The sequence below is a fragment of the Pipra filicauda genome, unplaced genomic scaffold (assembly GCF_003945595.2).
Source record: "Pipra filicauda isolate LSUMZ 115617 unplaced genomic scaffold, ASM394559v2 scaffold74_size2892960_pilon, whole genome shotgun sequence".
In the NCBI taxonomy this organism is placed as follows: Eukaryota; Metazoa; Chordata; class Aves; order Passeriformes; family Pipridae; genus Pipra; species Pipra filicauda.
The window spans coordinates 1,676,548-2,205,932 of NW_024104920.1; the positions used below are offsets into that span (position 1 = coordinate 1,676,548).

Consider the following 529,385-nt stretch of genomic DNA (forward strand, 5'->3'; position numbering starts at 1 on the left):
CAACAGCACAGCTTATCAGGTTTTGTCTTCTCTTCCAAAGGCCAAAAAAAAAAGTGAAAACGCAGTTAGAATTGAAGCACCTTTTAACTCAGTGTTTGCTGCCACTGCAAGCACGATGGCAGAGGGCCAACCACTCTCAGAGCCATTGCTCCCATTGCTACTCTGAGTACACCTGTCCAGTGTTCCTCTCCTGCACTCAGCCAGCTCCAGGAACATCACCTGGAAGGTGATCACAAAGGAAGATACAAGTAAATTATTACCTTTTACTATACCAAACATGAAATTTATATCCCTTATGCTTCTGCCTGTAACACGACATCTGTTGCCTGAGGATTTTGAAACATTTTTATCTGTGAAGAATTTTCCTTCACATCAAGAAATGAGTCAGTATCTCTGTATGGCCTGCTTGCCTCTCACAAATCAATCAGGAAACATAAGCCCAACTAAGTGCTTCCCCAAAGCATTCATCAGGAATCCTCTCCCTGAAGCGATACAGGCCAGACCACCGACTCCAGTCGGCACCAGTCCTGAGTTACTCAAGCACACAGCGACTGTTGATGGCACAGTTGCTCCCTGCACTGTCTACAGACATTTGAAATTGCAGAGGCCTAAAAGGCTTTAATTCACAAATGAGAACCAGGCTTTGAGAGGCCATTTCCAGAGCACAGTATGGGCTATGCGAGCCTTGGGTAGGTGGCTTAGGGGGCACAGACAGCCCTCAGACTCTGTGAAACCTCTACCTCTGCTTGCAATTTCAGATTAAAAGGCAGAGACATAAATGAGGATGGAGGGACAAGTGGGCAGAGACTTCTACAGGAAAAATTGCCCTTCGTCTCTATAGTAAAGAGTTTGTCAGTTTTGTATAGACAAAAGCTCATCAAAAGCAGAAAGTACCATCTCCCAGAAATGCCACATGAGGTGCTTTATGTTTCGTAAGTTTAAAGGAATTTTTCCTTCTTTTTTTCCCCCCACATTCGCCACAAAATAATTGTAATGTTTTGCATATTGCTTTTTCCCCCTCCCTTCCTTTTTCTCTGCCCCTCACTGAGTTCAGTAAAATCAACATCTGAGCAGGGTTTCCTCTCTCTAGCATTTTTACCAGTTCACTTTTGTATTCATTTACTTTTAACCATCCCCTCAACTTTGGAGAGGTTGCATTTACCAAAAGGAAAATCCACCACCCCTGTACCTTGTACCTTTACCTTGTAACTGCTGAAGCTCTCACACTCTCAGGAGCAGCAGAAGGGCGGAAGGGATGTGAAGTGAGGGCAGACAGTAGCCCAGACCCTGAACTAAATGTTGAACAAGAAAGAGAAGGGAAGTTGTAGGCAGGAAAGAGGAGCCGGGAAGGGAAAGGAGGAGTGAAAAAGTTACAGGAGAGGGTTACATTCGAATTTGCATTTACTGATTTAACAAAAAGGGGGGTGCTAAACTCAGATCTCTAATATCTGTGACCAAACCTCCCTGTGCAGTTGTCATTTTACTGCGAGGCAGCTATTTGTACTGTCCCCACCAGTGCTCCCATCAGTGGTATAATCAAACAGGAGTAGAGCAATAGGAGGAATCCCATGGGGTGTGGAGATGGGGTCAAAATGCCACGGTTTTGCCTTAGGGACAAGAAGGTTCTGGTGTGCCTGCCCAGGAGTCCACCCCCAGGGGGGCTCTGTCTGTGCCTGCAAAGGGAAGCACATTAACCCAGAGTAACAATGGTGAGCACCTTAGATCTTTCAGACATCCTGGAATGTGAGGCCATCACTGCAGCCATCTGCCTGGAAGGGCTGGAGATCAGCACCTGTAAAGGGGTGTATGATGAAGAAAGCTCCCCGCAGGGGAGCTCCCCAGGTCTCCCTCTCACATCACAGACATGTGACCTGCTGGCTGTTTGGTTGCACCCCTGACCGGGCACCACGCTGGGCCAGAGCTCCCTGCCTGCCCCATGGGACAGGGACAGAGCCAAGCAAAGGGCTGCCAAACACAAAGCCCTGCTTCAAATGTCCCCAAATTCGGATAACCAGATTGCACCCACAACTGCTGCAGAGCCAGAGCTGGGCTTCATTCCTCCTCTCCATCCCACGACTGCCCTGCTCCTTTGAGCTGGCCCCAGCAGATTCAGACACACTGATGGGATGGGGCGGCGGGGGACGTCAGCCACCTTTTGTAGGGGACAGAAGATTCCCCGCTCAGAAGGAAACAGCAATTCCCAAGTTTCTCTTGGCTTAACCAAAAGCTGTAAAGTAGATTCCTCCTGTCCTCCACCAGCATTCAAACCTCCCTGTGTATTTTGTTGATGAAATCTCTCACCCCAATTGAAGAGATAGCAGTGTTTGCTAAACATGCCCTGCCTTGCTACCAGAAGAGCTTCTGACCTTGTTCTGTCTTCTTCTTGGCGTTTGGCAAATACTTATCAGTGCTTGCAGTGACCTCCAGCCAGCTGGACAAAAAGCTTTGGAGCCAAACATGTGCACAAATAATTCCAGGGGCAGCTGTTACTACTGGATTATCTCTTCCTGTGGCTTCTACTGATACAAATAGTTAATACATGCTGCAGTTCACAGCCCCTTTCTCTTTAGCAGACCAAGGCCCATCTTCCTTCAACTTGGGGCCATTAAACCCACCTCAACAACAGGGGCCTTCAATCTGGTACTACCCTGTGTTGCCAAACGTATCTTACCAGATGAAACAGCCAAAGTCACGGATCACAGCCCTGCCATCTTTAGCCAAGAAGGTCACCATTTAATCACTCTTTCCAAGTTATGTGTAACAGAGGCCATTCTGTGCATATCCAAACATAGCACCCCCTCTCTCCAACCCCTCTGGCCTCCCACAGCCCAGACATGAGGTGTTTTTTCACCCCGATGCATTGAGGTCCACGCTTGATCAGAGTTCATTCAACCTGAAGAACAGCAATGACTCGCTTCCAGAAAATGAGACTATTATTGCTAGAGACCATTATGAAAGCCTGCATGAAGCTGAGACCAAATGTGTGCTCGGATCACTCCAAATGTTGCTTAAAGCAAAGCCCTGGATTGTTTTGGATTTGTTTTTTAAACAAAACAAAGGATTGACAGAATCTCGTCTGTAACAAGAAAGATTTTCTGATGTTTTCCTGCACAGCTCTTACAGATGCGTGGCTGGACTTGGAGCTCGCACCCACCAACAGTGAGCACAGCAGCTCTCAGAAAGCGGATGAAGACTTGGAAGGAGTCCTTACATGATAGGATGGAAGTGATGGGGATGCTGACCTATTTAAGTTCAGCTCCAAGAATCAGCTTGTGGTCACTGGGACTATGTTAGTTTTTCAGTAGGATGCTCTGTACCGTCCCCTGGAAATGAGAGTGATCGCATGGCTATGATCACTTTTTGCCTTTACAGCAAACCTTTCATCAGAGGAACTCAAAGCAACTTGCCAGCAAGTACAAGCACAACCTCACACTGTGCCTGTGAGATAAGCGAAGGATGGAATAGATTAACTGCTTAAAAGCACACAGCAGCTCTGTGGGATGAAGAAAAAATAAGAAAGAAAATATATATGCACACACGTTTGAAACTGTACAGGGTTTTATGGAGAGGCAGCCTGGAAGGCTGCCAGGATGCTGAAATTGCCACCCCTACACAACCACGAATACCATGGAAACCAGTGGGGCACCGGCAGACAGGAAAGGAAATCAGCTGAAAAATGGCTTTCCATGAAATGCAGCCAGGCTGGGACACTGCTCCCCTCCTGACTGAGGGAGGACTACGTGCCTAACCACCAGTGCTGCTGCTGGTGGGAGCTGGGCTCCAGGAAGGAGTAATTCCCAGTAATTTCCCAGCCTGGGGTAACATTGCTTTCCTGGCGGCAGCCGGTGGATGACAGCAAAAAGAGGGATGGCTGAAAACTGCTACATCATGTCAGCTGTGGTATGGAGGCAATGGAAACCCTGAGTGCCAGGTAAAGCTTCAACACGTGTTGGGAGGTGTAGGAAGATCAAAGTCAGTTGACATCTGAATGAGGACAGGGAAGGAACATGTATGCGCAAGCTCCTGCCTGCCCTGTCTGGTGAGGCACGATAAAAAGGCACAAAACACTCATCAGTAAGTGTATTTTTCCCTCAAAATACTAAGAAAGCTCAAAAAAGGATTCCTTCAAGCTGAGCAAAAGTAAGGAGAGAGGCCCGGAAAACAAAACTAAAAATAACAAATGAAACTGAATACAACAGGAATAACAGAAATAAACAAACCCAGACAAGCAGTGGGGGAGGAAGGAACACACTGTTAATTTGTCAAGTACACCGTGCCCACATCAAACTAGAGAGTAAGCTCAGAGAAATATCCACCCTCCCAGCTGAGCAAGGGCACCTGCTTGTTACCAAACAGCACACATCCCTAAAAAAGTCACACTGCTGCTAAGCCAAGTGAGGAGGAATCCAAGCATAGAACAGCTGTACTCATTCAAAATGCTGCTAAGAGGAACAGCAGAACCTTATGAGTAAGCTGGATATGGTGCAATCATCACCAGACATGAACAAAAATAGCCCAGTGGAGATGAGAGGCAGGTAGAGAGACCAGCACACAGCTGTCCCTCTGGCTCTCAGCAGCTGAGGGGTGCACAGGTGGTCTCCTACAGATCCTAGGTGGTACACAGGTCAGGGGAGGTTTATTACAGAAAAGCAAAGAGGACTGGAAAACCAGAGAAGCAGCAGAGTGGCATTTCTGCCACACTGAAGTGCACAAGGCAAACGGGCCTTCCAGTAACCACAGGGGAGGGCTGGAAGGGGATGGGAGCATTGCCATGGCTGGCCCTGATAAGGTTCTATCTAGGAACAGGCGAGGGCTGCGCTCATGGCCCGGCCGAGAAACGGGTCTGGAGGAGTGCGAGAACAACAGGATAACATCAGGCACTTCTCACACAGCTGAAGGACCGCCACCGGTCATCAGGAGGCAAGTGCAGATGGGAGACTTTAAAGCGGTGCCAGAAAAAACAAGCTCCAGCCAGGGTCGAGGAACATGGGATCCAACTCCTAGTTGTCAGCAGTTGTGGTGTATACATTGCTGAAAACAGACGTAGTGCCAGGAAAATCCAACTCCCAGCATGAAAAGAATAACTTGGGAATGATAATGGGAGAAGTCAAAGCAACTGTGACTGTGAATTAGTGATTATATAAAAGTTTTTATCTTAAAGTTATGTTAGGCCAAATTCTGAAGTAATTTTTTCAGCCAGAATGCTCCCTTGAGACCCTGTGATTTGGCCACAAATTGCTACATCTTAAAAAAAAGAAGGAAAAAAAAAAAAGGACAACAAAACAAAGTTCTTCTTTTTAAGCTGGCTGGCAATACACAGCAGGAGACGGCCTTGACTTTGCATCAAACACTTCTCCAGCAGGTAGCTGAAGCTCTCTGCTTTATGCCACCATCCAGTGTCACTGTGAGGCACATGCCACTCTTGAGGATTTGCTCCCTTTTGGGGCTGGGGAACATCAGTCTGTATGCTATGAAGGGAAGCACATGTTATTCAAGCTCCCTGAAACAAGTGAGGTACGATCCGTATCGCAGTTCCTTCCTCTTGGACCTATCAAAGCTACTTCTGAAAATTTGGATGTACAGTAGCTTGGGTACTGCCATAAAGAAACAGCAATTGTCACTGCCCACCATGTGCTGAACAGCAATAAAAATGTCTTTTCAAAATAACTGATCTGGGTTAAAAACTACCAATGTCTCAGTGGTAGGCTCAAGAACAGTGAAAGGATCCTCTCCATGCCATTTCCCAAGCAGTACGAAGTCCAGCAGCAGCTCCAGGCTTTACACCTGGAGGCCTTTGTGTGGTTTCAAATGGAGCATTTGCAAATCCCAGACCCCAATGAGTCCTAGAGAGATGCAGCCACACCGAGACACTGCTCACTTCCCAGAAACTCTCCCCATTCTGGTTTGAGACTTATCGCACACATGAAACTTCCCTGCTCATTCTTTGGACTTGGTTTAACATAGGTAATATGCTGCCAACCTGCAATTTCTAGAGGTATCAAAAATAACGTAAGAAAGCGAGGAATATTTTGAGCAGGAGACACACCCTTCCCATGACAGATGACCTGCTGTAATAGCCCTTACAAAAGCAAGAGAATGCGCTCAAGTACCTGTCGTAAAATCTGAAGCTCAAATGCTGCCCAGCCAAAAATGCTGGAAATAGTTCTTTCAAGTCTTATAAACACTTGGGAGACTCTGAGGGAAGAAATAGCTGGAAATAGTTTCAGATAAAAGAAACTTTCATGCCAGCTGGCAAAAGACAAACAGATGGATCAGATAGATGGACAGACAGGGCTTAAAGCCACTTTTGTCTTAGCAGTGGGCTGGGCTTGTATATGCAATGTCTGAAGGCAGCATATCACATCATCTGACCCTTAAATGTTAGCTTTATGAAATCATATCAGATGAAGCTGCAGCCTTCAAAAGCACCTCTCAGCCTGGCAGGATTTTCACTCTCCCCTCAGAAGCACCTTCAGCAGGCCTTGGGACAGCTTGGCACTCATGCAGACCACTCAGGTTCTCCCCTGCTCCATGCATCAATCCAGCCTCTGTCAAAGCTCAAGAAGGTTTGTTATGGTGCAGGGAGTTTCACAAATATTTAGTCAAGACACTTCTGTTCCCATAGTGCAACAGCAGTGGGGTAACCACAGAGGGTAAGAAATGAAGGATGCTGTGAAGGTTGAAGGGAAATCCCCCCAAACCATGTTTGATATGCTTTAACAGAAACTCACGGAAGGCAGGATGCGATGCAAACAAAACAAACCAGGGTAAGCACGCTGTATTTTTGGTAGTCTGTGCAGCTTGAGAAAGGTGATGTTTAGTTTCAGCTGCACTTTTGATGCCTGAATTGAAAGATGCCAAACTGAGCCACCTCAGGATGAGAATTACACCTTGACTGGTGGTGATGGGCCTGGGCCACAGGTTTGCATGAACCCACTGAGGTCTGGTTATAGCCAGACACCCACTCCTCACCACCTACTTGCTTTTTATATAAGATGATTATGGTGGGGGATTAGGCTGCCCCCAGTACTGGCAGCAAATTTCATGTGATGTTTGTCACAAATTGCAAGGACCATGGTCCCCACAGGCTCCCTCCAGTGGCTCTTCCCCTGGGACTTCAGTGGGTCACTGCCAGCGTGACATTCCAGTTCTGCTGGATCACCAGCCAAAGCAAACCCAGGGTTTCTGCAGCAGCTCAACTAGTGCAAAGAGATTACAGAAATTTGGAAAGCTTAAAATAAGTACAATGACCAGGAACAGTTTAACTTTCTCTGAGAAATGTGGGGGTTTTGCTGTATTTGAACTATGTGTCCCTGAAGATCTCGTGTCAAAATGGAATTGTGTAATGAATATTTATCAAGAAATTCACAGTTGAAAGATCAAGAAAGAAAATCACCTCTGCACTGCTTCTATTCTCATTTTTTTATGACATGTAAATTCATCCAGAAGAATTTTAATACTCACCTTTATAGATGTTTCTGTTTTTCACATCAGACATCTTGTTCAAGAGGACTCTGAGTTACCAAAGACATGGCAGGATTACACCATCAAAGTTGCAACATTGAAGCCCTGGTGTGACTAATCCCCACATAAATGGGAAACACCAAAGATGGGCAGTCTGTGCAGTGGGTAGGTGCAGAGCCAGACCATCTCTTCCAGCCCACGGGTGCATGGGAAGCGTGTCCCATCCACACAGGAACAGCCTTGGACAGGCAAGAGTCTCTGGCACCCTCTTCCTTGGGTCCCTTCATAGGGACAGTGGCACAAGTGGCCCTGTGGCACAGCGGGGCTGGCCTTGTGGTGGTCCCCCTTATGTCAGGGCAGCGTGGCTTAGGGTAAGGGAGTTGCTCCCAGGAAGAATACTGCATTCCTTGTTTGGTTTCATAAGCATGTTCATGGGAAAAATCCTCCTTTGGGTAAAGCATAAGATCCCTTTTTACCTGTGGCCTGTGAAAGACAAGCAAAACTGTCTTCCCTATATGAACTGCACCTTAGAGAGCACACGAACTTCTTGGTCCATCCAAGAAGTAGCTGTCAGAAGAAGACATCACCAAGTGCACTTCTCTTTCCTGTGGGCATCATTTGGCCATGACTCACACAGCTCAGCTGAAGGGCACTGATGATGTGTCTGTATGATGCAATGACCTGTGTCAGGTCCAACACCCCAGCACTAGTTTTCAGAGTAAGTATGCTCATTTTTGCTTTGCAGAACCAGTCTAGCCAAAACCTTGTATGAAGTTGGTCTAAACCCTTCTTCAGCACAGAGCAGGGGTGGCTGATCCAAGCTCACCCAGGGGTCAGTGTGGGCCCCTTTCTCTTTCCACCTGAATTCATTAAGAGAAAAATAAGAGGGGTGACTTGCTGTTTGGAGGGACTTACCCTGCAGGGCAGCACTTCTGTGGTTTCTGCCACTGAGCTAACAGCACAGGGACCAGAAACACGAGATGTGAATTGAAAATCAAAAAGAAGCAAGACCTGCATCTTTCGCTGGCACGAAACTCAACTATGAATAGGCAAAACAGTTCATCACAGCGATTTCTGAAGGTCAGGACTTCATGAGGGGATGGCAATCAGCAGCTGACAGCCAAAGGGAACCCAGATGTTTAAGTTGCATATTGCGCAAATTTGATTGAGAAATCAGAGAAACCTAAACAGCACAATTCTGTTATTCTACATTCAGAATTTTTTGTAGGTTAAAAATGCACTTGAAGCTCTTTTTTGCAGCTTTGACCTCAGCAAATGGCAGTTGTTCCACTGTCAGTAACAGAGTTGTGAGCTCCAGTGATTTATTGCAAGTTTCATGCTAGCTGATATTTCTGACAGCTCGTAGACTCACGTGAATAAATCAGCATTTCAGCTTTTATCAGCACAAGTTTCTATGCTTTCTGCTAAAATAATGGAAAATAAACCCTACAAACGTGCATACCAGGACTCAGCCAAACGCCAGAAGCTGCTACCTGTAAAACCAGTCATTTTTTTTTAGTTGATCATATAGAGTGGGACATAACTCAATCTTTCTTAACGCCTGGAGTTACTTTTAGATTGTACCCTAGATTGTACTTTCAAATTGCACAGGTACATTTGGACTGTGCTATTATTTTGTCACAGGCTCCGGTGCCCGTAGTACCTGTACTTGTGACTCACTACAACACCACGAGGCGTTGGAGGATCATCCACCTCCACTGGCATCCAGTGAAACCTTGTGCAAAACCTTCACCAGGATTTGCAGGAGACATGCCTGCTCTCACTGCCTGTTATTGGAAATCACCAGGAGTCTCCAGGAAATGCCAGTCAGAAAGGGCTGGAGGCAGCATCAAAGTAAAAATAAATCCCAACCTAGCATATGAGAAGATATTTAGTATAAAGGAATACTTACAGTCCTAAAGCTCTGTGCTTTAGGCACAGCGTTTGACAAAAGTGATCTTACCAGCCTTTTTCATTGCTAAAACGATGCATGTCAGTTGGACTGCAGAAGCAAAAGGCAGTCTGATAAAACAGATGGCTGGTTCCTGAACAAGGCTCTAACCCTCACTACAGAACAAGTCACGCTGAGCATTTGCCTGTAACACCAAGGCCATTTACAAGTGCCTTTCAAAGCAAACAGAAAGGTCACCACTGACCACAGTAAGACTTGGGTCCAGATGAAATGCTGCACCCAATAACCCACTTTCCTACCAATTTTTCGAGAGATATGAAGTTTTAGAGAACAAAGACTTTCACTTGCAGCTCCACTGAATTCACCATCGTGCCCCAGCACTATAAACAAAGCAAATACCTCGAGACTTGCATACTGCCCTGGCCAAGACAGCACATGGCTTTCCTCTTTTTGCATAAAATGAAATAATTCCTGGTTTGCAAGGTGTGGTCAGGCAAAAGGAACAGCTCGTTTTCTTTAATTAATCTTGGTGCTCTTTGTATCTGCACTTTCTGTAATAGTTTCAGGTGCTATTACTTATCAGGAATATCTGCTTCAAGGTATAAGCAGTCAAAGTTCTCAATCTGTCATCCCCCATGGGGTTTCAAAGCCTCCTCTCCCAAAATAGGTGTGAGGCCTTTTCCCACAGATGCTCCAGAGCAGATCTATTTTGATCACCAAAATACTAAACCCATAAAGTCAGGGGGACAAAAAAGACAGAAAGCCTTTCAAATCAAGTGAATAAGCCAAGAGTGAAAAAATAGACTCAGTCATCTCTCCTACCCATTTAATGAACAGCATTCCACTCCAGAAACAGCACACACAGGGCAAACCACTCCAAGTGCCTGTTTACAGCCCAGCTCCTGCAGCTGCCCCTCTCCTGCCGTCCCTGCTGGGACATGGCTGTGCCCATGCCCCTGCCAGTGGAGTGCTGGCGGGCAGGGCTGCGTGCAGAGCAGCTCCACTCCCCAACAGGGGCCGGGCTCCAGCCAAGTGTTTGAGCAGACAGACACCGGAGTGAAAGGAGCAGGACTGGTTGTGCTTCAAGATAAGATTGGCTGCCAGGGCTTTGTTGGAGGCAGCCTTGCAGATGCAGGAAGGAAAACAAGCTGTAAAGATGGTAGAAGGAGAAAAGACACCCCAAGGGAAGCAGCACTGGCAGGAGACAAAGAGCTCCTCATCAGTGAAGGGCACAGTAACAAACTTGCACAGCACAAGTCATGTCCTGCCCTAAGAAGCCCCCTTGCCCCACTCACTTGTGTGTTCTGCACCTCCCTGGGCAGCCAGTGCTGGGACAGGGTGCCAGGGACCTTGGCAGCAGCTGGGACAGCCCACCCACACCCCACCTTGCCTGCACACAGTCCTGCACTAGCAGCTGGGACGCTGGCTGCGAGCCCACCTGCAGCAGGGGCTGCTTTGCTCTCGGTGACAAAACCTACCTGGGAAACAAGCTGGGGCGGCTACTGACCCAGCTGGTATTTCACAGCGGCAGCAGGAGGAGAAGCACCTGATGGCACAGTTTGGAGGAGGACGATCAAATGCTGCTCCTGCAGGAGAAGTGGAAGGTGAAGGACAAGAACAGCAGCATCAGCCCAGCAGCCCCTGCTGCTAACAAACTGAGCACAGCATGGACACACCTGCACTCATGTCCTGTTCACTTGTTTTGGTTGCTTGGTTGTTTCTCCAGATTTAGCCTCCTATTGCATCCCTGGGTCAGGCCCTGCATTCAGTCTGTCCCATGCCTGTAGAAAGAGAACAAGGACCTTCACAGAGGGTCCATGGAGGTCCACTGCTTCTTTATAGATTGAAGTTTTTCTGCTTGAACATCTTGTTTCAAGCAAGGATTCAGGGGGAAAGCATGGTTCCAGTTTAGCTTAAGCTAGTCCTATGCAGCCCAGCCTTGTGCATCCACCTGTCCTAAAGGTATTTTATGCAGCGTAATTTCCTGGTTTGCACATCTCCAATTGCTTATAGTCCTTTCTCCATTGCCCCAAGCCACTACAATGGGATAATGGAGTTTCCAGCTGGACAGTGGATGGTGTGAGGGAGGGGAGCCCAGGGACAATGGGGTTTTCCACATGGAGGTGGGAGACAGCAATGCACAATGTGTTGTTTTGGTTCTTAGTGGTTTGGAAGCTAAAACCAGCACATGCAGCCCCACAGGAGCTAAGAGCAAAGGGAGGAGCTGTGGAGTTGGGATCGGAACAGTCCTGTTTGTATTTAACAAGTGATAAACTTAATGAGCCAGACGAGACCTGAGACAAGATAATCCACACAGCTTCCTGCTGCACTTCTTTTGCCTGCTGCATCTTCAAGTTAAACCAGCACCTTGCCCTCATGTGGCTGAGCTGCAGTTCCTGGCATGCACCGGACCTCGGGCACAGGGAGCAGAAGGACCCGGCCAGAGCTGGGTCCCCAGCTGTGCCAGAGCACATGTGGGCAGTTGCACAGCCCCAGGGACCTGGGGAAGGCAGGGTACTTACAGTGGAAGCCGTGGCTGCTACTTTGTGCCCTGAGGCTCAAGGTCTTTTTTTATCAGAACAAGGAAGAGAGACTTGTGCTAAATACCTGAGTTTGTTTAATCCACCATACAGAAACAAAATCCTGAAAGGTTCAAAGCTCCAGTGTTTATTCTATCAGTCTTATTTCTGGTCTAAATAAACCATCAAAATTTAAGTCTTAGCTGAAAACATCTAAACACAGTAGTTGAAGCTGATGAATAGTTAGTGTTTGGCAAAGACAAAGCATGAATCCATAATTATTGTAAGATGAGTCACCTGGAGAAACCAGAGCAGTAGCCAACAAAATGCCTCTTTGAATAACTCAATGAGAATGAAGATGCCTAGAAATGCACACATCAGCAACACCACATCCTCAGCCCTGCCAAGGCCAGAGAGGGGCAGGCAGCACCATTCCAGCTCTGTAGAGGATGTTTCAGACCCCATTTGTCACCTCTGACCAAGGACCCCATGCCTGTCTCACCAGAAGCCCATCCCTGGATACAAGGGCGGTCTGACACCCATATTCCCTCCGTGACTCATAGGATTGGACAAGTCAGTCTTTTGCAGACAACAAAAAAGATAAAAATCATATTGCTTGGGTGTGTGCCAAGCTATTATTTCACCCAGTTAGAGTCTTGAACCGCTGAAAGTTAAAAGGATTTCCTCTGGAAAGAGAACATTCCCCAGCCAGAAAGTCTCCAGAAAGGTACAGGCGCAATAACTCCTGGCATTTGGTGTTAGGAAACAAGTGTCTAGACAAAGCCGCCTTCTTTTGATTTGTTTTGGATGACATTTTTAAAACATGCTACAGTACAGATCCTAGAACTTGAATTTCTATTTTTACACTCTTGATACCTGTGACAGGTTCACACGTCCAGGACATGCTGGGGATGATTTCTGCATCTTTGGTTATTTTTATTTAACCACCACAGTCTAAAGGTTCTATACCCCCTGGGGTTTGAAGGGATGGATATCTCTATTTGCATATCGCTATTTGCGTGGATGCGCTGTCACGCAGGAACAAGAAACAAGAGTTGGCCGCACTGATCCCTGCAGCTGGAACTGCCCCCTGGGGACACCACGTGTAGTTTTGGCCCCATGTCAGTCCTGCGTGAGAAACCTCAGTTGGATTTGAGGGGCACAAGGGGCTCCTGCACAGGGGTCTCACAAGAAAGCGCCCGAAACCTGGTGCAAAGGTTCAAACACCCCCTCATGAGCTGCATGTGGCACAGCTGGGTCTGGGCACAGGAGCTCTGTTGGCACCTCCTCTCCCACACATGCTTGCTGTCAACCAAGCAAAAACATGGCAAATTGCACTAAGAGGAAGTAGTTTTTACCTTGTCCTGCTGTTCCCAGGCGGTCAAAGGCAGGCTGGCCACGGGGAGGAAGCATGATCCCCTGCCACAGCACTGCCCATTGTTGCTTCAGCATGTTGCAATACACTGACTGAGCAACTGGCAATTATATTGCATTTATCTGCAGTGTTATGGTGTTATGTTCACAGCTGTCTAAACAGCAGCCTGTCTCCTATCCACAGTAGCTTCCATTTTGCGTGGCCTTGCTGATCCTGTGGCAGAGAACAGCAGTAAAGCCTGAGCTCAGCTCAGGTTTCAGTGCTGCCCTGCACCCAACCAGTGGCACACCAGTTTTTAAAAGGTCATGTTTAAACATGCTTCTACATCCCTACAAAAGCAAACCTCTTCTTGCCACCCTGCAAAGGGAAATGTTTTGTGTTTTGGCACAGCTGATTTTAATTCCTGTTCAAGAGGAGGGAATTTAGTGTGGCTACTCTGAGACTGGCTGCAGTTTTATCGAGAGAGATTTCATTGTGGACTTAGACAACCTCACTCATAGCCATTGTGTTGTCAAACAGGTTTCCTTCCTCTTCTTCACAACACTTCTACATCACATCCTATTTAGAGCTCTTATAGTGCTTCATAAATAATGCGATAATGAGAGCCCTGTACACTTGTGGGATTTGGGAGGCATTATCTCAGTTTTTAAGAGGTGGAATGTAAAGATCAGAGATTAAAGGTGGCAAATCCAACAGGCTGTGATCCAAACAACAGGAGTTTTTCCTAACTCGTTCCCTTTAAATTTTGAGCCCCTTCTGGCTTACCAACAGTCAGCCCAGCTTTCCCACTCCTTCATCCCAGCACTTCAGTCCTGCCTCATTCTTTCTCTCCAGAGTAGCTTAGAAATTTTGCACAAGCACTTCACCATTTGCCCCTCACTGCATTTTCCTTGAGCTCTGTTGAGAAAATGTTGCTGTTTCCATCAGCCAGTAACTGCGATGAGAAACTAAACATCAGAAAATCTTTCTACTGTAGATTAATACTACTGAAAACCTGGAGTCACCGAACATAGAGATGCTCACTGCTGTAAGAGGAATAACCTTTTGCTTAAGAAACATGACCAAGTGCAAAGGAAACAAAAAGAAAATGAAAGCTCAGAGCTAGGACACATCATGGGGGACAGGCCCTCACTGCAGAAGCTCCTGGATTTCCAGCAGGGGTTAATTAAGCGTAAGCAAATGCAAGTGTGGACAGAGCATTTGGCAGCACTCCCTGCTAGCCAGAGGCAGCCTGCGGCTCAGGGCACCACCAGCTCCCTGAGGGCAAGGCTGATTGATGTTGAGGGCTGCACATCACACCCTGTGGCTGGAGAGGCACGCGATCTGAACCTGGAGACTAAGAAAACAAGATTTCTATCCAAAATGTTATGCTACTTCAAAAGACGACATGCTGAGGTGCTTCTCCCTGAGGAAGACACAAAGCTACTGCTGAGCTGTCTGTCACTTATAATAAAATTATTATTTTTCCAGCAAAAGTGAAGTCTCGCTGCAGGATGTGGCACAGACAGCAGGATGTTGACTTGTGGGATTTCTCATGGGCAGAAACAGCTTGAGAGGGATGGGCAAGCTGAAGGCTTTACCCGAAAAACAGCAGCAGTTCTGTCTCTTCACAGCAGGCAGGATTCATGACCCCTGAGCAGTTACCTCTGTGCCTCCAACCTCAGTCTCAGCAGGCACGTCTCACTGCAGGGACACAAAATCCCACGATAGCTCTGGAGAGCTCCTCCAGTCCAGATCAGAAAGGCCAGTGCCTGGGGTGGTACAGAGTGCCTGCTCATCTCATTCTCTGTGGCAGGAAAAAACAAGGTCCTTGTGCTTGGCTTCTGATGCCCAACAAGAGCTGCTGCATAGGCATGGACACATGGAAGACATGCAGAGGGTGTGTGTCTGTGGGTGGAAAAATTGCAGGATGGCTGGAGCAAGCAGGATGCCTGCAGGCAGCAGGAGATACCTGAAAGGAAGCACATATCCATGGCCTGTAGGCAGTGGGGTGAGGGACTGCTGTGGGACAGGGCTGCAGCAATGTGTCCCCCCCACACCCTCCAGCAGTGTTCCCATGCAAACAAATCCTCACGAACAGGGAATGCTACCAGGCAAATTCTCAAGCTACAAACAAACCCCCAAACATCTGTTTTCAGAAAGACTATAGTATTAGCCTGAAGAAAACACTCATTTTCCTGACAAGGGCTTTCATGGTGCAAAGCAGCAACTCAAAAAGCTGGATGGCATCTCTCTGGTGAGAGAGTGTCCCAGAAAAAGCAGATAGTGAGCAGCCCCTCTACTCACCAATGCCTGTTCCGCAGAGCACTGCTCGATTCCAAAGGGGAAAAAAAACAGCAGAAAACTCCATCACTTTAACCTTGCCAGGCACTTTACCACTTGGATTCTGCAGCTGAAAGCCAGCATGGCTTTCCTTTGGAGTCAGTGTGAATAACGAGAAGCAGGTAGGAGACCCAAAGGACCTCAACCCAGAAGCAGTCAGGTCCAGTACTTCACAGAACTGGTCCTCTCAGAGGGAACACAAAAGATTGTCACCAGCCCAGAGAGAAAGTCTTCACTGTCCCTAGATGAGTACCTGGCAGCTCCCAGAAGGCTGGGTTGGTGGTTGTCTCCCTGGCCAGAGTGAAGGCTGTGTGGAACCCCTTCCCCAGCAGGATCTGTAACTGCACAGTCAAGGGGACTGATGGTTACTAATTAAGACTTACTGTGGGCTCACTGTGAAGGAAGGCTGCCCGCCCCTCAAGCTCTCAGTCAACATGAGAATAGATTTTCAAAAGCTGAGTGAGCATAGGCCATATTACATCGCTTTCAGACTGCCAACCACCCCTTTGAAACACCCTCACTCACTTCGTTCTAGGCTTAGCCCTAGTTCATCAGCCATTTTCCACTGCTAGCTTTGGTTTACAATAACCCCTACTGGTAAAATGCTCCAAGGATCATATTATCATTTTAGCTTCTTCTGTTGCACAGATCTCACTGTTGTGCTTTAAGTGCCATTGTCAGTCTGGTTAGCTCTTCTTTCTGCATTCAAACAACTCAAACCCTCTATCCCTACTCTAATGTTAGTTTGGGGATTTTGGTTTTGCTGTATCAATAGATGAAATAAAAGATCCATTTTTGGACGAATCCCCTCCTTTACAAAAACTAGTGACCCATAATACAGGTTCTACATAAATACCTTTGTTGCACACTTATTTCTTACAGGAGAGGCTGTACAAGCCTTAAAACTACCATAAAAAGATTAAAAGGTTTGCATGCCAATTAAAGGCCTGTCACATTTCTTAAGTAAGAGTCACCACTTCTCTGTGCAAAGAGGTTATAGTATTTCCCAGCTATACCTGTAGGTTTTATTATTATTTTAAGGTGCAAGACTGTACACAAATGCCCAGACCTTCGTTTGTGGAAAACCATTCGTGAGCAAATCAATCTTATCTGCTTGAACTGATAACCAACTTGAAATGCAGTTACCCTGTCTTACAGTGACTGCAGTCTATCACCACTGTTTATTTTCACTGATCATATTTAGCACTTGAGCTGAATACACTTATCAGTGTTTCTGCATATCTCAAAGGGCCGCTGCTGCTTATTGTTTTGAAGATGAGGAGTTTAACAGTTCAAACTAGAACTCAGAGTACTGATTTTATTACCTGCTTAAAAGAGGTGAAGGCAGATAAATGTATGGTCTATCCAGCACTGAAAAGTTTTAACACTTGCTTCCTCTTCTCCACCCAGTATTTCTGGGTCACGCACATCTTGAAAGAGAATAAAGTAGAAGCTCTAGCTGAGTTGATATTAAAATCAACACTCCCAACACCAGAGCAGGAAAGGCAAAGACATGCTGCTTCATGACTGAGCTCCAGTGGGCTGCCTTGTGAGATGTAAGCTGGCCTGCACTGGACATTGGCTTGCAATGACAAACCACTAAAATGTGCTACATAAGGAAATAGGTGAATCTGATTCCCTTGTTATCAAAGCAATATACAAAAGGAAGGAAAAAGTGGCCGTGCAAAAATAACTTCTCTCCATTTCAATCCTGATTAGACTTACTAAGCAACTGATGTTCATACAAATTTTCTGATTAGGGTAAATTATATAGGACAGTTTCTGAACAGCACATACATAATTTATCTGATACTTTTGAGGAAGCAACTACATTAACAGTTCAGAGGAAACTGAACTCTCACATCTGGTAAGGATTTCTGCTTGAAAATGCATTTACAACAAAAACCTGAAGGCACTAATAGCCAAGTCTCCCATCTCATTATGAATACTTTTTAATACCTTTGCTGCCCATTTAAACATTTCAGCTTAAATTCATCTTACTTGTCTAGTAAAAAGCAGATGAACTGGAATGGTCTCACTATTCCCAGGCAGTCTCAATTAGAGCAGTTAAACTCACTGCAACCTTCCTGAGGGAAAAAAAAAAAAGGCAGTTCATATTCTTGATACAGGTACTGCATTAATAAAATGTTACAAATCTTGCTAGGGATTTGGTATATCCACTTGCACTAAGAGGTCATAAGCCATGGGCAGTTCCATACCAAGAGCTGGTCAGTAATCTGTATTCCACAGAAAAGCACCAGTAACAGGCTGCAGTTATCAAAGGTTACCCAGATGAAGAAACTGATTTTTTTGTTTAGGTGATAGCCTACCACTACACCTAGAAAAAAAAAATCATGTTAATTAATAAACTGAGTGATAAGCACAGTTAAATAAAAATTGTTTCCTTTTCCACCATAAATAAGCTTCAAGAGCTTTAGAGTCTTGATCATATGATGCTACTTCAGTGCATCTGTATCCCCACAGAGAATGGCAGAACTGGCAAATGGTTGATTTCTGCTATTAATAAAACACTTGTCTTTTCTGCTTCTTTATCAGATAGCTTAAGAAGTAGTTTTGCTTTAGTTTTTTGGGATTTGTTTTTTTAAATCAAGTGAAGACAGTTGCCACGATCACCAAAGCAATTTGAAAGCCACCTGACGTTAGTTCAAAACATGAATTTCGTCAGTCAATGCAGCAAAACCAAAATGTCTGGAAGATGATTAAAAAAGGCTTTATCAGGGGAACAACAGTGCAGACTCAGTAACACACCTCAGCTGTTCCACATATCTTTGATATGCATAGATATTTGTAACCATTTTATGGAGAATTTAAAAATATTACCACCTTTGAATTCTTTAGAGAATAAACTGCAACAGAACATTTACACATTTAGAGTTTTTGCTGATCGTTCATTTAAAACAATAAATCTCAGTCCTGATAATGGCTAGAAAACCAGCAAACAAGTTTAAAGACAGAGGCATGAGATCTCCATAAAAACGGTTTTATTCCTTATCAGTGGAGATGGCTTGTGAAAAGCCTGCTGTAAGCTTTTAAACAAAAGAAACTGCAAAAAACCAGCAATCCTCCTAATGAGCAGAGACACCAGGGTATCCTGTTCCAGGGCAGAAGACAGCTATCAAATCCATCTCCTTGCCCTCTTGCAACACAAGGAAGTTAGTTTTCAGCAAGAGGGTAAACAAATTTTGTTGGGAAATGCTACTCCAAAGCAGCTGTCCAAGGGCCAATGTTTTCCCCTGTTCCGGATCAGTCTTCATCCTCCTCTTTCACTTTCTTCTTTTTCTTCTTCTTTTTCTCTGCATTCTGCAAACAAACAAGTGTTGTCATGAACAGCATAATGCAAAAGCAAAGCAACACAGGTAGCCAAGGCAACAGAGCTCACACCCGAAGCATCCCCTCAGCTGCCAGCTCAGGAAAGCACAACCCAAGAGATGTCCCTTCCTCAATCACTAAATGCACTGGCTGTTCACAGCCCGGGGGGGGGCAGTGGGCAAGGGAAGCTGTGTGCTGGCAGCTCAGCACTGTGGTCAGGCAGTGCAGCTGCGATACACAAAGGGGAGAAAATTAAACCCCACGTTAAGAACAGGATTTCAGAACTGAGCAAAAAGTTTGGCCTGGTCCCATCTGCTCTACTGTTGCTGCAAGGCATCAAATGATGTTTCATCAAATCAGCAGGTACAGCCTCTGTTCCCTACAAGTCCTAAACTCTAGACTGATGACTGTGGATCGGCAACAAGGGACACTCTTCTCACTAGAAAAGATGCAAAAAGAGAGAAGACTAGAGGAAAAGGAGGGGAAACACAAAGGCATTACAGTCACAAACTTCCTAGACAGTATTCTGTAATGCAAATCTTCTTGGACATTACAGTGATGGATATCACAGAATAGAGTTACAAGAGCAAGACCCTCTTTGCATACCATACAGGAATTCCCCCCCCGCCCCGTCACTCCACACTCTGTATGTTTTGGAGAAAACACCTTCCCAAAAAGGAATGCAATTCAGCCTCACCTCAACTGTGGGGCTGGTGGGGAGTTCCTCATTCAGTACCTCCTCTTCTTCAGCTTGCTTTTCCTTATTCTTTTTCTTTTTCTTCTTTTTGACAGGTTCATCATCTTCTACAGCTGTGCCTTCTGTACCACAGAAAGGACAAAAATGAAAAGCAGGTTGTGAGTTATTAAGAGTGCAAAAGGAAAAGCGATGAGATGTGAGAAGATGCAATGACGACAGTAAGAATGCAAAATACTGAATACCACACTGCCCCTTCTTTAAATCTCTCTACATCTATTTACCATCTGCTTTGCCCTACCTGCATGACTACTCTCTGCTATAATCAAAATGTACAACTGCCTAATTCACAAGTGACAGTGTTCAGACAGCACTCTGCACATCTGGTACAAACACCGCTTCTACGTGCTGCTCCCAAAGTTTAAAACAAGCTTTCATGTTTTCATTTGTTTGCCAAATCATCTTCAAGCACTCCATCTGAAAAGAGACTGTCCACAGTTTGGCAAATATTTTCAGCAGCAGCAGAGGAGCAGCAAAAGGACTCTAAACTCCACATGAGAAATGTGTTCAGTCATCAGCAGCTTGTTCACAACTGATTTCCCAACCTTGATGTTGGAAATGTGCTAAGAAGCAGACCAGTTTTCTTCAGTGTTTAGACTGGCAAACACAAAGATGTCTTAATGCTGAGCTAACATAAAGCATTTAATGCAGAAACTTTCCTGCCCTGGAAGACAGGAATTATTTATATAAGCTGAGAGGAATGTCAACCCAGGAAAAGATTTACTAATGACCTTACAGTTACTTTTTAGAACTATTCATCAACAGCTGCCCTATCTAATCACAATGGTAATGGAACTATGATTTACCACTCATTTTCTAGAATACATACCACAGTCTTAGCAATCTCTAGGTAAAGAAACCAAGCAGGAATCTTACCAAGCTGACAGCCTATGCAGCAGCCAGGCTGTTACTGGAGCATACCCAAGTCAAGTTTATTTGCACAGCTGAGTCAGTGCTGGATACCAAGTTTCTCCATACATAGTACTCATGACTAAGTTCATGACGTAGCAACCACTGTCTTTCAGTAGCTACAAAAATGATGCTGAAATCAGTGGTGTTTGTGGTATGGACAGTTGCTACTGGGAGTGTGACTCTAGACATAATTTTCTCACCATATGCCCCCCAAAGGAATCAGTTTCATTTTGAAGAACTCACCACTCACAAAAAGAACTGTACAATTACAAAAAATTGTCAAACTACACAACCTCATAACATCTTGACTATACTTAGTCACAAGTTTAGTTCCTCAAGAAGTCAAAAATACACTTCAAACTTTGCCTCTAACATTAGCTTCAGACAAAGAAAAATTGGCCTCAGGGTAAAAAAATTCTAGACGTGTCTACATGAGAATACAGCCAGCTAACATGTACAGTTTGCTGACATTAAAAAACATACCAGAAGCAAAACAGTAAAGAATTCCAGATAAAAGAATTCCAGTAAATATAATTTTAAGTGGATTCTGCCATACACATAATTCACAGTGAACAGTGTGTGAGCCTAAGGCATTCAAAATGTGTAAAGCTAAATATCCTCACCTCTCTCTATATAAGACAGGGAAATACAAAGTAGCTAAAAAGCATAAATTACACTAAAGCCCAGTACAACGGGAGCATACACATGGTATTTTGCTATGCAACACGTTTTCACTCAGCTGGATTGGCAAGCTATGCATTTTCAAGCAAAATGTTGGGTGGTAACCTTGAAAAAATAACTTCTTGCTATTACCCTACGTGGCATCGAGTCTGACACGAGGCAGTGAACCTGTCACAATTTACAGCTGCAGATGATGCACGGGGCACTCACAGACACTGTCACTCTCACAGCCAGCAGCAGACCCCTCCCTGAAGATTTCAGATGCTGCTTTCCAGGAAAGCTTATCACAAGATTTCACATATTTGTACCTAGGCAGAATGAGGACAAAGGCTCCAGGGGTGCTGGCCTTTTCCCTCGAGGTGCAGTACTTCTAAGTCACTCAAGGCCAGCGGGGTTTCTTTGTGGTACACAGCAGTTGACAAGGAAACCAACAGCTCTTGCCATCAGGCACTGAGGCACAGAAAGCAGCACCCAGAAGAGCAGTTTGATTGATGGCCCTGTGAGTGCTGGAGATCAGCAGTAGCAGTTCCACTCACCCATTTTTCACCATTTTTTCTAGGCTTTTATACACCAGCCTGATGTGCCCTCTCTCCTCTACATGATGCACCACTTCACAGAGTTAAGTCACAATGCCTATCAATAAAGACATCCTGTCACGATGTTGCTGTCATTTAAGGCTTTGTATCTTGCAGGGTTCACTCCATTAATTTAAGATATTTCTCTTTCCAAGCGAGACCTTCCCAAATGATTGACTGCTACTACATCTTGATGCTAAACGCAAGCGGAAGGCTTCCCTGCGGGCACTGGCTAGCTCTGTTGGTGGTATGCATTCTGTCTAGCCACATCCAACTTCAGACTCTAGTCACAAAAATACCTGCCCTATTTCCCTTCCCCCAGCACTAAGACAGGTTTTAACAGATAAATCCTTCAGCGAATTGTAACTTGTTTCAGGCACTAAAAAAGAAGAAATCGCTTGGTTTCTTTCTAGGTATAAAAGGTGAAAGTGGTTTGAAGTCATAGCTCACCCCCAGCCCCCCTGCCAGTTCCCACCCAAAGTACTGCCAGCCATGCACCCCAAAGAGGGAGAGATAAAACATCTCACCTTGCAGTAACATTTTCATTTTGGGGTAGCATAATGCAAAATATTGGCCCCCTTTAGAACAGATATTAAAAGAAATAGTTTGACAAATCAATCAGTGGCATCATCCCAGATTCTTCCTGTCCTTTATGTTCTTCTTGTAATACAAACTGGATAAAAATGTATCTGGCTGAAAAATGCCTTTCTTTCCAGAACTACTTTTCCACCACCCCCATTTATCCTGCAGCTGCACAAACAGCATGGGGAAGGAAGGGGCAGAGGTTTCTTTCACAATGCACTGTCTGGATGCATAATCTCTGACCAGGCAAAAGCTTAACAGAGCGCTGCATCAAAAGAGAATGGAGCCAAGAACAGCAGACATTAAAGGCTCATGCGTACTCAAGTGGGCATGCAACATAAATCTTAATGCTGGGACCTCCTCTGCACTCTTCTGTGCATTATCAGACTTGCTGAACTACTCTAACTCCTGGGACCACCACCAGCAACCCCCCTCTAGCACACTGTGCAGCCACAGAAATTATACTGGGAAATAGCAAGGCCATGGTCTGCCTAGCAGGTGTCAGGGAAATCCATGTACTTTGCTGGGTGCTCGAATACAAGACTTTGCAAACACAGGGGCAGTGCTATTTTATAGGGTCCAAGAGGACAGGTTGAAGGGATTAGTTCTGCATACAGGTGATACAAGATAAATAAGCTCTCTGAAAACACTTATTCCATAGTCTGAACCAAGTGGCATAGTTAGTACTAACGTCCAGGTATCCAAATAAAATGACCCAGTTGATAGGAAGAACTGGGAAAAAGCAGGAGCTATGAACCACACATTTGAAGAATGTCTCATTTTTTCCGGAAGCAAAGCAACACATCTGAATCCAGTACTTCAGGTTTTAGGAAATTTAAAAAACAACCAAACAACACAGATTTCAGTAGCCCACAAGTATTCTGGACACTATCTCCAGCTCAAGGATATCTGCTAAGCTCCACCCAACCCCTACACCAGGAAATACCAATGCTCAGTACAGCAAATGAAGCATACACAAACAAGTTTGTGTATAAAAGCACAAACCACTGAATAATATAATTATGAACAGAAATATCCTCCTCAAACTGCAAGAGACCAGGCTGGAAATCAATGTAATATTTCACCTGTGAGGAGCTCATGCCTGTGAGATGTCAACACTTGCTTTGATAACGCAAAGGAAGCCCAAGGGAACAATTCTGGCTATAGCAAAGGAAGTTAGTTCAAAAGATAATCAAAAGCAGCAACTGTGAGAACATCCACATTCTCAAAAAAAAATGGGCAAAGTTCAAGCCTCCAAAGTACTCATGTGTCCTTGTGTCACGATAACAGAACAAGCCAGGCAACAGATCTCAGGTTTACAGTAAAGGATTCTCCCTCCAGTGTAACCTTAATTCTCGGCTAACTTTAGGTTCCTACAAGTTGCTCCATCCATGTAAACAGACACCATGGACCAACCAGCATCTGGGACGATCACACCTCAGCATCAGCTGAGCAAGAAGAGGTACTGAACCAGCACAACTACACTCTGGTCCTTAGAACACAGCAGCAGAGAAGGTAGAAAGGGAAGGCTCTGACAGCCCTCACCTGCTGCAGGCACAGATAGGTGACAAAACTTGTGAGTAGTTCATCCCCAGATCTGGCTCTTGATCTCACAGAAGTGATTTAAAGTCATCTTTTCCCCTTTTTTCCCCCCTCCCAAGTTACACACTGGGTACTCCACTATCACAGCAAGCACAGGTGCTGAAGTGCACACTGGAGAGAAGAGAATGTTTCTTAAAATGAACCTTAATACAAAACTACATTATTCTGAAGTCAGTTCAAAATCTTTCTTCACACAGAAACACAGCAGAAGGAAAGAATAATTGTGGCCACAGTTCAATTTTAGCTCCCCCGAAAATAACAATTGTTCATGTATTATGTAAATTCAGATCGAAATTTCTGAGTGTCATTTCACCTCAAATTCTGACCTGTTTTTATGTTGAAACATGCCAGAAAACATTTCTAGTCAGAATAAAACAGTATTCTTGAAAGAAAATTGGGCAAGTTTCTGGTTTTACAGAGAACAGCTTTCCTGTCTTCAAGATACTGAGGGTCACTAAATATGAACCTGCCGTGCAAGAAATTCTGCAAGAAGAATACAAATAGAGTGTCTTTCTTAGATGTTCTTATATGCTTACAACTGTTTAAAAGCAGATGTTTAAAGCAAATAAACTGCAGTCTGGTGTCAGTCCATAAAGGATCATTACTATTGTTAAATACAATGTCATACCCAAGGAGAATAACCAGGTATTGTGGCTGGCTGTAAATGTTAAGCCCACTGCATGATGGAAACAGCAATACGTCAGCAGCACAGATACAGCAACTAACCTTTCATCTCTGCTTTGAAGTTCTTTGCTTTCACTGGAACCTCAGTGTCTTGTTCTTCCACCTCCTGAATTTTGCGCTTCTTGGAAACGACAGGAAGCGTTGAGTCACCGGACGGGTCAAACACCTTCACTTCGCTGCAGTGAAGAGAACAAGTCAGTTTAAGTGGTAAGAAGAGCAGGCCCCCAGGTAAGATCCTGCACTTGAACGTAAGGTTTCCAACACAACCTCCCAAGAATATTTGCAAATAAATCTTACTCAGCTAAGAAAGCATCTACAGGTAGCGAGGCCCTTTCTCCAATACAGAGGTGGTTTATCACTAATCATGACCACAGAAGAGATACCCCACAAAGTACAACTGTCTGATCTGAACAGAAGTAACAGTTTGATTCTGGTTTATATCTGTTCAAGGCTCTATAGAGCACTTTAATTACCCATTAGATTGATCTCTCTTGCTGAAAGCCTTTTCAGCACAGCCTTATGGTCACAAGCACACAGCTCCACACCATTTGGTATATTATTATATTGTATTTGGCATATTATGCTATCACTGTACCCTCAGGAATGTATATGTACACAGAGTATTAAAAGTAGCTTTACTTTTGCCTTTTCTACCCTGCCTCTCCACTATTACATTGAGAGGGGACAACTCACAAGGCAGGGTAATACTATGGTTCACCCCTGTATCACTGACTTTTTGGGACATTCAAATATCTAATCCGTGTCTGAAACTTCCTCTTCTCAATTATTGCACACTCCTTTGTTCAGACCCTAACTCCTCTACAGGCTGTAGAGAACCAGCCACCCTGAAATCCAGTGCTCTTTAGTTGGAACTTGTAAGGGGCAATTGAATCATTAAATAGCAAGAATTCAGAACAGAATTCCTACTGAAAGGAGTTTTAAATCAGTAAGCCTAAAATATTTCCCCCCAGCCACATCCTGAGCACCTGAACTTTTCTAAAAGAGGAATCTGAAGTAGCTACCTTGCACACATTATAAAAGCAACCGAGGCTAGTGACTGGACTGGGAAGCATGTGGCAATGCCAGCAGACAGTACCATCATTTCATCCTCTAAGCATCAGAAATTATCCTTATGGGTATTAACACTGCATATTGCTTTACAGAAATTGATTACGTAGCCTTTTGCAAACAGTGGACTCTGCTTCAGTTAAACCCAAGCGAGAGCTCACTGGCTTCCTTGAGATTGTCAAAATATTCCTGCTACTTAAAAAAAAAAAAACACCAAACAAACCCAAAACCAAATGAAAACCACAAATATGACGAAGATAAGTAATGCACTCTTTTGCATCTTTTTTGGAAAGCATACTGAAGTGTTTCACTTGAACCTCATCTCTAAAAACTACCTCACATTTAACTTCTGATACATTACTTTGATTTAGCTAATTCATACAAAATCCATAGTTCCATACAGAACTAAGATCCTCACCAATCTCCTTAAAACACTAGTTTAGCCCTTCAAACATCCCCATACAATATTGCCATTCTTGTACTATAAGGGCAATTTGATAGGTACTGAGTTAGTTTCCCTTTTAGGCAGCCAGACTGTGCCAAACAGCCAGGAATTATCTTCAGATTCTCCCCCAAGCCTAGACATGTTTGCAAAGTATGTCTAACAGCAGAAACATGTCCTGGCAGGAATTCATGACTCCTCATTTCAAGAGGTCAAAAGCCAGCATCTATGTTGTCTCCTCAACACCCTCCTCCCTAAGCTACTGCTTCCTGACAGGCCCTGATGCTTCATTTCCTGACTGACACTGTCTTTGCAAAAGCTGCTCCAGTAATCACAGCCGTCACTACACTTGGAAATGCCTGGCATATGGAAATGAAAGTTACAGCCAGGCTCCAGAAAGATGTGTGGGGACTGCAGATGGGTGTAACAGTGCTATTTTTTCCTCACAGAACGAGCACTCAGCCCTGTTTTTGCTGAGCTCTCGCCCTCTCTACACCAAAAGCTCAGCAAAATAAGCAGGCCACGCTAAGCAAGAAGCCTGCAACCAAATTAAGCGATAAACCCAGATGTCACAGCTCAGACTAATAATACCCTGTTCAAATCCTCAGATGTTCAGCTGTCCCAGTTGCAATTTACAGTGTCACTTTGGGCACCAGAAACTGTTCTAATAGTGTCCAGAGTACATACAGACCTCATCTATTGCTTAAGACACGTACAAGACTAAAACAAGGAGGTGAAGCTTTGCTCAAAACGAGTGGTGCCTGGTTTTTTTATTTTCTAAGAATAAGATGATAAGCAGGTCTCTAGGACAGCTTCCATGTGAAAGAAATTAATTCAAACTGTAATTTTCAAATTTATTTCATTCAGACTTGTATTAAGTAAAGCTGCTATATATTAACACCCAGCTTTCTGAGCTGATGCTGATAGCACCTAAAAGTATTTGTTATCTGATGATGTCAGTAATTTACTATTAGAAAATCTGGGAAAACAGAAATCCTTACTAGCAACAGAACTTATCATCAGTGTTTAAAAGCACAGAAAATGTTTTCTAGATCTTAAGTCAACTCAGCCTACAAACAAAAAGCTTTTCAGAAATAAAAACATGGAGGGTTTTTGTTTTTTTATACTCAGTCAAGTAGAAAGCCTGAAAGGAAAAACTATTCACCTCTTGTTTTGATACTTGTCTGTCTTGGCCAAGGCTTTTCCAGTGCCACTTATTCTTCTTATCTACAAGAAAAATTTCAATACGAAAACCAAATTACTCATAATGAAAACAATTCACAACTCAAGTTTTACAGCTCTTGAAAGGAATTAAAAATAGAAAAACAGACATATATTATGGGTCAGGTTCTTGTGTACCTGCACAAGTCTTACACCCGGGTGTAGTGACAGGGAGTGTAACTGAGGTGAGAAAGGCCTTTCTAATGCTGCCCTTCAGAAGTGCAATTCAAGTAAAGGCTATCTAGTACTGGATCAGACATACCACAAACACATCACATCATGCCTCCAAATTCCCCAAATCTGCTCTAATTTGTACACACTTTTTTTCCTTGGCAAGAGTATGCCAGGGCATGTATCACCCTATGGCTGGCATAAGGCCAACCTTAAAACCACAATAAAGGTCCCAAACTGGATTTGAATTAAATATGTACTTGTCAAGTGGTCAGTTTGTATTTTGGTGTTAACATGTCTCCTTGCCTTTGATCCAATAAGAAGTATCGCCTCCCATGAAACACTTGAGAAGGGGCAGGTTTTTCTGGATTTTTCTTTTCTGATCTAGTGATGCCAGTACTACAGCACTAGTATCAAATCTTCTAGCTTGGAAGGCTGTACCTAGTCATCATTCACAAGATCACATACAGCAGGCATGTCACCTAAAAGAGGAAAGTGACCTTATGTTCTCCCAGCATGCTGTGCCAAGGGCAACATGGAACAGCAGGTGTGGAGAGGCAGGATATGCATTAGGTGGTGGGAGAGCAATGCAGCAGTTTGCAGAATAACATCTTGCTTTAGGTACAGAGAAAGCTTTTTAAGACTAAGCATCACCAGTGTTCAGATTCTGAGGAACTACAGTGGAAAACATAAGGCATGGACAAAACCCAAATACTCCTTTCTAAGGTAAAGAGAAAGCAGCTATGAAGTAATAAGCATATCTTTGCAATTCATAGAGATGCAGTGAATGTAAAGGTATGATCTTACTCATTCAGTATCAAGATTTTTCAGGATAATGTAAAGGAAAACAGCCATGTAAACAAGAAAAGCTGACAAAAATGCCAGCAGCCAGCTTACACACCCAACTGCTCCAGCCAAAGCTGGGAGAAGCTACAGAGTAAGAGTGACACACTACTGAGTGACAGGAAAAGAGTCAAAAGCAGTGCATCAGAAATTCATACCCTCAACAAGAATGTCAGCTTCATGCAGCCTCTGCTAGACTTACCCCTCTCTCTTCCAAAAGCCTCAGTCTCGTCTCTACTTTTAGTCTGTTCTCAGCTCCCATTTCAGCACTGGTGTTCTCTCCAAGGGCATCATAACGAATAGTCAAGGCAGTCTTGGCTGCCAGCATTCGAGAAATCTGGAAAAGCCAGAAATAATATTAAGTGCTAAGACTTAGCATAAGGCAATGATTCACTCTGATCTGAAAACCATACCCACATACAAAAGAACAAAGTAACCATTTACTAGCAGTGTTTAATCCAAAAAATAATTAGTGCATCATTCTTTCACCACTGAAATACTGTTAATGTAACACCTTATTTCCTTGATAAATGGACGGAAACGTCTGAGACAGCAAGTTAGTTCCACATATCCTACTCTATCCCAACCTTTAGATCAGGTTAGTTTGAGGTGTAATTTCCAAATGGACAGCTTTCTCCACAATTCAAACACATATTCATCCACCCACATAATAAAAGCCTAAGCTCCTCAAGGTGAAGCAGAAAATTACTTGCTTCAGCACAAGAGACCCATTTTCAAGCAAGACTAAAGCCTATCAGTAGAAGAAAGTAGCAACATACCCCTTGAGAAAGCCAGTGTTACATCATAACTCAGCAGGAATGCATCTGTTATTGCTCAGATGTCTCAAATGGACAATCCCATTCAGTTTTTGAACAGGAATGAGTAACATTCAAAGATTTGTAGACAGTGGTATTTTACATGTTAACACAAAGCAATACAGTAAAACAAGCCACGGAAAGAGCCTCACTGTGAAGCTCAAGATACTCATGCTCTGGAAAAAGCTGAGCTGGTAAGCAATTCTGCAACTTACCTTGCCTTTATTTTTGGCATTGGTTTGTCCCACTAGGGAAGCATGATAGATAAGGCCAAATTTAGGTGTGTCCCTTTTAGTCTTCAGTGCTCTGAAGAGTGCCTTCTCAGCACCCAGTAACTGAACTGTTGAAGCCGGATGTTTCGCCAAATTCAAGAGGGAACCTAGGAGGAGGTGACACAGCAATAGTAATTTGTCAGAGGAGCAGCTAGGCTGGATTCCTGCTTTTGAACAGTGTAAGAAGCTCAGAGCCATCTATTTCCGAGACCTGCTTCACATTCGTTTCCTGAAGGACAGGTAAACCGCTTCAGCCTTTCATGCTTCAACTAACTCTCCTGGTTTGATTTCAGCATGAGGAAAGAAGACTGACTCAATAAAACATATTCCACTGGAATAATGCCTACTCCTGACAGTCTGGCAGCAAGAACATGTCATTACAGAACTGCAGCAGAGGTAACTGAAATAAGGCTGCTACCTTGAGCCAGTCTGACTACAGAAGTGTAATGTCGGTTTGTCAGCATTTTACCTCAGAAGTGACTAAACTATCAGCAGGAGGCTCAGTAAGTGTCTCAGAAGAGGTAGTGACTTAAGTTGCCCTCATATTCTGAAAAGAATTCAGGCCAACTGAGAACTTTGTCATCACAGACAACTACCAAGCTCATGCTGGTATTCTCAGATTGCTGAAGTGCTGCCTTTGCCCCCTTTACCATGAGATGTTCATCAGGGCCTTACATAATGCTTTTAGCTGACCAGCCCTGAGGAGAAAGCCTCTGATGAGGTCACCTAAGAGTTATTTACATTGATCACTGAACCCACCTGCATGAGCAATGAGCCTTGCTCCGACCAGTTCTCCCACCATGACAGTGAGATTAGGAGCAATGGCCATCATTCTGTTCTTCAGGTAGTCATACAGCTGTGTCCGATACTCAGAGATTTCAATCACCTGCCACAGACAGAGTGTGGTTACAGGAGTCAGTATCAGATGACCAAAAAATATCAAGAGATAAATATACTGAAATGAGGAAGTGCTGAGAATTCCAATGAAGGAGACTAACAAATTGCAAAATGCAAACAGCCAAGAGCCAGAGTTACAGGAAGCTTTATATAGGGCATATTCCCAGAGTAGAGCTCCATCCTCCAAATATATTGGATCTGTGTTGCTTATTCCCCTATGTGACTCACTTTCTCAGCAAAGCTCCCAATAAAAGAGCCGATAGCATGCCAAAGACAGCGAAGCAGAACAAAAATACTTAGTAAGGGCATTTTCTGTAGGACAAAACCCTGGAACATTCAGTTTTCACATAAATCTTTGCCACTATTCTCTTGAAATGGGATAAATGCTCTTTACTTGTTCCATACAAATACACACAATTAGAACGCACACAAAAAAGCAGCCTGGTCTAGACCAAGAACAGGAACTCCTAATCCTGCCACTCCCTGGCAAACTCACAAAGGGATCCAACTGGCACAACTAAAGTCACAGGGTGTTCACATACAATCCAGATGAGAGCAGAATAGGGCTCCTAATTCTTCTGGGGCCTCAGTGCTCCACTTTTAACCCATGGTTTATCACCTAGCTTCCAAAGTGACAGATTAGAAAGAGACTATACAATGCCATTATTTTAAAGACTCGAAAGCACAATGATAGCAAAATTCCTCCCTAAAGTAACACTGCCACTTTCAGAAGGCTTTGTGCAGTTATCAGCAGTTTGAGATGGCTCAGATGAGGTAGTGACTGTGCACCCTCACGTCTGAACATCGGGAAAGCAACAATATAGGAATCATCACTGCCATCCCAAGTGTGTCAGCACTGCCTTCGGAAAACCTCTCCTTGGTAGAAGAGGCTCTGCAATGGCTACAGTGGAGTTCCTACTGCTATCCATCTGTGTGTACATACCTGATCACAGAGATGGATTATGTTGTTTATGTCTTCTTCTGATACTTCTGTCCCCATGGAAATCTCAGCAGCAGCCTTCACATCCTCCTCAATCTCCTCTGGTAGGATGTCAGAAACATCAGAGGAAGCAAAATTGCTTCTGTCTCCTGTAGGGGACAGATGAAAGCTTGTTTGTGCTGGGGGCAAGGTGAACTAGTAAAAACAAAAAAGGCACAGAAACACATAAAAATAAAAGGCCAAAATAAAAACAGTGAGTCAAGTATGCCATCACTCTACTCCAAATTCCCAACATATTATGTCAGTGTTCTGACTTTACATTTATACTAGTTAGGAATGGTTGGAAATACTAAATTTCAAACTATTAAAAAAAAAAAAACAACGCCCATATTCTGTAACACTGCATACTTCACCTTTTCTATAGCTGGTTGCTGCAAAATTTTCAGTCACAGTATTAAAAACAAAGAATTCTAGGAAGCAAGCAGTCATTTACCAGTAACCACATCTACTTAATTCTTCCCACAACTGGGAAAAAAAGCTCCCTTCAAACTACAAGTCTCCCTCTGGACTGCAAACTTCATTATTAAAAAAAAAAATAAAAAAAAAAATAAATAACCCCCCCAAAACAACAAACCAACACCACAAAAAAAAACCAAACACCACAAGAAAGACAACAAAAAAAAAAATCATGAATACAAAGCTTCATCCAAGAGGTGAGGCAAGTGTCCAAAATATTATAGCAGTCATTCTTTTTGCTCTTGTGAATAAAAAAATCCAGCAGTTGCTGTCTCCAAGAACATCCAGAAACAGGTGACATTTCTCTTTACATCAGTTCTTTTGGTAGCTAATTTCCAAACTCGTCTGCTGAATAACTGGGATTTTAAGAAGACATGCAGGTGGCCCCTGAAGGACTGACTGGTGATGTGGTATTAACTTTCTCTTAAACTTCCAAAGCTTGCAGCAACACACAGATGCAAACACACACTGCTTTTCTACTGGCCCTGTTTACACTGCTGCTGAAGGCAGGACTGCACAGTGTCATGACTAACTGGATGAGAGAGTGAGTTGGTCTGCAAGTCAGTGCCACTGGTGCACTGCATACTGCCATGCAACAAACTCCAGGCTCACGATTCCTTACTACTCACCAACTTTCCGCACACATTTACAATAGGTTAGGTTATCTGTGATGATTTTGCCCAGTTCAGGGAAGTGCCAACCATACCATTCCCTACAGCGCATGATGTAGTTATTCAGTTCCTTGTCCAAGTCATCAAGAAGTGCTAAGAGAAAGAAGAATGGACTACTTTTATCTAAAAAGGTAATCTAAAAATGGAAAACTCTCAAATCAACAAATTTAAATAGTGTAAAGGGAGATTAACTGAGGTATTTTATCCTATAAAGACTAGAATAAAACTGCAGTACACTAGAAGTCTTCACTTTTCAGAGAAATGCATAATCCCAGGCACAATATTATAGAACTGTCAGCATTCCCACAAGTGTGGCCTGAAAATTTCATCATTGGAATTGTCTTGGACGGATTCCTTTAACAGCTGCAAAGAACATTCTCCTGGAAGGGGAACAGCAACCAACTCTTCCCCCCAGTCACCCAACATGCTACACACAAGGTTGATGTAAAATGTAGCCATCCGATTAACTTTAAGGAAAAAATGTTTTAATGGTTACAAACTGATTTTTTTATTCAATTACTTGATTTAAAAGATTGTATTAAGCCCTTTAGTTTTCTTTAATATACTCAATACAAAACCAACAGGCTCACCATTTACCAGATATGACTAAAAATCAGATTTAGAATTTAAGAGCGTAGCATGCACAGTATATATTGCTAGAGAGCCCTGGGGCTAAAATATTTCCTGCTAATGCAATACCAACATTCCCATCTGTTGTCTCAGTGGTAGTGACGAAGGAACTGAATCAAATCATTAATTTCAGTTTAACTATATGTTTCATCATTGACAACAGTCTGGGAATAATATTCCAAACAGGATTCCTCACCACTGCTTCACAGCAAGCGTGCCAATTATGATGTGGATGTCTTCAAGGAAAAACGAGGAATGGGCTTTCCTAGCTGTGTTAACAATTTCAGTCTGTGAAATGCAGCATTACACACTGCAGCATGTTTTACATGCCTAACACAAGAGTCTACTTCTACAATACCCTCTACGCAAGGTACCACCAAAATAACGGGTCACAAAATGCCTTCCCGTGGGGCCCATTCTCCCAGCACCACTCAGAAGGGAAGCATGTTGGGAAGGGAAGCCCTTAGAGGACTGTCTGTATTTCAGCTGATTTCTATGCTAAGAGAAAGTGGCAGTTTACTGTATCATCCTGCAAATGTTCCTGCTTGTGGAAAACCCTATTAAGAAAACACACCTTATGCCTTGCTGAACGTCAGTGCCCAATTTACCAAGACAAACTCAGAGGAAATGGACAGCAATACTTTTCTGTAACCAATGTAAAGAAGTCAGCTATCCTAAGCCAAATCCATTAATAATTTAAGCTCTAAATATACTTACAAATTGCCTGGATAATCATGGTATCTACTTTGTCTGGGCTGAATTTCAACTTGTATCGGGAAAGGCTGAGGAGACAGAAATACAGTTTCATCAGCATCCTGAGCTCCTGCAGAGTATGCCCCACCTGGTCCTATTTTACATGAATACATTCATTCAACACAGTTCAGTTTTATGCCACTGACTGCTCTCGGCTGTGGCCAGAAGCCACACTGACACAAGTTTCACAACAGCTCTGACATGTGTACACACACATACCCTGCGACCAGGGTGAAAGGGAAAGTTAAGGCTATTTGTACCACATGCAGCAGACTGAACATGAGTGCTGTGGCAGGAAATTGGCTGCTGGTTTCTTTCTGCGTGGTTCCCCACAAAAAGTATTTGTCAACAGCACTTCGAGTTCTGCAGCAGCTGAAGGCAATCCACAAAACTGCACCTACCCAGCAGCCAATATCAGCAATGCTAATGTGAAGCAACAAGACACTTCCTAGAACAGATTCTCACTGTCTGACAAAGCCCATTACCATCTGGCTTTAATGTATGTTTACAAAGACACTTGATATCAATGAAGATTTGCATCTCTGAAGTCCTCCTTCAATATTAATGCCCATTTTCTAAACAAACACACATCTATTTTCAAGAAATTAGCTACAGCAAAGCATTTCTCTAACTTGGCAATGGCTCATACAGGACAAACTCATATCAGAACATGAATTAAAAAGTTACTCACGAATGGATGTTTGATCTCATGTTGATCCTTAACTACTACTCCACTAAACCTAAAAGGCAGTGATAGCAAGGTGGAAAGACAACTCTGCCTTTAACATTTTTACATAATTATCTATTATATGGGTATTTATTCTGGCATAAATCAGCAAATCATGATCTTCACCTTGTCTCCTAGTGGCAATGGAGTTTTAAATTACCCACTTCACTCCTACAGAGACATTCCAAACGAAATCCTGAAGTACATTAAATGCAAAGGAAAGCTTTCAACTTCAGGTGCAGATGAAGCCTTTCCCTAAAGGGTGGGTGCAAACTGGAAAGCCCTTCCTTTATAAAACAAGATTTCCGATACGAATGTGCCTTGATGAGACCATGCCACGTACTCAGAGACACTTCAAGCAGCACAGCATAGCCAAGGACACAGGAGTGGGGCAGACATGGGATGATACAGAGCTGTTCTAGGAACTCACCTGTGTGCCAGACCCAGACACATGGCTGCCATCTCTCGAGAAGGGAGGCCTGTTATAAGCCCTTCAATCTGGGAGCGAATTCCTCTCATCAACTCTGTAACCATTGGGCTGTGTATACAACTCAAATTCAGCTTGTCCTGCAGGTTGGAAAGCAATGACCCAAAGTCAGGCAACACATGACATTCCTCTAAAGCCCTTCTTCCAGCAGCCTTATATCATTTATGACTGGTTTTCCCACTGCCATCCCATGATCACACAACAGTTTCATTGCCTTTGACGCTAAACGTAGTGACACCACCAGTTCCACACATTGAAACAATTCCATTATGAAGAGATTTATAACATGTATCTGCTATGTAGAAGATTCAACTTAAGAGTCAAGATTTTGCAGTTTACTAGAAACAGTTCAGCCACAGACAGAAAATTCAGAGGTAGAGGGTTGGGGGCTTTGGGTAATTTTCAGAGAACAAAACTAAATAATTAGTTCAAAGTCCTTGGTATTATTCACTTTACCACTTAAACCCTGTGTACTCAAGACAACACTTCCCTGTATGCATGCAGTATAAACATTAGGATTAGATATTGTCCATGCTGCAAGCAAAGCACTGGCAGCACAATCCATTACTAGGAACTGCAAAATCTCTGGAATCTGACAATAATATTTCAGCAGCACGAGGCAAAAGGAAGAACAGCAAAATCAGCTATCACCTTTATGACACCTCCAAGTTTGGCATCTGCTACGGCCAACTGCTCATGGGCATCTTTTGCCACAATCTTCTTGAGAATTTTCTTCAAGTTCTTGCTGAGTTTGCCTTCTACAAGAGCTGTGGATGCTGTATAAAACAAAAAGACCAAAGATACAGTTTCTTTCCCCTCCTAAAACCTGTCAAAATAGTACTCCTAGCTTTGTACATTTATTTTAACTGCCCACAGTAGCTCTAGTCTGAGCTGCAATGCTACTTTGCCATGCAATAGCTAAAATCAAAATAGAAGAAAATTATATACTTGTTCCTTTGGAGGCCTAAATCAAAAACTTTTCTCTCAGTTGCCTCTCTCCATATGGTTTCAGTTCTATTTTTGCCAATTTTTTTTTAAAGATCTCTACAAACAGTATGCCATATGCTTTAGATGCATGTTTAACATTTCCAAAGGCAGGGTTATATGGGAACATTTTGTGTATCATTTAATTAACCAACCATTTTCCAGGTCCCTTAGGCAGCAACCATGATATCCTAAATTGATAATGGCTTATTTGCATCCTCTGGTGATGATAATGTAATATCTAAAGCCCAAGAAGGAATGATGCCAAACACACTGACTGGGCAGTCAGGCACAGACCCTTTTAATATAGCATGCAGACAGAAGAATTTCAAAAGGACATTCTTCATTCTCAAATATGAATAGATTTGTAAAAGCTTTACAATCCCACACAATATATTTTAAGCAGGCACTTATACAATCTGTCTGACGGTCAGCTCTGTGCTCCACTGAACTTCTGTGACTGATGCAACATCTTCATCACACTAAATAGAGCAGAGGCCAATGATTTTTGGTTTCCAGAACCTTAATGACATGTAAGAGTAAAATCTAACTGCTTTGCTGAGTTTCCTCTCAACCTTTCTAAAATGGAGATAATTTTCCACCTTTTCTTTTGCTTTTTTAAAATCAGCCTAACTATTCATGATCTGAATCCAAACCTATGCAAAAGCAACATAATCCAAAAAATATGCCATGGAGAGGAGCTTTAATTTCAGTTTTTTTACTTGCACCTCATGTACAATGGCAGCATCTCAGTTTTTGTTTCCTTAGCTTCCTTTATAGGTTAGCCCTACCATATCAGAATATAAAGAACCATTCTTTAGTTGTAAATGCAACCTGGAACATCCATCTATTGCTGTCATACAGCATATTCAGCAGTAATTGTCACACTATGTCTGAATTATTACCCAGAACTTCTATCACTTTTGTTCAAACTAGTCCACAGCATCAAGTCTTTAAGTGTAAAATCTGTAAAAATTACTGAACGTAAGGCTTTCCATTTTGTTTAAACTCCTGAACTCAGGTACAAGACAGGCTTTTTTTAGGCTGAAAAACACAGGTATCATAATATGTGTGCACAAAACATGGGTGACTGCACTAATGAACGTTCTCCGATACCCATCTGTTGTCTCAGTGGTAGTGACGAAATGTTGACTCAAATCAGTTGTACTCAGCTTCAACAAGAATCCATCATTGACAACAGGCTACAGGTATCAGGCAAAACTTACATGATGCCCACTTATGAGCTGCTTGGGAAATACACACAGTAGGAAAAATCTAGACTTTATTACATCTCAACTGCACTAGAGACCAAAGGGGTGATCTCATAAGCCATCAAAAACAGTTTACTTTGAAAAACCTGTAATTTAAAAACTAAGCAAAGAAACACAGCAGGAACAGAGGTAAGTAATGAGTGAACTAATGCATGACAGGGATTTGGGTTTTTTGTAAGAATGGGGTTAACTCACTTACCAGCAAGTGCTTCTGTGGTGTCCTGAAATTTTTCAAAGTGCTTCAGCTTTACTCTACAGAAGAAAAATAAAAGTGTGTAAACAAATGTACATAAAAGAGATGCTAGAACAATTTTACCTTTTTTTCCGCCTTCACTCTTCTAGTTCCCCTCTTTTCCCTAAGGCTGCAAGAGAGCAGAGATTGATACCCAGATCATCAAAAAGTGAGAGCACTAAACCTCCCAATTAAGTTTGGGTTTGGTGTGACTTTTCAGCTGGGTCCCACAATACTTACATAAAGAAAAAAGGAACTTTGGTATTTCTTGGACCAACATCACCAGAAAACCTAAGCCCCTTTTTTGTTTGTAGTTCATATTTAAAGACAGACATCATCCATTTAAATTTCAACACTGCACCCTGATTGACTGATGATAGCATCTTCCCACTCATGTTCAAAAGGAAACCTTCTGCCTCTGTGGAATGCAGAGCCTGCACAGCTCAGATTTAACACGCTTTCCAACCAAATGCATCTTCAAAGATCAAAGATTTTAAACTGAACTGATTCATCACCCATGAATCCTCAAGTCCTCCCTTGTAATTAGATGTTAGAATACAAGTTCTGAGCTGAGCTTAAAACAAACAACAAAAAATTCTTTCATGCTCTAACTGCTGACCAGAGCCAAAACCCATATGGACAGTGTTTAACCACACTGTGTCAGATCCTCAGGCGCAGCTTCCCTCTGCCCTTCACAGAATCTGTGGTGTTGATATATAGAGTTACAGTTAGGAAGCTATCTCAATCCACTAAATTCCTTGTCAGGGACAGGCATTTGACTAATCCAGCTCCGGTTAACCAATGCTGTTTGCAAATCAAGTATCTGCAAAGGAAGAAGGTCACAGATAAAGCTGAATGCTTGAGTTAAGCATTTGCAGATCCCAACAGAAGCTTCAGGCTTACATTGATGCCTTTTCAGAAAGGCAAGACAGGAATTACTTTGATCAGAGTAGAAATCCATTAAGAGCCACATCCTGTAGAGCAAGTGGCCAAGATGATGTTTCCAAGACAAGATTAACAGCACTACAAGCAGGCAAATGTGGGGTATTCCAGCCTCTCCTCTAAGTACTATTGCAGAGCCGGATAAATACAAATCACAAGGCATAGCTTGTTCAGATGCATCTGTTATAATCAAAGAAATCTTCCAATAAAAACACACCAGACAGACTTGGAAGGAATCCACCACTGTCCCCCACTTTGGGGCAATTTGCTAGGAAGGCCAGCTTGATCAGTGGACACTGCTCCCTGTGCAGCTACGCAGTGGTGCCAACACTCACTCACTGATGGCACAGGCAACAACACTAACTCTCATTTCACAGTGATTTACATAGTTTCATCTGGATTAAACTTTTGTTTTTCAAAAATCATTTCTTGTGAGCACAAAACATGTCATTTCACACAGTTTCAGCACTACAAGCTGGGATGTTCTTGTCAAGGCTTCCAGATTGCCTTAAAATATTGTTCAATATTTTGCTTCAGTGACACATAGTAATGACTTCTGCTGCTTAATTACACTGCAAGGAAAAACGGTATTTCTTTCACTTTGATACTCCATTTTAAGTTTCTCAGCGTATCTAACTTCACATTATCATTTTTCACAGCTTTCGCAATACTGAAAAAACCAAAATCAATACTTCTTTCTGAAGCAGATGTGCATAACTACAGGTAGTCATGTTCTTCCAAAAGCCACACTGCCATCCCCACATAAAGTTGCTTACATTTTGTTTGCTTTTTCAGGAGTTTCAAATTCTTTCCACAGACTGTCAACTTCTTGGAGCTTTTTCTCATTCAGAACCTGCAGGGAAAAAAAACCAACACACAACTATATTTAGATCACCTTTGAACAATCTTCAGCCTTCATTCAGCAGAGAAGACCTGAAACAGATTTACAGTGTATCCAATCCCTCTGCAGCGCTTAACACTGATCCAGTCACCAAACTCAATCTCAGTGATCTACAGCTTCATCAATCTCTCTCAGCAGCTTTACCCTACCAACAGACAGACAATAGTAGAGTGTGTTTACTTTCATCTGAATTAAAGAATTTCCTCAATAATGGCTGGGTCTTCCTGAACCTGCAAAATCGTCTTCTTGTTTATCAAAACTGGGCTTGCTCCACCTCCTCTACCAGACTCTTTCACAACCCAGTGACCCAAAACCAAACCTGCCACCACTTTGGAAAAATAAAACATGTCTGGGACCCCTAACAGGAAGGACTCATCCCCCTAGTTATTTTCATTAACGTGAGTTAGCCCAAAGAAAGAGAACATCCCTATAAAGAAGAGTTGTCACCACAGCTTGGTAATCAACTGGGCAGGCAGCAATGGCTTAATCCCATCTCTGAACACAGGAGATCCTCCTCAGCTTTTAAACAGCACAAGATTTACAATTACAGCCCTAGAGCCTATATACATTTCACAAAATGTGGAGTGCACTGCAAATTCCTAGAAAACTGCTCAGGGGATCAGTCAAGATCTTTACACCTACTATGAAATCTTGTAGCTTTGTCCCCACAAGTGTAACACAACTGCAATTTAACTCAGTGCAGAAATCATTCCTGGTATTATGAATTTTGCTCCCTTACAGATTTTTAAACCCTGGTTGAAGGAGTTTGTCTTTTTTTAAATTCAATTAGTAGCTGAGCAAATAAACATATTTTCCCCCATAACTCTGGGGCACAGAAAAACCTTGGAGCAACTCTTCCTTTCCTCAGCTTGCTGATACTTTCCTCCAGTTCATCTTTCCTACCCAAAGGCCTACAGAATTTGCAGCCTCTATAAAGAGACATGGGTGCATAGAGAAAAATAAAGAATAAAGCTGCTAAATTAAGACTGTCAGCAGAAAATAGAATAAGGATATTTTGTGTCATTCAAGATAGTAAGACTCCTTGGAGAAAGTCCTCCAAGATCTAGAACATGGCTATATCCCATTTGCCCTTAATATGTGCTCCTCTGATGGGAGAAACACCTACAAGGGAGTACCTGAGAGCTACACACAGCTTGCAGAAGACAGTGATTCTTCATCACCAAGGCACAAAGGCAGAGCACAGTTATGCTGGCAACAAACATTTGCGGTCCTTGCTGAAAAGGGAAGAGGGTGACCGTGACCTGTCCCCAAAGTTCAGAAAAACAAATTCTCTCTAACCCTCAAGTAACTAAAAAACAGACAAAAAACCCACTCCAAACCCCCAGCAGTGACGAACTTCAGAAACTCTGGGAAGCTAAACTCTGCAGAGAACATTTTAATACAGAATGAACATACAAGTGTGAGAATGACACAAGCCTGCAGCTGAACAGCTGCCCTGCCTAGGGAAGGAAGGTGGTGTGACTGAGAGCCTTGCCCTACAGATGTGCACTGGGGCTGCGGCTTTGCTGTATCCGGCCTTGGCAGCTGCCAACAAGCAGGATCAGCATGGAAAACCAAAGCTTGCCTCAAGACATATACTGTAATAAAATACCACTTCTACTCGTTCCCAGTAGACAGCTTTCACCTCTCCCCCAGCCACTCTGTGCATCCATCCCAGCCAGATGCCCCCAGCTGCTCACACCTGCAGCACAGACCTCTTGGCACTTCTCTTTAAGTCCCTCCTCCTACCTTTCCTTTATGCCTACTCTGCCGTCAAAAATTGAAATACTGGTTATTTTCAGGCCCTCCTGGCTCCTGTGAAAGGTTAAAAGGCCTTGGCTCACTGCACAAGAAGTCTGAGCCTACTCAAGGACTAATTTTTTTATTTTTAGTAACTCTGAAGATGCAGGATACTACTCTGTGTGAACATCCAGTTGAGCAAAACCTTCAGGGAGACTGCTGCACGTGTGTCAGTTCCCCAGGTGTAAGTGCTGGGAGGGGGGCACAGACCAGAAGCTATCTGCGTTTAGAAGTATTTCTGGCTTCCTCATGAGGCTTATGTATTAAAATGCTCCTTGCTTGAGTTGCTGGTCTCCAACGAGGAGGAAAGTTTTCAGGGCAGATGAAGTAAACACAGTGCTCTATAGAGCACCACAAAGGGTGTAGTTCTGCCGCAGGCTAGGGCGAAAGAAACCACAGCTTTGCTCTCTTTGCGCCTGCACTTGTGTTCACACAAGCTAAACCCAGAAAAGGACTGAGCTGGCGGTGAAAAAGTACAAATGTGATGATCCAACTGTGGAGCCGCAGACCCGCCAGGGCACGCTGCCCGTCTCCAACGCGCCCCCTCCCGCATCCACGAGGTTCTGCTGGAACATGAGCCACGAGGGCACAGCCAGGGAGAGAGTGGTCAACACGCCCACCCCGGGGCGCCACCAGAGACGCTGAAAGGGGCACGGCCAGGGGGGCACACATCCCTCCCGCACCCACCCCGGCGGGGGCACACGGGCGCCGCGGGTGCGCTCGGCAGGGCCACCGAGGAGCCCCCCTTCCTCCCGCGCCCCCCGCCCGCAGACCCGCCCGTCGCGGGGGCTCCCTCTCCCTCCCTTCCTCCCTCCCTCCCCCGGCCCGTGTCTCCCCGTAATTCCCGGCGCAGGCCCGGCGCGCTGCCCTCCGCCCTCCTTCCCTCCCTCCCGCTTCTCCGCAGGACGGCGGGCGCTCCCCGCGCTTGGACGCGCCAGGCGGGCCGGTGGGGAGACGCCGCGTTCCCGCTCCCGGCGCTCACCTTGAAGATGGCGTATCCCGCCGCCGTCTCGAACAGCACGAGCATCGCGGCGGCCGCGCGGGAGCCCCCGGCCAAGCACGCGCGCGCCGCGGAGGGGAAGCGGAAGTGGCGGCGGAACGGGAAATGAGCGCGCGCGGGGAGGGGAAGAGGCGGGGCCACTTTCCGCTGGCGGGACACGTGGCGGGCGGCGAGACTGCGCATGCGCCGCCGCCGCCGCGCCCCGCCCGCAGCCCCCCCCCCTCCCAGCGCTGGTTGGAGCCCCCTGACGGACAGAGAGGCGAACTGCAGCCGCCCGGGGCCGTGCCCTGTGTCCCCCCGTGCCCTGTGGCCACAGCCGCGCACCAGCCGGCGCCTCCCCGGGGCGCCTCGATGCCGCTGTGCCAGCAAACAGTGCCCTGGGACTCGGGGGCCCGCTTCCCGAGTGGGTCCCGAAGCAGGTGTGAGCTGATAGCCCCGCGGTGCCCCCGAGCTGTGCTGGGGCGCCGCAGCCACACCGCCTGTGGTGTCGGGGTTCAGCCACTTCAGTCCAGGGCGCTCCCGGCCCCCCACACACAGCGGGGAGCGCCTCCCAATGCCCGCTCCGCTCCCGCTCCCAAGGCTTGGTCTGCAGATCCTCACGCAGATCCAGTTCATAAAAAAATTGTTGTGACTAAGCGCGACCACGTGCGCTTAAAAGCTTTGCATCTCCAACAGAGAAGTACCACATTATATGCATATAAAACACGCACTTTAAATGCTGCTTGTTTCCCCACGCTACTACGGCGTCCCCGGGATGGGGGCAGAGCCCGGGGGAAGCTGGAGCGGCCCTTTGTGCCCCCTCCCGGGCCCGTCTGTGCTCTGCGGTCCCTGACTGACCTACTTGTGCCCGGGCCCCGCTGAGGGACAGCAGCTGCGAGCTGGCGGGAGGCGGGCGGGAAGCGCCGCTCCTTGCCTGTAGAAATTCCCACTTACTGCACATGGAGGGTTATCTGTCCTGAAAACAAAGGCAGAGATTTTTCCTGCCCGCGGGAAAAGAGGCTCCGAGCAACGCCGGGGCTTGATTTATATCAGACATTCATTGCTGGATTTTATTCAACCACCCGTATGAGTCAGCACGCCTTTGTTTCCTCCGTGTGTAAGGAGTGTGCTGAAAAGCCAATAGTCAGAAATCTGGGGACTCACATAATTCTGAAGATTATTTTATTTTTTAAAGGAAAAACTTTGGTGCTTTACATAATGTAATCAATTTTTTAAAAATCCCCAAACCAGTAATAGTGCCAAAGAAATTAGGTTCAACTAGACAGAGAATTTCCAGGTTCCACTGAGTTTTAAAGTACTGTTTCTGGTGCTGCTGGCTCAGGGCAATACTACTATTATGTAAGAGTAAATGTTACGTAGCTGTCTGCCTCAGAACACTGCATTGATCCTGTTTGCTAGCACAGGCAAACAAGTTGGCATTATGAGATTGCAGATCATTCTTAGGTTAAAGTCTGATTTTATAAGAATCTGGTTTTGATGGACTGAAGAAGCTTTGCACAGACTATATGAGTGGGCCAATAGTTTTTAGAAAACCACTAATAGCTCCTGGCCCCTAAACTATATACACAGCTTTGGAGAAATTAGCAGCAATTTGAAGGAACAGAGGTGAACTTCATTGACTTCAGGTGATTGACATTATGTGCACATGGTGAAATAAGAGACATAATAAACACCTGAGAGTGGAGTGAGGTTATTAGGGCAAGTGGCCTTGATGGTTCATGCAAACGTGAGGCTGACTCTGGGGTTTTGTGGAAAGAAGCTTGTGTGAGCATATTTTGTATCTTTAAAACAGCACTTTTTTGGTTGTGTTTTCAGTTTAAGTATGTTCTGTGGTGAGTTTGGGCTGTTGAAGAAAAGTGTGAGTTTTGCTGATGTACATCCATAGTCCTCATGGGCTGAACAGAGACTAAATTTGCAGATCCTGTACAGATCTACGTTGTAGCCTGAAGAGGTAATGCATCCACAACTGAGTAAAAGGGAGTCAAGAGAGATGGTGTTAGTCAGTGTGTGTGCAGATAAGCGTATTTTAAATTATGCTTTTATGGCTGTCTATAGGGATAGATAACTGCACTCTGACTTATGTCAGTGTTAGCTTTTATTGTGGGATTATATGGAAAAATTGGGTTTGTGCCAGTGTCTGAGACTTTGGCCTTATCACTGTAAGGCTATTCTCCCTGTTTAAAGCTGCTTTAATTTATGAAAAGCAGTGATGTTCAGGACAGAGTAAGTATTTGCCATTTTCTATTCTGTTAGTATGGTGTGTTCCTGTAAAGCCTTTGAATGGCTTATTTTGGTGCTTTGTTTAGAGTTATCAAGCTCATAATGAGCTCTTACTGTGAGCTTGGCACAGTGTGAACATATTTGGATTCCCTGCCTGCTAGGTCTTGCCTAAGAAAGATCATCTTCATTCTGTAGCTCTGTATAGCATGTGTTTTGGTTCTCTTTATTTTTTTTTGCCTCCTCTGTTAATTCTGAATTGTTTTAACAGTTGTGATTAAAATTAACATCCATGAGTCTTGATACTGAGCGTTTCACTGGTGAGTAAAAGTGCATCCCTTGGTGTAGTTGTGTTTGGAACTCTGCATTCAGTTAGTGAAATGCAGCAATGCAGGCACAGAGTGCAGCTGCTTTGGTGTTTGGTGTTTTTACAAAAGAACATGGCACACAGAGCATTGAAATACTTGTGTTGATGAATGTGCTCTGCCCAGAGCATTTTCTTACCCTTTCCCAAAGGTAGTTGGTAAAGTTAAAACCCCATTTAGTAGCATTGCGATAATAATCTCCTGTTTCAGTGGAGCTAACTTCTCTTGATCCATTTATTTTAGATTCATGTTATTTTCACAGTTCTCACATGTGGCTTTTTTTCTAGCTGGCCATTAGATCTAAGCATGTGCCTATTCCAGCAGGAATGCCATGAAGGAGTTGCATTAGTTGTTGTGAAGGGGACATTACTACTACATGCTATAGTCCAAGCAGCTTGCAGTCTAAATGTAATCTGTTTAGGTGCAGTTGTTGCTTCTTGTGCAGACCTCTAAACAGCTGTGCTGTGCTCATGTAAAGCAGGACACCTGTTCTGTGCCAGTGGGGTTTATCACTGTAAGTTTGTACAAATGCAACTTCCTGGGTGCAGATTTGCTTAATACGTGCAGATCCTATTGCTTGCATGGTTGTGATGATTAAAAAAAAAAAAAAGCAACCTGTGCCTAAATAGATAAATGAGTTTTGCTGTGAAATATTCTCTCTTGGTAAAAGCCTTAGCAAGGTATTAGAGGTAGGTGTAACGACAGGGACTTTTTCTCCAAGATATGCTGTTATGGGAAGGGTTATGTGACTTCACAGAATCACAGCATCACAAACTGTTAGGGTTCGAAGGGACCTTTGGAGATTTAGTCTAATCCCCATGCCAAGGCAGGGTCACCTGGAGCAGCTGGCACAAGAATGCATCCACATGTGTTTGGAACATCTCTGGAGAGGGGGAGTCCACAACCTCTATAGGCAGCCTGTTCCAGTTCTCTGCCACCCTCAGTGTAAAGAAGTTCTTCCTCATGTTGAGGCAAAACTTCTTGTGTGTTAGTTTATGTCCATTGCTCCTTGACTTGTCACTGGGCACCATCCTCTTGGCACCCGCCTTTGAGATATTTATATTATGAATATAAATATATTAATGAATCCCCTCTCCGTCTTCTTCAGACTAAAGAGGTCCAGTTCCTGCAGTCTCCCCTCGTAAGAGAGATGCTCCAGACCCCTCATCATCTTTGCGGCCTGCTCTGGCCCTGGCCCAGCAGCCCCAACCGCCAGGCTGCCCCGGCGCGCGGCCTTTAGAACAACGGCGGCTCCTTCTCTCTGCGGCTCCCTTGGGAGAGCCGGGGCTGCAGCGGCGACTCCGCACTGAGGGCGCGGGAGGCCAGGCTCGGTCCCGGTCCTGGTCCCGGGCGGAGCCCGAGCGGGAAGTGAGCTCAGGCGCACAGGAAATCCCGCCCCGCCGCGGCCCTGTGTTTGCGCTGCGGGCAGAGAAAGGAGCGGAGCGCCTGCAGCGGCCCAGCCGAGCCTGCCGCACGACACGGGGCCGAGCCATGTCTGACCAGGTACGGGCGGCTGCCCCTGCCACAGGGGGACCGCACGGCGGGCGACGGCGGCCCCGCAGCTCCGGGGGCGCGGGAGGAGCTGCCCGCGGCCCCCCACCCTCTTTGCGGCCGCGGGGCAGCCCCTGCTCGGGGCAAACGGGGCCGCGGCCGCCCGGGGGCCGCCGGGGGGAGCGTTCCCCTCGGGAGAGTGTGCGTGTGCGTGGATGCCGATCTCCGACCTCGGACAAACTCAGCCTCCCCTTCCCCTTGATTTTAATCCCGCTTTCCCCTTCCCTCGGGCTGTTTCGCGAGCAGCACGGGGCGGGCTCCAGGCGGGGACACTCGGGGGCCGGGGCGGTGTCCGGCCGGAGCGGGATCGCCGCCGGGGCAGCCCCGGCCCTGGGAACCCGGGAGTACACCGAGGGGTGAGCCGTGTTGCACAACAGTTGTTTCCTTTCGTTTCCCATTTCCCGGCTGTGTGGTGGGATGCCCTCCCCCCCGGAGAGGGCTTTGTGCGGGTTAGGCTAAGCTTGTCAGGTCCTCTGTTCGCCCTAGGAATGCGAAGGGGGGGGGGGAGAAAACCAGGCATTCTTAGCTGAGCGCTGCTTGCCCGTATTAAGTACCCCGTCCTTCACCAAGGCTCTGTCCTGCCTTCTCTCCATGCACATCGTTATGTCCCTGTCGATTCCGTCTTCCCAGTCGTGGACTTAAATAGTTACCTGTACCGCAAGTTCCCGGCTTGCTCGGCCTGGCATGTATACAGTCCTTTGCTTACAACTATTGCTTTAGGCTATATGACCTGCTGGTGGAAAGTTAAAACAGCGTTCCGGTTTTAATTTGTATTCTGTTTTGCGTTATTTTTTGTATTGCCGTCATAGGGCAGTGTTTTCTAACTTTGTTATAATGCTAAGGCTTTGGAAAAATCCATGTCAGTACTCACAAATGTTTCTTGTAGTGCTGTGAAGTCAAGAATAGTAATAGAGCCAGCCAGGAAATCAAAAGTACCCAGAGAGAAGGCTAAGCTTAGTGTATACTGTGTCTGCTTTGAGGAACAGCCTCGGTACGTTTTGACCGGTGAATACAAACCAGAGCTGTATGTGCCGATGGTCTTCCTCCCCGCCCCCGGCTTGGAAGCACAATGCAGCTGAGGATGGTGCTGCTGTCTGTGTCTGTGCCTGGGAGAGGGCAGCTGGGAGCACAGCGATGGCTGGCTCCCAGTAGGACACGTTTCTGCTGTAGTAAAATACATGGAAGTGACTGCATGTAAAAACATGCAAAAACAAAACAAACAAACAAAAACAAAACAAAAAAACCCCCAAACCAGGCAAATTCTGAACTACATTTTGTAGGCAGATGTTCACGTGACCTGCTCTGTAGCTGTCTGCATATGTGAACCAAGGCATGTTTTAACACATAGCAGCTTTCACTAGGTAATTCCTTCTCCTGGCAAATTCTGCTAAAACACATACATATTTTTCTCTGGGACTGCTTGAAGTATGTAAAATTCCATGTGTGTCATAAGTTTTGTGGATACATGTTTTAAAGGTCCGTGAATAAGGGCCCTGCTGTTTGTTTTTAATAGATAAGCAAAACATGGTTAGGTGTTGTGTCATTCACCTCTGGGGGGACTGTGCAACAAGAGCTAAACAGATCCTTAAGTAACAGTATGATGTACGGTTATGAGCATTGTAAATCTCGTTCCTCTGTTTATCAATCCTACAGGAATAACTGGATTACCCAAAATTGTGGCTTCCTTACAGTGTCTTTCTTTTTGGCCCTGGAACTAAGTTAAGAGGGCACCATTTGTCACCACTTATGATAGTTTTGGCTTGTGTTTATACTAAAAGAAGTATACTTGACTTAGTTTATTTCCAATGGGAAATTGACTTTTATGATAAGTAAAAATGCTTGCAAAAAGGACAGACTTGAAAAAAAAAAACCAACCAGCATATGGCTGCTTAGTGGGATCTAAGCAAAACAAAAAAAAGTTGTTTTTTCCCCTCCCTTCAAGAGTCTTAGCCTGGTTTTGGTTTCATTGAATCTAAATCCTGTCATTTTTATCTGTTCATGTACTATTAATAAAGAATGCTATAGTTTGATTGCGTTTTTCCACTCCTATAAAAAAAAGTAAGAGTTTACTTGCTCAGTTAGGAAGTATGTTGTAGTCTATTCCTCCAGTCATTTTGTTTTTGTTAATTTTTCTTTAAAATGCTGAGCATAGGGTTTTTTTTTTCAGGCTTGAAATTTGAGCACTTTTGAAAATTGGAGGAGGAAACTTGAAATATATTACCTTACAATGTTTGTTTTGTGGTTTTGTTAGTTGCAATAGCAATACCAGGGTTTCATCCCAGAAACTTTGTGTGCTCTTTGGGGTCAGGAATTAGTGTTGGCATATATATATATATATATATGTGAGGCAGTACCGGAATCCTTATTTTGTGCTGTTAAGGAAAATTGTGGAATGAACCCTTTAAAACTTCAAGCATCTAATGAAAGTTGGAAGTTGGAGCATTGTGGTATTTCTGGTCCATTTGTACGGTGGTCTTTTCTCATGTACTGTTTCATGAGGTGTCCTAAGCACCAGTTCCTTTCACAGGGCAAGTAGAAGTCTGGAGGCTTGTTTGCAAATTGCTGAATCAGGATTTTCACGACTTCTTGGAGTTTAGTAACTTTGCAATCTCCTTGCTTTCTTTGTTCTTTAGTGTTTTTGTGTTGCCTTTACTGTTGAATGGCAGTGTAGTTCACTGACAAACTGCAGAGAGCTGTTTCAGACTTGCTGGGTCTTGTGTTCTGATTTAAGATATTTTTCTCCTATTTTAAGCTTGAGTTATTGGCACTGTCAGCGTTGATTTGATATTATTTCTCTTTTCCTGAAGTTACAGCTCTCTTTGCACTTATTTGGTGAGCGAGAGGTTGCTGGGGCTTTAAATGAGCATCTTTATGGCTTGAAGACTCCAATTCCCTCTGTTTGCTGCTTCCCCTGTTTGTTTTTAGTACTACAGCCCTCTTTCCTTGAGGGTAGGAATCAAACACGATTCATGGTTTCCCACTCCTATTGGCCAGAGGCACTGTCATAGTAGCGATGATAATTAGTAATACCTTGTGCAGGGTGATTTGGTTTGGAAATCTAAGTAGGTAGATCTGTTACAACGCACAGAATTATATAACCACTACAAATACCTCTACTGCTGGGGTAATGCAATTTGTAAGGTAAACTTAGACAGTGAATGACCTGAAACATGTCAGGAACATGAAAGGAACAGTGTGTTCTTACAAATTCTTTCAGTGATAGTGAAACAGGAGCTAGTTTCGAAGTTACAGATTTCAGATCTATAGAGATTTGAATCTCATTCTGATTCCTAGAGGTTAGTAATCCTCTAATTAAAAATGCTGTTTGTGTAAATTATCAGAAAAAGTTGCAGGTTCTTGGTTTTGTTTCTTTCTAGTCAGGAATGGAAACCATTGTATTTCTATTCCTGCAAATAGTCTCATGAGCTTAGAGTCCAAGTATGTTAGAAAGGCAAAACTTCGGTGGGGAACATGTGACTGTGTTACCCATGAAGACTCCTTTCATGCTTCAGAAGTGACTTGCTTGAAGACTAGTGTCTAGTTTCTTGGCAGCTCAGGTTCAGATTCTGGGTTTGAGATTGAAGGGTGATAAATCAGTCCCAGCAGTTCAGGTTGTGCCCAGGTAGGTATTTAAAAAAAGAAAAGGTATTCAAACCAGGTGGAGTCTCTGGCTCATACTTTTTGTCCTTGCAGAAATCGAATTGATCTGGGTTGAGGCATTGAGTCAAAATGATACAAAGAGCACTTCCTCTTGTTCTTCACCCCAGACTGAGACTGGTACAGATGGGAAAGGTGTTTGCAGACTTGCCCTGTGGTCATCCCCGAACTCTTAACATTCAAAGAAGTTGTGCATATTTAACCTCTTTAAGGAGAAAAAACCCCCAAACCTTAAAAAGGCTTGTCTGCCATTTTAATCTGGAGATAGAGATCTATCTGGATGGACTTAATAGAGGAGGTTAGTATGTGTTTGTGGCACTTGATCGTAAAGTTCAAGTCTAACCATATAAGAGAGATTTCTGTTTACTTGGCCAAAAGTCCCTTTAGGGCTGGGGAAAAGCCTGTGGTAGGCACATGTACATATTTTGGTTATTTTAGCTACTATGTTAAGCGATAAAGTATGAAAGGAAGACTTGAAACACAATCAGCAGGGTATCCACACTTCTGACTACTTGGGAACAATTTTTCATTGAGCACCATCTAGACCTGAGGCAGTGTCTGTGTAAAATCCTTTTATGCTGCAGTGAAACATAACTAAAGGCCTGACCCAGAATACGTAGTGACAGGCGAGGAATGGGGTTAATAGTACCTGATCTCTCACTTGTTTTATCTATCAGCTGCTAACATGAAAACTTTGATGTCTTTAACTCATGTCTTAGAGTGCATAACGCTTCCCTTTTGATGAGACTTAATGCTCAAGTTGTTGAATCAAACTTGTCTGTACAGTTAATTCTTATCCTGCAAAGATATCAAAACACTATAGTTCTTGGAACTGCAACTTCTAAAACTTTTAAGAATTGTGGTCTTAAAACAAACATGCTAGAAGGAAGCTGTTGCTTGATGATGTTTTGTTGTCATAGAAAAGAAGGTGGCTGACCATCCTTTTGAAAGTAGTGCAATAGATTTTGATGCAGTAGATTGAAAAATGCATGCATGGGTCCTAAGTGGATAGATGTTCTTTTTTCTGTCAAATATCTGAGCCTCTTAGTACACTTCCTGTGTTTCTTTTCTGGTTTGTTTGTTGTCCAAGACTTTGTGGTATAGAATAATACATAATAATAACAATAAATAAAATAATACATTTTAGTGCGTCATTTATTTCCAAATGATTCTTTTCTCTTGCCATCTTTACAGTGTTTCTCATCTGTCATTAATTAAGCTTTTCACAGGCAGACAGACAACCTTTCATAATATTGAAAGGTTACTGTTATCTTCATGCACACACAGAGAAAGAAATAAAATACCTTGAGTAGTCTGATTTCATACAATAAAAAGGATGACAGCTGCCATACTGTCCATTGAAAATAATGAAGTGTTGAACTGATCATGTCTTTTTATGTTGCAGGAAGCAAAACCTTCAGCTGAGGACTTAGGAGATAAGAAAGAAGGGGAGTACATCAAACTCAAAGTCATTGGGCAGGTGAGTTTTTACATAATTGCTTGTTGACACTCGGGGGAGGTGTGAGGTTTTTGTATGGTAGAAGTGACTGAATCAAAGTTTATACTCTCAGTTCTTCAGTGTGGATCCTCCCCTACCATAAACTACTTTGGTAGCCAGTGATGTGTATTAGTATACTCTGGGGTGGGGTTTTCTGATGCATTGAGGGATTATGTTATCTGAGGATAGGAATGAAATAAGTGGCAAAATTGATAAATTCCGGTCTCCAGAGTTGATGAAGTACACTAGGCATGAAGTCAGCTTTCTTGGAGGGAGATAGGAAAAGGATTCTGTTGGCTGGTGTGTTGATAGATGTGAATGGTGGATTATAAGTCTGTATTCAAGCTGTGTTGGAATGTGAATGTTGAGATTTTTCTTGAATAGAAGTCCTTCTGTGCAAAGAACCCCTCGCTCAGATGACTTAACTAGGATTGTTTGTTGGAGTAGTATTGTTTGCTGCTGTTGGGTGGAGACAGATGACTTAAAGTAGGACTCACAGAAACTACCTTACCTCTTGCTGGCTTAATCAGCAATGAGAACACATTCAAAAGCTGAAAGTTACCCACATGAACCTCTTGCAGTCTGTTTTACCTCTGTAGCCATTTTGACAGTTGTAGCTACTCGTATCTTATGGCTGGTAGGAAGGACTACAGAATAATGAGTTCTAAGATTTCTCCTCAGGTTAGTGTTGTGTTGCCAAGTCTTCCTGTATCCTGACTTCTAGATAATTACTCTAATTGAACAATGTTTTGAAGTGCAAGCTTTAACTTGCCTCTTTAGGAATCTCAGAGCAGAAGTCCCCTGCATATGTATGTTTGTATTTCATAAGTGCATCAGCTGGGTAAAGATGGAAGCACAGACTGAACCATGTATGGGTTTTAGTACTTTGAAATCCAAAACCTCTATATTGAGCCTAAGGCTATACTATGCCATCTGTTCCTTAAAAAAGAGCTTCCTGTGGAAGTACATGATGAATTTAGTGACTGATACATCATCCTGGAGGTTCATGTTATGATGCACCAAGGTATGCATGGTGATAGTTAAACTGCATTCCATGTTAGGTTTATATAAATTTTTCTTAATGAAAGACTTAAAAATAACAAAGTTTGCATTTACTACAAGGAGAGTTAATTTTTTCCTTTTCTGCTCTTAGGACAGCAGTGAAATTCACTTCAAGGTGAAAATGACAACACACCTCAAGAAACTCAAAGAATCATACTGTCAAAGACAGGTTTGTGAAATGACACTGCCTTTAAAAAAATAAAAACCCAAAGCACTTCTCTCACTGTTCTTTCAAATAAAGACTTTCGAGGTATCTGGCAGTACAAATATAATGGATCTCCTAAATTTCTTTGGAAAAGTAAAGGTATTCCTATGTAAGACCCTTGTGAAGTTTGAAGTAAGCTAAAATTACTGTTTGAAAATATGTGGTGGCTGCTCAGAAGACATAGAATTTGTTTTAAAATGTTTTTAAAATGCTTAAAATGCATTTATAGTTGCTGTAAAATCTTTTTTTGTAAGTAAAATTCCCTTAAAGCTGTAGAATGCTGCAGTTTAGGATGAGAGCAGTCTTAGGCATTGTTACAGCTGTTAATATGGTAATCAAGTAACACCAGTTATTGTGCCCTAAGTTAAAGCTAAATCTGCAGTATTAATTGTGGGTGTAGGTAAATAGTAATAACTGTGACAGAGCAAAAATATATCTTCACTTGCAGGTTCTGTGGCAGATATTGTGGATTCACAGCTGCTATTTTCAGAAGCCTTGGCCTAGTTTGCCCTCAGCTTTGGGGATAGATGCCTTATGTGGCCTTTTCTTCGATAAGTGTGTTGGAGTTCATTTCAGGAGATATAATCATAAGTAATAATACTTTGGGATTTTTTTTCTTAATACTTAAAGATGAGTTGAACTTGTCATTGAAGAGTTCTTTTTTGCTATCTTTCTGGAGTAGGAGGAAAGAAAAGATCAAACACCAGATACGTTTATGGCCAAATCCAAGTGATTAAAATTGTGATTCATTTGGAAAACTTGAAATTTTAAAATAAGTTCTGGAAATAATTCATGCAGCAGTCTTGTTGACTAATGAAAATGCATGTGTAGAATTTGTTTTTAAGAAAAAAAATAATTGTTTGAATGAACACAGCTATATCTCCTGGGCTGAATTCTGGAGGGTCTGTGATTGCCTTCATCAGCAGTCAATGCAGTTTTTGATGTCAAGTACCCTTTCTCTAGTCAAGGGACCACGAACATTTCTTCCAGGTTGGCCAGAGGGATTGTTTAAACAATGTGAAGATCTGTCCTTTCCTGTGAAATTTGTTTGCCTAGTTATTTGCAAGCAATGTTTGAGATCTAATTGATGCACAAACCGTGTGGTATTTCACTTGCATTTGTTTTGCTCGTAACTTGTAAGACAAGGAAAAGACGAGGTGCTTGCCTTAGCTATTGAGGTGAAGTATGATGTTCTGCTGGAACATGGGCACACTGTGCAGCAGACATACTGCAACTTTATGTACCTTTGGGATGCTCCTTTCTCATTGTTTGAAAGCTGTTCCTTTTTCTCCCCCCTCAGCTCCTCTGTTTCTTGTCCCCAGTGCAGAGCTTTTGCAAAATATGGTAGTGGTAAATGTTGCTGTTCCTTCCTGTAGCCATAGAAGATTGGGAAAACAAGGGTAGGAGTTTGTGAAGTAAACATCATGTTCCTCCTGTTGTTTTAGGATCTTTATTAAGACTGATACACAGATCAGAAAAAGACAAGACTTCCATGTGTAATGTCTTGGGAGGGAGGGTATAGTCAATACTTTATAAATAAAGACAAGGGAAAAAAGCTAAGGAAACTTCCAAGTCATTGAGCTAGAACTCCAATGAGACTCTGGAATAAACATGCATTTTAGCACTCTCATGCTTTTTGAGTCACTTCTTTGTCATCTACACGAGTGCAACAGAATAGCTGAGCTCCCTGTGTAACAGGAACTAACACTTTCTTTTTTGACTTCAGTGTGGGTTTTTTTCAATTTAAAATGCTTTTCTTGTAAACACATACAAGTTTCAGTAAGTTGTTTTTTTTTCTTGTACATCTGTTTTGGTTTTTTTTTTAGGGTGTTCCAATGAATTCACTCAGGTTCCTCTTCGAGGGTCAGAGAATTACTGATAATCATACCCCCAAGGAGGTGAGTTTCTTTTAGTGTGATATAATTCACTGGACAAACTAAATACTGACTTGGCTAGTTTCTCTGTTCTGCTAGACTGTTAACCAGAATGAAGATTTTTCTTTACATAGAGCCAACTTATCAGACTGTTTTTAGTCAAATAGAGTCTGACTGTATTTCGCTAATTAGGATCTTTAGTAAGGCCCACAGGCAGTTCAGAAAGAGACTTCATGTTAATGCCTCCAGAAGGGAGGGAATAGTCACTGCCTGCTGGTGGAGGGGAAAAAAAGCCTGAAGGGAGCTTGACAGTTGTTGAGCTTGAACTTCAGTGTGACTTTGGAATAAATATGTATTTAGTTCACATTTACTAGATCAAAGTGTAAATAAACAGAAAACAGCTACTTCTGTCCAGTGACTTCCACCAATTGTTGTGACAAAGCAGGAAGAAACCCTCATAATAATGACCTGAAAAATCAAACCAAAAATCAAATGTTGACTGTGAAATTGAGCAAGTTGCTCTCTCTGAGAGAAGAGCTGTAAACAGGCTTTGAGTTCCAAGCTGTAGGTGTTCGCTGCATTGTAAGCGAGTGGTGTGCTATATATAATGCACGTGGCTGTACAGCTGGTGCATTTAGTAAGATGTTCCCCCTAAACAAGGAGTTTAGAGAAAGGTAAAGCTAGTGACTTCCAGCCTGGTGTATACTGCTCCACAACTGGGCTTAAACTTCACTATAAGGCTTTTGCTTTGACTCAGATATCTAAGTCCTTATCTGAGGAAAAGGACTAAAAATCATGAATGTTGTCTAGTGAGATGGTGACTTTTTGCCCCTTTGAATTATGACGGGACAGAGGAACAAAACGTTGTATGAATTGTCTAGGACCTGCTCTGATTTCATCACACCAAATTTATAACGATTGTTTGCTGTTTTTCTCTGTTCTCACAGCTGGGGATGGAGGAGGAAGATGTGATTGAAGTTTATCAGGAACAGACGGGGGGTCACTCAACAGTTTAGATCCTTCTGTTTTTCTTCCCTCTTAATCCTTTTTTATTTTTAAATAATAGTTCTTTTGTAATGTGGTGTTCAACACTGAAACTGGCACCCCATCTCTGGGAGTTTACTTTCAAGCGTCTGGTATTTTGAATTCTCGTGCTCATTATACACTATTGTTTCTGTTTTCATTGTGCTGAACTTCTGTGATCCAGCTGCAACCTTGCTCTCCCTCTTCCCTTCTGCCCTCCCCTTTAGGAATACATGTACACACATGCATTTGTATGTTCACTAGGTTCGTGCATTTCAGGCACGAAGGCTGTAAGATCTGCCAGGTGGGCGAGTGTTCTTAATGACTTCCATATCTGCCCTGAAGTTTTGATGTGTGACTGTTTCACTCTTGGACTATAACTTTCAGTGCGAGATGAAGTTTTTCAGAGAACTAAACTGTGGAGAAATTGTGTATCCATAACTCAGAGCTATTTTGCTTAAATTGTGCTGATGGCCCAACAAAGAAGATTACCGAGTTGGAAATGGAAAACCTAGAACTGTTGTCATCTGTTCCTTGCTCCAGAGATGGCTTTGCTGAAGACATAAAATTGAAAACCCTAATGATTTTTAAATCTTACCAGAAGAGCCCAGAAGCATTTTAACTTCATATAGGAATTAGTACACGCAGGTATTCATGCAAGAATGTTCACAGCAGCCAACTGGTGTTACTTTGACACTCTTGTTTGTACCTTTTGGCCTGGGACGTGGGTTTTGAATGGACATTGTCTGTACCGGCTTCATTTAAAATAAACCAGAAAAACAATTTTATAAACAACTTGCATTTTCTTTTCAAATGTTTGGAAATGAGCAAAACCATAAAAAGTTATAATTAGAGCATGCTTTTCCAGTGACTGTAAGTTGAAGCCAGAAAAAAAAAATGTGCTCTGTAAATATACCTCATGAAAAAAATTTCTACTTGCCCTAGTAAAATACTTGATCTGCTTGTTTTGCAGGTGACTGCTAGTAGCTGTTTCTTTTCTTGGTAGAGAATATTCACATACAGTTACATAGATCTGCACTTCATGCACAGAATTTAAACTGAAAACGAAACTTGGAAGGAAATAAAAGATGGGTTTAAATGTCTATATTTTGTATAATGTGGATGACGTGGAACTGTCGTGATGGTTCACTGGGCATCGTTACGAGGCTCTACATGTTCTGGCGACTTGCAGGTTATAAATGGTCAGTTTGAGAACTTGTTACTGGATATGAAAGCTGAGATGGCAGGTTATGGGCAGAGTAGTGTGGAGAGAAGATTTCTGTGCTCTCCCTGCTTCAGCTTTTTTTGCAGATAAATAGGACTTGTTCGGTTTGGTAAATAAAGTTCACTGTGAATGCCAGCTTTAGTCAAAGACCCATTTTAGTGCTGGCATACTTGGAAGAAATTGCAGATCTTGAATACTTTTATGATGGCATTTGCTGTAAAGCTAGAAATGGCATTTTCTTTCATGCTTGTGGTTTGTGCCCTGTTTCTGATTTAGTAATACTTTTGTATACATAGTTACATTAAGCAATTTTTTTAAAGATTAAAATTTTTGTTTACAAAATATCAGAATATGGGGTTTTCTTAAAGTATTTTATGTAATTCAATTCTTAAGGGAAGAAGGATTGCTACTGTGATGTTGACCATGGCTTCTTTGCACTCACCTCCAATTGCTTTTTTAGAATACCAAATATGTCTGCCTCAGAAAACCAGAAATAAAACAACCTTGTGATTATTACCAGATCATCTTTAATTTAAACTTGTATAATGCTCTTGTTTTTAGACAAGTTCCTATTATCCCTCTTCTGCAAACTAGGAATTGAGGTGCAGGGTGTGGTAGTTTACTGGGGCCTCTCTGGAAGCTGAAGGTGGAGCTGAGAACTGAATCCAGATCCCCAGGGTTTGATGCTGGTATTCTAGTTGCTGCCCTGACTATCTTTGCTTCTAGCTGTTCACTTTCCTCTTCCAAATTTGGTTTTATATGCTCATTTATATCAGCTTTCTACCTGAAGCACTGCATTTAGTTCTCTTGAGACTGTGGAGGAGGGTTTTCTGCAAAATGTGGCTTCAGTAGGATGAAGCTCAAGGCGAAGATTGCTTTTAGTTCTGTAACCTTGTCCTAAAATACATCTCTCTGTCACTGGTACCATATCCACTCTATAAACTGATTTGACCTCTTTCTCAGACTTGTTGTGAAGCCTCAAAGAGCCTCAGCAGAGCTGCTGGTCTAAAGCCAAGCCTTTGCTGTTAGAACTTGATAGAAGAGTAATAATGGGAAAACTGTACTCTGCCTCAAAGATGAGTATTGAGAACTCAGTGTAAAATGAGAAGACACGTGCGCTACACAGAGGCACTGGTACCCTTTTTAAAGAACTAATTCCTGGAAATTACACATTGAAATAAACCCTGAATTTTGAAGTCAAGGAGTTAGACTTGAATTTTCTTGATTTCTCTGGAGGAACTAATCCTTTTCAATGAACTTCTTTCTGAAAAGCTGATCTGGAGTGGAAGGTTTAAAACACTTGCAGCTTTGGAGGATATGACTGAAAGTAAGGTTGGTTTTCATATGCTGGAGAAAAAAAGGAAAGTCGTCTTTCCTCCTGCAATTTTTTTTTTGCTTACCCGTATATTAGAAGAAGGTTGCTTTTAAGGGCTTTAAAGAATGTGTTGGGGAAATAAAACCATCTTCACTGACACAGCTATGCAATAGAAGCTGAGAGCTAATACTTGCTTTATTTTGAATTGTGAGAATATATTTAATAGTCATTATGTTTATGTATAAAAGCTTTATTGATAAGCACATCACAAAACTATCAGTTTTAGCAGATTTTCTTAAAGCTGCTGTGTTTAAAGGATTTGTGTGTTCTTTTAAGTATAAATATGTCTACATGATCATCAATTTGACAATGAGGTTTTTTTGAAGCCAAATGCATAAAGGTTGGCAGGATTTGGACTTCAGTTAATGTGTCAGATAATGCTAAAACTTGAATTCTGCCACAAATTTTGACTAGCCATGTATTGTTTTAGAAACACTACAGTTGTTTACTAGTTTTTAGCTTTTCCTAATTTAAATGGAAATTATATTTAAGGATACAGTATTAAACTATCTATGTTGACCTGTGCTGTACATCTTCTGTATGCACATTTAAATTCTTACTGTTCAGGTAAATTTTCTTAAATGAGAAGATCAGCTTTTGAGGCACTATACAGAGACCTGTAGGAATTGGGCAAGCTGGAAGTGGTATAAATGGGTTTTGTTTTGCCCTTAGAACTAGTAGTTACTGCATACCTAATGAAGTTCAGCCTCAGTTTAGAGACTGAAAAAATTGATTACTCTTTTCCCCAGGAAGAGTTAACTACAGGAACTGCAATATAAATTGAATCTATAAATGTAACACTTTGTTAGATAATATTGGAGAACCAAAAAATGACAATAACCTGATTTTTAAGGAAGAAAAGTTCTTACTTTGCTACAGTTTCTCTGTAGTAATTTTATTGCTGAACCCACAATTAGCCTTTTCTTACAGTTGTACATTTATTGCAATTTATTGTTTTGGAGGATTCCCCCAGAAGTCAGCACTGAGGTCTTCCTACCTTTTTGTAACCTGGTTATTTCATTGTTTCATCTCTAACACAAAATAGACCAAAGAATCTGTATTCTGGCACTTCAGGAGGTCTGCCTGGATTAATTTCTACTGGCTGATCAAACACAAGTCCTTTTACTTCCTATCAGTGGGATGTATACATAGACTAGTGCTGCAGTCTAGGAAAATAAATTTGTGATTGAGTAACTCTTGTGCCAAAAAGGAACATTATTCCTCTCTTGAGCCAGGTTGGATCGTTGAATTTGACTGCAATTGAAAGAGCTCGATGCAATGGCCCATTCCTAGCACCAGGCATTTATTTACTCTTTTATACTGTTTTCAGGTCTACCCTTTTTAGGCAGGTGAACATGAACAAACACCTGTGGATGAGGAAGAAGTCTGATAGCTTCCATTAATCATGCTTCTTGGAACTGCAGAGGTGGTTCCAGATTTGTTCTTTGCCTGCAAACAGTGTTAATAAAGAGAATTGTGGACACAGGACAGAATTCCTCCTGCTGTTAGAAAGCTGGTGTATTGGTTTGATGACACCTACACAGCTCATTGCTGTGCACTGGCAGTTTCTTTGGCTTTGCCACAGTGCATACGGTGCCTTCTGAGCCTTGGCAGGAGCCTGGGCTTCCCCTGGGAGTTGGCTTTGAGCAAGGTTTGGAATCGGCTGGGGAAGAAAATGTTGGCTTATGTAAATACCTTCTTGTGGGCCAGTATGTCCTTCTGTCACAACAGCACGAGCAGAGCAAGCAGGAGGTAGTAATTGCTTCTCAGCTGTAGTTATTACTTGGCCTTTTATCCCTGGTAGCACTCTGTGGCTCACAAACTGATTTAGGTTTCCATTAAGAAGGCCTGTTATGCTATTTCCAATGTTTTAATATGTGCTATGCAGCCTCCCAGTTCCTGTGTTCCTAGGTGCTGGTAGGAATGAGTTCTGGAAGCATACTATGGAGTCTGCACCCGTGGATCGTGTGAAGGTAATCATAATTACAGGTGGGCAGGAAATCTTGTTGGGCTTCTTTCTCTAATGTAGATGGATGCTATAAACTCTAAAATAGTTAAAGAATACAGATGTATGTGAATTGCTGATGGAATTTGGGGAAATATTGAAAAACTGGTTAAATAGCAGAAGAACTGCATTGTGTCTTGGAGCTGGAACTGAAGGCAGCTTAACTAACTCCTGAGGGACTGATGCTGCTCTGCAATGGTAACTACACCGATAGAACTCCTGACTGCAGGAGTATTTTTGTACAGGCTGGCACGAGGTGTAAAGATGTGTTATTATTACTGAGGAAAGAAAGTTAACTTGTATTATTAGCTACATACCTGATTAAAAGCTGTGCTTGTGTTTTGACTTCCTCTAGAGCTGGTCTAGCATCTTCATTTTCTCCTCAGCCTTATGTCTTGTCTTTTCTCAGTTTTTTCCTTCATATTCCAGGTGTTCTATTGCCATGTCTCCCAGGTGCTGGCATTCCTCCTCTAACTACATTGCTCTTTCTTTCTGCATTTTTGTGCCTCTTAGAAACACCACAAACAACTCTTAGCTGCTTACATACTCTCTATTTTTTCATCAGTTTCAGATAAAAATAAAATACTGTTATAGTATTGACATTTCAAGTATTTACTATTGTTTCACATGACTTTTTCTTAAATTGTAATTGGATTTTTTTAAGATCTGCTTGGCACCTAGGTTTTCAAGAAGTTTCAAGTTTCTCTGCAACTATTTGTTAGAAATAGAATATCTTTTTTTAACTGTGTGTATACTGGGAGTTGGGTTTTCAGAGAAGAGATGTAATGGAAGCATCACGAAATGATGAGATGTAGCACAAACATTGTTATTGCTAGCATCTTCAGGGTTGCATCATAGCTAGGCTGTGGAATTTCTCCTTTTTTCAGGCTGCAGGGACTGTGGCAGAGAGGACTATTGTTACCATACCTGTTTAACTGAGGAGCAGCCGAGGTACTGTAAGTGTGGGACTTAGTGTCACGTGAATCTCAAGGCAGACACACGCAGGCTGTCTATGTCTTTACCAGAAATCATCCATGCTGAAGAATTATCTGCAACTAAAGTAGGCATTAGCCTTTCTATAGACCATCTGCTGCTCCATGTTCCTCTAACTGTTGCTTCTTCTGGAACTGCAGAAGCTTCCTGTGATAATCCCGCTGCTGCCAAATATGTTCTTGTGCTGTTTTCTCTAATTATGACTTCTTTGCTGCCACCTCCTCCTCATGGCACCTCCACTCTTCTTCTAGTTTCTGTTTCTGTAAACTAAAACGTAAATGATTATTAATTGCTATAGCAACCTTGGGTTTGCTGAGCATTCTTGCCAGAAGAGCAGATGCTGGCCCAAGGAGCTAAGCAGATTGCCAAAGTGAAGGGGAGAGAACTGAGAATAAAGAGAGAATGGGTGCTGCTTAGTGATATTTAGCATATGTCTGGTTGGTTCTGCAAATAAATATTAAAGAAAAATATTGTCTACTTTCTTTCATGCTATCTGTAAGGGGGCTAAAGCCTGAATTATATCTTTCACATATGTGCCTTTGAGAAGGACATAAGAAATACGGATACAGGTACATGGCTTACATGAAACAAAGATGTGGAGGCAAGGGATAGAGGAGAGCACTGGAACAGATAGGAAAGTTCAGAGAGTAGGAGCTGGGAGAAAAAATTGGAATGCATATTTGTGTAACAAGAGCACAAACCCCGAACGAGAAGCCAGGCTATACAACAAACAAGGAGGCAGTGGAATGCCTTGGCTGAGATTTAGATGTAAACAGAATGGCAGTAAAATGGGCTATTTTTGCAAGAGGGTTCCACTGAGAGTAAAGAGAATAAACAAAAAGGAGGTTCATGAAGCAAAGGAATATTCTCCCTATTTTGTGAATAGGAAGTTAAGAAAAAAAATAAAAAAAAAAAAGGTCATCTGCTTTGCTGAATGATGTTCAGGATGTTTTCCAAGCATGTTGGTGTTCTCAGTCCAGCAGTTTGATTTAAATGCCTATTTGCTTTTCCTGAAAGAAGGTTAAGCAGGGCACGGCACTAATTTCGAAAAATGTTTTATAAGTCAGATTTGTCATGTCTTTTCAACCATCTGCTTAAAACATGCTACTTCTACTAATCAGGTTCTTAGGGATGCCTGTTTTCCTGGGTGTGTTCCACAGCCTGTTCAGCCATTTCTAGGTAGGCTGCAGCTCCTCGAGACCACCCGAGGAGGTCGCTGTTCTCCCCGGGAAATGCCGCTCCAATGAAAAATTATCACATGGAAGCGAAGCAATGAGATGGTGTCAAATTTATTGTTTTGTGTAAGCAGAGCATTTCAAAGGGTGAAGAGAAATGTGATAATTATATTGCACCAGAGCTTGTTTCTGGTGCTATATACTTACAGGTTTCCCGGAGCTTTGCCTCAAGTATTTGGTGGGAGGGTTTTTTGTGGGGTTTGTTTTGGGTTTTTTTCCCCCCTAAAGCTATATCAGCAGTAGTAAAGAGCAAAAGTGCTATTAATGTTTTGTTTTTTTTTTCTTGTATTATCAAATGCTTGTATAGTTAAGGGATAATCTACATTGTTATGAGATCTTTATAACCATGTAGTTATAACCATGCTGAGGTTTTTGTCAGGGAAAATGCTCAGTAAGGAATGTAGTGCTTTATGAAAAGTGGGGAATATCATCTTCATGAACTCACTGTAAGCTAGGTACAATTGGTTGAAAACCTGAATTTGTTTAATGACTTTGAATCACTGTTGATACTGATTTTTTTCATATTGACAGACACTTGGAAAAATCAGAATTTAGATGAAAGTATTAGAAAAAATGAAGTTAAGTTAGTAGACATACACACAATACTAAACTTAGGAAAAATCTAGTATGCTGCTATGCACCTATTTCAGATTAAAAGATCTGTGATGTTATACTTTAGTTTAGATTTTGCCTTGGCAGTGCTGGATCAGTTTGCTGGCTCCTTCACACGCTGTGTTGTTAGTCTTCTGTTATATTGGAAGATGCTTTGTTGTTATCTATGTTTCTTCATGCTGGAACATTGATAGGTTTGGATGCATGTGCATGGCCTGCAAAAGAAAAGCAAAGACTACAATAGTTCTGTCATGATTCCATTCAAGTATTTCCTTCTCAAATGAGAACATTATCTTCACTAACCACATCTCTTCCATCTCCTCTGTTGTTCCTTTTCCAGATCTGCCTTCACTTTTTCTATTTGTTCCTACTTCTCTTTCCTTTTCCGTTTCTGCTCTTGTTCCTCTTCCTCCTCTTCACTTCTAATGTCACCTTTCTGCCTTTTCTGTTCTCTTTCCTGTGCAGATTTCTCATTTTGGCATTTTTCAGGAGGAATCAGAACGGGAATATAATTAATAATGAACTTAAAGTTGACATTCAGTGAATGATTATTATTAACTGAGATTTAACATTTTTGAAACATATATGCTTTATGTACTTATTAAATTTTGTGGGGCTTTTCCTCTTGCTGTAGCCAACGATGCCTGTTTTCTCTATATAACATGTTTTACTATTTTTTTCTTCCACTAGATACTTGCCTTTGTGATACTTGATTACTCTTACATTGATTTCCTAGTATTTAGTGTCCAAATATGTTGCTTCTTAAGCTGTATTCTTGAACCTCTGCCAAGTTTGTGTTTTTCCCTGTATTCTTTCTAAATGTTTTTAAAGCTGTAACAGATGAGTGGGCAGACACAGGGGTTTCAGTCACAGAAAAGAGGATGCTGAGGAAACAGGTATGGTCTAAAAAATCATAAAACTCTGGTAGCTGCACGGTCATCTACAGAATCATCACAGAGGTGAAACGGGAAGGCTTCGGGCAGACCGTATTTCTCCAGTTGTAAACCAGGACTGAGGGAAATGCCATATCTGCCTGCGTGGATGATGCACAGATAAATAAAAAACCAATACAAAGCCTGTTGCTAGTGAGGGTTAATGAGTGTGGGGGTGACTTGAGATTGGCTACACCTGTGCTTGGGGTGAAAAACGAGCGGGGGCTGCTGGAGAGCTCAGTCTGGCGTGGGGCGGCCCCGGGGCAGGTCCTGTGCGGAGCGGTGCCGCCCTGGGAGGCTGTGGGATCAGCCCCGGGCCGGGAGAGCCCCTCGTACTGCCCCTCTGAGGGGGAGCCTCGGGACAGGGTGTGCTGTGAGGGAGCTGAGGGCTGGGAAAGTACCTGCGAGGCGAAGGAGCCCGGCTCTCCCTCCGTGCTGGGCAAGGCGCCCTGAGGGGGCACCAGCCCTGCTGTGGCGGTGGAGGCCGGCGGTGGAGCTGCCCTGCTGCAGTGGCCGTAGCCAGAAAGGACACACTGGGTAAGTCTTTGCTGTCTTTTATATCCTCACTGCATGGGAGTTTGTTCAGCACATGCCCCTGCCCACACCGGCAAGCCCCGTTCCTCCTGTCCAGGCTCCCTGCTCCCGCCCGCTGCCGTGTGGGAGGTGCGGCTGCGGTGGCTGTGGGCGGCAATTGGCCTGAGCCGGGGAGGACTGGAATGGCATGGATACTGTGGTGATTGTTCCTTCAGAGAACAAATGTTTCTGTCTAGGGGTAAATCTGGTCTTTCTGTCAATGTGTTTATGTTTATGTCATATTTTTGTGGTGCGGGGAAAGTGTCAGAACAAACTATAAATAGAATCAAAGTGCTGTGTTTCATGTAAATCTCATTCTAGGTACAGGAATTTTCTCTATGATGTAACTTAAAATCAAAACTCATAATCTTGGTCTTTCTGCCCCTCTTCTGTTTCCTGCTCCCCTTAAATTAATCGAAGATACCAAGAATCTTACTTTGAATCTTCATTTGTTACGGTCAGAAGAGGTGCATCAAATGTGTCATCAGGACTGTAGTGAACTCCAGACAGAAAAACTGGGGGGGAAATATTAAGACTTTGGTGCAGGCAACTGTTAACATATTACAGATGATCTTGTCCTAATCGACAGTACTGCTGCCTTGACCACTCTCCTGAAGGCTGATGCTCTTGGCTGGCTGGATTAAATGCTCACAGTTAACTTGACCTCTGTGTGGACGAATGGTGGAAGGCCATGATATCCAGCAGAGAGAAGCTGTGATGTGATACAGGTGAGTTATGAGCTTCCTGCTGCCTCTGACCTGCTGGTTAACTTTGTGCAAGCTTTCTCTGTCTCTGACAGCCTGCTGCCTGCAGTGCAAGGCCCAACAAAATCCAGCTTTCGGTTTCCAGGTATGACCCTAATGCAAACAGACATGCCTAAGTAACCTCAAACCACATTTATTGTAAGTGCATGCTCTAGTACACATACTTGGGATTTTCCACTTAACAGGTGAGGTCTAGAAAGGAAAAAAAAAAAATCTAGCTGCTGTGTCTGCTCGTTAATACAATTTGTAATCCTTGACTTTTGATACAAAATAAAAGGAAAAAAAACCACTTTCACTTACTGTAAATGTAGTTAAAATAATTTTGACTGTTAGTGATGCTTGATCTATCTTGTTTGAGGCTTAATAATAAAGAAATTAGTTTTAATAACAGATATTACCACTCAAAAAACTTACAAAATAATTGCTAAATACAAGAATTTTCCACGGTCTTCTACCTTGAAAGCAACTACCAAGCAAAAGCACAGAAATCAAGTTGGCTGGACTCTCCCCTTCAATCTGTTTTGAAGAAGTTGTCTATGACATATTAATCCTTCATCTCCTTGTTATCTGCCACTGAGATAACTAAAGGTGCATACAGTAATCTTCAGCAAGATACAGAGCTCTGTTTCTTGTTAGTTAACCTTACTGTAAGTACTTATGATATATGGTCATAGAGGGGTATCGATCCATCTCCTTGCAAGCAGCAAATGCCAAAATGATGTGCTGATTTGTTAGTTACATCACAAGAGTTTTTGATATGAAATATTCATGTCTCTTCAGGATTTGCACACTAGGACTTTACCACAATTGCTGCAGTCCACTGTTGTACAAGCACTCCAAATGAAATGTATTCCTATGCTAGTGGATCTAAAATTTCTGCATGACAATTTACCTGAGACATTAAGAGAACTTCAAGATGCTCTGTGTTCTCTCTGGTGGTGAATTGCTGAGGAAAAGATAAAAAAAGCCTATTTTCTTCTATAAATTACAGTTTAGGATTTATGCTACAGGCTAAACCCACGTCTACTGATTTGTGTAAAGAACTGCTGTTTGCTCTTTGCGGGTTGTTGGGTTTTGTTTTGGCTGTTATTTATAAAACTGCTTCTGCAGTTCTTTCTAATACCAGGGTGCACTGTGCACTGAGACCCTCCTGTTTCACTTCACCCTAAAACATTGTTGGACCAGTGAGGGAGAATAGATGGCATTTCAGAATGTACTTTGACACAGAGCTTGTCCTCTGCTGCTCCAGCTGTACTTTTTCAGTGCTGCTGGTCCTAGGGAGGGGTTATAAGGAAGAATGGTGTTCTACCATTAATCAGTAGTGTCTGGTCTTACATGTAGACATACATTACTTAACAGGTGACTGTATACAATTTCTGCAAATGAGTGATTGTTTTGCTACCTTAACTTTATCCTGATGGTACAAAGCAGATGGAATCCGTACCACAAGCCAGACAGCACTTAGTTTGTTGCAATCAGTGTCTGAACCGTGACTGAAAGCAGTCTGTAACAGAAATATGTAGTCAGACATTACAGGGAAAGGAAGCAGGAAATTTTGCTGCCATAGAACTTAGAAGATCAGAGCTGCTGCCAGCTGGGTTTTTTTTCCCTGCTCTTTGTTTGTTGGGAAGTCTCTTAGCTTGCGTACTGCTTTCAGAGTTACTTGTTTTTATGCACATTTCTCCTGCATATTAACAAGCAAAATTTAGACTTGATTCCGCTTAAAAAAAAAAAGCTTCAGAAGGTGCAGAAAAACTTGAGGTTTGGTTTCACTCCTGTCTTAAACCTCTCAACCTGTTTTGCACAACTGTAAGCCCTGAAGCTCTTCAGAATAATTTGTCAGTACCACGTAATTAACAACTGTGTAATTGTAATGACTCTAGCAGGTGGCTGCTACTCTCTTTTTGAACATCACTTTTCTCCTCATTACTGAGGAAAGCAAATCCCATTCTCTCTTTTGATGCAAAGAAGATCTAAAGACTTATTTGCAGGTGTTTTGCATATTTAAAAATGGTGAATATTTTAATAATTAGCTTCATTTATGTAATACATATCCAAAGATCTTGAAATATTTTAGAAACTCATAGTGTGATTTTATTTTTAGTTTAGGAGTGATGTGAATACATCACTTCCAGTGACTTCAGCAGCAGCAAAAGCTCAGTTTTTCTGAAGACTGGGCTACAAATACTGACATTTCACATTTTAACTAATAAGTTCTGTATTAATCTTCTATGATGTCCTGTTTGGTTTGTATTTCCTGAATATGGCTGTAAGAGACATATTCGTAAATCAATAGCATCATTAAAAGAAAAGTGAAAGGCTTTATTTTGCTTAGCCAGAGATGGCTCTGGGGAGACCTTACAGCAGTCTGCCAGTACCTAAAGGGGGCCTACAAGAGAGCTGGAAAGGGACTTCTCACAGGGCATGTAGTGACAGGGTAAGGGGGAATGGCTTTAAACTGAAAGAGGGTAGGTCTAGATTTGATACTGGGAAGAAATTCTTTGCTGTGAGGGTGGAGAGGTACTGAAACAGATTGCCAGAGAAGTTATGGATGCCTCATCCCTGGAAGTGTTCAGGGTCAGGTTGGAGACTCTGAGTAACCTGATCTCATGCAAGGGGTACCTGTCAATGGGGGGTTGGAACTAGATGATCTTTAAGGTCCCTTCCAAACCAAGCCATTCCGAGATTCTTGTCTTAGGATAAATTGGTTTAGAGCAGGCAGTTGATTCTGAGAGGTGTGAGCTGAATGTAAGGATTTTATATGAAGTCAGCATTCTCATGGTGTGTAGATGTGGTGCTTACAGACACAGTTTAGTGGTGGACTTGCTAGTGTTAGGTTAATGGTTGCATTCAATGATCTTAAGGGTCTTTTCCAACCTAAAAAAATTCAATTTTTCTATAGTGTATTGCTCTTTTTGCCACAATACTGGACTGGGGGGAAAAAGAAGGCATATGCTTATTCTGAGCATGGAATGTAATACTTCTGGCTTAACACAAGTTCTGTACAAAACAGTTTACTGGGGTGCAAGAAAAAAAAATTCTTAATCCTAGTTGAATCTTACAGATTCTGCTTTGAGGTCATTTGGTATAATTCCACTGAAGGCCTACTCCTTGGGCATCTACTATAAGTAAATGCTGAGGGGTTTGTCCAGGGCTATAGAGTTGTAGAGAATAATCTGTTAAGTGTGTGTCTTCTCCCTGTGTTTCCCCAGTCCCTGGTACTTATCATCAGGTCATCACTGTGCAGAAAAGTCACAAGCCTGACTTAACTGGCTGCTTAGGACTAGTTAATGGTTGTCTTGTGTCATCCAAGTAGCACAAAGCCTGCCTGTCCGATGAAGTTTTCAGCGGTGTCACCATGTAGCTTTTTCCTGGTGTACATTTTATGTATAGCCCATTAGTTTTCCTCCAGAGTCTGTCTAGACTGGAGTGTGTGGTTATGTGTTTAACTTGCAAGAGTTGATTTACACCTGATTGAGCAGTAACTTTTTGTAGCCTTTTGTTTTTTCTCAGTCGTTGTTGGAGGAGATCTCATCACAGCGCCCCATAAAGCGATTAGATACCGTAGCAGTCAAATGTTTGAAGTTGAGGGTTCTGACAGGGGATCCATCTCTGACTTTATAAATAGGAGGCAATGACTGTCCTTTCTCACTATGAATATATGCCTAGAGGCATTGATTGCTGAGAATTTCCACTCAGATGCTACACTGTGATAAACAATAATGTGTCTAAGATGCCTGACTAAAATAGAAACAAAGGAAGTAAAAACAAGTCTGAGTCTTGTTTTCAAAAATGAACTTTACGTGGAAACAGCAGGTTTTTATATAGTAAACTTGTATCTTTTTAGTGAAATCTGCTGTATGGTCAAAGAAGGTTTCTGGTTGTGTAATACTGAACTCAGCTTTTCCATCCATTTGCTTCTTGTCTGGATGTATAAAAATGAAGATTAACTCTTGATCAGGTTAGGCCACAGCTACACTGTAGCTGTGGTTCAGTGTCATAGTAAATAAGTAGCCAAACCATAGGATGAGAGAATAGCTCTAGTTCTGAATTTGATGTTGGAAAAAGCCCCCAGAATTAGTGGTTACGTTTAATTCTCCCACCCCAAGAGAAATTTGGAACTTGGTATTGCAGTATCTTCTGGCTTCAGTTATGGATTTTTGATAGTCCCAAAATGTAATTTTTCTCAATGTATAGTGTGGTTAAAAGAATGATTTACTATGTCTCCATAAGGATTAAATAAGAAGAACTAGGGTTTATGTGCTCAAATTAGTTGGGTGTGGAGGGGCAAAGCAAAAAAAAAAAATCAAAAAATTTTCCAAAATTAGGTTTAAGGTTAAAGACTTACTAAAGGCAAAAGTGACAATAGCCAGGGCGGTGGTGGGATTTACCCCCCTTTTTGGTGCTTTAAGGTAATATTTTAGAATTGAAGATTTGAGGTTCAGGTATATTTCCAAATCTCTGAACCAGTACTGAGCCTTTAAATGATATGACAGGTAAAAGGTCTCCTGAAATATTATATCAGGCAGCAGTAGTAAAGGGGTTTGTTTTTTATTTAAAATCCAAGTTTGCAGGTGGCCTATGAGCCAGACTAAAGCTGCTGAGTCAACACTGGTGATGTCAATTATCAGAACTCAACTATTGGGTAAATTAACATTGAAAAGGCAAAGGGGTCTATAAACAGCAATCTGCCTCTTCCTGTCAAAGCCCCAGGAGCCAGTTTTCCTGCCAACATCAGCTGAAAGTGTGAGAGATTAAACTGTAGAAGCAAGTGATTCTTTAACAGTAGAAGATTGTCTTCTCAATCTATATTTAAGGACAGCACTTGGGAAACACCTACTAAAAGAATGAACTTGAATTCTGGAGAGGAAGGAGCAGGATTTTCCCGGAAAGAAGTAAGCCATTCTGCTAGGGGTATTCGGTGCTTTTCCCTGCAGAGCTGGGCTGTGGTACAGGATGTCGAGGCACCAGCAGAGAGAGCCGTTGTTTCAAGGATGTGTGGGAAGCTGCACAGACGGTATAACTTGCTGGCAGGGCATGAACTTGAAGTGAGTTACTGTAAAAGCTCACATAGATTTTTAAAGAGATAAAAGAACTCTTGTAGAGAAGGATCTTCACTTTCTAAAGACCCTCCCTCCTCTCCCCACAGTGTCTGGACAAGGTTGCACAAGGATCACTTAGCAGTTAAAGGCTTAAATCCATGCCTCTGCTCTTTTATACTACCTGCAATGTATAGGCTTTAATGGCTTACCTATGACATGTGCAGAGCTTGTCTCAAATGAACTTATGCAGTGGGGGCAATCTTGTGGGATGTTGATTAGGAGAGGGAAGAGAAAGATATGAATTCCAATTAAATATGTAGTTATGAGTATCGTAACTGATGTTACATTTAATTTGATCCCCACGACATTTGACAACATGAAGTGTTCTTCCCTCAGTTGTCAGTTGCTGTTGAGCCTTACATCGTTTTCCACAGTGCTAACAATGTTGTGTCCTTAGCATGGGGGAGTTGCTCTCATCCAGCTCTGAGCTTCCTTCTGAGGGTGTGCACCACTCCTATTTTGGCATAAGACTGATACTGCAAGCCCAAGGAAGAACACAGCATTCCCAGCTGTTCTGTTACCTGTGACCATTTGCAAAGCTGAAATGGGTCTATTTACTTTTGTTGAGGTGTGTGTAGTTGCTTGGCAGCTTCTTGGCCCATGAGCAAAACCCTGTAAAATTTGGAGCTTGAACAAATCTCAATGGAAGGCTTGACTGAAGCTGCAACTTCTCACCTTGCTGCATACTGGAAGCTTCCTGAATTCCTGATGTTGTGTTCTTAGTTGGCAGAGGATCTCTTACCTGGCCAAGCCTTTCTAGTGTGGGGGTGATGAAATCTGAAACTGGGCAAGTTTAGTGTGGTTCTGAATTTCATCACAAATCACATCTCACACTTCTCATTTCTTGCCTGGGGGAGAAAAACTCCAGTATCTTTCTGTCTCCAGAGTGGAGGCAACGCCTGCATAATTCCTCCATGCTGGCTGATTGTATTGACTTAATGGTAATTGAGGAAAGAATCAGATATCAACTTGTGTGTGATACTGGCATGTAGAGCCCTGTGCAACCAGAGGCTGGCCCTGATGAGACAGCAAGAAGGAAGCAGTGATGGCAGCATGAAAAACAGAGTTTTGCTGACATATCTTACAATTGTCACTAAAGGCTGGAGTGCAGATGGAAGAGCAAGGAAACTACCTGTTGCTTAACAGAGTTCCTTCTTTAAGTCTGGTGTACTGACTTCAGGAGAACAACTTCAGAAGCTCTGAAGCCTTGCATGAATTGTCACTAATATTTTAGCAGGCTTATTTCTTATTATTTTGTATTATCATAAGTGACTTTGCTGCAGAGCTGACCAGCTACAGAAAGCATCAGAAACAATCAGGATTTTTTTACATTTGCATGTATACTTGCAGCTCTTTTTGGTCTTAGGAGCCATGTTATTTCTGCTGCCTTACTGTCCCCATCTCCCTTGCTAGAAAAACGCAGTTCAAGTCTTTTTATAGTATTTACTGCCAGTTCCACCAGCCCACACTGCTGCTTCTGTGGTCTCATATGGTCGTCCACTGTGCCTTCACATGGTGCAGAGTAGACTGTGGTACTGGTAGGCGTGATTCCAACACAGACTAAATCTGCTATAAGGTACTGGGGGTATGTACCTTAACTAACATCTTCCTTTTTCTTCTCCCTGGCAGCTGGACTGATTTCAAGAGAACTAGTACTGTGAAAATTTCTGTTCTCAGCTGGCAAATGTGGAGTTGGGAGGGGAAAGTCTTCAGTTGTCTTACGCCGTTTCTGCAACAGTGAATAATGGGAAACAGTCATGGAATTACAATGAGAGACTTCTCTTAAGTTATCTCAGATCAGTGGATTTCTGAAGGATCCCACAAAACCAGGATAGCCTATAAGGAAAACTGTTTATTTACATTCCTGAAATCCTGCAATATTTTTGGTATGTTGGGGGTGCCCCTTATCTTTCTCACCTCTTTTTCCATCCTTTAAATGCCTTTCACCTTTATATGACCTTAATGATTTGAGATTTCAAATCTTCAGCAACTTCAGGTCCTTACCACAGTATCTGCACTGCAGGAAGTAATACTTTGCCTTGAAAGATCTAGGGACTTTCTTGGAAGGTTGTTGTAAGGAGAAGAAAAGGAAAAGAAACTAATGTAAAAATGAGTTCTGTGGAAACAGCTCTAGAGGGAGTTTTCAGGGCTGGGATGTACAGTCGTTATGGGCTTACTAACAAGAAATTCTGTATGTGTGGAGTTCAGAAAAGAGAAATCAACTATGAGATGAAACCCATGCTGTGTGAAAAGGTGTGCTTTAGGAACTTCCCTGGTGTGAGCAATGGGTAGCCAGGAGAGTTAAGAGCTTTAGCTAACAAATGCTGGAGAATAACAGATAAGAGAATGAAACTCCCTCACTAATGCACTGGACTGTTTTCTTTAGTGTTCAAAACAGCAGGAGAGAACTGGTATTGCTCGGTGTTAGCAGTTCTGCCCTGATACACACATGAAGGTTTTGTACATGTAAAGTACAAAAGGGAACGTGTGACTCTCTTCCATCAGTTTCCTTTGGTGAACTTCTCTCTAATCTGTTCCTTCTCTCTTCTCTTGGACTTCCATATGCCTGAAGCTGGGCCTGAGTTACCAAATGCTGCATCAGTGCCAGCGTGGCTTTCTGTACATGATCTGATGCCTGCAGTGACCAAGCATCAGCAACTGAAAGCAAGATGTTTGTTTTACCCCACATCTTCACTTAAATCAGTTGTACAGCAAGGCTGAGGGGAACCTCAGTGTCACATGAAGGTCACTGTTGCATAACTTTAAGCATCTGAGCAGCATTTCCTCTCCTCATCTGTGTGCTGTTGAGCTTCTGATAAGTTTGCTTGGGATAGTAATCACAGCAGTAAAAGGTGCTGAAGAGAAAATCGATCTGGCAACAAAAGCTCTGAAAAAAAGGTAATTGATCCTCTGCAGAAAGACACTTGGTAACAACAATTAAGATTCTAGTCTGAGCACCAAAATTAAGTGGGTCACAGGAGAGTAGCTAAAGAGTTGATAAAGCTTTTCTTGTAATGTAGTTCTTAGGAAGAAGTGGCTTTCATTGATATCATTGCATGACAGACCCTTCATACTCAGTTATTGGTGGTATCTGTGTGTTGATCCTATTTAAGCAATGGGGAATTAATTTCTATGTGATATTTAAACATGGCAACAAAGCTGTTGTAAGACCCTAGTCCTTGAAAACATGCAAAGTATGATGATATGGTGACTAGCTTTATAGACTGTTTTATAAGAGCTGGAGGACAAAACTTGCTTTGGGGTGACTGGTCTGTTCACAAAAGTCAAGGTACAACTAGCCCTTTATAAAAAAAATCTGAATTTCAGCTTTTGAGCTGCATCTGTAAAAATGGTAGTGTGTCTTTTCCTCAGAAATTGCTGAACTGATAAAATCATGGGAAAAGAAAAGGGAGGGGTAAACTTGCTTTGAATCAAGTCTTGAGGAATTAAATTGAGCATTAAAATAGATTTGTACCATCAGTCTCCTTAGACATGAACATTGCTAGGCTTAATGAGAAAGTACTGAAGCAGAATGACAGTTTCTTATTAACTCAACAAGGCTTGTCGAGCTATTTCCATGGTGCTTTCGCTTGCTCATTAATGACCTTCTGCACTATAAAAAGAACAACCCAAACACTCTAAGCCCCTGGGAAGACCTTTTTATATGGTCTATCAGATGTTAAATGGCCTGCTAGCAGTGAAGAAACAACCCTGTGAAATGCTGATCAGTGATTTTTGTCTTGTTCTGGTGCCTAGACAAAAAACTATAATTGATTAAATTGTCTACTGGAAGATAACAAATGCAGGTGACACACTAAGCCAGAGTCACTGATGTCTGCACTTCATCCAACCAAATCCAAGTTGACTTCAAAGTAGTGGAGTCACAGCTGTAAGTAGCTGAGGAAAGATAAAGCTGTCAAGCTTACCATGAACACCACTATAAATGAGTGAACCGCCTAGAAGGAAAATATTTGTCATTGACCCATCATTCTAAAAAAGCAGAAAGTGTAGCAAGAAGGAACCTAAAATAGCATTGTTGTAGGTGATTGTTTCCTTCATGTGCTGGCTGGGTACCTCAAGGAGTTCATGTGTCAGAATCTGAGCAGCTTCTTGCATTTAGAGCTAGCAAGCAAATGCTGGCCAGGTCTGCTTTGTTAGCCTAAGCCTCACCTCTGCAGTCACTTGCCTGCAGCTCCACAGAATTCCAAATAATTCCTTGGAGTGCCCAGCTGTGGGTAGCCAGGTTCCCTGAAACAGGACTGTTTGCTGTGGTGGAGAAGTTGCTAAAGCAGGTTGTGAGCTCTTGGCAGTGAGTTAACTCCGTGTCTAGCAGTGTTTCACTGAGCACAGTGGGCTCTACTCAGGCTCCTCTGTCAGTGGGGGAGATTGCTGTGGTTGGGGGGAGCGGCTCAAAGCAACTTGGGGCTCAGAGCTATGTGAGCTCAGTGCTGTGGAGCCTTCAAACACACACCATTTTCTGCTCTTGAGGGTTCACTAAGCTCTTAAAGCTTGGGAAACGAACTGAAAGCTCTGTTAATGGTCTTCAAACATGGTCCTTGACTTTGTCTCAAACGAATCTGAGTCTAAACCAGTTTTTAATCTAAGTCTGAAACAGGTTCTAAAAGGAGGTTAACTTTGAAGTTTTGGTTTGGTTTGGTTCAGTTTTGAGTTTATCAGAATTGGAAATTGGTGGATATGAAGGGAGTTACTTCAGTACGCATCAGTGCAAGTCTGTTGAATCAAGCAGTGTCTAGGTACCTATATAATATTGAAATAAATGCCTGCACAATCCCCTTTGGACTGAGATTAGTGATTTGGTTTGATACGAAATCCCTATCCTCTAACCTGGAAAGCTTGCAGCTAGCTGTAAAAGAAATAGTATTTAATAATAGACCAAGACTTGATTTCAATGGAAGCATTGTCTGAGTAGGGACATCAGAGCTTGGTTCCAGAGCACCAGTAAAAAAAAAATAAAATAGCCTTTTTATTTATTGGGCACTCAGACTTGAAGACTCCCAGGTGCCTATTAGTCTAAGGGCTTGTCTGTACAGGAAAGTTAGTGTGCAATATGTTGGAATATGAATTTACAGTGCACCAGCTCCTCTGTACTCCCCCTGTGTTTGGATATTTTTAGCACAGAGTAATGGTGCCTTTCTCTGTGGCAGTTCATTCAGCTTTGAAAGTAAAATAAATCACATTCTGCTTAGAGCCTGTGTGGTGAGTGAATGTCAAATAGCCAATGCCCTCTAAACTTGTACCCAAACTTCCTCCTCTCAGCTAGTGCTGAGGGGGATGTTTAGTATGATTCTGCCTTTGTCCATGAAGACAAGTGTGATTCTGCTTACTTTTTCAGAAGGGAGGAAAATAGCATGTTTTCAAAAGTCCTTGTATTTCAGTTCTCAATACACTCTTGAGTATGTAGCAGTTTAGATCAGAGGGTTCCAGTATAACTCTTTGAGAGTTATTTTCATTAATATTTTGCAGCTGACACTTATTAAAATACTTCAGTGTGGCTGAAAGGTTTGTATGGCTTTTTAGTGAGTTGAATTGAGTTTTCCTTGAGGTTTACTTTACTTTTTTTACTTGGTTAGTCTTAAGCTCAAATGCACTCAAACAAATGCTTTTGCTGGCATATATTGAAGAGGCAACATCAAATTGAGAACATGGAAAAGGAATAAGGGAGGGAGAGTGGGCATACAGGTACTACTCTGTGATTTTTGTTTGGTTTTTTGGTGGCAGTGATGATGTTTGCCATGTTTTGAAACCATGAACTGAAGGTATAAGGCACCTGGACAGCCTTCAGTTTGCTCATAATTGTTGTAATGAGAATTTGGACAAAGAAACCTGACTGTTGTTGAAGCTTTGAAAGATTGGATGTTGTTTGGTTTTTTTCTTAACCTGTAAAGAAAAGTGCAGCAATAACTCTCAAGATGATATCTGTTTGCATGGGGTGGGGGGGGGAATAGGGGCAAAAGTCTTGTTAATTCAGTCTAATCCATACTTGATCTATTCACCTTACAAAGTAAATTCCTTCACCCTTATTGCTCTGAAAATGTACCAGCTTGCATATAAACATTAGGAACTGATTGTGAATCTTGCACCTTTCACAGAATTGATGTTACCTGGTTGCTCTGCCTCAGGTATCCATGGTATGTCAGAGGAATGCAGCAGAGAACCAAAGTCCCACTTAATCTGTTTATCCTGCATTAATCTGAAGCTCCCAAAGGGACACAATCCTGACTTTGAGTCTCTCTGAATTCAGCAACAGTGCTCCTGTTCCCTAGAGGAAAAACAAACGAAGGAGAAAAAAGCTATAGGTCCCTGCATCTAACAAAAAGTGCCTTAGACTAAATTTCACACAGCTTACTTTTAACCAGCTCACTTCCTGAGAAGGATCTACTTTGTCAGGTTCTGCTCTTTTGTGTGGTAAAAAGAAACACAAACACAATGCTAAAGTGAATGATTGTATTTTTCTCAACTCCATTGTTAAGCAAGTGAAATTTATCCAACTGGAGAACTAAAACAAGCTGAAAGAAGTGTTGCTGCTTTGTTTGTCATACCTGTGTATGCAGAGAAGATTTAGCAATCTGATGGGAAGGCTGGGACAGCTCCCTGGGGAGCTGCACCTGGAGTCCACCCATGCTGTTCACTGCAGAGCCCCTTTCTGTGGGAGTTCCTCCTTACTCCCAATGCCGTGAGACTGAAGGAGAAGAAATGTGACTTGGATGTCAAGCCACAGTGAGTTGTCTTCATGGGATGACTGTGGTGAACCAGTCAGCACCAGTTATTGCTGGGGACTGGTTTGTGTGATGTTTGCAAACACACAAGTTTGCAGCTAGAGCAGATCAGAAAAAAAACATGTTCTTTATTTCAGTCATGCTGGGAGAAGGCTCTCATCCAAGTCAAACTTTTCCTTGACCAGCTGATGTAGTGTACACAGCATTTCCCTGCCTGTGGTGTTTTATAGCCGTGCTATGCATTGACGTGATCACAAAATATTTGAGTTTATGATCTCCTGCATTGTAACTGTGGTGAGGATAAGCCTAAAGGAAGTTTCTGCTCCTCATGCAAGGACAGTGTAGCTACAAGTTGGAGCATCGATGTTAGTGGGGTAACCCCTTCTTCAGTCCAAAGGAATTGACCTTCTACTGAACTTTTGGCTGTGGGAAGGAAAAAGCATTTGACCTTAAATGACTTGCACAAAGACCAAGGGGGAGACTATCAGGCTAGGTCTTGCAAGCAGTCTGGCTCCTGATCCTCTGCTTAAGTTGCTAGACCATATGTCTCTCCCCATTCATGCTGAATGAATTCTCGGACTGTGCTACATTTCCTCTCTTGAATAATAATCATTAATGAAAAGGAAAATAAGAAAACAAGGTAATGACAGATAGCACAGAGAAAACATTGGAAAGTGAAGAAAGAAATGTCTGGGAGTAATAGAAATGCTGATATTCCCATGTTAATGATTCAAGAGCTCTCTGACTGCCATAGAAGCAAAAATGATAGCTGCTGCAGTCTATAGAGATTTGAGCAATGCAGGGAAAATTTCAGAATTGAACAGTAATGACCCCCATGTTTGTTCTCAGAAGATACCTCTGGCTCCCTCCTGCAAGGTGTGAGGTGGTCTCTGAGATGCATAATGCCCCTTTGCAGGTTTAAGCCTGTAGTTAATTAATCTGAAATCCTTCCTATCTGGACTGACTGGTTAAGAGAACTTAATAAATTCCTGAGACACTGATCTCAAAGAAAATAGGGAAAACTCCCAATTATATCATCAGGTTTATCTGTGCCAGGATTGCATGAACGTGCCCTTAGTATCTACATTAGCTCCACATCTGCTGTTCTTTTCACCCAAGCACAAATCCTGGTGATTGTAGTAGCTCTTAAATCACTTTTTTCTTCAGAATGTGTGATTTGTTGTAACTACATTCACCTCCCCTGCTCCCTCCTCTGTTTCGAGGTCAGTTGCCTGTGACAGATACTGTGTTCTATTTGGTATGTGCAGCTAACCACTTCTGCTTTTAGGGAACATGGTTTTAATTAGTTCTCTTCCTTTCCTCTGGTTGCTGAACAGAGCTGGCCTCAGGTGGAATTTTTTAATTGTGCTATTGCTGTCTGTCACACAAGCTGGAGTTCTGTTTCATAGAATAAATTTGAGACAAAAATGAGACTTTTTGTGGCAGAATTCACAGGACTGGTTAAAAGTTTTTAAAGTCATGTGAGCAGTTTTTTCAAGTGTGTACAGTAACGAACACAGAAGTTCTGGGAGATACTGTCTTTCCTCTCTAGGTTTGTCTGATTTCACTGCTTTTAAAAATTATTTACCAAGTTATTTGCTGTCATGTTTGCACGTGCCTGTGCAGTGGTGGTGCTGGAGTTGCCTATTTCTGCTGCCTCTCTAGGAAGTGGTTTCCTGAGACATTTATGGGGAGCCCTAAGCTTTACCTTCTCCCTTTTCTCACTAGCATCAGTTCTCACATTTGACTGACCTTTGATGAAGTGATCCAGTTGGCTGCTTTGCTGAAAGATTGCTGGAAGATTTTTATTATTATTACTATTATTACTTAATTTTTTTAACCTTTTTTTTCTGGGCTAGTTTGCAGCTGCCACGAGGCAGCATTTACTGGAAGACCTGAGTGCCGATTTCCTTTGGTGTGAAAGACTAGGGAAAACACCAGCATCTCAACCAGGGCAGGAGAGAGCAATTCTCTACAACTTCATGGGCATTTTCCTGAGTATATCACATTGCTGAGAGGTTTGTTTGTTTGTTTGTTTGTTTTTACCTAAGACCTTGCTCTAAGCTTTTTCCAGAATGTATTTAAATAGCTATCTGTAGTTTGAATACACCGGATCTCTTATCTATACAACCTCCAGAATTTCCTATCTCCAAGGCCGGGGTTTCCGAGATTTGGGTGGGTTCCTGTGAAGATAAATCACATCAGAGGCATGACCTTTATCCTTGGTTCTATTTAAATAGCTTAAATATCTGTTGACTTCATGCCTTGTGATTTCAGTTGCTGAAAAGTGAACACCAAAAAAAGGAAGAGTTGACCTACAGTGTATCAGATGAATGATACCTTTATTTATAGAGTTCTGCAAATACAGATGTTATTTTTCCAAAATATTCTCCCCCTAGCACTACTGTATTGTAGCTGGTTGCTTTTGAGAAGGAATCTGTGCATCCACATGAAACCTAGCAAAAAAAGATACTAATTTCTATTGTAAATGGTAAAGCTGTTAACGGAAAGATGAAGATAAAAACAAAACAACTGGGAATTTACTGTCTGCAAATAAATATTCCCTAGTGGTTCTTAAGAAAAATCTTTAAATCACTTGCCTAGGTAATTCTGCATCTTTGTGGGGATTTTCTGTTGGAAGAGAGAGTGAAGATGAAGAAATGTATTTGCATTTGCACCTTAAAGGGCAGTAGATCCAATTTATTACAGAAAACCCCAGTGAAGTGTCTCTGTATCTCCTCACTACAGCTGAAAGACTCCATGTCTTCTGTATTTACAGAATTGATTCACTTCTGTGAAACTCTGCTCTGGAAGAATCTAATAATAAAAAAAGCTCTGTTTTTATATCTTAAAGAGTGGGGGGAAAAATATTTAATGTAAGCCAGAGTGATGCAATGACTACTTGAGTTTGGAGACAGTGTGAAACTATAAACAAAGAACTGATTAACTCATTCACCAGCACTGATGTGTTAACTCTGGCCAATTTACCAGCCTGTTCAAAGATCAGAAACACCAAGAACAGCTCTCAATTTTTTAAAGATGTATTAATTTCTTTGGACTTTGTTTCCCCACAGGAATATTAACCATGTGTTCAGACTACATAAACTGGGTTTTGTATTGTTCTTTGCATTGTGATATTGTTGTGGTGGCAGATGTAACTCTGCAGCTCCATGGCAGTGTTATGTGATTGTGGGAAGATCCATTGTGCAGGAAGAGAACTTAAGTCTTCTTTTTCATTCCTCTCGTTCATATAACTGGTGCAGTCAAAAACCAAGTATACTCTGCCTTTATTTCTGGGGTGCTGAGGTTCTCTTTTCTTCTGACTATCTCTCCAAAGACTGGACAGTTTTCTGTGAAGATGACCAAAAGAATTTCAGAGCCATGATGTGCAATGAATTGCACTTAATATCTGAATTAATAGAAGTAGTTCTCATAAATGCAAATATTAAAAATTAACTCCTGAATGTGGCCTCATAGCCTGTTCTTTTCCTGCCTTCGGATGGTGGTGTAATGTCACCATGAACCATTAGCTGCAATTCTGTGGGACAAAGGCAGCTGCATTTTGCTAGTGAGGTGATCCCATCTATAATTTGTTTTTATAGCCCAGGGTTTGCTTTTGTTAATGTTTATAAAGTGCTTTGAATTAAATGGCACAGAAATTTCTATTATTCGAACATCTGTTCCTCCCTGAGAGCTTGTGTAACCTGGAGGAGCTGTGCAGCTGGACACCAACTCCATAGCCTGTGTCCTTGTGAAAAAGCAAAGAACTAGAAGAAGGCTGGTTCTGTTTCTGTGGTTGCACATTGCTGTGTGTGTCATGGCTTCACTTTTACATCAGCAGGGAAGGGCTCCACAAATTCTGTCAGTCTCTGGAAGCAGTAGGTTTTGGACAATGTTGAAAGGTCTGGCAGGTGACCATGGGGATATACTTGCAGGTGAAAGAAAGCATTCAGCTGGCACCCTGAGCCTCTGTCATGCTGACAAGGATGTGAAAAAAGTTTCAGGCTTTCTGCCATATCTTACCCTAAGCACAGACTGTCCTTTTGATATTTATCCATGGTACTGCTTCTTGATCTGCTTTACTGTATGAAACTTTTCCAAGATGTTTTTGCTTACCACAGTTATTTCTATAAAATCCCTTTCCAAAGTTGTTATCTTGGGACACAGTAAACTCTCCCAGCTTGAGAAGAAAATGGCTCTATTTTGTATCTTAAAAAGTACTGTGTACATTTGTGGTACTATAAAATAATCAGCATGACTAAAAGGGAAGCTCGTTTGGGATATAGGTTTTAAGTGTTATGTTCAGATTGTGTTGGGGTGGGAAGAAGCTTGCAGATTGCAGAGAAGTACCTGTCTGCTGTTGCTTACCTGTAACAATCCTCACTGTTGATCATGATAGTTTGAAGGAAGCCTTACTGTCCATCACTGCCAGTTGGGATGTCTGGCTTGTTCAGATTGACTGGCAGCCTACGTGTAAAACAGGCCCAGGGCTGGAACAGCATTGCAGATCAGGACTGAGCTGGATTGGCACTGAGGTGTGGGAAGCTCATTTAATGCAAGTTGTAGCTGGTGGTATCAGTGCTTCCCTTTCATGAGCCTAGAGTTTAACTTTGCTGCCAGCCTGGCAACTTCCCACTGGGATAATGTAATGCAGCTGCAAGATTGTTTTGGCTCTGTGCTAACTCCTTCCCATGCCTTTTTTTAATAGTCTGTCTCCTGCCTTTCCCCATTCACTCATAAAACTTTTCCTAACATTTGTTCTACTTTTAAGAGCTAGCAAGGGCATGGCAGTTGATAACAGAACCAACACCCTTCCATAAAAATGCACTTTTCAGCAGTGAAATATGTTGCCTTTTGGGGAATTTCAAGAGTTGATTCTGGGTGATTTGAGTTTTGTTTTGTTTTGTTCTTTCTCTGTTAGCTATCCTTCCTATCAAAAGGTTGGCTAAGGTGCAGGGTGTGTATTTTTGTGACTATTTAAAAACTGGTCTCTTGGAATGGAATAATAATATAGCTTGCTTGAGTCTTGATCCATTTAAAGAGTTCTGAAAAGGTCTGAGACTCACTCTTGGGAGACAAGGCTTTTTTCAGGTTCTTGGTCCTTCTTCAAGAATCAGGGCCCAGTTTGGCTCTTTGGAGACCTAGATGTGTGGTCACGGGTGCTTGGTTTGGCTTGATTGTCACAATTATTTTGTCATAAAAGTAATTATTGGTGATGTAATTCATGTATCAGTTATGGTTGAATGAGACCTGTAATTTTAATCATAACTCAAAGAGGCTGAATTTCTATTTATTGCCCAGCTTTCCAGTTCTCACCTATCAGTAATGCAAAGAATTTGACATTATAGTAAGCTTCCTCCTTCTTTCATAGAGTGAAAGCCAGCTTTTAAAATCAGAATAAAGCCTTCTTTCAAGGAAATGAGGAAGCCATCAAAATTAGGGTAAGGCAAAGGTAGCTAGCTACACTCTGCCTTTGACTGCAACCTTCTTGTTCAGAACCTGCAACAAAAATTTCCCAACCCATGCTTCCTGGTGCGATTATTTTCTTCTGGAATTTGACCTCTAAATGAAAATTACTGTTTTGATTTCTTGTGGGGCAACCACAAGTGTGGAGGAGTGTAAACTATAGCAAATGTTAGTGTCTGCAGGAGCTGAAACAATAGACCAGGGCGAAAACTGCCCTTTCCTCCTGCTTAGTTAATTCCTTACGTTTCAATGGCACATAATGGGCTCAGGTAAAAATTTCTAAGGACCCAAATTGACCTCAGAGGGAAAGGAAACGGCTTTTGTGTGTCTACCCTTTTTCTTAGCAAGTCCGTGATGATTTCAGCTTCAGTTAGTAAGAGCCATTCCCCTTTACAGCCAACGTGGTAAATTGTTCCCATTTCTCTTCTAATGTTTTTTCTCTGACAAACCACTCTTATCATAGAATCATAGAATCAGCTGGGTTGGAAGGGACCTCTGAGATCATCAAGTCCAACCCTTGATCCAACACCGCTGCGGTTACTAGACCATGGCACTAAGTGCCACCTCCAGTCTCTTTTTAAAAATCTCCAGGGACGGAGATTTGCCCACTTCCCTGGGCAACCCATTCCAATGTCTGACCACCCTCTCTGTAAAGGGAGATGTCTTTCTGTCACTTTTGTCGGTGCTATTGTGTTACAGATTGTTTGGGGTGCCTGTTCAAGGCCTGCGATTAGGACTTGCAAAAGATCTGTGAGAATTTCTTTGTCTAGTTTTTTTTCCTAACTCATCCGAGGGGCTCACAGACAGGCCCTGTCTTCCTGCTCTAGCCAGTGGGAGGGTCGGAAGGAGACAGGAGTCAGATGCGGAGGCCCGGGGTAAGAGTTAAAATAAACCCTTGGGAGACAGAAATTACATTTCTAAATAATTGTTTTTCTGTTTTTCAAACAATACTGTGTGGCCTGCTGCTAGGAGCAAGCTCAGTGACTCGGTGTCCTTAGGACTGACTGAATATTGGGAAATCCAGCTTTTAGTTTGTATTTCTTGAAAAGGGTTTGCTTCTGCTATCTTGACAGCATGGAGTAGGAAAGCAGCAAGAGGTTATCAAAAAATGTGTATTGGAATTAACTGGTCAGCGTCTGGAGGGTGCCAGGGTGTGGTCACCAGCATGTAAAGGCAGACATCTGTGGGATGCTTTGGGTTCCAGAAATATTTTTATGAATGAAAGGTGCTTATGACAGGAATGCATGCTGGAATAGGCAGTGCTAATGGAGAGTCTCTACAATCTCCTTATCTTCACAGTAAATCTGCCCCTGAAGATAAATGTTTAATAACGTTCCAATTTGGTTGTACTTGGTAAAAGTGATTGAACTAATGACCCGTAATCCAGCGGATCCATTTGTAGTGAATAGCACTAAGGGTTCAATCCCGTGCTGCTGATTTAGCAAGATGTCTGCTTAATTTACCACGTTTCACTGTTGCAGCGCTTGCTCAGGGATCAAACGAAATGATTTACCTGGCAATGAGTGTAGTCTACCTTTCAGCTGCAAATGGGCAACGGTTTCTTTGTATGTCTAAAAATTAACAAAACTCTCACATGCTCTCGTAAATCAGTAAATCTGAGTGTGAGAGGCAGAAATTTGAGATTTTTTTTTTTTATAGTTTAGTCAGATAACATATGTGTGGTGGTAGCTGTGTACAAAAACTTCTGGTGCAAATACTTGTAAATATGGGTCTGAAATTTGCTTTGGTCAGTAAATACTTGTGCATTCAAATAACTTTTTCCTGCAAACGTTAAAGAAAGGTGGAACTATGGCCAAAGTAAATTTGTATCACACTTCAAACAAATACCTGTGGAATTCTTTCTGTTTGGCAAATGAAGCGCTCCTAATCACTTCAGTGGGAATCTGTCTGGTCTAAGGAATGCAGGATCTTGACCTAAGCCCCCTGCTAACACTTAGGTAATGAGACCCACTGAACCATGTGGGACTACTTATGCACATGAGTAATTTTATGGACAACTCTGTGCAAGATGCAGGTCCAGGACAGCGATTATGACTGCAGCCACCGATTGTTGATTGCCAAGTAACAGACTTGTGTATTAGGTTAGAGTGCCAGTGACCCCAGTCAGGTTTTCCTGCTGCTGCACTGTGGATGGTCTCCTCTTCCTTCTAACCTAACTCTTGTAGAGGACAGTTGCTTTCATAAATCCTGAAAAATCTTACAGTAGCTATTTACTCACGAGGTTTTTTTGGTAGATTGAAATGATTGGCCTGCATTCTAGGAACTTCCTGTAATAAAAAATAAATGCATAAATAAATAAGCCCCCCCCTTCTGCCGTCACTCAAGTATTTGTTTCTTGGTTCGAAAGTTCTGCAGTTCAGAGTAATGATAACTGAAGCTCAGAGTAATGATAATTGGGTGGAACTGCGTGGGGAAACTATTTTTTTCAGTACTTTTCTGAAAACCATTTTCTTTTTCAAGCATTGCTCCTAAGTTTGAGGTGTTTTGTTACACAAGGAATGTGTTGAGACAACTGGATCCTGATACCTCAGCTCATACTCAGGTTTTGCAGCCTTACCAGTAGCACCTTATTAAGGACCTAGACTGAACAGTGACTGATAGGAATAATCTTCCCACTATTACTAAATAGTGTAGTAATTGGAGAGACTAAGTGAGGCTGCAGGGACAGACACAGCAAAACAGTGAAAGCAAAAAGATTTTCTTCACAGCCTGAGAATTCTGTCCTACACTTCTGATGATAATGGGTGATGCATCAGAGGGTTTGCAGCAAAACTGAGGCATATGCTTGATTTCAAAAGCTTCATTATATATATTTTTTTTTCTTTTAATTGCAGGTGTGTAAAGTAGGCTCAAGGCAAGGAAGGGAAGTAGTCTAAACAGACAGTATTGATGTTCTGTCCCCTTTTTTGTCCTCCATAGTAAATTAGACTAGTTTCCATCTTCTAACCCTTGTGTAAGATCATGCACACCTTCCAATGTAAGCATTCCTGTTTAAACATCTACCATAACATCTGTTTTTCTGCCCACTGTCCTTCATTTCTCTCTCTATTTAATCTAGCTAGTTGCTGGCACACTGATTTTATTAGGAAAACCTGGTTCAGTGGATGAGAGTCAGTGGTCATTGTATCCCATGTCTTCAGGACTGCCTACTATTGCAAGTCCACTGAAAATTTCATTTTCTCCTCAATGTGATAGGGTAGGGCTTAATCTGGATGATCTGCACAAACTTCAAAGGGGTATCTGGGGGGGAAATGACCAGCACATTCTAGAAAAAAATTAGTCCCACTTTCTGCAAGGGCAGATTTGTAGGGAAAAGCAGGTTCTCTTGTTACACTGACCAATGTAACTGGGAAGAGAGAGAATAGATAAGCTTTTAGGCATGCAAGCCCTTTTCCAGGTCTGCTAATTACCTACCCACTTAATGCAGTCTGTGCTTGTGCTTTCCTACAAATGTTTCATAGTGGATTTTGTAAGAAGATATGGTTTGTACCTTATTACTCATTTCTTCAGTTAAAGAGATTTCATGTGAATATCTGTGAAGATTGGCTCCAGTTTCAAAAGGTAATTCAAGCCTGCTATAATGAAATTGAGAACACCTTGATCAGGGTCTGTACAGTTTTCTCTATATCTCTGCTTATAGAGTGAGTTTTAATAGCATTATTGTTTTAAAACAAAACAAAATCACAAATAGAACAAGCAAGCAAGCTAGACTGGCTAGACTAACAACCCCAAAAACAGAAATTCATTTGGTTTCTCCCTTCTAGTAGGGGGACAGCGTAAACAGTGCCAGGTCCAGGTACACAAACACACTCATGCAAATAATATCCAAAGACAGGCCAGGCCCCACATAGGTCTCACACTCTTTAATGAAGCAGTGGCAGAGACAATTGTGTGGTGGGTGTGTGGTGGACCAAGGCTGAGACTGGCCAGGGTCCAGCTAACTTCAGACCATTTTTATGTGGCAGTCCATGGATGAGAGCTTGCCCTTACCCCTTTTGTCTAAGTCTTCTTCACTTCTCAAGTTCTTGCATAAACTCATTTGCTGCATCTTGTGTGATAATCTTCAAGTGCTGCTGTGAAAGTCAGGAATAACTTGTGAACTCTGTGTGTGGTTTCACCTACTTAATAGTGAATAGCTCTCCATAGCTGCCCAGACTTTCAAGGAGGAAGTAGTGTAGCTTTTTAGTTTCAAATAGAGTGATGTAGGTTTTTTCTTTATAATACAGAATTAAAATAACATCAATTATAATTTTTCGTCTTTTCAAGTATCTATACCTTTTCTGCAATCTGCTAACATGAATAAGAAATGCAAAATGATCATTTAAGAAGTCTGTTCTAATTATAAGCATTTTTTTATCCATATAAAGTACTGTTCCAGTCACCTTGAAATTTCCCTCAAGAGAATGGCTGCTAAAAATTTCATGTGCTTTTGCTCTAAAATACTGGAGGGCTCTGTAGCTGATTATCCTGTAACAATAAATATAAAGACTTTGCCTTATATGTGATATAATGAGGAAATTCTTGATATTCTTGTAGACCAGTAGCATTAACATTTTTGCAGTAAGAGGGCAACTTGGTATCTGTGACCTGATGACTCTTACTTGTTTTTAAAAAAGCCTTCATAAATCCCTTGTGAATCTCTTGGTTAGAATGGGGAAAAAAACCCTCCACTGTTCTTTAGTAGAGTCTGTTTCTGAATACTTAAAAACTGTAAATAGAATTGGAAAAGCTTTCTTATTCCTACTTGGAAGAAAATCTATGTTCAGACCATGACTAACCTGCAAGCCAGTCATTTTAAGCTGTTGCCTCTAGCTTAGTCTGTTATTCTGTGACAAATCTGTTATGATTTTTTCCCCCTCAATTGAAATATTGACATGAATATTAATAGCTGACATCACTGGTTTTGATGCAGTTTGATATAAAAGTCAGATTCCTTTCTACCTTCTCATCTCTATAATTACTAGACCAAAAGGACATCATTACAAACATAAAATCATTATCTTGGGGATGAGCATCCTCCTGTAGAGTTGACAGATGTAGTGTCTGAAGGCAGAAAGTACTATTTGTGTGCTCTCCTTAATTTGTAAGGTGTGGCATTCAAGATACTTTGGTGTTGAGGCCATTGCAGGGAGGCTTTAATTTTTAAGGAGCTTTTCACTAATGAATATGTTCTTTCTTTTTCAGGTGTCTTTGAATCCTGCAGGAACTGAGTGGCTTCTTGCGGCGAAATAAGAGCATGGAAAGCATTGAACAGCTGCCCGCGGTGCAATGTGGCCGAGATCCCTGGACAAACACACAGGAAGGCAAACGGTGAAGACAGCAATGTCTCACCTCAGGGGACTGGGAAAAGTATGGTGATGTCTGGGCACAGAGAACCCCCATCAGTTGGACTCTCCTCTGAAGCACGGGTGAAAGAAGAGGCCACATAAGCGTTGTTTGCGGGGAAATCTGCTCTGATGAACGAAGAGCTCTGAATGGCAAGTGTGTGTCACAGATGTGCAGTGTCCTCCTGTGGGGTTTGGGTGCTAGACTCTAATGAGGCCATCAGTGTCGTCTGAAGGGAATAATGCAAAGGGATTGTTAACAAATGGGTAGCTAAGACGACTAATTCGCCAGAGACCTTAAATCATTTCAGTCCCACAAAGAGATGAATGGGTTGGGGCAAATGTTGCTAAAGAAAAGTGCATTTCAAAGAGCAGCTGGTGAGGAGGCTTCAAAAGGTCTACCGAGGACCACTTGAGAGAACTCCTCACCTTGCTGCACTAGTGGCAGTTTTACCATTCAGTTCACTGGGACCAGGATTTTGCCCTGGGAGTTAAGATTAGAGAACTCTGTGTTCTGGTGAACAGTCTCAAAGCGGAGCTTGGAGGTTTTTCTATGGTCTTTAGTTGCAGTGCCTATGGTAACTTGAAATGAAAGACATGTGTTGAGTTAGTGATAACTGATGGAAGGAAAACCATTTCCAGCCTTTACTTGCTCTCCAAAAATAATCATCATCACTTAGATTTAAGAAATAAATCGTCTGATGAGAAAATAAGTATGTAAATGCTACCTTATGTACTTTAGCTGTTCCTGTGCTTGGAATGTTTAACTTCTGGTGAAAATATTAGTGAGGTTTTTATATTTGTGCTCAAAAGGATTGAATGAGTGAGACAATTTGACCAGCATGCTCAATTTGGAGCCTGGGAACAAACATTTCTGGAAAGAAAAAATATAATCAATGTCAATTGTTGATTGTAGAGTTCAAGGGTACCCGCACTGGAGACTGTCCATTTTTCAATAATTACTGGATTTTAAGATATGGCTTAATTGAAAAATAGTATAATAAGCATTAGTTCTGTCTCTCAGAACAAAGACTTTTTCGGAAAAAATCTGATAATGAAGAAAATATGTGCACTGTACACAACTCTTAGAGTATTCCAGTCAGTTACTTGCATATGATCACATTTACTGAATTAGATATTCATCTTAAAGTTCTTGATTTTAAATTATTATGAGAATGCTGACTTCCATATTTGTTATTTATTGATATACCTAATATAGTTTGAGGGGAAAGATCTGAAATCTAACTTAACATTTTCAAACATAAGTTAACAAATTAAAAACATTCCAAAATTATGTAAATTATTTTCTTATTTAAATTCTGGGTTCTTGAAAGCTTAATATAGCTGGAGGGTTGTTTTGGCTCTTATAGAACTTATAGGAAGTATATGCTTGTAACTGAAAATTAGTGGAACCTCGGGTTTTGTGGCTTGTGATTTTTGCAACACCTAAAACCTGTTCTGTTGCCTCCAACAGTAAACACAGAAAAATTTAGGATACTTTCTTGTGAAGCTGAAATTCATTCCTGCTGTGGAGCAGATAACTGATGTCTTTTGATGAATAAGGGGCAATATTTGTATTATTAGTTTACCTCATGCTGTACCTGTGAAAAAACTCTCAAATTTAATAAACTTATAAGCCTTTAAAAAATCACTGTGTACATAGTTTGGCGACGTTTTTAAATGAGATCTGGAAAAAATCCATTAATATTGCTTTCCTCTCTCTTTGGTCTTTGTTTTTGCCAGGTTTGCTTGTCCTGGAAGGATGCTTTACCAGCCACACTCTTACTACTCACGGGCACATAAGACTTGAAAATGCGTAAGTTACAGTTGAATGCAATTTTTAAAGGTGTTTGTTAACAAGTGATGATTTAAAATCTTTTGCTTTTTATTCTTGCCTTTCAGAACATTAAGGTTCTAACCCAGTTCCCACTGTACTCTAGAGCAGTTTTGGGATTACATCCCAGTAGTTTAACAAGGTACACCCCGTTATTGTTTATTGCTGTGGTTTAAAAATATTTGAGTGGTTGTAGGATCTGGACTTCTGTTTCCAGACACCTGACAAAGATCTCTCTCTTTTTTTGATAGTCTCAATCAACATCCTGCAGCACTAATGCTGTCTGCAAAGTAACATTCATGCTTAATAATTTACTGAAGGTCGGATATCTTCATCTTTATTAGTGGTTCAAAATGGTTTAAATGCTGGCAGAGGTATTACTTTGGCAAATAACTATCCTTGAAGCCTTATTTTTAGAAGAAATGGCTAATGCAGTTTGCATTCATGTGTTTTTCAAGTGCCATCCATGTGATGTTTCTTACCAAAGGGGACACTTTTAGCACTGTGCTAGAATTTTTTTCCTGTTCACTTAAGAGAGTTGTTTGAAACCTTACATAGCCTCTTCCTAAAAGAAATGTTTTTTGCAGGTGTTCCATTCAATAAATATTGCTGGGAGCTTTCTAGGGTTTTTTTCTTGCTGTTTTTAAGCTATGTTAATAAAGCTTGGTCTTTTTTGTAATACAGTTTTAACTTGTAACATAACATTTAGCAAGAAAAATGTGTGTATTTTGATCTGAACGAGTTCTTTCCCCCAAATACAGTTGCAGCATATGTTCTCATCCTGTGCAGCCTAGAGGAGGCTGCTCCTGTGCTGACAGATTTGGTCGAGGAGGCTGTCAGTGTTTCCTTTCATGCACCTGACTACTTCTATGCAACAGAAATGAACTGAGGGGCCTTCTCATGCTTAGAGTGAGAAGAGCATCTCTGCTCTCACTTTGAATCCTTCAAAGGCTTTAAAGGATGCTTCATTGTATTCAGAAACGTGCCCTGTAATGAACTGGTTTGTAGCTCATAGAAGGCCCTCCTGTCGAATATTGAAGATGTACAGTTGTTCTTTGCTCCTGAAACCCACCGTGAGAGGCTGTAGGAGAGTAATTATTTGTGAGGATGTAGCTGTTTGCAGATGAAGGTTAAATTGTCTTGGGCAGAACCCAAGGAAGCCAATATTCACTCACTTTGACCCCCATTCTTCTCTGTGTGGAGTCAGGCCTCTAGAGCAAGATTGCCTGAGAGGCAGAAAGCTCAAGTTCAGGATGCAGGGACAAAAGTGTTTCCTTTATGCATAAAATAAGAAAAAATAAGCAAAGCTGATCGTTCACATGCATCTATACCCAGGTAACATAGAGGAATGTCCAGAAATCAAATATGAGTTTTGAAAACCTTGACTATCACTGAGTGTAGAATTTTGTTTGTCACAGCAAATTGGTAAAAGGTCTTGTAAAAAACCTAGTTAAAATAGCCTTTCTGGCTTCCAGCCTTGCACATTGCCCAAGAAAATAACAAAGAACAGCTTGTTACACTGCACCATTTCCCCTATCCCCACTGAGTTTTTGCCTGTATCATTTGTGGGCGGAATATGCACTGTGTTTGTATCTGGAGGCATAATTTGACCTTTGAGACTTTTGCCACTGCAAATGATGCAAGAAAAATGAAAGTCACAGTTGATGTTCATGTACCAGATCAAGTACCTGATCGAGTTTGAAAAAAGTACAGTTAGAGAAAATGTTTCTTTGCTGGCTACTGGCTTTGCCATGTGAACTGCCCTGGCTTGTCTCTTAAAACTCAGAGCAAATCCTTTTACCAATAAAAAGAGGCAACACAGAGTATATGTCAGTGCAGTGACAGAATGGTGCAAAATATCAGGAAAGGAAAGAAATGGAGAGAGTATTTTTTACCTTTTTTTCTATTGCTGTCTTATAGATTGACTAGGAATTGATTGTTATCCTGTAGGGCAGGGCTGCTTCACCTCTGCCTGCTTGTCTGCAGCTTCTGAGGGTAGAGCTGGAGTGCAGCAGCAGTTTGAACATGCCCTGGCTTTTGCAAAGGGCATTGAGAGACTGAGGAGAGATTGAAGGGCTGGGGAGTTTCTGACTTGTGCCATCCCTGTGTCCTGAGCGGGTCCAGAATGCTCCGTGCAGGCCAGACTGCAGTTAATGTGGCTGTCATAGCCAGAGTGGGCTTTGATGAGCTCGTCTGGCCCACATGTCTAATGATGCAGATACATGCTTCTGCTGTAATCTTCCCCTTAGAGCTTCCCAAAACCAAACTGCACTGACTGCATTACTGCACCAGTGATCACTGGCTGCGCTGCATGTCACTGAATCCTAACATGCTTCCCACTTATTCCTAACAGCAAAATTTCTTGGAGGCACAAGGTATATCTGTTGTTCTCGTTTGCATTTGTCACTCTTGACCGTTGTTTTGTGTGTGTGATGACTCTTACCAGAAACAAGACCTACTCCTTTCCCATAAAGTAGCCTGCAACTTTGTTTTTTGGAGGTTGCAGTACTTGTCTGTCAGAAGATGATTCACATTGGCTGGCTGAGGTGCATAGCAGAAATGCCTGAGCAGATTACAAACTAGCTGCCTCTTCCTTTGAGACTCTCTGCAAGGGAAAGGAGCACATGGTTTACAGTTGGCAAATTCTGAGGCAGCTTTGCTGCTCATTAACATCCAGTATGGACAAGCCCTCCACGGCAGTGCCGTGATCTTTCCTGTTGTTCGGGACAGGGGAGTTGCTGTGCAGACCTTAGCAGGAGTGTCTGAATGAGCAGAAGGGATTCAGTCTCGGTGAGGAGAATGTTGACTGAATCCCGCTCTGCAGTTTTTTTCCAGACTGTCTGAAACTGGAATGCTACCTATGTAAAAACAGAAACAGTCTTTGGATTGTTTTGTGTTTACGTTCGTCTGGATTGAAGCTGAATAGAACAGGAACATCGGAATTATGGCCTCTGATAATGACAAACTTCTTTGTCATCAGAAACCACGATGAAGCTGCCTAGTGAAGTGCTTTTATAAACTCTTGAAAACATAAACCCAAGCAGTGTTAGCAATCTGAGTCATCAAAGCAGAAGCGTTTCTTAGAGAGAGGATTCTCACATTCTTACAGGCACTTAAAATAATTGTTTACATTGTGATGTGGTAATTCAGAGAATGATGAGGCTGAAAAGGGGATTCATGACCTGTAGCATAAAAGTAAATCTAGTTTGATAGGAATTTTCAAATGTAGTGGTTGTTTAACTTTGGATTTTGGTCTTGTTCAGTGTTCAGCAAGGACCACCAAAATGCAGCTCTGCATCACAATTTGCCCAGTTCCAAAGCTCATGTACAGAATATTTTCTGTGATGCACAGAAGTGCAACTCCAGAAAAATAAATAAATAAATGTATGTATATACATACAAATGAAAAATGGTTTACAAAATAGAATATTTTATTTGGATTTTCCATGTGCTTCTGCCACTTCTCTAAACTTCCTGAGAGGAGGTGTATTTCTTTATTCTTTCTGGTACACGAGCAGCTTCTGAGGTGGGTACTGACCCCACCTTTTGGGGATGAGCCTTGCCTGGAATTGACAAGAGTATGTATTTTATAGTGCCTACTGCACTGAACATGATGGCTTTGCTGCCTAGAATTTTCTTATGGGAAAATCTTTGGAGTTTAGTTCTACCACTAATTTCCCCGCCCCCCCCCCCCCCCGTTGTTTTTCCCAGTGAGTGAGTCACTTTATTTCCAAGATTTGCCAAGCCCTGCACATTGAGTATTAGATGTGCAATCGACTCTGTGCTGGAGTTTTACACAGTTTGCAGTGTATGTGGCAGCTTTTACCAGCCCTGCTTTCATCCATTCCATGGACAAAAGCCCTACTGTCTTCCAGACTTCCTGCTTCTCACGCAGTGCTTTTACTTCCACAGTGAAAGTGCCAGGTATTTTACCTGGTATGTGACAGCCTGTAGCAATGGCTCAGTGTGTGCAGGATACAGTTTGATCTGTCCATCAGGCAGGTCTGGGCATTTGGAACACTGAGATGAAGCTGAGGGCTGGGATACTCTGGTTTTGTGCACTGGAAAGAGGGAAAAGCCCAAATCCATGGCTAGATGTCCTACTATGGTGTTCGTAAGAATATTGGAATATAAAAAGATGTGTGTATATAAAGGAGTTATAATCCTCTTGATTTTCCTGCCTTTTCATTGGCATCTGGCCCACGAGAATTTACAGAAATAAATCCCCCCCCTGTTTTCCTCTGCACACAAGTAAAAAACAAAAACAGTTCCTAAAGTTCCCAGGACTCCTATTAAAAATATCACACAAGTCTCAATAGCTTAAACAAAAGGAGTAATTAGGAGTAATTATAGATTCCTTTCATAAGACAAACATACTGCAGTGACTTCACTTTTTGTTCTTCCAGGAGGGCACCATGTGCAATCCCTTCAGGGATAGCCTTGGGACTACTGTCTGGAAGGACATCTCTGGTGCTGGGGGCTCTAACACTGGCCCTGCTCTCCTGGTGTGCTGGATCTTTCTTTAGAGCTATAGGTGGCAGGAGACCTAAGGCTGGAGTGTTGTTTTGGGTATATAGCTCATCATCTTCAGCAGAAAGGGCATAGCAGGGAAAATAATGAAATTCTGCATAAAACGAGTATGCTTCCAAACAGGAAAAACAAAAATCAATAATCCAAAGAAAGCCTTTAGAAATTAATAAATGCATAAGGTAACTTGGGATTTCCACACAGGCGATCTCTATCCATAGCCATCTGATCAATCTTTATTTTTGCAGGCAGTGGTTTTTCTTTTACAATTAACAATCTGAAAACATGAGCAACTGTAGTAACTTAAAGGAATTCTAATAGTGTTTTTTAAGCAAAAGTAAAAATTGTGGTATTACTGCAAAATTTAAGTCATGGATCTGCTACTGGATTTATAGGGGAAGGTAAAAAGGAATTTTTATAGTATCCTTTAGAAAAAAATTTATAATAGACACCATGTTTTTTCTTTGCTCTCAGAAATAACTGTTCTGTCTTATATTCCACTGGTTAACGTGTGCTGTAGAGTACTGAATTTTTAATGCTGGTCACTAGCTTATAGGAAACAATTTGTGCCTTACTGACCTTAATACTTGTGAAGTATTAGGTACACAACCACACTTTCTGTTCCTATATGGATATTCTGAGTTAGGGCTTCATTTCCAGAAATGACTGATTTGCTGTAGAAAAGGTTTTATTGAGAAAGTATTAATTAACAGTGTTCTTCCCTTAACTTGAAAACCTTTTTCTAGAAAATCTGTGTGCTTTTCAGTCACAGAAATAGCTGCATAGCAGCACAAACACACTTGAAATAGCCTTACACGAGTTAATTTAAACTTGAATGCTGTAAATAGTTTTGCTTGTGATTTATCTTTCCTAAAAGCTATAAACTGTATAATCATGATGCTGAGGGATGCTGTGCCATTCAATAGGGCACATACAGAGCACTAGGAAAGGGAGCACTTGCTCTTCTGGCTTAGTTCTTCATCAGTTTGTGCATTCTTTCTACTGAAACTTCCCCTGAACCCTTTGGTACAGTACAGTGTTAAAAGCATGTGCAATGCCTTCCACATCTCATCAGAAATGGCCAGTTTAACAGATATTTGAGAGCATTATATTTACATAAATCTTATTTTTTAAATGTTTTCAAATGTCTTGAGCCTTCTAAAGTGTCGGTATCAACTAATGCTGCTGCAGAGATAGTAAACAAACTTTGCTGTCATCTGAACAGTGCAAAATGTAGATGCAAAGCACAGTTCAGACATATTAAATTGAAAGTTAGTTTGGACTATCTGATGTGCTTGTAGTCAGGTGCCATTTGCTGAGGGATGAGATTTGGTGGTGGGTAGCTCCAAACTCATTAGATTTGTAGATGAAAATAAATCTGTATGACTAACGTTAGGTACAGGCAGTGTTTTTTGTTGTAAGCTGACTGGCCTTTCTTGCAGTGGCCCTTCATGCCAGAATTCATCCTTTCTTCTGCTTTTCTCTCCTCCAAAGCAAACCCTTGATTGCCTGTTGGGGATGGGGTGAAGCTACCTGGGTATGTGCCTGGATAGCCTCCAATGGCCATCTGGTGCTGCTTAGCTGTACCTTCTGACCCAGAAAGGAGATCATGCAGGGAAGGGGCCACCACATGGCCTCTGGTAAGTGAAATGGAGATACTAGTCAGTGTTTTTGTGATTCACTCCCTTAACCGGTTTCTTGGAAAAAATAGTTTTCAAATGGCTGTGTTGCTGATATCCTTTTGTACTTTTTTTTTTCCGAGGAAAGCGTACTTCTGAGGCAAAGTCAGAATGCACAGTAGCTCTGAGCGGCATCTTTAAATCTTTTTTGATATCAGGAATCTGACCAACACAATTTAATTCCTCACCCTTGTGCAATGTTTAACTGGCAGTTGCCAACTAGAATAACTCACCAGGCTGGAGTCAAATTAGGAGCACATGCTAATATTTGTTTTATCATTTCTAATCTTAGAAGGGGGGGAATGTTGAGTAGGTGACACAGTATGACTCTTCCTATTTCTTTGCATGGTGAGCTTCTCCACATGCTTTTCCTCTTCTCCCTCGGCTACTTTGATTATTAAGTAGTAATAGATATTTTAGTCAAATCAACATCTATTAATGGAACTGAAGTTTCTTTCATGCTAGTCAATGAATGCAACTCATATGAATTTGATCAGGAATTGTATGTATGTGGAATCCAGCCCTAAATTAATAAGGATAGCGCCTCTATTTTTTGTTCCCAGATGTATATCTGCAGTTATTGTGAGGCGATGAACCCCTGCTTAATGCAGTTCTGCTGGATTTCTAGGGGACATTGTAAATTCACTGACTGTGCTGAAGACTGTAATAACCTCTGTCACAGTTGGATATTTTTATTGTGTTTTCTGGACTTTCTTTTTCTTCTAATATGTCAAAATATTTTGAAAAGCAGCTGTGGATTCTTTTTCTTGGTCTTGCACTTTTTCTGGGAGCAGATGCCATTAGCCAAATGAAAATTATTCCTCTCAAGTGAGAAGTCTGCTTGAGCAGACAGGCAGATGAGGATGACAGTCATGACACAGGGAAGGAAAAGCAGAAGCAAAGACTGAAATATTATGGCCTATGTTACAGCTAGAGGCAGACCAACCGGCCCCTAATGGTCCCCTCTAGTTCTAAAACTGGGAAAGCACAGGTAGGGAGGAGTGGGCTAACTGAGGAGGCCAGGAGATGAGCTAAAGGGAAAAGCAGGACTGTAGCATACATGGAAAAACTCTGTTGCTCTGTTTCCAGTTTGCAAACTCCTGATTTTGTTTTTTTTTTTTGTATGACATCTGTGGTTCAAGTGTTACATTAATGCCAGGTATATCGGGAACAGTCATTATCTTTTCAAGTAAGTGACAAGAGGAATAGTTGCCAAATTTTGCATTTTAAAGGGAAAAAACATTTAAGCATTAAACAGTGATTGCAGAGAAAAAGCTTCAAACCAAGTTTTCCCTAGGTGTTTCTATTTTCTTATTCAAAAAACAAGCAAAAAGCCCCGTGACACCTCAAGTAATGTATCCCAAAGCTGTCAAGCTATCCAGGTAAAACTCAGCTTAAACCTAAAGAGACTTGTTTTAAAAAAAGCTAAAAAACACCTCCACCAAACTCCAGACATAATACTGCCAGATGCTGAACTCAAGTGATGGGCCTATTTACCTGGAGAAGGAGTTGAGATGCAACTATGGAATCACAGAACTGCTTAGGTTGGAAAAGACCTTTGAGATCATCGAGCACAACCATTACCCCAGCACTACAAAGTCCACCACTAAACCAGGTCCCTAAGTTGCCACACTTTTAGATACCTCCGGGGATGGTGACTCCACCACTTCCCTGGGCAGCCTCTTTTGATGCTTGACAACCCTTTCTGTGAAGAAATTTTTCATAATAACCAATCTAAATCTCTCCTGGTGGAACTTGAGACCGTTTCCTCTTGTCTTATCCCTTATGACTCAGAGGACTGGCTCCGTGTCTCCCGTGTTCTGAACTGATGATGATAAACTATTCTGTTGTGAAAGGAGGAGACAACCAGGCTGCTTTAAAACTTGTTCTGGTTTTTGAGGGAGCAAAGGTATTTTCCTACTCTTCCTCTTTCGTGCTGTGTCAGTGTTGATGGCAATGAAAGACATGGCTATTGCTTGGTTAACGTGTGTGGAAAAACGGACAAGTGTGCAGTGTACCTGCTAGAGGTCCTGCTTATCTCAGGGATTTCCTTTCTCTGCTTTGCCAAAGCTGAGAAACCTGTCTTCATAACATTTTCTTTGTAGCCTTGGCAGCCCAGATTCCAAATCTGATCTTTCTTCTGGCAGTGTGTGATGTTGGAAACTAACTGTGGGAGGGCCACATGCAATCTCTTCAGAGTTTTGTGATGTGCCCTGTGGCCCTCTGTCTTTTTATAAAGAGATATGGCCCTCAGAGACTACGGGTCCCAGCAAGCAGTGCTTCATTTTAATCTGATAAGCAAATGCTCAAATCTGATGTGCATTACATGTCAGGGCGTGCTGGTTACGTGAGCCACACCTCGGCATTTGAGATAAAGGTGGCTGCAGAATGCTCCAACCGTCCCAAAGGACGTGCAGCTTTGGCCAGAAACTGATTTTTTTTTTTTCTTTGCCCCTCAATTTGAGGAATTGTATTTTTGTCTCTTATCCAGCATTGCAATGGGATTCTGGTATATGGCATGATCACCCATCATGTTGAATATGCTTTAGGTTTCTAGGTTCTCCCAGGTGCTTCCTTTACCTCCTCTATTATGGCTGCCCTCATATGCTGTTCAGGAGTGAACAAAACTTTTGGAAGGGGCTGATTGCTTCAAGAAAGGGTGTTGTTGCAAGACATCTAAGCCCAGTTTTTACTTGCCAAGGAGGCCTGGCTCATTCAGACAAGCTTTGGATAAGCAGTCTGAAATTTGGGGTGGTTTATCTGTTATGATTTCTTTAAAGTTTGTCCAATATGGGAAGAGACTCTACCTTACTTTGACATGGACAGCTGAGGAAGGAGCTTTGACACACCTTTAGATGTGCAATTTAAGGCACCTGTTCTGAAATGCCTTCAGATTAAGAGTTCAAAAGCTGACTCTGCTTGGACGCAGTTCAGGACTGGAGCAATCCCTTTCTCCCAGTCTTAGGCTAGATCCTTTACAAGATGTTTGCATGTAGCTTACTTCTCTACAACAATACTTCTCTGAGTCCTGTTCTTCAGCTGGGTCTGCATCTGAACAAGCAAAGGCATGATCAGAAGCTCCTTTGGAGTTTCACTGTATCTCAGATGTTTCTTAGGGAGTGTGTAAACCCTGGGTAACTCTTCTGAGGTTGTAGGTAACTTCAGTTTCTGGTATCTGTTGTAAAATACAAAGCCAAGGTGTCAAGTGCCCTGTACTATCTGTCATCTTTATTTCTTGCTTTGTAGTCTTGTTCAAAGAAAGTTCAGTTGAGTGAAGAGCTTTTTTTCATATTCTTTTAAAATCCAAATAAATATTGCTTACCACCACAAGAGTGGCAGTATCAGGTTGACCAAGAGGCCTGTTTGTCCCAGAATTCCATCTCAGTCCTTAGTCAATAATGGACTTAAAGGAAAAGAACAAAAATGACATTATATGTGAGAAAAGAGCCTCACATTGGAGTGCTTTCTTGCTTAGGAGCTTGAATTTCCTAAGTTACCAGTTGCTTCTGGATCATGTTACACAGGAGTTCCTGCCAACATATTCTCTGTCATCCTACATCCTATATTTGCACTTTTGCATATTAAACATAAAAAGAAAGCATTCCCACTTGGATTTAGTTCTTTTTGCAGCTGTATAGTATGGGTAGTACATGAAAAACTGCGTGAAGACAAATCAGATGCTGTTACTCCTTCCTGCTTGACGTTTTTTATATTTTGGAACTTGGAGATAATTCTCAAGGCCGCAGCTACACACGTAAAGAGAAACAGCAAATGAGTGAGTACTCGGTCAACAGAGATGGCAGTGGATAAAGATATGTCAAACTCTTAGCACCAGAAAAGTAAAACATGTTTGGCCCAATCCAACATCTGAAGAATTTCCATTGGTTCCTAAGGGTTGCCTTCTTAGCCTACATCATATGAATTCTTCTCTGTATCCTTTTTCTCTTTTTTCTCCCTTTTTTCCTCCCTTTTTCCTTTTTAAGCATAGTTATGTTATTTGCTTGAATCCCCTTCTGTAGCACTGTTTTCGGTGGAAACAGCTTTATAAAGAGGAGTGGCACCATAGTATACTGGGAACAGCCTATGGGGTAAAGGTAAGATAATAAAGATTGACCTAGGCTTTTAAGGGAATAGTCAGCTACTGAAACCTGTGTTTTTCCAGAGAAATACTGCAGTAAGGAAAGTCAAAAAGTCTCTGATGCAGACTTCTCAAAGTCTCACCCGTCCTCTGTTGTTATGCTAGGGCATACTTCTTTTGCTGCCACTGAAAGGCATATTGTTTGGTTGATTTTTGACCAGAGCAAGTTTTAATGAATTTATACCCATAAGTAAACCTATCAAACTGCTGCACTGACAAATGTACCATGGGATTTCTATCCAAGCCCCCTTTTTATTCTGACTCACTGGCAGACATGAGTCTGTTCCCTTAGGGCACTTCAACTGTGCTGTCTTTTCTACTTCTGAATATCCTCTTGCTCTCTCTGACTCCACCTCAAATATGTCTGCATCATAGGACCTGCTTTTCCTACAGTTGTCCCCTGGTGCAATTACAGCACGATTGAAATATGCAGTATGGCTGGGACCTTGATCATGTTCTAACAGGAATATAGCCTCAGACGTATAGCCCAGTTGCAGCCTTGTAACGATGTCACAGAACAGCCCTGCTTGTCTTGTAGCATGGGGTGGGGCTTTATGTGCTTTTCCTTGGCATATTTCTAGTCACACCACTTGCTATTGCTGCATTTCAAATGTCATTATCCCAGGTGCCTAGATCAGCCCCAGGGATGAACCTACAATTACCCCTACACAGCTTTTCCAGCACTTTGCTGCTGTCTGCAACTCTAAAGGAGGAGTAGTATGCACTTTTTTTTTCCTCTTATTTTCAAAACATTAAGTACTTGCAGAGTTAATATTGATTCCAAAAAAAGTGCATACAGTTATTTGTTATGTATTTTAATCAAGACCCCCAAGCTCAAGGCCAATCTCTAACTATTGTTTTTCAAGAAGAACCTCTTCCTTAAAAACAGACAATTCACTAACTAAACACTCATCATTTCTTAATTGGTTCACTTTTGGCCCCTTCCTGGGAAGTGTCCAATAGTATCCACTGTCAGAGACAAGATCTTGGACCAGATGGATCACTGGTTTGTCTCAGTTGTACACCTTTTATGTGTCATGCTTAAGTTATGACCCCCGAGACCATTTTATAAGCTATTCCAACTACAGAAGCATTAAAACCCCAAAAAATCCCCTGACCTTTCTGTGTTGTTCCATTACCACTTTTCTTCCAAGTCTGTGGCAGATGGGATAAGAGGAAAAAAGCCATTTGCATTAAGTTCTTTAACATCCTGGCTCTTTGCATATCCTTGTTTAGCTTTGAAAGAATGGGAGATGGCCCAGAGAAGAGTGGCAGATAAAACAGATCAGTGCCTCCAACTGGGAGACTCGTGGAAAAAGGTCCCTGCCCTCCAGATGCCCCTGTGGGGGAGGACTAGTTCTTCATAATACTTCCAAATGTGTTGCATTGCAGCAGTGCTTCCTTCCTAGGGAGCATTGCCACACACAGCCACAGCCCTTTGGGCCTGTGTACTCACACACCCCCTGTGCCCTGTACTCACAGCTGACAGTGGGAGCACTGAGTCTCAGATCAAGGCTTCCTTGTGTGCTCCATGTTTATAAGCCTTGTCATTCTTCAGGAATCTATCAAGTTCAGGACAACGCCTGTTATGTGGCATGCAAAAAAATATGTGGATTTCTTATAATTGTAGGGCTTCTTTCCTTCAGGGAAATAGCTTCCATAGAAAGTGGAATGGGATTTCTTACTCAGAAGATGACAGATGTTGATAGTGATGTTCTTAACAAACAGTGGGTTTGTTTAGAGTTTCAAGTGCCTTGGATTTTCTCTATAGTTCCGCTCGTTCCTGTGCCTGTGCTCTGCCATAGCAGCCTTTGTGACCTGGAGACCTTTCAGCCCTGTGCTCCAGGAAACAAAAGAAGGAAATCTTTCATGAAAGCACTGATCAGAACAGTGTGTTATTCCATCCCTTCTGGAGCTGATTTCCATGTTTTCTTTGAATTTCTGTTTTTTAACTTGAAGACAGTCATCATTTTTGACAAATCTGAAATATTCTGCACAAAGCAGACACTCTCAAGAAGTTGTGCTTAGTCCAAAATCCGGTTTTCATTGAAAATGATCTTTTATAGAAAGATTTTTTTTTTTCTCCAGTCTGAGTTCTATTCACATGTTTGTTTCTTGGCTGGGATGTTTTTTAGCTGGTTTAGTGAGCTGAATCAGCTCTTCCAGGAATGAAATGAATACTACAGCAGGCACAAAGGGAGTAAGAGTGTATGGCTGGAGTTGGAAAGAGAGGAAATAAGCTGTAAGTTTTTATATTCTTTTTTTTTCTGGTTAGAATGCTTAAATAGATATCCTTTCTTTTTCTTTTCTTTTTTTTTTTTTTACACATTTTGTTTCCACTTTATTTACCATTTAGCCAAGGAATTGTGCTTAGTCTCAAGAGGGCTTTGACAGCACTTTCACTGACTTCAACATAATAGATTCTCTAAAAGGTGACACTTTAATAGGTGGATTTATGCACCATGTTTTTCTTCTATGAGGTGTCTATAACTGTTTTCAGTCTATTATATGTAACCAGGTACATTATTCAAGTCTTAGTCAATAGTACAGATACAACACTACTTGGCAAAATAATCTTAGTTTTGAGAAACATTTTAAGACAAGAGCATCATAAACTTCACTTATGTTCTCTGCATCATCTCAGCACAGTCAGACAGCCCCATGCAGACTATTTTCTTCTTAAGACTTTGGATGTTTGTAGTCTCTAAGCACCTTCCAGTGTATGCTGAGCGATGTGACAGACATCTGTTTTGTGCTGAAGCCAGAGTATGTGCCTACACAATTTTTGCTGTAATACAGAACCCATCCTGCCCATTTAGTACCAGACCTGGGGTTGTCTGAGAGGACTCAGAGCCTTGGGACAGGAACTGGCTGAGAGACAGCAAAGTGGAGCAGTGAACAATGAGTACCTGTGGGATTCCTGAGCAAAAGGAAGTTTGGCTCCAGGTGGTGTCCTTTGCAGCCCCAGTCTCCATTCTCTTGATAATGGCCAAATAGGTGATTGGGGTCTACTCTTGCCAGGTATTTCTTGGCTTCCATAGTTTTCTATAAGCTTTTCTCTGTCCTCAGGCCCCTTTAGAAACAAATAACAACATTCTGTCCTGCAAGAAGGAAGTCTAGGAGGTCCAAAGCAGGAGTGCAGCGTCTGTGGGATATCAGCGCAAGTCTAGTTTTTTGGATTGAAATATTGTGGGTTTACATCCCTGTCCAACACTGAGAACTAAGATGCCTTGTTAGATAGTAGGTTGTGGGTTTGGCTGCAAGAATCTCTGTCCATCCTGATGCATCCAGGGACAAGTGAATGCTGGTTTATGAAATCAGTTGATGTGGCTGATTCAGAAGCCTGTGCTCAAGGACAGCAGTTGAGATTTGACTCTTGTGCAGTGCGTGGAAAGCTCCCTGTTTACCCCTTAATGTGCATGGGCAGGTTAAGTTATAACCTGATTGAGAATTCGTACAGTATTCCAGGAAGTGACGATTTGCTTCAGCAATTTTGTTTTTCTTTAAGGTGGTGACCAGTACTTTGGAATTTCAAACTGTGTGTCCTGAAGAAAGTATAGAAACATAATTTGAATGCAAACTGTATTAAGTGCTCACATCCTGTATCCTAGCAGGAATTTCACCAAACAGGGAAGGTATTCATTGAACTAGGAGCAAAGCAAAGTCAAGTTGAGAAGGAAATTACTATGGAAATGAGTTTTCAAAGCCTGAGGCAGATGTAGGGAAAGGCGCGTTGTACCAGGAATTTTCCTCATGCTCCCTCACTTATATGGCCTTTCCATTACTTCAGCTGCAACATATGAGAAATCTTTGGCTTGGGAGACGGTCTCTGAATTTCAGCAGTTCTGTGCTATTGCTGCAGGCTGCCTTCCCTGGTAAGAGAGTTAAAGCCAGGCTCAGCTAGGATTGGGGCATCTGTCTGTCTAGGAACAGCTTTGCTTGGGGCACACCAGAGGTCCTTTCAGTCCAGCACTTTGTCTCTCTGTGGTCAGTAATGGAAGCTTAGGAGAGAAAGAAATATGTTAACTACTTTCCCACTATACACTTCAAGTGCTTGGAAAGGAGCAGCTGAGTGGGTCTGTAGGTTTAGTAGTCCCTGATTTCCTTTTTTTCCCCATAGATTTGTCAGGTTTGTTTTTTATTTGTGGATTTCAAGGATCCATAACTTGTGGCAATGAGTTCCAAGCTAACCTGCACGGTGTTAAGAAACCTCTTGCATCTGCTTACTGATAATGTATAAAGCCCCTACCATTTCCACATTTTAGAGAAATGCCAAATAAATGGCCTATTAATTTCCTTCATGATGTTTATGATCAGATCATAAATTATAGATTATGACTTAGATCATATTTTCAATTTAAAGAGTCCTGAGCAATACACAAGTGGATTTGATGGCTTAGTGCATTGCAGAGAGATGGTGCATGAAAAAGGTGATATTTTTCAGAAACAGGAGACAGGTCCTGTAATGTCTTCTCATAAATTCTGGAATATTCCTGAGGCAGTAGTGAATTCCTGATACATGCTGGAATGGATTGATTGCGGGTAAAGAGATATACAGCTTAGGGCAGGAGAGCAGAAAATGTTACCCATATCGGTAATAATCGATGAGAAATGATGGTGTGGGAGAGGAAAACATGTTTACAGATTGTTTGGGAACTAATGGAACTTTAAAGAGCTCAGTCCATTCCAATCTCTCAGACATTAAAAGGGAATAAACTGTTTTATTTTGTCATAAAAAATATGAAGGAAACAAAAAAAATCCAAGAAACTGAAAAACACGATTTTGTTAAACAATATGAAAAAGTGTTTAACACACAATACTTTGTTTGAAAATATTTCAAACAGCTTTTTCTTTAATATACTTGTTTTCATTCAAAACTTTGTTAAAACTATTCTGATCACTCCCAGTAATGCCAGAAATGTTAGTATCTGTTGCAGATTTGCTCATGCTCAGCTTTGTCATTGGAGAAGAAATGACATTAATGTGCACAGGTTGACAAGCTTAACAAAAACTTGTTTAGACACTGAACTGGGGAAGATAGTTCCAGTTGGAGGCTATCTCCAAAAAAAATACTGTCTGAATAGTCTGGAAGTTTATCACTTGGTTATTTACCCAAGCTTTGCTTTAAGAGACAAAATTTATATGCCACATCTTGGGAACACAGATTTGTTCAGAATACAAATTCTTCTGTATCAATATGGAACTGAGAGCTTATGAATTGGAAAGTCACAAATTTGTGTCCTTTTCCTGTATAATGTGCAGTAAAATTATTAACTTATCAGGCTCAATTATGCAGTGCTATCACTTTGTACATTGATATTGGGAATATCTGATTACAGGTCTGATTACACTCCTGTCTGCTGGTATCTGTTCACTGATTTGAATGGAAGTTGGTCTGGACTCCAAATCCTATGAATCCCTGCTACCTGAGAAGAATGTTTACTCTATTTTCTTTCTACTCAGTCAGGAGGGAATGTGTGCATGAATATTCATTTTCCTCTTTTAATTCCCTCTATGTAATGCAATAGTTTTTTTTCACCCCCCTCCCCAATATCTTTAGAAATATCTGCATTATTCTTAAGCAGGAAAATGTCTTATGGAAGGTCACTGTAATTACCTTTTAGCTTAAGTGCCACTGACCTGTGAAGCTGAGCCTATCTATTATACCAGGATCAAGAGAGTATGAAGAGGTACCTCCTGGAGAAATATCCTGGGCAAATCTGTTGGCCTGTCTGGTTATCAGGTTTGTTTAGGATTTGGAAGTGGGTGCCACAGCGTTCCTCTGTGATCCTTCTGCAGCAATAAAGCACGTGGGAGGACTTTAGTGTCAGCTTCTGTCTCTTGTTACTGATGGGTTACCAGGCTCTAATCAATAACCCAGAGGGTGCTTATGAAGCTGCCTCCAGGTAAGCTACTAAACCAGTAAGAACTTGAGAACTATGACTGAGGTCAGTTACCTCCTCAGTCTGTTCTGATTTTAGCCATCTCCTCTGGCTTTGGCCCTCGCCCCAGGCCCCGTCTCTGTGCAGTGTGTTGCCCATGATCTGAATGACTCACAGTGCTGTGCAATGTAGGAACTGAAAATGAGTTAATGAGGTCTTGGTTCCTTATCTTAAGTACTCTGCAATGTATCATACTTGTTCCCTGATTAGGGTGAAGGTCTGTCCTGTCCCTCCTGTGGCTCATGAAGGACTAACCTGGGAAGAGCTGTTACTCTTCACTGGCTGGGAAGTTCTGAGTTCCCTACATCCCAGTGAGCAGGTGTGTAAAGAACAGAAAGGACATAAATGGAAAATCAAATACTCTCTTAGAAGATAAATGAACAGAAGGAATAACAGCTCTAAAGAGTACTCATCTGCATAAACTGCAAATTCTGTAAAGGTAGAATCCTGTTTGCCAGTTAGTCATCTCCTACTCTGTGTAGATGCATGGAATGTATTTATTGGTAGTTCTCAAAACAGTTCACCCTGTACTTGCCCAAGTCTTTCACAGCATAGGAAGCATGTTGAAGCCTGTCCTTGTTCCTTTGCACTATAGCCAATTACTGCATTTAATAATTCTTTGCCTATGTCTCTGTATATATTTCTCTTAAGCATTTAAACATTTTTTTCTAGTGAGTGTCTTTGTAAACAACAGGTTGATACCATGCAATAGAAAACTTGCACTGACATCAGTGGTGTTCCTTGCTTTTGAGCCTGCCCAGCCCTGAGAGCCCTCTTAAAATGTGCAAGACTTGACTTTAAGGTACTGGGTGCTCTCAGCTCTAGCTAGGTCAGGTGGCAGGTCAGGCCTTTGCCAGTGAATGTGCCCACATGTGAGAGTTTTGGGAAGCTTTAAATGTACATTAAGAAAGATAAAACTTCCAAAGACTGATCAAAACTCCCTCCTCTGCAAGCTCCTGTCTTGCACAGGTCCACAGCCAGCGACAGCTACTGAGGCATTGCAGGAGGGGCCTGCACTGACCCAGGCTGTAAAGAGGTTGTGGCAGAGATGTCTGGATGGGGGTACCAGGGCCTGTGGCATCCAGGTAAAGGCAAGAGCCAGTGCAGGTACTCAGTAGACCGTGGGGCAGTGCCAGCCAGCAGGGCCAACCCTTCTGGGGTTTTGTTTTGTTGAAAATCCAGTTCTACATCCTTTTAAATGTCAGGTGAAAAAGTTCCCATTTCAGTCTTCAGGCTGTCTCAGGGAGTCTTGCAGCAGGTTTGAGAATAAAGGACTAAGTTCAGCTGGCCCATTTTAAAATAAAAAAGTAGTAAAAAGGAGGAACTTTCCCACAATTTTTGTGTTTCTGTGGACATAATATTCCAAACTGGTTGGCTTTGTCTTTTTTTCTTTGTTTGTTTTTGTGAGCCCAATATTATTCAAACCTAGGAATTTTATTCTACAATTTGTACAATTTTTTACACGCTTTTGTGCTCAGAGGGCTTTCCATTCTTCTTTACCTACCCAGAATCAGCAAATGGCATGTCCAAGCTGTCTTCCTATAGTAAACAGATTTCTACATAAGGACGAGATGGGTCTTAACTGATGGAGCCTATCGGTGTTCCACAAAGATGTGTTGGGATTGTCACTAGATTTGAGGCCAGGAGCAGCTGCCTTCCTTGGAGACCCCATCTTGGGGGTCTTGAGAACAGCCTTTGAGCTGTCCCCTTTGCTGCCAAATGAGAACTGTAATGCAGATCTCTGTCCTTGCTCAAAGAACAGACTGACAGTCTGATTTCCTCCTGCCTGTAACTTTAAGTCTCCGTGTATAACACACTAGTCTTCACATCCTGAGCCTGGTGAGATTTTAGTAAAATGAGGGTTTTTTCATTACAAAAAAGCTTGCAGCTTCTTCCCCATAACAGCCCATTGTTATGGCTGGGGACAGCGGGGTGGGTTAATCGTGGCCCCATTTCCTGAGGTCTCCTGCAGTCATGATTTGTGAATGCCTGAGAATACCCCTGCTGAATTCTAATTGTTTGTGGCAGTCGGCACATGATTTCAAGTGTTTGGTCACAGCAGTGTTCGTTTTCTGCTCTTTTAATCTTTGATGGATGTCGTGCCTGGCTTCACTGATGTGGTTCACGACACAGTAGGCAGTGATTTCCTATAAGATGTTTTGTCTCAACTACAGAGGTGTGGAGTCCCTATATGATGGCCAATATTTATTAATGACATCCCAAGGTTTCTAAAGAGGAAGCTCTGCCATAGACCATTAGAACCTAATCTATTCCAAAATGTCAGATGCAGTTAAGCAAGAGCTAACTCGATTGCACTGAGACTTTCCTCATTAGTTGAGACTGTGATTAGAAGACTGATTAAAGGCATTCTCTTTGTAAAGGTTCACTCTTTATCTCTGCAGATATCATTACTATGTAAGATGTGATAGAGCTAGTTTAAGGTTCACACAAATGTTAGAAAATGTGTGTGTGTGTGTGCACAGTTATTCGTGCCCATATAGTGCACATACATGTTTTTTAAAATGCCCTTAATTAGTAACATGAAAAATGTTTGTTTCTGAATATAAATAGGGTTGAATTTTGTTGCACCTTTCAAATGATTCATCTGGTGTTATGAGTATAAAAGGTCAAGTTTTCGTATCATATGTAAAGCTATAGGATTAAGATTTTAACAGCAGTTTGGGGGTTGCTGGGATACAAAGTATTTTGTTCAGAATACTTGGTATCTGAGATCATTATGACTGGCCAAATTGCTTCCTGTGATTTACACATTGCTCTTGCTGTTCAGTCTAAGCTACATGATTGCAACAGTGCTGAAATATTCTAGGCTCCTCCTAATGTTTTTCCTACAAATAGTATTAAGCTTTGGCATATGCCTTTAAATTTCTCATGGTATTCATGTTTGTATATAAGCTCTTAGAAAAAAGGATTGCTGATTCATTATGTGTGTATGGTGCTTACCACAATAGAGATGAGGTCTTTGGATATTTCTGGAGCCTAGATAATAAGCTGGTATTATCAAGAAATAAAAACATCCAGAAGGCAACTGTCAAAGCTTCCAAATGATTTTTCAAGATGTAGATCCTAAAAAATTGGGGGGTTCAACTCTAGTATTTTGTAGTTTGCTGCCTTGAATCATTTTACAAACACCTTATAGGCCAACGAGAAATAAACCAGAATATAAAGTCAGCTTTAAGAAATTGTATGGAGGTCAGTGTTCTTGTATGAGGGATTTGATTGTTGTTTTCAGTCTTGTCAGATCAATAATAACTAAATATTGCTGCTGGTTGATAAATATGCATTGTTAGTATGTGAAAAAGAACATAATATTAAGTGGTCATATTGGTGCAGTTACCACTGAACAGATAGCTTGTTTAATTATTGCCAAACTTAGCAGGGAGGCCATGCTCTGAGGGGTGATAAGCATTAACATCCTGCCTCTGAAGTTACCTTGTGGACCCTGGGGGAGTTTTGACCCTTTATGTGCCAAAGTCAATCTCAATCTTGTTCAACAATTAAAAAAAAATAAATCTAGAGGAAGGATGTACCTTGTCTTAGAGCTGACAGGCTGGAAGTCTTAATTTTGCTTTTCATGAGTGTCCCTTGCACAAGTAACTGAAGTTGCTCTTTGGGCTCATGGATTTGCTGAATTCTGGAAAAGTTTTTGATGTAGGGTTACAAGGACTGACAAAGACGGTAGCAGGGCTTCTTCTAGTGAGGTGTCACAGTAACAGAACATCATAGAATTAAGACAAAACCAGATCTCTGTACTGCAGAGTTGTCTGCTCACTAACTTATAATTTGCTTTGCCAGATTTATCACAGACTTGCTGTTTGTTCTCACACTGCTTGCACAAGTGATGCCATTTGCCAGGATCTCTTGTTACTCTATATTTCAGTGATGGTGACCATTTAGTTAAACCCAAGTTTTCTGAATCCCACCCTAGTGTTTTTTATGTCTTGCTCTGTGTGATTTTTCCATAAATCAGGTAACTTGAGCCAACATATAAAAGAGGAAGAAAATATCTCAGTTCTCCACCGATACAGCCCTATACACACACACCACACACATACAGAGACAGGCACACAGTTTGCAAATGCTATATACCATAGTCCTTTTCCAGAATTTTGAGATTGTGTTTACTCTTCTTGAATGAAACAGAATAAATAATAGCATGGATAGATAGCTGACCAAGGAAAGGAAAGTCTTAAGGGCTGTGACCACAATTTATTAAGATGCCACAGACTTGAGGGGAAATAGTTTGGTTGCAATTTACTTCCCAATTAAAAGTTGAATTGCTCCCTCCAATGCTATTTTTCAGGAAACATCTACTCTGTGCAGCCAGGGTTTTTTCAGAACACCTGCAGCTGTTGATGACTAACTGGGCTTGAAAGTGTTTCTGGACATCAGGTCTGGCAGTCTCAGTCTAGTGGTAGGTGTGTCAGCTGGGTCCTGCAGAGCTTCTGCTAGTGGCAGTCTCTGCAAGGCAGTATCTCTGCTTTCTCCTCTGTGCCCTCCCAGACCCTCCTGGTGCACTTCCAAAATGTCTTTGGCAAGCATCAACCCACACCTCATTTAAAGCTTAAGACCAACCTACTGCAATATTATCTCCAGAAAGGATCTCCAGAGAGACTCTAGCAAACAAGGAAATGTTGACTCTCTCAAATCACTGTGAAACAGATCCTTGGCTCTGCTCTTCTGCTTTACTCTAATGCAGGAATAAGAAAATACAGGTCTAGTTAGATTTGTCCCTTTATCTGGTGTCCAAGGTTGGTTGATTGCTAAGGGATACTTTCACTCTTTGGAAATCCCTTAGTGAAGTGCTATAAAGTCAACACAGAAGCTCCCTAGTCTCTTCTCCAAAGAATAAAAGATTTAATCGTAGATATTAAGGCATTACCAAAATGCTCAGCTGCCCCAGCTCTTTAGAACTAGACTGCCAGGCAGCAGCAAATAAGTTGTGCTGTGGATGGTTAAATCACTTAATTCTGGGATCAAGGAGCTACAAAGTCATATTTGTGCGTGACCCTTTCTATGGCATGAGAAACTGGCCACAGCTCACCCTCAGGCCTGCTGCAGCACTTGTAGGCTGTATAACCTCTGTCAGCCCATGTCAGTGCCCTCACGCTGGTCTGCAGCTGGATCATGAAGTAGAGTACAGGTGAAGAGAAAATATATTGTCTTTGTTATCTCCGCAGGCACTGTTGGTGCAACACAGCATGATGTCAAATCTTCATGTCCCCGAACATTTAGCATGGTAACAGAGTCTTAGCAAAGCAAAATGAACAACTAGTAGGAAATGTCTGGAAGAAAAAAACAACCCGTGGTTGGTTTTCAAACTGTTTGGTCAGCTCTGACTTGTCTTTCAATGTAGAAGGGAGCAGTACTTAAGCATATGTAAGAGTATGAAAGTACTGGATGTGAATCCTTGTTACCTGATATTCATCTTAATATCCTGTGTCATCAAGAAAGTTTCACAGCAATGTCTTGCTTAATTTTAGAATTTACTGTTGTAGACATCTGTGACTGTATCACTAAGTGTGTATATATAGCACAGATCAAGATGTAGGATGTAGGAAAAAATCTTGCCTCAAATTTGGGATGAACCCATTACAACACTGATGGTGGAGCCAAGAATGAGTTAAGCAAAATCTTCCCAGACAAATGTCAGTAGCAGCTCTCCAATATCTCACACAGTCAGAGATTGATGGATAAGTCTCCTCCTCTCAAAAAGCCTCATTGTGTTTTTACCTTTTTTTTTAAGCAGAGTTGCTGCATTGCAGAAAAAAAATCATGTCATTAGCAAGGGTGTAGCTTATTAGTTTTAATAACAATGAGTTATGCAGGATACAAAATGCTATTATGTCATAGCTTTGGTGATTATACCATGACTTAAGAAATATGGGAGCCAGTGTGGTGATGAGTATCATGTAGGATGGCTGACACTGTCCTTTCCAATCCACAGGAAAAAAAAACCCAAACCCCTCTGTAGCTGGCAGGAAAACTTCTTCCACTCAAATAGAAGTAGAGAAGATTTTTTTCCTTGTCAGGGTTCATAGACATGAAATCCACCCATGAACTGGCTGCATTGATGCTGATGGCAAAATTCCAGTAGACTTTATGAGAACCAAAATCCGGCTCTATGTGGACTTCAAAGAAAGAAACTCTCCATATGACAAGGTGTTGGAGAAATAAGTCAGCCTCTGTGAGGGCACAGGGACCATGCTGGTACCATCTGAAACCTCAGAACAGGTACAAATTTAATCATGACAAATTGTCTATAGCTGGTAACTTTCAAACAAAAGAAGGGAAGATGATGCTCAAGAATATGTTTGAATTTGAGGTTTATTTTATCAGAAGTTTGTTTTCATCAGTGAACAGCAGTAGTTTTTGAGGTTTCGTGGAGTCACTGTGTAGTTAACATCTAAAGGAACAGGAGCCAGAAATCTCATGTAATCTGTGGCTTCTTACCTGCTCTCCTCTGTATGCCAAGGTGGTTCTTGTCAAATCTTGGAGGGTGTGTAACTCCAGCTGTAGTTTTCTTCTGTGCCTGTGGCCCTGCAGGCCCTGTCTCCTACCTTCCTTTTTCCAGGAAAGTTCAGCTAGATTCTCAAAATACAGAACCAGTGCACCCATTCTTGTACTGTCATCTTCTGAAAGGGACATACCCAAGCAGTCCTTCATGATGTGCTTTGCATTTGAAGTCTTGCTAAAATGAGAGTAACTGTCTTGAGAATTCCAGTTGAAATAATCCTGAGACAGAGAAGGAAAAAAGTAGCATAGACATAGGAGAGGAAAAAGCAAAACAAAACCTTTCATCAATTTGGAGTTTGTCAATTTGTGGCTTACTAACTACACAGGAAATGATTCTTTCCTTATATGCTTTCACCATTGTGGCTTTATCTGCTGTCATCAGCAAATCTATCAAATGAAATTCTTGTCGGTGCCTAAGAATTACTGTACAGCTCAGACCTGAGATGCTGTTCTCCACAGACCACCTGCAGTAGGAAGTATTGAAAAGTGAGAGTTCAGACAGTGCCCACTTTTATTCTGGCAACAAGACATTACTTCAGTGGGGACTTTCATTGGCTTCTCAACTGCAAGAGGGTTTTATGGATTAGGTCCAGAGAAGTCCTGCCCTAGGCAAAGATATGGTGAGCATTTACTTAGGGCAGCAAATGCATTGGGCAGTGACTGTAAGCATGCAGCATGCTTTACCTAAAACTAGAGTCATATAAAGCCAGGCTGCTGCTGCTGCCACCAGGTTGAAGTCTCATCTGACAGTGGCAGTTGTGACTTTTATCCCTCCTTTTATCCTTGTGACAGCAGGAGCAGCAAGATTACATCTGCCTAGTTTTCTCTTCCTTCTCTTCCCAGCTCTGCCCAATGCATCTCCTTCACCTGAAGCCACAGCAGCCCTTCAGCACTGGGAGTGATCTGTTTGGTGCCAAGGAACAGCGGAACAGTTCTGGGCCCAGTCTTCTGGATTTACAGATTTACAAAGGATGCCTAATTCCAAGTGTCTCAGGGATACTTCACAGTTTTTACCTGGGGTCCAGTGTGTCTGATGAGCTATGGAATACACAAATTGAAAGAAATGTGCTTTTAAAACACTGCTGACTGCATCTGAGGAGAGCCTGAACTGTGGCAAGTACTGCAAGGGCAGTTCTGCTCACGTAAAACACTTAGTGTTCTATGTGCAAAGAGTGTCATGTGTAGTATATATAGCTGTGGTAAGAAATGTTGATAAGCCTCTCTGCATGTTAGAGCCATGCTCACACCTGTATTCAGCATGGTTTGTATCACACTGGTTCCTCAAGACCATAGGTCAAAACCTGCAGTACTAGTGTTGGTTTGTTCCATCTCATCCATGACCACTATTACCGTGAAACATGTTCTTTTTTTCATAATTGGGAACTTAATGGATTTGGTAAGTAATGGTACAGTGATTAAATGTCTTAGGAATAAAAAAAAATAATTGTAGCTTGTTATTTCTTTCAGTTTAAAATGTTTTTGCCTTACCTTTTCTCTGTATAATTGCTCTCTTGAGAAAGTGGGGTATACTGTGAACAGAAACATGGCTCCAGCCTCAGGTGGGACAAGTAGTTGCTACACTATAGAGATAAGAACTGTGTCATTGTAGCATTTGAATCAGTCTTTTATTTTGTATCCTCAGTGAATGCATAAATCTGGCCCCTCCTGACTCAAGAAATGTATCTCTTCCTCACACAAGCACTTAAGCCATCATCAGCAGAGAGGAGTTAATTACATGATGGAGAGGGAGTTGCTGTATAATGGTCTCATATGGAGACTAAAAAAACCAGGGGGTTCTCTCGGAAACTCTAGCAAGCTTTGTTTTAGGAAAGACAACAACAGCCAACACCTCAAACAGATTATGCTATCTTAGCTGTGAGAGTCCATCTCAGCCTGAGATGCATCCCCATGCACTCAGAGGTTAGAGGGATGGATGGCTGCCCTAGGGAGGGTATAGATAAAATAGAGGCTTTGAGACTCTTGTCTGTTGGTGTTGCCTTGAATGAGGTGGATAAGAAGAGCTCTGGTAGATAAGTTGTTCCGCTGGGGCAACTGGGAGAAAACTGTAATACAAGCACACAACATTTCTCTGGAGAAACTCTCTGGTTTCTTGAATGCAGTGAATAAGGCAGGGGTTTCCAAATTATTCTCGTAATTGGAGTATTCACGTGCTTTCTTTGATGTAAAATTAGTGTGTCATATTCTGGCTCCCAATGACCAAAAGTTACATTTTAGAGTAACTGTTCTGATAGCAATGCTTAACAGGGTGAACAGTCCTGATTCCTGTGAGAGGTAGAGCAGAGATTCACAATCCACCTGGAGGCAGGATGAAAAATACACAGAGCTGATGCTCTCTTCCTAGTCCCTCTGGCTCTAGTACAACTGCAGTGCTGAAGCTGGGAGGGAGGTTTGGGATAAATTTTGATCTGCATCCTACAGGCTTTTTCAGTTTTCCTGAGTAACTGGATAAAAATATGATTCTTTCAGAAATAGTTCTGAAGATCCTCTGAGTCAGGTTAGGGTTGCTGCAGAGTGCTTTCAGTGTGAACTCACAGGAAAAAACTCTGGCTGTGGCTCTGATGTATCCAGTTTTTACGGCAATACTGAACTGCATCATATAAATAAGTCTGGTTTTTTAGCTGCTGTGAAACTCTGATGGAATGTGCTATTCAAACAAAGTATTATTTTAAATCACTGTAACAGATGTAGATTCAAAAATATATATGGATCCTAGGACTAGCAGGTTTACCCCTTCATCTGACATTTAACAACAGAGACAATGATTTTTCCCTTTGGAAATCTATTCTTGTGTGTGTCTGTTGGCTTCCCAAACAATAATTTTGTTAATATGCTACAGTTCTAGCTACAGCAGGACATATATATCTCTTATTATTTTATGCCATTGGTTATCACCTTTTGATTTTTATGACAAAGAAGACACTGTAAAATATTACATTATTTCAGCATTAGTCAACATTCTGAAATTGAAAATATTTAATCCCTAGGAGCTAATGTGGAGATTTTTCTAGCAGCAACTCACCTCTGGTTCCTACTGCACTTTCAGTTACTCCTGGTCTTTTTTCACAACCTGCCCAATGCCACATCTTAGCAGGGAGAGTTTAGGCATTGAGCCTCAGGAAGATCTGTAAGTTCACATCTTGCCCCTGAAACTGCAAACTTACTATCAGAGTGCTCAGCCAGATTCTTTGTTCAGAAACGCACTAATTCATAATTCTGTCCCTTGCTAACACACAACTCCAAATAGTGGAAAAGCCAGACTAGCACTTCTTGTTCTCTCTATTCTGGTTGCTTTTAAACATCTTGGGATCTGTGAGCCACCACCATCACGCTCTTCATTGTGATCAGCCATTTGTTCTCCATTGCTATGATGGTAAACAGAAAATAGAATCCTTATATGAGCTAGGGAGAGCACAAGTAAGCACGGAAATACTCCAAAGGCTACAGTCAGATATAGAAGAAGGAATGCCCTGCAGTAAATACCCCAAGGTGACTGAATAACATCATTCTTCCCAGGCTGCTTTATTGTATTTTCTTTATGACACCCTCCAAATTCCATTATCAGCTGAGAATGGAGAAAACCAGTATTATTAGAGCTGGAAGAGACCAATTTTAGGGATTGTTTTGTTGAACACTCATCCTCTATGGGTTTGTGTAGGTCTGTACTTGACCTGAATGACTTCCTCTCTGATTCTGAGCTGTTTTCTTGCAGAAACTCAGTATTGGAACATTTCAACCTTCCTAGGTAACTGCAGAGGAAGGTGAGTGTCTCACTCTCAGTTGTGTTCCTGACTCCTGTGATGGACCTCCTGTTCTTTATCCCCCGCACTGGCACTGGGATGGCAGAACCAATTCAGTTATCCACTTCCTCAGTGCTCAGGCGTGCGATTCTTCGCCCTTCTCATCCTTCATTCAAAGGACCATGTTTCTGTTTCTTTAATTTTCTCACTAAGCTACTCATCTTGCTTTGAGCATTTTCCAGTAGGAACAAGAAGGCCGGGCGCTGTTGCTCGGTGCAAACTTGCTCTGCTTTCAGAAGTGGGATGTGAACACACCGAGCAGCACTTCTGCCTGGCCTTGAAACCAGGCAAGTCTGTCAACAGCACTTCAGCATCGTCTTGTGGAAGTGCCCCCTGCTGCCACGTACAAAGACTTACAGCATATTACAACGCTGCAACTTTTAACTTTATTCCATACAGCGTCTTTCATTCTATGTGTGCTCAAAGGGCTCTACAATATACAAACAGCAATAGAAAATGTACAAAACAAATGTGTCTTCAAACAGAGGAGCTGCTTTCTTCAGATGGCAAAAATGACACCTTCCACAACAGAAAAGCAATAGAAATGAGCCTGTACTGGCAGAGGCATTCTAAATTCTCCCTGGCTTAAGATAATTTACTTCCAAGCATGATTGTTTTTCCTGACTTTATAATGAGTTGAACCAAACATAAATTAAGAAAATAGAGATTTAGGTGAGAATATCAATCTAAATTTACTCCTGAAGCCTGTTGTTGATTCTCTGCTTTCCATTTCTTTACCAGTTTTTCTCCAGCACTGTGTCACATAGTTTTTAAGCAGTGCTTAATTACATTTTGTTAACGTGGGAAGGGGATGTATTGGCAATTGTCTTTTATGATTGTCGGTTGTACTGGTGAGTAGTTAGTTTATATCTTAGAAAGAGATATATTTTACAACTAAAAATTCAGCACTCTTGAGTCCTGCATCGAATCTGTTTTGAATGTGTTTAAATAAGTGTGTGTAAATTCAGAATAATGTATTATTGAAATAAGCTGTCCAAGTCTTGTAGCTATGAAAAACATGCATTTTCAGTGAGTATCAGAATATATCTCATTGAGACAGTGACTGTAATGAGAGGTTTGCTTGGGAAAAAAATGAGTTTACGTGAAGTAGGACCAGATGCTGATCTGAATGTAGGTGGGCTTAGAGCAAAGGAGGAAACTATGTGAACAAGGGAAACAGGAGTAGGATCTGAGGAAGGAAATGGAAAATCTATTGCCAATGCCAAGAAAAGGATGAGGACATTGGTAGCTCTGAGAATGCTGGGCATGGAGGAAGGGAAAAGGAAGGGCTGAGGGATGAGTGGGTAGCAGGGGAGAGTGAAGGTGGACTTGTTGCAGAGGTTGGTCAGAGGGCTGGGCAGGGGGCTCTGGGCTGACTACAGAGCCTCAGAATTGAACACAGGGATTCTATGCCATGTTTGGATCCTATTGTTCTGGACAGCATTCAGCTCCCTCAGTCCAGGAAGCTCTCGTGTCTTTCCCACTGTATTGGGAAAGAAACTGTATGTGCTCTGCTTGGTGCAACAAAGGATGTATCAGAGTCCTGCAGGCCACTGTCACTTTTGTCCTGGAGCAGGGTTGGATCCTCAGTGTGGGGAGAACACCAAGTTATGTCAACTGAGTCATAATATATTGATGCATATGGGAAGGAGAAAAATACATTTTGGAAATTCTGTAATAACATCTTGCACTTCATATTTTTGAAGGCTCCAGTGGGTAAATTCAATTAAGTTTCTCTAACAGAGCTGCATGAGTGTGTGCATGTGAGCATAAGTGTACGGAATACATATGTTTTGGGGTGATTATCTTTGGTAAGGAGGGGAACAGCAATAGCCAATGTTAAATATCACTCTCCAGCATGGTAACTTCAGTACATCTGCACCTCTTTGTAGTACAGAGATTGGATTATTAGCCTCTGTAACAATACCGTCTTGCACTGCGGTTCTGTTTGCTCTTGCAAACTGAGCAGGATCACATCTGCATGGGATCTTTGACAGGGGCTCTGCAGAGGTCACTGACATGCCACGGAACCATGTTTGTTCAGGAAGTGACTCTTTCATCTTGATGCCCCACTAAGCCAGCACACCAGAATGGCTTCCTTTGCCACCGTGCAGCATCTTGCTGTGTGTGTGTGTGTTTTAGGCTCAAAATACAAAGTGCAGACATGGACTGTTTTTGAGTGCTCGAGATTTTATATGGATCTGGTTAGAAAACTGGGCTGTAAGCCCTTATACGTTGCCAAAGTTGTGTTTAGGTAACTCTGCTCTGCTGTAGGAATCTCTTCCAGTTTGTCACTTATTCACTGCTAACCTAGGCTGAGTTGCAGTGTTGTTTTTCCCTGTTTTATGAGTGTTACGCAAGAACTTTTGTAAAGAGGCGGTTGTGTCCTGCCTGAGACGGGCTCTGCAGTGGGAAGGATTGCTCTAAGCCTGGCGTGAGTATCTGCAGATTAAACCCAGAAGTTAATTAGTAAGCAAGCAGGCAGCCCCTCTTCACAGCAACACAGTAACCAATGCAGGGTCTCAGGGCCAAGCCCATAGCAGAGTGGACCCTCAAGTAAATCACAGCAGAATCCAGGGAAACAAAAGTACTCTGCATGAGCATGTGGCGTATTTTTCAGCATTGTAGTTTGCTGTATGTGTTGTCCCACTCCTCAGCTATGCAATATAGCCATGCCAAAGCTGTTTACTGGGACTCCAAGGGGCTCTGTGGGGATGAATGGTGTCATCTTGACAGTGTGATGCTCTGCCTGTTTGGATGGCCAGTAGACACATGGGAGCCCAACTAAGCTGGGCTGGAATTGGCACGGGAGCCATGTGAAGATATTAAATCAGCTTTGCACTTTACCCACTCTTGCCAATCCCCTAGAATAAATTTGAGGGGCCCAAGTTTATTATCCCTTATGTTCAGATTGTTAGGACTCACACTGGGACTTTATGGCCACTTAAGCATTGTAATGGTATTGCTGTGTCCTTTCCCCCCAGGCCTTCTACACTGTGGGAGAGGCATAAAAAGGCAGTAGCACACTGGACCCCAACTCAGAGCTCACTAGATAGCTGGTATTACCACAGGACATAAATAGGCTGAAACAGAGACTGGCTGGCAGTTCAGTATAATGCTGCCAGCAACATGTTACTTGCTCAACACAGTTACCAGCTCTGTGGGATCAAAGCCATTACACAGCCAGCACTGGCTATGGGGAGATGGAGTGGCTTTCACTCAGGCTACAGAGTGGGGAATTGCTTTTTGTGTTTAGGAACCTGTGCTGGATTCAAACTGGAAGCCTGAAGATGAAAATATTTGGGGCCAGTTCTTGTCCTGTAAGAACCACCCAGGCTTCCACATGTTCTGCTTCAAAAGAGTGTGCAGGCAGGCTCTTGTGTTCAAAAAAAGTTTTGGTTACAGCCCCTTGTTAGTTTAATTTTAGTTCTTATGAATTGACATATGGCAGGCATGATTTTTAATTAGAGCTTTCACTGCATTTTACTGGTAGGGTTGCAGAGCACTGTGGAATTTACACTAGGAAAAACATGCTCTGTCGGTAGAGTACAAGGCTGTTTAGTAATCAGAGTGGAAAGTTAACTTTGAAACAAATTGGCAACTGATCAGATAAAATTCAAATCGGTAACATTTGTGTTGGAAACCAGCTCAGATCTGGGAAAAATGGAATCTGAGCTATTCTGTTCCTCTTGCGGAGGAACTGACCAGTGAATACACTGTGTGCACACCAACTTCATGTGTAACACCCCAAACAAAAACAAAATTAATACTCTTGTAGGGTTATCTGAGCACTTATCTGATTCCTTTTCACATTAGTGTAAAACTAAGCGTTACTTTGAAGAGAAGTTTCCTTACATACTTTACAAAACAAACAAACTTTCTTTGCCAGTCAAAAACTAAAGGTCGAAAGTTTCCCCCCTTTGTTTGTCTTCTGAATCAACAAGGTGTTATAGAGAGATATCAGAAGATGTTTTTCTCCTCTGCACTTGTAATAGATTCCCATCTTCCCCGTTCATTGTGTGAACTCTTTCAAGTACTGAAAGAGTTAATGGTGTGTTCAGGCCTCAACCAGCAAATGCATTTAAAGCTCAGTCCAGTACTCACATGGTTTGTATTCTTGCGCTGCTGGAGTGGTGTGTTCATGGCATCTGGTTCCCTGGCAACAGCTTTCATTGGCTCAATCAAAGCCTTTTCTTCTTAAGAAAGCTCCCACTGTGACACCCTACCATCACCACTAATCACCATCTTAACCGAGTGTTTAAGATGCAGCTGGTATGAAAAATAGTGCTTGTGCATGTGAGAAGATTAAGAGGCTACCTTGCATAGTACACCTGCCCTGGAGAGTGCTCCCATTCCTTGGGGTTGGGCGTACTTGAGGCATCCGCCTTCCTACTGGAAGAGATGAGGCACCGGTACGCCGAGTGTCCGCTGAGAAATAATCTTTTGTTAGGCAGAAATCCATAAACCTTTGTGTCTTGTGAATAGTCATTTCCTCTTTGCAGCTGAGATGGCGATTGGGCCTCTGTGCTATTGACAAGGGGAAGAAGTGGGATGTAGGGGGTGTACAATAAAATCCATATTGTTGAAGCTGTCTTCCCTGACAAGGAGGAAGCAGGAAGAAGTCTCCCAACATGTGAACTGGAGGACAATGCGAGCAAAGAATTCACATTAAGCTTGCTCAAGGGATTTCTGCGAATTCAGAGTTTGCATGAAAGTTGAGAAAGTTTCTAGCAGTCCCACAGAATTTGGGGTACAGAGTGATCAGGAAGCTCAGGTATCATCACACCCTGAATCACACTTCCACTGTTAGAAATGTTGCCCTCATAACAAAATTACTTTTAGAAATGAAGCCTCTGTTGACTTGGCAGCCGATAGAAATTTTCTTCTTTTCCTAGCCTTGGAGATTGCCTTGAAGGATGCTCTGTAACCATCAGAGGCCATTACACTCCACAGGAATGATGCAGCTGGAGCAGAGACGTAGGTGAGGGTAAGCACAAGGAGAGACAGTGTGTGCATTGTAATCCATGTGCTACAGTGGTTACTTGTTTACCAGACAAAGCACACAGCCCAGACAACCCTCTCCTTTGCTTATCTCTGTGTGATTGGGCAGGAGAGTGAGCAAGGATTTAAGAATGTGGGCTGGAGAACATGCAACATCTTCAGCAGCGTGGCTTTAGTCATGAAATACCCTACCAGAGAACGCTACACTGAATCTGTGCCTGCTTTGGTTAGGTTCTAAGATAAACTGCAGTTTCCTGATAGAGCTCTTCACTGAGCTCATCCCTTGTTTTAAAACAGTGAGTGAACTTTTGAAACTGAGAAGAGGGAGAAGGAAGCTTTGACTTTTGAGATGCTGTACCGTATTTGGCATCGAGAGACTGAGGCAATATGCGCCTGAGAAAGAAGATAGGGAGGACAGACTTGTGGTCAAGCTACTATATTGAGACTTGGAATTTGGGTGTAGCCTCTACCTCTGTGTAGCCTTGGGAGAGTCTGGGCTTAGGCAAAACAGACATTTACCAAGGGCAGCCAAACCAGAAATGAAGCTGTGGTGGCTCCTTCGGCTGTGGCAGAGCCCAGGGAACCGCCTTGGTAGCTTCTGCTGCCAAGGCAAAGCAGAGCCGAAGAATATTGCCTGGCTGCCATTGCCCTTTCATCTTTTCAAGGGCAACTGGAGCAGCAAGTGCAGCTGGGCAAGGCTGAGTCCCCAGCTCTCATTCCCATCTCTGCCCTAGCCTTTCCCTGTGGCTGAAATGCTCTGGCAACATAACAGTGTAAGAGCAGAGCTACAGGGATTTGGATCAGAGTAGGGGGGACAAGTAAGTCTGTAGTCACTCTATCACTTGTTAGTTGAAGGGCAATAATAGCAAGGCAAACCTAAAATGAGCATTGTCCAAAATTCACTCTGCAACTCAAGCAATTGGTTTCTGAACCAGCACTGGGTCTTTGTATTAATAGATTTTCTGAGACTGTTTTATGTGATTGTTTCTAGGTGCTTTGCAAGCCCAGCGCTAGGCTGGCACTAGCCCCTTATACTAGGACAGCAAAACTCACACAGAGAAGAAGCCCAGAGCTTGTTCTGTGTTCTGTCTTGACCTCCAGGTGTCCAACTCACTCTTTCAATCCAACTGCAGAGTCTTTGCTTGGGGTACCTTTGCTCCCTTTGTCAACTCTGCTGCAGGCCCAAGCATCCTGACTCCCCCAGATACCATGGTAGTACAGGCAGGGGACTGGAATGCTGTAACATCATATAGGCCCAGCTATGGGGCCAACAGGGTACAATAGCTGCACAACTTGCAAAGTGGGAATAATTCTCCTTTATTCAGAAGGCTCTAAGAAATGTAAATCCTAATATACATGAGAGATACTTACTAGCTACATGGATAAAAGCTTCTCTGAAAACCTATGCATATTTTTAAACATCAAATGTATTTTAAAGAAAGAAATTCAAAAGCCGAAATTAGAAATCACAGCAGCAAAGAATAACATTCTGAATATGGTGTGTCTGTTCTCTCAAGTCACTTCTAACTGTTTATTTAGGCCCATTAACCCGCATTCAGTAAAAAAGGAGAACATGGCAGGTACTAGAACTGTAAAAACAACCTGTTTTGAACATGACATGTCTCATTTGGTAAATGTGCTTTAGAGGCTGTGTTGTTGTTTCCTCCTTCCCCGAGCGTTTCCAAAGACCAGGGAAGTGCGTGTGCATGTGCATGCATGTGCGTGAGGAGCTACACTTTTTCTGCTGCACTGACAATCTTGACCTTTTGACTAATTTATGGGCCTCAAAGCAGGCAATGAAAATGTGACTTTAGCAGGGTAGATGTCTCTGCTCCAGTGAAACTTAAATTTGCTTTGGTTTAGCTATGATTTCAGAAAAAAATATTTATTAGTACTGGTTTACCATGAACTCTGTAACAAAGGAGTTCTGGGGATCACCTTTGGATATTAAAGGACAGGGAACTTCCACTGCTTTGGGGTTTTCACAAGTTTCTACTGGTCACACAGATGGACAGCTGAAAATATGTAAACTTGGCAAAGCGCAGAAGGAATGAGACCAGCATGCAGTCCTCTCCTTCACATAAACTGAGCAGGTGCTTCTGTGAAGAAATTTGAGGCCTTTCCTTTCACAGAGCAAGATACATGTTTAAATAAGTTAAAAGGTTCTTGATTTGCATGTTGAAGGTATTCAAGTGTACAGAACCCACTCGTGCTATAAAGATGATGATTGAAAGGTGGAGATTGTTTTGTTCCCTAATTCATTGGGTAAAATTATTTTTAATGTGGAGTTTGTGTTGTTTTTTCATTTCCTACTTTTTAGATTGTCGGAGTGCTCTCAAGAATCCAGCCACCTTTACTCTTTCCCTTCTAATCACAGTCTGCACACATGTGATAAGACTGATTATGTTATCACAGTGTCTAGTGGATAAACAGCACAACTTTTTTTGTTTCAAAGAAAGATCAGAGGGTAGGCGTGAGGAACACACACAACTACAAACCTCTGAGAAAGGATATAAATGCTGGCCCTCTGCACAGGACTGAATTTCACCCTAAGTAAACCTAGAACAGGGTCATATAATATATTGGTCTGGAGTCACAGTAGTAGATTTATGTTATGCCAGTGAATGGGGCTGTGTCTCTGGCACTGCTGCCTAACCTCTAGCAGAAGCTGTGTGGTGTGAATAAAGGCCAGAGGCCTGTTGTAAAGATGATGATTTAGATGGTTGATTGGGACTCTAGAGATCTAGTCGCTTTTCCTGCCTCTTTTCTGTTTTTCTTCAGAAAGCAACTCAATCTTATTCTCTAAATTAGAGATAATATTTCCTCACCTCACAGGGACGTTTTGGGAATAAATGTGTTAACTAGTGCAAAGCATTTGGGGCTCTGGGGCTGAACAGCAGAGAAAAAACAGCATAGAATGGAAAAGTATCATTGTTCATGCAGTGTTGCGACAGTTTGTAGTAGATGAAGCCAGAGCCCCACTCTGAAGAGCAGAGATTAAAAAGAATATTGAAGAGCTGCTTTGTATGCAGAGCATTGCAGGTCCTGTGCCTGGAGTGAAGCAGGGCTCCTGCCAAAAAAATGAATGTGGGGGCAGTACCTGGTCAGAGACTGAAACAGTATATTATACCACACAACCCGGAGGCAGACAAGGTTACATTAGGCAACCTTTGCTTCGCTGTTTCGTGATACTTGAGCCCTTCACTTTTCAGCCTTTGATTGTTCAGTTTTAAACAACGTAGTTTTTAGCATGGAACTGATGATATAGATCTTACAGTGCACCTGGAGCTTTACAGGAGAGTGTGCAGATAAGGTCTCAGCCCCTTAAATCTTACAGACTGGGGCCTTTTTCTTCTCTCATGGACCTCATTAGATTAAGTAATCTAAGGAATTCTAGTTTTAGAGCAGTGAGCCATAATTCAGCATCGGTTTAGGCATAAATCTGCAATATGCCTTCATGGAGTTTCAAACTGCAGAAATGCCCTACTTTTTGGTGGTTGTTTCTTTGCATACCTTCATCCTGTACCACCCTATACCCAGCAGGAATTATACGGCCTTTTAAGGGACTGGCACCCAACAAATTAACAATGAACAGAAACAGGAATCACCAGTCCTAGTTTTAAAACTGCTAGCGTGTGTCTTTGTAATCTCAGGGACATCTCTACACTGTATCCTAGTAGTGAAACAAGAGCAATTTCCTCCTCTATACTTGGACAAAGGTTGGTGAACTAAATGTAGTTACGGAAAAGAAAAAAATATTTTTTTTTTTTAAGATTTTTTAAAGATTATCTAAAGCCTCTTCACTTCTAGTCACTCTTTGGGTGTCTGCTTTTTATTTTTAAAACATTTCCTTTCCAGAATATCCAGCTTGCTAGAAAGAAAACATATTTCAGCCCCACTAATATTATTTATAAGCACATATCAGCTTCACATAGGAATACTTAATAAACCCACTAGCACTTCAGAATGGCTGAGCCCTGCCTTGCTGCTCAGCAGTGTACACACAAGCCAGGAGGAGCGAGAGGGCTGTAGTGGACTAGATCAGAAATGGGAGGCTGCACTGGGGAATGATTTGGTGGCCTCTGGAACTGGACCTCATGCTGGAACTTTTCCATCCAGCATTTTAGAAAACAGCAGGAATCGATGCTTTCACACTAGGAATCAATTAAAGAAACCCAAATTATTACCATTTGAATAAACAATTATTCTTTTTTCATCCTCACAGAAGCTTATTATGATGAAGTAAAAGCCAAAATTAATTAAATGATCTGATCACACAATTCATATCAGAAGTGTTTCATCTCGTTTAATTAATTCTTGCCAGAAATCACTGCTACTCTTAGCATATGCTAAGTTTTTTTATTAATTTTTTTAACAGTTTCCATTTATATCTGTTTCCAGTACTGTTGGGATTCTCTCTCTGCAGATAAAGTGGGAGTGTTTACAGAAGTGCTTACTGCCAGGGAGATTATTAACCCTAGAGACAGACAGTATATGGCAAATACCTTGTAGGTCAGGAAAAGGGACATTTCAACCTGAATCTAAAAGGACTTTTTTTAGCTGCAGAATGAGACAAATAACATATATGCTCTTCAGTCTACCTTCACGGTTAACTCTTAAATTGCTGGTGCTAAATGCTCTGATGAAAATGCAATGGTTATCACTAGGAAGAGGACAAGGCAACTCCAGGACTCAACACTGTGCAGTCTTCACTAGCCTTTTTCCCTCTGCACGTGAAATGTGGACAGGTTATGTTGGTCACTGCTAGCCAGCTCTACCACAGGGCATTGCTTTGCCAAGCAGAACAGGCCTTAGCCTCATTTCCTGAACCTGGGTGCATATTTTTGCACCCAGGGCTTGTGGTCAAGGCTTGAGAGTGTTTGAGTGTAAGCACAGGGTCTTGCAGCCCTGCAAACCCACCCCTGAGTCAGGGGTGTGTTTCTGAGGAACATGAACATGCTTTTATCAGCTTGCTGTAGGACAGCTGATGCATTTCGGCTCTTGGTAGGTGATAACAGAAAGTCTCTTCCTTATGAAATATTTTGGAAAAAAAAACAAACTGTAGGAATGTGCCTGTATTTAGAGAGTAGAGGAGGTTTGGAGTCAAGACTGTTTTGTGATCCTCCTCTTGATCTCACACTAGTGTACTCTATAGTACATGCCGATGTCCACACGAGGGTGGGAACAGCCCTAAACACAGTGTTTATCTTCGTAGTCTTTGATTTCTGTATTTATTTCTGAATTGATAATGCGCTTATTGCTCAGCCAAAACTCCAAACCAAGGGGTTGTAAGTGGTCACAGAACAAGCCCTCACACCTGCAGGTGTGCTGTAATTGTAGTACTGGGAATTGCCCTTCAGTTGTAGTTGCAGGACAGTACCGTGCAAACTGGCTACAGAAATTCTTACCAACACGAGGACAGAGGCTTACTCTAGGGACTGCTGCTTTGGATGAAAAGACCAGAAAAATACGAGAATAGTATTATTTTCCATCTGACTTTCATGAGGACAAGTGACAGGCTTTAAAGTTTAAAATAGCACTATTAAAGCAGTATAAAAATGTACATATTCAAGACATGTCAGTAAGATGGGACATTGTCGCAGAATAATGGGTGCTAGCTACTCACATTCAAAGTGGGAAAAAAAGAGGGAGAGGCTAATGTGATTCTCAGTTTCCTAGGGAGCAGAAAATGAGAAATAAATAGAAAAGAGGGATACAACACATCTGTGTATAGCCCTGCCATGATAAGGAGTGTTTGAACAGGGTTCCCTGTGGCCATGCATTTCAGAGCAGTGTTTGTGCCATAGCACAGATGAAACTCTCTTCCATCTTACCCCCTGCCAAAAAAACCCCTTAACTGAGACAGGAGCAAAGCTGGCTGTTAGCCTCTTATGCCTCTCCATCTCAGCAAAAGTGGTGAGCCATAGGCCTTTTGAAAAGCAGCGCCTGAGAAACCTTCCCCATGCCCTCACTGGGGTTGACTGTATTTGGCTGTAGTGCCAGGGATCGTGCAGGTCAGCTGTGAGAGCTGCCCTGCTCCAGCTGGCAGAGCTGGAGCACTTGGCTGCTTTGTGGCTCTGACACAAGGACGCTGCTGAGCTTTGACATGAGAAAAGCCTTGTCTCTCTGGGAGGTGGCTTGCCTCTTTCCCTGCCTCCTCTGTTTTATATGTATGGTTCACTACGGTGTCCCCTTTAGGTGATGACTTTGTAAATTGTGGTAACAACAGTGCCTGGAGCTGTTCCTTCCCAGGGGAATTACCAGAAGTGCACAAAGGTGCCAGTGGAATGGTCTGTGGCTCAGAGCTAAAGGGTTCAGTGAGTACTCCTGTGGCAGTCTGTGAGGACAAGTACATGCTAGTCCTGAGGAAGAGACCAGCTGTCCCTTGTGTAAGGTTGGTGTTGGCACTCCCCCTGTCCCTAGTCCCTGCAGCTTCCCTACAGACCAGTTTTCCCATAAAAAAAAGAAAGCTTCAAGCTCTGTGCTGTGGTCATGTGCCATATTCCCCAAATGTTTGCACTCTGCCTTTGAGATAGCACAGGCTCTGTGTGTTATGGCCATATTGGGGCATTGCTCCAACAGCACAGTTAAGGTTGTGTTTGCTCATACCTTAACTCTTTATTTACTGGTTTCCAAGAGAATAGCTAGGACCAGCATTCTAGAAAGGCACTACGTGCTCCTGACAACCTTCATTAATTTCTTTCCTAGAAAACTTCATACTTTTGAAAATTTATGGGAGAAATGTCATTTGTTGAGCATTCATGTTGATTGCAGCATTTTACGAGTCAGCAACTAGACGTCCCTGAAGATGCTACTGGAGCTGTGTATGACTAAGTGGTCCTTCACAGCCTGGGCACTTCACCACACTTAGCGGGTGACAGAGGCGGTGCTTTGTTCTGAATGTTCTGTTAAAAAGGCACTGGGAGGAATTCCAGAGCAACACCGGCCTGGATGGGGCAGGCAGTCACATCTTCTCCTTGCATGGACTTTGGGATGGGTGTCTAAGAGCCAGCTCAGTCCACAAGCCAGCCCCTTGCATTAGCCAGCAGGCAGGACTAGTTAGCATGAGCATTGGGCTGAGCAGGCCCAGAAGTGTGGCTTCACACCAGAGTTGTTTTCTCTCTGGTTAGCCCAAAACGCAAGAAAAGCAAATGTACATGTACTTGTAGCTGTATTCATATGCCTCTTGTGTCTCAGTCTCAGCTCTTTTTATTGCTCTCCTCTTTCTCTGCTCTCCACAAACACTTTCCCCTATAAGACATTTCTAATCTCAGTAAGAAAAATGTTCCATTTGCTGCCTTGGGTCCTTTATTGCCAAGTCTACATGGTGCAGGTTTTCACCGAGTCAGACTTTTTCAGTGATATGGGGCAACCTGTAGGTAAAACCAACTCCTGTGTCTCTCAAACTCCCTGTTGTTCCAAAGCCAAGCTACCTGCCTTCACCTGTCTGTTTTAGCCTTGGTTCATCCCTCAGTCTGCCCCTGAATTCCAGCCGAACCTTATAAGGTTGCATAATGTTTTTCCTTCTTTTTGGGTACATTTCAAATTCAAATTTGGAGTTGCTTCATTCAAGAAGCATTTAAACAAAATATTCAGACATTTCCCCCTTTGTTTTCCTCTTCAGTTGAAGCAGTCCAGAGTTAACTGGAAAATTGTTTTGCTTAATTCAAATCCGTATTTTGGAGGTGCATGGAAGTAGTGCACTTCCTGCTTGCTCTGCTGCTGCATTATTTAATCACTTCACTAGTGATATTTTAATGAAATACCCAGGCAGCTATTTTGTTTTGGTTTTGGGTTTGTTTGTTTTTTTTTTCATTGAAGATAAATATTTTCCTTTTATGAACAAGATAGTTTCCTCAGTGTCTGGTTTTCATTTCTAGGGAATAGTCAGCCAGCTAACAATCTGACTGGCCAGCACTGATTCTGCTCAGCTGGAGATGTTTTGCAGTATGTGCTATCACACAGACCCCACATGGCAACACTTTGTACAACAGCCAAAAAAAGACAGGCAGAAGAGGGCATGTGACAGTAAATCCCATCATCTGAAGAGTCCCCAGAGACTCTTCAGAGAAGGGAACATTCCTTACGCATGTTACACAAAGGCCCGAAAGGTGATGAGTGACACTTCCCACTTTCATTTCTTTGGGAAGATTCAGTGTCATCACATATGTCTCTCCTTTGCCACTAGTGTTTGACTATTTCCCCACAGAAAGTAAAGTGCCAGCTCACTCTTTACCATTCTCTATCTCTTAATGATCAATTATTTTTAATTGGAACCTCTTGCATTGTGCTGAATCTTAAGAGGCCGCCATCAAGATCAGGGCTCCAACAAGATGGGAACAGTACCAACACATGTGTGGGGACAATGGAGACTTTTTTTTTTTGTCCCAAAGAGCATGATCATATTTAGAGAAAGGCAGAAAAAGAAATGGAGGTAAGGATGATTGGAAGAATTTTCAGACATGGGCAAGTTTAGGAAACCTATGACTGTCTCCTGACTTCTAGTCTGGGGCCCTGTCTGCTGGCACACACTGCTTCTCATTTACTAATAAAACTGTCATTGTCTGTGCAGAATTACATGTAAGGTTAAATAAGATAGGCTGGTATTGCTACAAAGAACTTTATCAGCTAAATAAGATGCAGCCAGGGAGATGAAGCTGAAAGATTGGAGCTTGTGAAAATAATGATTTTCATGACACAGTCCTTCACAGGCTTATCTTTGTGCATATAACTCATAAATTCATAAATCTCAAAGACAGAAAATGAGATCACTGGGGGCAATGATGCAAAGTTCTGTCCTTCATAACAAGGCAAAACTATCCACCTATTAATTAATCTTTGCAGGTAAGGGGTTTCTTACCAGAAAACAGCCACAGTTTGTGGCTCAAAGTAACTGTAAAGCATGGTCTTTTAAATTTTACAGCATTCAGATGCAGGACTTTGGTTTAGCCTGCCATAAAGGCAGAAAGCTGATGTGAGTTTTGGTCTGAGCTCTGGAAACCCAGCCCACCTCCTGCCCCTTCTTGGAAGAGGAATATGGTTCAGGCCCAGGCGCCGTTTACCCCCTTTGCACGTGGGTGTGGTTTGGTCTCTTCCCGTGGTCGCTGTGAGCTGCTTTAGAGAGGCCAGATCTTTGCCTTCATCTGCTTTGGGCCTGAATTCTTTAGCTGTCATGAGAGTTGTTTCTGCAAATCCAATAGCTGATTTATCATCTTCAGAGAGCAGAATGTGTAAAGAAAAACAGCATGAGTAGATCCTCTCTCTAGAAGGTTTTCTATCCACTCACATAATCCCGCTTGGTTCCAGCCTGGTATGCATAGCTGTGTAAGGGTGTCAAATGACATCCCTTTTACTGGCTGTTGGCCCTAATGGAATGCTGCTTTGCACATCTCGTAAAGTAAGGACAGGAAATGCTGCCTGAGACTTTTACATCTTGCCTGTAATTAAAATATAAAATTAAAAAATTGAGAGGCAAGAGCATTCCAAATAAGAAATGCTCTTTTCATCATGAAATAAATAAAAAAGATTCCATCTTTACATTTAGTTTTTTACCCTTTCTGAAGACTTACTTGCTTTAGATAATCAAAGCTGGCTTTGAACTAGCACACAGAAAAAATCTTTTTTTTTTTCCTTTAAAAATAGCCCTATAGATATATATACATATCACAGCCTTTCGTTCCTTTTATAGACGGTTTAATTTTCTGTGAGAATGTGAAAGTTCTGAGCAATCCAGAGCTCAGGCAGGCAACACAACAAACACAGGGAACAAGGATTAGCCACACTATTGCAATTAACACCAGTGTTTAATTAGCAGACAGCTGCATTGGGCAAGGGCCTTTTGATTTTCTCTCTTCACTGGGCTTTTGATGAGATTTACCTACAGTTGTAACTTCCAGTCGTTGCACTGACATGCACTCACGCTACACATGCACGCACACGGATACACGCACCCCACATGGAAAATTTGTGGAAGGAAGGCATGTCAGGCAACTGATCTGATTTGTGCTTTAGATAAATATTTTTGGAAGTATCTCCCTTTGACTGTCTTCCATAAAAAACTCTTAAAGTTATGTTTTTGTTTGTTGGGGAGGGGGAATTATATAGTACGAAAACCTGATGTGTGATGAAGGTGGGTGGGTGCAGAAGCCTGCCAGGGGCAAGGCTGGCATCAAGGCAACACAAAACATTTATCCCAGTCAGCTTAGATGCCTCTGTGTTTCATTGGTGAAAGAAGTATAGTAGTCTCATGCTGTTCCCTGTTGTTGAGGCAGGAAGATGTCCAAACAGCCAACTAATCCTTCTACTTGGCCATCTTTAGTAAAGACAAAAATGTTGTTGGAGGTCATGGTATCAGAAAGAAACTGTTGAGGAACTAAGAGATGAAGTGAAAACGTGGCAGGGAAGGTGAGTTCTTACTGCCAAGGGCTTGGATGAAACCTTGGCTTTAGGCCTCCTGCTGTGATTTAGATCCCACTTGCAGCAAGCTGAAGTGAATGGTACTGATTTAAAGAGGGACAGCAGAGTTGTCATGGAGCCTATTGATAATAAATTTGTTTATAGCATATAGAAAACGAGAGCTTGAGAAGTACTGGAAGAGTTAAGCACGCTACAGTACCAGCACAGATGGGCCCAAACACTAATCTCTGCTTTGCCTAAGCACCAGTATAACACAAGTCCATTTTGTTTGAGTGTAGTCAACAGCTGTTGATTTTCATGCATGCCCAGGTCAGTGTAGTTTTCTATGTACCTAGCTTGCCTCTTTATACCCTCTCACACCTTATATTTGAACCCTGGCCAGAGTGATACTCCTGTGAAAGCACGTGCTCAGCCTGACTAGTTTTAGATAAGATATTGGAAACATACACATAATTTATTCTAGCATTAATCTGGCATTCTCTAAAACAGAATCTACTCGTATAACATGAGAATGTGGGACAAAGACCTAACAGAGTTATTTATACAAACCCTATTATAATTGTATTTAGTTTCTTCTGATTTTGAGAGTATTAATTTTCACGAGGTCCCTATAAAATATGGAAGTGTCCCTGTTCCAATTTTACAGACAAGGAATTAGAGCCAGAGACAAGATTTTCTAGTCAATTACCAAGTTATGCACCTGGGAATTTAAATGCTTGTGAAAAGTGCTTTCGATGTAACCTGCCTCCATCTTTAGCTGCCTGAATACTGCTGAAAGTCTTGCTGTATGGGATCTGTCCACCATCTGTGTCAGTGAAGGTAATCAAGCACTTGTCTTCCAAATCCTAGATTAGTGCCTACTTGCTAGAAGACTCTTTTGTGTCCATCTGGGCCAGATAATATATTTTTTCTTCTACTACAACTCTTGGCAGAATTCTCTGTTCACCACAAACTTTTTCAAGTCCCTCGGTGTGTGAGCCTGAGGGAAAGGACAGTATGGTGAGAACAACCTTTTTCCTTGCCTGCCCTGAGAATGACATTGGCTTCCTGCAGATGGGTTTGAGAACAGTGCTAGAATTGCCAATACTTCCAGTAAAGCTGGAGGTAGGGGAGAACTGGGCCTCTTCATTTTCTTCTTTCTTTCTAGTTCTCATCCTGGTCTTTGGGATCCTAGTGTTAATAGTAAGGTTATGGCTACCCTGCTGGCCACACAATGAGGTTAATTTCCAAGACCTGTGCAGCCAAAGCCTACTCATATAGACTTCTCCTCTAGGCAGCAGACACTGATTTTCCATCTGTATTTGTAAGAGCAACGAGCTTAAGCGAAGGATTGCCTATTACCAACCCAAGTTGTGATGCAGCTGGAGCAGCCAAAATGAACAAGTTGTTGCTAGCAGGATTTCTTGACTAATATGGATTAGCGATCTCCCCCAATTCACAATTGTTATTTAAAAATGTGCTCTAGGCCCTGCTTATTCCTGCTTTTTATCCATATTCTCATTTATCCCAGCCCCATAGTTTCCTGGTTAGACTGGCTGTACAGAGAGGAGCAAGTGAATATGTGCTCATGACCCTGTTTGGGCCTGTTTGTTCTCACTGGACATCATTCAGTCAAATCCTATTTGGCTGCAGCTGTGGTAACACTGTGTTTGGGCCCAGTCTTTACCTGAATTAGGAGAAAGTGCTGTCAGTGCCTTACTTCCCCTGATCTGGTTTTGAGACAAGCAGTGCCCATCCACCCACACCAGACAGCCTCGAACCTTAAACAGCAAAACCCTCTCCATCCCCCTCTGACTGCAGCACCAACTGGTGCAGCAGTCTGAGCAGCATGAAACTCTGATGTACATGTTTTAGTTTTACAGTCTGAGCATCATTTTAGTCAAAGTGTGTCAGTTCTAAGTGGGGCGTTTGGGAACATGCCATGACTGTATTTATTCCCTCAATCCTATATTATCCTGTGCAGTGTTGTAGCTGCCAAAACCACACACTCATGTTGGCATGAAACAATTATCCTGGTTTATATAGAGCAGGCTTGGCAATAGTCTATCTCGATGAACAGTTGTAGTGCTGAAGATTCAGAGTCATCTTTTCCTCTCGCTCGAAGCAACAGACCAAATTTCTTTCAGCTGGATTCAGGGGTTTAAAAAATAAAATGAGTACAAGGCCAGTATGAAGAGCAGGGTGTATATGAACTACCTGTAAGGTCTGAAAGGAAATAAGAATGAGATGGAGAAAAAAAAAAAAGACTATTTAAGATACAAGCTAGTAATTTTGTTTCTAAGCCCATGTAAAATTATAAGTAATGTTTACTGTTGCCAGTTGGTGAACACAGAGATGTGTGGTTTTTACTTGCATGCAAAGCTATTGGTTGTGGGTGAAATACTAAGACAAAAACATTAAATCTCTGGTGTGGGTATTCCACCAAAAATAAACCCAAACAAACACTGACTTATTATAAAAGCACTTTTTTTCTGGAAACAAACATTCAGTTGCTGCTGCTGTTTGTGAACTCTAGAACTGTTCAAACCTCCTGTTTAACTTGCCTGAAACAATAATACTTTATTTTAGAAAGTTATGCAAATGTCTCTGAAACTTAAGAAGAGGTGTTTATATAGTTTTCATAAAAACGGTGTAAACTTGCAGGGATATTGATCAATGATAACTACTGCTTGCTAAGGTCTTGTGAACCAAAAATGCTGCATAGACAACAGTCAAAGGTAAAGAGTAGGAAACCTCTCTTAATCTTAAAAAAATGTAACTGAAAGTGGACTTAAATTTCAGTTGAAGAAAAAACATTTTGCAGTGATTATCAAAGGTTAGTAAAGGCCTATTTTTCCTCCTTTTCTCCAGGCAGCTTCACTAAGAGATTTTTTGATTTGCGCTCTATTATGAAAGTAACCACTGCTTTGTTATCAGAGGGGCAATAGAGATTTTTGTTCTAGAGGGCCAGACACTATCACTACTTGAAATTCTCCAAATTGTTTCCACCGTGAGCAAATTCAGTCTCGATGTGAGTCACATCCGCTTAAAAGTGAATATCATTTGTTTCTACTTTACACCAGCATCAGACTTCACCTACAATTTCAAATTTTAAAAATCATCCTAAATCACAGGGTTTAGATAGTTTTGCAAAAGTGACTTTAAAACCAGAAGCACCTAATAGGAAATACTGAAATAAAAGCATTCAGCTTTAGCCATTTCTGGTGGAAACAGAGACGTTTGCTTTCAGATATGAATGCCTCTAGAACTAAAAAAAGTCTATATGAGGTTTTCCACGTATGGACAAAGAAGCAGCGCTCACAGGTAGCTGCAGTTTCTCCCCCCGCGAGCAGGGATGGGTGGTGAGTGGAGAGCAGGGGGCCGGGCCGCCTGCCTGAGGCGCGGGCTGAGCTGCCCGGGATGTCCTAAGGGTTACTTGCATGTTTAGCGCCGCAGCTGTGGCTGCACAGCACAGGGGTGTCAGTCACTCCACTGCTGCCGCCGACTCCCAGCCCTGCAGAGCGCAAGCTGTTCCAGCCGTTCCATCGCTCTGGCCGGCACTGATGGATTAATGGGAGGAAATGTTTATAGAACGGTTCAGGTTTCCTAAGAGAGTGGAATGAAATCCCCCTCAGCAATGATCAGCAAGCTCAGGTCATGGAGCAGTTTGAAGAAGCCTGACTGGCAGGAATGCAAAGGTTTTTTCAAAAAGGAAACTTGACAAGTGAGTGATTCTGGGGAGCAGCGAGAGGTGTTTTCAAATAAAAGATGTGGCTTTTCTAGAGAGGTAGCATGAATGGGGCTAGCTCTTAAAAGAACTTTTAAATCACTAGTTCGTACTCTGTAAATGTAAAAGGTTAAGTTTGAGGGCACGGTGTTTAAATAAAATAGTGCCCTCAAAGTGCACCTCTTACATACTATGCTTAGTAAATGAAACCATATTGCTGTGCTATCACAGCTACTATGATGGCATCTAGCTAAGGCGTCGTAGGTCTCTTCTGTAACTTAAATTTTAGTATAGGCATAGTTTAAGTTACAGGAAGGGTGATGAACCAGATGAGGAGGCTGAAATCATTGTGTGAAATGAAAAATCATCATTTCACAGGTGTACTTTTCTGTTTGTTGGGGCACTTTCCATGATTCTAGCAACACAGCTTGAGATCTAAACATTCATTTCAGTTTAAAAAATTTAGTAAAATAGACCATTCCATTGAAGCTATCAGCTTTCAGATGACTGTGATAAGAAAGAATGTAGGCTTCAGGCTAGCTATTAAGATTAAAGTAAAATTCACCTGAACAAAACTGCAGCTAGAGAAGGTGCTGTGGGGGAAGAAAAAAAAAAAAAAAAAAAGCCCGTTCAAGACACTGCTCTTTGAAAGCCACTGAAAAGGACCTAGTCCTTAGTGATTCCCTAGGACACTCCTCCAGTCAAAGTGAGGATTTAATTTACAGCACTTGTAGCACCCTCCAGTTCTCAATCCCCAAGTTCCTTTGGAATGGGAAGAGAGCATTATCCTTAATTTCTAGATAAGGAACTGGTTTATCAGCTTGCCCTCAGCAAGAGGCAGAGCCTGGAAGAAAACTTGGCTAAGATGCAAGTACCTCAAGTGAGGGCAGACATTTGAAACCAGCTATCTCAAAATGTGCTCTTCTATTGTGAGGGGCTGGTAATCAGAACGGCCAGTTTCAAGTCACAGCTGAGTTTCTGGTCAATGCATTCACCAAAAAGTCTCTTGCATCTCCCATAACAAAGTGGGGCTGAAAACACTACTCGCAGAGCTTCCCCCCATTCTAAAACCTGCCAAGTGTTCGAAGACTGAAAGAACTTCATTAGAGTCCTTGTATTAAAAATTATTTATTTAGTGATCTGTACATGGGGTGAAGCAGGGCCTCATACAGACCTTCAAAAAAAATCAAGTAAAAACATAAATACATATTTTCTTACAAAAATGAGATTTACAAAATATACATACTGCACTTGTCTTACACACTTTTGTTTTTCTTCTTCCACGTGCACGTTATAAGAGACAAAACCCCAAGCCCTGCAAGTCTGAAATCAGATCTACTGAAGGATTTGGGTGATGAGCCCATTCCTGATGCCCAGACTGCTGGTACGCCCTCAGACAGCAGCAGTCTGTTCCCCCTCACCCTGAACAGTTTTTTTTCTTTTTTAAGTTTCGTTCCAGACACTTTTCCCCAAAAAACGTGAAGAGCAGCTATAGGTTGGAGACTTGCTAAAAATCCAGAATTTCCTATTTTGTCCTTAGACAAGAATATACACACACACATATATACTGATAAAAACAACCCTTCAGTGAATATAAAGGTAAAGTAGTATGTAAAAAATAAAATATGAACAAAACTTAAAAATTTTCAGAATAGAAAAATCTGTCACATTTCAAAAAGAAAACAATGTAGTTGTTGATTAATTTTTGAAAGTTCTTCCTTCCAAGGCGTGATCACTGGAAACTTAACCAGCTGTATTTTAGCCGAAATGAGAAGGGTCCTCACTTGCAGTAACTGCTTGCTTTTAAACCCCAACCCCAGCCCCCTCCTGCACCACGAGTCATTGCCATGCAGCTCAGGGAACCTGAGGAGCAGGCAAAGGGTCCATCGTGAGCCAAAAGGATTCCTCCTGTCCCCAGAATCCGGCTGTGTATTGACTTTGTCTGCAGTGACCTCACTGCAAAGCAGGAGAGAAAGCAGGTTTATGGGAAGGAAAGAAAAAATCCCATCTTTACGTTACATATTTTAATGGCTCTTGTTTTGGCAGGTGCTCTCGGTTAAGCTCTTCTTGCCCTCTAAATCTTGCGTTTCCTTCAGCTTAGAAAAGCGACCCATATTGAACGGTAGGAAAACATCCTGCCTCCTCCTTTTTTCATAAAAGGAATGTTTATTTCTGCGAGCTCCACATCCCAGGGTGAACCTTTTTGTCAGTTTGCCCGTAAAAACCGATCCCATGCTTATGCCTTTCTACATAGAAAACACTTTTGTTTCCCCCTTTGTCTCCTAGAACAAAGGCAAGGGGGAAAAGCCTTCTGCTGAAAAGCAACAAGTCATTTCTTTTCAGGGTGTGGAGTAGCAACCCCCTCCTTCCCCACAGCAGCAAGAACAACAGATTGAGGGCCAAGTTTTTACTTTAAAACAATTACAACAGGTATCACTGAGGTAAAAAGGAACTTGTGAGCTGACAGAACAGAGGCATCTCCCCAGCACACGATCGGGCTGTAGCCGGCTGTGCAGTACTCACGTGATGGCTCCGCCGAGCTGGAAGGAGCAGGCAGCGAGTCAGGCTCAGGAGTTACCCTGCCCGCGCTGCAGTTCGGCCCCGGCAATTCAGGGATTATTGGGCTACTTCTCGGCAGCGGTAGCTCAACAGATCTGGCTTCCCCTCCCTCTTGTCCAAAGCAAGGCAGGGTGATTTTAGTTGGGTTGGAGTTTTTTTTCCTGGACAGGGGTAGCAAGGGGTAGAGAGAAGTAGAGGGACTCCTGGGGTGAAGGACTCTCCTATCCCACCAGTGGCCTCTTTTTCAATCCTCTTCCACTTAGCTGGGCCTAAGCACCACTGAACACAGTTTGACTGATCCTTTATGCGATAATTATTTTTTTTTTTTTTTTCAAACCTTCTGTGAGGAAGAAAAAGTTTGGAAAAGCCTCCCTTCCTCCCTCTTCAGGGAGCCATTGCCCTGCCCTTCTGCCGAGTATCTGTCTCCTCTGCATGTGTGCATGCGTGAGTGTGTGTGTGCCAGAGGGGACAGGGGGGTCTCATACTGCTGTCTCGCCTTTGCTGCCGGTGCTGAGTCTGTGGTAGAAGCGTCGCCAGGACTGAAGGGTTTTGCCAGACCAGATCCAGAAGCCAGTCGTGATCCCAACAATCATGGTCATGAGGTACTTGATCATGAAGACAGTGAAGTCTGGGCTCATAGGAGCAAAGTGGCTGGGACAGGGCACGGCATATGTTTTGCAAGTCTGGAGGAGCCACGTCTTCTCCCAGGTGCCACGGAAGGCCTGCTCATAGAAGTAACATGCCAGGACAATGGTGGCAGGCACCGTGTAGAGGACGCTGAAGACACCAATGCGCACCATCAGCTTCTCCAGCTTCTCCGTCTTGGTGCCATCGTGCTTCATGATGGTGCGGATGCGAAACAAGGACACAAAGCCAGCCAGCAGGAAGGAAGTGCCAATGAAGAGATACACAAACAAGGGTGCCAGCACAAAGCCCCTCAGTGAGTCCACACTGTAGATACCTACGTAACACACCCCACTGAGTACATCCCCGTCCACCTGCCCCATGGCCAAGATGGTGATGGTTTTGACAGCGGGCACAGCCCAGGCAGCCAGGTGGAAATACTGGGAGTTGGCCTCTATGGCCTCGTGGCCCCACTTCATGCCTGCAGCCAGGAACCAGGTGAGGGACAGAATGACCCACCAGATGGAACTGGCCATGCCGAAGAAGTAGAGGATCATGAAGAGGATGGTGCAGCCTTCTTTCTTGGTGCCTTGGGCCACAGTGCGGTAGCCATCCTCAGAGAAGCGCTCCAGACACACCACCCGCTCCTCCAGCAGGAAGCCTGCGGCGTAGGCCACTGCCACCATGAAGTAGCAGCCCGAGAGGAAGATGATGGGCCGCTCCGGGTAGCTGAAACGGCGCATGTCTACCAGGTAGGTGAGCACGGTGAAGAGGGTGGAGGCGCAGCAGAGCACGGACCACACGCCCACCCACAGCCGGGCAAATCGCACCTCCGCCTCCTTGAAGTACATGAGCCCGTTGGGCCGGGCTGGCTCACAGGGGGCCCCGCAGTCCCGCTCCCCCAGGAACCGGTAGCCCAAGTAAGAGGGCACTTTGAGCTGCCGCGGGCAGGAGAAGGAGAAGCCAGAGGGCGGCTGTGGTGGGGTGAGAAAGTCAGGGAGGTAGCCAGCCGTGGGGTGGGCAGTGGCCCCCCGGCCCGCCGCACCGCCAGGCCCTGGTGGGGCATCTGACGTGTTCTGCCCCACGCAGATCTCACCCGCACCGTGGACGGGGAAGTTCTCGCAGCGGAGCCGCTCTGGCCACTGGAAGCCGAACTTGTTCATGAGCGCCTCGCAGCCCTGGCGGGCCCGCTCGCAGAGGGAGCGGCAGGGCGGGATGGCCTGCTCCAGCACGGTGCACACCGGCGCGTACATGGAGCAGAGGAAGAACTTGAGCTCGGGCGAGCACTGCACCTTGACCAGCGGGTAGAACTGGTGCACCTCCAGCCCCGCGTCCTCCTGGTTGGTGTGGCCCAGCAGGTTGGGCAGGATGGTCTGGTTGTAGGCGATATCCGTGCAGAGCGGGATGGAGATGGGCTGGCAGAAACCGTGGTCCGGCACAGAGATGCCCTTCTCGCCGTGGTACTGCTGCGATGCCGCGTCCGCGGGGGTCCCGAGCAGGGCGGCCAGGAGGGCGGCCAGCCCCAGCCAGGGGCGGCTGGCGGCAGCCGCTCCGCCGCATCCTCCTCCAGCCCGCATTGCCGGGGCGGCCGGGGGCGCGGAGAGCCTCGGGGAGTCCTTCAGAGCCGGCCGGCACGACGCCCCAGGGGCATCAGCGCCCGGAGGGCGGCGGCGGGGCCCCTCCGGTGGGGCAGGGGCGCGGCGGCAGGGGGAACGCGGCTCCGCGCCGAAGCTCCGCGACTTTCTTCCTCGGCTCCGGCGCGGCGGCGCTGGCAGCGCGGTGGCGGCGCTTCCCTCGGCGAAAGTTTCCGGAGCTGCTCTCCCCGGAGAAGGCGGCGGCGAGGCAGGAGACGCGCGCGGAGCCCGGCGGCGGCTCCGGCCAGCTCCCCACAGGGTCCCGCGGCGGCGGCGAGGCGGAGGCGCTGCTCCCCGCCCGGCTGCGCGGCCCCGGCGCCGGGGATTTAGGTTACGGCTAAACGGATTATTACCGCGCCCGGCTGAGCCGTGTATTTTACTCCGGGGCTTAAATAACTTTTAAAATCCAATTACTGCGCGATCCTCCCCGCGGCTCGGCTGGGCTCCGCTCCCGACGGACGCCGCTGTGGGCTGTGCGTCCGGGGCAGAGCCGTGCGCCTCCCGCCTCGCTCCGCTCCCGCTCCGCCGCTCCCGGCTCACAAAAAGGCCCCGGCGCGGCGGCCCCGCCCCCGCCGCCGGCCCCATTCACAAACCGCGCTGGGGGCGGGGCCGCGCCCGCCCGCCCGCCAATCGCCGCGCGGGGGGCGGGGCCAGGCGGGGGGAGGGGAGGGGGAGGAGCGCGCGCCAGGGGGAAAAAAAGTTGGGAACAACTTTTTCCCATCCCCGCCGGGCCGGGCCGGGAGGAGCCGCCTGCGGCCCCCACCCCCGCGCTGTAGGGCACAGCCGGGAAGGCGGAGGGGGGGGCCCAGGCAGCTCGCTCAGGGTGGCCCGATGAAACTAAAATTAACTGGCTGCTTTCTGAGCAGGCTTTGAAAATGCGAACAGCTGCCTGTGCCCAGAGTTATTAAAAAAGAAGAAAAAGAAAAAAAAGGGGAACTAAAAACCACAGCGTCCGGGTACATTTGTAGAATGAGCTTCTTGCGTAGTTGGGATGTTCGTGTTTGTGCGCCATCGCCTCCCCCAGCGTGGGGGGGTTTGATTTGTTATCGCAGCATGACCGTTGCTTTTTGCTGGCAGAATAAACGCTTTATTCATGCAGATCTAAGCCCTAGCTGGGGGAAGGCAGCTTTTTTTGAAACGTCCAGTGTTACCTAAGCAGAGAGGAGAAATTTTAAATCCCCATCTGCACTGCTGCAACTCCTTAAGAGACTCGAAAAAGCTGTATAAAAGGAGGAGTTCCTCTGTGAAAGCACCCAGCTTGCCCACAAGAGAGAAAATGGCATAGGTCAGGAGAGGACTGTTACTGCCCTGCCAGGTGATGCTGAGCAGATCTAGAGCTGAGCAGATCCAGAGCTAGAGTGCCGTAAGTTGGCTGAGGACAGAAATGTGGGGTTTGCAGCACAGCTGTGTTTTGAGGTGCACTGCAGAAACATGGGGAGCAGGGACCATCCAGCCAACGTGCAGGCAGAGCATGTCCCCGGCAGCACAGAATGGGGGTGCCTGACAAAAGCTCTGCAACAAGGCCTGCTTTTCCTTCATACTGGCCTGTGGGAGCCTGTGCTCAAAGAAAGACTCCAGCCAAGTGTTATTCAACTTACCCCATCCCTCCCTTGAGGATAGAGGTCCCCCTGAACTGTATTACTCAAATTCTTACTTTTACTCCTTTGCTGAGGACTGTGCTCCTATTAGTAACTGAGCAAATACACCAATCTGTACCTTCCTCTAGGGCAGTTCAAGAGAGCAGGGTTTGGCTTGGAGAACTACAACAGGAATTGTTGGACAAATGTTTCCCATATCCTCTCCTGCTCATAAACAATGTGTCCTCATGACACTAAGATCATGGAGCTGCAGCTTTTGCTACATTTGTTAAAAGAAGTTGACAGTTAGAAACATACTTACTAAAATAAATTTACTGCTCTTTAAGAGGACATTTTTAAAATATAATATTGTGCATATAAAAAAATATGGGAAAGGCTAGCTAGTTATGGCTGCAAAGGTTGTTTCTGGAAAAGAAATAAGTATTTTCTTCGTTCTCAGTTATAGCTGTTTGGGAGTGCCTTGGAGGAACTTCAGTTTTTCAATTTGTTAAGGCTTGTTATCTGAAATTCCTTACTTTTCTACACCCCTAGTGACTAAGCAGGTTTTCGTGATACTCTTCACCTAAATAACCACCCATGGTACAAACTTACATGAACTTGTCTACCCCATTGTTTGTTCTTTGGCTGATAGTAACTTTCAAAAATATTATTCTTTCCAGTTGATTTTTGTTGTTCTTGGTTGGTTGGTTAGTTGGGTTTTTCTTGGGGGGGGGAGTTTGGTTATTGGGGTTTTTTTTCCCTGTCTTTCTGTAATGCTCCATGAGCTGTTGAGTCACCTATCTGTAATAATCAACTTAAAGCCTCTATTTTTCGCTTTGGCTTATGTAGCTGACTTCATCTGCAAAGCATTTTTTGATATCCACTATGAAAAACCTTGGATGAAAGGAGATGTTTCACTGGCAGGCAATGACAATGCAGACAAAGTAAAGCAAACACAAACTTTCTGCCTCATGCATTGCTCGTTCTGACTTCTGTATGTAGAGAAACCAGTTCAGAGTTAGTAAAATTGTATTGCAAGAAACTATCTTCCAGCAACAGGGAGGCAGTGACAGAAACTATTCAGGGTAAGGAATGTCAAATCAAGTGGCAAGACTTTACCTGGGTATTTATTTACAAGACAAGGCAGATGGCATCAGTGGCTACCCCTGTTTTCTACTGGTCCCATTTTTTGCCATTCATCCGAACCGTGGCATGAACAAAAAAGCGACTGGGATCTCTGATACAGGCTATAAACGCTGAGTGGCTCCTTTACACTTATGGACATAATGTAGAATCTGAGTGAAGCCAAAGGGAAAAAAACAAATGTAAGGGTAGGCACAAAGGAAGAAGGATTATGGCCTAGGTTATTTCTTAGGGAGATAAGAAGAGAGTAAACTTATCCCATGGAATGATGCTGCTAGGCCATCCCAGATGGCAGGAATGCGCAACAGGATTTACTAAGATGGATGAAGAAAGTCCCTTGGGCATGTTACCAAATTCCAAGATTTTTTTTTAATTTAGACCCACTGCGAGATGGGAAACAATCACTGAGAGAGGCAATGGCAGCCTCAAAATGGCATACTATAGTGTGAGAAAATGCCAGGCTTTTAGGTCAGTCTAAGACATTCTGACAGCTTTCAGGGGACATTAAAGAAAGAAAGAAAAAAAAAACACAAAGAAAAAGGAAAAGAAAGCAGCATCAAAATTCCAAGATTCTGGAACGCAAGGTTACTCCAAAGCACCCAGAACCTCTGTAAGCAGCATCAGCCACATTTCAAACAACAGCCTGCAAAATTACTTAAATTTCCTCACAACAGGAGGGATTCTCATCAGCACATAAGAGCAGCCACCCTTAGCCAGGTTGTCAGTCACCCAGAAAAAACGTGCTGCACAAGACTTTGCAGCATCTGAGAAGTCCTCTATTGCAACCACATCGCAGTTCAGAAGGATTTCTCTAAAAATCTCCTTACTGCTATTGTTCTGAGAATGCCACATGGCCTACCAGCAATGAACCTTCACAAGCAAAGTCTTGGCAAGTCCAAGATTCCAGAATAAATTTACAGTTTCAGGTGTTGATACCAACTCTGGAGGTGTCTAAGTAGACTACTGTGCATAGGGAGGAATTGTTAGGAACAATTATCTGTCCTTTTACTCATTTAAAAATAAATCCAGTTCAACTTCCAAGTCAAAGTGAGGAGTGGCATCCCTACATGATGCCTTTTTCTGCAGTTTTAAAACCTCCTTAAATGGTGCCAATATAATTTTCCTTGTTTCCTATCCCATCTGATAGAAAACTCTTCCCATGGGGGGAGGGAAATCAAAACAAAACACCCCCTCCCTGCCCCACCACTTATTTTGAGTGCCTGAGGGAGAACATTTTCAGACTACCTGTTGCAAGGCTTCCAGCCCTCCTTACCCTCAGAAGAACAAAGGCCATTGCTTCCCCCTTCTCCTTCCACCTGCAGACACTTGCTGGCCCTCACCTCACTGGCTGTCCTGCTAACCACCTCTGCCAAAGTCCCATGTGATCCCCTGAATTGTGAGATTCGTCCCAGTTAATTATAGTAAACAACTTTTATCACACTTTTAACCTCGACATTTTGAAGCTTACTTACATACAGTCTTACATGATCAGACAGGCTATTGAGCTAAGAACATCAAAATTTGCACTCCCTAAAGCTTAGTGGAGAAATGCCAGGAGCCTGGGGGGAAATTATGCATTTGCCTGTTTTACATAATGATTTGCATAATTAGAAATAAGTTCACATTATTATATCTGCTTGCATTTCTATCAGTCTGATAGATTACTCTCAATTGCATCTTGTTTGAGCTCACCAAAGACATCTAGTCTTTCTGTAAAGAGGCAGGAGAGCCTGGTATTTCACAGGCAGGGAGTGGGGAAGGCAAACCCCTGCCCCCCCCCACGGAACAATTTGAAATTAGATTGGAGATATGAAAAACTGATTGAAAAGAGCATATGGGGAGGGCACGGGTGACAAAAGGAAGGGGATACTGCTGGAGGGGATGTGGTTTCCCATAGTGAGAAAGGTAAAAGCTGGTTGCATCTTGGATTTGTAAGATAATTATTAGTTTATGAAGTAGTGTCCCAAAGGATACAGGGAAGCAGCACTGCCCTCCACATTTATGATCAAATTGGGGAAAACTTCAGGCAACATTCACAAGGATGAGCTATCAGGCCGATTATTGCCTTTGTCTTGCAGATCCATGAATAAGAAAACAGTTGAAGTTGATCAGCTCATCCCCACTCAGCGATTAAGTGAGGACATCAGTTACCTTTTAACCCTTGCATGACACTTTGAATTCCCCTCTTTCTTTAAAATAGATTTAATCTCCTTTCTCACAGTTTTAGGGTTGCAGAGGCCCTTTGGTATAATATGCAGAGAATCCCTCCTTATTTCAATTCCTTAGGCTAGGTGCTTTTTTAACAAGACAAATTCTCTGCTGGCAGCAGTATTATCAGCCGGGTCCTGTCATCATTCTGTCTGGGTGCAGCATATTGCAAAATGAAAAAGGGAAGATTCCAGAAACAGTGGGAAGAGATGACACTTGTGTCTGCTGTCCTCTTTCTGTCAGGGAGTAATATCCTACTCTGAGAATCTGGATTTAGCACAGGCATGTACAAACTTACTATCTGATCCTTAAAATCTTAAAAGGTGCTTCTGACCTGGCATGGTGGGTAGACACTTCCCAGACTGCTTTAGCTGATTTTGGCCAATTCTATATACACTGGGATGTGTGATATATCAGCCTGGGCAGCATCAGGAGAAGAACTGCTTGAGATGGACCTGCCTCAGGCTCCCTGGGCCAGCCACCTTCTCTTGGATGCTTCAGGAGTCACAGTCTCATGGGTGCTCCAGCTTATCCTGAACTTCTCCCAGTGTCTGTGAAAATGAGTCACAGATCTGCAAAAGTCTCAGGCAGAGTCACTCCTTGCTTTGTAACTCTAAAATTATTACAGATCCAAACAAAAATAAATATACCCCTCCCTACCCTGTTCTCATAACAATGCAGTGTTTTTTATGAAGCTGGCTAGTGTCTTTGTGGTTGAAGCTCCCCTTCTCAGAATTATATTCCCTCAGACCTCTCTATCACATCATGGATCCTTGACCTACTTTGGACTCTCTGTCAGATATCCCTATTCCTCCAAAACCCAGTGATTTTGTTCCTTCTCTGTTATTCCTCTTTTGTAACCCCCCCTTTAGTTTTCAAGGCCAAAGACAAGTGCTAGCACCAGATCTCTAGGTACTTCCTGAAGCAGCAGCACAATTACAAAGCCTGGCTGTCTGCAGAAAAGCTAGAGAAAACTGGTTCTCCTTCCTTGTGCCAGCCAATGCCATACAGCTATCATACAGCCGAGTTTCTCAAGTTTGGGCATAAATTTCCCAGTCACCGCAGACGATGCCACGGTACTTGTGAACACTGAATTATGCCTTGCTTCCAGCCCCAGGGTTGGTGTGGACATAGTGACTGGTTGCTCTGATCACCCTGCTGTTTATACCATTTGATTGTGAGGGAATGCTGCAATGGTCAAATGCACTGTGATATGTCTTTTGTCATTTATGCCCAACCTTATTTTACTTTTGTCTTTCTATGGACTCATTCATTTGAGACTGCATCTTAAATCTTCTTTAATGCACAGACTGAAGGCTTGCACTTTTCCTGTTTGAGTCGATGGGAAGTTTTCACTTGTTTCAGTGGAAACAGAAGAGCAGGATGCTCATCAAAGCCCCAAACTTTGTTTACGTAGGAAGAAGAACCAGACTTAGCCCAAAATAAGAGATGGGAAAGACCCATTATATTGCTTAGCCCCTGCTATTACATGTGCTAGTGGTATAATTGGTCTAATTTTAAATGCCTTGAATAATGGGACTATTGCCATCTCTCTTGGGACGTGGTTCTGCCATCTAACAATCATATTGGCAGGAAGCCACTGCCTGATGTTCAAACAAACGGTTTATCTTTGCTTGATTAAGTCTCACTAAAGATGAGTGCAGCCTCCAGGAATATGTTGTTTCCAAAGCTTAGAAAACAAGGGAAGAAGAGCTGTTATTCAATACAAAATCTGCCAGATGTCTAAAGAGGCTGAGGAATTCCTAAGCCTCTGTTTACAAAATCCTGTCTCCTCCTCCTGTGAATGCTTAAATTACCAATTGCTGCTACCATCCCATGTTTAGCGTAAAATTTCCTTAACCAACTCCACTTTCAAAATTGGACTGGAAAGAGAAACAAACATTTTAATTACTTTTTTTTCCCCTCTTCTTGACAGGCTCGCATAAATTAACCCTTGTGCTCCACAATTCTAGTTAAACCCTTGAACAGAGTTGTTTCTTCCTTTGGTCCCAGTCACACCTTGCCGAGGTGATTCCCTGCTCTGAGGTCGCATGAAGGTTTGCTGGGTGGGGTTACTGCTTGCTGTATCCCTGCAAGCCCTGGAGATGGGGGATGCTGCTGTATGGAGAATTTCCCTTTCCACAAGACCCAACCTGCATTTCTAAGTAGCAGTGCTGCTAAGGGAGGGGGCAGAGGGCTGACACCAATGCCTACAGACAGCTCTCATCCTGAGGTTTGTGGACCAACATCACATGCTCTCCTTTGCCTTTTTTTAATCAGTCGTTTCTAAACTCTGATTTCCGTCTTGATGTCAGTCTGCATCGACTGCACTCCCTCAGAGCTGGGACCAATGGTGCTCTGAATGGTGCTGGAGATATTCAGCTGATTTCCTTCCTTGGAGGGAGGGGAACCTGAAAGCAGCACTTCAAATAAGCTCCCTCCTCATGGAGTCTCTGCAGGGAATGAGGGCCCATTTTCTTAATTACATGTTCATTAGTATGTTTAGTGCTCTCCTCCCTCTCTTCCCCCAGCCCTGCCACCTGGGAGTTCCTACTATGTTACTGGAAAGCCACAGAGGTTTATTTAAATACCACACAGTCAGATTGGAATGAAAAGCTATGAAGCTTCCCTTCTTTAATACTTTTTGAAATTATTTATGGGCTATGCTTCTTGCCTACGTAGAAGGTGCCTTTTGAGATTCTTGCAAGTCAATGCAGAAATAGCTGTTTGAATTGAGCAATAATTAGAAGCAGATGGAGCAAAGCAAAGCATCAGAGAGATCCCATTCTGCTAAAGAAACACTGCTGTCTGAAATAGATTTCCACTGCATGTAACATTTTCTCATATAGGCTAAAAAGAAATAACGTATCTTATGTCTGGTTTGCACCTACCAAAGCTGGAAAATTCAGAGTAAGGTTGGTCTGCAATTCCACTCGGAATTTAGTCTCAGTCCACACAGTGTTTGCAGCCCCTATATTGGCTGTACCATAGTTACAATTTCTTTTCTTGGCTAGACCTCAGAACAATGGAGATTAAGCTACTTTATGTGACTGCGTGTATGTTTGTATAGAGTTTTTTCCTCAATCTTTAGTGGGTTTTGGTGGTTGTTTTGGTTTGGGGGGGGGGGGTTGTTTGGTTGGTTTTTGGTTTTTTTTCTCGGATTGTTTGGTTTTAAATGATTAAAAATGTTTGTGACTTAAGATACATTATGACCTTTTGTAATCCACAGACTCAGTCTGGGGAAGGTACTCAGAGCTCTCAAATCCTAATTTGCTGCTAAATTCTTATGTGCTTGATGTGGTAGATTGTTTCACTCCTGAGTTCTAAAAATAACAGGTCCTGCTCTCATTGCTCCCACAGATCATCCCTTTGAGTTTAGAGATAACTGGAAACTCTCAGCACCTCAAGGGGAGCCATACAGCACCCAAGCTCAAATTGTAACTCTATTTCTCATTTGCTTTGCTTACACGAGTACAACAGGATGCAGTTTGCTGTCAGGCTTTTGTTGAACCATGTTGTTGGGGTGAGCTGATTTTATTTTGATGATTATAACTTATTGACCTGATAGTGAGCCAAAAAGCCATACTTTGGTCAGCTGCTACATATGTACAATAAAGTCATGATTTTAACGATGGACTCACTCATATTTATGTCGCATTTTTCAATAGGCAGAAATCCATACTACCGTGTCATGGAGACTTCACTAGCCATTTTAGAAAGCAGCAGTGTTTTAAAATTTCAAAGATACAAAATATCTCTGAAAATGTAAATATTGTAGCACTCTGAAGCGTCCTAAGCTTGTGCTACTCCAGTGTGTCTACAAATAAACTTGAGGGTTTCTTCTGAAGCAGAAGTTACTCCTTGAGTAATAATAAAAAAATTATTTTGAAGGAAATCATAAAGGTTGGCAGGTTGCTTGTTTTTTTCCGATGTGAGTGATCCGGGGAGGCCGTGGTGAGCGCCTGCCCCGCGGTGCTGCTTCCGACCTCCTTCGGGGGAGTTGTGTGGGCCGGGCGGGAGCAGGTCCCGCCGGTGGGGCGATAATCGAGCACCGCGGCAAGACCTGAGGGGTAGGAAGTGATGCTGGGAACGCAGCTGATGGCATCCCTCTGTTTGACCCTGACTCCCGGCCCCGGGCTGCTGTGGGTGCAGGGTTTTGCCTGGGGTGTGAAAACCGAAATTCCAGCTGCTGATAGCTATTAAAGTGCGATTGCAGAAGCAGAAATGTTAATGCTGGTGTCTTTGCCAAACTCCTACTAGTTTTAATTTCATAAAGGCTGTTGCTGATGGTGATACTGTAGGAAAACGAGATCTAATATTAAAGCAATGATTTTATGGGCAGAGCAAACAAGTCCTCCAGTAGCATCCTAGAAGCTGCCCCACATGGTGTGTTGGTGATGGTTTCAGTGCTAATCCTGGCAACTCTGTATGGACATTGATAGCATTTTTTTAAGATTATTGATCTGTGGGCATTTGTGAAGTGCTTTAAGCTGTTTTAGCATGAATTTGAGTGCGGCAGCATCACGCCAGTGGCTCCTGGTTAGGGAGGCAGCAGGCTTCTAAAATGCATCATTGCTATAATCCAAGTGCAGTGCAATCCTTGATGCTTTTCTAGGCACAACAGTAAAGGCATTTTCTGCCCAGCGAGCTCTTATTCATGCAAGTTCTCATTGTGGTAGAGAAGGGTGGTGACTCATGAAACAGCTTGTGGAAAGTGGGACGGATGAAGTGGTGACTGTCCCCAGACGTCCCTCTGCCCTGTGCCAGGGATCACTTCCTCCAGGGCAAGGACATCTGCGCTCAGCTCAGAGCCATTCTAGGGCTGCCCTTGGGTGGCTCACTGTGTTAGAGCAGTTCAGATTTGGCACTGGCTGAATTCCCTTCTTTGGGCTGGGTGATCACTGAGGTGATTCCTGGAGCCACATTACTTTTGGCCCAGAGATCACTGTGTGAGGGGCAGCTGCTTGCAGGAGAGCAGCAGGGCAGGGCAGGGTGGTGGGAGCTGCTGCAGCCATCTGATTTTCTTCTGTGCCTGTGACTCAACACTCTCCCTGACCACAAGGGTCAGCTGTTTGTGAGTAAAGTCTATAGGCATAGGTCACTAGATATTATGCAGATACGGTGAGTTTGGGCTCTCTGAAGCAACCTGAGGAGCTCGATAATAGCTATTCACCGGACTCCAAATTTACTCAACAGTTTTTCAGAGAAAGGTTCCATTTTCCAAGTGTTTCTAAGGTAGCTGTGCTTAAAACATCAAAGATCTAAAAATTAGATTTGCTTCAAATGCGTGTATCTTAAAGCTGGATAGTTTTTGTTGTTGTTTGGGCTTTTTAAAGCTAGATTGACTCTCCCATTATGATGTTCTCAGATTCTGGGTGCCCACCACCGGGACTGTGGGTGGGGAGGAGACACAGGCCACTTCTGAGCTTCTTCAGAGGCATTTATCCACCCCAGGAAAGCTACAACTGAAGCCAGACAGATGAGAGCCAACACAAATAGTATTTTGCTGGACTAATTCCCTAGAGTCTGAGGCCTTATTTGCTAATGAGGCCAACTAAAAAATCCAAGAACTGGCATGGGTGTTGTATAAACAGTCATCATTGCTTCTGTCCATCTTTAAAAGTATTGATTTGAAGGTACATATTTTTCACCATATTTTTATCAAAATAACTTTTGAAAATAATTCCTCGCTGAAAACCTTCCCAAGAAAATTAAATTTACAGTCAGTATTTGAAGTCATCTCTTTTTCAAACATGATGAAAAAATGGGAATTGGGATTGGAGCTCACGTGGAAGCATCATGGGGGAAAACGCAAAATGTTTCTGAAAAATACTTGAAAAGGGTTTGTATGTGATAGTCTTCTCCTGTTCATGAGCATACAGTTAAAAGAAAAATCAGGTTCATTTTTAATGTAAAAATGCCGAGTGTTTACCTCTATAAACAGAAGCAAACCCAAAAGCTGGGTAACCCCAAATTATATAACCACTGAGCCCAAGCACCCTCCTGACTGGAGGAGGAATTAGTGGCTTGCATAATCAAGCCTGGGGAGCTCATTTTGTCATGCTCAAAGGCCCACAGTGGTGCAACAGTAGGGGTGGAGGGATCAGCAAGCACCAACAATGAATTCCCTTCATTTTTCCAATTTAAGGCCTGAGCAGAGGAAATGCAAAGCTCTTCTTTTTTTTGCTCTCTCCTTCCCCCCCCCTTTTTTCTTTTTTTTTTCTTTTTTTTTTTTTTAAGGGCAGATGAAAAGAACGAAGCAGTAAAGAAGCCAGATTGACACCTGTATCTGTGACAGCTCAGGCAAGGCAAAGAGTGGGAAAGCATCCGCTGGCAGCAATTTGAAACTGTCCCCTTCCTGACTTGGAGGCTTTGACTGATGGTGCAGCTTTGTGCAGCCATATGGTCGAACATCTTGAAGGGCCGGCAAAGAGCTGCTGCTGCCAGCACTGGGAAGGGGAACCAAGTCATTATTGGAAACCAGATCTCCGGGAGAGAGGAGCCATTAGCGCAAAATTTTGCTTCATGCTTGACTGTCCTCTCTGCGCATGGGACCCAGTGTGGCACTGCAGGAGGGAGAGGCCCAGCCTGGCCGCTGGGCACAGCTCTGCCAAGCCAGGGTTAAAAGGAAAAGCTTCTTCCTCAGCACTTAGTGCACAGCTGTGGTCTCTTCATAGTGCAGCATTTCCCTCTTTACACGTGCTCTCAAACGCTCCCTCTTTTTGTTCACCCAAACCCAAATTTGGCTTTGTTATGAACCGCCACATTGGTTCTCCCTTAATTGCAGCACCAGGAGGACGGGACTTGTTCTTCCCAGGCTGCAACTGAGACCCAAGAAGAGCAGAGCTCCCCAGCCAGGGCCCCTGGCAGCCCTGGCGCCCATGTAAAGCAGCACCAGGGCCGGCAAGATAAGAGTTGTAGTGACCACCGTGAGTTCCTGCTTTTCCCTTTTATTACTTGGTACATTACATTTGTTTCCAGCAGAGAAGAGTTTATGTGTGCGTGGCTGCACCGGTTGTGTTGGACCGAGCTCCCTACGTGGTTCTGTGGATGGACTCCGGGGACAGAACTGCACTTCCCCTTAATAAGCTCCTCGCACCGCATTAAAGATAAAAGGGGAAGGGAAATATTTATATTCTGACAAAGCAGCTCTTCCCTTCAGGCTCTTGTTTTATTTATTAGCTTGCTCTGTCCCTCTCTTGCAGTTTTTTCTCTCTATTTCATTGCCTGTGCTCTCTTTTTCTCCTTTCTTCACTAATTTTGTCCCTGGGAGACAGTGACAGCAAAACTTAAGAATCACTGCCCAAGACATCAGATTCATATTGTGTAATTCCCAGTTGACAACTACAACTCCCCCCCATCTTTGTTTTTTAACACAAAGTAATGATTTATGGTGCTTAAACAGTTGAATACATTACATCTGGTTTGCTCCAATTGCTTTAGATGAAACTGTAGAAATAGGGGGAGTTGGGTTTTTGATGGTTGTTGTTGTTTGTTTGTTTTTTATACATTGCAACCCAGATGCTGAATATCCTCCCTTGTTTGTGTACACAGTGGAAACCACTATCATTCTTGTCTGGAGAAGCCCTTACTGAGGCATGACACAGCTAGACTGAGACCTTTCTAACCTCATTCATCAAATACTTCCTTTCCTCTGAGGCCTTATCCTGGGGGACCATTCATTTCCTTCAACTAATATGCCACACGAAAGGAATCTTGGGTAGATTCCGGTGTCTGGCTCTAGCTCTGAATTTGTATAAAGGTTCAAGAAGAAATGCAATATGTGGTATTCTTGTCCATTCTGCTTCTTTTGCTCCTCCTCATACATTGCAGAAAATCCTGTGCTGATTTACAATGTCAGGGGCCATCAGTGTCCATGTTATAATTATTTTTAGAACTATATGTTTCTTGCCATAATCATAATCTCTGCTAAGAGTGAGGCAGCAAAATTAGAGACTTGGTGCCCATAAGCTTCACCTCATTCACATCTTTATGTTTCCGCCTGTTGTCATAGAACTGCAAAATATCTGCAAAACACAGTCTTTAGACCACCACATTGAGTGGTGTAAACTGCAAAGTGCTGAATGAATGTATTGTAGCTGGCTGGGGAACAGACTGTTTTTTATCATTCACAATCCCACCCCCCAAAAAGCACCACAGCTCTGTTTCCAGACTGATCAGGAAGGTAAAGGAATTTGTTAATTGATTTTTCTCCCTCCCGTATCAATTAATGAAGCCAGTCTAGGGAGATGTGAGCTTTTCTTTCTTAGCTAATTAATCCTTTTCCTTTATCTTCACAAATAATGGCAATAAAGCAATTAGCAAAGGATTTACAGGGTGTGGAGCAGTGAGAGATTCCTCTGGCCCCTCTGCAGCTCAAGCTGTTCAGCTCTGCTGCAATTCAGGCTCTCTCTAAAGGGATTTGTGTCCCCCACCCTCTGCGGTGTTGCTGCTGAAAGCCCAGCCTCTTCAAGATGTGAAATCCCCAGCTCGATTTCCCCTAAGGGAAGTTAACAGCTTCGGTGCCAGTCCTTGGCAAAGGCCTCCTCTGGAACAATGGCACCAGCCTTCAAAAGTGGCAGGCGCTGGCTGTCGGTGGCACTGCTGTCACCATAGCCCTGAGCCTGTGGCTCCCAGGGAGGGTGCAGTGGGGCAGGGTGTGCTGAGCAATCCCACCACCTCAATCCTGCCGGAACAGCAGCCCTTCTCCCTCCATCTGCTCTCCTGGTCTTGTCCCCCCATCCCAGCCCACACACAGGCTCTGCCTCCCCAAAAGCCCTCAGCGAGCGGCTCAGCTCTCTCAGTCAGTAGACGAGGGACGTACCTAAGCTGTAAACCCCGCCGGAGAGGAACTACAGAGGAAGGAGCTGCCCTCTCCACCCTGTGACAGTGAGGTGTTGGATGAGTTTTGCTGTTCTCCCCAGAGATTAGGGCTCACCTGAACATCTGTCTCCGAGCTCCCTGACACAGCTGCCGCGATGGTGCCTGCCTTTTGTGGAAAGGACAGCAGCTGCACGGTGGGGGTGCACCGCTGAAGAGAGCACATCTCCGTATGGGCTATTCGCACCCTGACAATGCATCTGTCCCTGTGCTCAACTGCTCGAGTTAGCCTCTGTCAGCAACTGTCCGAGGTTGTTTCCATCCCTTGGAGTGTGCAGGTGACTTTTGCCCCTGGAAGCCATGTTGGAGTGGTTAAGCTAAGGCAAGGCTCAAGGATTTCTAGTATTTTTTATGCAGACTTGGGAACCCAGTGTTTCATCGTTTCTCCACGTGTAAGGGTGGTATGACCTGCTTCTGCCCACTTACCCTCACACCCCTGCACAGAACTTGGCATGGAGACTGTGAAAGTTGGCCCCACAACTGGCAGCACAGCACCCTTGACTGGTTTTGCTAATTTAATTTAGTGGTTCCATGTTGTCATTTCTTGTTGTTTGTCTGTAAATAGAATCATAGAATTCTTTAGGTTGGAAAAGACTATTAAGATCATCAGGTTCAACCATTACCCCAGCACTGCCAAGTCCACCACTAAACCATGTCTTCAATTGCCACATGTACATGTCTTTTAAATACCTCCAGGGATAGTGACTCCACTACTTCCCTGGGCAGCTTTTTCCAAAGCTTGATAACCCTTTTGGTGAAGAAATTTTTCCTGCTATCCAATCTAAACCTCTCCTGGTGCAACTGATGTTATTATCAAAGAGTGAGTTTGCTGATAATGTCACATTTAAGAGAAGCTTTACACAGTATTATCTCTTCCTGCTGTTTAAGTATATTACCAGCATGTAAGAGTAAGCAGCAGGTCCTGAAGCACTACAGCAAGAACCATCCATGTGTTCAACCTCCTCCTTTCTGCCCGCAGCTCCCCCTCTGCCTTCTCATTAACAGCAGTGGTGTGTTGCTGGAAGGCCCATCTCCACCCTCCTTCTGGAGGCACAAAGAGTTGGAGATGAAAATCTCCCTTGTCTGTGCTCCTAGCTATGAAAAGTAGGAGCCCTTCTGGTTCCCTGAATGACACAGTGGCCTCAGAAGGGCAAGCAGACCCCAACAGCCCTGTGTACGGTGGTCAGTGAAGCAGTCCCTCCTGCTCCAGAGTCCTGAGGGAATGAGCGCTTGACTCTAAGCGCTGCCACCCCTTGTTGGCCCTCAGGCTTTCAAAGAGAGAAAGGGTCCTACCCTAACGTGTGAATTATCAACAGTGGTAGCTCTGCAGCCACACTGTCACCTGGTGTCCCCTGGGCTTGGATTAGAGGCTGAAAAATGAAGCAACTGACTGCAAGAACCTAAAGAAATTGTCTCTGTGTGTAGGAATGTGTTCAGGTGTCCAGCCATCCTTCAGCCAAGGTGTTTTACCTCGGTGAAAAGGTGTGGCAGGGGTGGCACATGTTTAGTTGCCCCTCAGCCTCCTGTGACCATCCCAGCTGGCCTGGTTCCTGTGTGCTGCTGTTGTGTGTCCCGCAGGTTTTGTGAACTGCCCCAAATCCTTGAAGGGAAGGAGCTGCTGAGCTCTAGCAAATATATTCTGCTCTGGGCTGCTTTATCAGACCAAATTCCTACCTCCCAACTCAGATTCCCCAAGAATTACCTTTTGATGTAATGTACATGTTTTTAAATACACAGCCACCAAATATATCTGGCTTGGGTCAATCCTTCTGTCACTGTGGGGAAGTGTCTTGGTTTTTTTCTATCGTGTTGCTCCCTGACTTGCTCACCGCTGCCGTGCCTATCTCTATTTTCCAATGTAAACTTAGTGTACCACTATCGAGTGACAGTGAAGAGATGTGGATGTTCTGTGTGACAGTGTGTATATAGTAGATGCATATTTGTCCTTAAGGCGAGATGCAATGTTTCATCCCAAGGGAAAGAAAAATGACCTTTAGTCTGTCTGGATATTTTACAATGTGTCTTTCCTTTTCTGTTTCCTGGAGGTTAAAGACCTGCTGGTGATGATTAAAAGTACTGCAGTTTCTTCTTTCTCTAAATATTTTTTTTGAGTTATTTCAGAAACAAGAAGGAGACTAGAAAGGTTTGGTTGCATCTTCCTTTTCACCCTGTTGCCCACCGAAAATCAGATTCTGATGCATTTTACTTTCTAACAGAAGTAAAACTTAGTAACCTTTTCTTTCTGTTCATATCCAGCAGCTGAACATGCCTTACCCCTCCCAAACAGATTCCCAGAAGGATATTTTTTGCAACCTTCATACCAACAGCTAGCTTGCATGGTGCCAGCGTGGGATCTCTAGACTGGAACTCCTGGCACTTCTGGGTCAACATATATTAGCACTGTAGCTGTTAAGAGCCAAGTTTAGAAATGTATCCCTAGTTATAGCAGAAATGGTGGCCAGGGTTCATATCAGATCTTTTTCCTTAGGCTCTCTTTCTAGTCCAGAGCTGCTGTGTGTCTTTCTGCAGAATGCTGGCAAAGTTAGTCAAGTTAAAACATAACGAGGTAGTGCCAGAAGATCATCTGTGCATTGCACAGATGGCCTGCACGTGTGCCACAAACCCAGTGCTTTGGGAAACGTTGAATTTACTCTGCCCTGGCTTTGCAGCTGATTCCAACGTGCACCACAAGCCCCTCTGACACTTCCGGGAAGTGTTGGACTTGCTGGCAGAGTCTGTGCAGCTGATCTGTGCAGATGCTGTGGAGACATCTGGGGTTTTTGGACACTGAGTAACCTGGCGTTGGTGCCACACAGTAGTTCCAGCTGGGCCATTGGACTTGCAGAAATCCCACATAAATGTAAAGACAATCCTCAGATTCTCCCTTCCTTCCAGACAAAATCTGTGGGCAGAAGAGGGCATGTCCAATTAAACCCAGACATGTTAGGCTTGCTCTCATCTGTCTGCTGGATGTCTGCAAGATGCAGAGAGATCAGTCAGAAGATGAATGTTGTGGTGGTCTAAAACCACACTTTGCTGTGAGTAATGTTAGCATATTGATGCAGCCTTTCATTCTCAGTGTTTGTCAAAAGCAATTAGTGTAAAATTCTCTGCAGGATCAACATTTGAAATACTTTTTCCACTCCACGTTCTCTTTTTTCCCAGTTTATAGTCTCCTCTTAAGTCACTGTGTTTGCTTAGTGGCAAATCTGTGTGTAGCAGTTTCATTTATTTGCAGTCATTCTGGCTCCACCATATCTGGGACTCTGAATTCTCTTACTGAATATGGTCTGTTCCAAGTAGCCAGGAAATAGGATCACTTTCCCAAATGACAAGTGTGTAAAAAAAAAATCTGTCACCTGTCCTCCAGGTAAAGTTTTTGACTACTCAGTCAGAAGGCACTGAAGGAGATCTGATTGCACTGTGAAGTGGCTGCTGAAATTGCGAAACCAACAACAACAACTCAACATTTCCAGTTGAATCCCCTTCTGCAGACAGCCTGTGGCCCTGCACAGAGCTTGGCTGCCTGGAGACAGGGCATTCCTATAGGCTGCCTAAAGTCCTAGCTGCTACCTAGGAGGGATGAATACCTTCCAGGACTAGAATGCCCTGCTCTTAGTTCATGTCCCCTCAGATAAGTGGTGACATACAACCCACCCACATTAAAAAAAAAACCCACCAGGAAATATGCCAAAGAAGAATGTCCTTTTTTAAATGCCTCTGGAAGTCGCTACTCTCCTACACTAGAAATACAGATTGCAGCTGGGGCTTTCAATAAATGCAGTAACTTGAATGAATACTTATGGATCTACCAACCAGAAGGGGAGGGCCTGGCTTTGTGGCTGCTGCCCAGAGGTGGGTGTGGAGAGCTGGGGTGCCCTAGCTCATCCTTCCTGCCAGAGTGCTGCCAAAGGGGCCTCCGACCTGGCTCCCAACAATGGCTGTGAGGAATGGGGCACCTTAGGTCTCTCTGAGACAGAGAAAAGTAATATTTCAAGACTTAGATTAGCTATTGACCTTTGGCTGGCAAAGGATTCTGCCTTCATTCTGTTCCTTCCTCTCTCTGTGCAGCTCTGTTCAGATCCAAACATTGCTTGGTAGGAGGAGCATGGTACCAATGGCACCACAGGCACGGGTTTGATCCCTGTGTGGGCCATTCACTTAAGAGTTGGACTCGATGATCCTTGTGGGTCCCTTTCAACTCAGATTCTGTGATTCTGTGATCTGTGATTTTGTGATTCTGGTGAAGTTTTGGCTGGCCTCATTCTGTACTTACCTCATTCACTCACCCGCTGTCTTCCCTCTCTGCAGATGGCTCCTCTCAGGTCATGAGCTTGTTGCTTTAAGGAAATGGAAATAGGCCTTTTTGTTTTTCAGCTTTTCCTCTCTGTAAGCAGGGTGGAGGTATCAGGTCAGGAAGAGATGAAGGAGCAAGCAGTTCACTGGAGATCACCTTCCAATTAGAAAATCAAAGTGTTTAGCTGGATGCCCATCCTCTTGCAGAAGCATGTGGAATTAGGACAAGGCAAGATCTGAATTCCTCTCTCATCTTTGTGTAACACTGATATAAAAAGTTTACCTGCCTCAAGTACATTAGATGGGGACAGCAGTGTTAAAGTTGTGTTGTGTTCTCCAGAAGCCCATTTTTTTGGGCTTTTTTGGACATAGTTTTGCTGGTCACTGGCTGAGTCCATGACATGCAAAGCCCTTGTTGTGCTTGTTGAAATTGGCTGGACATACCGTTTTTCTGCACCAAAGAGAGGGAGGTTCTTTAGTATCAAGATATACAGTCTCATGTAAATTAAGTAGCTGTATGTAGCTTAATAAGATCATGTCCCTAGCTCCCTGAGACTGAAAGGAAAAGAAATATAATTTTTTTTATCCTTCAAATAACATGCTTTTAACAGGTTTCTTACCTGGCTGCCATTCTATTGCCCTCTGTCACTGAAATTAAGCTGCTGAAATCTATAATATAAACCTGTATATACCCACTATAGTATACAATGTCCCAGCCTTCTAAGAGCAATGTACTACAGAATATAGAGTATAAAAATGCAGTAAATATAGGTCATCTTCAGTAGAATGTAACTTTTAGCAACTGCAACAGTCCTATACACAAAAAAGGAAAGAAAATTCCCAGTGTGGGCATCAGCTCTGTTCACATGATTTGAACACACATGCTAGAACTGTATAAACACACAAAATAGTGAATCTATGATGAAAAGCTACAAGATGAAAAGCTGAAGAAATATTTGCAGTATTTTGTATTGAATTGATAACTGAAGCTAACTGAATTTTCCAGGATGTCTTTATTATCCCATATATGTAATAATAGTTGGAAGAAAATCCTCTGTCTTCTAGAAGAACAGGTCTGTCTCTGGTGCAGAGTGTTTTACTTTTTACCTGTAAAACCTGACATTGACAAGTGATTTTTTTCTAAGTTAAGAGAGAGGAAAAACAACCATTTTGTTTGAGCGTGGACTTGAATGAACTTATCAGGTGCCTGAATTACCTCAGGTGCCCAAGGACCAGAAACCATCAAAGACCTCTCCAAGCTGACTTTGAAATCAGCTTTTAAAAACACTTTGAATGTCACTTTTTCCTTCTTATTCTGTGGCAAGATGATAATGTTCCGCTACCAATCAAACAGAAAATACACAGTGAAACTGTAACTTTAATAACATTGTTCAGGACTGGCTAAACATGAAGAGTCAGTAAGAAAGCACTAGCTGTTTTCATAATAGGACCAGAACTTTGTTGATTTGTTGATAACTTTTGTATCACATCAGTTCTTTGTTCATTCTATAGCTTGGAAATGTCTAATCTGCTGCACCTTTCCTTGTGACTTGGCATAAACACTGATTTATTTATTATACTTTGGCTATAATAATTTGCTTTGAGCTGAAATCACAGCTCTGCTGCTCCTCATTAGGGAATAGTTAACACTTAGCATCTTTCGAGTCAGTGAGGCTGACTTGGGTGGATCAGTACATTGCAGCTACTTGGTGCTGAAACCCCTGCATTTGACCTGTTGGTAGTTTGGGAGTTTTTCTTTGGACGAAGCACTGGTGCTTTGAACCAAATATTCCCACCAAGGATGTGTTGTGAAGCTCTCCAAAGAACCACCCATTGACTCAGATTCTCAGGTGTCCATGATGAACTAGAGCACATTAGGTTGCATCCCAACCAGTTCTGGCTTAGCATTCTCCAGGAGCAGTCGATGCACACCAAAACTACTCTGCAAAGCAAAACAGTTCCAACTAGCTGGGGACGCTCAGGGAATTTGCATTTGCTTCAAGACTTTACTGATGCTTTGGACCACCATACTAACATAGACTGGGGAACATAAATAAAATTAGGAAAAAGATTTTATCTGTTACCCGAAAGCTGTTTTTTGATTGGCTGGTTTTTGGTGTTTGTTTGTTTTTTGTTTATTTGATATGGGTTTGATGTGTCATTGCAAGTTTTTTATTTCTGAAAACAGTTCCTTAGTGACAGGATTTTCCAGTCAGTGTTGAAAATGAAAATTTGTACGCTCTCATGGTCAGAATCATAAAAAAAGCTTGAGGGTTAGTTTTTAAGGAGTCATTTCTAGCTAGATCCAGATATCCAACCATTCATATTTTACTTGGTCGTGCATGTAAGGCAGCCCCTTTGGTCCACTGCACTGAGCTCTTTCACCTCACTACTCACCATACTTGAGTATGGCTTGACAAGGATCTTGTCTGGCCACAAATCCCGCGTAAATATATTTTTTGTATGTGTGTGTATTTATATTGTTAATAACAGTTCAGTCTGTTTTGATGCTGGCCAGTAGGAGATTTTTCCACCACAACAGGCTTTGAATCAGATTCATGTGCCTGCCTGATTTGCCAGCTTGTTTAGGTCAGCCTTGTTTGGGTTAACCTAATCTCTCTTTCCTGTCTAGAGGCTGGACCACCATCTGTCAGGATGGGTTCGGTATCCTGCTCAAGCTGTGTTGTCTATGAGCACATATAAAGTCCTAAACAATGGTCTATTATCTCTTTGTCTCGTCTTTTGAGTTTCTACAGTTCTTTGTTGGTGCCAGTTCTTGCAGAACACCACAGCTTTTTTCACCTGGAAGGAGTCTTCCATGGCAGCACCCTCTTTCCCAGGAAGAGCTGTGTACTTGGAGGCAGCTTGAGCACATGACAGACAACAGCATTCCTGGGAATTTGTTTCAAGTTTCCAAGGTTTCTGTTCTGAACAAGCACAAGGATTGAACATTTCTCCTGAGACTTCTTTCATGCATGGTCACCAAAATCACCATCTTTTCCCTTCAGAGGGAGTTTTCCTTTGTGCCCAAGAAAGATGTGGTGGGAAATAAAAGCTGCAGCTCTCGTTCACACAACTCTGGTAAAATTCATTCTCCGCAGCCCCACATCACTCTCATTTTTAGCAGTGCCCAATTCCTGCTTCCTCAAGCTCAGCTCATATATTTGATTTTATCAGGTGTTCTCCTAATTGTGTCATTCTCAGAAACATTGATACAAGTTGTGATTTCTTCCCAGAATAATTTGTGTTGGGCTGAAGTTGTCAGGGAAAGATCTTTACTTCCCCAGGAAAAGGGGAGAAATTCTATTATCGTTTTTGTTCAATAATGAGCCAGATACTTGATAGGCCTAAAAACAGTTTGTGGCAGATGCCAATACACAGACACTACTGAGCAGTTTCTTTTGTTCATGCAAGCAGCTGGCTCACTATTGCACCTGAAGAGGTAATTAGAAAGATAAGTTGGAACATTAATTTGCAATATTCAGGCCTTTCCTGGGAAGGTATTGCCAGAACAAAAGGAAATAAAGGAACACACAATCAAGAACAGGGGCACTATCCACCATTTTTCACTCTCACTGGCAGCTCTAGGTAACCTTTAACCTCTTCCCACCAGCCTCCTCAAAGAAGCTACAAGATGCAGGAGAGTAAAGGAAAAGGGTCCAGTCTCCTCACACAAAATGCCCTGTGCATTTATACTTAGAACAAATGTCTTTTATTCTCATCCCCTTGTGCTCTATTGCTCTCAGGTACTCCAACAGCTAAAAAGGAAAAGAAAAAAAAAAGTAAAGTTGCCACATATGCCTAGAGCAGGGTGCTTTATAAGGACATTAATGAACACATTTGAAATCAGTTTTATAGATTACTAGCAGTTAAGAATATTTCATTCGGTTAGTTTATTATCATGGATAGCATAGTGGTTGGCTCTGAATCTATTTTACACAGATTAATTAATTTGGTTTTGTGGTGCTGCACAGTGAACTTTGCAACACTGTGTGTGAGTGCAATCAGGGCTTGCAGGGAGAGCTTCAGCTTAGCAATGCCCCCCAAATACAGCCGTGACCAGTTGTGCACACAACTTCAGGGGCTGCTGCTGGAATCTCCTCCTGCTAAGAAGTGGGACTCTCCTGCCAGTCATCTGATTTCTGTGATCAAAGCAAGCCTGGCTTGTGCACCCTGAGACCCCATACTGCTCACACCGGAGCCGGTCCCTTCGTTGAGAAGACGACTGGACCTTGGAAAAGGAAGATCTATCAATAACCTGGAATCCACCAGTATAAAATTTCTCCTTATCTGAAACTCTATTTTTGGGAGAAATATTATCAGCAGTTGTGCGTTAATTGGCAGGAAATTGCTTGCCCTGGGCTCCTCTGGCAGAGGCCTCCCCCTTCCCTCTGCTCTCCCTGAACTCCGCTTTCTCATGGTGCACCGCACTCGACATTTGACGGCGCTGAAGGGAGAGATGAATTCCGTGAACAGTAAAAAAACAACTTTCCGCTCCATCGCAAGGAGCCAGATGACGGATACTATTTTCAAAGACTTCTTTGTCCATAAGATGGCGTTTGAATTAGGAACTTGTTTAGCCAGATTCTCTTGTTACAATTTACTGATTCATTGGGTGGAGAATGGGAGGGCAGGATGACAGAGCCAGACAGCTTCAATTAATGATTTTTTTAAAAGATCTCATTCAAACACAAATGCTTCTTAAAATGTATCCAGAATTAGACAGCAGAAGAATTATCAGTTTTAACCTACTTGTGCCTTTTAAGTCATCTGCTGAGTGGAAATAAGCTGTTTTAATACTGCTTTTCAGAGAAAAATTGTAAAGTTCTAACAGATGAAATCTGTGGTGTTTTTCTTAAGAACAGGAGGTTGTGGAGAAAGGTTTTTTGAGGAAACAAATATCTCCAAATCTTTCTATATGTCTCAATAAGACCATAACAACCGTTAAGCATTATTGTGATTAGTAATATGGAAATTAATTTCTGTTTCAGCAATAGAATAAGCAAAGAGATGGATCAAATTCAGGTCTTCCACCTGTTCTGACAGTTGTCATTCTTTTGACAGTTATCTCTGTATCACAGCAGAATGGATAAATCTGGAATTAGATCCAAGGAGATACTTAAGACTTATCCCTCCATCTCCAGTTTTCCCCAGCCTCACCCAAGCCCCTTTGTCCTGCCCGCACTGGAGGAGTGCTCAGGATCTGACAGCACCAACACTGTGCCTCTTCTTTCTCTGTGCTCCTTCTGCCAGGCCTGAGCCATTCATACCCTCCCCTTAAGAAACCCTTGGTCATTCTCCCAGCTGCTGAGCACTGGCCATTTTCACAGCTTCTACTTCAGTTTGTAAAGTTTCTCGGAAATCGCCCCGGGGGGCTGATCTTACTGTTAGGGGAAGGGGAAAGGTCCGGACTGGTCTTGTGTGACCTCAGCCATTTAATTTGTCTGTCATTACTTCATGGGTATAGGTTACCAAGAATGCAATTCTCAACTTTCTTACAAAAATAGGGCAATTGTCTAAGCTTTCTTTTATTTATTTGGTTGACAAAAGAAAAATTGCTGTCTGTGGTAGAATCATTCTTATTCTTTTCAGGACTCTCTCCCTCTGAAAACACACGTTTGTGTGCATGTCTCATTAGAAACATCATGCATGCACCAGCTCAACTTTTTACAGAATTTAAGTAGCAAGAAATATTGAACCCAGAAGACTATGCTGGTGATATAAATAATATATACTTTTTATGAAGTCCATTTTCACATCACAGGTTTCTTCAGATAAATTTTTCAACTTTCAAGTCCCATTCTTTTTTCCCCCCATTTGCCCCTCTCAAGGCAGCATTCAGAATAAGTGTTTGAGTGTGGAGAATGGAGACTTCTGAATGAACTTTAGCCAATTTAATAAAACTATAACAAATCAATAAGCCACCCAGGCATCTAATGCTGTCAGTATTCCCACTGATGGTTCCACAACATCAAACAGTCCGGAAAACATTTTCAAGGTAAGTCCTCTGTATTTTGAAACAGGTCCCTAAAGGCAGAGGGATGGAGGATTTCTTGGCCTACCTGTTTAAAATGGGTCATGCTCTGCATTCACAATCAGCTTGAAGTCAGGTGCAGTTCTTCAAAGCGAGAGCTCCAGTGAAGCACTCCTGCTTGGGCTGAGAACGTGCTGCAGCCACGGTCAGGGAGGCGGTGTGAGGGGCACAGCACCCTCCTTCCCCCAGCCATGGTCAGAAAGTTCCTTTCTTCTTCGCCTTGGCTGGCACGGTGATAATATCTCCTCTTAGCTGTTATCAAATTCCCATCTCCATACGGTGTCTACTCATGCATCATGCCATCCTTAAACCGAACCCTAACCTTGCTTCTCTGGTTTTAGTGAGAAGCTCTGGACCTGATTATCTGCTTTATCTGCCCTCCTAGAGAAGTTTTGCTACCTGAGCAGTGGAAATGAAACTTCTCGTGGCAGTAGATGCTCTTTGCCAATGTGAAATGTTTCAGTTCCCAGAGAACAGGTGCTATACAAGCAACACTACTGCTGTTGGTACAGCTACCTCATGGCTTTATTTTTGCAAAAGTGCAAACCCAACATGTTTCCACAGGCAAAAGTTTCTGGCTGTATCCTGAAGAAATAGAAAGATATTGCACTGGTGCAGGGCCTTGGGGTAAGGACAGCTGCTGTGGAGGAAACTGGTCATTTCTCTCTTCTCTTTTTCCTTCCCCCATCCCTCCCCCAGGTGAAATTGGCTGTACTGATCCATTTAACTGCACTTAGTTTAAGGACATCTGTCTAAATAGTGAGGTTGATCTTGGATCACCCCCAGGCTGACCCCAGACCCTGCCAGCAGCTGGTGGCAGAACTAACCTGGCTCTCAGAGCGTGGCCCTTTTTGCCCTTTTTGGGAGATGAGCCCCTACACAGACCACATGCTTTGCCATTTTGATCCACCAACACTCTTTTGCTCTGTGGAGGTAAGAAGAAAAGGTGACAGTCAGGGTGATGATACTCTCTTGTTATCCAGATGTGGCTGTAGTTGTGTGCTGCTGTAGTCTGTTCATGATCAGCTTGTATCAACATTTCCAAGTGTATGAGCTCACAGGGCTCGTTTTGTCTGCGAGGTCCCAGCAGTCCCCACGTGCGCTGCTCTGGTGCTCAGTCAGTCAGTGTGGCTGTGTCAGCTGAAGGGTGGTTGTGCCAGCGCAGTTTGTTTCACTCAGTGCACGAGAAGGAGTCAAATGGTAATTCTCTTGGATGCCCCCTCAGCTACTTTGCTCCTACCTTGCTATTATAGGGTCATGAGCATAGATATAAATTTGTTGTGGAGGAGGTCTGTCAGCTCCTCTGCAAATCCACTCCTGATGTCAGAACTGAATCTCTTATCTCTAAGGAGTTATTAAATAATAGCTGACTTTGCCAAATGAGCTGGTTTATTTTCCCAGGGATTGAACAGAAATTAAGAAGTCCTTGCTTATCCTCACAGAAGAGGCTAAAGAGGCTTTAAACCCTTCCCTACACTTTTCAGCAATCACTCTTGGTTCTGGGATCCCTAAACCCAGATTCTGATGGCGCTGACAGAAAGACTGAGGAAGTCAAGGGAGGGACCATGCTCTGTGCTTTGGCACTTGAGAGGAACAGTGTTTTGAGCTGAGTGCCCACAACTCAGAGGCACCACAAATCTGCACCTGCATTTGAAAAGTTTGCTTCATTTGTGCTTTTTTCTTATGCCAGCTTTAGACGGGTATGAGAATCAGGGATTTCAGCTGGGTTACCCCAGAAATTTTCTGGTACAATTGCAAGGGAACCAGTCCTGCTCTTCCTCGTGCCTCAGTGAATAGAAGGAACATTTCCCACTACAGAATGACTGGCGGTGACTTTAAAAATCAACTAAACAGGGAAATACATTCAGTTGGGTTACTGGTGGAGGGGATTTATAGCATGTTGTGAACTCTCCACTTAGTCCCAGAATTTAAGTGAGGGGCAGAGGTGGGGGATGAGAGATCAGGAAAACACAGTTCCCTTGTTAAAACGAAAGAATGAGTTTAATATATACAGGCAGAAAGAAGAGGCAAGTCCTTTCCCTGTTAAATATTTACCATCTGAGCTCTGCTTAGACTCCTGATTTTCTGTATCTCTAAAGGTGGTGGTACTTGTGACAGTAGGATATGTTCCTTAATGTATTCCTCCCTCTCAACCCACCTTGCATGGGAAACGACTGCGGTAACAAAAAGCAGACTGTTCCCTTCTCATGAATATTAATCAGTAAACTCCCCCTGCTATTTTAAATCGAAGGCTGGTGCTAAAACCCTTTTTTCCCCCACTCAAGCATCCCCCAAGGAAAACCCTGAAAGTCCTGGGAAAGCCATGCACAGAGGCTGCCGTGACTAGAGGCCTTCTAGGCAGTGACATATAAAACTCTGAGGTCAGGGGGCACAGCAAGAGGAGGATTCAGCTTTGTTTCCACTATGTGTTGCTGAAAGCTAAACCTTTATGGAACTTTTCTAGCTGCATTTTTGGCTATTTAGCTTTGAAAACAAAAGATTTATTTATTTTTTCCTATTCACCACAGTTTTTGTCCAAAGTTGACAGCAGTGACATAAGAAGGAGCCTCCCTGTTCTGAGTTGGAGCTCTGTATGCTCCTTTGGTCATCTCTGCTTTAGTACAAATATTATATGACCTTTAAGCAAAGGGAGAAAAACAGACAACAAAAAAAAAAAGGTTGCCAATGTAGACACCCACTACAGCAATTCATTCTTCTAAATAAGAAAATTAAAACTCTCCTTGACAAGTAAAATATATTGGTCAGGGCATGCATAGTACTAGATGATGTCCAGAAACCCAGCTGTGTGTCTTCATGATCCACTCAGCTTCAGATCAAACCAGAGCAATATTCCCAAGGACACAGGGTGATACAGCCGGAGGTTGGCTTGCCTCCTAGATAACCCTGAGCAGTGCTGAACAATTCTTTGAACTCAAAGCAATTTGCACTTGTGTTCAGAAATAACACACAGACTTGCCAAAATCCAGGAGCGTATCAGCAACCAACGTGTATTTTTCCAGTGCCTGTAATGATAAGCCAGTGCAGAGTTTGTTGTTTTCTCTTTGGGGCAGTGTTAGCACTTGTGGTGTGTTAGAGAATTTCCCATGCCAAGGATGCAATTCACGTCCTGAAGAGTGTGCAGACAAGAATAATGTTTTAAAAGCTTTGTCCTTTATCAAAGGATCTGGATAGATTTCAAAGAACATTATTATCCGTATCTTGCAGCTGGCAAAACTCAGGCAAGAAGGGGCGACGTGGTTTCCCCAAGGTAATCTCATGAGCTGGTGTCAGATGGGGAGTAAGATACTGTAGTTCCTGCCTGCTGTGGGTGCTGAACCTCCTCATGCTGTGAAGGTCAGTGGCGGGTGCTGTACAGAGCAGATCTGACGTACTGGTTGAAGACTTTGAGTGAGAGGTGTGACACACTATTAATGAATGGAGAATTGAGGCATGGGATGGGGATCAGCCCCAACAGACCTGCGTCTGATGGTTCCTTGTGGCAATAGCTAATGGCACAAAGCCCACTGTAGAGTGGCAGCAAAGCTTCCAGCACAGGCTCTGGGAGAGCCCATCTCAGTCTTTGGAAACAATGTCTTAGAACATTGCTAGGGCAGAGGGTTGGAGTATGGTGGGGTTTGCTGCTGCTGATTTGCACGCTCCATAGGTAAGAGTACATATTTGATCCAAATAAGTCATGCCACCCAACTGAACTGGTGATGTATTTTTCCCTGATTTACTCTGGAGAGATGATATCTGGTTCATGTAAAGGCAGAGTGGCATGAATCAGAAGTATCTGTTCCAGCATAAAGCTTGCTCACACAAAGATAAACCTTCACAATTCTTTGAACAATTTAGGCTTGCAGAGCAAATTCATGTTACATCAGCATCTTAGGTTAGATGGCTGCAGTGGTTTTGGTCCAGAGCCGTAAACCCACGTGTACTTCCCTATTCCGGGAGTAATTCTTAGATATGCATCCGACTGCACTCAGACGAAGAGGTCTTCGGGCAGAACCTGAACTTTGTACTTGCAAGATGTGGATGGAGTGAATGATTGATGCCAGTACACAGAGATGTGTGTGTTCTGCAGCAAGGTCCCAGACAAAACTCTTAGTAGATAACAGACTGTTTAAGAGGGTTTATCAAGCTGCAATTCTGCTCAGGACTTCTCTGAGGTGATGGCAGCAGTACAGTTCTTCCAGGACACAAGAATGAGAAGCAGCTGTAATTAGTAGCTGCAGGTATAAACATGTATCACTAATTAGAGGTAGTTAATAATTTCCTGCCTCCATTAAGTACTTGCAACTGATACTTACTCTTTCTTTTCACCCTTCTTTGGAGGAACTGAGCTACAGCTGCCTAATCCAGTTGGTGGTGAACAAGACTGCAGTAGTGTCAGCCAGTTTTCATGGAGTGCCATAGATGTGTGGGGTGTGAGAATGCAAGTATTTGCTAACAATCAGGTTGCTTATTTCAATTAAAGCGTTGGGCTATGAATATGTTTTGAAGACTATGCTGCATGATGGCAAAAAAACACACAAACCAACCAACCAAAAAGAATTACTCTAAGTTTGAAAAGGTTTATTCTAACTGTGTTTGAAAAGAATGCAATAACTGTCTATTCAGAAAACTACCCTCACAACAGTGTTTTATAAATGTATAAAATCAAGTGGTTAAACATTTAATGAGAGATTCAAGTGCAAACTGAGAAATGGACTTGACCCTGACAGAAGTTGTCAGAGAGATCAGAAGCACATCTTGGGAACTGGTTATTTCGTCTCAGCTGAATATTTCTCAGGAATCCTTCTACCTTCAGGCCAAGAGGCCTTTTTTATTCTACTAACAGAAGCAGATATTCACCACTATATTGCCTGTGCTATACTGACCTTAATGGGGAATTTCCAAAGGGCAGGTATGACACCCTGAAGAACATGCAAAGTTGACTCTTGATCTCAAACTTTTGGTTTTTCTGAACATGTTATCTGGCCCACCTAAGCCAGATGTGCTTTTGCTGAGGCACTCAGCCTCTCAGTTCTTCAGAAGAGGATAGGAGAGATGTTGAGGCGTCAGCAGTCAATACTGTGCGCTTTTCCCTGGCATCATTCAACTGTGCTGTAGATACTAGAGCCAAGGCTGGCCATATTTTGGAGAGAAGGGTTGTCTCTGGGCTACTGCACCCAGAGGCTGTACTGGCACTTGAACTCTTTGTGGGTGAGTAGTTCCTTGCAGTGCATGTAGGAGCAGAATCCTTAATTCTACTTTTCCTTTGTTAGTCTCCCAGTCTGCCCTGTGGGCTTCTGCACTCTGTGAACTTATCAGAGGACTTTTCTTTCTCTGTGGCATGCTCTTTATACTTGTCTAGAGCTTTGAATACCTCCCAGTTAGTGATTTCTGGCAGCACAACGTACACCATACATAGTACAGTCTATAGCCTTCTTGCCTTTCGCTTTCCTGTTTGACCTTTTTAACTTCATTGTGCCACAAATATTCAGTCTTGAAATTTTACACACTTAAGGCGCCTGAAAGCAAATTCTCCACCGGTAAAGTTGTCTAAACAAACTATCCAAACCTTGAAAGGATGTGATTTCCTCTGAAAGTATATCCTCACAGATAATTAATAGTATAGCCATCTTTCAGACCAGATGGTTTCCTCTTGGATGCTTACACGGAATAAAGTATGAGGAGCAAAGTAGCCCTTACTAGCCCTTACACCCTCAGAATAGATCCTGCCATTGCTTCTTGGACTAAGATCCACATTCCAGAAGGGTATAAGCTAATAAAAAGAACTCTTGCATTTCACCTGATGATAATGAGCTTCACTGGAAAAGTTATTTCTATATATTAGCTGGTTCTTTCTCTAATATTTATGATTGTATGATATTAAGTATGTATACATGTGTACGTATCTATTAGGCAATTAATATAGCGCTGCATAAGACATAAGGATATATTTAAATTTATACTTTCATTTATCCCAATCTTCATAAATATTTGCAAAGGGTAAAATCTGTAAAGTTTTCCACAAAACAAAGCAACTTTTGGTGTGGAATTATGATGATATTTATATGATAGTGTTATAATCAGGTCTAATAGCTGAGGTTGGGTTAGTCCAGCCTTCCCTTTGGGACCATTGCTCAGGCTGTAATAGTGAAAGAGTACTTTTGTGACTCTTCTGTGTTGAACATAGAAAGAAACATGGCACCAGCCTCTTCTTCCTCCCTTATGAAGGAGCTGTAAGCACTGAGCTGTTCACAGACACAGGGAAGACTTGTCCTTTACTCCTGTGATGTGTACTACGCTCTGCCCAAGCAGCAGTTCCCCTCTCCTCCTCTGGAAAGGTAGCTGAACAGAAGGAACTGCTTTGGAGGGCAGATGATCTACAGAGTGGATTGTGCTGATTAGAGTAGAGGTGGAGAAAGAAAGCATTGGTTTAAGGGAGCAGGGGGATTTCAGGGAGGCAGAGAGGAATCACAGATGCTGGTATGAAACTTTTAACAGGGCATTTTGACAGTTCTTAAAATAAACAAACAAACCAACCAAAAACACCAACAAAAACCACTTCCTGAGGTTATCTGTGTACTGTCAAGGGAAAACACCACAAACTGAATCAATAGCAACCCAGCTGGGAAGTGCCTCAGAAATTACTTCCTTCTGCTTTAGCGTATTCAGCCACAGGACTGTTCTCTTCTGAACTGATGAGAACAGAGGATCATGAGAGGAAAGAGAGGATATTTGGGCAAAACAAGAAGGAAAACACATGCCGTCTAAGGAAAAACTCTTTGGCATCCATCACTGGGAAACATGATGGCTGCACAATTCTCCTGCTTTTTGTCTCCCTTCCATGTGAGCACTTGGCAAAAAAGATGGCAGTACTGCAAGGAGAGTTCTGCAGAGGTGATAAGAAAGTTTGTGAAAGCAAAGCAGTGTAAGAGGGATTTGATCTACTGTTCTTCTGGGAAAACTGGTATTAATACTAAATTAGAGGAGTGGTATACCTAAGGACCATACTAGATTTCCCTAATTCTTCACGATGATTCTGTATTTTTAATTATTTTTTAACTTTTACTACTCTTATTGCTAGTAAGACACTGCCTCATCAGAGCTAATAAGTTGGACAAGTGATTCGTAATACTCATCAGTATGTGTGGCCTGAGTTATCTGAGTCCTGGAGCCATTATCCTTCCCATCTCCGCTTTTTGTTCTACACTTGTCTAGTGTTGCATCCAATCTGGAAGCAGGAAGGGTAAGGACATTGCCAGGTCACGTGTTTGCAGTGTTTGTGCAAAATCCTAACTTTTTAGCCTTTGGGGAACAGCATCAGTCAAAGAGGTTGTAACCCAGAGACTGCTCCTGGAACATGAGAAGGGTTTGTCCTTTGATGGAGAGTACTGTGAGCAGGATAGCGATGGCTCTTGCATGGCATTGTATTTGTAGAGTGGGTGGACTCTTCCCAGGGAGCCTGGGTATGCTGGTGTTTCCCTCTCCTGATTCCCAGCCAGATGCTTCCCCCAAGTACCAACTGCACTGGCAGAGCTCAGGCTGGGAGAGCACGTGGGTGTGCCTTTGGAAAGGTTCAGTTGCCCCTTCATGTGCCCTTTTGGGCTTCGGGCTAGCCAGGTTTCAGGAAGGGCAGAGAGGAGAAGGTCAGAAGATGAAAGGATCTTTGGAATAAAAACCCTTTGCTGAGCTGCAGGGCAGAATGACTTTGTCACTCAATTAGACTGGACTTTCAAAGCTCAGAATGAAGTGTCGGATGCGGCAATGCAGCCCTTGTCAGCGTAGTGTGTGGGAGGCAGCCCAGCAAAGGGAAGGAAAGGGAAGAGGGTTTGCTCAGCAGCTGGCACAGCAGCTTGGCCCTGCCAGCTCACATTTGAGTTGCTTCATGCCTATCAGTGACCAGCTTCTTCTCTGGCTGTGACACTTGGCACTCTGCTAAGTCTGCTCTTCTTAGTTCTCCTTCCCTGGCATGAGGCTCAGCAGCAGACATGTGTCCTGAGGAAGCAAGGAGCCCAGGACCAGCACAAAGGTTGTAGGCAAAGGATTTTAAGGCCTGCCCATGTTAAGAGATTAACAAACAAGAGTTAGTGGTGCCTAAGCTACTAACAGTGGCAAAACTGCTTTGAGAAGCAAACTAGCTTTAAATTGTATTATTAAATCCCTATTAACTACTCTGACCTTACTGAATGCCTTGGCTTGAAGGCTGATGTATTTCATGCCCTATCCTGCCCAAATCAGTGAGCACCAGGTGAACAGTCATTGGGAACTGTGAGACAGCCTTGTGAGAGGAAAGAGCTCCCATATGAAATTCAAAGTCCTTTGTAACTGGGCAGAATGGACGTAAAGAGGTGTGAGGGTCTTCTTCAGAGGCCTTTCTAAACCAAACTGCCCAATCCTCCTGGCTGAAACATTAAATATCATTTGTATATGTAACTAAGTTGTCTGTATAATACATGCTTTTTAGTGCTGTATGAACACTGCAATGGTGGTTGAGATTTTCCAAACTCATAGGAATTAAGACATCTGTAATAGAGCTGGTGCTTAAATCCCTGAGTCTCTGTGAACAGGTAGTCACAAAAGTTGTTGTGACAATCGCAATGAGAATGCCCCAGGGAAGGACCTCATCATTTTCCTTGTTGGAAACTGAGAGATTTCACAGGCAGGGCTTCTGTTTGTACCATTCTGCTGAACCCTAGTGTCATTTAACAGTCTCAGGATGACTCTATAAACCACTCCTTATCACAGCTAGCTCCAAAAACCTGTTCTGTGAAACCAGGAATGGTTGGATTTTGCAGAGATAATTCAGGTGGTTTCTTCTACCCCACATATCCTCAGCCAGACAGCACTTCTTGCCAGTGTCAAACACTGTATCAGAGCTACTGCTGCTGTGCATCATCTTAAAGATTTCCCTTCTAGGAGTGGAGTTCTGGCTGCATTTCCATCTCTGTGTGCCACAGAAGAACTGGAGTGTGGTTGAGCATCCGTCCCTGTGCTTCTGCAGCTCAAGCAAAGAGCATTGCTCTTACCTCTCTGTGACCTGGATGACTCAGTGCATCCATAACATCCAGCCTCTCAGCCCCATACAGTCACATTGCATACACACCAGTTTGAACCCAGACTCAGGTACCAGATGTTTCTCTTGGCTGAGAAATTAAACAGTGTAGGGCTTGGAAGCTCTGCACCATTCAGACAGCCTTTCTTACTTACCAAGCACCAGGACCACTCCATGACATGTATAACAAAGGCAGGATAGTTTAAGTGTGCTGGAAAGGATGCTCCAAACCAACTGTTTTGGGTTGGATAGTTCTCTGATACCACCCATCTCATCTTTAGTACCCTCAATAAGTGCCGTAGCGTGACAGAGGGAATTGCACCCACTATATCTTCCTGAAAGCTGAGCACCAGGTAAGCTGCTGGAAATCCTGAGTTTCAACAACTCACTAGTGAGTAATCAGTGTGGAAAGCAAGGTTTTCCTATTTTATCTCTCATTAGGTTTTTCTACAGACCAGTTGCCATCGGAACACTGCTACCGGCCCAACATCCATCAGAAAGTGAGAACCTGTGTTGTTAGAAGGGAACAAGAACATCAGTTGCTTTCAGGAAGGGGGAACTGGTGCCAATTTATGGTTTACTTTCAAAGGGCCTGACACGCATCTTACTGAAACTTATGGAACAGCTGGCATTGATTATATTGAGTTTAGCTCCAACATGAAACTCTGAGAGCCCTTTGCAGCATCTAATGATGGCTTCCTACATAACCACCTTGGAAACCCGATCTGCTTTCCTTCCAGCCTCATTCCAGTCCAGGTTGGCTTGTGTTTCTTTGTTCACTAAAGCTCTTGTTGGCTAAATTTTCTGGGACAAACATGTAACTAGTGTTTAAATCCCCAGACAAAAGAGAGCACAGATGCCTTTTCTGCTTTGAAATATCCAAGGTCTTTCTCTGCATAGCAAGAATCCATGCCCTGAATGGACTCAGGGGGGGGCAGAAAGGGACTTGGTGCCTGTGAGGCTTGGTTAATATGCCTCTGACTGGCTGGCTTTGTGCCTTCTCTTTAGCTCCTTGTGAATGAGAATAGCCTGCTGGCAGGTAGCCGAAGGGTTAGTTATGGGTGGTTGTGAAAGGATGAGCTGGGCAACAGGAGCAGGAATAAAAGTGGGGAGTAGCAGATGAGAAGAGGGGAAAACCCATTCTAACTGATGAGCATTTTACCACTGAGACTATGTCTGTATAACCTTCTCTCTTGCTGTCTGCAGCAGATCTCTACAGCACCCACCACCCATCTAACTGATTCTTTCCTTCTTGAAATTTGCTCAGAGGGACGTTTGGGAGCCAGCCTTGCCTTGATAATTATTTTCTCAGCTCCTTCAGTACCCCTGGGCTGAACCACAGGTACTGTATCTGAAGGCAAAGTATTTAAGATGCCATGTGACAGGAGCATTGGCAGGACCCCAGTCCTTCATACCTGTATTTTCTAGTTTTCAAAGTTCTCAATTGCTTCATTTGCATTACACTGTAGGAAGACTTTTCTGCTCTTTCTGCCCAGCTAGACTTGGGTTTCTCAGGTATGAGACATTTTGGATGAAATTTGTTGCAGTGTCAAAGGTAAATGTTATAAATCAGATATAATGCCCTCAAAGGGAACATACTCTGCTTCAGCACAGTCAATCTGTTTCCAGCTTCTGGAATTTACTTCATAAGCTCAGTCACTACTGCTAATTCTTTTTATTTCTTTGCATATTTTTAATGTGAAGAAAGTCTACCCACTTAGAGTCAAACACTCAGACTGGTTTGTAAAATAGGTACTCATTTTTTCTGGGTAGCTTCTAAATCCATATTTAGAAACTCCTCTGAAGCCATTAAGCATGTGGAGTATGTTCAGCAGCTGACAAATGTACTGAGATTTGGAAATAATAAGAGTAGAAGAAATCATCCACCAAAATGACATAGGTCATGTCAAGGTAGCGTGGAGAAACACCCAGTGATGTTAAGCATGAAGTCCAGCACAGGTTCAGGCTGACTTAAAAAAAAAAAAATTAAAAAAAAAGAGAAAAGAAAAAAACCAAAAAATTAAAGAATGAAAGCAATAAAACCAGAGGAAACAGGAACTAGATACCATTGAGGAACTCGTGCACTGTGAGGGGAAACAAAGTGAGCTGTGCCTGTGCTGGGCTGTCAGAGCCAGGGGCAGTGGGAAGCAATGGGCTAAGCCTGTTGTTGGTGTTGATTTATCTGATTCATGGAAAATCGGTGCAGCCCTTGCAAGCACGTGTGAGAACTGTTGAGGTAGTACATTTGCCTCAGCAAAATCAAAGCAGTCTTGGTCTCTTGGTAGCTCACAAGAGGCTTGTTCTCTTCTGCTTGGGGCACAGAGCACTGAAAAGGGTTTCTGTGGCAGGCACTCAGTGCTCTTCTTCCAGCTCCCATGTCTGTAGGAAAAGGGCTGTGTGAAGAGGTTGGGAAAGAGTAATTGGAAAGTCTTTGGTCCTTCTTGTCTATCGCTGTCATGTTTTTTTAGACTGAGGGAAGGTCCCAGGCATTTCATTTACAAGAACTATTTCAGTGAGGATTTTCTGCGCTAATTGCCATGCTGTTTACTGCCAGAGAGATGCAGGCTTTAGTACTTCATGGCTTTAAAACTGGCAGAGGGTGACAGGGTTTATGATTTAATCTCTAGCAAGTGTCTCTTTCTTTGGGGGTAGGTGAAATGTTACTATCATCTGTTCAAAGGTGGAGTGACAGCTTTTTACTAGCACCCAACCAACTGCATCTCAGAAAAATGCTGATACAATCACACATGAGAACTGGATGAGATGAGACACTTTTCTCCCTGTTTCTGTGGCACACAGTGGAAGCTGCTGATATTTGATGAACAGTAACAAGATGCCCTACTGTGACATCCCACCAATGCCAATTGTTTATGCCAAGTATGATGAGCCACCAACGTGCTGAAGAGGCAGAGTCATGTTTAGCACAGTAAGATCCAGGAACTTGAATATGTTGCAGTGTTAATTCCTGATATTGTTGTTGCTGATGAGAATTTATCTACAGTTTCAGAGAGGCAGAAAAACTCACTCCTATAAAGAGAAGAGTTAGAACGCAGTTGTTTCTGCATGAGCTGCCCCATCATTCTCCACGTGCCCCAGCTGCTAACCAGGATGCTGGGTTAGCCTTACCTTGGTGTTACAAATGACACTCAAATCTCATTTATCCCCAGTAGCTTTATCGATAACTTCTTCCAGAGAGAGTCTTCAAGGTGTATTACCTTAATTCATGGTTTGCCTTGCCTTCCTTAGCCTTTCTCTCCTGTGTGCTCTGAAAGCCTCTCTGCTCTCTGTGGAGCTCCAGCCTTGCCCAGTCTCTGTGCTGTCCCTTTATCCTCCCTGCACCCCAGCACCTCTCTGCCTGGTCCTTGTCATGGGGGCCCTGGAGGGTCAATTCTGGGGTCAGGGGCTTTGTTGTGGCACAGCTTCATACTTGGGCACTGCTTGCTTCCTGCATGGATTGATTGTACCTGCACAGAGTCACAGCACAGGGATTGCAGAAGTCTGCAGATGATTCACAAGAATATGATCAGGGTGTTTTTCTGCTGTTGTGTGGGAACTCATTACAAAGCTCCTAATGTTTTCCTGTTTGGTAATTTAAGAGCACATGTTTCTCACACTATGCTGAAAAGCCCTCCCAAAGCTCTGTCTTTGGTGAATTGAAGCTGACGAGTCAGAAGGCCGGGTGGCAGGGCCCTGTTGTCCCTGTAACCATTGCAAAAACATTATACAGCTCTATATTCCTCCAACAGATCAGGGGCTCGTCACTGTGTGCCTTGGAAGAACAGATTGACAAATACCTGAGCTGCAAAAGGACTGCCCCTGCAAGGAGTCTGGTTACAGTGTTAGAGGAGAGGGAAATTCAGAGTCATTAAATAGGAAAGGATCAACTCATCACATGCCCTGGACTTTTAAAGCAAACACAGCAGGAGAATAGAGTAACTGTGGCTTCCCTTCCCCCACACAAATAACTGGAGTCCTTACTTCAGCGAGTGTCGCACAGCGCACAGCTACGTGACTCATTTTCATTTTACAAGGCTTCCTGGCTTTTACTGTGGCAAAATTCAGTGCTTGTAAAACTCTTGAATTTTTGTTATCACCTTCAGGAAACAGCACTCCTATTCATTTTCCTATCAGTGGCCTCAGGCTTTTCTGCTCAAGAACTTTCTTTCCTAGGACATGCTGTAGGATTTTAGGGATGGTCAAACAGTCTCCAGATTGGCCACTCTGTGCAGACCATGAACTTTGACAGTGCAGACACGATGAATACATTTTATTGTGTCAGCTTTTTGTGTTCTGAACACTGCTAGAAAGGCAGAGAACTTGTTCTAATGCTGTTCTACATGGTTCTACAAACCAGCCCTGTCCTCAACAAACCCTCTTGCCTTAGGCTTCCTCAAGGGAGTGTGGAGCCCTCTTCCTCTGCTTCTGTTTGGTCCTCATCTGACCAACAGTTCTGTCCTTCAGCTCTTACATGGCTTTACCTTTCATGGCTTTACCTTTCCCTAACTGCTGGAGACCTTGTTTTAGTGTTTATATAGAGCCACCCCTGCCCCACTTCATACTCTGTGGAATTGGGGTTTATTCACCCCATCTCAAGTCCATGCTCTTCCTCACACTCTGAGGCTGTTTAGGGAAGAGCAGCTCTGCCCTGCCCATGCAGCTACTGTGTACCTGGCATTTTCTGATGGCCTACCTGTCCCTCTTACTCTTTAGGCATAAGAAACAGTTTCAAATAAATCTGTGGAACTTTTTTCTAGTTTGGTAATGTGGCAAGCTAACAGTAGTGTAGGGACACTGTATTATCCCAAAGGAGAAAGCCACTTTCATCTTCTAGTACACATTTCATTGTGGAAAAATAACTGAAGGGGATTTAAAAAAAGGTTATTTTTTTCCCCGGATGGTTCTATGCTCAATTTGCATCATAGCCTATGAACTCTTCTATTCTGGCATAACTGAGAAGGCAGGGAGCTGCAACATGGCTTGGGAAGAAACAGCAAGAAGGGCAGGAATTTCTTAGTCCACACATATTATATGAGTACCTCCTAAATTCTCTATTTTGATGGCCTCTTGTCATGTGTCTGATCACTCTGTGTGACAGCAGAAAGCAGCAGAAAATTGTTTTAGGTCCTTTTAAACAAGCAAGAGTTGCAGAGGGCGTTACTGAACTATAGATTTAAATCGTTAGTCCCCAGGAACATGAAGATCATTAGCCTCGGGGATTTCACCGTAGTATCACTGCAGAAGATTTATTCTGTCAAACACCAGAAATACATACAGATGAAGAAAACACAGTTCTTGCCATCAGGAGCAACCAGTGAGCTAAAGTCAGGCTAGCCGGGTATGGGACAGAGGTGCTACTGTAACAAAGTGTTGATACCGGCCTTGCTTTAACTTTAATAGGGGGGAATCCTTTTCTGTGCCAGTTAAAAAGTTAAAAACCTCGTGAAAACCCAAAGAGCTGAGGCTCATTTTCAGTGCTGTTGTCTGCTCAAGTGCAACAGAATAACCAGCTCTTGCTTCTGCCTGGCATTTTAGAGTAAAACTCTCTGGAAATTGAAGAGCAAAGACTGTATATATACACACACACACATACATATAAGGCAGAGCAGAGGAGCCCCTAGCAAGGAAAGAAGGATTTTACCCCAGAAGTTCCTGCCCTATGGTGTGTGACACAGGAGCCCATGGAGAAGTTGCCCAGGATCAGCACTGTCAGTGCTGTTGCTCCCTGCAGCAGGGCTCCCCACCTCAGGCACAGTCCCTGGGTCTCTGTCCATGTGGCAAACTCAGTGCCAGGGAGAGGGTGCTGGTGAGGAGGTGTTTATGTGCTAGAGTGGCTGTAATTTTGCTTTCTTCTCCTTTGGAAAAAAAAAAAATCATACTGCTAACTTCAGCACGAGCACCAGAAACATCCACCAGCTTTTTCTCCCCTCTCCCTCCCCTGCCTCCCTTCTTTCACTATTTTGCTTTCAGAGTCTGTATCCCCCCCATTAACAAGGGAATAAAAATTCATCACTGCAGCTGTCTCACTGCTGCTCTGCTGCTCTATGCTTAATATTCAAGCTGGAAAGCTGGTGATCTTAACTTAGAAACAGGAGAAGAATGACTTACACTGCAGATTTGGTAAAGCTTCTCTTTGCCTGTGCTCTTCCGTTCCTGTGCATGAAAACTGTCTCAGATTTCACAGTGGTAATTTCTGCTCCTAATATCAAATCCTGAAGGGCTCAGCTGCTGAAGTTGTTGCCAACTCGCCAAACACCCATGAGAGATATTGGCTGAGATTTGGTCCAGTAGGTGGAAGGGAGAGAGGGGAGAGTGAGTATGGAAGTAAATAAGACCCTGAGTGCAAGAAGTGAGGGAATTTTAATTTGCTTCTCATCAGATCATGCTTACCTTGCCTACAGAGGCTGTCTCTGGCACTGTCTTGTTCTACTGAGGTTTTTGGTACCCAATTGCATTAAAACTGGGAACGTTGGGCAGAAAATTTGCATCAAATTCTCACCATCACACCTTGGTTCAGCCACATAAATACCATTACACTTATGTGGTGTTTTCTCTGCAGCAGTCATGTGTCTCAAGCTGTATCAGTGGTCAGGAAGATGGTATTGCAGCTGCGCCCACCATGGGGTCTGGATTGGATTCCTAGGTCAGCCACAACTTACCTTCAAACAGGGATTACATTCTTCTGTGTCACAGGGCACTGAACATAAGTTTCTGTAATGATTTTTTTGTTGCTAATGTAACAATTTTTACCTAGAAGCTCCAAGAAGGAGAAGTATTTAAGAAGGAAACGTATTGCTATATGTGCAAGGAGTCCTTTAGACTGGGTAGAGGAGCCCAAGGTAGGATGTTGTGCTGGCATGGTAGTGTGGAGACTGCTGTGTTTGTTCTGCAGGGCAAAAGGAACACGTAAGACACAACACAGGACACAGGTATTCACTCTGGTGTCACTTGGTCTGGAGCAAATGAAGCAAGGGCAGTGGGGGTTGTGTCTTTTAAAATAATGTGAAATCTAGGGGGAGAGTGATCAGTGAGGACCTACATTAGTCTCTCCCACTGGTGCCCTGCAGTTTTTAATTAATCAGGTCCAATTATGCAGCCTATATCCATTTGAATACTGAGATAACACTGGAAGGAATTCACTTTCAATGGGATTTATGGCCCCTCTTCCCTTGAGTCATTTCAGATAAGAGGTTAAAAATGTTATGCAGTCTGCACAGGTCAGTGTGATCCAAGCAGTTAATGCTGTGATGTATTTATTCAGGGAACAAATTGGAAATCAGGAGAGCAAACAGTCTTTTAATTTGCAGGAAAACAATAATTTATAATTATTTTGACTTTAAGTCAGAGAACAAACACAGCTGTTGTTTGAGGCTTCTAATCTGATTACTGAAGTGCTGACCTTTCAGTGCAGAGCGAGCCAAGGGGACAGGCACTGCCCTCGGGCAACAGAGAGCAGTTCTCTTTTGCTAAAGTGACTCAGGTGAGGAAAGGACTGGACTTGCTTCCAGGATGTGATTTAGACCCATGTGTTTCAGTTTGTTTCAAACTTGTTACTTTCCACCTTCTATTTAATGTATTCCCTGCATGGTTCACACACCCAAGATTAACTGGGAACCAATCAGCTGTGGGTTTGTGCTGCTGGAGGATTATTTGTGATGTGCTGAGAAAGTTCCTGAAGTCTTTCCTCACCTTGCTTCTATCTCCTGCCTCCTCTGTCAACTGCTAAAACATCAGGCTTGCTAGAGACAGCAAAGGAATTGAGGTGGTGTCCCATCTTACACAGCTGATAGCAGTGTCTGGGAGCTCCAGGCAGGCTCAGGATGCTGTTGTGTGAAGGGTGGTAAGAACCTGCCCTGCTCATGGGAAACCTTACACAGTTCGGAGACAAGGGACTCTGGGAGGGAGTAAACATTGCTGTCCCACCTTGCCCCAAATCTCCTCTTCCATCCTGTCCTCCTTGCAAGAATGAGTGAAGGAACACCTGCACAGGAGCTGGGGCAGCACTTTCTGGTTCTTAGAAACACAAGAGTTACTAAAGAATCATTTAAAAACTGTAGCTGCCTTTCTGCAATGGGGTGGTAATAAATTCCCTTTTATTCTCCTAATGGAAATATTAGTGGCTGATTAGTTCAAATGAATTTCAGTGCATCATCTGTTAATGTAGTTATATCCCATGGCAGCTGTCAGTTTGGAGAGGATGGAAATACCCTGGCTTCCATTCCTCTGCCTAGGGAAGTTCACTGGGATTCAGATATTTTTTACTATCCCTCCCTCTGTAGAAGACAAAGTGGAACAAATGTCCTTGAGTGCTGGTGATACTTGCAAGGAACAGAGGTGATGAGCAGAAAACAGTGTGATGAAAAGAGACTATAGGGGATGAATAACAGCATATGTCCTATTTTGCTGCAGGGGCCTTCTGTTTATAGCAAACTCTAGGGTTTGGATGTAGTATTGTTCTGCCTATGCAACTGTTTTTTTTTTTTCCTCTGTGCTTAGTCTTCACCAGCAGTGATCTCTCAGGTTTCAGAGTCTCTCTGTAATTAGAAAGAACAGCTTAAATCCTGACTTCAAACGAGGAGCCACCAATCTGCTGTGTAAACAGAGAGCTTGAGTGAACTCCCAGGAGGGTTTTTAAAGTATGTTCTCCAAAACCCCTGGGGGCAGGAGCCAGATCGTGGAGGGGATGGAGCCCCTCATTGCTACCAAGCAATCACACACACTGGGGACATCAGGGAGCACGGGGAAGAAGCCGCCCAGTGCAGCTGCACAGCATGCAGGTGCTTAGTTTAAGAGCATGGCTGTACCTTCTTTAGCGCCTGCCGAGGCTGCACGACTTTCGTCTGCATCAGGAGGGATCCCAAATGATTTTCTGCCTAGGTAGTTGAATTGCACAGCTCCTGGCATGGCCTCTGTTAGCTGCAGAGAAAGAGGAGGCTTGGAAAATAATGTAATACCTGATCCAGCAGCAACTCTGCAAGGGCAAATTTCCCTCTTTATCAATTTTTTGAGTAAATTTGAGCTGGCAAGTGACAGCTCGGATGTTTCAGATATATAGTGCTTCACACTGAGCTGGTACCGGGCTCCCTCCAGCTGGGCCTGCCTTTCTGCAGAGCCACGGTCCAAGTGGGTGTCTGGATCCTGAAACAGCTTCAGCTTCATGGCACAGACTGCAGGGGCTTTCCCCCAGCTGCTGCAAACAGCAGCAACACTGTGTGCTGCCTTTGTATGGATGTTGAGAACAGACTGAAGAGGTAGGCTGAGGTGTGAGAGTCTACCTGACCTTTTGAACAGGATAAAGGAAATCTATGGAGGAAATCTATTGTCCCACACTACCTGTCTTATCTGTGCTAATTGTTATTAAGGGGATTTTAATGTTGCTATAAGCAGGAATCTCTGGAATTCCCTGGTAAGACTTGCTCTGGAAATTACCTGTATAGCAAGTACAGCTAAGATGATGCTTACTTTACAGGAGCTCATGGGGACTTTGGCAGGCCAAGAATGAATGTGATCAATTCCTGATGGAGCTCATGAGAGCAGAATGGGGTGTTTCTTTGATGCAGAGGGGAAAGCACATCTTTGGCTACTGTATGGGCTGGGAAGCATTCTCTTTTTGCTTCTCAGGGCCAGTATGGTAAGAAGGTGCCTAGATATTTGCCCTCTCTGTCTTCCCCCCAGCTTTCCATCTTGTTATTGTATTGTGTAGCTAGGAAATTCTACCAAACTTTTGCCTGCATGCCAGTCCTCCAAAGAGCAAGCAAAAGACCCTCACAACATCCATCCTTTGTGGGATTAATGGCAACAAAGAGGCAATCAACAGCGCAGTGAGACAAGTCTCCCACTTCCCTGAAGCCTCCCACTCCTGGTTAGGACATGTAGGCTTAGATCATCTTGTTATCTTCGTGTAAACCCTGACAACTCTTGTGCAATATTTTGGGCATCTGGCAAAAAGGCATGTGCACTGCAGGAGCTAGTTTTGGGAGGGCTTTGTAGGAGCCAGCCCTGTTGTATGGGCTGGATGAAATCTGAAACCCAGAAAGCTTGTGACGCAGGCGGCCCCGGGCTGTGAAGCGGCTCTCACAGACCTTGCTGTGACACTCCTGGGATCTGCCTGCATGCTGGCATGGCCACCACTGAAACCAGAAGCAGAGAAGTGGAAAATCAGGCACAGTTTTGTTTGAACTACACATTTCCAGTCATTCAGGAAAGCAATTCTCATACCTGTACCATCGAATGGCAGTATACCAAATAGAGACCGTGCATACACAGATGGAAAGGAAATGCAATATTCTACAGGAGAAAGTACCTAAAGGTGCCTGGTATTCAGTCATTTCATGGGCTCTGTGGGTGAAAATGCATAAGTGATACCAGAGTGGAGAACAACTGTTCTCTTGGAGAAAAATTCCCCCAAAATTGCAACGATTAGCAATAGGAGTAAGCAGTAATGTGAGATTTGACCTGGAACAAAGAAGGTGGTTATCCTCAAGAAGACTTATACCAAACAAAAGGCTAAATCCTTAACTGGTGCAAATCATCATACTTCCTTTAGGTCAGCTGACCCATAGTGATTTAGTGGAAGAGGGCCTTGAGAAGCTGTTATGCTAAAAGAGATGGGAGTGTGATAGTAGGCAGCAAATTGGATCATGTGTGACTACAATGTGTTATGGTAGGGGAAAAAAAGTGACTAATGAGATTCTTATCTATGGAGGGAAAGGCATCAAATCACGGCTGGGGGAGGCACTGTTTCCTCTCAATGCCTGATGAGATCCCAAACAAAATATACTGCTTTCAGTTCTGGGCTGTATCACAGTAGAAAGGTATAGATAAATCCATAAGGATACAGGGAGAGGCACCGAGATGAATTAGTGTAGGACTGGAGAGGCTGATTGGTGAGGAAAATGAAAAACAAAAGGCAATGAAGATAACAAGAAGCCTGAAAAAATGAGATTACCTATGTCCATGTGCTTGCCAGGTATGAGTTCCACAAGGGAAGGGAATAGTTTAAGTGGATATAACAGACTATAACCAGGAATAACGTGATAAAATTGTAAAACGTAATTGACTCTAATATTACGTCATTCCTCCCCAGAGTACCCCATCAACAAATCTGCTCTGGGAAAAAGGGAAGTGCTTTTGCATGGCGTACCCAGCTGGTACCTTAGCCCTGATATCTTCCATGGTAATGGGTCCAAGTAGCTGCTGCAGTAAGGGTTTGGGGTTTCCTGCTGTTTTTTACCTCTCTGTTATGACAAATATTGATAGCCTTGCCCAGTGCACTTCCCTTCTTCTTGCTCCACATGGATCCTTAATGTGCAAGTTTGGGCTGTGCTGGGAAGGGTCTTGCTTCAGCTGATCTCTCTCCCTCTGTTGAGAAGCAGTGGTACTGGGAAAGGGTAGCATTGGAGGGAAATGTGGGTAAGTAACTGCCATTAGCAGTCTGCTGGGAGAAAGTTGCCAGCAGTAGGGAAATAATGGTGTGTTGTGCATATGATCCTTTGCCCTTTTGGCTGATGAAGGAGCCTCAATCAGTCCTGCCTCTCTGGGTAGGGGATGGGAGTGCACACTGGGCCCTCTGTTAATAGCTGGGAAGAAATTCAAGCAGTCAGCACCACCTCCAACACAGGCAGCCCCTCAGTCAGTGGAATAAGGCGTGAGTTTCTCGACTGTAATGAGCTTGTTTTTCCAGGAGATTGCTGTAATAAGCTGTAATGAACAAAGAGCTGCAGGATACAGAGTGAGTGGGTGATAGGGTGGCAGATGGAATTCCATGTGGATATACATAGCAGTAATGTGGGGAAAAACAATGATAAGTGGATGTGTTCGAACATTAGCTATTACCACCCAGAAGGGAGTTCTGGAGCCATCCTGGGGAGGAAAACTGTGCAGCATCAGTCAAACTGGAGGTGGGGGGAGGGAATGGTTGGGAAAGGAACTGGCAGCAAAACAGAAAACATCATTATACTGCTGTATAAATCCATGGTGCATATGTGTCTTGAATGCTGCCTGCAGTCAGTCCTCCAGAGAGGACGTAGTGGAACGAGAAAAAGTGTGGCCATTCTGGCATGAGTCCTCAGGGATGACAGGGGGCTCTGGCTGGGAGTGGGAGGCAGGGACAGAGCTGGGAGCAGCCACAGGGTGAAATTTTGAAGAGCTGTAGGTCAGGAGGGACAAACTTTGAGGCAACAGGTATAAAATGTCTCCCTTATGAAGGGACAGTGACCAGGCTCTTGAGCTAGAAAAAGTGACAGCTGAGGGGGTTGTGCTAGAGATAGGTCAGGTCATGGTGTGCACAGAGATGTGAGCGAGGATGTGATCATTGGTTATTTATCACAGCATGGGAGCTGGGGACAAGAAGCAAGGAAAAGGTTTTAAAGGAAAACAAAAAGAACTGCTTTTTCATCAGTGCATGGCCAAACCTGGAACTCGTTATCACAGGACACAAGTCAGTGACATGATTATAAGTGAGTTCAAAGGTTTTGGAAAAGTTATGAAAGTAGTTTAAACAGGAATACTAAACTCAGATGCAGACACGACCTCCAGCTCAAGGAGTTACTTTGCTCTAGGTTGCAAGAAATTGAGAGGATCTCCATCCTGCTCCTCTCTCGTGTTTTCTCTAAGCCTCCACATTGGCTACTGCCAGACAGAATGCAGAAGAAGATGGACTTTAACAAGGCAGATATGGCAGAGGCTGTGTTATGGGTCTAGATTGGTGCAGACTCCACGTCCTCCAGGAAGCAAAGGCACACTTAGCAATTAATGTACTTGTTCTTGTGACTGACGCTCTTTCATTACAGGCCTACTCCAGGGAAGGGTTTGCTGTTCAGGAGCATATGAGATTAGTTCCTAACAAAGAATTGTCCAACCATTTCCTTTAGGGAAACAGCCACAAGAAGGTAGACCTTTGTTCTGCATCACTGACTGCTTGAGGTCATCCCCAGAGATGGATTTAAAGCAAAACCTCTTGAACCCTCTTGAACTTTAAGGAAACTCATTCCTGGATCTTCCATCTGGCTCAAAAGCTCCACAAGGGGCTGAGATTCAAACACCTCTGAACTGAGGGGAAGTCTGGAGCCAGATCCACAGCTGTAGCTCGAGGCCATCCTGAGCTTTTTATGTCAGCTGTCTTTGAGAGTACCGGCTCTGTTCCGCACAGTGCAGATGGGCCACAGGCCATGCAGCAGATAGAGCGAGAGGAATTCCTCTCACACACTACTCACACAGAATATTTACCTTCAGGTAAACTACTTCAAGAGGGCTTCATTACATTGGACAGCTGTTTACTCTGCTGCAAAGTTTGAAGAGTCCTTCTTTTCTGCTTTTCCAGGACTTTCATCTCCCCTCTCTTTCAGGAAGAATAGGTGTAATAAGATTTAAAGTTCTGCCATGTAATTGTCATGAAGTTTATATCCCATGATTCCTGTTTGTGAGCAGAAATAAATTAAGCACCTGGATAAGCCTTCTTTCTCTCCCCTCTCCTGAGCACCCGATGTGATGAGAAAACTGCTGAGAAACAACCACAATTAACGATGGGGTCACATTTAGTTCAGCACCATCGGCTGGTTAATTGGCTGATTCGATTACAGTTCCCCTTATCTGTGTGCCAATACAGTTTCTAACAAGCTGCTTGCTGGGTAATTAATACTGTCCATGGTTTAGATCCTGAAGCTGGGACTGCTTTAAGGGACTGTGCCATTACTAGCCCTCTGCTAGCAGGGCTGCTTCACTCAGAGCTTCTCTTTGCAGAGCCCAATGGTGGGTCCAAGTGGCAGAGGGGACATGTGGAGACATTGCTTTGCTCTGGAGAAAAGCCAGCCCTTGATTTTGTGAAAAGAATCCAGAGGCTCTATTCAGTTTCCTCCTTGTGCTTGATGGTGCTTGCCAGATCATCAGTGAGGCAATGCCTTGAGAAGCTGATTGGCCCTCCTGCAAATGCAGGGAATTTTAATGAACAAATCCATAACAGGATATAATCTCTGTTAAACAGTGGAAATAATAAGTTTAGAAAGTAACCAGACAATGACCTGATTGAGAGAAAGAAAGAATGAGTAATAGGAAAATGCAGACTGGAAAATGAAGATAGCGCTGGACATTGGCTTGGTGGGAAGCTTCGTGCTTGAGGGTCTGTGCACAGGGGAGAGCAGACAGACACTATCAGAGTCAGCAAACAAGCAGCTGTCAAGGGAGGTCTGTCACCTCTGTCATTGCTGTGCCTTCTGCCACAGGCCACCCAGGTGGGCTTTTGGGTATGAGACACAACATAACCTTGTTTTTATGGGCGAATGGACTAGATAGAAGTGCAGATCTCATGTCCTCTGACATAAAAAAGTCCTTTCAGGTCTCTCAGGTAAGCTCTAAGTGAAGGAGCATTCCCCCCTCTGTGATGTGCCAGGGTGTGTGCCAGACAACCAACAGGAGATATGCACAAGGTGATTAAGGCAAGAAAATTAAAACATGGTGGAGGTGAATGGTCAGAAATATTCATTTGTGTAGCCTCAATCCTCTGATTTCTCATGTAAATACTTCAAAAAATGAGTACATGAAAAGTAGGTCACTTTGGAGCAACATTCTTGGAAGCAGGGACATTGGAGATGCACAAGGAGAAGGTATAAAGCCAGGATAAACAAGGATACAGGCAATTGGACACTTTGAGCTGTGGGTAAAGGGGAGAGGTGCTTGTATTTTTACCACCTATTCTCAGTCTGCTCTCATTTTTAGGGGGAGATTGGTTACCTCCAGCTTTTCTCATTGGAATCTTTCCTGTATCAGCTGCCCTCAGTCCTTGCTTTAGCTTGCATCAGTCAGATGTTAAAGTAGTCCAGCAGTTGTTAGCAAAGTCACATAGTTTTTTACTTCTGGAATTTGAAAAAGAAAGGAGACAGTTTCAGAGACAGCAAGATCTAAATCAAATAGGACTTAATGAGATTAATCTTGATGCACTCCTCAGAGCCCATTGCAGCTTGGCCAGTGCAGGAGCACTATGCTCCTCATGAGTTCAGGGACCTCTGTGTGAGTTCTCCCAGGTAAACTGGGTTTTGGTTCAGCCAACAGCCTGTGGACTCAGAGTGTGCAGGGCAAATACCCCGTCTGAAGCAAACTTCAGAGTAGAAAGAAATTACATCTACTCCTAACACCTCCTCACCAAACTGGACATGAAAGGCTTTGTAAGCCTTTGTTAGCCTTTGTTACCTGGGCCACCAGGAGACAGTGGGGACCTGACACAATTTCATAATTGTGAAGGTCTGTTGTAATGTACATTCATGCACAAAAATCCTCATTATCAATCATTTCATAAATCAAATTTGGATGTTGGTCTGCAAACTTGTCTGCACCTATCAATCCAGGCAGGTGAACTGAGGTGTGTGATAAAGGAGAGATACTGGTGATGAGAAGGGATTGCTTTAAAGAGTGGTGCCCCTGGAGGAGCTAGGGAAGGCTTTTTGGCACTGTGCTGAGGAGGGGAGATCAGCATGATAAAGACAGAATTGCTGAAAGGACACAAAGGGAGCTAGGGAGCAGGAAGGGGAAGGCACTGAACGGGGCTGGCATGGGGTCAGCAGTTGAAGTCTTGAAGAGCAAGGACAGATGGAGGGGAGAGAGGGAAGACGTAACTTGTAATCAAGCAGAAGAAGGCATCTGTGAGGCTTGGGTGAACTAGAGAGTGGGGAGAGAGGAGATTACATCACTACAGTGAAAGGAAGAGGTGGACATGCCTGTTCAGTTCATTCTGCTCACAGTCAGGAGCTGAGAAATCTACTCCTTAACAGCATAAGCAACCCTTGATTAAGAGAACACAATTATGAAGGAAAGAGGATGCCTTCAGACACTTGCGACCAAGAGAAGCAGTGCCTACTGCTCTGTCTCCTTTCTTCCTGTGGGGCTGCTGGGAGTCAGGACAGCTGATCTGAGTTGGATGATTTTTTTTTCTGTGATCACTGGTGTCAGAAAGGAAAGGTATTAGGAATTTGACAGTGTAGGTTATCATTTTGTTTCTGGTCCCTGTCTAATAAGTGGGAATGCTGGAACGTGATGCATGTTTGACAAGTCTGCTTTTGGCCTGGAGAACTGCTCCTCTATTTTCCTATCCTGCTGTAGTTTAGCTAATGAGCTGTTGGCATGCTTGCTCCTCTTGGGAACAGGGAGCTTTGGATACCCACACCTCTGTGATGCTGCCCAACCCCTTAGCATGGAGCTTCCAACCCCGCAGCAAGGAGGAGCTGTTCCAGAAAACTTTGCCAGGTTGCCAGTACTTTCATTTTTGCTGACTAACACTGCCTGCATGCTGATTTTCACCAGCATTAGTGCACTGGGGGGATTCTTGCATTTCTGACTGAACTGCTATGCCTCAGTTATGCCTGCATTGTGATTATTCCCATTTTATACAACTCTGGAGCTCAGAATTTATCAGGGCTGAACACTTCTGAAGAAAATTATCTGAGGAAGACAAGAGGCACTCCGATATGTCAAAGAACAGACTGCGACTATTGATGTATTTGGTGCCATGTTTTCAAACTGCTGCCTGTTGGGAGCCACATCCATCTGTCTTTAGTTTTTTTCTTCCTCCAGAAATATGTACTAAGTGCCATCTGATTTACTTAGAACGAATGAAACAACCACTGTTGAAGGAAAAATCTAATGCAATTCAGGTCATCCTAACTTCAGTGGGTAAGACACCTGAAGGCTTTGATACTATTACTGAGGATATTAGAACTGAAGTTTTAAATACAGCATTTAGAATAAACTTATGAAGTTGTTTAGCCTGAGTGGAAAATAGGATTGATGCAGGAAAATCCTGATAGTATCAAGACAGAGGTTAGAAGTTTGATGATGATTATTCTTCTTATAATCTTATAATATCCTTATTACCAGGCTGCCTTTATGAAGGTACCAATGAGAAATCGTATTGGTTTTCCTGTACAACTGCAGTTCCTGAAAAACCACATTGCTCATAAGCGTCTTGAACATCCAGTGCAATCTGCCAAAATCTATAGTCCCGATGTTCTACCAGAAGGGAATATATGTATATCCTATTTTTTTTTCTTCTTCCTTAGGAGCCCAGTGTTAGCCAATGCAATTTGCCTTGAGAGGCAAGAATTTCAAAGGGCCACACCCACATATTTCTGATACCATCCATGGAAATTAGCGTTTCTGACAGACCAGTGCAAATCTATTATTTTTGTCTGTGAATGCATTGTGGTTTCTGTTTGGTTGTTAGGGAGTTTTCTTTGCTTGTTTTCTAGTGAACTTAGCCAACATGCAGTTTCTGTTGCTCTGCTTATGCTGTAGAAGGTCCAAATTCTGTGGTGTTACTTGTACATTGTAAATAATGTGCACACATTTTAACCAGATATTGTACAGCCTTGTGAGAGTCAGAGAAGTCCCTGACTATCTCAGATGGGATCATTTGCACTCTATAGAGTGCAGCACATGAGTCCTGTCAGCAGGAAGATGCATTAGACTCATTCTGCTTGCCCTTTTCCATAGGTTTGCTCTGTGCATCCCTTCTAAGACAGTCTAAGTATGCTGTTTATGGATGTGATTTTTTGCTACCAAAATAATAATGCTATCACTAATCCTACTCAGATGTGCTGACACTAGTAAGTCTCATATTGGTAAAAGCATATCTACTTCCAATAAGGAAGGTTTTGTCAAATAAGGGTGGTTTTTAGCAGTTTTCACACAGGGAAGAGAAAGGGATGGAAGAGGGGAGAGATATGTTGCCTTAGGTACACTGGTTTAGTTAAAGTAGCACCATTTTTGTGTGTAGACAAGAGCTTAGGAAATGTACAGGTCTTAGTCTGGGGGACAGGACTTTAAAGCATTCATTGAAGTCTAGTGTCAGTTTTCAAGGCTGAAGAATATTATTTTATTTAGGCTTCCAGACCAGCCTTGCTCCAGGAATGCACTTAGGTTGTTTTTAAAGCAAACATGAAATCAATAGCCTGGTGTTCTGCTCTGCTATTTCTTGCCAGAGCTTAAGGACCACACATGGGTTTTCCCTCCTCTTCGTCACACTGCCAGGCGTGCTCCCGGATAACGGCAGGCAGTTCTTGTGGATGAATGCGGAGAGGTTCCAAATGCCCGAACACGCACTGGACATCTGGGCAGTTTTTGCTGCAAAGTATTTTCCATCAGGCTTCCCTCCAGATATTGCCATGAAAGGATCAACTCACACCACCCTGTCACAGATTTTATCCAGCTTCTTACTTTAGTGGGAGTTTTATCTGAGCGAAGCTCATACAGGAGCCCGTCGGCTTACCTCACCATTTATAATGCTCCAGGTGGAACCGAGGGCTGTGATTTTCAGTTTGACCTGGCAAACACCAGCCCAGAGAGCAATGGAGCACTGTGCCCTCCATCCCATCACTCCAGTGGTGGGCCTCAGCTCACGCTTGTCTGCATGCTTACTCGGTGCAGGAAAATAACTTACTTGTCTCCATCCTGTGCAGGGAACAGGGGCTTCACTTGGAGTAGCAGATTCTGAATGCTTGTCCGTGTAGGATTGACTTGCATATGGCTACCCACTCCTGACTCCAAGCAGCCATCATGAGGTAAATAACAACCTCTGTCCAGCTATTGACCTCTCTTGATGCTGATCTCACTTCAGAGTGGAATACTCCTGTTTTCCGCAGCTCCCTCGAGCCAGGCTCGCTCCTCTCCTGCAGGGTTTGAAGCTGAACCGTATGGTACCAAGGCAGGTCCCCAGTTAGAAACGAAAACACACATTAGCAAAGAGGAGAGAAACAGGCTAAAATTGGAAGTGACCATTTTGTGTTTGATGTTATTCAGAGGAGCCTGTTCTTCATTTAGGACATTAATAGTTGTAACAGAAGCTGTAATATTTCAACAACAGTGGTGATTAGGAGCAAAGAGGCAGCTAATCTCCATCTAAAAAGAGCTAACTAGCCCGTCCTTTAGCCCCCACCGCACTGTCACATTTAAATACCATGAATATTCACTGCTTGGCACCCAGCTGGCATCTGAGCTGTTTTGACACAAAAACCTTCAAACTCAAAGAGTTTTTAATCAGTCTGCAAGAGAGAGAAGAAGAAAGTGAGAGAAAGAAATAGGAACAGAGAAAATGAATCAATGAGTTCAGCAGAGAGGGGACTACCCGAATCCAGTTAACCCCTTCCTTTCTCTGCAGACACAAATGCTGTCTCTGCAGCTCTGCAGCTCTCTGCCTGGCTGCAGAGGATGGAGAAGGGTCACCCCATCCCCTCTGGGCACCCCCATTCCTCCCGAGTGCTCCGTCCCGCCCTGAAGCCCCATATTCCCGGGTATCTCGCCCTAGCTGAGTGCCCATTCCCCCTGGCTGCCCCATTTCCTCCAGCTGCCCCATTCCACCCCATGCCCCTTGCTCCAGGCACCACATCCCCCTCACCTTCCGTACTTAAAATGCATCGCCTCTTGCTGCCTGTGCTTGTTTCCTGGTGCAGGGCTTATTTACTCTCACCCTTGCCTGTGTTTGTGGCTGGTTACCAATGTGTTTCTGTTACAGGCAGCACAGTTTCACTCACAATATGTGATGTGCTTTTGAGCAGCCAGTCTTTTTCCCTGCAAAGAGTTTTCATCTCAGAAAGAGGTTTGGCAGTGTTAACAGCTGCCATCTTCGGTATCCTTATTGGAGCCTCAAAGTTGCCTATAGCCCACACCAACCCTTTTTGCATCAGTTTTTGCAGCAGGATTAGCTATGCAGCAGCAAACAACATTTTTTCCTTGTTCTGCAAGAAAGAACCCCACAATACTCTGAGGCTCTAGTTTTACCTGCACTGTGGATCTGGGCACTGACGGATCACCCAGCAGTCCCTGTTTAACCTGGATCAGTCTTGTACACAAACTGCATTTCTGTCAAACTAGTCTGATCACACAACACAGAGTGTATGCAACTTTATGCTGTTATGTCAGCTTCGGGCTACTTGTGGTAGACAGTATATACCTGATTTGGCAGGACAGTAGGGTGATGTAGGACCTGGTCTACTACAACACCTTGCCATGAAAAACTGACTTGTCTAAATTTTCCAAAGATGTTTAACTTGGTGGAGTGCTAGATCCATGTTTCATGTCATATGTCTGTGGCATTTTCAATCCAATACTGGGAACCACAGTCAGATTTATTTTATAACCAAACTGCAGCCCAAGTCTCAAAACTGTGGCCCAGACTGCAGACCTCAAGTCACATGTGGGGAATCTGTACTTGCACCTCAGCTGGCTGTGTGTTCAGAGCACAGTGGGGAATTTTCTAACCTACTGTATCTTCAGAGAGTCTGTTGTGGACTTAAATTACACATAGGTTGTCTCATCTGCCTTCAGGGTCTTTAAAACTGAGATGCACTTCAAAAACCAGTGTCCTGATTCTCTTAAGGAATACCTAAGGAAAAATGAAGAATAGAAGCCTGGGACTAATTTAGGCAGATTATTATGGTCACTGTAAAGGATACTGGTATCCAGGAGGAGTGTAAATGAGGTGGTATCCTGCAGACCTTCAGAGGCAGGCCTGTGCTGAGGGGAGGCATTGCAGATGGGAACAAGGAGACAATTGCTGGAAATGCAAGGCCATTGAGGAAAATAAGCAACTAGCACTGGAGGAGCAAAGTGGATAGCTCCATCCCATTGGCAGCGGAACAGAAGATTTCTTGGGAGAACAAAAAAGAGCAGGGTTAGTGAGGAGCCTGAAAGCCCTGCTGTGTGGTGTGATGGAAAGGGTGCCACAGTGAAGAGACTGAGAGGGAGCAATGTGGTGGCAATGCTGTGTCAGATCTGCACTACTCTGATCTGTCTTGAGTGAAGGTGGGGCATTATGAGTGTCAGGGAAGGACCACAAAGAGAAATTAATGTAACCAAGATGGGAGATGAGAGTTTGGGAGCAGGTTTTTCCTGTGTGGGTTCCCTAAATCTGAAGCTAGTGTAAGATTTATAAGGAGTTACTGAAGCTGTGGTGACTTTTACTGAATACAATCTGGGTCTCCTTTGGGAGGAGGAAGTAGAAAGATTTGGGTTCCACATTTTCTTAGTGCTCTCAAGATCCTCTGATGCTCTCCAGACTCAGAGATCTCACCCAGCACTTTAAAATTTACAAGCATGCACACAATAGCCAAATGTGCTTTGTAATCTCTTCCCAGGCAGCAGACAAAGTGGGTTTGCATAGATTGGTACTTACTCTATTCAAGTTGATAATTATTTTGAATGGAATACTCCCCGTGAAGCATGCTTGGAACAGCATCAAACCCTATGGGCTGTGGGAGGCACATCCATCAGCTGTACTCTAGGGTGTATTCTGCAAAAGCTCACAGCTGGATAGGAGGATCCATTTTCCTATATACTTAAATGAGAAAATAGCATGAGCTTTTCTTACGTCTCTTCTTGCCAATATCTGGCCACTACTTACAATGAATTTGCTCAGTTGCTATGAACTGTATCTGGGCATGCTTCCTTCGCCTGTGGAAAAATATGGGAATCTAATCATCCAGCACAAAAACAAGGTGTTCCAGCTAATAAGTGTCTCAAAGACCCTGAGGACATGGATTTGGAGTGTTGTCGAAGAGGTGGATCAAAAGTATTTTATTTGACATTCACCTACAGTTTTCTGTTGCCCCACTCCATCATATTTGCATACAGTCAATGTGTTCTGTATTAGGTAAGGAACATCCAGGCTGAGGAACAGGCAGCAGAGGTGTAGAACTGGCAGCACTCACTCACCTGAGTCCACCCTCTCCCCATCTTGTCCCGAGGGGAGCGCAGTGCTGCTGCGGTGGTACTTTGGGGGCAGGGGGGCTCGGATTAGACATAGAACAGAAGCTGTGGCCATCTGTGGTCATTAAAATTCCATGACACCTTTTGGTACTGAAGCAGTTGGTGCTAAAACTATCCCACTTGGAATACAAGGCAGACAAGCCTTGTGCAGCCTGGCAAGAGGGCGGTGCCTCACAAGGCTTGCCAGGTGTTTTTCTGCCTGCTGTAGAGAATAGGGCAGACCCTCACGCTGACTGCCCAAAAGTCACTAATCCCAGAGCTGGGAGCAGAGCTGCTGCATCCCTGTGACCAGAAAACCACCTGAAAAGGAAAGAGCAAAGTATGGAGTGTGCAGCGTGCTAATAACAGACCTCTGTGGTTTCTGTGACTGGATTTACACAGTCTGTGCTGGATGGTGGTACACAGATGGACAAGTCTATTTGCAGGTGATATAACCATAGAATAGATTGGATTGGAAAGGACCTTTGAAGGTCATATAGTACAAATCCCCCCAAAAATTTTGTAAGTTTTTGGGACCCTGAGAGTGCTTGCAGCAAGTCACACAGTGAGATGTAGCCTGACACTCCGAGGCTGTTACGTGAAATAAGAAGGCTCTCAAACTCTTGTAGGCTGAATCACATCTCTGCATAGAAATCTAAACTTGGGATGAAAGTAAAGGTCCTACAGAAAATGAAGTCTAATCCACTACATAGAGGGGTAGAAAGGGTGGGTGCTGGAGGGGACCTTTAGTGACTGACAGCTTACAGACACTTGCTCTCATCCCCGAGTCTCCCTGCTGTGCAGTGACCCAGAGCAGGAACCAACCCAGCTGGAAAATAAACCTTTTTTTCCTGGAGTTGTTTTTTATCTGGATCAGTTCTCTGGTCTCATTCACCATGTGCTACACAGACATCGTGCTGGCATATCTGGTGGTGCAGAGCATGGGCAAGGAAGCAAGGGATTCCTTAAACTGATGTAAGCAGCCCTGTTGTCAAAAATGCAACCACAGAGCCTGTGCAGAGTGCTCTCCTTGGCATCAGAGCTGACCTGCAGTCTGCACAGGAGGGGCAAGGGGGACAAATGCCTCTCTCAAAAAACCTGCAGAAATTATCAAGTAATTAGTCCAAATCATCCCTGCTGCTCCTGGGACTCTGCAGTTGATGCATAAGGATGCTGGAACCTTGTGTGTAGCATTCTGATACTGGAAAAGCTACAGCAGTACTTTTTGTCTTGGTTCCTTCCTGTCTCTCCTAACTCTCTTGTAGAATCATTTCTTCTCTGTCCTTCTCTGGGAGAGGAAAAAATCTGGCATTTCTCTTTGCTCCTTCCTTGGCATCTACTGTGTGCCTGGGAGCTTGCTCAACATTCCTGGTGTTGCCTTCAGTTTGGAAGGTGTTGTGCCTGCACCCCAGAGAAAGACCTGCTTGGTCTGGCATCGTTGTTGGAATCCCCACAGCACCATTCTGCGCCAGCTGCTGCCCGGGGAGCAAGCACAGGAGCCCTGGATGCTGTGAGCCCTTTCTGGCTGCTGTATTTCATCTGTCTGTGCTGCTGCTTCCCAGGCAGCATGTGATCCTCTGTGGTATGCTCTGGCTTCTATGGGGAATGGGTTAATGCTATAAAATGCTCTTTTTATGGAACCTCTTGGCAACGCAGAAAACTTTCCCATTGCTGGGGTGTTCTTTTTATTCAACAATTTGTTCCCAGAAAGCAGCCCGTTTAAACAAGTTTTCTCTATTAAGAGTCTTCAGCTGCATTTGTTGTTTTTTGAGCTTATTCAGTGTGCTGTAAACTACAAAACAGTATCCTACAATAGATTTGTCTGAGGGAACTGAAGTGTGTACTCCTGTGATTCTGCCTACCGTGGGAGCTCCTTGAAAGCCAGATGTCACATTAAAAGAGTAATCTGTGTTTACAAACACATGGCCACACATACTCAACATTTTCAGCAACCACCACACTGAAATTCAAATCCTGCAATTTTGCTTCTCTACCCACCTGCCCTGCACTCAGTCAGAGCAAGAGAAGAAAGTTTCCAGAACTTGGACAGAATTATGTCTTTTATTTAGATGAGTATAAAACACATAGCTGTCTGCAGAGGGCTGAATTTAGCTTCCCAGCTGGGGCCTCTCATCTGTAAGTTCTTGCAGACAGAAAAACACCAACTGCTAGCAAGATAATCCAATTTCCCCTCTCTTGCACTCCGAGGAAGGCTGCCTACTCCCCCACGCCATGCTGGGTTTCAGTCTGGCAGAACTTCCCCCGACCACTATACCCTCTGCAAGATCCATATCAAAGCTTCAGCCCCCCAGGGATCATTAGAAGGCATTTATTTCTGCATATTCCAGGCGGGGGTGGAGGGGATAGGGGTGGAGGAGGCAGATAACTTTATTCACAATGCAAATAGGCTGCCCTTACTTTCAACCTTTCCTTCAAACCCGGAGATATTAAAAAAACATGAGCTCTTCTAAAATAATAAATACACTGATTCTGCTGGATGTTATATTGCTAGTGCCTCCAGAAAAGTGCTCCAGCACCACTTGACGGGAAAAGCCAGTGAAATCTCTTAACTCTGCTCTTGTCCTTGCTCCCTGAATTGCTGTTAACGTTCAGTCGAGTGGGCTGAACCCATATTAGAGCACTGGGCTCATTTAAGAAGGATCGTTAGCAGGTAGTTTTGCACAACAGGACTGAGATGCTTCAAGGACTGAGGGAAAGTCAACCCAATTCTCTCTGCAAATTTGAAGCTCCAGTCTGTGATTTACTAATAGGGAGCAGTGAGTTATTAAGCTCATCACAACGCAGCATCCTGCTCCCCTAGTCCAGAGGGAGCCAGCTATTTAATAAATCAGAACCCAGTGCTAAACTACAGGGATAAAAGGATCTACATTAATGTGAAAATATTAATATCTAGAAGAGCAGATTATAATCTAAATGGGTTAGAATGGCATAGCACCATTGTTTAGAAGAAACAGCTTGCTCCAAATCTCATTAGAGCTGTAACCATGCGAGCAGTGGAAGATATCTTCGGACCCCTGAAAGCACTTTGGAGGGCTGGTAAATGTGGTGATCATGCTGGGGAGTCCAAACAGCTGCCCAAGGCTTGCCTTTCCTCTCAGTGTCACCTGGAGGATGTGCCTGAAGGAAGCAGAGACTCCGGGTACAACTGAAGGGGATGAAATGGCTATTCCTTCTGAAGGATGTGCAGCTCACAGAAGCACTGCACCCCTTGCAAAAATCATAATTGCCCAGAGACAGCTGTGACTGGGGATGAGTTTCTCTGCTCCACTTCCCTTCAAAACTTTATCTGGAGCCACAGGAGAGGTGGGGTAGAAACCTGTAAGATGAGGTTATGTTTTCCCCCCTCGGCATAGCGGTACCTGCTGTGAAGTGGCAGAACAAGACCGGGTCAAATTCAGGGGCTGTTTCCTCCCGGGCCAGGGCCCCAGGGCAGCCCCTTCAGGAACATCTCCACAGTTGCCTCAGGCGCTGTCTGCCTGAAGTGTCCAGTCCTCACTGTTCACAGCATGCTTCCCTCCAGGCCTGGCCATTTTTTCCTCACTTATACTAAGCTGAGCAGAATCTGCACTGGCAGGGGCTGTGGTGCAGCTCCCTGAAAGCTGGTGACAGCTAGCAACGTGTTTGCCTTCATTCATCGTGCCCAGATGATAAAGGTTCCTTCTCTGCCCACTGGGCAGCTGCTTTCCTGGGTTTCTCTCTGCCACCTTCAAAGAGATTCGCAGGTTGCCTCCTCACTCAGCCCCCAAGGCAGCCTCATCATTCTGCTTGCAGGAGCTTCAAACATGGTCCCAAGCTTGGGGCTCACAGCTATCTCCAAGCTTGTCTCTCAGCTCTTATTGCCCAGGATCTGCAATGGGTGGTCAGCATCCCTGCTCCCAGGTCTCTTGCAGACAGTCGTCTTTCAACTTTGTTAAATCTTTCAGGTCTGTGTCCAACCGAATGGCTTCTGACATCTAATCAAGTGAGAAGCCTTCAACATTCACCCATCAAAGCATGGTGTGGTTTATCTTGGAGCTTTTCACCAGCTGCAGGGTGCAGGTCCCTGCAGCTTAGCCCACAGCTCACCAGCATCAGCACGGTGACCTGTGCAACAGCATCGTGTTCAGCTCACAAGAATTGTTCCCAGGCATCATCATGGGGATAGTTGGCCTTGGCAGTACTGTCACATGGTGATAAACCCAAGAGCCCTGTTCAGAGGCATAACATTTTTTCAGCTTCTTTGTTTTAATCCAGTCAAAATGTCAAATGGCCTGATATTTCATTAGCAGAGGAGGTTCTGCAAAGCAAACGCAACAGCCATTACTGATGAGAAGGCTGAAGCTACAGTGACACTGTGTTGCTAAGAGCTGTTATTTTCACTCTGGCACCTGTGGCACTTCCAGCCTTAGTCACCATAGTAAATTTTCCAGCACATCCTTCAGGGAAGTGCCCAGTTAGGCCATCAGTGCAGCTCATGCTTGCTTCATTACAGACATCCATCATAAATAGAGACATTACAAACAGGCAAACCATGGCCCAGCTCCCTGGGGGAGGCTGGCAAGTGGAGTTTACTCCACTCGAGATATGAAGGACCTTTCATAACACATAGTTTTGATTTTCACAAATATTGAGACTATTCTTTGCATTAATGATAAAGTGGATTAAACATACCCCTTTTTCCTAGATAATGCCCCTCTGGAGTTTCACCAGGACCAAAGTGGATCTGGCATTTAAACTAAAGAAATCCCTGTTTAGCACGTGGGAGTCTCTGGAGAGGCTTCAGATCTGCATTGCAGCTGTGAAATACGGCATCTCCTCTGTTGCTTATCAGAGATCTGTGTTTCTCCTGGGAAAATCTTGCCCAAAGGATTCAGCCTTTGCCAAATTTTTGACTGGATTTTGTTTGTTTATTTTAAATTTCTTTTTAAACATCTGAAACCAACAAACTTAAAAACTGCTCTAAATCTATCAACTTGAGTTAATCCCTTAAAATAAAATAATAAAAATATTAATTTCTCCAGGCTGCTAACTTCTAAGACTTAGTCTAAAATGGATTTAAATAACTGAAATTCTAAACCCTGAAAAAAATGAGTTTAATTGGAAAGAATTACAGTTTTTCTTTTCTCCCATGCTATTCACCTGTTCTTGGCATCTGATTCTCCTGAATTTTAAAATGGTTCATATCAAACATACATGTGTGTGTGAATTATGCTCTTCTGATTTTAGTGCCCACTTTACAGCCACAGAGAACATAGGCACCCAAGGAATGAGTCGCCCAGAGGCAGCTCTGCCTAATCTCCTTCCCAGTCAGTCCTCTCAGAGAGCTTTCCCCATGTCTATGCTCTCCTCCTTCTTCATGTCTATATTCATTTGCCATGCAAAAAATACCAGGGCAGGGATGGAGTCATACATTTTAGGTCCAGTACAACAGCTTATGTTTTCCATGGCTTCTACTATGCTGAAAGGCAGAATTTTGTCATGGTGCTATGTGGACCCTGGGGATGATGTTTGGCTATGAATGCAGCTCAGCTTCAGGGGTGCTCCAGAGGCTGGGCTCTATAAATAGTGCATACTAATCCATGCTCCACTTTATAGGCAGGGATGGTAGAAAACACACAGCTACAATCTATTCAGGGAATTTTTTAATATTAGATCCTCAGGGAGTAACTCTACTTTACTTCACAGACATATGTTTGTTGGAAATATGAGTTTGATAAACAATTTCCTCAGCCTCAGTATCTCAGCAGTGCAGACATTACAGATGAGGATGATGTTATGGTCCTTTTCAGTCCTGGTGCAGGGTCATTCTCTCCAGTACAGAGATGTAGGTTCTCAGTTCTTTCTCCCAGCTGCACCAGACACACCTGCAGCACATGAAACACTCGGGCATCAGCAATCATAATCAAGCCCCCAAAGGGAAATTTCCAAAAGAAATACTCACCGAAGACCCACAGTCCTCTGTGTAAGACTCATTTTGAACTCCAGAGATCTTCCAGTGTATCTCAGCATTAAGTTCATTGTCCTGGAAATATCTTCAACTGCATATTTTGAATGAAATCTCTTTGCTTTGGAGAGAGCTAATGGTCAAATATCTGTAGGTACTTTTCCCATGTCATCATCTGGGATCCTGATGAATCATGGTAACATACAGAGCTGTCCGATGTAACGTATGGCCAAGAATGAAGAATCCCAAATTTCTACCTGTTTCTGGTGGCTATTCAGGGAATATGGTATTCACTGAGGAGGGCAGTCAGGGGGAGCAATCCTCTAACAGAAAGTTAATTCTGGTGTCTGTCTGTATTCTGTATCCAAGCTTGCAGAGTGTACAATGACTATGGTCTTTCAGAAGTTTTGCTACCTGTCTCATTACCCTGGAAAAGACTTTGGGATATTAAATAGAGAACAGCCAATCCCACTATCACCAAATAATCCTCTAGGAAATAAATGCAGTAAAAAAGTCACACTTGTCTTAGTAGATGTTGATATAATTTTAATTTCATGGGTTAGAGCATTTAAAAAACTTTTCTGGAACTATTCAGAGCACATGCCTGTAATGGGGTAAACGGGAGGAATATGATTTAGCTTTAAAAAATCAGACTTAGTAACAGTACATATCTCTAAAAAATATATTCCATTTTATGACCAGCTGGTTGAATGTCTTGCTGTGATACAGCAGCATCATGGTACTGTATATTTTGAAGGCAATGCTAAATTCAGACCCTGGCTCCAGCTGAAAGACTCAGATGTCCTGACTTGCTGTTTGGGGCGCTTGCTGTAGAGGAAAATAAAATTCAGGGCCGGATCCAGATCCAGAGTTCCCATTCTCCTGCTGCTGGGAGCACCAGTTTTGCCCTACTTGTTTGACTAGGAGTGAATGGGACTGGTTTGGTTTTCTTCCAGACCGGTTATACCTCGCCTCGTTATAAACTTCACCGTGTACTGTCCTTTCCCCTGTCTTATCTCCCCAGTCTCCTTCAAGGGCAATGGTGGAATGCAAGAGGGGTGCTTTTGCTGGGGGCTGTTCTGAGCTGAGAGGAGAGGCAAAAATGACCTTTTATCCTGCTCGGTGTTTCAAACAGCTTCCGCCTGCGGGGAGGGGATGTGTTGAGAACGTGTGAGAGAAAACACTGAAAAGGGGAAAAAGGCTCAAAAAGGGAGGGGAAAAAAGTACAGCAAGGAAGCTAGAGACAAACTTCAAGTTGTGGATTATTTCTCACCCAGGCTCTAATTAGGAAGCCTCTTATGGGACTGTGAAGCTGTCAGGCTGCCAAATGTCAGCGTGTTTATCGGAGATCAGGCGAGTCTCCTGTCTGCAGCAGCTACAGTTTGGTGCCATGAGCCTCCTGGGTCCTTCCAGCGTGAGTGACTCACACTCAGCAGTAGCACCTCCGGGGGCTTCGAGGCGCAGTGGAGGGCTCTTTCTTCTCCCTTAAAAATCCAAAAATAAGCCCTTTCCTGAGATTTGGCCTCTTCGTTCTGGCTCTGCACGGGGAGGGTTAACCACAGGGTGCAGAGCAGCTTCAGCAGATGTGACTCAGATTCCCAGGGAAATCCCCACCTTATCTGATGGAGCCTGTTAGTCTGCTAATTGAATAAGCTCCTATTAAAAGTGCAATGTTTTTTAATGACTGCTAACAACGGGCCAGATTCTGATCTGATCTTTTCTCTTGGGATCATTTTTGCTGCTGGTGCGGCCCAGCCCTGATTGCAGCCGGGCAGCCTCCCCCAGCCCCACCGGCTGCGGCGGAGCCCGGCCGGGAGCTGACCCCAACACACCAGCTCCAGGGCTTCCAGGGTGCTGGGGAGCTACAGACCGGGCGTCAAAACTTCAGTTTTAATGAGCCGGGACTTCATGAAGCGTAACAGGCAGGAAGCTTTTAATGGGAATCTTTAGGAAGAGGCAGAAGGCTGCAGTGCAGCCAGCAGAGGAAAGAGTTTGTTGGGAGACTACCAAGGGCTCCATGTAACGTAATTGCTGCAAATATCTACTGCGTGATTCGAGCAGTGCTCTGAGTAATTAACTTTGCCAGTGTTGAAATCAGGTTGATTTGTTGATTCTGCATATATGACGTTGTCTATGTCTGCCTAGGAAAAATGTTGTGTGTGCCTCTGCATAAGCACATTCAAACCCTAATTTTAATTAAAATTGTGTGTATTACATCTGTATCTTCTTTTTCTCTATGGGAATTGACTTCGAGAAGGTATTTGCCTAACAGGAAAATAAAAAAACGTGGTTAGCATTTAAAGTTAACTTAGTAGGGTTCCGGGGTACTTCCGAAGGAGAGTTTAACAGCTCTGATTTCAGCCAGGCCCTGGCTGTCCCAGGGTGGGGCTGAGCTCTCTTGCACGACCCTGTGACCACATTTGCCTTCCTTTTCTCACCTGAAACTCCCAGTGGGTTACCCAAGCCTATGTGACATCAGAACCATACAAAGTTTTCTGATAAGAAGACTGTTTTTTGTTTCTTTTTGCAAGCCAGGAATGAGATCTGGCCACCTTCACCCCCACGCATCTCCACACCTACTCAGTTCCTTTGTGTGTCCCTTTTGCTTTTCTCCAAGGAAAGTTTCTTTTAAAATGCAGGAGCTTCTTTTAGCAGGTCCCATACATCCACACTGACACTGAGCTGCTGCTTTAAAAGTTTCATAAGCAACCAGTAAGTGGTGGTTTTTTTCCACACAATACCAATAACGAAGTGTCAAAAATCTCAAGCTCCTGTTATCAGAGGCAGAGTCTAACCCCCGTTTCTCAGGCTGTTTTCTATTCCCCACTCCTGAGTTGTCAGATGCTGTGACATGGCTCCATCACACCACGACTAGCAGTCCCAACAAACAGAAAATGATTTCCAACTGGCAAACATGCTGTTTACTTTCCAGAAAAATTGCACTTTCCCATCTGACAGCTGATCAAGGGATCTCCTGCTGCTGTCAGCATGAAGAAGTGTTTAAACACAGGGATGGAAGTTTAAACATTTTCTCATTATCACAGAATAAAAAAAATTAAAAAATAATAAAAAAATAAAGGCATTGAGTCTCTCCGACCACCTGCTGTGCCAGTAATGAAGCGGTGTCACATGACCAGCCGGCGAGGACTTTTATCTCTGCCCCAATATCATTACTGAAGTGACACCTGTCACATGACCCGCATCAGAGCTTTCATCTGGGCTCCCCAAATGCAGTTCTGGCTTGTGAGGGGGATTTTCCTGGCATTTCCCTCCCCCCCACACACTTTAAAGAGCATTGCCCACTTGCGCCATTACAGACAGAGGTTTGCAAGTTTCAAAGCCCTTGGATCTGTCCTTGGGCACATGTAATTCGGCCAACAAACTTGCTCCAGGCTGAAGGAAAACAGAATCCTGGCCTGGGAAAGAAGTTATTTCATTTACTTCAACATGTTTTTAAAGCAAATATTTAAGTCTGCTGTTAAACTCTCTTTAGAAGAGGATGTTAAAGGATTTCTCAAAAATCTCCAATTTGTTTTTAATTTTTTATTAGATGGTGAGAAGAAACAGTTTGGTGACCCTTGAGCAAAATGATCTCCATTTACGTGCACTTTATAAACTCTCACCTGCTTTATTAACGCATCCTACCCCTGCCAAGAGAAAGCATTTTCTGGGGAAAAAAAGGAAAGATCATTCCTGCACCTCTCTGCAAACGTCTGGGATTTTTTGTGAGGTGTTCAACAGCAAAAACCTAGATTTGAGATGGGCCCACATAAATGGTAGCAGTTCTGAGCACTTACTCACCATAACCCACTCAGTTATTATCTCAAAACAAAACAACATCAAACATTCAGATGTGACAGGGGATGATCATCCTGCAGGAACTAGATGTGAGCACACTGGAGATAAGAGAATATGAACTTTATGGCTTTTTCTGGCTCCTCCTTTCCCACCCCGCACTCATCCCTGAATGAAGTCTAGTACTTCTCTCCCTTCATAATCTAATTCAGCTCACTAAAACAATGAAAAACTAACTCAGCAAAAGAGCTCATAATTTCCCACCTGTTTAGTGAACTAAATCAGTTCTTCAAGGTCTTAGAAAAGTGCCAGAGAGCAAAAAAGAGAAAGACCGTGAAGCTTGAAGCAGGGAGGGAAATGGTGGAGGCAGAACCACCTTTTTGGGTGGCACTAACTTGGTACATGAATTCAGATGTGCTTCTTGTTACCTACTGTTTCTGACTCGTTATAGCATTACAGCCATTTTCCCTGAAAGCTGCTGCCCCTGAAACTGTGCAGGGCAGGGGATGGAAAATCTACTGAGATCAGTACTTCTAGTGTAAATAGTACTCCCTTTAGTTTGGGACAGGAGTTGTTCTGAGGCAATTTCTCTCTCTGATCTGGCATGTTTAAGGCCTCCAATATTGGCTTAATGAACAGAAGACTGCTGGGTTGCAGCACATCCTTTGGACAGGGTCTTCCTGGCTTTCTATCCATCTAGATACAGAATTAGAAGGTATCATTTGACCCTTTGGCAATTTAGCATATAGATAAATGTAGCAATGTCAAGGCCATTATGGGGTAGCAGCTATGTAAAGCAGCAAAGCCATTCTGTCTGCTGCTCCAGGGCAGAAGAAACTTACAGCTGATGCTCTGGATAGAGCATGAGGAAAAGTGACTCAGTTCTCATCATTAGATCCCTCACTGCCCATGCATAACAAATCCTTTCATTTAACATATCTTGAGCATTTAGTGGCTTCCAATTAGGAGCAGAATATGACCAACCCATTACAGGCATTAGAGATCCTACTTCTTCACTGCTCTTAGTTCAGACATCTCCAAGAATGCAAAAGGAATGCAGAACACCCATATCCCAACTTGGGCATCATTTATAGCTGCTCTGCTCAGTATTGCAATGGGAGGTCAAATCTTAATCACCCTAAGAGTAGCTGATTGGAAGATCTGGGTCCATGCAATCTAGAGGTAGAAAGACTTTTGGGACATAATTTGCCTTTTCATCGAGACAGAGAACTTTAAGGAATGTAACATAAGGAATATCTTGTCCTCTTAACTGAGCAGTGCCTGCAGATAGTCTGTGTACCCTTTTATATAGTTAATCTATACATTCCTGCAATTATGTCTATAGCAAGGGCAAAGGGGAACATAAACACTTGTGCTGCTTCCTGCCCAGATCTGCAGTGTGTGGTTGGTAAATGATGGACTGGGGTGGGGCCGGACCTGCAGCTCCCTTACACTAAATGCTCACCTTTCAGCTCTTTCTGTGGCTGCCACCCATAACTCCTTGACTGGTTTTGTTCCAGTGTCTCAATGTTCTGCATAATTCTTGCTCAGAGAAGTTCTCCCAGTCATGCCAGTGACACTACTTAGATGAATAAGAAGTATTCAAGAAAGTTTGCATGCCTGCACCTTAATGATTTATCTCTCTCTTCCTTTTCTTCCCAGATCTGCTGTGGGCTTATATCGTGGCTACTGGTTTATGATGTCCCAGAGCTAAGAAAAGGATAGCTGAAACTAAGCAGACTAGTACTTGAACACAGTAAGTTACTTGCTTTCCCAATTCTCCCAGGAAGAATACTATGAGAAATTTCACAGTAACTGTAGTTGGGAAAGAGCTCTCTGATTTCCCTATGTGTCCTGATCAGCACTTACCTCAGATTAGCTTTCCTTCTCATAGTCTGTCAGCAGCCCTGAGCTCAAGGAGATTAAAACACTCTGGTAACTCATTAATGAGCCAAGACTCTCAGCAACAGCTGGGGCAAGAATAGACATCTTAATTCTCTGCCATCTCCCCTCTGCTCATCAACACCTGCACACATTTGGGATCCTGTATAAGAAGACCCCTGAATTCAGCTCTAAGCAACCAGTCTGCAATGCACATGTCTAATGCTCTGCTGGTGTGGAACCAGTACGCTGGTAATCCTGTTAGTAATGGCAGAAGCTCCCTCTAGGAAATTATAACAAATAGTCTTAAACAATTCCTTTTGTTGACAACTTTATCCAAGAAACCATCTTCCCTGGAGACTTCACTCAACTTTCGACTAATCCCCTCCTTCCCTCAGGAGCTCTTTTGTTGAAGGAGATTGTAGGCAAACCCAGGAATGACAGGTCTCGATAAGCCTTGGATCAGCCTCTACATTCTTTCAATTGTCAGTCCCCATCTGTCCTGTTTGTACATCGATCTTCTGGTCCAGGGATCTCTCTATTAAGTGACACATGGCTGAGTATATTCTGCAAGTCCAGTGTCCAGACTGTGCTGTTACATCTTCGTTGCCAAGTCAATCTTTCTGACATTGGTTTCTGAAAAACAAAAGGCAGGACATCTGTGCAATTTCATTCTCTTCTAATGAAAGGTGATTTTTAAAAATACACACCCCGCCCCTCAAACTCTGTCCTTGTTTTATAATCTCAAAAATTTTGCTTCATTTTGTCAATATCAAGAGTTGCTTCAAAGGTCTTTGGCGTAATAGAGGCTACAATCTGCCTCTGTTGCAAAGGAATTCTGTTAGGATAAAAATGAATGGCTTAAGTCCTGAATAACAAAAAAAAATAGATCCTAATTACAAAAATTCTGCAGAGATATTGCCTTCAGTCATGTCTTCTTGATAACAGCTGGTTTAAAACAAGCTCTAATCTTCCTGTAGATTCAACTACACTTAGCTGGTACAGTAGCACACACATGTAAGAGGCACAGCATTATTTATCTGAATTTTGAGAGGCAGAATGAGAACAGTAGCAGATTCCAGTGATCCATCTGTTCCTCCTCAGCAGGTAGAGGGAAAGAGGTGGGTGGTATAGGGTAGAAAATTAATGGAGTGTTGGCATGGAGTATATGTCACCCTGGGATATCAGGGATACTGTCAGTACCTCTTCCTCTCTTGAAACCAGAAGGAGAACAAGGAGGAGTCTGTGATGATGTTTTGTCCCTTGCTCTGTTGCTTGGGGCCCATGGATTCAAGATGAAGACTGGTATGTTTAGGGTTTTTTTGTTTTGTCTACTTTTATAACTTAACTCAGGTTGGCAAGTGAAGGAAGGCTGACCAGTTTCATTATGTTCCCAGGAAATTCTATTCTCTCATGTGCCAATGTGAGGCTGTTGTGCTTTAGATGCCTATCTACCTCTCATTAGATTTGAAAAAGCATACAGAACCCCCTGCTTTCCATCAGTAGCCTATTAAAATGACAAAAAAATTACTCTTTCATTTTTAACCTTGCTTGCATGTCTGAATCCAGATGCTTTTTTTAAAAAGATAATTAATAATATGAACATCATCACTTACAGAATGTTTTCCTGTAATGAATTGGAGAAGAAAACTTGAGCTGACATTTAAGCTTGCTTAGTGTACTTTGTAAGTAGCTTTAAAAAAGTGACACAAACACTTTGAGGCCAGGTTAATATAAAAAAAATGTTTAAGACTATCTCCTACTATTTTCAAGTTTTCACCATCTGATACGATGTGTTTGAGAACTGCTAGGTCAGTTAAAATGGGCCAAATACAAGTTCATTGAACACTGAAGCATGAGTGCCGTCCTCAAGGGAGTAGTCCCAGAGCCTTAGTGGAACTGGCAGCCAGCTTTTTTGGCAGGATTAGGGAACAGTCATCCTGTCTGCACTCAGCTGAGCAGGTGAGCAGGGAATGCATTCAGGCTGCTTCCAAAACCCAATCTGGTCACAGGGCTGGCATTGTCAGGTCCTTCTTGAAAGGACTCGAGGCTTCCTGTCTGCCTGCTGTTGTCCACAGGATGAGGGCAGGAGGGGTACAGAGAGGCTGTGAGACCAGGCACTGAGTGCTGGGACCTGATCCTATAGCAGGTACCTGCCATCTCCATGCATTTGGGAGCACAGATGGCTAGCTGAGGTGTACTTTGCTATCACAGCTAGGTTGCCTCTTAGCTTGGCAGACAGTAAGACAGTCAAACTAATTTGGCCTCAAGATCAGTTTCCAGGTCTGCCCTTCAAGCACAGACCCAGCACTGACACTGACAGGGCACATGGTGATAACAAATGCACAAAGTAAACAAAGAGACGGGATATAATAAAAGGGTGTTTTCTGGTAACTTCTTCCAGTAACAGTGATTTTTGGTCTTCTGTTACAAAAAGGAGATGAAAAATATTGATGCTGAAGCATCGTTCTGAGGTGCGTCATATTAAAATAGGGATTAATTAAAACCAAGGATGTTACAAGCTAAGGAGATTTTGCCTAGCTCTGCTCAGGTTCCAGTTGTGTGAAATCAAAACAAATAAGCTATAAAATGTGAACTCAATAGGCAAGGACAAAAGAGAACAAAACAATTTGGTCAGTTTAAGCAGTGGGGAGATGAAGCAATATTTTGACTGCGGAGGCATCAGAGGAAAGGGCACTGGTCTGAGGCTTGGGAATATGACAAAACAAATCCAAACTTCCCATAATACTACTGTGTGTTGTTCATTCAGGGCCATTGGCTTGCTGATCTCTTCTCTCTGAATGTGAGGTTTCCCACTTTGTCCTCATGCTGGGATGTGATCATCCAGCCCCGGGTATCAGTTCTGTTTTCCCATCTTAAATACACAAAGGAATTCATGTGCTAAAGATGATGGCAGCAGCTTTGACAGTGGCAACTATGTGCTTACCCAAGAATCAGTTAGTCATCCCTACTTTCTACCAGAACTTGCTCGAACCTCCTGAGAGCTGGCCTTTTCGGTAAGAAGCAAACAGGTCACAGATTTCAGGTTGCAGTCTCACTCCTGGAACTGTGAGCACTGATTGTCCTGTGGAAAAATCAGGTTAAAGAGAAAGCTGCAAAATAGTCCTTTTCCTTCATTGTGCTACTTTCCTAATGCTCTCTTGTGACATTAGCCACAATATAAAATAATTCAGGTTCCTATTTCACACAGCTGCATTCCTTCTGATTTTTTTTGGAAAATTATTTCTTTAATCTAGACACCCTTTTCTAGAAATCTCATCTGCAGTTTTTTTCTTTTTTCTTTTTCTTTTTCTTGGAGCAACCAGCAAAATACTATTTGGTAGAACAGCGATAGGAATGCAACCCACTAATCAAAAGGATTCAAATGGATCTGCACACTGCCAAGCTCTCTCCTTCCCACCCAGCAGAGGGGGAAAAAAAAGAAAAAGAAAAAAGAGATAGAGCGAAGGCACAGGGCTTCTCTCCTTCAGCAATCTCACAAATGCAAAACCTTCCACTCCAGTGACTCCTCATTAACTTACCAAATCTGACAGTCTAATTATCGTAGCTGCTTCACGCTTAGAATAAATAAATACTAAAGTGGGTGTTTAAAGAAATTGAGCAGTGAAATCCAGTCATCTAGACAGTCAATAGAGAGTTTATTTTAAATTTTTATATTCTTATGTATTTATATCATTTTAGGAAAGATAATGAGATAGTTGTCTTTCAGGCTAATTGAGTTCCTGTGCTCATGGTTGCTTGCTGTCACAATCTCAAACTTAGCTTTAACTTTTGTGCCTTAGAAACCTGATCACTACATCCCCGTTTACTCTTTTCTGATAATAACTGGGTGAAGTCAGAAGTGCACCTGAGGATGGGAAACGACTACACCAGACTACCAGTCTGGATGTCTTTCACAGCAAACAAGCCAACTAAATCTTTTCAGATTTGCATTTAAGAGTGCTAAAGGGGAAATGGAAGTTAAAGAAACATCAGATATAACTTGCAATTAGACAAAATGCAGAAAAACATCTGCTAACCTCTGATGCAATAGTGTCTGCCTCCATGAACAGCATTAACAGTGCTCTCCCCCAAGAGCAGTTCATCTCTCTGAACAATAAGACCTTTATAGAGATTCTCTGGCCTGAGATCAATGGGAGTCAGGGCATTTGATCCATGTCTGTAGGACTTTGTTTCCACAAGTCATGTGGGCCAAACTTTGCACCAGTTGTGCTTTTGCAAGAGCGGGAGCTGGGGAGTGAGCAAAGGAAACTTTCCTTTTTTTCCCATCTTCCCCTTCACCCTGTGCTCCTGAACAGTGCCCAGCACTTGCCAGCACAGTATCTGCTCCAGGACAGCACGCGGGGAAGAGTTGAAACAGGGCAACATGTCCAGAGTCCTGTGCCCTTGGCAAACATCTGCTGTGATGTTGCAATAGCTCTTTCCTAGGGTGATGGCTTAATGACAGAATACAAAACCTTAACGTCCTGTCAGTATGTAAGCAAGGAGACCTTCCACCACTGTGGAGATCAGAGCGGGTGAAGTGAGAGGTGGCTTTCCTGAGTTAAGTGAAGATTTGCTTTATCATCTCACATATAAGAATGCTTCTGGCTTAGGAAGCTGATTTCCTGCTCAACACCAGCTTTGGTTTATACCTGTACTAAGACACATTATAAACCAGATGCATACACCTGATAGGAACTTCACTTTCTAGGTGTCTGTATCTGATTTGCAGTGACAGATATCTATTTGCTGTATACAGAGGTGGCACAGCACAGTGGTAAAATAATATTAGGTGACTATATAAACCTTTTAGCTATGTAGGAGAATCTAGGGTAACCAGTCAACCCGAACAAGGTGTCCTGAAAGCCAGCTCTTCTTTATATGTCCCCTGTGATAACATCTACCAGCACTGGCTAATCCCAACAGTAATGGGATTTTTGCTAGGCAATGGCTTGCAGCCTTAACCTCCTCACTGCCCACACTGCCTTAGCTTCGATGCAACAGGCATTAAAATGACAGTGGTCTGTCAACATCAAGCCTCCCCTCTGTTCCTTGTCAGCAGGCTGTTTTGGACAAACAGTACAGTGTCATCACCACCTGGCACCCTGGTTTTGAGCGGTTGGGAGAGGTAACAATGAGAGACCAACCGTACCCAAAAAGAGCAAGTACCTCCTAGTCAGAGCCAGGATCATATCCATGCAACACACAGAGCACAAATTGGACTTGACTAACTGCAGCACCTGCACTGTGAGAAAGGTCTCTGCTTGGTCCAGTGGGGATAGGATCTGAGCTGCCAGCTCAGGCCTCCCTGGCCCGCGTGCCTGGGTTGTTCAGCCAGAGCTCTTCTTGCAGTATGTTTTCTTGGGAGCATATTGTTGATGACCCCAAATCCCACTGCTCACCCTCCCTGCTTGCAAGCCTGCTCTAAAGCATTGGAGGGCAAAAGAGAGGGACAATAAACCAAATCTATAGCTAAGAATAATAAGCTGCAATTGTTACCGTGTCTGACCTGTCTGACAACAGAGTGAGATACCTTCCCAGAAGACCCTTTGCACTTCAGGACTGACACTGAGTTGAGAGCACAACTCATGCTTTCTTGATTCAAGGATCTCGTCTTTCTTCCAGGAGGGATTAATTGGACAGAAAAAAGTCTGCTTGAGCAGATGGCAAAGGGTTAGACTGAAGTTTTATCAGAGCTGCTGCAGTGCAGGGCTGCACTGCACAAAGATAATTATCTCAGAATTGGCTTAAGCCAAAAAAAGGACAGCAAATGCTCCAGTTTTACAAAAGGTCATCACTGCCACCCCTTAGGCTACCAGCCACACCGAAAGGAAGCTAGAGAATCCCCTGCACCTCTCTTCTCTTGCTATATTCAGTGGTGCTGTTGGCACATGTAGAATTAAGGCCAACAAGAGGATGAGTGGGGTTTGAACCTGGGCCTTTGCATTCCCTTCTAGCCCTAGAGGCACAGGAGTGAGCAGCCTAGAAGCCCATCTGTGGGCCAGTCCCACTCAGAGGACAGAGTCTTCTTCCTCCTTAGAACGTGGGTTACTCTTTTTTTCTAGCACTTTGCATTCAGATGAGCATAGCAACAGTAACCTGTTCCCCTCTGTAGGAGCTGACCACCAGGAAGCAAAGAGCCCTGTGCCCCCTCTCCCCCTTCCCAGGGGCAGCAGCCAGCCTCTAGCCATTACCATTCCCCTCAGTAATCAGAAACTTGCTATTTGGAGGGGTACTTATTTGTGAAATACTGATTTCTCCAATTATTTTTTTCCCATTAACTGACCTTTGAAAAACATCCTCTAGCTTCCAGCTTATCATAACGACTTATAGAAAGGACAGTTATGGATACAATTATTTCATTAAAATAGAGAATAATTTCTTACGGGAAGCTTTAATTTTTTCAAATGTTGTTTCCCTCTTACTCTCACACACCTTGGGATCAACCACCTCTTCCTTTCACCTTTCATCTCCAGCTCATTCTTTACTTTTCTGCATTAACTTTCCCCTTCAGAGGATGGCAATTGATAGCCAAATCCTCCAGAACAAAGTGGGAACAGAAGATATTTAAAATCTGTACTGTTAACATAGCAACAAGAATTTGAAAATGATACAGTTAAATTCTAAAATAGTGTTATGCCAACGTGACACAAGAGAACAAACGTCTTACACAATTGTGGCAATAGGAATGGCTACATGGGGAATTATTGAAAATTGCCTAATTTTTACAGGCTTAATGAGTCACTCCTGAATATGGTCTTGCGTGATCATACTGCACTTGTTTCAGCCCTGTGCACTTTGATTCTGCTCCCAACACATTGGTTGCTATGATAACGCCATGTAGTTTCCTGTCCACAAGGTACTTCTTGCTGCAATATGGGGGATAATAAATATGGGATGGTGCTTAAACCGAGGTGAAATGACTCTGTCCCCTCGCTGGCAGCACATCCGAGAGATTGATACATTATGCCAATCTGTTTTCTCATTCCTTCTATTTCTCCTCACTCTCTCCCTTTCTCTCACACTGTCTGTCTCTGTACCTGTTTTTTTCCACACACTCTCTCTCTCTTGGCACTGACACTTTCATCTTCTCCCTTGGGGATTGGAGATGTCACTGCGGGAAGTGCTTGTCCGCCTCTCTGGCAGCAGCAGAGCCCTGTGGCTTTGACAAACCTCATTTAATTGGGAGGAAGCCAGGAGGGTTTGAAAGAACTGAAACATCCACGAAACTCCTTTTATCAGGCATAATTTAAACTCTGCATGGAAAAAACCCTATATGTATAAAGAAAAGTCAACTTCCCTCCTGCTGTGCGTGCTCCCCTCCTCCCCCCCCCAGCACAGGCAGGCTCCTGCGAGATTCCATCTTTTCATTTTTCTAAAAGTGTCAAAGTAGATTTGTGCTCTGTGGCTGGGTGAACAGAAAAGGAATGCAGATGTCTCTCACTCATGCACATACACACACAGAGCACCTTCTGAAGGGCAGCAGTTTGGGGATTTGGGAGAAATGCTGGCTGGCTGCTCCTTCACTTGGGATGTGTCGCAGGAGCCAGAAATTTGGTTTTCCAATAGCTTGACAACACAGTCCATGAAGGCTTTTTCTTAATTGCTCCTGTCTTAAAAAACACCACCAAACTAACTAGTGTAGAGAGGTTGCCCAGGAGGCAACAGGGAATGCAAGGTTCCTTTGGCTTGTTGCCCAACAGGAGGGAGCTCTGCCTAGTGAGGAACAGAATCTGTAGCTTGAGAGACCCTGTATTTATTGTCAGCTCAGGGCAGGAGGGGCAGAGCTGTGTGTGCAGCTGTGTGCTCGAAAGAAGGGAGCAAGGGAAGAAGAAAATAAAGCAGGTAAAACTGAGGGAGAAGTGGTGTGACAGGGTACGAGGAACAGCTGTCTCAACATCAAAAGGGAGCAGGAGGAGTGGTCCAAGGGAATTGGGGCTAGCACATCATGCTGAGCAGCTGGGAATTCAGGACATCAGGATGGATCAGCATGTGAGTTACACTGAATACACAGTGTGAGCCAGCCCGAGGGAAAGCTCCAGGCCCCTGGGGTTACAGAATGGGGGAGAAAGGACCTGTGGAAGCATATGCACCTCTGCTTTGCAAATGGACCGTGGTAGCAGCCCATCAAGGTCCCCTTCTAGTATTAACACCGAGGTCAAGTGGAAGAAAATAGAAAAGCAAGCTGTTAAATTTGCAATGGGGTGTAAACTTTGCAGCATGCGGAAGTGGGGGGGGGGGTGCAGACAGAAAAGAGGGACATCCAGGTGAATGGCAGAGACTATCAAAGTAGAGAAGAAACTCAAATAGCATGTGCAGTAGCTCTTTCTTGGTGAGATGAAATCGAGACTTAACTTACCAGCAGGAATCTCACAGAGTTGAGGAGGCAGAGGGCTGAAGAAGCCATGTAGAAGCGCGTCTTGTGCAGAGATTCGGCCCCGAGGGAAGGCTGTAAGCATCCTGGAGGCCAAATTCTCTGCTGCTGGCACCCTGCTCAGCCTAGGAAAACAGAAATATAAATAGCATAGGAGATGAGGACAAGCCAGAAAGCTGGAACCAGAACATGACCCAGCCCATCCCAGAGCTTGGGGCAGAGATAGGGGAGGGACACAGGGGAGCTGGACAAACCCACTCCAGATATATAGCTTTTTAAGGACATTCACTTTTCCATCTGAGTTTGATTATGTTGGAGTATATATATATATATACACAGAATTTCAGCTCAAACTCATGTTTACAGAGGAATTCGAAAATAAATTTCTATTTTGTAAAAAGAAGGCTGTAAGTGAAAGGGGAAATGATGTTGGAGAGACTGTATTTTGCATGTTGTAACTGGCATATCAGAGGTTGGTGTTACCAGTTTACAGTGACAATGCAAGTGCAGAAAATAATCTGACTGGCCCACTGAGAAGACCAGAGGTCAAACTTAAAAAAACTAAACAAAATACCATTTCCTCTTTTCCTACCCTAGTACCAGTACAGCAGCTGGTTGTAAAATGTGTTGGGGATTCACAGAGAAGTATCTGTTTCTCAGGATGAGTGCTTAAAATAGATGTAATACACATATGCTCCATGTTCAGCAAATACCAATGCCAAGTGGCTGCTCTCTAGAGGAGCACACAGCTGGGGGGACGAGGAAGTAGAGGAGAGAAAACAAACCGACAAGGAAACAAATAAAAATAGTAATTTAGTTTTACAGCTTTTACTTTGTTTGTTTGTTCTGATCACGTTTCAGCTTCAGGAGGCCCATCAGAGCATGGCCTGTTGTGCTTCCTCCCTTGGCCCCCCTGTCGGTGCTTCCCCTCCAAGTGACATCAGGGGCCGGGATCCCCCTGCCCCTGCACTCCCCCTCCCTATATGGGACATCTGACATGCTTACATTTTTGTAAAATAAAAAAGAAAAAGAAAAAACACAAAGAGAGAAGTAGAGAGAGACACCCTGAGAAACAAATTTATAAAAGGTATCTGGCCTCACTGTGGTAAATAACTTCTGAATTTTCACCTCCAGCAAAACGATTCAAGCCTCTGCTTCCCTGGGGAGCAGGGACGGGACAGGGAGACACAGCATCCAGTCTGAGCCTGCTTGCTAGACTGCACACCAGGCTGCCCCTGCCATGGCAGGGTCTTACTGGAGACCTTCTGCCCCCTCAGTCCCCATTTCTGCAGGCTCCCACACTGGGCAGCAACACAGTTCAGTGCTTCCCACCACGGCTCAGGCTTCCCGGTGTTGGCCGAGCTCTGCAGAGCTCCCCTCTGATTTCTTAATTGGCCATGGAGAGTCATGGCTGAGCAGTCTGTATGAAGCAGCTCTTTCCTTCTCCGGAGCTGAGCACGCCAAGGCAGTTTTTTGGCCCTACCAGCACAAGGACTCTGTAACACAGAGCTGGAGCTGGCCCATGAGCAGCCCAGAGCCCTGCCACAGAGGCGCTGGGTCAGCCCGCTGGTACGGAGCTGTAATGGGGCCTGTCAAGGGATTATGGCCATAAAGCAGAAGTACAATACAGCAGAGTTGCAAGTATACTTAATTCTTTGTTCAGGTTGAGAGAGGATTTGTTCTGTTCCAGGACCTGCGTTATCAGGGTTTGGGACATGTTGAGCTTTGTGTGTTTCTGAAGTTGTGTGTGAGAATGGCTGACATTTCAGCAACCTGTGCTTTGCGGAAAACTTCAGCATGTTTGTTCAGAACAGCATATGGAAAACCCCTCTGAGCAGGGTTGTTCAGCAGTCAGCTGAATAGATAATAAACAGCAGCGATGAAAAATGTGGTTATGTCCTCAAAGGATATTTCATTCTTGACCTCTGCCTGAACACAATCCTGAGGACAAATCCTGCCCCGTCTTTTCCTACCTATGTATAAAACCTGTTGTGTGCCTCAAAATCAGTATTGTGGGGATTTGATGTTAATGACTCTCTGAGCTTGGTTACAGCACTTTGCCTAGTTATAAATTTCTTTCACTGATACATACATGCTTTTTGTATATGTGTGTGTGTGTACATATGTGCGCTTGAAAAAATACTCCCTTCTCTCAGCACACTAGGGGGTGATTCAGCGGTGCTGGTGTGTCTGGTCAAGCTGAGTATGGCCTTAGTCTCATAGCTTTTGGCCACTAAGAATGTGATTTTCCCTCTCCTAACTAATCACAAGATTATTTCATTGTCTTATGAAAACGCTGTCCTAGCATGTCTTCCTTACTGCTGTTGAGCAACATTCCTACAGTTTGTTTTCAGAAATGAAAACTGGGACAGTGCAAAGTCTGTCTTCAGTCTGGGCAAGAGGGCCTGGGAAAGTCTGACCTTCTGAATCGAACTGTGCCCCACAAAAAGCTGCACATAATGTCATTGAATCACTGCTTATCTCAGAATAATCACTACTCCTCTGAGAATAATAAACCCACTATGTGCCTACCTTTACTGCGATCTCTGAAAATCAGTTGCTTAACTGACGTTAGATCTGCTTGTTACTGCAGAGCCACCCTGCACTTCCTGGGCTTGCCAAAGGAGCTCATTTCAAGCTAAATGATTGCATGAAGAAACAAATAAACCCAGAGGCGATTTTGACATTGCCATGATTGGTAGCTTACCTGTTACAGATGACTCGGAGTCTCTGAGGTCTCCTGGAAGCAACCAGTTCTAGAAAGTGTAATATGCAATCATGAGATTAAATGAAAATCAAGCCAAATACAATTCTTTGAGCCCTTACAAAAAATATGTGCTCAGAATTTCAAACAGCCCTATAGAATCTGTCATCTTAGTATGTATAAATATACATTATTCCTATAGGACTTGAGCACCAGCCTTGATTTTAATAAGGCTGTTCCAGTTCTGTAACCCTTTCCTTTCATATATCTGTGAGTATAGGCTTTGGGCCTCCTTCTGTTACAGTGCAAGTCTTAGCTTTGACTTCAGTTAAAGCAGTACTAGTCCCTAAAGCCTTTGCACAAAGGAAGCAGACGGAGGTTTGCAGATCTGAATCCCCAGCAATTGTCTTGGCTTTCCAAGGGGCTGCTGAGCTTCACATATTGCCCTGTGGGTACATGGGGCTTTTCTGCACCGATGTGGCAGAAAGATGGGACCAGAGAAAAGGTGCTGGGGTCCCACTCTTCTTGCCCAGTGCTCTCACTGCCAGTCCCTCACTAAGTTTGTTCTTTATCCAGTTAACCATTCTCATGCAGGCTTAGTACTTAATGATTACGTGATCTCTACCGGACTGGAACTTAACAGAGTTCACAGTTTTGTGAAGGCTGCGTTCTTGTTGATGTTTTTCAAGGACATATTTCTAAACATTGTGGAAAATGTAGAGCAATACATTCCTCAAATGTTTTATTATAAAGCATGAATTTTCTCAGGCTTAGATATGAATGAATGGCTTAAGCCTGGAAAATTTTCCCTTAGAGCTGATCAACAGAGACGTTTTCTTGCATCAGAGAGGCTGTAATTTCTACCCACTTACATTTTCCTGAGCACCGTTGCTGGCAGCAGGGAATGAACGGTGGTACTCTAGTCATGGACAGGAGAGCAGGAAGGGTGGTGTTGACCTCTCTCACAGCCCAGCCTGGACAAGAATTCCCTACAGCAGTGAGACCACCGGGAGGCAAGTGTCAGTGGTTTGTTGCCAGTAGACTCTGAGCTCGGTTGGGGTTTGTGCTGCACCTTCCAAGAGCATCTTCCCTCACTTCCCACCTGGAAGCACCAGGCACATCATTCAGGGCCAGGAGCTGCCTGCTGCAGGCAAAGTGGGAGTCCCCTCTGCCTGCATAAGGCCATTTCCAGAGTGCCAGGCCCGCAGACTCAGTCACTCAGTGTCTGACCCCATGCACAGACAATTTGACAAAGTGTAAATTACTGAACTTCCCGCCCTTGACCTTTCCAGCAGCAATCTTTCACCATTAAACCAGGCCAGCAGATTGTTAAACCTGCCTATCACAGGGTAAGTAACAGTTCACAATTGAAATGTTCTCCTACACCCAAATACTAAGGTAACTTCTAGAACAGTAAATGACAATATAACTTGGGATGGGATTCATGTTTAGGTGCCAGAACACTGGAATTATTGCCAATATATAGAAGTTATATGTTAGCATCTTGAATATTCCCTTCCCAAATCAGTCACCAAGACTAACTGGCACAACATTCCCCTTGGATCTCTAATAACATTTTCACTGGATCATCTTTCCTTCTTTTTGCTCCCTTGACTGTAATAAATGTGTAGAAATACATTATCCATATTGAGTAAAGATGTAAAATTTTCAGGTAGAATAGAAGAAAAACAATTTAAAAAATGGTTTCAAAAGGCATAAGGTTTTTCTGTATGAAATATAAATTTTTGCCTCTTCACAGAGGTGGCCAAAATCTTTCAGATGTTATATCTTTCTGCCAGAAAAATTTCATTTGGGAGATGGAAATATTCCATGATAATATATCAATTTCATTTAATATTTAGTAAAAATGTCAAGAAGACTGAAATATTGTATTTCCTCTACTGAAATCTTTTAACATTAATATTCTTTAATGAGTTTAACATAAAATTTAAAAAAATGAATGTTCAGTGCAGTTCAATAATATCCAAGTGAAATGTCACTTTGTTTTTATGGAGTGAGTTTTCAGGATTAATATTCCAAAGAGGAAATAGGATTTTCTTTACATTACCAATAGAAATATCAGCTTGCTTACTGGGAACTGGGAGGAATACCCGAATTATAGTGTTTGCTGTCTTGAGCAAGCCTCTTGACTTAAATTTATCATTTATATAACATGAATATTAATAATTATCTGCAAGGGATAGTGTAAGAGCCACTGAGCCAACTATGGCTGTCCCTGACCAAACACATCCCTCTGTGGAGAATTCCGCTTGAGTGAGGACTGCCAAACTTGCCACTTTGAGTATGCAGAACTTTGATTATAAATGGAAGATATGGGTAAGAAAACAGTGCATCTCTGCTCGAGGATTTAGTGCAGTTAACTAATCCACTTTAAATCAGTTCAGATTAATCTCCTGACTGACCCCATATAGACAAACCCTTAGAGAATGCCAAGGAACCATTGTGTTGAGCAGGGTAAAAACAGAGCAGTAAATATTTTCCCTACTGTAAGATTAAGACCAATCTAAAATTGTAAGACAATGTAAACAGCTACTCCCTAAAGGTAAGAGATAAAGAATATTTGGATATCATTCCAAAAAGTGGATGAACTACTGATTTAATCGTCTCACGATGATGATCTAGACATAAAAATGATGGGATTGTGTAGGGCTGATTGGCTTTTTTAACAATATGAGTAGATCTGAAGAGGTAGCGCTTAGGTTTGGTTTAGGTTTGGTTTTCTCTGTCCGTATGCAAGGCAGTTTGTGCTAATGAGGAAATACCTTCCTATTTGAAAACCCAGGTGGAAGTGGCTAATGAACTGATAATGAGGCAAGCAAGCTAGAGGACAAAAGTTAAACTTTCCTAATTGATGAAGAGAGAGAAAGAGGATGCCAAGTGCTGCTGGACGAAGGTGCTGTGCTTGCAGGCTCACAGGGAAAATTTCTCTCATTAGTGAAATCTCTGTGGCTGCAGGACAGAAGCAGAGCTCTGTGTGTGTGGCAGGCTGGAAACTGTAGGCTGTGCCCAGTGCCACACAGATAGGAAGTTTCCCTACACCCTGCCCAGCATATATTGCATGTTAGCTACAGTGCTGCTCTTCCCTTTGAAATCAAAGCCACATGCAGTTTGTTATGACAACAAAAATTTTATCGTTTTAGAATTCAGTTTTCAACCATCCCATTCAGTAAATGAAACGTCAGCATAAAAAGTGAGAGCTATTAAAAAAAAAGGAAAAGCACTCAGAGTGCAGCCTTCATCTGCATTCTCACAGATGTCATGGGAAGTTTGCGTTTCAGGGCCTGCTGCTTGTTGCCTCCATCTGCTGGTGACAATTTGGAAACTCAACAGACACTGAAATTCTGTACCTGGGAGCACAAGCTGCCTCTGGAAAGCTTCTAAATCTCATTCTTCATACCAAAGCCTGCAGATCTGTAAAAAACTAGGCTTAATTTGAAAGTCATTGGTGCATCTGAAAGGGTGCTGTGTAAAACCTGTGTCTGCTACGTAAGGTGATACTACCTGGCATAGGAGACTTCATCAGTCAGCCTGCGTGATAAATCAAGGAGTAAAGCTCACTCATAGCAAGTTCATCATGTTCTAGATAGATAAGCACTGTTCTTCACTTTTTGGAATCCAAATGTAAGAAAAAGGAAACAAAAACTAACTTGGTACATTGGACACTCCAGTATTCCCAGTTTGGCAAAAGCACCAGCCTAATGTCATGGGCTGTGATTCCTAATCCTTTCCTGCCCTTGACCCCCGCTGTCTAGATTCAAACTTGTAACCATTAATGGGGCTGGATCAAAACACTGGCCTTCTGGTGTCACCAATGGTGTTTAGAGGGGATTTAAACTCACTGCTTTTCAGCGCAGTGAAATGAACACAGCAGTAGATTAATGCAAGGATTTGAGCTCACACAGCATGAGAGCTTTCAAAAATAGTGTTAACAGAGCTACAACTGCCTCTTTCAGGGGAAGCAAAATGAGGAGAACAGAACAAATGAACAAACACAGGGCAAAGCCTTGTCACTACAGGCAGGGCTGCTAAGCCCAGGGAGCCAGGGAGAGGGCCAGGGAGTGTGCTGAGATGTGGGGCAGGAGTTCTCCCAACCCTTCATGCTCTCCAGGAAATGGTTCTCAAGCCGGGAAGGGAGGAACAACATGCTTTCAGGCCCCATAACTGCATGTAATTCCCTACCCTAGGTATCTCCTCTTCTGTAGAGGGGAGGTGAGATCACAGTCATCAGGGTTGGCCATGGACGAGTTGCTCACCCATCCTTCCTGTTCGCCTGTGGCCAGGCACAGGTTGAGATTTTGGCAAACTAGGCAATGGACATGAGGCTGTTTCTGAGCTTCTTTGTGCAAGAAGACACAGGTGGTCAAATACTCCTTTGTGCATTTCATCCCTTGCCAGTTGCTCATAGAGGAAGCAGTGGAGTTGCTTTTTCTCCAGCTGCCCTGTGTGTGCCTGGCTCACAGACCCCACAGCCCATGCTGTATCTTCTGTTCAGACTGCAGCAGGATGTGCTCAAGCCCACAGTAATGACAGGAAAACATCTAAAGATTTCCAGCTTTCATTTCAAAGATTTCTACTAACCCACCTGGCTCAGGAACCCTTCCAGTAACAACCTCAGTCTGGGGCTGAGCCTACACTGCTGAATCCAGGGGGAGTTTTGCCATCAACTTCAATGAGAATAGGATCACACCTCAGTGCTTTGTTTTGCCGGTGTTTGTTCCTTGCCTCGGGCAGGAACCTGTTTGTTTGTTTGCTGCCTGTGCTCAGTTCAAACATCAATAGGACTAGCTAAAAGAATTCAAACCATCAGATTTGGGGAAGAGCTCCAAAGTTTGTTTGCTTATCTGAACCAACCCAGGCACCCAGATTCACACAAATGGTCTGGGAATAACCTCAGGAGAGAAGGTTTTCTCAGCCAGACTCCACAGATTCCACACGGGCTGAGCAAGTCCTGGAGTATGAACAGCTTTTGTGCTTCAGGGAAGAGAGGGGAAGCACCCAGAAGCATGTAAATGGCAAACAGCTTTAAACAAGGAGACTAATTTGCCTCCTTACCAGCAGTCTCATCAAAAAGTGACTTGATTTAGTTCCCGAGTAGGGTAAATAGTCCAACCTTATATGACTGACCTTCTTCTGTTTAGAATGGTTTGTATAACCCAGGTGCAAGCCAAGTGCTTCGTTCCAGTATGTGGCTGGAACAGCTCACAGCCCCTTAGGCAGGTTCTGAGGAGGGGAAAGGGATATTGCCTCTCAAGCTGGCACAGCTATTGCCCCAAATACTGATGTAACTCCCCTCTCCCATGTGTTTGCTAGCATGCTGGGATGCTCCCACAGAAAGGTATCTTCTGATTCCTGTATTTCTGCCTGGTCCAGCCACAAAAGGTGCCAGCATCCCAGGATCACAGCACAGGTCAATTCTGGCCCTCTGGAGTCCATCCATTAAGGGGACTTTTTTATCAAGTCTGAAAGCAAGTCAGGCTTGAAAACTGCTTATGATGACTAGACTTGACTTTACTGGAGCTATTGCCACGCTGCCTGCCTGCCTGTCCTCTCCCTCACGGCCCTGCAAAAGGCACCCTCTGCAGAGCAGAGGACAGCACTGCTCCTCAGACCAAACACTGCTAAGTGGGAGTCACTGCTCAGGGCACTTCTGGGCACTCACATTCTCCATTGTCTGAACAAGTTTCTTTGCCAGTGTAGCCTTCATGCTTGCACTTTTAGGTTGTCCCTCTATATAGCATCAGGATACCTAATCATCATCACTGAGAGTTTTTGGCCTTGTGTGAGCAGATGACTGGCATAAAAAAATTCTTTGTGATTAGTATGTCCCACAAATGAGCATTTCTTTCCTCCCAGACTACTCTTCTCAACTTGTAGACTACCCAGCCAAGCCTTCTACAACTTAGAGAAGAAAATGCTTCCTCCAGCTGTCTGCTCTGTGCTTGCTTGCTATCCAAATTAAACTTGCTGTGGACAGCGACACATTCCCATTTCACGCTGGTTTGATTAATGTGTCTCAGCTAATTGTGTGAAGGATTCCAGCCTTTTCGACTGTGAGACCAGGTTATTGTTCAGCCAATCTCGGCTACCATGTGAAAATGGGGGCTGTTCAGTGTTCATGCAACATAATCAAAGGAGGGGCTTCTTGGACTGGGTCACAGAGCAACACCCACTTCTTTGAAAAGATGTTACTATGCTCTACTAAACCTGCAAACCTCTTGCTCAAAGCACGTCTTCTCCCTCCTCCTCTCCCCCCTGCTCTTTTTTTCTCCTTCCAGATAGACAGGCTCCCCCCACCACTCTCCTAGGGTACAAGTGAGAGAGAATGGCTAGATTGTAGATGGGTGAATTTCACATTCCAGGGTTTTTAATATTTCACTTTTATATTTCTTTTACAGAATGATCCTGCTGAGAGGCTGAGAATCAGTGCTCATCATTTCCCCCTCACTGACACTTGAATATATTTTCCCAGGAGAAAACATTAAACAAAAAGAGAAAGAGAGAAAGGGAGAGAGAGAGGGAGAGGGAGAGTGACTGAGCTAGCTTTTCAAAGCCTACTTCTCAACCTGCCCACATCAAAATAAGAGACAACTGGCCCTTTGAAGTCCAGGACACAGACTCCTCTACCAGCCCATGTGGAAATAAAAGAATCCAGTTTTATAAATCACACAGATTTCTCACCTTGCCCACATCAAAATCAGGGACAGTGACCTTTAAAGCTGAGGTTTAAAGGTCCCCAAACCAATCTCCATAAAAATAAAGAGAGTTCAGATAAACTGTGTCTCCAGGTGCCTGTCAGCTTTTCCAGTCTAAACCAGGAGACATTGGTCCTTTGCATTGAGAAGTGGAGAATGTGAGCACTTGCAGCAATGAAATCTCCCTTTATACTTATGTATATCCAGCACTCACTGAGGCAACTTTGCCATGCATGTACCTTTGATTGCATACTAGGCCAGTCCCACTGTTGTTGTAGGTCCTACAACACCGCTGTCATTAAGTAGCTCGAGGGATTCAGTAACACTGAAGCACAGGATTTTTCATAATGAGAATTACTGACCCAAAAATCGAGTGGCTAGTGGCTCAGAGAAAAAGTTGGCCTTCTTGTGAGTTAAATCCTACCTGGGTTATAGTTGGGGAGCTTGGAAAGTCCTGGCCAGGTGTCCTCAGTTGGGACCCCCAATACCTATGCAAAAGAAGAAAGAGTGAGAAGAGCAATTATCTCCTTCTGCCAGTACTTTCCCTTGGTGTGGAGTTGGAGAAAGCAGTCTCAACAGAGAGTGACTGGCCTTTCCTGTAAATCAGCATGGAATTCACACTGCCCTGTCTGGGTCTGGATCTACCACTGTGCGTAAAGGACACTGACATTTTAACACTTGGATTTTGTAGCAGAAAGGATCCTGCTGAGATTGAATGCTGTTGCTGCTGGGAACATCAGTGAAGGCATATGCAGCTTCACTGCCAGGTACCACTTCTGCCTGTGTTTGCCAGCCCGGGGGGCTGTTGAGCCCCTTTCAGTGCTGAAGGTGTCCTCCTGAGCCAGAGCTGCACTGGGGACTTACTCTGCCCATTTGCACTGGCAGCAGCTGATACACTCAGCAGCAGCACAGGCTGTGAGCTGCGACAGAAACCCCTACCTTCTGAGGGGAAAAAGAAAAGCTGGCAGACAGGTCCAGTGGCAGGTGCTAGAAAGCAATCCGGTGCCTCATCCTGAAGGATGCAGAGCTTCAGCAGTGTCTTTGGCCTTTACTGGGAGCTGTGGGCTTCAGAAGTAACTGCTTGTTGAGCAAAGTCTGGGCCAGTAAAGCCTCCTCCAACCTCATTTTAGTTGCTGAAATGTGTGAGTTCAAGCGCATCTGGATTTCTGCAGTTGCAGATGTTCAGTGTTATTATTATCACTTAATGCATGCAAAAGCTCTGTGCCTATTGATATGCATGATTCATGCTAAAGAGGTAAAGCCACATATTTAAGAAGACCTCACAGAATGTGAAAGGGTAGTATAAATCAGTACTGCTAGCTCCAAGCACTCAAAGCTTATCATCCAGACAACCCACAGAATTATCAGATGTCCTTAAAAACCAGTGAAATTTTAACATGAAAAATTTCAGGGTTTTTATTCACTTTCTCTTCTCCAACATTAGATTTGTCTCACAAAAGTTACATCTTGCATAGGATAGACAATCCCCATTCCTTAAAATGTAAGCTGAGATATGTGATATAGGGAACTCAGCCTCACAAAAACTTGTGGTAAGATTGCAAGAAAACAGACATCAGTAAAAAAAATACATTGAAGAAGGAAAAAACATAAAGCCTGATTGTTGTAGTTGTTAAGCATCTGGTAGCTGATTGCTTTTCTCACTCACAGCTGGGAAACAGCTGTGAGGACAATTACAGCTACCTGGAGAAGACAGCCATGAGCAGGGACTGCATCTCACAACTGGTACATATTTGCATGGCGGGCTCTGGAGGGATGTGGCTTGCTGTGGCCCCTGTTTCCAAACTGCTTATGGACTTAGCCTGCCACAGCAAAGAAAAAGGGATAGGACCCTTGTCTCTGCTCACCTGTAAAATCAGTCTTGGGAGTTTTCAAACTCCCCAAAGAGAAGGTGTCTTGCAGTGTTCAGCCATGTGAGGATGTTGGAAGTTGATTTCCACCAAGGGACGAGGACGCATTCATGACCGGTGTGTATATCATGTAAGTAGGGCAGGTCAGCCCAAAGCAAACTCTATATGCACAGGAAAGTGTTGGAATCCAAATTTGAATCCAGAATTTGCTCTCTTTTGCTATCTGATTAGATTTATAGGAAGCATTAATGTGGGCCCTCATGCTTCAAGGTTTCTTGTGAGCCATTGGACATCAGTTCTAAAGGCATCAGAAGAAGCTGGGGAAGTTCAGGATATAGTAAAATCATACTCACCAGGGTCAGCTCATCACTCTGCTTCTTTTGGTGAAGAATTTAAAAAAATAGTTATTTGTGCATGCTCGTACTTTGCTACATAAGGTTTTCAGCAAATACTTTAATTTTGTTTTGTTGAAGTGTGAAAGCACTCAGGGGACCAATCATTGAATGCCATATAAATTTGTATTTTCTGAGCCTTTTCTTTATAAAAGATGCTTTTCCAACCCATGCACTTGGATCTACTTTTGTTCTCCAATGTAACAGGGCAAGTGATCTCCTCTCCCTCATCCTCTTCCCCCCTGGACCTTTAGTGAGATTCCTTGCCAAATCAGACAATGCATTACATTTATTTAATTGAAATTAATTATACTCTGACAATTGTTTTACCTGTTGTATATCCACCCTATCAAATCTAGCTGTTAACTCCCTGGTCCATGCCATCAGACTAAGCAAAGCAGCTTTTCTATACTTTATAGTGAAAGGTCTTGGTGCAGCTCAGTTCAGTCCACTTGGGAAGAGGCACAGTTTCAGCCAGAAATGTTTTTACAACGCCTGTTTTTCAGCAAGTGGTTTCAGTCGGTGTAAATCATTGTCCTCTGTCTCTCTGCCCTCTGACTGCTTGCTTCTCCTGTGACAACTTAGCTGAACGAATCAACCTAGCTGATTTGGCTTACTTTTGTTGGGAAGTTTTATTCTATGTTTTATGTCAAGAAGCCTTGTAGTCATTCATTTGGCATTTGTCGCGTGTTCAGCTCAGCCCCAGAAGCACACTGGTGGCATTCTGCAGCCTAATCCAGCCCACATGAAGTCCTTCTCAGCACTACGTTAATCAATAAGATGGAGTTTTGCATGCAAAACCTATGCCTGATCTCTGAAAATCTGAATGATGGACCTTAAGTTTGTCAGGTTTGCTCACTCTCCATGTCACGAGTGAACTGGAGATGCTGCAGTTCGCATTCATTCATGCCATACTTCCATAACTAGCACTGCCAGCCTTCCCTTCCCATTTGGCCCTGCTCCTGTGCCATGCCTTCTTGAGTACTACTGGTCATTAATGCTGCTGTTTGTGCAGCCAGAAGATGAGCTGGGTAAAAGAGCTGTTCTCATTTAGAGTAAGCCAGGGAGAAAACAAAGTCACAGGTTCCCCAGTTCACGTAGCCCCACATGTGAGAGGTGACACAGGAGCAGCAATGAGCAGCCAGGGATAGAGATGAGGATTGGAGACTGCTTAAGGGGGCCCTTACCTCTAGGAGAATTGTTGGTGAAATGACAGTCAGTCCTGATGATTCAACAGGACAAGCACATTTCACAGAATGGGGATTTTCCAGCCAAATATCTATATGGTTTCTGAACCATCAGTCCTACGTGGAGATAAGCGTGCTGGCTGATACAGACTCATGCACACAAACGCAGATGGTCTCTAAACCAGTGCAGGGGGCCTCTATATTATTAGTACATGAAAAGAACTGACTATTAGAAAACAGTAGGAGTCCCTGTTCTGAACCTCACACTCGGCAAAATATCTCAAGCTAGACATCGAAAGCCGCTAAGGAGCTTTGAAATCTTGGCCTAACACGGAGCCTCATTCCAGGCTGTATAATAACATAAAACCTTCTGTGAAAAGCACTAATTATTTCATAGCTCTTAAGGCTTCCTCATGATTTTTAAATAAGGGGTTTTTTGCCTTCTATAGCCCAAATCCTATTAATCACGGTATTAGTTATAATGCCAGAGAAATTACGATAGTGCTATAACCCTCTAATGCAAACCCACAGGAAATGTATCCAGAGATTGCAGAGACATAACTGTAAGGATACCCTTCATTCACACTCTGAGAAACTGGGCCCTGCCCTGGCTTTGAACCCTGTTAATTGGCCAAGTATGGATTTTTTTTTCTCAGTAATTCTTTTTTTCTCCCACTCTCTATGAAAGAGAAAGTCAGCATTTGTTTAAATGGACTGAACTCAAGTCTTAAGAACTGGATGCACTTGTCTGACATCACAGTCTAGCTACAAACAGAGAGGAAAACCCTACCAAGCAGAAGTGTTTCTGGATAAAGGGATTAAGGAGGAAAAATCTGACTTACACAGTCTTGAGGCTATAAAGTAATTTCTCATGACTTTCCAAATTTCATTTTTTCTGTACTTTCTCCTTTGAAAACCCATGCCTGGGAAACACTCTATGCAGAAGAGTCCCTGGGAGCAGATGTGAAAGGGCAGACACCTACAACAAAAGCCAGTATGAGTCCATAGGCTGACCTTCCTGTTGAGTCAGCAAGAGGGTCAGCAAGAGTGGTCAGGAACATACAGAATCCATCAGTGCTGCCAACTGCCTCGGTTCTACCCAGCTGCACTAAGGACGTGGCCCCACGTTTCTGTTTCCCCAGCAGAAAAAAACAGCTTAAGAGGCTTCTGAATATGTCTGCTCTCACTCACTGCTGCCTTTATAAAGTAATTTCACACTTTCCATTATGCCAAAGCAGTCTCTAGAGCTGCACCATAAACTGGATGATACAAAACGTTCCAAGGTAAAATGAAGAAGGATCTCTGACAAACCTCAGGGCCTTGCCATTTTCAAGGTAGTTTAAGAGCAGTATTAGAGCTCCTTTGTGAGAATATGGTGTGCTGTATCCTACAGTAAGAAAAGGATTTAACAAGAAGCAACAGCATTTGCAGTACCTGCACACCTTTTATGCCTCCTTCAATTTGATGTCATTTTAATTGGCTTTAAATTTTTGATAAGATGACAAACATCAAAGGGAAATCGTTTGATTTACACTTGTGTCTGTAAGAAAGTTGCCAAATATAAAATGGGTTACAAAGTCTGCTATAACTTGGTACATTAGACCAAATTATTTCTGCTATTCACAGGACCTATGCTTAGGACTTCAAAATTAAGTAGGCTGGAACAACAGATTCTTTGTCTCTCCCATTTCAGGGTATATTTTACTCACCATCCAGATCTTCTCCAGCTGTTCACGAGTACCAGAAGTTCCTGCAAATATTGGCTGACCATGGATCATTTCAACAAATATACAGCCTGCACTCCTGCAAGAAATCCAAGGTATTAACTCATTCACATACATGACTTACGTAATGTGATTGTTGGGATGGGCAGGGACAAAAGTAGAGATATAATTGTGGGACTGGAAATTCAGAAATTCTGATTTGTACATGCAGAAATCCTGATATAAGCTGTAAATTCTATATATATATTGCAGCTGAAGTCTGAAAAGTACCAGTCTGATGTGTCAGTATTGTATATCCACCTCATGACGTCTAGTGAGAGTATGTGTGAAGCAAGAGAGGATGTGGGGTGTCTGTATATATGTAAATAAATAGAGGCTTCAGCGAAGACTGATAAATCTCTGTAGTATGGTGGTGGGCAGGATCTAGCACTATAAAAATGCTTACTGATTGTGGAAAGTCAGGAAGGTTTCCTTTGGGAAGGGCCATCTTGTACATCCCCGATCTTGCACCACGTTCTAGGCACTTGCAACTGGCTGTTGTTGCAAGTTGTATGTAGTATCACTAACCTCATCCTAGTCCGACAGATTGAATCACTTGAATTGGAAAGCTCACAAGTCAAAAAGGACCAGAGCATTCACATCCTTCCAGGATTTTAGAAAAAAACAAAGCAGTCAAAGTTCCATACAAGTCTGTTCCTATCTCCTTTTTCTTATCAACACCACCCACAAAAAAAACCCAATTCACCTTTCACCAGCATGACAAGACAGGTGATATCCTTGGAAAAGAAACCCGCTAAGCACCATCTTTTTTTCCATTACAGAACAACTTGTTTCAAGTCTCTGTCAATTAATCCTGTTACAAATCATCTTAAAAAATGGGCGTGGCACAAGCCTGTGGAATATGAGGTTGCTTCCCATGAAAAAAGGGTGCAACATCCAAGTGCTAACAGTTGGAAAGATAAACAGGGAACTACTACACACTACATTGGCTTGAAGGATATAATAGATGCAGAAAGAACCCAGAGGCACTAACTACTAGATTGATTTTTCCTTCAGAAGCAATTAGCTCTTCCTTGGAAAACTGAAAGCAAGATATCATAGCATAAAGAACCTTGCGATAACACCAACTTAAAGTGTTCTTATTTTTACGTCATCCCCTGCACTATACTTGTGCCAAAGCAAATCAGTCACCTTAAAAAACACCCAACACCTGCAAAAATGCTTAATTTTACTAAGGTGGATTAGTCCTCACAGCAATAATGATGAGATAGTTGTAGACAGTCAGGTAGACTGACCTATTTGCAGCTATTCCCATCTCTTATTGTACGGTGTAAAACTCCCCTCATTTACTTTTTAGTCATTTTCCTCAAAACGTTTTCTAGATTTTCTGTCTTTTCACTAAGCCCCATCACAGCTTTTCAGGTTTCAGCGTCAGTCTTTGGTTATAGCATATTTGAGTCCTTTAAGTTCAAGTGTTGAAACCCTTGATTTGTCTTACAAGCTCTTAGAGTAATATTTTCACTGGCTGAGCAATAACTGGTAATCTCTTCTGGTCATCTGTACTCATGTGTTACTCCTTCCACCTTGTTTTTGCAATACTGTAGTTGCTTTTCCCACCTGGCTGTGGTCAGTTGAAACCCTGACATGTAGCTCATCTGTGGTATTCATTTTGGTCATACTTGCACACCAAGTGATGCCAAGCCTGTTTGCAGATCCATATCTAATGCTATTTCTACAAACATCTCTGCTGCACTTTCCCTTAGCTTCCTGTATCCTAACCTTGGCAAGTGTTGTGTGATGAGCTCCTTGCTTTTCTAATATGCTCTTACAGACTCCAGGCATCATGAAACTTAACCCACAGCTGTTGCAACATAGATTTCTTTTGTGTTTCATTGCACTACCACATCACTAGACATTATTTTGGAGCCCACAGATGAATTCTACTGAGACCAGTGTCATACCAACCCTCTGTTTTCACAGCTGACGTACATGCCCAAATGGCTCACCCTATTTTGCAACCACAGGGGCTACTGTAATCTGCTGATTGCATTGCACAAGTTTATCTGTGTATGGTCAAAACAATTCAGGTACACTTGATTTGGAGGGAGAAGAGAATCAGCTCTATGTGGTTTTGAAGCAAGTGATCCTGATGTTCACCCACAGTTTGCGTTCTGATATCCCAGCTAGAAAGGGCCATTAGACTGGCAAAAGCAGGAACTTTTTTTCCTAGGTGCAGCCAGCATTTGCTAAGAATTGTTCATGAGTAAAGAGTTCACTAATAGGCAAGCTGTCAGTTTGAGGAGAGGAAAAACTTGTGGGTTGCTACAAATGTAGCTTCTGGCAGAGCTCTCTTTTGTATTCCTGGTTTATTCCCATTGGCTCTGGAAGACTGTAAATCTCAGTGTCTCTAATAAAGACAAAACTATCAGAGCAACCACAACTGCTGGAAAGGAGTTATTTGTTTCTTGTGGCGAGATTCAGTTGACCAGCTGCCTTTAACACCTGCTTGATATTGATTCATCAGTGACAAGTATGACTGTTTCTACCTCTGTTTCCAGATTAAATATATTTTTCTTTACAAAAAAAGGCCAGAAGTAGTTAGAACAACTAATGTATGGGTACCCCCCTCTTTTCCTAGGTGGTTTTGTCTACCTGATAAAGCAGGACTTTGGTAACTAGTACTAGTCATCATATTAGATTTGCAATAGAGGCCTTGACTTTCCTTACTGCTCTAACAGCATTATGAGGACCCTTTTGTTAATGACAATGATTCAAATGCATTTACTTTTAAATATTTCTAAATATTTAAACTTGGCGTTGCTTCATTTTCCCCCTTTTCCTCCTTACCCCTCTGATATTAATTTCTAGGGTCCCCTTAGCCCTTCCGGTCTATAAGTTTCTTAGAGGGTCTCAGTCCCATAAAGCTGCCTTGGGAAGAGATAGGGCAGAGAGAAGGATCTTTTGGGAAGAGATCTAGACATGATGTTTTAACATGTGCTAGATATGCACATGAATCAAAACAGTGACAGCTAAAGTAACGGGAGAGGTTATAGGGATATTCAGGAAGTATAAGCAGATCTGGTTCATATAGTACCGTTGTATCTGTCTGCAATTCCTGGGGTAGGAGTGAACACTGCACTTAGACCTCAGCCTGCAGTGCTGCATCACACAGTGGTGAGACATTTTCATAAGGATGAAGATCTAGGATATCTCTGAGGCATCCCAGAATTCCCTCTCCATGTTTGGTTTGGTTTGTTGTTGGGGTTTTTTTGGCATCAGGAGATGGCAATTTTGTATTTAACCAGAAATATATCCATTCTCTTGTTCCTCACCAAGCATGGTCTGTATAGTGGAGCCCTTAGCCTATATCTCCCAGTTTGGCATAGAAGGGCAATGTGAACCAGTCTGAGGAGAAGGCTGTAGTGGGCCCGGCAGATCCACGTTAAATGACTGCATGTCAACTCCTATTCTACATGAATCCACCTGGGAAGATCCCTGTGATTTTTTTTTCTTTCTTTTTTTTTTAATGGAATATTAGACAAGGAAAGCCTGAATGAAAAGAAGACATGTCTTAAGGCACTCGTGATGTTAGCAGCCACTAGTGTGGCACATGCCTAAAGCACTTGGTGTTTTCTAAAAAAAGAAAAAGAAAGTCCTTCTGATATACAGTGTAATCTCCCTGAAATCCCTTAATTGAATCTTCTAAAGTCCTGAAGATATAGTGAGGGAGAAAGAGAGAGAAAAAAAGATACAGAGAGATTAAAGCAGCTTTTCTGGTTAGTCCAAGAGTGACTGAGTCTCCTTCTATATCTCTCTCTTCATCTATTCAAGGCCTCATTCACTTCCCATGTGCCTCCCACTGACAGTATTGCTGCTCAAGCACACTATGCATGAATTGCCATAATGTTTTATTTTGTTATAATTGGTTTCTTTAAACCAGGGCTTTGACACCCACAGTCTCATGCCATTACCAAGGGCATTCTGACCTGCCTTCATGTAAATTGCAGCATCCAAAAGACATAGGTTTTTTTTTCCTTTCTCCCAACAGACAAGTAACATCTGTGTGAATTCACATTATTTCCTAATAGACAAAAATTGAACTTAAATGCAGTGTACATCAAGATAATAAATGACTCTTGTTAGAGGAAGTTACTGAATAGAGCTCTATTCTCTCAGCGTGACATCTTTCTTTAGGGCAAATACTCTGAATGTTGTTATTATAAGGAGGCATTATAACAAAGGTGCCCATAGTGTGAATGTAGTTCAGTGGGACAGAGAGCACTGTGCTGTTAGGGCTGGTCAGAGAGCTGGATGGGAACTTGTATACCACTCCCTTGTTGCTGTTCATTACACTAGGGTGGAGTTATGCAGTGGGGATGTTGGTTTTCCACAGGCAGAAATGACACACTTTCTGTGCATAGCCAGCTTTGGACAGTGGTCAACTTTCAGGGAAAAAAACCAACAGGCTTATGCCTGATACAAAGCCTTCAATCTGCTAGGCAGGCATCTTCCTCAAACTCCACAGACATTTCTGGGACACTGTCTGGAGGGAAAGATAACAGGTAGTGGGGGAGAAAAGACAGGACTCTTTAGACTGGCTTAGCAGCTGGAAGCCATTAGAATTTAGCAGGGTTTTCCTCCTTGGAGATATCTTTAAGCAATTAAATTAGCAGCAGGCCTAGGGAAGTAAACAACCTAAAAAGTCCCATTTCCCTGGACTACTCTCCAGACTTAGGCCATTGGAGTGCCTGATAATCTGCGGAGCTCTGGAAGGAGATACAGCCTGGGAAGAGCTGGGGCTTTGCTGTTTGTAAACTTAGCCAGCTCTCTTCTTGCACATTCTTCAGCCTGCTGCACTCCCACCCTTTCCCAGCCTTTGACTCTGCACAGCAGTTAAGAAAAGTCCTGGTGGGACAGATACAGACAGAAGATTAACTGGTCTGAAGAAAGGGTGAAGCAGAAACACAATCTACAGATGTAAAATTGCCCGGAATAAGGAAGGTCTCCTGCAACTTCATGAGCTGCATGCTCTCCATGAGTAAGTCAGGACTGTGTTGCTGGAAGTGGGCTTGGGCTGGTGCAGAAGTGAGCCAGAAGGCAGATGAACCCTAGAGCCCAGCTACACATGCAGACCAGCCCAAAAGGCCCAGTGGGGCCTCTGTGAAGCCCTCATGTTCTCCTGCTTTCTGCCTGCTCTCAGAGACTCCTCTCCCTTCAGCTCTGCTATCGTGCAACTTGTTTCCTGTGATTCCCAACCACATTAAGATTTTGGGGTAGAGTTCATAAGGTAACAGACACAGTCCTCCTGTGTGAAATGCAGACTGCATCTGAGACATTTTCTTTGAGAAGAAGGAAACGTATCACAGAAATAGTGAAGATCTCAGACACCTTTCTATCTCCAGATGCATCGAGAAACCCTTTAATGCCACATTTTGCTACCAAGGCCAAAGTAATTGACAGTGCAGTTGTGGGTCCATTTTTTCTTCACAAAGCTATTACCATAGAGAGCTATTACTAACTCAACTGGCTGCATTAAGCAAAGGTGTTCTGTTGCAAGACCTGAAAATGCTTCATACGTGTTACCGAACGAGATGTACATCTCTCATGAATATTATCACATGAGGTTTATATCAATCCATAGCTGAGATGTAGTGACATCATTCCCAAAAACTTCTGTAAATCCAGCAGTACAAAACTCCCCACTGCTCACACATTTTCTGCTCACAGGTGTTAATTCCTCTACTTACAACTGTACCTGCTCTACCTTTGGTTGACTTAATTCAGATAAAGATGACTTTTCCCAGGGGCCCCAGATGCTTAGAAATTGGTCAGTACCAAATATCTATATCAGAAGAATAATCTGTAGCTCCAAGCAACACATCAGGAGGACGGTACCAGAGTGTCACCACTTCAGAGGAGTATGTCTGTCTGGGGATGGACTGGGCACGAGCAAGGCCTGCAAAAAAACCCAAACAAAAAACTGCTGTGTTAGGACAGTTCTTCTACCTGTACAGTGCATAGATGATAATAATTGGAAACAGGACATTATCTTGGATCTTTAAACACAAATAATCCCAAGCAATTGACAAAGAAAGTGTGTCTGGAATATACCTCTGGGGCAGATCAGATCAAGCAATATGCTGTGTTTTTTAGGGCTTTATAATTTGTGACTACAGCAGCCATCCCAAACCAATGCCAAGAAAGCCTTTTGGTTCAGCCTGTTGCTGTGGACTCTACACATTACATTGTTTTCTGAACAGAGAGGGCTTGGTTCTCTGTTCTCTTGAACCAGTTTTACGTGGTTTTGCTCTGACTTAAATGAGGTTAATCCCTGCACCTCTCAGTATAAATACAAGAAAGGCTGGACTGACCACAGAAATAGTTTCCTAAAGTTCATTTAAAGGTTATGCTTCTATGCCTTAATTAGCTGTGGATACAGATCTATATGCATGCTAAAGCTTTGGTCTGAGCAGATATATTAGCAGTATCCAAACTGTGACTCACCAAAGTCGGCTAATTTAAGCTCACCGAGGCAACTGATGAGCAAGTTCTGGGGTTTCAGATCCCGGTGAAGAATGTGTTGTTGGTGGATGTAAGCCAGGCCGCGCAAAAGCTGGAACATGAAGAGCTGGAAAAAGCCAACAAAGAACTGAAATGATTTGGTGTGACTTTGCATTGATATATTAACTCTGAACTTTAGGAGAACCCTGGAACAAAGCAGAGACAAAGCAAGTAAGAAACCAGTAAAAATCTCCAAAAGGAGTAGAGCTGGCTGAGGAGGAGAAAACTGTGGTGAGTTGTGACTGCCCTACAGCTTTCTGAGGTTTTCAGGGTGGAATATTTGGCCAGGAGGGCAGTTTTACAGTCCCTAAATGCACATTTTGGAAATTTAACTTCTTTTTAGAAATGGACTATTGGTTGCAGGAGCAAGGTCTGCTTGTCAAAAGACAGAGCCAGCTTTCGGAACAGCAGCTATGCTTATTTCAGGGTTCAAGACAAAGACACGCACCCAAACAAGACTAAGGCTTAAGGAGCTGAAGCTTTGTCCCTTTGAGTGAGATGGCACCAGCTGAGGGAGCTCTGTGGCTGCTGTACGTGCTGCCAGTGGAGCAGGGAACTGACTGACCTGTCAATGGGAACAGTTGGCTCCAAGCTGGCAGAAAGCATCAGGACCTGCTTTAGACAGATACAGCAAATAAGACATGATGACTGAATGAATCAAGCAAGAAAGCAGAAAAATCAGCAAGAAATTAAGCCAAGAAATAAATATCTAACTCCCACCATCATGGCAATGTGAATAAGCCTGGGGTAAAGCAAGTTGGTCTGAAGCAAGGTGTGAAGTTGGACAGTGGATAGAAGCAAAACACAGCAAAAGTAATTAGACTTCACCAGAGAAAAAATATTTTTTCACCAGAAGTTTAATCTAAAGAGGAGGAAAAACAGTGACACCCATAGGTCATTTTTGTACCAGAAAGGTGTCCCTGTAACATTCTGCACACTTGCATCATATTCCATAGGAATCACTCAGAATAAAAGCAAACAATGTTTGCCAGCAAAAATGAAGCAAGCTAGATGACCCTCCTGAAGGAGCAGTAAATAATTTTGCAGTTCGGTTCCTGCTGACAATGAGGATTCCGGACAGGAAAGCAGAGCAGCTGGCTAGTGTTTGCTCACAGAAGTGCCAGTGAGTACATATCACAGCCATGTGCTCCATGTGCTTTAGGAGCCTGTCTGGTAGCAGAACCCTCGAGATCTGTGCCAAAACTCCAACACTGCATCTTGGACGTATCTGAGCCTTAAGGATGTTTAAAATCTGAGGCCTCAAGAAATTTTATTAAAATTGGTGTTGCTTAACAACTATCTGGAAAAAGATGTGAACAAGGTGGCAACATTTGAAGATGACAGAAGTATTTAGATTAGTTGTGATAAGAAGTGACAGTGAGGAACTTCAGAGAGATCTGACAAAGCCAGATGAATAGGCAGTTTGATAAGACACAAAGTTATTGTTGACAGCTGTAAGATAAATTAACTGAAGCTGCTCAGGAAAAGGACCCAGGCATTCAGTGAGGACATCTGCCTGAAACCTTAAGCCAATGTGCAGGAACAATCCTGAAAGTTAATTAAATGTGAAGATGCATAGAAAGGAGAGTAGGAGACTATTATAACATCAATCTATAAAGTAATGGTACATCTTTGGCTGTGTTCAAATCCAGTCAACTAATCCCAAAAGCTATAGTAGAAACAAAAGGGATTTAAATGACTGCAAATATGAAAATAGTTCCAGATGAGGAGAGAGTGAGATTTGAGAGTTTTTAATTAGAGAGATGAATAATGTGTTGTAACGATAAGAGGATACAAATTTGTACGGAGGCAGATCTCCTTGCCACAAGATGTCATTGTGCACAAAAGCTGAATGTTTGCTTGCAGGCTCAGAAAATGGGAAGATGGGCTAACTGAATAAAGGCTTGGAAGCTGAGAGGGAGGTTGTTACATCTTTATCAAAGGCATCTTTTCTCCAAAGTTTTTGTCATATATGTAAAAATATATATAATAGTAAGCAATTTACAGGGAACATACATAGTGGAAAATAACACTTCCTCATGCTTCAAGGAATACTAGTCTTCTAAGGAACTTACCATAACATTGCATGAATGGAGTCCTCCAGGATGCTGGCCCATGTACTGTGCTAGATCTGTGTGCTAAATAAAGGAGGAGAACTTAAGGCAAAGCTACTGGTGTAAAATGCTTCTACCAACAACATCTCTTCTGTAAATGGAAAAAATTGCAACCACTACAGAGGTGTTTCTTTCACTTTGCCGAGCAGCTGATCTGGTGCAGCACACAAGGATGTGCTTAAGTGCTGGGTCAAATGAGGGACCTGGCTGATCTGTTATCTCGCCCCAGCAGTTTAGGACCTGAAGCTGCTAGTTAACAGAAGTCATACTTGTTCCAGAATTAATCATAAAACTGCAGTAAGAAGACATAGCTTCTGTATTTTCTTTATAATTTGGTTGATAGCTATCAGCAAAAGCAACAGAAGTAGCAAGACTCATGTGGAGAATTTTATTGGCATCCTGCTCTCCTCACAAGAGCAACCCACAGCTTGGTCATGGTGACCACTGGGGTCAGTGCCAAGTCTGACCCCAGCTGGGATGTGAGCTCATATCATTATTTCCTATCCTTGCTGGGGCTCAAGAACAGTACTTTTATTGTGTTGGCAAGGCAGAAACGAAGGTAAATAGTGTCTGCCACCCCAGTGAGCACAACACGTGGAATCATTTTTGCATACAGCTGTCGTATATACAGAAAGAAAAGAGTAAGTCTGTGTGGCTTGAAGGCAGGACATCAAGAAGGAAAATCAATCATTGCACTAAAGGATTACAACTGGTTTCTTTGTAGATGTCTCATAATGCAGTAAATTCATTATGCAGCCGCTTCCCAACACTTCCCAGTACAAGCTCCACAGGAAGCGAGAAAAACATCAACTCACCATGTACTCAAGGACAAATGTTAGTGTCTCCTTGGTCTGGATAATGTCATGAAGCAGTACAATGTTGGCATGTTTCAAACCCTTGAGAAGAGAAGCTGGAAAAACACAAAAGGAAGATCAACTTAACCACTGCTGCTGGAAGTGGAAGGACATAGTGCAGAGAACAAGGCAGTGGAAGTAAAAAACTGGGGAGTAATAGTCCAGACTCGGAAGTTCTGTAAGAAGTGGCAGATACTGAGTCTGAAGGAGAACGGAACAGGTCCTTAGAGAAGCAAGCATCAGTGCTCCAGGCTTGGCAGGAACCCATCCTTCTCTCAGAGGTGGGGTCTTGCCTCTGTTAGAAATAGCATTTCACAGTTCCCAGCTGTCATAAGCTGAGGAGAAGTAATTTCTTCAAGGTAAATGCTGAGAGACAGGAGCTGGAAGCTCCCAGAGCCAGAATGCAGCAGCCCCCAGCCTGTCACTGAGCTTCTCCCATCCACCTCCTGGCATGTGCCCCCAGCAGGGCCCTTAGGAGAGAATCTGGGGAAAAGCTGGGTTTCTACCAGTTTCCAGCTTCACAATAATAGGGTGTAAAAATCTGCCAAAAAAAATCACTGTATATGTAAGCTGAATTCTGAGTTTTAGTTTTGTGCATATTGGTTACTGTTTCTGATTTAAAACTCTAAGAACAGAGATTATGAAATTTCTGAGTGAATAGTAACTTGTTTGTATTTATACAATTTGGCACACTTTTTTCTTTCAGCCTAATTGTCTAAAGGCATTATTGCAACTGTATGTCCCTGGTCTTTAGGTCCTGACATGCCTTTGCCAAGTCTCAGCACATCTAGGGTGTGGTGATGGAGGGGGCAGCACATGGAAGAGTCTCTGCCTCCGTATAGTTCACAGAGCACTGACTTGTGCTAAGACAAAAGCTACAGTCTTCTGAGCCTTTCAGACATGCCTTAGGTTTGTCATGGTAGAGCAGGCTCCAGCCAGCACACTCATGAAAGCAGCTCAGCAAAGTCTCAAATATAGTCTTTATGGGGGGAAGAGCATGTACAGCTTCATCATTAGCTACCTTAGGTGTGGGACAATAGTTCCAGTAGCTCTGTACAGAAGGGGGATGTGGAGAAGAAGTGGAGCTGGGTTTGCTTTTCCTGTAGATTCCTGGCACTATTGAAGAACCCCACCCAGCTGTGCACAGACAGTAAACACAAACTGCACAGACAGAAGCCCCAAAGCTCAACAAAAACAAGTGTCCCTGACTCCAGATTTTAATTCAACTTCTGGCATGGCAGAATAGCCTCAGAGCTGTCCCAGACAGCTGATTAAAACCAAATTAGTTTACTGTCAGACCGCACAGTCCTACAAATTTCATTCAGATAAGGCCTGGGCTTACAATCTTATTTCTGCTGAATTAGTTGAAGCACACAATACAGAGCTTGGGCCCGACGTGGGAGACAGAATGAGTTTTGCTCACAAAAAGCTGCTTTTTTGTTTTTCAAATGATCTGAAAAAGATATTTGAAGATTTTCATGCTGGCAAAGCAAATTTGTACTGGATTAGCGCTTTGCCTTTTGTGACCGTAACAATTTCACCCGGTTCTAAAAGCCCTACTGCCAGAGATGAACTGTATGACACAGCTGTGGCCCAAGCCTTATGGCAGTACCGAGACTACTGAGCAATCAAGGATACCTAATTCAGCACAACTACTGGAAAGAGCACAGCTTGCAAATTAAGTCTTGCACAGGGCTTAGTGCTGCTGCAGCTAAACTGCCTCTACTACTCATGCTAGTCCATTTAGCTACCCCCAGTACGTGCACCTAATTGCCTATTAACCTAGTAAAGATACTATGAATAGGGCCCATGAGCTGCAGAAAGGGTCTGCTAACGTGGCTCTGTGATACCTCAAAAATCTCATATGACCAGAACTATTGCTCCAGAGGAGCAGTACGGAGGGTCCACAGTAACAGAGAGAATTCAGGCCTCTGGGAACTGCTCCTCACTTGGTTGCTTCTACAACCCCCTGCTGGGGTGTCAGGTGCTACTGCCTGAACTGAGCTTTAAGCATTTTGTCTCTGTGGGGCTTCCTGGGGTGAAGAGTCTCTTTGTCAGGGGAGCGCATTCCTCCGGGGGAGCAGAGAATGCGCCGCGTTAATAAATCTTGTGCCTTGTTTTTGCTACTGACTTACATTGTAAATTTGAGGTGTCAGATGCTGCGAAGCTCAGCAGTACACAAAAGACCTATTTAAAGTGGACCCTTCTTAGGATCACCCTTGTTTTCTCCCATAATGAATGAAGTTGAGACTCTCAGCCTGTCCAGTAGAGCATGTTAAAGGGCTGCTGATCTTTAGTGCATCATTAGTTCAATGTAGATAAAGCTTTCAGGGCTTATTTTACTGGTGGGCTACAAGTGTAAACTCAAAGCAAAAGCACCACAGCAAATGACTGTACAGGAAACTGTAACACAAGCCATTCTGTAAATAGGCATATTTAGATATCTCTTTGCTCTCACCCAGAGTTGGACTAAGGATTTTGTAAACCTTCTTGTCTCGATTACACTGTTATAAACCTGGAGTGGATTCAGTGACCTCTCTCATTATTCTGAGTTGACTTGTATGAGTCAACTTGTTGACTTGTATGAGCCTGTGCTAGGGCTGCTCTGTGAAAGCTGGCACATCTGGTCCCTCACTTGCCATCCCCGTGGTGACAACATCAACCCTAGTTTTGAACTGCAGTAAGAAAAAAACCCCAAAATATGTGTGACCTCTTACATTGATAGCTTTCACTAATAGCAGACAACAGGCCAGCACAAAGATTGCATATTTCTGTGTAAGGAAGAATCTAGATTATGATCCTCTTGGGATTGCACAGCAGATGAAAATAGAAGCCTTTGTGAACTTGGTCTGCAGGGACATGTAAATACATTCAGCCAAAATCAAGCACTTAAGCAAAAGCACTTCTTTCTCAAAGAAATTGAGCAAGTTGCAGACATTTTGCCCAGTGCTCTACAAAGTCAACTGATAAAAAGAATTTCTCACTGGGCTGAAATGATAGATATTACTAAATACCAGTTTTATTGAAAGTATTTCTCTTCAGGCTGGGATCTGTGGTGCTCTACGTATCAGCCAGGAAAGTGGCACAGCTGTGATAACAGCAAGCAGAGATTCTGGTGCAAAGGGCACTGCCAGTCCACAACTGCCCAACGTAAAAGCAGCAAAACCTGTGTAGTTTCTAGTGGAAGTGAGAAAGCAACTACAAAGCAGGTGGCAGGCAGGGTAAGAGGGCCCTTACACTGCTAGGAAGGACATGCTCTGGCTGCAGCTGGCACTTTCCTTATCACAAGCATGGATGCATCTGTCACAAGGGCATATACCAGAGGTTCCTCCTCTGTCCATCACATGCCTACCCTGCCCAGCACGAAGACCTCCTCCACGAGGGAAAAGGAAACCAAGAGGTTTGGGAGAAGGACAGCTGGCACACCGAGTAGGCAAGAAAGGACCGAGAAAGGCATCACTCGGAGCCTTTTCAGGTTAAAACAAATGCTCTTCAAGGATGATGTTCCTTAATGTCTTACCTTCTCGAATGGCTGTAAAGGGCACTCCCTCCTCTGTCTCCAGCCTGATCACTTTCAATGCCACCAACTGGCCGTTGATCCTGTCAGGTCACAGTGGAAAGTCACTCGAAGCACCTCAGTGCTTGGCATGACAGCATTAACAGTCTCCTGGGGTGCTCCACACTTACCCTAGCAAAACTTCCAGGGCTCACCCACCCACCCAGACCAAGCTCAGAAAGGAATTACAAACCTCCTCTGTCTTGTCTCCATGAGCAGCGAGCTGGGAGCCAGCCCACCTGGCTAGAGCAGTGACTGGGTATTGCTAGACCATGGCTTTGAGCAGTGTTCCCAGACTGCCCTCTCACAGCTTTCCTGTCCCGTGTGATGGCAGCATGGCCTCACCCCCAATTTTTCCATCATGCAGAGATCCCTCACATCAAGGAAAACCTTTGCTCCCTCCCTGGTTCAGCCAGACAATTTCATGACACCCTGCTGTGGACCAAAGTGTCTTCATGGAGCCTCCATGGCTGTAGCGGAGGAGTTCCTTGAAAAATTGGGGTGGGGCTTTGCAAATATCTTGGTTAAAGGCAAAGCTGGACCTTTGATTTGCCTTTATGTTATGTAAGAGGTGTTTTCACCAGGCAGCGAGAAGGCAAAAATGCTCACCTGCTGATCCCCTTGTACACAGTTGCACAGGATCCTTCACATAGCTTCTCTAGATGTACATAGGATGTGGCAGCTCCCAATGGGATGCCTTGTCTCTGCTTCATGAAGAAATTGGTATGTGTTTTAGATTGCTGGGTAGAACAAGAAGCTACTAGCATGTCATTCAGTAATTAAATACTGATTCATTGCTGGAATAATCACAGGATGAAATATCTCCTGTCTGGCTCTGTGGATGCTGCATACTCACCCATTTGAACCTCTCCACAGCATCCTGCTCCTGGGAAGGATCAGTGTAACTCCAAGGCCTCTGTGTCCTGCACCTCCAACTCTGGAGGGTGTGGAGCTTCGGGGACTGCAGTGAGGATAGAAAAAGGGATTCTCTGGTTACATCTGACAGCTGGCATAAGAAAAGGTGACAAACTAGGTCACTGGCAAACCCCCATTTTACACGTGATTTTTTTTTCTCCTTCACATAATTTTCATCTCTGTCTCCACCAGTCATAGATCTCCAGTACTGCTTCTCAGCTCCATCTGTAAGAGGAGCAACTGTCTGTGTACTCCTGTGTTGGTAAATGGAAGCACTCACTCAGAACACACAAATTTAACTGCAGAGGGCGCTTCTACTGGTATAATTCTAAATGCGTGTTATTCCCCCTTACCCTTGATTTATTAATCTCTAGATAACAAGCTGTTAGGGCAGGGACTAAAAACCAAGTGCGGGAGTGAAATTTCAGGAAGTTTACATTTAGGCATTCTTCTCCTCCTTAACCCCCTTGCCCCCTTCCTTGCCATTGTATAATTTACAGAGCCTGTTAATTTGGCCCACACAGCATAGCAGTGCCATACCCTACACAACTATAAAAAAGGTAGTAATGAATGGCAGGCAGGCTGCAAGCTCCTCCTGAGCAGCTACACTGAATGGGTGTCTGCATTAAAATTTGACTCATATACAACACAGGATTTGTAATCTATGGCATGCTGCCTCCTCTAGAACTGTAGGTTGTTGGCTCCCTCCCTGTTTTACAATCCCTCATTGGCACAGAGTGCAATCTGCTTTCCCTGTTCATCACATCAAAGGCATTTATTGTCATCTGAAGTATGGATTCTTTCAGTAGCTTTACAAGCCTGAAGCTGCAAAATTTGATGCTATCTGGTTAGAAGCAAATGTGACTATTCTGCACTCCCACAAGTGGAAGAACCCAGGCTTAAGCTATCTCAAGGCAGAAGTATCATGGTGTGATATTAAATACCTCTGCTCTAGTCGCTGCTTCCGTATGCTGAAGGCCTTGGACGTGTTGGGAGCCCCTTCTCTCTGAACAGCAGCTGCAGCATCCTGGTCTGACAGCACTTACACACAGCGTGTCTCCCATGTTGTCCTGTTTCAATTAAAATGTATCTTTTTTCTCCTTTGCTCCTCCTCATCCCTCTGTGTCTGTAATAACAGTTCATATGACCCGCATGAGGTCTCTGCCTCAAGTAGTCTTGTGATTTCTGCAGTTTTCCTTTGAAAGTCCAAATTCACCACTGGAGTAACTCCATCGATTTCAGCCTTCCAAAAACAGCCAACATTTTTTCATACCTGAAGCTGAAGAATTAAGCAGTAGAAACAAACTTTCTGCTTGTACATATTTCTTTCAGTTAAGCAGCTCTCAGTGTAATATGTTGGATGATGAAGTGATAGGTCTCACACAGGAATAGACCTTGACTTCCCTCCAAGCCTATAGCAGTTCTAGGCTTCAGGCCTTAGCCACTGGGCTCTAAGTTGAGCTCTCTCAGAAGTGTGGCTGAGCTGTGCTTTCTGCAGGAGCTGCACAGTGACTGTCCTTGCTTTGGCATTTACGTCAGCATGGGGACCTGTCTGCCCCCATTGTCTAGGGGGTGCCATGAGCTGACAGAAAATAGTCTTGTCCACATGTCAAAATAGCCAGAGTAAACTGATTAATCCAGCCCAAAATAGGTTTCATCAATTATGTACTGAGCAAGGAACACAGAGTGGACTTACCCTGGATGTGGACAGACAAAAGTCCCTTTCTTTCAGTCCCCCATGAATAGGACTCACTGAGCAGCTTCCTAGGACTAGCACCCAACCCACACAGAGAAAATGCTGACAAGGGTGAGGGAGTAGGCGTTATAATGTGGTATTCTTATGGTGATCCCTTAGACCCTTCAGTTTTCATTAGAATGCATCATGTGAAATCTTCCCTTTGCTTCACTGTTTTGATGTCTAAGAATAACACTCTTTCCTTGAACAAAAGGATTTTTTAAAGCAAAAATGTCCTGGGAAGGCAGGAGCAATTTCTGTGTCTCGTTGCAGCCAAATCGTCAGCCTTTGCATGGCTAGAAGAACATACCTGGAAGGCTTGATCGCTTTCATATAATGTTCTTGTACCCTCCCCAGTTAACCATAATTTACTAAATAACTATCATCATGGACTTTGGTCTTCTCTTTATTTTCCACATATACTTTGAGCCATCAGAATACAGCAGAATTTGGATGTGCTGTCCAGGCATGAGAAAGATTGTCTAGATGCAACATAATCAGTAACAAACTGGTTGTGCAAGCATTGTTTGTACATCTGCACAAAGGCTCTTATTCTGGAAAACATTTTTTTTGTTATGACCAAATAATACTTGCATTTTAATAGAATGGAGAGATAAATCCACAAAAACCAGACAATATAAAATATTCATATTAACTAATATGAAGATTATAAATTTTAATCTTGGGTACATTTTGTGTTAGGGAAGAGAGGGGAAATACTCTGTTATGAAGAGAAGTCATCCAACTTTTGCCAGTTAGCAAGAGCTGATAAATGAAGAAAGCACGGTAATAGCTGGTGGCTGTGGTTATTGAAAAAAATATGAAGTAATCGTTCCAGTTAGTGGACGAAACACTCTAACAGAAATGTATAATAGCTATACTTAGAAAATGTAAGGATTTATAAAGGAGAGCCTATACCTGTCTTCGGAATCATGATTTTTACATGAAGTCTTCAGGCAACATAAGAAATAGTCTACTGAGAGTTGACGTGACATTTAAAGTACGTTTTATAAAACTTGTTTGAGTATATACACGTGTATAGTGTGCATGTACCCATATAGGTGTGTATATATATATATAAAAAAATTATATATATAGTGTGTGTATACCCATACAGGTGTCTGTATATATAGTGTGTGTATATACCCATATATATGTATATATACACACATATATAAATAGTGCGTATATACCCATATAGGTGTATATATAGAGTTGTATATATCCATACAGGTGTATATATTTATATAGTGTGTATATACACATAGAGGTGTATTTACCTCTATGTATTTTAACCGTATTCTGTAAAATTTATGCAAGTAGAAAAACATGCATAGCTGTGTGTGCAATTTGTACAAACCGATGTGCTGACACACCTATTCAGATCAGGCTTGTCCCGAGGGGAGGCTGTAGATCGGCCCCTCGGGAAGCTGCGGTGTCCCCGCTTACAGCAGTAGCTGAGCGGGGGGGGTTTGCGGAGCCGTTCCCGCTCCTGACCCGCCACCCGTGGGGGCCGTTCCGAGCTCTCCGTCTGCGCCTCGAGCTCCCCGGGACACGCACCCACGTGTCGCTCCCGTCTCTGCCTCTTTTGTCCCGGGCGGGGACCCGTCGGCGCGCGTGCCGGCTCTGGCCCCGCCCCCTGCGCGCCCCGCGCCCCCGCGTGAGTCAGCTGAGCGCGAGGGGCGGCGCGAGAGCGGGGCCGGGGCGGCATCTGTGAGGGGACACCGGGGGGACAGCCGGGCCGGGAGGGGCGGCACAGGTGAGGGGACACCGCGAGACAGCCGGGCCGGGAGGGGCGGCACAGGTGAGGGGACACCGGGGGGACAGCCGGGCCGGGAGGGGCGGCACAGGTGAGGGGACACCGCGAGACAGCCGGGCCGGGAGGGGCGGCACAGGTGAGGGGACACCGCGGGACAGCCGAGCCGGGAGGGGCGGCACAGGTGAGCGGGGACTGCGGAGCCGGGAGGGGCGGCACGGGTGAGAGGGGACCGCGGGCACAGCGGGAGAGCCGAGCCGGGGGCCGGGCTGTCCACAGCGCCCTGCGCTGCCCGCGCCTCCCCCGGCGGAGCGGCGGGACGGGAGCGGTGTGCGCGGGGCGGGGGGCGAGGGACGGGCCCAGCGGGGTCAGGCTCGGCTGTCCGGCTGCCACCGCGCTCTGGGGCTGGGACAGCACGCTGAGATGTGGGATCTGAAAGTCTTCTCCCTCTTGCTGCGAAGAGACGTCTAAAGTGTAAATAGCGTGCTCTTCATCGCTGTTTCGTTTAAAACTCCTCTCCCTTTGCGTGGCGTGGTCGCTCAGGAGTAAACACAGTTTCAGCTTTTGGAGTGTATTGAGGGACAGTCCCAGTGTGGCTGCAGTATCGTGTACAGGTGGCGTAGCTCGCTGTCACTGTCACAGACCTCCTCTCCCAGAACCAAGATGTTGGTGAGGCACTGGGGAGCAGCTGGACTGGTCGTAGATGGTCGGTGATTAATCACTGCTGCTGTAGGGCAGCAGTTTGCAAAAACTACCTATACCTAGAATCTTCCAGTTTCTGCAGAGCGAACTGTCTTCAGAAGGGGAAGCACCTGACAATGTGCTGAATTAGGATGTAATTTCAAAAGGAAAAGTGGTAGAAGGACGTTCAGAAATTTTTTAGTCTCTTATGAGTTTGGTAAATTTTAAATTACTAATTGCATGCTGTAGCAGATAACTTTCAGCTGTGTACTTTTAGCTGATACCAGGCCCTTTCTTTGTTGTCCTTGGTTTTTTTTTTAATCTTTTTTTACTGATTCCTTTACTGTTGTATTTTGTTTGCTGCCATCCTGCACTCACTGGAACTGGCATTAAAAGCTTTGAGCCCTCATCTGAAGGGATCGCTACTGTCTTTCAGTAGCAAGTTGTTTTGTTTTGTTCTGAGCAGATCTTAATCACACAATGTTAAAAGCAGCGGTTGTACCTAGTTAGTGCTGACCAAAACACAAGGGCTTCTTGAACTGATAACTCATTGTAAGTTAGCAACAATAAATTATGTGTGTAGGCCAGACTGGTGTTGACAATTCTGGTTTGAATGAAGAAGCTTGGAGTAGGTAATTCTGTATAAAAAAATGCAGTCTTGGTCCCACAGGTTATTGCTACATATGATGCAACAACTTGATTAAAAACATATTTGGCGGTATATAAGTAAACATGTCTGAAAGCTGTAGAAGTATTTGCAATGTTTATTAACAACAGCAAGTAAATAAGTACATAAAGCTTGTGGGAGTTCTGGTATTTCTGAAAGCCAGGGCCGTAGCAGTTGTTGGTGTTTAGCATTCAGTGTAAGGTTACCTTCATATCTCTGATGCTTATGTAGAAATGGTCAGTGAAGAGCACAGTCCTGTAGTAATGACAGTCATGTTTGCCTCACGTCATTCCCGACCGTAGCAGTTGTTATGGTGTGGCAGTGTTTGATTTCTGGAGAATTTGCATTAGCCTTCTACTCCGTGAGGGGAAAGTATGACATCAGTGTCATGCCAGTGACCATCTGTCTGTAGCACAAATACATTTCATAATTGGCACTCTTTGGCACTCCTTGCTGTTTTCCTCTTGCACTCTTGAAGCAAAAATGTAGAAAGTAAAATTATAGGCAGAGCAGTGAAGGTGCTGGTTCCACACCGACCTTCCACACCACCGGAGTGCTGTGTTGTGGCTGACTCTTCTCTTCTGCACTTCTACTGTTATTTCTAATAACAATTCAGGTGATCGTAGTGGAAAAGAAACAATGCATCTGTAATGTTATAACGTGCTATTATATGAATGTGAAAATCAGCAAGGAAAATTACGTGTTTCTACTGGGACTAATAAACTTGCTGTTTACAGTTACTTCACTTAGTTTGTAGCTGTGGTGACCTGTATTTTGCATTGGCTGTAAAATGGAAATAATGTTGTGCTGTCCTAGGGTTGAATGAAAACTTGCACTGAACTTGCAAGTGATTTTAAAATGCCTTAAAGATGTCTCATCTGTGGAAAAAAACCCAGTTGGACTATCATTTTCCCTTATATGCACAAGTAATGCAACCTTGAGTGTGAGCTTTTGTAAAGAAAAGAAAATCTATCACCGTCATCATATCGCTCTCTTAATTTCTAGTTCACCACAATTGCAGGTTTCTTACTTAATAATTAGATAAATTGTTTTTCAATTTGGCTTTGAAGGGAGATGTTGCAAAACAGGTGATCCAGATACCTGGCTTTAACTTTATTTTGTTATTGTCAGAAGATTTTGTGACAGTTACAGTAAATTTTTCTTGCAGTTGAAGCTCAAGAAAAAGAAAACAATTCTTTGAGCCCTTAAAAAAAGTCCATAAATTATAGAAGTCAAGAATTTTAAGCCTCAGTTCCTAGATCTTAAATAACTATGTGCAGTGTAAATCACATAATTGTTGGTACTTCGATGACTCTATCAAAGCTCCCACCTCGGATTCACGGATCCGTTGGATATTTTTATGTGAAGCTAAGAGTTCTTCACAGAGGAGAATGCCAGCATTTTCAAGAGAATGAATTGTAGGTTGGGTGGTTTTGAGTAGGCTGAAGAAAACCTCAAATGTACTTACTCTGAGCAAGAACACATCACAAAGTCAAGGTTCCAAAAAAGCGCTTCCATTTTCCTTTGATGTTTCATCCACACCTCTGTTACTGAAGCATTGCATGACAGTTTCCTTATATTTGTGAGACTTCCTCTGTTAATATTTTAAAAGTTAACTTTTACAATTGTAGGTGTTTTTTTTCTTTTGTAGTTGAGGCAGGAGAGACAGGCACATCTTGAAAGCAGTATCTTTCTGGTGACAAATGTTTCTGTTCCTAGAAAGTATGTTCTGGGTTTTTTTGATTTTTTTGTTTTTTTTTTAAAGCAAGGTGTATATGACTTATCTCAATACTGTTCTATGAAATTAATTTGATTTCATATTTTCATGGCTCTTTATCTTCTTGTGGTGTGTTCTGTGCCAACCCCAAAGCCCAAATCACTATTTTTAGTGGCCTGTGTTTGAAAAACTGGAAGTGTTTGGTATGCTATGTTGTTCTTTCTGTCTGTAAAAGTCTGCTTGGTAATTCATTATTCAGAGCATTCTAGTGGGAGTATTGGAGGGTTTTTAGTTATTTTAATTATTGGCTTAATGATTATTGTTTCCAGGTGTGCATTGAAACTTCTGTATGAGACTTACAGGTTTGCATATATTGTCTCTTGTAATCCAGACTGGCCATATTCTATTTCTATTTACCGTGTGCAAGAGCTTCAGGCTACTCATTCTGTGTCTTTATTGAAGATATATAATCTTAAAAGACTGTTATATTAACAAAATTATTTTCTGATTTTGTTACAGTGGATATCAGACAGCGACTATAAAAAAACAAAAGGTCTAAAGCTTTTATGAAACTTATTAAATATGATTACACACATGCATTAATGTTACTAAAATTTTTATTACTTCATCAAGTAAGGCAGTAGATCCAGGGAAATTACAATTCTTTCAATATTAAAAAAGCCAAACAGCTTGTAAGAAACAAAGATTAACTGTAGCTTTGTTTTATTCCAAGAAAAGTAATACAAAGGCATCTTCATGGAGGTGGAAAGGTTGTGAGGGTGAACTTGCAAAATTCAAAATCTGAAAGAATAAAATCATAACTAGAGCAGTCACTTTTTTCCTCTCTGTCTTTTGTAGTCATATCATACCTTCATAGGTACTCTGCTGCCAATTTGCATGAAGAAATGTTTTAAAGTCTTTCTAGGCTTTCTGCACTTCTGCCTAGACTTTGACAAAACTGCACCTTTAAATGGTGATGTGTGCTTTGGTTCAGGAATGCAATCATGAATTCAACTCCTAATCATTTTCTGCTCATGCAAATCTGTTTACCTTAAATTTAGCCAAGCATAGATTTCTGTTTTATTTAGACTGAAAATGGGTCAATTTGATGTTTCTTGAGTGGTATAATGAGAATTATATAGAGTTTGACGTAAATTTCTGCCATTAAACTAGGTTTTGTTCATTCTGTCCTTACTGTAGACCTATTGTGAGATGAGTAGGTAGGAGAAGTCTGACTGTTTAGCTTTTGTCTGCCAACTCAGTGTGAGTGAACTTCAACCATCCTAGTGTTGTGTAAGTGCTTATTTATTTAACACAAGACTTGAAGCTTTGTGCCGTTGTTGTTGTTGTTGGTTAACGTTATTTGCACTAAATAGCTGGGTTTTATGTTTTCCAGTTTGTGAAAATTATATTGTTCCTTTTGAAAGAGGAACGATTTGGTGGTGATGGAGTGCTGCCACTGACAGATGGACTCACAGGAAAGAAGGTGAGAACGAGCAGCTCCGCGAAACTGCAGAGGCTTCCTGAAAAATGCCCGAAAATTAAGTGATATCGGCATACTCTTTGTGTAATTTACACTAAAGGGAAGATTAATTTAGCTACAGTTTCAGTTGTGTCTGGAACACTAAACTTACTACAGCAGCAACTTAGTTGATTGTTGGAACTTGTGAAGGCTTAGCCGTAGGCTAAAACCTTGAAAGTAATGTTTTCAGGTGAACAGTAGCTCATATCTGTTACCTGCACCTGTGAATTTTGATCCTGGGTCAGTAGCCCTGCAGTGGACTGTTCTTTTGTTCCTTGTTTGTTCCACTAAGATACCTGGCAGAGGTCAGCTGTTTTTGTAAAAAATCCTGTTATGTGAGTGTCCAAATCTGTCTTATGCTGTTTTCTGAAGACTTAGTAAATGGATAAAAGCCCAAACAGCAGGACTGCCCTTAATGCACAGTGTATTGATGAAAACTCTCTATATTACTGTGTTATGTTCCTTGGTGTACTTTGCCCATCTGAGTAAAATCTGTATTTTGATTTTAGGTTAAATGTCCTAATATTGATATTGGATTTTTGAGGTTTTTTTTCCTCTGGCCTATATATTACTTGATTGGTTCCTCTTTAATTTACTTCTACTCTAAAAACAAGTCCTTTGTATTTAAAATGCAAGATGGACTCTGCATTTTAATTCTGTATTTGTTTTTTGGATTAAATAATTGACCTGAATTTTAGAAGAGTTCTTGACTGTCACTTTTTTTGATTTTTTTTTCTTCTTTTTTTTTCTTTCTGTTTTGTAGAAAAAAGTAAAAATGTTGGGGATGGGCTCAGGAGCTAAGAGAGATAATTTAATCTCTTAGTTATTTTCATCTTGAACATTTCAGATGCACATTGTGTAAAGATATTGTTCATCCTATGCACCAAAGCTAGCAAAATTTGTAGTTTAAAAAAATGTAAATCTGCATGAATAGAGCTGCTTGTATAAGTTGTCCCCAGGGCAGCCTATCAGACCAACTTTTTCTGGGTTTGATTCAGGTTTGGAGTACATTTTATTTCTTTTGCCTTTTTTTTCTAGACAGAGATTGCCATTCCATCAAAGCTTTTCTTACCTGTCTTGTATATATATAAACTTCACAAGTTCATGCCAAGCAGCAAGAACTTATTTATGCAGGGAGTAAATGACTTGACTTTTGGCAAATAAGGAGCTAAACCTACTTTTCCCTACAGGGTATATAACAATCTATTCTTTATAAAGTTTTAAATAAATTTAAAGATGACTCTTAAATTAACTTGAAATGCTGTCAGTCTATATCGATGCTTAAAATGACTTCTTGTGTTTAAATCAAGACATTCCACAAATTGTTAAAACTGTGGGTTTGTTGTCAATGTTTTGAGGAATTTCTTTGTGCCGAGCTGGAGGAGTTGCTGACTGAACATTCAAACCAGAGTGTGTTGAAGTGTTAAACCAGCTTTGGATAGTTCCAGTCACTCCTGCAAGCCCAGATACTTGCACTGTGTTTCAGGATTTTTTTTTGTACTTCAATTGATTTGAATGACTGGGTCATTTGAATCTGAGAAACTCATTAAGAATTAAAAAAGGAAAAAACCCCAAACAATCAAAACCTCATTTTTGTCTCTAAGGGTAGAAATGAAAGTATATAAAGGATGAGCTTTTACAGGTGTAATGTTTTGAATGGGAGCAATTGGTACATGGTAAAGTATAAAGGAAAAAGAAAGCTAATGGTTTCAAACAGAAGATACGTATTTTTTACATTTAAATAACATTTAATTTACAATTTGATAATTATTAATATTAATTTAAATATATTGTCTTCCTGAAAGTGAAACAAATGCCTGAACTACGAAGCCTTTCCTACATATGTGAAAAGCAAACTCTGCATTACTAAACTACATAAAACTTCATGCTTATTGTGTTCCAATTTCCTCCAATCTTTGTAGCTCAGAAGAGGCAGAAGGAGCCAAAGAGAGAGGCCTGGTCTATGTCTGGAAGGCTGGTTCCTGCTCTGTAACTCCAGAAAGGCTTCTAGGACTCAGTGGCAAGACTGTATTACAGGCAGCCCTTGGAATACATCATGGATTACTTCTAACAGAAGGTAATAAGCATCTTAATTGTAAATATCTGATGAAATAACAAGCTTCAGTTATTGTCAAGTTTTCTTTCACATGTTCTTTTCATTTTTGTTCTTTCATTTTTGTCTGTGTCTCGTACACAGCTTTAAAATTGCTGGATTTTTAACTTTGCCTTTATTTCATTCTTAGTTATAAATTATTTCTATTTCAACACAGTTTTATATGCATAGATTCTTCTTTCATATTGTTTTTTTTTTTTCTTAACAATGGCTCTGGATTTTACCCTCTAAAGATGTTAATTAATGTAATCTGAACCATGTTAACTCAAAATGAGATTTCTTTTGAAGTCTTTCATTCAAAAAAGTACAACAAGAGGTTTCCCTTGATGCGTAATAGCTTTGTCTTCTCTGCTTCTGGAAAAGTCTGTAGTTAGTACATGCATTAGAGTCTTGATTTGGGAGCAGTTTGAGTCTGTGAATTGAGGCATTTCTAAAAGCTAGTTCCTTAAGTGTTTGTGTACCTTGGTCCATCCTTGTACTATTCAGTGGACATACAGTAAAGATGCAGCTGGAAGTTGCTTCTTTGATTTTTCTTTGACCTTCTTGAAGGAAAGTTTCCAGGTTATTGGTGAGCCTGCTCTAAATACCTCTCCTCTACTGGAGTTGTTATGGACATCCAGTGTTTTTTTCTTTCATAATTTAAAGGGACTTTTTGCATGTGTGTTCTTACCCCATGAGGGATGTTGTTTGTGGATGTGATGTACCGTTTTTCCATCACTGTGGAAAACAACTGTTAATTTTAAAAATTAACACACCTCCTCTCCCTGATAGGGCAATCCTGTTTTAGTGCAGGGTGCAAACAGTACAGTTTGGTGATAGCAGGTCTCTGTTTGGGAAGATGAGCTCTGTACTGTGTTGTGTTCTTCATGTGCATTTGTATGTCCTTAATACATTGCATGTTCTTAGAATAGAAGGGACCAATAAATACACTTAACTTGACTACAGTAGAATTTTTAGCAGAAAAGCATTGCTTATTTCAACAGTGCATGCATGCACAGGGTGACATTAACATGAGGTATAGAACTTAACAGCAGCAACAGAGAGCAACCAGCAGTCTTCATATATCAATAGCCATAGTTCTGCTGAGCCTACAGTAAGCTGGGAATTGATATCTGTGTATCTGAAGTGTCTTCAGATAAAGACACTTTGTGTCGATTTAAAAATTTGTGTTGATTTTTGTGTTGATTTAAAAATTGCTTTTACACTCATGCTAGGATTTTTTTTTCCCCCCCTTCCAGGTGGAGAGGTCTACAGTTTTGGAAAGCTGCCCTGGAGATCAGGACTGGAAGAGTCATGTGTTAATAGTCCTATCTTAGAAAATACTTTGCTTGGACATCGTGTTATTACAGTGGCAGCTGGCAGCTTCCATAACGGAGCCGTGACAGAAAGTGGTGTGGTGTACATGTGGGGCAACAATTCTGCTGGCCAGTGTGCAGTTGCTAATCAGCCGTGTGTGCCAGAGCCACAGCTCGTCAGTATTTGTGATTCTGAAACAAGTCCTCTGATATCAGTAAGGATTTTGCAGCTGGCATGTGGAGAGGAGCACACACTGGCACTATCTCTAAGCAGAGAGATATGGGCTTGGGGGAGTGGCTGCCAGCTCGGGCTCATAACAACAACTTTCCCAGTGACAAAGCCACAGAAGGTGGAGCACCTGGCAGGACGCGTTGTGCTCCAGATTGCTTGTGGAGCCCACCACAGCCTGGCTCTAGTACAATGTCTCCCTGTGCAGGAAATGAAGCCTATCCCAGAAAGATGCAATCATTGCAGTCAGCCTCTTATTACCATGACGGACAAGGAAGACCATGTAATCATTTCAGATAGTCACTGCTGCCCACTGGGTGTAGCACTGTCTGATAACCCACCAGAAAACCATGTCTTGTGTCCCTCATCGGAGACCCTCGAGGGAAAAAGTGTAACAGGTGGCCCAAGTGACGACAGTCAGAAACCACCTGTGGAAGAACAGAGGCTTGTTGGTTTAGAGTCTGATGGGCCAAGTGTGCTTTCCAGCAACGATGGACAGGAAGGTAGTGGAATTTCTAGTCCTGGAAATATTCTGTTCCCAGACAAAAAAGAGGTGAAAGAGTACTTAATTGGTTTGTCAGATCACTCATTAAATGAGAACCTGGATAAAAACATCTGTACAGAACCTGAACAGGTTGGTACCTAATAACTAGCTCATAATTTGCTATAACTCCTCTTGCAGATGTGACAGTGTTACTCTTTTCACAAATGAAAAAGTGTAATGAAGCTATGGTGTTTTTGTAGTTTCCAAGTGTTTTTCACTGTGATGGCTCTCAACTTTTAAGTGGAAGATTTTTTTTTTTGTCATCCATCCATGTTCAGTTGTGTGGGAGCAGCCTTGACAGTGCTGTAGTCTCTCCTGTTCATTGTCTGCAGTACCAGAACCAAGTAAGCCAGTTTCCATGCTCTGTTTGTTCCATGATGCATGGGCTTCCATTTATGTTGGGCACTTGTCTGATTTACCTTTAAGGTCAAGCTTTATTTTCTGTGCATGGAACTAATCCCTCACAAATCTGTCTAATTTCCCAATCAGGTAAAAATTCTAGATTGCAAGTAAAGATTGCTAAACATGTTGACCAAAAGGTTTTTAATGTTAATGATGTAGGGGTGGCATAAACTTATAATCAGGGATGGGAAACGTGAGTTTTTGTGGCGTGGAAAATGGTTCAACAACACTGTTTTGATGCTATAGCAGAACAGTCAAGTACCCCTGTCTTGGTAAGCATCAGAAAATGATCAACATGAAGGCTCAAGAGCTGTTTGCACCTTACTGTCAAAATACTATGTTTTCTGGTTTCTTGGGGAAAAAAAGAAGACATAAAGACATGTAATTAGGAGTGAAGGGAAGAAGATAAAACCCTAAATCCACTAGACAGAAAACTAATCCAAAATCTTGCAGTGCAGTCTGGCAGTCCCTACCTAACTACTGTCCTGTGAGGAAACCTGCCACTCTGTGGCCTAGTATGCAAAATTTACAGTGAAATCGTGAGAATTTCTTTTGTCATTTCAGGTGTTGTGTAGACATCTATTTCTTCTTTTTTTTTAATAGTTACAGTAAGAAATTTGTCACAGTGGTTCTGAGAGATAAAATTCACAGTATCTAGTAAATAATTGATTTCTGTTATCACCTCTGATTGCAACAGAAAAAAGTTTTAAAACCTGTCCAGTAACTTGGTGATTCAGCAAGTTTTGTTTTATTACTCTGAAGAAAGTTTATTTCTGAGAAATGAAGATTGTGTGAACACAGTTATTCTTTCTTTTGCTTTTTGCTAATACAAATGCATTCTAGCAGTTTTGGGCTCCTCAGAATCTTGCAAGAACTCCCACCATTGGATGATGATTGAAACGTGTAGTTTCACGCTCTCTTTCTCAACTCCTCATTCCTGGAATATTTCCAGAGTACTGTTTTCCTTGCACAGTTCCAGGAATCAACAAGCCTGGAATCGGTTCACTGAATCTTACACAACTGAGCATACATATGAAGAACAGAGATGAGGTCTAATGTAATGTTTCAGCATTAGTAAAATCCTTCATTTCTCTTTGCTTTCCTACACAAATCAGTTTTCTTTCCTATATTGCTAGGTATGCCTTTTATAAATAGGAATGAAGTGAGTAGGAGCAATCCCCTTTTTTGTGAAAGCTTAGGCTTTCACAAAAATAAAGAGATCAGAAGATTGTTTTTATTTTGGTAGAATAAAATGAGCTATAATATTTGTAATAATACTATTTTCCACTATGTATTAGGTGGGAAAATGGGAGTTTGCTGTCTTTGCTTTAATATTCAAGCCATTTGGCAAATATCATCTTGTGCATTATTTTTTATTTGGTGGGTTAGCTGGCTGCTATTGTAGGTAATGGTGTGCTGGTCCTAAGAATTGCCTTCAGTCAGTTTGTCCCTAGTGTGACTTGATGATTAACTAAGCTTTATATGGATACAACAGTGACATAAGGGGACACAGCCCAGACTGGTTTTAAGAGAGACTTTGTGAAATGGATCCATGAGTCACTATTTTCCTTTTAACATACTGAAGAGAAAACTTGTCTCTCTGTAAATACAGCATGCTCACTGATGCACTTTAATTGGTGGCAAAGAAGTTGGTAATAAGCCTAAAATTATATCCCTTTTTATATTTGTTGGCAAAGATCCTTTATTGTTTTGGTATTAAAAACCCTCAGACCTACAGTCTCTTACGGATGAGCTGCAAGACAAGTGCAAGGGACAAAGCCCAGTCCATGTAGAAATGGTGCTTGGCCCTGAAAAAAAAAGATTCAGAGCAATAGATGCACACCTATTTACATTCTATACAGTTAAAACCCATATATAATTTACAATAAACCTTTATAGTAAACATGTCTTGTTCAGTATAGCCCACTGTTTGAATAGTGAATGTGTAATCATCATCCTTCTGCCAAGTGCTGTCCGGTGTGATAGTTTTCAATTTTCCTTTGGTTTTAGCCTTCTCAAGAAGACCAACTCAGTGCTTGTATCCCTGGCCCTCCAGGTCCCAGCACATCCACCCTGAACAGCCTGGTGGCCTCTTGTGCCTCAGCAGTGGGTGTGAGAGTAGCTGCCACGTACGAGGCTGGAGCTCTGTCTCTGAAGAAAGTCATGAACTTCTACGGCACATCCTCAAGTGAACCTGGATCTCAGTCAGGCAGCAGGTCCCCAGGGCCTGAGGCTCTGAGAGACAGTCGAGAAGAGCAGGTCAGACTGGAATCCATGCAGGGGAAGAAGAGTTCCAGTTTAGTGGATATTAGAGAAGAGGAATCTGAAGGAGGGAGTCGCAGGCTTTCCCTGCCTGGCTTGTTGTCACAAGGTAAAAAAGCACATTGGGGAAATAACACTGGAAATATTATATTAATGTGGAGGTTTATAAGCGGGAAAAACCCCCAAACACTTACTGAACACAAATTTAATGATCTATCAAAGGTCTTTATGAATTCTAGGCTCTCTCTTAGGACTTGAAAGCAGTAGAGGGAGTAAAGACTAGCAGATACTGCATGCTGAGAAAACCAAAAGCATAGTGGGTTTACAAATGCTCTTTAATGGTAAGGTGGGGTAAAATGCACATTGGGGTAGTTTGGGCATCATGCTGCCAGGTGATGCTAAAGTATCTTTCATGTTAATTGGGTAGGAGATAATCTGTGTGGCCTGTAATCCCTACTGCACTGAGCTGGGTTTGAGCCAGGGACCTATAAATATTGCAGTTCCACTGCCGAACTTCAAAGTTAATGACCTTCTTCTCTCGCAGGTTTTAGTGTTGTTAGTTGCTCTGAATGTGTAGATGGTTTAGTTCTATATTGGTCTTGGATCTGAGGGGAGTTTTTAGGAAGTATTGAAATCTTTTGTTTGCTGCAAGGATATATTTTCTTTCAAAACACTTTTTTTAATGTACAGTTTGTTTTGGTTCATTTGATTCATTATAGCTGCATAGTTCTCATATGCCTATTATCCTTTAGCAGCTGCTAAAAACTCTTTGGGATCTGCCTATTTTAGCACCTGTGTTACTTCAGTGTATCTGTAACCTATTGTCTTACATGTCAGTCTTTTTTCTCAATCTTAAATTAAGACTGCTTTAAGAAGTTTTGACCAGTTATCTCAAGTAACTGTGTAACACAGTCTGAGCAATCCATTTACCAAAAATGCATAGCAATTTCTCTAATTATTGGCTTCTGTTCAGTTTCTCCAAGGCTCTTACGGAAGGTGGGACGGGCAAAAATGAGGACTGTGGCTCTCACTCCAACCTACAGCGGTGAGGCTGATGCTCTTTTGCCATCTCTGAGGACAGAGGTGTGGAGCTGGGGAAAGGGGAAGGAAGGACAGCTGGGGCATGGTGATGTTCTGCCAAGGTGAGATTTCTTTGATAAATGAGGTTTTTTTATTCAAAATTTTGAGTATTGAACTGTTTTAAATTCTCAAATTTAAACATCTGCTTTGCATTGTGTGCTTGTTCTTTGAAGTGTTGTGACCTAAGTTTCTCCAAGTAACATTTTTTAGGCTGCCTTGTTAGTGAGCATCAGTCAGTTATGACTTTTCCCCATGTAATCACTAGGAGTTTTGGAGATATTTTGACTTTGTCCATGTTGAGGTGAGGTTTATCAACTTTTGCCCTTCATGACCATTTTGACTAAACTGATTTGTTGCCAAAAGACTGCATGTGTGTTTGTTTTTTCTAAATTGCTTTGGGACAAAAATAAAACTTGGAACGTGTTTTCTGTATTAAGAGTACCTCTGATAATATTTTTTTCTCCTTCTACTCCTCCTCCCCTGCCTTATGGGTTCTGGGGATTGACAGGCTTCAGCCACTGTGTGTGAAAAGCCTTGATGGTAAAGAAGTGATTCACCTCTCTGCTGGTGGCCATCATTCCTTAGCACTCACTGCCAAATCCCAGGTACAAGTTATTGTTACCGTTTATTGTTTTTCTGTGGCATCATTGTCGTGTTTGGTCTTTTCTAGGTTTTTGTTTCTTTTGCTTCTAAACTTCTGTTCCTGTTTATGGGAGGCAGCATCGAAGTAGTGTGGAATCTTAATTCTGTTTCTGCCCAAGTGCTGCCTGTACTATCAACGTTATGTTTAAAGATTGGTGTGACTTGATCTGGTACATTCCATTTCTGGTGTGAGAAGACAATTCGCGAATATAGGAAGACAGTGGAAATTAGGGAATTGCTTCTTGGTACATGAGTCTTCTATCCTTGACTTGTGTGTGTTTGCACACTTGATGTGTTGTACTACCACACTCAGTATGTGTCCATGTATATAAATTTACTCATGTTTAGCAATGCTTCTTACAGGTGTATTCATGGGGCAGTAATGTCTCTGGCCAGCTTGGTCACTTGAACTCCCCAACAACAGTCCCTCGTCTTGCAAAGGTACTTTTGTTTCTGTGTTTTTCTTTTTTTGGTTTAGGATCACTTCTTATACCAGTGAGTGCAATGTAATTTCTAAGAACTATCTGTTTATGGATCTGTGGGCTATATAGTAATAGAGCCCTTGATTTCTTTGGCTTATACTTGTGAAAATCTACCCAAGAAATCCTTTACACAGACTTCCACTGGTTTTTGACCACAGTGAAGTTCTAAAACTGAGAAATGTGACTGGTTGTATCTTCTTATCAAATTTCACTTTTACCTTATATTTGGTACAGTGCTGTAACTTTTAAATACTTTGGAACTGTTTAATTAGGTTTCACAGTTAAATGTAGAGGGGATAATAGTGTCCCAACCTAGTTCAAGCTCACTCATTTAAAAATAAAACTGATTTATAATTGAAAGGCAAAAAAAATAGCCATTAGAAAGGAAACTGAAAAGAAAGATAATTTTCAGAATGCGTGCAAGGAGTTTATTTGTTAAGAGACACTGAAGTTGAAAAATGACCAGTTATTGCAATACTTTTCTTGGCAGGTGTGTTATATACATGTGTGGCCAGAAGAGTTAAGTACTCTTCTCTCTTTCCAGCCTCGGGTGATGATTCCTAATGTCTTCCTTCCTCCTGAATTTCAGGTGTGCGGTGATGGTGTTTGGAGTACAGCAGCAGGACTAGATTATTCCCTCTTCTTAGCAGATGAGAAAGACTTCCAACCTGGATTATATTACAGTGGCCAGGAGACAATAGAAAATAATTTGAATGAAAATAGCTGTACTAAGAGTCCAGTTTTATTACTAGCCTGTAGTAAGGTGAGTGTTATTTCCTTGAAGTTAGTACAAATCCTACGGATGCTCTTTGGAAGTAGCACAATGCTGGTGGTTCAACTAGCTTGAAGGCTGTCAAGTCACATACCTGGTTCGTAGCAATCAAATCAGGAGCATAGTGTATGCAGGGCAGAGAGGAGGCCTAATTCCCTCCCTGTTTCTTGGTATTCCCTTATGTTTGAGTGACAAGGAGGTGTTTCCAGTGTGTTTAATCCGTTTCCTTCCATGTCCATGCATGTGCACACACACACTTGTATTCCTTCTGTAAGACTGTTGTTAGCCATTCTCTTCTCTTTTAGGGTGACTAGTAGGCTCTGGCGTGTCAGAATGGGCCTGTGAGTTGCTTGTTGAACAACTTTGGCTCAGTGTTTCTAAGGAATCTTCTATATGGCAACGAAGGAAATAGAAGTAGAGCTCAAACTCTGAATTACTCTGTGATATTGCATGTGAACCAAAATTAGTGAGGAGCCACAGTCAGCATTAGTGCTGACCTTATAGAAGAATTTTGCATTGAACTACTGTGGAAAGCAAATACCTACTGCTAGTAATATTGCAGTATCAATAAACTGGACTCTTATCAATAGACATATTCCAGGTCCAGAAAGGACTACAGTTCAGAGCACAGTCATAATACTAATAAAGCCTTCTAATTCTCTCTTTGTATTTAATGGGAGAAACAGTTGATACAATGATGCTATTTAATATCAACATTGTTGATATAAGCATACTGTGGTTCTGAAAGTGACTGAACTTAAGGTCACTACCTCTTAAACATGGAAAGGTTGCATGAGTCACCTTAAAAGATCATCTATTTATTGTCTTTTAGGCTCTGTCAGAGTCAGGAAAATGAACAGCAATGACTATAAATGTTTCTTCAACTTTTGTCATTCTTGTATTAAGCCAGTTTTGAATGGGTTGTTTGTCACTGAAGGTAATTAATACTTACTATCACTTAGTGCTCCTAAAAATATGCTTTATTTTGCTTTAATATTACTCTATTTTTAAATTGGAGTGTGAAAAGAAAAATATTGAAGTGGCTTTTTTTCTTTTCTCCTTTTCGCCTTTCAGATAGGGTACATAAGCAATGTGATAGCTGGTGGTGACAACTGTTTGGTCTTAGTAGACAAGAATGTAATGGGATATATTGCCAGTTTGCACGAGTTGGCTTCTACTGAGAGAAGGTTTTATTTCAAACTGAGTGAGATCAAATCTCAGGTTCTTAGACCTCTTTTAGGTTTAGGTAAGACCTTCTTTTTTAATATTTTCTTTGATATTGTTTACCCTATGTTCCACAACAAATTTATTTTATGCAAAATTTAAAAGTAATGACATATTTTTATATATTTATATTTTAATAAAAATTATATATTTATAAATTATATATTTTTAATATAAAGCTGAGGTGTTGCTCTTCTGCCCTGTTTGGATGAACGGGTGAAATACAGCTGCATTTCGACATGAGCATTCTGTTGTTAGTTTTTGCCCTTTCCTGAAATTTCACCTGAAATAACTTAATTATTTGATCTGTATTTAGTCTAAAATCATTGCATTTCTGATTCTGGATAATGTAGCCATGAGGTGAAAGTGCTGACAAAGCATCTAAACAGCACCACGTGGTAACTCTCTGTGTTAATGGGTGCTGCTCTTTGGTAAGGTAAGCTAAATTGCTTTCTGGTCTGTTACAGATAACTTGGGCAATGCAAATACAATCCAGTTGTTGCAGGAAATGGCAAGCAGGTTCAGCAAGCTGTGCTATCTCATTGGTCAACATGGAGCTTCTTTAAGTAGCTTTCTTCATGGCGTGAAAGAAGCCAGGAGCTTGGCCATCCTGAAGCATTCCAGTCTCTTTTTGGATAGTTACACTGAGCAAGTATCCAATTCCCTCTCATCTTGAGTCTCTGCAGTCTTAATCTACTGACCGCAACAAGCCCTGAGTTAAGGGAAAGTAGGTCATAAGGAAAGCTACATAAGTAACTGTTGTGCAGATTGTATTGTTGCAATTTAAAATGTGTAGAGAGTTCCACAGAGGAATTGATTTCGTAGTGAGATGTGTATTTCAAAGTCTTCACCAGTGGAGCACACAGGACAGCATCAGTTTCCCTTGTGTACAACTCTGAATACAAACTCTTCTTTGGTTGCTGCCTGTAAGCCTAAATGTTGGTTACTTCCTAAGGATATTGTAATATAATGTGCTAGAGCTACCGTGGCTAGGCTGCTAAGTAAAGCTACCTTTGGGGGTTTACTGTGGTTACTAAAGGCTTTTTCAACAGTCATTAACTAAAAATTGTCTTCCAGAAGAACAATTCTTCTGTCCTCATACTTGCTAAATAGCACTGCACCTTTCACCCAAAAGCTGGAGCTGCTTTAGTGCTCAGAACTAAGTCTGAATTATCCTGGTTATTGTTTTTATTGTCCTAATGCTTTTGGGAGAGGAGGTCTATGCAGTCACACTGTTTCCTGTCTTTCCCCTCGGTAACCTCTGTAGTTCCTGGATAATTTCATCTAAATGTAGCAGGAGTTTTATCATACATAATAACTACGGGCTTTTGTGAGAAATATTGCTTGACAGTTTAAATATGTCCTATCTGAATGTAGTCTTGGTTACCAGACATTCTGAAAATATCTAAGGAAACAAAATTTCAAGATCATCAACTTCAGTTGTTACACAGTAGCATTTTGAATAGGCAACTAGTTGCACTTTTTTCCGAACACAAGCACAACAAATAACACTTTACTGGGTTTGTGATGAACTTATGCCGTATGACCCTAAAAGAAACTTTCTTCTCTGTTTATCACAGGGGTTGTTCATAACTGTAAATGTATTTTCTCCTTTTCTTACTTAGTCTTTGATTTGAATTTGTCTTGTAACCTGAATTTCCAAAATTGGTTTCCATTACTCAGAATAGAAGGGTTTAATTCCTTCTTCCTCAGTGTCAAAGACTGAAATACCTAATTTCTGTTCTCATTATTACTGCTTGTCTTCTGCTCTCCCCCTTTGCTTCCTATTGCTTGCACATTTTTCTGTGCATGCCATCAGAACCTCACCATAGTGCCATGAGCATCTTTCACAGATCAGTTAGGCTACATAAGCATTATCTGTTAAATGGGCTAAGCAGAGACCTCTTTCCTTGGAGAAAGGTGTTTTTTAAAAATGGTGCAGGGGAGAAGTCATAACTGGAATGTTGAGTACCAGAAAAAGAGAAAATTCCCATCTTGAAATTTCCATCTTGGCTGTAATTAGAAGCTAGCAATATTAAATTGTTGAAACAGGTGGTCTATCCTATACATGTCCAAATCTGGGAGAAACAAAAATAAAATTAAAGTAAGCCCTCTGCATGGTGCTAATGGCAGCAGAAGTGTGGAACAGTAATGCGTGTTCTGTGTTCCATGTTGAAGGTGAATGCCAAGTGTTCGGTAACACTGAGTGTTTCTCAAGTATAGATAACTTACATAGTTAGATAAAGATATACATGTATACATAAAAGATATTACAGATCTCATTATAAACTGTTGGAAATTACAGCAGCTGCTACTTTCAGGGATGTTTTGATTTTTGTAACTGAAGAGCTTTTTCTTTCCTATATTAGGTATTGTACTTCAGTAACAAACTTCCTCGTAATGGGAGGATTTATGCTCCTTGCAAAGCCAGCAATGTAAGCAAACCTTTACCACTTTCTGGACTTTTTGGTCAACTAGCAAAGAGCTGTAAACAATGGAGTGTGTATGTGTGTAGTAATGAGCATGAAGAACTCAGTGTGCTTGAGTATACTAATTCCTTTCCCATCAGATGAAGAGAAAGTTACCTCAACTGTGATAAAAATTTAGGTTAAAATGCTGCTGACTGCGTTCAATTACTTTATCTTGAAGATGGGGAAAGGAGGAAAAAAGCATAAGTGATTGCAAATTCCTTCAAAGAAATGTAAATGGAGTTCAAATAATGATTTTTTGAAAGCTTAGTTTTGAGGTTAAATGTTCATCATTACTTAGTGTTTGCTAGTGTTTATTTTAATGTTCCTGTCAAAAAAATAGAGAACAGGAATTAGCTAGAGTAGGTAATGTGAATTCACTTTCATTTGAATTCTTTATGTTTACGAAGTGCTTTAAAATTATGGAAAAATAACATTTCTGCATGTGTGTCTTCTCTGCCTCTCAAGACTTCCGTACTCTATTTCATGCATTAATGCTTGTAAATGTGAGGAAGAAATTGTACTTTAAGGCCTGAGATAGTATATTTGAGGTTTCTATATCCTATCTATATCAAAAGTAAAGCTTTTTTCTCATTTAAATGGCATTTTTGTCTAGGAAACAAAGTAATGACACCGGATCTTTCACTTAAGTGCTGTGAAGAAAGTGTTGCACTGAGGGTAGTTTTTAACTAGTCTGTGGAACTGCTACCTTTCCTTCCTAAATTCTGTAATCTGGGAGTAATTGTTAGTGTTTATGAGACACTTTGAATGCAGAGTAAATGATGGTATTGAAAGTTCTTAGAAACACATGTATGAGGTACCTCATACAAAGAACCTTCTGCACCTGAGGACCAGTGCCAAACTCTAAATACAAAATCCCACTGCAGAGAGGCACTGAGAGTCTTCTTGCATCAGTCAAGATTTTTAGGTTGACTTAAAGGAAATCTTAATTTAAGTATAAGCTTGTTTATAGTTCATACTGAAACCAGTCATACTGAATTCATCACATCAGTCGTCACTCTCAGGTGTCACAGCTTCTCCTGCTGCAACCAGAGTCTCATTAGGAGAATAACACTTCAGGGAGGAGATGTCTTACAAGTTTTGTCCTGTTCCTTGCAAAGGGAAGTCAAGGATGTCTTTGATAATGATAAATTTCCCCCCACTCCCTTCCTGAGGGTTAACTGTCTTAAGTCAATGGTAATGGTGTCAGCCTGTCTTTCGTGGATGCTCTGCAATATGTGGTCCCAACTTTAAAAGTGCCAGCTTCAGTGGGAAGTTTCCATAGCTGACAGGTTTTTCAGCATGTCCTCTGAAAGAGTAGATGAGCTGTACTCAGTTTTATGAATCTGTTATTATTTGATGCTTTTCTACGGAGAAACCTCCATGGGAGGATCTCAAAGCACTTTAAAAAAGGCAAGCCAGACAGGGGGTGAAATTAAAATTAGGAAATACGGTCTTCTCTCAAGAAGACTTTATTCCTAAGGCTTGTTCAATAGTGGAGTTCTTAAATATCATTAGCAGACCTAACAAGGTACATTATTTTGATGTGTGAAATGGCATCTCATGAATCACATAGCGTTCTTAGGAGCCTTGCTGTGCAAATCTGATCTGTTTTGCTGTCTCTGGGGGCCTGCTCTCTCAGCCTCACCTGATTCTTGCAGCTTGTGGTTTAAATGCTTCACAGCTGGATGTGTTTTAATACACCTGTCATATGTGCCAGCACCTGTGTGCACACAGATATGGTGAAGGAGAGGGAAAAGTAGGTTTGTTTTCCTTTAAATGAAGAAACCCTGGTTTTGTGTGCTAATGCATTGTCTTCAGAATCATTTCCCTCTTCTTCTCTGAACTAGATTAGTTCTCCCTCTTGGAAATCAGACTGAGGATTGAACAGATTTCCTGCCTTTATTTGAGGTAGGATGTAATTTTTGTAGTTAGGGGAAGAATTGGTCACTTGCCTTGACAGCAGGGGTGGGGAAGAAGTTACTTCAATATATTTAGAGAAGTGCACTAGAGCAAAGTTAAGATTCTTTCAGGCCTTCTTGTGCGAATCAAGTGTTAGAAACTTTCTGCTCTAACAGTAATGGGGAAGTCATGCCCCTGTTTGCTCTTTACTAAACAAGTGTTAAAGGGGAGAAAGGCAATTGGGTACAGCCCAAGTTGGGCAACGTAGTCAACTTTCTTCAACCAGTTTAATGACTGAGCATATGAAAATAAAAATAAGAAACAAGTCTCTTGTTGCAGTTATTAACTTCATGTCTTTACTGCTGTACTTCCTCAGACTACATTGTGAATAGATTAGTAAGCAGCATGGATTTGCCTCTATAATTTTGATTGGTTTATGATAATCCAAAAAGGGGCATTCTGAGCTCATTCATATTTACATAAAGCATCACTAATGTCTCCCTGTCTTCTTTCTTCTCTCCTCCGTTTCCCAATGATCCCATCATTTAGAGACTTCTTGAGTAAAAACCACGAGCTATTACAGAAACTTTCTGAAAAAAATGAGGAAAACCTCCAGCTACTGGAAGTTTTGAATGCTCTGTTTTTCATGCCATTTGGACGACTTCATAATTATGCCAGAACTTTGCTAAAGCTTGCCACATGTTTTGAAGTGGTAAGATTGCTTTGTTATCTATAGTTCAATAAATACACAAGTGAAACTCATGGCTTGGAAGTAACTGTGTGAAGCAAATGCCAGGTAATTAGAAATAGCTTAGTCCTCAGAGGAGCTACCTCAGACTTGTACTTGCTGCAGGGAAGATCTCGTACATTTGTTTGCACAATCTTGCACCACACCTGCACAGATCACATGAGGGGTAGAAACTTGTTACCCTGCCAGAGCTTGTTTGTGTGCCTGAATATTTAATTGCAAATGTATTGTTTTGATGTTTGCCCGGTGCTTTTCAGTTTCATCTGGCAGCATTGCTGTATTACATGGCTGTAATACTCTACTACAAATACTACATATATATTAGGTAGACTATTACCACCCATTTAGTATGTAATTGCTTTGTTTTGAAATAAAAGATGACTAAACAGGAGCGGTAACTACTTGTACGTTTAGCCCAATGTAGTAATTTAAAATATTCTCCTGCAATTATTAGCACTATTAATGCTACAGCTTGTTAAGCTGCAAGAAGGTAGATCATGTAATTGTGTATTAACCATTCTATTTGTAACATTCATGGAACTTCTTGTGATTTTTAAAAACTTGTAGCACACCAACAGAACGTGTGCCACAAAATAATTCAGTCTCCTCTGTTTATTAACCAGACCAACTGTGATGTATTTAGTGCTGATTTAATAAAATGAACTGTTGTATTGCAGCTTGGTCAGTATTGTTGGTACAGCTGTTCAGAAACACTCTCAGGTCTGTCTTACCTTGTGCCCTACAGGCATCTCCAGAATACCAGAAGCTACAGGATTCTAGTTCGTGTTACGAGAGCCTTGCTGTCCAACTTAGTAGAAAAATAAAAGAAGCAGAATACACACTTGGCTTCTGGAAGACCTTTCCTGGGAAAATGACGGTATAATGACAATTGTCAGTCCATTAGCATCTTGAATTTCTATTACTGTTGCTGCCGTCCCAGTTGCACTTCTCAGTTTTCTAATTGGTGTTGCTGTAGTACTCTTTAGAAATGAAGAGTTGGGCCTTTACTCTGAAAGACAAATAGCACTGACCTTAAGTCACAATCAGTGAGAAGTAAGATTCTGTAATTTAGTTTTTCACTCTTCCTGTAGGATTCCTTGCGGAAGCCAGAGCGTCGTTTAATCTGTGAAAGCAGCAACCGGGGTTTGTCTCTACAGCACGCTGGAAGATTCTCTGTAAACTGGTTTATCCTCTTTAATGATGCTTTGGTACATGCTCAGGTAAGATAGCTTGTATCCAAGGAACAAAACCTTTTCTCTGCTTCAAACAACATGATACATTTTTCATATAGTGAAGTTTTTGCACTGTAAAAATAAATCTGAAATTATGTACTTTTTTAACATTTGATTGCCATTGCTGTGGCTGGCATGGTTTCTGCTTGCTATTTCTTGGACCCAGGTAATGAGGTCCAAGGTAAAGAGCCGGTAATGCTTAGCTTTTCCTACTCCTCAAGGAAAGGAAAAAAAAAACATTCAGAAAAAGTGTGGGGCAGGGCTAATGCATCAATACCTAATAAAATGTCCCTTCTCTTTTCCTGCAGTTCTCAACCCACCATATTTTTCCCTTGTCCACACTGTGGGTAGAAGCTCTTTCAGAAGAAGCTGGTAATGTGTGAGTATTCTCATTTGTGATGCTGAAGTAGTCATATATTCTTGGGAAAGAAGATGAGCGTTTTATAACCAATTATTGTGAACTAGGACTGGAATACTGTGATTGCAGTCATCTCTACCCTTTTTTCTTGTTTCAGAAAACGTTGTATTTCTGTGTCTTAAAAAAAAGTTGTATAAACATCAGAAAGAAGAAGGGAGTTGAGAGGGAAGAGAGTATTCTTTCCTGCTGCTTCTTTTTACTGCTGACTTAAAGGGAGTGCTAGCTGGGGAAGGGGAGAGAAGATACAGTACTGATGCTCTAAAAAACCTTGCTTTTTCAGGATGGAATTTCACAGATTAAAATACTTTCCCCCCATGTAGGAACGGATTGAAGATTACAACACCAGAAGAACAGTTTGTTCTTGTTTCTTCAACACCACAGGAGAAGGTGAGCATATCTACAAATTTGACACAGCTTCAGTGATATGAATGAGGTTTTCTCCCCTACTGTGAAACCAAACTGGGAGAAGGATTGCCTAAGTATTCACCAAGAATGAAGTCTTCCTGCAGCTTGGTGTGCACAGTGACTGGCTGTAGCAGTGCTCCCGTGACAGCACTGCATTGAGCCGGGCAAGGAGATGATGGTGTTTGCTGTAAGGGTGAGATTCAATGCAAAGACAGGCATTAGCTAAATTCTGTGATGAACCACTTTCTGTTTCAGACCAAGTGGCTGAGGGCAATAAGCCAAGCAGTGGATCAGGCCCTTAGAGGGACTTCTGACATAATTCTATACGGAGCTGGTGGGAATGTGCCAAGACAGGAACCTCCTATTTCTCGCAGTGCCAAATACACCTTCTATAAGGACCCTCGATTTAAGGATGCTGTTTATGATGGAAGGTGGCTTTCGGGAAAACCCCATGGCAGGTAAAGCATGAGTGTTAACAGTTGAAAACAAAATGAGCTGGTTACTATATCAATAAGTAGGCTCACTCACAGAAGTTACCTGGGAAGTGACCTGATTATCTTATACGCTTGCCTGGCTTTGTATTTTTTTCCAGAGGGATCATAAAGTGGGCAGATGGGAGAATGTACTCTGGGACTTTCCGGACCGGGCTGGAGGATGGGTAAGATCCTCTCACTACTTGTGGAGCCAGAGGGCAAAAAATATTTTTTGTTGTAATTAAAGGTTTTGCAGTGAATCTTACTGACTCAGGGTTATGTACATTAATGTTGATATACAGATAATCTCTCATTTTTCCGGAGGTGTGCTAGTTGTCTTCACAAAAGACTGCAGTTGCCAATGATTAAAAACTTGCTCTTTCATAAAAACTGAAACTAATTGGGGTAATCAGCTGTAGGGTGGAGGAAGGAGATGGTAAAGCAGCTGAGAAAGAATGGGGGGGTGGGTGTCCTCTTGTAGGCAGAGGAAGCCAGTTGAAAAGTCTGCAGTCAGCTTTCTTCTGCGTAGGTAACTATTAATGTGTTGCAATGCTCTTGCACAAGTTCTGGTATTGTTTATTTTATCCTTTCAGAAAATTCAATGCCTTTCATGCAACGTAGTGTTGCATCTTCTCCCATGTTTTCTTTGCTGTATTTCTGGTAGAGTAAGGGCTTAATAATTCAGCAAAGAGCCAAATCTCGATTTCAGGGTTTGGGTAATGAAAATAAAACTAATGAGAGTATGTGATCCTGATGATGAAGATAACTAGTACAGAGGAGACTGAAAATAGGATGAACGGAAGTTCTAGACATTATCAAGTTATGTGGTTAAACAAATAAGACCACTTGAAAGTAACTTAGTTTATTATGCAGCTCTGAATTGATCTGTGGATTTCATTGCTGAAAATCTGCTTAGAGCACTGTTGAGGCTGAGAGGTTAACTTACTTCCAAAGGCATTTTTATATGCATCTTGTGAGCAGACATGTCTGTACTGGGCAGGATAAAAATGTCAGGAGTCCTGTTGGCTTCCAGATGAATTTTTGAAGTATTGAGTTGGAGGAGAAAATGAGATGTGGTCTGACTGCAGACAGCTTTTTAAAATTCCTCTTTGCTACTGATATAATGTCAAACTATAAAACCAATTTAGAGCTTTGGTAATTTGTAACTAAGTGTAAGTAATCCTGCTGATTTTAGGGTTGTTGGAGATGGAAATATTGCAAACAAATCCTGACCAGAAATGCACGTATTGGTATTTAGCTGTAATTGCTGAAATTATCAAATGCATATACTTGTATTTCAGCGTGCACATTATGGTCTCAACACTTAACAATAATGTGTTATTGGGGTAGACATGCTCTCAGGAGAACCTTCCTAACTTCATTTAATCTCCTCAGGAGATTAAAAGCAATAAATGTGTCTCATTTTTTTGGGGGCATATTGAAATTCTGAATAATTCCTTGCCACTCACCACTCAGCATAATTGGAAGCTAGCATCCTTTTAAAAAATATTTTCTGTAGCAATATATGTTCTCATCTCTCCCTGGAATAAAGGTGTGCTTGAATTATCAAGACCCGAAGAAAACAATAAAGGTAGAAGCAGGCTTAGGACCAGAGAAGACTGAGAAAAATGCTGCAGTGTGGTGGAGAGGGGTATATTTACAACATGCCATAATCAAACAGGAGAAAAGCAGTGTGGACTAAATTGACCTAGTGATGCTGGAACACTCACTTTCTCTTAAAAAAATATTCTGTAACTGCTGTAGTTAGAGATGCACTAAGAATGAAATAGAGCATTGTGATTTTAGAATGGGTCTGTCATATGTATCTGCTCTGTTTTTCATGAGGTTTTATTGGCATTACAGCTGCTTGTGTTCCATTTCTGTGCACTGGCAGGTATGGTGAATACAGAGTGCCAAACAAAGCACTGAATAAGGATGACCATTACGTGGGGTACTGGAAGGAAGGCAAAATGTGTGGGCATGGAGTCTACAGGTAACATGTGGCGCTTGTTGCTGTCATTGCAGAAGGGAGAGCAGAGCTAATGCTGCTTCCCAAGCCTCTGTGCAGCTTTGTGACATTTCAGACTTGTGGATGTGGTTAGCTTGGCTTATTTCCTGCTTTGCTTTTGGTAGATTGCTCACGCTGCAGACTGGTACAGTGGTCTGTTATTAATGTCTGTTCTAATGTTGCTGCCACCTGCCAATAATACAGAATTCTTTCTTCTGAGAGAGAAATATATCAGCTAATGGCCCTGCTCGTTGTGGAGAGAGGGGGTTTAAAGCAACAAAGCATCAAAAGACTTGTATTAAAGGGTAACTTTTATTCCAAACATATTTTAACTCTAGTTCCTGCTTGGTATAGTTGTAATGCAATTCCTAGAAGGAAAATGAGAGGATTGATTTGTTTTGGGGAAAGGTGGAGGAGGGGGGAAGTACCCAATAAAAAAACCAATGAAAAGCCCCCAAACCAGCCCCCCAGCAGAACCTCAGATTCTTTTGTTGTTGTTGTTACAGCTATGCTACGGGTGAGGTGTATGAAGGGTGTTTTCAGGATAACATGCGTCATGGGCATGGGCTGCTACGCAGTGGGAAGCTGACCTCTTCCTCTCCCAGTATGTTCATTGGCCAGTGGATAATGGACAAGAAGAGTGGTTATGGAGTCTTTGATGATATCACAAGGTAATGCTTCCAGAAATCCTTAAAACTCCAGTATGACATGCAATTGCGAAAAGAGTAGGAAAGGACTTGATTTGTTAGTACCAGTAATAGTGCAAGGCTCTTTCTTCTTTATTGCTAGGCTTTGTGGGTTGATGATCTGAAAAACTGAGTCTAGAGACTGCTTTTTTGGTGTTGTTTCTGGAATAAATGTGTTGGGGTTTGCTTTGGGTTTTTTTCTGTCTTCCTTTTCTATCATACTCCTGCCTGAAAACAAGCTCTGAATGGGATGTCTTATTGAGGTATCATGTTGTGTGTGTGCTGAAAGTTTTATGAATGTCATGTGAGGAGTATTCTTTCATCTCAGGCCTCTGAGACTGGGTTGTTCAGTGGTGGATATACAGGACCCAGTAAATTTCAGCTCATACTCAGGTTTTCCATTTACTTACTCTGTCAGTGCAGTGGAGGGAAGATGCTTTCTCTCAGGGCAGAGCACTAAAATTACCATCTCAGAAAGAGAATTGCACTACACATGTACATTAAATGAACACTGAGCACAGATATATATGTGGTCTGCTTTTCAGTCACCAGTTCATTTTTTTTTTCTGAAAAGAGCTTTTGGTGAAAGCCCAAGGAACTGTTTTTGGTTCAACTGAACTGAAAGCCCCATTCAAAAGCAGAGTAGACAAAATCTGTAGAGTGAAAGGGTTTTTTTTTTTCTGAAACAGAGCTATTGTAATATGTCTAGGTATTTCCTGATGTCAGTTTTGCATCTAGTCTTGCTCAGTGGTGGTGGTTGTTCTTATACTGTAGTGTCACGATGCCTCTACATACTTTCTGTAGTCATTTATTTACCTAGGACAAACTAAAGAGAGTCCAGCTTTTCTTGCAGATCCTCTCACCTCCAGAATCTATAAATGCAGTGGCAGTTCATGATGAAGGAGTGTGGCATTTACTTTCTACTCCAGAATTACTCAAATATGAGTGAGCTGCCCCCATGTAGTTTTCTTTCTGGTCTCAGGGAAGGATGTGTGCATATGTTTGTGGCCTAAGGATTAATTTTCTGCAGTTATTCTTCAGCCCAGACAACTAAGAAATAACTGCAGACACTTTATTACCTGTTGTTATTGTTGCAAACCAATTATGTGAGCAAGTGGGGCTTCCAGTTTCCATCCTGGTAACTGAGCTTGCAGCATCTCTCTCTTCAAGGAGCCTTCACCCAACTGAGGCCCCTGTAGTTGGTGCAAGGAATCGGAACAGCATCCTGCTCCTTATGGTTCCAGTCAGCTGGGAGAGACCCCTGAATTTAGTTTAATGGCTGGGCTTACTCTCTTTACTATAAACATAGTTTTTCCTGTGTACTAGAAGGAAAATGCTTGGTAATAAGCAGGGTTGTATTAAGTCAGTCAGTAGTTTCCTTCTAAAAGCAAACAAAGAAGGCCTTGAGAAGTTAATTTTTTGTTGCTTGGTGAAAACATCACGTTCTCTTTCAGAACAACTGCAAAAATAGATTTTTTTCAAAATATTTGGGACTTGCACTGATTTTCAAAGACTCTAGCCTGACTTCTGTGGACTTACATGCACAAAAAAAAGTCTGGAAGAGGCTGGTGTTTATTTGTGAGCAATCTTTAATTGTCTAATCAATTTTTTTGATATCATGACCTATGTTAGCCTGTTATACAGAAACTTGCTACAACATGATCTGTTTCCTTACAATTTTTGCACTCTAATATTTCCAAAATGTCATGTATGACTTTCTAGGTCTCCCTCTTATTCCCCAAGTAGAACAACTCGGTTTCTTTTCTTTATTTTCCTCTCAATGAGAGTCATCTGACTTCAGGTAAAAGAAATAAAAAACTTTGGCAAAATGAAAGTCTAAAATGAACTTCATGCATCTTTTCTAAGTAACTGTAAAATACATCAGATAGATGCATGATGAAGCTTAAGATCACCTTTCCCGTGCAACTGAAATCTTAGATAAAGCTGATCAAAGCAACTAAAAATTTTCCCTGTTTTATATGTGTTGGAGCTCCTGCTCAGGTTCCTTGGGGTATGAATTGTGCTTAACAGGGCTTCAGTATTGTTTCAGATCATCAGGAACACCTTGCTTGGATATGGCCAGTTTGAAATGTGAACTTGGAAAGGAAGTTCACTGTAATTATTTCTATCAAAAAGCGTCTGTATTTCCATGGAGCTGGTAAAACTAGATTGACAGACCCAAAGCAAGTGCTGTATGACTCTCTCCTAATGGTTTCTGTAATGGTCAAATATGGCAGTAAAGCCAAAGAGAGAATATAAATGTACTCTTAGACTGTATTCTTTGTACTTCATTTTTCTTCAGAGGAGAAAAGTACATGGGAATGTGGCAAGATGATCTTTGCCAAGGCAATGGTGTTGTGGTTACTCAGTTTGGACTGTATTATGAAGGAGCCTTCAGCACCAACAAAATGATGGTGAGTTGGACACCAGACCCTGGGCTATAGTGACTTGTCCCCCAAGTGTGGCAGCTTTCTGGGGCAGATGAGTGTGTGTTAGGTTGTGTGAACCTTCTGTTCTTCTAACCTTCTGTTGTTCAGGCTTTTAAAACTGTCTTTAAAACCATCCCTGTTTTACATAGGACTACATCAGAAACTGCTTAAAAGATTATTATTTGCTAAGAATTAGTAAGAGGTTTTTCAGTGTATCTTTAGATCTGCAGTCTGGCCTTCTGTTATAATTACTACTTTGTGTTCTTTATGATTCTTTTTGTAGGGGACTGGAATTCTGCTTTCTGAGGACGATACAGTCTATGAGGGGGAATTTTCAGATAACTGGACTCTGAGTGGAAAGGTTGGTATTTGAGTTGTCACTTGTAAATTGTTACTGTCTAAAAAAAAAAAAAGTTGCTTTCCTTGTAATTTCTTTCCCAGTGGATTTTAGTTAAATTTTTATCATCTTCTCTCAAGGGAACACTGACTTTGCCAAATGGAGATTATATTGAAGGTCTCTTCAGTGGAGAGTGGGGATCTGGGATAAAAATCACAGGAACCTACTTCAAACCTACTTTGTATGAGAATGAGAAGGACAAACCTAAAGCACTGTGAGTGTTGAATAAGAAATAATTTCTCATGTTGGTTCAGTAATACTTAGGAACAGAACTATTGTCTCCTTTCAAAGACTAGTTAAAAATATTTCTTCCAAAGAAACAAGTTTTGAAAACAATTTTCCTCTTTCCTCCTGCTCATGAAATAAAACAAGATAAAGGTCTTTTTTATAGCTATTCTTACTTTAATTACTACTTGAATATGCAAGTAATGGCATGAAATTACAGGACAGCTGACATGCTGCTACTGTTCTGGGGCAGTTCAGATTTTTTTTTTGTTTGTATTGGAACTAACTGTTAGAACCTGAGTTTGCAGCTTCTGCTGACTCTTGAGGTACTGGAGTGGTTAAGTTAATCACAGACCTCTTTGCCTTCTGCCAGTTATTCTCTTGGCAAATTAATTTATTTAGTATGTCGTTTAATAATACTAGTGGGGATATATTTGGACAGAGCTGGCTAAATACTACACCTCTTCCAAAAAGTGCATAAGAAAATAGTAGAAAATTGCTCAACTGCAGAAGAGCCTTGGCAAAGATCACTTTGAAAAGTATCCATAGAACCCTCTGTGTAGCAGATGCATTAAGTCAATTTGCTTAATTATTTCTGGGGAAAAAAATACGTGTTTAAGTTATAAGTGATATATCTTTGGGTAGAAGAAATCTAATTTAAAGAGTTGTTGGTGAGATGTCTGTATTTGGTAGCACTATATACTGGTTTATTAATTGCTGTATGGGATTCAGTATCTTTGAAACACACTCTCAAATTTCAGATTAAAATGGGAAACACAGCTCTAATGTTTTCACGTAGATTACTTCTCAGGGTGCTTCCTGAAGCTTTCACTGGTAATTTCTTTTGACAGTGCTGACACCTACAACAGCATGCGAGTTAAGCAGGCCTCCCTGCTGAACTGAACACTTGCAACTTTAGCAGCTGTCTGCTTTTTACCCCAGTAGGGAGTCTATGAATAAATGTATGTACATATTTGTGAGGATTGCTTGTGAAATAAGGGTTTCATCTACCCTTTTCAGACTCTCTTGAAGTTGAAAATCTTCTGGTATAATTTGTGAAAAGGCTTTGAGCCTACTTTTTCTGCTTTGTGAAACTGGAAGCATGGGGAAATCCAGTGTTGCTAGTTCTCATCTCAAATGTGGTAGAAGAAATATTAATGAAAGGTCTGACAATTTCTGACACTTGATTTAAATCAAGATAGAACTGTTAACCCTGACAGCATTTGTTTGTTTACAAAAGCTTTTCAAAGTCCTAAATTTCATCATATGTCTGAGGTATCTTTGTATATATGGGGAGAACAGCTCTTGGTTTTCTTATAGCTATATAGAGGATCCTGGAGCATTGTCTGTCAGTGAAAAGGTGCCTGAGCAGGTTTTACTCCCTACCAGCATGTCCCTAAGGAGTCATGTAACATGGTGTGTAGGTGCTACTTTCGGGTCAGAAACTGTGTATCCATCCTTGGTATTTCTTTGGGTAGCTCTGCTACTTGTACATTCCAGGATAGTGAGATATTTGGGACATATTTGTACCATCCCCTTGCTACGTGAATGTGTCCCGAAGTTTCTGAATGAATACCAGTGGTGAAGATAAGCACCACTCCTTTCTTATGTCTAAGCAAACTGTTTCCTGGAAGGCCACAAGAAATCATAAAACTAATAAGGTTCATAGTTTTCTCGCATGTAGGTATTTAAAACATTTTAATTTTGTAGCATAATAATATATTACATGGATGAATATACGTCAGTTAGCAAGGAAAAAAAATAAAGGATATATAAGGTTATTATTTTTAAAGGTGTTAATTAAACAGTAGGCTCTAGGTTTATTCTTAATGATAAACTTGATTCACAGTAGAGTCTGTGAAGTATAGGAACTTCTGGTAAAATAGTGTGAGATATTAGACTGACATTAGCCATGGGTGGTTGTAATAGCTGAATGTGTTTTCATTGCTATTTGATTTTAACAGACAAACTGGTCATTTTATTAGGCGAAAACTTGGGATCCTGGCAGTGTCTCCTGATGAGAAATGGAAGGCAGTATTTGAAGAATGCTGGAACCAGCTTGGTTGTGAGAGCCCTGGCCAGGGGGACAGGTGGAAGGCTTGGGACAACATTGCAGTGGCTCTGACCACTAACAGACGGCAGCACAAAGACAGGTTGGTCCCAGGAGAATGTAGTCAGCAAGACAAAACAGGGATGGAGAAAGAAACTGGAATCACACTCTACTCTAGACTAGACACTCTGACTGTAAAGCTTTAGTTTAAACAACAACAGCAAATCCCAAGAAAAATCATAACTCGTACTACTCTGCACTACAAACCCTTTCAGGGACATACTGGTGTTTAGAACTAGTTCAGTTATTAATGTTAGGGGTTTTTGCTGCTGAATGTCTCAGTCTGTGCAATGTCTTTGTCTTTTTAAACTGCAGCCCAGAATTATTGAGCCGCTCGCATACTCAGACACTGGAAAGTTTGGAGTTCATTCCACAACACATTGGTGCCTTCACCCTGGAAAAATATGAAAATATAAAAAAATATTTGATAAAGGTATGTGACTCAAATGCTCCCATAGTAAGACATGGTAAGACATGACATCAAGCTTACTTTATAGTAGCTTTCTTTAATTCCTTCCATATTTGCACTCCTGTAATCCATATATTTGTTCATATTTGCCCATAATTTTTTGAAGTCCACAACTAAGACTAAAATCATTGAATAACTTATGGATGCTCTCCTAAAGTCAGTTTCTGTTCAGTTACTGTTTTCATTCTTACACACTGGATCCCAGCAAAGCATCTTGAAATACTTGCTAAGTATTGCATGTTAGTTTTAAGTGTATTGGACAGATGACTAGTCCAAGTAATAGCACAAGTTCTTGTACTGTCTTGACTCCTATGAGCTGTGTTAAGCTGCCACATTTTATAATGCAAATGGCAATTTGTTAAATATAGCTAATTTTTGAGATATTTTGTAATTTTTTTTCTTAAACTTGTCTGCCATTGACCTATCTGACTGGCCAGTTAATATCCTTTATCTCAGGCTTGTGATACTCCTCTCCATCCATTGGGCAAGCTGGTGGAAACACTGGTAGCTGTGTACAGAATGACCTATGTTGGAGTAGGAGCCAATCGCCGATTGCTGCAGGAGGCTGTGAGAGAGATCAAGTCCTACCTCAAACGCATCTTCCAGCTCGTTAGGTAACGAGCCTCTAATTTTCAAGTCAGACTACTGCTGAATTAACTAAAGATGTCTAGTGTACATACACTCCAAGTGTGCCAGCATTGTTACTTGGGTTTGGAGTTTGCTTCTTTTTCCTGAACCTTTTTAAGGAATCTTAAAAAAAAAATTAAAATCTTCACACCAGTGAAGATCCTGCCTTGTCCTTCAAAATGTGCCTGTAAGAAGTTCATCTTGGTTATGGATTTGCAGTTCAGTGTCTGGATATTGATGCTGTGCAAAGACAGTGTTCAAAGGGTATAGAAGGGTTCAAAGGGTATAGTGAGGATGGCGACTCCCAGTGTGTTCCATAAAGTTCTTATCAACATGGATCATTCAACATGGATGAATAATCTTCTTGTGAAGGACTTGCTTAGATTCTTGAGAACAATTACAGCTTTAATTGGGTCCTGCCAATCTGAAAGCAGAAATACTCTAAATTACTGTTAGAAGCCTTGTGATGTCAATGTAGGAAAGGTAACCTTGGCATTGGAAGAGTTTCTTCCAGGGAGATGGTACTGTCTGTTAGCTATGCTGTCTTAGCCCACCGTATATTATTTCTGCTGGCTTTCTTCTCTCCAGTCTTGCTTTCTAATGCTGTGATATGTGGAATCTTCTTGAAATGAACTCAAAAATTGTTATGCGTCTTGCCTTTTAGGTTCTTGTTTCCTGATCTGCCAGAAGAGGGCAGCACCATTCCATTTGTGGAACTGCAGACAAAAGGAAGGCGATCATTTTGCAGTGGGAAATCCGATTCCAGATCAGAATCTCCTGAGCCAGGGTACATAAAGCAAAAAAAAAAAATGAACAAAACAAACAAACAAAGGCTAATAAAGGTTTTATTTTATTTCTGTTCCAATTTTTTTCTTGAGTGAGGGGAGAAAGATAAACACGTGATGGATATAAGCAGCGTTTATTTTCCCTTTGGTTCTGATGACAGATTCTGATAAGCAAACTTCCATGTGATGTTTGTTATAAGCCTTTCATCCTTGTTCCATGCACTGGTTCTTTACTTAAACCTAAATTTGTTTTTTTCTGTTATGGGTAAGCAAGTTTTATTTAGGATAAGAGCACTGGGGGTAATTTGTAATCTCTTCTTAGCAGAGATACTATTTAATGGATTTGTATTTATTTTCTTACTCTTATTCCCCATAGAATAGGCTCATACTACATGAAAGATTTCTTCTAATGATTATCATTCCATTTTTGTATATAATTAGGTTTTTACAATGTCTTCCTCTACAAACTACCTCTCTCTTTTTTTTTTTTCTTTTTGTTTTGTTATAGCTATGTGGTAACCAGTTTTGGCTTGCTGCTCCCTGTGCTACTGCCACGACTCTACCCTCCCCTGTTTATGTTGTATGCCTTAGACAACGAGCGTGAGGAAGATATTTACTGGGAATGTGTTTTACGTTTAAACAAGCAAACTGATTTGGCTCTTCTCAGTTTTCTTGGGGTGCAAGCGTGAGTATGCTTCAAAAATGAAACACAACTAGAAAAGGATTATGGCATGTAATTAGATAAAGCAACTAAAACAGACCCCCTATTGTCTAAAGTATTTTCTGTGATTAAAATGCGTCTAAACCTGTCTTCAAGCTAATTAGTGTAGCTGAGAAAGTGAATCAAAGCTTCCCTCTTCCAAAAAGGGGAGGTGGGAGGGATGAGAAGGAGGTAAAAAACTGGTATTGCTATTGCTACAGAACCAGAGACATTTCAGATTAGACTGTTTTCTGGCTACTTGTGCTAGATGTAGTTGATCCTGTAGGGAGGGCTGTTGTATCTCAGGGAAGAACATGATGACTTCATTTTCATAAGCTGAAAAATGCTGTAAGACTGTGCTCTCTCAGTAGACTGTGTTGGGTTTCTTGCAGGAAGTTTTGGCCAGGAACTGTATCCATCCTTGGAGAGAGTAGAAAGGTATGTTCGTTGGGCCTTGACTTTCAGTATGTTTTGCTTTTTTCAAGAAGCAGTCAAAGAATTTTTGACCAGGCTTTTTGCTTTAGAGATGCTGTCTTATCTTGTTTCCTTAATGTGTGTCTGCTACTTAAATGCTACATTGGGGATTTAGCAGGGGTATTGGACTAGATGATGTCCAGGGGACCCTTCCAACCCCAACCATTCTGTGATTTCTTACAATAGCCATCAGTCTGGCTTTGTCACTTACTGCCTGATTTGGTGGTGAATTCTAATTCAGGAAGACATTGGCTTGATCTCCAATTACGAAAGTGTGAGAATAAAAGCGTAGCAAGAAAATTTTCAAGCTGCTTGATTAAGAAAGTTGTATAGTTACTCCTGCCTTCAATACACCTTTTCCCTCTTTATAACTTTGGCTTGTGCAAAGTCTGTAGCATGGCTTTCATCAGAATAGTTGCTGCACATGGACAAGGTGATATTCCTTGGTAGAGATTATTACAAGTTTGGAATAATAACCAAAGCTGCTGCTGGACCCCACCCCTGAGAATATGGGTTCCCATCAAGAAAAGTCCCCTTTTTCCCAAATCATGAAGATTCACTTGAGAAAATACAATGCAGACCTCCACTCAAACTTTAAAAGTTACAAAATCCAGCAATAACATGTTTCTTGAGCTACTTCAGGTCTTCTGTATTTTCAGGTACTGGGCAAAATTCTTATCTGAATCCCCCACACTTCTGACTGGCTTTTTTTGGGTTATAGAGTAGAGCCCCTCCCCTGTGAAGTACTATGTGGCGTGTGTCTTCTCTGAATGGTGCAGTACATACCCTCTGCAGCCATGTCCCTTATTTGCTGGGTCATTCTTTCAGTTAAGCAGGATGTTTTCAGCCAACACATCGTGTTCTTCTCTATTTCACCCTGTCCAGTTTCTTCACTTCTGTGGATCTCTCGAAGCCTTTTTGCATCCATTGCCTACCTGCTCCATTCAGAAAGACTTAAGCCAGTTGCATATTAAGAGCTAACATTTATATTTGTTCTTTTCTGTTTACTCCAAACCTGAGTCTTTGGTTATTGACTGCTATGATTTTTTCCAAGTTTCAGTCATTCTAGTCTTAGAGTTCCCTCTTGATTGTTAACCATTAAGATCAGTGATTCTCAGTCTTACTTGACCTGGAAGGTATTCAAAACCTGATTCTTGTAACATACCAAGGAATTCAGTACAGGCTTTTCTCTATTTTAATGAAACCCATACAAAATATAGGTAGGCATGACTGTAGCATCCAGGCACATTCCCCTTTCCTTGCACTGGAAAACTGACAAAAAAGTCTTTTATGCCAGTGTTACATGATAGTCTGCTTTTCTTGTGCTGCTGAATAGGGGGGTTTCCAAACCTGCCTGATAAATCTTATGATTACACAGGTATCATCAAATACAAAAGATGCCTGCTTTGCCTCTGCAGTTGAATGTTTACAGCAAATCAGGTAATTCTCTGAAATTTGTCTTTTAGTGTTTTACTGTTCCTGCTATAGTGGTGTCTAGTTTATTTGACTGTGATCATTTACCTATCACCTTTTTTTGTTCACCTTCATAAGAGAAGTCATGGAGAAGTTTTCCAGTTCCCACTAAAAATGCTAGGGAAGTGTTGCCTCAGAAATGTGACCGAAGGGTGTGTTCATGGGGCACCATTTAGAATCAAAGGCGTAAGGATGTCTATCAAATACACGTGGGAATTTCTAAACAGCTGTGGTGAAATGACCTCTGCATGGGAAGCTTTTCTGTGCCTGTTAGCTATCCTGTTGTAAGAATTTAAGCAGAAATTAAAAAGACTTTAGAAAGGAATTTTTCCCCTTTTACCACTTTATTGAAACATCTCAAAACTGTGAAGACAGTCTCACTTGGAGTAGTGTGCCTTGGTGTGGTAATTATAGCCTGGGGTACTAAACAGCCTTGGCAGCCACGGCTGTTGTGGTGTGAATGGTCTGACTTCTCTTCTTGGGTGGGGTAGGGCTGTGCTGGCTGGCAAACCATCTTCCTAAAGTCAGATACAGATCTCTAACTTCTTATTGTTATCCTCTTTTGCTTCTGCTCTCCAAATAGTACCACATTTACCCCAGCTGACAAGTTGAAGGTGATCCAGCAGACTTTTGAAGAGATCTCCCAGAGTGTACTTGAGACCCTTCAGGAAGATTTTCTGTGGTCCATGGATGACTTATTTCCTGTTTTTCTCTACGTGGTGCTACGAGCCAGGTAGGCACTAAGGCTGGCATCAGTCATAAGCTGAGCATAAGCAGTATGAGCACTTTTACCTGTATTAAACACTCCTGCTGCTTGTCATAGGACTAGTTGCTAGCTTCTTATAACTGGAAGTTTTCCAGTTTGACTGTTTGCTTTGGCCTGAAAAAATCTTGAACAGTTTACTGTGAGATGTCTGTGACTGAGGTTAGGGACGAGCATGGGTTTTTGCACAACACCATGTACAAGAAGTAAAAAAATTATAATGGTGTCTTTTGTTCAACTGTTCACTTTCCTACTCTCACATATGACAGGATAAGGAATTTGGGGTCTGAGGTGCACTTAATTGAAGACCTGATGGATCCCTATCTGCAGCATGGGGAGCAAGGCATCATGTTCACTACCTTGAAGGTATGAAAATTGTTCAGAGTTATTAAAAGCTTTCTTTGGAAATAATCAGCTTTTAGCAATGAAGATCATCTTAGGGCAATGGTAGGAACATTAGGTTGTAACTTCTCAGACTTTTTAATTTAAATTTCTAGCTAGGATGAGCAAGGAAACTTAAGGTAGAGCTCTGGATAACAACAATTGCAAGTACTGCTAATAAAATGGTGCAATGTGTAAATGTACATTATTCAAATGTAATGTTGGTTGCTATTGACTGTTCTAACTCACCTGGAGCTTGTCATTCCCCTGCAACTTAACAAGCCTTATTTCCTTTATAAAAATTGAAGTGAAGTTCTTCTTTGGAGATTAGCCTTCCAGTAAAGTTTAAGCCTAATATTACATCAAGACTGTACAGGAATTCAATTTGGGGGAAAAAAAATTTAAAAATTTAGTATCACTCCATGTTTTATTAAGTACCCTTATCTTTTTAAGTATGGGAAAAGGAAGAGAATCTGTTTGGGAGAATATCCTATTGTACACTAAGACCTTCATAATGGAAATAAGTTGTTTTGGTACCTCAAAACTGTTCAAACAAGTGCTTTTCAGTCTGAGTGCTTTTGAAATTCTTCACCCCTGCATCCTTGTCCTGTAAGAAAATATTTTCTTCTTTTGAGTCCTTCTGTCAAAGGGCAAAGAAGGACTTATGAGCAAAAATATACTTCATCTTGACAAAGCTGGGAACTGTGAAAGTATTTAGAGCCTCAATTAATGCTGTCTTGCTTGATTAGGAGTTGGATGTCATTTGTAACTTAGTCTCCTGTTCTTTTTGCTAGCTTACATATCAGAAGATTCACAGGTGTTGAGTGTCACTGTAGCATCACTGCTTGTAGAGAGCCTAGTCTTCTGTTTTCTTGGATAGAAAAAACATCAACCTTTGCACGTGTGCTGCTTTATCAGGTTGCTGTGAACTGGTGTACACTAATCTGAACTTTGTTTTAATTCAGGCATGTTACTACCAGATTCAACATGAAAAGCTTACCTAGACCATCATGTACGACCTGGCTCTGTGGGATAATCTACTCAGTGGAATTTCACTAATAACCACTTCTTCTCTGAAATGGCCCTTAGAAAATACTTGGTTACAGTTCTGCTACAGAAGAAAATATTCAGTTGTTTCTTCTGAACTTTCAGTTCTAAGATTCAAAAACTGCAGCCAGAGCCTAACTATGAAGTGGTGATGAAGTTAGAGACTTAGTTTGTCAAGTACCTGCCAAGAAGAAATACTTTCCTATGCTAACAGAAAGATTATTTACTCCTTTTAAATGAACCATGCTGCAAAAAGGCATGGCACCTACATAGAACACATGTGAAAGTCTGGACTGCATGGCTTCCAAAGCAGGGGGTTTGTTTTTATTATTCCTGGTTTGTGAACAGAGACGTTCAAAGAGAATGAATTGCACCACAGAAGGCATTTGGTCTTCCTGAATTAAGTTGTTATGTTTGTTTATTTAATAAAATAGAAGTATGTTAGTATTTATAATGGGTAACCTGTACTGTGTTTGGCTGTAAAGGTTTTGAGGCATCTGTGTTGAACAGAATTGCTGAATGCAGTGTTCATGTGCTGTTGTGGAAATAATCACACTGTTATGGACTTCCCTGTTTACTAGAATTGTAAATATACAGGCAATCACCCTTCTTTCTGTTTATGAAATAAATAAAAGGCACTGACCATTTCAGATTTTGGCACTGAATGAAATGCTCTGCAGTGTTCAGTTTGATTACCCTGAGGTCAGAGGGCAAATGCTTTCTCTGGAAGCCCATGTGATAGGAGGTAAGAAGGGTGCTCTTAAACAGGTGTGGTGGGTTGGCCTTGGCTGGACACCAGATGCCCACCAAGCTTTTCTATTGCTCCCCTCCTCAGCAGCAAGCAATGTCTGGCCACTTCCCAGGAAGCAGGGCTTCAGCATGCAGAGCAGCTGCTCCAGAGGCAAACTCTTGGCACTGGTTTCAAGGCCTTTCCACTGTAGGAAAGCTCCCTAGCAGTTCACTCACAGGCTGTGTTGAGCTGGCTGTGACAGCGGGTTTGGAGCTGCCACCATCACCCCTGGTCCTGCCTGCCCCAAGGCACAGCCGCCCCTCAGGCACAGCCACCCCTAAGGCACAGCCGTCCCTCAGGCACAGCTTCAAGGCTCCAGTGCTTCCTGTTCGGCTGGGGGGCCCTGGGGTGTCTGTGTTGGCACTAATCACATGGTCTTGCTGCTTTAGGAAAGCTCCCTGTGGTCCCTCAGCACGATCCGTGGCTCCTGAGCACTGCTGGAGCAGTCACCTCAGAGACCGTAGAGAACAAGTAATTTCCCTGGGGAATTTCTGTGGATGTGTGTGTTCTTCTGTGGTTTATGGTTAACTTCATTCCAATGCCACTAGTGGATAACTAGAGTATTTTAGGTGCTGTTCTTTACAGGACTGACTCAAAAAAAAAAAAGGAGAGGAAAAAATAGATTACAGAATGGTTTAAGTTATGTCAGGCTGCCATAGATAATGCTACTCATACTTTGAAGTAGTAATCATGGCTGGTATATTGGCACCTAAATGGAAAGAAACCATATGGCAAAACAGTGTTTTGAGCAGTGACCGTAATGTAGCAATTTTCATAATGAAGTAAAAATGATTGGTCTTCTTGAAATTATTTTTAGTTTTATTAGAGGAGGGGAAAGTAAGTCTGGAAAGCTGATGTTTAAAACTGTTGTTAAACTTGCAACAGACTTGCAATAGTGATAAGGGAATATAGGGAGAGTAGACTTCATGTTTGCAAAGAATTTAATGTTAGTTTAATCTTATTTTTTAAATTATACTGAATAATTCAAGGAGAGTTAAGCAATAATATAAAGAAAAGGGAAGATTTAGAAAGTTAAGACACATAACTAGGGGTGTAGAACGTAATGAAGTATAAGGCAGGAATTTGAACACTTCATCTTTTGTGCCCGATGCAGCCTTTCCATGCAATCATCTCTCAGAACTCAATGTAAAAAAAAAAAAGTTAACTGAAACCTGTAGGAACAGAACTGCCCTTTGAAAAGGAGCTGAACAGCTGAGTAAATCAATGGCAATAATTTTCATCTGCAAAAGATGTAAATTCAGGATTTATTTTGCCTTTTGTAGGAGTGTTATCATGAAAAACAGATTTGGGTTGGTATTTTTCCCCTGTAACTGTTTTTGGTTAATATTTGTTGTCTTTGGATGTTTCAGAAGAAAGGATTTTAATATTCAGCTTTGACATGTGAAAAACTTTGTTTCATATGACCTTACTCCTACACGGATTCTGTACCTTAAACTGAAAGTGTAACTAGAGATGGGAAGTTTTTCCATAATCTTTCTGCCTTTCAAGAACAAGGTATAACCACAAATATGTAGCAACTTTAAATGTGTAACTTCATTTACTGTGAATGATGCAAAGTTGAGAACTAAAAAAACTAAAAAAACTAAAAACTTTACAGATATAGATATATATATATCTCTATACAAGGTATGTACATATACACACAACCTCTTAGAAAAAGTAGTGGTATCACGTATGAATTCAGCTTGCTGATTAAGGGAAGCAGACAGTCTGGGCTGGATTATTTTTGGTCTTTCTGATGTATAGCTCAATTATTAGCTGAAGAGAATCCTCGGATTAAATGTGCTTCTGACACAGATTCCACTTTACAGCCCATGTGGGCTGTGATGCATTAGGAAATCAGTACAAACCAGCTTTGATTTGTGTATTGCTGTAGCTAACAAAGAAATGAGTTAACCTGTAGGACCTTTCCAGCTGGATTGCTTCATGGTAATTACTTTTCTCTCTCTTCCTTTTTCTTCCTTAAATTGAAAGCCGGATATTTCTTGTGCTACAGCAGAAATCCCAGCAACAGAAGATCAGTGCTACGGTATTAGAGATTCTCACAGCAGTCACAGGCACGGTAGCTGAAGACAGACCCCAAGAGATGAGTGCCCTACTGCCTGGAAAAGTTGCTGAGAATAAGAAACTGCTGAAGTGAGAGGCAATGTAAAGTAGGGTTTTTATGCAAGAAAAGGGTTAAGGGGATTTGTTCTCTTCTCCCTGGTAATGAGTAGTTCTAAGGTTAGGTTTCTGCGGATTAGAAAGGAGAGGATGTCCATAGATTAGCTAGGGCAGTGAGGTTACTTGCTCTATGAACATCCAGCAAATATTCTTTCCTTCTGGAAATTCTGCATGAGCTGAACATGGCGTATTCTGTGGTGTCTGCAGGTAAGCAAATATGCACTGAAACCATTGTACTGCAAGGATGCATTTCCCCCACGCAACTGTGAAATTAGTTTCTTCTCATAGCTACAGCAAAGCTAATTAAACTTGTGATATCTGTTCAATTCCCATTAGCTAAATAGTAGAGGAATGTATGAAAGGGGAGTAGGAGCTTGAAAGAGAATTTTCTCTTCACACCTAATCTTCACAAAGTATTCTGACTCGAATGCCAGGTGCTATACATTACTGATATGTTTTGCCAAAAGTAGGTTCACTTCTTAATTGTACTTGTTTTTAGAAACAGGTTAGGAAACTACCTGTTCTGGTATGCTGGGAGATAATGTAGATGAAAGATATGTGACGGATACGGGACTGTAAGACAAATCCTTTCTTTGAACTACCTAGGTATGTACATCTAAGCTGGTTTAGTGTCAATGTGGTGGTGGAATTTTTTAGGGGGGTTTTGGTTTCTTTTCAGAAAGCCCAAGCTGTTGGCAGTGAACAGCTGGAAGCAGAGCTGGCTGCCCCTCCTGACAGTGTGCGCTGCACCCAAGTGTCCTCTGGGTGCTCTTTAGGAAGCGATGTTTTAGTGGTGTTACCCCGTGTAAACAAGGGGCTCTCACCACCACTGCAGCTGGGAGGTTTTGCTTCAGAGGGAGGCAGCATGAATCACTACTGAATGGATCTCATTACAAAGAGTAATAGCATAAATTGTTCCATTAGCAACCTTACACATGCAGGTGTGATTCTGTGAAATCTCACAGGATGCCTTACATCAGAACATTTTTTTAGTCTTCTTTTTCAAACTCTACCACCTCTGACTTGTGTTAAGTGGTTCTTGGGTCGAGATAACAATATACAGTTTCAAAGTACAGGTCTTTATCTTTGCTTAAAATGTGTCAACGTATTCCACTAGTATTTAAGGTTGCTGTTGTAGCTAAAACACTTTCAAGTCTCAAAAAGTATACAAAAAGCAAGATGGTTCTTTACACTGACTAGAAAAGGAAGCTGACAGACTTCAGTGATGAGACTGGCCTAATTATGTTTATTTAATGCAGAACAAGAAAGTCCTGAATAGGGCATGTCATTTGAGGTGCTTACTCATTTTTTGCTTACTCAGTTTGCTGATTTATAGTGGCTTATTTGGAAAAAACGGTTTCTCAGTGTTCCTTGCCCTCAAGCTAATTTGCAGTCTTCAATATGCAGTCTTGAAAATCATTAATTTTGGCAAATTTAAAGATATGAGTAATTTTCCTTGTTAAAAGTGCTCAGTAACCTTGTGAAGCACATTAACCAAAAAAGTTCATAAGAGTGGGGGGTGATGTTCTGGATGTCAGGTTCCCCAGTGGTGTCCCCTTTAGAGGCTTCACAGCATGCAAAATTGTCCATTTAAAGACAGTTCTGAAAACTGTATTAAGAGGAGGGCTTGGGCCCCCTTGCAACTCTAGCCTTGTATCAATAAGAGCTTCTGGTCTGTCTGACAAATAGGGTCAAGGAATTTCATATTCTACTGCTGAAGGAAGCCCTGTAGCCCAAAACTGGGGTAACTGATGTTTGTAGACATGAGGTGACTGGCTCATTTTGAGTCTAGGTTCTGGTACACTCAGCATGGATATCCAGTTCTGTCCCTAATAACAGGCAAAAAGAAATGTCTCCTATTAATGAGCATCTGTAAGTGCTTGCAATACGTGTGAATGGGAAGGACCTTACACTGGCTGGGAGATTAGTCAGGTAAGCCTTTTAGCAAGAATTTCCATCTAATGTATTTAGATCCCTGGATGAGGAGACCCTGAGCTCTGGCCTTAGAGTCTGCATAGATAAAAGTCTTGGGAAATAAAGACACAGTAGTAATTGTAAGTTTGTTTGAACTCTGACCTTTGTCCTTAAGCAAGCAGTCTAGTAGGTCTCTTTCTAGGGCACAGAAGGCAGATATTATTCTTCTTCTCTTCTGGTAATGACTTTTTCATCATCTGCTGCTACTGACAGCTTCTGAAACCAGGCTTCACAGTTGGAAGCTGCTTTCCTTTCCTTGTGTGAAAATATGAAACAGTTATTAATATATGACTGAGGTGAGCTGTGTCATTAAGAACTCGATGGATTTTGATTTTTAAATGCTGCTTCTGCTAGTGAGAGCATAAACTCTGTAGTTTAAGATGACAGCAAAAGTTCATTATTATCCCTGGCAGCTCTCTGATAGCTATACCTGAGGGTTTCACCCAACAAGGCAAACAGTCACCATTCTGTAGCTTTCCCAGTTTTTCTGGGAAACCTGAGGTAAAATTTCAAGACAAACTGTGTCTAAAACTTCTAAAGACACTCAAGTTTACCAGAAGCTGTAATGCTTGCTCTATGGGGAAAAAAATTAATTCCTTGAGTTTTTAAAGGGGAAACGATACTGTCAGTATTCTAGCAGAATCTGAAGTATTTTAGCATCTCCAGAAATATTGTTGTTTGTCTTTGATTGCTGTGTCTCCAATTAAGAAACAGGTTTTCATGACTAGATTTATATGGCCTGCTTTGTTAAATCCATCATTAGGCAGATCAACTAAGCTTAACAAAGGGGAAGGCAAACTCTTAAAGGAAAAGAACTCAGACCACTGAAAAATATTAAATCATTGCAGCTCAAACCTCAGTTGTATTGGGGGAGGATCAAATAGTATTTTTGTGAGTCTTTGAAAGAAGTAATCGTGATTTTAAGAGCAGTCTTTGGATTAGAATTTCAATAAGATATATCACTGAGTATCCTGTAGCAGTATCTTGAAATGAATTGCCCAGACTCACTAATAAAATGTTTGACTTCTGATTTTTTCCTCCCTTAATTTCCACTGCCTTTTGAAAACAGTTTTATGATTAAACAGGAGAGAGGAAGCTTGTTCTAAAAATAAGTATTGCGTGCAGTAAAAGTGACAGTAATGCCTTCTGCTTTTGTAAGCAGATCAAGATAATACTTTTCCTGCTTGTACCTTTGCTGTTTTCTGTCCCCAGAGCAATCTAGAGGAAAATGGCTGCCTTTTTACTGTACTAGTCCAGGAGATAAACTACTGTGTATTTAACAGAATTTGATAAAGCTTTCACTGTGTCACACTGTGGTTCACTATTGGCTGAAGTGCTCAGGTGTCTCATGTTACAGTTGTTTTAACCTGTAGTCTGAGTCATCTCTTGAGTGGCCAGTTGAAACATTTAACTCTTTAAGAGTAATCTTACAATACTGGTAATCATGACAATAAATTTGTATCAAGTGTGATTTGAAGTTAGGTCAGCTAGGATGTAATGAAGATTCTGGATGCTCTGAGGTATAAATGCTGTTCCCTGGGGAATTTCCATACTTGTTTCAGAAGAAGAGTTCAGAGAATTTTCCGTAGCGATCCTGGACTGCATTGTTTCCTATGAACAGCAGATTGCAGAACTTCTTCCATTTTTAGTCTAAGGGAACATTATAGGTTACTGATAATTTGTCACAGAATTTTAAGGGAGGGAAGGAATTTGGAAGAAAATTTTAGGAGGCTTATATTTTATGTGTGAAAAGGTCATGCAACGTGGATACAGATTAATTACTAAGTGTTGGCTTCCTGCATTACTTAAAAATGCCAATTTTAAAATTTAAAGGAAAAAAAAGGTAGTTACATGCTGTGTTTTATAATGAAAGAAAACAGTGACACTTTTTTTAGATCAGCAAATAAAATCTTTGATTTCATCTCTCAAAGTAGCAACTGATTGTAAATTGCCTGAGAGAGATGTTGATACCAGTAAGGTAAGGAGTGTGATTTTTTTTAATTTGGTTTTGCACTTTCAAGTTTGAATTCACTGTGAGGAAATAGAGAAAAATAATGAAATCTTTGTGGAACAAATCCTTCAAAGACCTTAAACTCCAACAGTGATAGAGGCAGGGATCCCTTTTTTCAAAATCATATCTTTGCTCAATGAAAATTCAATAGAATCTCCATATTCTTTCAATTTTAATATAATGCCAATAACAAGACGAATTAAATGTAATATGTTCTTCAATATGATTATTTTCTAAGCTATATTGATATAAACCAAGATTTAATTATTTGGAAAAATTGAAACTTTCCATGGTAGTGCACTTAAAAAGCTAGAGAACAGAAGATGTACCAAAAAACTTGCTACTTAGGTGACTTAATGAAGCAAGCAAATGACAGTTCCATAAAGGAAAGAAAATGCCATAGAGCAGCCGAGGTTTGTCTGTCTGCATTGTGAACACTGCTGAATTTACAGGTGGGACTCACGTATTTAATTTATTCTTGCAACCTGTTGTGCACTTTATATATCAATGATTGCCTCCCCTTGTTTGAAATTCTGCTTTCTTGTCAATCTAAAATACCTGACAGTATTCTGAGTTGTGTGCTCTTTTCCCTAGTTCAGCATCTCTCTTGTGAAACCTACGTGGCGTGAATGCCATATTCAAAGAGGGTGGAATCTCCTTGAGTAAAGGAGAAGATGGAGGTGCCAACAGTCTGCAGTAAAGATAATGGTACTCATAACTTTTGCATCTCTTTACCAGTCTTCTTTCTCTTTGAAAAAAGTTTTATTCCTTGGTCTCTGTAACTCTTCTTCCATCGAGTCATGAGAGAGATAGATGAATGTGACTGAAGCATTACTACTTAATAATTGGAATGATTCTTGGTGTTTAATGGTGGTATGCAGTTAACTTAAGAGAACATCAGAATAGAATGTCTGGCATTTGTTTGTGGCTTATAAAGTCAAGAGTTTTTTGTTGTTTTACCTCTTCTCAGTAGGAGGTACGAGCTTGAACCCAGACTGATACATGGGAGATTCCCTGTGTGTTTTTCACACAGGTCAGTTGTAACTTGTTAGTATTGACCTAACCCTGCTGATTAATAACACAGTAAAATAATTCTTATGCAACAGAGTTGATTGCAGGGAAAAAGCAAAGCAGACAGAAAATGTTTGTGCATTTTGGAAGTATAAATTAAGGAAAGGTGCTTTTTGAAGGCCTGGGTCACTGTTTGGCTTTGGTTGGTCTTCTCTTTGTACTGAAGTGTCTTGCGCTTTTCTGTTTCTTGGGCTCAGGTGTGTCTCATGTTCTGACTCTAGTGCTGCAAGAACTCAGTTTGCTCTGTAAGAGAGATGTCAATGGTGTTGGCATGTTGTATGACCTGCTCAGATCTCGCTGGCTGCAAGCACTTTTAAAGGTAAAGTAATATGGAGCTGTGAAAGCAAAGGTTACCTAGAGAGCAAGCCTTAGGGAATAGCTACTTTATCTTGCCGTATCAGGACAATAAATGCTTATTTACACTAAGTGCTGATAGTCCCAAAGTCAGCCCCAACATCAGCAGTCAAGGTGGCCAAAACCCTTCTGCTCTAAAGGAAATGTCTTGGACATTTAAACTCTTCTACTTTACGTGTCTGTACTAAGGCCAAGGGACAGAGACACAGGCTGAACACAGTGTTGATCAGCTGTCTTTTCTATTCTTAAATCTCTGTATGGCTATGAATCCCACTTTTTGGCTTGTGAAATTATGTTTCTTTTATTTTGCATCTCACTGATCTGATATGCAGTTGAAGATTTTATGTTGTGAGAGAACAGAGTTTTGACCGATGTTTCTATCCTGAGCAGAACTGTATCTCTGAAACAAATTCTGTACCAATTCTACTTTTCGTCTAACAAGGATTTTTAAAATCTTTAAATTTTAAACAAGAAAAACTTGTAGTGGATAAGAATGCCCATAAAGGCATTTTAAATACAGCAATTTGTTTTAAGTTAAATTTACTTTGTTAATTATGCCTGCAACTAGAGGAAGGAAACGCTATGAAACAGAAAATTGACACTGTCAGGCTATTGATGTGTGTAATCAGCTTTTCTTATTGGAAAATTCAAAACTACAGTATAACTGGCTGGCTAGCTGATAATATGGAAAGACAGTGAATTCTAGACTCAATTTCAGATGCATTAGACATTAAGGATTTAGAGTGCAAGCTCTTTGGCTCTAGTTGGACTGAGAAATTTCTAGAAATACAATGTTGTCCATTGTGTGTTGTGTATGTATCTATATAATCACGTGAACAGATCAATGTTGTCATTGCACTGTCTTGTCTGTCATGGCCTGCAACAGATTTATGAATGCCTCCAGCACTATCTTGGAAAAAGACCAGTTCCTGTCACGCTGCAGGCACGTGCATTGAATCGTGAGGTGAGACTGTGTATACAGAGCTTATTGCTTTACTTACTCATACCAAATTAATCAACTTAGCTGCAGGTAAGTGTTCTGGTATTTATTTTGTGTCTCAGGTGATGTCTCACTATATAAAGTTAAAAGATTCCCTCTTTGCACGTTTTTAAAATTACTCGACAACCCTTACTGTGTTAAGAGAGGGGGCATGAGAAATGGGTACAGCTGTGCTCACTGGACTACACGAGTCCTGGCCAGTGTAATGAACACACAGTATTTGTTTTAACCACTGACCGGGTATTTTTCTTTCCATGTAACTGTGTGGTTCAGTATTAGGGCTACAATCAAGCAGTCTGACATGAGGCCTTTGAAAGGCTTTTTAGATTTTTCTAATCATAATAGCTGATAGGTTCTTAATCTTTTAATTAGTGGGAGAGTTGACTCTCCTACTAAGTAGAGAAATTGAGACTAGTGATGGAATTGGTTGAGGGATGGGAGCAAAAACTAATTTAGAGCACATGGCACTGCGCCTGAACTAAATTAAGCCTGGCTGAATGTTGTGCAGCTGTGGTCATATTGTCCAGTTCTAGACCAAGCCATATGGACATCCTCTGAGTCATAGAATGTGGGGGGCTTAACACTGTCTCCATATCATACTCCTCTAATTTCAGTGTAGAGCTTTCTAAGCTAATTGTCCTCCAGAATCCACCCCCGGACTTTCTCTTCGTTTATCAGGTGGTGGAGTTACTGCGCGAAGCCCCTCAGTCTGGAGAGATCAAAGAGCTGAGACGACTCCTGCGTGCTCCACACTTCAAGGCAAGTCCTGCATAAGGAAAGGAAAAGTTTGCTCACGGACCTGTCTGCATTTGGAATGGAAATGCATGGGCAGCTGTTCACAAGAGCTGGCAAAGGAGCCAGAAGAGACATAGTTAATAAATCACAAACTAATCTGGTTGTGAAATCAAATGTGGACTGTGTATCTGAAGTACTTGCAGTGGGCTGTGTTTTATTTAAGGGCTATGTTTGAAAGATGTTCCTTGCAAAGTTTTAAATTATGGGCAGTTGATGCAAACAAATATAACCAGATTTTCCTTGAAATTGCAAAACCTGCATTCTTTACCCTAGAGCTCCAAACAGAAATGTTTTGTCTTTTTTAAGTTTTCCAGAAGAAGCATGGAGAGCAACTTTTCTTAAAGCTTTGTTTCATGGTTTAATTTTTCAAGTGGAAACAAGAAAATATCGATGTGTGCAAGGGATGTGTTCACATAGGAACTTATTCACTGATTTTTGTTTTCTAACCAGTCACTGTTTAAAGCTCTGCTGTTGTATGATCTTTGTTGTGGGTTGGTTGATTTGCTAGGTTTTGTTTGTAACAGGCTTTGCTATCTGCTCATGATACTGTGGCCCAGAAAGATTTTGAACCAACCCTTCCACCACTGCCAGACAACATACCTGAAAATGAAGAAGCTATGAGGATTGTCTGCTTAGTGAAGAACAATCAGCCTCTGGTGAGGGAGCTTTCTGGTATCTGTCAAAGTATTTTAACTTAGACAAGCAGTGATAATGCATCAGATGCATATTGGTTTCTTTCCAGGAATGTCACAGGGACTGTGAGCATTCTTGTCCAATTTTTACAGAATTGCAAGGATTGCTGAGGTTGGAAAGGGCCTTAGGAGCCCATCTAGTCCTGCACAGTGCAGGTACAACTGGAGATGTCCAGTGCCTTGTCTGCTTGGGGTTTGAACATCTGGCAGATGCATTTTCATTACATGAGATAAAAACAAACTGAATTTAAAGCTATTCCCTTGGACAAAATAGAAATGAAGGGAGGAGAGACTCTGAAAGTTCTTTAGAAATCATTTGTGCTCATAAGCAGCAAACATTGTATAGCTTAGTTAATCTGTTTTAGGAAAAGATAGCTGTAGTATTGAGATTGTCTGTAACAATCTTGTCTATCAATGTGGTTATTTTAGTGTGATGGAAGTTGAGGACTTAGTACTAATACAGTATCACTATGTCCATGTTGTGGTAAAAAAGCTGTATCTTTCAGTGCCTTTTTGTCACTGTGAAGATCAAACTTCTGATATGGAAGGAAACTTACTGTGATCAGTGTGCTTTCTCTTTGTTCCTTTTTCCAGGGTGCCACCATTAAACGCCACGAGATAACAGGGGACATCACGGTTGCCCGGGTGATCCATGGTGGCCTGGCAGACAGAAGTGGTAGGTGGAATTTGAAATAAAGTGATACATAAAACTGAACTTGAAAAATAAGATATTTGAAGTAAGATAACAGCTTAGTTTCTACAATTACTGTTCCATTATAGAGCAAGAAGGTGTGTACATTGGACAGCTCTGTAAACACTGATACGCTGCAGTGACTTTGATTCCGGCTTCATTAATTTTCAGATGAATCTGCTTGTTTGAGACTGACTTGAGATACAAATCCAGTTTTCAATAATTTTTCTTGGCACCAATACCTGGGTATCCCAAACTGCAATGTAGTATGAATACCAGCACTCGTTCCCTAATGGACAAATGGAAAACATCAGTCATTTGTGATTCTATAAGATAATGGGCTTTAAGGAATATGTAGTAATACTTTTTGGCACTAGTCCACTAAACACTTTGGCAGTTTGCTAAGCAATCTTCCAAGGAGTTTCCTTGGAAATGTTACTATTTTGTCATTCTAGAATTGAATGTGTTCCATGTCCCTTAAGGAAATGTAATGTAACTAAAATGTAAGACATCTGAAGTAAAATTCGACTGTAATCGTTATAAAATCGTTCCTTTTAGTATTTTCTGGACTTTGTATAGAGAAGAAAACCCAGCTTGTTTAAAATAGCTGATTAAGTTCCGAGTTTGACTAATGTTTTAGCTGAGTTAAAGGAAAACAGAAAAGAAAACAATATTGTGAAGATTTTAATGTAAAGGACAAAGAGGAGTCCCAAGATCTCCCACTGCACCTGGAGTTTTTGAGGGTCTGGTTCCAAGTCTCATGGTCTAGTAATATAATGGGTTAAGCCAGAATAGGTTCAGAGGTTACTTTGGGAAATGGAGCTATATTAAAATGTTTATGCTACTTTTAAGGCAAATTATGAGTAGATTGTAAAGATGTTGTATGGGGGAGGTGAGAGGAAATAAGAAAACTGAAGTATACACAAGCTTTTTGTGACCCACAGAAGCTTGCGGTCCCCTCCAGGGGCAGTGCAGCCTAAATCCAAAATGCCTTCCTGCATACCTGCTGTATGGAAACTTTTGATGCTGACTTTCAAAGCTGTGGTATATCTGTGTGACCCTGCCTTGCCTACCCAAGATAATCCATCCTGTGATTAAACTGCTGCTGTTTTCATGTTTGCTCTCACTGTAGGATTGCTGTACGCTGGAGACAAACTGGTGGAAGTAAATGGAGTTCCTGTTGAGGGACTTGAACCTGAGCAAGTTATTAATATTCTGGTATTTAATATTTTTTCTACTTCGTACCTTAAGATTATCTATATGTTCTCTCTTTTGCACACTCTCTTACAGGAGAAAGTCTGAAATCTTTAACAGAAAATTTAGATTGCCTCCTTACTGTGGATGAAGTTCACAACTGTTAATGAAATCAGAATATATGAAACCAGAATTAAATCTAACTCCTGTTCTGGACAGAAATTAACTTAATTGTGACTGTTCCACCTGCAGCTTCTGGGAAAAATACTAATTTGTTCTAATTTGTTCAGACTTTACTGAGTCATAATTTTTTCTGGAAGTGCCACTCAGTTAATATTCCACAAGAAAGTAGTGGAAAGGTGCTGCTCTAATAAGAGTCCATGTTACAAAATGCACTAAAGCAGAGCGAATGAGCTTGTAAGCTCATACCTTACTTTGCAAAAAAAGGGCAGTGTAATTACTGGTGTCAAAATTCTCATGAAGAAATCTGTTGAGATGTCCCTGTTATTTGTCATTTTGCCCACAATTTTTCAGGGTTCTTCACTGCAAAGTATGAAGTGCCAGTCAGTGAGGTATTTCTATATGTCATCATGTCAAGTCTATGTATTATTGCCCTGGTTGTACTATTTCTAGGTATAAGAAATACAAACTCTGTTGGAATGATTAATTATTAAATATTTTTCCTCCCCCCTTTACATTACTTGTCTAACCAGACCCTACTTAAACAAGATTTCAGTAGAAAGATTTGGTTTGAGTTAATGCTGAGATTATATTAATTAAATATTATATTAATTAAATTACATTTAATTAAAAAGATTTAGCAAAACTTTGAGGTTTTATTCTTGAGTTTCCTTTTGGAAAAAATATAGTATTGACACATTGACTCTACCTAAATTCTATCTGTAATACAGACATTATAGTAACCTCAAAGCCATGTTGTGTTAAGCTTGTGCTGCCAGTTTTTAATTATTTATGTTGAATACCTACCATATTTTAATCCTTTTCTAATCACTTAGGCCCTGTCTCAGGGGACTATTATGTTCAAATTAATTCCAGTTTCTGATCGGCCTGTCAGCAACCAAACAACAGTAAGAAACATTCTTTTTCTTTTTCCAGATTGTTACTGCAAACAGTTACTGCAATAATGCCTAATTGTGTGATACAAAGAAATGATGTTGCCTAGAAGTTTATTGCAATCCTTAGGGTGTTACCTTGCTTTATGGCCACCTCTCAGCTGACATCACTATGTTGTTGCTGAAGCAGTAAAGACAGTAAGTGGAAATGTAGTTGTGTAATGAGGGCATTTTCAGAGTGATCTACAGGTGGAGGGTCAATTATTTTCATAATGTATGAGATGAATTGTTTTTTCCTCCCTTAATTAACAGATAGAGTTTGGGGCTTGATCTGGTTTTAAAACTTTGCTTCATCATTAATTGACTTTAAGTTGCAGTAAAATCTGACTCTGTGATTGTAAAGCTCATGTTGAATCTGTTCTAAACCTGTCTTCCACTTACTCTTGTATATTTTGTTTACCAGCTTTATGTGAGAGCAATGGCAGATTACTGGCCCTTGCAAGATCCTGCCATACCATGTGCTGATGCAGGTTTGCCTTTTAAGAAGGGTGAAATACTCCAGATTGTGGATCAGAATGATGCTCTCTGGTGGCAGGCCAGGAAAGTTTCAGATCTCAGTGCCTGTGCTGGACTCATACCCTCAAATCATCTTCTGAAAAGGTAAAAAAGTTCACAGTTTTCCTGATTTCTAGTTAAAAAATTAGCCAGTTATTCAGACTTTGTAATTTAAAATTTTCCCATGTTTTATAGCAGTATGACAGAGAGACATCTGACAAACATTTCCTCTTTCTGTTCTCCAGTTTCTTGCTCTCCTTCCCTTAAAAGCACCTATGTGAGAACAAGCTTTTGAAAGCACCTGCATCATCTTAAATTCCCATCTAAGAAGTTGGCAGCACTTGTCTAGTCTCTGTGCTAGTTGCTAAGTCATCTAGCAGAGTGTAGCAGCTGAAAGATTTGTGGAAATGGAGGGACTATTAAGGGCCATCATCTATGATTTAAAAAAAAAGGCAGAGGGAAGAGTGGAATATTAAAAGTATAGTATTTTTTTAAAGATTTCCTGTGAGGCATGAGTGACCTCTTCAGCCTTAGTCACAATCAAGTAGACCAGATTAAAAGAAAGGATAGAGGAAAAAAGACCAAAATGCTCAAGGAAGAACAAGGATCTCTTGCCTGTTATTTTCTGCATAAATAGCCCATGATTTTACTCTACACACTTTCAGAATCAGAGTTCCTAAACTGCTGTAGCACACTTCTCAATTTGATCCTGTAACCACATGTCCTGGCTGTGTCACCCCCAGGATAACATAAGGCTGTGCAATTGTAGATTGCACTTTGTACTATAATAAACCTACCTGTGGTCTGTGTAGTGAAAGCTGAAATCAAACTGGGTTTGATTCAGGCTGCAAGCAGGAGGCTCTGTGTAGTAACAAAGGCAGTAGTACTACTGCCTCTAGCAGTAGCACATTCTTCTACTTCCAGGTGTGTGTACCACAGTATGGCTTATATTCCTGTCCTTTCATATAAACTCTAAATACTTCTGGGCTGCTGATTTGGGAATCACCTTTCAGTAGTTCTGATAGCATGTTGCTTTCTTTCAGGACTCTGCAGTGAGCTAAAACATTGGTAATGTTTCAGTCTTGTCCTCTCTCGGTTCAATACTGATTGATCTTATGTGTAAGCAGTGAATCTGGCTAGAGCATAATGTGCTTGTGGTCTGTTTTGTTTCTTTAACTGTGATAAATTTATTTTTATGTAGGAAGCAGCGAGAATTCTGGTGGTCTCAGCCCTTCCAGCCCCATCTCTGTCTCAAATCATCAATGTGTGAGTGAAAAGTTACTTGAATGGTACAGTAGGAAAGAAAGATCTTGTCTTTGTTTCAGGGATACTGAAATAGAAGCTCATACAATTCAGTTTGATCCAAAGACATTGTTTCTGGAGCCATATTGTAACCCCAGAAGTGTGTTAACTATCTCCAGAAAAACAAATACCTGATGATAATTGTACCTGGAATACTGGCAGTGGAGGTGGTTGTCTCCAGTGTACTTGGGATCTGACTGTGAGAGAAGCTGTGAAGTCAACTTCGTCTGATGTCTGTAGGATTTAGGAGCTCACCAGGAGAGCCAGTTCTCTCTAGGATAATTGGGTGTAAATAAGTCTTGAGGTGACAATTGTAGCATCCTGGCTTTCCAGTTCTGCACTGAAAAGTGCCATGCAATGTTTAGAATGTTTCTTTGTCATCAAAGCTATTGAGAGAAAGCTGAAACTTCTTTTCTTGAGGTCTAAGATAAGCTATGCTAAGTTTATTCACAGTAACAATCCAGAAATATCTGCCAACTATAACTTTCTGTAAACATGTAATTATTCCCAGACAAAAAATGTTCTTCCTGTTTTCTCTTTCCCCATTTTCTTCTATGGTTCTTTATGGAAGTATAAAATTTTTCTCCTGTGATAAATCCTAGAGGGATGTTTCATTTCCTAGGATTCTTCTTGCACTGATTGCTTTGTTTGTTAGAGCTGAGGCTCTCTTTCACCATGATATTATTGCATTTTAACTGCTTCAATGGATATGCTGTGAGCAGTAAGCACTGTGGAAGAAGGTAGGAAATCTTATCTGGACAGCATTGTATTTCTGTACCTGGAACCAATATAGCACATGGCTTTAAAGGCTTTTTAAAACGTTGTCAGAAATGAGGCATTTTGATAAATACATGCAAAAGAAACCCAAGTTCTTATCGTGTTATGTGCTTAACATAATGGAAATTCAGCCTTTTTTCACCTGGAAAGGTAGATGCCTACATTGTCTTTAAGTGGAAACTTTAGCTATGCATTATCTGTTAGGGAACTGACAGTTTGGATGGGTTCTTTGGGAAAAGAAAGGCAACATTTCCTCTTTCTCTTTTCCTCTCCCTCTGTCTCTCCAGAGCAGCTCTGAGAGACCACTTCTTTAAAGGATACTTATGGGCAGAATGGGGTTGACAATTGCCCTGTAACTGCAAAACAGCTCCCACGGGGCCTGTCTGGAGGGGCACAGGGACAGAACACACAAACAGTGCAGCATCCTGAGCCCATGAGTTTGCCCAAGTTTGTGTGATCACATTTCAGGGGCATGGATGTGGGCTGGGGATTGAGAGGGAGCTGAATCCATCTTTTCCTTTTCTTCCTTGTAAAAGTAATAATAAAATCAACCAAACACAACATTTTCCTTGAGTGTAGCATATTGGGAAGATAGACTTCTAAAAGCTATAGGATAAAAAATTCTATTCCCTCATGGTAATACTTAATAAATAGATATCTACTGGATAAACAGACTGACAGTCATGTTAAACCTTTCATTATTTCAAGAGGAGAATTCAGATTAGACATGTTTGCCTCTCTGCCCCATGTCCTTCAGAGCACTCATTTAAGAAGAGCCTTATGTTCACTGAAGACAAGGAACATCAGTAAATTGGAGTTAACAGTTAAAATCCTTAAAGATGTCTAAATCTAAGATGATCTGAGCTTCACGTATTTTCTTTCTGATGTCTGAGTTCAGTCTTTTAAGATCTGTAAGGTTGTTTTTCCTCCCCAGTGTTTTTCTCATTCAGATGAGTTTTTTTTTCCTTGTGTTGATCTGCAGAGGACGACATGCAGATTGACGAGAAGTGTGTGGAAACAGGTAACTGAATTCACTTAAGGTTATTTCATTTGCTTCAAGGAAGTAGTTAGTTAAAAGCCTTATTTTATTTCCCAGATAAAACCCCTTATTCTCCCAATGAACTTAATGATAGAAAATTCTGTTTGTCATACCTTGGAAACCTCACCCAGTACTAGTGCATTAAAATGAGCTATTTGCAGTTCTGGTGTACAGTGCTTATAGTCAAGTATTGTGCTGAAAAGAGGAGCAGGGCAAAAATACCTGCTTGAATGAGATCCAACCTCTGATGCAGGTTTTGGACTGTGGCTGTTAGGTTACCATAGTTTTTTGCCTACTGTATATTTAATGCCACAGATTATTGTAGTCTTGGAGAACCCACACAATTCATTGTCAAGAAACTGATCTCAGGAGAATAGGGTTTTAGGCACTGGACAAGAATAGGTTTTCATATGTGAATACTATGTGTGAAGACTAAAAGCAGCACAGCTTATTCTTCCTTCTCCCAAGGTAATTCAGAAAGCTCTCCTGGAGGGATATGTTCCTGTAGGACTGGGTGGAAAGAGATGAGGCAGTTAATTCAGGTATGGTAAGCTGTATTTTGCCACCTCAGAGTAGATGGATCTGGGGAAAGTATATGTGAGACAGACAGATAGGAGCTGGAAAACTGATCTCTGATTCTGAAATTCTTTAGAAGGAAAAGAATTAAATTTTGAATTTATTTTAATACCTTTGCTGTCTGGATTACTAAACAAGATGAAGAAACATTTGAGTCAGGTGAGTTCCTCTGACCTAACTCTAAATCCCTTGATATTGTTCTGCTGAGAGAAGGGTGTCCAGAGACAAACAACTGTCTCAAAACCAGGCAGGTGACAAAAACCAAGATGTCATTTTAGCTTCAGAAGCTGTTCTGGCTTGAAAAGCCATTGTGTGAAATCCTGTTGCCTGTAGTCTTCCCCTTGTTTTCTGATTCCCCTAGTAGTAAGGTTTTTGTCCTGTTATGCCACAAGCGTGAGTGTCTCTTCTCGTGCATCAGCACCAGGTCTGTTTATCAAATCCTACTCAGTTATACCCGTGCAAGCTGTGTGCACTGATGTCAGTGCATAATTGGATTACTTTAGGGTAATATGGAGGCCTGAATCCCCAGTGCCTCTAAGAGCTGACGTGGTAAAGAAGAAAGCTGTTCTGGATTCCTGATTGTGTGCATGGATGGCACACAGGAAAGAGAAATGCTTATAAAATTAATTATTTGTGTTTAAAACATAAAATCAAGCCAATATGGGATTTTTTTTTTAATTTCAGAAAGAGCTACTTAGTTACAGCACGTTCAGAGTTCTGCAAAACTTACATCTTCTACAATAAAACATTTTTTCACTAGAAGAACTCTACTGCTAAACTTCTCATTTGAAATATTTGGTAATCTCGTGGAGAAAATGTCATTTGACCTTACACTTGCTCTTCTCCACAAGGTCCCTACTTGCCAGTTGCATCTCCTTCTCTTATCACAGGTGGTTTGTTCTCTTCCACCTCTCAAGCAATGCCCAAAGCTTTTAGGGCAGAACCAGCAGGGTTCCAGACTCCAGGGCAGTCTTTTGTTTCCAGGCTAGGATGTTTCTGATAGCTGCACTTGGGGATTACTGTAGCAAATCCTATTCACTGCTCAGTGCTGAGTCAGCTCTCTGCTGCATCCACACGGTCAGAGGAATAAAGGTGCAAATATTTGCTATTCTACATTTTAACCAGTAGTTGTTGATGTATTTTGCAGTACAATACTGACATAGATGCTGCAGTTGAGTCTCTCATACTTTGAGAATTAAGAATTCATGCTCAAAGAGGCATATTTTAGATTTAAAGTCTGCAGTACCTGTTTTCTACATTCCCTAAATGCATTGGACGATGCTGGTTGGATTTTTTAAAAAATCATAGTATAGACTGTCTTCTCAAAACTAATTGTTTCATGTCTGTCTCTATCTGAATGTGCAGAGGAGCTTAAAGAAGGTAACATAACTTTTTTCTCCCTGTCTCCTGTAAACAGTAATCTGATAGAATTTATCTGTATTTATTGCTTTACCAGGAACTCCCACTCTTCTTGCAGTAGCCAGTAGCTGAATTGCTTGTTCCCTGTAGGATTCCACACTGCACTCCAATACCATAGAACAGAGTGTAGATAAAGCAGAAATACATAAAAATATTTGAATGGTGGCTCAAGAGACCTGAAGATAGAAATGATAAGGGCATATGTCAGCTGAACAGTGCTCTGAACATTGCCCTGAATGAGCAGTTTTGCGCCAAGTAATTTTTTTCTACCGTCATAAACAAGTTTTTAGTCCATATAGAAATGTAGGAGTAAAACTGTAGAGGTACAAGTAGTGAAGAGTGCATAGATGTGAAAGAGTAACTAATATGCATCTAATTTTGTTTCCATACTTGCATGCTTATGAGAACTGTAAATCAAAGAATCTAGTGCTAAAAGCATTTCACAGTTTGCAAAAGAAAATGTTCCTTTCTTGAAATACTTACTGCTTTTAAAGACATGCCTATGTCTTCTGTATCTCATTCTTGCTTTAGTAAGGGCTCAATAAAGGGAATCCACAGTTTGGGTATCTACATGCAGGATTAGGTGGAAATTAGGAGCCCTTTTTGAAGAGAAAGCTGAACACTGACACCATTTTTTTTCTTCTTGGTTATATGTTTTCAAATCTCCTTTCTAAAATAGTTTCTTAACTTTTAGAGTATTGATCTACTGGGAAATTGGTATTTTTGAGCCTTACGGAATAAGGCAGATTTAATAGATTTAATTTTTTAAAAAATGCATGTAGAATTTTAGAAGTCTCACCTGAATAGTAAAGCCTTCTTGAGGAACAGCGTGAGGATGGGGACAAAAAGACTCAGAGGAAACAGGTTAGGCTGACATGTTGGAGCAGAGATGCAAGCTGCATTTTCCAAACATGCTATTGGGCAGAAAGTTAGTGATAAATTTTTTGTTTCTGATTTTGAGGTACTGACTTGCTGGTTATTGTTTTAACTAAAGAATTCTTGTAAGCTATGTTTCACCTGAAAAGCTTAAATTAGATGGAGGTTTTTTCACTAATTTCAATTGCAAAACATTGTCTGGCATCTAGTTATCTTAGGAATTAAACAAATAAAATGGTGAGTTTCAAATATAATTTAGAAAGTACCAAGACTTTTGAAGTTTTTTTTTTTCTTTTACAGAAACATTGGCCCTTTGAATTGGTCATTGGTCATGTGAAATATTTTAATATTTCATACTATGGAATATTGTGCTTTTTAAAAATTATATTAGGCATAGTATTTCCATATGTTTACTGAAACTCTCTTTCCTTTGGAATCAGCAATAATTGTTAGCCATCTAATTTATAAGATTTTACTGTTCCTTTTTATTTCATGAGTATTTGTTCTTTGTATTCTAGAAGAGGAAGAATTTGGTGAATTTGGTCAACGAGTCTTTATTGGTATGCAGTGACTAAAGATAAGTAAGATAACTGAGACTTAATCTAGATTAAGTGCTTGTCTGAGGTTAAATAAAATGCTTTGTTCTTTATATCACCTAAAGACTTACTAAATGGAATTTTGCTTACTCTGTTTTCCAAACTTCAAGAAGTCTCTTTCCTCCTAATAATGCTAATTCTCTCCATTTAAATCTGTCTTCCTGTTAGGTTTCTACCAAGACTTGGCCGCTGCTATTTAAATTTGACTTCATGATTAATTTTGCATAGTGTTGTCTGTCATCTGTTGAGAATAATCATGAGGGCTCTCGTTAGAAAAACAGACCTCTGTGTGAAGTTTTCAGAGTTGGATGGTAAAGTGGGGCCACAAAACTATCTCTGATACTAAACCTTAGTGACCTTTAAAATACACCTTCTGGAGGCTGGAGCAAATGTTCCCGATTTGCTTCATGACAGCGAACCAGACACACTATCAAAAAAGTTGGCCTGTTCCCTAGGGATGCTACATGTAGTCAGAAACTTCTCCTTCAGCTTGTTTTGGGGATCTTTTGGTGGTCTTTAATTCTGGTCTAATTTTAAGGTGACTTTTGCCTACTCTTTAGCTGTCATTTATTGCTCAGAGGTTCTCTCAACCTGTCAGATCAAGCGCAGCAATGAAATCCGCTACCATTCACCTTGCAAAAAGCTCACAAGGAGTACTATGTTTGTGGCTTAGGAAAAGACCTTCCAGGCTACAGAACTAGTTGCCTGCATCTCGGGTGTGTTTTCCAGTCCTGATGTCTTTGCCCTCACAGCTGGTTTCCGTAGGAGTATGCGCCTGTGTCGCAGGAAATCCCGCATCAACCAGCAGTCGTGTCACACTCGGTGCCCCAGCAGCTGCTGCAGCTCTCTTGCAGCTCCCTATGAAGAGGTGGTCAGGTACCAGCGGCACCCAACGGACCGGAACAGGCTCATTATACTCGTGGGTAAGGGGTTAATTACCTTCTCAGGCCAAGTTCACAGCCTTGTGCCAGAGGGGAGGAAACAGTCAGTCATGGTCTGACCCACTGAGGTTTCCTGCAGCTGACTGCAGCAGTTGCTGACTGTGCAGGTAGCTCTCAGAGCAACATCTCAAGAATCATTGTAATTTGACCCCATTATTGATTTTAAAGTTTAATGTAAGTATCTTTGGTTGAGATAATGAATGTTTAAAAACAATAATAATAAAGTCCTTAGAAGAAGCTGTACAGTTATGAACACTGGTTGATAATGGAGTTTAATAGGGAAGTGGTTCAGTTTTATATTCAGTTGGGACTGAAAAAGATGAGAAACTATTTGTAACTTACTAGAAAACATCTTTATGTGGAAGCATTTCTACAACCAGTGTTAAGTGCATACATATGACAACAGTAAGAAGAATGTTTGAAATTTAACTCCAGACTAGAACAATCTCAGTCATGGACCGTATGGAAAGTTAAAGATGCCTTTAATAATGCTTGGTATAGGAAACACTGTATTAAGTGGGCTGCAGGCTCCCAAGTAGACTTTGATGTCTCTCTAGTAGACTAGATAGTGGCTGAAGGGAAGCTGCTGTTCCACAGTGTACCAGGGTCCTCATAAAGCAAACAGGGTAAAGGCAAATCCTGTGTCCTTTCTAAGTCTGAAATTATTTGATATTTTTTTTTCTTTTAAAATACTGTTGCTGAGTTGCCTCCTGGGTACAGCTGTATTGCTGGGAAGTGATTTGTACCCTGTTAGTAATATTAGTTGCTTTTCCAACTCTCCAGGTCCCGCAGGAGTTGGTGTGAATGAACTAAGGCGAAGGCTCATCACAAGTAACCCACGAGAGTTTCGAAGTGCCATTCCTCGTATGTCATGTTTGTCCTCTTTCCCCCACTACCTCCTTCAAACATGATTAGGAAATGCCAAGTACCTCCCTCTTGCCTTTGTGTATTCATACACTCTTTGCTTTATGGCTGTTTCTTCAGCTCCACTGAAAGCCAGTTTTGTTTGCTTTCATAAGGATTAGTTTAAAATATGATTTATCTCATTTTGGCAAATCAAACAAAGGTATTTTCAAGTCCCAGCTCCTAAAACCTTTGAAAGTTTTGCGTAGGTAAAAGTTATCTGCATGATTTTGTTTAATCTTGATGTTTACTTTTCCTAGATTTAAAAAAAAAAAAAATTAGTTTCTGGGGGATACTGTAAGTTCATAGTGTTTAAGTGATCAGATATGAGAATGAAGGCAACAGAAGCTGGTGCTTAATAGGCTTTGCAGCTTTCCTTATTAGCCTTCTAGTCTCAAATGAGACTTATGTAGCTTAATTTCTGACGTAACAACTGGAATTGTTTCTACCTGTGCTTAGTTGGTTCTTGAGAATTAGATAACAAAACAGGAAATTATGAATCTGAAGCTAATTGAAAATTCAGGACTTCTTTTGTGCTTAAGATCCTAGATACGGGGAAGGTGCAAGTGTGGGAAAGCTTGTGGAATTTTTCTGAATGACCTTTAATTAATTTTACCTCAGAGGAGTAAATAAAAAAAAGTGCAACCATTTCCAAAGCAGTTGGTTTGAGTCAGCTATTTGGATTAAACTACTCTCCTTCCATTCCAAGAAATACAGTTGCTTTGATAACTTTCAAGGACTTGCCACTGGGAAGCCATTAGAGTAGACAGGGCTTTTGCTCTGGATTAACAAATGGAAATAACTCGTGTTATTATTTAGGAAAATACTGATTTATAGTCCTTTATGAAGTTCTCATTTTCATTTATAAAATTAGAATAATTTTTTTTGGTGTGTATCTCCTTTCAGACACTACTCGTGTTCAGAAAAGTTATGAAATGAACGGTCGTGAATATCACTACGTATCCAAGGAAACTTTTGAAAACATGGTGTATAGCCACAGGTGAGAAGGAGAGATGAATTACATTTCTATTACTTAACATGATCCAAGAAAACACAGTTTTGTATTTAGGTCCCAAGTCTGGGCTGCTCCACTCTTACTATGTAAGTTTGCTGTAAATTTGGGTCAAACTACTTGAGACAGTTGCTTCAAAGACTGTGTTTGTGCAGTTGCAAATGGTTCCTCCACACTTAATCTCAGAATCCTTCTAAAAGAAAGTGGGATCTCTAGTCCCACTTAGATGTGTAAGTTATGAGTTCACAACTCTCCTGGAAACCAAACTGCTTTTGAAAATTGAGCAGTGAGTCAAACCTGTTCCTGACCTACAACTCTGTTGCAGGATCTCTGCAGTGATGACATGTAAGCAGCTGAACTGTAAGGGCTAAACATTAAAAAGTTATCTGCTCCTTTCTATACATCAGTAATCTCTCTAAGACAGACCAGCTCAGCACCAGAAGCTACACCAATTGAGCTGTGCCAAGTGCTTTGAGATCTTTGGATTTATGAAGTCATTTGTAGTATATAGTTGAAAAGCATCATTAAAATCACAACCTCTAAACACAAAATTTGTAACAACACGATGAGTAAAAAATGCATGTTTTGGAGATGTTGAATTGTAATGGGTTTGATTTTGTGTCCAGTGTAGCAGGGAAGAGCAAAGGTGAAGGTTATTCATCAGTGTTCACTATGTTTTATGATCATTCAGTCCTGATCACTGGATTACATTTGAAGATTTCACCTTTAAGTGGAACCTTTTTGAGTCTCAAATGCTCTTTCATTGTCCTTCTTTCTCACCCCTGTTGCAGAATGCTGGAATATGGGGAGTACAAAGGGTACCTGTATGGTACCAGTATTGATGCAGTGCGAGCAGTCCTCGATGAAGGGAAGATCTGTGTAATAGATTTAGAACCACAGGTGAGTGGTAGAGGGGAAGGGAATCTTCTGGAAGGAAAAATAATTTTCTCTACATTCTTGAGCTATTGGAATGCTGTCAGTTGCTTTGTCTTGTTTTTCACTTTACCTCATGGTGCTTTGACCCAAGATTACTCTTTGCATGGGTCTCGGGTGGTGGTGGTGGTACTACAGTGACAAGTATGTCGAGACAGTTCATTTATTTTCAGGTCAGCAGCTGCATGACCAGTTTGGATGGTACAGAAATGAGTTTTCATGCTTGCTTAAAGTAAGGATTATTCTTTCATGGGGAGACTGTTGCATGGGATTTTCTCCTCCTCCAAGCCCTGTTAGTTGAGAATTCTGTCCTGTCACCAATCTCTGAATACCTTCTGGTAAAAGCAGCAACTATTAAAGTAATCAAGCAGAAGCAGGACATTATAGTGTGCCTCTTTTTCTCTTCAGAAGTAACAGCTAAGAGTAAGCTGCTCCTTCACTTAGATGCTATTCACATTTTTTTTCCTTCTGTCTTTGCACTGAATTTGCTGATGAAGATAAGGGTAATAAAAGCCTGGGCTTGCACATATCTAAGGTACTTAGAGCTGTGTCTGGCAAAATCTCACCAACCTTCTCTGGATTACTTGTGTTATTCAGTACTTAGGAGCTGTTTGGGCTATGGTGTTGCAACATCTTTTCTAACCAAACAGAAAGAGAGACACCATATCTCAGTAAACCTTGGATATTTCCCTCTAATTACACAGAGTCGGTGTGTTGGAGCCTTAGGTTAGCAGTGGTTTGTGCTGCTTAAAATAGATGTTAAGTTACATGACCTGTGGGGTACTACTCGAAAACTCAAACCGCTGTAAGAGGCAGATCAGGTCACACCTTAGTCTTCAGATCTAAAAATCTCCTTGGGTTTCTTCTGTTACATTTTTAAGCAAAGGGGAGGAAGAGAAGTGTTGGATGGTGGGGTGGGTAATCTTGCCACTTGAACAGATGTGCCACTATCAGTTTTTTAGGGTTTGAGTTTAAAGGACAAGTTTTGGGAAGGGTATCAAGTAACAGCAGTGAGGTAGGAGAATTACTGCGGAGTTGCATACTTGATTTTAAATCTGGTGGCTTGACCAGCTTTACATGCTATGATTTCTTTTTCTTTTTTTTTTCTAGTTCTCTCCATTGCTCTGTAGAAATTTGAAAATGCTTATTAGCATAAGGGAATGTTACATAGAACAATGATTTCTGAAAGCAGGATACTTACTTTCAATATAGAACAATAAAGGTGTACTTGTTCTAAAGGTAGCTCCCCAACAGTTAAAAAAGCACAGGTTTCAAATGCATCTTTAATGTGTTGATTGTAGAGATCTGTTAATGACTCTGTTCTGTCATTCACTAGTGTTGAAAGCATCTCCTAATAAGGTTACCAAGCAGAGTTAAATGATCCTTGTATGGTACAGTTGGTTAACAGTATCTGGTCCAGGGATTATTAGTGAGACCATTTTCAAGTAGGTGTTCCTGACAAAGATGCCTCCTAGGTCTGGAGATAACAGCATGTTGTAAACAACTGGCTTTTTTATGGGAGTAAAAGTGGGATGAATACACTTGAAATACTTAAACTTCATTTTACTCTTCATTTGCAGGGCATACAGTTAGCCCGGACTCATGAGTTAAAGCCCTACATTATATTCATCAAGCCACCCAGCATAAGCTGCATGAGGCAGACTCGTAAAAATGCCAGGATCATTACGGACTATTACGTGAACATGAAGTTCAAGGTGAGATTTGGGAATAAAAGAGAATTGAGTTTATTAATCTGAGATTCCGTGTTTAGAACATAATGCACACTACTGTCTTACAGTGATAACTCTTAAAAAAAGATTATTGTGTCTTTAAGATGAAATCTAATTATTCTTGTCTCATTTGGTTGGGATCTTTTTCCCCCTCCAGATTTGCTTTGAAGCATAAGGGTTTTTTTTTTGAAGCATGAGGCATTTTTCTTCAAAATGTCTTTAAAGGAGAAGCTATTTTGTATATTTTTGTTTTAATTAACTGCCTTGTGTCAACATTTGAGTCAACATATATATTTACTGTTTGCAGTGAAATACCTGGAATGCACTTCATTCAGTAATTTAATAAACTATTTTTTCACATATTTATAAGAATGTATTATTAGTTCACATATGCTTAATAGCAGTATCAGTATCAATTCTATACTTAGTTCTATAGATAAAAACCAAATCTGGCTTGTAGGAAATGCATACCTTATATTTAGAATGTATATAGTGCTTTGTCACAATTGTTTCCATGCAAATCATAGTCAAGTTTAGCATCTTAATGTTTTGAAGACCACGATCCATAACTGTATGGAAATGAATCATAATGGCTACAACAGAAAGAAACATAATCACCGGAGAAATAAAATAAAATCTGGATCAGAACACAAGCATTAGTGGATTTGCCTTCCAGTCCCTAACATTCTCTGCCAGCACTCGTCATTAGAATAACCTTTTTGGGGCAAATGGAGCATACCATACACAAGGCACTTCCTTGGGAAGGGTGTGGCAGTCAGCCCTGTTTTGGAGACTTGGAACTGACTGTAGCAGAGGTGCTTTACAGGTGCAAACTGTAAACGAAATAATAGACTGGCACTATCTATTCACCTCTTGTTTCTGTGGGCCAAGGTGCTCCGGAGATGCTGTGCAGGTACAGTTCTCTGCACAAATTTTTTAAGTTTTATAGACTTACTCTGTCTCACAGGAAGAAGATTTACAGGAGATGGAAGAATCAGCTAAGAAAATGGAAGTTCAGTTTGGTCAGTTCTTTGATCAAGTGATTGTGAATGACAATTTACAAGAAGCATCTGCACAGCTGCTGTCTGCAGTACATCGTGCACAGGACGAGCCTCAGTGGGTCCCTGCAATATGGATATGCTCAGACACTCAGCCCTAATTCTGAGCAGCAGGCAGCTTCAGAAAGATTACAGCTTATGTTTTACTTCAAGAATAATCCTAATGTCAGGATTGCAAGAATTTATCTTTGTATGTAAGGGATTTGGAAGAGGATTAGGAAAGAAGCTGCTACAGGAGATATAATCATACTACATTCTGTGTAGCTCTTGAGCTTTTTATGTTACAGCTGCATCCACTTTTGTACAAAAAAAAAAAGGAAATATCGTGAGCACTCAATTACAAGAATAAAGAAAAATCTATTTTGTTGGATGTGTCTTGTGTAATTTGCTTATACATAGGTTCAGAAAAGTCCTTTCCTTTCTTTTTATCATGGTCATTCTGGTACTGTTATACCTGTACATTCTGGAAGCCTTACTCTCACAGAAATATTCAGTCAATATTCAGTCCAGAGTGTGCTCTTTTGGCTCACTGTCTGTGAGCAGAGAGTGTTATTTATGACGATATTAGTTTGCTGCTAGTCCTTTTTATCTTTTAAGGTAGGAGTGGCGTTGGCACAATATTAATTCCTCCAGAAACCACAGTTACCTTCATAATACACGTGATATGTCTTTTGTTTCATCAACTCAAGTAAGTACAAACTGACAGAATAGTGAGAAATCCTTTCTCTTACTGGTTTGCTCTATGGTAGCAGACTCTCCTCATCAGAGAGTGTGGTGCTTGTGGCAAGTACGTTCCTCACTCTCTTCATGTCCCATGGCAGCTGTCTTGCCCTCTGAGGAACACAGATTACTATTCTGTTGGCCTACCTCACCTTGGAGGAAAATCAACAAATGTAAGTAAAGTAGTCTATAAAGTGGTTATTTAAAGTCAAATATTACAGCTACCAGCATGCCTGCTTGTTCTAGAGCCAGGGGTTGTACTCCTTGTTTAGAGATAAAACGGGAGAGACAAGACTGAAGTCCCAATATGTCACTTATGTGGGATAAGTAGAGTGGAGGGTGAGATAAGAGCCAGTTCTGTGCTTCTGTGCCATGCTGGTCCCCACTTCTGCCTAGTCCAGCATTTGTCGATTCTTTCTCTTTGTCTTTTCCCCATGTGTTATTTTCTACTTTTGTGTTTTTTTCCCCCCCGCTTACAGTGCAGAACTTCATTTAGCAGTTTGTGACCCTGGCTACAAGCTGAAAAGTAGGCCAGAAACCTGTTTCCACTTTCGAGCGTTTGATTTTGCTCGCCCGCAGCCCTAAGGACGAAGACCCCGGCCAGACCCGCGGGGCTGCGCTGGCCCCGCACTGGGGGCGGCGGGCGAGGCTGCGGGGCCGGGCGGGAGCGGGGCCGGGCCCTCCCCGCCGCTGGGGGGGCGCAGCCGCGGGCGGGGCGGAAGGAGCGGCGGCTCCTCCCTGTGGAGCCGGATCCGATCCGGGCGGGCGCGGCCCATGGCGGCGCGGCGGGCGGGCCCCGGCGGGGTGAGGGCGCGGCGGGGCCGGGGCGGGAGGCGGCGAACGGGCCCGCGGAGCCCGGGACGCCCGGCTGCGGAGCCCGGGAGGCGGGAGCTTGTCCCGCCGGGCGCTGTGGCTGAAGGGATGTCGCGGAGCCCTCGGTGGCAGCAGCTGCTGCCGGGAGGCGGAGAGGAAGCGGGACGCGAGAGCGGAGCGCCCTGGTAGCGCGGTCCTGCATCCCCGCTCCGCTGGGGAGGCGGAGGGGGGATGTCGCCGGATGCAGCGTGGCACGTTTCTGCCACCTCTGCTGGGGGGGCAAGCAAACGTTTCCTCCTTGTTTTCGTGTTTTCATATAAATCTCTCAGAAGATAATCCGCAGAGCTTTAAATCTGTAAAGGCTGGTTAAGTGTTTTTAAACACTGACGGCTTTTAAACCCTTTCTGCTCTGCATCCTGGAATGGGCACCAGCGGGATTGCGTTGCTCGGTTTTCCCGCCCTGAGTTTCCAGGTGTGCCTCAGCGTCTTGTGGCCTGGCTCACATGTGCAAACAGAGGGTTTGACCGAGGCAGCGGCTGCTGGTTTGAGAGAATCTGTTGCCTTCAGGGGCGCTATGGCTACCTTAGAGCATCCAGCAGCTCTTCTGGCAGTAACAAAATGTCTCTGTCCCCAAACTCACGCTTGGAGTGAGTTACTTCAGACTCCGCGAACCGGCAAATAGACCAAAGCTGCCATCTGTATGGCAGAGTTGTCTGTCCTACAGATGGAACAGATGAGTATTCACCACTGCCTGCTTGCATGTGGTTCCCTTTGTTGCAAGGAATAAATGATAACAAATCAATTCACTTTTCAGTTGTTTTATAGAAAGTAATAAAGACATACTACTGCACATGTGGTGAATGCTGTATAGAAGGTTTGTGGGTTTGGTTGGTTGGTTTGTTTTTATGGATTTTTTAGCTCTTAGTTTTTTAAAATATCAAGTATCGTAACCATTCGGTATTTCCTGCTACAGGAACGTTGGAAACAGTAAAAGTAATGAGCTCTGACCTTTACCAATATTTTTCTCATGCAGCTGTATGGTGTGACCAGTACTGGGGGCCGCTTAGGGTGTGCAGTTCCCTACCTGTATAATGGCACTTGCTGTCAGTCTTCAGCATGGCCAAAATCCAAGTGAGAGATTTGAGGCCTAATCCCACAAACCCTTCCTTGCACGAGGCCTCTCATTTGCTTTGGGTAAACAAACCAAAGTCAAACTTGTTTACAGGAACCTGGAGCAGCCAGTGGAGTTAACGAGTTTTTTAGTGCAAATAACATTTGGTGCCACAGAACAAACTGCCCTTGTTTCAAACGGGAGTAGTGCTGGGTCCTAACCCAGGGCCAGGAGGGTTCATGTTCAGCTAATCCTGGCTGCCTGAAGTTTATTTTTAGTTCAGAATTAGCTGAGGTTCAATGTGAGCAGCGTTAGGGAGCATAGACCAGTTCACAGTGCCTCTTTCAGGGAGCAGCTTCAAATGATATGGGAAAGAAACAAGTGGTAAGTTTGAGTCTTACCAGTCTTACAGCCCTTTTTATTTCTGATATCAACTGAATTTTTTGAGCATGGGAAATACTTATTTGTGTATACTCTTTCAATATAATTGTGTAATACAAAACCTGAAAGTTAACTGCCTTTTTCTAGATGAGAGAAAGGTACAAGCTCAGTTTCGGATTATTATCAGGAGATATTTTTAGATTTTAGTTGTGTTTGACCTGCTGGTAAATATGAAAATTAATAAAAATGAAAAATAGTATTTTATAATATTTAAAGGTATTTTCATAATTGAGCTTATTTCCTCTTATTGACTTTACTATTGTTCTGAATTTACACCTTCATTAACAGAAAATGCTCTATCAGCTCACGCTGTACACTATACAAGTATATTGAATGCATGAATTATTGCAGTATTCTGATATTTAAACAGATTGACTGACAAGCTTTCTAATGAAAGCAGTACCTTACATGAAAAGTGAAAATTATCCAAATGAAGTTGAAGTGCAAGCTGTGCCTCACACACAGATGTTAGGTACATGTCCCTAATGCAGTGCCCATCAGAACTCTGGTAAAGACATACTATTCCAGCATCTTTTAGGTATTGCTTTTCTATAACATCTCCCTCAGGAATGTCTAACCATTTAGGGGGCATATGAAGCAAAACATACCTCGTGTGTTCTGACCACACCTGGAAACAGCTGTTTTCTGAGAGGTGGTTTTGTGCTGATAGAAGTTGACTTTTGTCTCTCTCTTGTCTTTCAGTGCCCGCCTCGTGCCCTTCCTCCAGTGCCAAGGTAAAATCAGTGCATTCTGTGGAACTGATTGTGGTGCTGTACTGCAGTGATTGTAAAAGTAATGACATTAAGAGAAATAAGTTCATTAAACATATGAGTAGTCATAACAGTTTTAAAAATAATTGCTTCTCTTTCTAATTTTTGTCCCAGAACACTTTACAAGGAATGCAAAGCATTTTGAAGCTGAGATTTAATACTGAGAGATAAATCCTTTAAAAAGTTTCAGATAGATATTACAGTTTTAATGTCTACTATAGTGGAACTGATGTCTTTTTCAATCTCTGCTCACTTCCCTCTTTGTTTTGTTACATGTTCTTTTGTTTATTTGAATCACAGATCCTTCAGAACAGGAATTTCTGACATTGGACTAGATATTCTTGAATAGGGATATAGGTGTCTACTAATTCGATGTAGCATAGGTAAAAAATTGGGCTTTTTTTTCAATGTGGAAGTAGAGTTGTTATGACACAGTACTTTAGAATTCTTTCAAAGTACCTGAAAGTAAATGTGATGTTTATGATTGATGACATATAGTGTCTTTTTAGTAATGTGTGGGCTCAAATGTTTTATAACTTTTGTTGGTTTGTTACATATCAGGCAGTAAGACAAGTTTTAATTAGCCAGGTGATTAAAGCTTTTAATCTGATCCCCAGGCAGCCAATCAAGAAACTGTGCCTAGTCACCAACAAAGTGTTGAGTCTTGATGATTGCTTCCTACCCTTAACCCTGTTGTAACAACTGCTCAGAAAGAGGAGTGGGGAGAAGGGAAGGAATCACAGGAGCAGCACCGTGAATTTCACTGCTGTGAATTGTAATTCATTCAAAATTAACTTTCTTCTCATCTTTGTTCCTTTTACACTGCGTGTCAACACCTTTTCTCCTTAAATGTGAAGTGGAAGCCAAGGTGAGTTATTAAGGAGAATTATAAATATTGATAGTTCCTTTTGGTATCACACATTCTCTCTTTAAAGATAGAGCCTTATACTTTTCCTAGATGCAGGTTGATTGTTTAAACTGCATGGATACCTGTGCTGCCATTGCTAGAGCTGTAGTTTTCTTTGTTCTCTTTATTGTTTGCTGCCACTGTGCTTTAAACAATAAGTTTCTTTTTCAGAGCATTATTGAGAGTATTTGACTTTTTCACCTAATACAGGTGCATGTGTGTGTTTAGCCTCTGCCACACATAAGACAGTTTTCCTTATCCTGTTTTCCTGCCATCTTCTCTACTCCTCCTCCTTGTGTGAACTGGTGAATTATCATCTTACCTGTAAAATGTGAAGGATGTCATAATTTGTAAAAAAGAACCTATTTCTTAACTTGCAATAAAATGGCTGTTAAAAAAAGAAAATGGAGTTTTCTCCTTGCTGTGCACCCATCCTTCTGTTTTATGTTATGCAGATGAAATTCCACTCAGTCGTCCCAAAAAAAGAAAACCCAAAGGAAAGACTCCATTAGGTAAGGTCCTACCAAGACTGAAAACTGTTCTTTTATTCCCGCTATTTTTTTCCTTTGTAAATTTTTTGCATGCTTCATTAAATAGTAATTTCCAGCTGTAAGATGCTTATGTTTAATGTGTTAAGAGCTTGAATTTTTGAATGAACTAAGATAAAACTCGTTTAACAATTTGGCTCAATTTGAGTCCTTGGCCAAATAAAGTCAAAAGTTAATCATTACATTATCATTGAAGAGTTAGTTAAGAGTGTAAAAGATGACTAGCATCAGAGCTTTGTATTTTTGCAAGAAGCAAATCTGCAGAACAAACATATTGTTTTAAGCAAGATTATGAGCCTGATCTGTTTTGATAAAGCAGAACATGTTAACAGAACCTAGTGGATTTCTGTAACCAGTTGACTTGGGTTCATATAAAAGCTTGATGAGGAAACTGCTTTTATTTGCTTAAAAGTGCACAATGAGGCCTCACTGAAAGACCTTTAAATGCAACAAGTAGAGCTGTTGCTAGCAGGATTTTTCAAGGACTAAGTTTTGTTTACTGTTGTTTTCAGTGAGCTGAATGACACCTTGACTTTTGCTGTTACTTTGCTGGTTAATTTTGCTTTTTAGCACAGTAAAACTTTATAAAAGGTGGGTAAACCTGTGCTTGAAGTAGAAACAGATGGATTCAGTTATTATCATAAAAATGGCAGTCTTTGGAAGAGCTATAAAAAACCAGATGTGATGTAAAATGGAACAGTACCTTTCTGCTTCTGGTCATGTCTTTCTTCTTCCAATCGTGCAAATTGATGCTACTGGTGCTAGAATATTTGATGAATTCATATTAACCTCTCATGGAAATGTAGTTCCTCCAAAGTATAATAGCTCCTCTCTCACACTGGAGTAAACATCCTTTGGTGTTGCTTTTCTGCTCCTCCCTTTATTCTTGTGGAGTATGTTTAGCATTTAAATTTTCCTTTGATTTGATGCTATTTTGCCTTAGCACATATCTGCGTGGATCACTTTGTAACAAACTGTTAATTTTTACTTGTCCCTTGCATTATAATCTTTGCACGTAGGAAGGAGAAATATAGAGGTATAGTACTTTCCTGTGGTGGATTTCTCTCAGTCAGGCCTCTGCTGTATGCCCAAATGGGAATTGTGCTACTTCTTGGATACTTAATTTCCTCCTAAGCATGAAACTGCTAGGGTGAAAGGAGGGTTGTTAGCCGTCACCCTTCTATGTTCCTTCTTATGGCATTTGATTCCCAGCTGTTTTCCTAGAGTGCATTTGCATCTCAGCTGTTGCTCAGCTGGGCAAATACAGAATTTGCACAGCGTAGTAAAGGGCAGCTTTTTCTTGCCTGTTTCCCGCTGGCTCTGAGTTAAGGTTGCCGGATCTTTTCCTGTGGTTTCCAGATGGCATCGTGCACGCCGCGGTGCGGCGGCAGTCGGAGAGCAGTGAGCCCCTCACCCCCGAACACCAGGAGGTCCCTCCGCAGAGGAAACGCAAGAAGAAGAAAGTACCTGCTGGTACGTGAAACAGGCGTAGGTTGGAAAGAGCACCGAATGAAACGTGGTAACGTGTATTTTGGCTTAAAACATTTCATGTGCTTTTGTACTTAAAACACCCGAAAGTAATCTCTGAGTGAATGGCAGCTTAGAGTTTCAGTTTCTGATGTCGGATTCCATAGGGTACAAACCTCCATGAAAACAGCTGTAGTACGGTTTTGGAAGTGATAAAATAGATACTTTACATCATTCAAAGCTCAGAAGATCATAACTTTTTTGTGACTCTGTTTATATAATAAAAACTATTTATGTATTTGAGTGAATGTATTTCCATTTTTATGAAAGCTCTGAAACTTTCATGTCGTGGTGTTGGTTTTTTTTAAATCTTCAGATTCCGAGACCTCTTTTACCCAGCAAAATGTTGCATCCCTGTTTCAGAATGGAAATGGCATGGATGTCCCTGAAGCTGAAGAACCAGTGGTCCGCAAACAGAGAAAAAGAACAAAGTGAGACAATACTAGTATAGCTCATCATTTGGAACACCTGTGACAGTGACTGTGGCTGAGTAGTATTTTATATTGTCACATTAGAAAAACGTAAGATCTTGAAGCTCATCAAGCCTGATACCATTCAGCCTGTGTGCAGTTCTTTCCAGGGTTAAGATCTAACTTTCTTCACCTGTTTGTTCTGTGCATACCTGGATGCATTACAGTTCTGAATACATTGTCATGAGCCTAATAGTTCAGTCACATATGTGAAAAAATTAGAATGTGTAACCACTTTCTTTCATTCTTACTATCTTTTTCTTAATGTTATGAGAGTTAGCATGTTTTTTCCCCAATTGTTCCCATATGTTCTAATTGTTAATCTTTTCACATGGGATTAGCTTTATGTTTTTAGTTAATTAACTCCATGAGAACTTTAGTCCTTAAAATTGTAAATGGGATAATATTATACAGGTCAGTAGCCTGGTCAGTTCTTATCAGTCAAGTTAGACAGGTTAAATGTTCATAGGAGCCTTTAGGTTTTCCATGTTATTTCCTGTTCTTTCTTTGACCCACTGTATGTTCTGTGCTGACAGGAAACCTCGGCCGGCCGAAATGCAGAGTCCCAATGAGCTGGAAGTGGAGGAGGAAGACATCATTGAAGATGAGCACAGAAAGAGCCCAGATCAGCAGCCTGTGTTTGCTGCTCCCACTGGAATTAGCCAGCCTGTTAGCAAAGTGTTTGTTGAGAAAAATCGTAAGTTCATCTTGTGCTTTCAGTAACTTCAGGGCATTCTTGCAATTAGAGGAAGCACTATTGTATTTAAAATCCAAATACTGTAGTATTGGGAAGAATTTTTTAAAAAAAGTTGTCCCAAACAAAACTTATATGGAAATAAATATACGTGATAATTTTTCAACATTGGATGCTAGTGTTGCTGTGCTGGCATATTTGGTTGAATGTTTGAATTCCATGGTCTGTGTGAAAAAGACTGTTTCAAAGTACCCAGCTGAGCTTATTTGACTTAATACTGTCACAGTACCTTGAGAAGAAATTATTATTTATAAAAAGTCTTTCCAGTGGGAGTTTTATGATGGTTGTTTGGGTTTTTCTGTTGGTTTTGGGTTTGGGGTTTTTTTTGTACCAGGTTTTTTTTTGTACACTGAGTAGTTTCCCAAAGTGCTTTGCACATTCTTTGCACATTTAGGTCTTAGCCTGAGCACCAGGATGCGTCACTCCAGGGCAGGAGGTGGGCAGGAGAGATTTTTTAATGCAGAAATGATGACGAAAGGTAACAGTACTCTCTGAAACTAATTTTCTCATCCTTTCAGGGCGTTTTCAGGCAGCTGACCGTGCAGAATTGATTAAAACCACTGAAAATATTAATGTACTTCTGGATGTCAAGGCTTCATGGACTACCAGAGACGTTGCCCTCTCAGTGCACCGAAGTTTCAGGTGAAAGATAAATGTTCTCATGTAAATAAGAAGAAATCAGTGTTGGAGTTTTGTGTTGTTTTTTTTTTTCCCTTGAAAATTAGTGCCTTTTCTCTACCATTCAGATGTAGCTTTATTTCTTTTGGATATTCCTAATAAATGGTGGTTCAGGATGCAAAAGATAGAAAGTTTATCACTCTTCTAGGTTTTGGTATTTATTGTCAAGAATATGTATTTCTAGTTTAGACATCACACGCAAAATATGGTTATAAAAAGAATAACCAAGAAAGTCGTATTGCAAAGATTCAGACAAAATCTGAATAGAAAGAGACTGATCTGATAACCAAAATATTAGAGACCTACCAAAAAAAAATTAGAAAATAAGACTGACCCATCAGGTGTATCACCAGAATAAAAATACTTGAATTCAGATAGTTCTCAAAGAAAAATCCTGGTTGGTGAAAAAGAGGGAGGAGTGAAATTGGACTAGGGGAATAAGTTTGCACACAATAGCAAAAAAGTAATGTATTTTTTTTAATATGTGGTCGTGTTGAGATACAGGATGGGAAGATGACAACCATTTTATTCTCTTGTGTATATTATCTGTGAGCCTGTGCTTCCTTTTCACAGTTTTCCTTAGCAAGGAAGATAAAGAAAAGACTGCCTTGGGGACAAGTTTAAGACCGTTGTCTAAGTGTAAAGGGCAGTGCTTTGGGAAAGCTACAGGCAGTGAGTGAAAGTATTTGATCCCTGAAGCAGTAATGAAGCAAAGGCAAAACATCTTTGTTTTCTTTAAGTGCTCAGGTTCTGGTGCAGTCTGTTAAGGGAGGATGCAGAAGTCTTGTTGCCTAGAATTTTTAAAACTAGATCAGGAAAAGCATTTAGAAACAATTTCTGAAAGGCTCTGAAAATCAGGGTCAAACAGATGGATTCATAGGCCTTTTCTGTCAATCTAAAGGTCTTTGCTAATTCAAGATATTTAAAGTGATCTAATGTTCTTTCCTCCTTTCAGGGTGATGGGACTCTTTACCCATGGCTTCCTTGCTGGGTATGCTGTATGGAACATCGTTGTTATCTACATTTTGGCAGGACATGAGCTTTCCACAGTTTCTAACCTGCTTGAACAGTATAAGCCAATAGCATACCCAGCTCAAAGTTTGTTCTATTTGTTGCTGTCTATCAGTACAGTCTCAGCCTTTGACAGGTAAAATATATTTGTATTTGAAAGGTATGTGTAATTTGGGTACACTATGTTCCTTTCTGTAGCATGTTTTGATCTGCTGTTGATGATTTAATGTGATATACTTAAAGAATGATTATGGCTGGCTATACAGAGAAAGGGTGTACTTGTGCATCCAGACCTTTCTTACTCATTTTTGTCCATTGCTTGGACCCTGCTTCAACAAACTGGGACTGTTTGTTTCAGTCTTTCTTGGATTTGGCATAATGAGGGCCGTTGCCATGTGTGTGGGATATAGTTGTGTATTAAGGCACTGTAACAGAGGCAGAAGAAATACCTTGCATAACGTAAAAGAACACTGCTAGAAGAACAATATCATTGTCTTACTGGGCTGTGTTAATGACTCTTGGTTTTGTTATCAGGACTGATTTGGCAAAAGCCTCAGTTGCAGTGAGGGGCTTTCTTACCCTAGACCCAGCAGCAGTAGCCTCTTTCTGTAAGTATTTTGAAGTGGATAGGAAGTTGTCTAGAAAATATGGTAAATGGAAAACTCCTATGTACTGTTTTTAGTGAAATCGCCCTTCCTGGTTATTTTCTACTTTAGAAGAAGTGACTTAGTAGTTGAAAATAGCAAAGGCCGTGAACACTTTGTTACATATTTTTTTTAAGCATTTGCAGTAGTAGCATTAATGGGGCTCCTAAGTGAGATAGTTCTTTCCCACTTCTGAATACAGAACACAAATCTACCAAAAAACCGGAATAACAAGATGCCGCATTTGATGTAGCTGATGAATTGCAAAAGTGCAGAAACCAGACTTTGATGGGTCAGAAATGTTGAAGAAGAGAGAATGAATTTAGGGAGACAGTGGAGTGAAAGGAAAGAAAATGTAGTGATTAGTACCATGTCGTGATGAGACGGCATTTTGGGAGTTTATATCTGACACTACTAATTCCATTTCTTCCAGTGTACTTTGCTGCTCTTATCTTATCCTTAAGCCAGCAGATGACATGTGACAGAATCAACCTCTACACACCACCTTCGGAAAATGGCAGTATCTGGTAGGAAACTTAAGAAACCACTTCTGTAAATTATGACATAGCTCCCTTAAGAACCTTAGTCAAACTAGTGGATGGAAGAGGTCATACAATATGTATAAGAAAGTATTGATGAACTATTTCATTATTAAACCTGCCTTTGTTTGAGCTTGTCCTGAACCTTTGATAATTTCACTGACAAATAAAAACTCAAGGATGGGTTTGGTCATTTTGGTTGCAAATCCATTATACCTCAAACAAGAGCCTGTTGGAATGATGCTGGAAATGTCATCTGGCAGGAACCCTAAGAGTCTCTTTAGCTTGAAAATGGGACCCTACTGAGGTAACCCTTTTGGGTTCAAGGGCTTGACATTCTGTAGAGAGTCAACACTGGTTTTGAGGGAGATGGTCTGTCACAGGATGCATTAGCTCAGCAGACACAGGTGACACTTAAACCTAAAGCATTGTTTCCTGTTAGGCAATCCCATCCAAAGCTGTTACTTTCTGAAGTAGGTATTAATGGACTTGAATTCTAGTAGCATGGGTTTTTAAACTAGACCAGAAGCAGAACAGAGAAGTAGAACAGAAGCATTTATGTGAAAATTTGCTGGTTTGGGCAGTTAGTTTTGGGGTTTTCTTAATATATATATAAATGTTTGTTGAGTTGTTTATTAAGCAGCCTAGATTCTATTTACAAAACCACAACCTGCTACTGTTATGACAGTAAGAAGTGTCATCTAAGCTGAATCATACAGTCTTAAAGCCCCGTCTCATCCACCCCACAGCATCTCTATGCAGGTCCTTGACTGGCTTCCCAACAGACTTTAGTAACTTGCTGTTCACTTGCCTTGCTGACTCATGAGGAAGTGCTTAAAAGTAAGATGGACTGATAATATTTTTGGTGCCTTTCACCACAGTAAAATTTGACCGTGCATTTTGATTTTTATTTTCTGTCTCTTGGCCAAGAAAAGGAATTTGCTGTTGAACTCTACAAGTGGACATTCTCTGTGAGATATTGGGGTTTCTTAGCTGAGTCACTGTCTTTGGTAATCATTCTCTTTGCCAGGCCTTTGCAATGCAAGACCATCATGTACCAACAGACTACTTGGTACAAGTAGTTCTGTTTTCACATCTGGCTTAGCAAGCTTGTTTTGATGATACTCTGTTGAAATTCTTACTGTAACCTCTGTGTACCAGTGAACTGACTAATGGGTTGATGTGTTTTTCCCAGGACTGCAGGTACAGAGGAAGAAATTGTTCATTCATGGGTTGTGGTGAATCTAGTAGTGTCTGTTCTAGTTGGGACAAGTTGGATCTTCTTGTCTTACCGACCAGAGCTAGACCACAGTGAAGGTAGGAAACATTAATACACAAAATTGTTCATAATAAAGCTTGTTTTATAATAAAGCTTGTTTATTCAAGCTTTTATCTGCTGAACCAAGTGCTCTGCATTTGGTGTTCAAGACTAGTCCTGACAAATTTTGTGACTGAATGAAAATAAGTACCCCCTAGCAACCTGCCACAGCAAATGCTTCTTAGGATGCTGGTGTCCATGTTTGGTTTTATAAAGGATAAGCATTCATTTAAAAAGGAAAGAAAATCCTTATTTGTCATGTCTGAAGCAATATGAATTTTGAAACATGAGAGCACATCTCTTTTTCATTGAAGGGAAAAATAAGTTTAACAGTATTTTAAATATTTGAAATGTATTTATTCTACTTGTGTTTTAGAAAACTCCCTAATGTTATTAATGTTCCTTTTGCAAATGCTTAATGCGTTTCAAGCTCAGTATTATTTCCAGTAGAACACTGCAGTAGTTTTGGGAACTCCCAAGCTTTGAAAAGTCAGATTCGTGCTTGCAGAACAGGACTTCAAAAGAGGACCACTTGTGTTGGTCCAGGCTGCAGGAAGGGGCAAGCAAGTTCTTTTCACAGAAGAAGCTTTGCTAAAGACTAGGCCTTCTTCCTTTTGTGTTCCAACTGGGATCCTAAAGGTGTATCATAACTTAGCTTTCCTGTCAAACGCATGCAGCCTGTGACTTGAAGGTATGCTGTTCATAAAAATCCCAAGTTTTGACTTAAAAGTGATAAGGTATCCCAAGAACCATGAATTAAAACACAGATTTGTTTTTGGGAAACTGAAGGCTGAACATGCTTCCTGAAATTGCTTTAGAATTTTAATGTACAGGTGTCTGTATTTCACCTGTCCCCAGTTACTGTGCTTATTTCTAATAACTCAATGAGTTAAAAAAACATGAATAACTAAGTGGCAGCCTTTACAGTCCTTGATGGTAAAATTTATAATAGATGTTTAAATTGTATTTTAAACCCATTTTTAAAATAATACTTATTCAAACAGTCCAGTGGCAGAATTTTACTCAAGTTTTGATGAACTTTTCTGATGTTTACATGTGCCTAGTAAGATTGGAAAAGCGCTTCAGAAATTTCTAGAGAGAAATTCATTAGGACTTACCCCAAACAGTAGAGAAAGTTTAGTTTGCTAAGGATGGGGTAGCAAACATATGTGAATCTCAAACTTGAGGGGATAAACCACATTGTTGCATGTACAGGCCGTGTAACTTTACCGTGTTGGCAGATGTTGGCAGACACAGCCTGGTCTATACAAAGAATGTGCAGGTAGCAAGGCAAAGCACACGTGTGGAGTACAGAGACATAAGAGAACCCTCAGCAGCACAGAGCTGCACAGGGGCTGCTTCATCAGCTGCTTAGTGTGCCCAGCCAGTTTCTGCACCAGGAGCTCCTCACTGCTGGCCTTGGGTTGTTTGCCATGGCTGAGCTGCCGTGGTGACAGCTGTGAGCAGTGTCATGCAGGATGCTTTCTGAGCCAGGTTCTACTGGTGCTGACTTAACACTGAAACACAGAGCAGACTCATCTATAAGTGAGCGAGTCTCTAAACAGAAATCTTCCTTCCTAAGTCTGACACTCTCAAAGCAATCCCTCAGTGTACTTCAGAGTTCTGTTTCAGTGTCCAGGTTGAATGCAGGGTGGTACTACATATGATCACCTGCTAACATTGTCACCAGTTCTGTTAATTTTGGGGGGCAACAGTAGTTTTCTAAGGACAGTGGTGGCCCTTGCCATTGCTGAGTCGTTAATGATATGATTGAGACAAAAACCAGGAGGCTTGGGGGAATGCCAGCGTGCTTTTCAAGAGTAATGGAATTGTATTCAGGTGAAAGTTTCCAAAGCAAACGAATTTTTTTTTTTTTCTCATTTAGAATTGATGTTTCATGCTGAAATTGAGGAATTTCCCCAGGGAGATGTCATACCCAGAGTCCAGCCATAAGTGTGGAACAAGAACCTGCAACTATTGTAGCTGTGACTGATGGCACAACATGTTGTGTATTATAGCTATGTATTATAATTTTCATAAAGAAAAAAATGTATTTTTGTATTGTACATATTTAATGTTGATCTTTTTATGCATGTTACAGTTTCCAAATGTGATGGAAAACTTTTATACTTTTGCTTTTTATTTTGCAAAGCAGATTATTCCTAGTGCAAAAAGTCAAGGTTTATTTTGTAAATATTGCTGCCTACATAGCCAAAGACACTAGAGGGTTGCAGAAGATCAGGTGTTCAGTGCTTTTTTGAGGTCGTAACACTCTTCAACAACCTGCTTTTATTACTAATGCTGACAGCAGTTAGCTTATCTGACTTGGTTAAATATCCTCTAGAGATAAAAACAAATCTTAGGACAAAAGTAGTCTAAGGAAGAGAAGATGATAACAAAACAGACTTAGGAAACATAAAATCCACCAAGTTGGTAAGCATAAAATAATCTGCATTTGGGTGTCATAAAAAGTATTTGCTAGAATAAAGGATTGAATTGACAGGGATTTTGTTTAATAAACCATAAAAGAGGATACTTTTTTTTATCTTCGTTTAGTTCTCTTGACAAAGATCGTGATGATAACAAGTTCTTTCAGGTTGATTAGAGACAAGAAAAAGAAGCTTTAATGTTGCAACAGTTTGGTCAGTTAATGAAAACACCTAAATACATCTTGTAATCAAACAGTTGTTTTGTGTTGCCAACAGGATACATCCATGGCCTCTAATTTCTCACCAGTCAGGATGCATAACTATTACAAAGCCATTCACAAGAAGAGTGTTCTGATTTTTCCTTATCTTGTATGGCAAGAACAATAGTTTATTCACTGCTCTTGCTAAAGAAACTTGAATTTCACAGATGTTGAAAATGTTCATACTTCTGCCTATTTTGATGGAGATTGATTTCCCCCCAAATTGTCGTTTTGTGTTAGGATGGAATGGGAAACTTTTTCTTAAAATGACAAGAAAATGATTATTAAAGCAAACTAAAAACTCTGCAGCAACCCACCTTCTGTGCAGTGATGTAGTAGTAATAGTGGCAGTTGGTGGGTTTTGATGATGATAACCAACATTCTTTTTCTTTTATATTAAAATGGCAAAATGAAAGGAGTGCAGATATGAATAAATACGTATTGAAGGATGAAACAGTCTCCTTAGTAGACACAGACAACAGCTAGTTTGAAAACCATTTATCAAGAAAGTATCACCTAAAGCCCAAAAACTACTTGTATATGTTATTTAATGCACACTGATTCTGCATTATTTGATTTAATATATGTCTATGGGTGGTTATAAAGGGGGTGCAGTTGTCAAAGTTCTCTGGAGAATTACTGAACTTTTTATAGTAGTGAAGTTAAGAGTAGCCAGATGAAAGACTTGAAAGGAAATGTCAAAGAGCTTTCTGTGCTTTCAGTGCTAACTCTCTTTACTGTTACCTGAGTTGCTTCAAAACAAACATGGTAACATGAATAACTAGGGCTGCTGCTGCCCTTTTGAGGGCTTGAATTCTCTTATGTCCATCCAGCAAATTTAAGTTAAGAGTTCAGTGTTCATGACATCATTTAAATGCTGTGGTAATCCTGGCAGTGAGGGAAAAGAGTTCTACAAGAATTAAAAGATGTTCCACAGCTGTTGGCTGTGTTCTGGGGCACTCAGTTTGTTATGGGAAGGAGCCCTTAATGCTTTTGTAAATTGTTATGGCTCTTATGTATGTATTTTTTGCAAAACTGTAGACTGAAATTATGGCTGGCACTGCATTGTTCATTAAGATGGAGAGATTCAGGGTGTGCTCTCCTTCAGTCGTGCACTGGATGTTCTTGTCATGATTTGGCTGTAGGAGATGGAGGATGAGGCACAAAGTGTTCTCGTGTAGGTTGCCACCACACTTCCTCCTGATGTGGTGTGTTTGAGTTACAGAATCACTGACCTCCTGAAGATGGGATTAATAATGGCTTCTCTTTGCTGCATGACACTTCTGTCATCTCGGTATGGTAAGAAATATAATTTTGCCCATAAAATAAGGGCAAAATCAGGCAAAAGGGTGCTAAGGCATCACGTCAGTACAGGAAAAACTTGGATAACATCATTGCTTGATTTCTGACATTAATATTAGGAATTGGCCTTCCAAGTATCCCTTGGACAGAGCGATGCTAGCCAAGAGCCAGATTCATTGTCATTGGGAAATACAGTAGTTTGTTTAGATGGTTGAGCATGGATTGAATTAATGAATTTAATGTGATCAATATTTCAATCCAGTCTTGCCTTTCCAGTGTATCTTTTGAGGAGGATCTGAATATATCCATATTTAAATTAATGAGGTTTGAGGTTGCCATATAAAAAGCACAATAAACAGTTTGATGACTAATTATCTATAGTACAAGATATTCTTCATTCTGTTAAGCCTCACAGTGGAATATGAGTCTAACTGAGCTTTTTTGATTAGTTTCTTGGGAAGTTTTAGAATGAGTTTACGAAATAGATGTTTAATTATAGAACATGCAATATCTGTAGAAGCCTTAACTGAAATGCCTTTGTGCATTTCCATACCATTGTTTTTAATGCATTTGTGTTAATGAAAAAATTACGGATATGTTGGTGCCAATTTCTTGTTTTTACATATATGAAACAATTAAAAAATTGCTCTAAACTAGTTAGAAATTACTGTACTTTGTCCTGTTTCAAGTTGTTTAATCTGTTTAAAATAAATCAGTCTAATTTTTCCCCAGTGCTAATATTTTGTATAAATGCAAGGTCTGAACAGGTGTTTATGGAAAAACACTTTTCCCCTTATTTATGGCAGTATTGTAAAAACACCTTTGCTTTCCCTCCCATCAGATTCCTGCTGCTGTAACATCTTGCACAATCAGAAATGGTACTGTAAACTGAAAAGTAGCAGGTAAAGTGTATTTAATCGGCTGCTAGTGTATGTTTAGCCTAAAAAGAAGAATATTAAGTGGGGAATCTTGGTTGCTGTCTTTAACCACCTAATGGATGATTACAAATAAGACAGACAGACACTTCTTAAAGCTGCACGGTGAAAAGATGAGTGGAAGTGGTCACAGGCAGCATGAGGGAAATGTACCACGAGCTGCCATGGGAGTTTTGACTGAGGGCTTGGGATGGGGACGGAGGGGCTGTGGGAGCTCCATCCCTGGGGCTGTCCCGGACTCGGGTGGACAAAGCCCTGAGCAGCCTCACCAGAGGCTGGACCCAGCGGGCCTCCAGGGGCCCTCCAAAGCCAAAGTGTTCTAATTTTGCCCTTTAAAAGACAGTTACCTAAAATTTGGTTCATTTCAACTTGGTTTAAATGTTACTCTCTCAACGCAGCTTTCTCGATAAGCAGCTGGGTGTTGTTAATTTGCAAAGTGTCTTTTTAAGGTAATTTTGGTATTGCTGAGGTAAACTTTAGGCAGTTTATGGTTAGGTCAGAATTATTCGCTTGCTTATTTGCAGCAGAATTGAAATGACTGAAGGCTTTGGGAGATGAGAGAAAACCATCAGGTACATCACTGTAGCTAAGCCTAAGCCATACTTGCCTCTTACTTCTTCCTCACAGCAGTGTGAAAGGTGCTCTTGCATTCCTCCGTGCGGCAGTGCATGAAATCGGTCCGTAGGTCCACAGACACTTGCAGAAAGCCTGTATTTCCCTGGGTGCTGTTAATGTTCTGTGCCCCCGTGCCCCCGCTCCGCCTCAGCCCTCAGCAGCGCTCCCGCCCTCCCCGCGCGCCGCCGGGTCGGACTCGGCCTGAGGGAAGCGGCCCCTTCCAGGGGCTGCGATCCGAGCGGGAAGCTCGGGCACGGAGAACGAGCTCCCCTGTGTTCCCACGCTCGAGCAAAACTGCTTGCTTTAATAATTCCGTACTTTTTGTAATCTTTTCTTCAAGCTTGGGAAGTTGCAGGGTCCTCCCTCGCTCAGGCTTTCCTGTGCTGTGTACAGTAAAGTGGAAGAGAGCACGGCTTTTCAGATGGATACAGACAGCTCTCAAACAGTGGTGCAGTCTGTGACGGCTCCACCAGCTACTGCAGACCAACAGCTACCTCAAACTGTTAAAGCATTTAAAGAAAACTCATCTATAGCTGACTTCCTAGATTTTACATGGGCTAATGGAATCTGCCTGTAAGGATATTTTTGATGGCATGAAACGTGAGAACTAGAAAGATAATTGATATCAGAACGTAGAATTAAAAAAAAAAAATGTAGTAGATAAACTCAGCATTGACACTCTTGACCCATATGTCATATAAATTTTGACAAAACAGAGGAAAGCATATACATCCTGCCAGCAATCCATTCTCCTCTATTGCAGATGGATTTCATGAAGGGGCAAATGAATTCCGTGAATCTGGATTTGTGGGTAAATCCAGTAGTAATGGTGTGTTCTGTAATAATATGTAAAAATAAAACCACCACTCCATTTTTCAGGAACTTCATGGGACTTTTGGATAAGAAATATATGATTTATAGAGTAGAATTAGTTGTTTTCATTTGAGAATGATGGAGGTTTTTACGAGAACCTGTTTAAACCTAATATTCTTTCCTTCATCCTGTCTCAAGTTTCTGGATAGGTTTAATTATGTTAAATACCAAATGTTATCCAGCTAGCAGGTTTTTAGTAGACCACCTCAATTTTTCAGTGCTTTCTTTTTAAATCTTTAAGTCTTTTCTTGTCTATTACATCAAATGGGGTTCTTACTCATAGTCCTTTCAGGTCTTTCTCTCTCGATGTGTACTATTTCTGCATTTTAGTAGTTTTTCCTCATTCATACAGGATAGGGATGGCCATCGTCAGGACAGGTCATTACAGCCAGCTTAATTGCTTTAGAGGTTTATTAGACAGCCTAATATACTTTAGGAAAGCTACTTACTAGCATTAAAGGCAGGGTATGTTTAGGTATCTGCCTCTTGTCAGAGATATTCAGAACAATCGTTTGAAAATGCTTTCCCATGATTTTACCCATCCTCTAGGTTAAAAACAGCTTTGATAGCACTTGAAGAAAAGAGGGGGGAAGGGAAAAGAGAGAGAGATAAGGTAAAACTTGGTAACTTAAAAAAAATATTTATTTCTGTTCATCAAGTGGAAGAAATTGCTCTCTCTGCAGTGGGTATTTATTGCATTGAGACTTTTTAAAGTGAGTAGGTTGTGTAGCAGATCAGGTTGATTTGGAGTAAGTCACATTTTTTTTCAGTGTTAATCCATTCAGTCAGAAATTCACAAACTGCTGTGGTATCAGACTAAGACAGTGAGAATATATGCTCAACACCACTGAGCATATATTCATGACACTGTTAACTAAGTTTTCTATTATTACAGGTATTTCGATGTTTTACATAGTGTTAAATGCTAGCATAAAGAAAGGTGGCAGCAAAAAAACCCACTTGTGTTGTTTTCACAAGTATTTCAAAAGGCTATAAACTTCTGTTTCATTGCCCATGAGATATTGCAAATGTGTTAGTTTTATACTTTAATACTTTGAAAATATGTTACATTGAGCCTAAATGTGAGATTCTTGAAAATTTCAAGTCCAAGTATAGTTCTAGTTCATATGCTCATAACACATCATTGGTGTGAGAGTAAACAAGTGCTCTAATAAACAAACAAACAAACAAACAAACAAATAATTGTGCTTAAAACTATGTGAGCTTGGAGTGGAAAGTCTCTGCAGCTTGGCTCTTAGAAATACAGATCATGAATCCCAGATTTTGAAAACACCAACTGTATGCAAAACCTTCAGATTTTTCAGTAAAACTGTTTCCAAGATAATCTTTTCAGTGGCAGGTAGTTGAAACCTTCTTAACAATATGATTGCACATTTTTTTTAATGCTAGTATTTATTTTGCATTATTCCTTAACAGAAAGTATCACAGTTAACAAGAAAAATCATATCAAACCTTTCAGCAAACACAACCCATGGACTAATTTCTACTATTTCTGGTTATTTTAAGAGCTATTAGAAGTCACAGTGCCTCTTAATTGCCTTTGTTTGAAAATACTGTAGTTGTTGACAAGCTATAGTTCCAAGAGTAAAGCCTTGTGAGCTTTTTAACTTAAAAAAATTGTACTTCATTTTTTTCTTTAAAAGTTATGTCAGTACAGAATTGGAACAGCATTCAGAAATAAGTTTTTCATTTTTTTTCATAGAAAGAGACAGCAATAAAGTAACTCCACTGGAACACATGGTTGTTTAAATCACTTTGTGCTGACATTGTTATTAGTACCCAAGTTCATTTTTATAGAGTTGGGAGCACTCTTGTTTCAGAGAAGCTTACAAATACTAGCCAGTTAAGCTGCCTGAAGTCTTTTAAAGGTTTGGGGTTTTTTTAAGAGTATTAATATTTATTCAGAGGTCTGTAATTAAAATATGTACAACTTTATGTGTGTTCTCAATTATTTGACTTGGTTTTTACATGTACTGTTAGTCAAAAGTTACTTGTAGATGCTATCTAATGTATTTGACTTGCAAACAGTCCAAATTTGTCATGGTTAAGAATTAAGAACATAGTGTTTATATAAAAATAATATCTTCTCCAAGAGTACACAATTAAGTTATTCATATTTTTATGATGAGAGTAATTTTCTAGTTTAGACAACCATTATTTTACCTAATGATTGAAATAAATGTGAAATTTCTTTCCTGCAGTAACGAGAGGCTGTTTGTATGACTGGACTGTGGTGAAAATGGAAGTACAATAATTACAGAAACAAATGGAGGCAGATAAGGTAAGTTTATTGACAGGTTTTTAATCTTAAGTTTCACATGTTAGTTTTAGAAATATAGAGCTCTCTTCACAGCATAATGAATAGACTCAAGTTCTTTGTTAATACTTTTATGTAGTCAATTAGAATGTTATGTCTCTCTCAGTTTTGCATATTGGTCATTTCACCTTCAAGGCCTTGAGGCAAAGCTGCTGGCAAACAGTGGTAGAGACCAACTCAGCTATGGAAGACTTGGAGACTTAATGTGGAATGTTGTTTATGTTGAAAATTTAAAATATATCCATTCGATATCTATTTATGCTTTTTTTAATACAGTCATAACTTCCATCAATAAAATACTAGTGGCTTTGGGACACGACTTTTGCTACAACATGATGAGAATATGCAGCTTTTTTTAAAAAAAGAAAGCTGCTTTTGTTCAGTTTGAGTTGCCTGGTACAGTGTGAGAGATGAGAACTTACTGAATTGTAGGGAGAAAAAAGACAGCTTTTCATCTGACTTAGAACAGATAAATTCACTAGGATCCTTGGGGGTATTAGGTGCTTATTATGGCTGATTCTATCCAAGGGAATTTAACTGTGCCTTGCAGAAGAGGCTTGTTTGCCAGCAGCAGTGCCAGTGAAGCTTAATGCATATTGCCTGTTCTTTTAAAACAACAGTATTAAGTTCTGGTAAATTCTGGTGGTGAACAGGAACACAGTATAAATAAAAATATGTACAGTAACTTTAGATTATTTGATTCTTCAAAATTAACCCGTACCTGCTATAACTTGAGACTTACTTTGCATAGTAAGAAGTCCTCAGATTAACTGCTAGAATGACACAACAATAAATGGAGATGCAAAAGCACAAATCTGTAGTATGAATATAGACAAATGCAAGAACATGAGTCACACTTTTAAGCAGCTTAACTTCTTTGGGAAACATGCAGTGTTAAAACTGCATGAAAAATGATGCATAGCTAACTTTTGGCAAATATGACAGCATGTCAAGTGAGAAAAAATGTCTTTTAGGAGACAAACATTTATTCACATAATCAACTAATTTGTGCAGTCTCAAATTTCAACTTGGAAGTGGAGGATTTCTCCTTGCTAAAATGATTTGAGTCATAATGAAAAGACAGATTGTTTAAGTAAGATCACAGACAATACCCAAGTCTGGATTCAGAAAGGCAAGTGGACCACAGCAATATGAGCTGAAAATACAGTACAGAGAAAGATTACAGCAGGAACTCTCTTGTTAAGGAGTACTTTGAAAGAGAGAGGTAAGCATTCAGCCATTCTCTATATACAGTTTTCCTTTCGGTCAGAGAGTGAGGCACACAGCACTTCGTGATGCCAGCAGAGGAAGTTAATGAAATACGGCCACTTCAGGGCATGTTCAAGTATACCTTGTCTATTTTAACCATACAAACTAAAGCAGCAAATACAAATCACATTTTCCTTCTCTGAAGCACAGGAGAGGTATGATTGTTTGGTATTTATTTAGAATTCCCAGTCTGTATCATCTTGATTTGCAGTAATATGTCCAAGTCCAGTCCCAACTGTTGTTGAGGGCAGTGCCAAGAACTCTGATCTGTTATTTTGAATAGGAGGTGGCAATAGAGATAGTAGTGAATTCTGTGTTTGTTCTTTTATCTAGAAAGAAAAAAAGTTAAAACAGGGCTGCATATAAAAGTCTCCATAACCTTGCAACTGACTTCATTAGAAGCACGTGAAATCAGAGCCATGTTTTTGCATGTTACAATACTGAACATAACAGGATGAGAGATTTCACTTTCCTCACTCTAGAGTAAGTTGAATTAGTCTTTCAAGACTAATTAAATTAGCTTTGCAGTTCTGATTTAAATTAAGAATATTAACCATTATTCTTATTAGTTAGGCTGACGTTAGTTAAACCAGCTTTACCAAAGGGGAAATGGATTATTCTTATGCCTCCTATACTCTATCAATACCATTTTGTTAAAAAGAAGAAGTCTGAAACAGGTATGCTGTTACAGGATGCTTTTTGGCTCCAGGTAACTTAACTATTTTTGAAATCCAACTCTTTCTGTGGCTTATTTAGGTTATAGCTGTGTCATTTTACAAAATGTAGTAAACTCACCTGTTTGAAGAACGTATGCGAAAGCAAACTGCTTGCTGAAGGCCTGAATCATAAAATGAACAATATAATTATGTTTTGGAAAGTAAAATACTGCTTTTGGGAAATGGGCCAGACTGACAAGTCAATTTAAGCCCTGTGGTTTTTCATCCACGGGACAAATGTGAAGAATGAGAAAAGAACCACACAAATCCTACATTCTATGCCTCAATTTGTAGTAAAAGCACTACTGAAGAAATCTATTTTTAAAGGCTTTTTCACATTTCTGTTTAACAAGGAATTTAATGCCTCATTCAAAAGAGACATAGGATTGAAAATGGATATTTCAGATTTCTGCTTTTTTCTTAGACAAAGTGCATGTTTGAAAATTAATTTTACATTTTACAAAGCACATTCATATTACAAGAAATTCAGGGGTCAAATGACTTTAAAGCATGGTTCCTTTATCAGACAAGATAATTCTTAAATTACAAAACCAAACATAAGTTAATTGTTTTACATAGTACATCTGGTCTGAAATTCTGACTTTAACAGCATTCAAGCAATTACTGTATCCTAAACTGTGGGCTATCCTTGGTCTTAGATTGAGGTGACAAAAAATTAGTTTTCACCAGAAGGTTACCTTTTCTCAGGGTCCTGTTGCAAGCAAAGTTCTACCAAGTTGTGGAAAGCAGGTGAAAATGTTTTGGAAAAGGGAATCTGTAGTCTTTCGCTGGTCATTGTGCGTGTCATGCTCTCACCAATTCCAGAATCGACCCCCGATCGGGAATTCTTCATCCTGGATTCCCCCCGGGGAAAGGTATTTATATCCCAAGGATAGTATGTGGGACCTTTCAGCTTTTGCAGCAGCATCTAGTAGGAAGGAATAACAGTATGAGAGTTCAACAAGGGCTATTCAGGCCAAGCTGTGAAACTCCAGGAATGGAAGGATTATTTGTTCTAGAAAGAAGCATGCATATTTGAAGTAAAAAAAGCAGCCACATTACTTCAACAGTAATGGCATTGGTTTCTCTGAGTAAAACCCAAAAAAATGCTCAGCATGTTTTGAAGTAGAAATAAGAGTTTAGAATCATACCTGAGTGCGGGGCATATCCTGAAATGGAACATGTCCATTGGCTAATTCACACGCTGTAATTCCCACGCTGTAAATGTCAGACTTCATGTTATACCCAGACAAATCCTGTGACAGCAAGAAAACACTACTGATCACTGATGCCACTGAGCGGTGCCAACAGAAATACAAGTGTCTGTTTCAAGACAAGATTCTAATACCCTGTAATCTACACGGTTTTGAAACAATCAAATTGGGAAACCTCAGGTTTTGTTAGGAGTCTGATGGTTGTAGTTTCCAGGAGGGTCAAGTAAAGAGACTTAGTACAGCATCACCTTACTAACAGCTTGAAAACTGGTTCTCTTTAGCAGAATTAAAAATTCAGTACAGATTTCAGTTCAACATCTTCCATGGCACTTCTACAAGCAGACTTAAGTTAGAAGTTGAGTACTGCCACTAACGTTGAAGAGGAAAAATGAAGTGTTATACCAACCTGTCTCAGTAGTTCAGGACTCAGCCAAGGAAGCACGGATGTACTAAACTGGGGGAAATCATATACCACCTTAGACTTTTGTCCATTGTTAACTAAACTGTAGAGGTTGTTTAGACCAGAGAGAGAAACCAGCCCATCCTCTGAAATCAAAATGTGGCTAGCTTTAATATTCCTGTAACATAAATAAGAATTACTCAAAGCACTATTAGAGTACAAAGGCTTTCATATTTCATTAACTTATAGTGAGATGTTACCATGCAGTTCTATTTAGCAGATTATTTTCATGGAAGTCCTTCACTCAGTATGAGTTGTCTTTTTAATACAGTCCCAAGAGAGAGGAGAGACGATCAGAAAAAAAAGCGCCAGAAACTGGAGAAGGGCCCTTCTTCCCTGCAAAGGATGTAAGCTAAGGAAGCCCGTTCTACAACCCTGGTTCTCTTCCACTTCAAAGAGGCAAAGCCAGGCAGATGTATTATCCCTGTAACAACTGGCTTGAAATAATGTATGAATACAGCTCCTGTTAAGCTTTTACAAAGTTGGTTCTGCTGTACTGAAAAAAAAATACTTCTGCGCTGTCTGACACAAGAAGGTACATAGAAAAAGGAAGGAGACAATACTTAAGCTGAGACGCTGTAATCTGATTCTTACCTACTGTCATTCTCCTACCTGTGAATATATCCATTCTGGTGCATGTAATTTAATCCTCTGATTGCACCAAGCAGAATGTTCCCTATCAAAGCTTCACTCATTCCTTCGGGAAAGTAAGTCTTCAGCAGGCGTCCAGCTGAACCTGAAAGTGAAAAAAATCTAGCTAAGCCCAAGAAGTCTTGTTAAATTACTTGTCTGTGCTTGCTTCATTATATACATTCATCAAGAGTGGCATTCTCATCTTTATATTGACTACGGTACATCAAGAACAGTTATTACATGGATGCAATGATGCATTTATCAGGCAAAGATCACACTCACATCATGCTTCTGTTAACTGAAAGTCTATGCCCAACCTCTATTCAATAGAGATAGGTTTTCTGTTGGCAAAAATCAGTTGTATAAAGTCAAATACATCTCCCAGTTACCATTCCTCATGTGGTGAGTGCTAGGACTAAGTGGAATTTAATGAAGTTTCAATACTAGTCTTCACTGGGGAGGAAGATTATGTAAAGCAGTCTTCTCTAAACAAGTGGTTTGGGAAGGTTTGTTTTTTCTACAAGACAGGAGATGCTTAAAGAAAAAGCTCTCCTGGACCATGTGGTCCAACTTGTACTAGCCCTTTTTCCTATTCCAAAATTGCAGTTAACAGTTCTTACCATAGGCCATGAATGGGGAGATGACCCAAAGCCAGCTACCAGCTGTAAAAACTGTCCAAAACGTCATTATGTTGGGATGCTGGAAAAAGTGGGATAAAACCACCTCATTCTATGGAATTAAATGAAAGTGGATGTGTTAATCACAAGACAGCAGTCTTATGAAGAGCATTAACTACATCAGCAGAAAGAACAGTTTCCTGTGTGCATTTATACAAGATTGCAGGTGATGTGCGTAGCCTGGACCAGAAATGTGAATAACCTGCCCATAATTGCATTTGTCTGAAGTAAATCTAGTTTGTTCATAGTCCAGACTTTTGGTGTTAACTACAGAGTACAGAACATGTTTCAAATAAGAAGTTGTACAATTACAGAAGTATTTCTAAAACACTTGTGTTTTCTTCAGAAAGCACCTCTCAAATTTACACATGCCTTGTGTTTATTATATTCTATCCCTTTGGGGGAAAATCTTGACTGAAATGACCCAGTACAAACAAAGGCTGCCTCTGTTCAGTAACCTCATATGTATTCATCACTGTCTCCATCAGACTTGTGCAGAAATGCTGTTGCTTTACCTGTAAGGCTTTCAAATGCTCTTCAGAGCAATTTTCTAGGTCTGTGATCCTTACAGCTACTTGCATGTCTGTAGGTGTATGCCGTGCAAGGTAGACTGAAGTTAAATTGTTGAACCTCCTTCCTGAAACCAGAAGTGGCTACCTTAACATTGGAAAATATAATGATCCATCACATAATTTCCTTCACGTTTAGAGATAATTTTCTAGTTCTAAAAATACAATTGATAGCAACATGACCTTTTCTTTAAAGAATGTCAAGAACTAGTTGCAAAATTAGTTGCAGCAAATTAAAGCATAGCTCTGCTATTTTGAGAACAACTAAAAGTTTTTAAACATTTGTCAGTATCACTTATACATCTAAATGACCAACACATGCATATTCACAGAAACGTGCACGTGCAGTAGGATTCAAGGCAGTTTTCCTTAGAACAATCACCTTGGGTAGCCAAGTCACAAGATATGATGTACTTAATGCTGTATTTATTGTCACGTACCACAGATTTAGAAAACTGACATGCACATGCACAAACATCAAGAGAAAATTTCAGGTAATTGTTGATTTGTCTTATATCTTGAAATAAGTGATTACTGAAACGTGAGCAATGCTCTGGGCACTTTTCTCAACTAAGGAGACACAAGAGTAGTTCTACATTTTCCAAATCTAATATTTACTGCAGTGAGCAATAAACTATTGCTAACAGGAAGAAGAAATATTTTAAGGTACACTTATGTTACCTATTTCCAGCTGGAGTTCATAATGAGAGACATTAGAAGAGCAAAATACCATTTCATTCCTTCCTGTAGATGGGGGAATCCAGGCTAGATCAGAATCAGCCTAACAGTGCGAAAAAACAGTTCTCAAAATGACTATGCAATTTTGAATAATTTATGTTTAATGCAGAAATATCATTAATGCTAAGTATTAAATCAGAACATTCAATTCGATGCTTTTACCATTACTGAGACTTAGTTGTATGAGTTACTGGTTTTTTTGTGTCTGTGTTTGTTTTTAAACTGGCACAAGATTAACACTTAGTTACCTACAGCCTTCTTTCAAAGTGGAAGCCCTGAAATACTTTGGTTATTTTTGCTGTTAACAGTTTAAGAAATACTCCCCAATGAGGTTATTTTTAATATGTATTTAACCTTGGCAGTTGAATTTTCTGTTTTCTTCTTACCAGGCATTCATGGATGCTGCTCTGAGATAGCTCTTCTGGTCTGATTGATTCAACTGGCGTACGTAGAATACAGGAACAGTCCTTGAGAACAGAAACAAGTGAATGTCTGTGAAGTTGCTGCAATTTATTAAACATGGCAGTGGGAAAACATTAAAAAGTAGCCCCTATAAGCAGGAGCTCAGAAAGTCTGCTACAAGTCAGTCAAGCAAGAGGTGATGAAACAGCATAAAACACATACATGGAAGAAGAAGAGATACTAAACAGTTTCCTTCACCAAAATTGATACAACAAAGTTTAAACATCTCAGCGTTGTGGAAATCCCTTCAACCAAGATATTTCACCTGAACTTTTCATATTAAGCTATAACTGGGTAACAAGGTACAACAGCCAAAATTTTTAAAGAGAAACTTACCAAACAAGACATGGAACCGCTTTAGGTCAGGGGAAAAGTCATATACATCCATTTATCCTAGAAAAAATAAGGTAGCAATGTAAGATAATACATAAACCAGTGATAAACATAAATTTCCTTAATCACAACTGTGAGGCATTCCTCTAAGTTAACACCCACACAAACCCCAGAACTCCAGCTCTTGGAAAGCCTGCTTCTATTGGGCCTTTAAGCAGCATATCAATTTCAAACTCCTCACTGAGGACTACACATGTCAACTCAAGCTTTCCCTTTCAATTTATGGGTTTAGAAATCTTATTGCCACTTTTGAACAAACAATTGAATTGCAAGTTAACTGCACAAGTGCAGAAAGTAAAAAAGAATGGATTCATTAATCCCTGTCAGTTTGTAGGAAAAGGAATCAATCTTGTTTCAAAGGCGCACAGCTGTGCTAGTCAGATCTCAGCTGTGTGCAGCTGAACTAGCTCACAAAAAAAGCAAGGCAGAAGCTATTGCACTTTACATTTCACAAGCAAGAGAGGAAATACTATTGTAAGGGATTTCAGTTAAAAAAAAAAAAAGGAGGGGAAGCAACTCCAATAATTTTCACTTTACTTAGGCAAACTCCCTCACAGATTTCAGTAGCCACTCTGAAAGTCCTCCAGCTGACTTATTTTATGTCTGATGCTTTGAAAGCTTAGGCAGTGAGAGAGATGTCTAACAAGTGTATCAAAGCTAATTTACTTTAGCTATAAGCAAGTCTTCAACAGTAAAATCACTGAAGTTGGAAAAGACCTCAAAGATCACAGAGTCCAACCAGTAACCCAGTAATGCCAGGCCCACCACTAAACCATGTCCCCAAGTACCCCATCTACATGGTTTTTGAACACTACTAGGGACAATGACTCTACCACTTCCCTGGGCAGCTTGTTCCAATGCTTGACAATCCTTTCAGTGAAGAAAATTTTCCCAAGATCCAATCTAAACCTCCTTTGGTGCAACTTGAGGCCATTTCCTGTCATCCTATCGCTTGTTATCTGGGAGAAGAGGCCAACTCCCACCTCACTACAACCTCCGTTCAGGTAGTTTTAGAGAGTGAGAAGGTCCCCCCCAGCTTCCTCTTCTCCAGGCTAAACAACTCCAACTCCTTCAGCCACTCTTTATAATACTTGTGCTGTAGACCCTTCACCAGCTCCGTTGCCCTTCTCTGGACACCCTCCAGTGCCTCAATGTCTTTCTTCTTGTTAGGGGCTCAAAACTGAACACAGTACTTGAGGTGTGGCCTCGCCTCACCAGTGCCAAGTACAGAGGGACAGTCACTTCCCTGGTCCTGCTCCCAGACTATTGCTGATACAAGCCAGGTACCATTGGCCTTGGCCATCTGGGCACACTGCTGGCTCACCTTCAGCCAGCTGTCAAACAGCACCCCCAAGTCCTTTTCTGATGGGCAGCTTTCCAGCCCCCATTAGGAATCCTACTTGGTGGCTGATAAAAAGTCAGCTATAGGATGTAGTTCCATGTTAACATGCAATTTTTGCATGACAGTTAACTTTAAAAAGGTGAAGTACTATATCAGAAACTGATAATTTTGTTTATTAAGGAGCTAAGCTTGAGTATAGCCTGCACTTAAATTATGCATGCTACTTAATCAAGGCAACACTCTTGAAAAGCTAACAAGCCCCCACCACTCCATTCACTGCCAAATATCCAAGCCACTCATAATCCTTAATATTTTTGCCCCAAAAATTTGCTTGAAGAAATTCTTTATTAAATATTCCAAATGGAGATGAAAGGAGATCCTTAGTAGGTACGGGGTACCTTCAGATGATCAGGGTTTAACTTGCCTAACTGAGGAAGTCTGTAGCAGAGTGGAAAAAAAAAGAATGCAGGTGCTTCAAGATACTGGCCAGCACTGTAATGGCCACAGCATCTTTGTCCTATCTGGAAAGAAGATGCCTCTTTCTGTTATACAAGACAATTTATTCTGCTGCTTGCAACGTGAAACCACAGACGCTAAGCTGAAGAATAAAGTCTTAATAACTACGACATACTACAGTCAAATTATTGTAGACTTAGTTCAAAGGCATATAGCCAGCCAACAGAATCGTTCACGATGCACATTTATTCAAATAACATTACAATTTCAAGATTTTTATTTTTTGTTTTTCTTATGTAGTTTAACATTGCTTCCATTTTTCAATACGGTTTTAGATTATGTCCCCACATGAACCTCTTCCCTGTCTCTACGTTTTTCCTTCTGTATCGCAGACTTTTTTTTTTTTTTTGTACTGTAGAGAGGGACAATGTTGCACAGGTAAAATGACACATTCATCCCAGCCTGGCCAAAGGTTCAAATGCAGACAGCAGTGCAGGGCAGGAAGAAGCATAGAAACCCGTGCCCGTGAGCCGGGGGAGTGTGGAGGCTCCGGAGCCCGAAGCCCCGGTACCGCGAACTCGCGTTCCCGGGCTCTGCTGACGCTGATCTGCAGCTCGTACTGCAGCGTTTGGAGCGGCTGAGGCAGCTCCCGGTCGTGTGAAATGATCCGTCCGTGACAGAGCACCGGGACGTGCGGAAGGACGCCCCGCAGGCTCCCCCGCGGCTCCTCACTCGCTCCGTTAAGCTCGTACCTTGCCTTCCTCGTGGGGCCCCCGCCTCCCTCCGGCCTCCCGCGGCGGCCGGGACGGGGCTGCGCTCCCGCCAGCGCGGCGACCCCGCGCCGCTCCCCGCAGCCGCCTCCCGAGCCCAGCGTGCGCCGCTCCCTCTCCCCGGCCCGCCCGGGTCCCCCCGCAGCGCGGCTGAGGGCGCGGCCGGAGCCTTGCAGGGCAGCAACACCCGCTCCTGCCGCCGCCGCCGCCTGAGGTCAAGGCCCGGGGCCGGCGCGACGGCTGCACCGCCCGCCCGGACCCCGCCCCGCTCCCGGCCCCCCGGCCCGCCCGGGGGCGGGGACTGCCCGCACCACGCGGCCCGGCGCATTGTGGGCTCGTCACTGGCGGCGGCTGCCGGGGGCTGTAGTTCTGGGCGGGAGCCGAGCGGAAGCCATCGGGGCCCTTCCGCAGCCGCCGCTCGGTGGCACGCGGGGCTGCAGCGGGAAGGAGCGGCGCCGGAGGGAGCGCAGCGCGGGCGGTGAGTGAGCGCTCGGCCCGGCCCGGCGCGGCTGTGCCGCCTGAGGGCGAGCGGCGCGCTCTGTGCCCCGCGCGGTGACCCCTGCAGGTCAACCCTCCCTCCTCTGCCCCGGGGCCGCTCCCCGCCGAGCCGCGCCACCCCTGGGCTGTGAGGTGCGGCGGGCGTGCGGCGGCTTCCCTGCGGCTGCTCGCGGTCGGGGCGCGGTGCCCGAGCGTGAGGCGCTGTCCGGGGCCGGCCCCGCGGTCCCGGGCGGACAAGGAGTTCCGGTGCCTTTCTGTGTTGGCAGCTGACAGGAGTCTTTTGGCGGTGGTGATGCTGTAATGTAACGCAGCGCTGCGTTTGCTCCGTCCGGGCGGTGTGGGCGGCCGGGCTGCGGGGGTCGCGGTGCCCGCCGGCGGTGCCCGGTGTGACCTTCAGCGGCCCGGGTGCCGTCACCGGGGTCCGTGTCACCGCGCCTGGGAGGCAGCGCTCGGCGGCATCTCCGTTGTTGCCCTGCTTACGTATCGAGGGCAGGGAAATTTTAGCTTTTATGGACTTTAGTTAATCACATTGTTACGTTCTGGTCAGCTGGTTAAACTGGAGTAAGAATATACGTCAGAAAATGTCATTTATTCTGTCGACCACCCTAGCGGAGAAGTGCCATGTGTAGTAGTGGCATGCTCATGTTTTTGTTTTTTTAATGCATTCTTCAGCTGTTGCATAGGTGCCTATATCTTGATTATGCTTCAGTTATTGTTGACTGATCGTGAGTCTGATGCAAATACTTAGTATACTAATAAATAACTTCACACAACATTGCAAGGCTGCAGTTGTTTTTACGGTTGTTTTCAGATACTTGTTATCTTTTAAAAGATGTAGTTCTGAGTAAAAATAGGCAGACTTCTTTTTAATTACACTTCTAACAGTGAAGCTAAATTGAAAAAAAATATTTTCCAATACGTGAATTTTTTCAACTCTGTAATGACAGTGTCACCTATTAGAATTGTATCAGTTTATCAGATTTCTGAGTATCTGAAAATGTCATTTGAAGAGTGTTGGAAAATCAGAGACTTTTCTGATTGTGGTTTGCCTCTAAAAGTGGGTTTCCAGTATTGTACAGTAGAAGTGCTGTCTTTCAGGATTTGTTTTCCAAGAAGACACGAACATAGCATTTTCACTGAGAAAAATGCCTTCTCTACAAAACAGAAGACATCCTTTTTTTCTGATTTGATTGATAGCAATACTCTGGTGACTGAGTCATATAGATCACTCTGGTTTATTCTAATAAATAAAGGATTATAACTTAAAATGCTGAGCCCTGGTTGGGGTATATATTAAGGAACTTACACAACTTCCTTGGGCGAACTCAGCCGTGCATCAACTGAAAGCATTAGTGATTTCAATTAAATGCTATTCAAGTTCCCATCAAGTATGGTCTATAGAGAACAAGCTTCAGTTTTAAAAGAAGCTGATTACAATCTTTAACAACACTTTCCTCAAAAGCATTTATCACATTTTATACTCTAACCAACAAATACACAATTCATGATAGTTCTTGGTTCCTCTGTGATCCTAACATCACTACGTGTGTACATAATTTCTTCTGTAAAAAGAAAACCTGCAAGAAAAAATGTATACAGATAGTAATGTTTTGATCGTGCATTTACAGAAAAGAATTAGAAATTAATAAAACTTTATATGGGTCTTTAAGGTAGGTAGCATTCATAGTTTCAGATTAAGTTAGACTTCATTTAAGCGTTTGCTATTTTTACATTGTGTGCTAAGAGTGGTATAGACAAACTCCAAACATGTAGGACTTGAAAAAAAGTAAATCTTAACTGTGGTGTTCAGTGGTGTTCATGTACACATAAAGCATATATACATGTAATTAACAGGTAGTTTTGCTTCTTTGGAGAATATGGACTAATAAAAATGACTGACAAGGAGAATAAGTGAGCCTGGCCTGGTGTAACTCTGGATAATATAGGTTGAGGGAACACTGTGCCCAGCTTCATGATCCCCTTGCTATTCATCACTCTCTCAGAGGTGTTCTCCAGCTTCCCCTCTGAAGCCGTACCCACCCCAAATTACAAACAGTCCAGGAGCTGTGGAAGAGGCGTTGTTTTTGCTTTGTTTTCTTGCTGTTCCTTTCTTATACCTTACTATTTATGGTTGAAGGTCTGTTGCAGGTTTGTTTATGATTATGACAACTTGTTACTAGGATTGTGTTGGCATATGCTTTTAAATAATTTTTTTCCTTACATGAGAGAAACATAAGCACTAAGTAGGTTTCTGTAGGGACAGTATTAACTGAAAATAACAGGTGTTAGGCAACAGCAAGTGTTAATTGTGACAGGCAAAGTTTGTGTTCACTTAGATTTGTTTTTTAGTAGATAGTCCTTTGTCCTTCATCTCATGCTGGATGGTGTTAAGGATTTGGCCTCTGCTTCTGAGCACTAGTCCCAGGAATGTTTTGGCAGCAATTTGGTGTGGTCATGTTTGCTGTAATAATAGAACTGTTCCATTAACCTTGAAATGTTGATTGTTATTAGCTGGCTTGACAGCATTCCAATTTTAGTAATGGAAAAAGTACTATGTTAATGACTTGATACAGGTTTTTTTAATTGCATACTTACACAGCAGTAAAAGCTGGCATCTCAGAATAATGCCAACTCATTCAGTTGGCTCCCTTTTGGAAAATGGATGTTGTCTTCTCTCTTAATCAAGTTAGAGTCTTCTTTGTTGTCAAAATTTTGTTTGTGTTACTTGTGGCCTAATGTCTTGCATCCTGGAATTGTGCAGAGCAGATCTAGTTTAGTCTTTGCAAGTACTTGTGAGGAGCCAGCTGCTCTCAACAAATAGAAAACAGGAATAATAGCATATTTGTCTTTAAGTTTGGATGTTGTCAATATAGATGCCAATATTTTGGGTATGTTTTTAACTTTCTATGCGCACAGAAATTAACACGTTTTTCTATGCTTTTCAGTTGTAAAGTGACTGCCTAACCTTTCTTATAATTCAGATTTGAATTAGAGTTCTGTAGTGGTAGAATGTCTTCAGAATTACATTCTGAATTGAGATGGCATAGCTGTTTTTCTGCATCCATCTTGAATTGCTCAAAGCAATTCAAGTAGTTACAAAAGACAAGAACAATTTTTACTACTTTATAGCTGTTTTTTCTTTCTCTAAGGCTTTACTTAGTATTACTTTTGCAAGTTAATCTTGGCTAAGGTCTTCTGACTCACTGAAGGAAAAATTAACAAAAATTCCTGTCATGTGGTCAGGAGAATTCATTTTTATCTCTTTGTTACTAAGATCAAACCATGTGTTGAAATCTCATTGGTTTAATGGCATATGTGCCTATTATTTTACTTTTTTCTTTTTTTTAACCTATGCATAATGATGTCTTACTCTTGAGTAGACCATTGATGTATTTCTTGTAATGTTTTTAACATGTTTTTGCAGCCCTTATTTTTTTGTTGTTTGTGCTTTAATTTTTGTACAATTTTTACTGGGACTTTGTCAGGTCTTGTTATAACATTGGTGAACAGCAAGACTGTTGCTTGGGTCATAAGTGATAGCCCTCCATGCTTTTTAAAAAACTTTTTGGTATGAATGGGATTGCCTTTTTTTTTATGTTTCTTTTCCATTTTCCATGCACAGATGAGCTAGCAAGCCTCAGAGCAACTTGAATTCTATGGGGCAGCTACAAAAGGCATAGGGCTGGTTCTCCCTTCTACAAGAAGCATGCTGTACATGCTCCTGATTTGAACTTACTGCTTGAAGTTAAGTGAGAGTTGAAATGTGAAGCACACATTGTGGAGTAAGATTTAATTTAGAGAGTACAGAAATCCACAGATTGAGATAGATATGTACGTATGTATGTAGATATGTACATAAAATGTTGTCTGATATTTTCATCTCTCTTGAGCCTTCCTTGAAGAAAGCCTCCTGAGAGCACCACTCCTGCACATGGGCTGTTTTCCAACGTTTGAATTCCCCTTGGTTTTTCCATCTTCAATTTAAGTAGTAAAAGACTCAAACATTAGTGGGAAATTGGCATATGAGGAGGTGGGGGGACAAAACTAATAAGGTAGGTCAGTGTAGAATGAGTATAGTAAATTGACAGTGGAAATAATCTTTATTTATAAAGATTTACAAATAGGACCTGATAAAGTTTTCTGTTTTCTCTTTTGGACATGCCTCTCTGAACGATATAACAATTTTAATTTCTAGTCCATCTTTTTATAGCATTGTCATATATTTTAAAGCCATGTTGTAAATTTTATGGGGGTTTATAAAAATGTATTTAATTATAGTTGTAACTTGCAGAAGGAATCTGCAGTCAGGGAATAATTTTATAGCTGCAGCATAAAAGAGTCATGGAGTCGCTGTCAGGGTGGCACTGCACAGTGCATTAGCTGGTTGAATTTCTACAGAAGTTGCCCCATGGTACAGAAAACTAGAGCTGTGAGAAGCATTGAAAATGCAAGCATTAACTTTTATGATGGTTGCTTATCTAGTAAACTTCTCAAAGATTTTACAAGTGAGTTTGCCCTTTCAATTCAATAGCTTGATGTTGGCCTAATGCTCTAGAAAACTTTAAGCCAAATGACTTTTTTCTTTTTTTTTTTTTCCCCTCCTTTGACTGAACTGAGATTGACCTGCAACAAGTAGTGCTTTTGCTTTGCACTTTGAAGAGAGATTAAATCCAATCTTGAGAAGTAGCAGCAATCATTTTTACAATTTTACATTTTAAAATCTCAAAGGAAAAAGATTCAAAGTTGTGGAGAAACTGTCCAATGGTGCTGAACTTTATCTAGCATTACAGTGACTCTTTATATCACAAAATAAATTCATCTTGCATCTGTGTATCTGCAGCAGTCTTCTTACATGTCTTTTTTTATACTGTACTGAGTTGTTTTAGAGAAGGATGTGTGTGTAGTTCATGCTTTTCAGCAATCCAATTAAAAAACAGCCTCTAGAAAAAAAATCATAAACAAGTGCTGGGAGCAGCTATACATTCAGATAGAAAATGTTTCTGAAATCTCAGTCTTTCTGGTTTTAAGTATTATTAAGTGTCTAATATGGATAATAATTACAGCTTGTAAACAGAGTGTATATATATATAGAAATAAATGACAAAATAAGAAGACATTGCTCACAAGTAGGAGCTGACCTTAATGGAAGAAAGTTCTTTTTTGGTCTCCTGCCAAAGTCTACAAGCAGATGAACTAGCAGGCTCCAGGCTTGCTTTAAAAAGCTCCTGTGCTGTCCATTTTGATCTTGTCAAATGAGAGGTTGCTACAGACAGCCAGACAAACCTCTGATTGTTGTGCTTGATGATCAGAGATCTTGGGGAAATGTTAAGAGCAAATTTTAAATTCATGTAAACTTTCAAGAGAATTTTATGTTTACTGAATGTAGGAGGAGGGAAAAACGAGACATTTTTTCTCTTTAATTTTGTATTTTTCTGTCATCTGGAACTACTCTTGTATTTTATATGGAAGGTGATTAATTACTCTCGGCAAGGGAACAGCAGAATTTTCATTTTAGTAAACTGTTCTGATAGGTTAACTGAATTACTCATAGTTGCATTTTCTGGTTTACATGTCTCCGTGCTGTAGAGAAAACAGTAATTGTGTCATGATCTACAAGGTAAATTTCTGATAGGTCCAAATTTTAATTAACAGACTCCTAAAGGGGAAGAGCTTAAATCAAACAGTTCTATGAAACTTTTTTTTTTTTTTAACAATCAAAGTACTCAGAATGGTGGTTTGGAAATCCTACCTTTAGAATCCATTGTTTATATAAATGTAGTAGCCTGAAGAAAAGCTCTGTTTAGTCGGAGCTGCTGTCCTTTAGCATAAAAGGGAAATGCCTCATTTCAGTGAATGACCTGAACACACTGAATACTATATGAGAGAGGAGGATTGGTGTAGACAAATAGGTGATTGGCAAAGTCAGTGCTTAAGGGGAGATGTTATGTCTGCAGGGAGAAGACATATTTTAGTGCTACATTTTACATGTACTGTGTAAACTGAGGATTAAAATGTTTGTTTACGTTTTATAAAAAAATGTTAATTATAGTACAGAGGGGAAATTCAGACTGAAAGAGAGGAAGTCACATTAGTTTACTCTTTTGAAAGAATGGAATCTATTAAACTTTGGCATTCTCTTTGTTTTATGTTTAGATGATGGCTGAGCCGAGGAGCTGGTGAAGCTCCCATGAAATATCCTGTAGCAACTTCTACTGCTCAGTATAGCCCAGGTGGAATAACCATGTCCTAAGATGGCAGTAAATCTGGAGTATGAACCAGCCTACAGAAGTGAGTTGATGCCAGATTTGTGAGTGTCTCTGTGGCTTGATGGCTCTCACTCTAAACCAAAGCAGTCTTTTTATCAAAGCAGTAAAGGAGTGGTGCACAATGTGACTACAGAATGCTCTTTCCAAGGAAGTGAACTGTGAAGGAAGGACTCATGAGTTTTGCTCCCAGGGGCTTGGACAGCATCCCTGGTAAGTTGAAGAAATACTGCAACAAATCCTGAATGTGTTAATGTGTTATAAAGCACCAACCTGAAGACAACTTTATGCTTCACATTCTTTCTGCTGCTTATGGGATATTGCAAAGGAACAAAAGTGGTGAATCCATTTAACTTGCTTATAAAGTCAGCGTGCCCTGCGAAATACTGTTTGTAAAATTCTCAGTGTCAATAATCAACATTGGCATTTTTTCCACTGAAAGATACTGAAGATAGTCTTCATCTTTAGTGGAAATGTTGCAAAGGTAATCATCATATACCTTCGATAAGCAGTATGTTAGCAACTTAGAACTAATGGTTCTTTATTGTTGCAATAATTGTGAAGAGATTAAGGGGCACACACACAACACAACACAGAAGGGGTGAAACTTCGTTTCCAGCATTTTGAGTATCGTATTTCTTAGAGCGTGATGATAATGGATGATAAGGATGATAATGGAATTTTATATTTGTTCCCCGATTTCAAAACAGTCTTTAGTTGATTTTTGTAGTTACTCTAAGATTGTTTAAGGTTGTTTATGTCTATGTTCATTATCAAACAAATGCATAGAACAGAAGAAAATGAAAAATTGGAGTTTTCTTCAGAAAAGGGAAATGTAACAACCAGGATAAAGTCAATGAAAGTTTAGAAAATCAATAGCTGGTAAAATGTAGGTCTGTGTTTTAGTTCAATGGAGAGGAAAAGATAGAAACTGAAGCTCCTTACATACATCATATTCAGGAAACTGGAGGGACACATGGCTAGACCAGCCTTCCAGGAAATTGTGGGGTCAATTCGGGATGAGTAACTTGCAAATATTACAGTGTAAATAAAATATTGATTCAATAAGTATTTTGGAATTTTTTCTGATACTGAATTATTATTTTCAAATATTCTGAAAACTTATAAAGTATTTTATGGTACATAAAATGTACAATACTGTAGCAATAGTATTAAATATCATATGTATTTAATAATGTACTATTGCTGCCATTTACTCACTTTCAGATGTCTGCTCCAATGAGGACCTTCCTGAGGTAGAGCTGGTGAGCATGCTGGAGGAACAGTTGCCAGATTACAAGTTACGAGTAGACTCTCTGTATCTGTATGAAAATAAAGACTGGATTCAGTCCAGTCCTTGCCATGGCCGCCTTCCGGAAATCACTTCTCCGGCTCGTGATGAGGAGTCCTTCCGTTACATGAGTGAGTATAGCTGGGCCTAAGATATTAGTTTCCAAATATTGAAGATAAAAATGTGGATGTAAAGGTAATACTAATCTTAGGAAGTGTTCACATCCGGAAAACTTTGGACAGGTGGAAGAGAAGGCTGAGTTCAGGGGAAGTGCTTATAGTTCAGGACTGCGATTCTAAGGGCTGACTTAGCAAGTCCCAAGGCTGCCTGATCATTAGATTTCACACCAATATAAGAGTGGGAACGTGTGATAGTGAAAAAGAGGCAGGAGCCCAGAATTGTGCTAGAATAGATGTAATACAAGAGGTATGGAGTATGCAGCAGCTCTGTTTTCGGGAAGGTGTTTCTTTTGACGATGTTTGCTCTGATGTTTTATATTGATGTTGTGTGTGAAATGCTGTTAATGGTTTCTTCTGGAGATAGAAAAGGACAAATGCCAGGTAGTTGGGTACTAGATCAGTGTTGATCATTGCCTTCCCGTTCTGAAAATTGTAACTTGTTCCTAAACCTCTCAAATCATAAAGAAGAAAATGGACAGCTTCAATCACATGAAGAAATCTTTAATACATTGAAAATCAAACGTATAGAAGGCTGCCAAAAGAACCAAACATTTATTTGCCTGTAGTTTCAAGTGTTTTTATGTGAGGAGAATGCATTGTAATCACTTCAGAGAAATGGGGAAGTCCTGTTTCCTCTATATATTGGAACTATTGGAACAAACCACGTAGAAGAGTGAACTTGATATTTATATAAAATCTGTAATGATTATCTCTTCCTTGTACATGTCACCCCTCTGAAAGGTTTTTCTGAAATGGTGGTGGTTCTTGTTGTTGTTATTGTTTGTACTTCAAGCTTCCATCCAGGGTGCAGAGCAAAGGAGTAAGACTGAAATATTACCTCCTAAGAGTGCAGTACTCGACAGTTTAAAGCAACCTTGTTATGAGTTGGACTTGCAGGCTTGGAACTCTTAACTGTGGAAAGTAATTGGAAAGCTGCTTAATGCTTATTGCTCAGTCTGTTTCTGATAATAATATTGCAAGCATAAATGATTTTATAGTCGAGTGAATGATTTTGCAGTTGTGTAATCAGTGGGGTGTGTACTTGCCTCTAAGTTTGAATTATAAAGAGATGGGATCAGAGTCTATCAGATGGAACTTGACATCAAATGCAGCTCTGCTGAAGCTCCCTGGTCAGCACCTGTGTGATGGAACACAGGGCTCTGAGAGAAGGACCTTCAGTCAGCATGAGCTCGCATTTTCAAACTGCAGTGAGAGGGAGGGGTTTTATCAGCAATGTTTTCATGAAGCCGGTCGTGTACTGTTTGGCGGTCAAGGTACTGCAGAAAGCGGTGTCTTCCTACTTCACCCAGAGAGAGTGATGCCAGACAAATACAAATATAAATCAAGATCTAGTTATAATCAGTGTTGGATAGCTTGTTAGGTGAAATTTGTATCTTTCTTTTTGTTGCCTGGCTTTGGGAATAAATGTGAAAGTCATACCCTTGAAGCATAACATGGGGTTTTATGTGCATATCTTTCTACCCCTATATATGTTTGGAAACGTTTTTACAACTTTTTCCTAGAGAGAATGCTAAAATTATGGTTCAAGTGAATTTTTAGTTGAGGAATAAAAGTAAAATAGCAAAAGAGTTTATTGCACTTGAGCTCCTCCTCTTTTTATGGCTGCTGCTGCTATATTAGGTTGATCCCATGACCGGTTGAGTGCCCAGTGGCAGTGTTTTCAGTGAGGTGGAAGAATATTTTCTGCTTCAACTGTGGTAGCATAAGAAGCCCTGAATTACAAAAGCTCTGTCTTTAGAATTATTTTGTGTGTGTGAATAAAGGGACATGGCAAAACATAGCAAGAATTTTAACCAAAATGAAGAGTTGCTTGCAACTTTCGCCTGGCAAGGTGAGTGATCGCATGTGGGTGTGTGTTCACAAGGGAAAACTGTAACAAACTGTGTATGATTTTGATCCTGTACTGTGAGAAAATAACAAAAGTTATGTAGAGCTAAGTGTCAAAGCTGTTAGTTCTGTGATTTTATTTATCAGAGTAAAGATATTTGCTTTTGATTTTAGGAACCTAACCACCTGAATAACCTTGTATGGAATTACTGTAAATCTTTATTAAGGGGACTGGATAGGAGCTTGTAACTTGAAATCACTGGGTAGGAACAGTTGCCCCAGGAGAGCTGGCTGTAATATTCTGCCTGTAATGGCTGTAAATTACTTACGTATTGCAGTGAATTTTCAGATTACTAGTAAACCAGATAAGTTTGGAGTCCCCTCTCAGCAACCACTACAGTAAAACTGACCTCCCAAATGCATGTTATACTACTGATAGATATGTATTTAAAATTTTGTGGAGAGTTTCTATTTTTTTCCTGCTTAGAAGTACAGTTAGTACATAGCAATGCTGTAAAAAAAAAAAAAAAGCTCCTAAATACTTGGGACAGCACGTTGGGGTTTTTTGCCTACTAATCTGCTGGATAAAAAGTGTTTGGTTTGCTACATTGATTTACTTTTCTGTTAAGCTCTTAGAGAAACAGTTCAGTAAACCTTTTTCTTCTGTATTGTTCTTTCTGTCCTGCTGGCTTTCAAGATGGCAAGAAAGTTTCTTTCTTGCAACTTGGTTTTGTTCTTAGCATAGCCATAGTGTTATGCTTTAAAAGGTTAATTGTGGACATTATGTATGTAAAGTACAAAGTCTGCTTATATAAGACAAGTAAATAAAGTTAGTGTACACTTTAGCTTGGCACTTCACTGTCTCATAATTAAGTATTCAGTCCTCAGCAAGGACAAACAAAAGAACTGAGAATACCACTGTGTATTCAGAGTGAAATGAGTGAGATTTAAACAAGGTAAAAGAGTGAAGGAAATACTTAGACCAAATCCGTAGTAATCTTATTTTGCAGTTCAGTGATGATGGAATTAGTTTCAAAACATGTTAACTTAGACCTTCAGTTGAAGGAGATGCTGCTGCCTTCTTCATTTTCATGATCCTCATGCTATAAAGCAAAAATAGCAAATTTCTGTTGTACTTGGACAAGTACAAACATCCATCACTTGCAAGGGAGATTTATAATTCTGCTCCTGAAGGAAATCGTATTTAAATGGTTCCCTAAAAGGCCTAAGAAAGCTTTAATAGTGTAAAAAGTATGTTTGCCCCAGCTTTTATTTTTAGTTGTGGAAAATGCATGCCAAAAAACCCCACCTATTTCCTTACATTTTAATTCTTTCTCCTCTTTGTTCTCTTTTCCCCCCATATCTTTCATTTGCTGTCACTCTAGCTCTTATTGAACTTCCTTCCTCCTCCTTGGATGGATCTCACAAGTTTGCACAAGGTAATTAAGGTGTCTTTGTTACTACCGTCTTCTTTCTCAGGACATGAACTAGAGCAGACCAGTGCTTTGCATTTTGGCACTGTGTTTTGTTCAAAGTTGTTGCAAATTCTTCATGCTTTGTTTGTTCTTCACTCAATCCTGGTTTTCAAATCCTGCTTGCTCTCAGTTTTCTAATAGTTTTACAAATTCTTCAAATGTTGAAGTCACTCAACTAGTAAGATAGGATTTACTACTATATCTGAAATGCAGATGTACATCATCTCATCTCTTTTTAATTGTTTTCAAGATGGTGAAGCCCTTAATAAATGCATTTTCATGACTAATCCCTGGGGTCTACATACTTCCTGTGTATAGCTCTCACACACACTAGTGGGAATTTTGTTTCAGGGCTAAACTATGTGTTCAACTATATTTAGATATGCTCCGATATATTGTTCCCCTTTCCCCAGCAGGCTGGATGATTTAATTGCTTAGCTATATGCAAAAACTTGATCTTTAGATTTTTCTCCTTTTCCTAAATTTGAAGGATGTATGAGCACCTCAGGTCTTAGTTAATATTGCTGAAAGCTGTAGATGTTCAACACCTCATTTATCAGTTTCCCAAATGAGTATTGTTTTATATTTCTGAAGCAGAAGATGCATTTTCACAGCCTCCGCTAGTTTCATCAACCTAGTACTGTATTTGTATATAAAAAACATCCTCTGAGTTTAGCTCTCCCCCTTCCCACAGTCTTCTTGTATTTCAACTGCTTCAGTAAGCATGTTTGTCTCTTCAGTTCTTGGCACAGGTAATGCAGAACAGAAGACCTATAGTGACGCTGACATGGTGAAACGTCTGTTAGCTGAGGTAAGCTTGTCTCTGTAGTGCTGTGTTGGTGTATTTGAGGGCAGGTATTTGAGGAAGGGTTTTGTTCAGCTACTGGAAATTTTGGTTCAGTTATCTACAAGAGCCGCTTTTCAAACACATGGGTGATGACAAGCTGCCCATTTGCTTGCGCCATCTCAGAAACAAAATTTAACAAAACTGTGGGTACCCATGGAGCCAATGAGTATAAGAAAGAAGCGGCTTTCTTCTGGTTTCCTGTTGCTCTTCTGCTTTTGCTCTCTCACCACTATTCAAGGTGAGCAGTCTGTTCTGGAGAAAGTGTCACTTTAAAGACAAAAGTAATTGTGGCTTCTTTGTATGATTCAGCAGAGCTCAGTACTCAGCACAAAACCCAAAACTGTCCCCAGGTTTGGTGCTGTCCCCTCTTCCTCTTGCTGCAAATGTCTGTGGAGGAGAATATGCTGTATGAAAAACCACAGATATGGATGTGTTCTGGACCCAAATGGTGAAGCATTAATCATTGTTCTAACAGTGTTGATCCATTTGAGAGTGAAGGGGGATCTCAGAGTGGTGATGCATTGAGCAATAGCTAGGAAAATCTAAAGCTACTCTGAATTTAAACCTCATATGATCGAAAGGAGACATTTGTTCTCATTTTGTGAGCAGAAAGATCGAGACCTGGAACTGGCAGCTCGAATTGGACAGGCCCTCCTTAAGCGAAACCATCTGTTGATGGAACAGAATGAAGCCCTAGAAGAACAGTTAGGACAAACTCTAGACAGAGTAAGTGATTGCTTTTTCTTGTTTTTTTTCCCTTTATTTAGGATTTTTCCCCTTTTTTTACTCTCTCTTTTTTTCTATTTATGATGGTGGCAAGAGGATTAATAGAAATGGATTATTTAATTGTGAAAGCAGATGATTGGTGCTCTCAGACTACAAAAGTATGCTTGAATGTCATTTTTCTAAGCATCATTGCTCAATCACCTTTCTCAGTCCAGGAACTGACTATGAAGACTGCATATTGTAATTACTGAGAAATTATGAGAATGTTAGATATCATTAGGGTATATCAGACCATCAGTCTGACTTCCCACCGTTAAACTAAGAATCTATAATAGAAGTCAGAATAAGAGGTTGTATCTGACATGACCTGCTACATAACAACTTCACAAGTGAGGAAACAGCCAGAAAATGAACTGGCTTAATGGGGTGTTTACACTGAGAGTAAACAAATTAATAAATAAAATGTAATGAAAAGTGAATTCTGATCAAGATCTTCATCCATCTTTTCCTATAACCACAAATTCTTGATCTAATACTTTTTTGTTTTCATTTCTTAAAAAAAAAGAATTAAATAGTTTACAAATAATCCTTGGTCAACAGATGTAGTCTAATGTAGTGGAATGGATTTAGCTGTTTGTATAAAACAGTATGCTGGTAACAAAAATGTACTCATAATCAGCTGTAGGACAGCATAAACTTACGTATTCATATAAAAATTTAGATATGCAAAATGGAATTTAGCTAAATGAGATCTGTCTTTTTGGTTTTGTTTTTGGTTGTCCTATGGTTCATTTAATGTGGAGACTGGAGGGTACCAGTCTATACATGTAAATAGTTGTTTCTCAGTCCTTCTCTTGAGGAATTCGACAGTTCAGAATAATGGTCATAATCAAAATGATAGTTAGAATGTTAAAATGAAGACATGTATCAAAGCAGCTGGAAAATAATTTTGAACTATTTAAAAACTAGGTTCTGTTGTTCATTTCTGCGGTATCTTGAATTTTCAGTCTCCCTTGCAGTGGTAAAATGATGATTTTGTGAAATTCCTGTAAAATGAGTAGAGATGTGAGCTAGTCTTTAATCTCATTTTAGACTGGAGCAGTGATGTTCAAGAGGGCTGCATAAATAATACCCAGTAATATTGTATATCTAAAGTGTATTTCACGAGGTGGTGATCTCCATCTGTCATAGGTTAACCAGCTGCAGCACGAGCTGTCAAAGAAGGACGACCTGCTGCGTATTGTTTCAATTGCTTCTGAGGAGAGCGAAACGGATTCCAGCTGTTCCACACCGCTCCGTTTCAACGAGTCTTTCACGGTACCACACGACCCGTTGCAGCTGGATGTCTTGCAGGATAAACTCCGAGAGCTGGAAGAGGAGAACCTTGCTCTTCGGTCGAAGGTACATCCGACTTACGGTGTCTGCCATGTGTGAAACCAATCAAGGTGGTTAAAATCCAGCATCAGGGTTTCTCTTGAAGTGGAGGGTGACTGTTTTGTATACAAATCATACCCTCCACGCCCACATCCCTCTGTTTCCTTCGTTCCTCAGCACCTCCAGAGTTCTCCAGTAGTCCGTTCTCAGTGCATTTGTGATACGTGAGAGAATATGGGAACATATATAAGCACCCAGCAAAAGTATTTGGACCCATCAGGCCCTCAGGCTCGTGTGACTTGTTTTGATATAAATCTGACCACAATTAGCAGGAGTATTTTGGGAATGCCATTCTGTTGCCATTATGTTTTCATCAGATGACATTTAATTTTAAGGGTTAATAAGCTTCTAATTAAAATATTTTGAAGACACACTTAGTTTGCACTGTGTGATTAATTTCTGTATTTTAACTGATTTCTCTTGTGTATAAAACATGAATACAGGTGCTGTGCCATTAAAAGGATAAAGACTAAATGGCCAGACAAAGTAATAGCTATAAAAGTCTTGGAGCCTACAACAAAGGTTCCAAGAATTGGAATCTACAGATGCAGTGTCTTTTCTTTGGTAGTGAAGAGTGCAACTTGTAAAATGGTACATCGGTTAAAAGTGGGTCCTTTTGTTGCTTTTAAGGAAAGGAGGTATTGTTTGTAAGAAGGGTGGGATTTGGGTTTTTTTTGTGTATGGTGGTTTGGGTTTTCTTTTTATTTGAGCCTTTCCCAGTGTAAGCTTGATTCAGCAGTACATCCCTTTAATGTCAACAAAATATACTTTTCCCCTTGTTTTATCTCCAAAATACTCAGCACGAGATGCACATTCTTCCTAAAACTCCCTGAGACAAGATGGATAGTTTAGTAGTGCTGTAGGATAAGAAAGAGAAAATCAAATTGCATTTATTGTGCTCCTGACCCTGCACAAGACCAGGCACAGATTAATTTAATCTACTTTAGTGTGAAAAAATTGAGTGAAAAGAGCATGCTATCATTCTGTGATACAATACAACCTTCATTGATTTGAAATAGCCTCAATCATAGTGAGCCTATATTTGCTTTTTTAACTTATTTTCCTATGACAGCTTTATGTAAAGAAGTGTGTTAGCCTGCACTGGTGTGGCTGTACTGCTATTCGCTCACATAATCTTTAAAACCATTTACTAAGTTTTGTGGTGTGAGTCACTTACTGGCAAAGTCCTGAATATGGAAGACTTGTCTGTGCTGAGTTTAATATTATCATCCTCACAGTCAAAACGGAAGTGGCAACCTAGTGTGCTTGATATTGTTTAGATATGTTGTGATATTTGGTCTCTGGCCCAGAAAACTTACATTCCAAACAGCCTAGCTGGGGAATACGGAGAAAAGCTGTTCTACCAAGAGCTTTTCAGTGCCATAAAAGATTTGGCTAACATCATGCAGTTTTCAAGTTTTTTTTTCCTCTGTGAAGTTTTGAAGTGAATTTAATTGCTTATTTCTGATTACTGTCTTGGTTTACTTTCCCTACCAAATTACATCTTTTTGCAACAATTTTTTATTAGAGCCAAGAGATCAGGTTTTGTTAATGTGTCTGTGTGTCTGTCACTCAAAAGACCTATAAAATTCAGGGAAACAGGTTGTGGTGGAAAAAACAATTTGGAAGTGTGAGCAGATGCTAGAGGGGAGATTCTTCCATTGCAAGAATTTTAGAAATAAAAATTTATAACATTATAGATAAACTGAAATTGTTATTGATAAAGCAAAAATTTTCTTGAAGGCTTGCCATCTGAAGACAGAAACCATCACGTATGAAGAGAAGGAACAGCAGCTGGTCAATGACTGTGTCAAAGAACTCCGTGAGTATCCAGGTTGCATCTTGCAGTGGCAAAATGGTATTTGAAATACCTAGTGTCTATACCTTCTTAGTTAACCATGAATCAGAAAATGAGCTTCAGTAATTTATGCCAGTCATTCAAGACTTGCTCTTTACCCGAACATAAAATTGTTTCTGTATTTCATCAAGTTTCACTCTGTCATTTAAATGTAGGTACGTATGTTGTGTTTATAGAGAGCAAATGAATGTGAAGTCTGTAGTGGTTTGAACCTTGTTTTCCCCAGAGGCTAAGAGAAGTGGTAGACCCCAAGGGGTGGAAACCCCTGGAAGTTTTGAAGTTCTGCCCAATGGGCGCTCCTGCAGAAATGTAAACATACCACAACCAGACCGGAAAAGAAGAGTTGTAGTTGGGTTGTTGTAGGAGAGGTGGCCATGTTGTAGAGCCACGAGGTAGGGGCTCTGAGCCCCTTGGGGCCTCTGGCCCCTCCCAGCCCCTGGCTGGGGCTGCAGGGACCTGGAACAGCATAAAGCTGGGCTAGGTGCCTGTAGTATGCCGGGAGATGTTTTCTCCATGGGCACAGAGCAGCAGCCGACGCTGACCAGAGAAACAGTGGCAGAGAGCCAGAGATAAGGACCTGAACTGAAGGAGCAGCAGAAGCAACATGCAGCACTGCAGAGGAGACTCCTGGAAGGAGAGTCGAGGAAAGGAGAGCCAGCAGCTGAGAGCTACAGAGTTCTTGGGGGTAAGACTGATACCAGATCCCCAAAACTCCTTTGAGACCTCCTGGAAGGAGGAAGATGATGGACTCTTACTTGAAAGAGCCTTGAAGTGCGACATGCACTGTAGAAAGGAGCTAGAGAGCTCCGAGAGGAATGCAGGGGGAGTTGACCTTGGCTTTCCCCCCCCTCGCACTGCTGCCACGGTGGCAGCCTGAGAGACAGGGCACAGAGGCCCTGCAAGAGATACCAGACCGTCACGAAGACTCCCCTGTGTCTTCGTGATATGACGTGGTGAAACGACCTTGTCTGGGGTTACGAAGTCCACGGAAGACCCCTCGGTTGTGAGGCGATGGGGCCGGGGGAGCTTGAATACCTCCCTCGTGGACGCTGGCAGAAAGCCAGCTATCAGCTGCTGCATGCATGAGAAGAAGAAACCTGCTGCCTCAGAAGATGCTGCTGTTCAGAGACTGGAAGGGATCTGTCCTTCTTTCCCTCCTGGACTTTTATTTGGAGGGGAGAAGAGATCTGATCCATTGTAAATACTATACGTCATGGTAGAGATAGTTATGATCATGTGTATAATGTGATGTTATATTTATTTGTACAGTCATTGTAATATATTCCCTTTCCCCCACTTTGGAGTCTGGTGTGTTTTGTCTGGAAAAACCTCTCTCACATTAGGTTGAGATGTGGGAGGGGGGGGAATGGAGCTAGGGAATTGGATGTTGGGGCTATCTCAAACCATGACACAGAGCAAGCTCCCCCTCCACAGCTAACAATGAGAGAGAGGCATGGAGCTGCAATCCCTCTCGATCCAAAGCCAACCTTTAAAATAGAAGGGATTCCCTTTTTCAAGTTTGTTGCTCCTGAGAGTGATTTTTCTTAGTGTTTAGAGCAACAAAGCCAGCTTCCTGCTGGTAGACAAGAAAGGAAAGTGGCTCTTCTTCTTCTCTGTGGGGTTTGGAAGTGATTTCTCCTGAAGATGCTAGGAGGGCTCATTGTATACAGCAAAATCAAAGAACTGCAACGTGCTTCAGTTTCATCCCTGGTGAGTTGGCAACCATGCTGAACACAGGCCTTATCTCCCCTCCCTGCAGAGTTGGATCTCCCACTGTCTCTGCCCCAGCTTCAGCTCACCCTGAGACTCAGAGTCTCATGAGGGGAGGCACTCATGCCCCACGTGGTGTGGTGTGGGTCCCCAGCAAGAATGCAACACCCGGGGTGAGACTCACCACCTGAGTCACAGTGACAGGGACCAGGCTCAGGAAATGAGTCAATCACTGGCCTTCACATTCTGTAGCTTGTGCAGATCTCGTTAACAGAGGTAGCTTTATTTAAAAACAAACCTTGCTTCCATCTGTAAACGTATCATCACTTAACACCATAGCATAGCAGACATGGCCCATGGCTTCCTCCACTTGCTGTCTTCTTGGGGTGAAACAAATCGCAGCTCTTTCTGAGTAAGGCTTGCCTTACTCAGATTGGGTTGTCAGTAAGGAAAACATGAGGTGATTTTTCAGAAGGGAAGTGGAGCATACTTCCTGCTGACATTTCTGTGCCCTCATAAAATACAGCATTGCGTCTCTACCACTCCCACCACTGAGGAGGGCAAACAAAATGTCAAGGAGAGGGAGGGGATTCCTCCAAGATATACACTTCATGCAACTGGAAGAAATTCAATTTGAAGAGATTAAGGTGAACATTAGAGCAGAAATTCCATGTGGATGACGTCTACGAAATTACAGAGAGCAATTTTGAAAACTGTGCTTCTTAAGCACTGAGGGGAACAACAGCGCATTGTAAGGCACAGCATCTCTCACAGGTAATAGCTGTATTACAGTGGAGTAGTGTTCACACTATAGTTTAACATGAATCATAATGCTGACTGATGCATAAATACCATATTATTTTATATAGGCTATATATGCACTGTATTTATGACATTATTTTTATCTGTCCCTATAATGCAAGTTTAAAACTTCCCTAAGCTAGTCCCTAGGAGTTATGTACAGTACTGCATAAAACCCTTGTAAAGTTTAATATAACCAGTACTCAAGGAATGTGCTCATTAACTTTAGTTTTTGTTTTGCATTAGGGAGTAAATAAAATTCAGAATTTCCTCTTTGCAGTAAACACAGATTTATTTTCAAATGTTTTTGGACTATAATGCAGCACTTCTAAATGCAACTTGGGAATTCTAGTAGTTATCTGACAAGTGACACGGAGAAGGGTTAAGAATGTGACCATCCACTATGAATAGTTCCCACTTACAGCTTTAGTATGTGTATTTATAGAACTCCTTATTTTAGGCTTAATGCATTTAGTGGTGGTATCACTGGAATTTGTTCTTCCTGGGCCCACTTTTTTTTTTAGAATACAGCAGAGACTGCTGTCTGCTTGGAGTCTGACAAGAGACAGTATTTAACATTTATCTAGTTTACAACTAAAAATGAGGAAAGAGCGAGTTGGGTATCTACAGATCTAAGCATTTGCATGTCCATTTGCTAGCTGAACATTCAATCACAGAAGCTGCACAAACAAATTAGGCATACAGCTATACAAAACTAGTTTGGAAAATTGGGCCATGCGTGGGTGTGTGCATCTAAATATTTTACAAGCTGAACAATCACCCTGGAGTATTTTAGGTTAGAGGTAGATAAATGATATGTCCATCCAAATTTACATCTAAGCAAAATTCAAAGATGAATATGCATAAAATCTTTCAATTATCAGATTTGCAGGCATTCTAGATGTCCTTCCTGCAGGGCAGTGCTAGGAAGAGCTCTGTGCTTTTGAGATTCAATTATGTGACACAAAAGTAGCAATAAGACTACTACCAGAGTCCAGGTTAGCTAAAAATATTTCCAGTAATCTATTTCATTGCTGCAGTATAGTAGATCTTAACAGTGTTAACAGTGACACAGGCACTCAAAGAGGTAAACCAATGGAATGACTGGAAAAGTGAGACGCCATGACGTGCAGTCATGGTGGGGAAGGCTCACTGACACACTCAGGAGTTTTGGAGGGTTTTGCTGTTCCCTCCACAGCATTACTTCAGTTCAGCCCACAGGTCTCCGTGCAGTGCCTGGAGCCCAGTGATGTGGGGCTTCCTGTGGACAGGCAGTCTGGAACCTTGACTCTGTATCTCAAACTGCCTGGGAGCAGGCAGCAACATCTTGTCCATGGTATCATCCACATTCCGGCATGGCTGGGCTTTGTCCCCTCTCAATGTCTTCACCTCCTCCTTGCTGAGAGCACAGCTCCAGCAAAAAGAGTGATGAGCCACTGCATCACTCTCCTGAAGTGACTCTGCCAAACCATTTTTTTTCTGAATCCAGGGCCTTCTTTTTGTGTTTGATGTTGTAATCACAGAAATTGAGCTACAGGCCCACGAAGCGAGCTGTCAAAGGCAAGCCTACAGCAAGTCATCAGCAGAATCTGTGGATTTGGATACAAACACTGGCTTACACCAAAGGACATCCTTTGTTTTCCAGCTGCAGACAGGCTGTTTAAGTCTTGCTGTTTAAGGGTGCTCTCAGGATTTCCCAGGTGACTAATCTTACCTTCTGGCACCAAAGGCTTCCCTGCTGTGCTCAGTCCTCATAGCCTGTACTACAAGGTTTGTATCCCTTTTCCACTTAAGTTAATTGTTACTTGTATTGAAACACTGCCTTTTAATTAATGGGAGGGTTGATGATCTCATATGTTTATCTGTTAGAAGTTTTGTTACTTTTTAATAACAAGAAGCCTACAATGAAACAAACCCACCACATCAAAGGATGGCAGCTGGTTGTCACCTCAAGTGGTAGAGAGGGCTGTGGTTTGGGGAAAGCCCCACCATTTAGGGCCATCTTCTTCCACATGGTGTTTGGTGTACACCACCACATAACAACTGCTCTGAGAGGTCCAGCAAGTCTCTTTGAAGGACAGGCAATGGAAAGGGAAAAAGTAAGTCAACAACAATAAAGTAGCAGCCTTTTATGTGACACCTACAAATGAGCAGTCCTCATTCCTAAGATGCTGGCAGATTGATTCTTGCAGCTGGCTAGTTTGTCAAAAACTATGATTTTCTTCAATGAGGATCTTTTTATTTTGTCTGCTGACTTGAAAAAGCAACTCAGAAATATATTTCCATTTCAGTTTCTGCTCATTTTTATCAGGATTGGGATACAAGTGAGGGGAAAGGAAGGAAAAGATAAGGCAAACAACTCCCTATGTGTATTTCCTGGTAGTGCTGCTTTAACTGGTATACGTCAAGCCCAGAAACACCAGAAGACAGAGCACACCAGACTTGGTTCCAAACTATTGGCCTTACCACTCTTCCAGAAGCATTTGCCAGCATTACGTTTCTCTGCCCAGAAAGTTTCTGAACCACCAAGCCACATAATCATCTTTCAGTGGGCCCTGCTGGCAGTACCTGTGTGTGCACCTCTCCTCCTCCTTCCCCTGTCCTGAGATGCTGAGCATTGGTGCTCATGGGGCTGCAGGGCCCTATGGGACAGGTGCTGCAGAGGACGGTCAGCCCACTTTAAGGCATGGGAGGAATGCAGACTGTCCAGAGAAGATCCCTCCTCTACAGATTTCAGAAAGTATTTTTTCTTCATCAGTAAACAAACAATGAGTCACTGGCTGTCGCATGGGAGAAAATTAGATTACAAATAATGTATAAGTAAATAAATTAGTTCCCGTTAGTCATGGCAACAGCTCAGTGTTCCCACCCAAATATTTTATTCCAATTCATCTTTCTGCCTTCATTTTTGTAATATTGTTACCCTTGTACTTTGGGGAACAAAATTCTAGTAAGATTCTTTTGGAAATACAGTTTTTAAAAATACAGTTCTTGTGTTAGACTATATTTGAAGATGCAGTCTTTATTTTTTGATATTTATGTCCAGAGATGGAGCTGGGGAGGGAAGAAACAGAGCTGTACCCTCCTTTGCCCTGATAGTGCTACAGGTCTTGTGTATGGCATTTGTCAGTGGACCTGTAAAAGGAGCTTTTACCATACAGACATCTGTTGCTCACCTCCCTGCCCCGAATGTGGTGCATTATGCTTTATCTGTTTTACAGATGCCATCCAGAAGAAGAGCTTTGGAAGTTTGCTGACCTCTGTCCCCAGGCATTGATGCCAGAATATTGCAGTCCAAAGAACCATGTCTCTCTGGGGAAATTGTCTATTTAAAAACATGTTTCTGCTCCAGTCCTTTCCTTTACATCTGAATGTTAGTGCAGTTGATGAAAATTTTTTATGTTTTCCCCAGATCCTGCAGAGATGGAAATCTTGCAGAAGAGCTGCGTTTTCATCCTTGGTTTTAATTCTGTTCTTTCAAAACCCTTGTTTCGCTAATAGCTACTGAATTGTCTAAAAATTATATAAGATTGTTTAAATGTATATATTCATTAGAACTCCTATAACCTCAGTCCATGCCAAAAGGGTGCCCTCCAAAGTAGAGGAAATTGGAAATTTTTGGAGTCACATCTTGATTTAAATGTCATCATCCTCATCTATAGGCACAAATTGATATTACCTTTTTCACTAAGATATGAAAAAGACTTCAGAAACTATTCCAGATAACTGAATAATTTAAGTATTGCCGTTATTCACAGATTTCCCCAAAACTCTTTTCCCATTGTTTTTGCCCCTTATTATGAGAGGTAGGAGGAATTTAAGGAGATGGCTCAAACACCTTTTCTGATACGCTTTTCAATACTTGCAACTAAGAAAATTATTCATTTTAAAATAATATCAAAAAACATTACCCACCTTCCTGACTACAACTGGTTTTATATCTGCATGGTGCTGCTACATATGTCTGTTCTAAACATAAAATTAATTTCTGCTACTCCAAGCTATAAATATGATGGCATTTTCTTGGTCAGAAGGACAACAGAAATTTTCCCATAACCAGTATTACCAATATAAATCTCTTCATACTATAAATCACAGAATCACAGAATATGCTGAGTTGGAAGGGACCCACAAGGATCATTGAGTCCAACTCCTGACCCTGCACAGGATCATCCTCAAGAGTCACACCATGTGCCTGAGAGTATCATCCAAATGCTTCTTGAACTCTGGCAGGCTTGAAGCTGTGACCACTTCCCTAGGGAGCCTGTTCCAGTGCCCAACCACTCTCTGGGTGGAAAACCTCTTTTTAATATGCAACCTAAACCTCCCCTGACACAGCTTCAGACCATTCCCTCAGATTCTGTCACTGGTCACCACAGAGAAGAGATCAGTGTCTGCCCCTCCTTTTTCTCTCACGAGGAAGTTGTAGACTGCAAGGAGATCTCCCCTCAATCTCCTCTTATCCAGGCTGAACAGACCAAGTGGCCTCAGCCACTCCTCATATGGCTTCCTCTCAAGGCCCTTTACCATCTTTGTTGCCCGCCTTCAGACACTCTCTAATGGCTTAATATCTTTCTTATATTGTGGTGCCCAAAACTGCCACAATATTCAAGGTGAGGCCACACCAGTGCAGAACAGAATGGGACAATCCCCTCCCTTGACCAGCTGGCGATGCTTTGCCCGATGTCCCCCAGGACACAGTAAATGAATCAGTTTGATTTGGACTGAATTTTCAGGTCAGTGGACCAAAAATGTAGTTTCCCCTTTAGTTCTACTGTATTTCCTATATCTTCAATGATAACACTTTATTGAGACTATTGTCTTCAATTACCCAGAAGAGATGATGCATGAAGGAAGGAGAGAGAGAAAAGCAGTGTGGAAGGCACTTTCGGCCCTCTATGACGCACAGGTGCTGCAAGGTTTGCGAATGCATCAGGTAGGTGGCCTGGAGCCATCTCTTCCCTACTGTTTAAACAAGGATTCTTATTTCTGGTCTTGCAAACATGTTTAGGCTGCAATAAATTTAAATTGCCCTGTCGAATTCTCAAGGCTCTCAGAACTTGGAGGCAATGTTAGTAAAAATTTAAAATAGGGGACATCACAGATTATTCATGCAGTCAACTTAAAAGGCTGTGGGATTTGTTCCAGTACAGCAGAGAATTTTTTCATTATTGGTGGCAGTAATAACCGTAAGCTGAGGTCTGTGATTCAGTTTATGGTGGTCTTAATTTATGATGGAAGACTTTATTTTTAACAATAAAAGTGGGGGGATAGCAAAATTCTGTAAAGGTAATTAACTCCACAGATGCAGGACTGAAGGTTGCTCTAATGAGTGAAAAAAAACCCAAACAAATCTATAAGGGTGATGGATTTTATTCTTTTTCTTCCCAGCAGGTTAACTTTAAAGTATCTTTTTTTAATTGACACTTTTAATCAAACAATTGACATACTACAAAACTATGTTTAGTTCTGCTTATTGTTGATGTTAAAGACATTTTTACACAAAATCTGAACAAGAACAGGTCAGGTGGAGTAACGTGTTTGAAAACATTTCCTCTACACAAAGTATAGTAAGACAGACTGTATGTAAACAAGTACTGATTCATGGTCTTGTCTTTGAATGAAAGGAGCAAATTTGTTTCTAAATTCTCCATCTTCACTTCCTAGTGGAGAATTGATTCTTGGATGCTGGACTGAATAAAATCACAGTTTGTGTTTTGCTATTTGGTTCTTTGCTTCTATTTAGATGGCTTTTTTTTCTTTCAAGGACGGAAAGTAGATCTTTATGAGCCTCACAGAGAAAAAAATAAATTAATTTCTTTCAAATCCATCTGATTTGAGCTGCTAATTTAACAGAGAAAAGTGAAGTCGAAAACCAACTCTCCAAAGGTCAGCTCTGGTAGAGCAAGAAGGTAAGAATTTACCTATCTCAACCTGTCGAGAGTTGATGTTATTAATCCCTATGCTACTGTTTAACATATATGTAAGGTTAGCAATTAAAAGATGGATATTTCCATTAATTTAGATTACAGGTAAGATAAGAAATTGAGGGCTGAGTTTATTTTTTCAATACCTTTGAGACATCAAAAACATGTGAAGCAAAAGAATTTTAATTCTTATTTTATGAAAGTAAAAGTATTTATATTTCCTTGTTGACACGGTGGGTGGGAGCAGTGGAACCAGAAGCTTTGTGTTGAATTTCCTCTGTGATAATGAATTCCTTTTGATGAAAGGCAAGACTCCTAACAGCTGCACGCTGTAATTTCTTTGTCCTAAATGTAGCTGTATATAAAGTATACCTGCCTCATGGGATATTCCAGCAATGAATAGAACTGCATATGTTGAAAGTACTACATAATGCCAGAACAGCTGATACTTAGGTTGATACTTTACAGCCTAAGTGTCTGAAACACTTTTCTCATTACCTTATTATTATCTTTACTGCTTGCTTGTGGCCTGACCAGACAGAAACAATAAGACAATGACAAGGAAAGAGGCAGAGGTGTTTATAGTCAAGTCACCATAAAGTCCAGAGATTTTTTTTATTTATATATTTGAAATAATTTGCAGCCAGAGCTGAAGGAGGTTTGGATTTGGGTTTTTTGTTTGTTTGTTTTTAAGATTCTGGTATTTTCAAATATTTAGAAGGGTTTTGTGTTTCCCAGCTGTTGTCTAGCTCAAGATGATACATAATATGTAAATGTACCAGCTATTTTCATAGAATCATAGAATCATAGAATCATAGAATCGATTGGGTTGGAAAAGACCTCCGAGATCATCGAGTCCAACCCTTGGTCCAAATCCAGTCCATTTACTAGATCATGGCACTCAGTGCCACGTCCAATCTGCGTTTAAAAATCTCCAGGGATGGTGAATCCACCACCTCTCTGGGCAGCCCATTCCAATGCCTGATTACTCTCTCTGTAAAGAATTTTCTCCTGATATCCAACTTAAATTTCCCCTGGCGGAGCTTAAGCCCGTGCCCCCTTGTCCTATTGCTGAGTGCCTGAGAGAAGAGACCAACCCCCACCTGGCTAGAACTTCCCTTCAGGTAGTTATAGACGGTGATGAGGTCACCTCTGAGCCTCCTCTTCTCCAGGCTAAACAACCCCAGCTCCCTCAGCCTCTCCCCATAGGACTTATGCTCCAGTCCCTTCACCAGCCTTGTTGCTCTTCTCTGGACCCGCTCCAGCACCTCAATATCCTTTCTGAACTGAGGGGCCCAGAACTGAACACAATACTCAAGGTGTGGCCTCACCAACGCAGAGTACAGGGGAAGGATCACTTCCCTGCTCCTGCTGGCCACGCTATTTTTGATACAGGACAAGATCCCATTGGCCTTCTTGGCCACCTGGGCACACTGTTGGCTCATGTTGAGCTTCCTGTCAATTAGTACCCCCAGGTCCCTTTCTGCCTGGCTGCTTTCCAGCCACTCTGTGCCCAGCCTGTAGCGCTGCAGGGGGTTGTTGTGGCCAAAGTGCAGGACCCGGCACTTGGCTTTATTGAACTTCATCCCATTGGAATCAGCCCATCTCTCAAGTCTATCCAGATCCCTCTGCAGAGCCCTCCTGCCTTCCAGCAGGTCGACACTCCCTCCCAGTTTGGTGTCATCAGCAAATTTGCTGATGATGGACTCAATCCCCTCATCTAAATCATCAATAAAGATATTAAACAGGACTGGACCCAACACAGACCCCTGGGGAACACCACTGGTGACCGGCCGCCAGCTGGATGCAGCTCCATTCACCAGCACTCTCTGGGCCCGACCCTCCAGCCAGCTCCTAATCCAGGAGAGGGTACACTTGTCCAAGCCATGGGCTACCAGCTTTTCCAGGAGAAAAGCTGAGATTCTTGGGAAGTTACAACATAGGCAAAAGTTATCATCAGAGTCACACTGGAAGTGTAAAAACTAGTGTGCCCCAGAGTATTTATTTAGGTAAGAAAAGTTTATGCAGCTTATGGAAGAAATACTCTGTGAGGAAATTCAATTTCAGTAGCTTTTTTATCTCATTTCCTTAGTTCCTCAGTCATCCCCCGACCTCAACTATTTCTTTAGGAACCCTGAGTGAGCAGGGAAAAATGTATTGAATTTAATGGTTGGCTTGGGAAAGTCTTCCCCAAAGGACTGTTTGTCCATTATAACTGACTGTCTGCTGCATTTATTTTATTTTGTTTTACTGACTATAAGGACATGAGTACTTACATTTACTCTCTTTCTCAAAATATTGTGGTTTGGCTGAGTGGTTTAGACTAAACTGAAGAGTTACATCAGCACTAGAGAGGATGGTTTATTTTGGTCTTTTTACCTGTGTGTTTTCAAACTCCACTTGTGCTGTAAGCATCGGGCTGTGTGTGGGAGCAGTGCTACAGTGGGAGGATGCACAGGAAGCATCACCACTCATTCCTACACACTCACAGATGCAGGGAAGTGTTTTACCCAAATGCTCTGCTCTGTCGTAGAAGGGAATTTGGAGATGGGAGCAAGGCCAGGGACCCCTGCAGTCAGTGAGTTGGGAAAGGTGGATTTCACAGGGAACCCTGTGAGGTACCATATCCCTCACAAGCGCTGTGCAATTTAGTTGTAGGCAAAGCAGAGTGACCACACTGTGATCTGCATTAATAGCACCATCCAGACCAAACCAGAGCACAGGTGGTAGCCAAAGTCGACCAGGGATGTCCTTGCAGTCACCATGGCCTCATCCATGATACAGAGGATACGCACAAGCCACTCACTGCCCCTTCAGCTCAGCTGGGGTGGACTGCTGTTCCCTGAGGACCCCACACCATTTCAGCTGCAATGCCTGGCTGTGCTGCTGTTCTGCTGAACGAAGGGACAACTACGTTTCACCAGAATCCAATCACTTCGATGAAATGTTTTTTCAGAGGAACAGTCAAGATGCCCGAGCCCTTGCAGCTTCCCTAGGGGCTTAGTCTCCACCTCCAGGACATGTACCTTGGCACCCTGTCTCCTGCAGTCCTGGTGCCAGGATGCCTGCTCGCCCACGGACAGCTGGGCTCGGCGCCCAAAGAAACCTGTTCTCACTCTGGCTGCAACGAGTCCAGCAGCCTATTGCTTGCTCATTCTCTGGGAAAGCCTACACTTAAGAGACCAGCAAAGCAGCCCTGAGCACGCTCCAGTCACGTGCAGAAAGGATTTGGATTACAACCCTCCAGCTCCACAGGCAGCCCAAGCATCCTGGCCTTGTGCAAATGCAGTGGATTTTGCCTATTGATCTATTTTTTTCCGCTCCAAAGGGCTGACATGTGAGACCGTTGTTCAGAAGTTAATTCATGCTGCACTAGTGATTGTATTATTATTGCTCTCATGCTGCTATGGATATAGAAGACATTTTACAGGAAATCATGAGGACTATTGCTTTAAGTAAGGCTGTAATTTAAAGTTATCCCGACAACATGACCCATGCTTGTATCCTCACCTCTACAGCACTGCAGTGGTACAATACTAGTCCAGCTGATGTTCTGACCTAAGTTTTCAACATTCCATTTTTTTTTTTTTAATTGATAGGTTTAACATTTTAGACCTGGTTCATCAGTCTAAAATCTGAACTAGCAAGCGCTTAAACTTGAGGCAAAATTCTCCTTTGTATGAATAAGAGATGCAGGAGTCCAGTATATATACTCAATGAAGAAATGCTCTTTACCTGCTTGGGAGGTATGAGATGTATCTGCAATTCATGGTTTTATTTTATAGAAGTTATATTTTGTTCCCTCAGTCTTAATGAAAATGAAGAAATCAGTAATCATATTCAATTAGTCTAAATGCCATCACTGCATTATTTGTAATAGGAGACAAGATAACTTTAAAACGTGCCAGAACAAATTGCTTCTTGCATACATATTCTTTCTTTTATGTCTGTCCTAGTGTGAATATCCCCCTTGAACACTTTCCTGTATTGGACATACTGATTACACTGTTCATTTAGCAAGCAGCAAATGAATGGAAGTGCTATTAAAATACACCAAATCATTTGCATCAGAGTACAACCACTTCCTTGAAAAATGAAGGCAGCTGGGAAGACCATGTAGGAATAACAGCAAACATGTAAACTTAGGAGGTGCAGTTCAATCTGGGAGCCAAAAGTGCACGCTGTGCTCCTGTGTCTGGTTCTATCTGGGCTTACAGCAGCTGCAGGGCAGGATGAGGCAGGGCTTCTGCTCTCCAGGGCCAAGGGTGTTACTGGGAGCAAAAGGAACTGGGTGGAGGGGATAGGATTACTGCATGCTGTCTCTCCCTACCAGAATGAGGGTCATCCACGTTCCACCGACTTATTTGTGGGAGAGCAGTTAGAGGAATTAATTTACTAATCCTACACCCAGCCTCTCTCTTCCCTGGCTGCAATCTTCCAATAATTTCCCAATATAGACTCTATCTCCCTGTCTGCAGCTGTTTGTTATTTGTTATTTTTAATTACAAAATGCTATTTCCTAAGACTCAGAGACTTTTGTTTCTTCATCAAATCTACTTCCACCTAAAGTACATAAAGAATTTGCACCTAATACATGAAAATCTTGTCTAAACTATATCTATCAATATAATCTGAAGAAATTAGACACCTGCTCTAATAGTAAGCCAATGTTCAAGAAAATTAGGAGAATTGGAAGGCTGATTCTTCAATCACTCATAAATCACGAACATATGCTTTACTTTTGAGTAGCCTTGAAATAGTTTGCAGGAATAGTTTTTAGGTGGCTAAGGATGGCTAACCACACTCCTGCAGTTGTTCAGTGGAGACAATGTGGGGGCAGTGTCTCTACGTGCCATTGCTTCAGCTTCCTGATTGTATGACTGCAACTTAATGAGCTGCTTAGGGGCTGACCCAATGAAAGGTTTAAGTGACTAAAAAAAGACTTATGTATTATTAAGATGCCTGTACTCAACATCACAAATCCATACCTTCCTGTTTGATTTCACAATGCTCTAAACACTGCCAGCTCTGCAGTGCCCGGGACCGTCCCTGATACTCTTGTCATGTCTGGGTGTGATTGCAACCCAAAAATGCATCACTTGTTTGCCTTAAGGGCCTGCCACAGTAGACTTGGCACACAACCACAGGATGGATCCACTGCAGGAGGCAGCAGTGTTTATGGAGCAGCTTTGACTACGAATACCCTGCACCTTTGCTGTTGAAAGTAAAGGCAAAATCTATGGGGCTGGAGGAAGGGTGTGTAAATGCCATTCCATAACGTGTAGGGTACTCACATGGAAAGGAGAGAGTTAGACAAATCTGGAGATTTCCATCTCCTAGTCAGCAAAGCAAGTTCAGGATCCCTTCATTGTGGCCAGAGGAACAGGAGTGGGATCTCTAAGAGGTGTTTATGCACCATGTCCCTTGGTGCTAGGTTGCTCCCTGAAAAAGTTGCTGGCTGAGAATGTTCTTACTCTGACTCCTTTGCCCCAAAGATTTGGTATCACAAGCCCCGGTGAGTCAAATAACCATTTTGTGACCTCAAAGCTGAAGGTCTCACCCATCTCTCACACTGGCTTTCATGCTTTGGCTTTGTATTTGAATCACCTCAGTTCAACAACCTGAAAGAAAACAAACAACGGCAAAACCTACATAGCTTTATGCCACAGTAGTGAGTCAAAGGGAGGGTCCAGTCAGGGCCAGAACAGGTAGAAGCAGGATACATGAGTGGGAAAGGAGAGAGACGTTGCGCCTCTGTCCTTAGCTGAACATTCTGGTGGCTGCATCTGCAGGCTCCACGTATGCTCTCCAGCAAGCATCATGACTATCTCTGGGTTTAAGCCCTGCTTGCACTTAATGACCACCTCTGCTGGTGAAAATGTTAGCAAAGATTCGAAAAATTAAGATTCATTAGAAAACGATTAATTAGTATGAGCACAGGTGCCTGTCCAAGTTGCCACATACAGCTTAAATGGTGGCTGCTGGGAATATGTTCCTATTAGGTACACACTCTCCTAGCTTTGAATAAATATTTTCTCCCAGAGCATAAACATTTATGGTTTAATCTAATTTAGCCTTAGAGAAACCACAAATGTATAGGGTAATCTTAACATTTGTCACAGATAATCAGTTGTTGTTGGTCAACGAATAATTAATCCAATTTAAGAAGTTCTTAGGTGACACAGGTCAAACACACACACTTCTGCACTGCTGAAAGCAAAGAACTGAGGCCAAAACACAAGCTCTGAATAGGACAGGTTGCTTCATTCTTGGCATTAGCTCAGCTGATGTATATAGGCAGCAGAGACCAAACTTACCAAGACCTTCTGCCCACCCTGTCCTTTAGAAGGCAGGGCCTTCTACTTCTAAGCAGATCACAATTTGACCCAGAAGTGCATAAAACCAGTACATCATTCATCTGAGACAAACTAATTGGCAGATATATTCCTCAAGCTGCTTTATTCTGCTTATGCAGAATGTTACATTGATTGAAGACATAAGCAGGAAGTGCCTGGGAAATTACAACTGAAAAGTGAAGTGAATTTGCTACAGGTCTAAATCTTACATTATAGTAAAAAAGACATACAGGCCTATTTGAGACAGAAAACCTTTTCTTTATATGTATATTATTAAAGAGAAAGGAAAAAAGAAGAGAAAGAGGAAAGGAATAGGGGAAAGCTAAAAAAAGGAAAAGGGAAAGGGAAAAGAGAAAAGTCTTTTGAGAGTTAATTCTTCAGCCATTTTCCTCTTTTTTTGAGCTGGTACTCCATGACAACTTTTCTATTATATGCCGTCTATGAAAGCATACAGGACTTTTCCATTGAGTGGAAAATTGGTGAGGCTGTCTTGTTTACAACTGCTAACATAATAACTCTGATAAAGTAGTGGACATAATTATGCCACTTTCAGACAAATTGTGGAAAAAAATAACTTTATGATCCTTTAGCCTGGCTGTTGCACCTGAATGTGTTATCCTTAAAACCAATTGTGATGTTGCTTGTTAACAGCATCCCTTCTCAGAGAGGGCTGTGCACACTTGGTGACTTCCTGGCTTCAACAAATCATAGTAAAAGTGTTCTCCCTGCAAGTGCAGTTTAAGGATTTTCACAGTAATCGGTGTTCTCAATAGGCTCAGCTTTGGAAGAAAAGTGTGAGATTGACTTTATTTGTGTCCCACAGGTTATAGGCAGCAACCAAAGCTCTGGGCTAGAAGGGGACTAGGTGGTTGTACCATCTCAGCAGATTTCCTCTGCAGTCCTTTCCGGCTCTGCTGTGGGCTGCTGCTTCTTCCCAACTACCCTTGAAAAATCAAGTCAGGTCTAAGACTGAAAAATAAATGAGTAGACACTGCACTGCTGTAGTGATCATGCCATCCCCATTATAAAGATTCACAGGCAAAGCAGTTTAGTGCAAGCCCAGTTAAGAAAAACACTCTGTATGCAGTTGAAAGTAGACCCAGGCTACTTAGAAGCACTTAAAAAGCACAGGATGACTATTCTTTCAATGCTTTCCCTTTGTGCTTCTCAAAGTGCTTTACGAATCTTCATCAAGTATGTGTTATAACACCTGTGAGGTGTTATAACATTGCTACTTTCCGAAGGGTAATGCAATTTTTGGGCACCTATGTGGACATGCGTGAAAGTTTCAGAGATACTAAACACCCAGACAACCAGCCACTAGTATGTCTAACTTGGAACCACCAAAAAGCACTATTAAAACTGAAATGGTAGGCTTCCTTTTATTTCCCTCCTAGTAAAAAAAAAGCTAAGGAGTAAACGTTTTCAAGTGTGCCTCTACAGCTCTGAGAGCAAGAAACTTCTTATTTGCTTGCCTTTTTTTTTTTTTTTTTTTTGCTTAAAGTAAGCTGAGACAACCTAAGCAAAGATGCGATTCAGTCAGTTTGGTCTGTAAGTAAAACAAAGTACACACCACATTGGATGACTCACAGTGAAATTTCAAGAGCAGATAAAATCAGTGGGAGCCAGAAGCTTTCCTGTAAATGATTTCAAAGTTACTGACACCAAAGCACAAGGCAGCACAGTCTTAGGCACCTGTTAGGGGAAGACACCATTAAAACACACTTCATCGTGATACAATATGTTGAATGGGCGAAGAACAGTGTGGGGACAGGCACAAAGAAGGGTTCGCAACCCCTTCAGACCAACAACAACAACATGTCAACATAAAGGCACATTTCATTCTCTCTGGTTTGGATACTTCCCAGGAATTCCCCTTCCAGGGGTATTGTGGTGGAGAGGGCCCAATAACTAGGAGGTTTGGGACAGGAATTGGGAGAATGCAACCACACCCCGTTATCATTTTTCCCACCCGCCCTCCCACAGTGAAGATCTTTTCTTGCTCCCTATGCTTTCACAGGAGCTCTGAAGCAGCTGGCAAAGGGAGGCAAGCCAGCTACAGCTCTGCTGGCAGGGGGCTTTGAGGGGGGCTGCAAAAGCAGCGAACCTTGACTCTCTGCAGGTTCCCTGTGGTCTGCTGGGAAACTCCTATGGTAAATGAAACCATTCTGTGGGGTGAGAGCAGAGGAAATGGTCTTTTCCTGATTGATCTAAAAAAGGACCACCATGACCTACCGTTATCAACATGAAGTAAATGATCTGCAATTAGTTTGCCTACACAATTTGCCCTGTCAGCTAGGGACCTCACCCACCAAATTTTAAATCCCAGGAGAGCAGCGGTGTTGAGCTCTGCAGAAAGTCAAGGTATAAGTAATTTCAAACCCAGAACAGACCTGATTGTTATGTTGGGTCAAATAACCCATTGTATAGGACCACTGCATTTTCATAATGCAGCTGAGCAGCACATGGCTGACTGCTCACCGTGCCTCCTGCCTGGCATGCGTTCACAGCTATGGCAAGAAATCTCCACTCAAGAGAGGTTTGGCATTGAAAGAGCTGCAATATTTTAAATTGGTAGTTTGGGGAACTGTGCAGACCCTTGGTCTGGAATAGACTATTTCTTGCTGAGAGCAGAAGTTGCCCCTATATTTGGCAGATGGCACTGACTCAGATGCTCATCGAGAGTCCTTTGCTTCATATGCCCATTTATGTTCACAGACTACAGATAAACATGTAGTGACTTAGGTTAGTATGACAACAGTGTTCGGCTAATGAGTGTCAAAACTATAAACACAACTGATCCTCCCAACATCTGTCGAAGAAAAACCAGCACCTGATATGTTTCATTTGAGTTCTTGTTTTTTCAGCTAAATCAGAACTAATTTTGCTGCTGTGAGTCATAACACTAAAATATACCACCTGTATATGATGCCCTCTGTATTTTACATCTACAAATTATCCCTCCATTGTCCCAGTGAACTATTACTATAAACATATAAAAAATAGGAATACTCAACTACCAAAGCTTTACTGACTAAGCTAAAGCCATACAGCACTTGGATGACAGTGACAGATAGAAAACTAAGGCTGGGAACACTGATTTCTGAATTATTTTTCCTGTCTCTAGACAACACTTGTATGTAATAGAGATCAGCTAAACAAATGGTAGTGAAGCACATCTGAGGTTACATATGCTCTGCCATTTGTTACTGCCATGTTGCTGTCTTTGCAATAGATGCTTAAAAAGGGACTGCTTTAAAGCTAAAAAGCCCCACCCAAACCCAAGAAATACCTAACTGTATTTTGAAACCTGATTGTTTTTTCCTAGCTTCTTTGTCACTACTAAAAAGTAAGTTTGTTCCTTCAAATACCTGATTGTAACACAATCAATATTTAAAATAAATTTTACTTTACCTTTTTTTCAGTTAACAACTCATATTTATAATTTTGTATACTCAAAATTTTCTCCATCTCTGATTTAAGAACTCAGTGTTTCCAGATTCTTTTATGTAATATTTGTATTTGACCAGTAATTTTTATATTGTTGTCTGGTATTCAGTTTTTCTGTTATGTATAATCATTCAGCAATTTCAATTATAAATGATGGAGTCACAGGAAAATTTCTCTTACCATATTAGTTCTTCACACTATTTTTCTCTCAGCTAATTCTAATTTTAATTAGTTTGAGCAGCAATTGATTGTACTGATGTACTATTCAATTAATTCCACAATGGTGACTGAGGTTATTTGCTGAGTGACCGCAAAATACCAGAGTACACCGTATTTTACAATAATTACATATCAGTTCTACTGGAAACAGTGGTCCATCTTCTTGTATATCCAAATGCTGATTTTAAAGTCACACCTATTTACATCTTTTTTAACCTATTTCCCATTAGAAAACAAGGATGACTTCATTTGTTAAGTGTAGAGATCATAAGATCTGTAACATTAAGAAGGAACTTTAAAAACTGACCATACAAAACATTTTGAAGTGAATTTTTTCATCAGGAGCAGGTGGAGTCTTGGTTTGTTATTGTATGCCCATTGTTTTTTGCCTCCCGTTATTGTAGATCATGCAGATACAGGAAAATCATCTAGTGATCACACTATTGTTATGGTCTTTTTTGTCTTTTAATTCTGGATTGAAATGTAAAACACAGACTACACTTCTGTATTTTCTGAACCAGAAAAAAGCAGATTTGGCTATGACCTATTTAGATTGTAGATGATGTTTGATCTGCATGGATTGTACATCTGTCTAGACTGAAGCCTAAAACCTTGTGTACTGATCGGTAAGAGTCTGCATTACCCATTCAAATAGGAAATGTTGCATGAAGGTAAAATTCATGCCAGCAGATAATAGCAGAAAATTACTTACACTTTCTGACCTAATTCAGAATTGTCAACCTCAAACATTCAAAAATTCAATCAGGACACCAATCATGAAACTAATGTAAAATCCTGATTTAAAAGCACATTGATTTTTCTTTTATCTACAGGTTTTTAAGTTCACAGGGATCACGCTTCCAGACTTTCCCTGGCAGTCATGAAGGATGAAAACAGTTTTGAAGGTTGCGCTTTTCACATAATCTTATGCCCCTTGGAATTAGTGCTCTAAGAAATACAAAATATTTTGTATAACGATTACGATAATTGGCAATACAGTTTTCAAAGGCAGAGCCTTTGACTAATAACTGATTAGTCATCAGTTATTAGAAAAGAATTGGGAAGGCTAACAGGGAGCATTTGTTTTCTTCTCTGCAGTAAACTACAGTACTGTTAGGTTGTGTAACTCTGACATCAGCTAAACCTCTAAAGATTGAAGTTGACTCTTATGTATGAAGTTGGTAATTAAGGCTATAGACACATAGTACAGAGCCAAGGAGGAACTTAAATCCAAGTCAGCATGATGTTACAGGATCGTTGTGTTTTCCCAACGTCTTGGCCTAAATCAGTGCCACCATCCCTCTTCTCCATTTACCCAGGCTCTTGGGTTGACAGGATCCACTAAGGCATCTATGGATTTGCAGCAAGTCACTTCGCCCATATTTCCAGACCATGACTGCCATGGGATAGGCCAGAGAAGATGTCTTGCCCATGCACACAAATGCTGCAAGGTTGTGGCTGGTGGGTCCCCAAGCAAGCTGCCATGGAGCTTGGCCAGTCTGAGGGCCCACAGGATGAGCTTTCCTCCATCAATAAACAACTACATACACTCGAAGACTGTTCCTCCCAAGCAAAGAAAGCACTGGCCCCTGGGCTTATGCAACCCATAAACTGGTGATGCAGCCTATGGGATCTCCAAGTAAGAGACAACTTCCTCTGTTTCTCTTCTGTTGCCTCTCCCTGCGTGTTTTTTTGCCCCTGAGAGGGGAGTATGAGCTAGCAGTCCTGAGCAAAGTCCAGTGCAGGCAACTACATTTTGCTGATGTAACCTACCACAGCAGTGGGATGCTATATCCTGCACCAGGGGCTCTGAACTCTTGCACGGCCCTGACACATGTCAGGGAGTTCTCCTCCTCCCTTGAAATGGCTGCACCTCATGGCGGGAAGATGCAATGCCTGTGTCTCTGCAGTGTGCAGAACAGCCAGCTCTGGACAGAATTTGGTATTTAAGTGCAAAATGGAGATTACACAGCAGAGTCAAAACATTTAACAGCAGTATTTTGAATTTAAAAACTGTATGAAAGATCAGTTTTAACCTTTGAACAGAGTTCAAAAGATGTCCCTCAGCACACTTCCACTTTTAAATAAACAGGAGAATCAAGGGCCCTGACATTTCCAAAGCCCAAAACACCAGTTTGTTTTCCTTACATAAATACTTTGAATCTCAGAAACTGTCTACAAAAGATAATGATAGAATTTGTCCTAGTAAAATGCAATCTGCTGAAAGATTTAGCTTGCAGTTTTACAGCACCTTTGGGGAGCTTTGGTCCATTGAATAGAAGAATTTGGATGTATTTTGAGCTCTAAGGACATGTTCTTCCCCTCAACGTTTTTCATAAATGTCATTGAAGATGCAGCAGCCATGCAGTAAGTGAGAAAAGCAGCTGCCTTACCGTCAGGCTGAATTAGAATCATAGTGCAAGTATACTTAAGTGACTCAGCAGTAACTAAGTATTTGGGATCTATTCTCCCTAGTAGTGGTCATGTAATTCCCCTTCATCTACATGGTAATTGAGCACATGTTTTAAGCAGAAACTAGATGTGTAGTGATGTAAATCCTTTGAGAAGGAGAATTTTTTTTTGAGAGAGAAAAAACACAGACACTGCTTAACTGAGTTGTAAGCTGGGAAGTTTTCTGGAAGGTGTTATTAAAATCAACATTTTTTTCAGATTAGAGAGAATTAAAAATCACCTTTTTTTCCCCGGAATACCCAGGGTTTCTTTACCTTTCCATTTGTTATGGCACAGTATTAACAATCCCATGTTTATAAATGGAATTTATTAGAATATCGATACTTTTAAAAGGCAGTTTTGAAATGCAGGAGTAGTGATTTTTAAAACAGGTTAATCACAGAATGACAAAATCAATTATGTTGGAAAAGACCTCTCAGATCATCGAGTCAAACCTATATTAATTTAGATTTAGGTATATTTTCTCCCCAGTGGGCTAACACAGAGTGACCAAACACCTTTACTGTCTACCTCTGAACTGGACAATGGTGTTTTCCAGATTTACAAACAACTTACCAGTCCTTCTGTCTCACATTCCTACTAAAATGTCTCCCAGTGTCCTATGGGAGCAGGTATTAGCTCATACTCTAGATAGAGCAGCTGGTGATAAAACCTGGAGCATCTGGAGAAAAGATCAGGTATTTGTGCAGAGGGTGGATGGAGCTGCATCCAGGAGGTGGTAGTCATCTTGCCACAACACGTGCAAATACATTAGTGTGGTTTGGGTCTGTAAGGCTGGAATCTGTGCTAGAGATCATGGTCATGTGTCCATCCTGTGGAAGACACCGTTCTGCCAGGTGGGTGGCAAAGCACAAGCAGCATCATATGGGGGGGTCAGAAAATGGGTAGTCATATAAAAAGAAAGGCAAACAAAAATAAAGAAATTTAAGCCAAAAGATATGATTTTTTTAGCCTCTTGTGCAAGATATGAACATCAAGATGAATTGACTGCCGTTATGTAATTGCAAAATAGGTCTGTCACACAACCTCTGGGTTTGGTGTTTATAAGTAACCCTGTTTGAAACAGCAGTATGAGGTAGGCTGTTTCTCTGCCAAAGACACAGTTGCATATTTTTATTGCTTAACAATTTTTTCTTTTATTTTTTTGTTATACAGTTATGGCCTTAGGCTGGGAAAAATATTCCTGTTCTTCTCTCCTGTGTATATATTTTCTAAGGACTGCACCACTCTTATGCATATGCAAAAGTGCATGCTTTGCATATTTACTTTCTTTATACAAAACAGTGTGCCTGCCACATCATGTAATGCTTTCACTTCTGTACAGATTCCCCCAAATTTATCATCTTCTCATATTTAGAATGTAATTCTCACTCAAATCACAAGCAGCCAGCTCTCCTTAATAAGTTATTCCAGAGATAACAGCTAATTATGACATTTCAAAAGCCATACATTAATATTTCAGTAGGCTCAGTGTTTTGAAATACTATTCAGGGCAACATGTTGGTCACTTTTGCTGGGAAGGATGTGTTCAGCAGATAGGCAGTTAAAATATCTTTCAACATACAAACTCTTGGAAACCCTTTCTGTGGTGTCTTCTGCTCATCATAAGCCACAGTGTGTAAAAAAAAAGCTTTAATGGATTGCTTTGTAATATTATATTTACATATAACATATATATATTTAACAACAGTATGCTTCAGAGTCCTTAAATTAGTCCTTTGCCTGAAGACAATGTATTAATCCAAATCCCTCCCTGAAACATTCTTCTTCTGTAAATCCTATTAGCATTAATCTGATGAAGTTAGGTGCGCTTTATCACTTTTTTTCAGATATCTAGAAAGCTTTGAGATCTACTGCTCACTCAGTGGCTTATGGTTTCAAACACTTTTGGAGGTCTAACAGCCTGGGAACCTTGCAGGGTTCATGTCACCTTTCCTTGGACATCCTCAACTCAACAGCACTGTATGGAAAACAACAAAGTGGAGGGTTTACTGTCTGCAAGGGTGTGGTAAGAAGGGACAAAACTGAGACTGAAATCTGTGTATTATGAATGCAAAGGAGAGCGGGACAATTCACCTCTCCTTTATCACTCCCACAGTGCATTATGTTCCAGAAACAACAGAGACTTTTATCTGAAAGTCCTTGGATGACCGATTCCATTTAAATTCAGCCTAAGCCTCTGCAGGCTGGAGTGAGGCCTGACCATGCTGTGAGGCAGAGCCAGCAGGGACCCCAGATATTTTCCAGCTCTAAAAAATCATGGTCAGATTATTGTTTCGAAAGGAAGATTAACACCTCTTTCAGTCAAAGTCAAATGCATGCACAAAAAAGACAGGAAAGGGGCTTTCTGTTCCTCCTTGAGGTACATGCAAGTCTTTTTTGGAAGTAAAAGTGGCCGCATTTCCCTTTCAGGTTTATCTCACAGGCATGTGTAAGGTGCTTGGGGCTTCCCAAACCATCATTTAAATGCTGCAAGAATTTGTAAAAGTTAACATAGGGAAGAGGGAGTTATTTGAGGATTTTATTTGAGGAGTTATTTGAGGAGTTATTTGAGCTATTTTAAGCAGGAGCATGGAAAGATTGCCAAGCACACATTTTTTACTCATCATATTTAGAGAGTATAAAGTCTTTGTCCCAAGATCTCCCTGATAGCTTTGGCTTGGTCAGAGAAAATAAGACAGTGGGGCTGCTGACTTTATTTTGGATTTGGAAAAGGTGGTGTTGCTTAGCCTTGGCACCCAAGCCAGGAAATGTCTCCTGAGGAGAGGCTAAAGCAATATGGGTAACGTGCCAGCCTACTCTTCCGGGAAGCTGCCAGGCTGTGAAGGGTTAATGGTTTTACAACGTTTCTGAGCAGTTTCCCCGTCACCACCCCCACAGCACTGGTTTATAATTCGAACTCTCCAGGTTACTCCAGAGGGATGATCCTTCCCTTTTCCCACAGCCCAGGGACACTCCTGGAGGGGACAGTGTGCCCTGGGGAAGGCACGGGGGCCGGCAGGCCCAAGGCCAATGGCTTGGCTGGCACAGTGGCCATTCAACTGGAGACTAGGGCGACCATGGGGTCTCCTGCCTGCCATGTTTATCCATTCGTGGAGGGGTGCAGGGGGCTGCCTGGACCAGCCATAAGCCCAGGTATGAGGCTCTATTTTGGAAGAAAAGGGTTGCTTACCCGAGGGAATGACCTCAAGTTGTGTCAGGGATGGTTTAGGTTAGATAGTAGAAAAAAGTTCTCCACCCAGAGGGTGGTTGGGCACAGGAAGAGGCTCCCCAGGGAAGTGGTCACAGCACCAAGCCTGATAAGAGTTCAAGTAACATTTGGACAACGCTCTCAGGCACATGGTATGTACTCTTTAAGATGGTCCCGTGCTGGGCTAAAAGTTGGACTCGATGATCCTTGTGGGTCCCTTCCAACTCAGGATATTCTGTGATTCTGTGGCTTGGAGTGGCTGCCGTCCCCGCCGCCCTTTCATGGGGGCACAGCACCTGAGCAGGTACATACCGAGCACCCGGATTACCAACCACTGACCGACCCCGTTGATACGCGGGGCGCTGAGGCTGAAACTTCGTCCCGGGGCGGGAACGGAGAGAGGAGCCGGGAACAGCGGGGGTTGCGGGCGCCCCGCGGCCGAGGGGCGGTGGAGGCGCCCCGATACCACGGCTGGAAATTCCCCGGCGGCAGCGGCTCCGCGCCCTGGTCCGTGGCAGCTCGGGGGCCATCCCTGGCGCGGCCCCGCCCCGGGGCGCTCCCCCCGGCCCGGCCAGGGGCGCGCGCGCCTCCCCATCCCCAGTTCTTCAAGCGCTCGCCAGTACTTTCCGTGGGCGCTTCCGCTCCCAGCGGGGCAGCTTCCCCGGGAGTGCCGGGTCTCACGCGGCTGGAAGGGGACCGTGAAGGGACAGAGGAGGTGGCAGGGCGCTTCTGCCGGGCAGGGCCCCCTTTGCCCCGCCCCGCGGTCCCGGAGTGGTCCTGCCGCAGAGGGGAAGGAGCCGCCCGGGCCGTCCCTACCCGTCCTTCCTGCAGTGGGGCGGGGAGCAGCGGCCCTCCCGCCGCGCGAGGGAGAACCCGGGGAGCTCCTCCCGCGCGATCCCGGCAGCGGCAGCGGCAGGAAGGGCAGGGCGAGGGCGGGGGCTGTGCCTGTGCCGGGGGGGCGGGCGGTTCGCGGGGGAGGGGCCGCCGCCGCCGCCGGGCGCAGCAGGCAGAGGGAAGGCAGGGAGCGGAGCTGCCGCCGTCGCTGCCCCTGCCGAGGGCCAGGGCCTTGGACGCGTCCGGCGAAGAGCGCAGGAGGAGGAGGAGGAACGGGAAGGGGGGGAGCCAGCCGGCCCCTCTCGGAGGACGCGGCCCGCATCCGCCCGGGGAAGGGCAGAGGGAAGCGGAGGGGGGAGCGAGCGGGCGCCACCGAGGAGACAAAGAAGCGGAGCCCGCCTGGGCTGGGAGCCTCCCCGCCACCGCCCGCCCCGCTCCGCTCCCCGCCGGCCGGCAGGAGGTGAGCGCGGCCTCGGGCGGGACGGGGATGGGGCCGGGGCGGGGGCCGGGGCCCGCCGCAAACTTGTGGCGGTCACGGGGGGCGACGCGGGGAAGGGACGCCGCGAGCGGGGGAGGGCGGGTGTCACCTGGGCGGCCGAGGCTCCGCGGCCACCTCGCGGACGGGGGGGCCGGTACCTGCCGGGGCGTCACGGGGGGCCCGGAGCGGGAGGAGGTGTTTGTGTGCCACGTCCAGCTGCGGGGGGGGCTCGGGGGCGGCTCCTCCTCATCCTCCCGAGTTGCTGCTCCTGTGTGTGTGTGTGACAGCCGCTGCTTTGTGCCGCCCGCCGCTCGGCCGGGGGGCAGCGCCGGGCCGGGATACCCCCCCACCCCACCCCCTGTGGGACTCTGGAGAATGGAGACGGCGTATCCGGCGACCGCGGGGGCAGCGGCGGAGGAAGGCGGGCAGCGCCTCCCGGCCGGAGCGCGGCGCAACCGGAAAGTTTCCCGGGCGAGAGCGGGAGCGCCGCCGCCCCGCACGGGGACCGGCGGGCGGGCACCCTGGGCTGCGGAGGGGACGCGGACTGGTTCTTTTTTCTCTCCGTCCCCGACTTGCGACTTTAGTAGAGCTGAGGCCGGGGGTGTTCTCGAGGAGCGCAGTGCGCTATGGCCCCGGTCGATGGCAGAAAGGATATGAAGGTAAAATTACATTTTGTAGGGTAAAATTACACCTTTTGTACTGACTGTTCAGTGAAGCGCATCCCTGGGTGTTTTGGGAAGAAAATTACTGGAGTTCGTCCTGTTTTTTAATTAAAAATGTGCCCAGGCTAACAGCTACCCCTCGGTGGCAGGGTAGGCGCTGTGGCCCACCTCAGATCAGGTTGTCAGATCGGGATTCAGATTTGTAATTCAGGTCTGACCTGCGACTGGCTATTCGTGAGTGCCTCTCGGCTCTAGTTCCCATGTTAACATCACCCACGGTTGTTTTTTTGCAGTGAATGTGTCCCTCTGCGTGCGTCAGGGTTATTCCGTGAATTCCGTGCAGCATTTAACTCGGATTTGCCTTGTTTTTGTTACACGAAGTGAAACCTTTTGTTACTTTAAAAGTTGAATGGTGACTTAACGTCGGGAAGAATTTAAAACGTTTCTAGCTTGAACAATGTTTCTTCTCCTTCCCGTGAAGCAATTTTTGTTTCTGAGGAACATACTGCTACTGTTCTAGACGCTCAACGTGGGAGAATTAGACTTGCTTTTATGAAACACGGTATTGGCCTTTGTAAAAACAAATTTTCATGGCCTAACCACGCGTGGTTTGTATCATCGGGAGTTTGGACTGGGAACTTAATATGGAGGAATTTGAAAGGGCTCACTGGGTAGGAGATTATGAAGAATTTCTGTTTGAAAGTACTTGTTTTACCACTGCTTTTTAGGAATCTGAAGCAGTCAGCACCATATAGATGATGTTAATGGCACTGTGTTTTAATTTTTAGGATTTTAACCTCTGAAGTAAAGTAATGTTGTTGCCTGATTTCACAACTCTGGAAATTGAAATCCTCTATCTCACCAATGTCAGTTTAAGGAGTTAAGCAGATCGCTTTGTCTTTGTAATTGACTTTCTTCTTACGACTTTGACAAAAGATGTCACTTTTGGGAACAGTGAATAAATGTAGCCATAGAAGACACCTGTACCACGAAGAGCAAGGCTGTAATTAGCAAATATTTTTATATAGGCCATGAAACAGATACAGATTCACTATAATGTTAGCTCTTATTGCTGTTGTTCTGTCATTACAACATTAGCTATTGTATTTGCCTCCTACTTCTACCAGGTGACATTTCTAATTGCTGTTGTGATACAATGATACACAAACTCTTTTTTGCTATATTTTCCTGAAACCAACAGCAGGGTTAGTCCTTGATTGTCTGGATGATCCTTGTTATTACATCTTTACTACTGAATATATGATAAATTTAAAACTTCAACCTTTGCCTTCTTACCACAGTGAAAAGGGTATTTGTTATCTCCTCTTCCTCTCTTTTCTTTAGTTTTCTGGCTAGCAATCTGGAAGCGTAAGGAAAGTGTTTGTTCTCTTATGTGTCACCTCGCATCTTCTATTAGGTAAAGAGAGACGAGGTCAGTGACGTCTACTTCTTTTCCAGCCTTTGTTTCTTATGCCTTGTGTTGCTGTTGGTATGTTAATCCTTTGCAGCGCTCATGGCTTTCCTGTTATAGTAGAAACTATAATAGGAACGACTCAAAAAGTGATACCCAGATAGCTTTGTTTGCTGGTTGTGGTCTTGAGCAGCAGTAAAACTACATGGAGTATCTGCATTTTTCATGCTCCTTGAGCATAAAAGCTGCTTCCAGACTCATGGAGACAGGTACTGTATCAACTTACTTGCCGCAGGTTTGAAATCCAAACCAAGGCAACTTTGAATCCAAAGCGATTGTTCTAGAAAAATATTTTCTGTTTGTATCAAGAGACTGATGGTTTCTAAGACGCGGGTATTCCCAACCCCCCATCCCCACTGTGTTTTGAGGAAGGAGGATTGCTGGTGCGGATTTATTAGAGGTGTTCGAAGTTTTTAGATAGCTGAAAACTGTGCAACCGGATGCTGCCCTGTTTTGGTTAGTTTAGTCAGACCGGGCGTAAGGTGCTGGGTGCTCATCTCTGGACACACTGCTCCCCCAGAGTAGGTCATCTGGTGTGTTGAAGAGGCAGAGTGTTGAGGCACTCTGCAGGAGAGCTGCTTTCTGCTTCTAATGAAATAATAAACTTACAGGCAATATGCCTTTATTCGTGTATTTACTAGGTATACAGAAGTGTTGCAGAACAATAGTTTTGATGGAGTGAAAGTCAAGAATTCTTATTAGTTCCTGAAGTAGAAAACCTTCAGAGAGAGCTGGGATGGTGTTTGTAATGTGGAAAATAGCATTGTGTCTTCCTCCTTAAGCACAGAAGTGAGGCCTGCACTAATCATTTAACCTGTGCACCAGTGTCCAGTCTTTTGAAAAAGCTAATACATGAGCCCCCGATACATGTTTCGAAAAATTACTTTTCTGTTTGTTTTGCTTTGCAAACTTATGAATGTTGGTGCAGGAATCTTTAGGCTTTTTTCAGTTTAAGCTAGTTCCAATTTAAATTTTTCTTGTAAATTAATCAGGCCCATTAGTTTTCTCATAGTAATGTAGTCATCAGTGTCTTGCCAATTAAACCGTTGCTCCATTCAGTGGTGGGTAAAGTAATTCTTCCAAGTGTTAAGTTTGGTGTTTGTTTTTTTGTTGTTGTTTTGGTTTTTGTTTGGTTGGTTGGTGTTTTTGTTTGTTTGGTTTCTGGTTGTTTTTTTGTTTGTTTGTTTTGGGTTTGTTTTTTTTTCTTGGAATAATCTTTTTTCCCCCATCGTAAGGATTCTTAATTGTTTCATAAATGCTAATGACATGAGTAAATTGGAGGTGCATTGAAATATGAAATACATATTTTTATATTCCATTAAATATATGTGACACAACAAATTAATTTGTTTCTCACCTTTAATGAAGTGAGTTCATATTTTAAACCCAGCACAAATAATAATTTTGTGTGCAGTGAGGTGGCCTGTCAGTGTATGTTTTTAAGCTTTAATAGAGTATTGTAAATTTTAAGAATTCAGGTGCAGAGGAATAAATCTTGATTAGAGAATAGCAGCCTATTGCATTTTAAATTAATGCAGCTATGGACAAAACCCTGGTGTCAGTAAAGTTTTAGAAATACTCATGCTAAGAAAAACGTCTGTTACTGTTACCAGGCATGCTGGTATAGCCAGTATTTGATCACAGTTGTAGAAACAAAGTAGAAAAAAGCTTAGAGGCTTTTTCACTCTGTAGATTTGTTGTACTGGTTTTGGTCCTGATCTCATTAACAAGTATTAATATGGTGATATGTAACTGCTATTGATTATTCAGTGGAACAGACAGTGTGGTGAACATGCTGAGACTCTTGGCAGATCCCCGAATTCTCAAGTGTTGCTTCTCTCTTACAGTCATGCCAAAGTACAGATGCAAAATTAAATGCCATACAGGTGTGTTTTTAATCTAGACTGAAGAAACTTGATCCAGTTTTCCTCAACTCATCTAAGATAGTGTCTGCAGAGTACACACAACCATGGAAATAGATACGAAAACAGATAGTGAGATCTACCACAGATAGAATATAGCTGAAAATTCATTAGACAAAAATTATATGTGTGGTATATTTAAAAAATCAGGTAGTAACTTAGGCAATCTCCTTTTTTTTTTTAAATTAATGAAATGCAAACTTTATTTCAAAGAAGATTTTTAATTAAAAATTGGAGAAATACAGTTAGATAGTAACTCTTGACTGTTGTGTTTCAGCAGGTTGTGCCATTTGGATAGGTGGGGTGCTGGTTTCCTCTGTCGCTTCAGAGATATCTGTTGTGTGGTGCTTGGAGGTGATGTGGATGGTGTTTGCTGTACCAGAGCTGTGCTGATTAACTGAGATGGATCAACTACTAAAAATAAATGAGCAGGCTCCAGTTTATTACTTATTTAGTAATAAACTAAAAACAGTTTTTAGACTTCTGAGACATTTGAAGTTTCTGCATTTTAGAAGTGGTACAGTATTTATAAGGGCCTTAGTAAAGAGAAGTGACAGGAGTGTGAAAGCAGGTACTGAAGTTTAGCAAGAAGATAGAGGCTGCAGACGCTCCTCCTGACACAGGGTCATGTCCTCTTACAGAGTGAGAAGCTGCTTTTAGCTGATTGCTGTCTCTTGGCTGTCTTTCCCTGCAAGTTAGACCGGATCAGCTCTGTGTAAATATGGAGGAGCCATCAGACCCTCTAGGAGAATGGGAGGAGGGTTAGCAAAAACAGGTGCTTTTTGCTCATGCTGGGGTGGGATTCTTGGTTCTGCTAGCAGAGCAACATTTAAAAAATCTGTTTTATTTTTAAGAAAATAGAAGTAAGCTTTTGAAAAAAAAATTAGTTCATTTCTCTTTGGATTTAACTATATTGTCCTTATTTATATTATTTTCAAAAAATCATTGAACAGCATCTAAAGGGGAGCCATGAGGATGGTAAAGGGTCTCTGGAGGGGAAGCCTTTTGAGGAGCGACTGAGGTCACTTGGTTTGTGACCAAGTTTGTGACAGCCTGGAGAAGAGAAGATTGAGGGGAGACCTCATTGCGGTCTTCAACATCTTCGTGAGGAGAAATGGAGTCCCCCTGGTCGTGTGACCAGTGACAGGCCTCAAGGAAACAGCAGGAAGCTGAGTCAGGGGAGGTTTACGTTAGATGTCAGGAAAAAGATTCTTCACCCAGAGGGTGGTTCAGGAACAGGCTCCCCAGGGAAGTGGTCACAGCACCAAGCTTGTCTTAGTTCAAGTAGTGTTTGGACAACACTCTCAGGCACATGGTGTGATTCTTGCAGTATCCTGCATAGGACTTGATGATCCTTGTGGGTCCTTTCCAACTCAGTATATTCTATGACTCTGTGACTGTTTTAGAACCTTTTCTTCAAAATAAGATTAGAATTTGCAGAGTGGGAAGGTTTGGAAAGGAGTGGTGGTGTTCTTTAAGCATACAAACTATAAATGAAACATACTGGGATTTTATAACTCATCCTGCCTGAAATAATTCTTTTTGTATACCAATTAAGTTAACTATATAGTAAAATAAAGTAATTCATGAGTGGTCCCTTGTATTGGGTCTGGCTGAGATGGAGTTCATTTCCCCATAGTAGCCCTCACAGTGCTGTGCTTTGCATTGGTGGCTAGCAGGGTGTTGATAACACACTAGTGTTTTGGTTGCTACTGAGCACAGCATCAGTGCTGTAACATTCTTTCCCCAGTTGAGGGCAAGATCCTGGGAGGAGACCCAAGTAGGCCAGCTGACCCAAACTGACCAAAGGGGTATTCCATACCATATGATGTCAACTCAGATCTAAAAGCTAAGGCAAGGAGCAGGAAGGCAGGCGTTCACTGTCTCCAATGGCTGCCTGCTGAGGAACCGTCACCCATGCTGAAGCCCTGCTTCTTGGGAGTAGCTGACCATCGCTGCTGATGGGAAGCAGAGAATAAACCCTGCTATCTTTCACTTCACTTTTGCACACACAAGCTTTTGCTGTAATAAACTGCCTTATCCCAACCTACAAGTTGTTTTCCATCTTACTCTCTCCCCTGTCTGGATGGGAAGGAGAGTGATAGAGCATCTGGGTGGGCACCTGGTGTTCAGCCAAGGTCAACCCACCACATCCCTTCACAGTTTTAGGAGAGAACAGGAACACTAAATCCTATTAAAACTTACTCTGTATGTGGAGAGTAAAACTGGTGTATTACTCTGAATTTTTTAGGGCATTCTGGGCTAATAAAACATTTCAAGGAACAGCAATAAATTAAGCCTCCTGTTTAGCAAACCCTGGCACCAATACCAGAGGAGGGGGGTTCCAAGCATCGATCGTACTGACCTCTTGGTTTTAATGCAATAGGAACATGCTCAGAGTACCTTGGCTGCAAGGTTTTTCCTTCCTGTTCTTACAGTAGCAGTGTATCCATCGCACTTGTTTTCTCCCACATCTGTTGTGTTGGACTTGGCTCCCAGTGCCATCCTGGGCTACCGCTGTTCCAAGGGAACTGAATTCTTGGTTGACATCCTAATGATGTTTCAGATGAAGACAAGGAAAGTATTTTTCAACCTTTTAATGCCGAATGAGAGATATGTGGCTCTATGATATGCTCTCGGGCTGAATTTTGATAGCTGTCATGACAACAAACGACATGTTCATTTCCCTGAATCGATGGTGTCCCTCCAGACACACACAGAGTGTTATCAAATTTGACAGGTCTTGAATGATGACATGTCAAGGATTCTGGATTCCACCACAGAAGACTTGGGCTGCTGCAAATGCATGCTACCACCTGTCTTAGCAAAACTTAATGCAGACTTTTTCTGGGATTTGAGTTCAGGGGTTTTTTTCGTTTTGTTTTTACAAGCATCCTTTGGGTTTTCATTTAAAATACATTTAGTGTTGGTTGAAAATTTAATTGATAATTTTAGATTGAAAAATCGTTTGCCAAATGGTAGCAATAAAAAGAAAAGGTAGTTGGACTTTGTCTGGTCACTTAAAGATGTATATGTTTTAGATGCTTTCAGTGTTTTTAGAAAAAAACTCAGCAAAACCAGAAGGATAGGTTTTGGGTATTTTTTAGGTTGAAAGCAAGCCCTTTATTCACTGATTTTTTTTTTTTTTTTTCATTTCGTTTTAGCACTATCAGTCAGTGATGATACAAACACCCCATGGTAGTTCAGCTCTGGAGTGCAGGGACAGGAGCTGACACCTGTGTAATTGGGCTGTGAACAGGGGCAATGAGTGGCAGATGGTTTCTTCAGTTTCTTTATAACCTCGGCTGTTGTAACTTTAAAAATAAACAGTCTTAGTTGACCAGCTGTTTCTGGTTTAACTAGACTGAATAAGTCCTGCAAAGTTGGGCAAAAACCTGTATATAATGATTTTTGCATGTTTTGTACTGGACTATTATGCTATATTGTGGTCTGTCAATATCTAGTGCTCTGGTAACTGACTCAAATGGTCTGCAAAGAACAGTTTTTCATGACTGTTGTTGTATTTATTTATAGTTGTGAATTACTTTTGTTAACAATACTGTCTGGCTATACCTGTAGCATAAGTGAATTAAAAATTCGTACCATTTAGGTGCTGGAAAAAACATACCATGTTTGTATCTTTAATTAGTCCTTCCTACCAGAACTTGAAATCCTGTGGATGTAGCAGCTTTAGAAATGTAAGCTAAGAAGTATTTTTTAAAGTCCCTGCTATTTTTACAGCTTTGTGGTTTTAATTAAGAATGTTTTTGTTTGAATTGTAAAAGAGGTTGGCTACGGTATATCTTGCTTAAGTGTGCTTTCCTTTAATCATTGCATGTTGAATACAAAAATATGTAGGTTGCATTTATAGGTATAAAGATGTGTATTTTTACCTCAAAAAGGAGTGTAAGCCATTTAGAGTGTAAACATACTGAGCTTCACCTTTTCTGTCTTTCAGAAAAAAGAGTAAAAGAGATATTGATGATCAATCTTCTTCCTTTACGTTTTCAGGTCTGTAGGCAGTCTTACTGCTAGTGCTGCAGGGATAATATAGAAATAATTATATTGTGGACTATTCATAAATTCACACTGTTTTGAATTCCATTTAATTCTGCTAGAGAAAGAAATTAATGCTAATATCCCAAATAATTAATGCTATAATAAAGAATCTGCCTTCCACTTGACACTAAATGACTTATGTTCCATTACGTCAAAAGATTTAAATCATTTTGAGCATTCAATATTAAAATTTTAGTTCATGAATATTAGAAATTTAATCAGATATCTCAGTAAGAACTGTGGATTGTATTGGGTTTAAACGCTGACAATAACAAAGCTCATGTTTAGCAGAAGTATCAAAATATGACACATCATTTTTATGAGCTTTGAGGCTCTTAAGGGATGCATGGGGAATCATAATGAACTGAAATGTTATAGACTTCCTATGGCACAAAACTGTTAAAGTCTGTGTAATGTTGTTACTGTGGCAATGTGTGTCTTCCTCTGTTAGTCCTGTCTTGTAATACTCTTGGTTGTATTCCTTAAGGATATTTTCCTGTTTTGCTGACAGGAGATCCTGGATGTTTATTTTATTCAGATATTCCTTTCTCCTCTCTGCAATGTGAGGAAGATAGAATGTCATAGCTTTGCCAAAATTTCATTCTTTGTTTTGTATCCCAGCTTTTCCCATTGTTGCTGTGGCCCTGTGGAAATGCAAGCACGTGTTTAGTACAGCTAGTGTTCCTATCAGAGTGGATGTCTTATTTATAAAACATGAAGTTCAACCCTAAGTACATCTTTTCCAAGACAAGAACCCCAGGTACTTTGGAGATCAACTCTTTTAGTTACACATTCTTTACTTGTCATGACATGTATATAGAATTATATGTTGAATTTCTGCTGTACTGACTCAAAGCCAGCTTATTTTTAGGGACAGACTTTGTGTCTGTACATTGTGTATTACACTACTCTGTTGGCAGTCCCATAAAGTCCGTGGGACTGCTAATAGTTTAGCATTGTTTAATGAACGATAATACTGAGATGTTACAGAACGGGATTGGATTCGGCAGTGCTTGATATAATGTCTGCTTAAGTTGATGGGAAAAGAGGTTAGTCCCTCATGGAGAAAACAAGGAATTATTTAATTTGGTGCTTAGTTTTAAAATGTGAAAACCTAGAATTTAAAACAGAAAACCAAATTTTATGAAAAAAAAGAAAAATAAAATGCAATGCAAGAAAATCCCTTAAATGCATTGAGGGTTATAGTGCCTGTTTTGGAGGAACCAAGGTTTGAAGGTAAGTATATCAATGCAGATCATAGAAATTAACAATTTTTAAAACTCTTTACCCCCTATGTTTTAACTATAATAGATTGTTGAATGGTGCAGCTAGACCTAGTTTCAATATTCTGAGATAAAAGTCTTTGCTTGCCCTTGTGATTTGACTGTTCTGTTCTTTGAATTATTTTATTTTTTGCTTCTTTCTGGGTGGATAATTTTAGTGGTTAAGTAGTTGGTCATTTGGATTCCTTTGAGTTAATATAAGTGATGTACTTGTGGTTAAAAGAAGATACCATACATAACTGCAATCTGAATTAATGGCCATTGACTTACTCTTCTGCAGCAATGGCATACATACCATTACTGAGCATACATAGCATTAGAAGAAGCTTAGTGTTTAGTACATTATACTATGCTTGCTAAGCAGGTAGTAAAATTTCAAATGCTTTGTTCTTCAAAAATAGCAATTCTGAATCTGATGTCAGTGAGTCATAAATGCAGGTGAGTCAAGGTAGAGAGCACCTTTTGCTGTATGATAAAGTCACTTCAGTGACAGAAAAACCTGGGAGGAGTCTCTTTCTCTCTAGACCATAGATCAACAAGATAATCATCAGTTAACTGCCCTGCTGTGTCTGCCTGGGCAGTGCTGACAGAGGAGAGCAGTGACCTCCTGCAGCCACCCCCAAAACAGCTCTGCCTGCCTGCTGCCCACCTGCTGCCACCAAGGGCCTGACTGGAGCCCCTGGCTCGTGTTTCTGTCCCATTTTCTTGCCACTGGTATTTTGTACTTGAGGGGTGTGCCTAGCTAGCAAGATGCCATGCCTAGTGTTAAGCAGCTGGATTTCAATGGGTTGTTTAAATTGCTGATGCTGTCCTTCTAAAATTGTGATGCCTACTAGATGCAAGAAAACCCCAACAAACGCAATCCCAAAAAACCCAACAACAGTCAAAACTCCAAACCCCAGTAAGAATACTTGCACCTGGTATCAATATAGTTCACAATTTTGGTGGTTGTGTAAATACACCTTTAGATTTTATTATACAGAGTCTATAAATACTTAATCTTCATTCAAGAAAACCTTTGATTTAGTTGGTGCATACCTTGATTGTTGTGCTTTCTAAACTGATGGTGATCACCTCTGTTTCGGCTTTGTTAATCTTTTCCCTCGTCCTTTTCCACGTGCAGTATTTTGTAGATAGTTAGGACACAACTTGATTGTGAGTGGACATGTTTTTGCGTTGGCTGTAACCTATTCATATGGCAGAAATATTTCTGCAAAGAAAGTAAAATACATAAAACTAGAAAAAACTGTATCCTGTCTAATGTGACAAGATTTTTGTATAATTGTTTTTAACTTTCTTCTTCCATGAATATGTTCTAGAATGGTATTAGGGTATTGGAGCAGGCTCCCTCATGTTTCACTCAATAAATGCCTTTCCTTAAATAAAAAAAATGCTTTTACATTGAGAAATGTAATGAATGAATGTTTAGCATTGGTTTTGTATCATTTTCAGTGCAGTTGTTTTAAAATACTGTAAATTTATGGAAGGCTAAAATAAATGTGTGTAACTGTCTTGTGGAGAAATCCGTACATTCCTGCAGCTTCTGAGTGTGACTGATCGTCGTCCGTTGTCTTACATTGTGCAGCCCTCTGCTCTAATACCTCTTTCAAAGCATTCGAATCTGCCTCCTTACTCCCATCCCCCTTCAGCTCTCTTTGCAGTACCAGAGGGCACTGGTCATTGCCTCAGAGATACATGTCTTCTGGTTAATGCACTCTTTCCAAGCAGTGCAGGGGCTGTCAGGTAGCTGAATGGCATCCAGCTGCTGTGTTATGAAGCCCTTTGTCTAACGATCTGCTATTAAAGTTCCCGTGGAGGCTATTACTCATGTATTCTTCATGCTGGAAGAGTCTTTCCATTAAATTAACAGCTGTGAATAGGATTTGGATGGAGGTATTTTTTTGTTATTGTTTTTTTGACTCACTATTCTAAACATGTAGTTGCACAGAAATAGGGTTGTCTGTTTGCTTGTATCTGTTCAGAGTGGGAGTAAGTACAGGGTGCCTTACAGGTTATTCTGTTGAATATCATGCTCTCATTTTCTACCTTCGTATGTATATACCTGCAACCTGGTATTTGAGAAATCTTAATTTTGAACTTAAAATACTTAATTGAACTGAATTTATGAATACTACTGTGGTCCAAATTGAGGTAGGATTTACCAGTTGAACTGGCTTTGGACTAAGATGAATTATATGAAATTAGCACTGTACTTTCCTTCACTATGCAACATCCTCCTTCTGCTTGTCCACTCTTCTGTGTGGGAGAGCTGCTGTAGTGAGAACTGTGTGATGAGGTTCAGCACTGGATCCCAGTGTGATAGGGTGTTGGGGGAATAGCAGTAGCAATATTATTTAGGTTTTTCTGTTTTCCAGTAGCTGGATAGTATCTTTTTTGTAATATTTCTCCAGAACATTGCTGTTATGAAAAGTCTTTGTTCTTCTGTACTGAGATGTAGCCTGGGGTTTTCAGCTTGTAGATGTGCCGTAATATACTTACTGACAGTTGCTGATTTTGGGGCTTTTGTATGCATCACCAATCTGAAACTTTTACAGTTTTAGGGGTAGGTAAAGGAAAGGGAGTGGGAAAGTAGAAGTCTTGAGTTTAGGGAGAATTAGACAACAGATCGTGATTTATAGTTCGTAGTCTTAAATGTACATTTTAAAAAAAGTTTCATTTGGGCATACTTCCAGGATTGTTTTTTAAAGTCATTTTTTGTGCATATCAGCTTTTGCTGCAAAGTGGGCATAATGCAGATTGCTGAGTCATTGACCCTTATAACCAACAATTTATGGATCTTTAGCTTAAGCTTCCTACCAAGAAGCAGTAGAAAAGTGATTTTTTATATGAAATCACTAGGTGAATAAACTTGTTCACGAAGGAAGAGCTTTAATTTTTCTCTGGTATGTCTAATTTTTTATCATTATGTATGGACTTACAGAATGTGCTTGGCTGAGATTGATCATTGGTGTGTGAAATGACCAAATTATAACAATGGAGAGTTTTCTGAGGTGGGTAATATATTTTCATATGTAGCTTCCAGCGATGAGTTTAATACACTGAAGGCCACACTTTCAATCCTTCTGTTATTGAAATGTAGTGCTCTGATCGTTTTTCTGCTGAACTTCAATTTAGAGCTTCATCTGGAAAACATCCAAGCATCAAAGCAAAATAATAAGAATTTTCTTGGAATGCAGGAAGATCTTTAAGTATAGAATTAAAATATGCATCCAGAGCTTGAAAAAGTGCACAGAACACCTTAAAGGCTAAATCTGTAAGTTAGAAAGGAAAAGAGATTTAGTGACGTGTAATAGTTTGCTAACTTTGGGTACAAGAAGTAAACTTTTGCACTCTTCCTGTTTATAGCTTCATTTCCCATCTTGAGTCTTTTGGCTTTGCTTTAGCTAAAGGACTGTTACCATTTTACTGATAGATCCTCAAGGAGTATAATACTACTTGCAGAGGCCTGAATTGGTCCTCTGCTCCACTTCAAAGCCACCAGGTGAACTCTTCCAAATATTTAATCAACTGAGTTATGATACTCAAGCCACTTATGAATATGTTTAGTTAACTTTTCTGAGGTTTGGATTTGGGACTTTGTCAAGAAAAGCACATATGTGAAAAAAAAAGTATGATTAAAAGAAGTTTATGCACAGTTGAGAATCAGTTCTGGCTCCTTGGCATTTTAGGTATGACAGTGTATGGACTGCTTTTCTAGATACTGTTGTCTATCTAGAATAGGTTTTTTGCCAGTGTAGTAGTAGTTGTGGGAGGACAGTAGAGTGCATGTGGCTTCAATAGCATCTTTTCTGTTTTTTTGCACCTACAATTAAGGATAGTGTAAAAGTTGAATTTCAAACTGATTTTATTGAAAGAATAATGAAAGAAATTTCATCTATATTACCCAGGAACACCTCCATATATCATGCTGAAGTAATTATCTTTTTTAGGCTTCCCATGTCAGATTTTCCTTCCTTTGCAGTAGGTATGAACCTGTCAAACACAGATTTGGGTAGTTCTTGAATTGTTCTGGCAGCGTCAGCACGTGGTTTCAGTGCAATCTGCAAAATATATAGGAAGTTCTGTAAAGTGTAGACTTTCTAGGGCTTTTATTTGGCTTTATTCTACCTTCCCATGAATATTAAAATGTTCAGGAAATTTAGCATACTTTATTTGTCTCCTAGGCACAGTAAATTTTAACTGTAGCATGTGGAAGCTGTGTTTGATCCTACCCGCAAGCTCAGTCAGTATACCTGAAAAACCTGGTTACTGGCTGCAGGGGGGGAAGGGGAAGGCTCGTCAACTTAAATCTTAGCAGACATGGGGATTTCCTCCACCTCTTGTATTACAGAGGACTCTTCTGCTTGCTTTAATTTCTCCACTGTCTTTTCAGCTCAGCCCACACATTTTTCTCACTTTTCTAGGAATAGCTTCCCTAGATGGCAACACCAGCGGCTGACAGCTCTGTGCTTGTTACGCCTGGGGAAAAAGCCCTGGCTTTCTCAAAGCCCACTGCCTCTAGCAGCAATGAGCAGATACACTGTCATCGTTAGGAGATGTGAGTGGCAGGTATGTGGTAGTCTTGTCTCTGCATGGCTGAAACACTCATCAGCTGGAGCAGCTGAATGGATCCTGGTCTTGGATGAACATGATTTATTAGTACAGTGGAACAGTGTTTGTGCTGTGTGACGTATCCTAGTTGATGCTGCCATGAATTGTTTTAGGTGCTTGCAAGTATTCTCTCTCAGTTAGGGTGGAAATGCTCTTGATTTTCTTCCTTATACATAGAAATTTTGCAGAAGGTCTGGATTGCAGAAGATCTGGTTGCAGAATCCTCTGTACTTCCTTGCCATCTTTTCCAAGTCACAACCCCATTCTGGATGAATGGTGTATGTACACTGTCTCCTAAACAAATTTCGCTATGGAATATGCACATGTGAAGTTTGTTAGAGACTACAGGATCCACCCCTCTTGAGTAAAATTATTTTCCTGATTTCTATGTGTGTTTAAAAACACAATATCATGCGCAAAGCAGGTCTTCTCAACATTTACTACTTGCTGTTAGTTTTCATCCTAGGGGTAAGAAGGTGTGTGTTAAGATAACTTAGTTTCAAGAGGCGATATGAGGTTAAAAGACAGTAAGGTAAAGCTGAGTGTACCAGCAAAAAAAGTAAATGTTTCTCTGTATCTAAGTCAGAAAATAACACGATCTGGGGTTCCATCCTTGAAAGGAAAAAGAAAGGAGGAAATTCATTCTGGTCATGTAATGTTGTTTGATTTCAGTTTGCTAATCTGAGTTTTCTGTCTTAGAAAAGAAAGATCATTTCATCTCAGATTGCAAATAGTGGAAAATAGGCATCTCTGGAAAGTAAAAACTATCATAGAAGGATGAATTAGTTGCTTTCTACCTACGGCACAGGACTCACTCATTTTGGCAACAGCAAGATGTTTAGTTCAGCTCCACCAATTTTTTTTGAAATTTCACTCTAATTTGCTGAGCTTAGAGAGACCGTGATTATTTCAACCAGCAGGAGAGCCTTATTTCTTTTTCAGGTTTAAAAGAAATCTGTTTGCTAATTCTTCTGTTATTTTTTTGAATGTTACTTCATCATGTGCACCATTAAATTTTGTATGCAGGAATGGGAATAAGTAATTATTTCTTCTTCAGTTGGTTCACACTGGAATAGCCATAAAACTCTTGATCCTGATTCTTTGCTGTTTTGCAGCTTGTAAATCATGCATTTTGTGCTCCAAGTGTTTGTAAAATTCTACTATTGATGTTGATGTATCATTTCTACTTCAGTCTCACTTAAGGCAAGTGTAAATAACTTTACAGAGTTGCAAAACAGTAGGGAAATAAGCCTGCACAAGCAAATGCATCAGATTTATTTTCTGGGGCAAATGAAGAGGTTCTTTGAAGCCTGATCAAAGCCCAGGCTCTCCAGTTGTGCGCAGTATAAAGCTAGTGGTGTTTGAGGAGAATTTGTTGGCTTCAGGAGTTTTGGTTTTGTTTTGTTTTTCTTTATTTTTTATTAGGGCTTTATATCTCTGGAACCCATATTCAACATATTTCTGGAAATGACAAGTGTACTGCCATATGGTATGCCAGATTTCAAGCCACTCTGAGGTGCATGTGTGAATTTTAGAGTGCCTGGAAGAAATGAATGAAAACCACATTCTCAATTTTATCTATTGCCGAGCTCTGTAGGCAGAGGAGGGGGGAGGCTTTGAAGTACATTCTGCTGGAGGGATTGTGTGCTTACTTCTGAGCCACCATCCTAATGCAGCAAGCTGTAGGTGTAATTTATGTTTCAAAATATGCACTAATTTCAGCTGGACTGTCAGTTTATTCTGGGAGATGATAAGAAATTCATGGCTAGGCTTCGCGTATGAAGATTTGGGAAGGGCTCTACCCACATTTGTTACAAGCGCGATTAGGGCAGAGTGACGCTCAGGACATCCACTATCTGCAGTATCAAGCATGGTTCTGATTATCAAGCATGGTTCTGATGTTCCAGCACCTTTCACCTGCTGTTTCGACCCTTGCCCGTTGCTACAGGGCTTTACAAATGTGGGTGAAACCTTCAAGCCTGCGCAGTGGATTTGTTAGGTGAGACACAGTATGCGCGGAACTGGACCCACCCTTTAATCTTAAGGTTCATCTGTCAGGGCCGAGCGAGCTTGAACGGTGGCAGCGAGGTCCTCAGGACGTAGGTTTAATTAGAGTATCCTTTGGTAAGAAATACTGAGCATCCTTTTGCTACTGGCAAGTGTTATCATTTTCAATTCTTCATTTCCAACCCTTTTTGTGCCTAAACTTCTCTTTCAGACTAATGCCTGAACTTAATTCTTACGTATTGTTTAACTGTTTTTTTATATGTATGCTGTGTCTCCTTAAAAGGTTCTGTATTGATTGTACTTCGAGTAGATTTTTTTAAGCTTTTGTTGGTTAGTAAAAGCTGAGGAAGCATTACTGAAGGTATTTGTACCAGGGTTATTTTTAATCCTGGAGACTTTATGAAAACTTTTTAAATGCAGAAAAGATGTTTGGGGAAATTGTGTCAGGTTTTAGTTAGAAAAAGCATCTTCTCCTTGCAGAGGGCAAACTAATAAGATAGTTCCTTATTACGATCAGTTGTGTTCATGTAAGCTTACACAAATTCTGTGAATTTTCTCCAGAATCAAAGACAATTAATTTTGAAATTTTCTTTACATAGAAAGAGGGGGGGAACCTACTTGTGATTAGTATTTTGCCACAGTATTTGCTTTGCTGGTAGAATTTGTTAAAATTAATTCTCTCTTCCTGTAGCAATAAGAGAGTGTTCACAGGGGAAATCATATTACTCTACTAAATCCTTTCCCCAGTTTTTTCTTTTAAAAAGTGTTGTACCTGGATACAGTAATTGTTCATAACCACTTCCAACCCACAGCCTTTATGCTCTTGTATGAAACCTCAAGGCTTTTGATAAGATTCTGAGTTTCTTCCTTGTTAGATCATCTCCATGGTTCAATTTAACTTGCTGTGTGCCAGTTAATTGCCATTTCTGACCTTGAATGAAAGCATATGTTGTGTACTCCACTTGTAACAAAAATGTGATGGCGAAGGAGTGGTCTTCAGTGATGTAAAGCAGCAGTTTTTACATGTGTTTATAATTACCAACATTTCTGATGTTCTCACATAGCCTTCTGGTGGAAAAATGTTTTCATTCTTACTGGAAAATACTGATACGTTAGGTCTGTGTTAATTGATTAATTAGTTGACAAGGATGAATCTTCTTGTGAGAGTCAAGGAGTAGGAACTCTGGTTCTTGCAGGTGGCAGGCAGGAGGGCCAGGAGCTGCACTTGGGATCTGTGTGTGTGCCACCCTGCTCCAGGCCATGGAGCAGCTCTTTGGTGAAAGGACATGGTCAGCAGCATGAATGGATACAGGATGGGAGCTTTGTGATGCTGATAGCATGTCCTTTTGTGGGGGACAGTGGGCAACTGTTGGAAAATTCATGGAGTTTTGAAGGAGGTGAAAACTATATCCTTTCTTTCTGAATGTTAGTTTTGGGTTTTTTTCTTGGTGCGTGAAATATTTCCAAATGACCTTATTCTTTCTGAGACAAAGGATTCTTTCAAAATAATGTCAGCAAACTTTTTTTATACAAAACCTCAGTTCATATATGTATTCCACTTTAAGAGTTCGAGAGTATAAATAAAACAGTCCACAATAATAATAAGTCATTGTTCTTTACTTTTGAAATTCGGTAACACTGTATGTATTAAGCATGTATTCAGTGTAATGTTTATTCGAGATCAGGAATTTGGCACTTCTGAAATGCAATTTCTGTGTGTTTTGGTAGGAATAAAATAAAAAGACATTTTAGGGTTTTTAGCTTTACCTGCTTTACATGCAAAACAATCTCAAAGCATAAGGTTCTATGTCAGAATGGTAATACACTTCTCAAATTGCCATCCATACAGAAACTGATTTTGAAATGGTTTAAGAGGAGTATTACTACACTTTATTTGTTAGTCCTCTTTCTTCATACATTTGTTTGGAATCTCTTCTTCCACTTTTTCTAGAAATCCTGTGTATATTCATATAAAGAAACCTAAATAAGAGACAGTCACAAAATGGAACACATAGCGAGCCATTTGAAGAATCCCTATATGCTAAACCTTTTCATCATGTATCTCTGACTTGGATCTAAATTAGCAACAAACATTTCCCCAGTTCTTCCCTTCTGAAAGACCGACTCTAATTCATTAGTATTTTATCTTTCAGGATTACAGTTTAAGCTGTCAAAGGCAAAACCCTAGCTAAAACCTGAGATCTTCTAGTGTAAAACTCAGTGTAGATGGACTGTGTTTCCTTTATTGTGTATAAATTTTCTTGAATGTATTATCTCTGAAATTTCAGTGTATCAAAAGCAATGTCTGCACCGAAGCTATTACTACCTAACCCGTGTTTTCTGTCAAATTGTTCGGAATACTGTAATAATTGATGGTTGTTTGTCATCAGCTTGAGAAAACTAAACTCTGCATAGCTCTTCTGTGTGTATTTTTCCTTCCCTGTCTGTGCAGGGAATTGCTAATTGCTTAAAAACTTTCTGCATCGGTTTCAATTTTGTTAGTTTTATATTTCAGCTGTTCTTGTCCTGCTTCTTTCTCTGCTTTTGACTGCTCAACCTTCTCATGTGAGTTGTCACACCAGTCTCCCAATCTTTATTGTACACAAGGCATGGTGTCTTTGCCAGACCCTTTCTAAAAGACTACATCTGCTATCCAAGCTCTCGCTTTGAAGACACCAGCAAGGAGCAATGTGGCAGATCCCTCTGAAATGAAATTAAGTTGTGATTGCATGTCCATCAAAGCTTTAAGCTAGATATTGCAGGTAATGACACTAATGAAGATGTGATAGCATGGTCTAGCAATCAAAATATATCCCTGGTAGATTTGTACTCTCATTTACATGTTGGTACTGTTTGGAGAAGCTCTGTAGACCTGAAGCAGAACTCTTGCTGCCCTTAGGCCATCAATTTACACATACTTCTGGTTCTGCAAGTTTTCTTTGAAATGATAGATGCATGTGGTTGGATTTTTTTGTTTTGGGTTGGTTCTTTTTTAGTGAAGAATTGTTTCATAACATTTGGTGGTAATTAGCCTGACTCAGTCATTGGAGCTGTGGGGGAAATCCTGCCCTGCTGAGAATCACAGAAGTCTTGTGATTGATTTTTGAGGATCTCATTCCATTTTTCAGTAAAGCTTTTGTATAGGTATACAAGACGTCTTTCAAAGTTTGTGGATGTGTGTGTATTAGTCCGATGGCTTATTCTTTAATTTGACGTCATAAACTTGACTGACATGTGCCAGTGACTTTTTAAAGCTGGTGTTTATGTTGGGATTACCTACTCTTCAGCTTGCCTGCGTAAGTTGTCTTCAAGTAGCAGGTCCAGACAGTCTTCCTTCCTCTCTGCTCCAAGGAGAGCATTGATAGGAAAGAGAAGGGTTTTTGCCTGTGGGTACATTGAAGGGCTGGACAAAGAAACAATTCTGCCCTCCTTTGAGGTGATTCTTCCTTCGAGAATCTGAAGCTTTATTCAAACAGGAGGTGTTTTTGCTCTGTGACAGCTTTGAGTTTGGTTTTCAGGCCCAGTGTGCTAATTTGAAGCTCTCATCACGTTGTATTCTGCAGAAAAGGGGAGTCACGTTTCTCTGGTGAAGCCAGTTTTTTTAGGTGGCAAAGCTGAAACAAAGTGTGTAACATTTATTCTTAGTTTGTAAGTGTGACACTATCTTGTTTAAAACTTTGTTACTGATCAGCAATAAGTGTTTTTACACATGATAGGAATTTCGGTGGGTGTGTACTCTGGAGGGTGGGTTTTTTTCTGTCCTTTCTTTGCATTTCAAAAAGCGAGATAGTAATGTCTTTAAGAAAAATAAACAGGCCTGAATTGCTTTGTTTCAGGTATATTTTGGGATGTTGAATATTGATTGACCTTGCCTGTCATCAGCAGGAAGCATAAGGGTAATTCTAGTTGAACAACTAAGTTTGCACATGTAAAGTTACTACAAGTTAATAAAGCATAAGGTGAGAATAATTTTTTTTGGCAAAGAAATGAGTGGTAGACCCACTTATGGGGACAGAACCAGTACTAGATGATGCATTAGGCTTTTTGTCCTTGATATTGTTTCACTGGGGTATGTTTACTTCTGACTGTTGGACCATCACCAGAATTTTGAATCCTGTTTGCACAGGATGTCTTCCTGGAGTGATTTTTTTTTTTTTTCCACCATATGTCAAATGTGCTAAGAATGTGAAGCTTGTTGTACTGCTTTCTTAAGGTACCTAGTGCTTCTAAAAATACAGTAGCTATAATTTAAGCACTTGCTATGTTCATAGTCTGTATATAGGTTCTATTTTTGAAAACACTTAATTTTACTGGGAACTGTTACTTTATATTTCTCAAGAAGAAAGCACTCGTGGCATCTGTGATATCACTGACCTAAATGAAATGTCGCTATAACTGATTTGTTTGAAGAAAAATTGTGTGTACGCTTTAGCAATTGACAGTGAGTTTCTGAGATTGTTATTCTTAGGCTTCACGGCAACAGACTTTGGGTTCTCAAGCAATGTGGGATGTTTGTGCTCTTTTGCAGTTTGAGAGGTGTAACTTCTCTAGAGGATGTGTTCTTGTTAAAGGACTCATATTTGCCATCGTAGCCTATTGAAAGGAATGTTAGATTACAAAGAAAACAAATCTAATTAAAATCCCACAGAAAGGAGATATCGTTCCACCTCCTTTAAAGTTAACTATGATTTAGAAGTACAATTTTCAGATCTTTATTAGTTTTAAAAAACTCAGAGATGATATTCTTAGCTTCATTTCTAGGCAAAGACGTTTGGATCATGAAGCTGGTATCTTCATGTTTCTGTTAGTGAGGTTTCTGTTCCTTAAGGTCCTTAAAGGCATTTTAAAGAGCATGCAGAAAAAACCCTATGGAAATACACTAGAAAAGCCCATGTGAGTAATATGCATGGGAAAATGCCTCCCTCTTTTGTTTCCTTTTCTAGCAGAAAGAAAAAAAACAACCATCAATGCTGTTGTCTTTATGATCTCCTCCACACAGAGAAAGCTCTTGCCTAGATCTTCCGATTTTAATTGTGGAATTGTAGTATGAACCTTGGAATTGCTTAATTGCCCTCCTTTCCTCCATCAGTATCCTCTCTCCCTCAGCCTGGAGCTTACCTGTTTCTCAGGTTGTCAGTAGGCATGTAAAGGACAAAATTTAATAAAATTGTAACTAAAATTGCTTAATGAAATGACTGAAATATTTAAAAGTCTGCTCTTGACGCTTTGAACCTATCTGTCCTAGAAACAGTGTTTGGGGAGTATGTTTGAAAGTGGACAGCATATGTTTTTCTGGCTTTTGATTTTTAACAACAGATCATGTGTTTAAATGTCATCATGACATTTTGATTTCTAGCCTGAATGAGGAAGATGATTTAGTCAGGTCAGCTATTAAGAAAGAGCTATTCAGCAAGGCTTTTGCGTATCCTTCAAGGAGAGCTTTGACTGTGATGAGTGCTAACTACAAATGAGGGATTATTTATTTGTTTTCTTTGGGTTATCTATTCCCATAATGAAGGACAGACCTGGACATCTATAAACATCAGTTTTTGGGTAGTGGGATGAGATTTGTAAAGACTGTAATGAAGGTAGAGGGACACGTTATTATATATCCATAAATGAAGTGCACTGAAGTGGTGAAGCATTCAGAGCTTCTGAAAGTTGTGCAAATTTACTTTGCAATATTTAGCAATGATAGTTTTTTACATCCAGATAGGATAAGAGCTTGTTTTTAAAAATACCATCATTTTTTCAGTATCCTTCAGATTAGCGGGGTTTTTGTTTTGATCTCCCCTCGCTGCTTTCCAACCTGGTGTCACCCTGTGTCAAAGGATTCCTTACCCAGGAAATCTTTGGAAAACAACAAACAAAAGAAAACAGCACCTAACAAACAAGAAAACAACAACTGGGACACCATTTGAGTAAATGTTGAATTTGCTTGGTGGTTATTAGTAGGGTCTACATATGTTTTGAGCATTGAGACAGGAACACTTCTGTGCCACAGGCAGAAGGCAGTGGTGTTTGAGAAGCATGAAATAGCAATGGCCAACAGACTTCTTCAAGGGATGGTGGGAAGAAGAGGCTTTTCCCGAGTCTTTCTGAAATGCCTGGCAGACAAAGAAAATTCAGAGCTACCTTTCTTGTAAATGAAATTTTATTAAGCTGTGATTGCTAGCTATGTCATACTGTAAAGGTGGTTGAAAAACGTGCCGATACTCATTTTGTTCAGTTTATTTTCCTACTGTAGGGATTTAAATGAGACCTAATAGAGTAATAATTGGATTTACAGTGCCTGTGTGACATGAAGGAGGATTCATGGTACTGTGCTCAGTGTGTTCTAGAGAGTAAATGCAAAAATGAAGTCTCGTATAATAAAGAACTGAAAACAAATAGATTCCTTGTATATATCCTTAAACTTTAAAAAAGTGCAAAATTGTAGCTCAAGAATTTTTTTCTAGGCTCTGTCAAAATGTTTCTGACAGCCTCATTGACTGCATGATTCAGTTGGAAACTATTTTTAATAAAGTATTATTTTCATTGTAAGTAAATACAGTAAAGTATATTAATAACAAGTTTAGTTAAAATTATTGTGTTTGATATTGAAAGTTATGCTTTAACAGCAGAAAAACATGGTGGGTTACTGATTTGAATTTGGTCCAAACTGATAATATCCAAAACTACTGCCTTGCAAAGGGGTCTCTGTGAATACCTCTAAAAAGGATTTTGAAATTAAGTGCCCTGAGCAGGTGAAGATGTTAGCTACTCTTCATTGGCGCTGATTTTGAATTAAGGATATCTTGAGTTCTGGAGTGCAACCCTGCATTTGTGTATTATCTGGGGGTTTTTAAGTTTCTTTTTGAATTAGTTGTACATTCTAGAACATACCACATTTTGACCAAAAAGAGTTCTTATTTTCAGACTTTTCTGAGTATCCTTTATGACTGTGATCAGGGAAAAAACCCAATCAAACAGCAACAGGAAACACCCACCTCTAACTATGTGAGTCTTGGTGAAAGAAGCACAAGCCTGGAGTAATCCTAAATATAGGCTAATTCATAATGAATGCTTGACATTCTCTTGAATTTTATATCATGTTGATAGCAGAAGCACTTATGATATATGTGAAGTGAGTTATATCCTCACTTTTGAAAGCATTCTCCATTCTGCAGACATATCAGGATTAGAAGCTTTGTCTAATCAGTCTGCTATTATTCATCATCATTCATTTATAATATATTTATATTTATTTAAAGGTTTACTCATAATAGAGATATGTTTCTAGGTAGAATGTATATACCAGTATATATTGCTCCATTTACTTGGGATGTGCAGTTTTTATTTTAATTTCATAATATCTTTATTATTATTTAATTAAAATAATATCTATTTTAATTTCATATCTTGAGTAGTTCAATTTAAAAAACAGATAAACTTATGTTCATCTGTAGTTTCAAGAACAGTTATTTTAATATACCTGAAAAGAAAGAAAAAAAAAATCCTTGTATTTTTTTCTTAGTTGAATTAAAAGACTGTTTCCGACCCCCTTCTGCGTTGATCCTTGTCTGTTTTAAAACAACAAATAAACAGAATCCTATGGCACGGTTCAGCAAACTGAATTTGCCACATAATTAAGCACTAAGACAGACACTTGCAAGGTGAAAGGAAAATCAGCAGTTGAAATGGCTTAAGGAAAGCAGCGAAGTCAGTGAGATATCATTCTCTTGAATTAAAAACCCTGAATACCCTTTGTCAAAATGAGGGAGAATATTATTTTCTTTTATGTATATTTTAGATAAATTTATTTCATGCTTCTGAGGAGTTGGCATGTTATACTACTACTGTTAATGTTTTATTGGGAAAAAGAAGTTTTGAAACAAACAAAATGACAGTGGAGGATGTAGAATTAAGCAGAAATATTTGTAATTACTTTGAGTCAATATGTCTTTTTTCAAAGAAGTGAACCTAGAAGCTATTATCTTGGGGGGCAAATTTGGACAAGGTAATTGGCTTTGACCTTTTGCCAGATGTCTAACAGTTCTTTTTTTCCTCTCCCTTGTGTCCAGATAAATGTCATGCCTTTAGGTTTTTGGTCCCTTGTTCTGGTTTCAAGAGTAGAGCTGCTTATGTAGCTAATCTGCACTTAAAATTATTTCTACTTCTAACCCCAGTAGGACTATCTTTTGGAGTATTCAGACAGAATTGACATAATTGGATTTCTGCCCAGATACTGTACTTAGATAGCTTTGGAGATGTCATTAGTTTGACAGCTGCCATAGGAAATCTTTGTTTTGACTATTGTTACAGGGCCTTCAATGTTTCTATTGCATTTTCATTTGTAATCTACCACTGAATTGGCATGATTAAAATAAGTAGAATAAGGCACCATCAAATGAATATGAGACATGAAAGGAAGAAAATCACTGCTAAAAACCTCAGAAGGTAGGCTGTTGCCAAATTTTATTTGGGTATGATGAGATTTTGGAATACCTAGTTATCTTTCTAACAGCAGTAATAGCAGAGCCTGCAGCTAGAGCTGCTGTGTGCTGTGGTGGAACCAAAGATGTGTTAATGTTTCTCTTCTTGTTGTCAACCTAAAGCAAAATTTCTGGTGGTTCAGGCAAAAACTGCTTCAACTGCGTTTCTGATGGTTAACTTGGAATTAAAAATCAGGTGGTTTGGGGAACTGTGTTCTTGGGAAGTAGTGATCCTATCAACTCAGACATTTCTTCAGACTAAGGAAGAATGAATAATTTACCAGAACAGGAACTCTAAGGATTGCAGTCAGCCTTTAACTTTGAATTGCCAGTGGGCTAAGTCTGCCTTACCTGACTGTCTGTAGCCCCTGCTACAGTCCATTTTCTGTTACATCTCGCCCCAAAGCAAGTCTTCTCAAACTGTTTAACTGTGAGATTTATTTGCTTATTTTAAACTTAGTCGTCTTAGCTACGAGTGCTAACCAGCTGTCTCTCCCTAGTGTTTCTCTGATACTGAGTTAGTGCCACATCCTTCTGTGGCAGTTAATTCATTGGAGTATGTGGTTTTCACTTCTCCAAAAGGCATCTGTGAATGGCTTTTTGCAGTGGGGGTGTGCATTTTCAGTAATTTACATGTGCAGATTACTAGATTACTGTCAAGAGTATATTAAGATGCTTTCTGTTGTCATTTTTCACAGTCCTAAAATCCACAAGTATTGAATTAAAAGCTCAGACTTGAGTAGAGAGGTTTGGAAGAACTGGTATGATTCGGTGGATCATATATGTGTTTGCCATTAAAATGTTTTACATAAAGATGCAATAGGAAAAATAAATTTGGGAAGGAGCTGCTTGGGCTGATGAGTTGTTAACCACTGAGGTCATCCTCAAAGACTCTGAGCTGATTTTATATTTAATGGCAAAGACTGTTGTTGTGCAGTTTTTACAAACAAAACATTAAATTATCAATCAGAAAAAGGCTGAAGTTCAAATGGAACCAATTATTAGAATGTATGTACAAAATACTAGTTTATAAAATTCTGAAGAAAAGTAATTAGCTATAGATGCTAAGATGTTTCTAAAAATGAAATCTATAATTTGAATAATAAAGTATCCTATTAAGGAAACCAAAATAATTATCTCACGCTCAAACCATGGCCTGAGAAGCATGCTTAGTTAAGTATTACCTAAGGCTGAAGCCTAATCCTTACCTTTCCCTAGAGATACTTAGAGTTTATGAACAACCTTGGTACATATAGTTTGGTTTCTGCTTGTCTATTGGCAGTTATAATTGGTAATGCAGGTCTTTCAGGATACATTTGTAAGGGGTTTTGAGCTGGTTAGAGCCGTCCTAAGCATAAATCAAGACCTTTGTTGCTTCTCCTATGTGGGCTTTAGGGATATTTATACATATACTTACATAGCCAGCTTCTAAACCCTTAAATAAAGAGAACAAGAAAGATTATGAGATCCGTTTCCTTGCTGTAATGCAAAAGGAAAAATCAGGGAATTGGTATAAAACAGAGTTTGAATACTTCACCTTTCACGCATGGTTCTTGAATAGGAATGCTTAAAAAAACTGGGGCTATCTTGGTGGCATGGTACCTTTGTTGTGAGCCTCTTTCAGCTTGCAGAGTGTGATTGGACACAGCTTGCACTTATTTTGGTGCTTAATTATCAGTCTGAACAACAGATACGTGTGGGTTTTTGGGCAGGGGGTGGGGGTTGTTTGATTTTGAGACTGCAGTATTACATGTCCTCTCAAAGAGTTTGTAGCCTTCCTGGGCAGGAAGCTTCCTGGCCTCCTATTCGTGATTTATCCACTCTGCTTTGTCGGTTTTTTCTTTTTCTCGTGCAGAGGTTGCCCTGGAAGTTTGCAGCTCAGCATAATCAAATATGAATTAGATCAATATCAGCAAGTATCAAGATAGAAAATCCTGCTTAATCCAGGAATTAAAAAAAATGCATATTACAGTGAGTTTAGGTAGTAATTTGGTATCAGCATCAGCTGTTTTAATACCTTTTAATAGCTCAGACTTCTAGGGGAGAGCTGAAAGAATGTAAGAAGTATGTGATTCCTCTTAAAATAATGTGGATTTTTACAATATATGTTGTAGAATTCTTAGCAAATGCAGTCACTAACTGATGTAACCCTCCTCATTTCTTTCCAGTTTAAAAAGGTGCTGGTCATTCATGTATTTGGAGGATATACATATAAGGCATCTGGCACTGGTAGTGTTTATTTTAAATACTGATATTATTGAGACAACCAGCTACTTGTGTTTCATGAGTAGATCAGGAGTTGGTAGTTGTGCAAGCAGATGTAAAAAATAGTCTTGTTTTTTGAAAACATCTTGTGTATACACCAGTCTGTAGAGAATATGCATTTGACTGCAGGAGTTAAATGAAAATATAGGTCAGCGTAGTCTCTTTGGTTGTATGTGATGAGTGTGAGACAAGCATGTTTTCTCTGGCTGCATTTCTCTTCCTACCTCCTGCCCCCCCCCCCCCCCCCCAAATAAAATAGTTATTTGAATGACCAATGATACGTGTCCAACTGCTTCCTCTTTGATACAAACAGCACAGCCAGGAGGTGTACTGCAGCTCTGGCATGGCAGATAGGAGCACAGAGAAGATGCACGTGTCAGAATTCTGAGACATGAATTTCTCAGGCTAAACTATGGAGCCTCTGGTGATGGCTCCAAACCTGGACTGCTTAAAAAAGCCCATTTAAACACAGAAATTTGTCTTTGCTTCAAGGGCTAGTCTCATTTTTACAGCTGGCATACAAGTTCAAATATTTTCCAGTGTTTTAAGTGTCTGGCAGTCTTTTCTGCATGCAAGGCAGTGAACCTCTTCTCGTGCCTCATTTCGCTTGCTTCTTTGCTGCTAAAGAACCACAATCTTAAGAGGAGAAAAGCTTAGTTGTGTAGAGTACATAGCATAAAAGGATTTAAACTTGGTTGTTTCTTTTATGTGTATTATAATGCAGCATTGCAATTTGCTGCCTTTCTGAGACCTTAAATGTGATGTGAATCCAGTCCTCCTTTCTGTTTTCTCCATGTATTTCATACTGAGTCTGAAAGTGTAGTATTATTTTAATATTACCATTTTCTTAGCTTTAGAAGAAGGTAATAGTAAGTGAGTTTTGAGCGGATATATATGACTAAGAGGTTTAAAATACTGAGCATATAGTAGAGTCTTAAATAAATGTGGTGAGTTTCTTTTCCCTTTAAGCAAATTCAGGCAAATTTGAGCTTTTGAGTACTTAGGCTGATCTGTTTGCTGCTCCATGAAACTGGATTGTGCTTGCCCAATTGTCTGCATAGTTAAAATATTTTGAACATAGCCTATTTTGATGTAACTTCATTTGAAATATCTGCCTAATGGAGAAGTCTTAATGGAATACTTTAATAGCCCAAAGTGGTTACCTGCAATTGCTCCAGTGTATTTCAGTCAATTACAAAGAAAGGCAATATTTAATGTTGGAGTGAAGCTAGATGGTGTAATGAACTGGCAGATTGCCAGCTTGATCTTCTCCACAGGAGAATTTGTATTAATGTGATGCTTTTCATTTGTTCTCCAGAAGGTCACCGGTAATACATCAATTGGAGTTAAAATTTCCACTCTGTGTGGTACAGGTTTATGGTCAGATCATTCTTGTGTATTAGCATATTAAGTATCAAAGAGATTATTTTAGCTATTTCATGTCAGGAATAAATAGGAGGTGGTTGGGTATTGGGAAGAGAGCCTGAGAGACTTGTCATCGAAATAGGTGCTATAAGGTTGAATCTGGGTTTTAGCCATGGAGATAAAGAAAATGGGGCACATTAGAGCTATTAGTGAAAGGAGAGGCTGCTAATAACTGTGGGTGTTACTTGTAGCGCAATCATTACAAGGGCCCTAGTTTATTCTTTGAGGTTGTCATCTTTAAAGATTACACAGTGAAATATAAGGTGCTTAGATGTTATTGATATTTACCTTTTGGTGCTTGTTTTCAAGCCTCAAGGTCAAACTTTTATTTCTGGCTGTTGAAAAGGGCTTTTTACAGTGGGTTTTGTATAGTTCTTGTGTTTGGAAGACCTTGGTCTGGAAAACAAATGAGTCATTGAGGATACTGTTAAGGTGTGGACAAATTTGTCTTTCTGCCTTGCATGTTTGTAATCATGTGTTCTGTTCCTTATCGTTGTCTTCTGTTCCTCTGCTATGGGCCTCAAGTAAAGTGAGACTATGAAGACTGGCATGAGTGGTAAGGAGCTGTGCCATTTTACATGCAGTAGGGCCGACATTACTGCAGTAGTATGTGTACTGAGTGAGATGTGACAAATGGGCATCATGCTAAACGATACAGAATTGATGGGCCCTGGGTATGCCATGGGACGTGGCTGCCCAGCTCTGTGCCTCTGTTTGCTTTGCTGCCATTCAAAAAAAGTTGTTGATTTGATTTCCCAAGGTTTCTGATGTTGTGCCACTTTGTCTTTCGGGTGGACAGTGTTTGCCCCATACGCTGCAAGGCTTTTGAAGGTGGTTGAAAATGATTTTGTATTCTCCAAGTTTAACAGTTCGTCCCCCAGCAATCCCAATTTGCTATCAAACATTTCTGTCTGTAGTCCTGGCTGGTAGGACACAGCAGAAGAATCAGAAAACCCCATTTTTGGTGCAAACTCTGCCTGGCGGCAGGTAGTCCCAGACCCTAACCACTGTTTCCATTTATTGCTCTGTGAGAAGAAAGGTCCTGAACTTCTGTAACTGAAAGATTGTTTCAAGGAACATATTTTAAATATAAGTGAATATTTGAGGTCCAAGTTTCCATCCTGAATTTGAGTCACTTGGTAAGTCACAATGTTTTAGGTGAAGTTTTGGTCTGTTTTGATTAGTTTTTCAAGTATTGGTGATGAACAGTATTGTTTTTGGCTCACTTTCAAACACACATTCGATATGCAAGTGTGCATTTGTGAAGATGGAAGTAGTAATTGAGAGAGTGTTGGGTTTTTCTTTAAGGAACAAAACCAACCAAACAAAAAAAAATTAGAGACTTGGTATAGCTTTTCAGTAATTGATAGTAATGGGCTGTAGATAATTTGTGAGGTAGGAAAAAGAAAGCTAGTACTATTCAGAAGATCTTGTACCAAAAAATGAAGACTTTTATTTTCCTATTTTTCCCCATTAATATTAAAAAAGTCCTTGTATTATTGACAGGAGAAAAACATGTACTACAAAACATCCAGCCAGCAGGAAAATGTATCTGCTCTGCCTCAGGGTTTTAGTGTTGCTTCATTTATTAAAGTATCTTTCCAAGTTACTTGATATCTGCCCTATAATTTCAATAGAGCTGTTTTCAGTGAGAACACAGGTAAGGTCTATAATTGGTTAGGAAAACTGATATAGCAGAATGTGGTTGCCTGCAGTTTGTGTCTGCAGAAGGCTGAAAACACAGGTGAGGTGGCAGGTATTCCAGCCACCACCTGGCAGAGGAGAAGGGATTGGTCACCCTGCAGTCCTGTCTGCTTTCTGCTGTCACAGGCATATCTTCATTCAGGTGCTGAACTGGATCAGGAGGCTCTTCTGTTGGAATAACATTTCCTCATTATTTGCTACCCTCCATTACTCTTTTGTTGTTTGGGGGTTTTTTAATCTTGTGTGTTTTTCAGGAGGGCTGGAAATGTTTTGTCTCCCCTCGCAGCTGCTGGGGAGCAAGGGGTGAGCTGCCAGGAGCTGAGAGGCAGAGAGTCTTTCGTGCTTTACCCCCTAACAATATGTTTATGCTTAAATATCTGTCAAACTGGCGCTTTAGTAGTTCTCTTACTCCACTTATTAGTGAGTGGAAGTCTCAATCTCCCTTTTAAACATCTGCGTAAGGTATTTATAATACCTTTGTTAATACTTTTTATTCTTCCCCTGCTTTGCTATGATACATGGGATCATTGGATGAATTGCTCTTTTAAGTTTAATTTCTTCATAGGATGCTTTTGTAAAGTGACAACTGGTTGGAATCTGTTCAGAAAAGATTTTGAACAGAAACATTTGTTCATGAGTGCCCTCAGGTTGCGTAGGAGTTGTAACACATCCTCCTTTTGAGGTAGAATTGCAGCACAGGAAGTTGCTCAGAATTTTTTTCTTCTTTTTGAATTGGATCTTAATGGGTTTATGCTGCCTAATTTGTCAGACATCCTATGGAGTTAGAAGGGTCATTAAAAAGCAGAAAAAAAATGTTTAAATACTCTTAAGTCTCTTCTGAACAGTAACTTCTGTGGCTAGAAATACTTAACAGAACAGTGGAGGCCAGGAGGGACCTCTGGAGGCTTGTACCGTCCAGCTCCTGGCAGAGCTGAGGCTGCAGCTGGGGCCATGTCTAGTAGAATTCCAGGCATGGGAAGAAGGCCCATCACTTCTCAGGGGGCATGTGGCTGTGCTTAGCGACCCTCATGGCTTCTTTACATCCAGCCAGAATTTCCCTCAACAAAGTTCTTAAACCCTACGAGCAGCTTCGCCCTCTCTGTCAGAGCTCAGTTTTCTTGGGTCGCTATCTCTTGTGCCAGGGGGCCCCAAACCCCAAGGTGTGCTACTAATCCATCTGGATTACACATCCCAATGGGTGTGAGTGCCTCCTGGGTGGAAATACTCAGATGCCCCACAAAATTGCTGGCTGTGCTTTTGCTGGTGTACATTCTTTCCACATGCAATGGCGTTTCCTTTCTCGTAGGAAATACAGACAAGTTAAACTGACTAATATGAAAGTGAAGATAATGGTGCTTTTTAAAATGTAATCTTTCTAAAACTAGGCTAAATTTTTAATTCCATTTCTTACTGATTTTTCTCAGTATTATGAAGGCTGACTTTGTAGATGGTTTGGATTGTTTGTAGTTAAAATGACCTTGTATTCATTGAGAGAAGTTAAATATGAAATGGAGTCTGTTTGTGCTAAACAGGTGAATCAAGTTCAAGCCATTCTGGCTGCTCTTTAGCATCTCATAGGAGATTTTGATAGCATGAAAACTAAATTACCTAGTTGCAGGTCTTCTAAGTTTAGTGCTAGAACTAAAATATGTATTGTTTATTGTTTCAGACGGTGGTGTATATAACTTTATCGGAGAGTTCTGCCTTTCACTGCCTGGATCCTTTTAACAGTGTGCCAAAGGTGAGTGATTCAAGTTCAGTGGTTATTTTTGAAACTAAAGACAACAAGTGAACTGGATGCATTGCTTGGTTTCGGCTCTTATATGGCAGTGTAGTTGTGATATTTATTTATTTATTTTTTTGACTGCTGTGTGAATGATTAAATAGCAAGTCTTTTTCTGTTGGTGATCTGGGACAAATCAGTTCTAGCTCTCACTTTCAGAAAAAAAACCAAGAAAAAATTATAGGCTGAGACTATTAATTAAGCACTAGATATTGTTTTATGGCTCCTGCCTCCTGCTACCTACTGCTTTGTCTTGGGACATTTTCCCCTGAAGGCACAACATGGTGGTGTGGGAAGTATGGAGGACTAGCAGCCAGCCATAGTCTGTGGTGCAGCAGGCTTAATTTTACTCTTTGATTGAATTCTAAAAACTAGGTAATAGCTTTGAGAGTACTGAGAGTAAAGTATTGACTATTGAAGGTATGGAGAAGAAAGAAGGTTTTTGTGTTTTCTCTGGGAGCAGAACAGAATTGCATTCAATTTATAGACAGTATCTTAGGCAAGCACTGAAGACCTGACGTGGCCTATGGAAGCTGATGTTCCCATAGGATTCTTTTTGTGTTTAGTCTGGCTGTCTTCTTTCTGCTAATTTGTGTACCTTGCTGTAAATTTCTAGTAACTGTAGTTGATCTCTGTGGCTTCACAGTGATTTATCAACAGAAACCTTTAACAAAATGAAACTCATTACAATTGTCCTGAAAAGTAAAAGCAAAATGGCAAAACACTGAATGAATAACCAGCATTGTAGTGGCTGCAGCATGGAGCAGAAAAGCCAGAATCTTAGCTTCATTCATTCATTACTTTACAGGGTGGATTTATTATTTCTTACTCAAATTCTCTGTTTATAGAATAAAAGTAATGTTACCTTCTCCAGAGAGAAGTTATGAAGTCCAATTATTGACATTTTGGAACCTTCAAATGAAAAGCAATATATGAAGTCCTTGTGTGCCTCGATAGTTGTTGTGAGTTCTGTTAAACACTTGTTCAGTGAAGTGTTATGAGATACTGAAATTAGAATTAATTTTTCAATAAAGTGCGGGTGAACTAGTTAGAATTAAAAATGCAATCCAGTCTTAAGTATAACATCTGTTATCACAACATCTCTGTTTGGTTTTGCGAATGATTCGATTTCCTTCAAACTGAGAAGGAAATTCTGAAGTACTAGGGTACAATCTGTGAGATAATGGGCTTTTGCGCTATATTTTCAAATTATCTGATATATATTTTTAAATGTACTAAAAAATTTTATAACCCTGGCCTTTCTAGCTAATCAGAGTGTGTTTTTCTGTGATTCAGCATGTTTGTAGTTGTTAATTTTTGAGGTTTTTAAACCCAAGGAAAGCAATACTTGTTCTAAGTGTTTGATATTAGTTAGTTTTGGTAAACTTTGATTCTGACAGTTATGAAGAGAATTAAAGGTATGTGCTGAGTAGATGTTTGGATTCCTTTCTCTTAAAAAAAATTGATCTTCTGTAATTATACCAGTTATCCCAGGTGCCTAAAGTGTTGATTTTAAGCCTCTGAATGGAACTTTAGTATTACTTAAGTACATTTACAAACATTTAATATAATAAATGAATTTATGGAATACTGCCCATTATGTTATGCTAGTGACATGACCTGTAATTGTGGACAGTAGGGAAGAACACTCTCAGCCCACTCCTACAGTTCCATAACCACAGGTATACACCCCAAATTGATTGATCTTACCTGAATTATGTAATTCCAGTACTTTCTGGTTTAGCTTTTTCTTTGCTCTATTTTTCTGTTTCTCTTTGTAGTAATTGTAGTTCTTTGCTAGAAATATAGGCATGTTTTAATTTACTAATAATATGAAAATTGATTGAGAATCAATTGTTTATTTTTTTCCAGCTTTGATAGCTTCAGGTGCAACTCATGGCTGTAGGTATCGATAGTACATGTTACAGCCCACAAATGGCCTTTGCATTTGTGCTTTAACTGCAGTCCATGTGGATTCCTCATCACAGAACACTGTACAGCTTTCATCAATATGTGAGAATTCATTTCAGTTAAAATAAAACAATGACCATGTTTTTCCTGATGCAAGTAGTTTTGTGGTATGATAGCCAGTGTGGACTTTGGCTGTCTTGTCATCCAGAGTGTCCCTTTTTCTAAGCCGAAAATACTTTGCCTGCTGGAAAGAATCTAGCGTGTTTCTCATGAATATAGCTGAGTTAATGTGTGTAAAATAGTTACACTTGGGTACAAATTAGCTCACTCATATATATTAATGAACTGGGCATAAAACAGTTAGTGACCAACCTTGGTGTCTTAACCAGCGTTCAGAGGAATGCCACTGACAGAACAGGTTATTGAGCCCCTGTTTCTGTGGTTTCTAAATAAATATATCCCGGTGTTCCACCAGTTTCTATTAGAAGATTTAAATATGCACTGCACTTTTGAGGGACAACTGATGTGACTTAGAATATGATCTTGAAAAACACTTAAAAATAGCTTATGCAGTTAAGCTACATCACAGGGAGGATGTTCCGAGATGCTGAAAGTGTTTGTGGCTTCAGTGAGTTACATAGAGTCATATGCTGGGGCAAGTTGGCTTGAGGCTTTTGGGATGTGGGGACCAGGAGCAGTCCTTGTGCCAGCACAGTGTAGTTCAGTAGGTCTGTATTGGTGCAGGGGAGGGGTGGTGAACCCAAGTCCTCCTGAAGGAGGAGGCAGATTAGCAGCTGAGGCCACTGAGTTATTCCAAGATGTGACTGCCCCATAAAGAAGCATTTGTCATCTGAATGCAGACACTTCAGAGAGGTCCCCTGTCTCTGGTTGCCATGCCTGTTTTGTAGCTCTTTAGGGCTGACTGCTTGAGCTGGTGCTTTGCAGCAGCGTGCACGCAGCTGGCATTGGTGTAGGTCACTTAAATCAGTTGAAGGCCATTTGATAATAGCTGGAAGGCAGTTCTTCTGGTGTGTAGGCTTTGAGGGAACTTTAAATGATTCATTGTTCATGTTAAAATTGTTATGTCATAGAAACACGGCTAAAAATGTAAACATGTGTGTTTTCTATAGTGTTCTTAACGTTCCATATGAATGTAACATTCCATATTCAAATGGTATGTATTGCATCAAATGTATTATGATGTTAAAAACAGTTGGGCTTGTAATGAATGGGAAGAGACTGGACATGCGTTTGTCTTGTTCAGTATCTGGTGAATGATTTCCTGTGTGTTACCTAGTGGGACACTGGATAACTGCTGAAATTGGTGAATTTCACAGAACAGACTATTTAAAGGTTAGTGTGGAATATTTCTTGTGGAATTCTGATTCTAATAACTTGGTTAATTAATCTTGGATTACAATTGCTGTTTGCACTGTAGTAACAAAGCTCCAATTGTACTAAGCAGAGAGGACTGAGAATATGAGCTTGTTCTGTTGTTTATTTTTTATACCAGCAGCAACATGAAGCATAGAATAACATGCATATAGATACAAGCCTTTTACAGTCTATTTTTCTTTCCCTGATTTTAGGTTTCAGAGTCTCATTTGAAGATATAACAAGTTCCTTAACAGTCTTGTGGGTTTAATCCCTGCTTTCCTTTGTGCTATCTCTTCACACCCTTTTGTTTCAGGGATCACCTGCAGCTCTCATCCCTCCTTATTTTGGAGGCCGTTGTCTGTGTCAGCTGCTCTTAGTTGTTCCACATAATAGAGCTTCTGTGAAGCTTTTTTGCTACCTGCTCCATCACGCTCTTTTATCACCTCCTTCTTTCTTTTAAATGATCCTTCTGCTTTTTGATTGAGCAGCTGTATGCATAATGCTTCCAGCAGGTCCCCTGCTACTGTCATTGCTACTCACACTGGGTTTTTTTCCTCACTAGTTTGAGTCCTTGCATTTTTTTAGCACGTCTTTGTCTTGTGACAGCTTGTTTCACGTCTTCCTACTAACAATTTAAAATTTACCTCTAGCCTGACTTTTTTTTTTTTCTAATGTGCAATACTGATGTTTTAGCAGACGTGTTCCTATGCACAAGTTAGGTATCTGTCTCTTATGCAAGTAGGTACAGCAGGTGATATCAGAGAGATCATTTCTCATCATGGGGGATCATCATTGGGGGATCTAGATTTTCCCAAAAGGCTGATTTTGAATTCTCTATCTTGCACCAAAATCTGTAGCTCTTAGCACATACCCTGATAAGCTCAGTTGTCTCATACCATTAATTCTCAAGTTATCACATACCAGCCCCAAAAATGCTGTTGAACGAGGGTTAGACATCTCTTCATATTTGATCTCTGAATTTGTTTTTCAAGATTAAACAGTCAGAGTATTAGTTTTCCTTTCTTAGTTCTCCCTGAAGATTACTGAATGGTATTTTCTGCCAGCCCTGGATTTGCATAGGATCTGGAAATGTCTGTCCCATTATTGCTAGAGAGAGTACTGGTTCATTACAATGAAGACCTGGGTGCTTGGTAAGCTAAAGCATTTATCTCAAAACAAAAGGGTGTGACATCTTAAGTTTACCTGAATGTTTTGACTAGAACTACAAACCGTGTGTGTGTGTGTGTGTGTGTGTGTGTGTTTATAAAACTGGTTTTGAAACTAGCTCTCATAAGCAAGGCTTTGACAGTTGTGCTCCTTAGAAATTGAATTTACTGTCAAAGGGATAATGGAAACTTGCATTCTCAACTGCTGACTTGTGCTTCAGGCACTCTTTAGGTGCATGGCTGCTGTAACATACTTTCTGATTGCAGTAAATTACTGAGACTTCCTGAAGTCTTGGCCTGTGAGCTGTAGGCCCTCTTCCATGTAACATCATTTTGTGGCCAAAATGGGGGTGTCCCCACTGAGTGAGGAGAAGCTGCTGCTTTGTATTCTTAAGGAAAAAAGGTTGCAGCAGAGAGATCAGAAACCTGCTGGTTGTTGTGACCTGCTCCCTGCCTGTGGTTTAGCAGAAGTAGAGGAAAATGACAGCTTAAAGGTCAGACTAAGGATTCTGGCCTGTAGGTGTTTTTTGGACATCTCCACATCCTGAGTCAGTGCCCTGAGTAATCCTGCAGAATTCTTAAAAATAAGAGAAACAAAAACTGAGGGCAGAATTTGATGCAATGACATAGTGCTGCTTACCTTTATGGACTATGGTTTGGCTTCAAGGTTGAGTTTCTTGAACCTAAATGTATTTATTACACACTAGAGGAGCAGGAACAAGGCATCAAATAACACTTCAGACCAAGACCTGTTCCTCAGAGCTTAATGTTCAACAAGAAGCTTAAGAACAAGAACAAATAAAATAAAAATGCTTGGTATTAGTCACTTGAAGCATTCAGAGGTTCTGTGGTGCAGGAAGGGAGAAGGGATCTCTCTTCTGTAAGTTCTCCCTGAGGTCCAGGGAGGCAACGGATGCATATATCTTCCCACTTCTCACTATTCTCTTTATTTTTTGTTTCTCTGTTTTCTATTTTATTCTGTATTACGTTGAGATGATTTGGGAATTTTTATCTTCTACTTCTGATGAGTTAATGGATTGTAACTTGCTGGTCCTTTAATACGTTGCTCCATGGCTCCAAATATTTGTGTATGACTTTCTTTAGAAAGCCTTTTTCATTGAGACCTGATGCAGAATTGATAACACTGTTGACCTCTCTGAGTAAGGTCTGAGATAAGGAAGAAATTGTCTAATTCTGTTGTAATATCACTTAGAACAGGGTTGTAGTGTGTTGCTCTTGGATATTGACTACAAGTAAGACAAGAAGCTGTGAAATGTTTTGTATGGCTCTCAGCTAAACTGGCATGTGGGACTGATGGCATAGTCATTTTTATTGAAAATCATTAGCAATATAAAATTTATAATTTTTCTTTATCTAGAAGGAATGAGAACTCTGTGGCTAAACTTCCACATTTCAGACCCGTGGTTTTGAATCTGATTTTCCTGTATTTGATTTTTGTTCTAGTACAGTCTCTCTCCATGTCTGGAAATTATTTGGCTGCTTTTATTTCCCCTTCACATTTGTTGATGCATTTTATTGTTATCTGGTGGGAGTAAAGAAGAAAATGTGTCTGTAAGCATGTGAGGGCACAACTTCTCATCAGTGTTAAGAGTACATAACATTTCTGGATGAAAGGGAATGTGATGTAGCAGCCAAAGCCAAATGTTTAATTTTGAACCAATTTACTGCAGGGAGATTTTATTCAGAAAAAGTAAACTGTGGAGGAATTTCTGACATAAGATAAAAATAGTAAAAGTTTTAAAGGAGTTTGAAAATACTCAGTTTTGTTCAAGCACTGGAGGTCAGAGTAGGAATAAAGGAAGATGAGAGTCCAGTATCACTAGGCTATGTTGGTCCCTGTTGAATGTATATTTTGCTCTTAGAAATTTAGACTTTTCTAATTGCTTACTCTTGGTTTTGGGTAACTGCTTCTATGAAAAAAGTCAGATATTCCTACAGTAAAAGTTTAGTTTCAGAAGCTTATCCTTTTGAGCGGCAGTTCTGGTGCAGTGGAAAATCGTGTTGAGATAATAGCAGTGGAACAACTTTTTAGATTGTCTGTGTAAGCTGTCTTAGAGCAGCTGGCACCTGAACGTAAGGGTTCAGAATAAGGAGCATCTTCCTAACATGCTTACAGCAGCCTGTGTTCTCTGGAGGATGCCTGGCAGAAGGGTTTCAGAAAATCCTCTTTCATCCTTTCCCCTCTTTTGGTGAATGGTGTTTCTCTCTTCGCTTTGTGTCTCTCCCCATCGACTGAGGAATTAACAATAGCTAGCTGCTGTAATTGTGTGGGAGAGCATTCACAAGTACAATTTTTTGGAAGAGGACCTCATTTGAACTGGATGAAGATATGTAAGAAATGATTTGATTGAAATAAATGAATGCTGCCAACATTCCAGACCAAAAATGTTGTCTTGATTTTAAATTTAAAGCATTTTTGAAAAGTTATAGGACAAGTCATTTTGAAACTTGATTTATTTGGGAAAATGTGGGGGGTAGTGTTTCCTCTGCACTTGTGTTTTGGGAGCAGTAAGAGAGGATTCCTGTCTTGACTCTGAAGTGCTGTTAGATAGAATAGATAACTCTAGGGGAAGACTGGGATTGCTATTTCTTGCCTAAGCTTATACTGTCTTGGTTGTATTGCATTAGCACACAGTCAGTGTGATGGACAAGAGACTTATGAAGCTACAGCATTCACTCGCATTTCATGTGAGATCAAACAGTGTTTCTTTATTTAAATTGTGCTTTTTCTTGATACATATCCTATCAGGAAATTAAAAGCTTAGCTTTTTGAATAACTATCTCATAGTGCAGCCTTCTTCAGGAACATGTACAGATTTATACAGGAATAAATGTAATGGTATTAGCTGTTTCTTAATGAAATCTAACCTTGTATCTCTCAAGCTGCCTCTTTGTTTACATACATAAACACAGAATCAAGAATGGCATCTTATGTCTAGTGATTATTTTTAGCTGTACTATTCAAAAACCCTGCTTCTAGAAAGCAGCTTTTTGCTTCAGAAGCTCTCCAAGATATGAGCAAAATATGTGTTCATTAACCCCAAATTCAGGTAAAAATCTGTGAAACTTTGCCTTGAGATTTAAATTATCTTGAGAAGCATCTTAATTTTTTTTTTTTCACTGCTACAATGAAGCTTTTTATATTGGATAAAAATTCTGGTCTGGGTGACCTGCTAATAAAAAATCCAAAAGTCTAAGAATTTATTCAATATTTGAAATTACATTAAACTGGAAAGCTCACAGGAGGAGAGTCTGAACAGGGCCTTTAAATTACTTAGTGCTCTGTAAGCTAAAAAGTTTAAAATTGTTTTAATAAATGTATTTTTCACATTTTCCTACTGTTATGAGGAAGATTGAATGGGGTTTTTTGAAAAGCAATTGATAAATTGCTTAAGACTATAAAGTGAACATTGTCTAGAAATGGACAATGTAATCTTTTTTTCTTTTTTTTTTTTTCCTTAAGCAACTTTGGAAATAAATGGGTTTTTGAACTGAACAAACATCTCTTCCTCTTTCTAGTTAAAAAGTGAATGTATGATTTTTCCATTGGGGAACAGAAGGTCAGGAGTTCAGTTTTATTTTCAGCATTTTATAGACAGTTTAAAGTGAAATCCCTTGAAAAGTAGGTAGCAGTGTTTCAAGGGATTAGCAGTAAAACTTAGCAATCCACAGTGATTCTGAGCTTTGTCCTTCTGTGCAAGATCAAGGTTAAACTTCTTATGTCGGAGGACTGTTCTTTGTTTATACAATACGTAAGTGTACTAACACTTCCAGTGAAGTATAACTCCTGCAGACCATTGAATGTTTGAGCTATGGGAAAAGAAGGAGCAATGGAAGCAAATCATTCAAACACTTTATTATTTGGAATCTTGAGAGAAAGTCAAGGATGTCTCCTTTACAAAATCTCATGGTGTTCACCATGTCTTGAGTGGCTGGCTGCTTTAACTTTGAGGAGAGAAGGAAGATTTATTGATAGTGAGGATGGAAGTGCATAAACAGAGGTACATTTAAATTGTTCTTTCACACAGTGTGTTTCACCAGTCTGTCATATAGATAATATTACCTAAGTGTCCTCTCAGAAGAGTCTGGTTTTTTTCCTAACGTCGTGTGCTTGACTCCCTCCTACCCCATTTTTGTAAGGGACTGTGGAAAGGTTGTTAGGTGTGAAATGGTTTGTAATTTTGTCTTGTGTAGGCACTTAAGATGTATTGTATTCTTCCTGGACTTTCCCTTCTCTTTTATCTTGTTTGTTTTTGTTTTCATGTGTTTCTGAATAGAGAGGTAAACTTAAATGCTGTCTGCCAGGAGGAATGGAAAGAGAACCGTCCAGAACACCACCAGCAAACGTTAAGTTTATTTGTGCCTCTGACTTAGAAAACAAACTGCAAAGATGTGGCCATTAATCACAGCTGCTGTTTTAGAGGCAAGATGAGATCTCTTTTCCAAAAGCCTCCTTTAGTGCAGATGAGTTGTGTATTAGCTATGTGGTTTTTTTCTGAAACTGCTTTTAAAAGAACTCAGGAAAAGGTGAGCTGATGCTCTTTTCTTACCCTCTTGCTATATCTAAATGTGAGGCAGTTTGGGATTCTATTGGGTTGTTGCCACCTTCCTGTTTGTCTCACAGTTGTTTGCAACTGAAGGGTCTGAAGATGTCCTCACTGCACTGTCTGGCTTTCCCCATTCCTGTCCCATTCCCCGTCACTCTTGATGGCAGTGCCTTCAAAATAAAGCAAGAAAAGTCTTTTTGCACTAATAGTGGAAAAAAATCACCTCAGGTTGAGTCACGCATGGTAGCTGCATCTGCGTAGGCTACTGATGGAGGCAGAACCAAAACTTCCAGCCACTGCCAGCACCTGCCCGAGCCCTGCCTGCTGCTGGGGATTGCAGCAACAGCTGCAGGGAAAGGAGGTTGAGGGCAGATGGCATGAGCACGTGGGGGCTAAAGGCTGGAGGGAGGGGTTGCTAGGAAGGGAAGTTAGCTGACTCTCTGCTGTTGGAGTTGCTTTATATTCAGACTTTTATTGTTTTTTCTCATCTTTCAACAAATTAAAACCAGCAAAATGATAGTTCATGTTCCTTGTGTTTTCTGGTAAGAAGGCCATGAAAAGGTGCAGTTTTGTATAGCCTTCAAGATATGGGGGAATACTTTCTACCAAAAATACTGTCTGGATGGGGTGAAGTAGGAATAAAATCATCTAACTACAAAAATCCTTTTTTTTGAGTGATTTTTTTTTTGCTTGATCTCTAGCAGGTTTACAGTACTGTCTGTTAATCTTTGTCCTGTTTTCTGAATGACATAAAAATACAAATTTCTTAAAAACAACATCCCCCCACAACACATTCTCCCTCAAACAAGCTGAAATATATTTGTTTGGGGTTTTTGATCCCTTAAGGTTCTCATCCCATGTTTATGGAAAGAGTTGAGCTAGGTTTTTCTTATAAGCCCTTTGCCCTTGGGCTGTGACCATACTCAGTCTTCACTCAGTAGTCAGAGACCTGTTAGAGTGTTTTCTCTGTAACTTTTGTTACTATTATTATCTATCTTTTAAGCATAGATAAGTTATAAGGCTCATAGTTAGTACTGTGAAACTTTAACATTAGTTGCTATAATACCAGCTTGTTCCTGTAAAAATACCAGCCTTTTGTCCTTTGAAATAGAATTTTAAATTTAAATCATCTGTGAGATGCTAAAAACGAACACTGCCTATTTTATATAATAGGCATGCTGTTCCAAAAAGGCTATAGAAATATCCTTTTCAAGTAAAACATCAAAAGATTTTTAAAAACTTAGCTTCCTGAAACAGCAGAGTGCTTATCACATAAATAGAAAAGATAGTACTTCGTATTATGTGTCTTAAAGACTTTCACATTCATTAAGCATTTGTATCTTGAACTGCCCCAGATGAGGAAATTCTGTGGCATAGCAGTATTAGTAATGAAATTTTAAAAAATATGGAATTGGGAGACTTGTGCGAAAGTCACAACATGAAACAAAACTGAATAACATATAAAATTAGGGTGGTATTGCAAGATTAATAGAAGCCCAGAACTCAGATTTGTGTTCTACTGATGCTGCAGCAGCCTACCTTGTAACATCCTGGATGGCTTTCTCTTTCTACCACTAAAGTTAGCAGGCCAAAGTATCTTTTACTTTTCATAGAATCATAAAATATTAAGGGTTGGAAGAGACCTTTAAAGATCATGTAGTCCAACCCCCCCTGCAGTGAGCAGTAACAGCTTCAAGTAGATCAGGTTGCTCAGAGCCCTATCTAGTCTGACCTTGCATGTTTCCAGGAATGGGGCATCTACCACCTCTCTGGGCAACCTGTTCCAGTGTTTCACCACACTCATGGTAAAAAATTTCTTCCTTATATCTAGTCTAAATCTACCCTCTTATTCTAAAGTCATCACCCCTTGTCCTGTTCCAATAGGCCCTGCTGAAAAGTCTGTCCCCACCTTTATGGGGGCCCCCTTTATGTACTGGAAGGTGCTATAAGGTCTTATCTTCTCCAGGCTAAACAACCCCAAGTCTCTCAGCCTGTCTTCATAGAAGAGGTGCTCCAGCCCACTGATCATCTTTGTGGCCCTCATTTGGACCACTCCAATGGGTCCATGTCTTTCCTGTGCTGAGGGCTCCAGAGCTGGATGCAGTACTCCAGGTGGTCTCTCACCAGAGCAGAGTAGAGGAGCAGAATCACCTTCTTTGGCCTTCTGACCACACTGCTTTTGGTACAACCCAGGATGCAGTTGGCTTTCTGGACTGCAATTGGACATTGCTGGGTCATCCAGCCTTTCATCTAGCACTACTCCACAGTCCTTTTTCACAGGGCTACTCTCAGTTCCTTCATCCTCCAGCCTGTACCAATACCAGGCGTTGCTCTGACCCAGCTGCAGCACCTCGTACTTGGCCCTGTTGAACCTCATGAGGTGCCCATGGGCCCACTTCTCAAGCTTGTCCAGGTCCCTCTGGATGACATCCCATCCTTCAGTTGTGTTGACTGTACCACAGAGTTTGGTGTTGTCTGCAGACTTGCTGAGGGTGCCTTCAATCCCACTGTCTATATCACTGATGAAGACGTTGAACAGTACTGGTCCCAGTATTTTAAGAGATCACTTGAAGCAGTCCATGCTTCTTTTGGGCAGACTGATTTGTGTGATAGGATTCATGAAAACATTGGGTGGGCAGTTTTTTTACAAACATCTTTTTATACATTCTTATATAAACACACAAAGATTTCATTTTGTTGAATGATAAAATACTGTACTGACTCCTTCACAGGAAGGATGTATTTTTGGGTGTTTCTAATATGTATTCTCCTTTTTCTTTGTGTCTTTTTAAAAGACTTCTAAGCCACTTAAAAGATAACAAACAAGCTTAACTTCTGTACTGTATTGGAGCTATGCAGAAATTCGTTACCTCTAAACTAATCTTGAGGTTTCCTGTTTGTAGTTCTTCTGCAACGCAAGATACAAGGTGCTGGCACGTAGCTGCAGATGTATTAGAGATTGGGATATCAGATACCTTGTGGGGCCAAGAGAGGCAAACATTGCTTAGCAGCTGTCAAAGACATCCGACTGCAGAAACAAACCTCAAACCTAGCAGCATTGTGCCTGTGAACAGTGTCAGGCCACACAGAGGGGAAGGGGGTCTGAGGTGTGTGGGGTCAGGCAGCAAGGTCAAGTTACAAGTACAGCTCCAAATTATTGGTTAATTAAGACTGATCCTTCACTTTTTTTGAAGGTGTACAGCCCGCTTATGTTTTTAACATGAAGTATCGTGTAAAAACCTTGCACTTGCAGTGCCCGTAGAAGTGGACCGTGGCAAGGCTGTCCAGCCTGGATGCACGAACCATAATGCCTCTGATGTGATTAATGTTTCCACCAGGCTGTATCGCCCTCACTGTTTCATCTATAATTATGCCTTTCTGTTTTGATTTTCTTTTTCCCCCCTAAGTGACTGGAAAGGAAACCAAGTACTTTTTGCACCTAAGAAGAAATGTCCTGTGTGCTGTCAGAAAGGCTCATGGTGCCTGCTGAGCCTGCCTTTGAAGTCACTCCTGCACTGCAGCTGGGGCTGTCCCTCAGTTGGTTGTTATCTGTCCAGCTTGGATAGATGGGTAGGCTTAAACCAAAAATAAGTGAAAAATGTGCAATTTAATTTGTTCACGCCTCTCTTTCTTAAAACCCTTTTAATAAGTTGCACATCCATAATCTTCTGGTATGCTGTGTAGGGTGTTGGAGGGGTCCTTTGTATCTTTATTTTTCTTTAGGGTTAGAGTTTGTCTGACTACTTAGTGGTGTTATCAAGGATGGTCCAATTTATGCTTTCAAATCAGTGGTGCAACTGTAACTCTCCAGAACAACTTCATTGCTGCACGTTTTCTTCAGAGTGGATGCAAAAATTGTGGTAGCTTTGTGGATGGTTTTGATATCTTGGGGTGTATTTGAACATTGAAAGTGTTTAACTTTTCTTATTACTTTTATATGCTAGTTAATGGCAGAGAAGAAAATGGTTGTCATTGTAAAATAATCCAATAGTGTAGAAATAAGTATTAAACATTTTTTCTCCTACATCAACCTAATGTTCTATCTAATTCTTTACATACTCTTTTGCTAATAACTAATTTATTCCAATGCAATTTAATACCTTTTTTGTAGTTCTTGGTGAACTGAACTACACTTCTTTTGGTTCTTTCACTTTGCATTTCCTGCCTTGAGCTTGTTGCTATCAGTTTTTCCTTTTCAAAGAATGGACCAGGGAGAGGGGACACAGAAAACCTCTAGAACTTTTTGCCTCACTTTTTGAGGTTATTCTTTTAACCATATAATACTTCTTTCGTAAATGCTAAATTGTCAGAGTAGGTTGGAAATTGTAGTAAAGTGATTCTCCTTCACAATGGATTCATTTACTTACATTTTTGCTCACATTTATTTTTTACAGCTTCCACTCGTCTTTGCTTTCAGCTTTGGAAACCTGACCCTTCTAAAGTACCGACAGCAGCATCTATTGATTGTGACTGTGTCTTCAGTTTGCACATCAAAGTAAACTAGATAATAATTACTTGCACTTACTCAACTATCACTTTTAGTTCTCTAGTCAATGCATCCTAATGAGACCTAATAGTGAAATACCCTAAATTAATTGTCAAGCTTGTGTTAAAACAGTCGACAATTTTAGGCTGTCCAGGTGTGGGGGGATTTTTTGCTCAGGTAGTGGTTTGACACCTTAGAACTGCATAGCTGGGTGATGAATGTTTGGTCACTACAGCTATTTAGTAAGTTCCTTTAAAATAGGGAGTAGTCTTACAATAATTTTTGTCGCTGTGACCTCTTTCCAAAGAAATGTGTCCCTTGGGGTGGATTGACACACATTATATGCAGAATTAAAGTGTTAAACTGCAGAAGACCAGTTGGACAAGGTGGCCTTTGTCATCCATCTCTATTTGTCCAAGCACCAACAAATAGCTCAAGTAACAGAGCATGGGAAGGATTTTACTGGTTTTAACAAAGGCCTGTGATTTGCTATAATTTGGGGCAGTTTGTTTACTCTTTTTTAAACCTCTGCATTGTGAGATTTTCTTGTAGCAATCATTAGAAATATATCTTTCTTGGTTTAGGTTAACTTTGGCCTTTGAATGAAAGAGATTATATTTTCCTGTTTTTTCAAATGTATGCCACTGGAAATAGCTAAAAGTATGTCCAAAAGGTGTATTCGTTTTCACAAGTGTTTATTTGAATTCACATTTCTGTTTGTTTTAATGCCTGCTGAGTTCTGTCTTTGTGTTTGGTGTTTTACTGATCCCAAAGAACTGAGTGAAACAATTTCAAATGTAGAGATGTGCTTTTTTGAAATCTTTCTGTATGTCAAAACTACTCATCCAGGCTGATTTAAAAAAAATAACCACACTCCCCCACACACACAACAAAAAAAACAACTGTAAGTGAAAACAAAGCTGCAAACTTCCTGAAACAGTAGACAGAGATTGCATCATCATAAATAAGAAGGCTTCAGATTTAGTGTACGTCAGATTAAGTGATCTAATACAAGTTATTAATTGCAGAATACATTAAGTACACCTGTTTGCTATGAAAGAGGCCTTGGTGAAAAGAGACTTTTTTTAATTTTCCGCAATTGTGCTACCTTAGAGGACCAAATCTTGCCTATTTGCTAAAACTTATGAAAGATTAACCAGGTGGACACCAGATAGCTGGCCTGTCAGCAGCACATGCTGCAGGGTTCAAAACCCGTTTTGCTTTTCAGAGTTAAGGGACAGAAAAAGGAAAGGTTGTTCAGCCTTCAAAATCTTAAGAGAAAACTGTATGTCGTCAGCTAGCTTTTTGTTCTTGCAATGCACTTAACTAAATATCATATAGTAATTATGTCTTATTTAATTTTGTATAGCCATTATGTGTTTTATGTACATCAGTGTCATGTAAAAGCCTCTGTATCAATTTTGTCCCTTTCTTTCAGTGCGTCTTAGGAAGACATTCAATTTTAGAACAGTCTATTATATCAATTGGCACTGCCTATTAATAGAATTTTTGCTTGTTCCCTTGGTGAGGGATTAAATTTCAAGCATTACTGTCAGTAATTTTTCAGTCATGTTCCTTTTCGCAAAACAAATTGTGAACAAGGAGAGCAACTACTTCCTTTCTCGCTGCATCTTTAAAGCTCAAACATACCTCCTGTTTGCACTAACCTAACTAATCCTGACATAACCGTGAGCCTTCCTCCTGAGGGCAAAGTAAAAAGTGCTGCTTTTCTACCCATTGGGCCAGGGCATTAATCTAGTCGTAATGTTAACTTTTGTCAGTCTATAGGCAAGGATTCTAGTTCAGGTGGCATGCTGATATGGATCCTTTTTTGTTTATTGTTGTGGGAGAAACACATTAGTCCTATATGGGGAGGGGGAAAGAGCAGGATGGTGAAATCCTGGTTTGGTAAGAGAGAATGAGATCTGTGTAACAATTGTATATAGTCAAATATTTAAAATGACACCAGCTGAGCAAATCTTTCACATGAAAAATCACTAGTAGATTTACAAGTTTTTCAGAGCAAATTCTCTTAGCAATCTCTACATTTAAGTTTCCATAATCTCCAATATTGCTTGCATGGTTTAGTTTTAAGCATTGCTTCAAAATGGCATAAGTGGGGTTTTGTCTGTTTTTTTCCCCTATCACTGCTAAACTGTTGAATCATTGATAGTTTATTCGAACATAAACTTTTCCTTTCTGGACTTTATTCTGATAGTCTGTACAGGAGCTGCAGTATTAGATATTCCACTGATGTCTGCCTTTTTTCTGCCATAGGGTTAGTTAATGTTCCTCATCTGTGTGAGCAGGTATAACTGACTTGACTTTTGCTTGGTTTTTGTTCACTGCCTTCCTAGCCAGGCAGATTTTTCAGTTTTCCCCTTTCTCCTAAGGGTGATTTTGTATAGGAAAGTTTTCATGTGTGCTTCTGCAGTAGGGCAGCTGCCACTGAAGACAGGACTCCTCTTGTAACAAAATCTAAACTGGAGGGACGAAACAAAATGGCTGAAAATACCTGAGCTCAATCTAAACTATATTAGTTGTAATATTTCAGCAATTACTGACAATTTACAATGTCGGTAAAATAAATTAGTGTTTTACCGCTGCTAACAGTGAAGGAATTGCTTGGTTAAAAGGAGTTGGAGGTGTGTATTGGTCACATAGCTAATGTAAGAATTACCTTTTTGAAGGTCTGGGTTGTGGAGTTTGCTCATTTAGTGTGGTGTCTTCATTTTGGGTTGTTTTTGTTTTTTAAGGTTGGAAGTTGGACTGCCATAAAATAAAGCAAATGGCTACTTGATATGGTAAGGTAAAAACCAGGGCTACGTGAAACAATATTGTACAGAGGAAAGCCTGTGTTGCATTTGATACATTTACAGGTCCTTGCAGAACTATTTCAAAGCTTTTCACTTGTGCTTTTTAAAGTGTGGAATGTTATCCCATCATGTATGAGGAGAAGACTGTATCTCAGTGCTAGGTTTTTTTGAGCTTTTTGAGGAGGAACTTTCCAGAAGGTTGTACGCTCTTTGCAGTAATGGATTTTCATTTTCTTGATGTGAAGGAATCTCATCTTACCATCAAAATCTATGGGGACTGTGGTATTGTTTGTTGTGCAGTCTATAAGCTGTACACTAAAGAAATTTCACATTTTCAGTGCATATCCGGTTTTATGGGACAGTCAGATGTTTGGAAGGATTTGTTGTTGTTTTTTCCTTATGTTTTTCCCCAAATCTAGTTATTTGGCACACAACTGTGTTGCAGAAGCCTTTCAAAACTATTAATTCTACAACCCCCCTTCTGGGAAACAAATGTGTCCTTATTCCCTTACTAGGAAATCTTAGCTCTGCAAATGTCACAGGAAGAACCATATTGTCCTTGAGGAAGAGAGTCTAATGATGTAACCATAAGAAAATAATTTTAAGAACTTTAATGTATTTCCCCACATCTAAAAAAAACCCTATATTATACCTAATGTGTTTTTTATTATTAATATGCTGTAATTTTTTTAGATCATTTTAACTTGCCTGTGTTGTGAAAATAGCCTTTTTTAGAAGGGGAACGTATTTATTATCAACATCAACCAACTGCATTGATGATGTCCTATTTCTTTATGTTCTCCATGTCCCCAGGAACAGTAAGAATTGACCATTTTACAATCGCTGAGATAAAATTAACTAATCTAAATTGGAGGGATGGATTATATTGAGAATGCCAGGTTTCAGAACACGCTTGATTGCAGTCCCCCTGTGGCTACATGAGCTTATCGACCTGTATGCTCTCTGTCCATTTTATGTCAGTCAGAAGGCAGAGCAGTTTATTGGAGACTAAGGTCCAAAGCTCAGGTTCTCCTCTGTCATTGCCAGATGGGATTATTATCTTAGGGGAAATAATGGTTGAATGGTATAGTGACTTATTTCTTGTAAAAGCATCAATTCCATGTGCATAAGTCAGACCCTGTTTGAACTGTTTCTTCTCAATTGTTCAAAGCATGATAGCTCCTTTTAAAATTCATAATGTTATAATTATTGTATATTCTTTCTGTTTTCTGATTTGAAAATGAAAACTTAAACCTGTTGATCTCAGCTTCAGATTTTCAAAAATTATGTCCTGCATTGGCCATGAGGGGTCACATTGCTGGTGCTTGCTAGAGCTTTGCTGTCAAATGATTTAGCAACCATAGCTCAACCCTATATGATGTTCTCCTGGAAAGACAATTGATAAGAGGAGGCCATTAAATTATAATATAGTCCACTATCATGGTTTATGATTATAGATTAACTGAGGAAAGTAGAGTAGACAAGCTAGGTTGTCTACCATGCAGTTTTCGCAGTTTATATTGTAGCTCAAGTGGGAAAGAGAGTGTGTGTGTGTGTGTGTGTGTGTGTGTGTGTGTGTGTTACAGACTGCTGAAGGAACCCTTCCAGAATATAGGTGATATAATTTACATTCTGAATAGAATCTCTGAATGAGGTTTGGTTTTTAATTAGCTTTCTGTACATAAACTATTAGGTATCAGTACATGTAAGACCTAGGCAACAAGGTCAAATCATGTTACAAAGATCCTTGGACATTATTAGTTTGAAGTACTCTGAGACCTTTTCCTACTAATCAGTAGTTTGAAGGAAATTACACCTTTTACTTAAAAAAAAAAAAATCTGCTACATTGATTTTCAAATATGTTCTCACCTCCTCCCACTCTCTCTCATCCTCCTCCACTTTCCTCCCCCCTAACCCCTCCTGGCAGCGATTAGAAACTTTTTGCTGACTTCTCAGAATTTAGAAGATAAATTCAAGATGTTTTGGTTGGCATTGTAATATGTTTGAATGTCACTGGTACTAGCATGGGATTTTTCTCTTCCTTGCACACTATTGTGCTCACTGACATTTTTCCTGGTAATTGCTGGGACGCATAGGAAAACATGGAGGCACGCAGCTCTCTTTATGCAGCTAACAAATGGCTTTGAAAAAGTTCGGTGTTCTTACAGGTAACTGAAAGAAGTACAACTCATTCGGTCTTAATGGAACTCTGGATAGGCTTCAGATAGGGAAGAAATGAAATGCAGCAGGTATTCTTCTCTACCCTGCTGACTAATGCCCAGTGCAGGACTGTGCTGAGCTGGGACCTTCCTGGGAACAAATGGGGGAGTGAAGGCTTCTCCTAAAACGCAGTCGTGTGCCGCCTGCATAAAACATGGTGAACAAAAGCTTACTAAAGACAGTACCCTCTTCTTGATGTCAGATTTCCCTGTGAGTTACATCATTTCTTGAAGTATTTCTTGACTTTATACTAAAAAAAGATGGACAACCTTGTTAATTGAAGAAAACATATATATAATGTTAGGATGAGGATGAGGAACTGGGACAGAAGGAAAATATATTTTTGGAATGCAGCAATTTTTTTTCCCTTGTCAGATCAGAACTTGGAATGCCAGGTGTGGGGTAGTTTTATGATGCTATATGCAAAAATTATTTTATGTATATTTATGTATATAAAAATTATTTATGTATTTTATGTATAAATTATTTTCTGTTAATGTATATCTGGATGATATTTTATATACATTCAGAAAAAGTGAATGTAATACATTATGATTAGAATGTACTATCAAGGTGTTGTCATATTTTAGTGGCAGAAAAAACGAGGTCAGTATGACTTCCCTTCTTTTTAAAAGAGGTTTTTCTCTATATAGCCTTCTTATTTTTCCCTAGCCTCTTCATGCTTATTTCAGAGGAATTCAAAGATAAAAATGAGTAAGAATTATATGACATAATTTACTGATGATCGTCATTTAATATTTTGTTGCAGAAGGACTCCATGAAAGATGACAGAAGAAGTTATTGTTATTGCAAAGTGGGATTACACTGCACAGCAGGACCAAGAACTTGACATCAAGAAAAATGAGCGTCTTTGGCTATTAGATGATTCTAAGACATGGTGGAGGGTAAGAAACGCGGCCAACAAAACGGGATATGTGCCATCAAATTATGTGGAGAGAAAAAACAGCTTGAAGAAAGGTTCTCTGGTTAAAAATCTAAAAGACACATTGGGTAAGTCCTTTTGTATTTTGGAAGAAGTTTAGTAGACTTGATGGGTGTCAGACTGGGAGTGTAATATGCGTATAAGTATATTTTTAACATGCCTGTTTGGATTTTCTTAATCCTTAGTTTGAGGTGACATGGTGAATGATTGAAGGACAGAGAGAAAGAGAGAGAGTGGGGCTTGGTGGAGAATCATGTGTAGAAATCTGTAACAGGTTTTCTTGTTATTTTTTATTCCAGTTTGTCAGAAATTGGGTATTTTCAGTGGCTGAAGAACTGTGTTTTCACAGAGATGCCAACTGCTGAATCTTCTCCTCTCATGCCAAGTCCTCTCACTTAGAAATAGATGGATATAAACTGGATTGTTCAGCATAGCTATCATAGCCAAAGCTATGAATGAAAGCTTTATGAATGGGACTATACAATGTGGCTATGTACAAAGTCAGGAGTTAAGTTTCTGTGGTCTGAGATATTCCTTCTGTTTCCAAGTCTGTTTTATACCTGCACGTAAATTCTTCACAGCAGAGTACAAATAAAATAATCTAGCATTGAAAAATGTTTATTTTGAAGGAATGTATTTCAAAGTCAGGTTAAATTAATTTTTCTCTATCACTTTTAATGATTGATTGATGGCTAGAAAAGGTTGAACATAGAGATAAGTGATCATTTTACATACGGAGGCCAAAAAAACCTACTAGTGGTATGTTAGGATGTAATTAATAAAATAGAAAAACAGGTACATGGAAGTGTTTTGAGAGGTCTCTGTGCTTGTGTTTTGTTTTTTACCTGTGTCTTGTGAAGTCTTACATAGGGAAAACTTGTTGCAGACTGCTGTACAAAATGACTCTTCCACAGAAAAATTACAATTTGGGATTAGACTTGTTAGAAAGCTGAAAGGTTCGCTTAAAAATAACATGACTATAGCTCGTGTGGGTTTATCCTGTGCCAATGTTGTGTCTAATAGGTTCAGTTTCTTAGTCACTTCTTCATTACTGTGTTCTCTACTGCTGAGCTGCCATGAAGTACATGAAAATTGAGGACTACAGGGTGGGTGGTGAGCAAACAAGGTTATCATAAGATTTACCAAGGTAATATTTAAAACCATAGTCCTTTCTACAGATATTCTTGGAATATAGTCATTACAGTGCCAGCAAATGTGATTACGCCTTTTCAAAAATTTGTATAAAGAGTAAGCCCCAACATCAATTAACTGGTTAAAATCAAAATCCCAGGTGTGACTTTAAGCTCCTTTTATATGAATTTATGTTGTTTAAAATATATATTGTCTGCAAGCTATTTTATTAACAGATTGCAGTTCTGTTGTGGTAATATATCAAGAGTTCATGTAAAATGGGGGCAGTATTTATTTGATGTAAACATATTTTTATTTATATTCAACAGAAATGTTTAAGTGGAGGAACAGAGATGTGTCCTAGCATATGTGCATGTTTACCTTTTCAGTCTTAACAAAGCTGCATGCTGCAGGGTTCTTCCCTTCGCTATCGTGGTGAACTGTGAAATGGTGTGAGAAAAAAGCTTGATGGTTTCGTGGCTGAGCCTTCACTACTGTCACATCGTCCAAACCTCAGCCCTTTGCATGTACGATTTTTTAATTTCTGAAGTGCTGTTACAACAATCTACTGGTTCCCTGTGCCTTTTTAAATGGTTTTCTCTGTGTGTTTGTTCATCTGAGGCTGAAACAACCTTGTGGTGGAGCCTGGCCTTTTCTTTTGCTGTGGCCACACCTAACCTGCTAAGCATCCATGGTGTAAAGCACCTCTCATGCTCTTTTCTACTCATACATCCTGTGACAGTAAGAAACTGCCTAAGCTATATCTAACTCACAGATTGACTCAGGATTTTCTTGACATCCCTTCAAAAGAGGTGATGCTTAAGAGTATTCTTTTTTTTATAGTAAGGTCTGTGAATTCCTCAGCATAATGAAACATGTCTGCACTGTGCACCACATATCTGTGCAATTTTCTTTTTACCTTTCCTGAATCGGAATCCTCAACTAAACTGTAGTCTCTAAGCCTTGCTTGTCTTGCTGTACTGTAATTTCCCATTTAGAACAAGCAGAGCATGTGTCCTTCCTTAGAGGATCCATTGTTCTGAGAGGCCATCAAAAATGCACTCCTTCTTTTTAAACAAAGGCTTGCAAATTGCAAGACTTATGCTTCATTTAGTGAAACAGCTTTTGAAAGTTTTTCTTCAACCAGTAAAGCAAGTTCTTAAGTTTTTTTTATACAAATATGTCTAATGTCTCATCAAGCCTGCCTTTCCAAGTATCACAAGAAAATTCTTATTAAAATACCTGCTAACCTAGCACAGTTGGAATAGTGGTCATGAGTATTAGTTCTTAAACCAAAATATGTTTCCAACTTTGATCTTGAAACTATTGCCAAAATATCGTACTGAACTTAAGAGAAAAAAAAGTCATTTAATAATCAATCAATAATTAATCATGAGTCTTGTGAAATCTCAGGAGAGAAACAGGAGGCTCTTTGTTGCTTCCAGTGGCTCTAGAGAGACCCTCTGACTTACAGGGATCCACCTCTCATACTTACATCGCTGCAGCAAATGGTTGCTCCCATGGAAATACACTTTTCTCTACTTCTTCCTTAATAGACTAGATTTCCTTGTATTCAAATGTATTTCATCTGAAAGCATTGTTATCTTGCAAATGATGTACTGTGTTGTCTGTGCAATTACCGGTAGCTATCTGCCACTCTTATGCTTATACACAGTAATTACCGGTGGTTGATTTATATTTTTGTCAGATATTCAATAAATATGGAAAGTGCTAGCCATAGTTCAAATTGTGGCAGACCCTACAAGAGCTATAGCTATTTAATTAATAGTTCTCCTAGTTGGCTGTTGAAGATGCATCATCTGAATAGTTCTTCATCCTGTGTTCTAATGAAATTTTATGGCACCACTTACGTTGGTGTCTTGTACATAGAAACCCAAGTGCACCACGAAAGTTTACTGTCTTTCTGAAGTTGCCTGTATCAGGAAAACTTTTAATCTCATCAGGGAATGAAGTCATGACTGTTTGATGATAAAAACTAGTTTTCCCAGAACTGTTGACTGTCATAAATTGAATTTCAATCCTTGAATACTTTATTAATAGAATCCCATCAGCTTTATTGTTGTTTGGCTTGTGGTTGGTGGAAGGTTAATGGGCATGTGGGTACCTAGAGCATACAGCCTGATGGTTTAAAATATCAGCCTATTTTCAGCAATGTCTTAAGGCTTCTGAAATTTCCACTGTATTTTCAGCATTTTTTGGAAAGAACAGAAATAAAATATGTTCAGAGACAGCTCTTTTAAATGTGTTGGGTGCTTATTAAAATGCTGATTAACACTTGTTTAGCATATGTTCATTAAGCTGGTTACTTGTGGTAATGAAAAACAGCTCACCTCAAATCTCAAATGACTTCCACCTACACCCCCACTGCACACCTGAGTCACCCTACAACTTCATAGAAAACGATGGCCTTTTCTGCACCATTCACTTTTGTCTTTGCCATTCTAAGACCTTAACTCTGTTCTACTATGTCTTCTTTTAGTCCTGTCACCAGGGAATTTTTCCAAAACTTAACTGATTTGCAGACATTTCGAGACTTGTAATTTTTCTATGGATGACTGTTTGTTTTTTTGTCATTTTTCTGTTTGATATACATTACCTCTGTGTTCTTAAATCTTTTTCCCAAGTGAAGTCTAATGGTTATGTAGCTATGATGGCACAGTTTTAATTATGGAAATGTAGCATATAGGCCACCTATTGAGTATTTTAAATGATTCATCTTTTCATTTCCTTTTTTGTCTTAACTGAGTGATACGATGAGTAAAAAGTAATGGCAATTTGGCCATTTCAAATTGCTGTCTTCTGTTTGCTCATATTGAATGAAATCTGGTAATTATTACTATTCTTAGGGCAAAAGCCAACTTCCAGGCCTGTAATTAAAATTTCATCTTCATTCATTATAATGAAGTTTAAAATAGTTTCCTTGAACAGTATTTCTTTTGTGAGGGGGGTATTTTTTACACATTTTGAATACATCTTGCTGAGCAAGAGACCTCCAGCGTGCATCTTCCAAACTGTAATTTTCTGTCATATAATTCTTCCCATGTGCTGGAGGTGGAAAAGAACTCCCATACCCATTTGGTTGGAGTGGGTGTGTGCCAGCACCAACCCCAGAGCTGCGCTGAGTGCCGTTCCACGGGTTTCCCCTCCTGCAGCAGAGATGATCTATGGCTGCTGGCTCATCTCAGTCATGCTGAACAGAAACCTTATCTGAAGGAAGCCAAAATAACTGCAAAGTCAGTTGTTTGTGTACTCAAAATAAAACTTCTGCATTTTTTCCATCCCTTTGCAAGTCATTTTCCTGGCACCAGCAGAACTCCTCAGACGGCAGCATGCCACAAGTGACTGATGCATGCGATCCAGCAACAGGGTGCTGTTTTCATGGGAATCCATGATTTTCTGAATGCTACTGCGTTTTCAAAACCAGCACTGCATGTAGGGTTTTCTTACAGGTTTCTGGTCTTGTTACCTTTAGTGAACACCCAAATAAGAAGCCTTGAAGACGATTCCCCTCAGCTCTTGGTGTCGGTTTTTGAACAGATGCCCATTAAAGGAAGGAAAGTTTATTAAAAGGTATTGAAAGAGAGATTGGAGGAATACAGGAGATGTGTTTGCAAATCCATAGGAACAATAGAAACACTAGATGAGTGTTAGCAGTGATGGCAAATAACAGTCACCTGGATAATGTTTCACAGAGATGTTTGAGTCGCACAAGAGACTCTTCAAATCACTTCTTTATTAAGCTTCTGTAAGTCTGAAAAACTTCTCAGTAGCTTTTTAGTTTTAATTCTCACTTCGTGTGCCAGATTTTTGTGTGGAAAATAAGAATTGCCAAGTGAGATGTAATGTATGGAAACCAGTTCTTACTTACATCAGTGTTCCTAGTATGTTGTTTCAGAAGTGTTATGAGCGTCCCAAAGTATTTCCTGAGTTCATCAGCCACCATGGTGTGTGTTTTCCTGGGTCAATCTGCACATCTGTGCAGCAGTCCCTGAAGTACCATATATATATATATATATATATATATATATATATATAAAAAATTGCTTCCAGGAATCAAGTTTTCTACATCTCCCCTTCTCTCCTCGTTATTTATATGAAAATGTGAGGGGTTTTCACATTTATAATTTCACATTTTTGCACTATTTAATACCACCTTCTCCATGCCTTTTTGGAAATTGATGCGGAAGTTAACTCTTTTTTCCATTGGAGGGTCACTGCTTACTAAGAAGCATAAATGAGGAATTGGTCATTCTTTAATGCAATATTTTCTTTAACAGTGGGAAACATGGGTTAAGAGGTTTAGTGTATTTCCTTTTTAGATATAAATAATTCAACTTAAATTTAAACTATAACCATCATAATTTTGCATAACATAATTATGAAATATCATTCTCCAGATAAGTCATCAACCTTTAACTTCTGGGGTGTGTGTTAGTGGGCCTTTTTTTTTTTTTGGTTTGGTTTGGAGGATTTTTTCTCTTTAAAAATATCTTAGTGGGCCAATTTTGGTAGTTCTGATGTGGTATGTCTAGTAGATTTAATTATACAAGATGATATTTTGACGTTTATCAGATTGTTTCTAGATCTCAAGTATTAAAATTTGATTACTGAAGTCTTTCACTGTTGAAAGTTACTGATGTGATTTTAACGGTTGTGGTTTTGAACTGAACATTATCCAGTTCTTCAGCACTAGTTTTAAAAAGTGCAATCATGAAAAGTATACACGGTATTTTTAGCATAGCTATAGCTATAAGTTGAGTCTTACATATTCCCTTCTTGATAAATTTGTGTTTGTTTATCAGCAAACTGCCTTAACCATATGAGCTGCAAAATCACAGAAAACACATTAAATTAGTAATATGACCAAGTACCAGTTTAAAAAATATTTCTGTTAGTTCTTAATTAGTTGTTTCCAATTGTAGTCTTCTCTGGACACCATGAGAGTGTAAAATTTACTACAGAATGAAAAAATGGTGGAAATAAGAATAGATATAATAAGTACACTGTTGTATAGCACAACCTCTTAAGCCTTGTAGAGCTCATGTTAAAGAAACAGAACTACTTTAATAAGACAAACAGAAGTTATTTTAATTTTTTTAGAACTTCAAGTTCCCTGTGTTTTTGGACTTCCTTGCCATAGACCTGTAAGAAATGCTAGTCTTTCCATTCAAAAGCAGGCATTTAATAAATTTGATTTTAAAAAATAGCTTCCTACAGTATATACCTACTTGTCAAATTATTTATCACATATAAAGATTCCTAAGATGGAGCGATATTAACCTTTCTGTTTAGCTGAACATCTCTATTGAAATTAGCAGTAAAATCAATCCCCTTTCAGGAATTCAGCACAATTTTTTCCTGTATCTTAATGTTGCTTTGAAGCTTTCTAGCTTGTCGGAAAATGTAGTAGTGGACTACATGACAATAGTGGAATGTCTGTTGTGCCTCTTGGAGGACTGGATGAGCAAAAGTCATCTGTATTTACACTTTTAAGCAATCAATATACAGGAATTTAAGTTCCTTTTCAGGGAGAGGAAGTAGTCGAGGTGTTTATGCACAGCACAAATTCTTACTCTGTTTCCTAGAATCTGTGTTAAAATAGCTCATTCCATGGTTGAATTTCTTCAATAAAAGCACTTTCTCTGCTGTGCTTCGTCCCGCTTTGTAGCTGCATTGCTCAAAGCAAGCATGTTTGTTTGTGGGACGGGGTGGCAACAGCGGTGACTCTTCACCAGTGACGAAATTGAGGAACTGATGGGAACTTCCTTTAGGTGTGGTGTCTTTGGTGGTTTGAGAGGAAAAAAAAAGCTGGAACAATTGCGTTTCTTCCATATTCTCAGTAATAATAGATCAGTCTGGTTGGATAGATTGCTGAGAAAGGAGAAATGGGAGATGATCACAATGGTTTCAAACACAGGGAAGAGATTACTTCCATTCCTGTCTAGAGCATGTGGAGTTAGGAGCTGGCAGTGCCGATGCCACTGGAGTGTTAACAGATGAATTGCATAATAAGGAATTCAAACACTTTGCTACTTTCTGGAAACATCTGCCTCACGATCATCATTAAAACCTAGACTTAGCTTGAGTGCCCATTTTCACTTCATTGATGATCTTTGAAGATCTAGACATATTCAATAGCAGTAGCTCTGCATATGGGAAGTTATACAAGAAGATATTGCTGACAGGGTAGGGTCTGCTTTCTCACCATCAATTAGATACATACGTAATGGCAAAAGAATATATTCATTTTGAATTAGTGTTACTATTATACATGTTAAAATAGTTATCCAGAATATGAAACAAACTCACAAATGTATGGGTTTGGACCTACTGTACACCCATAAATACTTAAATAACTTTAATATGATTATCAACTGTGTCCACTGAAAGTAGCATTAAACAAATCCGAGTCTGTGTGAAATTAAAAGCAGACTTTCTAAAAAATACTGTTATAGTTTCTAAACAAATGTACCTAAGAAGGAAAAAAATCTGAAGTTCTGGAGCAAACTAATGCAAAACAAATTAAAAACCAAACCAAAACAAAAAAAAACCCCAAACAAAATGAAACACAAACTTCATGCCTTTTAGAGAGTTGAAGGCAAACAAAATTGGTGAATATTCTGGAGAACTCAGGGTACAGAGTAATGCTTCTTTTACCTCTAAATAAGAGTTTCTCTGCTGCATGTATGCTTCAGACCCTTTATTTGCTCCAAGGTGAAAAGCCAAAAGCAGCAGTGAATGCAGAACCTGCAGCTTATTGCAGTGTTAGCTTGTGATGGGAGCAGAAGTTTGGGTTTTTTCAGTTCATATTTGTATTCTTCTGAAATTTTGTCTTACACACATTATTTATTGGAGTGAATTATTTAAAGGATTTGCTGCTTCGAGTTTAAAACAAACATATAATGGAAACCATGATGTGTCCTTCCTTTCAGCAGATTTTTCTACTGTGAGGGTCGCAGTAAAATGTTGCAAGGCTGAAGGCATAAAGAAATCTTCCTAGGTTTAGTCTACGTTGAGAGAATAAAGATCTTCTTTGTACTGTATTAGAAGTTTTATGTAGTAGGTACTTTTCTCCCCCCCTCCATGCAGTGTGTGTGTGCATGGAGGTACACTGACATTTACAGAATGAGCCTTTATTTTAGTCATAATTATGTGTGAAAAGATAAAAGGATCATCCTAACTCAGTGTGACTGTGTGTACTGATGTCTTTGGTATTATTTCTCTCAACTGTCACCTTGGAGGACCCTGCTTTTCCCCTCTCTGAGCCAGTTATGTTTCAACCTATAATTGTTTGGCCTTAGAGCAAGCCCAAAAATTAGCTCCAAAGGTAGTTTCACAGTCCCCTATTAAAAGAAGTCACCCCATTGCCAGTAGCTCTTCCTATGCTCTCTTCCAACCATGGAGGCAGAGCTTTTTACTCTCTTAGCATTAAAAGTTAGTGTCTGAACCCTCAACTCTTTTGATGTTTAATTTTTTCCATAGAATAAAATCCTTTAAGCAATCTGCTAATTATGTCTCTTCTTCTGAGCCAGTGATAATAGAGTGCTTTTATTCTCAAGTGGTGTCTTGTACTGGATTCCTTGCATTATGTTCCCTTCTGTCGCCCTTTCCCTCAGGTTCCTGGGAGGACTGAAGATCGCTGAGGCAGCAGAACTGGGGCTGCAGTGTGGGTCAGCCAGCTGCCTGGGTTGGACTCTTCCCATAAGCATGCTTTTATGGGGGTACATGTACTTGTGTGCTCTGGGTACTGTCCTCCCCTTTGGCTTCACATCCTAGCACACGATGGTGGTAGCAGAGAGAAGAAACATGTAGCTGACAGTAGCTAATTTTGAGGTATTGTGTATACTTTGTTTGGTGTGTATAGCTGGGTCACCCTTCTAAAGACCAAGCTAAGGTAGCAGGCAAAAATCGACAGCCCGTGTCTTGTACTCTTGCGGACACCATTTTCCAAGGAATACCAGTGACTCAAAGGACAAATGATTTTTCCATATGGAAGTGACAGTGTCTGCACTTTCTACCATTTAGAATCATTGGGGAATTCTTCTCCTTCAGATGTGGCTATTTCCTTCAATATTCAACCCCAAGCAATTCTTTCAGTATCACTGTATTTCTCTTTTTGAGGCCTTGGTCTGTCTTAATTTTAATCCTTCAGGGTCTTTTCAAGTATTAATTTGCTTCTTTTTCTCTGTGTTTCACTTGGGTTCCATTGCTTTCTGTTTCTGGGGTTTTTTTGAAGACCTTAGGTAACTATTAGGTAACTATAGTAACTATTAGGTAACTAATAGGTAACTATTCTGGACTGTGTTTTCATACCATGCAAACAAAATTTCTAAATTAGCATTCACACCAAAAAAGTTGGGCTTTGTCTCAGAATGTGCAAGGGAAGGTTTCCTTCCATTTCTGAGTCTCAAAAATGTTTTGTTTTGTGGAGTGTGTCCATAAAGCAAGAATTGAGATGTGTGCAATGCATGCAGACATCAAACATAAAGTTGCTGTGTGAGAGAGAATGCCCACCTCTGTTGTTTTTGAAGGGGAAGGGGAGGGTTCCTGCAGAGATGGCTTTCTTTGAGAGTCACTTCAGTGGTCATCATGATTGTTTACTGACAGTTCGTTTTTGTGGTCTCAGCAAATGCATTTGGACAGACACTGCTCTTAATGGCAATGGCTGGTCAGGTTAGCCAGGTTGACATTTGGGGTACTCTTTCTAATAGATTACTATTTGTAGCTGTATTTTGCACTAGAAAATTGATTTAGGACTTAGGCTGTAAACCATCTAAACTGTATGCAATCATTGCCATCACACCTGTTTAGCAGTCTTTGGGACTTTGTAAATGAAAGAAAATGGGAAGTGAAAGAAAAAAGAAAGGGAAAATGTATTTTGATGTAGTGAAAATGTCATTCTTCTTGTATATGGGCTCTACCAATTTACTAACCTGTAAGATATTTTTGTAATTGTTCATTCAGGAAATTGTTCTCCAGAACAGGAGATAAGTTTATTACTCTAGTATGTGCTTGTTAATTATTCAGTTTTAATCTACAGAAGAAATTGTTTTGGTTTGTGTGTGAGTTGTGGGGTTTTGTGTTTTGGCTGCAAGGACTAAACCTCAGAGGAGACAGGCTGTTTTGTTAAGTGAACCATTTCTCCATTACTTCCCCTTTAGAGGTGGAGAGGTCTGGTTTTGTCTATATAATTGCAAGTAACCTGAGAGCCCTTAATTAATGAAGTTATGTGCCTTAAAATTTAGAGAATAAGTTAGTAAAGAAAGAGTTGTATTTACTTTGTTTTCCCTTTCCTAAAAGGGGTTTCGAATAAAATTGTAGTATCTATGACAGGCTTCTAAGGAGGTCTGAGATTTATAAAGAAAACAATGTAACAAACACCTTGGATTTTCTTTTATTGTAACATGGAATTTAACGTTTGAAAACATTAAGATAGTATAACGCAAGCATTCTGGCCTTATGGTAGAATTACTAAGGCTTTACATCATGCTTAGTGTTGGTATGGGCCAACTGGAATAAAATGCAGTAACCTCAAAGAGTAGACAACCATGATATATTCAGGAGGGATTACCTTGAGCTTTTGATGCTGAGATACTGCCCTTTATTCAATATTTGCATCATTTTCTTCTAATGCATTTCTTTGAGTTGAGATGATAAGCAGTTATAATTGCTGCTTTGTAGTGTATCTGTTCAGGTTTGGGCTTGATGATCTGAACTTCAATCTCTATTTGTAACATCTATTAAGTCTTTGATTTTCATGTACAGAATTGAGAGCAAATTTGAGCAAACGAACTGAAAAGACTAAGTTAGTACTATAGTCACATGTGTCTAAAATGGAATGATTCCATCTCAGTTATTTGGAAGAGTCTTTAAATTGGAGGGTCATCATCTTGCATTCAGGGTAGTCTACTTTGTACTTGCTGTATATTATTTTTTTTTAATTGAGTGGGTTCATGTTAGGAAGTCGGATTTGTATCCTGAGCTGCCCTGTGCACCTCTTTTAACTCATATAAATGTGAGATAGCTAAATATGAATCACCTTTCCATCAGATACTGGAGGAGGTGAGGGCACATAAGCTAAGATGTACTCACTGAGGGACAGGAGTATGTATTGAGGTAGACTGGAGCACCTCACACATATCAGGGATTTCTTTATCAATATTCTGTTGGTATTCGTGAAGAAGAGGCAAAACGGTGTAGCTTTCCTTCTCTACATCAAGGGAACAGAAAACACTGGGAAGTCCTACAGGTCTACTGTGCCTTCTCCCCATACCTTATAAATCTGTTCTTAGAGTTATGGGTCTGCCTTAGGTTTAAGGTAGTTCCAGCTATTTTCTCTTATCAGGACATTCTACAAAATCAAGAGTGCATCATTTATAAGTGAGGTGGAAATATAAAGTAAGTAGAAATATCTTTATCTGTGTTTGAAAGTAGAGACTTCTGCTTCATTTTAAATATGTAGATCGAAATTGGAACCGTAGGTCTTGAGAAACCCCATTCATTTTATATGCCCTCTATGTGAGACTAAGACAGCATTGTTCCTACTCCAGAGAGGACTCAAATCCCAAGACCATTTAAATTTGTCCAGTAGGACTACTTCTTCATTTTGCCGCTGGGGTAAAAAAATACATGAGGCAGTTTATGAAAGCCTTCAGGTCGTGTGTTTGTCTCCATCCACGTATGTTCCTCTATTACATCCTTCATTTTAACCTTTCGCTATAAAATGCTCTGGGTACAGGAAACTCATATCAGAGAAACTCACATCAGAGTTGGCATATGAATGTACCTTTCCTAATAACAGATAGGCATATTTAACACAGTGTAAAATGCAAGAATTAATGCAGTAGTTGATATGGTTGTTGAGTTGATTTCTTATGGAAGCCTCCATACCAAATAGTGTTTGATGCATGCAAAATTTTGACACTACTTTTTCCTGTATTGGAAAAACAGTGATAAAGCAGCCTGGTTGTTGAAATGTCAGAATTTTACTTTGACATTTAGAGAAGAGTTTCCACTTTTTAATTTGTTCTAGTGTGGCTGTTTTTGATATTGAGCTTCTTAAAGAAGATATAAAAAGTCATTAATAAATCTCTGAGGCTTCGTTTCTGTATCACAAATGCAGCTGAAGATTTCTGAAATTTATAGCACTGTCCTTTAAAGAATGCTGTTGATGGATATGTTGCTTCTAAAACACTGACTATCCCATATGGATCTTGGCTTTTGAACATTTGCTTGGAAACTGGACGTGTAGGTGGAGGGGGAGAAAAAGGAGTGGGGGGGTGCAGTCTGAAAATGTGCAGAAAGGTTTGGGGTTTCTTTCTGTGTAACAGAAGAAACTTTAGTCTGCTAAATTCCTTAGTAAAAAAGAAGCAAACCCAAGTTAATTTAAAATTATAAAAATAAATAACGCAAAACTAAATGCATGTTTGATCTGGACATTCCATCTGTCAGGAAGTTATGTGTTTATCTCTTTACTGGGTGGATAAATGACTTAATTTACATTGCATTACGGTGGGTCTTTTCTGAAGAATTTTCCTGAAAAGTTAATTGCTTCTTTCTTAATGCAATTTTTAGTTCGCTATGAAAAAGACACTGTATACTTTGCATACTTAATAACTGTATGCATTAATATGCAATGCAATTCAGAGCCTTAGTATTCAGAGATGAATAACTTATTTGGTAAACAAAAAAGGATCATTGTTTTTAATTGTATCTGTATGAAGTCAGATAGAATTACAATTTTATTAGAATGCACAAGAAAAATAATATTAAGTATCTTAAATAAAAATTGGTTAAAATGTTGAATAAATGCTATCTCTAAATAAAAATGAATTTTGAGAAACTTGCTTGTTTCTGCTGCATCTTACAGAAAACACTTGATTAGTAAATTGAATGAGAATTTCTGCTTGCTTCGTCTTTGAAGATTGTTAGAACTAGGAGAGCTGTTCTGTAAAATTTGGGTTTATATTTGGAGGAACCAAAACGTTCACATTTCGGCTGAAATTTATTAATTTTTATATACATCTCTGAGCTTAGCAGAAATTATGGTAAAAATATTTTTTCTAGCTCCTTCAGCTATTACAAGTATTATTTAGTATTTGAACGCACTCTTGCTCTAGGTATTTATACTGGGAGTTCTCCTAACTTGTTTGTTTGACTTCCTTAAATTCATCAGCCTCAAACTTGTTTTACTTCAATGTTTCAGCTGTTTAATGGAAGTTGTTGTTTTAATAGATTATAATAATGTTAAATTTTTCAGCACTCTGGAGTGCTTTGTGTCAATTTAAATTTTGATAGGGTTATTTTTAAAGAACAAAACCTGTTATTTTAAAAAACTGGTTAAAATGAAAATATTTCCATTAAAAAATACACTGTGCTCATGCTCTTCATGGTGGCTTCTATGATTTTTTGGGGTTTTTTAACCATAAAGCAAATTGTATAGCTAAAAGAATTTTACTCTAGAGAGAGGGTACTTACATTGAAATGCAGTAAAATTTCTATAAAAAAGTTTACAGGTAACTGTTGATTTGGGTGGGGGGGTTGTGGGTTTTTTTGTTGTTTTGGTTTCTTGTTTTGTTTTTTAATTCAGAGAAGAATGGCCAGTAATATAAAACTATTCAATTACTGGGTAATTCATATTGCCAATGAAAGTTCCTTTTTTAAATTCTTCTTTTTCCAGAAATAGATTTTCAAATACTCATTCATGTTCTGTTTAAAACCCATGCTTTGACAGACTGTGTGAGGGTTGTGGCAGGATGGATAAGATTTAAGGCAGAAGCTGAAGGAACCATCTCCCAGAATTTTTCTCCCTTTTTCCTCCTCTTTTCAATACCTTTGTTTTTATATGTTAGTTTGATAGCTGATAGCTGTGAACTCGAGTGCTGAGGTTGAGCATCATGCTGAAAGGCATTGCCTTTGAGTGTGAACAGGGAAGTTGGGTGAGGGCGTTGCCCATGGAAGGAGGGAGATGCTCTGCCCCTTGAAAGAACAACCCCAGCACTGTGGTCTGGGCCCAGGGGCACCACGGTGGTCCTGCTGACCCACCAAAATCAGCCTGGCATTGCATTCGACTCACTAAAATCATGCCACTTAGTCAGCTTATCATAAAACTGTATGTCCTGGATTGATTTTTGGGTACTAACCTAAATACAGAGCAAGTCTGTTTGGGGAGGGCATAGCTGGTGTGGGCAACTTGGTGGCTGGCAGGAAGGCAGGGATCTTGGCTAGCCCTGCCCACCATTCCAAATGGGCAGAACATCACCTGTCAGTTTCTGGAGAATTAAAAAAAAAATAAAATATCTAGATAATTCAGTTTAGAGAGGTAAAAATTAAATACACCACTTTTTACCCACATTTGAGTTTGGCTGTACATGTGTCCTTTTCAGCTCTAGTATCAGATCCTGTGTTTTGACTAACCGATAGAGTGTAATTTCATTTTTAATTGAGTAAAAGCTTGTTGTATTTCTAAATAGACTATGAAAGAAAGTACCTGTCAGTATTTGATGCACTATTAATTCAAGATATCTATTTGCTGACCCTTACCTTGCTCAAGTTAATTTTTTGACAATTTATAACTTTGTAATAATGTACAATAGCTGATGGAAAACTAATTTCGAACATAAAAGGTTGAACACATGATACAAAAGTCAGTTCTGACTTGTTATGAAAAAGAATCTATTAAGATATGTAAATATAGTAAGAGATGAAAATGTACAAAAAGTTCATTTTCTAATTGCTATGGGGAGAGCTAACAGCTTTATTCAGCAACATTCATTTTCACATTTCCAGCTGCTTATTTAGACTTAAAACTGACATCTCCAACACTGATAGAGGATATTTGAAGGACACCATTTTATAGAACTCTAGTCCCTTAAAGAGGAAGTAGTTTCCAAGAACTCAGTTGTTTTGAGACACTTTTGTTTTTGCTTTTGCAGTAGATTTTATAGTTCAAAGGTCTCTTTTGGAAGAAGATGTCCTTCCTTAATTGCTCCTAATATTTGAATAAGAATTTGTTGGAAGCTTCTTAAGGAGTTGTATCTATCATATTTAGTGGTATGGCCTTTTTCATTGAACTCTGAAGTGAGGAATTCTGCTCTGGAAATTCAGTGTTGCATTTATGATTTCTCAAAGGAATACAGTTTGTTTATATTGCAACATTTTTCTGAAAGGGCTTTTTTTTTTTCCTTCTGTGAATTTGATGTGTAGGTAAGCTGCTGAAAATATTTGCTCTTAAATTCAGAGAAGGTTTTAGAAAAGATAGATTGGGAGAATTCAGATGACACTAGTTTCACTTACCAACTATTTTTCAGAATTTGGCTTCTGGTATTGCATGATCTTTTTTGTATACTGACTTTTCCATTCTCTCACCTTCTGTAATCTAAAGTATCAGATCGAATTAAAATCCCTTTGGAAAGAAATGCAGCTGTATTTAGTCTGTTTAAAGTTTAGCTACATACAAGATGTTACAAATTTAGAGAGCAGTCTTGGGAAGAGGTTGCTAGACAATTTGACTGCAAATACCTTCATGTTTAGTTTATGTTATTCTTAATCAGAACTTAAAAAAAATAACTTTGAATACTGATAAGGCTGCAGAAATTTATTATACAGCCACATCAGTGAGTCTCTTCTGGGGATGAGCAAGAGCAGTTAAAATACAAAATATAGTCACTTACCAGTTTCAGGCAAGGACACCACTTCACAGGAACATGGAAAGACTCATCAAATGAGCCTTCCTAAAATAAGGAAATTTTATCTTTTGTAAATAGGCTTTTTCAACTAAAGATAGTATAGAATATTAGACCATAATTAGCAAATGGAATCAAAATTTGTACTAGTGACAAAAAAATCCCTCTATACAAGTGTTATGTATGTATTTCTTAAAGTATGTATTAAGATAATGTTTTAAAGATAACTAGACTCGTTTGTCCTATGAACAAATTTTCATAAAGATCGTAGCTATGCAGCCTTGTTTCGGTACTTTCACTGGAAGCAGGAGAGAGAGAGAGAGAGAGAGAGAGAGAGAGAAAACCTTTTGTTTTTATCAGGAGAAGTCTGAGCAGTCACGACACCTGTGCTGTCTGACAGGTGGCCAAAGTTTGGGCCAGGAGTGTGGCCAGCATGGCAGGAGACACAGGTAGGGGTAGGGGAAGTAGCACTACCTCAGCATCAGGCCAAAGAAGAGCAACCAGAAGGAAATTCCACCACTTTGAGGTTTGGGGGTGCTCAAGACGTTTCCGAGAGAAGTCTAAGGAGCACGAGATGGGAAGGCTGGAAGCACTGTGGGGAGAGGGCACTGGGAGAGGTGGGAGCTGGAGGACCTTATGGGTACAATGGGAAGGCCATTGCAGGGACAAGACGGTAACTAAAGGGTGCTAAGCTAGGCCTTGCACAATGGAAACTTAAGAGACAGGAAGCAAATTCATAGGAAACTGGTCTTCAGCCTCCTGCTCAAAAAATAAGCTATTCTTTAGAGCCACAACTGAGCTAGGAAAGGAAGCAGGAACACAGTGATGCAACTGGCATGTTTCTGAATTCCCTAGGACTAAACATGGGGCCAGAGGATTTCTTTCAGTGCAGAGAAAAGGAGAGTTCAGAGTGGATCCCTTCTCTGGAAATGATGCTAACTAGTTGATTCTTTTCTTTATCTCAGCAGTTTATCAGCCTAAAAATTAAACATGTTTACATCACTTGGCAACATGTTTGCCAAGAGTGAAAATGAACTACTTTATTGTAGATTAGTTGTAGACTGTGAACAATGTTACTTCCTATGAATTGCAGTAACATAAAGCAGGCTTTCTGCTGCTTTGCAATACTTTTTTTGCTCCCACCCTTTTCCCTTCACTTCAAAGCTGATTTCTTGCTTTAGGTTTCTCCTTCTTGACAACTATTTGTGTTACAAAGGATTATGGCTTCAGGTGAACTGTAACCAATGAGTCAGAATGGGAAAAATACAGTTGTATTTCACTAGTAGGTAAGTTTTCATTAGAACAAAGATAATAAAAAATGCCAAAATTATGACTGCAATCGCAAATATATTTGACTTTTCTGAATATGACTCCCAAAGTGCTTGAATGTTTTGTTTTCCATGAAATTCTTTATTTGGATTTCATTCCATTCGGACATAAGAATAGGGATACCCTTGCAAATAGTAGTAAGTGAACGTTTCTGTTCGTAGTGAGTAATGATGGCGTTTACTCTTTTTAGAGATGACTCATGTAGACTGTACTTTTGTTTTTTTAATGGAGTTGTGAGTTTTGTCATAAATGCATATACAAAGTTTACGATAATCCGAACTTTATTCTTGCTTAACTATGACCAACTCTCCTATTAAATTATATTTTTAGACTTGTTTCCTAAGGAAATGAAGCTTACACTAGTCATGCTGTCACAGTCAGCTGTCATCGTCCGTCCATCTGTCCACCCTTGATAACTCAGCCAATTTTAGGCAAACTTGACAGACTGGCAGAGATAAACTAACTAGTTTTCTCCAACTCTGTGCCTGGGAGGCACACTGCTGGTTTCCCTCACTGGAGGAGAAGCCAGAACAATCCCAGATCTTTGCTCAGTCCAGGCAGGGCTGAAAGACAACAGTGTGCCAGGCATTGTGCTTGGCTGGCCAGCCCAGCAAAGGTAGGGAGGAGGGCAGCACCAGGGGAGGTGAATTATGCTTTGAGGGCAGTTTGGAGATGGCAGTAGGGAACTGGAGATATGAGAAAGACCTGGAGATGTGAAGGCAGTCATATGGTAGGGGGGCTTATTTTAAATCCTGCAGGAGATGGAGGCAGAGGAGGAATAGTGCGGCAGGAGGTATAAGGAGAAAAACAGGAACAGATTTCCTTCATTCTGCTCATGGAACAACTTGTTTCCTCTTCAGTCATAGACGCAGTTATGAGTATTGTAACCTCACAGAAAAAATGATTGTTAGATAATTAACATGCCTTTCACTGTGCTTGACTGCAGCTAGGTTTCTGCATAGGTAGTTACTTTGGTCAAACCAACTGGAAACATACTCTTTAGTGCTCATTGCTGCTGTTGCAAAAGGTTAATCATTACCATGCTGTCAGCCTTAAAAAGTTTGTTCACATGAAATGTTAAGCTTAAAATGAAGAACTCCAGCTGCCTTTATTGGTAAAAAAACCCATAGTGAAGTTTCTAATTTCTGTGTTCCTAAAGTTGTAATGATTTGTGTTGAACAGGGAGGATAGGAAGGAACATTTGAAATGTCACATGCACAATTGGAAGGTTTGTGAAAAAAGATGAAATTTATGAAACTTCAAGTGAAAGAAAGTGCTTGAATTATAACCTTTTGATAAATGTTTAGATACCTTTATCAGACTCCAGAGGGTTTTTTTAGAAACTTGTTTTTTTCACCTGTTTATCAACTTTTTTTTTCCAGATACTTCAGTTTATGGCATTCTCTTATCACACTGCATCCCCATCTCTCACAGTTATCTCTGTGCTCTGATTTTCACCTAGTTTTCTCCTGGCCAGCTACTTCATCATCTACTGGGGGTTTTATGTTTTATTAGTTCTTCTGCTGTGATTCCAAGAAGTGGTGCTGCATATATTCATTAGAGAGCATATAAAAGCCTTAGCTTTTAATCTGCAAGGTTCAGTCTCAGTGGAGGGCTTTATGTAGAGTGAATTTATTGAAATATAGCAGCTTGTTTTCCATGAAGTTACAACAAGTAATTTCCCCCCTTTCTTGACAGAACAACCCTTAAGTTGTGTTTGTTTATATCACTGTAATTTAATGCTCGTTAGTTCTGATACATTCTTGTCTTTTGGTTAAAAATGATCTCTAAACTGATAAAAATTTCCAGTCTTGGCAGAGATCAGAGCCCGACCAGCTTCCGATTAGTGCTCGCTTGGACACTCTTTTCCTGTGATTGTCTCCCCTAGTACAATAAGCTGCCCTCATTTTGCCTGAAAGTGCAGCTGCCGGCTCTCGGCTGAAATGATGTAGTTAGAATGACATTAGGATGTAGCAGGCTCCAGCAGGAAGCAAGGAGCTGCTGGGGCAGGTCAGGAAACACTTTAGGATGATCAGAATTTTCTGCCATCTTCTGAGACCATAAGACTGTATTAATTAGTGTATTTAACCCTTCTGGTCAACGATCTCTGCATAGTTGTGTGTGTACTGTTTGTCTGTGCTGTACAGATAAGCCTGTGAAATAAGCAAAGAAGTTTTGTGTTGAATAAACAGCTTTGCTGAAGATGCTCATAGTATATGCAAGTACATATATATCCATATATATTAAAACACACATTTTGGCAGTGGAGTGGCGAGATTGAATAGTACTGAATTGTTAAAAATGAAATACCATGCATCTCCTTATTTCAGATGATTTGAAGAAACAAAACCAAAGTACCTTTTTTTATTTTCCTTCCATTCAATCTTCCATAATTGGTGTGTGCGCTCTTGTGTCTCAGCTAAGTATCTCACCTGCCAGCTGGGCTCTAGGACCATGGAGAAAAGTACAAATGCTCCTATTTCAGTATTGGTTTTGCTTTCTGCCCCATGTGTGACATTTTGGGTGTTGCTTGGTTTGTGCTATACTGAGACTTTTGTCTTTTGTTTTCAGAACTTTTATAAGCGAATTTTACAGGAGAAGGCTGCTTGTTCCCTTTATTGTTTTGTTTATATGTGCGCTAAAGCAGTCCTTGCTGCAAAAGATTGAAAGTACACTGTGTTGTGCAGTTTTTCTTCCATATTTGAACAGTCATTAGCATGGTTCCTCTAATTAGGAAAAAAAAATTGCGTGTTTAATGTTGCTACTTCTGTGCATTGTATTTCACACTATAAAGCTGTGACAGTACATCAGAATTTACAGATTATAGGGAAACATATGCAAATTGTCTTCCTCACCGTCAGGTTTATGCTGTTATAGTACATGATGAAATGTAGATGAAAGAGGTGTGGATTTCAGAGGGGGGTTTGCAGATGGAAGGTGTTGCAGCTGTGCCTGCTAGGGGACTGCCTGAAGAACAAAGAGAGCAAAACATTATCTGCAGACAAACTTTTGTTTTTATTTCTGTGCTTGCTAATTTTTGTAGATTTTCTTTCACTTGTTGTTTGAACCAAATTAAAGTCATCTCTAAAATTAAAGGGCATCGTCATTTGGCTGGAATTTTAAGATACCTAAGAGCAAACTCTGAAACATCTCAGTGACTAGCTTTTCTCCTAGGGAAGAAACCAGTGTGTTTAAGTGTGTTTAAACTCTGTTACTTCTGAGAAGAGAATAGAAGTCATTGTAACAGAAATTGCTCCTTACCTAATGGTGCATCAGCTGGATGTTAATGAGAATCTCTTAGAGGTGTTGCTATTTCCTGACTACATAGTGTTACAGAAGAGATCTCCATTTAGCAGTGTTGTTGAAGTGATGGAGCAGCATGTCACCAAATCCAGTGTTTGCAGTCTGGGGACAAGCATTCCAAGTGACCACTTTACATTTCTGTCGTTTACAGGCTTGGGAAAAACCAAGAGAAAGACAAGTGCGAGAGATGCCTCACCCACTCCCAGCACAGACGCGGAATACCCATCCAACGGCAGCAGCGCCGACCGGATTTACGATCTTAACATTCCAGCCTACGTGAAATTTGCCTATGTTGCAGAGAGGGAGGATGAACTGTCCCTTGTTAAAGGATCGCGAGTGATTGTCATGGAGAAGTGCAGCGACGGCTGGTGGAGAGGTAGCTACAACGGACAGATCGGCTGGTTTCCTTCGAACTATGTGGTAGAGGAGGTTGAGGAGGCAACTGCAGATTCACCCAGCTTTCTCAGCCTAAGGAAAGGCGCTTCCATGAGTAATGGCCAGGGCACCAAAGTACTCCACATTGTTCAGACACTGTATCCATTCAGCTCCGTCACAGAAGAAGAGCTCAACTTTGAAAAAGGGGAAACGATGGAAGTCATTGAAAAGCCTGAAAATGACCCAGAATGGTGGAAATGTAAAAATTCCAGAGGGCAAATTGGTCTTGTTCCTAAAAACTATGTAGTAATCATTAGTGATGGTCCTACCATTAACACTTCTCATCCACCTCAGATAAGCTACACGGGACCATCTTCTACAGGACGGTTTGCTGGAAGAGAATGGTATTACGGGAACGTTACCCGGCACCAAGCAGAATGTGCCCTGAACGAAAGGGGAGTGGAAGGAGATTTCCTTGTTAGAGACAGTGAATCTTCGGTAAGTGGTGCTCAGCCCAGCAGGTTTGTAATCTCCCATGCGTGGGGTACCAGCATGGCAGTGAGTAGATCCCCTGTCTTTTCACCCTTAAAGAAGCCAACAAGTCTTCAGAGCTACCAACCAATACACTTACTGCTTGTGAGAATCAGTCTGTTAGTGCAGTGGCATTTACACTGAAATTTCACAGCTGTGGTCTGTATTATCCAGGGTTTTTTTTAATTACTGGACAAGCAAGTAAATTTTCAAGTTTCCATTTGACTTTTCTTGTGTTTCTCATGCAATCCTCAAATTTACAGTGCTACAAGATGAAATAATTCTAACTAATAGAAAATTTGGTCATTAATTTGATCTTAAAGTTAATTTCAAATAGTCTTTGGATTGGTCCATTTTGTTCTTTTAATTGAATAACTACATAGATTCTTTATTGGTTGAAGTCCCATTTTAATGTATTTCTGATCTACTTAGATCACTTAGGTTTTAATAAGGTAAAGTTAGGTAAGATTATGATATACAACAGGGAGGGTCAAGTCAGCAGCTCATATGCCTTGTAAATTGAGCCGTGATGGCATCAGAGGGATAGAACTAATACTGATTATGGTTCACTGTAATTCTGAAAGTTCAAATTTAAAATTCATCTGAAAGGACTTCAGTGTGTGCCAGAGAATTCACAGTTAAAGCACTCAAAATTTAATTGTCCCTTGACTGTGATTTTGAAAAGATGACAGATTTTAATCTTACATCATATGTATAATTGACAAAATTGACAAAGTACAATTCTGTAACAATCTCAGATATTTTTATCTGACTACAGTATTGCCTGATTAAATTTCAGGCATCTTTCCTTGACAAATTTGTGCTGCAGAAGACATGATAGCTGTCAAGCTACCCTTTCTTTGAAACTCTGTGTCATTGAATTCCTATTTCTACTTAATTGTAATCACTAAATAAAGGCAAATGTAAATAAACCACAGCAGAACAGGAAGAAAAATAGTGATTAAATGAAAATAGGCCAGAGAAGGACAGGAAGAAAAATAGGAATTTAGAAATCATGAGTGACTTACAGAGGCTGTTTAGTCAACAGAAGAAAAGACTGATGTGGGACATACGGTCTTCTAAAATGTAGAAAGTCACTGGAGGATTATGGTAGTCATTAAATTACAGTAGTTCAGCTGTCTCTCCAAGGCAGCATCCTATCTGATAGGGGCAGGCAGAATACTGGATGCTGTGTAATCTTGCTGTGTCTGTCCAGCAGGTAGAAACTCACTTTCAGATCTGGATGCTGCATTGTGATTTACCTTGAGACTGTAGCTATCAACTTTCTTCTGCCTTTTGGGAAAGTACCAGAAGAACAGTTTGAAATACATTACTTAAAAAACAGTGACCACCATGGCTTGGTTTTTTTTGCTCTTAGGAGTCTACCTCTTATCTCTGGAGTAAATGAATTTCCTTGAAAAAACACCTTTTAGTTTAATATGACGTCATAACACTAAATGCTAGAACACAGCAACCTTTTAGTTTAATATGATGTCATGACGCTGAATGCTTGTAGTTTCAAATTTGCTGCCTGTATTGTTGCTGGAGAGATCATTGCTTGTGGAACGCAAAAAGATTAATTCAGAATGTGGTCTTCAAACTGTTTCCGGTATCTAACACTTACTGGAATCCCAGAAAATTTACTCTATTCATATTACAGCAAGTTTTTTGCACACCCACAGAAAAAAAAAAAACAAAACATGCCGAATTGGGGAACTTACCTTTTTTCCTGATTTTTCTACTCTTGATCAGGTCTTGCAAATCCTGTATTTGGAGGTTGTTTTAGCAATGAGAAAACTGTAGTTATGCATGTAAATGCCCCCTTTGTCTTAGTACTATTTGAGAGTTTTAGTTTTTATTAGGTTTGAAGGAATAATTTACTGCATCTCAAACTTTTGTCTGCTGTAATCTTTATGTGTCATACCATCATGTAGTTTGTTTATGTATGTGAATTATAAAACATTGGGGATTGCTAGTTTTTTCCCTGAAGTGCCAGGAATGATATAAGTGAATGGGCATACTTGATAGCATTGAGAAGAAGATCATAAAAAATCTATTTCAAGCTTATTATGTATGGAATGAAGGGTTTAGTAATAACGCTTAAATTCCTGAAGGTTGCTGTGTTTCACATGCATGACTACAGAGGGTGTTCATGCTGTGGCTTAAAGTCACCAGGAGTGTCTGCACAATCCAAACAAAAGGTCTTGATTAGAGAGACCAGACTGAATAGAGCCAAGTTGTCAGCTCTCCGGTTTGCTCTTTCCACCAGACAGCACTTCCCATTACATTGTGTTGCGAACCCACATATTAAAGCTGTGGATGCAGGGGTTATTCCTTTCTGAAAAGGCCCATAGATAAAACTGTGAATCATTCTGTTAATTCTGTGTCTGATTTTTGACCTCTTTTAGGGTTTTCTATAGCCTTCCATCACCATAGTTACAAAAATTCATCTGTATAAAAGTTTTCCTTGGATTTCTTTGAGTTTTGCTCTTATTATTGAGTTATGAAAAGCTCTCCTTGTATAGAGGAAGGTTTGTGTTATTCTGTATTCTCTTGATGAGACTGTCATGTTTTTCCATTTTAAGTGTTAGTAGTTGCAAGATTTTACAATGTTTCTCTAGGTTTAACTTACCAGATGTTTGTCTCACAGCTAGATTCCTTTAGCCAAAAATATTGTCTTCAGTTACACTTACATCTGAGGGATGCTGCCGTGGTGGAGAATATCCTGAGATGAACTCTGTAAGTTAGCTAGGAGCCTGATAATCTTCATTAATTACGAAATACTATTATTAGAACCATAAACTTGCTTGAACCATTTAAGCCCATGGTTTATGTAACAGGCACAGTTACCTACTGATAACGTTTTTGCATCTGTTACACCTAGGTAATGTCACCTTAGTTTTGGAGATCTAAAAGAACTGGCACATGCCTAGTTAGAAATACTGCTTGATTTGTTCTTTCTTTGCGGGCTGCTAGGTTGATGAAATTTATAGTCTTGTTTAAGTAGCACCCCTCGACAAAAAATGTAGATTTAACCTATGCAGTCTCTGTACAGCACCTTCTTACCCGTTTTGAATTGCAGGCTCTTCAGCGGTCAAATTTTTGTTCTCTCTGTGTAGTTCCTAACACAAGACAAACAGGTCTTGGCTGACACTGGTGGCCTACCCCACTGGGCCGGGTAGGTGATCATCATGCTTTGAAGATCTCAGATTTCACTAAGTAGAGAAGCAAATTTGGGTAGAAGAGGATTGTTTTGTTCAGATTCACCCTGGGAAACAAGTATGCTTGCTAGTGCTGTAGCTAACAGGAAGCAGTAGTATGTCAGCTCTAGCTTCTGAGCAGAGCCTTTGCTGCAGACACCCTTAGGCTTCAAAGGGAGCTTCTGTCAGAACTTGTGGGCCCCTTGCCCTCTGCTGTGGGTGGGTGCAAAACTAGTGATTAGACAAACACCAGTGCTTCGTAGTCCTATTAGGTCTTCTCATGAAGCAGAGAAGGTGTTATTTTTCTCAGAGTAGCTCTGTTTATTAGCACGAATGATCTATGCAAATTTTTTGATGATTTCAGGAGCAATTATTCATTAGGAAGTAATGGCTACCTTCTACTGGTAGCATCACAGCTATCAAATAATAGTACCCCATCCTAAATGGAGTTTCAGGGTATAGTTTTAAGATGGCACTGACAACTGTAGGTGTATTAAGAGGATACTGAAGATCGTGGGTGTGACTGGATTTGTGTCAGTTCTTTGAGATTATATTTAGCTCCTGTGTTCTTTTTCCTGTAATAGTGATAATAGAGGGAGGAGGCATAGGTTGAGAGTTTGTATGTTCTTCTGAGGTGCTAATTCTGTAGCATTCATGGTTCCATATTTTCCTGGGGGTTTAATCCTGCAACTGTTGGAAAGAAGCAGTGAAATGTGACAACTGTTTAAAAACCGAAAATTGGTCGTGTTCTGTGACATGCAGTGATTGATGAGTGCAGCGGACACGAGGAGAAAGTTTTTGTTTTTTTTGAAAACCAGCATAAGGAAATATCCTAGTGGTTTATTTTAAATGGAAGAACAGAAATCTTATTAGAGCTATATTTGAAGATCAATGGAACCAATTCATGTTTCTGACCTGTGTAATAATGATTTCAGAACATGGCAAACATTACATAGGGGGGAGAAGAGTATTTGGTTATGTCCAAATGAGGTAAAAAGGTTAGGAAAAGGAATTAACCCTCCCAGACCCAGATGGCTCTTTCCAGACTGACCTTAGATCTTTGGGCTGTGACTTTGGTTTTTTGGCTGGGTGACTGAGGAGGAAGAGGATTGAGGAAAAACCTGGGTATGGAAGTGGTAAGAGTTGTGGAGCCCCAGGGTGGGCTCACAGATGGGAGCTCAAAGGGTCTAGAGTAGTTTGAGGAATAAGTGCATGAGAATATCTTTCTTGGAGAAAGGGCATTGCCAAATGGAATTGGACTGAAAGAAAAAATTTGAAATAAGGTATAGAATCAGTAAAAGGCTTTCAGGGGGAGCTATTTGTCACAACCTTGCCATTTATGACAAAATTATTGTTTAAATCTCAAATAGAGATTGTAAAGAGAGAACTCTCTTTTCCTGTTTAACTTGTTCTTGCTCTTACGTTGCTTTATAACTTGTTTTCATGATAGAGTTGTCAGTTGGGTTTTGGGGGGATTTTTTTAACAGATAATGAAGTTCCTGACCAAAGAAATAAAATTAAAGGAACGTTTTCCTACCTGTTGTTTTCCACATGCTGTAGGCACCAGCTAGCTTATGGTCATCTTAGTTATAGGCGAGAGTTAAAATAAAGGAATTGGAAACAATTCAAAATAGTACTGCACCTGGACTGCAGGGCTGCAGGTGTATTACAGCTAATCTTTAATTTTCTCTTTTAGGAATTGATTTAACTTCAGGTTTAGGTCTTTCCATTTATGATGGTGCAGAAATATTCACAGGTTCCCTGTCACGAAGCTATGCTCTGTAAATCTGTTGCAGAATCGTCAGCTCTTCTATAGATTTCAGGGATTAAAGATTACTTCTGATGTGCCTTTATTTAGTGTATGTCTTTTATTCCTGGAAAAGTTAGTTTGCAAACATCCAAATGTAGCAATTAATTTAAGATGAAAAAGGAAGAAAAACTGGCCAACAGTTGAAACAAAATAGCTTAAACAGTAAATAAAATAAACAGACTTGAAGTAAATCCAAGGAGGTCAGCAGGGAACCAATTTAAACTGCATCAAACCAGCGTAGTTTGAATTGGCAATGTTAAGAGCAATAGTTTATTTAGAGATTTTTTTAATAGTCTTTTTAATGAATTTGTGTGTTTGTTAGGGTGGGAAGGAACCAAAATAAAAACAGATACAAGTCTGATTGCTTTTGCTGTTCGTACTTCAATCCTGTAGAAGTTACTACTCTGAGACCAATAAAGGGTTTCAGGATTTTTGCAACAGCTGTTCAAGCTCTTCCATCTCCTCGCACCGGATGCTGACTCTTAAAAGAGTTAGATCAGCCCTTCCGCTTTTTAAAGATTTTTTTAATTAAATCAGATCATGAAAAGAATAAACTTTGTAACATATTCTACAGAAAATAAGTCATGATAATGTCTTCTATTTATGTATCAATCTAATCAGCAGCTCCAGGGCTGGGGAGAATAGGCAACAGTTCAGGAGAATGTTCATTCATTAAAGTTATAATTAAAATGGCAGGAATAGCATTTAGTGTATTGTGTAGATTACTTTGTAAAGATCTAAGTCTGGCCAGTACCTGGGTTGTAGGACAGTAGATCAGAGGTCCAAGAGCTATTCCTCTGTGTGTCATTAGCACATCCTTTCTAAAGGTCTAAAGATAATGATCCTTAACAGATAAAAGGAGCTTTGGAAGCTCATAACTTTGACGTGCTGAAAACAAATGGTTTGTCAGAAAACATTGAAACCTTGCTGAGTGCGAAGTGACTATTTCACTTATTTTTAAACTTTTGTCATAACTTCTTTCCCTGTTCCTAAAACAACAAAAAAAATGTTTCATTCAGATTATGAACTTCCCATTTGTAAATTCTTCTGTTTTAAATGAGGACCTTTTGGTTACTGGTTTTTGTTTGGCATAGACATCACCCATGGAATCAGCAGAACTTAGTCAGCAAGACTTGTTCTTGTTTTTTGAATCCTAAACAACTAGTCTGCTGTAAGTGCCACCCTCAGTGCTGTCCTTGGAGAGACCCTACAGACCTGCCTGGTAGCCTGTGTTCAGAGCACAATGATCAGCATGCTGCCTGGAGCCCATGCCCTAAATTTCTTTTCTGTGAGCCCAGAGTCCCAGACCTGCAGAACTTCATTTGTGCAGGCCTGTGCTTTGTTACTGTTTAATGGCTTCTGCCTGGGGCTATGGAGATACCCACTGGATCAGGTCCTAGGCCTATGTGGTTATGGCCACTGGAGGGTTTGTCCACACTGTATTTGAGGCCTTAACCACAGCACAGTGTTGGTACAGCTGGGTTAACTTTAACCCAGTGGGGTAGGTGCTGAAAATAGGCCAGTCTTGGTGTGAGCTCTGTGCAGGCTTGTTTGTGATGCTCCTGAGGTAGGAGATTAATATCAGAGATAGTTGGCTTAAAATAGCAGTTTTCAGACTTGGACTTAGGGATGGATGACAGGGCATAAATCATATCTTGGGTGGAGCATTGGAAATCCCAAATGTTCTTATGCACATTTCTTTCCATCACTTTCCCCCACCCTCCCCAGTCCTCTCCTCTTGGCAGACATGGAGAGTGTTCTGTCTATTTTGAGCCAGTAGCTGCTCAATGCCAGAGGAAGCCTTCCTGACAGAGCCTACACTGACCCAGTCGAGGCCTGGTGACACTGGGTTGTAGGTGGAAGAAGTAATTCTCCTACAGGTGTTACATAAAATTTTTTTAAAGAAGTGATGCTTGTTGATCTGGAATGTAGAAGAGGGTTAGTCCAAAGATATGAGGAGCTTGCTGCTGCCTTGAGCAGTATAAGAGGGGAAGAACTGCTGAACAAAGCAAAGGTGTGAGTCTGGGGAGTTGGGCCAGAGCCAGATCAACAGGCACACAGGAGCTTTGTTTGCTGTGAGCAGGTCACATGGAGTCAGAGGGAAGGCAGAGAAAGCATTAGAACTAAAACAGGTCAGGGGGGAGATACAAGGGATGAGATTTTGGGATAAGGCAGAACATGAGGGATGTGTAGGGCAGACACACATTATTGCAGAATCAAGGACAGCATGCCTGAGAAAATGCTGTCCTACAGCTTATTTGGGTATGTACTCAGTGTGTATCTGACCCCTGCAAATGCAGCATAGAGGACTCGGTGGCTTTGGTTTTGTGAACCAAAGTCTGGTGACAGCAGTAATGTGCGAGGGCTCCTGAGTCCCCTGCTTTGTCCTCTGCAATGCCACAGCTGTGCTTGGGGTGTTTCATAAGGCGATGCCAGATGGTCCCTTGTGGGCTTTGTTTAGCATGGACAAGTTCAGGTTTGCAGTGCTTGCCCAGCTGGAGCAGCAGTGTGGCAACGGGTTGTGTCTGAAGCCTGGCACGTGCCTGAAGTTATGCCTTCAGTGGACTGAGACCCTGCAGCAGTACCTCCACAGTCACATCAGGCATTACTTATCTCCATTAAATGCTTGCTACAAACTCTAGTGTGTGCTTTTTATGTTTTCCTGGTGGCTGGCGACACCTGCCTCCATCCACCTATCACAGGACAAACCCATACTCTCATCTGTCACTTCCCACTCCTATGGGGAAGGGACAACCCAAGATTTGTAGATGGCTGTCATCAAAAAAGGAATGGCAAAAACCAGAAGGATCCAAAAAAACTTCATGAAATTTTATTAGCAAGCTACACACTCGGCATAAAAATTCGTATATGTTTTGCCCCTGCCTTCTAATAGGAAAAGAAATAATAAAAGATATAAAGAGAAAGTGAAAGGGAGATCAGATAGGAAAAGAAAGGAGATCACTAGTCCTGGGTCTAGCATCAATCCAGCCGACAGGGTGTCCAGGATCCTGGGGGTGCATCACCAAGGCTTTGTGGGAGTGCCTTATTCTAAGTAAGTTTTCCCCACCCTGGAATTAGGTTTCTTGCTCTTCATATAAATGTGTTAGCATGTGTAGTCTGTTCTTCTGGACCTTTCTGGAAATGGGTCCAGGGAGGAAGGGGGGGGCTTTGAGGGTCTTTTGGTGGTCTTGATCCCCCTCTGCTGGACTTGCCTGCTCCTTGACCCATTCCTGCACCTGGACTGTTCTGTATCGTGCAGTCTCCATGGACTAAAACAGGGAAGTTGGCCACAGAAATGTGCTGCCCTACCTCTGCACATCCCCATTTTCCAGCCACATTCTTTTCTAACTTGCCTGCTTGAATGGTCATCGGTATTTGAGGCACAGCAACATGTTAAATCCTTATTGCCCAGGCTTCTACACTATCTCTGTAACCAGCCAGCAGTGGTTGATGGCTGGAGATGGAGTTCAGCTGGAAGCTAGGGACAGTGTGTCCTTTCTACCATCCTATGGTGGCATGTGAAGAAGAGAGTGGAATGGCCTCATCCTGGCTGTTTGGATGACAGTGCTCTCTTTGTTAAAGCAACTGATTGCCAAGATGAAGAGATTTATCATGAGAAATTGTTTGGTTCTGAATAACTTAATTAGTGCTTAAATTTTCTCTTTTGTGGGGGGTGGTGTAATGGTGAGATTTGTACTGTGTTTTTATTCTATAGCTTTATCTTTTTTACGAAGAAGGTGTGCTCAGTGGAAGAAATGATTCCCCATGCGTGTGTTAATGAAGATAAGAGGTGAATGTGGTTTTGTCTTTTGCAATGCAAAGCAAGAACAGCCCTCTAGTGGTCACGGCTTTAAAAAAAAGTGATACAGGGAATTTTCTTCATCTCACCCAAGCAATATTGCAGTAATTGCATTCTCCAGGGCACTCTAGCAAGGAAGGCATACATGATAAAAGTTTTTCCCTTCTCTTTGACATTCTCGTGCTTCTAGATTGAGTAATTAAGATAATATTTGCAATTTAGTCATGTAATTGGCAACTTCAGACTGCATCTGGGGAGCTTTCACTTAACTGACTTAACTGTGCACGTTAATAACAATGGCAATTATTTATTGAATAATAGGCTATTGGGTTTCTTAAATAGCTAAAGCACTGAGCTGTGGAACAAAGACTAACAAATTACCGTCAACTGTATGACACAGTTTGTTCTTGAAACCACAAAATTACGCCTACATTTTGTTCACGTTTATGTAATTATTTTTTTTTCTTTTTGAATTCTTCTCAACAGCCCAGTGACTTCTCAGTATCTCTAAAGGCGTCGGGGAAGAACAAACATTTCAAGGTGCAGCTCGTGGACAATGTCTATTGTATTGGGCAGCGACGCTTTAATACTATGGATGAGTTGGTGGAACACTACAAAAAGGCTCCCATCTTCACCAGTGAACACGGGGAAAAGCTATATCTTGTGAAAGCACTTCAGTGACGTTGAAGATGGACTTGGCCACCTGGGCCTCTTATAACTTACAAGCCTTAGGTCCTAAATTCACTTTTATAGAACAGAGCAATATCTGAAGCAGGCTTAAGGAATAGGCTCTTTCTAAAGTGTTTGCTCTGTCAGTTGCTGTTTGTCCTTTTCTTTTTTTGTTTGTTTGCCTCTTTTTGTGTTCCAGTTCTGTTAATCTCCGACCACCTCTCTTCAGGTTGAGAGTTTCCCTCGGGTGGCCGTGGTGAGCACTCACCTTCCCGGCTGAGTTCAAAACTCCCCTCTCTTGTGTACGTTTACATAGTTAGCTCAGATCAAGGAGGGGCGTTTTCAATTCAAACCAGTGTTAATCTGTTCAGATTTGCTCACACAGGCAGAACTCTCCGTTCAGAGACATCGGGCACAGTTTGAATGCACTGAAGCCGCAGCTGCTTAAGTGAGAGAGAGTAGACATAACAGTTGTGGCTGTGAGTTCTGTAGCAATATCGCTTACCGGGTAGGATATTACAAAAATTCCTAGTTCCTAGAAGCACTCTTTACACTGTACTCTGCTATTACATTGCCTCTCTGACTCTTTGTGAAGAGTACACTAATTAAAAGCATTTTGTAATAGTACTTCTTAAACTACTATGGTAAGATTGTAGTAAAAGAAAACTATCTAGTGTATTTTGGTCTGTAATTGCAACAAAGAGAAATTTTATTTGAAAGTTGATTACTAGAGAAAGAATAAATGAATCGTAAAGGCTGAATGTTTTGGTAATCTACAACCAAATGTGCCATCCACATAATGCTTTTTCCTCTTGCCCTTCTGCTTGTTTGAATTAAACGATTATGTATTTAATTCTCAAAGTAATATGTATCTGTAGCTGATTGTTGACACTAATACAGAAGATTAATAAAAACTGATCTTGGGACAGGGTGGGGCGGGCTACCAACACTATATATATATTTGCTTTACAGAAAGAAATCTTCGGGTTTTACAGAGGATGATGTGGTTGGTAGGAAGAGACACACAGAATGTTTATGAAGAAAATGCATTTTTCTCTTTTCTTTACATTTAAAGTCCTTTATGGTTTAAATATACAGTCTTTAGATGGCACATTCCTGAGATTGAAGAAGGGATCATGAGATCTCAAAATCTTGCATACTCAGTTTTTTGGATATTGTAATAAAAAAGATATTACGTCATGATGGAGTACTGGATTTATCCTTGGGTGGTAGTCCTGGTGTTACTTTGTCAACGTGAAATAGAGTGAATAATGAATTTGTTTGTCTTGGAATTTGTGTGGCCTAAAAAGGAAACGTCTGTGACTGCAGAGGACAGTTTTGATAAGAGGCAGTATCTAATGGGCTCTGTCTTTCTAGTTTCTGTGATAATTAAGTCCATTGATAGCTTTAATGAAAACTGCAAGATGGACCTGTTTTCTGGTACCTTTTTGCTATTAAAACACATTCCTTACCTATTCTGTATTTCATCCAGTAGTAGTACAACTACCTCTGTGCATAACTCCAGTGCAGGATAAGCAGACACCAGCACTGTCTGACTTGCTTGGGGGTTAATCATGACACTGCCAGGAGACTGCACTGTACTTCTGTGAATGAATTGCAGTCTTGCTCAGATCCAAGAGGCAAGTACAATTTTTGAACTTCTACGCATCTACTATTTTCCCACCACTCTTGAAATCTTATTTCTGTAAGGTTTTCTGAATTGACAACTGTATTTGAATTAAAAACTGTATTTTTCTGTATGTGCATTAACTAAAATTTGGGCAGTGATACTTGTGCTTGGTAAAGCTTAATGAAGGAAAGCAGTGATTCAGAGCAATCCAAAATGATCATGCATTATCCTGAAGAGCACCTATCTGTGACTGTCTTCTAAGAAGATAGAAGTTTTCCTTAGGAAGTTGATGAGAAGTACCAGTTGTTTACAATCTGCCTACAGAGGGACTCCACAATGGGCTGCTTCTTAAACTTCATGAGTGAATTCTGCAGAGAATGTAGGGTTTTGCCTTCTAATACCTAGTTTTTAATTAGGTGAATCTGAGCATGTACCGGGTATGGCAATGACATTAAGAAAGTCAACTATATGTTGTATAAGCATTTTCAGGTTTCAGTGAAATGCTTTTAAGTCTCATTGTCTCTTTGTAGTATTTGGAAAAAGTATATATGGGAATGGTTTACCTTTTCAGTAAACTGATTATGCTAATTACTCTTTCATGCCCCTTGTTCATTTCTTTTCTGAAATATTCCCTAGTTTCTTGTCCAGCCTATGTATTCCTCTTGGAATTTTTTTCACTTTTTTCTATAGTCCCTTTTTACAAGCTCTCTTAGTTCCTAACCCCTTTCTAGTCTTAATAGCTTAGAACTAAATCAAATACATATAAATGAAGGTTTAATTATATGCTTTATATTTTAATGCTTTGTTAAATTTTGTTTGGATTTGTTACCTCATCCTCTGTAAACAGCTTCTGTGTCTTAAGGTGTGAATTGTTAAAGTTTTGGTTTTTTTTCTTTTTTGGAAGCTGTTAGTTAATTTATGACAAAGTGCTGTAAATTACTAGCTCAAATAATATTTTTCTTTTAAATAAGTCTCACCTGGGTTTTGCCCATGCTATATTTAATCAACATGGTTTCCATTCAGCAGGCTCATTAATAGTTCTTCAGTTGTTCTTGTCTTTACTAACTGAGATATATTCATGCAAGTTTTGCTGCTTTTTGCTGCCCTTTGGCATCTTTTGTTGCATTTGACCTGAGCATTAACAATCCTCATTACTAACTGCCCAATAAAGGGGCAGTAGACATGGGTTTTATTTTTATTTTCCTATTTTATATGTACCTTTCAATTGTTTGACAAAACCTCACCCTTATTTTTTAACTATTTATAGCCTCTTTGTCAAAGCTTGGGGGAGGGGTGGTTTTTTTTAATATGAGTGGAGTCGTGGTGACCTGAGTTTCTTTGCCTGCAGTATTCATTAAAAGCTCAAATAATTTCTAATGGAGTAGAAGTGTTGATTTTTCTTTATGGTGTTCAGTCTGGCTTTTCCCGTCATGCCTGGTTTGTACAGGTCTATAAGTTGTACCTCTAAGTATTATTCCTGTGCAGCTGTTAGTGTTTTGTTGCCTTGTTTGTGACTATAGAGGAATATAAGTGAGTTGTCTGAATCCATAGTAATTACTGTATTTTCCATGCAGTGTCAGGAATTTGAGATCCGTGTTTTTGATTTTAGGTCTTGTTGACAAGTTCCCACTTGAAGTTATCTTGACTGTTTGTGGTATCACCCCGTTTGGTATCACATATTAGATGGGGACAAATTAGTAAAGGATTAATCTAAGAGTGAACTGAGAGCATGCCAGGCAAACTCACATGGATCATAAAAGCAAAGGATTTGCTTAGTCTTTGCTTTTGGGGAGAGGAAAAAGGCAATAAAGATGTTCAGTTGGGTATTTAACAGGAATGTGGACTACATGAATGAACTGTAAAGTCCCACACTTGAGTGATTCTGCTTAGTGTTCTCTATTCGGATATTTTTGTCTCATAAATTTATATTAAATCCTTAAAGTTTATAACTGTTTTTCCAAGCTTTTATTGCAGCTTTTCTGGTACTATACAGTTTGGTCTGGTTTAATGGTTTCACTATGAGGAAATAGAGATCTTCCGCACTTAGAATGATACCTTTTGTTATAACACAAAGTTGGAGTACTTTTAAAATGCCATCATACAATTTCACCTGTAAAAATGAGTCAGATTTTTGCCTAAACTATGAATCAAAAACTAGAAAATGGATCACAGTTCTTTTGAATTAGATCTGGCAATTTACTTAACAAAAGCTACTAAATAATTGTAAGGGCATTCGTTTCTTCTTGGTCTTAAAACTAATTTAATTCTGTGCTTTAGAGGTAAATTAAACTTGTGCAGTCTTGACAATCTGAATCTAACAAGTTCTGTTTTCATACTCCAGTGGGATGGGATGACTCATTTTTAAATGGAAACTCATTAACATATTTATAATGGTAAATTGTGAAAGTTGTATTGCTAAAGCAACTCTGAGTTCTTAAAATGCACTAGTAACCCTGAATCTTCCTATTCCTTTCTCTTCAGTACATTCAAAATTCACTGTAGTTTTTTATAAAGTGGGAAAGTGCAAACCAGCAAGAGCACAGGATGCACAGTCCTAAAGAGTGTTTAGGTCACACCTGGACCATGTGAATGAAAGTTTGTTGAATAAAAGGAGGATGCAAGTAAATGTTGCTGTTCACTCACTGTTTGCACCTAGGTGGAATAAGCTTTTGAGTAATAGGTAAATCAGTTTTGCAATACTGTTCTAGAAAGTATACTGCAATTGCAACCCAAACGTGCAGCAGCTTTAGTATGTGCTAACAATGCCTAATGTACGTGTATGTTCCTTTGCCAGTGTCTTGTGAAAGCAGTAGCTTACTGTCTTTTTCTCTATTTTAGGTGGGTATTCATATCTGTAGCTGTTGTATATAGTTATAGTTTGTTGGAAAATCCAACACACAGAATGGTTTTTGACCTAAATTGACTTCACATGAAAAATAACCTATATATAATATACTTAAAACTGTAGTATTTTATGGTCCTTTGCATGCTGCTGGGACCATATGCTCTTTTTGTATTTCAAAATGCAAGTTTTTTCTGGCATATTCTTAGTGTTTCTTTTTTTGTTAGAAAATAGGTTGTCTCCCCTGTTGTTACTTGCAATGTCCACCCAAGCTGGTACAGAAGCTGACTAACAGAAGTGGCATGTAACCATTGACAGATTAGGCAAGTTTTTCCTTGCATTTTCTTTCCCATGTGGTAATATTAAACCTTTTAAGAGTGGGAGGTTAAACAAAAAGATAAAAAGAAGACTGTTTAACTTCACTCAGCAGTGAAAGTTCACAGTTCTGAGAAAAAAGTAGCAGGTAAGAAATGTTCTTTTCTATTTTCTTAAATGGATTTAATTTGGAATTTAGCTTGACATATATGGCACTAGTACATGAAATATTACAAAGGTTAACAAATTAATGCTGATTTAGTCCATCTTACTGAAGGATTGGATGGATAAAATTGTTAATCTCAATGTCCTACTCTAAGAAAATAGTAGTTATCTTAAAAGGGGAGAACTGGGGTTTTGGGGACTTTTTTGTTGGTGGTGGGATTTTTTCGTTTTGATTTTTGAGGGAAGACTTCAAAAGTGGTGTCTTGCTCGTTTTCAAGCTATATTTTACTTCTGAGCTTCTTCCCAAGAAACATCTCTTGGGTGTGAGCCAGGCCACAGAGAATATGTTAACTGTTATTATTCTCCTAGCTGTAATTGAAACTGGTGGTGAATAATGGGTTACTTTTTTTTTTAAAATTTTGATGTCCATTAGATTGGAGACGTACATCTATATGGTAATTAATTAGTGGGTTCTGTGGGTTACTGACTTAGTTTTTCATCTGGGTTCAACTCTCTAAAGTTAAAATAAGCTTGATGATTTTTTCTTTTAATTTCTTTTTACGTCACAGAACCAGTAGTGCGTTCAGTGCAATTATAATTGGTTATGTAAAGAAGCCCTTCAGTTGTGGGAAGCTGGTATGTTTGGAATACTAAGTCCATATATGATGATGATGATAATACAACCATAAAGAATTGCAGGTAATGGCACCAGCAGACAGTCAGAGAGAACAGGCTCCTGGGATCATTAAGCAAGTATCTTGATGGTTTCTCTTTGGCGAATTAGGATGTTTATTTTCATTTGAATATAGATAGGTAATTTGTAAAGTGAAACTTAACCCTTTTTTGGTGTACAGTGGGTTTATACATAAATAAATTTCAGGAATTGGCACTGCAGGAGGAAATGTGAGTGTTGAGGCTCCAAGAAAATGAAGGGTACTGGTGTTTGTGGCAGCTTTTCCTACTGAAGATCCTTCTAGGTTTATATCCCAGTGAAAAGTGGAGGACTCCTTCGTGTTACTTGGTTTTGCACTGGCATCAGCCTGACTTTGTGCTGCCATGGCCTGACTTTGTGCTGCCATAACCTATCTCCACCAAAGACAGGATAAGTGTGATTATGTTAGAAGATATTTTCATAATGTCAGGGCTCTTATGCAACTGCCTTGGGCTAAGCACAGAGTGCAATGTGAAGAGAAAAACAAGTTGAAGAACTCACCAGAAATGGTTGGGTGTCATAGAGAACTCATTAAAACCAATTATTTTTGTCCTTTGACCTTACTAATTCAACAGTGAATGCTGACATTATCAGTGTTTGATGTTTTGTGTTAATAAGACTCAAGAGTTGTTTCTTGTGCTAACTGTGGTAACTTTGGTCAGATGTGCCCCTTCTCTAGCTTGTCTCTGTGAACTCTGTGAAATCATTCTACTATGAAATTTAAAATGGTTTAAGAGAAATTATGTCTTCTTTCTAGCCTGCGTTTCTGATGCACCTACATTGTCAACCTTCTCATGCTCTTTAGTATTACCTCTTCTGTAAAAATGAGAAGTCTGAGCATGTTTCAAAAGTTAGCAATCTCAGCTCAGTCCTTTGCCATGTGGTGAGCATGAGATGACCAGTCAATGGGCCCCTTGATGGCAATATCCTATATTGTTTAACAGTGGTCTTGGAGACTTGTCTCCCTAAATTAACATAATATTTGTCTTTTTAATTCTTTTTTTTTGTCCTTTAGTGTTTTTTTTTTTTCTCTCTACTTTTTCCTCAGAAATACACATGCTTCTGTCTTTGGCAGTCCTGTTACTTCCCAGAAAGTCTCCTTGTCCTCGGCTGCTCTTCTGGAACTTTGTGGCTCATTTGGAACAATGGTGTTTCCATCCAATATTGGCTTATTGGGAAACAGTACTCTTTATGAATTACATGATCTTGTGGTGGGGAAAATAGGAGCCAAAGGTGCTTTCCAACGTTATGCTGTTTCTGGGAATCACTTTATGCTGATAAAATGAATTCTGGCCATTCTTGAGAAAAGAAAGAAAAAAGAAAGGGTAACAGGTAAGAGTTCTGGATTAAATAAAAGAGCTTTGCAAATGCTTGCAAATCATTCCAAAAGTGTAAGAATGGAGGAGCTCATTATATAGTGCAATGTCAGGAACTACTTTAGTTACTGATGGAAAGAGGAGATGGCTTTCCTCAGTGTTAGCAGGACACTAATTCTGCAGTAGTCTTGGAATTTCTGAAGAACAAACCCAATCACCTTCAGGAACGTATCTGAAAGCAACCTGTGCATACTACAGTTCTGAACCTTTGAGGGTAAGGCACTGCACAGGCATCTAGCTTGAATTTTTGTTATTTTACTGTTAACTGCAATGATTTTACTTTTATGATGACTCAGATAAATCATTTTTCTTGTGTTTTTTTCTAGTACAGTTACACGTGGTCTGGCATCGTAATCATTCAAGCTGGTTGAGCTTCCAGAAACCCTGCTTGTCCTGTGCTTTGTTCAACAGCACTGCCATCCTACCCTGTTTGTACTTGGTTTCCTACTCTGCCTTTTTCTTTTCTCAGCAGTATTCTCTTGTGCTTCTTCAGTTTTTCAGCTCCTTCTTTTTGTCTTCAATTATTTCTACACTCCCTCCATTTTTAGCCTTTAATATTTAGAGCCTACTTAATGAACAGGAAACTTTGCTGTACTCCACACTTCTCCCTTATACACCCAGGTTGCAGAGGAGCAGGCCCAGTTCACAGTATGGAGCTCTATTTCTGCTGTGGGAACATCAAGGAACAGGCTGTCAAGCAACTTTATTGCTTGAGCAAACCTGTTCTTATTCACAGATCTGATTATTGGATGATATAATCCCTGCTTGAATCAGCAGCCTGACTTTTGGACTTCAGTGCACATGTTCTCACTGTGGCAGGCTTGGTGCTCAAACAGGCTATGCAGCTGCAATTCGGAAATAGGGAGTGGAAAATTACATGGTCAGTATTTCTGCATATTTACCCGAAATGCCACACAACATGCTCATCAAAACAGAGGCAGTGAAATTCTTTTGTTGGTATTTGGGAGTGATTGCCCATCCCTCCTTTCTTGCTGAAGTTTCTTCTTCCTGACCTACTGGATGATATTTTCCAGTACTGAACAGAGAGAATAGCAAGGGTTCCTGCAAGAGAGTTGCAATTCAGCAGTAGCAATTTTTGTGAGATCTGATTTGCTTGAATTGCATGGATGCATATTTAGGCTGATACAGTGGAGTTGTTACACTGGCATGTAACCACACCACTGTGTTATCGCTGTAAATGCCAGTTTGTGCTGTTTATTGGGGCTGTTATAATTATGGTGTGTGCTATAAAGTCTTCGTTCAAAACCTGGTATCATAAACAAAGCTCTTTAATTGAAAAAGGAAAAAAAAACAGCCCTCAGCCCACATACAAAAGGAAGGAACAGCTCAAACTGGAGAGCAGCCAAAATAATTGTTCTATACTGTACAGTGATGATGGAGAGCAGACAAAGAGCATACACTGAGGAGCCGTGGAAATGAAGCATCATAAAGAGACTGGCAACAGTGCTATTAGGAGTGTGCTCACCCACACGAACGGAGTGATGCATATGTTGGCACCAGCAGTGAGCAAGAGAGGAGTTCAAAATGATCGCATGAGGCGTTTGCTGAGGGAGTGGGCTCAGCAGGCCCAGGCCAGAGGAACTTCAGTTTTGTTCTGGAGGAGTTCATGCTTTTTCTCCCAAGATGCAGAGACAGGATATAAATAGCAGTGATCTTGAATAAGCAGTCAGCCTCTGCATCTGCAGCAGGAAATGAAGACATCTAAGAAATCCCCTTTGTCCTGATTAGATGTTGTGTGCACATGTTTACTTTCCCTCCGTTTAAAAGACTTCTTCAAATTTGATTTGTTCCAGAGCTGACTCGCTTCTCAATTCAGAATCAGCACACACCTTTCTGTAGCAGAGTGATCGCTGATTATATTTGAACATGAGTGCAGCCTTAAAATTCAAGTTATGATAAATTGTGATCTAGGCAGTTAGAGGTTTTCATGTTTATCTGAGATGATAGATAGGCAGGTACTGAAAAACAATAAGAGTTAATGAACACATTTCTTTCTCTGACTGTTTTCACCCTTCCTGTAAGCCTTTCAGCCAATAGGGAAGTTTGACAATGCTTCCTCCCCTCTGAATTTCTTGCCCTGAAACTCAGGAAATTGGCCAGTCTTGGTACTGTCTTCTGGTAAATGCTTACAATTTACACTCACCATGTGTTGAATATACAGGCTTGTTAACATATTTCAGCAAGATTCTTGTATAATTATGGAAGCACAAACACAAATCACTGCCTCTCAGTGATGCTGCCTATACTGATAAGTGCACATGTACCTTATCTAGCAGCCTGATTGTTGGTTTGATAATGCTTTGCTTTTTAATGGGCAGTGACCATGAACTGAGATGCAGAAAAAAGAAATTATTTGCAAAGAACCTTGCAATATTATGCCATAATCACAAAGAGCCTCAACATTTACTTTACGTGTTTTCTAAGGGCTTATACCAAGGCAGGCTGAAATTTAATGAAAAGATCAAAATGACTAGACTTGGCTTTGGATCAAACTCTAATACAATTCGTTTCTTACTGACTTTTGTTTGATATCAAAAAATATTAAGACTTGCCTTATGATTTTAATAGGCCTAATTTTAGAGGATATAGGGGATCAGAAATGTTAATTTCCATTCCAGAGCAGCTAACTGAATTATACATCTGTGTTTTCTAAACTATCATAGGCGAGGCATATTTACTTTACCAATCTTGCAAAAAGGATAAAAAGTGGAAATGGTGCCAAGTCGGCAAAGAAAATGTCATATGAAAGAGGATTTCATGCTTACTTTGCTATGAACTATTGCACTGTTCTTTAACTGAACCTGACTTTCTAAGTTTTCTACTATAGAATTTGCCTTTTCTCAGATTTTCTGGTTATTAAAATTCATCCCTCCAACTTCACAGATCCCTTTCCTAATGTTATTTGATCCTAACTAGAGGAAAGTGGTTTAAGTGATAGATATGTTTTGAATGAACGAAACCTTAATAGTAAGAATTTAAAGAATCAAAGAATCACAGAATATGCTGAGTTGGAAGGGACCCACAAGAATCAAGTCCAACCCTTACCCCTGCACAGGACCATCCCCAGGAGACACACCACGTGCCTGAGAGCATCATCCAAATGCTTCTTGAACTCTGTCAGGCCTGGTGCTGGGACCACTTCCCTGGGGAGCCTGTTCCAGTGTCCAACCACCCTCTGGGTGGAAAACCTCTTTCTAATATCCAACCTAAACCTCCCCTGACACAGCTTCAGGCCATTCCCTCAGGTCCTGTCACTGGTCACCACAGAGAAGAGATCAGAGCCTGCCCCTGCACTTCCCCTCATGAGGAAGCTGTAGACTGGGATGAGGTCTGCCCTCAGTCTTCTCTTCTCCAGGCTGAATAGACTGAGTGGCCTCAGCCACTCCTCATACAGCTTCACCTCAAGGCCCTTCACCATCTTCATTGTCCTTCTCTGGACATTCTCTAATAGCTTTAATACCTTTCTTATATTATGGCACCCAAAACTGCCACAATATTCGAGGTGAGGCCGCACCACTGCAGAGCAGAGTGGGACAATCCCCTCCCTCAACCAGCTGGTGATGCTTTGCCTGATGCCCCCCTGGGCATGGTTGGCCCTCCTGGCTGCCAGGGCACTGCTGACTCATATTCAACTTGCCATCGACCAGGACCCCCAGGTCCCTTCCCATGGCACTGCTTTCCAGCATCTCATTCTCCAGTCAGTACATCCAGGGTTGCCCCATCCCAGGTGCAGAATTCTGCACTTTCCCTTGTTGAACTTCATATGGTTGGTGATTGCCCAGTCCTCTAATTTTTCAGGGTCTGTCTGCAGGACGTCACTGCCTTTGAGGAAGTCAGCAGCTCTTCTGAGTTTTGTGTCATCTGCAAATTTGCTTAGTATCCCTTCAGTCCTGCATCCAAGTCAATTATGAAGATGTTGAAGAGCCCTGCGGAACCCATATTATACTTCTTCCAGACTTAGAAACCTCAAGTTGGAGAAGAAAAGAATACTATTATTTTCTTATTTTATTTTGTTTTATTTCACCTTTCTATTAATGTTCCAGCTCTCCAAGGAATAAGTAGGGTATTACTGTGCCTGTGCACTTGGAACTTATGTTTCCATCCCATAGGGGTTTCACAAGTTTTCTTCATCTATAGTAAGCTGGTATTAAAAAGTACATTTTGGATGTCTCATAGAATCGCCAAATGGTTTGGGTTGGAAGGGACTGTAAAGATCATCTAGTTTCAACCCCACTTTCATGGTCAGGGACACTTTCCATTAGACTAGATTGCTCAAAACCCCATCCAGCCTGACCTTAGGCACTTCTGGGGATGGGGCAGCCTGTTCCAGTGCCTCACTACCCTCACAGTAAAGAATTTCTTTCTGATGTCTAATCTAACCCTACCCTCTAAGTTTAAAGCAATTCCCCCTTGACTTATTGCTACATGCCCTTGTAAAAAGGCCTCCTCCAGCTCCCTTGTAGCTCCTCAGCCTGTTTTTCATAGTAGTGTTGCAGCCCTCTCATCATTCTCAGGGCCCTCCTCTGGACTAGCTCAAATAGATCTTTGTCTTTCCTGTGCTGGACCACCAGAACTGGATGCAGTACTCGAGATGGGGTCTCACCAGAGCAGAGTAGAGGCACAGAATCACCTTCTTTGACCTGCTGACCACACTGCTTTTGGTGCAGCCCAGGACATGGTTGGCTTTCTGAGCTGCAAGCACACGTTGCCGGCTCGTGTCTAGTTTTTCATTCACCAAAGTACTCCAGAGTTCTTCTCCTCAGGGCTGCTCTCAATCAGTTTTCTGCCCAGCTGGGCTCTGTGCAGGTGCATACAATCCTTCAGTCTTTGGAATTACAGAGGAGACAGTGTCCCGCACTCTCCCAGTTTTGGGACTTGTCTTTGGGATAGTCACTTGTTGCACTATCATAGTGAAAAGTTTATCAATATGTGAATGAGCTCAAAAGGTAGGTTATGAATGGTTAGTTCCTTCATCTCATGGGTTTCGATGTTTACCTTTGTGATGGTATAGCAATATAACACAAACCGTAGCTGAAGATTGGCAGTTTGTTCTTCTTGGGTTCTCTTTCTTTCAGCTTCTCAGTCCTCACTGCTTAGTTATGTTCCTTTCTTCTCTACTGGATGAAACAAGCTTCCAGTCCTTACTCTGGAATTCATTATGAGATATTTAGTGTTGGAGATTGGATACTTGAAAGAAAAGAGCAGCATGTTTCCAGGCAGGGATCAGGTCCTAACAACTGCTTGCAGAAGGATTTAGTGAGGTTACACCTGTTTATCTGCTGCAAGCTGGTCTTTTTTTCTTGCTGCCATTTTCCCACGTCTTCAGTGATTCACAGCCTCCTACACTGTGGTCCACTGGGACTGCCAGAGATGACTTTGTTATTAGTTGATGTTTCTTGGATGACCCAAGTTTTCCTTGTAATCTGATTCCATCAAGAGGATGGTGTTAGGCCTCTGGGATTTTCAGGAATGACTTGCCTTGCACACACTTAAGGAAAGCTTGTTCAAAGTGACCTAAAAACTTTAAAGTCTCAAAGGAATTACCAGTTTTCTGTTCTGGCCTCGAAAACATGACTTCCTGAAATGCCCATGTTCTTTTGGATAAGTGTACTTGCTCCATGCTAAACTCTTCTGCTCACCTCTTCTCTAATCCTAAACTCCTCTCTGCAGGCACGGTCACAATCCTGTCTGGACATGGGGCACCCATGTCAAATTACCCCCCATGTCTATGTAACCCAACTGTTGTTCCTTCCTCTTGTATGTGTGTGCTTAGTATGTGAGATTTCTAGATCACACATGAAACTGAAAGCACAACCTTGAGCCCTGTTTATGAGATACCATTAAAAAGGCCTCTACACACTTCTGCTTGTCTTGGATGTGTGAAAGTCTGCCTTTTTGACAGAGTGGTATGTGATAATAAATCACAAAATATCACAAGATTTCTTCTGTACACTGTGTACATTCTTTGTAGATTCCCCCCAAAATACAGGAAATTGAAAAAGGAATTATAAAAATAAGTGGTATTTTGTATTTTCTGCCAGTGGTTTAGACCTTCCGTTTCTTTCACATGCTTTGCAGCACTGAGAAATATAAACACGACTAGTCTCTTCCTTTTTCAGCACTGCTTAGCCAGTGTATCCCTCTGCTGCTCGAATTCCTTGCCAGAGTTGCCAAGTGGCAAATCACATGGATTCATCACGAGTGGATGTTCATTCACATGAAATGGCTTGGTGCTGCAAAATTTTTCTATAGGTCACTGATTTGCCGTCGTTCAGGTGATCAGCAATGTTATTCATCATTTCTTTTTGCTGTTGATCTGAGCTACACTTACTCTGTGAAGAAGGGTGCAGAGCATATTCAATATAAATCTGAACTGCGCAATTCTCTTTTAAGGCACATGTCATAAAGATACCAAAGAATTACTTCCCTTGCTGTTTCTGCCACAAATAGGATTTAGTGTAAGCCAAGAAACTTCAGCTGATGTTCCATGTTTTATTGCATGTCAGGCAAGCCTGGAAACTTTCTTCATTAGGGCTGTGCATGCTCTTGACTGATGAAATATTTCACCCTCTTCAACAGCGGAAGATTGCTTAATTAAAGGAAATAGGTAGTGTATACTATATCAAACATTTTAGTACTGAAAACTTGGAAATGAGAATTAATAAATTCATGCAGAAGCGTGCTTACAGGGAATTAATGACTGTTGTTATGCTGATGATTATTCATTTCCATTTTGAATACATTGGTCCGAGAATAATCTTAGGATCAAAAAAAAATTAAAAATGGAGATGTGGGGACTTGAAGATGGGAAGTCCAGGGCTGAAATGTTTTTCCCTCCAGTGATAGGACATAAAAAACCACTGGCTGATGCTTCAGGTAACTGTGACTGTCATTTGAGCTCTGCATGTGGCCCTGGGACTTTTTGTTTAGATTTCAAGCATGCCATAATGCTGAGGCTAAGGCTTAAAGAGAGCTGAAAATAAAGGGGTGAAATGTTAAGGAAAGCCCAATTTCATGCCAGTGGCTGGCAGGAAGCACAGTGAAGGTTTGCACGATCTTCATAAGGGCTTTGGTGTCATCCTTCTCTCACTGACATCCAGAGTCCTCCAACAGGCTCTGAGACTTGAATCAGACCTAGTTTGCCTGGATTATCAGTGCAACCTCTTTTCTCCCGTCTCGCTTCTTCCAGAATAAAAGAAACTGCCTCCCAGTTCTAGGACTGGAATTTAAAACACATGAGCAGTATTAAGATACGCAAGTAAGCCCTTTATAAGAAGGTGCCCCATGGAATGGTGTTTGAAGAAAAACTGAACATGGGTTAGAACAAGAGAAAACCGAGGTACCAAAGTGTGAGTTTTTCATGCAGCAAGCATGAAGTGGGGGGTGACAAGGAAGATCAGGATGAGGAACAAATCTTCACCAATACTCACACAGGAAGGGAAGAGTGTTAAATCAGATCTATTGACTGGCATTGGTACAAAACTAATACTTTTCTTTTAAACACAACTCTGCCGTCACAGCTGTTTGGTTACTGATGTCTCTTCCCAACAAGACATTACCTTAATACAGAGAGGACACTTTGAGCTTCAGGAACAACTGAAACTGTGACATATTCTCAAGCACGGTTACGCAGACAGTTTTTTCTAGTGCATTTTTACATATGCGGTTTTATCTCCTGAATGCTTGTTGGTAGTCAGACTTCCTGAATTGTTACTGCTCACATTAAGTGGTAGGAGGAGGGAAGAGTAAAAACCTGAACATTTATGACAGTAGGCTTCTTTCCCTCACTGTTGCAAAATTGTTGTTGGCAACAACTGACATCAACGTGGGGGATTAGAGAAACACAAGAATAGCACAAGGGATTAAAAAGACAGTGTAAGTGGCTGTAGAACAACATCTTCCCTCTCCCAAATGAAATTTTTTCACCCAGTAATTCATCTATCTCAGCCCTTGTTAAAGTTAGTGGGAGCCTTTCCATTAGAAGGATATTGGATCAACCCCAGATCCTCCATGCTGGGTGTAACGGACACAGTCGTTAAGCTCAGAGGTGAGCGGAAGGAATTTTATGACTGAAGAGTCTGTGTGAAATTTCAACCTTCTTGAATCCAATGGTGAAACTCCCATTAACTTCATTAGTGCTGGGATTTTGCCACTAGACTCGGCACGAAGTGAAATCAATGTGACAAGAGTCAGTGGGATGTTTGACAACAGAGGTGCTTGCTGTGTTTTACCCGCGGCGGGAATGCCAAAGCATAAACTGTTTTCACTGTTGAAGTTTCATGCTGCCATTTCAGTGGCAATAGGGGTGAGTTGAGCTCTACTGCAGCTGCCTGTCTGGTACGGAGAGAAATTCTGGCATGGCACCTGACACAGGCTTTCCTTCCAAAATTCTCTCTTGGGAGTTTTCCAGTATATCCAGAGGTGGCTGTATCTAATATGCAGCAGATAACTGGAATATAGCACACTTCCATCCAGCACCAGACACCATGCCTATAATCCCTACCCAGCTGGAAGAAAGCATAAAGCAAGAGTTCAAATCAAAATAAGGAATTTGGAAGAAAAGAAGCTTCTAAGAAAGCTTCTAAGAAAGTAATGAGCTGTACCCATCTAGCTGTGCTATCTGCGGGGAAATGATGTATTTTTGAATTGGAAAGAGATGCATGTATGTAAGAAGGAGGAAAAAATGATTGAAAACACATGAGAACAGAAAGGATTTTTATCACCCTCTCCCCCAGTTTGAAAAGAAAGCTGTCCATTATAATAATTGCAGTGTAAGTTCCAGAAATGTTCTGCAGTGTGAGGCCAGATCCATCCCTGGAGGGATTGCAGGCAGAGATGAATATAAAAAGGCACAGGAGTTCAGGGATAGGTCAATATGATGATTTCAGTTTTTAAACCCTAGTACAGGGTTTTCTAGAAAGAGTTGGAAATCTCTTTCCCTTAAGTGATTGGAGTTGAACTCCAAAACCCAAAGACTCTTAAAACTTTAGTTCTTTTCTGAAATATTTGTGGTTATCAATATCTAATCCTAGCCTGTTTCCCAGCCTTGGGCTGACTTTGAAGTATTATTGAAAAGAACTGCTCTGCACTCCTCCTCTGCCCTAGCCTGCTCCCTAAGCAGGTTCCAAAATGAAAGGGTTTGTTGAAAGCATGTTTCACCTTTTATTTCTACATGTTCTTGACTGGTATTAGCAGTATCTTCCTTAAAAGAGATGAGGATAATAACAAGGTGATGCTTAATTGAGGTCCCTGAAAAAAAGAAGCCACTGGCTTTAGGCTCCCTCTGTAGCCACCAAAGATCTTTGTCCTTGAGGAAAGCACATAGATGTAGGTGCTCCGTTTTAGTGTCTGCATTTAGACGGGCTGCCTGTAAGTCTGACTTCCCCTGGGGTTAAATGATTCATCCGTTCAAATACTATTTTATTGGTAGTGCCAGCTTGTCACTCATGTAGAGAAGCATCAAATAGGCTACATTTTTTCTGTCTCCTTTTCCACATGTTAACAGTAAACGTGGCCCCCCATTCCTACCTTCAACACCCCCTCCCCACTACCCCACTCCCTTCTCTTTCTGGAGCATTCGGAGTGCATGACTTCATCTGCTTGATTATCTCGAGCCTTGGGAATGCTGGCTTTGTCTCTGAAACCACCAGAATGTGCTGAGCAAACACTGCTCCTAGTCAGGCTGCATCAAGGCTGGCAGCTAAAGCCTCCTATGCAAGAAAACTTGCTAGGAGCTGCTTTTCAATGAGATCATCTTTAATGATAGGGGGTTGTCTTATTTTGGTGAACTAGATTGAACATGAGGGCAGCATCGAGGCCAAAATAAAAGAGCTGTTGTTTCCGAATGTTTTTGTAGCTTTCTAGGATTGCGGTTTTGCACAAAAGTGGGCATTCATTCTTTGTTATGTTGCAGTTTCATCTTTCATACTGACAACGTGGTTTCTGTCATTGGTAGTGCCAGTAAAATCTACATTGGTAGTGCCAGTGGATTTTTAAAATGTAATTGGGGAGAGACTTGGGTTTTCTCTGAGAGGGCTGGGCAGCTGTATCTCTGACTTCTTAATAAGAACTATGTTGTTCACTCAAGTTAGTCTGGCTATAGACCATTGCTGTTCTCTGTGCATCGAGCATCTCGTGCATGGAGTGAGCTGAAGCAATGGTAAGGGAAGGGTGACTAACAAGTACATAATGGGGGCCATTTCACAGGAACTCCTGCAATGGGAGTGCAGGAGCACTCTGTGCAACATCTCCAACTTGTTGAGGGGTGTATTTGCTGCCACAGCTCTTCTGATGTGCCATCTCATGAAAAAAACAACAGGAAATTAGAATGGGTTAGATATTACTGGGATACGAGAAAGAGTATTATGTTTCCATATTAGCTGATAATATCTAGGCTATGCAAATGCAATCTTTGTGGTCTGCAGATATCTCCTTCTGCCCTCCATGAGGAAAATAAGTTTTTAGAGCTTGCTCAGAACTTCACAGAACATCAAGCTGTGGCATGATACTGTCAGAAGTGATCCAAAAGCAGGGAGGTAGTGCGTGGAAAAAAAATTATTTGAGTTGTGTACCCTGACCCCCAGTCTGCAGGGGCCAGGCACATCTTGACATCTTGAATTTTCTCCTTGAATATTCAAAAAATGTGGGCCTGCCACTGTTGGTACACTGCAGAGGCAAATAATGCAGATGGCAATTACAACCACTGTTCAAATCTTAGTCAAGCATGTGCTTATTAGTCTGAACACTGTCAAGGTCCCAGATTTCTCCCTCTCAGGCAGTCTAACCCCTGCAGGTTTAGGAGCTGCCAGTGCATGTGAGGACATTTGCTGTTTTCTGTCACAGTTCTTATATGAATATGAAGTTGAGCGTTACCCTGGTGTTACAGTGATTACTTCCAGCACAGCTTTTTGGGTGAAATAAATCAGTCCAGTCAAATTAGGAAGTGATCCAAGACCTTGCTCATAACCCAAATTAAGTAGAACAAAGCTTTTATTTTATTCTGGTTTAGAAAAGGTTTAACTCTTTGGCATGAAACCCTTTATAGTCTCTCGTAGTCCATCACACAAGCATCAAAGAAATTGCTATAGCTTGGACAGAAATTCTTAAAGATGTTCTAGAAAAGAGATTATTCTCACCAAACTGAGAAGATGACCTTGTGCTGAGCTGAAACTGGCTTCCAAGAGCTTTCAGGTGGAAGCTTTGAATATCCAACCTGGAGACTGGCTCAGTTTTGATTGTTTCTATTGAGATTGGTGCTCAAGCCAGTGCTAATGCACTTCTACATGACCTAGCATATAGAAGATGTAGCTCTATCACAGATTATGAAATTGAAGCTAGAGGAGGTTACTCGGAACAACTGCTGACTCTCAACATTTTAGAATTCTTAAGTCTAAGAAATTTGTATCTGTGAAATTTTAAAGACCTGGAGATAGAAGCTCTGTTGACTCCTTTATGTTGCTTTTTAGGCAGTGAGTGGAAGAAAGTGTACTGCTAACAGGCTATGAAAATTGAATGCTGGTGGTAAGTATAGGTCAATGAGCTTGACATTGATCCAAAGCAAAATAAACAGAACAGACAGAACAACTGAAATAGGAGTCCTTAAATAACAAATTAAGGAAGCAGCACTTTGTTAGTATCTATCTACCTGAGCCTAAGGAAAAACTAATCTTGTCAAATCAGCTTGATGTAGTTTAGTTTACCAAGATTACAAGCTTGCTTGATAAAAGTTGCAGAAGCCTTCTGAATGGGCCTCCTCCACATCTTGATCCAGAGACAAAATGGACAATGTCCAACAGAAAGTGGTTTTGATGCTGACAGAACTCTGAATGGAGATGGATGGAGGGAATCATCCCTGAGCCGTTTGTGTATATAGCAGGCTTCCTCAGGGATCGTTTTCTGGCTTTTCACTATTTAACACTTGTGTCAGTACCTTGCTAGAAAGCATAAAATCATTATTCTTAGTGTTTGCTGATGTGCATACAGACTGGAGACAAGTGAGGGAATAACTAATTCAGCTCACCCACATTATTTGATAAACTATGAGAATGTAAAAAATGCTCATTTATTATTTGTCTGGTATATGGGCTCTATTTAAAGCTCAGGACAGCAGATCTTGCGGGGGCCAGAGGCTTTGGTCCTGAAAAGCAGCAACCAAGAGGCCCTGACGGATGGAAAAGGGAGTATAAATCCCGACACTCTGCCAGGGTGTGGGGTTTGATAAGGCACCATTGTGGATGTGGAAGGAAACATTAGAAAACTAAACTCAGTATTGGTAAAAAGGAAGTGGGTTGTTTACAAAGTCACTGTATGTTGGATAAAATCCACTTTTGTGTAAAGGGCTAGCACAGATGATATCAAGGTTTGGAATGAGATTTTCATCTTGGACTACCTTTCAATGCAGGAATGGAGTTTACCCTTCAAGCCCCAGTATGTAATTGTGCTACATCAGGATTTAAATTCCTTATTTACTGTTTTCTGACAAACATTTAGGTAAATGCTGCATTAAGCAGACATTTATTTTTAATAACATTGACATTTCTCTTGCTTTTCTCGTGACATTTTTAGCATCTTCACAGATACCTGCATAGCTACTTCTGTTCTAAAATTTGCAGTAATTAATTGCTTTTCTGTGTGTCTGTGGGAGCAGCTATCAGCAAAGAGAAAGGGAGGCACTACAGTTTCACATCCTTTGATTAAAGGTAAATTGAAATAATTAAAGATGTGGTATTTAACGTAGAGGCTTTAGGGCTAAAAACCAGTATCCTGATACCTGCTGAGAAATAACTTTCACCACAAATAATCTCTGTTCTAGTAACTTCTACTGTGACTCAGGCTAGCATTGGAATGTGGCCTGCAATAATTACTGTTCTGAGACAAAGGGGAGGCTTTCTGTTCACCCAGAAATAAATCATGTTGACTGCTTTTCTCCTATGGCAGAGCAATATATTTATAATCTAAGATGTACAGCGCAGCAGTGGAGCCTTTTAGAAATGTATCATCTCATTGGTCAGCAGTAAGAAACCTAATGCAAGTGATAGGTGAGCAGATGAACACTAACAATTTTGGGAGCTGGCTGGTGTCAGGGATGCTACACCGTACTTGTGCATCTAGGAGCACTGTCCCTCTTTTGGTCACCAGTATCAGACTGTCTGGAGGTGAGACCCTGCAGGAATGTCTCAGGATTGGTCTTTGGGGGATTGCCTGAGCACTGAGTGGAGCTGCAGTTGTGTCAAGAAAACCAGTGCATCGTGTCAAGTGCTGATAACAGGAATTAATTAATTCTGTGAGCACATATTGGAAGCATAAACAAGAGTATTGTTTGGTGTCTCTTAACAAGCTGGTTATGCATGTCCATGTAATGACTCTGAAGAGCCTTGGAATAGCTTTTGGAGTGGGAGGCAAGGGAGAGCATCCATTTTGAGCAGGTATTTGCTCAAAGTGCAGGGTTTTCTCGTAGCTGCGAGTGGAGCCTTTCCATGCACAGCCTGACCTCACAAACGCAGGGTTGTTTGTTGAAGTATTAACCAGCTACTTGGGGAGGGTTTCTAAAAACAGCTCTTTTTTATTACTTTGCAAGTGCTCGAAACAAAATTGCTGATGTGGTTGTATCAATTTCCTTTCCGTGATTGTCTGTTCTTTCTTTGCGTTGGTGTCTGAGATGCTTTGGGAAGTCTGGGATCTTCCTCCCTCTCTTCTATGACTCCAGCTCCTCTCCAGGCTGCGCTGTCAGCCACAGTCTCTCTGTCTCTCATCCTGCTGTGAAATCTTCAAACCTTTAACCAGTGCTGTAGTTAAACAGCTCCTTCTCACAGTGCTGCAAAAGCTCGTCTCGCTCTGCATGCCCCAAGTTTCTGTACTGGAGTCACGGCTAGAACTGGAGGAACAGCCTCTGCCAGCAACCACCCACCTCTTCCAGGACTTTCCACCTGAGCAGGCAGCTCTTGGCACTTGGTATCATCCCTGCTGTGGCTGAGAGGAGAGGTGAACAGCAAGCACCAAGGTTGTGGTGTCACAAAACATCTGATGAGGTGGCATTAGGCAATGTTAGCGAACCTGGGCTTGATACCATGTTTTTTCTTCCAGCTCAGCTGAAAGGCTGACTCAGGAATTTTAGTAAAACGTGTTCAGTAGGCACCTGGCACCTGCCACAGACAAGACTGCTTCACTGTCTGGCATGTGTTCATTTGAAAAAGCAAATATATGTAGTTTGCATGTCTAATGCAACTAGAAGAGACAGAAAAAGACCAAAAAAAGATGTTTTTCTGTTTCGTTTCTGGAGCCATTCTACTTTTGTGTAAAATCAGTATTGTGATTGAGGCATTCTTATTATAATTTTGCAGATACTTGTTTGTAATGGGAGACATTGCCATGTAGCATTCTTACACCCTTTTTTTTCGTCCTTTATGAAAATTTATGATTTCAGTTCTGAGTAAATTAGTTTTGGATTGGCTGCTCCAGATGTAGATGCTGTCTGTTCATAAAGCAGGTGCTGTACAGTAACAGAATTAAACTGCCAGTTTAGTTGCACTTGAGCACCTCTGATTTGATCTAAAGAAACCTTCATGCCAGCAGAGAAAGTTAACAATTTTGTTTTCAGCGCAAGCATGAACTTCTATGATGCAGAGCTCTTATGATGCAGAAGTTGTGCAGCTGACTGAAGTAAACTGACTGGTGATATTGCTGCTCTTTCATGCCTGTCCTCATTTACTGGTTATAAACCCCTGCCTCTTTACCCCCCTGTGCACAGCAGGTTTCTTACTTTCTGTATCTTCTGGGCTTCGGTCACATGTTTGCTGAGAAAAACTCCTGTTGTCTAGTCTTGAGCCTTTGTGTGTTTTTATACATTTTCTTTTTATTTGCATTAAAAGAAAAAGGTGGAGGAGGGGCAGAACTTGGATCCTAATGAGAGGTTCATTAAGTAGTGGGTGCAACTTGGAGGCTAAATGAAAGCTTTTCCTTTTGAATCACTCTGCATTTGCCCTTAGTACCTTTGTAATTCGAAGTCATTTCCAGCAATATGAGTGCTGATGGAGCCAATCACTGGTCCTTATTTCTAGGCTCTTTCTATTTTCTCATGTAGAAAAAAGTCTTTCTGATGCTCTTTTGAAGCTGAACATGATGCAAAAATCAGGCAGACCTTTCATCTTTCCATCTTCTCTGTTGAAACATGGGGACATGAGTCTAGCACATGGATCAAGTCTCCTGTACACAGGGCTGGAGACAAATCACAGCCATCTCTTCTGTACAGGACCCCAAGAAGGTGCTCACCCCAGCCCCAGCCTATGGAACAAACAGTTTCATGAGGGTCTGTGCCCAGCCCTATTGCGGGACTGGATCCCCATCTCACTCCAAGCAGGAACCTGGGGCAGGCTGTCCTCACGTGGGGACAACATGCAGTGCTGGGGTGAATGGCCCTTGCCTGCACCTGTTGCTATTAAAACCTGTGGGAGATTCCTTTTCCAGAAGCCTAATGGGATATGTTTCAATCTCTTCTAATTGAGTAGTACTACAAAACAAAATGCTGTTTGAAAATCAATGTCCTTTTGTATGTAGATCTTCTCTTTCACCTCTTTCATCATGATCAAGGTACGGAGCTGAATTACAAGCCCTGCAACGTCTGGATGATGACTGATAACAGGGTACATTCGCAAGGGGCCAAAGCTTGGTCTAGACCGGGGAGCTGGCATAGAGAAAACCACCTCCTTTAAGGAAATCTGGCAGCTCAAACAGACTGGCACAGTTTTTCTGCCACTCATCCAGACCATGGTTAACTACCGGGCTGGCACGCTGGTGGAATGCTCCCCACATCCATCCTCTCTCTGCCACGCACAATCTATCCCTCTGTGCTAACCACTGGAAAAGCATGTAGGAGTTATTGTACAAAGATCTGCCTGTGCAGCTGGTGAAGTGAGAAGAGCTTGCTCTTGGATACAAACTACAACAGCTTTTTTTATTTTTTTGAGTAGATTAGGTGGCAAATGTGCACTGTTTTCAGAGTCATCTAAAACCAAATTAATGCCATGCACTTGTAAGCCGAGGCATAGGGAGGCAAGTAAATCCTTCTTCCCAAGTCTCAAGGGAGTTGCTGTTTCCCTGCAGCATGCAGGAGGGGTTCATGTGTGCTTAAAATGCCGTGTATCAGTTACAGAGACCATGCTGCTGCTCAGATGACACCACTGGTAAGCACACAGTTTTCTTCCTTCTTGACCTAGTAATGTGTGTGCCCTCTCATCTTTGTCCCCCATTTTGTTTTAATAGGGAGCAGCCTACACTACCAGCATAACAATTTGTTCCACGGGGGCTTCTCCTCATCTAAGGATGATCTTCAGAAAAAGGCTGGGGTTGGATTGACACATGGGAAATTATTATACTAAACCCAGATTGCATGGGGAGATCTGCATTCAAAGCTGATACTGCTCTTGCTTTTTTAGGATTTTTAGGACGGCAGAAATTCAGGCTGGATGCAGCACTGCTGCTCTTTGCAGCTGGAGGTGCAGGGAGAGGTTTGCTGTTCCCTTATGTGTCGTCATGGGCTGTTGGGTTGCTGGAAAAGCTGACAGGTTGCTCCAGATAACTACCTGGGTGGGGTATTTTTGAGTAACTGCTTCTGGGATTGTCCTCAACCCAAAGACCTGTTAAAATTAGAGATTGTCTGCTGAACAGGGATTTCTGCTCATAGCCATAAAGGCTAAAATGACCAGATAGAAAAAGCTATCAGTTTCCAGTTCTCCTTGAGCAGATGTTTCTATCTCCCCTCTAGGGGTGAGCAATGAATGGAAATTAGTTATAGGGAGTTCCAAGGGAAGGCAAAAATAAAAGCAATTTAATCATAAGGTAAGTGTTTATGTTGCAGAAATGATGAACAGGTTTTGAGCAATAAAAATTTTAGGATATAAAATAGGGGAATGAATATTTTATGCATGGAAAAAGATTTTGGTAGATTCTGAATACTAGATTTTATGCTGGATTAAATTTGTACTATTAGTTCTGTGCAGAAAATTGAGATTTTTTTGTAAGGGAAACAGTAGCAGGAGATTGTCTCAGAGAGACATAATGAAAGAAGGGCTTTCTCTCACCCTACATTTACATCCAGAAAATTTTGCTTTTTTTCCTGTTAGTATCTTGACCAAAACCCCAAACATTTTTAATGCATACTCTGAATACTGCTTTGCCCTGTACTGCACATACTAGAGGCAGCTAACTGAAACAGACCGATGGGAAAGCATCAAAATTATTCTACAAGGAGAGATTGTTTATATATCTTTATTTAGCAAGTGAAGTACATTGCCAATAGGAAGGAGAAAAATGGAGACTCAGCTGTGTTTACCAAGGCAACAGAAATTTTCCTGGAGTGAGGCCAACTTTGATATGAGCTATTAATTTTGCTTGATTTTTGCAGCGGTAATTCTCAATAGGGCTTGCATGTCATGTTTTTGTGAGAGGACATAAACAACTTGCTTTCAGTTCATGTTAGCTTTGCATCTGTGCTTCTGAAAACTGACACCTGCTCTGGCACTTGCAGACCTGTATCATGGCTGAGAAACAGGTTGTACCCTGTGCACTTTTGGGAAGGTTTGGGATCCTAGTGGCACCAAAACAGGTTCTTGAAGCAATGCCAAGTGCACTGTGTTAATCTTGTATTTTTTGCCCTTCTCTTCTTCCATCTCAGCAAAGGTTTTCCTTGTGGCCTTGATCCAACAAGCCATTTAACTGCATGCAGGTGCAGGCATATGATGGGACTTCCTGGTATGTCTCACTGTGAGCTAAACTGTATTTTCAATGAAAAAAAAAATACAAGACAACTTCTGTGCCCACCTACCCCTGCCAGCCACAGCCTTTGTTAATGATGAGTACAAACATATTTCCAGAGCACCAATGTACAAAGGTACAAGTCCCTCCTTGTACAAGTCCCTTGGCACGTTCTGACCTTCAAAGATGGGCACAGCTACTGGGATTTACCTGCAGCACTTTGGCTTTAGCCATGAGAGCAGTTTTGCTGGGCAGTGCAGCAGGCTGTGCCTGGGTCTCATTGCTCCCTGGATGCAGTTGTCTGAGCACAGGTTGTCTGGTCATGCAAGGCCACCTGCAACTCTTGCACCATCAGTGATCCACATTGTGCCAGTTGTCAGTGACAGGCACAGGTGGCGGTGTCCTGGAGGTTGCCATCCATGAAACACTAGAGGAGGGTGAACATTTTTCTTCAGGGTTTCCTATGAATCACACTTTTTCCTATTCCCTAGGTGTGGCTATTAGTTGGTGGCTTCAATACCTGCAAACCTATGTGAGATGTCAAGTCTATTTCTGCTTCTGTCCTGCCTCAGATAAAGTGCCAATCATGAGTGCCAGTGCATGAATGTCCTTTCTCATCCCACAAGGCCACTCGTCCTCCTGATCCATTGATCATTACCTTGTCTTGTTCCTTGGCCCTTTTTCTACTGCAGATGTAGGTAAGTAGCTCACAACTGCTCTAATAACTACCCTTTCCCAGTGGCAGGAACCCTTGGCCTTCTCTTTCCCCACTGACACCTTTCCTCACAATGTCACCCTATTGTTACCCCCCTTCTCCTTAATCCAAACTTTTCTGCCAAGTAGAATTTATTTAGGTTGAAGTGGTTTTTTTGATTTCTCACTGTGCTCAAATTGCAATGCCTCAGAGTGAGCCCTGCCTCTCCCCATCACCTTCTTAGCAGAGCCACGTTGTACGAGTATACTATTAAGTTACTTCCTTCCACTCCCTGGATTAAGAGCACATGTAGTAGGTATTGTTCAGGTTTTGAAGGCTAGAAATTTTCTTGGCCTGGCCAAGCATGCAAACTCTGACCCATTTGGCTGAATCTCTTGCACGTGTGACTGCCCCCTGAAGAGCTCTATTGTTGTGGCACTACAGTGCTGAATTGACTGTATCCTAGTAGGGAATTACTTGGTGCTACTTAAGTGGAAATGTCAGCAGTCTTGCAAGTATGAAGTTATCACCAGAATCTACTTATGTGCAAGTTCTGATAGACTTCTATCCACTTTAAGAAAATGATAGCTTTGTCTGTAGCTCATATCTCCTGGCTTGCACAACTGAGAAGAGTCAGTCTCATGGAGTTATTTATGGTGTTTGCCTAACACCAATATTTTCCTCCTTTTGAGCACTGTAAGCAATCACTGGGTACAGTCAAGTTGGTAAGATTTGGCTGGGAGTTTTATTTCAAAGGACTTCTACGTAACACCTAAATTAAGATTTGATTTGAACCCTGAGGAGAAATATACAACTAATGGACATGACTCAATTCCTCCTTACTTAGAAGAAATCTACTAACATTTTTTGACAAATGGATTTGAATGAGGCTTAACCAAGGACCTTAAGCTGTGGGCCCAGATAAAGAGGTTCCCAGAGAAGTCTTCGTGCAACTTGTCCTTTCTTTTGGCGGCCCCAGGCTGATGGAAGCTCTAAACTTTGTTCCTTTCCCAACCCAAACACTAACCCTAGGCATAGGCCAAACCCTTTTCTAAGGATCACAAGCTGTAGCAGCAATCAAGAAGCTTTCAGGGGAGAAATATTTTTACAGCCTCCTTTGTCAGCCACAACACAACTAGAGTTCAAGGATTTTCCCTCTCCTGACCCTAAACACTGGCCATGACTGGACTATCACAAGCCACACCAGTGATGAAATTTTCAGAGACAAAATCCTAATGAATCCTATCCCTCCCTCTGAGGGAGCTCCTTGGCAGCTCTACATCACATGCAGCTTTAGGCTTTGACGTTCTCCTGAACCTAACCCTAAACCCTGTGTGTGAGCTGAGCATTTGCCAAAAACACTAAGCCATGGCTGAGATAAAGAACTTGTGATGGGAGAAAGCTCTTTGCAGCCTCTCCTTTCCCTTTGGCTGTGCATTAACAACCACATGCCAGCTGGAGCTATAGGACCTGTAAGTGCCCTCCCTGTAACCCTAAGCCAAGGTGTGGGCTGCTTCATAGGTAAGAACACTCAGCTATGGCTGAGATGAAAAATGTAGCAGGGGGTTAAGTTTGTTACTGTTCATTCCAGCCTTTTCCAAACCCTTTGCAGACCCATGCCAGCTGGAGCTCTAGGCATTTTTCCTCTTCCGCCCTTAGCCCTAAAGGCTAAGTCCCTGAGGACACCTGATCCTTAGACAGGCACACAAAGCAATGGTCCAGATGAAAAAGCAACAGGAGGAAAAATCTTTCTGTGGCCTGCACTTTCCTTCAGAAGTCTCTCACCAGTGCTAACTGGTACTTCAGGGGCTTCCCTTTCCCAGCACTAAACTCAGCTCTAAGACTGCGTAGGGAATGAACCCTTTGCTGAGGACCCAAAGCCCAAATCAAGCAGCTGTCAAACCTTCTAGGAGACTGCTGCTTCTTTTGGCAGCCTGTGGGGAATGGAGCACCTACTGAAGCTTCTGGGTTTCTCTCCTTCCTAAAACAAAAGCCTGACCTTGAGTTAACTATAGCTAGGGATAACCTGCCATGGTCCCGATGAAGATATCAGAGGCACAACCTTTCAGGTAGCCCATACCTTAATCCTAACCCTCAGTGTAGCATGAGCCCTGGGTCATCATTTAAATGAAAAAGTTGTAGGGGAAAACCATTTTTGCTGCCTCCACCTTACTTTGGAAGCCCCTTGGCAACACCATGCCAACTGGAGCTCCTGTGCCGGCTTTCTCCCTGTTCCTGTCTCAACCTTAACCCTACCCCAGACTCTCACCTCAACTCTTCTACAGCCCAGGGAAAAAGGTTGTCAGGGAATCATGTTTTATCAGCTTACACATTGCTTTGGCAGTCCAATGCCAACTGGAGCTTTAGGTCTTGTCCCATTCTCAAAGATTAATGTCATCGTTACCTGAATTTTAACCCTATCCCTAAACTGGGCTATTCAAGAGATAACCAGGTTACTTAGAATCAGAGAATCAGCCGGGTTGAAAAGGACCTCTGAGATCATCAAGTGCAACCCTTGATCCACTACCACCGTGGTTACTAGATCATGGCACTCAGTGCCACATCCAGTCTCATCTTAAAAACCTCCAGGAACAGAGAATCCACCACATCCCTAGGCAGTCCATTCTAATGCCTGATTACTCTCTCTGTAAAGAATTTCTTCCTAATATCTAACCTAAACCTCCCCTGGCAGAACTTAAGACCATGCCCTCTTGTCTTACTGATAGCTACCTGCAAGAAGAGACCAACCCCCACCTGGCTACACCCTCCTTTCAGGTCGTTGTAGAGAGTGATGAGGTCTCCCCTGAGCCTCCTCTTCTCCAGGCTGAACAGCCCCAGCTCCCTCAGCCTCTCCTCATAGGACTTGTACTTGAGTCCCTTCACCAGCCTTATTGCTCTTCTCTGGACCTGCTCCAGCACCTCAATATCCTTCCTGAACTGAGGGGCCCAGAACTGGACACAGTACTCCAGGTGTGGCCTCACTAGTGCTGAGTACAGGGGAATAATCACTTCCCTGGACCTGTTGGCCACACTGTTCCTGATCCAGGCCAGGATGCCATTGGCCTTCTTGGCCACCTGGGCACACTGCTGGCTCACGTTCAGCTTCCTGTGTATCCAAACTCCCAGGTCCCTCTCTGTCTGGCTGCCCTCCAGCCACTCTGTCCCCAGCCTGTAGCGCTGCAGGGGGTTGTTGTGGCCAAAGTGCAGGACCCGGCACTTGGCCTTGTTGAACTCCATTCTGTTGGAATCAGCCGAACTCTCCAGTCTGTCCAGGTCCCTCTGAAGAGCCCTCCTGACTTCCAGCTGATCGACACTCCCCCCAGCTTGGTGTCATCTGCAAATTTGCCTATGGTGGACTCCATCCCCTTGAGTGCTGAAATGCTGACAATATCCTTCCTTCTACCTATAGTGACTCACTTTTACTCTTTAAGGTCTCTGTTCCTCTTAACTCTTTTTTTAGTGCTACAACCAGGCACAGCACAATTAAAGATTATTAACAGAGTCGTGTTGCTACTGTGTTTGTGAGACCTATTTAGGGTTCTTCCTCTCCAATGAAAAAAAACCCCACACCTCTGCCAGGTAGCACTGTTGTGTCTGTGATTAATTATGGGGTGGATTAAGACCAGATGACATCCTCATGAAATGAGCACATTTGTCCACTAACGTGTGTGACCTCTGTGATAAAGTGGTGGTGACAAGGGCTCCAGACACCAAGTGTCTTCCTGCCTGTTCTGGTGCAGGCCAAGCACTGTTTTCCCCCCATCCTGAAGATTTTCCCTTGGCATCCAACTAGGCAAAACAGAAGGGTCAAACCAGCTCCCTGTTCTTTTGCATCCGGCTCTTGCTGTTCCTGCCAATGGAGCTGAGAGGAAGACCACATGTTCATTTTCATGTCGTTTCTCCCACCCGTCAGCTGGAGCAAGCCACGGATCCCTGCCATCTAAATCCTGCAAGTGTTTCCCTTCCCCTCCCGCCCCCTTCAAATATGTGTACCCATGCTGGAAATCACTTAATAATAAAATAAAAGGCTTCCCATATTAGGAAAGATTATTTTCTGTAACTTCTGGTACAACATGTTCCAATATTTTCAAGGACCTCTGCATGTCCTCTATTATGCTTTAATACTGGGAAGGCTGGGGGAATCCACCCCCAGGGCATGTGTGGAAACCTCAGCACCCATCTGCCTCAGATGTCCACCATGTCCACATGGGAGGGCTCACAGAATGGTCATTCTTAAACACACACACAAATCACCCCCAAGCCCATCAGTAATGGGGCTGTGCAGAAATTAAGGTGGAGCACTCTGGTAGGCAGGAGCTGTCAGGCCCAGAAGATCTGCTCAGAAGTTGTCATCCCCACCAGCTCATAAGACTGCTGCTTTCCTCGACAATCAGAGAGCTCCTCTCCTGTGCAAGCAAATCACAAAATCTTACACAACTCTGCAATGTCATATATTCCCAGGCTCAAACTCTGGGAACGTGAGGGGATACCTATCATTCTGAATAAAGAGACCCAGGGAGATGGTGTTGGGTAGCCAGTAGAAGAAAACAAGTAGTAAAAGAAATATTTTCCATCAGGAAAAGGAGTGATCCAGGAATGATCCATGTGTCTGGAAAATGCAACAGTGAATGTTAACAGATCCTCACCCTGAGGTGTGCCCTCTGGTTGTTATTGTTTCAGATGGCCTCAAATGAGGGTTATCTCCTGTGGCTTTTCTGATCCTTAGCAAAAGAATGAAACCTGCTCCTTGAGATCAGCCCAGCTGCATCTAAGGCTGTGACTGTACCGCAGCTCAGAGCTATAGGACTGAATTTGGACTAGTGCAATGGTCATCAAAGTAAACATGCAGCATGTTCAGAGACCTCAAGGGTTTGAGGCCAGGAAGGGAGGACGACTCTGAAACCTGGAAGGAAAATGGAAAGAGCCGCTAATATGAAAGAAAATTGCTGTATTAGGGATCTCTGTAGGCCAATACCAGTGCTGATGAATGGTAATTGCCTGAGTGTCACTCATGGGTTATTGCAGGGTGGATAATAACAGATTATTATTCAGCCAGGAGAGCCCTAGTGCATTTTCATGTGATACACAAGGGCTTACCTACATGGTTTTGGTAGTGCTATAATTCCATCTGTAGCAATTAAATCAGGACATCCCTCTGGCATGGATGCAGTTAGATGGATGAGACCTGACTCCCACACATGAAGTAGGGAAGGCTACATGGATGCAAACAACTCCAAGCTGATACAGCCACCACCCGCACAAAAGTTCGTAGCATTGCGATGATACAGTGTAAATCACAACTCTGTACCCAACAGTAGAGTGAATCACTAAAAAAAAACCCAAACCCAATCCCTGTGACATAATTTAAAAAAAAAAGAAAAGAAAAGCTTTGTTTTGCTGCATGTTCATCTTTCCAGCTCCTTGACACCAAAGGCCAGAGGGATACATGGATGCACAGGCAGCAGCAGAGGGCAAAGGCAGGATGAGCTAATGGTGAAGATCTGTCCTGGCACAGCACATTGAAGCCATGCTGTAACTACTGCAGAGCTGTTGTTGTGCAGTGTAACAGGCAGCCTGACAGAAGCAGAGTCTGAGGGAGGGTTTGATGAGGCTGAATTTGCCAAAGAGCTCTTCAGCTGTAGGAAACAGCGATGGGGAAGGTGCCTAAGGGAGGAATGAATGGTGGAGCGGGTGCAAGGGTAAAACAGTTGGCAGGGTATTGGAAAGCCATAAATCTTCAGCCCTGGCATATGTCTGACCATTTCATATGCTTGCTAGGTTGGCGAAAAAGGCATATTATCAAACTGTTGCATCCTGAAATGTGATACATTTTAGTAGAAATAATACTTTGAAGCAAGATACATTATTTATTCCTGACCCTTTCACCTCAGCCAGAACACTTTTTCATATGATTTAATTGAATTAACAAGTAGGCTGTGATCTGATGAAGCAGTGAATTCTGCAGTGGTGCTAGGGGACAGAGCTCCCCTGTCACCAGGGATGGGGCTATGCCACAAGATGAGAGCAGCAGCTAGGGGAAAAAAACAAAAAGACCTTAGAAAACATTTATTTTTGTTGGATGTTGAGGTGATGTGAATGGGCAGACTGGGGTGAGGGCTTCAGCTGGTCTTGCCATGACATTTTCAGGCCTGAGCCAGCAGCTGCTTAAAGCAGAGGAAGCAGCAGAAATAACAATTTGCCAAGAGCAGTTTTGATGTATTTTGGTTAATGCTGTTCGCAAAAGTTTACAATAGATCACAACCTGCTCATAGGGCCAAATTAAGCTGAGGAACATTTTTTTTTTAGATTTGAAAGAAGACTGTATTTATTTAATAATATATCCACAACAAAACCAAGTTAATTCTCAATACAGAAATCAGGAAGTGCACTTCCAGCAGGAGGCACGAAGGACATGCATGACCACCACTCATGCAGCAAGCTGAAAACATGCTTTTAAATGATGGTCCTCTCTGGTCAAAGCATTAGGGGTGACTGTTAGAAAGCCCAAAGAAGTCTTGTGACCCTCTAAAATGTCTAACTGCATGAAGACGGATTTTATTCTTCCAGGAGTGACTACTGCTTCCCATGGTTACTCTGAGTGGGGCTTATGTTTGGTGTCAAGGCAGTGCCTTGTTGCATACTCAGTTCCCCAGCTCAGGGTCCCTTTGCAATGCTTGAGGGGGATATATTGAATGAAATATGTTTACTAAGTCCTTCTCAAAAAGTACAGCAGGAGGAGGAAGAAGGTTCTCAGAAAGTGCCGGCATTAGTGCAGGATGTGGTAGATGGAGATTAGCTTCCTCCTCTCTCCCTCAGGCTCCCTAGGCTCATCTCTCACACCTTCCTGTTGAAGCTGCTTCACTTTTCTTCAGTAGTTACTTGGCTAGAGAAAAAAAGAGCAAACACAAGGCAATTGCAATAATAATAGCAGCAATAGTAGTAGTAATAATAATAAAATATAATAATAACAATACTAATAATTTACTGCTGACAGTTGCATGGATCACTTTGGGTTCTGACCATTTTTCTGATCAGTGTGTTCTCTTGCACCTCTGAAAGGGCAGATGTGCTGGCCCTGATCTCCACAGGTGAGTCAGAAGGACACTGAGGAGGCAAATATGAACCACTGGAGTTGCTGTCTGCTGCCTTTCAAGACTCTTCTGACTCTCCAGCACAACCAAGAATGCAGGGTTACAGCCTGTTCATCTCTGCTTGGGAGAGAACGCAACCGATCCTCAGAAATCAGAGTGAATAATTCCTTTTGCACAAGAAAAAAATTAAGCATAAGGAAATGACCAGAAAGGAAGAATAAACAAACGTGCTGAAAATAATTAGTATTAGTAGATGCAGATTTTGCCTAATCAGGAAGGTAAATGGCTGGGGCACTGCAGAGGCTGAGCTTGAATATATTTCTAGCCTTGCACATCACCACTCTGGATTTAAGGAGGCGTCAGCTGGGGAAGAACTTGCACTAGTGATTGTCACGTCCAAAAGCAAAGCCAAAACAGACCTCTTACAAAAGCTAAATCTTGATCCCCATCCCCCCTTTACCCTCATTCTCAGATCACTAACCAGTGGTTGCAGCTACTCCAGGCTCAAAGGGGAAAATGCTGAACTAGGGCAACTCTTCCTCCTCCAGGACATTTATTAAACTAACACCTTTATTATTCAAAATATTTGAACAAGTGGTAGCAGGGTTACCTCCCTTTTTCAGAGGTCTGCTGACGCCAGCCCTAACACAGCAGAACAAAGCAGAGACTTTTGCTCAGCACACCATTTCTCGTCTCTCTGGTTCCCCCTGCACGAACTGACCCCTGATGAAGGGCAGGCGAAGGCCTGAGCTTTAGAACAGATTATTTTGTTCACCCTTGGAATTGAAAGCAAACACTCTCAATTCTCCTTTGATGCCAGCTGACCTAAATCAAAGCTCGCAGACCCCTGGCTGATAATGTTTACCAGATGCAGCAGTGAAGAAGGGTTTCTAATCTAGCTTCTTGCTTGCTAGGCATCCATACTGAAAATTAAGTACATGGGTAGGAGTTTGGCATCTGACTGCTGTGAGAGAGGGCTTGCAGAAGAGAAAAGACAAACAGAAAATGATGATCTTTCTTCATAGCCCAGTACATTCAGGTACTTGACTAATAGCTTGTGATAATCCAGGTAAGTGCAAAAGACCCCATTACAGGTTCTGCAGTGCTGGGGTTTGCTGGCAGCTGGATCTGTACTAACATTTGGGAGCACGGGGGGAGTTCTGTGTGGCAAATATACATTGGCAGGAAGGCAGAACCAAGCAAAGGGAAGGAGTAACAAAAGTAGCATTAATATTTTTGCTGGCAGAAACAGAAGAAAATGGTGTCATCTGAGGGACTCTCAGTGGCAGATACGGACACCGGCAGGGCCTGATAGTGCTGGGGATACAGATACCTCTGTCATCTGCTGCACGGAGAGAGAAATGGGGACAGGTACCTGATCACCCCATGTCGAACGGAACAGTGATGTGATGCAGATATTACTTCATAACCTTGCAATCATCGTCTTGGAGAGTTAGTCCTGCTGACAGCTCAAGAATGACAAAGCAAAGGTGCTTCAGTACAGAAGGAGGAATGAACTTGTCTTAGGAGAAAGGCAAAGAAAGTCTTACAAATGCTTGACTTTCAGAGACACAATCTATTACGTGAGCACTTCAGCTGAGCCTATTGAGAAAGGGAGGAGGAGAAGGCAGGAGGGAAAATGTATGCATTCATATTTCGGAGGCCCAGCTGCCCAAAGCAAACCCAAACAAAAGGCACTGTTGTCCCATTGCTGGAAATAACAGCAAGATCCGGCTTTGGGGCAGCAGGAGAGAACTAAGCATCACATGACAGGACATGTCCACGCTTGTGACGGCCTTTGTGCTGTATATATAGCTTTGTATATGATACAGAAAAATACTAAACAAAAGAAGAATATCTAGGCCCCACAACTCACTGTGTGTCCTTGTGTGTCCTGGGGTTATGCTTGTACTGCCAGGACACAGCTCTCCAGTCACATCAATTCCCTGGGGCTCCTGGGAATGTGCTGGCCATCCTGGGGGATGGACCCTCCTTTCAGAAACTGCCTTAAAAAGCAGCAGCTGGCTGGGAGCAGAGAAAGCAGCCAAAGGATGTAACCTTGTGCATGAAGCAAAGGCTGGTGAGCATGGCCTGCATGGGGAGGCCCTTGTCTGGTGTTCAGGGCAGTGGCAGGAAATGTGGCATGGCTGCAAGTCCTGCATACAGGGAGGGGGAACATAAAACAGGAGTCCACAGGAAAATTCTCCTCTCCCTCCTCCTCCATTTTTTTTGCGTACGTGCCAATTGCCATTTCTGAGAGATCATGTTAAGGTAGTTTGACCTGGGCTAAGACCTCTCATTTATCTTTGCTTTTTAAAGAACTGGGGCATAACCACATCGTGTGGACAGCGAGCTTCACACTGTGCTCCTTCACACCAGGCTTTGCTGTCTGAAGAATCACTAGCTTGCTCTCAGCTCCATGAGTCTGTGACAGCCAGAAGGCCAAAGAGCACAACATGGGATGTGTACATCCCCTCCAGAGGTTGAAGCTGCTGCTGCACAGTAGCTGGTCTCTCCATCACCTGTCAGGCCCACATCAGTTACAGCTGCCAGCATGCTCCCTCACCTTCTTCCCCATGTATCATTGACACACAGGAGCCACAGCCTTTTCTCCAGTACTGGTCCCACCTAAGTCCTTCTCCCAGAGTTGTTTTTACCTCTGTTGTTCTGCAATCCCTTTGCCTGAGTAGGACCCTGACACTTCATGATTCAAGCAACAAATGATACATAATTAAAAAACATACATGACCTGACTGTCATATGCTGTTAACCAGTTCTTTGCAAGAAGCGAGTGGCAGAACCCAGCTATCCTCAGCAGGTCTCATCCGTTTTCTCCCAGGTGCCTGCCTTCTTCACTCCTCACCTCATTGTGGAGCTGCTAAAACATCAGTGGGATGTCTGAGTCAAACCCCCGAACAAGTCCGAATTTTTGTTCCTAAGCTCCTTAGATGCATCCTGCTGCAGCCCTCCACATCCAAGATGAAAGCCAAAGGATGGAGTAAAAGGAACCCTCTGCACAGTCTGATCCCCCATGGGCAGGTGACAGAGAAGTCAAGGCTCTTTCTTGTCTGATCTTGAATCCTGGGATGCAGCCTTCCTGACCTGCCTGTTTTACTGTATTCTCATTCAGTATGTATGTACTCATGTACTCATACCGGGAATTTCAGTTTCAAGCTCACTATTAGCCTGGCCTGAATCTGCTGCCCCACCCTCTCCCAGTCTGTCCAGTGTGTTTGTTTCAGTCTTGGACTGAAGTTTGAAGTGAGGCAATAGGTCTTCCAGACAGGAAACTTGGGCTCAGGGCTGGCAGAGGTTGTAGGTTTGGGAAGCACAGGTGTGGGGACTGCACCCTCCTGGCCCTCCCTCCATCTCCCAGCAGTGCCAGCAGCACAGTGCCTGCAGCCTTTCCTTCCGTCTTTCCTCTCAAAGCACCTCAAGGATGCCACCCTGGCACAGAGCTGCCTCCTAACAACAGGGGTGCTTAAGATGACATGCATTTAACTATTATTTAGCATGTGGTTTGCATGCTGTCTAGTCTTCGCTTGAAAGACGGTGTATAGGGAGAGAACCAACAAGTCACAGTTTTTTATAGTCCTGGAAGAGCTATAAACCCAACCGGCTCAAAAGTAACGTAAGCTGCAGATGAAAGGAAGAGCCATGTGTTGTTGCCACAGGTGAGCAGCCAGGCATCTGCTTTAACAAAGAGTGTTTAAAGGCCCCCAGCGAGCACACCCTTCCTCATGTCCCTATCAAAAGGAAATTCAGTCTCAGGAGGATTTATTTTTTTTTCCCTGAGAAGTTTTCCAGCCATATGGTGCCAGTCTCAAAAATTCATGTCTGAATCATTTATTTTTTATAGGTAAATATCTTCCTTCTGTCTCTCCCTTATTCAGGCTTCATTAGTGGGACCAGAATCAATTTTTATTTTTTTTTTCTGAATAGAGAATGAGCGTCTTTGTATTGCTCTCTTGGATTTGTGGAATTTTTACTTTGAGAAGTTTTGCCAGAAGGGAAGGAGGCTGCGCTTGTCCCATCCCGTGAGGCGGCTCAAGGAAGCTCCACTCTTCGCCACCTTGCATGCAGCACAGGGCTGCTGGCAAACATCCCTGCTGAAGCAGAGGAAAGTCCCTCAGAAATTGCATTTATGTGATAACATGCTTTTGTTACAATATACGTGTCCAGCTCCTCTTACAAAGACCACTGTGGTTTCCTTTCTGCTGACTGTGTTGCAGCACCTTTGGAAAATACACTTCACCATCACTTCAGCGGTCCCGTCATTCTCCAGGTTGTCTGCCATCATCTCTTGCAAGCTGGAAATGAAACAGCACTTTCTCTTTTTATCTCATGGAAGCCAATACACAGATGTGTGTGTGCCTGGATGGGTGTGGTTTTAAATATGTCTCCTGTTTGGTTGCTCTATACTCACCAGCTGAGTGAGAAAACCAGCACTGCAGCTGCCCTCCCCTGGCTCCTCTAACTGGGCTCCACCATTGTAGTGCTAAAATATCCTCCCAACAGCAGTCTGAAAGCAATGGTGGGAGAATGCTTTCATATTCAACCTGATATACTCAGTCTGGGCTATACAAAAGCCTGAATTACATACTGCAGTTGGGTTGTTACCTGCAGCGATTAGATGTGCACTAGCATGTATAAGCAAGTGGATGTATCCAACTTTGGGAAAGATTTTATACAGGCAGATAAGGTAGCCCTCTCAGTTTCTCTCAACATGAGGATTTTCTGCTTTACTGGTTTATTTTTGGACATGCAGGCTGCAGATAGAGGAATTTTGTTAATAAAGGCATGCAGTCTCGTTTGTGAAAGTAGCTTTTCAGAAGTATGGGAGAACATTGTGCTGTTATACTTAAATCTGTACATGTTTTGCTGACTTAGAAGTTGGCACAGCATTTCAAAGACTAACTCATTAAGCCTGATTTCTGTCCTTTATCTTTTGGTTTTTAAAAGGCTTTTCTTTCCAAAGTCTCCTTTTCTTTCAAGGCACTTCAGTGAAAGGTCTTCTCTTGCCCATCTTCACAACTGCATGTAGCATCCTTCAATTCTTCCCGATTTATCTTCTGTATTCTCTTGACTAGAGGCAGATCATAAATTTGCCCTAATTTATGATCCGATGTTTTTATTTCTCTTTTATTTCAGTTCTGCATTTTCTGACACATTATTTCACTCTAATGAAAATAATGTATCTATGGAGGTATGCTTGTCCCTCTAAAAGTAAATTATAGTGGCCTACCACTACAATAAGGACAATAAATATATCAACTGGAAGCAGAATCAACTGATTCCTTGCTGCCATTTCATCAAGCATCTGGACCTTTTTTTTTCCCCTTGAACTACTACTACTTACATGTTCAAATGAAAAAAACTGTGTTTAAAAATAAAGTGAAGGGTCAAACTCTGACCTTGTCTTCTGTGGGAACTGCACTGATGTGGTTCTTAAGACCGTGTTCTGGTCAGAATTCCACAGTGGAAAGAAGAGCCTTTTATATTTTCTTTTGGCTGTTTTGAGGGGGTAGCAAGGGCTACAGGCTGAAAGACCGACTTACGTCTTGTTTGAAGGCTTCAAAACAAGCCAGTCTTCGGTGACAGTTCTGGGACTTTATTTTTGTACTTTTCTTCTAGCTTTTGTGACCAAAGGTTTTGCAGGAAGAGAGGATTATTATTATCAATTTTAAAGAGGTCATCTCCTCCTGCTTCATCTCTCTCTCTCCTGGAATCATTATTTTCTATTTGTTACATCACATTTGTTTCTGTGGAAGTGTTTATCGTAAAATAGAAGAACATGCAGGAAAATAACAGCGTAGCTGAGGAATTTTTAAGGGTGTCCTGATTTTCATTTTTTATTTTCTTGAACCTGATTTGATCTGTTTGCCTGAAAAAATAATTTTGCAGACAATAGGCATTCTACCTACCAGTCCCTTGCTAATATGTATGATTTCCCAGAGCTTTCATGTTTCAATATGAGATGATCACCAGTGGCTCAAAATTTAAACTTCCAAATCAGGGTTAATCACAAAAATGCATCTAGATCCTCAGCCATTGATGCCCTGGCAAAATTGTCCATTGATTGCGACTCCTGCCAAGCTGGGATAAAGATTAGTTAATGCCATGCTCCTGATGATCCTTTGCATAATGTTTAGTTTATCTGTGGGGAATAGGGAAGGTTTAGACAAAATAAAATATTCTCCCACTCTTGCTTGGTGTTTCTCCTCCTGCTGGAGGTCAGAGACTGGCTACAGTAGGAGGAGAGAAGGTGCTCAAGAGTCAAAGCTTCTCTGTGTAGCACTGAGCAACCTTGTGGGTGACAGGTCATCTCTGTAGTCCTCAGACTCAGAACTGAGATGACTGCCCAGCTAGAAACAAGAATCAGATGAAGAACCAATGAGTTGCCTCCCAAGGTAATACAGTGTGCAACGTACCCTTGTAGGTCATCTGGACTTTTTCTGCAGATATGTTTTTTACTTTGGCATTGTTCTAGGACATTATGACCCTTATTGCTACCTTTCTGTGGTCCTCTGATGTGGCTTTTGCATACTTTAGTTCTGCACCAAAGATGTCAAGTTCCTCATGGATTAATGAAGTGTTTTGTGGCAAAGCAAAGAAGGGGTGTGGATCCTTCCATTATATAGTTGCCTATGACTGCCAAAGACTGGATTTAATGACTCAACAGGCTTCTTCCAGTTGCACTACTGAGACCAGTAGTTCATGCTGAGCTTGTAGGAGAGTCTGGACTATGGCCCTGACCATGCTTTAGTTGCATTCAGGTCTGGATTTGGAGTAGGAGTATTGTAATGAGCTCAGAAAGTCACAAGTTACCAAGAGGAAGGAGCTGAAAGGAGCAGTCTACTGCCTGAAGTCCACAAACTTCACTGATTTGAAGCCTTCTGACTTCACATCCCATACTCCTCTTCTGAATTTCCTTTTTTAGAGAAAGGCTTTCTCATTCTCCATGCAGCAATGGAGTCTCCTTGCATATCACAGTCTTAAACTTGCCTGAGGCCTCTTGATGCTTTAATCATGAAACACTAATTCAAGAACCAACAGGAAAGACTTTTGGCAGCCACTGCAATCCTGCAAACACAGTCCCTTCCTTACTCTGTCCCTAACTCTGTGTATGATTTTGCTGCAGAGACTGGCTGAATTTGCTGTGGAACTACTCCTTCATGCCTGTTTTTCTACTGGGCTTTTGGAGACCTCTTCACAGTTCTTCTTATCTCCACCTCCATGCTCCTGCTCCTCTGTTTGTCATGTCTATTTTATGATCTTTCATCAGGTGGGATCATGCAGTCTCTCAGATAGTGAACATCCTCACCCCACAGATATTTAACAAACCCAAATACCGGCATTACTATTCTGGCCAGGAGGCATTACCCTGGCATGGGAGTTGGAGAACAAACAATCAGGGCACACAAAGGGCTGAGGGAGAGTTACCCAAGCTGCTCTTCAATGCTTCGTCATGGAGTCACATGGCCAAATGGCTCTGAAAGCAGCATTAACTATGACAGACCAGATGTACCTCCTGCACTGCACCCTCAGTGCCCCAGTGGCTTTTCTGAAAGGGAAAGCACAGGGGACCATGGTGCAGGCTTCTCAAGGTGGCCCCATGGAAGGTCTAGGGGAGATGGGAAGATCCATGCTGGTCCCATGGTAGTGAGTCCTGCTTGGCCTCTGGAATGACTTATAAGCAAGGAAGCCACCCCTTTCTGCAAAACAAGAATTGAAAATACGAGGCAAAATGTTGCCACAGAAATTTTAGAGGCCTGCCTCAGAGATACCTTGGTAGAAAAAACAGCAACCAAATGCACACAGTATAATGGGAAAGAGAAGATTTAGAAAATGTCAGTTGTTCTGAGGAGATAAAGATAAGCTGACGGATGTGTTTTAAAAATGGGAGCTTTATCCTCATCTTTTTTATTTAATAGAAAGGCTGATTGCATTCTCTTTCATATGAAAAATCATAGAATCATAGAATGGTTTGGGATGCAAGGGACCTTAAAGACAATCTAGTTCCAATTCTTCTGCCATGGGCAGGGACATCTTCCACTAGACCAGATTGCTCAGAGCCCCATCCAACCTGGCCTTGAATACTTCCAGGAATGAGACATCCACAGTTTCTCTGTGTGATCTGTCCCTGTGTCTTACCACCCTCACAGTAAAAAGTTTTTCCTAATATCTAATCTAAACCTGCCTCTTTCAGTTTAAAGCCGTTATCCCTTTTCCAGTCAGTGGGAACTTCACCAGGTTACCATGACTTCTCAAATATGATGGATATTGGCTTAGCGTACTTCCCTGGTCAGTTCTCTCAGGAGCCATGGATGTATTTTGTCAGGTCCCATGGACTTGTGCACCTTCAGGTTACTTAGAGGTTCTTGAACCTGGTCTTCTCCTGCAATGAGCAGTTCTTCATTCTCCAAGTCCCTGTCTTCGCCTTCTTCAACCTGAGCAGTGTGGCCAGAACACTTGCCAGTGAAGACTGAGACAAAAAAGTCATGGAGTAGCTCAGTCTTCTCCATGACCCAGATAACCAGGTCTCCCATGTCCTTCCTGAGAGGGCTCACATTTCCTCTAGTTTTCCTTTTTTCACTGCCTTGCCTATAGAAGCATTTCTTGTTGCTCTTGATGTCCCTGATCAGGTTTGATTCTGTCAGGGCTCTGACTTTCCTGACCTGATCCCTGAACAGGTCTGCTTGAACAATTTTTCTCTATTTCTCACAGGCTACCTGTCCTTGCTTCCACCCACTGTAGGCTTCCTTTTTGTGTTTGAATTTGTCCAGTATCTCCTTGTTCATCTACACAGGTCTCCTGGCATTTCTGCCTGACTTCCTTTTTGTTGGGATGCATCAATCCTGAGCTTGAAGGAGGTGATCCTTGAATATCAACCAGTCTTCCTGGGCTCCTCTTCCCTCCAACGCTTTATCCCATTGTACTTTCTTAAGCAGATCCCTGAAGTGCCAAGATCTTCAGTCCTGAAGCCCAGGGTACTGTGTCGTGTGCCCTCCTCATCGCCTTGAGGATCCTGAGCATTTCACAGTCACTGCATCCCAGGCTGCCCTTGGGCTTCATATTTCCCCACCAGCACCTCATTGTTGGTGAGAAAAAGGTCCAGCATAACACCTCTCCTCATTGGCTTCTCTGTCATTTGGAGGAGGAAGTTATCATCGGTGCATTCCAGGAACCTTCTGGATTGCTCACACCCTGCTGTGTTGTCCCTCCAACAGATGTCAGGGTGCTTGAGATCCCCCATGAGGAGCAGGGCTTGTGAATATGAGGCCATTCCTATCTGTCTGTTGAGGGACTCATCCACTTGGTCTTCCAGGTCGGGCAACCTGTAGCAGACCCCCACTATAATGTTACCTGTCCCAGCCCTCCCTTTAATCCTGACCCATAAATTCTGGGTCAGCTCCTCATCCATCCCCAGGCAGAACTCCATGCACTCCAGATGATCACTGACATAGAGGGCAACACCACCCTTTGTCTCCCCTATCCGTCCTTCCAAAAGAGCCCATAACCTTCCATTCCATACTCCAGTCATAGGAACCATCCCACCATGTCTCCGTGATGCCAGTAAGACCACAGCTTTGCAGGCATGTGCATGTCTCTTAACTCCTCTCATTTATTCCCCATGCTGTGCGTTGGCAAAGAGGCATTTAAATTGGGCCTCCTGATAAAGATGACTTTAGTGGCTGTGGTGGCAGGAATACCTTTTGTGCGGCCCTGCAGGTGCTCTCCTGATCTTCCTCCGAGCTTTGGTTATCTCTTGCTTGCACTGGCATCAAACTGGAAGGGAAGCATTGACATTCCCCTCCCCTAGCAACTTTAGTTTAACAAACTTTATTAAGCTTCAAGTTTAATAAACCCTTTAGTTTAAATAAAACAAACAAGTGAAAAGGAGGCAGTTGTAAATTTTTAGCTGCCTATTTAAAATCAAGGGAGCTGAAAACAGTTATTCCAAAGGCATTTGCTTCATCCTGCTCACTAACTTGTAACTCCAGTGGAATAATTAATTAATTTGAGATGTACAAGTGCATTTCCCAGCATCTCCTGTAATCAATCACTCTACAGGGAGACAATTAATTTATCAAAATTAGAAATTCTTGATAGGGCTGTTTCACAGTTCCTCTACCTTTAGAGAGGAAAACAAAAGAATGAATTAATTAAAAGGGAGAATTTCTCAAAGTAATGACTCCCCAGTCAAATAAAATTGAACCTATTGTGATAATGAATTTACTTTGGGCTTGGTGAGGAAGTTGGTGAGCTCTGAAGGCAAGCAGCTTCCATAGACAGCAGTGCCCAGAAACTGTATGAGCTCTCAGTCTGCACTATTTGTGCCAGGTCTCAGCACTTTCTCCTAAGCCGTTCAGCAACACTTTGAAACACCAGCTTAATTTTAAACTCATTGGCTCACTAATTAACTGCTGAGGTGCCGTTTCATCAAACATGTGGCCACAGTACAGGATATATGGGCAGATTCTCCCTCTGCAGGCTGGTATTGCCCTCAGGATGTGCTGGAAGTCGTGGTCCCTGCAGCAGCCCTTGATTGAGGCATGATTTTTCTCCATGTCCCTGGCAGGGGGGAAGCCACCAGGCCCAAAGTTACTGAGGATGGCTGGAGGGCTCTGCCATTTCACAAGCTCCAGCAGCTATTAGATGCACACTCACTTACAAAATCTGACGTCCTTATGGATGCTTATCTGGAGTACAGGATGATGGAACCTCAAGTTTGGGGCTTTTAAGTGCTCCTACAATGCAAATATTAGATAATATTTTATAAAAGTAAGAATAAGAAAATAAACTAAACAAAACCCTGGCTCAAATTCTGTTGAAATCAGTGAGGCCTTTCTTTTGAGCCCATTAGTGTTTGGATTTGGCTCTCAACAAAAATTACTTTTTTCCATGAAAGAAACACTAGAAGTATGTTTGCTGTTCCTGCATTCACGTACAGGATTCTTCCACTTTTTTCTCTTCATAATGAAGAATTATAGACTTAGTCCTAATCAGTCAGCAGCAAGGAGTGAAGAACAGATCCTACACAATAGATTTTATCAGAGAGATAATGAAACCCACATGACATTTCAGGAAGACCTTTGAAAGCCTTTTTCCTTAGATAAGCTATCATCTGCTCTCTAAGCAAAATTGTTGTGACTATGGGGTTTTTCCCCTTTGATTGCCATTTACATAACCTTTTGCATAAAAAGCAAGATTCTTTTTTCTGAAAAGTCCATATTCTCCTCTTGCCTGTTCCCCTCCAACCCCCCAAAGTTTCCATTCTCTGTTGGCAACTTGATAAATCACTTCCACAAAACTCAATTATGGTATCACCAACACGGCTTTATCACTTTGGATGATAAGGAATAAGCAGCAAGCACAGCCACAAAACTGCAGAAATACAGATTATGTTTCCATGTCATTTGCTCCATTAACAGTTGTATGGAGTGTTTAAAAAAAAAAAAAAGAAAGAGAAAGAAGACATGATAGAAAGAGATTATATTCTTTACATGTCTCAGATGCTTACAGCTGAGGTAATACATAAGTTATTAGCCCTAGGTAGGGCCTTCTGAGACCAGTGAAAGGACTTTCATCAGCTTCAGTGAGTTTCAGATAAAACAATGCTTTTGGAGTGAAGCAGAATACCATTATGTAATGAATGCTGACAAAAATTGGAAAGAGAAAAAAAAAAAAAAAGCAAGTGAGAAGAGAAAAAAGGCTGCAGGCATTTTTGCTGACTTGGATATAAAGGTTCACAGCAGACTCCATTGAAGCCGAAACAGATCCATATCTAAATGGAAATAAGGAAACCACTACATCTGAATGAGATTTTGCTGATCCAGTCTAATTAACCTGGTAAATGTTCAGATACTTTAGTAATTAAACTTTAACTTTAGAAGTTAAATTGCTTCTAAATAAGCTCCTGGAACTTACTTTTGGCAAGGACATCAACAGTATTCTTGTCTTCTACACTACAAGACCCTGGAGCATCATTATGATGGTCATGTTTATAGTCCAAGCCACCACTAGAAACAGATTTGAAGAGTTAGAGACCCATATTTAACTATAGTCAAGGAGACTTGTGGAAAAAGAAAAACATCAAAGAATTTTAACCAGCAAAATTTCTTCTAACATTTAAATCATTAAGTGCTACAATCAACTTGTGCTGTAAATAAAATGAACTGTGGGAAAGTTAATGGACAAAACTACAGTGATAACAATAGGTTACAGAGAAAATATTACTGGTTAATAATCACCATCCAAAACATGTTTAAATATTTCTTAAATAGAGACACATTGCAGCTTGGAAAAATATAAGGGATACCTGTAAGACAGGACAATCTGTCTCGGGAAGGCCATGAGAGTGGCTATGAATAACCTCCTTGACATGACTTTCCAGGGTAATGCTGCACGAGAAGAGGAGCATCAAACAGAAGTTACATTGCCCTGTATCAGTGCAGCATCCACAAGACCACTTCTGGAGTGAGATTCCCAGTTATGGGGTCTATGCTGCTCAAAGAATGAGGAAATACTGCCAAGAGTCCACAGGAGAATGGTCAGGGTGACCCTCAGCCTGTAGACCAACCCTTCCCAGGTGTGACTTCAGGTGTGGCAAAGGCTGGCCTTCTCACCAAGGAAGAATCTGAGCAACGACTTAGGGTTTTACACACAGAAAAATCTATCTGAAAAACAAATGATGGGGTTGTATAAAGTTGCAGACAAGGGAATAACAAGATCTGGTGGGTAGAAATTGAAGTCAGATGAATTCAACCTTGATGCAAGAAGTAATGTCCCTGCTGCTGAAGTTGATGAGATGTTGGAGTGCCTGTGCAGAGGAGGAGGTGGATTGCATTCACTATGCTAAGTGCCTCTGTCGGTTTGTGACAACACATGCCCTTTAAAAAATGCTGCTCTCTTAAGATCAATTGCACAAAATGCATGCAGAGTCACAGAGGGATGAGTAGGCAGGAGGGACCAAGGTATGGGAGACGAGGTGCAGAGGGGAAATTGGGGCAGATGAGATCTGGCACAGATGCATCCCTGTTATTTGCACTGCTGTGGATGGCTGCACACATGAAAATACAGTGATTCCCCTCTTTGGTGCCTCCTTGCTCCACAGAGAGGCTGGGGAGTGCTATGGGTCTGGGCAGTGCCAGCACGTGCTGATAAGGCCATTAGTGCAATGAACATCCCTGCATCCAGGCTTCATGCAGTTGCCCAAGGGGTGTTGAGGGGATATTTTTATCCTGCCAATGTATGACTATTAGATATGTATTTCAGAAAAAGGCAGAAAGAAGAAATTTAACTCCAACTGGGCACAGTAAATCCAAACAGAAAGAATCATAGCACAGCAAGGCAATCATTTGGTGCTGGCAGATGATATAGAGATCTCTTTTGCATTTTATTTAGACCATTAACAGATACAGAATTAGACCAGAAGAATCCTTTGGGTAACATCTGCTGGGTCCACCACGCTGAGCATGGGCCACCATGGTGTCCACAGACCCTGGGGCTTGCTGACTCCTCCTGCCCACCCCTGCCTACCACCACAGCCTCTTCGACTGATGGAGTCCAGGCTTTGCTTCTGTCTGCAACCAGGAGAGGGCCAATGGGATGCAGTGCCATAGAGGGAGTCCCTGTGGGCTTCCTGGCCTTTGGCTACCTGAATGCTGAGCAGAAATGAAAAGTTGTTCATTGAGAACTGGACTCCTCTGGCTTCCTGCTGAGTGTGGCTGAAGCCCTTTAATCAGTGGGAGCTAATTTGGGAACTAATTACATTTGGTAGAGGAAGAGGCTGTCAAGTAGTGTGGGAAAAATTATTTTTGATTCAGCAGAAAACATTTTAACCTGAGGTGTTCTGTAGGTAGTAGGCACATATAGGAAGCAGGCATTTCTGAGAGCAGGAGACGTTGTCTTTTCAACAACATTCCCCCTTCACTGGGGATGTGTCCTATTTGGACAGTGTCTGAAAGATAGAAGATGAAAGGCTGCTGAGGCTGAGGTTTCATACTAGCCAGCACCACTCCACCTTCCTGCTGCATCAGAGGAGTGACAGCAGCCAGCGGGGTGGGATCTGCCAGGGCATGTTTAGGCTGGTGTTGGACCTGAAGAAGGCTTAGGATGTGCAAAACCTCTGGACTTATTTGCTTATCAAAGGATTTAGGCTGAACTTTCTAGAAGAACCTGGCACAGACTGAGCCCAGCTCAGCCCCATCGGCATCCAGGAGGAGCTGGGCTCCTCAGTTCCTGGACCTCTTTGAAAATCCCAAGCCTCCTCTCCCCTCCTGCCCCTCGGGGGATGGGACCATCTCACAGTGCTTACTTGTGACTTATTTCATAATGTAATAAAATATTCATGATATGGCAGATCTTAAACTTGCAAAACAACAACTACTGTAACGTGGAGTTTGAAGGGCTGGCGACTGTAAATAGTTAACTAACAAGTGTTTACAGCGCCTCATGATAGTCACTGGCACTAAGACAAGGGCAGTAAAAAGTGTATTAGATGAAGATAAATGTGAGACACAGGCAGAAACAAGTACTCCAGCAGATGTGTGTGGAAATTAATGGGGTGGTGATAATAACAAATTCTGATTTGTCACACAGTAAATGTGTCTCTTGATAATTGGTTTCCAGTAGGATACCAACCGAGCATGCAGGAGACTTAAATGGGGTGACATCTCCACATTGCCAATGCATTGGATAGACACAGAATAGTTCAAAAAATATAGCTGTAAAAGTTGAGTTTCTTTTGTCCCATGTAGTCTTCAAGATTTTATTTTCTGGATTGGCGACTCAGTCTCTTGATAAATAAATCCCCAGGGCTACCAGGGAAAGATCTCGAGCTGAGATTTTGGTCACGTTCCAACTACTGCTGCAGATGTGGGGTGGGCAGTCACCACTGGCCCCACATGTCTGCTCATCTACCAAACTGGGACGTGAAAGCTCCCACACAGCACAATGCCAGATGTGTTGTTGAACTTCATGTGTTTATGTTTGTGAAGAGAAAATAGGATGAAAGGCATTGCAGAAATGCAAGATATGATTTGTTATGATTTAAAAGCCATTCTGGTTTAGCAGTGCTACTTTCAGATATTTACACCCTGAAGGCATTTCCAGATAAGGACTCAAGTCCAGCTTTTCTTTTCCGGTCCCATTTTTTTAAAGAAGAGGAATAGTTTCCAAACCCTTTGGAAATGAGACTTTGAGCTTGCCTGCTTCAGCCTGTGTGATCGCAGGACCAGGTTGTGGCTTCACAGGCATGGAGGCATGGAAAATAGTTCCTCTGGTTGCCTGTCTTCCCCGTATGAACAGATACTGTTCCTCCCCTAGCTTCATTCTGCACATCCATCCTTGCAGGCGTGTGCAGTGAAGGTAGCACCAACCCATCCAGGGCTTCAGCTACATCCATTCTCTGTTGCCCAGGAGGAACCAGGACAGATGGAATGAGCAGCAGGGGAAATCAAGGGGAGGGAGACGTTTTGTGGTTCCTGTGCTAGAAGCATAGGCTGTGTACCTGGAGTGCAATGTGAGGGTGTAGGTCTACCATGCAAAATTTCTTGTCAAGGAAGTCACTCAGGAGATGCTGATGCTCTGCATCACAGTTTGCTGCTGCCTGAACTATGCTTTTAAAACTGGGCAGCAGCTCTGTCTGCCAAGGCCTTGGGAAGCTCCAGCTTAATAGCAGATGGAGGGTTTTCTTTGCTTGCTTTATTTTGAGGAAGGATTATGTTTTTTTTAGTTGGGGTCAGTTTGGTGAAGCTGTTCACAGATCTGAGCTGTAAACACATTTCCCAGCACAGTGGAGGTTGGGAAAATGAAATTCATCTCGCAAAAGACCGGAACAGCCAAGCCAGGACTGCACCAATGCCAATTTTGCCAATTGTGTGGAGCTCAGGCTGTAGCAGGGGAGGGAGAAGAGGAGGACAGAAAACCATGAGATTGGTGTCTCTATAGGGGTAACTGTAAAAAGGACCCACCTCATCACTGGTACTTGGTATTTCTTCCCAGTTTCCTGGAGTGAGGTTGGGTGAGTGTGAGAATAAATCATGTGGGATGTCTCTGAGCACCTACTAAAATCTAGTCATTTCAATAAGTGAGGGGTATGAAAGACAAAGAAGATGGAATGTAGAGATTTCTGTCTTACATCCTAAAATAAATATGACATTTTCCATTGCCAGTGAAGGTAGAAAGTACTTCCCTGCTTGAAGTCTCCCTGCTGAGATCGCTTTGGCCGCAATGTGGTGGTGCTGCTCAGATACTCTGGTCCCTGGTCCCTTTCCTGACCTCCTCATGTTCAGGCACATCAGTCCTGGGCCCCTTTGCCTCGGGCTTGGACGGTGAGGGGTCAGTAGCAGAGTGTAGTGCCTGAAAAGTTCCCAAAAGCAGTGCCTGAAATGTCCCTGAAAGCAGTGAGCAGGGGACCTGCTGGCTCGAGGCTACTGACAATGTACCTCAGTCAAATGCATCTAATTTCCCAGTCATTGCTTCTTACACACATGACCTGTTAAAAGGATTAAATTAAAAGAATTCCCAGAGCTAAACTAGTGATGATATGATGAGAGACAGGAGCTCAAGCATATCCCAGAGGTGACTGATCGGGTTTCCTAGGATGTATTATTTATGGGGCCATCTGCTTTAGACAAGTATTGAAGTCTGAAGTGGAGGAGGATTTTGATGGAATTCACTCATTTAACTGGGACAGGGCAATGGTGGGGGAGATGCTGTGGTTTCCCTCATCCACCCCCCCTCCCAAAAAAAAAAGAAATTATGTAGTTATTTATTGGATAAAGCTGGCAGCAGGGTACCTGCATGTCAATGCCTTCAACAAAATGCTGCTCAGCTCTGAGAGCTCAGACATGTCCTCACAGAAGGGGCCATTCATAGCATGGTCCATTAGCATAAGGGATAGAGGTACAAATACATTCCAGTCTGAGTTACTGGTACTGTGAAATACAGGCATATAAACAGAGCCATGACTGGAATGTGAGGAGGCAGGGGGAGCAGCCAAAAGAGGCAGAGTCGGCAGGAGAACAGGAAGAATTTCCCCAAAATAGATGATTTAGTTACTATATAGCTCAGTAACTGCAGAATCTGCTTACAACTATTATAGACAACATGAAGCAAAATTGCAAATTTAAAAAAGGAAACTGTCTTTCTTTCTGATTTAGACTGACATGCTATTTAAATAATATAGGTCAAACAATCTGAAATAAAATATCTTCATGAACAGGATTCCCTTCTGTCCACCTCCCACAGTGCTAAAAGAAGCCATCTTCTGGTGACATTTCCCCATCACATGTGCATTATCAGATTTCTAAATATCAAAGGTTCCTCAGGGTAATGTCTAAGCCTTTCTTAGTGATCAGGAGTGAAAGTCCTCTCAAAGCTTTGGTTGGGTAGGTTCTACTAAACTTTTACATAGAAATCTGCTGGAAGCTACCTGTCAGTTTGCTGTCCACTTTCCAGTAATTCAGACTAATGACTCGTCAACAGCCCTTTTTTTTTTATCCTTTTGCATCTGTCTAGAAGGAGCTTTCTGCTTCAGTTCCTGGTTTAATAACACAAGGCTATATACTGAGGCAAAATTCTCACCAAGTCTTACTTGATTTGTCTCATGACTGTTTTCTTAATCCTTATTTTTAGTTTTTGAAAAAAATTATCTGAGCAACTGGTTCTAGCATGAAGAGATTTGTAGCTCTGAATTCGGATATTGCTTAAGAGCTGTTCTCCTGGACACCAGGCTCATGCACGGAAGTTGTGATTACAAAAAACACAGACTTAGAGTCACAGACTATAAGAAACGTGTCTGTGAATGTCAGAAATGCTTTTATGTAGAGTTTTTGCTTAGGTGAAATTTCAGTTCCTGTATTATGGAAGGTTTCTCAGCATTGCTACCTATCAACATTTTATCCAAACAGGCAGGGAATTAGACTTCTGTCTGGTGGGTAATTTGTTACAAACAGGCAGGGAATTAGACTTCTGTCTGATGGGTAATTTGTCGCATCATCCATGTGCCAAATGGTCAGGCTGGGAAATGCAGTCTGCAGAAGGAGCCTGATTTAGGTCATATAGCAGGATTGTTCTTCCTCATGAGCTTCACTGAAGTGCCTTTCTGATGTAGCTGCCATCTCGCTGCACCCCTGGCAATGGCACACCAAGGCACCACTGGGCTCTTCTGACAAGGAAACAGTGTCTTGGGATGTGGCAGTCAGGAAGAGGGAGCAGTGAAGCTCCCCATGAGTGGCTTCAGCCACGAGTGTAACATCAGCTACACATTAGTTATCCATGAGGGCCTATAGCAAAGGGCTGGGTGCCTCTGTGGCATCGGGACAATGAGGGTCAGGGTGCTACGAGCTAGGTGTTTACAGTAGACGAGAGATCGCATGAAACCCCATCTGCTGGGCCACCTGCTGGGCAGGTGCCTCTTGCAGAGGTGGGCAGGTGCCTCTTGCATACTACCATAAGGTACCACAAGGGCAATTCCTCGGCACGTGCTTCAGTGCCTAAATACCCAGCAAGGTGAATGCAGACAGAAACCTGCATGAAGATGAGTGCTTGGGGACAAGCAGGGCGGGACATGCACTATCTTCCACTGAAGTCCCTTTTTGTTCCTCCATTGCTGTAAAAGTGATACTAGTGACACATTTGTCTCTCTACCTCCCAGCCCAAAAGCCTCCCAGGGACTGGATTTCTCTCCCAAAACTGCTCTGGTTGGCAGCCCTTTACCTACCACAGGGAAATGACTCACAAAAGACAAGACCTTTGGGCAGAACAGAAGGCCAGGAATTTTAAAGCCCTTGGAAGGGCTTGTCATCCAGTGGCTTTTGAGCAAATGTCTCTGCACAGGTTTCTTCATTTTCCATCAAAACAGGCTGAAATGTTATGAGATCTTCTTAAGGAATACCTACAGCAAGCAAGCCTCCCTATGTGTTGGTACAGCCTTTATCAAAAAGTGCCTTGCTGCTGGCACTGTGCAATTAAAACAGGGATAAAAAACCCAGTGCCCTTGCTGCAGGGTTGGTATTTTGCTGGATTTTTCTTCTGCCTAGTTATTCTGCTGATTTAGTGAGTTGAACTGTCTGGGTGAAGAGACATGTTTTTGGAACCAAGGTGGTGTAAGTAGTGAGAGTAGCTCTTGGAAGAGATGAAGCGAGAAGAGAGGCTGGTTTTGGTGGTGTCTGAGTCTCAGCTGACGTGGCTCTCATCCCTACGTGCTGTTCTGCTGTCCTCTGTGCTGTGGCTTGTTCAGTCAGTGAGAGGGTGGATCAGGAGATCAATTGAAATGACAGGAAGGTTGCTTCTCTCTTTTCCTTGGGGGTACTTGTGCCAAAGTCGCTTCCCTGATCAGGACCACTGCATGACTCTATGAAGAGCTGTATGGGCAGACACAGCAATGTGGGGAAAAGCAGGGCAGTTTTTTCTTAACTTACCTTTGCTGCTAAAAATGCATTCACTAAATTGGAGCCTCACAGACCAGACCTGAAACTAAATTTTATTTTTCTAAGAAGGCATCTGTTCAAGTAAGCACTGATGTTTTCTGTGGAGTCAGTAAAAAAAAAAAAGGCTTTTGGTGGCTTCCAGGTCCTGTTCCTTTAGGTTTAAATGTCTATGCCATTGTCATGGTTTGAGATAGCCCCAACATCTAATTCCCTAGCTCCATTCCCCCTCCCACATCTCAACCTAATGTGAGATGGGTTTTTCCAGACAAAACACACCAGACTCAAAGTGGGGAAAAGGGAATATATTACAATGACTGTACAAATAAATATAACATCACATTATACACATGATCATACAGAGCCCCCCAAAACTCCTTTGAGACCTCCTGGAAGGAGGAAGATGATGGACTCTTACTTGAAAGAGCCTTGAAGTGCGACATGCACTGTAGAAAGGAGCTAGAGAGCTCCGAGAGGAATGCAGGGGGAGTTGACCTTGGCTCCCCCCCCCTCGCACTGCTGCCACGGTGGCAGCCTGAGAGACAGGGCACAGAGGCCCTGCAAGGATACAGAGATACCAGACCGTCACGCATATGACGTGGTGAAACGACCTTGTCTGGGGTTACGAAGTCCACGGAAGACCCCTCGGTTGTGAGGCGATGGGGCATTGAAGTGGATGCTGGCACCAGCTATCAGCTGCTGCATGGTGCTGCCTGAAGATGCTGCTGTTCAGAGACTGGAAGGGATCTGTCCTTCTTTCCCTCCTGGACTTTTATTTGGAGGGGAGAAGAGATCTGATCCATTGGGCCAGTCATTGTAATATATTCCCTTTTCCCCACTTTGAGTCTGGTGTGTTTTGTCTGGAAAAACAGAGCTCCTTTGACACTGCCATGTGGACTGTATTTTGCTGTGTAAACAGCAAGCCACAGTAGAGGTACTTTTGAGGTCTGCATGACCATGTTACTTCCAAGTGGTGGCAGTAAATACAGTCGTGCATCTCTGTATTCCTGCATGAAGGTGGACATGTGGCTGGTTGCCTGTAAGTGTGGAGTATCTGGGCCCTTATGGACTGCACAGAGCTCCTTTGACACTGTATGTCCAGATGTGTCCCATGAATATTCACCCTGGCATGGCCAGACATCCTGAGGTATGATCTGAAGGGTACATCCATTTCCACTGAATGTCTGGATATATATCTTGCCCTAGCCATTCAATTTTAGCCATTAGCTAAAAATACATAATGTGCCTCCAAAATACAGCTGTAACTTCATCAAAAGTTTCTTAGTTTTTTTAAATTGATTGCGATTTCCTTGGGCATTTGCAACATTACTGGGGCGTTTCACTGAAAAAAAGAGCTTTTTAATATACAGATGCCACACTTGTCTGATTCTGATTAGTTACAAATTCAGATAACTTAATTTGATATTATTGATGTCCACCTTGTTTATTCTTCCTGGATCATCCCTAACAAGAGGTAAAAAGCACTGCACTTGTGGTAAAACAAAATTTTGCTGCTGCAGCCTCGTAAGGTTGAGCACAGCTGGTGTTTTACCAGGAGAATAGGTCTTTATGAAACACAGCCTTGCTCCCTGCAGTAAGCTGAGCCTGCTGGTCATGCCTTCTGCCTCTGGCCCTCCCGCTGACCCCAGGTGTGCCATCCCTCCTGGATAAAGGGTCTCAGCTCTGCTGCGTGGGCCCATACTGCTTCCCAGCACCTGCAAGGATTTAAAGAGCACTAAAATACTCCCTGGAGCTGGTCGCTCATCATACAGTCAACACAAAAGGCCAAATTCCTTTCACAGGAGAACACGGGTACATCTGCATGCAATCATCTTCCTCCAGGCAGACGGCCCGATCAAGCAGAAATGTGATTCTCCACACTTAGTCCAAGGAGTGCTGGGTAGACGCCTACAGCCAAGGGGCTGGGATTTGGGAGAGTCAGAATAAACGCACCTTTCACGCCCGGCATCCCCAGCAGTCCAGTGGCTCCTGCGCTCACAGCCTTGGTCACTTCTTGCTCTGCTTGCAGAAGGCAAGGCATACTGAAATAAAGAGAAACTTGTTCTGTGGCAGGAAAGGTAATTTCTTCTGGCCAGGCATTTTGGAAGGAGACAGGAAGCATATTATATTAAAGGTAAACTGATAAAATATTTGTCTGCTGGAGGAAGGGGAGGAATGTCAAAAACATGTCAGTGTTCTTTAGAAAAAATTATTGTGGCGTCTTACTCCTTCCCTGACAACAACTGTGGGGTGTCATAAAGAAATGTTTAGCCTTCGGTGGTCTATAGCCTCATGAAGGGGATTTTCCTTGCTGGAAGGATGCTATTTGTCCATCTGTGCACATGTGTGTGTGTGCACACCAGGGTATGAATGCCTCCTCTGCAACGGAGGAAATGGCTGAAAATATTAGAAGTGAGTGGACATAGAGGGGATATTAGCAGAGTCTCTGGGAATGCTATTGTTTGTTTCTTAATATTTTCTTTATTGCAGCTGACCAAAGGAAAAAAAAAAATTAAAAAATCACTTCTTTAGCAGAAGGTGCAGTTTGTAGCACAGATGTGTTATGGTTTATGTACTTTTGTAGATTTGTCACATTCCATGTTAAAACTTTCATGCTGATACTCAAGAAGACTGAAGAATTAATATAGGTGCAATTAAGAATGCTATGTTTGGGTAATAAAGGGAGAGTACTTTTAACAAAAGCGAGCTTGACTATTGTTCAGCTTCACTGTGATTATTGAAAGCAAGGTGAAGACAGCAGCCACAGTGTACTTTTAATCCTTAAATCTGATCATCAGTTAATATGTTTGTAAAGGTTTGGTTGTCCCACCTTCTCAGACTGGTTTTTACCAGCTCCTAGTCCGTAGAGCCTGAGGACTTAAGCCGGGTTTGCAGAAGGCTTGGGCACAGCAATGCAATTGTAGCCTCAGTGCCCCAAAGGCACGGGTGTCCCAGCTCAGCGCAGCATCCCTACAGCTGGACTGATTAAAAGGATCAGAAGTGACAATTCACCACATCCCCGCAGGAAAGTGCTGCACTGTCGGGCTGGGCAGGAGGACCTGGGGCAAGGCAGCCTGCTCTGTATGTGCCGTTTGGAGGCATATGATTAAATCAGGCACGAGCTTCTCCTAAACTCTTTGAACTGAACTCTTGCCAAAACCTGACAAGGTCTTGGTTTCAGCTAAGCTGTATTCCTGGCCTCAAACAAGTGCCTAATAGAGAGAACAGCTCTCCAGAATAAGTCTTTGGGCATTTTTGGGAATCTATCTGGTTTAGGGAATTTCTTAATATAAGGGTAAGGTAAAAGAACATCATCCCTTAACAACTGCAGGGAACAGTGATGGACAGACAGTGTTTCAAAAAAAAAGTTGGCATGCAGAGGTTTATTCACTAGTCTGTATGTTTTGACCATTGCAGTTTATTCACATACCTCCATGTATACATGCAGAATTTTAAGGTGGTTGTAGAATGATCTGTGCCAGTGCATGAAAATTCAAAGGGAAACATCTGTCATTAAAAAACAATAGGAAAAAGCATTTATTTAGCACAGGCTGAAATACAGAAATGTTTACCTGCTGTGTTTGGCTTGATTTGCTACAGGGAAGACTTAATGACATACAGAAGGGTTGTCTGTACGAAACTGTGCGGGGTCTGCTGTTTTCTGGGGCTTCACTCCTGAATGTTCATTTGGGTGTTGCAACACACTGACACTCTGTAATAAATCCATTAGAGTATTATTTAAGGGCCTCACACTCAATGTATTTTTTTAATATGGCTTCATTCCCTGTGAATGCTAATGCAGATATATGGAGATGAGAAGCTTTCTGATGACAGACACAGATGGGATGCCTTTAAGGCTGTGTCAGTGGCCTCTGAAAATATTGATTGCCAAGTGCAGTTATGGAGAAAAGATTCTGAAGCCTTTGGAACAGAACCGTTAACAGAGCATGAATCAAACCTGGGTTTTCAGTTATAGGAAGGATAAGCCCTTATGTGAGTCCAGCCCTATGGCAGTCAGCCAGTCTGATGGTTGGGTCTCAATGTAGCTATAGAAAAATGCACATCTGTGTTCCTTTGCTTTGTGGAGGCTGTCCTTACAGAGAATATTCTTACCACTCACCACACAGATTTCATCCTCAGCAGGAGGCTGAGTTGTCATTCTCAGCAGAAGGCACAAGCACAAGTCTTCAACTTCAGGGAGTAAATGCAATTTGTCAGGCCCCACTCTTGCCCCTTGGTCTTTCTACTAGGCTACTCTACTGCCTTTTGCCTGCTCTGCTGCTTACTTGCAGCCCCTCTACTCCCCGTAGCACTGTCTTAAGTCATCCTTTGTCAGGTATTGCCTGAAGCCACTGTCGTGCAATTGATGGGAAAACGGTGATGGCTAGGCAGAAGGAAAGTTGGCTTGGCTGGAATTTCTGAACAAATTTGGAGCAATCCATTTTATAGGTGATTTGTTAATGTACAAACTCTACACTACCACTTGTCTTTTCCTTCCTTTTATACCTGAGAGAGACGCATTGATTTTAAGGCTAGAAGACATCGCTCTGGGCTGACCACCCGCATAATTCAGATCTTCTGTCATCCCTGTATAAAGTCATGTTTCAGGATCAAGAAAAGTACCTGTGACAGAGACTGTCTTTTGGCAAGAACAAGAAAACCTCTGCTTGATTAAGAAAGATCCACGTAGTCCAAGACAATCCTTCAGAACTTGTTTCAGTGTTGACCAAGAAAAATGTCATACTCCTTCCACGTACTTGTCAACACCCATCTGATATTTTCCCTCAGAAGTTAGACTCTGAGCCCATTACACATGCAATTAGGTTATAAGTGCCCCAGAAGGGGGCTGCTCCACTACCTGTATCGTGCCACTACCATGCATCATCGCTCATGCACAAAATTCAAATATTAGTAAGCAAAATATGTGTTTCATAACTGGAATTGTTCTTGTCTACATAGTCTGAGAAAAGGTAGATATATTCTCCAACATATTTCTATGCAGAGAATGTGCTTAGATCTTTCATTAACATTCCTAGTTTGTATTGTTTATTTACATATAAGAGTTTAGTTCTCTCTAATGAGAGCTCATTTTTAAGTGAAAATATATGATGTTTAAGTGAAAACCAGAGATGACTGAGAGAGACACCTCTGACATAAGAAGAGGTGAAATTTGTCCATAATGAAACTAAAATGAAGGTGTTCTCTCAGCCTTTGTTTTAATCTGTTTCTTTTTTTAGCCTTGCCTGGAGTTGTCTGTGCACTTGTAGAGAAATCAATCTGTGCCTTGGGCAGTGGGATCTCTCCATTGCTAGGGCAGACTGATTGATTGTTTCACACATTGAGACTGTAGGTTTGACAGGAACTCTATGGGAATGTTAACAGCAGTGGAGATTTGAGGGATTTGGCTTCTTTACTAAAATATATACCTTACAACATATGTTCCTTTTTATCAGATAAAAATTCCTCTCTCTGCTATGTATACCTCTCTCTGCTGTGTTTCTGTTTCTCTTCTCTTCTCTTCTCTTCTCTTCTCTTCTCTTCTCTTCTCTTCTCTTCTCTTCTCTTCTCTTCTCTTCTCTTCTCTTCTCTTCTCTTCTCTTCTCTTCTCGTCTCTTCTCTTCTCTTCTCTTCTCTTCTCTTCTCTTCTCTTCTCTTCTCTTCTCTTCTCTTCTCTTCTCTTCTCTTCTCTTCTCTTCCTCTTCCTCTTCCTCTTCCTCTTCCTCTTCCTCTTCTCTTTTCTCTCCTTCGTCTCCAAACATCTCACTATGGGTTGTTTTAAGTACAAAATAAAAGATTAGTACTATGGAAGAGCTTTTCCATGGGCATGTTTAGTGGCTTTGTAATGATTCCGTGATTTGGTTATATTTGGCTTTTTTTTAAGTGTAAAATTATTTCTCATGAAGTGGCCAACCCAAAAGCCCCCAAAATTATTATGAAATTATCAAGGGTAAAGTGTTGACTTCACTAAACCCAAGAACACCTATTGCATTTAAATCATCAGAACAGGATTTTTTTTGTCCGGGTGCCTAAAATTTGCTCAGCAGCCAGCCAGGCTCCATCTCCGAAAAATGTGCTCCCATAATGGGTAATGCTTCTTCAAGGTATGACTGATCTGTGCTCCCCATTTTCTCCTCATTGAATAAAAAAAGGCAGAAAATTTCCTACCTGCTCCTATGTACTCCCTGCGGTCCAGGGAAATGGTGGAGCCACCATCCCTGGAGGCTTTTAAAAGATGCATGGATTTGGCTCTTAGGGACACAGTTTAGTGGTGGACTTGGCAGTGGGAGGTTTGTTGTTGGACTCCATGATCTTAAAGATCTTTTCCTACCTAAATAGTTCATAGATTCTATGATGTTACCATCTCTGATTAGCAAGTGATTATTAACAAGTGAAATTCAGGAAGAACTTCACAGAAAGGTTTGTTAAGCATCAGAATGGGCTGCCCAGGGAGGTGGTGGACTCACCATCCTTGGAGGTGTTCAAGAAATGACCGGACATGGCACTTAGTGCCATGGTCTAGTTAACAAAACAGTGACCAGTCACAGGTTGGGCTCAGTGATCTTGGAGGTATTTTCCAACCTAAATGATTCTGTATGATTAGCAACAGCAAAGTTATATTTAATGTTGCATGCTCTCCCTGCATGTGCATTAATCAACATGAATATTAAAAGTTTTAATGATCATCTTTAAGAAGATATTCCTAATCTAGCTATACTTTGAGTGAAAATAAACAATCTAATACCACTGTGTGGCCTATCCTGATCTATCATATAGATATCTATCATATGATCTGTCATATCATCATTACTGTGCTCGTGCCATTTCTGGAAGGTACAACATTGTTAGTCCTCAAATGTTTGTCTGTGTGTTTATTCACTGCTGTATGGATAAACACTAACCTGAACACACGTGAGAGAAAGAGGTTGGTGTCACCAGAGAACCACTGTGCAATTACTGTGCTCAGGTCATCCCCAGCTCCAATCTTTCCGTTGTGGCCATTAGGTGGTAACATTACCTAATGGAAAGGCAACCACTGACCTTCGCTCAGGAAGAATACTACAGATCTGCCATGCAAGGTGTGAAAAGGTACTAAACTTTAAAGCAAAAATCACTGCACTACTCTTTAGAAAAAAAAAAAAAAAGAAGTTGGACACAAAGGTTTAAAATGGCAGATCTTGGGAGAGCAGGAGGTGAAAGACTTCTGTGTAGAAGTGGCAGAAGTGATTGAATTGCTCACCCCACCTTGAAGAATTATAGTCTCAGAATTCCTCTTTCTGAAGCAGATTAACTTTCAGATTAAAGTGTATACCTAGTCTGGTCCAAAACTGAGTGATTTGACCAAAAATGGGGCTATCTTGCCCACCAGAGCATTTTTGATAGTGAGGAAACAACGTGCTGGAGATGAGTGGCAGTATATTAGCTCCTCTGTGCCATAGCCATTCTCCATGGTGAGAGTTCCATGGCATAAGAGCAATTATGTTGATGCCTAGAGGGGCTCACAGGGACTTCAGAGACCTATCTACATTAACAAGTCCAGGTAGGTTCTTCTGTGTGGTTGATGGAGATGCCAGCTTGACTTCAGGACTCGTGGAGACTTGTAGCAGAGGGAAAGCTAATGGGCCCTGCTGTAAGCTGGGTCCAGCCCCATGCTGGACTTCAGGATCAGAGCCCAGTAGCCTTCCCCTCCATTGCTCACCAAACAGGCCCAGGAGAGCAAAGAACTGAGGATGAAATATCCACCTTTCCAGGGGAGCTGTGTTTCTGTACAAGTGTTTTGTGATATCCAAGCATAGCATGGGATTTAACCTTTCTGAGATAAGTGGGACTCCATAGGGCTCTTGTGATTAAAAACACATGTGCATGAATACTTGCAGGGCGGGTGCCTAAATGATCACAACAGGCAAAAAATCTCCCCTCAAATTTCCATACCCTGCAGTCACCTGCCCTTTGAAGTCACTGGCATCCAAAGACAGCTGGGTGCAGTGGGGCTTCACAAGGGAAGATTAAAGATGTCACGATCTCTTACTCAGAAGCAGCATGGAGAGAGTACAGAGAGTGAATTCTCCTGGAAACAAATTGAACTGTAAATCAGAGAGGTAATCCAACATCAGATGAGCAAAAGCACGGGCTTGTTCATAGATAGGGCTTAGGCAGGGCATTGGTGAAACTGGGAAGCACAGACATAAAGTGGAGCAGCCACAGAGCAGATCAAGAGAGGTGTAAGGTCACATGTGATAACATCGGGAAGACAAGTGAGATTTCTGCTCTGATAACCTGAGAATCATGCTCTGAGCTGGGATGCTCTGCCTGTTATTAAGGCTCTCAAGGGCTCATGTTTGACCCGAGGAGAGACCAGTTACCTGCCCTCTGGTGCAGGTGACTCTACCATATTTTGACTGTTTGGGCAGATGTTTTGCATGCTGTGGGCCTGCCTCAGGCAGGCTGGCAGTGCTGCTGAGAATTGCAGCCCATGTGATTCCTACCTGCCTGAGAAGGCAGGCAGGGGAAAGCAGGTTGTTGTGTTTATGCTGAAAGTGCCTGGCATGCTTCAGGCAATATTCCAGCTCCTGTGCTTTGAAATGTGGGCTTCACACTGAGCCAGGGGTGGCAGCAGCTCTCTGGGATGCTTCTCTTTTCCTTCTCCATGAAAACACACCTACTTTCTCCCATTTCAAATAATAATAATAAAAGAGCTTTAAAGCACATGCTCATTCGGCACATGCTGTGTCCCTGCAGGTCTCTGGGGCTCATGGCCATGCTGGAGAGGTTGCAATGGAGATGTGCAGGGCACACCCTGCCGCCCAGGCTATTGTGCATTGCTGCAGGGTCCTGGGACTGAGGGGATTGAGGCACAGAGAGAGAAACCTTGGGTAGACGTATGACAGATTAAACCTGTCACTGCCTCAAGCTCTTTGCTCCTCATCAAGCAAACTTTTTCTGCACATGCAGAAATCCACTCTGAAGCATGCCCAAATTCAGCTGGCATCTGAGTCATTGACAAGGGGTCATGAAGTTACTGATTTGTCCTGCAGGGGCCAGTTTTAGGCATTGTTAAAGCCTCAAACACAAGATGGGAGAAGGAAGAAATCAGGTGGGATGGGATTTGTGTGGAGTCACATTGCCTCTCTCTCTGCAGTCACCTACTCTGGGGACAGTGCTTACCAAGCATCAAGTGAGCCCAACCCCTGGCTTTTCCTCAGGGTATGGCAGACATAATACCCCCCTCCAGCAAAAAGGAAAAGTTCTGTTTCACCAGTTTCACCCCATTTCCAGTTCTGCACATACTCTCCCACTGCCGCCTTATTTGACTCTAGCTCTTTGAAACCACCTGCCTGAGCTATCGCAGCTCTCTAGTCCTGATGGTAACAAACCCAGCACACTGAATTGGCTTCAAAATGTACTGGAGCTGGTAAGGGTAGGGAGGATGAGGTGGCAAGGGGCAAAGAGACTTCCCCATCTTGGTGGTAGAACAACTGACTTCAGCTTTTAAGTGTAAGGCAACAGCCATAGGAAGCACAATCTGGTTTCCTGCCATCCTCCAATTGGTGCTGGGTACTGACCTGTGGGCTGCAAAGGCTGGTTCCTATTTACAAAGGAAGAAGCTCATTTGTGAAGAGGTTTAGGGCTGCAGGTGGCAAGAGAAGGTATATTCCTCCAGCTGTGATTGAAGGTGCCCAAGTGCTTGTAGGTGGCTGGGTTTGCAAGAAACTCATCTTCTCACAGCTGTCCCTGGTCTTGAGTGAGTTGCTGATGTGATGGTGCTGTGTCCCCAAACCAGCTTTCTGGTGAAGCTCAAGGGAGGAAATAATGCTGTCATGATGAGGGCCCCAGAAGACATGGCAGCCAGAACATGGCTTCTGGCATTGGTGTTGGACACTTTTCAGGG

The 529,385-nt window shown here is 41.5% G+C and overlaps 10 protein-coding genes, 2 long non-coding RNA genes and 4 other non-coding genes across 30 annotated transcripts; 7 read left to right on the plus strand and 9 right to left on the minus strand.

Moving 5' to 3' along the window:
* Window positions 1-18,572: 18,572 nt before the first annotated feature.
* On the minus strand, window positions 18,573-42,380 carry NOP58 (NOP58 ribonucleoprotein). The gene is made up of 15 exons (XM_027731568.2): window positions 42,278-42,380; window positions 39,371-39,447; window positions 37,620-37,672; window positions 35,817-35,941; window positions 35,109-35,245; window positions 33,916-33,980; window positions 32,527-32,661; window positions 31,385-31,530; window positions 30,304-30,430; window positions 29,488-29,651; window positions 28,660-28,794; window positions 27,388-27,449; window positions 24,755-24,888; window positions 19,620-19,741; window positions 18,573-18,913 (listed from the first exon to the last, which is right to left on the minus strand). The coding sequence occupies exons 1-15, from the start codon at window positions 42,320-42,322 to the stop codon at window positions 18,857-18,859; spliced, it is 1,584 nt and encodes a 527-aa protein (XP_027587369.1). The 5' UTR covers window positions 42,323-42,380; the 3' UTR covers window positions 18,573-18,856.
* On the minus strand, window positions 30,052-30,137 carry LOC113993443. Its single transcript, XR_003542635.1, has one exon. It is a non-coding gene; the product is annotated as a small nucleolar RNA SNORD11 (small nucleolar RNA).
* On the minus strand, window positions 31,200-31,283 carry LOC113993439. Its single transcript, XR_003542631.1, has one exon. It is a non-coding gene; the product is annotated as a small nucleolar RNA SNORD11B (small nucleolar RNA).
* LOC113993442 lies at window positions 33,276-33,365 on the minus strand. Its single transcript, XR_003542634.1, has one exon. It is a non-coding gene; the product is annotated as a small nucleolar RNA SNORD70 (small nucleolar RNA).
* LOC113993441 lies at window positions 37,266-37,354 on the minus strand. The gene has a single exon (XR_003542633.1). It is a non-coding gene; the product is annotated as a small nucleolar RNA SNORD70 (small nucleolar RNA).
* A 3,779-nt stretch (window positions 42,381-46,159) lies between the features above and the next one.
* Window positions 46,160-56,850, plus strand: SUMO1 (small ubiquitin like modifier 1). Its single transcript, XM_027731559.2, has 5 exons — window positions 46,160-46,380; window positions 51,491-51,565; window positions 52,737-52,814; window positions 54,677-54,748; window positions 55,672-56,850. The coding sequence occupies exons 1-5, from the start codon at window positions 46,369-46,371 to the stop codon at window positions 55,738-55,740; spliced, it is 306 nt and encodes a 101-aa protein (XP_027587360.1). The 5' UTR covers window positions 46,160-46,368; the 3' UTR covers window positions 55,741-56,850.
* Window positions 56,851-60,985: 4,135 nt separating this feature from the next.
* On the minus strand, window positions 60,986-63,765 carry LOC113993431. The gene is made up of 3 exons (XR_003542627.2): window positions 63,496-63,765; window positions 63,255-63,407; window positions 60,986-61,612 (listed from the first exon to the last, which is right to left on the minus strand). It is a non-coding gene; the product is annotated as an uncharacterized LOC113993431 (long non-coding RNA).
* Window positions 62,886-286,029, plus strand: ALS2 (alsin Rho guanine nucleotide exchange factor ALS2). 6 transcript variants are annotated; one of them, XM_027731537.2, is made up of 35 exons: window positions 206,833-206,926; window positions 229,986-230,111; window positions 251,969-252,058; window positions 254,017-254,171; window positions 255,446-256,365; window positions 258,688-259,048; window positions 259,913-260,081; window positions 260,528-260,624; window positions 261,025-261,102; window positions 261,733-261,906; window positions 262,990-263,161; window positions 263,607-263,787; window positions 265,509-265,574; window positions 268,059-268,221; window positions 269,003-269,134; window positions 269,349-269,477; window positions 269,798-269,868; window positions 270,228-270,294; window positions 270,568-270,770; window positions 270,905-270,970; window positions 272,680-272,778; window positions 273,300-273,464; window positions 275,782-275,893; window positions 276,192-276,269; window positions 276,386-276,519; window positions 278,495-278,683; window positions 278,956-279,073; window positions 279,566-279,723; window positions 280,401-280,523; window positions 281,030-281,206; window positions 281,614-281,659; window positions 283,074-283,135; window positions 283,752-283,901; window positions 284,201-284,297; window positions 285,278-286,029. In XM_027731537.2, the coding sequence occupies exons 3-35, from the start codon at window positions 252,039-252,041 to the stop codon at window positions 285,314-285,316; spliced, it is 4,971 nt and encodes a 1,656-aa protein (XP_027587338.2). In that variant the 5' UTR covers window positions 206,833-206,926; window positions 229,986-230,111; window positions 251,969-252,038; the 3' UTR covers window positions 285,317-286,029. The 6 variants fall into 6 exon arrangements, with proteins under 6 accessions (XP_039245540.1, XP_039245539.1, XP_027587338.2 ...); XM_027731543.2 differs by having other exon boundaries at window positions 278,516-278,683; XM_027731540.2 differs by lacking the exons at window positions 206,833-206,926; window positions 229,986-230,111 and adding an exon at window positions 247,495-247,510.
* On the minus strand, window positions 136,817-141,045 carry FZD7 (frizzled class receptor 7). The gene has a single exon (XM_027731544.2). It carries the CDS (start codon window positions 140,465-140,467, stop codon window positions 138,746-138,748), a length of 1,722 nt encoding a protein of 573 aa, XP_027587345.1. The 5' UTR covers window positions 140,468-141,045; the 3' UTR covers window positions 136,817-138,745.
* CDK15 (cyclin dependent kinase 15) lies at window positions 207,424-249,837 on the minus strand. The gene is made up of 16 exons (XM_039389628.1): window positions 249,832-249,837; window positions 247,112-248,068; window positions 244,961-245,086; window positions 243,958-244,107; window positions 243,711-243,808; window positions 243,066-243,145; window positions 239,507-239,601; window positions 238,653-238,715; window positions 236,521-236,644; window positions 235,852-235,972; window positions 230,002-230,095; window positions 225,270-225,333; window positions 218,136-218,184; window positions 215,414-215,553; window positions 209,999-210,136; window positions 207,424-207,687 (listed from the first exon to the last, which is right to left on the minus strand). Exons 1-15 carry the CDS (start codon window positions 249,835-249,837, stop codon window positions 210,027-210,029), a joined length of 2,277 nt encoding a protein of 758 aa, XP_039245562.1. The 3' UTR covers window positions 207,424-207,687; window positions 209,999-210,026.
* A 6,918-nt stretch (window positions 286,030-292,947) lies between the features above and the next one.
* On the plus strand, window positions 292,948-313,278 carry MPP4 (membrane palmitoylated protein 4). The gene is given in 21 exon segments (XM_027731484.2): window positions 292,948-293,026; window positions 293,587-293,708; window positions 294,630-294,707; window positions 295,422-295,502; window positions 296,063-296,194; window positions 296,825-296,906; window positions 298,054-298,139; window positions 299,132-299,203; window positions 299,652-299,848; window positions 300,945-301,009; window positions 301,768-301,785; window positions 302,805-302,843; window positions 303,576-303,596; window positions 304,803-304,817; window positions 306,251-306,292; window positions 307,081-307,251; window positions 308,053-308,133; window positions 309,079-309,172; window positions 309,976-310,084; window positions 311,698-311,832; window positions 312,815-313,278. Coding segments are annotated over 21 exon segments (1,911 nt in total). The 3' UTR covers window positions 313,007-313,278.
* Window positions 313,279-314,371: 1,093 nt separating this feature from the next.
* On the plus strand, window positions 314,372-329,873 carry TMEM237 (transmembrane protein 237). Of its 3 annotated transcripts, none has more exons than XM_027731548.2 (13): window positions 314,372-314,429; window positions 316,693-316,724; window positions 317,618-317,628; window positions 318,123-318,179; window positions 319,575-319,688; window positions 320,059-320,173; window positions 320,749-320,909; window positions 321,485-321,608; window positions 322,600-322,791; window positions 323,190-323,263; window positions 323,733-323,826; window positions 325,034-325,155; window positions 327,042-329,873. In XM_027731548.2, the coding sequence occupies exons 1-13, from the start codon at window positions 314,400-314,402 to the stop codon at window positions 327,107-327,109; spliced, it is 1,194 nt and encodes a 397-aa protein (XP_027587349.1). In that variant the 5' UTR covers window positions 314,372-314,399; the 3' UTR covers window positions 327,110-329,873. The 3 variants fall into 3 exon arrangements, with proteins under 3 accessions (XP_027587349.1, XP_027587350.1, XP_027587352.1); XM_027731549.2 differs by lacking the exon at window positions 314,372-314,429 and adding an exon at window positions 314,471-315,933; XM_027731551.2 differs by lacking the exons at window positions 314,372-314,429; window positions 316,693-316,724 and having other exon boundaries at window positions 320,106-320,173.
* A 151-nt stretch (window positions 329,874-330,024) lies between these two features.
* On the plus strand, window positions 330,025-341,922 carry LOC120324891. Its single transcript, XR_005566570.1, has 3 exons — window positions 330,025-330,049; window positions 333,793-333,872; window positions 340,574-341,922. It is a non-coding gene; the product is annotated as an uncharacterized LOC120324891 (long non-coding RNA).
* STRADB (STE20 related adaptor beta) lies at window positions 333,859-344,115 on the minus strand. Of its 3 annotated transcripts, none has more exons than XM_027731547.2 (12): window positions 343,590-344,115; window positions 340,983-341,039; window positions 340,571-340,651; window positions 340,128-340,227; window positions 339,393-339,514; window positions 338,821-338,899; window positions 338,180-338,303; window positions 337,514-337,685; window positions 337,045-337,149; window positions 336,592-336,821; window positions 335,973-336,015; window positions 333,859-335,506 (listed from the first exon to the last, which is right to left on the minus strand). In XM_027731547.2, exons 2-12 carry the CDS (start codon window positions 340,992-340,994, stop codon window positions 335,354-335,356), a joined length of 1,221 nt encoding a protein of 406 aa, XP_027587348.1. In that variant the 5' UTR covers window positions 340,995-341,039; window positions 343,590-344,115; the 3' UTR covers window positions 333,859-335,353. The 3 variants fall into 3 exon arrangements, with proteins under 3 accessions (XP_027587348.1, XP_027587346.1, XP_039245541.1); XM_027731545.2 differs by having other exon boundaries at window positions 338,821-338,929; window positions 343,590-344,113; XM_039389607.1 differs by lacking the exon at window positions 335,973-336,015 and having other exon boundaries at window positions 335,423-335,506; window positions 338,821-338,929; window positions 343,590-344,114.
* LOC113993428 (trafficking kinesin-binding protein 2-like) lies at window positions 343,882-360,201 on the plus strand. Of its 4 annotated transcripts, none has more exons than XM_027731552.2 (9): window positions 343,882-344,085; window positions 350,259-350,393; window positions 350,473-350,581; window positions 351,596-351,790; window positions 355,072-355,125; window positions 355,902-355,972; window positions 356,618-356,734; window positions 357,926-358,135; window positions 359,912-360,201. In XM_027731552.2, the coding sequence occupies exons 3-9, from the start codon at window positions 350,545-350,547 to the stop codon at window positions 360,032-360,034; spliced, it is 807 nt and encodes a 268-aa protein (XP_027587353.1). In that variant the 5' UTR covers window positions 343,882-344,085; window positions 350,259-350,393; window positions 350,473-350,544; the 3' UTR covers window positions 360,035-360,201. The 4 variants fall into 4 exon arrangements, with proteins under 4 accessions (XP_027587353.1, XP_039245542.1, XP_027587356.1 ...); XM_027731555.2 differs by having other exon boundaries at window positions 343,883-344,085; window positions 350,476-350,581; XM_039389608.1 differs by lacking the exon at window positions 355,072-355,125 and having other exon boundaries at window positions 350,476-350,581.
* Window positions 360,202-385,131: 24,930 nt separating this feature from the next.
* On the plus strand, window positions 385,132-470,066 carry NCK2 (NCK adaptor protein 2). Of its 3 annotated transcripts, XM_039389630.1 has the most exons (6): window positions 385,132-385,445; window positions 399,285-399,429; window positions 417,016-417,087; window positions 436,444-436,685; window positions 457,237-457,958; window positions 467,287-470,066. In XM_039389630.1, exons 4-6 carry the CDS (start codon window positions 436,460-436,462, stop codon window positions 467,479-467,481), a joined length of 1,143 nt encoding a protein of 380 aa, XP_039245564.1. In that variant the 5' UTR covers window positions 385,132-385,445; window positions 399,285-399,429; window positions 417,016-417,087; window positions 436,444-436,459; the 3' UTR covers window positions 467,482-470,066. The 3 variants fall into 3 exon arrangements, with proteins under 3 accessions (XP_039245564.1, XP_027587271.1, XP_027587273.1); XM_027731470.2 differs by lacking the exon at window positions 399,285-399,429; XM_027731472.2 differs by lacking the exons at window positions 385,132-385,445; window positions 399,285-399,429; window positions 417,016-417,087 and adding an exon at window positions 420,335-420,393.
* Window positions 470,067-529,385: the final 59,319 nt, after the last annotated feature.

Coding starts and splice junctions, on each gene's coding strand:
- CDK15 (XM_039389628.1), bottom strand. Junction 245,087..247,111: donor ATAGGTGTGTCAGCACATCG/GTTTGTACAAAT, acceptor TAATTGAAACAG/GACAACATGGGAGACACGCT. Junction 236,645..238,652: donor TCCATTCATGCAATGTTATG/GTAAGTTCCTTA, acceptor GGCTTTTTCCAG/CTCTTCATGTTCCAGCTTTT.
- TMEM237 (XM_027731548.2), top strand. CDS start 314,400: ATGGCGGCGCGGCGGGCGGGCCCCGGCGGG. Junction 320,910..321,484: donor AGTGTTTGTTGAGAAAAATC/GTAAGTTCATCT, acceptor TCATCCTTTCAG/GGCGTTTTCAGGCAGCTGAC. Junction 323,827..325,033: donor TCGGAAAATGGCAGTATCTG/GTAGGAAACTTA, acceptor TGTTTTTCCCAG/GACTGCAGGTACAGAGGAAG.
- NCK2 (XM_039389630.1), top strand. CDS start 436,460: ATGACAGAAGAAGTTATTGTTATTGCAAAGTGGGATTACACTGCACAG. Junction 436,686..457,236: donor AAATCTAAAAGACACATTGG/GTAAGTCCTTTT, acceptor TGTCGTTTACAG/GCTTGGGAAAAACCAAGAGA. Junction 457,959..467,286: donor TTAGAGACAGTGAATCTTCG/GTAAGTGGTGCT, acceptor TCTTCTCAACAG/CCCAGTGACTTCTCAGTATC.
- FZD7 (XM_027731544.2), bottom strand. CDS start 140,467: ATGCGGGCTGGAGGAGGATGCGGCGGAGCGGCTGCCGCCAGCCGCCCC.
- LOC113993428 (XM_027731552.2), top strand. CDS start 350,545: ATGAGTTTTGCTCCCAGGGGCTTGGACAGCATCCCTG. Junction 351,791..355,071: donor GGAGTCCTTCCGTTACATGA/GTGAGTATAGCT, acceptor CTGTCACTCTAG/CTCTTATTGAACTTCCTTCC. Junction 355,126..355,901: donor ATCTCACAAGTTTGCACAAG/GTAATTAAGGTG, acceptor TTGTCTCTTCAG/TTCTTGGCACAGGTAATGCA.
- ALS2 (XM_027731537.2), top strand. CDS start 252,039: ATGGACTCACAGGAAAGAAG. Junction 261,103..261,732: donor CAGTCCCTCGTCTTGCAAAG/GTACTTTTGTTT, acceptor CCTGAATTTCAG/GTGTGCGGTGATGGTGTTTG. Junction 269,135..269,348: donor CCTTTCCTGGGAAAATGACG/GTATAATGACAA, acceptor CTCTTCCTGTAG/GATTCCTTGCGGAAGCCAGA.
- STRADB (XM_027731545.2), bottom strand. Junction 338,304..338,820: donor CTCCCCATTCATGGCCTATG/GTAAGAACTGTT, acceptor TTTCACTTTCAG/GTTCAGCTGGACGCCTGCTG. Junction 337,150..337,513: donor GTCCTGAACTACTGAGACAG/GTTGGTATAACA, acceptor TTGCTGTCACAG/GATTTGTCTGGGTATAACAT.
- SUMO1 (XM_027731559.2), top strand. Junction 51,566..52,736: donor AACTCAAAGTCATTGGGCAG/GTGAGTTTTTAC, acceptor TTCTGCTCTTAG/GACAGCAGTGAAATTCACTT. Junction 54,749..55,671: donor ATAATCATACCCCCAAGGAG/GTGAGTTTCTTT, acceptor CTGTTCTCACAG/CTGGGGATGGAGGAGGAAGA.
- NOP58 (XM_027731568.2), bottom strand. CDS start 42,322: ATGCTCGTGCTGTTCGAGACGGCGGCGGGATACGCCATCTTCAAG. Junction 35,246..35,816: donor AACTTGGAGGTGTCATAAAG/GTGATAGCTGAT, acceptor TCCAACCTGCAG/GACAAGCTGAATTTGAGTTG. Junction 19,742..24,754: donor CTTCAAAGCAGAGATGAAAG/GTTAGTTGCTGT, acceptor TCTGTGGTACAG/AAGGCACAGCTGTAGAAGAT.